This window comes from Sciurus vulgaris (genome assembly GCF_902686455.1).
Source record: "Sciurus vulgaris genome assembly, chromosome: 12".
NCBI classification, from domain to species: Eukaryota; Metazoa; Chordata; class Mammalia; order Rodentia; family Sciuridae; genus Sciurus; species Sciurus vulgaris.
In genome coordinates, this window is record NC_136473.1 from 16,064,032 (window position 1) to 16,640,747 (window position 576,716).

Sequence of the window (576,716 nt, forward strand, 5' to 3'; positions counted from 1 at the left end):
TCGTTTGTTAGCATTAAAATTGCAAATATGCAAGCAACCACAGACGTGGAAACACACAAAACCAAAACTGAGAGAATTTGAACAAGAGAGAGAGAAATCCAGGCTCACAAAGATTTTAGCATCATAATTTCAATAATTAGTAAAATAAGATGCTAAAACAGCAAGGATATGGGATGTTGAAATGTATCATCATACAAGTTGGTCTAATAGAAATTTATCAAACACTAAAACAAAGAACTACAAAATATGTATTTGTCTTTTTCTGATGCAGATGGAATGTTCCCCAATTTAGACCAGCAAGTGGGCCATAAAACAATAGATTTACAAAGATTAGATGCTTATAAATACTGTTAAATGGTTCCACTGAAATTCAATCAAAAAGCAATAATAGGGAGGTATTTATAAAATCCTCAAATAATTAAAGGTGAAAACTTGTATATAATGCATGTCAAAAATGAAATTTAAAGTAAAATTACAAAATGTTTTGAACTGAATGATGTTGAAAATGCTACACTAAAATGTGTAGAATGCAGTGGAGGTGGTATGCAGAAGAAACTTTTGCATTCAAATGTTTACAGTAGAAAATTTTAAAGGGTTTCAACTCAGTGGTCTAAATCTATAAGTTAAGAAGCTATGAAGCATGAACAATGAAAGTAAGAAAAAGGAAAACAATTAAGAATAGAGTAGCAATCAATGAAATTCAAAACAAATAATAAAACAAGATACTAAAGCAAAAATGGGTGGATTGAAGAATTTAGTAAAATTCATAAACTTTTAAAAACACCCATGAGATAAATAATAGAAAATATAAATATGTTGCATCAGGAATGAAAGGAATAATATTACTATGGAAAGTAGACTTTAGAGGTAAAAACTAATCAACACCAATTTATACTAAGAAATTCTAAAGATTGGATGAGAAACACAATTTACCAAAATGAACAAAAATGAAACAGAAAATACAAGTAGACATTTGCCCAATAATTAAATTGAATTCTCATAAAATCAGTAGCCTTAAAACTGTGGTAGTAAATATCCAGGCCTAGATGTTTTCAGTGGTGAATTCTGTTAAATAGCATGAAATGCATAATTCCAATCTTATACCACATTACAGAAAGGAGAAAAAGAGGAAATTATTTCCAACACATTTTAGTAGAATAGCACAAGCGTAATAACAAAACTTGGTAAAGATATAAGAAAATCTTTATTGAAAATCAGTCATTGGGATACTTTCACATTCAAAAAAAGTAATAAGTATATATATGAATATATACATATGTATATTAGTAACATAAATGATATGAGTAACATGTGAGTATATAATTTAATTCTAATTAAATTTAATAATTCTAATTTCTAAAAAATGCCAAATTTACAGCATGATCATGAATATATTATGAACTTTATACAAAAAGATACAACATTCATCAAATTATTTGGGGAAAATTTGTTTCTTGGATAATAATTCTTAAATTAGATTCTTAACTTACACATGAGCTAAATATTAAAGTCAAATTTATAAAGTAAAATTTTTTAGAAAAGGTAAATGACAATAAGTCTGTTTCTGGAACAGTTACTTAATTATAAATACAGCAAAATTCAGAAGGTGAAAAATTAAAAGTAAAGGCAAATATCCCTTGTGAATATAATTTTTAAAATTATGTAAAGAATAGTAATTAAACATTGGGTTTAATAATATACAAGGACTTGTGTGTGTGTGCGTGTGTGTGTGTCTCTACATGAACACATAATCATATTGGGTTTATTCCTGAGATGCAAGCTCCTTCAAATGTTCATGAATCAATGTAAGTTCCTATAAACAAAATAAAGAAAAATATGTTTATTGTAAAAAATGCAAGAAAAGCATTTGACAAAATTTATCACCTATCCAAGGAAGCAGATAGATTGTGGTTTTGTCATTTTTTTCTCTTTAGTTCTGCTTTACCTATTTTTAGTCTATATAATTAGTGTATACACATTAAAAATTGTTATGTGTGTCTGGTCGATTACATTTGCTGAAATAATAATAATGATTATAAAGTATCCCTATATCTAGTAACAGTTTTTAGCTTAAGGCCTATTTATTCAGGTATTAACAAAGCTATACCATATTGCTTTGGTTTATATTTGCCTTACACATTGTTTTATTCTTTAATTTTATCATTTGTGAATTCTAATAATTAAGATTTGTCTCTTAGAATCTGCAGATATTCTTTTAAAGCTTATCCTGAAATTCTCTGTCATTTATTATTATTTTTAGTCCATTATATCAAATCGAATTATGGTATATGTGACTATATATATTTTATTAATATTTTCCATCTTCCTCATGTTTTAATATTCCTTTTCTCCCCATGTTTCTTGCCTTTTCTCAATTATTTGTTTTGTTATTCTACTTTTCCATCTAAACATGCCCTAATTGTTTTCAACATTGTTATTAATATTTCCATATTAATAGTTCTCTATTATACATTCCTATAGTTACATTAAAAGTTAGTAAAATTACCTTAAATCTAGTTTAAAACAAATTATCATACCATTGAATAAAATGATCACAACAAATGATATTTGGAATATATTAGAAATTGTACAAATCAATAGGAGAAAGCACAACGATCTCATTTGAAAGTGAGAAAAAGAATAAGCAATTTAGAGAAGGAATTCAAATCACCACAAATTAATACATATTTAAATTTAATCATTCAATATAAACGTTTAAACCTATTGTCTGAAAATAGAAATTAAAAAATGATTAACAGCCTTCGGAACTAAAGAGATCCTTTAATCTGCAATAACATGGATAAATCTGGATGACATTATAGGAAGTGAAATTAGCCAGGCACAGAAAGATAAATATTGCTGAATCTCACTTACACATGGCATCTGACAGAGTCGGCCTCACAGAAGTAGAAAGGTGACTGTAAATGATGCAAACAAGGTGCTCATCATAGGGCAGAAATCTTCCTTAGACAGGAGAAATAAAGTCTGGAGATCTGTTGCACAACATGGACTGTAATTCTGTAATTTAATTATATACTTACTGCACACTTAAAAATTACTAAGAAAGTAGATTTTAAACGTTCTAACTACACACATATACACATAATCACATGGTCAATTCTCTAATCAGAACTATTTTCAGATCTATACAATAAGAAGTGTGATATCATATTCACAGCATCATCGTTTATAATTGAGAAAAACTTCAGAAAAATACCAAATTACATTTCCGGAGGATAAATTTAAAAATTATGTTATATTCTTACAATATCATAAAGCATTTAAAATTAATGAACCATGCATACATTTCAATTTCTATACATTTCCAAAAGCTCATGTTGAATAAAAAGCAATTTATAAAAACATTCACACAGTATGGTCTCCTTTATTTTAAAACAAACCAAAATACTATATATCTGTATGCATATGAAACAAAAGGGTGAGAACATAGGCAGAAAGGATGAATATGAATTTTAACATCAAGCTTACATCTGGAAAGAAGGAAATACTACCAATAATCAAGTTTTATAGATCACAGTTTTAACAGGAAGGTCAACTCCTGACTTGCCTAGAAAGAAGGAATTCCTTTTGGTCAGCTTTCTTGCAATTGAGCATGGAGAAAGGCCCAAGCTACTTTATTTCAGAATAACATAAAACACAAATAAAAAGGTTGAGGAGTCTTCAAACTTGATAATACAGTGGTAATGAGCATCAGGAAGAGCAGAAGAAGACGGCAGTTAAGGTACAATTTGCATCAAGGAAGAGAACATGAGAATACTTCATTACTGGACCTTTTGATGCCCAAATCTCTTAGAAACAGTAATTAATTATTTCTCTTTTTAAAAAACACAGGCAAATATGTGTTTGTCAATACACATATACACACACTTTAATATATATGTGTGCATATATACTTAGACTATATTAATTTATTTAATCCCACAATAATCCATAAAGTAGGGGCCATTGTCTCCTCATATTATAGACAAGAGGTGTTCAGAATATGCCCAATATTGAAGCTCTGTTATGGAAAAGATTGGAGAACAATGGTCTTACATGATCATCTTTATTAGTGTATGTTTATTACTGATGCTAATAACATATTATTACTATAGTACAGTCTTTATTAGTATAGCGTGCGTTTCTGGCTCCAAATTGATAAGGGTTGAAGAAAACAGCCTCACAGTGATGCATTTAGGCCTCACGTCTACCCACTGAGTAGGGTCTCACCCTCCAGGACAGGTCCCCTGGTGGCATGGAGCCTCTCACCTTATAGAATTGGGGAGAAACTGGAAGGGGTGGGTCAGAGCCCAGTGTGTCCTGCAGGCGCCTCCCACAATCACCTGGGACATCCCTCCTGGGGATTATCACTGAGCAGCTGACTGGGGAGTGGCCTAAGGGGTGAGGTAAAAGGAGAAGGGCACAAGGTATGGCAAAATGGGGTCCTCAAAGCTGAAGAGACAGTGGGGAGCTCCTCTGAACCGACATCAGGGCCTCCCCACAGGCTGGCCTGGGAAGGACGCGCATTTATGTGGCGAGTTGTGAGCCTGCGTTCCTACGATCATCTACATTCTGTATTCTGCAACGGGAAATAAGAGCCCAGTGCTCAAGGGCACTGCATAACAGGCATCAAAATGAGACACTCCACGTGGCAAAAACCCAGGCCACGACTGATATCAAATTCCTCTGCCTTCTGGGGGAGGAGCAAATATATGTAAAAAAATAAAAAAAAAAAAATTGCAGTCTGATTCTAAAATAAAAGCTGGATACTAACTACTAGTCATAAAATGTTAGCGCTTCAGTTCTCACATCTGATATTTCAGAGCTTCTAAAGGTACTAAATACAACTAAGTCAAAGAAAAGTGTTTCTGGGTAAAGTTTTGTAGCTTCTTGGGGTACTCCATTATGTTTGACCAATGCCTCAACATATGCTTGAAAGTGAAGACTAGAAAATTCTACAATGAAGGTCTTACCAGGGCTATTTTAAGGGTACATGAAAGACAAAGGAATCAGACCATTGTGACCACTGAAATCTTCTTCCACCTCCTTCATCTCACTTCAGTTTTATTAGGTGGTCTCATAGTTATGAACACAAAGTCATGGTTTTGAATGACTTACCTATTTGCTTTGGTTGTGGGTGCACTTTATTTAAATTAAAAAAACATCTTTACTTCTTTAGTTTTAATATGATTTCCTCTCTGTACAGACACTGTAAACATACAACTATTGTTGTTACTTCTAAAAGAATTCATTTTTTTTTTTCTTTGTGTTGCTGGGGATCAGACCCCAGGGACTTGTGCTTGCTAGGTACAGACTCTACCATTCAACTACATTTCCAGATGTTATTTTAAAATTTTCTAGCTTCTTCTTCTTACCAATGTCCTATTTCAGTTCCATCCATTTTAATAGCACTTGTTGATTCTTATGCCTCTCTCCGTCTCAAAGTTTCGAATTAGTAGTACCTGAAAGATAAATAGGGAAGATATACAGTGGTTCTTAAGAAGCAGATTATAGCTACATACATACCTCTGTGTATACACATATCTTATTGCTAGAACACAAAGTAAATAGTTAAAGAATTAACTGTCATTAGTCTTTCCAATGTGAAATATAAGTGGAAATTTATAATTTCAGCTATATTTGTGCCTATCTATGCGTGCAAAGATGAAAAGAGAAGAAATGCAATCATCTGAATACTTCAGGCAATAGCATTTGACTAAGATACCCATCAAATATTTTACTAGAAGTATTAAAAGCGATTATAAGGAGCATAATAGATATTGAATTCCTCAACAGTGTAGCTCTATGTCAATGTTCCATGAACTCATTCGATTGTTGACATTAACAAAGTCCTAACTGTGTCATAAGAATGTAAAAATTCGAATGGATTGAACGTTCTCAGAAATTTGGAATCTTCAGCTATATCATCACTTTATCGGTGAGTTTTAAAATACTGTATACATATATATGTACATAATGTATTTTTTTCCAAATCCAGGCTCTCTTATAGGATGCCAAAATATATTGCTATGGGGAACATGGGTAGCTGAAATAACTAGAGAAAGACCTATTTAGTCAACTTCTGAGTTACCCAAGCTAAGAAACTTTCTAAGAGATGTTTTGTATTACTGCTTTAAACTTTTTTTTAAACTACAGCTACAGGTTTTAAAGATTTCTTTGAAACAACTGAAGAGTGAACTTTAATTCATGTTTTTTAAACAAAGGTTATATGAGACTTACAGCAGTCTCACAAAAGAAGAATATCAGCAAGAATTGCACATTACGCTCGGAGTGCAACTGACTTTCAAATTCCTCTACAGGTATTATTTCCCATGAATAGGAACAAAGAGCAAAAACAGTTAAAAAAGCATATTCAAATGTGTGCATAAAAAGGCATGGTAAATGAATACTGTTTAGTTTGCTGACATAATTACTTGAATGTAATTTTTATGAGTCGTAGAAATCTTGGCATTTTCACTGAACCAGATAATTAGACTCTGAATAGAACAGGGTCAGAATAATTAATACATCAAAACTAGATGAACTTTTTCTAATTATTTTTATTTAATCTCTATTATAATTATTGTTATACTCTGCTGAGCATGATTGCCTCATGTTCATAGATTTGAATGCAGTCTTATAGTTGCATCCTGGGACTTTGTGGAATATTAACAAACCGTGGCCTGGAGAAATTAGAATGGTGTAGTTTCATGATGGAATTCTAAATTGGAATTTCATATTTTTCTATATAGTTGCACAAAATTTGTTCCATAATCATAAAAATATGAATTTTAAAACAAAAGTCTACTTTTCTTTCAAGTTACACTTCTTCAAAGTTCCAGAAAAATTCTTTTCTTTAGAGTTTTTTAAAGGCATGTCATCAATTATTCAATTCATGTGAAATTTCTCAAAGGGGATTGCATTAAATTTTTCATTATTTGAGGGTTTTCAGTATCACGATAAATCTTAATCATTTTAAAGCAAAGTTATCAACAGGCAGTAAAGATCATTGCCAACTATAATTAAAGACTTTGAAATTCCTGTTAGAAAGTAATGGTGTAACTTTCTAGGTTTGATGATAGCTGCTTAGCTGTGCCAGACCTTTGAAATAGCCATAAAAAGACAAAACAGAAATTATAAAAGCAGAGAAAACCAAGAAGAATGATAAAATATTTTTAAATCTCAGAGCTGAAAGATTACATAGGCCAGTTTATTAAATGATTAGCTGCAAATCCATATCTGAATCTTTGAAATAGAAATTCTATAAGAAAAAGGGGGAAGTTTAAAAAATTTATCCACCAAAATAAAGGCATCCAATAAAGAGTGTAGTCAAAGTCCCTGATGACAAAGCTTGGGGCTACTCTGAATTCTCAAGTCTCATTTTCTTGTTGGTCAGGACCATCGTCCCTTTACCTTGTCATTATCTGACTCATAGAAGTCCATGACTTCTTCTCAGGCAGGATTGACTATTGATGGGGTGAGGAGACATGGAGGAGGAAACAGAAATGGTGGACTAACACAAAAGCCTGAAAACAATCCTGTTTGTTTAAAATTATCCAGAAACTAATTCAAATTGTAGTACTCAAAACTCAAGATGACATACGCATTGTAATATTTTGTCTCTCTTCAGTGTAACCAAGCTCTTTCAGGTGTTTGCTGTATCCTAGGATTTGGCTAAGGAAGCTACACATCAGCGGGAAGGGGCGTAGACATGGATGGAAGGTTCTAGCAACACTTAGAATAGACAGTGAAGTCCACCAATGAGGATCATGTCCTTTGTAAATATCAACAATGTGAGCTTTTACCTCATTCAAGAATTTTTTAAAAGGAGGGGACCTAGGGGTGTAGCTCAGTGGTGGAAAGTGTCCTGAAAACATGTGAGTGCTTGTGTTCAGTCCCCAGCACACACAAAACATAATTTTTTAAAATTATTGAAATAATGAATGCAACTCCTCACTTAAGGAAAAGTATTCGTCCTGAGTTTGTAAAATAATTTATATAAAATGGAAAAATAAGAGAAAAGGAAGAACTGTAAGTTCCTCTGGCAAAATGAAAAGGAATTTGAGAGAGATGATACCAGAATTGAAAAATTAAAGTTTGCTTTAACTGTAGTAAAGAACATAACTGACATTGTAGAAAACAAAACCACTGATAAAGATCAGTGTTCTCTAAAGACAAAAGAAAATATATGATAATCATAATATGATGAGATGCTGTTGGGGGGATAAGACAAAAAAAGTGCATAAATAATTGACTTCCTTTGGAAGAATCAAAACAAGCATTTCTTAACAATTATCCTTCAAAAAAGAACAATTTCCATACTTAAAACAGCAGCTTGAGTATACAGGCCAAAAACATTCACTAAATCCCACAAAATTTAAAAATAATAAAAAAGAATCTTAGAATGAACCTTTTAAAATTTTCAAGTTTAAATAAAGAAATTCATGATAATTTTGGTCTGAGAATATAAAAAGAAGTTAAATACCAATTTCAGATTCTATTTAGCTCATAGTGCCAGAGTACACTGTAACAAGAGAGCAAGTTTTGAGAGAATAATACACGGTCCAAGAATACTTAAATCAAGAGTAAACCAATTTATGTTCTGAAATAAAATAATTTTTATGCTCAGATATGTAGGACACAGAACATAAATATATATATGCATACATACATATATGTATGTATGTTTGTGTATGTGAGGGAGAGAGAGCAGGTTGAGATTAATAATATTTAAAAATTGAAGATTGGGATATTTGCGTCTGATATTATTGTCATATACTAATACTGGTTAAAAATATATTTGCTTAACATGCAAATAAGGATTAACTTGAAAATCAGTCATTGGGATACTTTCACATTCAAAAAAAGTAATAAGTATATATATGGATATATACATATGTATATTAGTAACCTAAGTGATATCATGAGTAACATGTGAGTATATAATTTAATCTAATTAAATTTAATAATTATAATTTCTAATAAATACCAAATTTACAGCATGATCATAAATATATTATGAACTTTATACAAAATGATACAACATTCATCAAATTATTTGGGAAAAATTTACTTCTTGGATAATAATTCTTAAATTAGATTCTTAACATACACGTGAACTAAATATTAATTTAAAGTCAAATTTATAAGATAAATTTTTTTTTTAGAAAAGATAAGTCTGTTCCTGGAATAGTCACTTAATTATAAATACAACAAAATTCATAAAATGAAAAATTAAGTATCACATGTCTTCCAGAAGAAAACTGAAAAGTTATCTTACTATGATCAAGAAGTAGATGTGCAGCATAGATTTTTTTAAAGAGGCAAATGGCATGCCATAAATATTCTGTTCCATGGCATGTAGAATAATGTCTTTTTAATCATGCAATTTTAACAGTTTGTCAATAGTATTAGAGAAAATACAATTTCATGAATATTAAATAAATGTGGCTTCCATTTACTATAAACTTTTTCTATCCCCAGCACTATATTTTAGAAAGGGTCTGGGAATGTAGTTGATAGTAGTAGACACCAGCCAAAGCATGCATGGAATCCTGGGTTCTATCTCAGAATGGCAGGGAAGAAAAACAAATCTCACTTGAATAATCAGATGTGGCATTTGCAAACAAACATCTGAAGTAAGAGAAATCCATCTTTTTTTACAAATGAATAAATTAAAACTAAGGAGTAAATTGTTTAATAACATAACTTGTAGGGGTTGAAGCAGGATCTGAACTCCAGTCTGCTGGCAGTCTGAGTGCTAGATGCATGGCATGCTGCTTTGTGGGTATTGGATCCCATGCCATGTAAGAAATGGGTTAGGGCCTGTTTTGTTCTTGGCTCTATCCCCTACTTGCATATCCAGGCTTATAGCAAGCACTCAGTAAATGATTGTTGGATGCTCAAATATATGTAGGTAAAACATTATGTTAGAAACTAAGAAATACAAGGCTGAAAACAAAACTATAACTCCAAGATAAACTAGTAGGGAGTTTAGGGTAGGAAAGAGGCATATGAAATGGAAATTGCTATAATATAAAGCATGTTATGTTTTGAACTGCAAAAAAAAAATCTCTAAATAAAGTGCTATCATCTCAAAGGGAGATCTTGCAGTTATAAAGTTAGGAAGCCATCAAATAGGAAGCTTCAATATGAACGTTTAAGGCAGATTATAAAAGAAAATTTGAAAGAAAATGCCAACCAAATGTGCAGTGTCAACCTGCTCTGGATTTCCCATACAGAAAACTGCTCATTAAAGCACATTTCTTGATTTCTGTACTTTGTTTCTTCCTCTTTTTTCCTTATTAGTGTCTCCATTAAAATGAAGAAATCTAGTTTGTTAAAAAAGGGATTAAAATTTTTCATCTAAAAAACGTTAAGTGGGGTCATTTCTACTTTTAGAGTCTACAAATCCGTCTACAAGCTAAAAAATTCATCTACCTGCATGTTCATATAAGTTTTGCAAGGATTTCAGTTATCATTTCATTTGTTTCATGCATGAGAATCCAGATCAGAAAAAAATAGGCTGATGTCATATTTTTCTCTCAGTCACACAATGTTCATATTTGCAAGTGTCCTGTTGCCGTGAGATTGGTTCATTCCACTTGCCTCAGATGCTTCTTGTGCTCCCTGGCATTGTAGTAGTTCATCAGTGAGTATTAACTTACAGTCGAGAGAAGAAATTGGAGTCAAGTCCCTGGGTTTTTCTGTTTGGCAGATCTTTTCCTTTGGTTTTCATGACCGAATTGTTGGTTACACTTAAAATCACAGAAGAATTTCTCTGCACCTTAGTTAAAAACATTTTTATTTATGTAGTTTAGAGACCCACAGAGACAGTGGCCTTTTCGGGAAGACTGATTCAACCCAGAGAACGAAGAAATGACTGAGAAAAAATATTAACTAAGCCAAGTAAGTATGAAGAAGTCCAGAAGTGAGAACAAATTATGGAATCTGTACATTTTAAGGAATGAGAATTTCCCTTTGGCAATGCCTAGGAAACCAGGAAGACTGGAAAAGAAGAGAGCAGACTTAAAAATCTGCAGTCACTACATGGAGTCATTTGTCAAAGAATTTTGCTAGTATTAAAAGTGTAAAGACTTAGCACAGCTTTTATCACTTGCATCAGAATGCAAATTCTTACTTGTATGTATTTCATATTTAAATGCATAAACCCCCTTTAAAATATAATTAGAAGCTCTTGGAATGTGGAACTACCTTTATGTCAGTTCTAAAAGAACTTTTCTTCACATTCTGTACTGTGAATACCTTACCATACTGACAGCCAGAGTCCTAGCAACACAGAACACACAGCACAACCAAGATTTGTAAATACATCATAAAGTCTCCATCCAGTCATAAATTTTTAATATACTGTTCCTTAAATGACTTATATGAATTGCAACTGGCATTCACTGTTTTGCATACATTTGCAAATGTAAAGGTCAAAGGAAAGCAAAGTTCAGATATACATACATGGACATCTCCCATCTTCCAACATCAAGCTATTTCTCAGCCCTACTCTGAGTTTGATGGTCCCTGAAATCACGTGTCCCCTCTCACATGTGTGTACACATGTTTATGCATAGAAATTCAAATGAGCATTCTTTGCTTTTTAGAGTTTTACTAAGTTTTCAAAAATTAGGAAGAAATTCTTGCCTATGATATTTCTAAAACATTTCCACTTGTTTTTATTGAAATCTGGAGATACTCTTTTTTGTTCCATATAAAAGTTACTTCTCAGATATAAGGTCCATAGGTACAAGTATATAATTTGTCAGGACTTCATTTTCCATTTTTCAAGATTCAGGTTAGTCCAGTCCTTAAAACTCTTTTACAAAAGTCCTTGGTTTAATTTCCCCTACAACCTGAAGCTGAAACTTAAAACTCACAAAATGAAAAATACAAAATGTAAAACACTTGGACATTGTTCAAGTTTTTTAATCATAAATCAATATATATAGTCTAAAGCAAAGTTGTCAATCACAAAAGGAGTGATTTCATCTTGAATTATCTGTTTGATTTTATATGTACTTTCATATATGTCATATGTGAGACAATATTTACCTACATATGATAGATGTAGGTGATAGTATTACAAATTTATCTTCCTTTATGTCAACAAAGTTTAATCTTTTCAACTTCAGCTTTCAAGTAAATGGAAAATTTAAAATATATCAAGTAGTTTTTACTCTACTTATTTATGAGAAAGGGGAAGCAAGTTTTAAACATTAGTCACTGCACAATCTAATCATCTGAGAGAGCATAAGAAAACATGTGCAGGTTTTTTTCAAATGCTCCTAAAGTAGGGACTGCTTATAGAAAACCAAAAGCAAGTATCCAGAAACTGGTTTTATCTTTTTTAAAAAAAAAATTTATTTGTTCTAATTAGTTGTACATGGCAGTAGAATGTATTTATACATTTTGGTAAATCATGCATAGATAGAGTATAATTTCTCACTTTTTGATTGTACATATTATAGGATCACATTGGTCATGCACTCATATATGTACCTGAGGTAATAGTGTCTGTTTCATTCGACTATCCTTCCTACCCCCATATTCCTTCCCCTCCCTTACTCCCCTCTACCTAATAGAAAGTAATTCCATTCTTCCCTATTCCCCCCACCCCACCCACTTATTGTGAATTAGCATCTGCATGTCAGAGAAAACATTCAGCCTTTGGTTTTTTGGGTTTGGCTTATTTCGCTTAGCATGATATTCTCTAACTCCATTCATTTACCAGCAAATGCCATAATTTGGTTCTTCTTTAAAGCTGAGTAATATGCCTTGGATGCCCAGAGGTCTTTTCTCCAAGTGTGGCTGCTTGTCTACACTGGTTTTATCTTATCTAGCTTGTTTTTGTGGCATTACAAGTACATCCTCATATATAAATATATATCTCAACATAGGTATGTAAAAATCTAAGTATGTAAATACAGAAGTACTTGAACAAAGATTAAATTTCCCTTTTGCATGCTTATGATGAAGTATGTAATACCATTGAATAATAATTTCTTACTCATTCAGTGTTTTTGTGTTGCTATAAAGAAAGAGAAATTTAAAGTTCCGTACCAGGAAAATTCTAATTATTGTTGCTAAATTTAGGCATACTGTGATATTCTATAGAAGTTCCATTTGATTTCGTTGTTTTTGATTTTTTTGTTTTGTTTTGCCATTTTATAATATTTTTAACCATTTCAGTTTCTATTGAAAGAGTAAAAATTGTTTTAAAAAGCTAATGTAAAAAGTTACATTAAAGTCCTTCTAGTACAAACTATTGCTTCCCATAGATGTCAGCTAATTATAAAGTTGAATTTTTAAAGATTCATTTGCAAAGAAAGGCATTACATGACATAGGCAAAGGTTTGTAAGTTAAAATGGCAATAAATAGGTATATTTATGAACAAAGGAAAATTCAATTTATCTTTATTGATTAATTTTACATCTTTCTGAAGCATTCATTCCTCTATATTTTACCTTATGAATATAATCATTTTTCCTAGTCATCAAAATAATAATCTGAGATCTTTCTTTCTCCCCATATAACACAGTACACCATTCACGATATCATGTGCCCTTGCTCAGAATGGATTGAGATCTATCTTTCCCTGAAAAAAAAAAAAAAAAAAAAAAAACAGCTAATAGCTCATATGTTACTCCATGCTATGGTATCTCATACCTTCATAATTATACATAATATATATAATTATATTTAATCTTTAAATTGATGAAAATTCAAATGTTTTCCTATTCTAACTCCACACATAATTCTTTATAAAAACTTTTATTATGTAAGTATATCTAAAACTTTTTTTCAAAAATTTTTTCCCTCAGTTGTCAATTTAAAATCAGTTCACTCTCAAAAATTATTGTCAGTTAATTGTCTCAACTACAACACTCATCCAAAGTGTATACCCACTGTGTGCATGGCCAGAGGAAGACGTGATTTAGCCTCCAAGTGCCAAGGGAAGTGAAGGGTATTACTGCAGAAACAAGTACATAGCAATTTTATATTTCAGTCGCCTGCAAGCTTAGCACCAGTCAGCGGCAAAAGAAAAGATGGTGATCTGTTTGCACTTCCCTCTCACCTGCACTTCTCTCTTCCTCTCCCTCTAGCTTTTCCTTGCTTGCACACCTGATATTCTCACTGAACATCATCAACTTTCTGAAGAGTGATAGTGAAGAAGGAAGCTCTCTTGTCTTCCTGAGTGTGGGGTGGGCCAGAAAGCAAGCAATCCAAAAAAGAATGCGAGATGTGTGTTGGAGAGTCATCCAGCGTGTTTTGCACTTTGATGTTCTAAGAAACTTAGGACACAAGGGTAGTGGCCCTCAATTGCATTAAGGGCACTCTGAGCATTTTGGAGACAAAAGCTGTCATTGCCATCCAGTGGCAAGCTAAGTTATTGCATGTTCAGGCAGTCCCCATTTGTTTTGCCTGGGAACTAAACGGACATTGACAAGTTGTTCTGAGTCTTAAATAGAAAATAAAATACTGTATTATTTTCTGCCATAAAAATTCAAGGTTCGTGATAAGAAAATGGAAGTAGTTTCCAAGTCTCTTTCTTTTGAGTTTGAGTTTCACAATTTTCCCTCTGCATTTGGATAGAGGGTGTGTAGAATGAAAATATTTTTAGGCAAGTAAATATTCACTTGTATTTCTGAACTGATTTAAAGCACTTATATGGTTCTTAAGCAATCATTGCTATAAAAAATAATCGTAACTAATAAAAACTCAGTGATTGGGCCCATTCATTTTCAATAACATTATATTCCATAGAAGTATTGATATTCACACCAAGGCTGGGGTCATATCCACAATGTAAATTCTCCAGGTTAAGGTGGGGAGGGTGTACAGTGCACGTGTGTGTTTAATAAACATAGACTGATAAAGAAGAATCAGGCATGGGGACAGTTTTATCTTCATTAATTTGGCAACAAAATCTCATTTTTTCATTTTTGTATAACCTTGCTGATTTCAGTATTTATTCCACATATATAAGAAACATTTCTATTATCTTCCGGGAATTTTTTTTTTTCAGTGCTGGGGTTCTAACCCAGGGCCTCACACATGTTAGGTAAATGTCCTAAAACTAAGATACTCTTCCAGCCCCTTCTGGGTAAATTTCAAAGGAAGTCCCATCTACGCCCTTTTGTTTTGAATTTAATAACAATTTAAATTGTCTTACTTTTAGCAATATTCATTATAAAATCTTACTTTACTTTTCCTGCAAAGCTCATATCTTCTAGTACTTCGAAGAACTGGATTGTCTAGATAATATGTGTTGATTAATCTTCATTTCTAATGTACTTCAGGATTTACCCAAACACATAGTAAAAATTCAGGGGTTCTCCCATTCTGCCTACCAATTATGCATGAGTAACTCCTGTGTTGTTTTAAAAACTCCCAAAACTTTTTCTGGTTACTGATTTTTAATGTTGCATTGCTATTTGTTTTTCATTCATAGGAGAAGGCTATAAAGAGAAATGAGATCTTTTAAGAAAGAGTGTACTTTGCATTTTTTGTAAGAGTGGGGTTATTTTACCTAAGAGAGTGAATGGCTTTATTATGTGGAACACATATTTATATTTTTTCTATGTGAATACAGATTTATAATGCATTAAAGGTATTCCTCAAAGCTAAAATGGAAATTAAGTTAATCTGAGATTTGTTTCCTCCATGTTCCTGCTAATCAGGCTATAGGGGTCCTTTGACACATAAATAACTGTTCATTTACTTTGGACTCAGTGGTCTAAGCCATTTTCAACAAACCATGATCTGCCAACAAGCTCCAAAACTAAAGAAAATAATAATAGTATAATATAAAAGAGTTAGGTATAAGGAATGTATATATTAGCATCTGTTTCACAATGATTTCCTTATTTTGAACAAACTTTTATTAAGCAGAATCAAACCAAATGTATAACTGAATGGAACATCTTCATGTATATTCATCAGTGTAAGAACTTTGAACATTTTCCTTTAAAAATAAAATGTTGGTATTTGTTACTTGTCTATTTTTCTGTTACATATTTGCTGGATATATAAGCAAATGCTTTCTTCCAGAAAAGTTGGAATTCATCCAAATTTCAACAGCAACAACAAAAAAATCTGTGTACAGTTAAGTATTCCTGGAAGTTTTATCCAATATTCACTTTTCCCTTGTTTGGAATTGCATGTATTTATCTTCTGTTCTTCAGGCCTTGAGCCTGCACACTGAGCTCTCATTGTGTAGCAATCTATTTAGTCGCTTTAACTAACTAATCTTTTTATTACTAATCTTATTTAAAATGCATACATACCATTCATCATTCTGTTCTGACCTCGATTGCTGTTTGGGGAATATGTGAGTTTATAAACTAAAGCATTGATATCACTATTCCATATCCAGTGTCATATGATTATTTAAGAGTTTTTCGATGGCTTTGTCATTGGAAATACAAGAGAGACAAAGGACAACAGGAAGCGAGAAAAGATAGAAAGAGTTGGGACATAGAACAGGGCCATAGGTATTAAGGCCAGGAATTATTTTCTTATACTCAGTGCTAACTATTGTTCCGAGTTTGTGGTGTTGTGGACTTAAATTTTAAGTTTGAAATAATTCGTTTTCTTGATTTTCCCATTGAAAACTCTCTGAAGGCTCAGAGTCTTTGCCATCTGCATCTGGTAAACAGTTTAGTAGTATGTAAAAACAATATACTTAAATCTAGCCTGTTTTCTTCCATTCAACAAATATGTGTTGAGACGTTACTAGTTGTAAGATGATGTGGAACAATATACAAAAATAAGTCATCTTAACATACTTCAGCAAAGCTGGAATTTGTAACCGGTGGTAGACAACACTTTCATGAGTCTTACTTTGTGTTTCCGCTTGAAACAGCTTCCTAGAATTCCATATCCAGATCATAATCCTTGCATATCCATATTTCATATTGACTTCAATGACTAAGGTGAAATATATTGAACAGACATAACATTAAAATTTATTTCAGTATTAACTAAAGGAGAAAATTTTTAACAAATATAATGCTGCATTTACCAAAAATGAATACCTAGGCAATACATATGAGATTTGAAGAAAAATTCCACGCTGGGGAAACAAACTATAAACATGCTAATCATCCTACTCATTGATTCCATGTGCATTGCCTGGCATTGCCAGAACCCACTGAACATGACCCTTAGCTATAGATAGTTCTGATGAAAGGTAGTGAAAATTCTCCTGTGTTTATATAATGTTCTGTGATTGCAAACTTGATGAAAATAGGTAAAGGAAACCATTAAGAAATTCAAAGTGCACTTAATTCAAAATATGTAAAAATATGAAAATAAATAAAAGTGATCCATTTTGAAAAGGGGCCTCATTGAAAGTGAGATATTTTGTCATCCAATATTTTTAGCTACTACTGCAACACACTTAAGAGTTTTCCAAAATCACACTTAAGATAGTTTTTAAAATGTATAAAATTGAAAGGCAGAGAAAAAATGAAAGTGAAAAAAACACACAAATGATACTGCCAAAACCAAAATAGATCATTTGTAGTTTAAAAAATTACATGCTTGAAATAATTATTTTTTAAAAAAACTTCTTGTATCATATAAATGATAATTTTGCTAAATTGCCCAAATGTGTTAGGCTTCTAAATAAGACTAATGCTAACCATAAAAAAAAAATATATATTTTTTCTCAAGTACACACCTGACTTCTGGAATCTAACATGTCTGCTGATTCCCTTAAATCAAAAGCTAGTTTGATAAAATAAATTAATACCATAATAATTTTGAGCATTAGATTCCAAAGAAAAGCACAGCTAGAAAATTCTGTCTTGTATTTAACTTGATTTCCAGAGTTATGATTTTTGAAGATTCCATCTGGGTAAGTGATGAAGAGAGGCTAATAAAAGCCCATCTAAGCCAATATGCCACTATTAGTCATCCAGGAAAACGGTGTAATTCCCTATCAAAATGAAACATTTTTCTTAAATGTGGGAGAAGAAATGCAATTTTGGAAGGAACTTTAAAGGCTTGCTTTTTATCTGATGTTGATAAAGAATGAAAATATAAAGGCAGAGCAATGTCTGAATGTTTTAAACACCCACAATAACTCTATTCCCATGACTTCTCAATACTTTGAAATATGCAAAGTTTTAATACATTCACAAGTGACTGTTGCATAATGTTTATGTCAGCTAAATCTTATTAATAATGCTGAAGAATATCACAGTGCAGTTGATCAAAATATATTAGTACAAATAAATGTGATCCCTTATTAAAATAAGTAAATATTTTTGTCATCCTATATCTTAGCAACACACATTTGAAAAATATCCAAAGCCATATTTATGATATGTTTAAAAACTTTAGCATTAGTAATAGATCTAAAAAAATGACATAAATTTCTCTGTCTTACTGAAGAAAGGGTGAAACTTTTGATTATCTTAATGTGACTGACTCTTCTCATTGGATCAGAAAAGGGTCAAACAGAAAATAAAATCTGTTTAGTAAACCAAAAAAGACTGTGTAAAAAAGAAACTTATTAACTATAACAGAGGATTGGAATCATGATTTGGGGTAATAAAGTAACTCTACAAACAAATAATAGCAAATTTTTCCCCTAAATCTGAGGTTGTGCACCCAAGAAAATCTACCAGAGGATTCTTCCCCCAGGAGGAGATCCAGACCTCCTTGGGATGGTACTGTAGTGACCCACTGGATGGAGCAGAAGCTCACTGAGGTGCCATGCTAGTAGTGATCCCTGGAAATCTGTCTATTCAGATGCCAGAGGACAGGCATTCATGGAGAGGCACCCATATACGACTTACTTGGAATATGTTAGCAGGAATGATACACTGGAAAATCTCCTTCTTGGTCAGAGGAAGCTGCACGCATTGCAGGAGCCTGCTGAGACAACACAGATTGACTTTGGCAACACAGATTGACTTTTGATCTCCAGGCTCCTGCCATGCCCTTCACTGAAAAGGCAGGAGAGAGATGATTAGGAGTCACAGGAGGGCAATAAAGGTTTCTGTGGAGCTAAAACACAATACACTGATAACTGATGCATTAATCTTCCCAAATTTAAAAGAGGTTATCAGTGGATTTTGTTCTGAACCTGTGTTATGATACTAACACATTAAAATACAAATTGTATTGTGTTTTCATTCCAAAGGTTGGAATTCTTTTCCAGTGAATGGTGCCCAGCAGGGTAGACAGTTACATTACACATTTGCCCTTTCTGTATTTCAGGGCCCAAGGCTACCCAGTTAAAGGCCACATTTCCAAACTCTCTTGCAGCTAGGTGTGGCCATGTGTCTCAGTTCTAACCAAAAGAATTTAAGAGGATGCAGAATGTATGATTTCTAAGTCCTGACCTTTAAGGAAAACATATGGATTTGATGTCCCTTTTCTCCCCTGGTGCTGAATGGGAAGTGGAACTAGTAATGATAGGGACCTTGCAAATGAAAGCAAAACCCTAGAGATATTGAAAGAAAGGAGAAGTGGTCTGGCCTTTCCAGGACTGTAGCAGAGAAGACTTGCATATCAGCTCAAATTGTATGTAAGGAAAAAAGAAATAAATGCTTATTTAATTTAAGCTGCTATTACTTTGAGTCTTTGCTATAATATTATTTCATGTCTTGTATGTCATCACCAAAACATTGTTGACTAGAAAATTTGCAAATTTGTTAAATACAAAGAAAAACAGACCTATTAATCAAAAATCTCTCCCCTGGAAAGACCATAGAAGTGCAAAAAATGGCAAATATTTCAGTTAAATGTGAAAAATAATGGTTCCTGTGGTAATTTAAGACCTGTTATACTCATAATTATAATTTCATTTTCTAAAATCATTTTCCCAATGCTTGAAATCTAATAATTATATCTAGATGAAAATATATTTATCAAAGTATTTCATTATATTGTCATTATGAAGATTAGCTTTCTGGCTTGCTTGCTCTTGCAGAAGAGACACAGTTCTAAAGCATATACTGGTAGGGTGAAGGTTACATAGGCACCAGTGTGTACTCCCAACTTGGGATTCCTTGATTTATCCAGGGGAGTCCAGATGTCATTGATACTGTGTGTTTCTGCTCAGTTTCTCCTTCATGAGTGAAGAACTAAGTATTTCAACTGCTGGCCTTGCTGTTGCCTGGCAACTTTAAGCCAGTCTCACCTTGAAATTGCCCTTAGGTGGAGAGTCACTTTGCTCCAGGACCCAGTCCTTCTTCATAGAGGAACCAATATTCAATGACAGATTGATGAGGACATAAAGATCCGGGTACTTTCAGTCAACATGAGACCACTTGCCAGGTTCAGTGGCACTTGCCTATAACTCTAGCATTGTGGGAGGCTGAGACAGGAGGATCACAACTTTAAACCCAGTCTGGGCAAATTAGCAAAACCCTGTCCCAAAATTAAAAATAAAAAGGACTGGAGATGTACCTCAATGGTATGCCAACCCTGAATTTAATCCCCAGAACAAAAATAAAATAAATACATATATAAATGAATGCCACTATTTCAAAGGGAGATTCAGCCTGGGAAATCCCTGGGGGCTGAGTCCTTCATGTTGACTGTGTCATACCCAATTTCTTTCTCTAAGCAATTTTGCTTCCTTCCTTTCTCCTGCACACCTTGGTTACAAGAGCACCTTGTAATAAACTTCCAGCTTGTTGATTTTCATCTCGTAGTTTATTTCTCTGAGAGCTGGACCTGCATACTGAACTAATCAGATCACAGAACAGAAGCCAACTCTTCTTCCAGCTAAACTTCAAACCACCTCCAAAGGTTGCACTGATCATTTAGCTAGGACTCCTTTAAAAATTAATGTGTACACTTCACATTGGCTTATGCATTAGGCTTTATTACACATCTATCACTTATAGATCTCAACATTGGATTATAAGCTAGCTAATAAATTGATCTACAGGTATACTGAAATCCAAACCCAAAGTACAGCATGTTTTACTCTAATGAGTCCAATTCTCAAGTAGACTATAGTATTTAATCATCAAACAAGTCCCAAGACCTAGGAACAACCAACCTCCCAACCTCAATAAGAAAATAATAAAAGTATTCCCTAATTAAGGAATCAAAATATCTTCTTTATTCTGACAAATATTTTTAAGGTGAGAAAAATTGCACTTGAATATTTTTTTATTTCAATATTAAACCTAGCAAGTGAAATAAATGGAAAATTTAACAGTTCATTTAGTATTTTAAAACATATAGAGGAGTGATCCTTTAACAAGAATCTGTACATGTGTTAGGACAAAATTGTGATAGTGAAATTTTTGAAACATAATCATCAGACTCTTAACTGATGAATGTTCAATTTTTAAATTTCTTTTATGATAAAGAATGTTGACATTATGGATTGGAAAATCATTGTTTTCTTGTTAATGTAATACTTTGATCCAAACATTAATGGCTCAATCAGTTAAAAAAAAAGATTATACATAGAAAAAGACAATAATCTATCAGATTAAAGATATTTATTCTATTATTCAAATATAGAGTTGCTTTCTAAGCTTTCCTGATAGGACAGTGTACTTAAATGAAATTCACTATTTTTAATTTTTTTCCTATCTTTTCTGATTTGATTCAGAAGTACCTAATTTTAGGTTATTGGTTATTGCCACAGGATTTTTTTAGAATAATGGGCCATGAAATTTATTAAATATATATTTTGTTTCTTAAATTATTTTCAGGGGTCATATTTAATGTCCTACTAATAATTCACTAATTAAGCTTAAGCATAACAGAGAGAAAAAAGGTAATTTTCATACATTTTTAGCCTTATTACTTTTAAGTTACTCTGTTACCAAACAATAAGTGTAATTTAAATAATGGAAAATGATAATTCGAGATGGTCTATAGCGATTAATAAAATGCTACAGGCTCCAAAGTCTTTTCCCATAGCGAACCTGATAACTTGCTAGTTCAAAACAAGTTGAAAGCATACTAAAATGATTTTTGTTTAAAAATACACAATTTGTTGTCAGATTTAGGTTTGGTTAAGTGTACTTTTAACTATGTGAGCATGGAAAAGTCACACTACTTCTTTAGGCTGTAGTTTGCAATTTGGATAATATGATTCCCTCTATAAACATTTGAATATTAATAGAAATAACATCCTAACCTTATTCCAATTACTGACTAGTAATAAGTTCATAATAAGTGACTGTTTTGGTTTATCACAATCACATTTTCCTGTTATTCAAAAGGCTCAGATGTGATACATTGGTGTCCTTCCATTTTAGATAGTAACTATTTTCTTCTAACGTATAAATTCACCTTTGTATCATGGCAAAATCCATATTAGCAAGATCATAATTAGTGAGATTAGATAGTATTTGTTGCAGGTTGTATGCTATACAATGATTAGTCTTCCAAATGAAATGTGACTTTGATATTCACTCTGCATCAAATTTTAGAATTTAGTGAGTGAATAAAAGATTGTTCAGTAGCTGAATGAATGACACTCTTATCAAGTTCAGATGGATTATCTTTTGCCTTGCAAGACCTTCATCAGTAAAATGTCTTGAAGAATGATGTAAGAACAGAAAAAATTTAATATACATTGTTGTGAACAATAACTCTACATGGAGAAACTCCTTCAGCATAATTTGCAGCTTCAGTGTAAAGTGTATTCACACACTTTTATTCTGCAAAAGAAAGTAATTTAAATATTTATCAAACATGATTTACATGAAAATGCCATCCTACTTTACATTTATGGTGCTGTTCTTGTGTCCCTCAGAGTTGCCTTCCTTAAATATACATTTGGAAACAAATTATATTATGATCCAAAATATAAAAAGTAAGTACAATGTGGAATGGGGGAACTCAGAGGGGGAAAGGGGACTGTAGACACAGTGAGAAAGAAACTAGCTTGTTGAATTTTCACATACTGAACTACTGAGCAGGCTTATTTAAATCTATTTTCCTTTATGAATTATACATGGCTATCATCACTGAGGTACTCTCCTAGGGTTAAAAAAAAAAATTAAACGACAACTCACTGATAAGCTGTCAAATGGGGAAAAAAATCCACTCATTTCTTCAAATCTCTGGTTGATTTTTTTAAAAATATTTTAAATGATTTTCTGGCAATGCCTTTGGGTTACCTTTGACTTTCCACAAAGAAATATAGAAGACTGCTTGATCTCATTTTTTCACTTTCAATGCAGAACAAATCTGCATATGGATTTGTAAAAACAATAACAAGGAGTCTGAGGGTCCTGTAGGTTTTTCTTTCGTGCCTGGGCCAGCAGGTAAGATTATGCAGGTGTTTGCCTGCAGGAGAATCCTGCTAATTAAGGAACAAACAGAGGCAGTGGAAACCAATCCGCAGGTATTTTTCAGGTAAAACTGTTGAAGTGACAAGTCTATGGAATGATTTGTATCCTTTGGATAACTAGAAAGTTTTCCTTTCTCCATTAAACTCACATACTGTGGAGTTGCCATCATGGATAAGATGTGGATGTCATAAAGCCATGTGGGTCCATGTAAATATCTTTGGATAAAAATGCTGACAAAAGCAACATCAACAATGAACCCTTTCTCCATGGTAATAAAAAAAAATAGTCAACATATAGTTCACGTAACTCAGAAAGGCTCCTGGCTGCTCCCCTTGCTACTAGAGTCAGTAATTTTCCAGCACTGAATAATGGCAGCCAAGCTTCACCTCTGCCCTGCCATGGCCCCGACTTCCAATGGCAGAAATTTCTAACAGCAGTCTCATTCATCATATAAATTATTTGTTTACAAAGTACACTAAATATTTCAGTACTGCCCACCCTAAAGGGCTTAATCACCTGGTCCAGGATGACATCCTTGGAAATGCCAGTTTGTACTTCCTTGCTCTGTCTAATGGAGTTGTGTGTAGACAATAGCCTTGTTTGGCAGCCAGAAAAACCAGCTATAAGCCCTGGCTTTAAAGAAGAGGTATTTAAAAAGTCACAGTATTACCATTTTGTGATAGCAGTGTTATCAGAGAAGCATATTGTATTCATACCTACTCAATTGGTCATGGCCTCTCCTTTTCCAAAAATAGAAAAATGAATGATAGAAATTTTGGAATTTCAAGTTCATGGACAAGGCTATGAAAGAAGATCAGTAGTGATGATTCAATATAATCATGGTTGAGAATTTGGGATGAGTTTGAGAACCAAAAGATTTAGGGATAGATACTATTCAGATTTAAGGCACTCTATGTCATTGCTATAAAAACACATACATACACACATAAACTCTCTCTCTCTCTTTTTCTGTTGTTTCAGAAATATTCATTTTTTTATTTTTACAGAATGCATTTTGATTCATTGTACATAAATGGGGTACAACTTTTTGTTTCTATGGTTGTACACAATTTAGATTCACATCTTTCGAAATATTCCTAAAAGTAAAATGGTAATCAGATAGTTAGAACTTTTCAGAAAATGTTCAGTCATATCTCCCCATGCATAGATAAGGCAATCCATTTCAACATTACTCTTGCTCATTAGAATGAATTTTATTTAGTCGTCTATTTTATTTCATTACACATTTTCCAGAACACCAAGGAAATAGCCCTTAGTTTTAAAAATTATGACTGAAAGTCTGCATTTAGTACACAAGGTAGAAATTCACACTCTATATTAAAAATGGAAAAGAAAGAGAAATGATAGAAAATGGATGCCTGGAATCCACATTCTCTGTTTTGTTGTAAGATTTTAACTTAACATGCTGGATGTTGCATTCACTACTGTGAATGATATCTTAGAAGACAACAATTTTAAAAGAACAACTTCTAAATTATATGACATTGTTCCCTTGGTTGGTTCTCACAAGTTTAATATAACTTTTAATGTCCCATTTTCAATCAGATACAAATAAAGGATTCAGACTTTAGGACTGGGTTTTATGTGGCCGGTTTCCAACAACCCACACAGTTGAAGACTCAGAATTAATAATCTGAGTTATCACTGACCTGTCTAAATTAGCAACAATGAAACAAGATCCTTCTGAATCTCAGTTTCATCATGTTTACTACATTGATCTAAGTAAGACATAATTCAAGAGATATGCTTTACTAGACTAATGCTGAGTTCATACAGTATAGGGGTAGCATTTTGATTAAAAACACTATGCTATATTAAGAATTGTATAGTCTAATGACAAGATTTTTGTAAAATATTGAAAGCAACAAGCCATCACACCATTTAAAACATATTTAACTATATTAATTCAAAGAATTACAATAAATTAGTATCGGTAATAAGCCATTGCTTGCCTTTTCTTAGATACTGGCTCCTTCTCGAGTGTTTGTGAGGAGAAGCAATGATCATTAAGGATTTGAGAAACTACTTAGATTCAGGGGTTCCTTGAAATTGTGGAAAGAACATAAACTTGGACTTCTCAGACCTGCTTTAGATCCTGAGTTGAGGGACTCAATTTCTCTTGGCTCAGATGTTCTTGTTTTGTACTTTGAAAATAATGATAATAATATCTTAGGGACAAGTGCCATGTTTCTTTAGGGTCATAATGGGAGGGGAACTGTGACTGAGAAGCTACCTTTCACAGATTATTCCCAGAAGCTTGAGCTGTTGCTGAAACAGGAGTCTTGGGAGAGGACAGATGTGCACTCTGTGGTCCAAGAAGTAGACTGGTTTCTAAAAGTGGTTCCCCAAATCCCCACCAGCTGGGAATGCATTCCTTGCATTACCACCTTTCTTTGTTCATGAGAGCAACCTGCATGTGAAGGACATCACTCTGTAACTGGGTCATATTGTATGGCAAAGCTGAAGGGATTTTAGTTCCACATTAGTTGATTTGGAGTTAATACAAAAGGAGATTATCCAAGAGGGACCCGATTAACTCTGGAGGAACCCCTTCAAGTGACTGGTGAGTAGAATAGCTCTCTCCTCTGGTCTCAAAGGAGTAAACCCACATTAAGAACCACCCATGGGGCTGAGGACTTCACTCCTACAGTGGTAAGGAATCCAGCCCTGCAAATAATCATGTGTACGTGAAAATTCCAGCCAGACTCACTTCTCTGCCTGGACTGTTACCCCACTGACGTTGTAGGGGTAACACATGCTTGGGAGTGTAAGTTACTAGATTTGCTGTAATTTGTTGTGTTTGAGTTAACAGACAGCTGTCTACTGTGTTCATGAGGATTAGAGATCTTGAATACCTAGGCCAGGGAGCAAGACCTGTAGAAGTTCAATGTGCAGGATAAACAACCACAGGTGGCACCCAAGCAAAGGTGAGTCCTCTGGTGTCAGAAACGAGAAATGCTGAGAGGGTTGCAGGACAGGAGGAGAAACAAAAGCTTAGAAAGGAAGAATTGAATATGAGAAGGAGGAAGTCAAGGGCCAGGGCTGAGATTCCCATGAGACAGAGCACCAAGTTCATGGCGTCGTGGGCGTCCTTTCTTCTGTGCTGGAATTATGTAGCCAGTACATTTTGATTTCATGAATCACCGAGGGCTCTGACACTGACTTCAACTTTCTCAGACTGGTGTCTCTGGCTGACACATGCAGTGTGAATCCACTGCACACATTTGACCTCTGGAGAGGGAGGGTTAGGCACTGAGATGGGAATGTTGAGATGCAGGAGAGGGAGAGCAGAGCAAGGAGCGAACAATCTGACTGGGTCAAGATGACTGGGAAATGAGAGTGGGCACTAGAGAGATTGCTCCAAGTTTCCACTGTTTTACAGGCATTTTCATTTATTTCCTAGAAAATACTGCTAATCTGATGGTACAGTTTGTAGCTGTCCTTATCCTGTTTTCTGATAAGAGTAGTGTTTATGTTTTTCCTTTCATTTCTGATCCAGATTTGGTTATCTTGAGAGTCTAAAAGTTTCTCCATATAAATGAAAGTTATGATGGAAAGCCACAGTCCTCAAAAGAGATTTATAGATTTGTAACTGTGCAGATATTTCTTTTGCAATTTTAACTCTTCCATCTGTAGGACATAGTACAGATAGATGTATCTACTCTCTAATCAAAGTGTCAGTACTTGCCCCTTTGGTTATTTAAAATGCAATTTGTGCACGTCTGGATCCTTCAGGTAAGGAATTCAGAAAGTAGAAAATGTACCCATTACCTGAAATTTTATTGGAATAATTAATCTGAAGAATGATGTGGAAGGAAATAGTTTAACAGACATAAACATGTTTTTAAATTAGATAAAAATCTAAAGAAAGCACTGTGAGAGTTTATTTTTAATAAAATTCATAACCTGAATTTCTTTAAAATAGAAAGTATTGTTTGTGTTATTTTGGTATTTCCAGTAATGGGATTGCTTATAATGTAATGTTTTTATGCCAAGTTCTAAGAAGTTATCATACTAGTTACCCACTAATTTGGCTACACAAGGCCCAGTAGCTTTAAAAGAAGGAATTATATCATGGCAAAACCAAGCAGTGTAGAAGTAGGAGCCAACAATTAGTTCGATGGTTGATGGGTGCCATCCAACGCTCCTTCCCATCACCCTCCTCTGACTTCCTCAAGATGCTGTCATTTTACCTGCATGCCACCATTTCATGGGTGTGATATGGCCAGTGCATCTCCAAGTCAAAGTTCCATGGTTCATGCAGGCAAAGCACAAATTACTGGAGATAATTCTTTTAAGAAGCTTATTTCCATTTCAGGAGGGCTGGACTTCTCATGCACTTCTACCCAATTGGTGACATTGTCCAGTCACCCTTAATGATAATGACTAAATGATTTGGGTATTTAAAAATTATAACTCTATGCCTTCTCAAAGAAATTTACCATTCTCTTATTAGAAGGTGGAGAGACATCTACAGGTAAGGAACTAGTCTGCTTCCCCTGTATGGCACTTGCCAAAGCTGTCTTATGGCAACAGAGAATAATATTTTATGTGATTTGTGCATACAATGTTGCCATTGCTTAATCCATTCATACGGGCTAATTCTTTCATGTAGTGCACAGCTCTGTGAAATGGCAAGTAAAGATAATTATTAAATAATAACATTAAACAGAAAGATGTGATACTAAATTTTTCCAATTCAATTTGACAAATTCTTGAATGTCTAAAAGTTATTCATGTATTTGTTCATTCATACATCACTCATTTAATAAATAGTAATTGAAAATCTATGATGTACCACAAGCTGTGTTAGGCACTCTGGATACAGTGATGAGAGAGAACAGAAGCAATTCTCTGGTATTATGACTCCTGCAATCTAATAGAGAGACTGCACATATAGTAATCACAAACAAGTATAAAATGTATCCATGAAAAATTATGTAAGGAGTTACAAGATACAAGGACTTTTATAGGATATTTTCATTTATTCAGTAATGTAAGGAGTGGTAGTTGATTCCCAATACAAATATAAGTTTGAAATGGACCCTGGTCTCAAGGAGGTCTCAGTGGTCAACTGCACCTTGGAACACAAGCAGGTGAGGAAACTAGACTAAAAAATTAAACTTTCAATATTTAGCATTTCTTCTTGTTTTTTACAAGGAACCATCTTTCCTTATTTCAATGTTGAGTCAAGAATGTGAACCAGAAATGTGAAATTCTCTTGGCTAAAATTCCTCTGTTATTATAGGATTGTGTTCGCAGTCTATAATTGAGATCGATGTAGTTTTAACTCTAACTTTAATTGTCACTCAAATGACAATTCAGTGAAAATGACGATGGGATGTTGTATTCAAATGTTCAAACTGCCCTGTCTCATGTGGTTTCAGAATCACGTGGGTTTTTTTGTTTTATTTTTTTAGAAATAGCTTTCCTCTTGTTTCATTGTTGCTTTTACGCTATTCCCTCTTGGAGTCCCCAGCATGCAGAATACATGCAAAGTTGCCAGTGGTCAAAGAGGAATAAATGACCCTCGAACAAGCAACACACTAGCAACACACTGCAGACAATATCCTGTGGATGATTCTAAGTATTCTTTATTCAAAACTTATGTGAGTTACTTACTTTTTATGTCCATAGTCAAGAGTCATTAATTGGACAGAAGCTGCAAAATGATGAGTCCTGATACATAAATGCTTCTGAAAGTCAGTTCTAAGTTCTTGGTGTTGAGAGCTCCCTTTCTAAAAGTGCTCACAACTGAGACTTCTGTCCTCTCCACAACTGGACAGTTGTCTGGTAGAAGAATCATACCCAGATTCTCAGTTAAAGCAGGACAGCACTAATATTCCGACTCTCCAGACACCTGGGCATAAACCACAGATAGGGCTGTCTTCCTCACCCGGAGTATAACTGCTGCCTGTCCTTCCTGCAGGTGACCCTGTTGTACCTAATTAATAGTCTGCTTATGCCTACCTGGAGGAAGCATGTGGCTATTTGCTCTAATTTCATAAATCAGGAATGGTTCTTTGAGACGTATGACACTTTCCTGCTCACTGATGACTATAATGTAATAAATAAGGTCTTTCAACCATAGCCATTAAGTTTTAAATAAGCAATTACAAAATTATAACACATGGCTCTGCCAACTAAAATATCACTTTCATATATATGATTTTATTTATCCCTCACGATTATCCCAAGTATCAGGCAGAGAAAATACTTTGGATCCTCTTGCACAAGAGTGGGAGTTAAGACCAAGGAGACTTTTACTAGTGACCCAAGTTTTATAACTCTAAATCCTGTGTCCTTTCTAATTTTGTTTGTTATCTGAATATATACATGGAGGGGAGAGTTTTTAACATAGAATGAAACTGATTTCAGATCCTCTGAAGTTAGGTTTTGATAAGATGGAAGGTAAAATTAAAAGCTAAGTAGCTACTGGGGAAAATTTTTAGAAAGAGTGGTGTTATATTTCAGCAAAGTAAAGGGGGAAAATGAAAGTAAAAATTAGGATAAAAATAAATCTCTTTTGTCATTTTTCTGTCATAGTGGAAAGTGTACACACATTTAAGGTCGAAAAATCTGGGTTCAAATGCCAGCTTGATATCCTGCTACTTTTGTGACTTTAGAAACTTCCTTTGTAAGATGCAGAGATTAATACACAAATTATAAGAATATTAAATGACAACTCAAATATAAAATTTAGCATGGTAATTGCTACCATTTAGCTTCTGTGTTAGTAATTATAGAAGAACAAAAGCAATAGTGGGAATGACATTATTTATCATAATACAATTAAAGGATGTGTACAAGTGGCTGTGTGAAGTTCATTTCCGCCTGCTGTTTTCTGACACTGTTCCTTTCTAAATATACCATTGAATGTTGGTACTTAACACATCTGGTACTTTCCTTTTCCCTGCTTCATTATTTTTCCTTCCATCTTCTTTTCCAGAGATGGACATGTTCAACTTGTCCTGACCAGCATGACCAAACTCTTGGGTCTGGTGAGAGATGAAGGGGGATTGGAAAATAAAGATTCACAGACACAGATCTTGAAGAGTAAGCTGGGATCAGGCGGAGCCTGCTCGCTGATGGAGATGCAGGTCTAAAGGGTTACACCAGCAATCTTTATTTATGTAAGTCTCATTATCAGGTTAAAGACTATGCAACCATTATTCTTTGTATTCAGGAAAGTTACAGAACCTAGGACATCTATGTAGCTTTTCCACGTTGCAATTCACAGTTGCAAAGTGGAATGTTAGAAGCTCTGTGTAGCTCTCAAGGAAGTCAATTGTTTAACGTTACTGTAAGGCTGGCAGGAACCAGAGAAGGGGAGCTGGTGAAACAGTGTCTAGCATAAGAATTCTTTCCTTCCCGGGAGCTGTGTGCCTGAGATCAAGACCAGAGTTGATAGGACTCTTGCACAAAACCTCCTCATGCAGGGCATTGCTATAGCAGCTAGGCATCCTGTGCCCTTGCACAGAAATATTCCCAGGAACTGGGCATGCCACAGCCATGAGGGCATCAGAGACCCCTGATCTCAGTAACTGCTCTCCCATCCTCTGTCACCGCCCTCAACACAACTAGTGTTAATAAAAATATTGATAGATCCTTAACTCTTCAAGAGTAAGTTTTTATGGAGAATAATTTATCAAAAAATACTAACTAATCCTTTTGCTTCCATAGGAATAGTACCTGGCTAAAATGTCTCTGAAAAATTGATTTTTGGGAGAGTGGTGCTTTCCTGGCCAGTGAGCAAGGTCACTGGTGGTGAAAGCAAGAGAAAACTTTGTGGCTTAGTATTTTGAATTGGAAAACCTTGGACCCTGGATAAGATATGCATAAGTACATTGAATCAGAGTAGATAATTGAAGGAGGCCCTCCAAAGTACAAGGTTCTAAAAATTCATGAGTCATCAAAAAAAAAAAAAAAAAATGAAAGTAGGTATACCACAATTTGATTCATTCAGTCACCAAAATTTACCAAGCAAGTTGTTATATCTTAGTACACTCTTGGAGGTTTAGAGTACTAAGAGATGATATGTATTTTTCAGGATTTCTTCCTGTAGGTCCAAAAACTTTAGGAAAGTGATCAGTTAAATCAAAAACAGAATTTGTGCAAGAAGCCAAATAAGCCTGTGGATTTAATAAATTGTTGTCTTGCCAACAGGTAAAAGATGTAACTCAAATTGATCAGTGGAGAGATCACAAATCATTACTCACCCTTGGGCATTTGCTAACCAGCCAGGCACTTGAGGACAGATAGGTGCAGCCTAAGTTTGCAAGTATTTTCAAATCCTGAAGATTGGCTTTCAGAGAATGCATCCGCAGCACTGGTCAAAAGGGAGCCACATCTCTAGATCCACAGTTATTTTCAGAAATGATCAAAATACCAACGGATACTAGTAACAAAACTGAGAAAGTAGAGAGTGGGATGGTTTGGGGAGTATGATTGAGGACAGGTGAGTGGAAAGGTAAGAAAATGTGCCTTACTATCTCAAATTAAAACAAAGAGAATTTATTTAGGCAAAAATGCATGTGCAAACTTGATCTGGCCCTTCTGATATGGTCTCTCATGCCACCATCCAGTCTCCAGCAGGAAGTTTGCTTATTTTAATCCTTATAAGAGGTAGAGCTGGATTTGAATCTGCACTTCTCCATGCACCAGCTGTGCATTGTAAAGCTTCAGTGTCTTCATAAGTGACATGGAGAAAATACTCATCTCAGAATAATAGTTAAATTTAACAATGTGTGTGAAATTTGAAGCACCAATGTGGAAAAACTGAGAGACCAAACTTAAGTTGAAGACATCACTCTGTTTACTAAGTAAATGCAGAGAGGTGGCTTTGGGAGATCCAAGGCTATGGTTCAGAGCAAAGTTGATCAAATTTATGGTGAAATGAAACCATAATTCTATTGAAATCATTGCTAGAATTTCTGCTACTGAAAATATCCATGATATCCTTTGATATAGAGAAATGTTCTTCAGAAGATAGGAATATTCAAAAATGTAAATAGACTAATTCAGGCTTTTCTCTTAAAATACACTGTTTAAATACACTGTTTAGATATGAGAGACACCTTTGCTCTGTAACTAGCCATGTTTTGGCCAGCCACTTGAATGTGTCCCCCTATAGTGCCATTTCCTCTCTGACACCCTGGGGCATATGCCACAAAGTCCGGCATCTAGAATTTCCTCTGAACCTGTCTCATTGATAGACACAAAATCCAACCAACCTTAACACTGGTAAGGTACATGATCAGACCTCCCTAGAACAAGCTGTTCCTGGGCATACGGGCTTCACAGAACAAAGGTCCAGCCTGGAGGCCATAGCACCAGGTGTAGGCAGAGACTCCTAACCAGGGAGAGCAATGAGTGAAAAAAGAAATTTTATGGGCAGCACCACGTATACATGGATCCAACCTGAGGGACCATTCTCACTTATTACATTATCCCTTTTCACACAGCTTCCCTTAGACAATAGTCACTTGTTCAAGTAATTGGGTCATTAGGCAGCAGTAATCACCTCAACAAAAATAATAATATCAATGGCAACTAATTTCCTATTGATGGTAGTTAAGAACTTGGACAGAAATTGAGATAGTTGATCAGAATTTGACTGAAATTTATAGTTGAAAAGTAGTCCAACTGCCGTGGTAGCCCATGCTTGTAATCCTAGTGGTTCAGGAGGCTAAAGAAGGAGGATCACAAGTTTGAAGCCAGTCTCAGAAACTTGGTGACACACTAAGCAATTTAGCCAGACCCTATCTCAAATTAAAAAAGAAAAAGGGCTGAAGATATAGCTCAATGGTTAAGTGTCCTTGAGTTCAATTCCCAGTTCAAAAAAAAAAAAAAAGTCTTCAAATAAACTGATAGTAGAAATTTTTATGTGACCAGAAAACTGAAAATAAATCCAGAATCAACTACTAAAAACTGTAATTCATTTTTTCTCAGTTTAGACATAGATCATTCTCAATAGGATCATAAGATCCAGCCCCATTTCTATCACTTGCTTTCCATAAGACTGAAGGAATATTCTAATTTCAATGTCTTAGAACACTGGGTCAGTGTGTGTGTGTGTGTGTGTGTGTGTGTGTGTCTGTGCGTGTGCGCGCACGCGCACTCATATGTGAGCAGATATCATGAAAAATAAGCAGCATTAAGATCAGATATGGGAGGTAAGAATGGAGGAAGGAAGGACTGAACAGAGGGAAAAGAGGGGTGGGAGGGGTGAGGGAAGGAAAAAAGAACAGAATGAATCAAACACTATTATCCTATGTAAAAGTATGACTACACAAATGGTATGCCTTTACTTCATATACAAACAGAGGAACAGTATGTATCCCATTTGTGTACAATAAAAATAAATTTAAAAAAAGATCAGATATCTAACTTACGTGGAAATGTTTGATAAAATTTATTTGAAATTGACAATGTTAAATTCTTCTATCATGGATCCACCCACTCTCCTTCCTGCAGGGTTATCATGACTCACTCTCAATTTATTATCCTTGAGAATATTGTTTTTCTTGATCCCTTTTATTTTCATTCCCTTTGATCTACTTTAATCAATTTGGTATTCTTTATTGTTTTATCTGGAGATATTTATTGCATTTATTTCTCATGATATGACCCTGTCTGCCATTTTAACTCTTTTACCAAATCTGGACCAAAATAAGAGTATTTATTTTTCTTTCTTTCTTTCTTTCTTTCTTTCTTTCTTTCTTTCTTTCTTTCTTTCTTTCTCTTTCTTTCTTTCTTTCTTTGTTTCTTTCTTTTTTATTGAGTGAGTAAAGGGAATTGGTGTTACTCTGAGAAATGAAACTTTGATTCATTAAATTCTAATGTGATGCTTTTATTTTTTCTTTTTTACCAATGGCTCAGAAGGAACTTTCTTATGATTTATTTACATTTTAAGTGAAAATTAAAAGTCTTTTATATATTAAACAAACTCTGGACTAATATGTATCTATTATGAAATAAAATTTGTTTTAGCTGATAAAATTAACTAGTACAATCAACATGATTTTGTCCCCCAAACATGATGATCTTCACTCATCTGAATATAGTATATGTCAGGCTTAACTTTTGAGTGAATTTAGTCTCAACAGAAAATCAAGAATCCCAAGGGCTTATATATATCCGCTGCTGGGCATCATGCTTTTCTACCCGAATCTTCGAATACTGAGATAGCAGGTGCTCTAAAACAGTTAATGGTGGGTGTTCAGAACAGAGGAAAGTAGACAAAAGTGGTGTCTAGATTCCAGCATGCTCTTCTGCACTTGATACAACTACATAATTTGGAGAAGCTACTTCTAGGGAATATAAATGTACGACTCGCCATGAAGTGACCAGTTGTTAACTTACAGATTCCCAGGGCACCTGGTGTGAAACAGCCTTCCCCAGCCATGAGTTTGGAGAAAGTTCTTTTTTCCCTTGTACCAATCTTCTGACTGATCACTAAGGGCCACTGATATCTGCAGGGCTTCTGGAAGGGAGCTCTTTTTCTGGCATCACATGGAATCACTCAGACATCTGGCAGCAGTAGGTGTCAAACCACAAGTAAAACTTCCCTTGACTCGTGGGGAGAATGTAGCAATTTCCACTTGACCTCACCAACTAAAAACACAAATGCTGCTGTTCCCCTGTCAGTCATTGTTCCTCAGCTTGCACTTCTCCATTTGAGTGCTTCCTCATTTGTATTTGTTTGCTGGTTAACTCTGCAAACTGAACATAAGCTTTTTAGTGTCTTAAACTAACAATAAGTAAGGACCATAGCTTCATAATTGACTCTGCAGGACCTAACACAGGAGCACTAACAGACGCCTGCTCAATGATGCTATTGAAGCTGATTGATACCAACTCTTAGCTCTATTTCCTTCTCATGGCAAACACGATACCAACTCTTAGCTCTATTTCCTTCTAATGGCAAACACGAATGACTCTTCCATTTAACACTCTCTGTTCTTTGTAATCTTTATACTTCTCTCTGACAAGAGAAGCATGCATTTGTAGTTAGGTAGGTAGTTGGAGTAGAAATAATTTGTAGCTGTCTTTCCACTTAAAATGAATTCATAAAAAGAAAGAGCTACCGACTCCTTCATTTGACTGAAAAGTGTTGTTTATACTCATATCCCTCTAGATGTAAGTGAAGGGTTGTCCCTTCTACATTTCTTTCCCCACAACACTAATTATTTTTTAATAAAAACAAACAGTTTGAGAGTTCATAGAGCAGAGCTGCACTGTTTTTAGGCATCCAGTAAGGTCCCTTTCAATATTTCATCACAAATTAAGCAGAGTCTCCTTCCTGGTTTGCTGATGTGCATGTTGAATAAGGAAATGGTCTTTGGCAGATGCTAACACACACGAGTCTCCTCATCTTAATGCAATCCAGTCAGTACTGAGATAATTAACAACACTCATGGCTCCAAGATAGTGCTTTGCATTTTTCCCTCCATGCAAATATTCTTATATCTAGTTAGTCCTTATTGGTTCATTCATTTGCATGTTCATTAATCCAGCAAGCATGTGTAAAGTGCCTCCTGGAGATGTAAACTGACCAGAGTCCTCAGGAATGACAGAAAGGAGGAAAGAAGTGAAGGAAGGAAGGAAGGAAAGGAGGGAAGGAGGGAGGGAGGGAACTAGAATCTCTGGGGAAGCACAGAGTAGTATAAGGGAGAAAAGGAGACATTTATTTTATATACATAGAGGCAGAATTAATCAAGTGCAACATAATATAATATAAACGATATGCATCAGTGCTATAGGAATGCGAAGTGAAAATGTTTGCCATGAGCTGTGTTTTAGAAAAGAAAGGTCACTTGGAGATTAGTCTTATTCTGGATTTCAGTGGAGAATGAGTGGCAGAAAAAGTAAAAAGTGGAGATGGTAGAGGAAATCACGAGAAAGAAAATTGGTCAAAACATCTGAAAAGTGAATGGTAGCAAGAAATCAGGCCATGCAGGTATTCAGATAATAACCTGCTCCCTCTTGACCTGGTAAGGTGTATTTTTGAAAAGTCCAAAGACCCTTATTTTTAAAATTTTTATATCAAATATAAGCTGTAATAAGTCATGTTTCCTTTGTTAACTATAAACACACAGACTTTCTTCTCTGGAAAATAATGCACGAAACCTTGTAGTGCATCACTTAATAAAAATATGATAGAGGAAATTGTATTTAACATATATGTCTTTTTTAAGTATAATGTTTTTTTCCTAGGGTTTTATAAGATTTTTTAAAAACTTCAATCTTGTAATTATTATGTTTAATTTGCCCTAAGCAAGGTTTTTATGTGAAATACAGATCTTTGTCCCCTGGAGTCAAAGCATATTCTCTCTCTCTACATACACAAACATTTGAGAAATGGGATAACTGTTGCTATTACAAATCCTACTTAGCAGGTATTTCTAGTTAAACCTCTTAAAGATCACATTAATTTTGCAATAACTATCAAGTAGAGCAACAATGCACACTAATATTTAAATTAAGTGTCTATTGTTTGCAAAATGGTATTAATTATATGGCTTGGGCAAACTTGTCTGCAAAACATATGTATATGACAAGCTAAATAATTAAAGCTGTTGTCAAAAGTATCTTCTTCATGACTGTCAGACAAGTGGTATACAAAGTCAGAACTGAGCTTGGAGGAAGTGCCATGTCTAAGACAAGAACACCTGGTGAAGAACAGAGTGGAGAAATGCCCATTTTTAGAGAAGCAGAAGAGACTTGTTGACAAGGCCATGGGTCAGAGTCAGAAATTCAAGAGGAAAATTATCCAACTTTCTAAGCCTCCATTGCCTACGTGGAATTATGATATCTAATTTCCTTGCTTTACAAGGATTTTATGAAACTGTAATAATGAATTAACTGTGGATATGACCACGCCCTTGATGCTCTACATTGCTCTGCAAGTGTAAAGTGATGTCAGAAAGCAGGAAAAAAGAAAAGAAAGAAAGAAAGAAAGAAAGAAAGAAAGAAAGAAAGAAAGAAAGAAAGAAAGAAAGAAAGAAAGAAAGAAAGAAGGAAATCAAATTAAATCAGAGAGAAGATCTGCCATGGTTTTATGCTCTTCTTAGTCCAATCAGTTGAATTTGATGTATTCATAGAGACAAGCTGAGTACACATTTCCTAGAGCCCTAAAGACCAGACTCTAAACAAAATACTAGAAGAGGAAGTGCCTTGTTTATGACTCTTGTGTTCTCTACTTTCCTACTATCTCTTTTCAACATTCACCAACCTTCAGGTGTCTGAGTGGAAGAGCTTCCATGTTCTAGGTCTAGAGAGACCTTCCTTGAGTGGATGGGCCTCTTCATCTTTCCTTGACCTGTCTGAAGGTCAAATTGACTATTCAGTCAGCATACAGCAGTTGAGTCTTTCTCCGCCTTCCTTCGCTCTCTTATCTTTTCATTATCAGTAAAAGCAAAATGTACTCCAACACTACCTCAGGGTGGTATCACTAATTTTTTTTTTTCTGAGTAAAATAAAAATATATTACTAGATAAGAAATGAAAATGTGGCCACCATAATGTGAAGTAAAGGGAGTGTGCTCCCAAGTGAAGATCTGGTGATAGCTTCTTGTCCCTTTCACTATTCCATCCTGATATCTGTGCCATTTGTACCTCTCTATTGCTATTGCCCTGGGCATTTTATCTGTGTCTCCATCTTTGAAGTTTCATCCACAAGAAGTTACTTTATCAGTGGACTTAAATTTCAACCTCTAAATATGTTACAGAATCAAATTAAACTACAGATAATATTGTTCTGAAAAGTGAGTGTCATCTGTAATTGCACTACTGATAGGGGGAAAAACACCCTAATTTTAAGTCCTTTGTTATGAATCCATATCTTCTCTGAGAAATCAGAATGTCAGTCTTGCATCCCGTAGAACCAAATAAAAATAAATGTATCATGCAGTTAGACAGGATATGACACTGACTCAATAAGGCACTGGGGTGTGTAAAAAATCACTGGTGAAGGAAAAAAGGATGAAAGTAATATTGGCCAACATTTTCTTGTTATTAGTGTTCTTTTTAATATCTAGCATTTTGTGCAGCCTTATATTGGTTCAGCCTTATGATCAATAACATTTAAACAGGCCCTGAATTAGCAACTGACATTCTGTGCTCTGAATGTCTTTTTAAAATTTGCTTGTCTACCTCTCTTTCCTTTAATTATTTGTCCAAGTATAAAATTTAACATGCAAGCCTTTTCCAAATAAAACCCATTAAATAATGTATTACTTCAGTGAATGCCTAGTTATCAAAGCATGGGGTAAGTTAAGTCTTTCCCATTGCATTCTATAGTTTTAAATATGATTGGTTTATAAAAAGGAAAAAATACTAAGAATGTTTAATTTATCAATATATTAAATGTCAGTATTGCAAAATTTTTTTCAGGACTTTGATTTGAAAGAGATTTCTGATTTTCTGCTATATTGTTTTCCCCTAGTAACTTCTTTATTCATAATTATTGAACTTGAATTTTTCATATTTTGTGCTCTTAATTGTTAAAAATTTTTAAGACATAAATATACAGATTGATACAATACTTTCAAAAGAGTATATCAAAATGGTTTTGTTAGAATACTTATTATAAGAACTTATCTCTATTTTTTCAAGGTAAAAGAGTGATCATTTTCTAAATATTTCTTCAGAATAGTACTTACTTTAAAAAAAAATTGTTTAATGTCTATTCCTTCCCCCAAAAGCTTATATAATAAGTTAGCAATATCTAAACCTGTTTAAGTCCAAAGCAAATTATAGGTTTATAAAATATTTTCATGGTTTCTGTTAGGGATAGTTTGAAAATATATTTAGAATACTCTAAAAGCCAGTAATGTTTGCATTATCTTCAATAAATTCTATGTGATGTTTATAGTCTGGCTTCCAAATCTAATTGATGTTTTCACAGCTATTGAGCTAATTAACACTTTGTAAAGAGTCCCAATCTTCACCATCAATTGTTACATTGCTTAATTTTGTGACTCTTTGTTGTGAAAAGATTCATTGCCTTGGACATGCAAACATGCAACACAGGTGAACTCCTGGGTAGGCAGGCAAATGTGAAACCTGAGCCCTAGTCACAGAACACACAGTCACAGAGTGTGATTATATTTTGGTTAAGAATTGACAGGACCTCTTAAGAATACAGGCCAAGTTGTAAGACACAGCCAGCACAAATGTATTTTTTGTTTGAAGAAAAGTGAGACTCCTCTGATCAATGGAGCTAGAACCATTGTAACAACAAAGAGAATAAAACCCTACCAAGGTCATAGTTCAGACATTTCAGGGGTTGCCTTTTTAAAGTCACCCCGAATTAAATAGAAACAAATTTTCATACTGCTTAATGAAAAGCGGCTAAAGCACATCCGCTGTTAATGTGTGTGTGTGTGTGTGTGTGTGTGTGTGTGTGTGTTGATTAAAAACATTTCCCCAAAGTTTTGTCCTTCTAAATGTGGGGAAAAATATGTGAAGATTGGAAACATCTCTTCATGGAAGACTTAACTATTGTGTTAGTTAATGCCTTAATCTAACTTACAAAAAGATTAATTCTAAAAATTATGATGTGGATTTTGGATTTGGAGAAAGTTAAGTAATTTTGAAGATTTTGGGCTATAAAACTATGATGTATTTGCCAATCCTTGTTATAGAAATTGTATAAAATTACTATTTGAAGGAAACTAATCAAATCTGAAAGAAAAATATCTATTTTAATTGTCAAAGAAAATTCTTATTACTATGAGAATGGTAGAGATAAGCTGTAAAGTAGAGTTCAACTGAGTGGGCATATGGAAAAATAAAAAAAAAAAAAAAAGGTCTTTCAATATATTATTTTTTTTCTGACTCACTGACTTCTAAAATTAACATTTTTCAAGAACTCCATATAAATAAAACTATATGTAGGAAATAGATAAAAGTTAAAAAGAATAAAATTATAAAGAATATTTTTATTGACTGTAAAAATATGAATTAGAATACAAGTTCAATCCTAAATTGTGTGCAGAATACTTAATAAAACAACATGCAAGTATATCCTATAATGCCAACATGTAAAGCATGATCAAAATGCATTGATATCAACAATGAGCTACAGGATTTTAACCAAATACACTATGATTGGTATTTTAGCAATTTTGAGGAGTATGTAAAAAATTAGCCTTGAAAGTTAAACTCCTCGTTCAACCCAATTTCCCAAATATGAAACAAAGTCCAAGTAGTATGTATATATTAATTCACTCAAGGGAGGAAAACCAGGTATCACACAGACATACACATTAATTTGCACTGGAAACATTCAAGAGGAATGTGGTTTTCCTTAACTTAGTGGTGAATTACCCCATTGCTACTATTTCCATATGTGGAGCAAAGTGCTTCACACAATTACACTCAGTAAAAATGGCTCTGACAGAAGAAACCTGCAAAATATGATTCTTGGATGCCAATAATCTTTATAGAGAGTCATCATCCTCATTAAATTTGAATGCAAATCTAAAGTACATGAAATTGGCCATCAGAACTCAGGGTATACAGTGATATGGAAGGAAAAACTACCCCAAAAGATACTAAATGCTTGATGCTTGTGTGTGTGTGTGTTTCATTTTCATTTTTTTAAATTCTTTAACATTAAGATTTGATCAAATTATTCTACAGATAAATTCAGAGACTTCCTAAGGTCTTTGTAATACTTAGCTGCTGGCGAATATATTTGCTACAATTGGCAGTTATAGTTTTCCTACTTTAGCAGCATTGATTTCAGGCTAGAAAAGAGAGATTATGATAATCTGAGGCATGCATATGTTGAAAAGTCATTCCAGATAAAGGTCTTTGCAGGAAAATCATTGCAATAGACAGTATTCCTTTCCATTTTCAAACAGACCCTGGAACAGAAAGACAGGTCCAGGTGGACAGTTTTGGCATCCACCTCCTCTATATCTGTATTAGAAAGAGGAGGAGCCAGGAGTCTTCTACCTCTACCACAAACCAGCTATGTGGTCCTGAGCAAATCACCGATTTCTCAGAACCTCAGGGCCTTCAAATTTAAAATGATGAAATCAGACTGACTTTTCTCTAAATTCTAACATTCTAATTAATGTTTTTAAATTGAGTTATTAACATACAAATACAATTCCAAGGTCTTTCTTGTAATAACAACTTTGGTGGCCATTCTAATATCATTTTACTTTAATTGAATTATTTTAAATTTAAAGTTCTATAGTAAATACAGATGTTTGCTAATAAGTTGTATAGTTTGCTCTGTTTTCCTCTCATCCATCTGTTCACACGTGATTGTTTCTGCAATCAGCAATATTAAGCTTTGTGCCTGAAATGCATTTTGTGAACTAGGAAAGTTGAAAATTTGAAAGGTTTAGCTACTTGAGTACTTTCTCCTCTTGGTACCTGTGGACAGAGTCATGAGGGCCTTTCAACAGTTGACATTTCAATAGGGCAGTTGTTTCTAGAAGAAAGAAATCAGAAGCTAAGGAATGTTAAGGGTGGAAGAACATGAATACATTTGGGCCTTTTAAATGTGTCCAGGAAGTGATCATTGTCATCTTTTCACTTATTCATATCAACAAAAATAATTTTGAGAATGATGGGGTAGAAAAACCATGAGCTAGAAAAACACAAAGTAAACAAAACAAAACAAGCAAAAAAACCCCAGGATTTCTATTCTAGCTCAGACTTTCCCACTAGCATATCTTTAAAAGTTTATACTAGAATATATTTATTGACTGCCCTAAATCTAATATATTATGATGATCAATATGTACATTTATAAAGGACGATAATAAAAAGTCCTATTTTTTGTTTTGTTTTGTTTTGTTTTTGAGCTGGAACATACTTTCTGAGCAGGGTCTCCCAACTAAAGACCAGACATCTTTTTATTATGGTTCAGTTTTTTTTCTGGTTCTCAATTAGTTTTTTATATGTAATTGGAATTATCCTTAAATTTAAATATTATTTTTAACTGGAAATGTTGAACTTCGGTGTTTAAGGGCTAGCTATTTTCAAGTAAAAATAAAATAAATTATAGATAATAGTAATTTGGAAGAAAAAGTTAAAAAAAGATCCTTATAAAGAGACTAAATTTTAAATACCAAATGTGCTCTTTAGAGTAAAAGGAATATTATGTGTCATGGGCCTATACGTGATATTTAGCCTATTGTGATCTTGAACTCTACATTTTAGAAACATAATTGTTTAGCCAAATGGATACATTTTTTTTCCCATTAATTTATTGAAAATGGTTACAGGAGAGTGAATTTTGTCAAAATATAAAACGTGTGTGTCTGACATCACTATGAAAGCAAGAGGCAACTGCTGAGAAACTGGTCTTCCTTTGATTTTCTTCTTATTTTGGTCACTGCGCTAAGGCTGGAAGCTGGGCCTTGTGCAGCCAGCCAAGTGCTCTACCACCGAGTTACATCCTCAGCCCCAAGAAACCCGCCTCTGTTCTCACTGGTGTGTAATCAAACTTACTCATTATTGTTTTAGAAATAGTCCTCAACATGTACATTAAACGATTAAGCGATTTCCACGTTACTGAAAGAAAATTGCAGTCGGGCTTCCTTGAAGACACCTACGAGAACATGACCCCAAAGTTTGCATCTTGACTTTAATGTATAGCAGTTTTCTCAGGCCCGTTTTAATCAGAAACTCTGCGTTTCTGTTTGTGCGGGCTAGCTCCCGTTTCTCTTCCTACTACCCAGATGCAAGAAGGAGAGGGGCGAGAGGAGGTCAGGGCAAAGGGTGATTTTTCTTTTAAGCCTTGTCAAAAATGCATAAAATGCACCCAGGAAGCAATAAAATGTAGTGCGCTTGCATTTGCTTTGATAGATTATAAATATAAAAACAAGAATGCTGGAAAAAAAAAAAAAAAAGAGGGACATGGGCCACGTGCGTGCTGAAACCCAAGCAGGCTGGCGCCACACTAATGGGACCTCAGAAGAGAACCTGTGCAGGTAGCCGGGCGGGCCTGTGAATCATACCCATAACCTGTCTCACTCCGCTGCAACCGCCGGGGAGTGTTTGTCCAGGAAGGGAGAGGGGAAAAGGACTTGGGCAGGCTGGTGGTGGTCACGCACATCTTACCCCTCACCCGGCAGTGACCTTCGTATGTTTTCATGTTTATCTAAGAAAGATAAAAGGTATGATTGCTCAGGAATGAAAACACGGGTAACATTCAAACAGAGGAAAGCAGAAACAGCAGTTTGAGACTATGAGGGAAATGTAAACCAGCCCTGAGAAACATTTGACTTTGCCTCTCTCTCGGCAAAGGTCATGGCTGTGGTCTATTGAAACAAATAGGAGAGACCCCGCAGACGGTTTTGATAATGGGGACCACAGCTCTCCGAGGCGCATGTCTTACTGTCAGAATTTGTAAGATCCTAAAACTAACAACGAGGTTCTACCCAGGACAAATGGCTTCGAGTTTTCTGAACGGCCAAGAGTTATTAGGTTCAGGGATTTAGGCAGAAAACTAGTGAAAACACCAAGATTTGATTATGTTAAATGTATGTAATGTTGTGTTATGCCACAAAAGGGATTATGTAAGACTCCAGGAAAATGTAATGAGGGGAAGGCGCAGAGCCATTTTGCACAAAGTTTAAAAGGTAGGAAGCTAAAGAAACAAAGCCTTTGCTAAGAGAAACAGAAGACCCAACTGCCTTTGAACCCAGAGTCTGGGTTTGTCACGTGAGGCCCGAAGTTACACACACTTCTGCTGCTCAATTAGAAGTGATTCTGACCTTAATTTCCTTAAGAAATTCAGCATTACAAAATATCAAGATCAGCATCCTAAGAAAGAGCTTATGGGGATGGATGTCTCAATGTCGTGGGAAGACGTGGCAGTTGATGCAAAGTGCCTTCGATCACACGTTTCCCATTGAAGAAGAAGAACAACGACGAAAAGAGTAGTTAAATAAAAAAGATCAATTTTTCATTTGACACAAAGTAAATCATTACTTTCTTCTGGGATGCAGTACCTTTTCCCACTGTCGGTTCTATTTCCCATCATGCCCTTGACCTTGGAGGTCAGCTGTCATTGGAAGATGAAGCTCTGAATAAACAGAGAAGACCCTGTGGTGTCTCTTATCTCTGCATTTTGCCTCAAATCTCCGGGCGGAGCTTTAAATTATTCATCCACTAGTGCTCTCTCGGAGTTACACATCTCCATCATCCACTCCCCCTTCCACCTCCCCGTTTGTGAGTGAAGGCGGTATCCTTGGGAACCTTATCAGAGATCGCAGATTCAGGCTCCAGAAATGAAATAAAAGAGGAAATTGGCTGTATTAGCATAAGAGGAGTCAGCCTGGAGTTGAATACACACATCACCCGGGAGCACACTGCTTCCCTTATCAGCAGTGTCTGATCACTACTTTCTTTTTTTTATATACATTCTTTAATTCCATCCAGCCCACTTCTTTGTTCCAACTCATATGAGGGAACATATGAAATAAGGGCAGATGGCATAAAGTCCTGAATAGTTTTCAACACTTCCAACCTTTCCTAAGCTCAAGAAAAACAGCACAAATAAAATGCTCATTTTAAGATAGCTTTTATAGCCTAACCCTCTCTCCTACCCCCAGGAAAAGAGTTGTTATTGCTATTTCAAGGGGGGAAAACTGTAAATAGTTAAAGTTTGATTTGAAGGATGCTGCAGCAAAAGCTACAGTATCATTCAGGAGCATAATCCAAGATACAGTTTAAATACAGTAGTGAATTTTTCCTTTTTGATAAAAGCACACGTACCAAATTGTGATTTTTTTTTTTCTGAAAGCATCTTTTCATTTTATCTTTTAAAATAATTCTTTAAGACAGGGCTCTTAAATATATCCCAATTAAGGATATTGCCATAATCAGTTTATTTTATCTATAGAAATAGTTCTGGAAACTCCCATTTTCAAAGATACATTTCATTCAAGTGCTCTGTACTCATGAAAATCTATTATGTGTAGCAATTAAAAACACAGTGTTCTTTTTAAATTAATTCTTCTAAGACTTACTTATCATGGAAGAATCAATAAACCTGTGTCAATATAGTTTTATTTCATGCTTAAAATTTTCTCCACAAACTCATTGAATATCACCTCTTGTTTTCTCCAAGAGAATAACTATGGATATGATATCAATATGTTATGAAAATATGTGATATTGAGTACTTAGTGAAGTATGCTAAAACTTCGAAATATCAGATCTTATATTGCTTTTTGATATAGTTTAAATGACAGATAGTGTATTCCAGGTTTCATAATACATGATGATTATTATTTATGACATTTTTTCAGGTTTTACTACTTTATCTTCTTTTAGAAGAATAATAATTGACATTGTCTCAAGTCTGGACTAAATGCTAACACTGATGAAGCATTTGACAGGTTCCAATTCACTTGCATAAACTTATTTCATTTATGGCTGGTGACAGTACTTTAGCGTAAATGTAAAACTATTTCTCTCTATATGCATCAACAATTTAAAAAGAAGAAACTCAGTTTTTAATTGTTTAGACAACATAGGAGATCACTTAGTAAATGATTTAGGCAAGACTCCAGCTCAGTTCTTCTTCTTCCATTAAGGCCTGTTGTATAATTCCCTCTATTTTTTTATTTTTTATTTTTTAAGGTGTCGATCTTGTTTTTCTGCTACTAGGAACTGAACCCAGGATGCTTTACCACTGTGCTATGTCCCCATGTCCCCAACCCTTTTCATTTTTTATTTTGAGATAGGGTCTCGCTAAATAACTGAGGCTGGACTCAAACTTGTGACTCTCCTGCCTCAGACTCCTGTGTATCTGGGATAACAGGCATTTACCACCACCACCCCAGCTAACTGAATATTCTTTGCTTTTAAGGTAAATCATTGAAAAAGTGATCACCTTTATTCCCAAATCATATGCAGAAACTAGTGAGTGACATGATGCTAAACCCAAAAGCTAGTGGTAGAATTGGGCGTAATTAAGGATAATGACCAAATGTCTAGTCCTGTCATATGCTTCTATTTTGAATTCTCAAGAGATATAGAAAAAATATAGTGGATGATTTCAATTCTGAATCAGAACAAAACATGTTGGTTTCAATGAACCAATAACATTTTAATTTCCCCTATACAGCATTTTGATTATTAAAGTAAAAAAGGAAACAAGTTACTATTACTGTATAAAAGTTTCACTAATCCAAGCTCCCAAAATATAGTAGACCATTCATTTTCAAAATCAGCAGTGGGATAATTAAGATTCTACAGATTGTTCCTTATAATCATATTATCCACAAATGTTTACTTAGTATTTATTATGTATAAACATAATTTGAGATCCAGAATAAATAAATGTATACAATGAAAGCAATGTACTTCTATATGGATATATTTAAAACTTAAATACTATAAGACAACAAGACTTAAAATTACCCTGTTCTCTACTGCTCTCAGCTCTGTTCTTCATATCCAACAGCTTTTAAATAGTTTTATTTGTCTATATGCTTTAACATTCTATTTTTCACCACCACCAAATCCTCCAAATTAGAGGTATATCTGCCCATTATCCGGTGTCCAACCAATATAAACAAACTCTTAATGAGCACTGTACCAGGAATTGCCTCAATCGTTTTTTCTTTCTTTCTTTTTTTTTGTACTGGGAATTGAACCCAGAGGACTCTTACCACATCCTCAGACCTTTTAATTTTTATTTTGAGGCAGGATCTCCTTAAATGGCTTAGAGCTTCACCAAATTGCTGAGCTGGCCTCAAACTTGCTTTTCTCCTGCCTCAGCCTCTTGAGTCGCTGGGATTAGAGGCAAGTCCCACTGCACCTGGCTTAATCACTTTTTTATTGGTTCTCATTTATTGTACAGAAGAGTGGGTTTCATTGTATCATCTGCATATATACTTATAACATGGTTAATCAGATTTGTTTCCCATTACCTCCCTAACCCTCCCTCTGTCCTCTCCTTGTCTATAATAATAGCCTACCTTTACATACTGTTCCTCTTTTTTTCTTTCATTAACCTTACTGTAGCTCCCACATATGAGAGAAAACGTGGTATCTGTTTTTCTGCATCTGGCTTATTTCTGTTAATACGTTGCCCTACAGTTCCACTTATTTTCCTGCAAATGAATGATTTTGTCTTTCTCTTTGAAGAATAAAATTCCATTGTGTTTGTGCACCGTATTTTTTTTATCCATTCTTCTTTCCATGGACACCTGGGCTGAGTCTGTAATTTGACTATTGTGAATTGCGCCAGGATAAACATGGTTATGTGTGTATCTCCAAATTGTGCTGACATTAATTTTCTGGGGTAAACAACAAGGAGTGGTTCAGAGAGATCATTTGGTAGTTCTATTTTTAGCTTTTTGAGGAATCTCCATACTGATTTCCAGAGTAATTTGCATACCACCAACAGTGTCTAAGAGTTCCTTTTTCTCTATATTCTGCCCAGCATTTATTGTTATTTGTATTCTTGATGACTGCCTCTCTGATTGGAGTGAGATGGAATCTCCGTGAACTTTTGATTTGAGTTTTCATAATGGCTAAGAATGTTGAATAATTGTTGGCTATTTGTACTTCTGACAAGTGTCTGTCCAGTTCACTTGCCCATTTATTGAGTGGGTTATTTTACTTTATTTTATTTTATTGGTGTTGAGATGCTTAAATTCTGGACATTAATTTTATGAACAGCAACTGGTGAAGATTTTCTCCCATTCTGTCCACTCTCTCTTCACGCTCTTGTTTCCTTTGCTGTGCAGAAACTTTTTAATTTGATGATTTATTGATTCTGATTATCATTTTCTGAGCTGTAGGGGTCTTATTTAGGAAATTGTTGCCTTTGCCTACCTGATAAAGTGTTTTCCCTATTTTTTTCCAGCAGTTGGAAAAGTTTCTGGTCTAATTCCTAGGTCTTTGATCCATTTTGAGTTGAATTTTGTACAGGGTGAGAGATGGGAATTGATTTTTACTCTTCTGCATACAGGTATTCAGTTTTCCCAGCACCATTGGTTAAAACTGCTGTCTTTTCTCCAGTGTAGGTTTTTGGCACCTTTCCCAAGAGAGAGGTGTGTGGGTTTTTCTCTGTGTCGCCTACTCTGTTCCATTGGTCTATGAGTCGGTTGTCAGGCTAGCACCATGCAGTTTTTGTTACTATGGCTCTAGAGTATAATTTGAGACCAGGCCCTGTGATACCTCCACCATGGCTCTTTTTACTCAGAATTGATTTGGCTCTTCTGGGCCTTTTGTTCTTCCATCTGAATATTAGAATTTTTTCCTCTGGTTCTGTGCAGAGTATCATTAGCATTTTGCTGGGAATTGCAACAAATCTCTAAATCACGTTGACGATAGAACCATTTTAAGTCTGCCTAGCCAGGAACTAGGGAGGTCTTTTCATCCTCTAGTGTCTTCTTCAACTTGTTTTTTCAGCAGGCTGTAATTTTCCTTGTAGTTTTTTTACCCCCTTGGTTAGATTTATTCATATATATATATATATATATATATATATACATTTTTTTTTTTTTAATCTATGATGGAATTTTTTTCCTTGATTTCTTTCCTGGTGGATTCATTTTTGATGTATAGAAAAGACATCACTTTTTTATATTGATTTTCTGTCCTAATCCTTCACTGACTTTTTTTTTTTTTTTTTTTTTTTTTATAGCTCTAGAAGTCTTCTAGAGGGAACTTTAAGGTTTTCTATGAAGGATTGTATCATATGCAAAGACTTTTTCTTTCCCTATTTATATCCTTTTATCATTTTTATCTCTTGCCTAATTGATCTAAAATTTCAAGTAGTATATTGAATAGAAGTGATGATAGTGGACATTCTGATCTTGTTCCTGATTTAAAAGGAAATGCTTCTAGTTTTTGACAATTCAGAAAGATGTTGGCCTTGGGCTCTTCTTAAATAGCCTTTATTATGTTGAAGTAAGTTTCTTCAGTCCCTACTTTCTTCAGGGTTTTTATTATGAAACAAGGTTGAAGTTTGCCAAAGGCTTTTTCTGCATCTGTTGGGAAGCTTATGCAATTTTTGTCTTTAGTTCTATTTTTGTGATGCATAAATGTTCATTGATTTGCATAGGTTGAGACATCCTTGCACCCTGGAATGAAACCGACTTGATCATGGAGTAGGATCTTTGTAATGTATTGTTGAATTTCATTTGTAAGTATTTTATTAAGGATTTTTGCATCTGGGTTTTCTTACTTTGATGTGTCTTTATTTGGTTTTGGTATCAGGGTGATATTGGCTTCATAGAATTGGGAGTGATTCCCTCCCTTTCTATCTTTTGTAATAATTTGAGGAACATTGGTGCTAGTTTCTCTTAAAAGATCTAGTGAAATTCATCTGTAAACCAGTCTGGGTCCAGTTTTTCCTTTGGTATGAGGCTTTTATTGCTGCTTCAGTTCATTGCCAATATTAGTCTATTTAGGTTTTCTATTTCCTCTTGTTCAGTTTTCATAAGTCTTATGTGTCTAGAAACTTATCTGTTTCTTCCAGGTTTTCCAACTTATTGGAATGTAAGTTTTCAAAATAGTCACTAAGGTCCTTTCTAATTTAGTGGAGTCTGTTGTAATATCTCCATTTCCCTCTCTAATATTATTCATTTAGATATTCTTATTTATTTATTTTTGTTATTTTGGCTAGGGGTTCATTAATTTTATTTATCTTTTCAAAGGATCAATTCTTTATTTCATCAAACCTATGTGATTTTTTACTCCTTATTTCTTTAATTTCAGTTTTTTATTATTTCTTTCCTTCTACTAGTTTTTGAGATTGATTCATTCTGTTTTTCTAAGACATTAAGATTCACCCCTAAATTTTTTGGCAGGCCTATCTAGAAACTTCCATCTTGGTATACCTTCACTGTGTCAGAATACACTGTACTCCAATTCTCATATAATTCTAAGAATTTTTAAATCTCTCTCCCACAATTACATCAGTAACCCACTCATGAGTCAAAAGCATACTGTTCAATATCCATGTTTTGTATAGTTTCTACATTTTTTTACTGTTAATTTCCAATATCATTCCACTATAATCTAATAAGATGCAAAAGATTATTCAGAATTTTTTTTTATGTATTTGCCAAGACCTATTCTGTTTTTCAATGTATGATCAATTTTGGAGAGAGTTACATGATCAGCTGAAAAGAAGTTATATTCAGTTGCTATTGGATGGAATATTTTATTGATGTCTATTAAGTCCATTTGATGTATGGTATAGATTTCTTCTGTTGTGTCTTTGTTGGTTTTTCTATTTGACTGATCTGTTGGTGAGAACTACATGTTAGAATACCCAGCTATTATGATGTTGGGTCCTATCTGTCCTTTTATGCTGAGTAACATTTGTTTTACAAAAGTGGGTTCACTGATATTCAGGGAATAAATACTTACAATCACTGTATCTTCTTCTTGTATTGTTCCCTTTCCAACTATGTAATGATCTTCTTTGTCTCTTCTGACTTTTTTCAGTCTGCTTTGTTAGATAGGAGAATAGCTACATTGACTTGCTTTTGAATTCCATTTGAATGGAATATCATTTTCCATCTTTTCACTTTCAGAATGTGCATGTCTTTGCCTATGTGGTCTGTTTCTTGGTGTCATGGTACAACTGGGTCTTGTTTGTTAATTCATTCTGCCATTTTATGTATTTTAACTGGGAGATTAAGACTGTTTACTATCAGTGTTTCTATAGAGAGGTATGTATTTCTTCCTGTTGTTTTGTTTTATATCTCATGTTTGTACATTGCTTATTCTTATTTGTTTACCTAACTCCTGATGGAATTTATTCTTTCTCAAAGTCTCTTGGTGATTTTTACCTATTTCTGCTCTGTGTAGTATTCCCTTAAGAACCTTTTGCATTGCTGGTCATGGAGTTTTTCAGTTTATGCTCATTTTGGAAAGTTTTTATTTCCCTTCAATTTTGAAGAATATCTTTATTGAATATAGTAATCTAGGTTGACAATCATTACCTTTCATGGCTTGAAATACATCATCCCATGCCCTCTTGACTTTTAGAGTTTCCACTAAGATATCTGCTGTTATTCTGATGGATTTGTCATTGTTAGCAACTTGATGTTTCTCTTTATAGATTTTAAAATTCTTTGTGTGTGTGTGTGCTGAACTTCTGGCATTTCATCTACAATATGTCATGGAGAGGTTCTTTTCTTGTCCTATCTATTTGGAGTTCTAAATGCCTTAAGTACCTCCATATGCATCTCTTTATCAAGACCATGGAAATTTTCTGCTGTTATTTAAGTGAATAAGTCTTCTATATTATTGGTCTCTTCCTTCTGTCCTCCTTAAGACCTGAGTCTAAATTTGACCTTTAAATGTTTTCCCTGAGCTCCTGTATATGCTGTTTATAGTTTTTTTTTTCTTTATTACTATCTGAATATTCTAGTTTGTCCACCTTGCCTTTGAACTCTGATATTTTCTTCTACTTGATATAGTCTATTATTAAAACTTTGGGTTACATTTTAAAATTTGATTTATTGAATTTTTCATTTCCCTGATTTCTGTTTGGTTCTTTTTCAGAATCTGCCTATTTAGTGAAATACTCTTTCATATCCTGCATTTTCTGTCTTACATCATTCCTTATCTCCTCTTTTAATTCATCATTATAGCCATCAACTTTTTAAATTCTTTGTCCTGCATTTCCTATACTTTGATATCTTTGGATTAAGTTATTAGAGATTAAGGAAACTTTAAAATTGTCTTTTTATCTTGCGTTCTCCTGTTTTCTGTGTTCTAATATTAATATTTTCATATTCAATGGAATGACTATATTTTACACTGTTAGGTGTAAAGTTTTTTTTTTTTTTTTATTTATGTGCCCCTGGCTTGGGGTATATTTCAACATCAAAGCATACACTCAACATGTTCAAAGTGCCATGATCAATCTCCAGCCCCAATTTTAGAGGACATAATCACCAGTACTGAGACCACTTGAGAGTAAACTATATACTAACAAAGAAGAAGACCTTATTGAAAATGTTCTCTAAAATTCCACTAAATCCAAAGTGTAAAAGTGTAGTAATACCCTAAAATTGATTGGAAAATTTAGTATTAAAGAAAGTAAATTTAATATTAACTAAGGTATAAAAAATAATAGGGAAAGAAAAATGAAATGAAACGGGGAGGAGATGAGATACAGAAGAAAAAGGGAGAAAAGAGAAAAATGAGGAGACAATTTAAAAATCAGAAGAAAAATCAGACAACAAGAATAAATACAATTAAACATTAACATACATGGATGGATTACAGTATGCAATACCAAATCACTGGGGGAACCAAACCAATCAACACAGAAGACAATACCAGTGAATTAAAAAACAAACCCTGAAAAATGTTAGAATTCCTCAGGCTTTGGCACCTAACTACACAGACCTCACCCCAACCAATCACGGCGAACATGGGCTGTTTTCACAGTTCCATGGTGTACCTGGGCAGTGATGTTTTCTCTGTGACTGAGAGAAATGCCCCAAAGTGTGGCTGACCAGTAGCTGAATTCCTTCTGGGTGCCCATCCACTCTGCATTATTCATACTGTCCATTGGTGACAGGAGCAGGTGGGGGCAGCAGGAAGCAATGGCTGCATGGACCTGTCAGCTTCCAGCTGTGTCTATCCGTGTTGTTTTTGGTGTGCAATCGGAAAGCTTTACTGCCACCTTCTCACAATGGCTCCAAGTACTGCATGGTGAACTTCTCATGTTGCTCCCCCAAACTGCATCATGTCCTTAAGATCTCACCCTAATTCTGTACTGCCACCGTCTCAGGATGGCTCTCTGACACTGCACTGCACCACAGACCTTCATAGGATGGCTCCCGAAACTGCATCGGGAGGTAGAGATACGGTCCCCGTGCTGGTACGTCGTGGATTCCACGTCTCCGATCTGTCTAGACTGTGCCCGTGTACAGTGCTCACATCTGAGCTGGTTGTGTCCTCTTAGTCTCTCCTCTTTTTATTTTTATTTTTTCCTTGACTTGTACTCCTACCCCATGCTGCTGGGTGTTGGATCCTGTGGTGCTCTCCCGCACCCTCTGTTCCCTTCCACAATGCCTCTGAATTTCATTTCTTTTCTGTTCTCTTTCTCTCTCTTCTCTCTTTCTGACCCTATCTGTTCAAAACTAATCTTCAGGAACTTCCCATAATCATGTTCCTAAAAGAGTCCCTACTCTCCAGTTATTCTGGTTTCTTCCCCTAGAGGAACTAATGATCACTGGGCACTTACAGTCCTCCATCAGGAATCTTATCCTCTCAATCACTTCTTTTTTTTTTTTGTATTGGGCAGTTACATCTAAAAGTCAACATGTGGCATAGGGATTATATTTTTGTCCATTTTACAGAGGAAGAAAATAAGTTTCAGAGTGTACTTTAAAGCAATTACTTAAACTCAAATTTTCCATCCATAAAGTATTTCATGTATATATATCATAAATGTGTATTATATTCATATTATATATCATATTATATATTATTATACACTATAATTATACTATATAATACATGTGCAATGAACATAATTTGAAGACTTACAAATTTTTAATAAAATGAAAATGATGAAAGCTTCAGTATTTCTAAATGAGGAATGATAAAAATATATGTATTGTGTTTACATCTATAAAATTTTGTTTTATGTAATCTGCTAATCACTATTGTAGGCAAAAGTGGGTTTTTTCCACTGAAGTAAAATGATCAAAGATATTTTCTGACATTAGTATTTTGAGATATATTATATAATTACCCTGTTTTTTCTGTATAATATGTGAATATAGATCTTCATGTTTTACACATTTATGTTTCCTCTTACTATACAATTATGGGGCATCACTGTATTTCACTGACCTCCAAGTTTGACCAGTTGGCTGGCCCCAGCATGTCTTTTCTGTTTGTTTTGGGTTTGCCACATTGATTCCTATTTACTTAAGGACATGAGCAACATATCTGGAGCCTCACACATGCTAGACAAGGACTCTACTATGTGTTACAGCTTAATCCCATCATTTATTTTTTTCAATTGTTTCATTATAACTATATATATATATATATAATAGTAGAATTTGATATGTCATAATCATACATGCAAATAACATAATCTTAACAATCTCATTCCTCAGTACTTTCTTACTTCTTCCCCCACTCTGACCCACTTGTTCTACTCTATTGCTTTTTCTTCTATTATTGCTATTGTTATTTTAATCATTAAGATTACATTAAGATGGTGTGCATACATATATGTGGATATGCATACATACTACATATACACCTATATGTGTATTTATATACACACATGGACATAGCCTGATTTGGTAGATTTTACCCCCAGTACTCCTCCATGCCAGCCTTTCCTCCTCCCCTCTCAATCCCTTTCCTCCACTCTATTGTACAGGATTTGATGAGCTTGGGTATTTATATACACAGACCCAAGAAAATAACCCTACAATCAAGGTAAACAGACATATCTGTCACCTCTTGTGTGCATGTTGAAAGAATATTTATCATAAATAAAACTTTTAATAATTCTCTCAAGTACACAATGTAATAAATTAGCAAATATAGTGCTTTATTATATACTAGCTCTCCAAAATTTAATCATTCTGCATGACTAAAGCTTTGTATTTGTTAAGCTCTTTCCATCTACCTTGTTTTTTGGTCCTTATGAGAGTTTCCTCCTCTCACTAATTTGGAAATAAAGATGGCCTTCCTCCCAATGTTTCTTTACAAAAACCCTATGTCTTATTATCAAATGATTAAGGATAAGACCATTTCACTTAATGGATTTTATTTATTGTGCAGATTCAGAATTAAATATAAAATCACACATCTTTTTCTGACCCTTTCCAAGTTGGATTCATGTTGAATCACTATTAAAAGTGCAATCACCATCCCTCTGGGTGTGGTAGTGCACACCTGCGATCCCAGTAACTTGGGAGGGTGAGACAGGAGGATTGCAAGATTAAGGCCAGCCTCAGCAACTTAGTAAGAACCTAAGCAATGTAGGGAGATATTGTCTCAAAATAAAAAAAGGGTTGGAGATGTAGCTCGGTGGTAAAGTGCCCTGAGTTCCATCCCTGCTACAAAATAAGAAAAATAAGAAAGAGAGAGAGAGAGAGAGAGAGAGAGAGAGAGAGAAGGAAAAGAAAGGAAAGGAAAGGAAAGGAAGGGAAGGGAGAGAAGGGAAGAGAAAAGAAAAGAAAAGAAAAGGAACACCACAGGAGAGCAGCCCAACCTCCCAGCTAACAATGATTCTTTGCTCCCCTTGGTTATAAAACATGTTATTTGGTTTTAAGGCAGATGCAGCAGAAACAAATGGAGAGAGAGGGCAAGATTTGGATTGAGTTTTCCTATCATCTAATTTATAGCCAGATGTCAGCAAGAAGTTCTCAGAAGACTGTTTATTTGTGACCCTTTGTCATTTCCTATTCTCTGGATCCTAGCAACCTCACATGATCATGATGGATGCTATCAGGCAAGAGTCACTATCATATACACAAATAAACTTCAAGAAAAGGGAACAAACCTATCAGACCAGCAATCTGGCTTGATAGAGGGAGCAGAGAGGATGGTGGCATCTTACAGGTATCACAAGTCTTGAACTCATGAAGCACTCAATTTGATTGAAGAAATGACACATCTCATCAGGAAATAGGTTTCAAAAAGGAGAAGTCTGCTGTGTGCTAAACTGTGTGGGAGAGAATGCAAGCGCTGTTGGTATTGAGTACAGGAAAATCGATGAGTGTTGGCATGGTTGGAGAAAGACATGCCCTACGATTGGACTTCTAGGATTTCTGAATGGGACAGAACAGCTGCTCATCCTGGGTGATACATTCCCTTAATTTTTCTGTGGAAATTTTAACTGTCCACTTCCCTCAGACCATTCGGTTCAGTGGTGTGAGAGCAGCTATACTGTCTTTTCACATGACTTAACAACTACAAAATCCTGGCCAAATCTTGCAAGAGTGTGTGTGTGTGTGTACACACACAGAAGTGTTTCTCTGTCTCCCACTGCCTGCATGAATCAAAGGTGGCATCATAAAGCCCCTGAAATTTGCATGATTTGTGAGAGGCTCCCATGCATTGGCAGGGCCAGTGGCAGCTTGAACAAAAAGAGCAGCTGTCCTATTCCCAGCTCGCTGGCTCTGGTCTCCAGCAGCCTCCCTTCTTGTTTCCCCAGTGCCAACCTGGTCAGCTGCAATGCTTCCCTTTAAAGTTACAGCATCAAATACTTCTAATTCAATCACTCCCATTGCACACATTACTCCCATGGATGCCATCCTCCTGAGAGGCATTTTTTTCTAATGTTTGAATTTAAAACCTTAAGCAACAAATCTATACAAATATTAGAAGTTATTACACTTATACTTTTGGAGGGACTGAAAGAATGAAATTTTTCTAAGACACTAGTATGTACATTCACTTCCTTTCCTCAGAGGTTTTCCAAGATGAGGTATGTCAAAGGCATTCTAAGTGAGCTGTATTATTTGATATGAAAGGACAGAAAGATTTTTATAACAACCATGAAGGAATAACACATTGAATTCATCCTCCACCCTAAAACATTGAAAAATTAGAAACAGATAAAATCTATGAAGGTTTTTTTTTTTTTTTTTTTTTTTTTTTTTGACATGGGATATCTAGCAGCAAAGGGTTTCTGAGAGAAGGAAAATAAATAAAGCAAGTCCTCAGATCATTCATTTACTGACTGGTGAGTGTTTCCAGGACACTGTACAAGGAGGAGAAATTCAGGTGAGTCTGATGGTTTCCATGAGTTGGGAAGATGGAACTAGGAATCTAGGCAGGCCAAGGCAACTGGAGTGTGTGGCAGAAATTGGGAAGACAATCCAACTACACATCAAGAGCATTCTAGGGACCTGAGGAACATCTCCCTTAAGCTTTGGGCTGAATAATGATGAGTATGTGCATTCAAAAGAGACCCTCACAAGACTGAGCTAAACAGAAAACTAACACACCAAAATGAATAAATGCCAATTTTCCTTCCATCATTCAGAGAGAAAAACCTTTAGAATTTAAAGGACATTGGTTGAATATTCAGTAGGGTCTAGTCTTAGCAAAGGTGAGAATCTTAGGTCTAGAATATGGCTTCTTTGATATACCTAAAATGATTAAAGGCAAGTCACTAAAGGTTCAAGTCATTTTCAAGTGTGTATCGGTTTCCTAGAACAAGTATCAGTGAATTTATAAAGTATTAGCATATCTAGCATCAAATAAGAAAAAAATTGCTATTGTTGGCACCCAGACAAAAGTCCAATTCAAAGAAACAGGAAAATATTGACCAAAATCAGGAGAAAAATCAATCAGCAGAAGCAGAACCAAGAATGACAAAGATTATGGTAAACAAGAGCATGAAAACAATGTAATTATATTCCATCTATTTAAGAAGGCAGATGAAAGACTGAGCAAGTCTGAATACACATGTAAAAGATACAGAAAAGTCCAAATCAAACTTTTTCTTTTGGATTCATTGTACACAACTGGGGTACAACTGTTGTTTCTCTGGTTGTACAGGAGGTAGAATCACACCATTTGTGTAATCATACATGTCATAGGGTAATGATGTTTGTCTCAATCTGTTAAATAATTTATCATGACTTCATTGTTTATGATCTTACTAAAATTATGGAGCTATGCACAGTGGTGCACACCTGTATACCCAGTGGCGCTGGTGGCTGAGACAGGATTGCAAGTTTGAGACCAGTCTCAGCAACCTTGCAAGACCCTCTGTAACTTAGGGAGACTTTGTCTAAAAGTAAAAATAAAAAATAAAAAAGGGCTGAGATGTGGCTTAGAGGCTAAGCACCCCTCAGTTCAATCCTTGGTACTAAAAAATGAAAATGAAAATTAAAAATTTAGGATATGCCAGTTACCAAAATATCATGATTTGGAAATCTAAACCAAAAATTCCATGTAGTATCAGTAGGTTACATTCCAGGAACATAGACTCTTCATTTAGAACTCTGCTTCAGTTTGCAACTTCCATTTTGACAATGATTGTAGGTTTGTAGTTGTTTACAACCATCACAAAAATCAAGTCATGAATCATAAGAACCAATAAATGCTTTGGTATATTTCAAATGAGAATGTTTTGCTAACTTAAATCAACTATGCACTTTGAAGTTTTGCAGCACCTGGTCATTTTGTAAGTGTAAAAGGAAATAGATTTTATAATTTCTGCTAATTTACATATTCAGCTTCATTGCAATTTAATTATTAAAGAAGAGTATTAGCAAAGTGTATCTCATTTGATATACCTTTAACATAGTTCTAATAAATGTATGACATTTTAAAGTTCAATATGAAAATAAATGATCTTAGAATAAATCCCACCATAATTTTAGGTTTTAAAATATGATGTGAAATACAGTACAGGAAGAGAAAGTATGGGAACCAAATACCAGATCTTCCTGGAAAATAATCGTCACAAAATTTTTCTTTGGAACTATTACACAAGAAAAAAATAAATGAAGTTTTGTCCCTTTTCACCCACATGGTCAACTCCATGACTTTTTGCTTCTTTCTCACACAAAGTCTTTGTGTACTTAGCACAGTAGTCCCCTTTGGCAAATAAATGTTTTTATTATAGTAGCATTTGGAACTTTAACAAAGAAAGATGGCTAGAGATATCCACCCACAACACTGAAGGTTTTTTTTTTTTCTTATTCATCTATGTAAAAAAAATTTTTTACGATGTTGAACAAAATTAGTGCTTGGAAATATTTAAATTTGACACCATTGCCCTATGCAAAAATTCATATTAAATAAAGTTCTATTTGCCCTTAAAGTGTGCAGCCCATAGGAAGTTTGTTAAAATACCATCATTCCAAAATTTTATGAACTTTACCTGTGATTCCCAATGAGACTGCAAGAAGCAAATGCCTCTCCCCCACCCCACGCACACTTCCTTCTCTTAGTACGGAATCTGATGCTGGATTTTTGCCAAAAGAGCTTATGAAAGAGATAAACATTTACTTTGTCATAATACCTAATAACTCTAAGGTAAAAATCTAGAGCAGAGTTCAGACTCAAAAACAGATTTTCCCTCCTAATTTATAAAGCTTCCTTTTCTTCTTTTTTTTTCTAATTTGAAAACCAACTTCTCAGTGCCACATTCTTCACTAGATTGGTCTTTTAAGGAGGACTCAGAAAGCATTGTCCATAATATATGCAGATGATTTGAAAAGAAGCAAATGTATTTTAAAATAAAACTTTTTGAATAAAAAATTAATAATCTCCTTGCATAAGTTTGGTAAAACAAATATTGATATTAACTTTCATTTTTTTCTCATCATTTGTGCATGCATATGAATAGATACCTTAAATATATTTATCAAAATATGATGCTATTTAAGTGGTAGATGTTGCAAAAAAAAATCTACATATACCTAATGGTTGATATACCCTATTTTCTATAGATTGGATGGCTTTGTTTCATTAATGAGTAAGTAAAACAATTAAGCTGAGTCTGAATTTTAACTAACTGAACTAAGGCAGATTAATAGATGCAGTTTAAGAAAAAATAATACATTTCCTATAAAAATTATTCTATGGAATTATTTTTTCCATTGTTACTACCAAGTAATAAAATTCATTTCAGCAAAATGAAGTGTTTCAATTAGTCTGTCTTTTACTGGGGAAATCCCACCTATGATATAGGATACGTAAGATTTATTTGTAGTTTCATGACATGAAAGTTTATTTCAGAAAAGAGAGAGAGAAAGAATAAAGAAAAGAAAGAGAGAGAGAGAGAGAGAAGAGAAAAAGGCAGTCTTTCTTCATGACCACATCACATAGCAGGCATGAGAATGTTGCTGAATATTTTTATATTTAAAAAAGTAAAGTTGAAATCTGTCATTCCCTGAATACTTCTTTTAATTATTTCTTTTTAAATTCTGAATCCTAACACCATAACAAGGTCTTAAAGCTTCTGCTACCATCAGAAGTAAGGGTCAGAGATTTTGTTTCATGCAAGTAGATCTCATGTCATGTGTTAATGCCCCAGATAGTAGGCCACATATGATACCTATAGCCATTAATTGAGGAACTGAACCAGGCTATTTTGTATGTCAGATTTTCAACCCTGATTATTTAGCATTTACCAATCCAGATGTACTCTATTACATTACAGCTATGAAATACTTTTTCTTAATTTCCTAAAAGGGGTTAAGGGAGACTCATCTAGGAAACTTACTCTCTATTTGTGATTATTGTCCTCTTAGTCATGATGATTCAAATGATTAATTCCACATGTTATGTTCAGGAGTAAAAATAATAATATGAATACATAAAAAATTCTATTCCCATATAAAATGCTGACTTTTGACCCCATTTGTTTATCTACCCCCACACTTAGATTCTCTGTACTTAATACTTTTGCCTAAATAGCACAGCTCTGTATTATTTTAATAGACTATTGCCCTCTTTTTTTTTTTTTTTTCCTTTTGGCATTTTCACAAGAGAATAATTTAGACAAGGCTTCCATTTTGTGTCAGGCTGCCATTCCACAAAACCTCACTGAGTGCACAAGAACAGGCAAAGCAAGTATTTAGGATCCAAACATAATGAGGAAGAGGATGTAGTGAAGAGCCTGGAGCTTGTCTTACCACTAAATTAGAAAAGAAGCAGCTATGGAATATTGATCAAGTGGTGCTATTTCTTTGGGTTGTTTTCCATTCAAAAGAACTAAAAGGAAAAGATCAGTGAAAGTATGGGCACACATGATGTGGACAACCTGAGAGGGCAGCGTGGGAGTGATCCAAACATAAAAATTGGCCTGGAGGGTTTTCTTGGGGATGGAAAAAATGAAAGGAATTGGAAGGGACTCTTAGGAAAAGCACGCTAGAGGAAAAGTATGGTGTTCACTTCGATGGGTTGTGTATTTAATCAAGTTCTTAGAAGTTGGGAAGATTAGAGGGAAGTCAAGAGGAAGAGATCTACAGAGAGTGGTTACCTCTAACATTAGATTGAGTGGACCCAACTACTTGGTAAATACAGGGAGGGAAATGAAGTGCCATTCTCATGCCATTTATTCCTTTATTTCTTCATTCTTTATTCAACAGGGTATATAAAAATTAAATTATATTAGACCAACACTTGTACTGAACTTAAGACTCCAACTTCTAAAGAAATGTGGTCTTGGGAGGAGAAAAGATAAGGAAAACCCAGTAGAATACAATGTAATAAGTCATGTAATAAGATCGGGTTAAGGAGTCAAGAGAGCAGTAAAAATAGTGTCTGACTTGGATCTTCTACCTTGTGTAGGTGATGAACTTGAAGGAGACTTTGAGATTGATTTAACTCACTGGGTAGATAAGGAGGGAAGAGGAGGGAAGATCTTTCCATGTAGAGAAACATTATAAACAAAAAAGAAGAAGAAGGAGGAGGAGGAGGAGGAGGAGGGAGGAGGAGGAGGAGGAGGAAGTAGGGAAGAAAACTTGAGCACATAGAATTTATTTGGGAAATAACAAGTATTCAAATAAAACAAGAAGCCTGTTTACTTGAGAAATAGCAAGATGTGGGACAAAATGGCATCTATTCAAAATGCGAAGATTATTTTTTAATCATTTTGAGATGTTTAGATTTTTACACAGGAGCATCTAGGAAGCACTTAATAGATTTTTGAGGAGAAATGTATTTGTGTGTGGAAAGGATCCCTCTGGAAGCAGTGTAAAGAACTAACTGAACAGGGCGAGGAGATTCTTAGTAGTCATGATAAGACATATGTCTGAACTCAGGCTGCAGAGTGGGCTGGAATATTTAGAAATAAGACAGACTTTATAGGATGTGACAATTGATGGGATATAGGAGGGAAAGTGAGAAAAATGGAGAAATGTAAAATTCATATCTCCCAGTCTTCTGGTTGGATGGATGGAGAGATCACTCATCCTCCCCCAACCTCCACCCTTCACAAAGGGGAGGAAGTAACTCATCTAGCACAAATATTTTAATCTTTAGATGTAATCTTATGTTAGGAATTTATTTAACTGGATCTCAAACACACTGCAGTTGTCAGTCATGTTGGCCTTGAACCGGTTCCATCTGTTTAACAGTCTTCATCTGATTAACTTCTTATCTTTCTAGCATTTCTTCTTACAAAATAATTCTTGATTCTGACCTCTGTGTTTCCCAGACATGTGGCTTCACACCACTTTTTTCTCATTTTCTTTACTTTCCTCCTCAATTAAATTTTTGTTATTTTTGCTTCCCTTGATAAATATTTCTCTTGGTGTTTGACATAATGTTGAAAACAGAACTAACCAGAGGAGAACAAGTTTGGTTTTGTGTTAGCTTAGACATTTGAGACAAATTTAAAATCATTATATGGAACTGTGTAGTTCAATTCAATGAGTACTCAAGTAGCTCCCTCTTACGTTAAGTGCCCTGGAGTTAAAAAGGAGGACCCAATAATTAATAAGATAGAGTCTCCTTCTCTAATTGCTCATGGTCTCTTGGATGATGTAGATACATTCTCTGACTACTTCAGCATAATTGGAATAGTATATGCAGTGCTGAAAAGTCAACAGTGGCAGGGGGAGGACAGACACAATGTAGAAGACATTGATCCACAACATTTTCCAGGAGTGACGTCACAAGTTTGAAACTTAAAAGATAATGTGGGAAGTGGTCAGAGATATAGTGAAAAGGGGCATCATAAGTCTGAGTTTGATTTAAAGCTGAGAGATAATGTGCAGAAGATTGGCCTGGGAGAAAGCTAGAGTAATTTATCAGATAAAGTAAGATGGCAGAGGGGACAGATTCAGATGAAGACTGAAGTGAATGGATTAACTTGTAGAAGAGTAAGAACAGTTTTCCAACGGGTGAACAGAGTTAGGAATAAATGGAGATACCAAAGCACATCCTTTATTACCTTATAAAGCTTTAATTTTCTCATGAGATTGTTTATCCTTAGTAGTAGAGGTGAGTTTAGAGTGGTTCTAATATAAGGAAAGATCATTGGCCAAGAAGAAAAGGAGAATGGTTAGGCTTCCTTGAGAAGAGGAGGTTATAATCAAAACATGGCAGAGGATGTGAGCTGGGATATAGAAATGGACCTGTTGATCATCAGCACTGAGCTCCCTACCAACTCCTGAAGATCATGCTCCATTTGAGTCAGCTTTTCCTCTGCTCTGACTATAAGACCTGACTAGAACAATTTTGGAGGCAAAAAAGTTTATTTGGGGGCTCACACTTTCAGAGGTTTCAATCAATAGACAGAAGACTCCATTCCTCAGGGCTCAAGATGAGGCAGAACATCATGGCAGAAGAGTGGTGGAGAGAAGTGGCTCACATGATGATCAGCAAGCAGAGAGAGAGACTCCACTTGGCAGATACAAATATATACCCCAACAGTACACCTAATTCCCCACCTTCCCCAGTCATACTCCACCTGCACACAGTCAATCCCATCAGGCGATTAATTTACTGATTAGGGTAAGACTCTTGTAACCCAGTCATTTCTCCTCTGAACCTTCTTGCATTGTCTCACACATGAGCTTTTGGGGGGCATCTCACATCTAAGCCATAACACTCCAACAGGAAGGAGATTGAGTTCCATGAAATGGGGTCAGTAATAATTTGATTAACCTATGATTAGATCAGTAAGGAAAATCCAAAAAGATATGGAGATAAGGAATGAAGAGGGTAAGAACAAAGTAGGAAACTAGAGGGTTAACTTCATGATTGTTCCTCTAAGATGCCAACTAAGAACAACTAAAAATTCCTCTGGATGTTATAGGATGGCTCTTAGGAAATATATAGATTTGGACTTATGGGTAGGAGAAAATCATTTCCTCAGGGAAGTTTTAAATTCTGAGGAAACTGATTTCAGGAAGGGTCGTTTGAATTGGGGAACAATGAATTAGCTATCTTAGAAAAAAAGGGATAAGATCATAAAAATCGTTTTTATTAAAGTTATTTTTGAGCATCTCTTATCATTGCAATTAATTTTTAGAGGCAGGGTTTGTGTCTAATTTATTTTGGAAATATAAATTGTATAAACCCTGACCAGGAAATAAATGCTTTGTAAAAAATTCAACAAGTCATTTTTGAAAGAATAAATTATCTTATTCATTAAAATAATAAGAATTGTTCAACAAAGGTGTTCAGTGAAATATTATTGGATATGATTGATATTTGTGAACAAATAAAAGAATAAATGAAGAGATATTTAGAACATGTATAATTGCAAACTGTCAGTCTTCTAAAGTTAGAGCTGATTGTCATTTGTTATTTCTTTTAAAATCAGATAATAAATTCATGTATTTTCCAAGTTTGATTATCAGGATACTACCAAATTACCTAAAAAAATAGAAATATCTTTTATGATAGGACACACACACACACACACTAAATGGAACATCAGCACTTCTCAAAGAAACAGCAGAATTCTGCTTCTCTGTACACAGGTGTGCTTATATAACTAGATTACATGCCCTAGTGATCTACAAAGAATAATTAAATTTTGCATGAGAATTGGTAATAATATGAATAAGTACCTATTTCTTATAATTTAAGAGGCAGTGCTTCATGTGAATGGTACAGTAGATCTTTGCAAATAAAATCACCAGCTAGTTAAATCAATGCAGACATTAAAAGGGGGCAGAGGGAAAACAATGCATGGTGGACATGACGCTTCTTGCCGGATATTGCTGATGTGAGGGAAACGGGCAGAAATCCATGGGCAGTTGATAGATCTAGTGTGCTGGCTTCTACCCCCACCATGAGTAAATATTTAGGAAGAAAGGAGTAAAATTAAGGTCAGCAAGGAGTCTTTGCATTTTTCAACCAATACTATTATATTCAGAACTGCAGGAAAAACCTCCTTTGCCAGTGTTGTGTTGTTTAAAAAGTTAAAAATAATGCCTTTTAAGGTACAATTTGATGGTCTTCCATTTTTTTTTTTTTCTAGAATTTTCTGCTCAACATGATACCACTGAAATTTTGGAGTTTCTTGCCCTGCTTAAGTTCTGTGATACTGATATGAGGTGGTGGTGGTGTTTATTTGTACCAAGCACAATTTTGTCACTACTATGTGATCTGTAAGTCACAAGCCTGAGAAGAGAATCTGGGATCAATTGCAGACCTGGCATGCCACTCTCATTTCATGCCATATCTTTTCTACCTGGCCTCAATGAATGAGCTTATCTCATTGGTGAGGGAAAAACATAAAAGCAATGAGACCTGAATTTTACCCCTCAACCCCATCTCTATCTGCATTCTGTTTTCCCAGCGGTTTGCTTCTTCGGTGATTCTCTTTTTCTCCAGGATCACAGACCTCTTCTTTTATATGAAATTATTCTTATTCACAAAATATGCTCCATCTTTGAAACAAATGAACACCAGTAACAAAAATAAAACAAAACTCTGTAACTCCAGATTTCCTTGAGGAAACCTCATTTCTCAATTGCCCTTGAAATACAAATTGGGTGAGTTACCAATGCATGCTGGCTCATGTCATTTACTTGGTATGTCCTTGTCTTCCCATTCCAAAGTTACACTATTGTCACAGCTCCACCAAGACTACCTGTAATCAGGACTCCTAAATTGATATTCACCATTAAGCTGCTTCTTCTGAATTTCAAATTCCTTTATTTAAGTCCTTATTAATAAAGAATGTAGTATAAGGAGAGGTGACATCATGAAACTTTTTTTTTTTCAGAAGATATTCTGGAGTCAGATTAGGCACATTAAATTCTAGCTTCGGGACTTAGTCATGTAGCATGATTTACCATTTTTAGGCTTAAGTTTCTCATCTGCAAAATGTAATATTAGCAAAGCATTAAAAAGAAATATGTCAATTCAAAGTGATCAGAACTCTGACTGGCACTTACTAAATCGCTGCAAATATTAGTGATCCTTCATTATGACTGATAGATTTCTCCAACTTTCATGTCCAAGATAAAACCTTTGAATTTTAGTTTGGGTACTAATGCAACCGCTCAGCATCTTCTGCATCTCAATAAATGCTTTAGCAACCTAACCCTGAGCTCAAGACAGATTCTAGAATTCTCCTTTGCATTCTCTTATTGCCTCGCGTCCTGTATCCAGTTCAGAAATCATCCCTGTGTGCTGAGTCTTGTCTCTTCTTCCTATCACTCTTTCAAGGAGCCATTATCTGTGGACTGGACATTTACCTTCCAATCTGACCCATTCCAATTAAGTCTCCCCATTGCACCAAGAGTAATTTTCTTAAAATTCAAACTAGATCATGCTCTTCTGTGCATTCCCCTCTCAGCTTAAAACTAGAGTCAACTCCCATCCCACTTAGAACAAAACACAGATTACCAGACCTCGCTTGCTGAGTCGGGCATGTTCTGGCTTCCATTCTTCATCAGCACACGCTACTTTTGGTCTCTTTCTCCACTGCCTCCCACCAGCACTGGTAGACTGAACATTCCAACAGTCCAGAGAGTAGCAACAGAGACATTTTCCCAACTTACAGACAGCCAATGATCTGGTGTACAAAAACCCTTCCTAGAGAACCCTTCAATCAGGGAGTTATCTTCTGAGATTTTTGTCCTGAGAGATCTGTCACTGAAATATGTTTCTGATATCTCTTGGGGTTTTTGAATCTTTGAATATCATTTTGAATTCCTACTAGAGCTCAGCTAGTGTTTTATCACAAATACTTTGGCTTTAAGATTTTAAATGTATTTTTTATGACCTTGTAAACTGAGTCATGTGTTTCACATTTATTTTCACTTCATTGTCCAAAGGAAGACAAAACTCTAAATGATACTTTTTTCCCCAATTTTGCATCTTTTTTTTTTATAATCTCATCTCCCTACCCCTCTAAAAATAACTTAAAAACACGAAAAAGTGATATTTTACTTCATTCCATTGGAAATTTTTGAATGACTGGCCTACAATGTTTTGCAAATGTCATGGATATTGTGGATAAATCCCCATCGGTGGCCATAGAGCATCTCTACTTCCAATGTCTTGCATATGCAGGGTTTGGAGTTCTCTTAATAACTTCTGCATTGGCTTGCTCTACATTGTTTTCCAGTGCTTTCCTTTGGGAATAGCATTTTTTTTTTTTTTCTTGAAACCATATCTCCTACCTTCACATTCCCAGTGAAAACTAACAGATGCCCTGCAATGATTATCATTAAAGAGAGGGAGAGAGCACAAGATAAATGCCCCAGGATATTGATTTAGTTTTTCCAGTTGAACTTGTCACAGCCCCTCCCTAGCTGTCCTTGATACAGTGCTATTTTTCCACCAGTTTTTTGAAAGCTTTAAAAATCGCTGTGTGTTTTAAGAGAAAGAATTCTATCCACTACCAGGGCTGGAAGACAGAAATGTTCTTTGTAAGATGAAATCATTTTGTAGGAAAACCATTTGAAAATGTTCCAGTATAACTTAAATGAAAGACTAAACATGTGACAACAAATGTATATCATTACCAGGTATTTTGCTTGCCTTGATATTGCTTGTGGATGCTTCCCTAAGATACTGCATCAGGAAAATCTCAGTGTGACTATTGTTTACATTACATTGTGAATTATTTTGATTCAGACATGCAACATAAAATGGAAAGATTATTTCTCATTAGAACTTTAGTCCATTTAACACCACAAACATAAATATAGGATTCATTTCCATACCCCAAACTCTATTTTAAAATATAAGTTTATGTCTACAGAAAACTTCACTTGAATTAGGTTAGTAACATTATGTCCAGGAATCTGATATGTAAACAAGTTGATTCTGGATTAGGACATGGCTGTATTAATACTATTTGATAATTGATTGTTAGGTTACACTGAAAACCTGGTGCATGTTTGGAAAACAATGAAATTAGAAAAATTTAAGGAAGTCTTAATGCTTTGATGTGCACTATAGATTCTCGTCCTTTAAAGGACTCATTAATTTCATTATTTAATTGAAGAAGTAAGTTATTCATAGAGGAATTTGACCATGTTAATTATATCCTGATGAACTAGAAACCATAGAGGACAGTTTTTCTCCACTGGATATACTTGTTTGTTTTGACTTGGACATATATGGATTCGGGCTCTTATGAATTGGTTAGTCTGGATGACCCTAATGGAATATGAAATTTTAGGGGATCAAAAGTCCTTTTTCTCTATTCACACCCTCTTGAATCTAACTTATCAGGGCGGGAGTGAAATGAAGTTCAAAAGGGATGTCCTTACAGAGTAGAGAACAGACAAGGAGAATTAAGGAGACAGACTCACTGACTTGACAGGGAGTCTGTGGAAAACTTGCACGCCCCCTGGAGAGTAGCACAATATCTCAACAGCGTTTGTCCCCATGGCTTGGCTAGGGTGACACTTGCTAGATCATACAGAAAACATGAGATAAGTTTAAAAATCAAATTGGAAACATTCAAGAAGTCCTCATGCTTTGTACAACCAGAAGAGTATGAAAAGATCATTCTTTTTCTTCCTGAAATGCTACTGACTCTGGTAGAAAAGTTCACTAAAACTTTTTTTTTTTTTTTAATTAAAAGTTGGCTGCTCATGGGAGGATGCGGAGGGAGGCCATTGTGCCCACAGACCAGCCTCTCTGGAGGAAAGATTGTCTATTATTGAAGAGAATGCTCTTCTCTGCTCTTCACTCCATTCCCCTAATTTGTTATTCAAGATCCAGTATCTTGTTGATATGTGGGTTTGAGGTAACGTTCCTGACTCTTGGTCACACAGCGGAATCATATTACCACAGGAGAGATAAGAATCGTTCCAAGACTGTGTCAGCTTCTATAGTTCTGTTATCTTTTTAACTGTGGAAAGGTGTGTTAGGCCCACACAAATACAGTGAGAAAAAAAAAAAAAATCATAACATTAGGAATTTGCCAACTCTTAAGGATCGCTCAAGTGGAATATAGAAAGTATTATAACCCTATTGAAATTCAGCTTACAGTTTAATAAAAATTTTAAAAATATCCTGTACACTGGGAAATACATTTGGGGAGAAGGCATTAGAAATTTTCAGAGTTTCACTTTATTTTCTAACAGAAGAGTTAAGATTTTGAATTTCACTTTCATGAAAATCACCTTTTGATGTGGAAGAAATCACTTAAATTCTCATTGCTTTGGGACTTCCATTTTCAAATTAGACTTCATAAGGATCCAGACATTAAAATAATAAATTATGTTAACTCTATTGCAAAAAAGCACAGCCACAGTTGCATAAACTACTGTATCCAGTAGTATAGGGAGATCAAAACTAATAAGGTAGGCTGCTAATAAACCAAAACTTCTCTTGTCTGCTTCATATGTCCATCATAATTTAGTTCCCCCAAGCGGTAGACCACCCAGTGTGCATAATCTCATTGACAGAGAGGAAGGGTTGGGGCTGAGCATAGCAAATATAGATTTTACTTTAATACCAACAAGACCTGATAATTTAGCAGGAAGAACTTTAAACCAGCATAGTTATAAAGCATGTGGCTGTTGCCTACTAGCCTGGAGATGTAGGGTGTTCCTATGAATGAATGACTGACTTCACCTGACTAATAACATTTAAGAAGTTGTAAGATGGATGTTCAGTAATAACATATTTAGTAGGAATAAGAATGACTTCCTTGTGCTTTCAGCCAGCATCTCGGGTGCAATACTTGCCCCGATGTACTATGATCATTTAATTTTGTGCATTCTCAGTAAGACTGGAGCGTCTTTATTTCAGGCACACATTATTTCAGATGTTCCTGTCATCCTGAACAGTATCTAATATGTCGTGCTCCCTTAACATTGATGGATGGAAGGAGAAATTAACAACTGAAGAGCAGACTACTAATTGTTTGATTCTGAATTTTAATGCCAGATTTTTGGGTAGGGGGAAAATGTCTTTCTACATGTCAATGACATCCTAATTTTAGGAGCAGATATGTCAACCTACTGGGTGAAAGGCCATTCTCAGAGTGAATTCTGCTCTGTGCAAGTCAGAAAGGAAAGTCTTTAGAAAGTCTGTGCCATTAAAGCTTCTAATCTAACCTGTAGGAGAATGTGGGAGATAGGATTAGATGTATTTTGGCAGGCATACTGACTACTGGGGGTTTGACCTCACTATTAGTGCTTAGTACTGTGCACCAGCACTGAGCGTGGGAGGTTAAGAACCTCCCACAAGTTTAAGTACATTCCCAGAGGAGGCCAGAGTCTCTGGGTCCAAAGTGGAAGTACCATGTGCACAGTCTTATGGAAAATATAAAATGGTAATTCTCCCTTCAAAAGACATGTAGCTTTTAAGGGGCAGCAGAGGCACAAACCCAAGAAGCTTTGGCATTCCACCCACTTCTGTGAATGCGTGCTGTCCCACTCAGCCTTTTTCTAAGACCCATGTCTTCAAGCCAGATTACTTGCTGTCCCTCTGCCTAAAATTCCCAAGCCTGTGGTTGATCTTGTTTCTTCTGTTCAGTGCCTAATTCTTTAATAATTCTCACATGGTCCAATTCTTTCTATTCTCCTTCAAAATATAAGTCATGTACTGGGGGCATAGCTCAGGGGTAGAGCTCATGCCTGGCATGCCTAAAGTTTGGGTTTGACCCCCAACACAATAAACAATATATCAGAAGCCACTTATTCGTTGCTTGAGTCAGTAAGGAACCTTGTCTCCTTCTGGCTATCCGGTCCATTTCATGGTTTCCTCTGTTAGCGTGAGCCTTATCCAACATTGCTTTATTATCACCAGCCTAATCCAAAATGTGTCTTCCTGACCAAGCACTAGATCTTTGAGGTTGGATATAGCTCCTTCTAAATCATCTCATTGCTTCCTAATAAGGACTGCTTTATGTAGGACAATGATGTCATGAAAGGCACTCTATATAAGAGTTATTATAATATTTATGGAATAAATCAGTCAATGTACATTTAAAAAACTAATATAGAATGAGAAAGTTATGCAAAGGATAATTAAGAAAACATGCAAAAAAATTAGAATTCCAAGGTGCAAATATTAAGTTGTTGCTGTAGTCCAATAAGAGAAGCACACGTAAATTATGCAAGAAAGAAACATGGAGCAAGATGAGGACAGGAATGTTAATCACACATCTAGGGATGAATAAGGATGCTTAGAAAGACTTTGTAGAAGAGAAAAGTGTTCTGCTGATTTTTAAAGCAGACAAGTACTGTTTGTTATACTTACATAAAATGCTTACCACCATCAGGGTTTATTTAAACTTCTAGAATGATTTAATTAAGTAGATATCAGATTGCCTACTGCTTTACCCCACAAAGGAGTAGCTTGATCGACAGATTAGAATTTGTAGAATAATTCATTTTCCCAAAGACAAAATTCCTTCCTTGTTTCTCATACTGAATTTGGTCCCAGACTTCTGAAAATTCCAACCTTCTCATTGCATATGATTCCATAAATATTGCTCATTCACTTAAAAGTTTTGATAGTCAACTTTATAATATTTGTGACTTTAATATGAACCATATTTGTATTAAAAAGAAATAATTAATTTAAAACAGCTACATAATATTTTTATGGCTACACTTTGTGCCAAATTACTGAGATATATTAAATTGTATAAAGGGAAGTGAGATTATGAGATAGCAAATAAGTAAAGTCAACAACTTAAAAATGATTTGTCAGTGACAGAAAATGCAAGTATGTCTAAACAATGTCATAGGGGTGAGAGAAGAAATTCTAGTTATTCACTAAACTTCACATATTTTCAAATGTAGAAGTAAAAGATGAATGAATGCTATTAATAAATGTACATTATCTTGTGCCATCAGCAAGAAAAATATTTGTTTTCCCATAGAAACCACGTTAAAATCTCAACAGTTTTATGCTAGTTTCACAATGATCAGTTAGGTCACCATTTTAAGAAAAAATAGTGAAATCTTAAGACCAACCATTTAAAGAACTAAAGAGTGATGATGAATAATTTAATTATTAACTTTTCAGAAAACAGTGATAAAATAATAAGAGTATTCACCTGAAATTATGAGGCAACTTGAAATCCATACACTGGATACTGCACAAATACTGCTCTGTCTAGACAGTCAAGATATTCCACAAGTAAAAATCATGAAAATTTACAACCCTTGAGCTACTGAATATTTTGTCACAATACTGAAATGGTTAAACAATTTATTTTGTATAATATTTTTAAATAATGGTATTCTGAGTTCAGGTCTATATGACAACATAAGAATTAGATTCACTTATTATGTTCCTGGTCATTCCTGTCACGGTAACTTCTTTTTTTTTTAATTTTTAAAATTTTAAATTTTATACATGATATTAGAACACATTTTGACACACTGTACACAAATAGAGCACAACTAACTTTTCATTCCTCTGATTATACGTGTGCAGAATCACACAGGTAGTGTAATCATACGTGTATTAGGGTAATAAGGTCTGTCTCATTCCATGGTCCTACCCATCCCCCCAGCACCTTCTCTCTCCCCACTCCCCTCTGTCCAATCCAAAGTTCCTTCATTCTTCCCTAATCCCCTGCCGCCCCATTATAGATCAATATCTGCTTATCAGAAAAAACATGCAGCCTTTGGTTTGGGGGGTTTGGCTTATTTTGCTTAGCATGATATTCTCCAGCTCCATCCATTCACCTGAAAATCCACAATTTCATTCTTCTTTAAGGCTGAGGAATATTGCATTGTGCCTTTGCACCACATTTTCTTCATCTGTTTATCTGTTGAAGGCATCTAAGTTGGTTCCATAGTTTAGCTGTTATGAATTGAGCTGCTGTAAGTATTGATGTGGCTGTGTCACTGTAGTGGGCTGATTTTAAGTGCTTTGGGTATAAACTGAGGAGTGGGATAACTTGATCAAATGGTGGTCCCATTATAAGTTTTCTGAGGCATCTCCAAACTGCTTTCCATAGTGGTTGCACCAATTCTGTCAAGGTAAGTTCTTTGTACAATAAACTTAAATCATTATGAAAGCTGAAAATTGGTATATTAATCATAGGCTTCATTACAGATCGTTAATTTATCCTAGTGTGTCGACTCCCATAAAACTTTAAAATTTACTAATTGCAATTGAGGAATAACACCTGGCTATTTTCCCCCCTGCTTTGGTCTAATAAAATGTGTTGTCTCTGATTAAATGTGTCATTATCTCAAATTATTAAAAAGGAAATGGAATTTTACTCACACAGAAGGTGGGAGAAAAGTGGGCCAGAGAGCCCAGCAGGTCCTCTGATGGAGCTAATTCCAAATCAAGAAGCCTGAGAGCACCATATGAATGTTCATAATATATGCATTAACTTGCCCTATGTAGAATTATATGCTATCCATCCAAATTCAAAATCTATGTGGTTATTTCTTTTAATTTTCCATATTACCAAAAGTGGTGGTTTTTTTTCCTTAAATTTCATATTCAAAGTATAAAATAACCAGGTATATTTGGACAAAATAAGGCAAAGAAGAAAGGCAGCTCTTCCGATAAAAAAGGGATATGAAAATTATTTGCCTTAATTCATCAGACTCCGATGTTCCATGATGAATTCAGAGCATCTGTGAAGTTTAACTGTGAACTGGAGTGGGAACCGCATTTATTCAAACAAGAGGAACACAGAAGTGGATTGGAACATGAGGTCGCTGCCTTTGCTTTTTCTTTTCTGACCTGGGAAACCATAAGAAGATGAATTAAACCATCCCTGTAAGAATGTGTGGGGTAGTGAAGCAGCACAGCATATATCAAACTCTGAGCCACAATCATATTGAGACCTGGGAGCAAGGGAAGGTGTCTATTTTCTCTGTCTTTCCACATTTTGCATATTTAAATATTAAAATATTTAAGATCATTCATCCATCTGTCTACCCATCCACCATTCATTCATCCGCCCATCCATCCATCCATCCCTCCATCCACCCATCTGTCATCCACCCATCACCCATCCATCCATCCAACATCTACCCATGCACCAATACACAACAAGTATCTCTACTATAGTCAAAGGCAACGAGGAAACAGGCCTCTGAAACTCCAGCATAACAGGGGAAGTTTCCTACTTGTGGGGAACTGCTTGGGTCTATAGGAAAAGATAGTTTTAATACCAGGTCAGAACTGTAAAGAATACAAACATTTGGGATATATACAAAGTGAGCAAAGGAAACTACCTTGAGTTGGAAACACATAAGAAACTATTCAATGGCCGGAGAGGAGGAGTGCTCTTTACTGAGTGCAATTCATTCTCTCTGGGCACTTTGTGGGTAGTAAAAATACCTATAACAATTCCTTTACACAATATAAGTGTTAGGATTCAAGAGATTATGCATGTCAAACATCTAAGATTGGCAAACACAAGCCTGGGAAGAATTGGGGAGTCAGATTAGAAAGGGCAGATGCCACAGAGGGTCACCCAGTAGGCAGACTCTGCTCCTCCACCCTATGGAAGCATGCACTTGCTCCTAAATACTTCATAATGAATTTTTGCATAGTACATTTTCTATATTCTTCATTCAGCTAGATAAGATTCAACCAGTATGGAAAACATCTATAGTGTTTCAAGCTGTGGCAACATAAAAATGAATGGAATGGCAAAACTTCACACCAAAAAAAAAAAAAAAAAAAAAAAAAAAACAAAGAACCCAATCAATAAATGGGTCAAGGAACTGGACACTTTACAGAAGAAAATATACAGGCGATTAATAAATATATGAAAAAGTGTTCAACATCTCTAGTGATTAGAGAAATGTGAATTAAAACAACTCTAAGATTTCATCTTACTCTGATTAGAATGGCTATTATCAAGAAAACAGCCAATAATAGATGTTGGTGTGGATGTGGGGAAAAAGGCACAATTATACAATTTTACATTGCTGGTGGATTTACAAATTGGTGCAGTCACTCTGGAAAGCAGAATCCTCAGAAAACTTGAAATGGGCCCACCTTTTGATCCAGTTTTCCCACTCCTCAGTTTATACCCAAAGGACTTAAAATTAGCGTACTACATTAATGCAGCCACATCAACGTTTATAGCAGCTCAATTCACAATAGCTAGATTGTGGAACTGATCTAAATGCCCTTCAACAGATGAATGGCTAAAGAAACTGTGGTATATATACATAATGGAATATTATTCAGTCATGAAGAAGAATAATATTATGGCATTTGCAGATAAATGGATGGAATTGGAAAATATCATGCTAAGTGAATAAAGCCAATCCCCCAAAATCAAAATCTGAATGTTTTCCCAGATAAGTGAATGATGATATATAATGGGGGTGAAGGGGTGGGGGTAAGAGAAGAATGGAGGAACTTTAGATTACATAGAGGGAAATGAGAGGGAGGAGGGGGCGGCGGTATGACAGATGGTGGACTGAGACAGACATCATGACCCTATGTACATGTATGATTACCCAAATGGTGTGAATCTACATCATGCACAACCATAGAAACAATGAATGTACAATGAATCAAAATGCAGTCTGTAAAAATGAAAAAAAAAAAAAAAAACTAATAATAAAGAAAAGAATGGGCACAGCAGAGCCAAATTAAATGAAGTGGAAAAGTCAGGTTTCTTGTTTGGACTTGATTAATTAATATTAAATAAAATTATAATAATAAAACATTCATATGGAAACAAAGTGAGGGAAATTTTTCTAATGAAGATGTATTTTATTATAAATAAAGACATTTGAAATCACACGAAAAATGAATGGATAAACATTGTTTCTAGACTCTGTAAAGATGAACCGTTTATTTTATAGACGTGTAACCTAGGGTGAGAATGGGCATTCAGGCAACAAAGGGGTGCAGAAGGCAGGGAGACAGTGCTTGAGCAGAGTATTATATTTATTTCATGTGTGTGCAGGTGAAATCCATTGTTGCTGGGTTGTGTTGACTGAAGCACAAAGTTTTTACCAAATCACTAAGCAACAGATTATTTTTTCTAAAAGTTCTCATTCATTTTGAAACGCAATTTTGTCTCTGGTATATAGATGGGTGATGTTCTGACAACTTTCAGAAGAGCAAAATCCCAGACCACCCTCAGGCTTAGACTTTGCCTCTCCTTGAAAAACCGAGATGCCAAATAAATGAAATAACTAATGGGCAAAAGACACTTAGCCATTTCAGATGTTCTGTTAGAATTATCTGGCAAAAGACCTCAACTGCCATTTTGAGGTCAAAGTCATGAACTATGCACAGCACACAAATCATTCACACGCGTACAAGGTGCAATTATCTACAAGTGAAGCCTCTCTCCTCGTGTATTTACATATATGCCTGTGCGTGTGTGTGCTCATGAGTGGTGAGATATGTAAGAACAAGAATGGGGAAAAAAAAACTTCTCTAAAATCTCTACGGACATCCACAGGGTTCAATTATACATCTCAGGACAGACAAGATAAAGGTGGGGAGAGAAAGAGAAATGGAAATGATTTCAGTTGATCTTGACCCTCATTGTAATTGCCTCTTAGAATCCATGAACAGTGAGTGTTTATTTTTCAGATCATGCAAGAGAGAAGAGTTATAGACTAAACCCCCAAAATATGTGGTGGGTATATGGAGTGGGAGAAAACATGAGCCTGTCAGTCGACTAGGACAATGCCCACATGGATGGGGCTGTGTGGGAGGAAGCGCGTGGCTTGATCTGAGTCACCCCTCAAAGGGTTCAACCACGGCAGCCTTGATTCTCTCCCCTGTCTAATCTCCGCCCCAGGAGGAAAATTCAAGAACTCATACCACATAGTTCACCACTGTGTCCTTCACTTTCAGACAGGAAGTAATTTAGGGGGAAAATTTCTTAAACTGGGGTCTTTTCAATTCTTACAGAGATTTGCAATTTACTAATTTGGATGTGGCTTGGAGCAACTGAATGGATGTATTGCCAAATTCTACCCCCAACCTCTCTTTAAAAGTGCTTTAAAAGTTTTAAAATACCTTCCATACACGACAAGAAGTCTTTTCCTGAGTCCCATACAGACCTGGTACCCTCCTCTTCCTCTCCTGTTCTAGTGCAGACTGTCTTCTCAGAGTGTGGATTCATATTTACCCTCAGAGTTGGTGATACATAGATGGAAACTTAATTCTTCTTTCCGTTTTTCATGCACATTAAATTTGTCTCTTCAAATGGACTAGGCTCACCTTGAAACTCAGAGTCGTGTCTATTCTTCCTCTTTCAATACCATGTGCCCCATGCCTGCTAGGCAAGTGCTCTATCACTGAACCACAACTCCAGCCCAGTTTATGATTCTTGATTCACTTCTATACTGACAAAGAGTGCCTGATTCTGGGCAAATGAATATTTTTTCCTATATTGTATATTTTTGCACAAAGTAATAAATTGAAGGGTTGGAAGACGATAAAGAAAAAGTCAGCCTGTATGAACTGGAGCTATTTTCTTAGAAAAGAATTAACTTGTGTTTCTACCTAATGAAGGGAGTCCTCTTAAGATTAACCAGACCTCTCTCTTTCTCAGTGCCCCCATTTGATCCTCAGGGACTGTTACAGTCACAGGGCCAAGTGTCATTTTTCATGACACTTTTCCAATCTAACACCTAGTTTATTGATGTTCCTAGTTTATTGATTTTATGAATATGTTTGCATTCCTAAAATGTAATCAGTGCTCAGCATTTAGCAGGTAAAGCCCAAAGGCCTGTAAATATGATTCACTCTCCCCTTACATGATCTATGATGATTGAAAATGTAGACAGATGCTCTCTAGGAGCTTTTCTCCCTATGAAGGGGACATTCTACTTGCTGGCTTCTGTGCACACATGTGCACCTGCAGTTTTTATCTTGTGCTACTCCAGATGTAAACCCATTCCTTTTTACTCATCTCCACACAGGACACACACCTCACGGATTGTGCCCTGTCACTGAAAGCTGTAGAAGGCCATGGGGCAGGTTAGACAGCACAGCCACCAGGAGACATTGGGGACCACGCGGGTGCTCGCCTCTCCTTTTGTTTCTATTCTCTGAATCAGATACATTTCTCTCCTCACTTCAGGACTTATTATCTTGGAAAAGTTAGTACGAGCTAAATGTCTACATTTTGAAAGTTTTAACCTGTTGATCATGGTGTAAAAGGTAAGATCTATAATATTCTGGATAAGAGAATGACAGCAAAACTGTCTGAGTTTAAATGCAGGCTCTGTCTCTTAATTGCTGTGTGATGTTAGTTACATTGCTTAACTTCCCTGTGTCCCACTTCCCCAACCAATAAAGTAATTTCATCAATTTCTGGTGGCATTAAATGTATGTATGTACATCTAATGCTTATGATAGTGTGTAGGTTACCGTAAGAACTATAAGTGTTTATGCTTATTATTGTTGTTAACACAAAGACTTTTTAAAGTGTTTTCCAAACTCCAATAAGTTGATAAAGAGGAGTCTAATGAGAACTGCTTAGAAAATGGGTTTTTCATGACTTCAAATATAGAGAATCAAGACATATTTGTTGAATAACTGGTTGATTATTACTTACTGGGTTATAAAATGGCTTGATTTTAGGTGATGAGGGATTTGTTAGTTACACAGTCAACAGAATTATGTGGTTGCTTTATAGCAACCTTGTTGATTTTCTTTAATATCACACATTATACAACTAGACTAATGATATTGATCTTCTCGAGTCCTAAATGAAAGTGTTTCATTCTTTACTTGTACACATTTTCAAAATTAAATGCATATATGTGAATGTTACAAAGATATCCATTGATTGACATTTAGGAAACCTGTTAATAATATTGTCATGGAAGAAGTATAGATACCAGTCTCCATAGGTACAACTGGGCAGTTAAGAGTTAAACAAGAATCTTCCTGAAAATAACAGGAGCAATAACAGGAGCATTTAATATAAAGCTTCAACTTTAACATTTCTTTTTTTTTTTTTTTTTCAAAAATAGTGTGACTGAAAGTATATTGGTTTAATATTACATCTACAGAAAATAGTTCATTTTCTTAAATCTTATCTCCTGACCAAAGTTTCCCAAGGTAAAATAGGCAGTAAAAAATCAATCAGTGTAGCTCTCCTTTGCACAGCTTGCAAACTTTTAATTTTACCAATATTATTTAATTGCATTAAGCTTTGTCCATATTCTGTCCCTTAAACCTTTGTGTTACAATTGTCTACTTGTGTGCACTGAAGCAGTGTGAAAACTTTTAGATATCACGGATCCAAGAAAACATAATTTCCATTTCTTCAGACCATCCTTAACATATGTGAATTGACTCTGATGAGAGTTTTGTCTCATTTCATCTTATTTATAATGTATTATTTCATTTATATTTGTATTTTGTGTGCATACTATACTTAATTAAATCCATTTTTTCTGAAGTGATCTTAACCGAATGATTTTTCCCAGCAGATTTTTTCCTTTTTCGATTATTGCAATCCTATAAGTGCTTAGGAAGTGTGCTAACCTCCATACAAACAGGGATGTGAGATTAATAATGTGTCCAAGTGCAAACTTGTGATACGACTTGCCTTAAAGTCATTTTGACAGGACTTAAGTGTAATTTTTAAAAATAAGATTTTTTCTTTTTTTGTGGTACTGGGGATCGAACTCAGGGCCTTGTGCTTGCAAGGCAAGCACTCTACCAGCTGAGCTATCTCCCTAGCCCCTAAAAATAAGATCTTGATTCTAACCAGTTCTCATCTTTTGCCTATGATGTTAATAAATCTACATTAAGCACTTCACAAAGAATAGAATTTTATTTAACTCATTGACTAACACATAGAGTAGATAACATAGAATGTGAGTTGGTTTGATTTTTATAGGGCATTTAAAAATTCCTTTGATGCAGCAGTCAAGTTGTATGTAAAATGATATTCATTACAGCTTTGATTATAGGAACAAAACCCATAAAATATAGTTATTCAAAAGAATGAAGTGGATCTGTAGGTAATGACAAATTCACTGATAATTTAAGCAGAAGCTATTTTTGCACAATCATGTACAGTACAATGTTACAACTTTAAAATAAAAAAAAAACTGTAAATTATCTATGGATTTTTATGTGTGTGGAGGTGTGTATGTGTGTGTTTGTGTCAGGGTGTCAGCGTATGGGAAAGATTCATGCCCAACTTTTAACTGTGAGTATCCAGAAGTGGATTACCTTTCTAGAAGAGAGAGGAAGTACAATACTTTCAATTTTTGATTGACATGCTTTAGAGAGTTTGGAAATTCAAAAGTAAACATGCATTAATTTTAGAATCGAGCAAACATAAAAATCCAAGCTTCATAAAATGTTAAATGTATGAGAAAATGCAGTGTCAGAGATCTAATTCTCTCAGAATAAGAACTTTTTCCCACATGGGTACCTCTGACCAATAGAAGGTCATCAAGAGGCTAAAACACTATCATCTATGGAAACAAATATCTCATTCTATGTACAACAAAAAATGTAAGCCATAGCATTTTGGAGATAATGCTGAATCTCATCAGGCGCAGTCAACCAAAACCAGGTTCATTTCATTCTCAGAATTTCATCTACATTTGCCAGAGATTTTAAATTGAATAATGGACTGACTGTGTGAACAAAATGCATGCAATTTCTTTTATACCTTTGAAATAGCAATACGGTCTGGGGAGACCCTGGTGGGGAAAGCAGGGAAGCTGGGTCACAGGAAGGAAATGGGTGTTGTGTGAGATAGGGACTTAATGAGATAAGGGAATATGTATTTTTGTGAGGGGAAAAAACTTCATAACATTTTTCATATGAAACATACACAAGAATAATGGAAGAGATTATATCTTATGAAATGTGGCCTACAGTAAGTTACTGTTGCATGTCTTCCTTCCATAGAAAAGGAATGAATTGGAGACATTCACTTATAATGAAAATTGTCTGTATTTTTCTCAATTGAGAGAGTTCATTGAGACTTCATAGAATGGTTTTATTACATATTACATGGGAAGGAAAAAACACATTTTTTTTTTTTGTTCCAATAACAACCTTTTATCGGGCATGACAATGTACCTCTGTGGTAGTCGTAGCAGAAAAGAAACTGCTGCGAATCCACACAAACTGGAGTTTCTTTTCCAAGAGGCCTTCCCCAGCAGCTTCAGTAAATGAAGCAAAAGCATGTTTTCCAGAAGCACTCCTTTCTACCACCTGTCAAAGTGCTCTCTCTTTTTTTTATATTTGATTTGCTTGTTTTCTTTTTTTCCAGCTGTTCATAAAAAAAAAAAAAGAAAGGAAAGAAAGAAAGAAAGAAAGAAAAAGGAGAAAAAGAGAGAGAGAGAAAAATGTGAACATGATGCTATTTAGTGGTCATGCTCTGGAGATTTTTGAAAATAGCAGTCAGCAGATGCATAGAGATAAAGCAAACATTGCCCATTAACCATTTTTCTGTCATACTAAGAATTCTGGAACCTTACATTTTATAGCAAACTGTCATCTCACCCACATTTTCAAGGTGACCTTAAGCTTTCTAGGTTCTCTGTCTCAAATCAGTCTCACGTTTCTTCTTTTGAGCTGTTCGAAACAGCTCTGTGTGTGATTTGAAAATGATGTTCTTCTCAGGCAAAGTCAAAGGTTACCATTTCCACTAAAACCAGCTTCCGACTTGGTTTAGGTGGATTTGCCTCTGCCAGTGTCGACATAGACTTCAGCTCATTTTCATGCTTTTGTTTATTGACGAGAGTGGTATAGACTGTTCTCTTCTCCATTGCTTTTTGCTCAACAAATATATTTGGTGATTTTGTAATTTCCTCTTTGGCCAGGATTTCTATAGGGGCATGATTCCTAACCCAGACAGTTAAGAAGTTTTAAATTATTGTTTTATTTATTTCAGATATCTGGCATTAGGTTTAGATCATGTATGTGATAAACATCTACTTTTGGGATAATTGAAGTTATCTTGGAGACTAAGCACATGAGCAACCCTTAAAAATCTTTCCTGGCTCTAAGAAAACAATACTCTTTCTTTGCTCGGTACACATTTTAGATATAAACATTTAGTATGTAGAGATTATGACAATATTTAAATTTGTATCCTATTCTTTTATTTATTTATTTTTGCGGTGCTGGGGATTGAACCCAGGGCCTTGTGCTTGCAAGGCAAGCACTCTACCAACTGAGTTATCTCCCCAGCCCAAATTTGTATCCTTTTGTGTTTTTCAATCTGCTTGTTCATGAAGAAAAAATTGCATCTTCTTTCATAATTTCACAGCTAAATTTTCCATCAATCTCAAGATGACTTTGGGTATGTTCTTTTGCTTTCCGTTATTTGGTTTACAGAAGTTCAAGGCTCAGTTAACATTCAGTTTTGAATGGTAGTGATTGCATATATGATGGTCTTGTCAGTCCTGGTTCACGCTTTTGGGCATGAATCCTGCCAACTTTCACTATTCTGCCGTTCCATGCGTCTCTTATGCTTACATTTAATAAGAGAACCCATAGCACACCTTACAAATTTGGGAAGATAAAACTTTAATCACAGAGATTAAAGTTTAATGATTACCTTATTTCATGACACACTGACTCTCCCTTTCTATAGCAAACTAAAATAAAAAAGAAGAAGAGTTAATAAAGCAGTTAGAACTTATAAAACTCCAAGAAAAATAAATGCTACTGTCTTAACAATAACATCTGTTTAGCCACCTAGCTCTCAGCTCATGTGTTAATTCTTCCCATCCAAGGAAATACTATCCTAAATTCACTATTTACTTCCTTTAAAGAGATACTTTTATTGCACCAAAATATATGGTTTGAAATATATATATTTTCAAATTTTTATTTGTTTTTACAGTTATGAAAGGTATGTCACGGCTTATGTAGAAATCTGACCCACACTGCTGAAATTCATATTATTTACTATGTTACTCCAGTTCATTTATTTTGATTATTGTGTAATATTTTACTTTTACAAATATTCCACTGGTTCATCTACCCTCTTCTGAAGGGTATTTACACATTTCCTTGATTTTTACCATATGAAGAATATTAGTACATTTCTGTACATGTGCAAGTGTTGTGCTTGGATATATATCTGAGTGTGGAATTTCCATGCCTTAATATGAATATTTAAGTTTGGAAAGCACACCCAAAGATTTTCCGAAGTAGTGCACACATTTTTGCAACTGTGTACTGTATTTACTTCAACACTGGTTAGAATTTTATGTTTGTTTCTGTGTTTTACCATAAGTGGTGTTAAGTTTCTAATATATTGTGGCTATGATTTGCATGTCTAATCATTTACCACAAATTTAAATGTCCTTCACCTCTTTTTGTCAATATGTTTCCTTCTAGGATTATCTTTTCCCAACATTCTTTTGTATTGTCCATGATCTGCTTTTTGTTGTTTTTTAAAGGAACTCTTTATAAAGTCTTGATATTATTCCCATTAGTTGTAAATATGTCTTCTGAGGTTTTAACGTGTGTTTTAACGTGTATTTTAATGATGAACAGTTAAATTCACCACAGAAAAACTTTCCTTTTCATAGTCAAATATTTTTTAATTTTGTTGATGAAATCTTTCTCCAATTTGAGGAATAAAAAATAGGGTCCCATATTTTCTTCTCAAAGTTTTCACCTTTCAAATCACAGTCACACCCTTCGTGAAGCCGAAGTTGATTTTCTAATGTGAAATGGTGGAGGAAGACCACTTGTGCTTTTTGCCTGGGTTGCAATAGAAGCTGAACCCTTGGAAGCCCTCACTGTGGCAACACAGCCCAGTGGGTGCGTCCATGACTATCCCCATGGAGAAGGAGATCCCAGAGTCACACTGTGAGCCTACAACCCCAGGCAACAGAAGATGTTCAAAGTCCACATGACTGTAACCTGCTGCCCCAGGGCCATCCTCCCCGGGGCCTGGGGAGCAGGACCCAGCTCTCTGGAGACTGTGGCTGTCTAGACAATTCCCTACCCTCATCCTCTCTGCCATCAGGGACCCCACCTGCATTTGTGAATCTCTTTCCCATTTCTCTATTTTTCTAAGAACTCCCTGTTTTCTCAGGATGTTCTAGGAATAAAAAGAACCCGAATCGAAGTTCATCAATGCTTTAATTTATACACTATACATACGTAGTTGCGTTAAAACAAAACACAACCAAAACCCCACACATCTACGAAGTAAGACTTCCACAGCTCTATTTTCTAAGTTAGATGATTCGTTTTTTTCAGGAGATTAACACATCTTGTAAATATTTTTTTGTAGCTTTAACAGCTATCTGGCTTCTGGATTCTTGGAGAGTTTTTACTCTGTAAACTTTGTTTGTTATGTCAATGATCTTCTCTTTGTCAAAAAGTTTACATGGTGTATGTGAAATTTCTTGTTTTAACTTTCAATTCAACATGGAAGGTTTTTTTTTTTTTTTTAATCACTTCTAATTTATTGGCCTATTCTTGGTGAGTCCAATTTCACATTTCAAGTCTTTAGTTCAGGCAAATTCTTTTCGTTCTAAAGTTATCTGAAAATTACTACTTTTGCTCCATCAGTTTTATTTTTCTCATAAATTTCTTCCTCGTACACTTACACTATCTCTTATGCCAGTTCTTCTTCAAGTTGTTCTCCACCTCTTTTGCCTCTTTGTGATTTGGTTTTGTGATGGGAAGACTCATTTTACTTGAAGTCACTGACTTGAGAATATTTTTTTCAGTTTCTCTATTGAACTTTTAAATTTGAAGTTTTTTCTTTGCCTTTCAAGAGGTATTTTTGCCTTACAGATGATTTAAGTATATTTACTTGAGCAGATATTGTTATTACTGTTATTATTTTGGTCAAAGTTGCCATGTGACTCATCATTCTGCTTCATTTGGGTCTCCAGCAGTGTTACCTTACTGAGTCCCTTAAATAAGATCTTTTGCTTTGCCTATTCATTGTTTTCAATTTCCTTTTCACCCGTATGAAGTAGGTTGCTGGTATTTCTCAGGAAGTGGAGCATCACCAAGTGGTAGAAAACATAAAGGTCTTCTGTAGATTGATGAGGAACCAACTGGCAAACCATTTCCTCTACAGTATAAGATGGAAATGGGGGTCTTTAGTTCCTAGTTTCTGCTTGATTGAGCACCTGCTTTTTTTGGGAAAAGAAAAGGAAAGGAAAGAAGGAAGGAAGGAAGGAAGGAAGGAAGGAAGGAAGGAAGGAAGGAAGGAAGGAAGGAAGGAAGGAAGGAAGGAAAAATTAAAAAGTGAGAATAATTCAATAATTCAATCCACCAATGTAGTTCCTTTGCCATTGACAGATGAGATCTTTTCCCTAAAAGGACCAGTGACTGCAGATAACTGCCAAATCCAGGAGAGGGTGCCCAGCCCTATTGTTGCACTGATGATCCCTCAGCAGTGGACCAGATTCTGATGTTCCCAAGAAAGTCATGGAAAACCTAACAAACAGGAAAACCTAGTTGCCAGGGCTAAAGGACACCAGGTCTTTCATGAGACACGTAAACTATTGTTGCCTTCCTCTGATGCCAACTCAGAGAATATTTTCACTTCCATTGCCAAGGCATCCTATGAAGGCAAACCTCTTTATATTTTATCTCTGTCTTGCAATAAGGACTTCTTAAGGTCAAAAGTTTTATTGTTGACTATGCTATATAAACAAGACTGATCACAGAGCTAGAGCCAATTAGTGGTTTTGTATCATCACGATCATTACTATTCTAAGTGTAGGTGTATACTTACCTGACAACTCAAAAATATAGGATGGAAAAACTGAGAACTTTTATTCATATTGTACCAGCAGGCTTCCAGGATTTACTAAATCTCATGTTATTTTTTTTTTAATTATCAGTATAATGTAGCACATTTTAGGAACACGTATGATTTTATAATGTGAAAAAAGGAATCTAAACTAGTATTATTTTAAGTTTCCATTCTTTTATTCTTTTTAAGATTGAAACTTCCTAGATCATATATTCAAACAGATTGATTCTGGGGCAGACTCTGGAGTATTGCCCCACCTTCAAAATTCAATGGATTAAGAACTTCTCCCAGTCACATGCACTCTCTCTCTGACTCCAATTTACAGCCTTTCTTTACTGTTTTAATTGGATAAAAAATAAAACATGCTCTTCCATGCTATTAATAGTATAGGTTCAAATCACAAACTGAGAGAAAATTGAGAAGGATTCAGTTTAGTCAAATAATATATTACTTTTTTTTAGCAAATCCCTCCCTTTTTTTCTATTTGATCTGCATGTAGGGTTTGGGGGACTCTCCCTCTTGGACCAACTATCATAAGAAATACTGGATTCTTTGTGGCTAGTTCCAAGTCTCTCGCTAGAGTTGTGTGTTTTGGTTTGCTTTGGTTATTACCTTCACAGCAGGCACCTGCTATGTTATCAGATCTTAGAAACCTCCCATTGCTGGGAGCACCATAATCTTGTGTTACAAAGAAAGCAAAAACACCATCGATTATAACCATAAGAAACTGCCAATCCTAAGATGTACCCTTATTTCAAGGATATGAAACTATCAAAACATGCTGATATACAAGTGATGAAATATGAAAGGTATTTTTTTTTTTTTTGCTTGAAATACAAAAACAAAGGACTCCCTTTCTCTGTGTAGGTCATCAAGATGTAGATGAGTTTGATGTCTTCCACTTTCATCGTTAACCTTTCCAAGTTACCAGAGATCCTCACCACAAGTAGCAGTACATGGCAATTCCTGTCACTATTAGCTCATGGCATCCTGATAAATCTGTCTTCCTGAAGCACGGTCCATTCTCAAAGTCTATTTCCTTAAACGTCACCTTTCCCCTTCATTTGTCCCAAACACCTCTGTCTCTGTTTTCTCACTTGGCTTGTCAGTTCCTTCCTGGAACTAAGCTTAGGTATTTATGTGACTCTTTATAGTTATTTTTTTCATTGTGGAAATTGGGAAGAATTCTGTATCCTGTACTTCATCTATGGTCCTCTTAAGAGGGCCACCCATTGCCCTGGTACATCTAAGTCCTGTTCCTCTCCTTTTTATTTATTTATTTATTTTTGGTACCAGGGATTGAGCTCAGGGGCACTTAACCACTGAGCCACGTCCCCAGCCCTTTTTTGTATTTTATTTAGAGACAGATTTCTTCACCACTCACTGTTGCTGAGGCTGGCTTTGAACTCATGATTCTCCTGTCTCAGCCTCCTGAGCCACTGGGATTACAGGCATGCACCACTGGACTCTACTTGTTCTGCTCCTCTTCCTTCTGGGACATCAGTACCTGCAGTAACTTGCAAAGGGTTGCCTACGATGCCACCCCAGTTGATCTGCTAGGTCCTCACCTCAGGGACGAACTCCTTTCAAGAACAGCAAATGAATTTGCAATTCTTCCAGCAATATCAGGTGATATATTTCTAGATTGAAAACCCCTCACTTTTGGGGGGAGGTAGAATCTAGTATCGAAGCTATGATTAGCACAGGGTGGTACCATGAGCTACTAGATTAACAGCCACAATTCAAGAGGAATAAAATAAATAGCTCATCTCTCCTGCACACTTTCTCATACCTGGATCAAAGTCTCCACTGATTCATGTTCTAAAGTTTTGTATTTCAGGTGTATTCAAAACTCAGCTTCCTGTATTGAGTTGTCTCACACTAACTGAGATTGATGTGGCACGTACACTTCCTGGTGGCCATTCTTGCCCAGAGAGTCTGCAGCCCTTTCTCTCTCTATTTTCTGCTCTGACCTATGAACTGCGGCCACCTGGGCAGCACTTCTTGCTGAACTTCTCTGAGAAAAGGGAGGAAGAGAGGAAGAGAGGCAGAGTTTCCAGAGCAATTGTTCGCTTGTTCTTCTCATCAGGTTCAATAGAATGAGGAATGGAGAGGCAAGAGCTTTGTTTAAATGCCACGTAACTCTCATTTTAGAGTCCATAAAATATGTATTTATATAAAAAAAGGAATGTGTCATTAGGCAGTGAAAGACCTACACCCTGAGAATCTTGTCCCACTTTGGAACTTGCCTGTGAGTGAATGTGCATGGATCCCAGAGGGATGGGCTCTAAGTTAGAAAGAGATGTAAGAGGTGGTGGAAATATCTGAATGCGGAACACAAACTTGAAGCTTCTGCACGCCAGTTCAAGACTTGAGATTAAATGCTGTGTTGGTGATCATGCACCTCCTCCCGCCACACTTAATTTTGAAATGCATGTCAATCCTGGGCTTTTTCTGTGGCACAAACAATGCAATCATGCAGTTTTTGCACAAGGCACTTTTATATCTAAGAAGCAGGTCCCTTGTGCATTTTTATTTATTTTTCAGGCACATTTTTTCCCAGAAAAATTTATCTGTGTGTAGGAAAGGCCCACTTTTCAGACTGTTTCATTGCATGATCTTTAAGCAATAGTCAATCCTGTTTGTGTTGCATTTACAGAAATCCTTGCATTTCCTAAAGAGGAGAAGCTGTTGTTTAGCTCAGATATCTGTTCAACTTAATGCAGATTTTATACTTTCTTTTAAATCCCAGACTGAGCTCTTTTTCAGTTTTTCAGAAACGAAGAGACCCTTATTTCTAACAAACTTGTGAAAATAGTGCTTTTCTCTGTCACGAAGAGCAAACAGTATCTTTAGGATGTAATGGGAATATGAGTCATCAACTCTAAATCTGATCTGGTCCTAATTCAATTAAATCATTACATTCTTGTCTTTCACTGATTTTCTTGCCTACAGAAAACCATGCAATGAATGTGCCCAATGGTCATTTTTTAAATACCATGTGCACCCAAAGAGAAAGAAAGAAAAAAAAGCACCATTTAATGCTAAAAAGGGGAATAAATTGCTGATCTTTTTTTTTTTTTTTTTTTTTTTAACAAATGGCTGGGAGGGTTATAATGTATTAGATTTTTTTTCCAGAGGTAATCTTAGATGTGGAGTGAATGAAGTGAAGTCTGTTATCAATCCATAACATCTGCCGCAGTGTCAAGTGATGAAATGGGCGACTCCAGAGCCCAAGACAGCTGGGACGGCTTTCTTAATGCAGGAGGGTATTGTGCAAACAAACAGGCCCTGATACGGTCTATGGTTGTCACAATTATTCAGGCTGGTGATACATCTTCCCGTATTAGCTGCTTGAGCAGTCCTATTTCTTTTAAAAGTAAACTACTGTATAACAATCGCCATCCTGGCCTGTAAGTCAGTGAATACAAATAGAATAAATACCCTGGAAATAAAAAATAAATATAAATTAAAATTTAGCACTAGAGCAATATACTGCAAAACAGTTGCAAGATGAAACAAAACAAGACAAAACACCCAGAGCGGTGGCCAGGGGGAGAAAAAGTGAACACAATTCCCAAACCTGACTTAAAAAACAAAACAAAACAAAACAAAACAAAACCAAAACAACATAACTCTCAATGAGTAGCATTTCCCTTACATTCTAGGATGTTAGGGGTTCGGGTGTCTTTCAATCTAAAGATACAAAAAATACTGTTTGGAGCATCTGATTATTTTAAATCATGCTACTAGTAGGGCTTGTGATCTGCATCACCAAGCATGGTTATTAAAAATGATGGGGCCCACTTATTAAGCACCAATAAAGGGTCTATAAAATTAGAAAATGTAATAATTCAGTAATTCATTATTTACATGCCTCTGTATCTACAAAGAGCTACTGGATTTGATTACAAATGGAAGCTTGGTTTCCCCTAGGAAAGCTTTCCTGAGGATACTGAAGTGGTCTGATTCTAACTGGAGATCACAGCCTTCACACACCAGGGACCTCAACTTTTTAAGTATGTTACAGTGCATCCTCAAATATAGAACCTTGCTATGGGGTAAGCATTAGAGAGCCCAGTGCAGGGATAATTACACATTCAACTTCCTGGGCACTGAGCATTTTGATTCATTGAAAAGGAGACAATCGTGAGACCTTGAAGCTCATCCAGTCTCCCTCAGTAATTGTGCAGATGTGAAAAGTAATAAGAGAGAGGGAAAGATTTTCCTTGAAGGCCTTTCGTGTGAGGCTCTCTGCTGATTGTTTCCCAGCACATTGCCCCATTATCTGCTCCCTGTGTGTCTAGGGTAGTGGTAGAAGGAAGCCCTTTGCAGTCTGTGTTAAGATGGATATCTTCAAGCCAAATGCAAGTGGAAAATTAAATCCAAGTAACTAAATTTTGATCTGAGATGTATTTTTAATTCTACACAAGCAGGATAATGCATTCCAAGCTTCCATTCAGATATTTTATTTTGAAATTTACTAGGCATCTACTGACATGAATATTGTAATCTACATTTTTTTCTAGAGTGGATTTGTTGGTAATTCACACCAAGTACCTGTGAGGGGTTGAAAATACCAAAATCAGTGCCTCTGAAAGGAAGATATATATATATTTTTTAAGCCAAAGGTAGCTACCACTCTGTTATTTTTGTTTTAAAACTGGTACATCTTATTATACAGAAAGGTGAGTTTGTATCATTTTCACACATATACCAAAACACCATTTGGTCAATTTTTCACTCCTCAATACCCCTCTCCTCCTTCCTCCCTCTGATCTCCTCTATCCTCATGGTCACCTTTCTACTTCATGGTGTCCCCTTGTTTTGGAAAGGATCATTTCTTATTCATCATTATATCTTTCCCAATACATCACACAATGCTTTATAAATAGATATTCACTAAATGCTGATTCAATGTATGATTGGTTTTAAAGAAGCCAAAGTAAGCTCAATTATCTCAGAAATCATGAATAAATACCCTACTTCCTTTCTGGCAATGGGACAATATTGTGTATTCATTCATTTAACAGACATTTGTTGAGTACCTCCTGTCTGGTCTGCTCAGTTCTCCATACTAATGATAAGATGTTGAACCAGCAAACAAGACAGAATGGCTTCTGCTGGGAAAGCTTATGTGTTACAAAAAAGATTGACATGGAACCCATAACCATAAGTATGACAGAGAGGAAATTCAGGGAGTTAGATCTCTAGGCAAAGAAATTCATCCTGGTTTGGAACAATAAAACCATATATAAATCATTTCTCTACCAGCCTTTAGGTTAAGGTCCCGAGGAGAACTAGCAATTAGCTTTACAAAAAGGTGAGGCACCAGGATACAATTCTAGAGAATTCTCTAGAATTCTCTTTCCAGGAGAAAGGCATGAGCATCAGGGAGAGATGATGGTGAGTTCACAAACCATGCCGGGCTAATCTTCAGTCAGTTGTGTGTCTCCATCCTCTAGCATTGGGATCTGTTCTGATCCACTGTAGGAGCCTGTGCTTAGATGGATCCTGGCAAGTCCCTACTCCCGTTCCTCCTTCCCCTAAACTTACTTATTTTTACTTCTTCTTATAATATTTTTATAACAAATTTTGTAACTTATTTATTGTTCTGCCTGCTTATGCGCTGTGTTTCTCCACCAGAACGAAAGCTACATGGGGGATGGACCTGCCTTTGTACTGCTTATTGATGTATTCTGAACCCAGAGAACAGCCCTTCTATGGTAGGTATTGGACATACGTGATAAGAGGGACTTAGATGATGTGCTCATTTTGTTCCTTCACTCACTGGTGTGTTGCTTCTGTTTGTGTGGTCCACCAGGTTCCCTGCTAGGTGCAGGTTTCAGCTGGGAGAGGAAACAGGTTTTTGGTAAGGTCTGGATGGGAAATGACACAAATCTCTTGCATTTACATCTGTTGTCACCAACTCAATCACATACTCCCACTTAACTGCAAAAAGGTCGGAAAATGCAGTCTAGGATAAAAGTCATGCTGTCCCCAAGTACCCAAATAAAATCAAAGTCATCATCTGTAGAAACTTCCACAGCAAAGACAAAACTATGGAAAAGTTGGATGAAAATATGTCGATAGTGAATCATATGTGACATATTTAACTAAGAAGCAAATACCTCAGTGAAGACTCTTCATTTTTTGCCAGGAGGTCAATCACAGAATAAATAAATATTACAACTTAATTTGAACCATTAGATTTAGTCAAACTTAATTTTAACAATTAAAATTATAAGTGTGGGGGCAAAAGAACTATCTAGAAAGTAACTCTAAAAAATTTTTAAAGTGTAATTTCTATTTCATTGATTCAGTAAATATTTGGGGGTGCATTTCCTTAATCTAATTTGTAGAAATTAACATTCTAAATAAATTTATTATCTTTGTAGTCTACAAAGCTAACTGTCAAGTTGCTACCTTTTAAATGTTCTGAACAACTAAATTGTTGCTCACCCTCTTGGAATGGAAGCATTCACAGGTACTGATTGCCAGCAAGTTGTATACTTGTTAATTTTCCAAATGATATTGTAAGATCGGTATTATTATTAAGTGAGTTTCTGAGTATTTTAGTAGTGTTTTCAGCATTACCTAGTTCATAGGTAGCAGACGCATTATTTTAATTTAAGTTGGTCCAAATCCAAACCAAAGGAGACTGTTCTAAATAGCCTCACAATTCATTCATGCATTCATTCATTAATGTCTAAGTGCTGAGGAACAGAGACTTTGACTGTTTTGTTTACAACAATAATCTCATTGCCTTAAACACTGTTAACAGAGTTAAGTGTCCAATAAAACTTTATTGAATCAATGAATACATTAATGCTTAATGGCTAGAAATCTACCATGTGCAGAATACTGCTACTGGATTGACTAGGGGTATCATTTTGTGAATGTTATATGTGATTTCTGAAGTCAAAAATTCTGAGATTCCAGTAGGGGAAATGAATCTCGTACAAATATTAACACAATAATATACAGGAGAAAGGTATAAATGGCTTTTGCCCAAAAGAAGGAGATGCTTTCCATCTGAGAAACAGCAGACCTCCAGATGTAGCATGTCAAAGGGGGCAGAGCAGCAGAGGGAGAAAGTCTACACTTGAGCTCAGAGCTGAAAGGAAATGTGTGACTGATAAGCCAGCATCCTTCAAGAAGTGAAGGTGGAAATAGAAGCACAACACACTCAGGTCATGAGAAGTAGTTTTCAAAATTGCGAGTGTGTACAAAGGCATTTATATTATTTGCGTGTTCCCATTATGTGTAGCATAACGTGGATGATCATACCTTATTTATTTATATGACTAAATTATAAAATTTAGCTTATTTTAAAGGCTTTTCATACGGAGATGAAAATGGAATTTTGTCTTTCAAGGACTCTCAAATAAAACTTGCTCCTTTTTAAAAGGCAAATGTGGCATTTTGCATTGTTATTTCCCTAAACCCATTACTTTATCTGAAAATGCAGTCACAGGTTCAAGAAGATGTGCCTCAGTTTGCTTTTATTCAAACTGTAATTAAGAGTCACTTTAAAGTGGTTAAACCAATTTTGTAGGTTAAAACTGCCTTTCTTTCTATGAATGACAATGTACTAAAATAAAATAGAATGAACATCAGACAGCCTTGCTCAGAGAAAGTAAAAGTTTTGTTTTATGACATATTTTTTATGTGTGAATATGCAAGTCAAGGTATGATATGATTCTTATTTTGAAAGAATAGTTTGAAAATATGCCTAATACAAACAGTGGTGATTGTTGTTTGAGAGAAAAATTAGTTTTCTTAAAATGTAAAGATACTAGTGTTATGGTCCACGGAGGTGAGTCACTTAGTACAGACCCCCCGGGTAGGTGGTAATAACGGCAGACACCACATTACCTGTGCTTTGAAATGGCAGTTACCTATTCCCACTGGTGATTTCTTCACTGACTTGTTTTTTCATAGATGACCAAACAACACTTTATTTACAAAAAGAGAAATACATTTCATGCTTGAAACTGGGCAAAGTTTGGTTTCTTTTCTCAAGAAAAAAAAAAAAAAAAAAAAGATGAGCTGGGGTTGTGGCTCAGTGGTAGAGCGCTCACCTCGCACATGTGAGGCACTTGGTTCCATCCTCAGCACCACATAAAAATAAATAAATAAAATAAGATATTACAACTAAAATTTCTTTTTAAAAGCAAAACTAAATGGGTCTAGTCTGTTTTGTCCCACTTGGTATTTGAGAGGTCTTATGGTTGCCCTTCTACCCCTTCACCATACACTCCTTTATCAGTGTCAATGACTTCTTATTCAGGGCACTCAGAATTTTCTAGAAGGTGCCAAACTCTTGTTTCAAGGACCGGGATTCTCCCATTCATATTATTTTATTCTCTTTTCAGTTGGTTTTGGTTAACAAGGAAAAATGCTTTTACAATATTCCCATTTGTTCTAAATCTGCTTGGGGCTTGAAATGAATGGTACCTATTTCAAAAGTTGGGAGCAGAAAAGAAATGAGATTTCTTCCTCCTCTTCTCAATCTGCCCAGTTGCCTTTATGTTTCATTGCAAGATGTAATAATTATATCATTTAGGTCTCAATATAATGCCATGCTGCTAAATTGTGAGAGCCAGGCACTGATGAAGTCTTTTGATGAGTCACAGATAGCTCCCGTGGATGGCATCTTGTATTCACTGCTTGCATCTTTAAGCCATTCAGTTTTCCAGTAAAACTTTGTGTACTCCTTCTCAGTTAATTACAGCTCATGAGATCTGCAGATTGAACCGGGTTGATGGATGTCAGTACCCTTTCAGGACACTAAACTGATGAGTCCACAGGTCTGAAGCTACCTGAAGTGATGCTACTGGAGTGTTTATAGCTATTTTCTAATTTGCAATAGGAAGTCAAGATTGCCACGTACCTTCCTCTTTGATTTAAAGGATCCCGAATCCCTTCTACCAAGACCTGTTCCCCTCAACAACCCAACATAATTCTTCATGTAACTATTTGAGATTGCTACTAAAAGGCACTTTTTTCCCTAGTTATCACCCAATGAAATAAAATAATTCCAGAAATATTAACAATTTATAAAGTAGATCATCTCAAGAAGAAGGTGTTACTGTCCTTAATTCGGAGATGGAAGTTGTGACTCGGTGGAATAAGTACATAGTTTTAGAATAAGAAGGTTTGGCTCCAGTCCTAGATCTACCGCTTCCAGGTAAAGTCACCTGGACCCTCTGATGGTCTGTGAATAGTAAGTCTTCCTTTCCCATCTACCATCCTGACCAGCTCATTGGAGGGATTACAGAAGTCAGAACAGTAGAAAAAGAAGAAACAGTGTTGCATGGTGCCTACAACCACAGGCTCTGGTGGGGTTCAACCCCACCAAGCAACTGTTGATGGGGGATGTGGTTGTTAGCTTCTCTGTGTTCAGTCTTCTCATTAGTCAAATGAGTGAAAAATAATAGTTAGGTGTAGGTTATTTGAGGAATGTGGATGAATGTACATGGCACAATGAAACTTCTGGCTGCTATTGAGAAGGCATTCTTTGGAAGCTGAAAATTCAAAAATCATGGAGGTAGAATTTGTGGTTGCTGGACTCTCCCATAGAACAATCCTTGTACATTTTGGTGGAGCAAATCTGAAGGAAATACTTTTAAGGTGTAAAAAAAGTAGATCTAAGTCAATTTGTATAAAAGAGAGTTCCGGATCTTGTAAAGCAATATGAAAAGAATTTGGGAAAGAGGAAGTAGTTTGGAGCACAATGGCAATCAATTGGCAGAGGGTGGGAAGGTTGAGACCTGACAATTTTAGCACCTACTTCCCATATTAAATGCAAAGTATGTCGAGTCGTAATGAAAGTATTTTAGAAATTAAAAGAATTTTTATAAATTAAAGGAATTTTAGGCACTTCAAATACGTATTTGTCCTCTCATTTCACATGTTATCTTAATCTCTCTCACCAGGAGTAATTCTGATAAAAGATATCTAAAAATGATACGCATTTTTCTTAAATAACCTTGAAGAAATGTAAATCTGTATTCAAAGTAAACATCTTTATTCTAATAAGTAAATAAGTTTATAAGCGTAGTAAATATAAAGTCAATAACTTGAGTTATTCCCAAAATGCTGCTACTATTCAAAATGCTTATAGGATTCTTTTTTTGAATTACCTTCAGAGTCAGTTTTGAATGACTCAAGGAAATCAATGATATCATCCAATGAATCTGAAAGGAATTTATTGAAGACATATCTGCACTCCCAATTCATTGCAGCATTATTCATAATTGCAAGATACAGAACCAACCAAAATGTCCATCAGTGAATGAACAGATAAAAAAATGAGGGCTATACTTATATAATAGAATACTATTCAGCTTTACAAAAAAGAAATCCTGTCATTTATGCCAAAGTGGATGAACCTAGAAGACATAATATTAAATGAAATATGCCAGGTACAAACAGACAAATATAACATGATCTTACTTATATACGGAATCTCAACTCACAGAAGTGGACAATAGAATGATGGATACCAAAGATTGGGAAGTGTTGGTGTTGAAGGAATTTTGGTAAAAAGATAAATGTTTCCATTAGGCAGGAGGAATAAATTCAAGGTCTACGGTACATTAAAATTATAGTTAATAAAAATATATCCTTGAGAATTGCCAATAGTAGATTTTAAGTGTTCCTATCACAGTAAAATGTGAGATAATACATGTTAAATAGCTTGAGCCATCCCACAGTATATATATATATGTATAAAACATCAAGTTATACCATAAACATGTACAATTTTACTTGTTGATTAAAAATAAGTAAAAAGGAAATATGTAAATTAGTATAACTGCAGCATTTATTATTTCATTCCATTTATTCTTTCATATGTTGATTTTCCAGTTGGGATTCAGAGTATCAACCTGGTGCACTCTACTCCTGGGGAAAAACCTGAGTTTGGTCTCCAAAGGATACATTTAACCTGGTGGTGGAGCAACTTTTCTGCAAAGTCCAGCTAATAAATACTTTTCGGTTTTGCAGGTCATACGATCTTGTCACAATGATTCAATTCTGCTCTTGTAGAGTAAAAGTTGTCAGAGACAATATATAAATGCATGGTCATGGCTGAGTTCCAATAAAACTTTATTTACAAAAACAGGTTGTGGACCAGATTTGGCCTCTCAGCATTAGTTAACCAACCTCTAATTTGATCTTTCTGATATTGAGGAGAATAATTTACTTATCATTCAGAAAGTTTAAGTGGGGAGACATACCCAACACATAGTAGGCACTCAATAAATAAATGTCCTTTTCCCCTTCCCAGTAGCTGTGATATAGCGAACATCACATGAGGTCGGACCAAGAAGGTGGTTTAAGCTCTGGCACCAATTACCTATTCTATTCTCTGAATTTGAGATCTCTCATCTGTAAAACAGGCCGACCTTTCTCATTTTCAAACTTCCTTTTTGAATTTCAATTTCTAAAGGCTGTCTAAAATCTTTTAAACCTCAAAAGGCAGATAAATTACCACTGTTGTTTTCATCAACAGTAGCAGGTTTGGGAATTCCCAATTTTTCTTTTGCTAGAAATCAGGCTCCCTGAGGGGGGAAACATATGGGTGCCTCTTCTTCACTTCTCGTAGAACATCAGAACTGAGACCACTTGTGAGCAGGAGCCAAGCGTTCTCATTTTCCAGGTAGAGAAACAGACTCCCAGAGATTAAATGACATGTCCCAAGTCACCTGGCCAGGGTTCATTCCAGGACGACCTGTTCATGGCTCTCAGGGCAGCATTTTCTTTCTCTAACATGAAGTCACCTGACTTCCCTGGTTTTCATGCTGAGAAAGGCTTGAGGCAGGTTCTGCCCCACTGGGGACATCTGGTTATCCATGTTAAGGTTAGCAAATGCAGAATCACTTCACTTGTTTGTATTGCAAAAAGAAATTGGCAATGACCAATCACAGAGAAGGATGCTCAGTAAGTGGGTTTCCTATGGCACAGCCAGGGTATCAAGTGAGGCATTCAGAGGATGGACTGGCTGACATTCCTTGCTCAGGATCGAGTTTCAGTGACATTACTGAACGTGTGCACCTGCATTCCATTGGATCACACCCCGTAAGGCCCAGGACACCTATGTACTGTTCTTCTTTGTTGATATAACAGAAAATGTCACTGCACCAACCACAAGGCATATATGGCATTTTGAACACACTGAACAATAACTTGACATTTTGAGCTGCTGAAAGCCGAGCTACCTGGTGACTACATTGCACATGTCCCAAATAATACCCTTCTCTTGTTCTGCTCATCCCTATCCTTTGAGCTCTCAAACATCATTCACTCTCTTACTGACCAAATTCTGAATTTTGTCCCTTAATAAGCTCAACTTCCCTGAAGCTATATTAATTTAAACATGAAATCTTTATGATCTTTATGACATTCCAAATGCATTTTCCTTTGCTTGTTTTTTCTTCACTGTAACTTTTCACATAAACAGACTCCAGGCATTGAAAGGCTCTTCAAATAATCTTCCAAACAATGAAAGACCCATTTGTTTGCTAGAATTAGAGTAGTTACCACTTTGAGTGCATAAGTGTATAGGTATACATAGTAGTCAAATATGACATTTTTGTCATTGCAAGTCTATCGTAAATGTTTATTATATATTCTGCATGTTAAGGGACAGCGCTACAAATAAGAATTTTTACAAGTATAGTTTTTAAAAATGCTGAATCTGCATAGTTTTTTTTATTAACATAAACCTCAACTTAATTAATCTCATACCATTTAGAGTCAATGTTAATTGAAATGGCTGTTAAAGGATGTTTTAAAAATACATTTTTTTCACATGTATATATTGTTTTCATCAACGCATTTTTTTCTACCTTCTTTCACAGTGACTTTTCCTTGCAGAGCGAAATATTCTGGCAATCACATCTTAATGAAAAATTGAATACAGACACAAGTACCTTCCTAAAGAGAGCAGTAAATACACCTTTCCCAAAAGTCCAGTGTATTCTGAACATCAATGCTGACTGATACATTGTTAAAACATCAGTAAAAATGTAGGCCCCATGTTAATATTTTATCTCATGGTGTGCTTTTTCCATATGCAAAAATATTTCTGGAAATTTGGAGTTGGAAGGTAGACAGTGGGTATCAAATGACTTGTGGCATGGCCAAGCTGCCACTCCATCACAGGCTGTGATCCCAACCCGCATTTTCCATTAGGATGTTTCCATCAGGATCAAGTTCCTCTTCAGGGATAAGAGCCGATCTTCTTGTCTTCCTGTTCTCCATAAAGGCGCTTGAGAAAGCCCATAATCAGCAGAGTTATCAGTAGCTGATTTAGTTCCTCCTAAATGTATTGATAAAAGAAAGATCTGCGGGTCATTTCAGCCACTCATCCCTGATACCTCCGGGCCACAACAGCTTCCTTCCCCCACCTCTGTCTGCTCATGTACTTAATATGCATAATATGTGTTACCAGTGGAACTTTAGTAAAGGGTCCATGATTATCTGCTTGCCTTATAATTCTAAATTAAGATGCTAAGTGTGCGTAGCAGAGTCCGGACCAAAAAACTAGAGCCTAAATTGAGATAAACTAAAACACTACAACAGAAAGAGTACCTTCATTCAATAACTAAATAATGAATCAGGAATATTTGGGGGTTCAATTATCTGAGTAATGTTCTCAGTGATTCATTTTATTTTGGGTATGTAAATAAGTTTAAAAGAGAAAAAGGCAAAGTATAAGAACAATTCATCTCTAGGAATTTATTCATTATGACCGAAACTATGATTCATTTTCCCATTGCCCCTAGAGCTATAATCTAATGCCTTTTTGTGACCCAAAACTGTGAAACATCAGCAATTAAAATGTCAATACCCAAATATTAGAGCTCATGTTGGTCTAATAATTTGAGACCCCTTATGATTCTATTTTTTTTTAATTGGTAAAAATTTTAATTTTACATATTCAAACATTCTGAAGATTTTTATTTTGATCTAAATAATATATTTTATGTCAAAATATGAAAACGAAAATGTGTTCATATTGACTCTCATAGATTGACTCTGATCTAATGTTTAAAAAGTTATATTTTTATCCTAAATTTGGTAGTACTTTGAACCAGAAAGGATAGAAGTATAAAAACAAGGAATTTGGGAAAATAAAATCTTCCTAATTTACTAAAGCTGCCATTGGATATCACAAAGGATGAGGACATTAGGCAAAGGTAAATGACTATTACAATTAGAAATATTTTTCAATCAGAATGTTGTTAATAAATCTTAACTTGTCTTTCTGCCTTAGTAATAAAAGTTTCTGACAGAACAGGCTCTGGAAATATTTGTGAAGACAATGAGGAAATAAAAGAAAAAAAGAACAATCTGAAAGCCAATAGGTGCTAAAAAAAGGGGAAAAAAAGGAACATTATAAAACACCTTTTCAAAAGTCTTCTAATGTACAATATTTAAATACAAACAGTAACTAATGTTACACCAGCTGCTCTCAGGTTTGCAAAATATATCAAAGTACAGCATATTGGAATGAGTCCTGAGTTTCCATTTACTTTATCTATCCAGACACATCAATTCTTTTTACTCCAGCCTGATAAAGTGGAACTGCAGCAGACAAATGAGCTAGTGGAGCTGACATAATGTGTTTGTCACAAAGAAGCGCTGGATAAAAAAGCATGACTTTGATCCTCAATGAGGTTACTATTTTACAGTACCATGAATTTAATTCTAACTTGATGCCTTAAGTCACACTGTTTACTGGCCAAAGTTGACTCCCATTTCATCCTGCAATTCTTCAATTCTTATGCAAGTAAACCCCACCCCAACCAAAGAGAGAGAGAGAGAGAGAGAGAGAGAGAGAGAGAGAGAGAGAGAGAGAGGATGAGAGAGACAGAGAGAAAGATGGAAATGTACACACAAAGCACTGATTCATGACCTTTTCATGCCATGATAAAACCTACCCTGAACTAGGAACCAGAGGTAAGTGAGCAGGTTAGTGACCACGTTTTACAACCCTAAGCGTAAGGTCATAATTTTAATGAAAGCTTGATTTGTATCTAATCTTAATACATACCAGATGATTTCTAGAGAATTTCATAAAGATGAATATTTTTGAAAATCAAGGTTTTGGTTTTAGATTGGAATGACATGAAACACATGCCTAGTATATCACCAGTCTCCTTTATTCAAATATATTAATTCAACAGTCTTTCATTACCTCATCAGATGAATGAAAAACACGATAGGTGAAATCTGCCATTGGTAAATAGACATAGGAAAGAATAAAACAATGGGCTCCTAGAGACCAAGCCTCCAAGCAGATGAGTAAATATTGCTTTGAAAATTTATAATGGGGAGAAGATTGCTTCTCTGATACCTAGAACTACAGCCTCACAGATATTTTCTTTCATTTTTTTTTTTTATGATTTGTGAATCACTAGCTCAACAAATGAAGAAGTGAATTGTAATGAGTGAAAATTGGTACCGTGATTCCAAATCAATATATTAAGCCCAGTCTGGCCATAAATCATATGTTAACATAATGGGATACAAAAAGGGAAGAAATATTGCCCTTGCCAGGGATCTCTAACAATTAAAGTTTATCTGTTCAATCAAATGCTTGGCTGATATGTACTAAAACTTATAATACTGCCACATTGTAGTTGTATTGAGACTCTACACAATTAATTATTGGACAGTAAAGCAACATATCAAGTTTGTTGATGCTATTTGGAAATAATCTTTTTATTGTGTATCTTTGGGGTTGACTACTAACAATGGAGAAAAACGTTGATATATACATCTCAGAGCTTGAATTATTTTTACATGTTTAGCTATCCAATAACTTCTATTTATACCCTCCAAATCCATCAGTGATCTCAATGTCCTGCCTACTGGGTGAACCTGAGTTGATAGGAGCAAATTTGGGATGCAGGGCTCAATAAGGTCTCTTACAAGGCAAGATCAGAGAGCCTGGTTTTTCCCATGAATCATTTATCAGATTTGGAAGATGTTGATTTCTTTAAAGTTAAATACGCCCACTTTATCAATGCAGTAGAACAAAATTTATTTTAATTTCTGAAGCAAGTTTAGATAATGAGAAAAAATGAGATCTGGAAGATGTTAAGAATGTGCCCTGAGATTTCTGGGAATCTTAAAGAAATGCGGGTATCAATGTCTGTTGATGTCCAAGTTATTTCCGTATACATGAGCAAGGGATGTCACTATTTCCACAGGTCTTACCTGTGTCCAGAGAGATGCTGAAGTCCACAATGACTGTAAGCATAGATCCGACTGCCCTGGTGCAATTCCTACACTCTGCTGAAGGTGAACACTGGTAAACAGAGAGGGCCAAGCCATGTGTGCCTTCTGTTAACCTGGCAGCATGTGGACCGAAGATGTTCTGATTGCCCACGGGGTAGAACGAGGGAACAATAAAGCCAGTACGTGCTAGAGCATGTCGAAAGGCTGCCTCAGGACTCAGGGCCAATGAGGCAACAATGCATGCCCAACACATGCTCCGGGGCATGGAGCTAAGGCCCAGCTTTCTCTCTGGTTGAGTGAGTTGGGCCCAGCAATGGATCACTTCCAACTTTCATGCAATTGCTGTCCTGTCCTCTATCAAATAGCAAAATCATGCCGTCAGTAAAAACTACATTCGTTGAGTGAAGTTTTCTGGGCTGGATTTGGGAGTCTAGCTGAGGCAAGAATGAAATTGCTGCTCCTAAAAATGTAATATGACTGTCATTCTGGCCATCAACCAGTGATAATAAAACACAGTGCTACTCTCTTCATGAAACGTTGGTGATACAAGTCAATATTATTTTAATTGTGTAACGTTTAGAATTTGAGGCCAAAATGGAATATACAGCTTTCATCAAGTCACTCAGTTAATAAGTGGCAGATCAAGTATTTGAACACAAGTTGTTTTATACTTAGTTCTTCACTTCTGCCAGATTTCCTAGCATTCAGCCAAGACAAATTACTGGACACAGAATCAGTGAGGCCGACGTAGTGTGAACAACAGAGAGAACTTGAAAACAGAAAAATTCAATTACCTTTATAGTGACGCTATATTGAGATTCGTAATAAGCCAGCTAACAAATGTCACATGTACAGAGCATAGAGCGACAATTGGTCACTTTTACTCATTTTCTCTAATGCAGAAATCTTAACAGTAAAAGTCATCTGAAAGAAAGAAGAAAGTATGTGGGCTTATCAAACAAGAAAACAAAATCTATGTTCTTTTTCAATTTATGTATTGATTGAAAATATAATTAGACTCAGATGAAATTAATAGCCCTATGAAAGATAATAGAATATAAAAATGACTTACCTATCATAACTCCAAAACCAGGGAAGTGTGAGATAATAAATGTGACTGAACTCATTTAACTGTTTTAGTGCAAAGTCTGACATCCAGTGGCTTCCCCACATACTACATTTTTACTGGAAAAGATAAGAGTTTTTCATTTGATTGTTAATGCTCAGGTTGCTAATTCTCTTCATAGTGTTAAAAAACGCTTCCTAGGATCTGAACACAGTAGTTAAAAATCACAGAGATTAATGTGTTGAATCTTTGTCCTTGCCATCAGATTATACTGATAATTGTGATTTGAGTTTATCTAGGCAATTAAAAGTAAGATCCTTTTTCTGACAATATCTTCCACGTCTACGCCAAGGGGACGCTTCGGGGATGAAATTGTCACAGGAAAACACTTTATTACATCGGTTCCTAAACTCAGCATTCACAGGTTTCACTCTGCCCAGGAGTGGGAAAGATGCCAATAAGGGTACTCCACCATGGCGCAGGCTCACAAACCCGCAGAGATGGTGCAATTGAGCTCCGGTGTTGCTAATGAGGCATAAATGACAAGAAGGGTAAACAAAGACAAAGGTGGTGCCTACAGGTGCCCTTCTCTGTTCCCAGGCAATGTCAACCTCCACGAAAAGCACCCTCTGCATTTAACCAAACTTTTTTGCCTTGTTATTTTATATCAATCACAAGATGTCCCAAGTACCCCTTTTAATTTTCCCTGAGCATAATATTTTCTATCCAAAAATTTAAAAAAATGATTTTCAGCCTCTTAAATAATCTTCTATGGTATGACTCAGTCTTAAATTTATAGATCTCAAATATTTTTACGTAAAAAATCTAGAGATGAGGTGGCAAACCTTTTTTGAGGGCTATCATGAATTATACAGATGTAACTTCAAAATCAAATTATACACAGGATTTCACTTATAGAAACTATCACAAGGGATTTGGTCTAGATGTACTTGACTGTTCACATAAGAAAAACTATCATAAAGCCAGCCCTAAGGGAAAAGTAAGCAAGTGAATTATATAACAAATTGTGGCAGACAGTGACATCTTGTGGAGGAAGTGATTGTGAATTAAATTAAAATTTTCTAAATATGCATACATCAGAAAATTTTGCCATATAAATATATTAGATTCACAATATTTACTTTGAAGTTGCTTATTTGTGGTTTGGAATATTGTGTGTACCAGGAAATAATGTATGTGGAGGTCAAGTTCCAAAAGCCTACAAAATCCTATCTCATTTGCAGAGTCTGTGAAATATGATTTACATTCAGAAGCATAATTATAGAATCTTAGATTTGAGTGGCATATTGTACAACTATCCAAACCCAATCAGTATGGCTTAGGAAAAATGACCTCCATATCATATCAGGATTCCATAATGATAATTTAAGGCTAGAACGAATACACCTCAGATTCATAAAATCATCAGGGGATACTTTACTACCTCATGAGTAGCACATCCTGGAATATTTCACAATTATATATTCTAAACTCCACACGTTCTTTCCTTGAACAAAACAAAACAAGGCTTCGAAGTCTAAAGCTAATAATATGTTTTTTCCAATCTACTCTGGGCTTACATCTTGTTATAACTTACCAATTTCACCAAGGCTGAGGAAAAACCTCCACTTCTCAGTCACTGGTAGTGACTCCCATGATCAACAGCTCAAGATGAGGAATTGAGCAGAGGAGACTGGACTTTGGTTTAGTGAGAAGATCGCTGACTGCACCTTCAGCCCATTAGACACCTCAGTTTTTTTGCTGCATGCTCATGTGTTCTCCAAAGACACCTATCTCTCCAGTAAACAAACAAGCAAGCAAGCAAACAAAAAACCTCTAAAATAATTAAGCACTTGATCATTGATAGCTCCACTAGGACACTGGTTTTTAAACAAGTTGTTAATGTTTCTTTGACTGGTCCATGGAGAAACAGAAAATACCCACTCATAACAAGCCCTAGGATGCCATTATCCTTTTCTCCAAATCTCCATTATACTTCTATAGTGCATTCTGTTGGACTCCATCAGTCTAGAACAATAGCTGTCCTGGGAGTCTTCAGTATTCTACTACCTGTAAAATTCAGTGGTCAGGATTCCTCTGCAGGCTTCTCTATCTTCCATTTAAAATAATGACACTCTTTCCAAGAGAGCTTTGTGCTTTCTATTTAAAGGTTTTTAGGGTCATGCCCTTATTAAGCAGCCCACCTATGGTGATTCCATGGGGATTGGAGTAAGCCACTTTGGTCATTTTCAGCTATTGCATGACCACCCTGATGGATAGACATTACCTTCCAGAGTTATGGGTTAGCCGTGGCTTTGTCAAACTTGCAAATTTGCTCCGTTTCTCCTGTTAACCAGTCTTGCTTCTTCCCTTCCCTTCCGTGACTCTTATTTAAAAAAAGAATTTTTTAAAAATTATCGATGGACCTTTCTGCTATTTATTTATATGTGGTGCTGAGAATCGAACCCCGTGCCGCACACGTGCTAGGCAAGCACTCTACCACTGAGCCACAAACCCAGCCCTTCCGAGGCCCTCAGTACCTCAGATTATTCAATTTGCAGTTAAGATCAATGAATAGTGATTGAAAGAACACCTAAAACCACGTTTCAATTTGGCATGTAGAGTCTGCCTAGGGACCTAAGCCTGTAACAGCATGGTTCACCTCTGTAGTTTCAGACTTTCCACATGCTCTGAATTCAGTGTTATTACCACTCAGAGGGAATTTAGGGAAATATGTTGTTCAGGTGATTTGGCATCTGTCAATCCTACTGCTAACAAGAGCTGTGGGTCTCCATGCTCAGCTCAAATATTTCTATAAGGACTTACTAGCCTGCCTGGAAGATGGGCAATATTTAATTCCCTATATGACTAATTCCTGCCTTGACATACTCATTCCTTTAATATTTAACATTTTCCATGTTGCCTTTTCTTGGGAATTCTTTCAGATCTACTCTTGCTGGATTCCAGCACGGTATCTGGAGAGCTACAAAACTGGCACGTGGCATTCCTATAACTGACAAAGACCAATTCAATAGTATCGATGTTCAATTTAGATTTCCCACTGCCTTGATGCTTTCTGACCCAAGGCTGCCCCATATGAGGGCCTGACTTCATATCCACTGATGAAATACAGATAGATTTGCTTCTACAAGTGTGTGCATCCATTGTCAGACTCTGCCACCATCCAATCACCTGGCATGAGCTCGTCTTTCACTTTTATTCTTCTCGTATCACCAAAGAATGCATTTTCCTCTTCCAAAATATCCTTGGTGTCCACAATGCCATTTGGCCATTCTTTGAAAGACTTTTTGGTTGATTTTGTTTTGCTTTGCTTTTAAAGGACATTTATATAGAGCAGCAGAGACCTCTACTGGTTATTCAGGTTAATTTCCTAAAATGCCTATGGAATGTTATATGTAAGCTTCTTTCTACACTTTCTTCTCCATTGATTAGTAAGTAGAGTTTGAAGAGATGAAGATCATACTAAACACAAACCAGATTTTGGTAGAATCTTAGGGAAAAAGATATTCTACTCGGAGCTCCAAATTGTAGATGTGAATATTTATTACATGGAAAAGAAAAGGAAATTTTGAAAAGAGTAGATAGTAGACACATCATCAGAATGTGTTTCTTTGCGTAGACACTTTAGGAATGATAGATGAATCCGGCCCAAGGTGCAGTCAAGTAGAAAAAGTGGATTTACCCCTTGAATCACATGAATGCTTACCTGGTTTTCCTCTTTCTGATACAACACAATTTTGAACCATTGGCAAAGATTATTATCGGTGAATTTGCTAACACAAACACAGCAGAAAGCTGTGGAGAGTTTAAAAATTTCATGAACAAAATATACTTCTGCCAGTAGAACTAACACTTTGATTATTCTAGTAAGCTGAATTCTTATTTCAGATATATCCAGTGATATCAAAAGTAAAGTGAGGGGGGGAAACATCACTGAGATTCATTGATATTTCTGACTCTAATGAATACTGTCTCAGTGTCATTGAAAGATCCTTTGCAGGATAGAGCATCTCATGAGGAGTGAGTTGCTTCCAAAACTACAGAGAAAACAGAGTGAAGTTCCTCAGTAACAAATTCAAGTTCATGAGTGAATCTTTTCAATTTTTAGTAGACGAATATGTAGTGTGGCCAAAGATCTCTAAAATAGGTCATTCCATGTAGTGGTCCATCCTTACACTGAGTAATTCCAAGCTTCATTCCACTTTTAATAGTTCATTTCTGATGGATAACCTTTTAAAAGTTTTATAGAACTTTTAAAAGTGTTTTTAAAAATTTAACAAAAATATAAGTAACAGTTTAAAGTGTTATGGAATTTTTTTAATTCTCAAAAATGCCTGGGATTAGAGGACATCAGTTTCTGAATCTTAATCTATTTTTAACATTTTTTTCTATCCAGTTTATGTACTTATAACTTTTTTCTGCCCTATTTCATTACTAACTGGATATTGAAGAAATAACTTATTGAGCAGAAATGCTGTCAGTACACAAAACCAATATTTATTATATAATATAATATAATTCATAATGACATATGATTTAAAAATACTTATCTTTCAGGGCTGTCACTATCCCATAGAGGTTGCCATTAGTCTGATTCTATAAATCATTAGTATGCTTTTTATCAGGTAGCAGCATGGGTCATTAGAACAGTTTGGGTTTAGATCTCAATCCTAGCACTACCTCTTACCTACTGCAAGGCTTAGTGACTTAATTATAGTGTCCTTGTTTATAGAGTAAGAAATATGGATATTAAATAATTCAAGGTACAAGAGGGCATGGAAATAAAACAATTATTCCTATCCAATAAAGTTGTATTAAAAAAGCTATCTTCAGATTTTAATCTTATACCAGTTGTATTTACCATAAGATTGGGAGGCAAAAATATCAGCTTGGCCAAGATATTAAACTATTTATCTATCTTATCAATAGTTACAATTTCGAATGAAAAGACAGGGGAGTGAAGGGAGAGTCAGGTCGTACAAGTGGGAAGGACAGTGGAATGAACTAGACATTATTACCCTATATACATATATGATACATGATGGGTGAGATTCTACATCAGATACAACCAGAAGAATTAGAAGTTATACTCCATTTACGTATGATGTGTCAAAGTCCTTTCTACTGTCATGTATAGTAACTCATTAGAAAAATAAATACAAGGAAAAAAAGTCACTTACTTTTTTTTATTATTTGCCAAGGAAAGAAAGTTAGGCTGCTTCTATGACTTAAACTATTAAATCATATTGACTGTTAAAAAAATTCCAATGATCTGGAGATGCTTACAAAGAAAGTCAAATGGCTACAAAAGCCAAAAGAACTCACTAATCACATGTCAGTGTCTCTTCTCTGAAGCGTCTCCCTTTCAGAGCCTGCAAGAGTCATTCAGATGATGCTCATCTATTTCAAAAAGGAATGGCATCAAACATCTCATTTAAGAGATCTTTTCATTAGTATTGTATATTAATAACATCCATTTCCATATGACTTTATAATCTTGGTAGAACTTCACAAGAAACACTGTGTTCTATCCACGAAACGAGTCTGTGCATTTTGAAATTATTATTCATATAATGCAATAAAATTCCGGGGACCAGGACTGCCATTTATCTACTTCTGTTCTGTTCTCTTTCCGCCCACTGCAATGATTCATTCAAGAATAATCACTGTGTATTGCTACCAGCTAGGGGATCACAGCCACGATAAAACCGTTCTTCCAGTCCATGTTGGGTTGGGGCCGGGGACAGTAAAAGCTGCTCCCCGGGCCAATCAGCAAACTCCCAGTGACTCTTTGGTACCAGAGTGAAAGTGTAGCAAGAATCCCGTGGTGGAGTCAACGGGAAGGCATGGAACTGCCAACAGGAGGGAAATGCAGGAATAACAGTTTCTATTGACTAGACACATACTTGCTTTGACATCTTCCTGATTCTGTCAAGATGAGGATTTGTGCTGAACTTGGGATTGACCAGCTGTGGGATGATTTTCAGTGCCTCCCTTTCTATCAGTAGATTATTTTTTGGTGTGCCAATATTTATTCTATTGCTGGAGGAATTTCTTGTAACTGCTTGTCTCTGTTTGATGCTTATCGGGAAGGATTTGGACCAGCTTCGTACTTGCAAAGCTCAGGAGAGCAACTTTCATCTTTCTGCTCTCAGACAAGCCATCACAGAGTGTTTCCAGGGCCGCTTGCAGCATTGGTTTCTCTTCTTTACGCTGTCTCGTTTATGGCAGTCGAGATATAACCTGCAAGAGAAACTCAAAAGATTATTTGAAGACATCAATGTTCTCTAATATTGAAGTATTTACTGTTTAAACCTCCCAATCTTGTGGGAAGAGAGTGAAATGCCGTGCCTTTGACACGTTTAACCCCTGTAAGGTTGGATGGGAACGTACTGAAAAACTTCCTCATCAGTCTCAAGTCTGGGAGAATTAGATCAGAATATTAGAAAGGCCTCTGATTCAGGGATCCTCGGTTAATACAGAGCCAGGACTCTGAATGATAACATGAGAATATGGTTGTTTTTTTAATGCCACACGAAATAGTTCCTGAATCCTACTTGGTTCTCAGCATCATTTGGTCACTTAGAGAATTGCAAACTATTAGAATTAGCACGATGCAGTGGGAAAGGACCTAGCATTCAAAATGTTTGGGTCAACTTTGGTCTTGGCTATTTATTATATATAAATTCTAAACCTTAGTTTCAGCATCTATAAATTGAAATGAAGTCAATTATAAGCCAAGGTTTTTGCCCTCAATAGTCCTACGTTACATTTAAGAATAAAAGACTGAAGCATTGTGAATATTTTCAGTTGTTGATAAGAGGACACGATGAGAGAGAGATTTAAAAGTCATCCACATATAGAAGCCAAGGACATGAGATTAAGTTATCTTTCAGGAACCATTTTCTTTCATTCAATAAAAATTCATAAAGAAGTTCCTCATGCCCGATCTATGCTGGACTCTCAGATACTGTCAGAAAATAGAGCACATTTATGAATTCTTGGAGCTTTAAATGTATGAATGAGTGAGAAGTCAGCTGCACAGAGAACTCTGTGGGTCACGGTCACACCAAGATTTTTATGATTAGACACGTTCTTTCCCTCTCTTCAGTGACTGTCAACTTTTACTGCCCAGTAGAATCATGAGAAGAACATTTGCATTTTCAAAAGCTTAGGCCAGCACTCCAGAGTATCCTGAAAACAGGGGCAAAGATTCAATGCCCTGTGGTTCTTAAACTACTCTGGCTTATTACTAAGTACAGCTCAGGTTGAGAACCAATGATCTGTAACTTAGGACTATGTCTGGCCATATAGTAGGCATATGGTCATAAAGTCAGTGGTTGAATACACACACACACAAGTGCACACACTCACTATTCAGATAAATAAATTCTTTCTAGAATTAGGAAACAAGGCCTGTAAACCTGACAGATGACCCACCAATTAGAAGCACAGGCTGGGAGAAGTAGCAGAGGGTATGGCAGGCCTAAAGGCTTCAGTGGAAATGGCAGGGTGGTCCTCCTTTCTGCTACTGGAGAAAACCGAAGCTAGGTAGAACATCATTGGGTCATTAAAACAATAGCCTGAGAAGTGCAATCGATGACCTGGGTTTCTATTGCAGCCCAAGGAAGTGCTCAGAATTTTTAATTTCTAGCATATGAATAAGAGAAGTTCAAGTGGCCCTTAATGTAACAAAGAAAATTCGACATAAGCAGAAAGCAAACCCAAAGCATTTAGCAGATTAATCTTTTCAGTTCTTTAGAATACATACATTGCCTTGATTAAAATTTTCTATGAAAATCTTACTTAAAATTTGTATGATTAAAGTAGTCATTCTATAATTTTAAAGATAGCATTGATAGGTTGGTATTTCAAAGAGAATCTGACCAGTTGACCTCTTCTTCCAATGTCTAAGGAAGCATCATGGCCCCAGCAGCGGTTAGGACACTTTGGAAAACTGTCTAGTGATGATGTAAATGTTCCAGCAATGCTTCCTTTTGGAATATAAAATGTACTAATTACAGTGAAAATATATTTACTGTTAATATTCAGATTAGTGTTAAAATACAGATAAGAATTTAGATAACAAAACTAACCTCCTAGCAACTTGATATTCCCTTTCATTTAATGTCAATAACAAAGTAAAAAATCAAATTTGAAACCTAAAAAAAAAAAAAAAAAAAAAAATGACCCTCCTGGTTCAATTTTCCTCCCTACTATTCTTTCTGGAGCTTCTGGCAGCGCCTAGCATATGTAACCAAGAGCATATTCTTGATTGAAAAGTCTCTGGCTTCCCTTTGAGTCAAACTAAAAGCATTTGCATGTGAATCATTCAGAAGTCTTAATGCAATCCTGCAAAGATCTTTTATAACTATATCTTTTCCTGATTTCTATGGAATAAAGAAAGTTAGAAAAATCATATTCCAAGGAAATCAATGATTTATTTTTCAAGCAACCTTTCACCATTGAAAAGAACTTCTTTTTCGTGCAAACTTAATAATCACTCTTCTTTATTCTCTTTTTTACTTTCCCTGTGAGTCTATGCATTTCAATTGTTAGGCACAGCTGAGGTTAGGAGAGATAGAAAAATGTTACTAGCAATAACTATTGGTTCCCTCAAATGCTTCCAGTTTTCTTTGTTAAAATCTAAACTATGCACTATCGGAAAAAGGAGTTTTGGATTTTCTCTTTACATTTATATAAATTGGTTACAATAATTCTTTACCATGAATAAACACTTCTATTCTGAGCCATGGGTGCATCTATATGTTTAACTTGTGTCATTTACTCTAAACCTAGAGCGTTTATTTTATTTTATATAACACAGACTCTCTTAGTACCCTCCCTTAAAAATAAGTGCCTAAATTTAAATAAAACTGCTTTCTTTGAAATGCATACCAATTGTCCCATGAGTTATAGTGCGAAGTCTAGTAGGTTAAATAATAATTGTTTTTTAACTCATTAGTTAAACACGTAAAGCATTTTTGTCCATTTTCTCCTAAGAAATAATGACATTCTTACTAGCGCTTCCTCCCTACTACCAAACCTTTTCGTTGTACTTGAATTCTTCACTTAAGTCCACTGTCTGTATTTTTATCAAAAATATAATATTGACTATGTGAACTCGTTTGTTTCTCCCACAGGAAGAAGGGATAAATAACCCTGGAACTGGTGCAAGGCCTTCTCTGGCTCTTGGTCCCCCTCAGATCTGTCAGCCTTCCAAGTTAATAAATGGAAGGGCCCAGAACCATATGCCACTTCTGGTATATTCTATCTCTAAAATATATGTAGACTAAAAAAGTCTCTGTGCTGTGTATTTTCTCTGTGGAAGAAGGTATGAATAGTTATTACAGGTCCTTGACTGTACAGGTGAGGCACTGATACGTGCAGTACCACTGGATCCCAGAGAATGTCATTCACGGGCAAGCCACCTCCTGGTATGCATCTGCTACTCAGGGCTTTGCAAATATTCACCCAGTCCAATTAGCATGACATCATGGGCAAAGAGAACGGTGTAATGTTTTCTGCAATGCTGAGATCCCCAAGGTCCCCTGTGCCACATTATGACAGGGTATAGGATTAAAATGGCCTGGAGAGAAGGTAATTAACACACATGGTCCTGTGGAGTACGATTTTCTTTTTATCTTTCTGTAGATGGGAATAAAAAACTCCTTCCCCAGATCAGCGTGGAATGCTATAGGCTGTATTGGTCAGTGCTCATAATCAGCTACAGTGGGGGCAACCAGCTGGATTAATTGAATAGCCCACCATCATTTGCCATATTCCAACTGGTATTTTTTTCTTTCCAGAGTGTGGACAGGTATGTTGCATGGGGATACTGTGGGCTGACCACCCCACATGTGTACCCTGTTTTGTGGCAGTGCTGCCCTTTGACACACATAACTGAGACTTTGAGATACAATATTGTTTCTGATTTTCTACTTTGAAGGGATAGTTGGAGGGGTTTCATACAGACATCCACTTGGTCCTATTAAAATAATGACTCTTACCTTGTAAGTTACAGAACTGCAAGAGGGGCTCTTTAAGATGGTAAGGATGTCTTTCCCAATTACATATTTGAATTAGGAGAAAGTAACCACAGGAGGGTCTGTGCATTTGGTAGACTCATTTTAAGAGAGACTTTGGTTAAAACTCTGCTTGTCACCTCCATCAACCACCCCCTCACTCTTACCAGAAACACCTGATGATATTTTGAATCTCTTGCTTTGAATTCAGCTCATATCCTATATTCAATAGTCTTCAAAATTCTGCCCATATCCATTTTCCCATTGCATGCTTGTTTGGCAAATAACTCAGACCCTATGATTGAAAGATCAGAAGACTCTTTAACAAAGATATTGCTGTAACCTTGATCATGGTAACATTCTTCTTAATCAGTAGACTCCAGATCTATAAATGGAAATAATGTGGGTTCTGATTGAAAGAAAGATGGCAATCTTTTACTGTGGCAGCTGATATACATATGTGTATATATGATATATATATATATCATATTTACAATTCAAATGTGTGAATATATACACACATTTTATTATATACATATGTATTAATAATATTATGAGTGATAGAAAGATTTAGTAATATTCTAAATTACTGTACTACACATGAAGCAGTATTGTATTATTTGGGTGGATTTTAATAAGCTAAAAATAACTATCTGTATCTGTAACTGCTTATATCTTTATCTAGAGCTATGTACACTGATGAATATATATGCTATATTGGCTTGCTCTGAGAGGACCTAGAAACTATGTTACTTTCTAGCAATAATCATACCTACCATCCAGATCTTGTTTATGTATTTATTTATTTTTAACAGAAAAAATAGGAGTCATGACTCCTTGGGAAAAAACAAAACCAAACAACCACAATAATGGGAAGATACATTCGTGGGACACTATGTCAACTCAAAAATATTCTAATGACACAAACTGGAACAAAATTGGAGCAGCAAACTTTAGCAAGGCAGTAGTGGCTTCTAATCTAAAATGTAAAATCAGATGCACCCATAAATATACAGCAAAATAAATAAGTAAATAAGACAAAATGTAAAATCAGTATACCAAAAGTCATCAGTTATTGAAGAAGAATAAACAAATATCTCAGGAATAGACAAACTTTCCATGTTGTAAAATCGTAAATAATTTAAGCAGATACTCCATCCTCAAGTCCGTGAGACAGAACACCCATTCTTTAAGTGCAGACTGTACAGAGATTTCCTCCCAAAGAGTACAGTACGGGAAGGCAGGGTCCTGAGGATAAGTAGAGGGAAAAGGCATGTGATCAATGTTAGCCTCAGTGGTTAGGTGAGGTTTTCAGTACGTGCAATATTATGTTATGAAAATAGCACTTCACCTTTATAGTTTTCCTCTGCAAAACCCATAGCTCCAATATAATCATGAGAAAACAAAGTCCAATTGGGGACAAACTATTATCTGACTTTGATTACCCAGGTGTCAAAATTATCAAGACCAGAGAAATCTGAGAAGCTGTCTCAGTCAGCATAATTTGAGATATGAGGACTATCTGCAATGTGGTTTTCTGGCTGGGATTCTGGAATAAAAAAATGTTGAAAGGGAAAAACTAAGTAAATCTGAAGAAAACGATGAACTTCACTCAATATTATAGTGACAATGTTGGTTTATTATTTATAGCAAACATACCATACTAGTGTAAACTGTTAATAGAGATGTTGAATTTGAGGTAGAAAGGAACTTTCTTTTTACACATCTTTGCAACTTTTCCATAAATCTAAAACTGTCTAAGATGAACATTTTAAAATTATACTTTTTTTCTGTGTGCTAGGGATGAAAAATCCAACAGTCAAGATAGTTGTTCTATTTAAAATAGCATCTGAATTAAATATGAAGAGATCTAACAAAATGCATATTGATGTGTGCGTGGAAAACTGCTATGTATTACTGAGAGGTACCGAGGAAGACCTGAGTAAGTGGATAAATGCTTCATGTTTATTGATAGGAAGCTCCAATATTTGACAATATTGATTCTTCCAAAATTGATTCATAACTTCAACACAATCTCTATCACAATCCCAGAGGGGCTTTGTATAGAGATTGTAAAACTGATCCTAAAATGTATATGGCTATACAAAGGATGAAGAAGAATCCAACTCATTTTTGAAAAGAAGAATATAGTTGAAGACTTAATATCATATGACTTCAAAACTTACAGAAATCAAGATAATGTGGTATTGACCAAAAAATAGGGGCATAGATCAATGGAACCAAATGGAGAATCCAACCATAGACCCTTACATTTATGGTCAATTGGCTTTAAAGTGATGCAAAGAAAGTTCAATGGGGGAAAATGCACTCTTTGAAGAAGTCGAGAAGGAATACTTGAACATCCACATACAAATTAGTGAAACAAACAAAATCAAACCCCTGACTTCATTGCATACACAAAAATTAACTTGAAATGGATCTTAGGTCTTCATTTAAGAGCTAAGACGGAATTTGTAGTAGAAGTCCTTGTGATGTTAAATTATGTCTGTGTCTCACTCTTGTTTTCATTATTGCCTCCTTAAAATGATTCTAAAACATTTTCCCCTAACTCTTCCCCATGAATGTCACAGAGCAATTTAGGATTATTTATATAAAATAAGATTATTTTAATCCATTGCAACATGTTTACTCCTTGAGATTGATCTACCTTCATTGAGAATGCAAGGGACTATTAGTACACTATCAAAACATGAGCTATGCATGGAAAATTAATAAATGGGACTTTATCAAATTTTTAAGGCATACTACAGTGACGCAGCCACAGCAAAGTTTATAGCAGCTCAACTCATCTTAGCTAAATTATGGATCCAACCTACATGTCCTTCAACAGATGAATGGATAAAGAAAATGTGAGATATATATATATATATATATATGGTGGAATATGGTGTGGTATATATATATATATATATATACACACACACACACACACACACACACACACATATGATGGAATATTACTCAGCTTTAAAGAAGAATGAAATTATGACATTTGCTGGTAAATGGATGGAATTGGAGAATATCATGCTAAGCTAAATAAGCCAAACTCAAAAAACCAAAGGCTGAATGTTTTCTCTGATAGGCAGATGCTAATTCACAATGAGGGGTGGCTACAAAAGAATAGAGTTACTTTATATTAGGTAAAGGGGAGTGAAGGGAAGGTAGGAAGGACAATAGAGTGAAACGGACATTATTGCCTCACCTGCACATATAACTGCATGACCTCTGTGATCCTACAATATGTACAATCAGAAAAATGAGAAATTACACTCCACTTATATCTGATTTGTCAAAATGTATAAATGTATTCTACTGCCAGCTACAACTAATTAGAACGAATTTAAAAAATTTAAAAAATTGATTTTGCTCTTCATGAGATACTAATAAGAATATTAAATTGACACTTAGAAGATTAGAAGAGATGACTTACAAAACTTATAAATGTAATGAAGCACTTTTATGTGGAATTTATAAAGAACACTTACACCTCAATAAGACAACAAACATCTCAGTTAATAAATGGACACAAAACTCAAGTGGAAGTGGACAATTCACCAAAGAAGACATGCATGAAAATTAACATTATTAATCACTAGGTAAATGCAAATTAAAAATATCATGTGATATCATCACACACCCATTAAGATTGTTACAATTTGAAGACATAAAAAAATAAACCCACAGAAGTCAGTAATGGAAAGATCTATCCATATTGTGAATGTTCATGAAAACATTATTCATAATAGGCCCAAACCAGATACAATCCAAACGTCCATCAACTGGCGCATGATAAATGTGGAGTTGTAGTTCCCCCCTTATCTGCAAAAGACAAGTTCCAAGATCCTCAGTGGATTCCTGGAACTGGGTGATACTAAATCTTATATAACCTATGCATTTCCTCTGCCTCCAAATCTATGACAAAGTTTAACTTTATAAATTAGGCACAGAGAGCAGTGACACTAATAAGACAGAACAATTATAACAATAAGCTGTAATAAGCTATGCAAATATTGTCTTCGTCTCAGAATGTCTTTTTGTGCTGGATGCACCCTTCTTGTGATGTAGGAGATGATACACTGCCTCCTCGAGGAGCTGAAGTGAGGTGAATGGCGTAGGCATTGTGACACAACTCTAGGCTGCCGCTGAAGGGGTACTTGAACACAAGCAATGCAGTACCACTAGAGTGGATCTATTCCAAAATGACTAGGAAGTGACTAATGGAAGGGCACCCCATGTATCAGGGATATACTGGACAAAGGGGTGATTTGCAGCCTGGGCAAGACAGAGGGATTTTATCATGCTACTCAGAACATCATGTGATTTAAACTTATGAATAGTTTATTTCTGGAATATTCTTTTTAAAATTGTTGCACCTCAGTTAACCAGGGTTAACTGAAATGACAGAAATTGACTCCTCATTTAAGGAGAGGCTACGATAGAATCATTCAATGGAATACTACTCAGTAATGAAAAAGAATAAAGTTCTGAATCCTGCTACAATATGAAAGAATCTCTAAACCATGATACTACATCAAAGAGGCAGAAAAAAACAACTACATTGTGTATGATTCCATATGTATTAAAAAAAACTCAGAAAAGGCAAGTGTTTTTTAGAGATAGTGGTTTCTTGGGTCTGGGTCTATTAACTAAAAAGGAACTCATGGGAATTTTTTGACTGGTTAAAATGTTTCAAAATTGAATTATGGTGATATTGTCACAACTCTCATATTTGTAAAAATCCTTGGTGATATACATATAAGGACTGAAGTTTACGGTATCTACATTTTATTCCATAACTTTAAAAAATCTTAATTATTCTGCTTAGTAGTGTTTAAACATTCATGGCCTAAGATGGGATTTTTAATAAAGAAAGGTGATGACAAATCAACAGCAAACTATGTCGAAAATTTTAGTCTAAAGCAGTTAAGATTTTGTAAAAAAATACAGATTTTAATGGAGAATTAAGAACAGCCGAGAAGAAATGCAGAAGCTTGCAGTAATAAACACAGAAAATTATCAGCGTTGATGAAACTCAAGTGAGCGTATCATATGTTTAAATCTCCAGATGACTTGAGAGGGGCGGGGCCAGAGGGAAAGTGCCACACCTTGTCAGATGGCTGGTCCTCAGGGAGCAAGACTGGGCTCAAAACGGCCCCATGGCCACCTGATGCTCCAGCAAAATGTTCCTGACCAGATTCTGGGACACCTGGGGAATGGCCCAGGACCAGCTTGTAAATCAGGGATACAGTTTTGAAACTTGGATATTTGTGGAAGCCAAGGCCAAGAATAAGACAGAAAATATCTTGGGAGATGAAGCATGTATGTTAGGGGACATACATACATGTTTGAGAAATGTATAATAAATCAGAGCGAAGACAGTACGAAGGCGGAGGTGTCTTAGGTTTAAGCTTCAATCCTCTTCTCCTTCTGTTTTTCAATAAAAGGAGAGATTTTTTCCCCCCACCAAGAACAAAACTTTATACTAAAGACATATTATTTTTTCCATCACCATTGACTTCTTTCTGCATGGGTTAAATGTTCAGACAGCTTAACCATCCTTTTTTTTCATTTAGAAAGGATATAATTTCTTAAATATCATCAAGAGAATGAGACCAGCAATGTTTCTCATTCATTTCTTCATTCTAACACAGATATCTGACAAGTCAGAGGGCAGTCCCTGTTCAGAAAGGAAGTGTGTTTGAAACATCATGCGATAGCAGCTTTATGTGTTTATTAAAAAGCAATTCTCAAAAGTAACAACCTGAGAAGGCCTTAATATCATGAAGTTTCCCATTAGAAATAGGTTTTGTATTTCTCTGTATTTATCAGAAAATGTAGAAACCAAAAGAACTTTTTCTCTTCTTTCCTTTTTTTTTTTTTTTTGCAAGTAAGTTTATCAGTCGTGATCCTTCAGCACAGAAACTGATGGTGGAAAAGCAATCAGTTGATCAGAAGGTTTTGCAAATCAAGTTCCTTTATTCCTCCAAGAATGCATGGTTTAGTTGGCTATAGAGCAAGGTAAACTACAAGGGAAAATAACACTGGCCTCTTCGAGAGCAGCTTGAGTGAGCATCCTGTTTTCTTCTGTGAACCAAACAGATTCAGGAGCATAGACATGGAGATAGTGCATCTTCACAAAGAAAGGCTCCAAGAAGTTGAATCTCCTTTATGTTATTATCTGGCCCAGGTTCCAAGTGCATGGTTTCAAAGAATAGATGCAGAGAAGTCTTTCCCCTAGTACAGTGGAGAAAAGTACTTAATATTCAATAAGCAGGTTTCAGAGGGTCTTAGCGGTGGGTGTTTATGTTTATGTTTATGTTTTTGTTCCAATATGATAAAGTACATATAATAACTTGGTCTTAGAGTTGCACTGATAGTGTTGACCCATTAAAGGCCAGTGATACAGATGTCTCACGGAGCAAGCTCTCTTTCTTATCTATAGTGTGCTGCTGACACATGTAAATAAGTCTGTCTTTCGTTTCTTCCCCTCTTTGCTCTCTCTTTTTCTTTCTGTACCCTGAGGCACTCTACCACTGAGCCATATCCTCAGCCCTTTTTATTTTTAATTTTGAGACAGGGTCTCATCAAGGTTGGCCTCAAAGTTATGATCCTTCTGCCTTAGCCTCCCAAGTAGCTGGGTTTTCAGGCATTAATTATTCTTTAAATGTTTTAATTATTAAACAATTAGCATTAATTATTCTTTAGCATTCATTATTCTTTAAACATTTTAATATTTGTTCCTTACCACTGTGTTTTTGTTTAGGAAGTGGTTATTCAGAGCAAGTACCAATTCATTTAGTCTCAGAGTTTCTTTGTTTTTAATACAGAAACTTCATATGACTCCTTATAAATTATACAGAATTTTCCTAAATAATATGATCAAACTAAAGCAATGGGCTCTGGTCTTTGCTATATTACGTAACATATGTAATGACTGCTCTAAGCTTTGCATGGACTATATAAGCACAGTGTACAATGAAAAAGGAAAAACCATGGAGTTTTCTGCTGTTTATAAAGGTGATGTTGCAAAATTAATTTTCAAGCCCAAATAATTTTCCAACTGTGGTTTTATTACTTTTCTTGGTATCTGTCTCTCTAGCAAATAGGAAAACATCAATAAACTTTGATAATAATTGGAAACTATTTTAAAGTCTTTCTTCTTTCTAATAAGCAAGAAATAAAAAAAAAATCAAACCTCAGGTTCTACTTCCTTCTTATTATCATTTTGTTATAAAACCCCAACTGCTCGTATTATTTGCAGAATTACTACACAGAGGTTTTTCTTCTTGTTTGTTTGTTTTTTTTTTTTTTTCCTTAGTGTAAAACCTTAGGACTAAATCAATGACAAATGATTTTACATGCTTGTTTAGTATTTTAGTGAGGTGGGAGGTATGGGACTCTCAAGAACTAATTGAATATGGGCAATTGGATTATTGTTACTTTAAGGGAAAAAAGTTGAGTTCAAAAGCTCAATCTTAAAGTTAATGAGAAATACATAATTTACAAGTTCGTTGACAAGACTCTCATAGATTTTGGTGAAAGCTTGTCTTGAACAATAACCAATCATTCAGTTCAGAGGAACTTTTCATACTTACTACCAGACAAATTGTAAGTGAACTGTGAAAAGAGAAGTCAGAATAAATAAGCACATTTTATCAGGAAGTATGGGTGAAGAATTGACATGTAAAGTCCTGTGTTTACTATTAAATGTTTTGAAGGACAGAGGAAAGTAAAAATTAAGGGAGAAATATGTAGCAGTCGATTCATCAACCAACACTGGAGAGCCCTCTGTGTTTCAAATTCTGGGTTAAACGTGTGCAGAGGAAGAGGCTGAAGCCTCTCAGGGTGGAATCCCAGCTGGGGACTGATCCAGCCCAAGGTGTGGAGGTCTGGGGAGCCCTTGGGTGGAGAGTTCGCACCTAACCCCCGTCCCAGGCCAATGACAGTCGCCATATGCTCTCGAGTTTGGATTAGATCTTCATTGGTATGGCTACAAAGTCTAAACTAAGCAAATTAGTCTAAAATTTATTTGAAAAGAATCAGGGCCCTGTTGTGTCTAAATTCCAATTCAGATGACCTTGGCAGTGGCTGGGGACACTGATAAAACCTTCTCCAATACTCCCTTTCCGACCTGATTTGCTTCCGTCTTGGGCTCAGCACAGTCAGATCCAGAGCTAATCTGAATCCTTTCTTGTTTCCAGAGGATTCTGCCACACTGAAAATGTTCTATTTCTATTTCTTAGTCTTCTGTTATTTTCCATGGTACTGAAGATTTTTTTCTCACTTAATTTTTGGAATAATTTTAACCACATGAAGAACAATGAATGCCTACACCCCCTTCACTTACCTGTAAATCACTAACGACTTGCTGGGTTTGCATTCTCTGTAGCCCCTGTGCACACACACATATATACATGTTATAGGTAAACGTGCATATACATGCACATGAGTGCTTTTTCTGAACTACATTTTACAACATGCTGTGGACATTTGACTGTCTCATGCAGAATGCAAATCTTAGTTCTTAAGAATTCTTCTTCATTGTTAACATGGCATTATCAGGCTGAAGGAAATGAATCATACTTTAATATTGGACTTAATAATACATTTAATACTCAAGATTTCTAGCCACTAGAAATATTTTGACATGCTATTAAATCAAGATTCAATGCAGTGTCTTGCTTTTGATTTTTAAGTCTCTTAGTCTCTTTCAATCTAGAACAATCCCTGGGCCACATTATGGACTTAATTGACGGACCTGAATCAGAGGCAGGCTACACATTCTTGCAAAAGCACTGAATAGATGATGTTATATATTTGTGGCATCATCACATCAGGAGGCAGATGATAGGTTGCCTTACTATTGGTGATGCTGAATTTGATCACTGGGTTCAGGTGGTGTTTGCTGCATCTTTTCAGTATAACGATGTGTTTTTTTTGTTTTTGTTTTTGTTTTTAATTTGAGTGCTTGGTACTTAGTATGTAGACTGAGTACTTATAAAGTAATATTTTGAAATATTCTCCAATTATTTTTCACCCAATATCTTTAGGAATCATTGGTGTTTGGATCTGGAACTAAAAAAGGGTGATTGTCTAACTCTACGTTTCCTTTGTATCATTTATTAGTGTGACAGAAACAGTTTTTCACCTCCTTTTCACTTGTTTTCCCCACATCGGTCTCATTTGTTTTAGTACCATCACAGGCTCTTGGGTTGCTATTATTGTTCATGCAAATGAAGCTTTGGATATCCTGTTCAAATAGTTGGGGAGTGCAGGATGACTTGGGGAACAGTGGGATCTGTCTCATGGCCCACACTATGCTGAGCTACATCTTTCCATCTTCCAACCACAGTGTCTCTCCTTGCTCAACTTTGCAGAGTGTCTTTGTAAAGATCAGTAAGCAATGCACTTCCCAGTGGCCTTCACATAACCAATCATGTTTTGTTTAGATCATTCCTAAATTCAGGCCTACCTTGTGGCTGTTTGCTCATTTTTAAAATAATTCAGAAAATTTGTTTGTAGTGTGAACCAGTCTGGATCATGTGTATGCATCCCCCAACCCACAGGTTGGGATGATGTGTTACATCATTTCTTTTCTTTTAGAGCAGGTAGACTCAAGGAAGGGTGATTCCTAAAAATAACAGATACTATGAATAGGGCATACTTCAGAGGTTGCCATGTGAATTGAATCAAGCATGTTTGGAAGACAAAATCAACATACCCAATCCTCTGCAAGACTGGAATGGGTCTCCCCACTCCTCTGCGGGTCTCTAATGGTGTTACTGAAAGCTAGGCCCTTGTCCCCCATAACAATTCAATAATGAGGACATGCTTTTAAGAAAAAGGGAAAAGTTATTGCTTTGCTACCAAAGAAAAAACACAGGGACACCTGTTCCAGAAGCTGTGATTCTGCTCATCAGGGGGAACAAAGGGTTTTTAAAGAGTTGATTCAAAGACCACATTCCAGGTGTGCCCTAAATGGCCAGGGGAGTCCTACTTTGCTTGTCAATTTGGGAGATTGCTTAGATCTTCTGGTGCCATCTGTAGAGTCTGAATAACTTCCTTTCTGTGATGGCGTGTGCTCAAGGACAGATAACTCTCCCTAGAAAGGGAAAGGAAGGTAATAGACCCTGACTCCCAGATGAGGAAGGTAGAGGGAGAGAGGAAGAGAAAGAAACATGTCTGTTTTAAAAAGAAGTCACAATGGCAGAGCAGCATGGACTATATCCAAAGCATAAAATGGACCGCAGCTACAATGGGGGTCTCCATTCCTCTGAAGCTGCTCCCCAAACAGGTGACATTTCATGCTCTGAAGTTACATTTCATGATCTGAGTTTCTTTGTGGATGTGATGTTGATGGGTCAGAAGGATAGCTGTTTTCCCTGAAAGACTCCAGAAGACAGTGAGTGTTCAGCGTGTCCCTAAAGGGACTGAAGAGAGAGGGACGCATCTGTCACTGGATAGAGTACCCCAGTGGAAGAAAGGAAGAAGTTTAAATGAGTTTGCTGGGTAAAACATGGGACAGTTAAATCTGAATTTCAGATGATTTTCCTGCTTTCTTCACTATCAGTTATTTAAATTTAATGGGGCACTACGGATTTTTATTTGGTGGGTAAGGTAATCCTAGTTACAGACCTTCCACTTAGCGCCAGACAGAAAAGAATTACTGATAGTATTTTTTGTTGGAAATACCAGAGCATCTATGTTTTCTACCAATCAGGCAGGTTTGTTTTTAGCTCGAGGATGTATCAAGAATTTGCTTCTCCCTTCCGAGGAACTAGGTTGTCACTTGTTTATTCATATAAAGTATTATCCAAAGAAAAACTTTCTTCAAGAGTAAAGATGGTTCTATTACCAGATATCCAAAAAATACAAGGCATGCCTCAGCAATACAGGCTGCAGATCCCCACAGTAACTTCCCATCAGCTGAGTACTAAATATGTATTTATCAATCTTTTTTTTTTTTTTTTAATGTCAAGGGACAGAACTCATTTCAATATGACTTTAAAAAAATTCCAACTCACATAAATGAAGAGTGTGATTTAATTCATAAGGGATTAGAGAATCATTCGTTATCAGCAAAATTTACTGTCTTTTTCCCACGAATCTACTTCATCCGGGGTTGCCATGATTTATATGATTTCAAGCTGATTTCATTCTCAACAGGCTTACATCACATCCTACCAGCAAATCACAAAACAAAGTTGCTGTTTCAAGGAAAGAATAATGTCAGTCCTGGCACTGACGTTCTTTGGTTCTGATTGGCCTGACTTGGGGTTTGTAATCATCCAGCTCAAACCAGTGGAAGCAAACAAAGAGAAATCTTGGTATTACAGGTGTTAAAAATTAGAAAAAATTAAATATGCAAATGAGTGTTATTTATTAGGTCAATTATTGAAAAAAATCTAAGGAAAAAATCAGGGTCCAGGTAAGACAGATGTGGGGAGACAGGCCTTAATGATGTCTGCTCTTCCCCTTTGCAAGAGTTTTATTGGCTTCGTCTGTGTTGGCTTCATTTTTGGTTATCCCCATACAGAGATAATATGATCAATAATGATTTTATGCATATGTATTTTCATATGAGGATTGCAACATTTTGGTTCACCAAGATGTTATCAATTTTTATTTTGTGTAAAATATTTTACTTTTAATTCTATCTCCTCAGATTTTCATAATATCAATGGCTCTCTTTTAGTTTTCTAGTTTTCTTCCTGGTTCACTTTCAATGTTCCAGCATCATTACATAAATGTTTCATTGTGTAAATACTATGTGGCTGTTTAGTTGACTCAATGTAAGATTACCTTTTATCTTTTTCCTTCTTTCTTTTTGGTATCAGGGTTTGAACCCAGGGTACTTAACCACTGAGTTAAATTCCAGCCCTTTTTATTTTTCTTTTTTGAGGCAGGGTCTTATTAAGTTGCTTAGAGTTTCACTGAGTTGCTGGGACTGGTTTTGAACTTGAGATCCTCTTGCCTCAGCCTCCCCAGCCTCTGAGATTACAGGTGTGCACTACCACACCTGGCAAGAATATCTTTTTCCTTGAGGTAATAGTTGAACCATTCCCAAATCTTTTGAATACTCCTATGTTTATATTTATTCCTTTTCAAATTATTTTATTTTTTACATTTGTCATGAATTATAGACCTTTCTCTATGAAATGTGACACTAATAGTAAATACTTCCTAGGGATTTATGAATATTAAATGAGCAAGGATTGGAACATAGTAAAGTCTTAACAATTGTCAGGTAAAAATCATAAAAGAGATTTTGCTTCTTTATTTTCCTGCAGTGGTTGAATACACTAAATCATGTTTTCATTGATGTAATCATTACAATTAGTGTTTACCTGAACATATTTTATCATTTTCACACATCATAATAAAGTAATGAGTACACATAACTCTCTACTTAGGACAAACCCAGACATTCGAGTATCAATCTCACCACAGCTTCCCTTAATCCTACTTTGGTTAAACATGGGAGATTCTAGTACAGACACTTCATTTTTGCATCAGAAAGTAATCCTACTTGAATAATCACTGATCTTCACACAAATTGTAAATACATTTTAAGACTGTATAATTAGTTTGAGTATTTATTGACTTATTTCTTTAAATCCTAATTCTTTTTCCTAATTACATTTGAGTTTCATTTTGCTACACCATATTTTTGATCATTTTTTTTTTCAAAAATTGTGTTGATGATAAAATTTTGAGTCCTTATAAGGTCTGTGATATCTTTGCTTTTTATTTAAGTAACAATTTCGAGGTTTAAAAAAAAGTCTACTTCTAATAACTGTTTTCTTTAGAATTAAGAAAGTCCCTTTTGGTCAGCAACTACATTTTTAATTGACAAATTTGAAACTTACAGTTTTGATTTTTTTTTTTTTCTATTCGTGCAAACTATATTTGGTAAGGGTCTTCAATTTTTTTTTTAATTATTCTTGCTTGAACGTCACTTTAATCTCAAGATTAGTTCTGTTTTTCCTTTTATAGAAATTCTTCTTCATCAGGTTATTGCTTTCATCTTGATAGTTGCTTGTCAGCTCACACCATCTAACCACGTTATATTTTTGTTCTTCATTTCTGGGACTTTGGTGGTCACATGGATGTCGGTGTGTTCTGTCTTTTCTCCGGGGCTCCTAACCTCCTCTGGCTTTGTGCTTCTCTTTTCTGTGTCCTGGGAGCTTCCTCCAACTGCACCCAGAGGGCTGCCCTCATTCAAGCCCCTTGAAGGAGCATTGGCTGCTGACTCTGCGGCTCCTGGACAGAGGAGCTCAATGGTGAGGTTTTCCCTGATGCTGCTCCACCTGAGCAGAGGGAGAGGAAGCTGGAGAAGCACCCAATCACCAAGAGAAGGAAAGCTGTGGGAATTGTAGTATGTTTCATTGACAGTCAGGGCTGTCTTCCTTTTTCCCTTCTCTAGATTCAAAGTCACAGGATTTTCTGATCTGTTTTCTCTCTCTTCCCACTCCCAGACCCCTCCCAGGATGCTTCACCTTTTCATGACCTTCTATTTTGCTCAGAGAGATAACTCTCAGTGCCTTATTCAGAGGGCCAGTTCTGTAGCCACCACTTTGTGTGCAGATCAGCTGGGAGAGTGTGGCTGATTGAGTCGATTTGCAGTCTATAAAACACCTCTGAACCTACCTTATGGCCACTTCCTTACACTGCTTACCCATTACTTGAAGTTACTTCAAGTCTTATGAACTCTTTTTGAGGATCTCTACAGCAGCTCTTTCTTTTGTTCTTATTGGGCTATTGTTTTTAAGGCATTCATTTCTGACTCAGCCAATCTCCACTACTCTCTACTGTCCCTGGGACCATCAACCCCATTAAATGTGCTAAGGAACCTTCCTTTCTTCTCCTTCTCTCTCTCCTCCTTCTGCCTTTTCTCTTCTTCCTCTTTTTCCAGTTCTGTTGCAGACTTACCATTGTTTTCATAGGCATGCTTTAAGACTGAATTTCATCCCCCATCCTTTTTATTTTTTATTCTGAGATAGGGTCTCAGTTGTTGAGGTGGGCCTCAAACTTGCCATCCTCCTGCCTTGGCCTCCCAAGGTGCTGAGATTACAGGTTTGTGCTACTGCACTGAGCAGTTTTATCTTATTTTTTAAAAAATGGAAATCTTGGATGAAGAGGAAATAGCCATTATGCTCATATATATATATTAAAGAGTGAATTGGTGGACCCCTCTGGATTGGCTGAATAACTTTCAGCTCCTTCTCTCTTTCAAATATTGAAGTTATAAAATCTAAAAACCTAAAACTTTTGGTCGACTTTGCATTTAGGCATGTCTATATGATTCAGTTCTGAATAATGACACGAGGTAGAAATCTCAGGAGAGGGTTTTCTTTCATAAATATTGAAAATCTTTTTTAATTTTCCCACTTCCCTCCTTAACATTGTTTTCTCTGCTTTCATCTGATTACCTGCAGAGAAGAAGCAAAAGTCTAAGCCAATGTTCTAGTGTGGTGCTGGATAAATAGAGAACAGGTTCTCAGTCTCTGACAGTATAGGTAAAGAACTAAACCAATATAAATAATACCTCCTCCATAGATTCATTCTTTCTTTGAAGAGGACACTATTTTTTAAAGACATTCCTAGACATTTTTTTCCTATTCTCTAAAGATTAATACAACCTAAGTTTTCTTTGTCTCAGCAAGTCATAGTATGTTATAATAGCAAAGGTGGCTTGAGTGAACCACTAAATCATCTACATATATTTACACTTACAGATTTGTGGTAATGAAATCTGTTTTTGAAGTGGATTTCAACTGACTAGTATTAATGTTCAACAATGTATTATTAATTTAACATAATCAACTTTATATTAAGATGGTAACATTCCCCAAGTTGGTCTACAGATTTAACACCATCTTCACTGAAATCCCTTCTCAGCAAGCTGGTTACAATTTATATAAAAATGCAGAAGACCAGAATAGCCAAAATGGTTCCAAAAGGAACAATGATCTTGGAAGACATATACTTGCTCAATTCAAAACGACAGAGGGGATTTGTTGTTTTCATGTTGCTCCAGGACTCAGGATTCAAAAGAGGAGGTATTGAGACACTTGGGACCAACTCAAAGCAGCCGGGTGACTCTCACCCATTGGGAAGGCATCCCGGATGGGACGGTGGTCCCCGAACGCAGGGAACTTTGTGAAGTAGAGCTGCCGGCGAGACACCCCTCCCCCCGCTGGAGCAGTGAACTCGGACAGCTGGGAGCGCCGTAAAGGAGGCCGCTTGGCACAGCGCTGGGACTTGGAGCAACCACTGGGGCTCCGGCGGCTGCCCAGGGGAGGAGTGGCGAGGAGAGCCCAGGGGAGGTGTGGACTCAGAACACCGGGGCCTGCCCTGAGGAGGAGGAGGAGGAACGTGGCCACTTGGATTCGGAGTGACTGCACAGAGCTACAGGCGGTTGCCAGAGGAGAAGCTGCGCGGTGAGCTGTTTGGACTCAGAACGACGCTTCTGAACACCGAGGCCTGCCCTGAGGACGAGGAGGAGGAAGAGGAGCGCGGCCGCTTGGATTCGGGTGACTACACCAGAGCTACAGGCGGTTGCCAGAGAAGGGGCTGCGTGGCGAGCTGTTTGAACTCAGACCACTTCTGAACCCCGGGGCCTGCCCGGAGGAGTAGGAGGAGGAGGAGGAGGAGGAGTGCGGCGGGTCGTTTGGACTCGCAGTGACTGCATTAGCGCTCCAGGCGGCTGCTCAGAGGAGAAGGAAAGTGGTGAGTTGTTTGGACTTAAAGTGACAGCGCCTGAACACAGGGGGGCTGCCTGGAGGATAAGTGTGGTGGGTCGCTTGGTCTTGAGTGGCCGCACCAGAGCTCCGGGCGGTTGCCCAGAGGACCCGTGCAGCGGGTCACGTGGATTCAGAGCCACACAGAGTGACCGCTCCTGAACACCCGGGGGGTTATCTGGAGAAGGAGGAGGAACGGGGAGGGTCACTTCGACTTGGAGTGAGTGATTGCCCAGGGCTACGGGTGGTTGGTGGGAGGAGGAGGCACGAAGTGAGTTTCTTGGACTCCTAGGGACCACACCAGAATACTGGGCGGCTGTCTGGAGGAAGAGGCCTGTGGCGGGTCTCTGGGACTCAGAGCGATTGTATGGGGCCCCAGGTGGCTGCTCAGAGGAGGGACCGCATAGCCAGGCGATTAGGTGCAGAGCAGGGTCCCAGGATCTAGGAGGCTTCTGGGTGGAAGAGCCGCACAGAGACAGGATTAGGGTGGAGTGAAGGTTCCAGGCCTGTGGGCAGATTCTCTGAGGAGGGGCATCCTAAGGAGATTCATCTGCGAAGGGTGAGGCTCCCAGGCCCAGGAGGCAGGGCCGGGCCCCTGAGAACTTTGCAGAGGAAGGCAGCCCAGCCCAGGCGGTAGCTGTAAATTGAGGGGAACCTCTAGGAGAGAACTGACCAGCGAGACCTCCCCACCAGGTGAGTCTTCCCTGCTGGGTGAGGTTTCCCCACAAGGACGGTAAAACCAGAGACTCAGGCCCAAACAGGCCTTGCCTCAGCCCGCAGCCTAGGTCCCCATTGGATGACCATTGGTCAAAAAGTGGAGGCACCTCTACCCACTAGCAGGGATTATACCCCACCTGAAGGACACCACTTCTAGAGAGGCAGCTTCCCTGTGGAGTACCACATTATCAACTTCCTCCAAGACTTCAGCCTACTGAAGGCTAAGGGGGGATATATATATAGAAATCTTTAGGGACATTGTAAATCAATAGAGGAAATCTGCAATATCTCAGCGGTCCACTGATACCTGAACAATATGAGAAAACAAGGAAAGAAAATGCTGCAAACAAATCTAGATGTTACATCAATAAAACCCAATGACAGCATGGCAGAAGAAATGACAGAAAAGGAGTTCAAAATGTACATAATTAAAATGATCAGAGAAGCAAATGATGAGATGAAAGAGCAAATGCAAGCATTGAATGATTGCACCAATCGACAGTTAAAAGAGCAAATACAGGAAGCAAAAGATCATTTCAATAAAGAGTTAGAGATATTGAAAAAAACCAAACAGAAATCCTTGACATGAAGGAAACAATAAACGAAATTAAGAACTCCATAGAAAGCATATCCAATAGGATAGAACACCTGGAAGACAGAACCTCAGACATTGAAGACAAAATATTTAACCTTGAAAACAAAGTTGAACAAACAGAGAAGATGGTAAGAAATCATGAACAGAATCTACAAGAACTATGGGATATCATGAAAAGGCCAAATTTAAGAATTATCGGGATTGAGGAAGGTCTAGAGAAACAAGCCAAAGGAATGAACAATTTATTCAATGAAATAATATCAGAAAATGTCCCACAAGTGAAGAATGAAATGGAAAATCAAGTTCAAGAGGCTTATAGGACTCCAAATACACAAAATTACAACAGACCCACACCAAGGCACATTATAATGAAAATACCTAACATACAAAATAAAGACAGAATTTTAAAGGCTGTGAGAGAAAAGAAGCAAATTACATTCAGGGGGAAACCAATACGGATATCAGCAGATTTTTCAATCCAGACCCTAAAAGCTAGAACGGCCTGGAACAACATTTTTCAAGCCCTGAAAGAAAATGGATGCCAACCAAGAATCTTATACCCAGCAAAACTTACCTTCAAATTTGACGATGAAATAAAATCCTTCCATGATAAACAAAAGCTAAAAGAATTTACAAAAAGAAAGCCAGCATTACAGAACATTCTCAACAAAATATTCCATGAGGAAGAGATGAAAAACAAAGAAGCAAATCAGCAAAGGGAGGAATAATCCTAAAGGAATTGTCAAATAAAGGAGGAAACAAGTTGTGTCAAACAAATAAATAAACAAAATTTAAAAAATGAACTAAATGACCGGGAAACCAAATCATTTCTCTATAATAACCCTGAATGATAATGGCCTGAATTCATCAATCAAAAGACATAGACTGGCAGACTGGATTAAAAAGAAAGGTCCAACAATATGTTGCCTGCAAGAGACTCACCTCATAGAAAAAGATACCCATAGACTAAAGGTGAAAGGATGGGGAACAACATACCATGCACATGGACTCAGCAAAAAAGCTGGAGTATCCATCCTCATTTCCGATAATGTGGACTTCAAGCCAAAGTTAGTCAGAAGGGATAAAGAAGGTCACTTCATACTGCTTAAGGGAAGCATAAATCAGCAAGATATAACAATCATAAACATCTATGCCCCAAACAGTGGCTCATCCATGTATGTCAAACAAATCCTTCTCAATTTCAGAAACCAAATAGACCATAACACAATAATACTAGGTGATTTTAACACACCTCTCTCACCACTGGACAGATCTTCCAGACAAAAATTGAACAAAGAAACCATGGATCTCAATAACAAAATCAATAATTTAGACTTAACAGACATTTATAGAATATACCATCCGACCAAGAGTGAATACACTTTCTTCTCAGCAGCACATGGATCCTTCTCTAAAATAGACCATATATTATGCCACAAAGCTAATGTTAGCAAATACAAGAAGATAGAGACACTACCATGTATTCTATCAGATCATAATGGATTGAAGTTAGAAATAAATGAAAGAGTAAAACACAGAAACTATTCCAACTTCTGGAGATTAAACAATATGCTATTATATGATGAATGATAACAGAAGATATTAGGAAGGAAATTAAAAAATTCTTAGAGGTAAGTGAGAACAAAGAAACATCATCTCAAAATCTCTGGGACACTATGAAAGCAATACTTAGAGGGAAATTTATTTCATGGAGCGCATTTAATAAAAGAAGTAAAACTCAACAAATAAACGACCTAACACTACAGCTCAAAGCCCTAGAAAAAGAAGAACAGACCAGCACCAAAAGTAGTAGAAGACAGGAAATAGTTAAACTCAGAGCTGAAATCAACGAAATTGAAACAAAAGAAACAATACAAAAAATTGACAAAATAAATAGTTGGTTCTTCAAAAAAATAAACAAAATTGATAAACCTTTACCCACACTAACAAAGAGAAGACGAGAGAAAACCCAAATCACTAAAATTCGGAATGAACAAAGAAATATCACAACAGACAGGATTGAAATACAAAACATAATTAGAAGCTATTTTGAAAATCTATACTCCAACAAAACAGAAAACCTCGAAAACATGAACAGGTTTCTAGAGACATATGAATTGCCTAAACTGAACGAGGAGGACATAAACAATTTAAATAGACCAATTTCAAGTACTGAAATAGAAGAAGTCATCAAAAACCTACCAACAAAGAAAAATCTGGGACCAGATGGGTTCTCAGCCGAGTTCTACAAAACCTTTAAAGAAGAGATCATTCCAATACTTCTCAAAGTATTCCATAAAATAGAAGAGGAGGGAACCCTCCCAAACTCATTCTATGAAGCCAATATCACACTGATACCTAAACCAGACAGAGACTCATCAAGGAAAGAAAATTTCAGACCAATATCCTTAATGAACATCGACGCAAAAATTCTCAACAAAATTTTAGCAAATCGCATACAAAAACATATTAAAAAGATAGTGCACCATGATTAAGTGGGTTTCATCCCAGAAATGCAAGGTTGGTTCAACATCAGGAAATCAATAAACGTAATTCACCATATTAATAGACTTAAAGTCAAGAATCACATGATTATTTCAATAGATGTAGAAAAAGCATTTGATAAAATACAGCACCCCTTCATGCTCAAAACACTAGAAAAAATAAGGATAGTGGGAACATTCCTTAACATTGTAAAGGCCATTTATGCTAAGCCCATGGCTAATATCATTCTAAATGGTGAAAAACTGAAAGCATTCCCCCTAAAAACTGGAACAAGGCAGGGATGCCCTCTTTCACCACTTCTATTCAACATCGTTCCTGAGACTCTGGCCAGAGCAATTAGACAAACCAAAGAAATTAAAGGGATACGAATTGGAAAAGAAGAACTCAAACTATCCCTGTTTGCTGATGACATGATTATATATTTAGAGGAACCTGGAAATTCCACCAGAAAACTCTTAGAACTCATAAGTGAATTCAGTAAAGTAGCAGGTTACAAGATCAATGCCCATAAATCCAATGAATTTTTATACATAAGTGATGAATCTTCAGAAAGAGAAATTAGGAAAACTACCCCATTCACAATAGCCTCGGAAAAAATAAAATACTTGGGAATCAATCTCACAAAAGAGGTGAAAGACCTCTACAATGAGAACTATACAACACTAAAGAAACAAATTAAAGAACACCTTAGAAGATGGAAAGATCTTCCATGTTCTTGGATAGGAAGAATTAATATTGTCAAAATGGCCATACTACCTAAAGTGCTATACAAATTCAATGCAATTCCAATTAAAATCCCAATGACGTACCTTACAGAAATAGAGCAAGCAATTATGAAATTCATCTGGAAGAATAAGAAACCCAGAATAGCTAAAGCAATCCTTAGCAGGAAGAGTGAAACAGGGGGTATTGGAATACCAGATATTCAACTCTACTACAAAGCAATAGTAACAAAAACGGCATGGTATTGGTATCAAAATAGAAAGGTAGATCAATGGTACAGAATAGAGGACACGGACACAAACCCAAATAAATACAATTTTCTCATACTAGACAAAGGGGCCAAAAATATGCAATGGAGAAAAGATAGCCTCTTCAACAAATGGTGCTGGGAGAATTGGAAATCCATATGCAACAGAATGAAACTAAACCCATATCTCTCACCATGCACGAAACTAAACTCAAAATGGATTAAGAACCTTGGAATCAGACCAGAGACCCTGCAGATTATAGAAGAAAAAGTAGGTCCAAATCTTCACCTTGTTGGTCTAGGATCAGACTTCCTTAACAGGACTCCCATAGCACAAGAAATAAAAGCTAGAATCAACCACTGGGATAGATTCAAACTAAAAAGCTTTCTCTCAGCAAAGGAAACTATCAGCAATGAGAAGAAAGAGCCTACAGAGTGGGAGAATATCTTTGCCAATCATACTTCAGATAGAGCACTAATCTCCAGAATCTATAAAGAACTCAAAAAACTCTACTCCAAGAATTCAAATAATCCAGTCGACAAATGGGCTAAGGAAATGAATAGACACTTCACAGAAGAAGATCTACAAGCAATCAACAAACATATGGAAAAATGCTCAACATCTCTAGTAATAAGAGAAATGCAAATCAAAACCACCCTAAGATTCCATCTCACCCCAATTAGAATGGCGATTATCAAGAATACGAGCAACAACAGGTGTTGGCGAGGATGTGGGGAGAAAGGTACACTCATACATTGCTGGTGGGGCTGCAAATTAGTGCAGCCACTCTGGAAAGCAGTGTGGAGATTCCTTAGAAAACTTGGAATGGACCCGCCATTTGATCCAGCTATCCCACTCCTTGGCCTATACCCAAAGGACTTAAAATCAGCATACTACAGATATACAGCCACATCAATGTTCATAGCTCCTCAATTCACAATAGCCAGACTGTGGAACCAACCTAAATGTCCTTCAATTGATGAGTGGATAAAGAAACTGTGGTATATATACACAATGGAATATTACTCAGCCATAAAGAATGATAAAATTATGGCATTTGCAGGCAAATGGATGAAATTGGAGAATATCATGCTAAGTGAGATAAGCCAATCTCAAAAAGCCAAAGGACGAATGATATCGTTAATAAGTGGAGGATGACACATAAAGGGGGGTAGGGAAGGGTTAGTGTTAGGGTTAGAGTTAGGGTTAGGGAGGGGGGCAAGTATGGAGGAAGGAAGTACTGTATAGAGGGTAAAGAGGGGTGGGAGGGGTGGGGGGAAGAGAAAAAATAACAGAATGAATCAAACAGCATTACTCTATGTAAATTTATGATTACACAAATGGTATGCCTTTACGCCATGTACAAACAGAGAAACAACATGTATCCCATGTATCCCATTTGTTTACAATAAAAAAAAAAAAAAAAAAAACGACAGAGGTGCCATAATCCAGGCAATGTGTCAATGACATAAAGACAGACATACAGATTGACTATTAATATCACTGTGTCATATTTAAGACAAATGGAATTCATCAATACATTTAAATACAATGTTCAAATTCAAGGTATTCAGGATTTATTTAGTGTAATTGGAGTATGAGCTTAGAGAAGACTCTATCTTATTCTTTTCATAAGCTGGGCCCTTGACTCTTCCCATTGTCAAGGTGATATCCCTGGTTGCAGAAAAAAATTTATAATTTGAAGGTGATCGCTTCCAATTTTCCTCATGGGAGTTTTTCATGAAAATTAACATGTCAACATAGTATCATGACATGTTCTAAATAACAATGTAAATAATACTGCTGAACTTGAACTTTAACTTCAAAATCCACTTTGGGTGCTAGCTGGATTGCTGCCTGATGGCTTTAATATGTAGCAATGTCACAGGAGAAGAAACATCTCTGAAGAAGGGTCTGAGGAGTTCCAGGAGAGAGAAGGGAGTGGAACTCAGGACCATTGGCATACATGATGGAAAAGATTTAAGCATGTGCCAGTTAGAGACATAGACAGAAGTTTATTTAGGAAAATAGATACAGGGTCATGGGACCATGAAGTTGGTCCCAAGAAAGAGACTTTTTTGGAGGTAAAGCAAGAAACATACATTCAAGAGAAAATGTGGGCCATCTCAACAGTGAGAGGCTCCTCCTCAGATTGGGTCTCCCCTATTTATAGAGGGTAATAGTTACTGGCTGGACTGGAGATGGAGTCAGAGTGGAGTAGAGCTATTTTATTTTATTTTATTAATTAACTTTTAGCACTTGCAATTTCCCTTATTACTTTTTACAGGCAAGGTTGCGGACCAAGGGCATAGTCTGGATTGCTCAGGACTCGTAATGGTTCATAGGTATTTTCTTCATTCCAACAGTTCATGCTTTCTTTGAGACACAGTATCATTCCATCTCCAAATCCCAATTTCAGTAACAGAATGCTGCGGTGAGTGTCACAGGCTGACCGAAGGCTACATGGAAAGTTGAATTTGGGAAATGTTAAAATAAGGCACAGGTTACATTTAATGTGCCTATTATTTGGAGAATCTAATAGTCAAAAGGTAGACAAATAAATATGCAGAATACGGGAAGGTAAATGTCATGTTTATCCAGATGATTATTCAAGTTAACTGAGCTTCTTGGAATGAGGGTTTAGAGCTTTGTTGGCTACACAGTTTGCATCAAGGGTACTCGTGGGATATTTGAAAGACCTCCCTTCTGTGAACTGGCAGCACAGGCCTGCAAGCATGACCCTGCCTTGGGTAAATAAGAAGTGGCTTTATATACATCGAACTCGCATAGAAAGCTTCAAATTGGTTTTTGAGAATTAGAACAAGCCACCCAATCTTATGAAGAGTATCTGCTGACGTCAAGATAAAAATCAAATTAATGCCAAGATAAAAAGAAGTTTTGCAAGCAGCATATAACACTACTGGAATTTGTATTAGCTAAATAATAACTTCTTTAAAAGGTCTCACGATACTCCTAAGAGACTGGGGTTTAGCAGAAACAGCACAAAATTTGTCATCAAAAAAGCTGGGTGTAGGTGCCCACTGAAACCTTGCCTGTTAATGTGTCAGCTCAGACAAGACATTGATTTGTTTCTTCGCTGTATTTGTCTGATACTAGGCATGGAAAGCCAGTTGTTGTATCATAGGAAAATAAATGAATGTATTGGCCTAGATACCACAGTATGAAAAAGATAAGTTCAGAACTCATCTCAGGGGTGACTGTAGGATTTAAACTGCATTCTGTGTGTGTCTGTACTCTGCCTTTTTCTGTGATTTTCTCCATACAGTGGCTAACATCGAACACTAATTTTACCATATAACATGACACATGATCACCAGCACCTCTGGACTAATGTGCTTCCAGCTGAAGAGCAAAGAGGGGTGGGGAAGATCCTTGTTTTAATTACCTGTTTCATATTCTCTGGTGGCCTCTAACCAGAACAGCTTGGGTCACATGCCCATTCCACAGACTATTGCTCCTGTTCTTCACATGAGGCACAAGGACCAAGCCAGTCAGGGTGAAATGACTCATGTGACCAGAGGGGCAGCATTCTGTGATTATCATACCCCTTGGGGAAAACAAAGAGTCAGGTGGACACTTGAGGACACAAAACAATCAATAGATACTATACACTTTGTATTACTTTCCATTATCTGTTTAATCACAATATGAGGCTCATAGCACTATTGCAAAACCTGAGTGAGGTAGATTATGTGAAGTTTTTTTGTTTGATTGTTTTTGTTTTCTTCTTTTTTATTTTATTAGAGTGGCGGGGGGGTACCAGGGATGGAAGCCAGGTGCGCTTAACCACTGAGCTACATCCACACTCCTTTTTATTTATTTATTTATTTATTTATTTATTTATTTATTTATTTATTTATTTTATTTTATTTTGAGGCCGGGTCATGTTAAGTTGCTGAGGCTGGATTTGAACTTGTGATACTCCTGCTTTGGCCTGCTCCGTTGCTAAAGAGTTTTGAAATCTGTAATGTAGACTGGAGATGCCTATTCTCACTTGGTTACAGGTATTTAAAGTAGAGCAGTTACATTTTCTGCCACTAGATGGCAATCAAGTATAATTTGCATATCAAAATGTGGTCTACAGCATAAAATGCTAAGTATTTTTAAAGTAGCCTTCCAAGAGCCAGAAGGCAAAATGTAAAACAACTTTAAGAGCAGTCTGTTTATATCTGGAAAAATAGCATGATGTGTTCCGACTTCAATTGTCTTCTCAAATTGATTAAATCACTCATTCAAAAAAGCATTTCCACTAGATGTCCACTTTTTTCTTCCCCTAAAAAGTAGCATTATCGGTATGTATCATTTACATATCACGAAGTTCACTATTTAATGTGTGTAACTCAGTGGTTTTTAATATATTCAGAGTTGTGCCACCATGGCTGTAACCTAATTTTAGAACATTTTTTCCTCACTCTTAAAAGAATTTTGTCCCATTAGCAGTCACTCTCTGCTATCCTGGCTGCCTGCCCCTTGCTTCTGCCCGAGGCAACCACTAATTCACTTTCTTTCCCTAGAGATATTCTGATTCTAGACAGGTGTCTAGTTTTTAACCAAATCATCTGGAGTTTGAGTTTTCTGTCAGAGAAATCAGCATACAGCCAGCGTGTGTTCCCAAAGCCACCTGATGGATGTTTTCGCTTGCTCACTCATTTCTTCACCCACTTACTTATTTTTTGCACCTACAGAACCTACTATTCTGCTCATTCTGTGCCAGAGTAGTAGAGTTGGTTCCTTCCCAGTGTGTAGAGAAGAGAAAAAGTGCTGAATCGTGGATTTTCCTGCATTATGTGTTCCAAAGGGGCAGTTTCCAATGAAAATCCTTCATCAAATAATATTCCTAATAATGATCAATGTTTATTGAAAACATAGGATGACATGTTTGGCAGTATTCCTAGAAATTTCTCTGCATCATTGTATTTTAGGTAACCACGTTTTAAAAGCATATTAATGTCAACCTCATAAAGCTGCTTTGAATGAAACAAAAAATGTGAGTGTTTTGAAATCTCTAATAAACCATGACATATTATTCTATTGCCCTAAATTAATTATTCATGTTGTTCCTCTAAAACTTTGCAGACAATAAAACTGAGGTACAGTTTTAATCAACTAGGTAGTGAAATCATCCTAATTTACACTCAGGTAATTTGTCTCTCAGACTTTAAAATAATTTGAACCCACATAAACTCATCAAGTTTGGTGTGCAAGAATTATTAGCTTGCAGTTTTTTAAAAAAAATTTTGTAGTTGTGTATGGTCAGTATGTCTTTATTTTATTTACCTTTTATTTTTATGTTGTGCTAAGGATCTAACCAGTGCCTCATACATGCTAGGCAAGTGTTCTGCCACTGAGCTACAACCCCAACCTATTAGCTTCCAATTTTAGTCCTGTTACACTAGCTGAAATATAAATATTTAATACCCATTTCCAGAATGATTGCATATTTTTGTTTTATAAACATTTGATTTTTAAAAGTATTGATATTTGTCCAAACTTTTGTGTGTCTCTTATTTCTCAAAGAACCCTTTTAAGGAATATTTGGTAGCAGCTGGGGAGGTTGAGGCGGGAGAACTGTAAGTTCAAAGTCAGTCTCAGCAACTTAGGGATCTCCTAAGCAACTCAGAGAGACCTTGTCTTTAAAATAAAATATAGACAACTGGGAGCATCGGAGCAGAGGCCGCTCAGCACAGCGCTGGGACTCGGAGCCACCACTGGGGCTCCGGAGGCTGCCTAGGGGAGGAGTGGCGACGAGAGCTGTGTGGACTCAGGACACCGGGGCCTGCCCTGAGGAGGAGGAGGAGGTGGAGTGGGGCCGCTTGGATCCGGAGTGACTGCACCAGAGCTACAGGCGGTTGCCAGAGGAGGGGCTGCGTGGCGAGCTGTTTGGACTCAGACCACTTCTGACCACCGGGGCCTGCCCTGAGGAGTAGGAGGAGGAGGAGGAGGAGCGCGGCAGGGCGTTTGGACTCGCAGTGACTGCATTGGAGCTCCAGGCGGCTGCTCAGAGGAGAAGGCGAGTGGTGAGTTGTTTGGACTTAAAGCGACCGCTCCTGAACACAGGGGGGCTGCCTGGAGGAGAAGCGCGGTGGGTCACTTGGTCTCCAGTGGCCGCACCAGAGCTCCGGGCGGCTGCCCAGAGGACGCATGCAGTGGGTCACATGGATTCAGAGCCACTCAGAGTGACCGCTCCTGAACACCTGGGGGGTTACCTGGAGGAGGAGGAGGAACAGGGAGGGTCATTTTGACTTGGAGTGATTGATTGCCCCATGCTACGAGTGGTCGGTGGGAGGAGGAGGCACACAGTGAGTTGCTTGGACTCCCAGTGACCGCACCAGAATACTGGGAGGCTGTGTGGAGGAAGAGGCGTGCGGAGGGTCTCTGGGAATCAGAGCGATTGTATGGGGCCCCAGGTGGCTGCTCAGAGGAGGGGCTGCATAGCCAGGCGATTAGGTGCAGAGCAGGGTCCCAGGATCTAGGAGGATTCTTGGTGGAAGAGCCGCACAGAGACAGGCTTAGGGGTGGAGCAAAGGTTCCAGGCCTGCGGGCAGATTCTATGAAGAGGGGCATCCTAAGGAGATTCATCTGCGAAGGGTGAGGCTCCCAGGCCCAGAAAGTAGGGCCGGGCCCCTGGGAACTTTGCAGAGGAAGGCAGCCCAGCCCAGGTGGTAGCCATAAATTGAGGGGAACCTCTAGGAGGGAACTGACCAGCGAGACCTCCCCACCAGGTGAGTCTTCCCTGCCAGGTGAGGTCTCCCCACAAGGACGGTAAAACCAGAGACTCAGACCCAAACAGGCCTTGCCTCAGCCCGCAGCCTAGTTCCCCTTTGGATGACCATTGGTCAACAAGTGGAGGCACCTCTGCCCACTAGCAGGGAATATACCCCACCTGAAGGCCACCACTTCTAGAGAGGCAGCTTCCTGTGGAGCACCGCATTATCAACTTCCTCCAAGACTTCAGCCTACTGAAGGCTAAGAGGGCATATATATAGAAATCTTCAGGGTCATTGTAAATCAACAGAGGAAATCTGCAATATCTCAGCGGTCCACTGATATCTGAACAACATGAGAAAACAAGGAAAGAAAATGCTGCAAACAAATCTAGATGTTACATCAATAAAACCCAATGACAGCATGGCAGAAGAAATGACAGAAAAGGAGTTCAGATTGTACATAATTAAAATGATCAGAGAAGCAAACGATGAGATGAAAGAGCAAATGCAGGCATTGAATGATCACACCAATCGACAGTTAAAAGAGCAAATACAGGAAGCAAAAGATCATTTCAATAAAGAGTTAGAGATATTGAAAAAAAACCAAACAGAAATCCTTGACATGAAGGAAACAATAAACGAAATTAAGAACTCCATAGAAAGCATATCCAATAGGATAGAACACCTGGAAGACAGAACCTCAGACATTGAAGACAAAATATTTAACCTTGAAAACAAAGTTGAACAAACAGAGAAGATGGTAAGAAATCATGAACAGAATCTACAAGAACTATGGGATATCATGAAAAGGCCAAATTTAAGAATTATTGGGATTGAGGAAGTCTTAGAGAAAGAAACCAAAGGAATGAACAATCTATTCAATGAAATACTGTCAGAAAAGTTCCCAAATCTGAGGAATGAAATGGAAAATCAAGTTCAAGAGGCTTATAGGACTCCAAATACACAAAATTACAACAGACCCACACCAAGGCACATTATAATGAAAATACCTAACATACAAAATAAAGATAGAATTTTAAAGGCTGTGAGAGAAAAGAACCAAATTACATTCAGGGGGAAACCAGTATGGATATCAGCAGATTTTTCAATCCAGACCCTAAAAGCTAGAACGGCCTGGAACAACATTTTTCAAGCCCCGAAAGAAAATGGATGCCAACCAAGAATCTTATACCCAGCAAAACTTACCTTCAAATTTGACGATGAAATAAAATCCTTCCATGATAAACAAAAGCTAAAAGAATTTACAAAAAGAAAGCCAGCATTACAGAACATTCTCAACAAAATATTCCATGAGGAAGAGATGAAAAACAAAGAAGCAAAACAGCAAAGGGAGGAATAATCCTAAAGGAATTGTCAAATAAAGGAGGAGCCAAGTTGTGTCAAACAAATAAATAAACAAAATTTAAAAAATGAACTAAATGACCGGGAAACCAGATCATATTTCAATAATAACCCTGAATGTTAATGGCCTGAATTCATCAATCAAAAGACATAGACTGGCAGATTGGATTAAAAAGAAAGGTCCAACAATATGTTGCCTGCAAGAGACTCACCTCATAGAAAAAGATACCCATAGACTAAAGATGAAAGGATGGGGAAAAATATACCATGCACATGGACTCAGCAAAAAAGCTGGAGTGTCCATCCTCATTTCCGATAATGTGTACTTCAAGCCAAAGTTAGTCAGAAGGGATAAAGAAGGTCACTTCATACTGCTTAAGGGAAGCATAAATCAGCAAGATATAACAATCATAAACATCTATGCCCCAAACAGTGGCTCATCCATGTATGTCAAACAAATCCTTCTCAATTTCAGAAACCAAATAGACCATAACACAATAATACTAGGTGATTTTAACACACCTCTCTCACCACTGGACAGATCTTCCAGACAAAAATTGAACAAAGAAACCATATCTCAATAACACAATCAATAATTTAGACTTAACGGACATTTATAGAATATACCATCCAACCAAGAGTGAATACACTTTCTTCTCAGCAGCACATGGATCCTTCTCTAAAATAGACCATATATTATGCCACAAAGCTAATGTTAGCAAATACAAGAAGATAGAGACACTACCATGTATTCTATCAGATCATAATGGATTGAAGTTAGAAATAAATGAAAGAGTAAAACACAGAAACTATTCCAACATCTGGAGATTAAACAATATGCTATAATATGATGAATGGATAACAGAAGATATTAGGAAGGAAATTAAAAAATTCTTAGAGGTAAGTGAGAACAAAGAAACATCAATCAAAATCTCTGGGACACTATGAAAGCAGTACTTAGAGGGAAATTTATTTCATGGAGTGCATTTAATAAAAGAAGTAAAACTCAAAAAATAAACGACCTAACACTACAGCTCAAAGCCCTAGAAAAAGACGAACAGAACAGCACCAAAAGTAGTAGAAGACAGGAAATAGTTAAACTCAGAGCTGAAATCAATGAAATGGAAACAAAAGAAACAATACAAAAAAATTAACAAAATAAATAGCTGGTTCTTCGAAAAAGTAAACAAAATTGATAAACCTTTAGCCACACTAACAAAGAGAAGACGAGAGAAAACCCAAATCACTAAAATTCGGAATGAACAAGGAAATATCACAACAGACAGGATTGAAATACAAAACATAATTAGAAGCTATTTTGAAAATCTATACTCCAACAAAACAGAAAACCTCGAAAACATGAACAGGTTTCTAGAGACATATGAATTGCCTAAACTGAACGAGGAGGACATACACAATTTAAATAGACCAATTTCAAGTACTGAAATAGAAGAAGTCATCAAAAGCCTACCAACAAAGAAAAGTCCGGGACCAGATGGGTTCTCAGCCGAGTTCTACAAAACCTTTAAAGAAGAGCTCATTCCAATACTTCTCAAAGTATTCCATAAAATAGTAGAGGAGGGAACCCTCCCAAACTCATTCTATGAAGCCAATATCACACTGATACCTAAACCAGACAGAGACTCATCAAGGAAAGAAAATTCAGACCAATATCCTTAATGAACATTGACGCAAAAATTCTCAACAAAATTTTAGCAAATCGCATACAAAAACATATTAAAAAGATAGTGCACCATGATCAAGTGGGTTTCATTCCAGGGATGCAAGGTTGGTTCAACATCAGGAAATCAATAAACATAATTCACCATATCAATAGACTTAAAGTCAAGAATCACATGATTATTTCAATAGATGCAGATAAAGCTTTTGATAAAATACAGCACCCCTTCATGCTCAAAACACTAGAAAAAATAGGGATAGTGGGAACATTCCTTAACATTGTAAAGGCCATTTATGCTAAGCCCATGGCTAATATCATTCTAAATGGTGAAAAACTGAAAGCATTCCCCCTAAAAACTGGAACAAGGCAGGGATGCCCTCTTTCACCACTTCTATTCAACATCGTTCTTGAGACTCTAGCCAGAGCAATTAACAAACCAAAGAAATTAAAGGGATATGAATTGGAAAAGAAGCACTCAAACTATCCCTGTTCGCTGATGACATGATTATATATTTAGAGGAACCTGGAAATTCCACCAGAAAACTCTTAGAACTCATAAGTGAATTCAGTAAAGTAGCAGGTTACAAGATCAATGCTCATAAATCCAATGAATTTTTATACATAAGTGATGAATCTTCAGAAAGAGAAATTAGGAAAACTACCCCATTCACAATAGCCTCGGAAAAAATAAAATACTTGGAAATCAATCTCACAAAAGAGGTGAAAGACCTCTACAATGAGAACTATACAACACTAAAGAAACAAATTAAAGAACACCTTAGAAGATGGAAAGATCTTCCATGTTCGTGGATAGGAAGAATTAATATTGTCAAAATGGCCATACTACCTAAAGTGCTATACAAATTCAATGCAATTCCAATTAAAATCCCAATGACGTACCTTACAGAAATAGAGCAAGCAATTATGAAATTCATCTGGAAGAATAAGAAACCCAGAATAGCTAAAGCAATCCTTAGCAGGAAGAGTGAAACAGGGGGTATTGGAATACCAGATATTCAACTCTACTACAAAGCAATAATAACAAAAACGGCATGGTATTGGTACCAAAATAGAAAGGTAGATCAATGGTACAGAATAGAGGACATGGACACAAACCCAAATAAATACAATTTTCTCATACTAGACAAAGGGGCCAAAAATATGCAATGGATAAAATATTCAACAAATGGTGCTGGAAGAATTGGAAATCCATATGCAACAGAATGAAACTAAACCCATATCTCTCACCTTGCATGAAACTAAACTCAAAATGGATTAAGGACCTCGGAATCAGACCAGAGACACTGCAGATTATAGAAGAAAAAGTAGGTTCAGATCTTCAACATGTCGGCTTAGGACCAGACTTCCTTAACTAGACTCCCATAGCACAAGAAATAAAAGCAAGAATCAATAACTGGGATAGATTCAAACTAAAAAGCTTTCTCTCAGCAAAGGAAACTATCAGCAATGCGAAGAAAGAGCCTACAGAGTGGGAGAATATCTTTGCCAATCATACTTCAGATAGAGCACTAATCTCCAGAATCTATAAAGAACTCAAAAAGTCTACTCCAAGAATTCAAATAATCCAGTCGATAAATGGGCTAAGGAAATGAATAGACACTTCACAGAAGATCTACAAGCAATCAACAAATATATGAAAAAATGTTCAACATCTCTAGTAATAAGAGAAATGCAAATCAAAACCACCCTAAGATTCCATCTCACCCCAAGTAGAATGGCGATTATGAAGAATATGAGCAACAACAGGTGTTGACGAGGATGTGGGGAGAAAGGTACACTCATACATTGCTGGTGGGGCTGCAAATTAGTGCAGCCACTCTGGAAAGCAGTGTGGAGATTCCTTAGAAAACTTGGAATGGTCCCTCCATTTCACAAAGCTATCCCACTCCTTGGCCTATACCCAAAGGACTTAAAATCAGCATACTACAGAGATACAGCCACATCAATGTTCATAGCTGCTCAATTCACAATAGCCAGACTGTGGAACCAACCTAGATGCCCTTCAATTGATGAGTGGATAAAGAAGCTGTGGTATATATATATATACAATGGAATATTACTCAGCCATAAAGAATGATAAAATTATGGCATTTGCAGGCAAATGGATGAAATTGGAGAATATCATGTTAAGTGAGATAAGCCAATCTCAAAAAGCCAAAGGAAGAATGATATCACTAATAAGTGGATGATGACACATAATGGGGGGAGGGAAGGGTTAGTGTTAGGGTTAGAGTTAGGGTTAGGGAGGGGGGCAAATATGGAGGAACGAAGTACTGTATAGAGGGTAAAGAAGGGTGGGAGGGGTGGGGGAAGGGAAAAAATAACAGAATGAATCAAACAGCATTACTCTATGTAAATTTATGATTACACAAATGGTATGCCTTTACACCATGTACAAACAGAGAAACAACATGTATCCCATTTGTTTACAATAAAATAAAAAAAATAAAAAAATAAAATAAAATATAAAAAAGGGTTGGTGATGGCTTAGTTGTAAAGCACCTTGGGTTCGATTCCTGGTAACAACAACAACAACAAAATTCTGCTGCCATAAATGAAAATTTCAAAAAAATTATTTTATGTTTAAATTATCTGAGTTTACAGGTAGTTTGTTAATGTAATAATTAGATTTTATGAATTGTAAAGAATTATAGTCAACAAGTTTATGTAGACAATACATGTGCCTCTACAATCTTCCATATGTTCATTAGAGCTGTGAGTCTGGAACACATGGAGAGTTATAATCACACAGTGGAAGGATATGTGACAACCACCGTAGTTTGGGAAGTATGGTGAGAGGGCTAAGTAGGGATAGAGTGTGGATTGTGGACATGGTTTGGAGAAGTCTCCCTGGGAAAAATGGCACCTGAATAGTTTTGATGAGAAAATAGAAAGTAGTTGAAATATGGCGAAAGATTTGGAGGCAGGTCAACATCCAGAGACCATCTGTGAAGACTCAGGAGTGCAGAAGGCATGGTGCTTGGTGCAGAGTGTTGTAGGGAACGTTCCTCAAGCTTATCTGACAGCAGTCAGTGACACCGTTGTCTAAGTAAGCCAAACAGTCTGGACAGAGAAACTGAGGTAATGGTAAAGACTCGATTTGGAATGAAGGTCTTTGCAGTTGCTGAGGCTGAGCTAGAGCTGAGGGGAGGCCTCGTTCTGTCAAGCATCCCAGCAAGCTGTGATGTGAGCTTGCCCGCGCTGCCTTGCCTCATGCTGTGCGCAGGAACTTACATTCCCCCAGTCCTTTGTCTCAGACCTGTTGCTGGGCAGAAATGCTTAGGCATCCTTGGTTTGTTTGTAATACCTCAACCCTCGATGTGTAGTTCACCTAGAGGCTGACTCTGTCATACTTTAACAAGCGTGTTAACCTGATTGGATGCTGTGTCTATAAATGTCCTGTGCAACCCTAAATAAAATTAGATCCGTGCCTTCAGAGCTCGATCTCCAACACCTGGGTAAGCGCGCACTGGGTAAGGCGAGGTAAGGTAGGCGTCGTTTACCCTCACCCTCAGTGAACCCCATCTCTGAACATCTATAGGGTGTGTAGGTGTGCGGTATAGAAATGGAAAAGAGGTTGGGAAGGTGGGAGAATCGGTGTCACGTTGGTTATTTTTATGCTGTACTTCCAGCAACAAAGAAAATCTATCAAATGTCTTCAAACAGGGAATGGATATTATCAAGTGTATTTTTTCAGAAAGGAAATATGGACTCAATATATGCCCCCTCTAAGATTCTTACCCTAGAATTGAATTCTCAGAGTGATGGTATCCAGAAGTGGGATTTTAGGGAAGTAAGTAGATCACGAGGGTGGAGATCTCATGATTGGCCCTAGCAGCCCGAGAAGAAGAGATGAATTGCTCTCATATGGCTCCCTCTTGGTTTGCCATGTGAAGATGGAGAGGTTGGCATTCTGCAGCCTGGAAGATGGCTCTTACAGAATCCAAACATCCTGCTACCCGGACCTCAGACTTACAGCCTCCACAATAGTAAGGAATAAATTTCTGTTGATATGTCATGCCCGTATGGGATTTTGTTACTATAGTCGAAACTGACTAAGATGGTTAACTTTGGTAGAATTTTGGAGAATAATATTGAAGGAACCCAATGGTGCCTGAATAGCCAATGCAGATATTGTTATAAAATTTTGAGGGAAGGTATGTGAAGAATTGAGCCAAAGCATGGATGCATGGAATGAAACCAAATGACTTGAGAGAAATAACAAAACCAGAATTAGCCAAACTGAGTGACTCATTAAATATGGACTATGAAAGATAATGGAGATCCTGATCTAACACCCAAGAGCTGCTTGTCCAATGAAGCAGAAGATGACATAATTAACAGAGATGGGGAACACATGAGAAAGAACAGGTTGTAGAGGGGTTGGATAGAAGTGAGAGGAGATACGAAAACTTTCAGATTCTAATGGGACAACCAAATGGGGACACCTTGTTATCAATTTGATATAAGAATGTTGATTTAGGAGATAAATTTAGGCTTAAGATAAACTTTTCAGAGATAGCTGAAATAATTAAAGTAGATAAAACCTACTTGAACACCTTTCTTTGTTCACGTTCCTGGCAAATTCATGGCCGCTCTTTAAGTCTTGGTTCTACTTCTTTCTCTTCTGTGAATTCCTCCCTGCCTCTTTAAGGTTAGCACAGATCAGAGATTGCACATTTCCCATGTGGTCTAGCAACAGCCACCCCTTGACTGGAAAGAGTTTGCTAACAGGTTTCCATATCCGTTGGGCTGTGAATAGGAACCATATCTTTTTTAAGAACAGCAAAGTTCCTGCCACAGAATGAGTGTTCAGAAATATATCCAGAACTCATCTTTCCCACTAACTCTTTCGCTGATCTCACGCTTATTATGATGGTTATTATCAAAAAGACAAAGGATAAGTGTGGCTGAGGATGTGGAGAAATAGGAACCCTGGGAAACCATTGGTGACAATGTAAATCAGTAGCCATTAAGGAAAACAGTATGGAGGTTCGTCAGAAAATTAAAAATACAACGACTGCTTGATCCAGACATTCTTTCTGTGTGTGTATCTACCTCTGAAATAAATGAATGAAGTATGTGGAAGATATGTCTGTGCTCCATGCTCATTGCAATATGAGTCACAGTAGCCAAGGTATGGACCAGTCTAAGTGTCCATCAACAGATGAATGAGTTGAGAACACACCACACACACACACACACACACACACACACACACTCATTCTTAAAAAAGGAAGAAACTCGTCCATTTGTGGGAACAAGAAAGAACCTAGAGGAAATTGCGCTCAGTGAAATAAGTCAGGCAGAATAAGACAAATAACACATGATCTAACCTACATGTGGCCCCTAGAAAAGCAGAGTTCATGGGAAAAGAGTCCAGTTGGGGTTGTCAGGGCCTGGAATGTTGGGGAGGCTTGAGGGAATGTTTGTCCAAGTATATGAAGTTTCAGTTCTGCAGGAGGAATATGTTCTCGAGTGTACATGGTTAATAATAATGATGATATATTTGAAAATTGCTATGTAGGTGGATCTTAAGTGGCTTTCCCAAAACAACAATGATGTGAGGTGATTGATGCATTAATTATCTTGATTGTGGTCATTATTTTACAGTTTAGGCCTGTGTCAACTCACCTCAAATATCACATTATATTCTTTAAATATATACAATTTTATTTGTCAGCTTTACTTCAGTAAAGCTGATAAAAGAGACATATGTCTAGAACTTATCTTTTGCCAAAACTCCAAATGACTTTGAAAACTTTATTAGCATTATGAAATGTAACACAATAGGAGGTAATGTCTATATCCCAGGTTCTGGAATATGAACTTGTACAATGTCATATACTTTGGTATTATAAAGTCTTGTTTTAAGGTCAGTAATGCTTAAAATCCTCAGACTTGTAAATTGTTAAAGGAAACCAGATGCTTTTAAATCTTTAATGAAGCTGTTTATGTACTAATATGAAGGCCCTGCCTGACCTATGGTTTATTGTGCATCATTAAAAGGGTTTCAAGCCACACTTTTAAAAACTCTAAACAGTTAGCATAACAACTTAGATGGTTATTTATTATTTTATCTTTCCATTGAGAGATTTTTGTATTAAACTGAGTTCTTAAAATATTGCTAGCTTATTTAGAAATATAGCACTTAGGATACCTCATGATATATTAACTGCTTCTCCATATTTTGGTTGCTGGCAAGAGTACATAATAAACTAGATGCTAGTTTACTAAGGAATTGAGAAACTTGGTAATTTTTATTTCTGGTATTTAAAAAGACAAATGATCATGAATGAAACTGACGACTACCATATTTAACATAACAGACGTTAGAACAATGATTTAAAAATTCACTTAAAGTATGACAGTCTCTGTAGACACACAAAGAGGAGGTTTACGACCTTGAGGCTCAGATCCTTCTAATGTTCTTGTCATTTACATTGAAAACTGCTTTGAAATTTTCAGGTGAAAAATTCAATTTACAGTTAGGGTATTTCACAACCAAGGAGTTATGTGGTGTGTTTATTTTAGCAATGATCCTTCTAACTCTTAAGGGATTATTCCTCTTTTAGTTACTTGTTGTTTTTTCCACTTGTTTTCTTAGAGTTCACAGAAGCATCAAGTAAACAAGGTATTTCTTGGTGCCTTCTTCTCTATTGCCAACAGCGGCTCCTCATGGCGATGCAGGCTCTGCACGCTCTTTCAGATTGCTGTCTGGCTCCTGCTTGCCAACATTCTCTTCTCATCTGTTCTTAATACATCCCCCATGAAACAACAGAAGCAGAGCCCTGGGGACTGGGATAATGTATAAAACTTCTCTGCATCTCTGACGTGTCGGTCTGAGGCCAGGCGGGAAATGATGGACTACTCAGATATGACAATTGAAGAGACCCTCTTGAAAATCTATTAGAGAAGGGTGAGCAGGGTTTAAGGACATCAGCCTGGGCTATTGCATCACTTCTGTACTGGGGATATCAGGGAGACACTTTGACCCATAGACACAGGTGCACGTGGAACAAGAGAAGGTGGCCTTGTTATGGGAGTTGTGATCTTGGCTGGAGAAATGCCAAGCTATGGCTCATCAGTAAAGGAGCCGGGGAAGTAATCACCCCAACTTCACTCTCTTCCTACCCTCTGTTCTGATGCCATAACCTGTGGTTGATGGAATCCCCCCTCAATACATACCATAATGCAGTGTCATTAATGCAGTCATCCATGCTCAGTCAGAGCAAATCTGGTAGAGAATGGAGGAGATTTGAATCTAGTGAGTACATGAGAATAGGCAGTACACATGTTTATTGTCATATGTAAATTCTAAGGTCCATTTCCTGTAAGATGCAGTGGTCATTATAACTCAAGTTTCTACCAGAGGAAAAAACCAACAGGAAGAGTAGCTATCTACCCATATGTCTCCCTCTCTCACTAGCTAGATAGACAGACAGAGATAGATGGGTAGATACATAGGTAGATAGAGAGATAGGTCAATGGAGGAGTGATCTGGATATGAATGACTCCCCCCTTCCCAAATTTGTACATTGAAACTTAATCACCCATGCAATGGTCTTAGGAGGTGGGGTCATTGGGAAGTGATAAGATCAAGAGGCCTGAGTCATAAATGAGATTGGTGTCTTTATAAAAGAGACTACATAGAACTCCCTGGCCTTCGCCACGTGAGGACACAATGAGAAGACCTTCATTTATGAACCAGGAAGCAGGTCCCCCCGACACCAAGTCTGTTGGTACATTGATTTTAGACATCCCAGCCTCCGGAACAGTGAAACATAAATTTCTGTTGTTTATAGGGTACAGAAGGATGGAAGGTCACAAGAGAGACTGCAAGGAACTGGTTTCCATGGTTCTGAAGGCAGGCTAGGAAAAGTACAAAATCCACAGGGCAGACTGTAAGTCAGGACAGGATAGAAACTCATCAAAAGACCAGGCTGCCAGAAATGCCCCTGGTGGAATTTCTTCTTCCTCAGAGAAGCTTCAGTTCTGCAAATAGGGCACTACATCCAATGGATCAAGGTCACTCAGATTAGCAAGGATTGTTGCCTTTATTTAAAGTAAGCAGGTTGTTTTTAGTTATTGTTAATCACTTCTACAAAATACCTTCAGAGCAACACCTAGGTTACTGGTTTGGATAATGAACTGGGGACTAGAACCCAGGTAAAATGACATAAATGGACCATCACAATGTGGAGTATGAACACTGAAAGGACAAAGGTTGGTCCTTAAATCATCTTACTCAAGGAACCAATGTCAAGGTTCAGGAATAAGCAGTAGAGAAGAAGCTGGAGAAAAAATGGAAGCTCTAACATACATAACTGTTATCAAAAGACAATATACTATTATATCCAGATATACCCATAGTAATTTGGGCCCTTCAAACAGTCCTTCTGATTTCACAACTAAGTAATAGAAAGGCCATTACTGAAACATTGTGGTTTGAAGAAAAGATCCCAGGCATGGGATGTGCGAGTTGATGAGGAAGTCAGTGACAATCAGAAAGGACTCTCTTCAGAACCGTAAATAGCAATAAGGATCTAGCAGTGGACTTGGAAAAGATGAGAGCCAGGTAAGAGGCAGGGCAGAGAGAAACCTCAATGCAGTGAAAACCCCAAGCTAACCTCAACTGGAGCCTGGGCTTCTTGGAGAAATTGAGGTAGGGTCATTTAATGAGAGAAAGAATGGGAAAGTTAGACCAAGAATGTCATGGTTTGTGGAGAGGACACCTCTGAGGAACCGGGCAGGGTAATGTTGCTGGAGCAAAGTCACAGTTTGAGAGCTGGACTCGGCTGCCAGGAAGGGGCAGAAGCCACACCACGAGCATTTTCCGAGCTAATCTTGCGCTCAGAAAGTCTCTTCCTACACAATTTACACCTGGTTTCTATTTTATTCTTTATCTGGAAATGATTTCATATCCCCTTGTTTTTCCCATTAAAATTCTGGACTTTTATCTATTTCTTTGACAATAAACAACAAAGTTTGTCTGAAAATTGCCATTGAGAAATGAAACTGTCCTCAAATTAAGGAGCATATGTAGGAAAAACAAACCAGGAGAAAAACTGATGCTTTGATATACCATCCTGAGATTTTTAAATTCATGTCCATTTGATTAAAAAACTAAGATGTCTACAGGCAAGAAGAGAAATATTCTCTATATCACAGAGGGCTCAAATGGAGCTTGAGTTGCATTATATTCTTGGAGCAGGGCACATTTACTGGATAAGTGGTTGGGACTTGTGACATGAATAAAGAAGGACAGCACTGGGAAAGAACTCTCAGAGGAAAGAGTGTAGAATTTAGTCTTTCCAGGAAATTAGGTCACAATTATAGTGAGAATGCAAATGAGGACATGAGAATGCACTCTATTATTTGTCCCTTAGATTTTCTCTACATGTCCAATATTCATTTGTGTTGTATCTTAGGTCAAGAGAGATGCAAAAAATATCCAAGTGGAGCAGAGCGTGGTGGCATATGCCTGTTATCCCTGTGACTTTGAAGGCTGATGCAGGAGTATTGCAAATTCAAGGCCACTCTCAGTCCTGTCCCCAAACAAAGCAAAACAAAAAAAATTAAAAAGTCTAGGGATAGAGTATAGTGGTAAAGTTCCCCTGGGTTCTGTCACTAGTCCAAAATGAATAAAACAATAAATATAATAAAACAAAATTGCCCAACACCTGAATTGAAGCTGAAAGAGCCAAACCCAGTAAGGGATATAATCAAAATATCATTAATATGTCATTATTTAAATATTTCAAAGAATAAAATAAAGTCACTATCCTAGAACACTTTTAACTAGTTTGCTTTGCCCATACACTCTCTGTTGTGGATCCTGCAAACTTCTTCAGTGGATTGTTCTTGGGGTGACTGAAATCAGTGTTCCATTCAGAGGTGGCTCTGAATTACACCTGAGTCCCTAGTGACTGAGTATGGAAAGTTCCAGAAAGCTCCTGCCTTGCTTTAAGGTGCACCACAAGGGTTGAGCCTGAGGCCAGAGCACCTGGGACCACATCCCTACTCAGTTTCTTTCTCTTTTCCATTTCTTTCACTCCCACAGACTTCTCCTGAAAGCACTTTCTCAATAAATCACTTGACCAAAGTAAATCTGTGGCCTGGGGTTATAGCTCAGTGCGAGAACACTTGCCTAGCATGTGTGAGGCCCAGGGTTCAATTTTCAGCACCACATATAAATAAATAAAAGGTCCATTGACAACTAAAAAAAAAATATTTTAGAAACAGTAAATCTGCTCCAGGCTCTACTTCTGGAGAATACATCCAACCTGAGACATGTTCCAAAACTTTTTTTAGTTAAATTAGAAAGAAACACAATTTAGAAAAAAAAAAAAAAATCAAAGTAGATAGAAATGTCTATCACTTCAAGAAGAAAAGCTAAAGATAGAAACAAGCATGCATTTATAGAGTTGACCATTTAAATATGTTAAATACATGATTTAAAAGTTAATGTGGGGGTGTTATTATCTTTTAAATGAGTTAGAAAAGTGTCAATTATCCAGAAGAAATAGTTCAAAAAATATAATTGATAAAAGTAAAAGGTCAGCAACATAACATAAAATCTATATTAGAGCAAGGTGGTACCATCTTTTTGATATATGAAATTTATTGTGTTTCTTTTGAAAATGACAATGCTCAGTGTTTGTAACAATATGGAATAAAAGACAGTTTTATACAATGATAGTGAGAATGTAAATGAGCATTTACTGTTTTACTTTTTAAATTTTTTTAAATTTTTACAGACTGCATCTCAATTCATTGTACACAAATTGGGTACAACTTTTCCTTTCTATGGTTGTCCATGCTGTAGATTCACACCATTTATATAATCATACATGTATAGGGTAATGATGTCTGCTTCATTCCACCATCTTGACAAGCACTACATTATTTAAAAATTTGCATATCCTTTTTTGAAGAAATTCTATTTTCAGTTGTTTATTTTCAGGAATTAGAGATATACTTCCAAACTTTTAAAATAGAGCATGGGTTGTACTTTTGTGTATTGCATGAAGAGTTGGAAAATTCTTAATGTTAAAGGTAGTGTATTGAAAATAATAGGTCTTACGTTTTTGTGCATTATGAAATTTCAATCCACAATCATGCTATTTGGAAGAGACTATTCTTCATAAACAGAGGGCCTCAGTCTTAAGAAGGTGAAGTGACAGCTGGAATCACAAAGTTTTTTCATCTCTGGAAGCAACCCAAGCTCTCAAACAATGTTCAATCCTGTTTTCCGAGTAGAACACACCCATCAAAATCATACCATGTGAGAATATTTATTGACATTGAGCATGTCCAAGATGTCATGTTAGATGAAAACAAAAGTGTCAATATTAGTACATAGAGTATGGAGCATCAGTTTTGAATATACAGAAATGAAAAGCACCTTCAGTCCTATTTGAAATTGTTTTACAGAATCACAAACGTTTGTTGTATACAAAGCCTTCCTAAAGTCACAGTGTGGTGGGAGAAGGTGGGGTGTCTCCTCATGATCTTTTCCACTAGTGTTCATATCAACACATAATCCTAACTTCTGATTCTGGTTGGGACCTGAGATTTGCTTCTGATCAACAGAGTGTGATCATGTGCCCCTTCTATGGTCATGTTACGTGGGATTCTCTGAGCTTCTCTGAGTCTGAGAGTTGATGGGTCTCTAGTCCTACAACTACAGGAGTTCAGATTCCAATGACAACTTCAGTTACACTGAAGTAGATTCTCTGCCAATCTGTTTCCCCGTGGGAACACAGCCCAGTCGTCACCTTCTTTATCACAGCTTTGTGAGAACTTTAGCAGGAGATCCAGTTATGCTGTACCCGTAACCTTCACCCAAAGAAATGGTGAGATAATACAAGTGTGTTGTTTCAGGCTGTCATGTTATGGTTATTTGCTATACGACAATAGATAATAGATATGCATATGCATCTTTGGCACTGTATTCAGCTCCTAGTTGATACGTATAATTTTATCTATTTGCAGTTAGGTAACCTACTCAGAGATGTCAAAAACTGTCTTAAGTACTTTACATATATTACTTGTTAAGTCCTCGTAGTAATTACAATCTGTGATGTAGTTATTAGTATTATCCCTATTTGCAATTAAAGCAACTGAAACATTGACATTTCTTGGGCAACTAATAAAGGATTCAGGGCTGCAGGTGAAGGTCAGTGGTGGAGTGTTTGTCTAGCACGTGCAAGGCCTTAGGTTGGATCCCTAGAAACACATACACATATACCCCACAAAGGGATTCAGAATATCTTCAGGATTTAATGCTAGTGTGGAGTGGAGCTCTTTTGTCTATCATTGTTTGCAGTATTGGAAGCATTCAAGACCCAAAGACTGAAGCCCTATTTGTTTAACAGAGATTGAATTGGAAATACAAAACTTCTACTTTCACTAGCAATCCCAGGCAGTTAAAAGAATTGCATTTCTTCAGTCTTGGAAGTACATGCTTGGCTCTTTGAGTGCAGATTTCAGAGAAGACTTGTTGTCTTGACAGGGAAGCGGTTCTGGAGGCCCAAACTTCTTTCCTTCCATGTGTCTTAGAGAAGACATGTTCTCTCTACGTACACACAGAAAAATCTACATACACACAGAAAAGACAGGATCTAGAGACATTTTGCATACCCTGCTCTCTGACCAAGAAAGCTGGGTGTTCCTTACTTTTTACATCTCACGTCTGAGAGAACCATCCTTGCTTAAGAAATTTTACTTTGCAAATGATTAGATAGAAATAATCAATAATTAACAATAATAATAATGTTGACCAGTGAATAATGTAAAAAAAAACTCAATAGCTTACACTGGTCCTTAAAATAATGACCAATGGCCTCTAGTGAAGACACATGAATGATTAAATACAAGGAAACCTAGATTTTCAAACTCAAAAGGAAAATCTCATAATGGGATTCTTTCAATAGATTCCAGCATCATTTGATAATATGCAATTATTTCTGATCAGCATTGTTATATATAAGTTATACATGAAACATAGTAGAAAATCATGGCAAAAATGCCACAGAATAATGAATACTGGACAGATTTCCAACACAGTCAGAAAAAAAGATGGCTGTTATTTTTCCAAACTTTTCACATTATATGAAACATTTTACCAAAAAATAAAGCATGAAAAAACTGTATAGGTATTTAGAGTTTGAAAACCATGAAAATCAATAGACAAGTAACCTAAAAACAGTAAAGTTTAAGAATGTGGCTAATTGCCAAGGCAGCATACAAATACCAATATTTTTCAATCTATTATTTATTATAATTTTTAAAAATGAAGGAGTATTTTTCACAAAATGTATAAAATATCTAAGACTAAAACCTACAAAGAAAAAAATAAAATTGAAATAAAAAAGCTATAACATTTTCCTGATAATTAAAAAGATGACTTAATAAGTTGAGATTTAACTTATAGCCAACTGATTTTTGACAGAGGCACCAAAAACACGCATTGGAGGAAGGACAATTCCTTTAGTAAATGATGCTGGGAAAACCATATTCATAGAATGAAACTAGAGTCCTATTTCTCAGCAGACACAAAAATCAACTCAAAATGAATAAAATACTTACATGGCAGACCCACAGGTATGAAACTACTAGAAAACTTAGGGGAACAGTTTCAGAACATTGATCTAGACATTTTGATTTGACACCAAAAACAGAGCAACAAAAGCAAAAATTTTAAAATAGGATTGGATAAAAATTTCTGCACAGCAAAGGAAATGGTACAATCAAGAGATTTAAAAGGAAACTTACACAGCAGTAAAAATATTTACAAACTATTTCACAAGGGATTAAAATTTAGAATATATAAGGGACTCAATTCAAGAGCAAAATAACAACCACCCCATTAAAAAAAGGGCAAATAATCTGACTAGACATTTCTCCAAAGAGGAGAAACAAATGCCAACAAGTATACCAAAATGTTCAACATCACTAATCATCAGAGAAATGCAAATCAAAACCACTATGGAATGTTATCCCACCCCAGTTGAAATGGTTCTTTTCTTTTCTTTTTTTTTTTTTTTTTTTCCCCAGTGCTGGGGATTGAACCCAGGGCTTTGTGCTTGCGAGGTGAGCACTCTACCAACTGAGCTATCTCCCCAGCCAGGAATGATTATTTTCAAAAAGAAAAAAAAAAATTACTGTTGAGAGAATGTGGAGAAAGGGGAACTCTCAGTCACTTTCGGTAAGAATGTAAATTAGTACAGTCATTATAAAAAATGATATGGAAATTTCTCAAAGTACTAGACATAGAACTACCATATGATCCAGCAATTCTTCAACAGGGTACAAAGCATAGCAGTATATTGAAGAGACCTCTGTAATCCCATGTTTATTGCAGCATTATTTCACAAATAGCCAATCTTTAGAATCAGCTGAGACATCCATGGACAGATGAATAAAGTGCCATATATATGTGCACAATGTAACATCATGCATCCAATAAAAGAATGTAACTTGTCATTTGTAGCAACATGGATGGAACTGGAGGGCATAACATTAAGTGAAATAAATCAGGTACAGAAAAACAGATGTCTCATGTTCCCAATTACATGTGGAAGCTACAAAAGTTGATCTCAGAGAAGTAGGGAACAGAAATATAGTTATCAGAGGCTGGGAAAGGTGGGAGGGTGGAGGTGGAAATGAAAGAGGATGATTGATGGCTACAAGAGTTCAATCACATAGGAAAAAATAACTTCCAATTTCTATAGCACAGCCGGGTAACTGTGGTTGACAATATTTAATTGTATATTTCAAAATAGCTAATATCAAGGATTTCGAATGTTCCCAACACAAAGAAATGATCAGTGTTTGAGGAGATAGATATGCCAAATACCCTGAATTGATCATTACACACTGTATAAATGTATCTACATGTCACCCTGTACCTCATAAATATGCAGTTGTGTCAAATAAGAATAAAAAATAATAAAAATATAAATTGAGAGACATATGTTTCTGAATGAAAAGATTAAAAGAAATAAATTGAGTTAAGCAATGCAATATTGCAACGATTATAGTTCCTCTCAAATTAATCCACATATTCACTTTTAACCACAATCAAAATCTCGATGGGGTATTTTAACTAAAAATTTGCAGTTTGATTCCATAGTCCAATCTGGAATGACAATATGTAAAACGAATCAATTAAAAGAAAACTATAAAAATTAGAGTAAATGCAGAATAGTATCTCGACCATAATTGTATTAGGAAAAATCTTGCTATGAAAGACTCCCACTCCTCAAACCACAAAGATTAAAGATAGATATGACTATGTAAAAATATGAAACATCTCTGAATCCATGTGAAGAAAGATTTGATTGTGTCAAAAGTCATGCAAGGAGAAGTGTGAGCTACATAATATCTAAAGAGCTGGCATTCTACTAAGAATCCATGGCTTCTATGGCGCAGGTAGCAAGGATCACTATCAGCTAGCTCTTGTTATCCCAGTTCTTTCTTCCTTCCTGGATGCTAACTCTGGCTTCAGGGATCCTTGGACTTCAATTCTGCTAATGGTTTTTCAAGTCTCTAGTTCCCTCCATCGAATTCTTTCCCTCTTGAAATGCTATCGTAGGGACTATTGGTCCAGTGGATCCTGATTGATATGAGGTTTTGCTCAAGATACACGGGGCTAGCCGTTATCTTATTTCTTATTATAGCAATGTCGCAGGACTTGAATACCATGTTGATAAATGGCAAGTGGGAGGTCCCACCCTCTGTTCTGCTTTCCTTCCTTTCTTTGTTAAGCGGGATGACTAATTCCACCCACATTCTCACTTCCATCTTTCTACCCAATCCCATTCTTATTTCTTATTATTTTTTTTGTGTTTCTGGGGGTTGAACCCAGGGCACTTCTACCACTGAAATACACTCTCGGTTCTTTTCTTTCTTTTTCTTTTTTTCTTTAATTTCTCTTTTGAGACTCCGTCTCACTAAGTCACTGGGGCTGGTCTTGAGCTTGAGCTCCTACCCCAGCCTCCTGAGTTGTTGGGATTACAGGTATGCACCCCGAATCCAGCAGCTTATTCTTATTTATAATGACAGCCTCACTCTCCCAAACGTACAATAATATTCAAAGTTCTTTAGTTCTTCTCTAATGCTTTTCTATGGGATAGTGGCTCCTAGAAAAACATAAGTTTTGAAAATATTACTTGGCAGAAGTCTCATAGTTTACTTTCTGTGCCATGCACGCTTGAATTTGATGCATGTTAAAGAATTAGCACAGAATTCAAATTGTAGTTTCCCCCCATTGTTTATTTAGTTTTCTTACCCTAGGTTTATGGTTTAACTTTTATTGACCTCCATTATTAGAAAATAGAAGAAAAAAGAGAAGAAAGGGATGGAAAGAAAGAGCAAGAAAAAAGAAAACACGTTTTCTTCTATTTTTGGATGTATAGGTTTGATTGCTTGCCACTATTTTTTATTTTTTTGAAAAAGCCTTTTACTAGTTAGAATTGTGAATAATTATGAACTTGATTTGATTATTTTTCATAGATAAAGCTTATGTTTCTTTTTCACCTTGCCAAGCAGTTCTAGCAAATTGTAAGCTCATTCTTCATCGTTTATCTTTTTTCTTTTCCTGTTAAGGATGTCTCCTAAGTCATCTGAAGATAACAATTATTAACATCTAGTTTAATGAAGAACAGTCAAATGGAATTCGGGAAAGCCTCTGTCTAGAAATAAGTGAAAATTGGCTTGTTTTCAAATGTAGGAAGGACAAAAGACAATATGCAAATTATAAGGAGGGGTACATAATATCTTTATAACCTTACAAAACCACGCTTAAAAAGGAGTGCCTCTCAAGGTAACATCTTTGGCAACTGAGAATAAAATGCTTCATAGTCCTCATTTTAAAACTTTTCTGTGTTGAAATTAATCTATTTTATATTTTCCCATCTCTAAAGCACACATATATGAAATATGACTTAGAAAACAAGCATTTCTCCCAGCATAATCTTTTTTTCCCTATAGGGAAAAGCCTGCTCGCAGGGATATCCCTTAGCATCCAGCAGAGGGAAGTAGAGAACTTTCCCAGCCCCGTGCTACTCAGCTGTCTTTGTTTCTGCTATTTTAACTTTTGTGTATAGAACAATCATTGAGCTGTCAAGCCAAATTAGCACAGAAATGCATGGAATCTGTTCACTCGAAGCCACCTCCTTCTTCAAAAAATTATTCTGCAGTTTTCTGCAGCACATCCAGTTACGAAAAAGATATTTACATGTTCTATATTAATTTGATATAAAATATGAAAAGACAAAAGCAATGTGGCCTTCGAAATTGCTTGCATTATTTATGTAGGAAATTCTTTACTGTAGGAAACTTCTAAGATATGATCAAATGGGACTGGCCCCAGGTTTCTTCTTTAGTGACTTTGCATTTAATATTATATATATTTTTTGGTCTAAGCCTTTTCCAGTAGAAAACCAAGGATGAAAATCATTGCAGTTGACTCTCCTTTACCATAGTTTTGTACTGACTATAGTATGATTCTGAGAGTTGTTCTGGTTAGGAAGAAAATAAATCATGAAAAATTCATAAAAATTCTCAAGTCGTTCAAAGCCTATGCAACATTATTTTTATTGAATCTCCCATAAATATCTGCTTAGAAATTACTGAAGAATTTTATAACACATTTTACACGTTAAATAAAAACAATACCACAATTTGCTTCTTAATTCCATTTAAAACCCTCACCAAATATATAAAATTAAATTCATGATGCTTATATTCTGCTTAGGTTAAAAACTTTTCAGTGTTTTGGGGTTATTATGTGCCTTATTGAGGAACAGAGAGCGCATTAAAGAAAACATTTGAAAATCCATGTAGGGCTCTGAACTCGATGTTCTGTGTTGTATGTTGCTGAAAATATTATGGAATCCTGAAATACCTAAATGTAAATAACAGTAAACAACTTTAGTTAATTTAGACCATGTAGTGTTTCATTAAAAGAATACAGAATAGCTTTAAAAAAAATCTCTCAAAGTGCTGGTGACAGGTTTGAAATTCAAGAAGGAAGTAAGGCATCCGGGTACACTGTGAACCGGTTCCATAAACACACCTTGGGAATGTCATTACCAGCAGCAGTGAAACCGGGGACCAAATGCTGCACAAAGCTACTGTCATGTAGATGTTCCGAGATGGGTTTGCTAGTCTTACCCAGCGCGCTTACCCAGGCATGGAAGATCGAGCTCTGAAGGCATGGATCTAATTTTATTTAGGGTTGCACAGGACATATATAGACACAGCATCCAATCAGGTTAACATGATTGTTAAAGTATGACAGAGTCAGCCTATAGGTGAACTATACATCGAGGGTTGAGGTATTACAAACAAACCAAGGATGCCTAAGCAATTCTGCCCAGCAACAGGTCTGAGACAAAGGACTGGGGGGATGGCAAGCTCCTGCACACAGCATGAGGCAAGGCAGTGCAGGCAAGCTCACATCACTGCTTGCTGGGATGCTTGACAGAGCAGGGCCTCTCCTCAGCTCCTAGCTCAGCCTCAACAGCTACAAAGACCTTCATTCCATGGTGAGTCTTTATCATTACCTCATTTTCTCTGTCCAGACTGTTTGGCTTACTTAGACCATGGTGTCACTGACTGCTGTCAGATACGTTTGAGGAATGTTCCCTCCACTGTCACTGCTCTAGGACCTAAAACTAGTTTCTTCTATTGCTTACCATGTATTTCTGTGCATTCATACTTACCACATTATTAGTTCGTATTTCAAAATCTGATGTTGACCTATCAATTACTACAGTCTAGAAACTATGTCCATACTTGACCAGCAATGGACAGAAAACACTTTCCGAGCTGATGTTGCCATAGGGGTAAGGAGGTTTTCCTAACTCAGGTGTAGATTCCCCAAAAAGGAAAAGGATGTTCGTATTAGGTGTCAGAACTCAGTGGCTTATATCCACAGCATAAGCTCCTTAGCTGCTGAAATTTATTTATGAAGTATTTATAAATTACACACAAGGTGCCAGTCACTAAAGATAGTTGATAATTGTGATACAAACCTTTGCCATCGTGGAGTTTACATTCAGGCAAGGGAGGAAAGACTAGTACGATCTATCATATGAATTATTAAGTTATATAGTTTTTGCTATAGTGTAGAAAGAGAAATTATAATGATTAAATTATAATGATTAAAAAGTACTTTTGAGAGAAAATGAGACACAGGCAGAGAGAGAAAAAGAAAGAGAGAGAATGAAGTTCTCACCTAAGAAATCCATTTCTTACACAATGAATTTCTTCACTTTTTCTCCAATCAGCATCCCACAGAAGTGCACATACAGCTCAAATCAAGGTCAGGGACTTCCAACTGCTTTGTGAGTTCAGTTATCCAGATTTACAAAACCATCCTGTTTTGGCAAGTCATACAGTTTATCCTATCCTTTCAGTTTCTGTGAGATAATCCACCTCTCCTTGTTGATGGCAGTAGTTTGCATCTTCCATTCTCTTGGCTAGTCTAACCAGAAGTTTATCCATTTGATTCATCATTTCCAAGAACAGCACTTGCTTCTATTAATTTTCTCTATTATTTTCCACATTTTAGTTTCACTGATTAATGCTTTAATATTTCTTTCTTTTAACCTGTTTGCTTTAGGTTTCAGATGTTCTTCCTTCTCTAGTTTCCTAGAGTGGAAACGTAAACTATTGATTTGAGACCATTTTTATTTTTCTAATGTAGGCAGTCGATGCTATAAATTTCTCTCCAAGCACTACTTTTACTGTATACTACAAATTTGGATTTACTTTTATTTTCATTTAGTTCAAAAATAATATAAGATTTCTCTTGAGATTTCACCCAGGTGTTAGACAAGTGTTTTTAATGTCTAAATGTTTTGGGATTTTCCAGTTTTCTCTCTGTTATTGATTTTTAATTTAATTCCACAGTCATCTGAGAGCAGATGTTGCATAATTTTTATTTTATAAATTCGTTGAGAGGTATTTTGGGCCCAGGATGAAATCAATGTTAGTAAATGTTCCGTGTGAGCTTAAGAAGAATTGTGTGCTGTTCTGATGTTGGATTGAATGTTCTATAAATATTAGTTAGATCTACTTGATTAATGGAGCTGTTCATATTGTCTATATTCTAACTTCTTCATGTTTGATATGTAATTTATAGACAGAGAGGCATTGAATCTCCAACTCTAACAGTGGATTGCCTACTCCTCATTGAGTTCTGCCAGATTTTTCCATATGCATTTTAATATTTGCTCTGTTTTTAGGTGTTTAGCGGTTTAAGATTACTACAAAATGACAGTCCTATCACTGTGTCATCTTAGACTTATCCCTAATCACCTTCCTTGTGCTGGAGTCTAAAGTAATGTAACTACTATGTCATCCCTTTGATTAATGTTAGCATGATATATCCCTTTTCATTCCTTTACTTTAACTTATCTATATCTATGTATTTAATTTGGGTTTCTGGTGGAAAATAAAAAGGTGTGTGTGTGAGTGTGTGTTTTCAACTGTTTTTTAAATTGGTGCTCATAAGTCATTCATATTTATTGATTACTGATATACTTGTGTGAGTATTGTACATTTCTAATTTTTTCTATTGTATTTTTGCTCCTTGTTTCTTTTTTATCTTCCCCTATTTTATATATTCCTTGATTTTAATTGAACATTTTATATGATTCTATTTCCCTCCTTTCTTAATATATCAATTATTCTTCCTTTTAACAAAAATTTTTTATACATAATTTTTTTATATTTACAGACTGCATTTTGATTCATTGTAACACAAATGGGGTACAACTTTTTGTTTCTATGGTTGTGCATGATGTAGATTCACACCATTTGTGTGATCATACATGTACATAGGGTCATGATGTCTGTCTCAGTCCACCATCTTTCATACCCCCGCCACGTCCCCCTCTCATTTCCCTCTATGTAATCTAAATTTTAATGGTTGCTCTAGAGTTTGCAGTATACATTTTCAACTAATCTAATTCAAATAACACCACACACCAATTTACAAGTAGTGCAGGCCCCATGTAACAAATTAAAACAGATTATTTTCAGTTCTTTATAACATTCCTGTCATCCATTTTACTTACTAGTGAGTTAAATCATACAATGTATTATTTGCTGAGAGTTGCTTTGTGGCATAACATACAGTCTATTTTAGAGAAGGATCCATGTGACCCAATATATTATCCATATTACTCCTTTGAAAAAACATTTAGAACAAATAAGAAAAAGAAATCGAAAATACTTCATTTTACGGTGATTAATTTCTTCTTTGATGATTTTTTCCTTTTTAAAAAATGTAGACCTGTAAATCCCACCAAATTGGGAGGCAAAGGCAGGAGGATCGTAGTTTAAAGTCAGCCTCAGCAAAAGCAAGGCACTTAGCAACTAATTGAGAATCTGTCTCTCTATAAAATACAAAATAGGACTGAGTTAAGTGCCCCTGAGTTCAATTCCCAGTATCTTCCCCTCTCTAAAAAAAGTAGATGTATATTACTATCCTATATTTTTCTTGAATAATTTTAGTTATTAAATATCTCTTGCAGGGTAGTTCAATGGGTAGAAAATTCCCTCAGTTTATGTTTGTCTGAGAAAGTATTTATTTCTCTTTCACTCTTAAGGACATTTTCTTTTGATTGAGAATTCTTGAATTTTTTTCTTTCAACATTTAAAAAATCTATTTTTTACAGGAAAATGGGCGGAAGCAGAGACCATAACTTTGTAGCAAAAGAAGTCATACTTAAAGAGAAAATTAGTATATGTTTTATTTCATATGTGGAAACTAGAGGGGAAAAGGCATTAAAAAAATAAAAAGGATGCCATGAAAGTAGAAGAGAGACAATTGGGGCAAAGGAGGTTTGATGGGGACGGAAGGCAGAGGAGGTATAGGAGAGCAAAATTGTTCAAATTCTGTTTATGGACATATGTATGTATATAAGCCCACAAATCTAAATGAGTAAAATATTATATAAATGAGTAAAATATTACTCATTTTATATAAATAGTAATATTATAATAGTAATATTATAATAGTAATATTATAATAGTAATAGTAATATTATAATAGTAATATAATAGTAATATTATAATAGTAATTATAATAGTAATAGTATAAATGAGTAAAATATTAAAATTAGAAAATAAAACCTCACCAGAAAAATAAAATGAGATTAATAAATTAAAAAAGAGAATTGATGCAGCTACTCTGGAAAGCAGTATGGAGAAAACTAAGAAAACTTGGAAGGGACCCACCTTTTGACCCAGTTATCCCACTCCTCGGTTTATACCCAAAGAATCTAAAATCAGCAAAATTACAGTAACACAGCCACATCAATGTTTATAGCAGCTCAGTTCACAATAGCTAGATTGTGGAACCAACCTAGATACCCTTCAACAAATGAATGGATAAAGAAACTCTAGTATATATATACAATGGAATACTATTCAGCCATAAAGAAGAATAATATTATGGCATTTGCAGGTAAATGGATGGAATTGGAGAATATCATGCTAAGTGAAATAAGCCAAGCCCAAAACACCAAAGGCTGAATGTTTTCCCTGATAAGTGGAGGATGATATATAATGGGGGGTGGGGGTGGGGAATGAGAGAATAATGAGGGAACTGTAGAAATTGTAGAAGAAAATGAGAGGGAGAGGGGTATGAAAAATGATGGAATGAGACAGACATCATTACCCAATGTACATGTATGATTACACGAATGGTATGAATCTACATGAATCTACATTAACCATAGAAACGAAATTATGTACCCCATTTGTGTACAATGAATCAAAATGCAGTCTGTAAAAAATTAAAAGCTAAATAAAAATTGAAAAAAATACATACTAATATTTATAAAAAAATAAATTATGTTGCAACTTTTGAAAATAAAAAAAAGAAAACTCACAACATTCTCTTCTGACATGCAGAGTTTCTGATGAGAATTTAATTGTTATGCTTCTTCCTCTCTGTCTCCCTTCAAGATTGTAACTCTCTCTTTATTTTTGTGCAGTTTACGTAAGGTATGTCTAGCTGACAGTTTGGGGCATTAAAGTTTTCTGAGCTTCCTGGTTCTGTGGTTTGATGTCTGTCATTGATTTTGTTAAATTCATGGTCATCATTGTTTCAAATATTTCTCAGCTCCTTTCTTTCTTCTCTTTTTGTTATTATGATTCTGCATACTTCATACTTTTTGTAATTGTCCCATAGTTTTTGGATTTTGTTTTCATTCTTTTTTTAATCTTTGTATTTTTGTTTGGAAATTTTTCATTGGTATATATATCTTCAAGCTCAGTGAATCTTTCTTTGGCCTTCTCTGGTCCAGTGATGAGTCCATTCAAAGCATTAGTTATTTTTTTATTCTTTATTTTTATTTTTGCAATTTTCCTTGGATTTTTTCCTTAGGGTTTCCATTTCCCTGCTCACATTACTCACTTGTTCTTATATGTTTTCTACTTTTGCCTTTGGAGTCTTTAATATATCAATGTTAATTCTTCAAATGGCCTATTGGATAATTCTAAATCTACATCATACCTGAATCTAATTCTGATGATTGCTGTGTCTTTCAGACTTTGATTTTGCTTTAGCATATTGTCATTTTATATGAAGAATGGGCGTGGCATGTTGGACAGTAGAAGTTGCGTAAGTTTTAAGTTGAGATAATGTTAATCCAGCCAGAAGCTTAACTGTTTTGTGTTTCTTAATGGTCTTCCCTTTTCTCCCTAGTTGTCCATGTCCTGCTAAGAAATTTTTAGATATAGTCTGTCCTTCAGTTTTAATCCATTTTCACTTTATTGATACCCTGTTGATGTGATAGAAAGATATGGGGGGAGTAGTCTATAATCTTAGGATTAAAACTCAGTTCTTAAGAGTCTTCAGTCCCTTCTCTGTGACCTTCAGAAGTGTTTGTTGACCTTTATTTTTTCCTCTTACATGGCACAGGAAGGCTATTGGGGCATATTGGCTGGGTAACTGCCCTTCACCAGGTAGATAAGATTCTAGTAAAACTGTTTTAGAATGCAGACTTTTAGGACAAATACTCTGAACATATTTCAAAACAGTTACTTTCTGCATCCCTTCTGCAAGAGGAAGGAATTCTCAGATATTCACCATGAGAAACTAGTGGGGTTCCCAGAGGTCAAACTCACATAATTGTGGACCCTTTCAAAGACTGGAGTTAAACTTTTCTCAGGCTAATCCACAAGAGGGTCCCAGAAATTAGTCAAAATGACCACTGATGTCTTCCTCTCAGTTACAGCTTCAGGTGTATCTGTTGTAGGTAGACCCATCTTTGCTGATAATCTCTTACTTGCATGTTTCTTCAGACTTGAAGGTTAAATTTTTCTCTGTAACCTGAACTCTTTGATAGGTTTGAAAAACTGGTGATTTTCGTTTCTTTCTTTTCTTTCTTTCTTTTTTTTTTTTTTAAATAGTAGTATGGGAGACAACTTCTAAGCTTTCCACGTTGTTGGAGCTGAAACCAGAATTTCCCTCACTTTTGTACCTTCACTCATTGTCCTCCATTCTAGAAAACTTGTTTCAATCTATCTCTCATCATCACTCCAAGCTACAGGAATCAATCACTCAACGGTTTTCAAAAATTCTGGTGGTGCTATTTTTCCATTGCATTTATCAGTGTTTTTAAGAAGGGAGCATCTTATAGGCCTTAAAAGGAGATAAATAAAGGCTTAGGTGATTGAACATACAAATGAATAGAGTTTAAAATTTCTTTACCAGGACTTCATTTACCTCTAAATTCCTTCTATTTCCTTTTACCAAGGGGTTTCTCAAATTGAATTATTTTTCTTGGTCATAACTGACTCTCTATTTCAGTAAGTAGCCCATTGACAAGGGCAGATTAAAATCTCTTAAATCATCTCAGGATACTATATTGAATCAAGAATCTCTACCAAATTAATTCCTATCAATAAATTCAGTTTTATGTAAAATTTTCCTTCTTTATTCTGAAGCCCTCAAACCTCATTTCCAAGTATAATATTTACAGATTTTTGCTCACAAAATCTCATAAATTATTTGCATTTGATCATTCTTCTTCAATATTTGAATCTGTAATTGCCTCCCCTGCAGGTCTTCTGGGACCTGACTCACCTTATGAATCTGTGATAGGAGATGGAAAGTGGATATGAGAAAACAGAGTCCTCTTGAAGCCTGATTCATGCAGGTGAGCCCCCTACAGTGCCTCCAAGAAATGCACAGGGAGGGGATCTGATTCCTGGTGATAGAGGTTTAGGGCAACTTGGAGACACAGGTGGGATGAGGTTTCCTCTAGGTGTTTAGTCCCAGAACTGGGAAGGATGTTCTTTAAAAGTTAATGTTATTCTTATTACCTGAGAGAACCAATGAGGCTCTGAATGCATCTCATATAACTAAGTAACTTTCTGAATTAAAACTTGGTTTTGATATTCTGCTGAATAAGTATGTGTCACTCTATTTTCTGTTTCTATAACAGAATACCTGAGTATGTATAAGCAACCTCTAAAGAAAAGAGAACTATTTTGGCTCATGTTGCTGAAGACTGGGGAGCTGAAGGTCAAGCAGCCAGGCCTGGCAAGGACCTTGCACTGCCTCAGAGCTGCTGCCCCTTTGGAAGAAAGCAGAAGGATATGCTGCTGCAAGCGGAGGAGAGAAAAGGGCCCATTCCCACGGATGCCCACCCGTTCTTGTGAGGAAAGGAAGAACCCACTCATGAAGACTCCTTCCCTACATCTCACACACCAACCACGAGGTCAGACTTCCAACACAGCTGCATTGAACAAGGAATGATCCAGAAAGTGAACTTCAGGGTTCACATCCAAACCACAGCTGTTCGATGCAAGAGACGGGAACCTGGGAACACATACCAACAAATAGTTCTCTTTTTGTTACATTCCTTGGGCAGTCATTTATCACCTTTTCTTTCTGTCCGGTGTTCAGAGTCCTTGATTTTCATAGGCCCTTTAATACCCTTAAAGGCAGAGACTCTGTGGTCCCTCAAACCCTTATCTTCACAGACTGCCTCCATTCAGGAGCTTATTGATTATGATATTTATTACTAACTTCATGATTGTCATATGCCATGGGCTGCCAGAGGCCCACCCCTCAGAGGCCCACCCCTCACTACCTTCTAAGTATCTCCTAAACCCAGTTCGTACGGATAACACATTTGTATTTGTGGCCTCTGTTCTTACCAGTCTCACTCATGTGTTCCCCCCATGGTGAATTTAAATAGAGAAAGAGCTTAGTAGAAGGAGACTTTGTATTCCATGGACTCCCTCAGTAGGTGGAGACCAGAATTTTAGATAATTCTCCCCATTGCCTGCAGCACTGGTGCCTAAAAACAGCCTCTGATGATTTTACTGTTGTTGATACTGGATCCTGCAAAGATGTGTCTGGAGACCGCTTCCACCTTCACACAAGTGACTTCTTGTGGCTTCTGCTTTTACATGTCACTAGGTTCTAATTCACAGTGGTGGGTAATTGTGTTTTATTAGTTCAGACAGAATGCAAAGTCCATACTTCAGTTGCAAGTGTGGATGAGGAAGCAGCTTTTCCCTTTTCAGGTTAAAATTGGGAAGCAGGCTCCATTTTATATAATAGGGGTCTCTCCAAACAAGAAGGAGTTCAGAGGCTCAGAATCCGAAGATAGACAAAAATCTACTTTTACTGGTCTATTCAAACATTTCACTCTGACTATAAAATGTTTGTGAAATAACAGTGACTTTTTTCAGTTCCAATTATCCTGGTAACCATTAACTGGTACCATCTTACATCTTCAGGGTTAACATAAGAAACCCAGATCCATTTAGTATCACTAGTGGAAGATTTGCTTTTGACCAATTATGAAAGTATGTTTAAGTTTTGTTTATGTGTCTTCTTTTTTTTTCATATTAGGTTCCATAAAGCTTGGACTAAATCTATAATAATATTCTATCAATTCTGTTCATTTAGTACATTAAGTACTGGGATTATGTAGTATCTTATTCAGAGAGACCTAATTACGTTAATTTAATCATGACTCATTGATAAATAAGTCATCCATCAAACATCACCTGTCCTTGCATTATATTTTCTTTGTCTTCCAGTGGTATTACAGTACTCAGCTACCCAAAATCTTTACCTAATCACACAATGTTTTTTATTATCTATAGTCAGTCTCAGCTTTAATACTCATATTTTTGTTCCCTTCCATATTCAATATTCTGGCCTACTCTTTCTGTCACCTTCTTCCTTCTTTCTTTTCCCTTTTCTCCTCCTCCTCTTCCTCTTCCACCTTCACCTTCTGCTATTCCTCCTGCTGCCTCTTTGCTCCTACACACTTTATTATACATGCACATTGGAGACTTTTTTTTTTTTTTTTTTTTTTTTTTTTTGCGGTGCTGGGGATTGAATCCAGGGCCTTGTGCATGCAAAGCAAGCACTCTACCCACTGAGCTATCTCCCCAACCCCTTGGACACTTTCCTATCTAGAATAAGACACTGTGGGCCAAATTGTGTTCCCCTTCCACAGTCACAGATTGCAGCCGCACTATGGTTTGGATATGGCTCAAGTGTGCCCTAGAGGCTCCTGTGCTAGGCACTTAGTTCTCAGTGTGGTAACTTGGAAGCTGGTGGCACCTTTTGAAGGTGGAGACTAGAGGGAGGTGCATAGGTCATTGGAAGTGCTACCCTGGAAAAGGAGTGCTAGTCTCATGGAGCAAGTGCTCCTGAGAGCTAGTTGTTGTAGAAGTCTCAGCCTGACCCCTTATCTCTCTCTGCCTTCTGATATCATAATGTGATAATTTGGTCCCAAGTACTCCTGCTAGTGCCATCTGCCAACACGGAATGCAGCTAATGGAGCCCTCACAAGACTGAACCACTTCCAGTGCCATGCTGTTCAATCTCTAAAACCACCAGCTTAATGAACCTCTTTTCTTCATAAGCAGGCTGCCTCCAGTAGTTATTTACAGTGACAGAAAGCTGACTAACATAAACCCCAATCTCAAATATGAATGTGTTTGGACATAGAAGCTTTGAGGAAGTAATGAAGTCTAAATGAAGTTACAAGGGTATGACCCTAATTCAATAGGACTGGTGTCCTTAGGAGAAGAGGACATCAGGTCTTTTGCTCTCCCATGAATGCTCAGAGGAATAGTCACTTGACACAGTGAAAATGCCAGGAACAGAGCCCTCATTAGGAATAAAATCTGTTGGCACTTGATCTAGGACTTCTAGCCTCCAAAACAACGTGAAAATAAATTTTTGTGGCTGAGCCACCCAGTCTGTGGAATTTTGTTATGACAGTCCTAATTGACTAATTTATGAAGTAAAATTAAGAGAATCATGAATGCAAATGAAGAATGGCCAAATAAGTAGGATAATGATACATACTAAAGAGACAGCAAAATTTCAAGAAAGAAACATAAAGTAAGGCAAGCAGTCAGGACAGATACAAATACTAGTTTTCATGGAGATGGCCTGTAAGAGTTTTCCAGCAACCCTGGTGAAGGCAGTTTTGATGGTGTGATAAGTGTTACAGACAAGTTATAGGAGGTTAGAGAATGAAGGGTAAGGGAGGAGATACAGGATGGAGGATGATACATTTAAAATACTTTGAGATAAATTAATGGAGACTGGTTGGCAAGAGGTGAAGGAGACCTATGTAACTATAAAAATAAGGAATCTTTTTTAAAAGTACAGTTTTGCTTTGGAAAAGAATTAACAATCTTAAATATCATTTTCATTGATTATTTTTTGGCTTACTCTCTTAGTCATCGCAGCGTTGTTCTCCATCTGACTGATGGTGTCTCTTATAAATTGCAAATTATTTCACTATGCTGGATTCATGTGTTTGCCCCCACCCTCCACCCCCAATTAAGTAATCATCTGAAGGAGGAAAAAAATAACTCCTACTTATATATACATTCCCTTAAATCCCTCATTGTTGGCATACTTTATAATGTATGATCGATGCAGGTTTGTTCAATGAAATAATGCTTCAGGGTCAGTGCACTACAGCATGTTGTAGAAAAAATACAGACTTTAACATTTCCATTAACAATACACAGCACCCTGCTCCTAATACACATGCAATTTTGAAACTGTCACTTCTTTTTTTTTAATTTACTTATTGATGTTTACGTGGTGCTGAGGATCAAACCCAGTGCCTCATACATGCTAGGCAAGTGCTTTACCACTGAGCCACAACCCCAGCCCACCATCTATGTCTTCTGTAGCTTTAGCTACATTCAAATGTTCCTGTTTGACTTAGAGAAAATGTCAAGAAGTCGTAGAAATCGTTAGCTATATTTCTTAAAGAAAGTATGAAATGCCAACTTCTCAAATATCCCTCACGTAATCCCTAGCTGATAACACAGAGTTAAAGTTTATTATTTGTGTCGGCAAAGGAGAACATTTTCTCTATAGAACTTTGGCAGAGCATTGGTACAAGAAAGACAGGGTAAGAATTTTGGGGTAATGGAAACTGATTTAAGGTCAGTCTTTCAAGATAAGGACTTGAGAATGAGATAGGATCCTGAGGCAATAATCTAGGATTGGTGGAAGCTTACTTGACAAGAAAGATCTGTGATATCCAACTGAGGAATGGAAGGAATTTTCTGGGAAATTCTTATAATGAATGATGGATCAAGCCATCTGCTGGGGCAGAGAATTCTGGGTAATCAAAGTCATGCTGGCAAAGACGGCCAAATCATGCTAATGTAGTCTTCCATCCTCTCACTTGACTTCATCCTTCTGGTATTAGTGACCGAGAGCTGGCGTAACAATTTATTGTAAAACCATGTTCTTACAACAGAAATTTATTGCATCACAGTTCTGGAGACTAAAACTCCAAAGGTGTCAGCAGTCCCTCTGACACTTGAAGGCTGTGGGGACATGTTTCCTTGCTCTTAGCGTCTGGTGTTTTGCAGGTAATCTTGGTGTTTCCTGGCTTGCCGCTGTGTTTTTCCATCCTGGACCTCCACCGTTATGTGGCACTTTCCTGTGTCTGTCTTCATAGGCCATATTATGGAATATGAGCCATGCTGAATTAGGGGTCCATCCAACTGCCTGAAATATGACCTCATCTAAAGCAACTGCATGGCAGCAAGTCTACTTCCAAACAAGGTTACACTGGTGCTGGGTGGTCACACCAGGTTCTAGGACTTTATTCTGTCCTTTGTACCTCCTTCCTCTTTGCCCTTCCACTCCTCCCTAATCCTTTGGCTAAAGAGAAACTCTCCACCCCCATGTTAACTGCTAAACCTTCCTTTAGAGCCACAAAACCCAAGTGGGATTTGCAATACCCCTTCTAGCTGCAGGAGGTGGGAATCCATAGCAATGTTCCAGAGAAGACAGGGAAAATAAAAAAGATGCCTGGGCTGAGGAAGACCTGCTCAGCCTGTAGTCTTGCTGCCTCCTCCCTCTCCATGAAACCCTTCATGCCCCTGAGCCTGGGAAGACTGAGTTTTGAGGAGCCACTCAGAGCAAGCCAGCTTTGAATAAACCCAGTTCCTTCCTCCCAACACTCATCTCTCCAACAGTGGTACTGGAGCGACCAGCATTTGGACATTGGATTCTGGTAACACCATTTGTGAGAAGATATAATCGAACACATAACAGAGGCAGTAGCCATGTAGTTTTTAAATTCATGTGACCATTACAGTGCAAAGATATTTGGGCTGACAAAGACTCAAAAAACTGTAAAGACAACCCCTTTATATTCAACACTAAAGTGCTGTCCTGACACTCTTTGAAAAGGAAACATGCAAACTGCTATCTCTGTGTGAAAAATAAAAGTGATACCCCATGCTAGCTTATATGCTACAATAGGAATTTGTTTTCAGGACTCATAGCTTTACCTTTTACCTTTCCTTGTTTTTCAATCCTATAACCAATAATGGCTGTTATTCTGTGGGGGTGAGAGGTGGGGATGAGAGAAAAATGGAGGAACTTTAGATTGCGTAGAGGAAAATGAAGGGGGGTATGAAAAATAGTGGAATGAGACAGATATCATGACCCTATGTACATGTAAGATTACACGAATGGTATGGGATCTACATCATGTACAACCATAGAAACGAAAAGATGTACCTCATTTGTGTACAATGAATCAAAATGCAGTCTGCAAAATTAAAAAAAATAATTAAAAAAAAGAAAGTATCAAACACATTCCAAACAGGTTAACATGACTTAATATGTTTATTACTGTTCCCAAGACAGTTAGGACTTTCATTATACAAATTTGGAAGTTAAATAATCCTATACAGAAAGTTTGCTTAGTAAATTCCTTCAAAAGAAGGGAAAAATCCTCCTGAAAAGCACATAATAATTTATTATCCCAGTAGAAATATATTACCTAGAATCACTTAGAATAAATGTCTCCCAAAATTCAATTTTCCACCAAAGGGACAAATATATTGGACAAGAATGTTCAAATTTAACTTTTTCAAATCTTTGAATTGTCTAAAGTTTTGTCATAAGATCAGGAGCATTTATTCAAGAAAAATGGCCAAATGTCTTATTAGTACAAAATCTGTGGCACTTTGTCTTATCTAACTTTTGCCTTTCACCCACAAGTTTCTCCACAGCCGTAAAAGCTGGTAGCCTTAAAGCCATAGTACCAGAGGAAATCAGCATCTGCACAGCCACTAAGGGCACAGATGGGCTCGATGTTCCCCAAAGTCCAGTCAACAGAGCACGGCCACCATTAGACCTGACTGGCAGACTCCTGGAAAGCCCTATTCCCTGGACTCGTCTTTATCTGACCTGACTCAACCCTCTGTGTGAGAACAGTCCTAAACCCAGGGCATTTGTCAAAAATAATCATTGGCGATTGTGTAACATCACAGCTGCTTGAGGCAGTAATGCCAGTGGGAGCTAAAGGAGTTGGAGCAAAAATAACTTAAAAAGAAATACCGGGAACTGAGATGTTGAGAGGAAACTTGGAAAATCTCTGATATGTTCCTGTCAATGCAGAAGATTATGTGCATGTAAAGAGGTGTGGCTGGGACCAGATAATACTTGAGGCTTGCCTTGAGGTCACATGCAAAAGGCAGGAGATGATGTGCACAGGGATAAACTACAAACGCTGACAGTGCTCCCAACACATACACAGAGGCCGTCAGCAGAGGATCAGAGACTTACTGGATGAACCATTTAACATAATCTCTTTCCAATCTTTATTCACCAGCAAGCTATCAGAGCAGAGACTCTCACAGTTGCATGTGACAAAGATTAGAGAGTTTGTAGAATTAGTTCCCAGACAACACTAAAGGAACAAACAATGAAAATTAAAAAAAAAAAAAAAAAAAAAAAACTTGGTAAACAGAATACTTCATTTTCAGAGTTACTACACTATTGAATTTCCAGTTTTCATAAAAATCCCAAACTACAAGAGACACAAAGAAATAAGAAAGCATCCATCCATGGTATGTATGTGTCAGGAGGAGTAACTGTCAGAAATTATACCAAAGACTTGAAACCAGGTATTAGATACAGAGAGTATATTTCAACCTGTGTATAGAACTAAAAAAAAAAGTAGAAGAAAAATGTGTCTTGAGAAAATGTCAAATGGTAATATTTTTAAGATTAAAAATTCACTGGGATGTCTCAAGAGCAGATTTTTGTAGGCAGGAGAAACAATCAGTGAACTTAAACAGAGGTTAATTAGGAAATTCTAGTCTGAGAAATAGTAGTGAAAGAGATTTTAAGAAATTATTAATTCACAGATACCTAATCTTATTAGGACAAAAATCAAAAAAGCTGATATACTCATATGGGGTATACCAAAAGAGGAGAAAAGAGAAAAAGACAGAATATTTGAAAAAATAATGCTCAAACAATATTTCAATTTGATGAAACACAACACATATCCAAAACTTTCAACAAACTAAGTAGCATGAACTCAAAGAGCTTCAGGCCTACATACATCATAGTCAAAATGCCAAAAGTCAAAGACAAGGAGAATGTCTTGAAAGATTGAGAGAAAAGTGACTCACCATGTAACCTAATCTTTAATATTAGCAGTTAATGCATCATCAAAAGTCATGCCAGAAGGCAAGGGGCTGACATATTCAAAGTGCTGAAGGCAATGGCTGTCAATCAAGAATTTCACACATAACTCTCTTTCAAAATCAACTAATAATTTAAGGCATTCTCAGCTACACAGAAAAGGAAGAAGAGATTTTTTTTAAACTGAATTTCTCTACATGAAATATGAAAGGGGATTATTTAGAATAAAATGAAAGTGAAAGGACACTGTACGGTATATAAAAACCACTTGTGATAACTGGCTTTCTATTACTAGTTGAATTGTATTTTAAAATTCATTCTGTCTATATCTGACTTTCGATTGAATTGTTTAGTCCCTTTATATTTAGTGTAATTACTGGTAAAGTAGGGTTCACATGTGCAACCTTGCTATTGGCTTTTTATGTCTCATGCCTTTTTTGTTCTCCCATAACTTCTTTCTTTTAAATTTAAAGTAACTATTTTTAATATTTATTGATTTAATTCCTTCATTAATTCTTCCATGTTTTAAAATTATTTTCCAAATTATGCTCTAGGGATCACAAAGAACATAAACATCTAGTTTAGCTTATTACCAAATTACTTTTTAAAAATATTTTTTAGTTGTTGATGGATCTTTAATGTTTATTTATTCATATGCAGTGCAGAGATTCAAACCCAGTGCCCCACACACACTAGGCAAGCACTCTACCCCTGAGCTACAACTCCAAATTACTTTTAACAGTAAACAAAAATGTTCTCCCAACATAGCACCATCCAACCCTCTCCTTTGTCCTCTTATGGTCAGAAAACAGCATATTTATCTATTATAAGTCTTTCAACACAACTTTGTAATTACTGCTTTATATAGTTGTCCTACAAATCAGAAAAGTGTCATAATGAAAAACACATTGTATTTTCTTACATGTTTACTCATGTGTTTTTTACTTCTTCCAAGTGGTGCTATAGTTTGAATCTTGATCTTGAAATGTTCCTCGAAGGACCATGTGTTGAAGGTTAGATCTGCAGCCTATGGCACTAGGGGAAGCTGGTGGAACACTTCAGGGGTCAAGCTTAGTGAAAAGAAATAAGGTATCCTTGAAGGAGATATAGGGATACCAGCTCCTTCCACTCTCTCTCTCTCTCCTTGCTTCCTAATCACCAAAAAGTGAGTTCCTTTGCTCTGTCACATGCTCCTTGCCATGATGTTCTGCCTAGTCACAAGCCCAAATAACAACAGAGCAAATTGATCATGGCCTGAAATCTCTGCAGCCATCAACCAAAATAAACCTTTCCTCCTTTAAGTTGACTATGTCAGGCATTTTGTAACAGTAAAGTAATGGAAATCTGACAAACACAAGTAATACTAGGATGGGCAAGCATCAGTACAAAATAGACATTAAAGATAAATCACTTGAAAATTAAAAAAAAATAGCTGGATGTGGAGGAAGAAAATGATTATTCTTACTGACACAAATTTCTTCATCTATATAGTTTTCAAAAATCATGAAAGACCTTTGGCTCATCAAATCCCTATATATGAACCTACCTTTCAAACCACTTGATACAAACATTTATCAGTATGCTCATACCCATTTGCTTCAAGAGGCATTAAGAACTTTTATAACATATGTTAAACTTTGATGAAACAAAGCATGAACAAGAAAAGAAACTCTCACCTTGGAGAAGTACCAGTCCTATCTAAAAACAGGTTACAACACAGGCTTAATTATTGCACAGACTTCGTCAGCAAAGGTTACTTCTCAGTTTTCTGAATGCATTCTTTATCGCTAAATTTTGCATCCATTTTCAAAGTTAAATTAGCAAATAACAACTGAAAACAACATTTTAGCAATCTGTCAATTCATTCAAAACAGGTATCTGTCAGCACACCAGCTGGTGAACTAAAATTATATCTGCTCTATCATTATTCTGCCACGACAAGAGAAACATCCAAAATAATATAAGTACCTGGCTCGTGAATTTCCACAATTTCAAAAATGTTGTATGGCGGCCACTGGAAAAAGAAGTGTAGGCTACATTTCATCTGAATATCTTCTGGGACTAAGAATATAAACACTTGCTTTTTGCGGGGTGGGGAGATCAAGTACATCATTACGGTAGTTTGCCACAGCTTTTCTAAGTTCTTCAGGAATGATGCACTACCCTCTGGAAGACCAGGAGCGTCCCATATCAACCTGGTCATACCAGGATACCAGGTGGACGTGCATCATCCTTGCTTCTCAGCAAGGTGATGCAGGAGCTGTCTCTCATCCAGCTGTCAGCTGTCTCTCCATTCTTCAGCAACAGCACCATAGCAGATCTCAGCTGCTTTTCCTCCTTGGAAGTTTGGAATTTTTTTTTTTTTTCCCCAGAAGAAGTCCTATCTCACTGTATATAAGTAATTTGGAAGTGAAGGCCCTGCGGCTGATTCTTGTCTTGGTTGACACATCTTGTTGTCTTTTGAGTTTGAGGATGAAGGCACAGCAGGTATTAGTATTGACTGTGCAAACATATCTTGGAGAATTTTATCTTAAGCATTTTTTTTAATTAATTGGAAGACAGGGACTTTGAAATATACAAAAGGAAATCTCAGGCTGGTGGTACTCTGCATATCCTTTATATACCAGAAATTTATGTTTAAACTCTTTCTTAGATTTTCTCCAAAGGGAGCCTTTCTACAGTTTTATCATTCACTAACATCGTAGTTGGTCATCAACTTTTAAAGAAAAATAAGACAAATCAGATTCTAAGTGTTTTTTTTTTTTTTTTTTTTTTTAAACTTAAACCCTTTTGAGTGTTTCTGGTGTCTGTACATGACTTAATTCTTGTTTTTCTTGTCACAAATCTATGGCTTCAAACATATATGGTTTCAAAGATAAATCTAATCTTTCCCCTATATTTGTCACCACATAAACCTTCATTATGCATGAGGATAAGAGTAACAGGAGAATTTCAAATTTAAACGTATTACTCTATTGAACATCAGCAGAAGTTAATGGTTTATATTTGGTTTTAAAAATTGTGCATGATGTTTTAAGATTATGGTCATAATAATGCGATTCTAGCTCTCATTTTAAAACTCTTCTGTGCTTTCTGTGCCTCTGCCTTTCTACTTTCCCACCCCTCCCACATATTTTTGCAATCACTTATATCTTTGAAGCAAGGAATGTTGGAAATAGGGGAAGCTTCATGATGTACTGTGGCCTCTGTTTATCCAGGTTTAAGTCCTCATTTGAATGATTTTGTACATAAATATATATATACACATATATATATTATTTATGCAGATGCATTTAACATTTGTATATATAGTGCATATGTATCTTAGATATGACATTTCAGTGATACATATTAAAATGTACACATACATTTATATTTGTAAGTGAAGTAATATAACACAGAGATATTTATATGGACATATATTGCTATATATTAATGCATTCTCATATATATATATATTTATCCTATTTATACTAGCTAGTATTCATACTAAAATGTTTGGACAAATAGATGGTAAACATCTATCACTATATATACATATATACACGTATTTATCCAAATGAAATTGCCCTCTATACATGTGCTTGTTTGTAAACTATCACATAGAACAATAAATAGCCTAGGGTATGTTATTAAGTGATTTTGACTATTAACATCAAATATTTCTCACATAAAAGCAAGAGCTGCCTAATAGGGGTGGAAAGTATAGAATTAAATACAAGGAATTTATGTAAAACCAGAAGACATTTTAAAATACAAAGTGAAAAACTTCTTGATCTATGTTATTTTATTATATTGGATAGCACATAGCAATTTATAGATAGGAGTGAATATCTAAAATATAGAAACTTGTTTCCAAGTAAGCACTTTGTAGAATATTTTGTACTCTCTGAATTATTTTATTCACCAACTAAAATAATATAGTAAAATCAATGACAATTTTTTTCATGGGATGTCAAATTTAATTCACTCTCCTATTTTTGGTTATGTGATATGATAGATCTAGAAAAGTAGGAAAAACAGAAAAATTACATTTATTTTTAAGAATTCACCTGGAGCCAGGCATGATGGCAAATGCCTGTAATTCCAATGACTGGGGAGGTTGAAGCAGGGGGATCCCAAACTTGAGAATAGCCCCAGCAACTAAGTGAGACCCTAAGCAATTTAGGGAGACCCTGTCTCAAGATAAAAAATAAAAGTGACTGGGATGTAGCTCAGTGGTTAAGCAAGCACCCTTTGGTTTCTATACCCACTGCCAAAAAAAAAAAAACAAACAAACAACAAAAAAAAAAAACCTAGAAAAAATGTCTATTTAAAATTTACCTGGAAAAAATGAAGTTCATTCAATATTCTCCTACCTTGCCCCTGACCCTGATACACGTTGGCTCTCACTACCCAGTTGTGATTCTGCACTCTTAGTTAATAGCTTGTTTGTCTCAAACTGCTTTGAACAAATACACTGCCAGTATCATTTCATTTAATGGTGGAATTTAAGTTGCACAGAGAATCACAGGAGATGTTTCAAAATAAACACCCAGAAGTTGAGGTCAATTTGTTCAGTAACTCCTTACTTCTGGTGTTAGCATTACACATATTCTTTAAGGGGTAGGAAAGTAATCAGATAACAATATCTATAATCTCTAAGTGTGATTTTTCACATTATGTGATCCCCCCTTGGATTCTAAACTTGACAAAACAATATGTACCTTTATAATTGTATCATTGAACGACATATAATTCAAAGGTATAAGAGACCTCAAGAGATTAAAAATAACTGATCCAGATTTTCAGTACAGAATTGCCAATATCCTGGAACAGTATCTCCTTTCCTTTTGTTTTGAGTTATCTTCTCTTTATTGGAAATAGATAAATAAATTACCAAGATTCAAAGTGAAGAGGAAGAATACACATGAGAAAGAGTTCTCATATGCACTTAAGATATGTTAAAATAGACCTTCATTTGGAGTCTTTGGAAAATAATTAGGTACTTGGTCACGTCTGGGGCAGAGGATTGTGGTTCGGTATAAAACACTGAGGACTCAGGATAGACCAATGGTCCTCTTTGCTCCCTGCTATTCAGAATGACAGACTCTATCATCCTTCCAACAGGCAATTCAATCAATCAATACTCCGTCTGCTCATCTGCATGATTTTTTAGTTCCTCAAAGCATTTGGATGCTAAAGATATTTAATTTCAAAAAGTCTAAATTAGAAAATCATTTAGGCATTTTTAAATTTTCAAAAAAAAAATTCTGAGTTGAGATAAAAGATCTGAATGGGTCTGTTTGTTTATTTGTCACTAGTGAAGCTGATCACTGTATCCTTCTCATCAAACTCAGTCTTGATGTTTGGATCTTTGTCCCTTTTTGCCACATTCCAGACATTTTAATGACAATGGTTTTAGAAGCTGTCCATGTCTATGCCAGTATTGTTCCCTTATATCTATATTAGCCTAACAGTGAATGCATTTATGAAAGGGAAGAAATCCTGACATTTTAAAGATATTTTGGTATTTCAGAATTCTGAAACATACTGTATTCTAATTAATTAATATCACCAATCATTATTTTACATAATATATAAAAATAAAATTTGCTTTTAGGTAATGGCCTCTAAAATTTTTAAATTATTGTTATGACAATATTATCTCATTTTAAAATATAGTCTATAAGTCAAAGGTGGGATAAATATTTTAAAATTAATAAAAAATATGACATCAACTAATTAATAATACTAATTGAAAAGATAACACAGCATTTGGACTAAATTTCCAAAAAAATAATATTTGAAATTTACTATTATTCAAAATACAAAATAAGGTGACTGGTTACTATCCACCTCCTACTAGCTTTAGTTTAGTCTCTAGCATTTGTTGGATGAGTTGATAGAGTATAAATTTTTTTTGCTAGAAATATTAATTATTAATGTATTTTAATTTCCACTTAACACTATTTCGCATTTATACAGATAATATGTCATAAGGATAATATCCTTATGAAGGATAAGAAGAAGAAAGTCATTTTTGACTTCTAAGGGTTTACAGTCTAATTGGGAAGACAGAAAAAAATCAAAATGTATATCATAAATGCAAAATGCAGTTAAATCCACACTTAATTTACAAAAAAACCCTCTGGGTCTTAGAAAGTAGCATAGATTAGTTGCAATTCAGGGATCGAGAAGACATTGTGAACCTAACAGCAAACATTTTAGGACTCAAATTTCAATGAGGGTGTGAGATTACCGGTGACATGTCCAGAACTGCTGAAAAATTTTAGTGAGAAGATGTAGCAATCCAGTTATGGAAAGATGAGGTCCTGGGCTGATGCACAGGGGAAGAGAAGCCCAAGTCAGGAGCTATTTAGAGATGGAATTAGTTCACTCAATGGGTGATTTGCTGGAAGTATGGAAGATCAAGTGATTTTGTGGGGAAAAAAAAAAAAAGTTATCAGATAATCCAGCCCACAGCTCAAAAAAAACAGGTCAGAATCAGAGATATAGTTGTAAACATCGAGGTAAAAATAGGTGTGCATTTGTTAACTTTTCCTCACTGTGACTGAAATAGCCAATAAGAACAATTTAGAAGACGGAAAGGTTATTTTGATTCATGGTTTCAGAGGGTCAGTCCACTATTGGTGGACTCCATTGCTCTGGGCCCAAAGTGAGGCATTACACCATGATGGAGGGGCATGGTGAAGGAGTACTGCTCACCTAATGGTTGCCAGGGAAGCAGAGAGAGGAAAAAAGGAGCCAGAAGGACACGATATGGCCCGCAGGGCATACCCAGTGACTCACTCCCCTCGGTTACTCCCCACCTGCCTACTTTACCACCTGGTTAGGCCTTTCAAATTGTTACTTTTTTTTGTGGAGCCAGTACTGGGATTGAACTCAGAAGTACTAGGCCACAGAACCACATCCCCAGTCCTATTTCATTTATTTATTTATTAATTTATTATTTATTTATTTTTTATTTAGAGACAGGGTCTCACTGAGTCACTTAGCACCTTGTTTTGACTGTGGCTGGTTTGAACTCAATGTCTTCCTACCTCAACCTCTTGAGTCACTGAGATTACAGGTGTGTGCCACAGTGCCTGGCCAGTCCTTTCAAATTATTAATTCATCAAGTGGATTAATCCACTGTTTATGTTACAATTCTAATAACATAATTGTTTCATCTCCTGTGTTATCGCAGGTGCTTTGGGGGATGCCTCATATCCAAACCTGCAGGGGCGCCTGGCTCTCCTTACAGTGCTTGACAGAGTTCCATTGAAGGATGATTGCAAAGACTCATCCTAAAAGGATTGCATGCCCGATGTATGCCTCCCTAGCTGGATGTTATTCTGTGGAGTTTTCCTAATAATATATTACTCACTTCAGTCTGGGGATCTTGCTAGAGGTGATGGGAATAATTCTACAAATTTCCAGAAAAACATCATGGAGACAAAACACATGTTGAAACCCTGTGATGTTAACCTCCCTACAGAAGAATGTTTTTATTATGTTAAAAACCAAACACTGCATTTACTGGCACAGCCAGAACCTGTTGGAGCACAGAAACTTATAGATAACAATGTTTCCCCAAGTTCTAAGCACAAAGCACCTCCCACAGTAGCTACTAGATATGGACCAGCTTATTTTATCAATGGCAAGCCCTGGTGATTAAGTAAGGATAATCTGTAAGGTTACTGTTTTCTCATAATCTTTCGGTAAAAACAATTTCTGCCTATGCTTTGCAAACTTCTTTGATTTTATTAGTCACAAGCCTGAAGAAAAATGTATATAAACCCAGCCTTCCCCAGAATAAAGTGGGAATGATTGCACCAGAACTAGAGTCTTTGTCTTTCATTCTCCATCCATCGCCGACACCGTCTCCCTGTGCCCCCTTACCAGTGTGGAACCCATGGACTCTGCTGGGGCTGGACCTCGGCACAAACCATAACTAACTCTGAGCCCAAGTCAAAGTGACAATATGATTATCTGAATCTGAGTGTTACATAGATATCCCTGGATTTTCTGGATATGAGAATCATTTCTTTTTCTTCTTTTTCATTGTTATGTTGACTTGATATTTTATCAACTGCAATGCAAACAGTCTTGAATAATGCATACACTTACTGTTACAAATGTTGCTGCTCTCTGAATTTGTTGTTTTGCTTGATACTTTTTTACCTACTATCACTTCTTTATTCATCAGATATTTATTGGGCACCTTCCATAAATCATACTGTATTGAGTAAGAGAGACATAAGTACTGCCTTCATCAAGCTTATAGTCTAGTCAAGGAGAGAAAGGGTATGAATTACCATAAATGCTGTAAAACAAACTGAGCAGCAGAAAACCAGAGTACAATATTCACTGAGGATATAATTTTAAAGAAAGTCCTTCCTAAGCAATGGCTCTTTAAGTTACTATGAAATTATAAGAGGGTGACAGGTAAAAAGTAGGTGAAAGAACACAGTAGGCTAAAAAACAGAAACAAAAACACAGATGAAGACCTGAAATGCAGATATTTTGGCATGTTCAAAGACTGAAAGAAGGTTGGTGTAGTCAAGTCCTCCGCATGTGCTGGGAAGTTATGCCCTAGAAGAACCAGCGAGGTGAGTAGAGAGAAGTGCCAAACAAGGCCTGAGACTTCACCCAGAGGAGAGAAGGTCAGTGAAGACTGGAAGGAGACTAGAGAGGTGACTTTGAGAGAGCACACACACAGTTATGTTGGGAAGACCTGGAGAAGAAAATCTTCCACTGGAACCACAAAAGAACACAAAAATCAAGAAATGTAGAGATGGGAGAATAATAAGCAGTAAGCTGAATGCTTTTAAATTTCCTAATGAAGTAGTAGATACTCATCCTCAAAGAAGAGTTGAAAGTTTTGGATTGAGAACTTAACACTATGCTTATATTGGGAGTATCTTTGATAATCCATGAGAAAGTACACAGTGTTGAAAAGTGTGTACCTTTGTAGCTATCTTGCAAACATTAGCACTGATAGCATAAATAAGTGATACCCCAACACTGCAGAACATTTATGCCATTTTCTTAATGAGAGTATTCCCTGTTGCTTTGGAAACGGTGCAGTTTTTGTGACTCATATTGCTACAGTAAGCACAGCACTTAAATAGCATCCAATGGATTCATAATATGATACATTTCCAGGATAAGCACAACAGTTTTAACAATGTCTTTGACTTAAGAAATGCTTGGAAAATTGCTAATTGGTGTGGTTCCCCCCAGAATATCATCTGTATTTCTACCAAGAAACTGCATCCAATTACCTCACTGATTATTAAGTGTATGTGACCTGATACATACAAGCATCTGGATATCTTGCTTGCATGTAAATGTACAAAAGAGGATGTTTTAAAATTGATTTTCATGTTGGTTTGTTTACCTTTGAAGCCAAAAAAAAAAAAAAAGTTTTCTACTAAAAGTATCAGTCATGTGTTCCTTTTTCCATTACAACCTGGAGGAGTCTCATAGCTGGCCAGAGGAGCAGTAAATAATCTCCATTTGCCTGCATGTAGATACATTCCTAACTCTGCTTTAGTTGTAGGATGGGAACTGACAGTCCAAGCTAAATCACACTTATAAAAGTTCCTGACTCCTACTCACCTCCTAAAAGTCCATTAATCCCTCACTTTTCTTGCTTTGTTATCCAGAAAATATTTGACACATTGAAAATGTTTTATAAAGATTAAATTGCTTCCATTTAAGGAAGGCAACATACATTTAATGATGTAAGAAGACTCAACAAAATAAAATGATGTCCGTGATAACAGATCTGGGCACCAGAATTTGAAAACAAAATCTCAGGCAGCAGGGATTCCTTTTTATATGCTCACCACTTAAATACCACATACTGACCTGGCTAGATTGAAGTAACAGAAGCAATCGACTTCTGAGGATTCTGTATATTTTCCTTCTCTGCTCTTTTTCCTTCCTTCTTTTTCTTTTTTCCATTTAAACCCTCCTTTCCCTCTTTCTTCTCTTTCCATTTTCATTTTTCCCCTTCTATGAGCCAGAAATGAGTCAGGAACCCAACACCTGGTAGACTTGGCCAGTTTAGTCTATAAAAGAGATGATGTTGACCACAGAATGTATGTTATTATAATGCTGTTGTCTAAAAGAATTTATCAATCCCAATTCAAATTTTTATTTCCCAGAACACTTAACACTTAGAATGAAGATTCTTTTAATTTTGAAATGTCAATGAAGAAATGATCACCTTAGTTCATGAGACTGATTCTTTTCCACATATGAATTTTGTATATTTGTTTCATTTTTTTTTTTTTTTGATTCTGCAATCTTGTTGAGCATGTACTTTGCATCAGCTGCTGTATTTAGTGTTGAGGGTAGAAAATATTTTTATCCTGAGTTACTGTCTAGTGCAGGAGGTGAATGAGTACATACTGAGGGAGTGTAAATGTGGCTGAGTTATAAGAAGAGCAATGGACATACTGGATCACAAAGGAAGGAAACTTTTCAAAAAAGAATATCTGTGCAAGTTATTTAGAGTACAGCAGCAACTGAGATATCATAGTTGTTTGGGCTGTGATTTCGAAGTCCCACAGTCTGGATGACCAAAACAACAGAAATTTATTTCTTATCGCTCTTGAGCTGAGAAGTCCAGAATTAAAGTTCTGGAAAACTTGATTCCTTTGCAGGAACTGTCTTCCTGATTTACAGATGATTTCCTTCTTGGTGGAAAAAGACAAAACTGTAGTATTTTTATGCCTTTATTAAATTAGTCCTATCTTGGGGGCTCCATCTTCCTTACCTTATCAAACTCAATTACTACCAGTGGCTACCGTGTTCAAACACTAACCGACAAAGATTAGAGCTTCAACATATGAATTTTGAAGGATCCAAACATTTAGTCCATAGCAATTTGTAAAATTTCAGATATATGAAACCATACAGGTTAGTTGGGGAAAATCTCAAATAGTTCTATTTATCTTTACCATAAGGTTCCTGTGGACAGGAAAAAAAATGATGCTGGCACCATCAATGGTCACCTAGGTGAATAGATCATGGCATATTTATACAATAGTATAAAAATGTGTGTCTATCTGTAACAGGGTTACTTTCCAACAAGCCCATTATAAACTGAAAATAAAGCAAGTTGAATGCATTTAACACACTTAACCTTCCTAAACTGTAGTTTATCACCATGGTATAGAGTACTGGTAGTTTCCTCTTGTACCTGCCCAGCATCACCAGAAACTATCCTATCACATATTGATAGCTTGGGAAAAAGGCCAGAAATCTAAAATTTCAAGTACAGTTTCCACTGAATATTGCTATTACACCACTGCAAAGTAAAAAACTCATAAGTTGAACTGTTGTCTGTTGGGGACCAGCCGTACGATAGAGCCACAGTTCTCAAATTCTACCAGGCGTGATAATTACTACACAGATTTCTGGGCCCCAACTTAGGAGAATTTGCTTTATCAGGTCTTAGATGGGACCCCAAAACTTACATTTCTAACCAGATCTTATTTACTGGTGTTACTGGTTCAGGGACCACACTTTGAGTAGCAGAGCTACACGGTAATATAAAGGAATGAATTACAATATGAATGAATCTTAGAAATGTGATGTTAAGTGGAAAAAAATAGACATTAAAGAGCATGGTATTATTCCATTTGTGGAAAGTTCAAAGGTAGTCAAAATTAATCCATGCTCTTTTGAAGTCAAGATAAAGGTTACCGTTGGGGTGGGCAGGTGGTGAGATTACCTGCGGTACTTGAGAAGCTGCTAACCAGCAGCTAAAACTTTGCATCTTTATCTAGGCGTGGCTATGTGATTGTATTCAGTTTTAAAGTATTCATAAAGCTATATTCACATTATTTTTTGCACTTTCTTCATTGCATGTTATACTTACAGAAAACAATGATGGAGGTATAAGTCAATTCCCAAATACCAGCTATTGAGCATTTACCTTGTTCTAGATGCCATTGCAGACATTGTCAGTGAAACAAAAATAATGACATAGTTACCACCTTCAAATAAATCACAGTTTAATCATGGAATAAGACACTTCAATAAAAAAGATTATGATTTATGACAAAAATGGTATAAAGTGCTGTGGAGTTTCAAAGGAGAGAAATATAACTTCTGGTTTAGAAGACCAGCATAGCTCTAGGAGGCAATAGTAGCTGAAATGGGTCTTGAAATAATGTGCAGTTTTCACAATTGATTTGGCTTCCTATTTAAAACCATTCTCTATCCAGGGTGCTTTAATCAAGCTCTCATATTTCTCAGATGTGACAGCTATGCAGACCTTTTATGATACTCCCGGTCTAGCTGACTCTGTTAGTTGTTCTCAACATGAATTTCATGTCTTATGTTGCCAATAGTTTAAAACAGATTGTTTCAAATATACTCTTTAAATTTGGTGAAACTCTACCTACTTTATTTGATGCAATGACAGAAAAATAATTAAAAAAATGGGCAAGGAAAATCAAATTCTATTTTTACTCATATAGGTCATAGATTGAGGCATATTCTTGTAATCTCAGTACAAAAGCACAAAAACATATTCCCTATCCTATTTCACACAGTGTAATCACTTATATTGTTAAATATATCTTATCTGATACTCTCTATTGATAGCAAATGACAGAAGAAAAGGGCTTCGATAATAAATTGTCAGCATCAGCAATACCACAAACATAAATATAAACACAGGTAAATTAGGAAATTCACACAAATAACTAAATCTAAAAGTTATATCTGATGATCTTTTTAAATGAAAATGCAAGAAATTTTCAACCATATACATTTTGTCTTATATTCTTCTCAAATATAGGTCTCACTCAAATATCTGAATGTGTTAGTTGATGCATCCCCATAAGGAGAGCATGAAAGTCCCACTTTTGCTGTATTCTTGCTAATACTTGATATTGTTAGTTTTCTTTTTATTTTAGTCATTCTAATAGCTATACAGTAGTGTGTTATTTTGTTCAATTATTTGCACTTTTATAATGAAAAAGTGATGTTGGGCATGTTTTCATGGACGTGTTTGTCATTGAAATATCTTTGATGAAATAGCTTTTAACTCTTTTGTCAATTTTAGTTGGGTTTATTGTTTGTTGTTCATTGTTGAAATTCTTGCCTGTTTTAAAATTAGTTCATAAGAATTCTGTAATTAGCGTGGATGCTGAGAAGATCCTGAATAACCAAAATGATCTTAAGAAAAAAAGAAGCACAGCTGAAGGTATCTTACTACCTGATGTCAAAATACATCATGAAGATATTATAATCATAACAGTGTAATACTGGCATAAAAATGGACATTGACCAATGGAACACAAGAGGGAGCCCAGAAATGGATCTAGGTATTCAATTGATTTTTCAATCAAAGCACTAGGAATGTACATACTCCTCAAAAGATGGTGTTGGAAGAACGGTACATTCACAAGCAGAGGAATAAAATTGAATCCTTGTCTATTTCTCTTAAAAACCTTATTGTGCTGTTGAATAGCAAGTTGTTGAGAATCCATATCAGTTTGTAGAATATTAATATTTGAATATTATTGAATACTTCAATAGAAGAAAATGTCTCTGTATATATCTCATGCCATGTATATGAATGATAAACATGTCTTATGTAATTTGCTCATCAGTGTTATAGTTCTATGTAAATTGATTAATCAATCTTGTATGCATTTGGTTAGATTAATTGCTAAAGATTTTGTGTTTTATGCTATTATAAATGGTATTATTGTCAATTGTTTCTTTTTGATTGTTTTGGCTATTATATAAAAATAAAAATGATTTTGTTTTGTAGTCCTTGTATTTTATGTAATTTCTGAATTCACTTGTTAATGATAGTGGCTCTTTTGTTAATTATTTTGTACATCCTATGTAGCAGTGGCCATATCTCAGAAGAGAAGCAATTTTACTTCTTGTTTTACAGATTATAGATTTTTTATTTCTTTGTCTTGTCATGTTTCACTGGCTGGGACCATCAACATAACGTTGAGTAGTAGCAGTGAGAATAAATACCTTGCTTATTCCTAATATTGGAGTAAGCATGATGCTTGTATGCTATTTGTTGATGTTTTTTCAATTTCTAGTTTGTGGACTTTTTAGTTATATTAAATTAACTCTTAATTTTTAACATGTCAAATATTTTTTCTGTATTCTGTATCACTTATTTCAGAAATGACATATTGCTTGATGCAATTTGCTAATATTTTCTCGAAATTTTTTCATCAAAGATCATAAAGGATGTTGATCTATAGTTCTTATAATGCCTGTCTAGGTTTTGTGTCTCTGCAATGATGGAATAGTTCCTGGATAAGTTTTCTGGACTGCATATACTTTATGGAAAGCTGCTGTTTTCTGGAAGAATTTCTTTTCAACTGATATTTCTTCCTTGAACACTTTCTACTGTTCATCAATGAAGTCATTTAGGCCTCGAACTTTCCTTATTGGAAGAGTTACTGCTGTTGCAAGTTACTGCTGTTGCTTGTGTTTTTAGAAGCTTCATTGTGACACATCCAGACATGAATTCCTTTATGTTTGCTCAATTTGAATTTATTTTAGCTTCTTGAAAGCTTCTGTAGGTTTACGTCTCACGACAAACTGGAGAAAATTTTAGCCATTACTGCTTTAAATATATTTCGAGTTCCATACTTGTCTCTCCTTTTTTAAGATTTTTTTTCAAGATTAAGAATATTTATCATTCTTTATAAAACAACGACACCATAGTCATCTGCATAGTTCATAATTCTCATGCTTTTAGTTTACATATTTGTATATCAGTTCTTACCAGAGTTCATGCTTTTATGCTTATTTCTAGACAGCTTTGTTGAGATATAATTTATACATCATAAAATTTGCCCATTTGAAGAGAATGATTCAGTGGGTTTTAACATACCTACAATGTGAAGTAATCACGGAAGGAAGTCAAATTAACATTTCCTACCACTTCATTTTGTTGACCTGAGCCCTAAACAACTACTAATCTACTTTCTTCAGAGTCCTTGCTCTGAACCTCTCATTTGAATGGCATCATTTAATATGTGTCCTTTGGGACTGGCTTCTTTCACTTAGCATATTATTTGGAAAAAAAGTAATGTTGGCTACCACAGGTGTTCTTTATGCAAAGTAGCAGGAATGAAAAAGGAGAAAGAAAAAAAATTGCTAACACTGAAGTTTGCGCATTTCCTGCCTCTTCAGCTTTTATAAGACTGCTTACTGTGGGCGAGACCATCACCATTCAGATACTTTAGATTGAAGGTTCAGATCATAACAGGATGGAAAGATTCCCAAGCAGTCCAGGTGGTAACAGAGGGTAAAAGTGTTAGAGAGTATCTCATTGTGACAGAAGAAAGGAGGTCAGAGGAAAAGCTAACCTGTGATATGGTTGCTACTGAGACATCAATTGTTCCTTTCAGGAGCTGTAGAAAGCAAGTTATGGTGTGGTCAGTTAACTAAGCAAGGGAAGCAGTTTTTCCTGTGGTGAGTTAATTAAATCAAGCTTACTTATATTATAGCAGCTGAAGAATTGTGTCCATATTTTAAATCAAACAAACAAAACTTGTTTAAGACTACTAGCCTTAGTAGATTTTAAACATTCATATCACACATATACACACACACACAAGATAAATGTGTATCCCATTCACAGCCCTGTTGTGCTAGGACAGCAGTATAGTTTACTATGTCACCAAAAATGTATATGGAGATGGTATGGAAGGCATAGGATTTTTAAAAAATATACATGAGGAAGATCCAGTGGTAATAGGCTGGACAAATAGTAGCACCTCCATCTCTCACGTTCTTCACCAAGTAGTGCCTCCATCCCTCACAACTTCATTCCATTAAATAGCAACTCCATCCACACACACAAGAAAGCAGTTTGCTACTGATAACATGAACTTGACCTAATTCCCAGCATGCATAGAGAAAGTCAGTAGTATCCTTAGAGATAACATGTGTCTGGACATCCTGGCCTAGACCAGCTCTCCTTATTCCCTTAATGTGGTTCTTGGAAATAGAGTGGAGCACTTCAGGGACATGGTGTTTTTCTGTCTTTTCTCCAAGGAAGACACAGTATGTGAGTTAATAATATATTATTTAACTCTGCATTCCACAATGTATGCATATATAAGTACATCATGCTGTATGCCATAAATATATACACATTTTGTTTGCCATTTAGAAGAACGACTACTATCTTTCTGCAAAAACAGTTTTTCAAAACATTACAATGGCGGGGGCATCATCAATCATCAGGCAAAAAACAAGACAAGCTGGAAGCAGTGGTGCACACCTGTAATCCCAGCAGCTCCAGAGGCTGAGGCAGAAGGATAATGAGTTCAGAGCTAACCTCAGCAACATAGCAAGGTAAGCAACTTAGCAAGACTCTGTCTCCAAATAAAATACCCAAAAGGCTGGGAATGTTGCTCAGTGGTTAAGTGCCCCCGGGTTCAATCCCTGGAAAACAAAATAAACAACAACAACAATAAAAATTCCAACAATAATGACAAAAAAAAAAAAAAAAAAAGAGTGGCTTTCCTTGGATCTTGATGAAATGATAGGTCTGATTAATTTTCATAGGTATCAATATTTTTAAGGGAATCAATGCTGAGTTGAACTGATTAAAGAATTAGCCTCTTAATAGTGCATGTGGAACAACTATAGGCAAGAATATTTTTAAAGAAGTTGAAAAGCACTCATTTTAGTACAACCTAAAGTGAAATCTGCTAAGACGTGTCACAATCTTTACTGGTAAAAGTATGTGTGGAAGAGCCTTCACTGAACAAATGTACAAAGTTCATGAAAATAACAGGTGTTTAAAGATTGCAGATATTCAGGAGATCCAAGATGGGATATTAGAGGGAGGCTGCATTCCTTATCACTCCCTAACTCAGGATTCAAGCAGAGGAAAATCTGTTTCTCTGTGTGGCAGTCTTTGTTGATCATCAATCCTCTGCTGTTTATCCAATTTGTCTACCACAATCACCTCCATCTGCCAGCATATTGCCAGCTCTTCGAGTGCAGATCACTTAATGGCTGCCTCTTATCATCTGCCATTTGCCCCTTTGCCTGCCTCTTGTCCACCAATCACCTGCCTTTCACCTACCCATCACCCACTGACTGAGGTCCACCTGCAAATCATCCACTGTTAGCCTGCAGACCACCCACAGACCACCAGTCCATTGTCACAGTGTCCACAGTTTTGGTTACATGTGGCTGCTGCCATTTTGGGACAACAGCCAGGACCTGCAGGATCCCTGGCCCAAGAGACAATGCCCCACCTTCAGGACAGACAGCCCAATTGAGCATGCCCTGAGTTCAGGGCCTCCGCCCGCCAATGCACTGTGCACTCAGTGCCTGTGCCCAGTTGGCACCCACACTGCAGCTCCCCATTTGCAAACACTTTGAAGCCAGTGCAGCCATTATGGATTATCCCAGAAGTAGAAGCTGCCATCTTTAGGTGGGGCAATTCCCATCTTAAGATGCCTATCGGAGACTGGAAGCTCATAGTCAGTTACCTCTCGTATGTTAGGTTACTGAAGACTGAGGTTTGAATAGTAAATGACTGTTAGAGTGTAAATTTTTTCTTATTTTGAAATTTTTATGTTTTTATTCCTTTCTTTCTCTATTTTCCTTTTGTTTACCTGTTTCCTCAGAGTCTCTTTCTCCCTTTCCTCATTCTAACAACCAACTTCTTTTGATTCTGCTTTCACACTTCCTTTGATCTAGTAACTCTATATACTCTTTTCTTATCCCATTACATCTCTTCCCATCTTCTTCAGCCACCATTAGAAACTGTAGACCTCATTGCAAATCTATTGGATATACAGTAGAAAATAATTGAACTCATCTTCTCTGTTTATTATGACAATAGTCTTAACATCTTCATAGGAGCTATTTGGTTTAGGACTGTATATTGTCTGAATCAGGTGATGCTATTATTGATCTCCCCCTTAAAGGAGAGATTCTGAAAACTTGCAGGGTCATTATAAGCCTAGAGGGGGGAAAATACAATACCCCAGATCTGCACTGCTAGAAGGGAAGATACATGAAAAACATGAAAAAACAAGGAGGAAAGTGTTCCAAACAAACCAAGATTCTATATTAATAGAATCCAATAGCAGCATGTAAAAGAAATGTCAGAAGAGTAGTTCAGAATATACATAATTTAAATGATCCACAAAGCAAAGGATGAGATAAGAAAGAAAATGCAGACAATGAATTATCACTATAATAAAGAGTTAAAAGAGCAACTGCAGGAAGCAAAAGATTATTTCAACAAAGAGATAGAGATTCTGGAAAAAAAAAGCAGAAATCCTTAAAATGAAGGAAACAATAAACTAAATTAAAAAATCAATAGAAAGCATCACCAACAGACTAGGTCACTTGGAAGACAGAATCTCAGACAATGAAGACAAAATATTTAATCTTGAAAATAAAGTTGACCAAACAGAGAAGATGTTACAAAATAATGAATGGGAACTTCTAAGTACTATGGGCTTATCATGAAAAAGAACAAATTTAAGAATTATCAGGATTGAGGAAGGCACAGAAATACAAACCAAAGGAATGAACAACCTATTCTATGAAATAATACTAGAAAATTTCCCAAACTTGAAGAATGAAATGGAAAATCAACTACAAGAGGCATACACAACACCAAATGTAAAAAATTATAACAGATCCACACCAAGGCACATTAAAATGAAAATGCCTAACATCCAAAATAAAGATAGAATTTAAAAGATTGTGAGAGAAAAGCATCAGATTACATATAGGGAGAAACCAATATGGATATCAGCAGAGTTCTCAAACCAGACACTAACAGCCAGAAGGACCTGGAACAAGATATTTCAAGCTATGAAAGAACACGGTTGCAACCAGAATCTTATACCCTGCAAAACTAACCTTCAGATTGAGGAGAGAATAAAGTCCTTCCATGATAAGCAAAGTTAAAAGAATTTACAAATAGAAATCCTGCACTACAGATCATTCTCAGCAAAACATTCTATAAGGAGGAAATGAAAAATAACAATGTAAGTCAGCAAAGGGAGGGACTACCCTAAAGGAAAAATCAATCAAAGGAGAAAACAAGTAAAGTTAAAAAACAAAAATAAGTAAAAATGGCCAGGAATACAAGTCATATATCAGAAATAATCCTGCATATTAATGGCCTTAACTGGTCAATCAAAATACTCAGACAGGCAGATTGGATTAAAAGGAAAGACCCAACTATGCTGCCTTCAAGAGATTCATCTCAGAGAAAAAGACATCCAGAGACTACAGGTGAAAGGATGGGAAAAACCATACCACGCACAAGGATTCAGTAAAAAAGTGGAGGTTTCCATCCTTATATCAGATAAAGTGGACTTCAAGCCAAAGTTAATCAGAAGGGATAAAGAAGGACATTTCATACTGCTTATGGGAACCATAAATCAGGAAGACATAAGGATCATAAATATTGTGCCCCAAACAATGGCACATTCATGTATGTGAAACAAATCCTTCTCAATTCCGGGAACAAAATAGACCACACCACAATAATTCTGGATGACTTTAACATACCGCTCTCACCACTGGATAGATCTAAAGAAACCATATAGCTCAATAACACAATCATTAACTTAGACTTAACAAGCATATATAGAATATTCCATCCATCAATGAGTGAATACATTTTCTTCTCAGTAGCACATGGATCCTTCTCTAAAATAGATCATATGTTATGCAAAAAAGCAGCCCTTGGTAAATACAAAACAGTAGAGATACTACCTTACATTCTATCAGATCATAATGGAATGAAATTAGAAATCAATGATAAAATAAAAACAGAAACTATTCTAACACCTGGAGAATAAATAATATGCTATTTAATGAAGCATGAATAACAGGAGACATCAGGGAGGAGATAAAAAATTCTTAGGGGTAAATGTGAATGACAATACAACATAACAAAATCTCTGGGACACTATGAGAGTAGTACTTAGAGGAAAATTTATTGCATGGAACACATTCAAAAAAGGAATAAGAAGTCAACTAAATGACCTAACATTACATCTCAAAACCCTAGAAAAAGAAGAACAGAAAAACACCAAAAGTAGTAGAAGACAGGAAATAATTAAAATCAGAGCAGAAATCAATGAAATTGAAACAATAGAAACAATTCAAAACATTGACAAAACAAAAAGTTAGTTCTTTGAAAAAGTGAACAAAATAGATAAACCCTCAGCCCCACTAACAAAGAAAAGGAGAGAGAAAACTCGAATTACTAAAATTTGTGATGAAAAAGGAAATATCATGACAGACACCATTGAAATACACAACATAATTAGAAGCTACATTGAAAATCTATACCGCAACAAAATAGAAAATCTGGAAGACATCGACAAATTTCTAGACATATGCTCCTCCCATACTGAACCAGGAAGACATACACAATTTAAACAGATCAATTTCAAGCAATGTAACAGAAGAAGCTATCAAAAGTCTACCAACCAAGAAAAACCTAGGACCAGATGGATTCTCAGCTGAGTTCTACAAGACCTTCAAAGAAGAACTTATACCAACACTCCTGAAAGTATTCCAGGAAATAGAGAAGGAGGGAACTCTTCCAAACTCATTCTATTGAAGCTATTATCACTCTGATACCAAAACCAGACAAATACTCATCAAAGAATGAAAACTTTAGACCAATATCTCTGATGAACATAGATGCAAAAATCCTTAACAAAATTCTTACAAATCACATACAAAAACATATTTAAAAGATAGTGCACCACAATCAAGTGGGGTTCATCCCAGGAATGTAAGATTGGTTCAATATTTGGAAATCAATGAATATATTTCATCACATCAATAGACTTAAGGTTAAGAATCATACGATTATTTCAATAGATGCAGAGAAAGCTGTTGATAAAATAAAATACCCTTCATGCTCAAAACACTAGAAAAAATAGGGATAGTAGAAATAACTCAAAATTTTGAAGGCTATCTATGGTAAGCCCATGGCCAACATCATTCATAATGAAGAAAAACTGAAAGCATTCCCTCTAAAACCTGGAACAAGCAGGGATGCCCTCTTTCACCACTTCTATTCACCATCATCCTTGAAATACTAGCCAGAGCAATTAGACAGACCAAAGAAATTAAAGGGATACAAATAGGAAAAGAAGAACTCAAGCTATCGCTATTTGCCAATGACATGATTCTATATTTAGAGGTTCCAAAAAACTCCACCAGAAACCTTCTAGAACTAATAAATGAATTCGGCAAAGTAGCAGGATATAAAATTAACATGAATAATCTAATGCATTTCTGTTCATAAGTGATGAATCCTCTGAAAGAGAAATTAGGAAAATCACTCCATTCACAATAGCCTCAAAAAAATAAAATACTTGAAAATCAATCTAACAAAAGAGGTGAAAGACCTCTATAATGAAAACTACAGAACAAAAAAGAAAGAAATTAAAGAAAACCTTAGAAGATGGAAAGAGCTCCCATGTTCTTGGATAGGCAGAATTAGTATTGTCAAAATAGCCATACTTCCAAAGGTGCTATATAGATTTAACGTAATTCCAATTAAAATCCCAATGACATTCCTCACAGAAGTAGAGAAAGCAATCATGAATTTTATCTGAAAGAATAAAAGACCCAGGATAGCCAAAGAAATCCTGTGCAGGAATAGTGATGCAGGAGTTATCACAATACCAGACCTTAAACTCTACTAGAGAGCAATAGTAACAAAAATGACAGGGTATTGGCATCAAAATAGACAGGTAGACAAATGGTACAGAATTGAAGACACAGAGAAAAACCCATATGAGTACCGTTATCTCATGCTAGACAAAGGTGCCAAAAACATACAATGGAGAAAAGATAGCCTCTTCAACAAATGGTGCTGGGAAAACTGGAAATCCATACACATCAAAATGAAATTAAACTCCTATCTCTCACCCTGTACAAAACTCAACTCAAAATGGGTCAAGGATCTAGGAATTAGACCTGAGACCCTTCAACACGTAGAAGAAAAAGTAGGCCCGAATCTTCATCATGTTGGTTGAGGACCAGACTTCCTTAATAAGACTCACAGAATGCATGAATTGAAAGCAAGAATCAATAAATGGGATGGATTCAAACTGAAAAGTTTTTTTTTTTTTTCTCAGAAAACAATCAATAATGTGGAAAGAGCCTACAGAGTGGGAGAGAATCTCTTCCACACGCACTTCAGACAGAATACTAATTTCCAAAATTTATAAAGAACTTAAAAAACTTTACACCAAAAATACAAAGAACCCAATCAATAAACGGGCTAAGGAAATGGGAAGATACTTCACAGAAGAAGATATACAGGTGACCAACAAATATATGAAAAAATGCCCATCATTTCTAGTAATTAGAGAAAGGCAAATCAAAACCATTCTAACATTTCATCTAACTCCAATTAGAATGGCTATTATCAAGAACGCAAGCAATAATAAGTGTTGACGTGGATGTGGGAGAAAAGGCACACACATATATTGCTGGTGGAATTGCAAATTGGTGCAGCCACTCTGGAAAGCAGTATGGAGATTCCTCAGAAAATGTGGAATGGATCCACCATTTGACCCAGCTATCCCACTCCTTTGTTTCCACCAAAGGACTTAAAATCAGCATACTACAGTAAAGTAGCCACATCAATGTTTATAGCTGCTCAATTCATAATAGCTAGATTGTAGAACCAACCTAGATGCCCTTCAATTGATGAATGGATAAAGAAATCCATGGACTACTTCTCAGCCATAAAGAAGAATAAAATTATGATATTTGCTGGTAAATGGATAGAGTTGGAGAATATCATGCTAAGTGAAATAGACCAATTCCAAAAAGCCAAAGGCCAAATGTTTTCTCTGATAAGTGGATGATGATACATAACAAGGGAGGGTGGCCAGGGGGTAAGAGAAGAATGGAGGAACTTTGGATTGTGTAGCTGGAAATGGCAAGGGAGGGGTGAGGGAAGGAAAGATAGTGGACTGAGACAGACCCTATGTGCATGTATGATTACACGAATGGTGTGAATCTACATCATGTACAACAATAGAAATGAAAAGTTATACGCCATTTGTGTACAATGAATCGAAATGCAGTCTGCAAAAAGAAAAAGAAAACAGAGATTGCAGATATTCTTTGCAGTATTCATTGATAGACACTTTGCAAAATATATTCAAAGCTGTCATGTCTTATTGAACAGTTATATCAAAAGCAAAATTCATTCACTCTCATGGACTTAACCTAGTTTTGTGAATTTTTTGTCAGAAAAAGATGAATGCACCATCTATACCAGTAATTTGAAGGCATAATAGTGGTAAAGTTTTGTTTTGAGTCTTTGAGATCAAGGCCAAGATTAAACTTTATCTGAAAGAAGAACTGTCTTAAGTTATTGTCACTGAACACTGAAAGTTTTTGGAAAAGATCTAATTCAATCTAAAGTTATAAGGCAAAATAGTGCTGAAACGTGAATCTTATGGTACAATAGAATTATTTCAACAACAAATATTGCTTGAGTCACAATGATATCAAGCTGCTTCATACATTTTTTGTGTTGTCAAAAGTTAAAACAGGAAGTGAGATCTCCATTTCAGCACAAACCTGCATGGAATTTGTTTTCTGAGCTCAACCTACAGTTCTAACAGCAGATTTTGACCTTAATGAAAGTGCAAAAAATTTCCATACTTTACAATCCACTTAAATGTGCAATTGAGAACCTTTAACATAACTTTCAATTGGGAGCAAATTAATATGCAGTGAAACAACATGCTAAAGCACCAATATCAAGCAGGAATCTAATAGAATCCTATAAATGATTTCAAATGGATGAATATGCTCAATTAGGATCATACACTCGTCAAATGTTGTCAGCATTGTCAGTAAATATCTGCATGAAAAGACATTTTCAAAGAAGAAAGTATGTAAAATTTCATAACTCATCAGCATTAACAAATGAACATTTGCAATAGATTTTGATTGTAGAGACCACTATCTCTGAACTCCAATTAAAATGTTATCTCCTTCAAAAAGAATTCCATTCTTCACATTAGCAGACCCTGTAGCACCAAAAATTATAATCAGTTATTATTATATTTAAAAGCATTCCAATATTTTTGTGGAACCTTATTTCTGTTTTCTTATCAATTTAAATATCCTTCACTTTTTTGTCTTTTTGTGTCAGATACTGGACCAGAGGTGCTTTACCACCGGGCCACATCCTGAGCCGTTTTATTTTTTATTTTGAGACCAGGCCTCACTAAGTCACTGAGGCTGGATTTGAACTTACGAGCCTCCTGCCCCAGCCTCTGGAGCCCCTGGGATTACAGACAAGCACCACCACACAGAGCACATCCTTGTTTTTATCTCTTGACTTGTGAGATTTCATGCCTATTCTGATAGCCAGTTCATATGTGGGCAACTTAAGCAGCACTCAGCCAGGGCAAGAGGCTGGTCCATGTTGTCTTTCTTATTGACAACCTTCTCGAAACAGATGCGCTCTGCTCCTGCTTCTAGAGATTCATTCACACACCGTTCCTATAATCATCTCTTTAGCATATTTCAATTTTGTTTTTGCTATTTTCCTGGTGAGACTTCCATGGACTAGCCACTGCTCATGCCTTATTAGAGATACATGCATCAAGTCATTTCTCATTTTACATAAAATAGAACATCATATACTGACAAACATAGGCCTACTGGGAGGGTTTTCCTTTACCGGTGTTTTCAGGCCTGCTCCTAAGTGATACTATCTTTCAGGAGGTGTATGAGAACTTTACAGATCCAAGTACATAAATCTGCAGATCCTTAACACATCATAGAAAACTCATCATGAGTCAGGATATGGGTTGAATGAAACCCACAAAGGTGTAAGGAGCAAGTACCATGACTCTGTGCCATCTGTTCCTGAGGTTTTTCATGCCTTCTGGATATAGTTGGATTGCAAGTGCATTTCCATTCTACAATGAAATCCTCCCATAGAGTTTCATGTTCTCGTGTCCTATTTCTAGAGATTCTATTTACTTGACCTAGACTTCCATTTGATCAGCCACTGCTCGTGCCTCACTATGGATACCTTCATCAAGTCAAGGTGGACTTGATATCATCCAAATAACAATGTAGAGTCTGAGTTGCATGATGGATGGTGTCTCATGGCCAGCAGTCATGACCTCCAGGAGGTCCAATTCACATATTGTTAGCTTGTTATCATGATCAGCTAAGTGGCTTTTTTTTTTTTTTTTTTTTTTTTTTGTGCCCGTGAACACTCACATTGGACAGCAAGCTCTGCTGGATCCTGTCCTTTTACCTCTCCAGACCCAGTTTTCACTCTTCCATCTTGATGTGTTGATACTGACATATGCAGATTGCATCTCTGTGTCTCCATGCCTTCTGGCTCCCGTTGGACTTAATGGGTACTTGCGGGAAGGATGAGCATAGGAGGCAAGTGAGAGTGGCATATTTTCCCTGCCTTCTTCCAAACTTGGTTGCCTGAAAAGTTTATGCTTCCTCTAACTAGAGCTATGACTCTCGTCAGGAAACCCAGAAGCTTTGCCAACCCTCAGAGAGCTCTATCTCTTGTTGGTTTCTCTATATCCTGCCTATTGATTTAAAAAATAGCTTCATTATTAAATTTGTCCAGTTAAAAGCAAGTGCCCCTATCTTTCTTTCTATAACTATGACTTGCATGATAATTGTTACTAGAACTAACTTTGGGAAATCTGCCCACAGATCTATCTAGGGTCGAGTTGCTCTCATATTTGAGAAGGGCTCAGACTATCTCCTTTCTGGATCAAACTCACTTCTGGGCTTCTGGTGACAATACACTCACATCACCACTGTGAAGAAGCCCAAGGACAGGACGAGACCTCAAGAGATCGAGTGGATCAGGTGGATCATGACAACAGTGATTAGTTCATAAACGAAATCATAGAAACTCTAAAAAGTCTTACTTTTTTCAGAGTGGACTTGGTGGGGACAGGGAGACAGGTTTCATTTTAGAGTTTCCTGTACAATTGGAAAATACTTTAGGGTTTCTATGATTTAGTTTTTCTAACTCTAACTTTTGATAATCCTCTTGAACCTGTTGGATCAAGACTAATGGATGAATTTAAGTAAACATGAAGGCGGCGGTGTTAAATGTCCAAAATAAAGAGAAAATACAAGTCCTGATTAAGTGTAGAAACTGTGGTGGGTTGATCAAACTGAGCTAGACATCCTATTGTGGAAGGAAATGAAGTTTGAGTGTTAAATAGGGACTGAAACTGTGGCCTTCAACTACGGAGACCTGGTAAGGTAGGAGTGAGACCATGGCTGGAAGTTGGGCCTCGGAATAGCTGCCCATTCTATATACGAGGTTTCTTGACTGGAGTCATGGGTCTGGTTAAGGAAGCACAATCTTCTCAGACAACCAGATGTGCTCTGTCCAATGACCCAAATGTGCTCTGCCAAAGGGACATTTAAAGGGACAGTAACCTCCTATGTAAGAATCAAAGTGCATGCTAAGCACAAGCACAGCATTCATCGTGCTTCAAAAACTACCTCACAACACCATTCTAATGAAAGAGGCCACCGTAGCTTTAAGAAGACTTTTACTTTGTAACTGAGACAAAGAGTCTGCTGTGAACTTCAGACTAACTCTGTGTAGTAACTGTCATCACATGCCAATCAGATCTTGCCAGTGTCCACAAGGGCTGCAAGTGCGGGTGAACTTTCTTTCAACCTAACTTGAATAAATTTCTCTGTCCTGACAAAGACATCAAGTTTTTCCTTGTTCTTTGGACATAGCACAGGGCTTCCTGATCCATGCTCATGTTCTGAATTACACTTCTTTTATTTTTCTTGCTTTATTCCCCAATAAAATTTCCTGTATGAGAGATTTTTCTCCATTATTTCTTGGATGATTGACACCACAATGAGTTTTGCTAGTTTTTTTTTTTCCCAGACCACGCTATCAAGGGCCACAGCACAATTAACCCTGTTCCTGAAGGTGTTCAAATTTGATGACACTTTCTTGAGACTTGCCACCTGTGTCCACTGAATATGGTTCCTGCCCAGAACTTCTGCAGCTTCTCCTTTCACCTCTTCCCCCAAATGCCTGTGCAAATTTGGTGACAGTTTTTGAGCTCCACCATTTCCACAGCTCCCTGCCCATTCGATGGCTGCTTCTCATCACTTTTTCTCGACAGGTATTGCTCTGATTTTAGTAGCACTTTCCCATAATTATATCTTTGAATTATGTCTCTTCCTGAGTTTCACTGATAATGCATTTTTGTTCTTTCTTACTCTCTGGGATAACCTTGGACTGCGCAAGGATGGTATTTATGGCTAAATACCTATATTTGTCACTGTTCCTTAATGAAATAAGTCTTAGATATCAGTTTTGCATACATGTTTTCATTTGACTACACATGATAATTATGTTGCTCACTTAGAGGAAAATAGAAAAGAATGAAAAGAGAAGGAAACAACTAACACAGTTATATAAATTATGCTCCTGGAAGAATATTTTAGTGTGAAGTTGGTTATTTGGTCAAAGGAAAGTCAGTTTTCTCTCTTTTCCTCCTATGTCATCTCTTGAAAAATTATTAAAATCGATGCTCTTTCTTCTTTTTCTGATGCTGAAAAAAAGGGTCAGGGAGAGCATCATATAAGACATTATGATCAGACTACTGAGAAGCTCAAAGGACATTTGATTCAGAAAAGTGAATTTTGGAAGGAACCTACCACTTCGGACCACCACTGGACTACTTCCTGTTTCTTGGGCTGAGGATAATTTTTGCTGACTGTGACAGAAAATGGAAAAGACAATTGAATGTACAAATACATAAAAATCTTATGTTGACAAGAAACAAGTCAAACTCAATGAAACATCTATACCCATGGTCACCCAGGTGAGGCAATTATCAGCTTAAGAGACAAAGTCCTATATTTCACTGTGTATTGTTAAAAATTTTTTGAAGGTTAAGAGATCCCTGGGTAGTCTCAACACAGTTTGATAAATCAAGAATCAAAAGGAGTAATTGTGTTACTAACTAACTCTTATTTATGGTGTAGTTTGTAGAGTTACTTACGTTTTTGGAAGTGCAGAATGTGATTTTCATGACAACTTGAATAATAAGACAGTCCTAAGAATTTGAGCTTTGCAGAGAAGGGATTTGGTTTTTTAAAATGAAGGGGATCAAAGAATCTGACAGTTTAGAATGCAATACATTTTTCATGAAGAAGCAACATAACTTAGAATAAGAAATTTAGAGGAATATTAGAAGGAAGCAAACTACTTAGAATTCAGGATTTTTTTTAAAAAGAAGTTATCTAAATAAATTGGACATTTAGGGTTTAACAGGAAGTGATCTTGTGGAAGTTGAATAAAATAAAAAATGCAGAGTGACAAGGGAAGATAAGAAAATATACTTGATGAGAACATGCTTTGCTATATTAAAAGACTCTGTTCTGTCTCTTCTTAGATCCTTAACATATACCCCAGGAGAATGTCAAACTGATTTATTTGCTGTGTAGAAAGAATTTTTTTGTTTACTAATATATCATGTTTATGAAGAACTTCCTGCTGCCTGGATACGTTTTATAGGAAGTCACAGGGTGTCTCAGGACTTGTTTCAGTAACAAAGCTCTTCTTGTGACGCCACAGGAAACCTTCAGAATAAAATATGCTAATCTAGGATAAGATTTTCCTTAAAAATCAGTAATGTGACTAGTTGATTTTATCACATATTTTTACTACACTTCAAGAATTAACTGTATAATGTGATTTCTCGTCATTAATATCAAAGAAAGATGGAAAGAATCTACTTTGTGTTAGTTAGCTTTTTAGTTGCTGTGACCAAAGAACCAACAAAAACATTTTTAGAGGAGGAAAAGTTTAGAGGCCTCAGTCCATAGACAGCTGATTCCATTGCTCTGGGCCCAAGGTGAGGCAGAACATCATGTTCAAAAATTGTGGAGGAAGAAAGCAGCTCAGGACATGGCAAACAAATCAGAGAGAGAGAGAGAGAGAGAGAGAGAGAGAGAGAGAGAGCGCTCCACTCACCGGGGACAAATGGTGTACCCTGAAGTCACACCCCCAGAGACCCGCCTCCTCCAGCCACACCCTACCTGCCTACAGTTACCACCCAGTTAATATCAGTGAATTAATAAACCGATTAGGTCAAATCTCTCATAACCCAATCATTTCACCTCTAAACTTTATAATACTCTCTTACACACAATATTTTGAGGACATCTCATATCTAAACCATACCATTTTCTAATTACTCATCTCAGATGTTTGTTCCAATGCTAGATCTCAGGAGCAAATCCCACTAAGCAAGCAGTTCTGTCTCAAAACAAATACACACATTAGCCAAAAAGGACCACGTTCTATGGAAGGAAAAAAAATCTTGGTTTTATATTTTAAAAGTGAGCTAGATGAAGGAAATACAGCACACTAAGATCAAAATATCAGTTTCTTTAAAGGAAACACAGGTATCTGTCAACTCAGCAAAGAAATTATTGCAGTATAAAAGGAGACCATATATTTTATGAAAGTCAAATTTAAGAACTATATTGCCAATATATTTGCTTGTCACAATGAATCCAAAGGCATGTTTTAACCAAAGTAATAAGGAAAAAACAGTAAGAAGGACAGGAAAATACCGAATTTTAAGATTTCACTTATCTAGAAATGACATATCTGTAGATTAAGAACTAACATATGATCTGTTGACCTGTAAGTACATTTGTGTTGCATTCAGTTCCACAATCTATACTGCCTGTACTTTTCTGCGTTATCTTTAATTCATTTTTCCTCATTCCCTTTCTTCTTTGCCCAACCTACACCACTCATCTACAGACACGTTCTGCATCCTACCGCCTCCGTGAATTTGATCCTGTGCTTCCCTCTCAGGTCTCCTCTTCTCTCCTTTCTTGCAGGGCCATAAGCACCCAACACCAACTTCATGACTGATCGAGTTAAAGGTTCGTGTCCTGATTTCCCTCCTGAACTCTTTCTGGTTAATCCCTAAAAGAAAATTCCTTTTATTTCAGGTTCTCAGCAAATGTCATTTTATTTATCAGAATATACAATAAAATTTACCTTGTTTTGTAGGATTTTTTCAGCCATCTCCTCTTTCCTGTCTAGACAGAAAAGCACATTGTAGCAAGAGTTTAGTCTTCTTTATCTACCTCACAGTCACATAGAGAAGACATCACCTAGAGTGGACGCTCTGTAGATGATGGTTGACTAGGTGAAGATCATACATTTTTCCAAAGTTAGAATCAAAGCAACTCTCTGAATTCACAATCTCTTGTGGTGGAATTTCCTCTCCATAACACAAGTCTTTGGTTTCTGGTTGATTCAAAGTCAAATGTTAAAAACTACATGAATATTTATGTGGTCCAATGCACTTTAACACGAGGAGAAATATCAAAGATTCACATATGCTTCTTTATCTAGAATGATGAAGATTGTGGTCTTTCTCTTTAAAAATACCAAAGATATCATCTCTGGACTAACATTTGTATAACCTGACACTTGAGAGATTGTATCAATTTAAGGAAATAAAAATTATCAAGACTATATTTTAATGGCATTGATGACTCTATAAGCCTAACATTTTCTTAACATTAACAATCAGAGAAGAATGTAGAACATTCTAGAAATTAATTAAAACAGCAGGAAAAAAGGAGTGGAGAATGAAAATATTAACAATGAAATGTATGAAATATAAAATATTTTGAATGAATACTGGGATATCAGGAATAAAACAATCTGGCCTAATATCTATATTAGGAATGTAGATATTCCTTTCATACTTTTGGAATGTCTTCTCACACTTAGTTCACTCCTTAAATTGCCAGAAGGTAATTATAATTGTAAATATTCAAGAATTATATTATTCACAATGAATGTTCACATGAATTATAAGGAAGAGCAATGAAAAATTCCCATGGGCTTTGCTTTCTGATCTCTTAATAATTATATCATTTTACACAGGATGCATCAACAGTATCCTGGAATAAAAAGACATCTTCTTCACTTGTTTAAATGAAGAGAAAAAGTAAAGAGAAAAATAAATTCAAGGGCATGAGACAATCAGAAAGAAAAGCATTTCTTTTTCTTTACTTTGAAAAGTTGGCACACTTAGCAAATAAGAGAATAAGTGCTTTGTAGAAAAATGATAATGTGTAATTAAAACCACCCTAATACTTCATCTAACTGCAATTAGAATGGTTATTATCAAGAACACAAGTAATAATAAGTGTTGGTGTGGATGTGGGGAAAAAGGCACACTCATACATGGCTGGAGTTGAAAACTGGTGCATTCACTCTGAAAAGCAGTATGGAGATTTCTCAAAAAACTTGAATGGAACCAACAGTTGACCCAGTTATCCCACTCCTCAGTTTATACCCAAAGGACCTAAAATCAGCATACTATAGTAAAGTAGCTACAAAGGTTCATAGCAGCTCAACTCACAATAGCTAGATTGTGGAACCAACCTAGATGCCCTTCAATTGAAGAATGGATAAAGAAATTGTGGTATATATACACAGCGGAATATTACTCGGCCATAAAGAAGAATAAAATTATGACATTTGCTGGTAAATGGATGGAGTTGGAGAATATCATGTTAAGTGAAATAGACAATCCCAAAAATCCAAAGGCTGTATGTTTTCTCTGATAAGTGGATTATGATACATACAGGGGAGGGTGGCCAAGGGGTAAGAGAAGAATGGAGGAACTTTGGATTATGTAGCTGGAAATGGGGAGGTAGAGTGGGGAAAGGAAAGACAGTGGACTGAGACAGACATTATTACCCTATGTACATGTATGATTACACGAATGGTGTGAATCTACATCATGTACAACAATAGAAATGAAAAGATGTATCCCATTTGTGTACAATGAATCAAAATGCAGTCTGTAAAAAGAAAAAGAAAGAAAAGAGATTGCAGATATTCTTTGCAGTATTCATTGATAGACACTCCACAAAATATATTCAGATCTTTCACGTCTTATTGAACAGTAGTATCAAAAGCAAAATTCATTCACTCTCATGGACTTAACTTAGTTCTGTGAATTTTTTGTCAGCAAAAGGTGAATGCTCCATCTATTCTGGTAATCTGATGGCATAATAGTGGTAAAGTTTTGTTTTGAGTCTTTGAGATCAAGGCCAAGATTAAACTTTATCTGAAAGAACTGTCTTAAGTTTTTGTCACTGAACACTGAAAGGTTTGGGAAAAGATTTAATTCATACATAAGGGGGGGCGTTGAGCGGGCAGAGAAGAATGAAGGGAATTTGGATGGTGTAGAGAAAAATGGGACAGGAAGGGGTGGGGAGGAAAGATAGTAGACTGAGACAGACATCATGACCCTGCGTCCACGTATGATTACATGAATGGCGTGAATCTACATTGTGCACAGCCATTGAAATGAAAAGTTGTACCCCATTTGTGTATGATGAACCAAAATGCAGTCTATAATAAAAATTTAAATAAAAACAAAAAAGAAAAGTGATAATGTGGAAACTATATTATTGGTAAGAAGCCATAGAACTCCCTTAGCAGATTTGTTCCAAGTTGTTGTAAAATCAAACACCTAGGTCAAGGTAACTGGCAGTGTGCACTAAGCCAGAGATCCAGGGTAGTAGTACCTGGATTCCCTTGGAGCTCCCCTTTCTCGCCTTCACCAAGTTTTCGAAATAGAAAGGTGAGTTTTAGCGATGATGAGCGATGGTCATGAGAAAATACATTGACTCAGTTTATCAGGAGTTTGGCCACCATTCAAACCCAAGGGTCCTGATGTAGGGTTTTTTCCTTCTTTATTATGGCTGTATTCTTAGGCGTTATTTGGTTAACGTGACTAACAAAAATACGAAGTCCAGGGAATTTGTGGGAATTCTGAATTTGCCCTACTTTTTTTTTCTACCCTTAGTACAATAAACTCCATTCTCTAAGCAATGGCAGGAAAAATATATCCTTTGAACAGGCACATCCCATCAATTGCACTGCTGCTTCCTCTTCCTTGCCTATCATACTTAAGGAATTTAAAATTCATAGCAAGTTTAGTCTCTGCTGGAAGGAAAAAAATATAATATTGTCTATTTTTATTATAGGTAGAAAGTTTCACTGCACTAGATGTTTAATTTTACTCCATTTCATGAGAAATTGAGACTCCTAATTCATTTCATTGAAGAGAAAGTGGAATTGAAAGAAGTTAATTAATTTGCAAAGATTACATTATTAGTAATTAAACTGGGAAGTTGGCTCCCAAGTTTGTTTCAGAAATTCTTGCTTAGGTGTTCTCTCTCCTTCTTTTTTCCCGGTAACTCCTGGGCAAAATTTCCCTTGTTTATGATCCTCTAGAAAATGCCTTGAGTTCATCAGAGCTTCATCATAGAAGGTAATTACTATATAATACTGTGAAAAGTTATGTTTGCTAGAGAAGTCTCCTTTCTCTTTTCTACACTTACTACCCCTGTATTTCCTTCAAAATACAGTATCTGGCATAGTAACTAAGACAAAGCTTCTCAAGCTGAATCACCCTATGTGTGGATAATGGTTATTATTCCTGTCACAGAAACTTATCGTTTTAGGTACAACTATGCTTAAAGAATTTTGGGCAAATCCTTTAGGAAGAAAGGCCCTCAGTTATTATGTTCCTGTTTCCTTCTCTGTGTGAGAATTGGTTTTCCTTCCAAATTTTACATAACGGGCATTTGAATCACTTGCTGTAATTGGCCTAATTAGGGAGGCAGGGAAGGGAGTTGTGCTGGAGGCTGTATCCAAGAAGGTCTAATGAGGCAGAAGTTAAGAGGTAGGTCTCCATAGGCACCAGTATCACAGATGAAGCTGGGAAATCTAAACCAGGATATTTGTTCAAACAGCTGAAACAGTCTTGAAAATAAGGGAAAGTAGGTGGGTAGAAAGAGAACAGAATAAGAACGTGGTTTCAAATGCTAGGATCTTCCTGAGACTCAGAGATGGGAGAAATAGTATTTGTTTTGTTAGTTAATTGTGTCTGTTGAGAAGAGGTGATAAAGGAGAAAGAACAACACACTGTTTGCTTATGGCTTACTGAATGCTGCAAGAAAAACTACGTGTACTAACTGGGATTTCAAAATTTGATTAAAACTAGAGATTTTAGAGAACTTATGGAAAATCTTTCTTCAAGATCAATATGTTGATCATACATTCTTAGGCAAAAAATGGAGTTAGCCTTGGCCCAATTAGGCATAGCACAATGAGCAGCAATTAAGTAAGCAGAGAAAAACAAAAAGACATGTGCTCTAATATTTAGATTTACCTCTTTCAAGAATTATTTCTCTATGAGTTTTTGTGTGTCTGTTGATGGCAAATGTTTCATTAGAAGTACTGGAATTTCTTTGATGATAGGAATAAATCTTGAAAGAAAAATATATCCAAGAGCTATGGAGACCATCTTTAACTCTTCATTAAAGTGTGAAAGTAATATTTGCTTGATATTATGGCTTTTTTGGTGAGAAGTAACATTTGCTAATTTCACTATAAGGAGAGAGATGCAAAGCACATCATTTGCTTACAGAGAACAGTTACTGTCAACCAAGTTCATTAACCAAGCATTCTTGGGAGTTAAAAAATGGTTTCTACACAAGAGACAGAGACCAATACCAACTTTCAGTGTCTGTGAATCTACAACATTATACCAATTTGTTTGAGTGGGCATATTGTCACTAATCATTCATGGTTTAGAATGCCCCAAAAGCTATATATTCATCGTAGTTTTATCCCAGAGCAACTGTAAATGTAAGTGTTGAACACGTATCAATCGTTTAGAATCAAAATCAATGTGTGTTTTTCATAGAAAAATATCAAACCGATTACCCCAGTCTTTGTGAGAAATATATTATGTAGGTTCTTCATGATGTATTAACTCTCCTGACTCTGCCAAAAGTGAAAGGGAATAGGAATTTAGACAACTGTGACTACAGATTTCCTTAGGGGTAACTCATGAGACTCAGAGGCAATTGAACTTCAACAGAAATAAAATCGTTTTATTGTCAAGATGAAATCCAGTTTTCCTTAGACAACTGAAGTGCAAAGGAGACAAAGGGAAGAAAGGGAAGCATGGCTACATACAGCAGGAAAGAACAGAGTATAAACAAAGAAAATGGAGAAAGCAAGAAAAGCTCAAAGGAAAAGTGAAAGACTCAGAAAGAGGTTCGATTAAAAATTGAGCCTGGTTTACCATTTCCTTACATCTGACCTTTTTCCTCATGATGTTTTTATTTATTTTATTTTTAATTTGTTCTTTATAGTTATACATGACAGTAGAATGCATTTTGTATATACATGGAGCATAACTTCCCATTCTTGTACATGATGTGGCATTACACTGGTCATGTGTTCATATATGAACATAGAAAAATTAGTCACAGTTCCATCCATTTACCAGCAAATGCCACCATTTCATTCTTCTTTATGGTTGAGTAATATTCCATTGTGTATGTGTACTACATTTTCTTTATCCATTCATCCATTGAAGGGCACGGTAGGTTGGTTCCACAATCCAGCTAGTGAATTGAGCAGCTATGAACATTGATGTGGCCACATCATTGTAGTATGTTGATTTTAAGTCCTTTGGGCATATGCCAAGGAGTGGGTAACTGGGTCAAACTGTGGTTCCATTCCAAGTTTTCTGAGGAATCCCCATACTGCTTTCCACAGTGCTTGCTCTAATTTTCTCCACCATCAAAAATCTATGAATGTACCTTTTTCCCCCACATCCTTGCCAACATTTATTGTTCCTTGTATTCTTGATAATTGCCATTCTGACTGGAGTGAGATGGAATCTCAATGTAGTTTTAAGTTGCATTTCTCCAATTGCTAGAAATGTTGAACATTTTTTTTTTCATATATTTGTTGATTGGTTGTATTTCTTCTTCTGTGAAGTGTCCATTCAGTTCCTTTGCCCATTTATTGATTGGGTTATTTGGGATTTTTTTTTTTTTTTTTGGTGTTAATTTTTTTGAGTTGTTTATATATCCTGGAGATTAGTGCTGTATCTGAGGTACACACGGTAAAGGTTTTCTCTCTTTCTGTAAGCCCTCTCTTCATGTTCTTGATTGTTTCCTTTGCTGGGCAGAAGCTTTTTAGTTTGATTCCATTCCATTTATGGATTCTTGATTTTTACTTCTTGAGTTTCAGTTGTCCTTTGAGGAATTTGGTTCCTAAACTGACATGATGGAGATTTGGGCCTACTTTTTCATCTAGTAGGGACAGAGTCTCTGGTATAATGCCCAGGTCTTTGATCCACTTAGAGTTGAGTTTTGTTCAAGGTGAGAGATAGGGGTCTAATTTAATTTTATTACATATGGATTTCCAGTTTTTCTAGAACCACTTGTTGAAAAGGCTAACTTTTTTCCCAGTGGATGCTTATGGTGACTTTGTCTAGTATGAGAGAACTTTATGTGTGTTTGTCTCTGTGTCTTCTTCTCTCTACCATTGGTCTTCATGTCTGTTTTGATGCCTTTTTAACAATTTGATCAGGTTGTAATTACCTTCTTACTCACTGGAACCTCAGGGGTAATTTAAGCCATTCCCTAGAACCCAGGTCCCTCTGCCCAACCCCCTTCATACAAAGTCAGAATACAGTGGCCATTTCCCATACTTGGAGAAGGTGACACATATCCCAAGCCCAGACTCAGCGGGGAGGGAGTACCACGAAGATAAAATCAACACACTCCCGTGATCCTGTGAGACAATACAAAAAATAACCACTGTAGATAGCTAATAATGGAAAACCTTTACCAAAGTAATGTTAATGGATTTGGTAGTTTTAGACATCGAATTAGTGGGTTGAAGGTTTATTAAAATTTTATAGCACCAATCGACAGTTAAAAGAGCAAATACAGGAAGCAAAAGATCATTTCAATAAAGAGTTAGAGATATTGAAAAAAAACCAAACAGAAATCCTTGACATGAAGGAAACAATAAACCAAATTAAGAACTCCATAGAAAGCATATCCAGTAGGATACAACACCTGGAAGACAGAACCTCAGACATTGAAGAGAAAATATTTACCCTTGAAAACAAAGTTGAACAAACAGAGAAGATGGTAAGAAATCATGAACAGAATCTACAAGAACTATGGGATATCATGAAAAGGCCAAATTTAAGAATTATTGGGATTGAGGAAGGCCTAGAGAAACAAGCCAAAGGAATGAACAATTTATTCAATGAAATAATATCAGAAAATTTCCCAAATCTGAAGAATGAAATGGAAAATCAAGTTCAAGAGGCTTATAGGACTCCAAATACACAAAATTACAACAGACCCACACCAAGGCACATTATAATGAAAATACCTAACATACAAAATAAAGACAGAATTTTAAAGGCTGTGAGAGAAAAGAACCAAATTACATTCAGGGGGAAACCAATACGCATATCAGCAGATTTTTCAATCCAGACCCTAAAAGCTAGAAGGGCCTGGAACAACATTTTTCAAGCCCTGAAAGAAAATGGATGCCAACCAAGAATCTTATACCCAGCAAAACTTACCTTCAAATTTGACGATGAAATAAAATCCTTCCATGATAAACAAAAGCTAAAAGAATTTACAAAAAGAAAGCCAGCATTACAGAACATTCTCAACAAAATATTCCATGAGGAAGAGATGAAAAACAAAGAAGCAAATCAGCAAAGGGAGGAATTATCCTAAAGGAGTTGTCAAATAAAGGAGGAAACAAGTTGTGTCAAACAAATAAATAAACAAAATTTTAAAAATGAACCAAATGACCTGGAAACCAAATCATTTCTCTATAATAACCCTGAATGTTAATGGCCTGAATTCATCAATCAAAAGACATAGACTGGCAGACTGGATTAAAAAGAAAGATCCAACAATATGTTGCCTGCAAGAGACTCACCTCATAGAAAAAGATACCCATAGACTAAGGGTGAAAGGATGGGGAAAAACATACCATGCACATGGACTCAGCAAAAAAGCTGGAGTATCCATCCTCATTTCCGATAATGTGGACTTCAAGCCAAAGTTAGTCAGAAGGGATAAAGAAGGTCATTTCATACTGCTTAAGGGAAGCATAAATCAGCAAGATATAACAATCATAAACATCTATGCCCCAAACAGTGGCTCATCTATGTATGTCAAACAAATCCTTCTCAATTTCAGAAACCAAATAGACCACAACACAATAATACTAGGTGATTTTAACACACCTCTCTCACCACTGGACAGATCTTCCAGACAAAAATTGAACAAAGAAAACATAGATCTCAATAACACAATCAATAATTTAGACTTAATGGACATTAATAGAATATACCATCCAACCAAGAGTGAATACACTTTCTTCTCAGCAGCACATGGATCCTTCTCTAAAATAGACCACATATTATGCCACAAAGCTAATGTTAGCAAACACAAGAAGATAGAGACACTAGCATGTATTCTATCAGATCATAATGGATTGAAGTTAGAAATAAATGAAAGAGTAAAACACAGAAACTATTCCAACATCTGGAGATTAAACAATATGCTATTATATGATGAATGGATAACAGAAGATATTAGGAAGGAAATTAAAAAATTCTTAGAGGTAAATGAGAACAAAGAAACATCATATCAAAATCTCTGGGACACTATGAAAGCAGTACTTAGAGGGAAATTTATTTCATGGAGCGCATTTAATAAAAGAAGTAAAACTCAACAAATAAACGACCTAACACTACAGCTCAAAGCCCTAGAAAAAGAAGAACAGACCAGCACCAAAAGTAGTAGAAGACAGGAAATAGTTAAACTCAGAGCTGAAATCAATGAAATTGAAACAAAAGAAACAATACAAAAAATTGACAAAATAAATAGTTGGTTCTTTGAAAAAATAAACAAAATTGATAAACCTTTAGCCACACTAACAAAGAGAAGACGAGAGAAAACCCAAATCACTAAAATTCGGAATGAACAAGGAAATATCACAACAGACAGGATTGAAATACAAAACATAATTAGAAGCTATTTTGAAAATCTATACTCCAACAAAATAGAAAATTTCGAAGACATCAATAGGTTTCTAGAGACATATGAATTGCCTAAACTGAACGAGGAGGACATAAACAATTTAAATAGACCAATTTCAAGTACTGAAATAGAAGAAGTCATCAAAAGCCTACCAACAAAGAAAAGTCCGGGACCAGATGGGTTCTCAGCCGAGTTCTACAAAACCTTCAAAGAAGAGCTCATTCCAATACTTCTCAAAGTATTCCATAAAATAGAAGAGGAGGGAACCCTCCCAAACTCATTCTATGAAGCCAATATCACACTGATACCTAAACCAGACAGAGACTCATCAAGGAAAGAAAATTTCAGACCAATATCCTTAATGAACATCGACGCAAAAATTCTCAACAAAATTTTAGCAAATCGCATACAAAAACATATTAAAAAGATAGTGCACCATGATCAAGTGGGTTTCATCCCAGGGATGCAAGGTTGGTTCAACATCAGGAAATCAATAAACGTAATTCACCATATTAATAGACTTAAAGTCAAGAATCACATGATTATTTCAATAGATGCAGAAAAAAGCATTTGATAAAATACAGCACCCCTTCATGCTCAAAACACTAGAAAAAATAGGGATAGTGGGAACATTCCTTAACATTGTAAAGGCCATTTATGCTAAGCCCATGGCTAATATCATTCTAAATGGTGAAAAACTGAAAGCATTCCCCCTAAAAAGTGGAACAAGGCAGGGATGCCCTCTTTCACCACTTCTATTCAACATCGTTCTTGAGACTCTGGCCAGAGCAATTAGACAAACCAAAGAAATTAAAGGGATACGAATTGGAAAAGAAGAACTCAAACTATCCCTGTTTGCTGATGACATGATTATATATTTAGAGGAACCTGGAAATTCCACCAGAAAACTCTTAGAACTCATAAGTGATTTCAGTAAAGTAGCAGGTTACAAGATCAATGCCCATAAATCCAACGCATTTTTATACATAAGTGATGAATCTTCAGAAAGAGAAATTAGGAAAACTACCCCATTCACAATAGCCTCGAAAAAAATAAAATACTTGGGAATCAATCTCACAAAAGAGGTGAAAGACCTCTACAATGAGAACTATACAACACTAAAGAAACAAATTAAAGAACACCTTAGAAGATGGAAAGATCTTCCATGTTCTTGGATAGGAAGAATTAATATTGTCAAAATGGCCATACTACCTAAAGTGCTATACAAATTCAATGCAATTCCAATTAAAATCCCAATTGTGTACCTTACAGAAATAGAGCAAGCAATTATGAAATTCATCTGGAAGAATAAGAAACCCAGAATAGCTAAAGCAATCCTTAGCAGGAAGAGTGAAACAGGGGGTATTGCAATACCAGATCTTCAACTCTACTACAAAGCAATAGTAACAAAAACGGCATGGTATTGTTACCAAAATAGAAAAGTAGATCAATGGTACAGAATAGAGGACACGGACACAAACCCAAATAAATACAATTTTCTCATACTAGACAAAGGGGCCAAAAATATGCAATGGAGAAAAGATAGCCTCTTCAATAAATGGTGCTGGGAGAATTGGAAATCCATATGCAACAGAATGAAACTAAACCCATATCTCTCACCATGCACAAAACTAAACTCAAAATGGATTAAGGACCTCGGAATCAGACCAGAGACCCTGCAGATTATAGAAGAAAAAGTAGGTCCAAATCTTCACCTTGTTGGTCTAGGATCAGACTTCCTTAACAGGACTCCCATAGCACAAGAAATAAAAGCTAGAATCAACCACTGGGATAGATTCAAACTAAAAAGCTTTCTCTCAGCAAAGGAAACTATCAGCAATGCGAAGAAAGAGCCTACAGAGTGGGAGAATATCTTTGCCAATCATACTTCAGATAGAGCACTAATCTCCAGAATCTATAAAGAACTCAAAAAACTCTACTCCAAGAATTCAAATAATCCAGTCGACAAATGGGCTAAGGAAATGAATAGACACTTCACAGAAGAAGATCTACAAGCAATCAACAAACATATGGAAAAATGCTCAACATCTCTAGTAATAAGAGAAATGCAAATCAAAACCACCCTAAGATTCCATCTCACCCCAATTAGAATGGCGATTATCAAGAATACGAGCAACAACAGGTGTTGGCGAGGATGTGGGGAGAAAGGTACACTCATACACTGCTGGTTGGGCTGCAAATTAGTGCAGCCACTCTGGAAAGCAGTGTGGAGATTCCTTAGAAAACTTGGAATGGACCCTCCATTTGACCCAGCTATCCCACTCCTTGGCCTATACCCAAAGGACTTAAAATCTGCATACTACAGAGATACAGCCACATCAATGTTCATAGCTGCTCAATTCACAATAGCCAGACTGTGGAACCAACCTAGATGCCCTTCAATTGATGAGTGGATAAAGAAACTGTGGTATATATATACAATGGAATATTACTCAGCCATAAAGAATGATAAAATTATGGCATTTGCAGGCAAATGGATGAAATTGGAGAATATCATGCTAAGTGAGATAAGCCAATCTCAAAAAGCCAAAGGACGAATGATATCGCTAATAAGTGGAGGATGACACATAATGGGGGGGAGGGGAGGGTTAGTGTTAGGGTTAGAGTTAGGGTTAGGGAGGGGGGCAAGTAGGGAGGAAGGAAATACTGTATAGAGGGTAAAGAGGGGTGGGAGGGGTGGGGGGAACGGAAAAAATAACAGAATGAATCAAACACATTACTCTATGTAAATTTATGATTACACAAATGGTATGCCTTTACGCCATGTACAAACAGAGAAACAACATGTATCCCATTTGTTTACAATAAAAAAAAATAAAATAAAATAAAGTCAAAGAGTTTATGATAAAAAAAAAATTTTTTATATACTCCAAAAATAAACAAATAGCATTAGAAAGGAAACAAACAAAAACACAAAAATAATTTAGTACAAAATCTGTAAGTAAAATAATTAATTGGAAATACTTTCCACACTGCTTCCATCATTGAATAAGATAGGAAAAAATAATATTTCTTCTTAAGGAGAATTAAGAAAGTTAAAAAATAATTTAAAGGTTTATTTCAGTAGGATAGAGAGATAGGACTATGGAAATCAAAATGTATTTATGTCTGCAGATTATTAGATTACCTTTAATAAGACTGTAATAAAACCATAACTGAAATACTACAGAGAAAAGGTAAATATTCAAGGTATACAGATGATAGATAGATTTAGAATAAGGCTTTTGATTTACTCAAATGTACCAAGTTCGGGGAGCTCTATTGGTTTTAGTTACCATTACTATAAATAATCATTATGATAACACTTTACAATTCTATTTTCAGAGATGAAGGTAGAATTTTAATCTACTTGGGTGTTGCTGTGTTTTATCGTTCATTTAGTTCTTATGAACTATCAAGCTCACAATCGAGGCAGATTTTCTTTTCAGCACATACAGATGGGCTCAACTCTCTAATTTTCTGAAAAATTTCTAGAAATTTCACTTTGGATACTCCATATGCCTTACACTTTGATCAGATTTTTTGTCCTGAGGCTGAATAAACACATGAGAGTCAAACTATATATGAAAATGAAAACCAACCCAGCGTGGTCGAATCCATACCACAATTCTGCATCAGTCATTCCTAAATGGTCAGAATTTGTCAATGACTCTCACCCTCTGCCCTTTTTGCCCTTATTCCAGCTCAGGACAAGCCAGAGAAAGGTAAATATTACATTCCCAAACTAATCACATAAGACCACCTGCTTCCAGTCAACCTACCCTCAGCCTTTCCATATCAATAGCCTCCACGCAAAGCAGACCCAAAGCCTTCCTGTTACGGTGAGATTGCAGTAACTCACTGAGTCCATCTTAAACCCAGAAGAGACAGAGCCATCTTTATTTACCAGCCAGCAGGCCCCCAGCAGGCAGGACAAGGGCAGGCAGAGGACTATACCCCTCAATCCCCTCCAGGGATTATCTTAAGTGGCTGTGGCTATGATTCAAAACTACAAACTAATGAGATCTAAAATCATAAGCAGCAGGGGAAGAGAACAATTTTACATTGTATATGAAGAAGAGAAGCATTTGCGATTCTAAGCAAGGTGTGCTAAGCAGGATCAGGAAAGAAGAGGAGGAGTTTTCTCATGGGAGAAGAATTTCTTGCATGACATGGAGTCTCAGGGTGAAAGGGAGTCTCTTAGGTCATTGCCCAGATAGCCTGGCCCATAACATTCCTTGTTCATTTCCCTCAATAAAATGTCCCCACTCTACTGCCTGTCTTTATGTGTAGGTCAAGCCTAAGTGACATGACCTACTCCCTTGCAAGCTGGAAATAGCAGCTGTTGTTCTCAATTCAATTGTCTTTCAACTGAAGACATTCATTTCCACAAGCCCATCCTTAGGACTAGTTAAAAAAATTAAACAAACCTCATGTTGGATAAAGACTTCCTTCTTTTTCTTCTGCTGGTTTCTGTAATAAGGGTTCTTTATTCCCCTTTACCCTTTTTACCTCTGACCTGAGGAGGAGACATGGTATCTGCTTGGTAAGTCAAAAGGATTGGTACCTGTTTCCTATTTAAATAGACTTAAACTGTCAAAAGACCTGGGTGTGGGGGTTTGAAAATTTTTTTTCTTCTTCTTTCTTCTTTCTATATCAAATTAGAGAGGTAATGGCCTGGGTTTGTCTTGTGTCTTAATCAGCTAAGGTTGCTATAACAAAGTGCCGTAGGTTGGACAACTTATTAAACAACATGAACTTATTTCTCACAGTTCTGGATGCTGGAAATTCAAGATCAGAGAGCTACCATGATGGAGTTCTTGCCAGAGCTCTTCCCAGGTTGCAGCTGACCATCTTCTTGTATCCTCACATGCAGGAAAGAGGACTAAAGAATTCTTCAGGTTTCTTTCACAGGGACACTAATTCCATTAATGAGGGAATCCACCCTCATGGCTTAATCACCTCCTAATGGCCCTGTCTCCTAACTGCCCAGAGGAGTTAGGATTTTAACAAGTGAATTTGGAGGGATATAAATATGCAGTCTATTATCTGCACCCTATAAACTAAAAAATGCCTTTTGTGCAAACACTTAGGAAGTGTTAAATAAAGCTATGTCCTTGGACCTCGACTTTACCTGCAGTAAAGGTGGCGTTTTTCTCCCTGCTTAATCATTCAGTTGGAGATAGGAAAGATTTTGAGACAATCCTAAGCACTAGTAACAAATTCTCCTTGTTTTATTTTCTGACATAAAAAACCAGGACTTCATGTTTTCCTTACTTCACATAACTAAACCCTGATAATTAGAAACCTTGCTAAGGATCATCAAGTTTCAGTTCTGTAGAATGGATTCTGTTATTTATTTTGTTTCTTTTCCAAGTGCTTTGATTTTTAAAATGTAGTCTCACCCAACTTTCTTTTCTTTTTTTTTTGGCGATTTTACAAATTTATAATTTTTGCACTTTCAGTGTGTGGGTGTGTGCAAATGAACCTCATGTGCTTCTGTTAATTTTCACACTGTTTTCTGCTGTGTTCCTGCTGGGATGCTAAAATCGACTTAGAAAAAAAAATGTCATTGCTGCTACCTGGGTATTAGGGAAATTATTATTATTTTTTTTCATTTTCTTATAGGAAAAAGAAAAACACTTAACGAAACAAAATGACTTGCATTATCTTCTTTTACTTTAGTTTTCTGGGTTAATAAGAAGGTGCTCCAGTACTAACACTGCTATTCAAATGGCACTCCCGGGAGAAGGTGCTGGATGCAAATGGAAAGAAGGCCCAGTCAATGACAGACAACTTTATAAGAGAACAGACTGATTTACTCTGTCTGAGTCTTGATAGCATTTGTGTTCTTTCTCATACTGAACCCCTTTAATATTTATTAAAGATTTATTTAGCCAGGTCCTGGGCCTTGCCTCTGGACAGGAGAAGATGGGGCAGACATGTTTAGATGCTCCATTGCCATGGCTCACTGGGGAGAAGTTCAGTCTTCTGTGAAGGAAATACCTACAGGTGATTCAGGAGCTCTAAGTTGCCAGCTTCTTTTCTGTAGGAGTGTCGTGGGGCACAATTTAAAAACAGACCAATCACCACCGAGAATTCAAATTTGAGAGCTTTTATCAGCCGGTCAACTGACTGTCTCACACACCTCACACAATGCCCTAAATGACAATTGGGAGAACAGCCCCGAGCATAGGGTTATGGGGTTTTAAACCATAAGTCAGAAGTGGCTGTTGCTATGATTTCAAACTATAAACTAACATCATGAGCTCTAAAATCATAAGCAGAAGAGGAAGTGGGTCAAAACGACCTTAGTTGGGTACAAGTTAAAGAATGGTTACTAACATCTAAACAGTCGTTTTCTGACAGGGTACATTGTCCAAGAAAAATAGGAACCAAAAAGAGAACAATTTTACATTATATAAGAATTGCCATTTTCTGTTGCCAAATATGCTATGCTAAGCAACTATTGATGGGTACAAGGGCGGGGTGTTCCCACGGGAGAAGCATTTCCTACATGACATGGAGTCTCAGGGTAAAATGAAGTCTGTTTGTTCATTGCCCAGGTAGCCTGGCCCACAACAGAAAGATGACCGCAGGTTCTGAGTACTCCCACATCTTCCTCCAGGAAACCAAACAAAAGGTAAAACAGACAAGGGGTGGGGGGCAAGAAACAAGATTCAGAGAAAATCTACAAATTCCAAACAACATGTGACAATTGTCAGGAAATTTTGAGACAGGAAACCCCAAATGGTAAGATATCAATAACCTGCCAGGAAGGACTGGGAATGATGAGGGGCCTCACAGGGCAGATATATTAATGCATTTATTGTATTAGAGCATTATAGTTGTCCTTAGTAGCTGGGTTCCTCCTGATGAAGTCATACATGCATGGACTCTGACCCAGTCCATTTCAGTCCCCGTTTCTCTCTCCCTTTCCTCCCTCCATCAATCCCCTCCTCTCCACTGAGCTACCCCTTGCTCATCCATTGTGCATCCTTGATGGGTGATTTTCATACACACACAGAGGTGAAATTCCCCATGACATACTAATACATGCACATAAAATGATTTCGTTAAATTCATTCTGCATTTCTTCCTCTTCCTCATCCCTCCCTTCTTTCCCTCTCAATCTCCTTCTAATCCGCAGATCTTCCCTATATCGTTATAGAATACAAATACTCATAAATGCTGGTAAGGATGTGCGGGAAAAGGTACGCTCATATACGGTTGGTGGGTGTTTTAGTCAGCTTTTTTGTTGCTGAGAACCAAAGACCCAAAAAGTTCCATTAAAGGAGAAAAAGTTTATTTTGGGGCTCATGGTTCCAGAGGTCCAGTGTGTAGACAGCTTCATTCCTGGGGGCCTGAGGTGAGGCTGAACCTCATGGCAGAAGAATGTGGTAGAAGGAAGCAGCTCAGGACAGGATGAGAGAGAAACTCCACAGTCCAGATACAAAATATGCACCCTAGAGGCTTACCCCCATTGCCTACCTCCTCCTGCCACACCCTACCTGCCTTCAGTTTCCACTCAGTTAATCCCCATTAGGTAATTAATTCATTGATTGGGTAAAGGCTCTCATAATCCAATTGTTTCACCTCTGAATGTTCTTGTGCCGTCTCACGCATGAGCTTTTGGGAGACACCTAATCAGATGTAATTTTGGAATTAGTTCAGACACCTGTCAATGGATGCAGGATGCAGCCTGTATAAATAAAAAACAAAAATATAAATTAAAAAAAGAGATTATGGTATATATACACAAGTTTTACTTGGTCATAAAGAAAAATGAAATCATGCCATTTGCTGGTAAATGGATAGAAATGAAGACCATCATGCTGAGTAAATTAAGCCAGACTCAAAAAATCAAGAGCAACGTAAAGGAAAGAAGTAGAGGGGGTGGGGATCTGGTGTATTTGTTTTGATGGAACAAATATTTAAATAATGCTTCTTATAGTCCAGTATTTTTCTCTTTCTTTTTTCTCATATATTCAAATAATCTTTTGCAAATTTAAAGGAAGAAAAGATTTTGTATATAGCAATAAGAAAAAATATATTAATATGTGTGTCAATAAAAATGTGAGATCTATTAAAAATAAAAATTGAAATACCAGTGAAGCAAAAAAATAACCTTTCTACAAACAGAAGGATCATATTATTGTGTAAATTAATTTGTAAATTTAACAAAATCTCAATGAAAACTTAACAGTATTAAGCTATATCACCTGATGCTAAATTTAGTGAAAAAAATAAATAAACATAGAAGGGGGACCAGCACTAAACACATTAAGGCATTTTTAAAAGCCTAAATAATTTAAGTGTATTATACTGGTCTATTAGCAAAACAGAATGCCCAGATGTAAGCATGCTCAGATATATATAGAAATTGAATATATAAAGAGGACATCATCTAGAATCACTGGGAAAAAGAAGTAGTCAGTAAAAGTTATAGGGATAAGTAAAGTAATATTCCTGCCTTACCTCACAGACCATGATAAATTCCATATGTACCAAAGATATTTTGAAATAACACAAACATTAAATAAGAAGAAAACTTGAATTTTTTTTTTTTTTTTTTTTACAAATCTGGTGTTAGCAAGAACTGTCTAACATTTTATGACTCAAAATCACTAAGTCACAAATTATTTCACTGGTACTTTTTGTTACATAAAAATCAACTTTTTATGGAGAGAAGCATCATAAACAAACTTTTAAAAACAGACAACTAAGGGAGATATTTACAGCTCATATCACAAAGAGCTATCCTTCTTAATATGTAAATTGACAAACAACCTTTTTGAAACATAGAAAAAGGAAATAAAATTTGCTATTAATAAACGACAAGATAGTTAACTTCACTAATTAAAAAAGAGAAATGTAAGTTAAAACTGTGAATGAAAGTCTGTTTTCTCTCTCTCATGTAAATTAAAACTGTGAATGAAAGTCTGTTTTCTCTCTCTCCATTGGCAAAAATTCAAAGTTAGCTAACATACTCTATTGATAGGACTCTGGAAGGGAAAGAATTTTCTCATGCATTCTGACAGCGGTGTGTTAAAGTCACCCAGAATTATTGTGTTGTGGTCTGTTTGGTTCCTGGAATTGAGAAGGATCTGTTTGATGTACATGGATGCACCATTGTTTAGGGCATAAATATTTATGATCATTATGTCTTCCTGATTTAGTTTCCCTTAAGCAGTATGAAATGTCCTTCTTTATTCCTTCTGACTGATTTTGGCTCGAAGTCCACTTTATCTGATATAAGGATTCAAAACCCACTCTTTCACTGAATCCTTGTGCGTGGTATGTTTTTTCCCATCCTTTCACCTTTAGTCTGTGGATGTCTTTTTCTATGAGATGAATATCCTGAAGGCAGCATATTGTTGGGTCTTGCTTTTTAATCCAATCTGCCAGTCTACGTCTTTTGATTGATGAGTTTAGACCACAAACTTTCAGGATTATTATTGAGAAATGATGTGTATTCCCAGTCATTTTAACTTATTTTTAGTTTTTAACTTGACTTGATTTCTCCTTTGCTTGACTTTTCCTTTATGATCATCCCTCCCTTTGCTAACTTACATTGCTGTTTTCCATTTCCTGCTCATGGAATATTTTGCTGAGAATGATCTGTAGTGCTGGCTTTCTATCTGTATATTCTTTTAACTTTTGCTTATCATGGAAGAATATTATTTAATCTTCAAATCTGAATGTTAGTTTTGCTGGGGGTAAGATTCTTGGTTGGCAACCATGTTCTTTCAGAGCTTGAAATATGTTGTTCCAGGTCCTTCTAGCTTTTAATTCTGGGCTGAGAAATCATCTGACATCCACACTGATTTCCCCCTATATGTAATCTGATGCTTTCCTCTCACAGTCTTTTTTTTTTTTTTTTTTTCCAGAGGTGGGGATTGAAACCCAGGGCCTTGCACTTACAAGGCAAGCACTCTACCAACTGAGCTACATCCCCAGCCCTCTCTCTCACAGTCTTTTAAATTCTGTCTTTATTTTGGATATTAGGCATTTTCATTATAATGTTCCTTGGTGTGGATCTGTTGTGATTTTGTGCATTTGGTGTTCTGTAAGCCTCTTGTAGTTGATTTTCCATTTCATTCTTCAGGTTGGGGAAATTTTCTGATATTATTTCATTGAATTTCTTTTGTTTGTATTTCTGTGCCTTCCTCAATCCCGATAATTCTTAAATTTGATCTTTTCAAGCTATCCCATAGCTCTTGGAAGTTCTTTTCATGATTTTTTACCATCCTTTCTGTTTGGTCAACTTTATTTTTAAGATTAAATATTTTTTTCTTCATTGTCTGAGGTTCTGTCTTCCAAGTGGTCTAGTCTGTTGGTGATGCTTTCCATTGAGTTTTTAATTTGGTTTATTGTTTCATTCATTCAAGCATTTCTGTTTTTTTTGTTGTTGTTGTTTTGTTTTCAGAATCTCTATCTCTTTGTTGAATGATCTTTTGCTTCCTGCACTTGCTCTTTTAACTATTTATTGGAGTGATCATTCATTGCCCGCATTTGTTCTCTTATCTCATCCTTTGCTTTGAGGATCATTTTAGTTACGTATGGTCTGAACTCCTTTTCTGATATTTCTTCTATCATGTTGTCATTGGATTCTATTAATATAGAATCTTGGTTTGTTTGGATCATTTTCTTCCATTGTTTTTTCATGTTTTTCATGTATCTTCCCCTCTAGCAGTGCAGATCTGGGGTATTGCAGTTTCCCTGCATAGGCTTATAGTGACCCTGCAGGTTTCCAAAACCTCTTCTTTAAGGAGGAGATCAATATTAGCAGTAATTGATGCAGACAATGCAGCCCTAAGACATATAGCCCCTTTGACAATGTTAACAATATTATCATAATAACAGAGAGGATGAGTTCAGTTATTATCTACAGTATTACAAATAGATTTTCAATGAGGTCTACAGTTTCTAATGATGGACAAAGAGGATGGGGAGGGGTATAGGATGTAACTGTTAATGGGATAAGAAAAGGGTATACAGAAGTACTCGATTGTAGGAAGAGTGAAAGTGGAATCAAAAGAAGTTGGTTGTTAGCATGAGAAAAGGGAGAAAGAGACTCTGAGGAAATAGGTAAACAAAAGGAAAATAGAGAGTGAGAAAAATAAAGAAATAAAAACAAGAATTTTCAAAAAGGAGAAAAAAAAGTCTACACCATAACAGTCATCTACTGTTCAAGCCTCCCAGTCTTCAGTAGCCTCCAGTCTCCAACAAGCATCTCAGGATGGTATTGGCCCCACCTAAAGATGGCAGTTTCTGCTTCCAAAATAATCTAAGATGGCTGCACTGGCTTTTGCCAACATGTTTTTTGCCAAACATGTGGGCAAATGGGGAGCTGCAGTGTGGGGTTTGGGCACAGAGTCTGTGTGGGGTGCAGTCAGTCGGGCTGGGGGTCCTGGAGGCTGGACATGGTCAGTCCGGCCTGGGGTCCTGCAGTTCCTGGTAGTTGTCCCAAAATGGTGGCAGTCATGTGTAACCAAACCTGCAGGGACTCTGACAGTGGACTTCCAGGCAACAGCAGGCAGCTGGTGATCTGCTGGCACAATCAGAGGTGAACCTTAGTTGGTGGGTGATGGGAAGGTGAAAGGCAGGCGATGGGCAGCAAGAGGCCTGCAAAAGGACAAATGGAGGATGATAGGCTGCAGTCAGTGAGTGATTAATCAAAAAGTAATCAATATGCTAGCAGACTGTGGGTGATCAAGGTGGACAAATGGGGTAAACAGCAGGGAATCAATGATCAGCAAAGACTGCTTCACAGAGAAACAGATTTTCCTCTGCTTGAAACCCAAGTTATGGAGAGACAAGGAATGCAGCCTCCCTCTAGTCTGCCACCTTGGATCTGGTCCAGTATTTTTCTAAGTTTGTTTTTTTTTTTTTAAACGAATCAGAACTTCAACCTCATAGAAACCCTCTCTGATAGTATTATATGCACATATTGCAAATAAATAAAATATTATTATAAAGAGTCAAAGATAATCATAGAAATCAATTGTAATTATCTCCTCTAAATGTGAGGGCACATGGACAAGCCAATAGCAGGGTAGAGGGAAAAGGCAGAGAAAGTACACTGATAAACCCAGAGTTGGTGTTCCTCAGAAAGTTCCAGCAGAAAATATATGTCTTAATGACTCAGTCGCTATAGACAGTGTCTGCACCAGTCAAAGAAGTTCTCCTGAGTCAGGTACCTTATGGGAGTCAGAAAACAAGGAGAAGCTACCCCAAGTGGGACAGAGTGTGAGGGACGAGCCCTTACTGCAGCAAGAACGTCCTGATTCAGACCCCTAGTAGCTTTCTGGAAACCCAGCTCATGCAGAATAATGCAGCAAAGCAAAGACAAGCACAGAAGAATAAAACTGAATGATCAAAGTGAAATGAAACTCAAAAGTCTCCTGCTTATAAATTACTGGTGAAGTAAGTACAAGCCAGATGAAAACTATAACCCAAATTTTAACATGAAGTAAAAATTCTAATGAAGTTCATATATCTATACACATACATGTAGTAAATTCATTTAAAATGTGTAAACGTACTCAATACATATACATATTCATTCATATACAGAGGATAGACCAAATAACCAGAGAAACTTTAAAAAAAAAAAAGAAAGAAAAAGAAAATTTGTAACTCAGGAAAGATATTTTGGGGAAACCCCAATTAATACATGAGGATTAAATAACAAGGAGTACCTGGGGTAGAATGGATACATGGATTTGGATAGTGTGTTAGCCAGTGTTTCATCACTGTGACAAAAATACCTGCCTGGGACAATTTAGAGGAGGAAAGGTTCATTTTGGGCTCACAGTTTCAGAACGGTTCACCTTGGCAAACTCCACTGTTCTGGTCCTAAGGTGAGGTAGAATATCCTGGCAGAAGGGTGTGGTGAAAGAAAGGTGTGAGTTCCTTGCAGCCAGGAGAGAGAGAGAGAGAGAGAGAGGGAGAGAGAACACTAGTGCACATGGGAAGACAAAAATAAGGTATTAGCCTCAAAGGCACACTCTCAGTGACCCATTTCCTCCAACCACACACAACTTGCCTACAGTGCCACCCATTCAAATAGTAGCCCATTCAAATCATTAATTAATCAAATGGATTAATCCACAATGAGGCTACAGTTATCACTATTGCCTAGAAGCCCCCCTCTGAACCTTTGGAATTGGGGGTTGTTGGGTGGGCCTCAGAGGACTACAGTTAGACTCCCTTGCTGAGGTTTTGGGTGGGCTATGGTTTTTGTGTATAGTCAAGGTCCTAAACACTGATTGGTGCGTGTACTCAAGGACATAAACATTTGCTTGGGAGCAGGCACCCACTGAGGCTACCTGATGGCAGTGTGGCTTCTTTGTCTGGCTTGCATGTAAAAGGGCCGATGGAAATAGGGGGCTAAATGGAACTGTCTGGGGGCAAAATAGAATGAAACTGGCAGGGGATCTGAAGCTGGCTAAAGGTTGCTGCCTCCTCTGAACAAAGCAAGTCTACTATGCTAGCTGTATCCTGCATCTTCTTCTACCTGCTGGGATCCAGAATCTGTTTCCTAGGTCTGAACCTCCACCCTAGCAGGGATCATTCTTTCAAAACATGAGCTTTGCAGGGTACATTAAAAATCTAACCCATAACCAGAGAGTAAGTAGAAAAAGAGAATAAAATGAAGGAAACACACGAAAATCCAACACAAATTACGAAAAAAAATAGTAATCCCTCAAAAAAGGAATTTTATGTCCTATCCCTCACACATTTAAAAAAAAAAAAAAAAAAAGGAATAGAACAAATATTTAAACTGTAACTGAAGAAAACTTTCCTAAAGCAAAAGAAGCCTAAACCCATATATTAAAAAGAAGTTGTGACAAGGGAAATTTGACTCAGAATCATTAATAAAAAACTATATTCTAATAAACATTGGAACTTTCAAATCAAATGTATTTTAAGAAGACAAGCAAATATATCAAAACTCTTATAAAAAATAAAAACAGCTTATTATAAAACTGCAAAGCGCAATGTCAGACATCATTGAAACAACACCTACAAGAAACTCCAAGGAAAAGATGACAAGCTAGTATTTTATATCTAGGCACAAATTTCAGTCAATTTAAATGACACTCCACACATCTGAAGTTTAACAACTCTGTGAATATTTTCCCAAGATCTCATTGTGTGAAAAATACTACAGGATAAACACCAACTAGTCAAGGACTTGAGAAAACTACAGTATAGACCCAGTGGTAGAGTCTAGGTCTAGAATAAAAGTAAAAGCCAGAGCAGAATTTTCAGAAAGAAATATAAATGTTGCAAAGTATAAAGTTGTAGAAATAAGACCATTCAAAAAAGCACAACAGTCTGAAAGATGATTAAAAAGTAGAAGAAGCCCAGTTTTGCCTCATCCCTACAAACTACAATTAAAAATCTTCAATTTCTTCAATAACAAACACTTTATCTTCTATTAGTTATGGAAGAGGGACTATTTAAATCTCTACTCAGAGATACTGATTTGTCTATTTCTTCTTTTTGCTGTGTCTGGTTTTCTTTTTCATATATTCTAAAGATATGCTATTAACTGCAAGCAAATTTATTATTTTATCACTTTTTGGTAGAAAGGTCCTTTGTCATTGCTAAATATTGCTCTTTATCTACAGCGATACTTTTGATAGCTTGGTCTATTTTCTGAGAAAATAATACAGTCTTCTTATGGTTACATGAGGGTTTTTCTGTTTTGTTTCTGTTTTTTAAACTTGTAACCTGACTGCAACGCTCTTGTAAGAAATAGAATCTTGCTAGTTTAGTCAATATGTCAAACCATCCCTTTTACTTGAAGGGCTTAGTTTGTTTATATTTAATGTAATTACTGATGTAGTCATTGATATAGTCTTGCTATTCTTTTCCGATTTTATTTTTTGTATATATATATATATATATAATCTTCTTTTTGGAGTTCTTCGGATTAATTTGGTATTTATTAGTATTCCATTTTTATCTCCTCCTTAGCCTTTTTTTTTTTTTACTCGTACATTTAGTTATCAGTGACTTAACAAGGTCTTATATGAATCCTTCTCTTGTCACAGTCCACCTTCAAATAACATTGGAACTTAAGAATATTTGAAAAAGGCTAAACAATGTAGTTCCTTTTGTGCCTTCTATTCTGGTGCTGTTTTGCCATGCATTTTAGCTTCTTATATGTTATAAACCCCATAGTTTATTTATTAATTAATTATTTTGCTTTGAAACATTACCGGTTAAAGATAATAAAGGAGGAAAAAGCTTGTATAATTAAAATTCCTAGTGTTCTCCAGACTTTCAGGTAGATCTGTTATCTCAGGCTGGTATTGTTTGAGAAAATGCCTGCAGTATTTCTTTTGGGGAAGAGATCTACTGGGCATCGATTCCCTAGGATTTGTTCAATTAAAATGTCTCTATTTTTGAAATTGAATTCTAGGTTGAGAGATGAATGCTTTCTTGTGGCATTTTAAAGATGCCAACCTATTGTCTTTTGATTTGGATGTGTGATTAAGAGGTGGAATTTTTATCACTGTTTTGTTGTATCTAATATACCTTTTATTCACATTAGTTAATTTTAATATATTGATTTGAAACACATCTTCAACAATTGAATTATAAAGTTCCTACAAGTTGATTTATTTATATTTATCTAGGAGTTGATGGAGATAATGTTATATCTGGTTGGCATTATGTAAAAATCAAATTTAGAAATTTTTTCCCTACATGCATCCTGTATGTAGAAATCTCTACATCTCTTCCTTAGGGTAACTCCTTTGCATGCATTTTGGCTACTTGACATTGTTCAGTGATATGCTATTCTTTTTATGTATATGTATTTTTGGGCTCTAATTTTATTTTTTCTATTACCCTGATTTCAAGTCACAGATATTTTCAGTGTTTGATGGGATGTTAAGCCACAGAACTAACTTTTCTTTCAGTTTAGCTGTTGTTGTTGTTAATTTTATGAAGTCATTTGAGTTCTTTTTGAATTTCTTGAGATCCTAAGATCCCATCAATCCATTCCTTATTTCATTTTCATTTTAGTCATTATCTTATTTTTTTCTTTCTATTACTTTCAAAGTGTATCGAAGCATCTCATTATCATTTTAACTTGCACTCCCTAAATGGTGAAGTTGTTAATGGTTTGTGTGTGTGCGTGCGTGTGGTTTTATGCCCTCTGTATATTTTATTTTGCATTATTTGTTCAACTATTCCATATCAGAACAAATGAAACTAAATTTTTCCTTCTCAGGTTTCATTTGTAAATTAAACTTATTCACTTGAAGGGCTACTCAGCAGTGTATTTCCCCTTTAGAAGGCTTTCGTAGATGTGACTTTATAGAAATATATCCATTTCATCTAAAGGGTCAAATTTGGGGGGCCAGAGTGGGCCAGAGTTTAACCTTATCTATTTAATATCTGTAAGGTTGTGGTAAGGCTGCTTTTTTTCAATTTTTAATTTTTGTGTTCTTTTTAACTACATAATACAGTAGATTATATTTTGATATATTTATATAAACATGGAGTATATCATATTCTAACCAGGATCCTAGTCTTATGGCTGTACACAATGTTGAGATTTATGTCATGTATTTATACATGTACATAAGAGGGTTATGTCAGATTCATTCTACTGTCTTTCCTATTCTGATCACCCCTTCCCTTCAGGCCCCTTGGCCTAATCCAATGAGCTTCTATTCTTCCCCATCCCTTTACTGTGGCGTAGATTCTACATGTCAGAGAAAACATTCACCCTTTCTTTTTGGGATTTGGCTTATTTTACTTAGCATGATACTCTCCAGATCCATCCATTTACTGGCAAATGCCATAATTTCATATTCTTTATGAGTGAGTATACTACATTTTCTTTATCTATTCATCTGCTGATGGGAACCTAGGTTGGTTGTGTAGTATAACTGTGAATTATGCTCTATCAACACTGATGTGGCTGTGTCACTGTAGTTTGCTGACTTTAGATCCTTTGGATATATACTGAGGAGTGGGATAACTGGATCAAATGATGTTTTCATTTCTAATTTTGAGAATCTCCATACTGCTTTCAAGAGTGGTTGTGCAAATTTGCAGTCTCACAAGCAACGTATGAGTGTACCTTTTACCCCACATTCTTGCCAACAGTTATTGTTACCTGCCATTCTGAGTGGATTGATGGAATCTCGGCATAGTACTAATTTGCATTTCTCTAATAGCTAGATATGTTGAGCATTTTTTTCATGTATTCATTTACCCTTCCTATTTCTTCTTTGAGAAGTGTCTGTTTAGTTCCTTTTCCCATTAATTGATAGTGTCATTTTGGGGGGCAGTTTAAGCTTTCTGATCTCTGCATATATCCTGGAAATTAACACCTTATCTGAGGAGCAGGCAGCAAAGATTTTCTTCCATTGCATCACAGTCTTGATTGTTTCCTTTGATGTGAAGACGTTTTGAAATTTGATGCCATCCCATTTATTGTTTATTTTAGTTTATTTTATTTTACTTTTTGCACTTTGGGAGTCTTGTTGAGGAAGTTAGTTCCTAACCCAACATATTGGAGGGTGGGCCCTATATTTTTTTCTAGTCAGTTCTGGGTTCTGGTCTAATATCTAGGCCTTTGATCCACTTTGAGTTGAGTTTTGTAAAGGGTGAGAGATAGGAATTAAGTTTCATTCTAGTACATATGGATTTCCAGTTTTCCTGGCACCATTGTTGAAGAGTCTGTCTTTTCTCTAATGCATGTTTTTGATACATTTGTCCAGTATGAGATAACTGTATTTATGTGGATTTGTGTCTGTGTCCTCTATTCTGTTCCATTGTTCTTCATGCCTGTTTTGGTGCCAATACGGGGCTGTTTTTGTTACTATAGCTCTGTGTAATAATTTAAGATCTGGTATTGTCTTTTCTCACTTAAGATTTCTTTGACTCTTCTGGGTCTCGTATTTTTTTCTTTTTTTGGGTACTGGGGATTGAACCCAGGGCCATGTGCTTTGCAAGGCGAGAACTCTACCAACTGAGCTATATCCCCAGCCCCTCTTATTTTTCTAAATGAATTTCATGACTTTTTTCTATTTCTAAGAAGAACACCTTTAGAATTTTAATAGGAATTGCATGAAATCTGTATAGCACTTTTGATGTATGGCCATTTTAACAATATTAATTCTGCTATCAAAGAACCTAGAAAATCTTCCATCTTCTAAGTTCTTCTTCAACTTCTTTCATTAGTGTTCTACAGTTTTTATTGTAGAGGTCTTTCATCTCTTTTGTTGTTTTGTTTTGTTTTGGGAGGATATTGTGAATGGAATAGTTTTTCTGATTTCTCTTTCAGTTGATTTGTTATTGTTATATAGGAACACAATTGATTTATGGGTGCTAATTTTGTACCCTGCTTCTTTACTGAATTCATTTATGCCATCTAGAAGTTTTCTGGTGGAGTTTTTTGGGTCTGCTAAGTATAGAATCATGTCATTTGCAGAGATAGTTTGAGCTCTTCCTTTTATATTCATATCCCTTTAATTTCTTTCTTTTGCCTAATTGCTCTGACTAGACAATTCAAGGACTATGTTGAATAGCAGTGGTGAAAGAGGGCATCTTTGCCTTGCTCCAGTTTCCAGATTCTAGAAGTTGCTTTCAGTTTTTCTCCATTTAAAATGATGTTGGCTTTGGGTTTGACGTATATAGCTTTTACAATGTTGTTGTATGTTACTCTATTCCTAGTTTTTCTAATGTTTTGAACATGAATGTATACTGTATTTTATCAAATGCTTTTTCTGTATTTATTGAGATAATCACATGATTCTTCTCTTTAAGTATATTGATGTGGTGAATTACATTTATTGATTTTTGTACATTGGGATGAAATACACTTGATCATGGTGCAATATCTTTTTAATGTGCTTTTTTAATGCAGTTTTCCAGTATCTTATTAATATTTTTAAAATTTATTTTCATCAGGGATATTGGTATGAAATTTTCTTTCCTTGATGTGTCTTATCTTTGATATCAGGATGATACTAGCTTCATAGAATGAATTTGGAAGAGTTCCCTCCTTTCCTATATCATGGAATAATTTGAGGAGGATTTGTGTCAGTTCTTCTTTGAAGGTCTGGTAGAACCCAGCTGAGAATCCATCCAACCCTGGGCTCTTCTTTATTGGTAGGCTTTTGATGACATCTTGAAATTGATCTGCTTCAACTATCTGTGTCTTCCTGATTCAATTTGGGTAGGTCATATGTCTCTAGAAATGTGTTGCTGTCTTCAAGATTTTGTGATTTATTAGAGTATTAATTTTCAAAATAGTTTCTGATTATCCTCTGTATTTCAATAGTGTCTGTGGTGATATTTCCTTTTCCATCACAAACTTTAATATTTGAGTTTTTTCACTCTTTCCTTTGGTTAGCTTGGCTAAGAGTTTATCACTTTTTCAAAGAACCAACTTTTTGTTTTTTTGAATTTTTTAAAATTTCAATTTCATTGATTTCAGGTCTGATTTTAATTATTTTCTGTCTTCTGATTTTGGTTCATTTGTTGTTTTTCCAGGGCCTTGAGATGTATTGTTAGGTTATTTATTTGGTGTCTTTCTATTCTTTTACTGAATGAGCTCAATGCTATGGAATTTCCTCTTAGAACAGTCTTCAAAGTGTCCCAGGGATTTTGATATGTTGTATCACTATTATCGTTTGCCTCTAAGTATTTTTTATTCAACCCCTGATAGCTTCTGCTCTCCATTCATCATTTAAGAGTATATTATTTAATCTCTAGGTGTTAGAATAACTTTTATTTTTAACTTACTGTAATTTCTAATTTCATTTCATTGTGATCTGATAGAATGCAAGGTATTATCTCTATGGTTTTGTATTCATTAAGAGTTTCTTTGTGGTTTATGATATGGTCTATTTTAGAAAATGATCCACATTCTGCTGAGAAGAAAGTATATTCAAGCATTGATGGATGAAATATTTAATGTATGTCTGTGAAGTCTAAATTATTAATTGCATTTTTTAGTTCTATAGTTTCTTTATTTAGTTTTTTTTTTTTTTTTTTTTTTAAATATCTATCTAGCTACTCCTGCTTGTTTTCCAGGACCATGTGCCTGGAATATTTTTAACATTATTTTACCTTCAGCCTGTGGGTGTCCTTGCCGATAAGATGGGTATCTTGTAAACAGCATAGTTAGATTTTGTTTTTTGATCCATTCTGCTAAACTGTGTCTTTTAATTGGGGAATTGAGGTTATTTACATTCTTCATTAGTATAGATATATGTAGTTTCCTGTCATTTTCTTTTGCTATATTCTATTCTATCTAGATTCTAATTTAGTGGATTATTCTTCTAATGAACTTCCTCTGTTTGTGGGTTTGGGAATTATTTTTCAGTTCTGCTGTGTGAAGTTTATCTTCGAGTATTCTTTGTAGTGCTAGTTTGGTGCTCATGAATTCTTTCAGTTTAATCTTGTCATGAAATGTTTTTATTTCCCCCCTTGAATTCGAAACTGAGTTTTGCTCTGTATAGTAACCTTAGATTCGAATTGTTTTTGTATAGGGTTTGGAATATCTTATCCCAGGCCCTCCTTGATTTTAGAGTCTGGGTAGAAAAATGAGAAGGAAGACTTTATTGGATTGCCTCAAAATGTCACCTAATGTTTCTCTCTTGCAGTTTTTAATATTCCTTTCTTGTTTTCTATGTCAGGAATTTTGGTTTTGATATGTCTTGAAGAGTTTCTCATCAACTGGTTCTATTTGGGGCTCTATAGCCTTCTGTGTGTGGATGTCTATCTTGTTGATGATATGGGAGAAGTTTTCTGTTACTATATCATTGAAAATGTTTTTTATGCCTTTACTTTGTATCTCCATATTCCCTTCTCTCCTAATGACTCTCCAGTTTGGTCTTTTACAGTTGTTCCAGAATTTTCATATATTCTGGTCATGTTCTGTAATTTTTCCCTTTACTGTATATTCTGCATATTCAAGATCATATTGCCTGTCTTCATTGCCTAAAGTTCTGTCTTCAAGGGTTGAGGGTCTATTTTCTACACCACCTAGTCTGTTACTGATGCCTTCAAATGAGTTCATAATTTGATTGATCTTGTATTTCATTTCTAGGAGTTCTGTTTGGTTTCTTTTCACTATTTCTATTTCTTTATTAAAGTGGACTTTCATCTCCTGTAATTGCTCTCTTAATTTCTTCCTTTAGATCTTCTTTTAGTTCATTGAACATTTTGATAATCAGTTATATATAATCTTTCTCTGAGTTTTTGTCTACCTCACTTTCAGTGTGTTTCTTTGTTGAGGGATTGTGGATTTGGGGGGATTTGTTTGCCTGTTTTTTCATGTTTTTAGAGGTCTTGGTCTTGCGCATCAGTTAAGGTGGATTCTTCTACCTCTTTTTTTGTGTGTGTGTCCTATTGTGTGTAGTTCTTTGTTCTGGGACTTCTCTTTGTTTCTGATGAATGAATAGATGCCAAGGGGTGGACCTAATTTCCCTCTCTCATTGTTCTTCCTTGGGTCCCTGTTGAGGACCTGGGGCTTTTTGTCTCCTCTTTTCTTGAGTATGAATAATGTGAGGGAATATTTAGTTCAGCAGACTCTCTTATCTAACATCCCTCAGGGGATGTAGTTCTCAGTACTTCCCAGAATAGGGGCAAAATAAATGATAGTAACAACTTTTGCAAACAACAAGGAGTAAACAGTAAATACCCAGGTCCTACTATGAAGTATTCAGCATTTATTACCACCAATAAACAGGAAGGTGGGGTCAATAATTGTCAGCAGTGAAAACAGTAACCATTAACTAGATCTGACTTTAAAGCAAATAGCAAGTGTCAATTATATCATCCAAAGCAGTAATGATTATATAGCCTTAAGGGGGGGCCGGGCAGGTGTTAGGTAAACCATTTATTTCTGAATGATGGTTAAAAAAATAGTTAATTGGAATAAAAGGAAATGTGTTAGGAAGTTAGAAAAGATTTACAGTGTCAGAAAGTGAACAAAGAGCAGTAGCAGGCCATGTTTATACAGAGGGAGGGGGGAAATAGGAGAATAGGAGAAGTGCAGTATTGGGAGAAAGGCAGAAAGAACAATAGAATTAGGCCAATAGCAGAAGTTAAGGTGGAAAGAGAAATAAGAGCAATAAATATGGAAATCATACAAATTCAAACTAAGATATACAATCCAATGGACCTGAAGCTTCCTCTCCGCACATCCTGCGTGGGCAAGGGAGAGGGTTCCTGTCCAAGGGATGGGCTGGCTATAAATTAATCCCTAAGAAATTTATTTAACAGAAAAAAACCCACAGGAGACATTTATCTCTTGAATCAGGGGGTTAGGGGTTGAGCCACGCAAAAGGGTCTGACTCTAACAAAACGGAGGAGCCTGCGCTCTCTTTATTTACAGCGGTACAGATCAAGGGGGACCCGGAGGAATTTCTTCACCCAGAAACAGGATGGGGTGGAGTTAAACAAGCCATTTTGCTCTAGCGGGTCATCCCAGCAGGCCTGCAAATTCCCACGGTGAACCACTGCGTGGAAACCACATCCTCCAGCAGTCTGGAACAATCTCTCGTGACTGACAGTTCCTGAGAGCCAGATTTCCACGTCTGATAGCTCCACCCAGCCTGGTTTTATTTGCTGGCCATGGAAGGCAGCCCACAACCCCTCACAAGACAAATGCTGTGAAAAGATGATAACACTTCAGCAAGGCTCAATATAAGAGAAACAGGACAAAGAAATGTTTATATGTTCCTGAAAGAATCAGGACAGCCAGAATTCAAATGGCTGCCCCCGCCCCCACAACACACACACACACACACAAAGTGCACACATGCACATGCATGCACACACACACAGAGAAGAAATAAGTAAAAGAATATTCAAAAAAAATATTGTGTGTGTGTAGAAAAATAAAAAGAAAAAAAAAACATCCAATATCTTCTTGTAGACTGAAGGAATCTTCTCCACTGAAATGGTCAAAATATTTGACTGTAATGAGTGGTCAATGTCCTTGTCCAGTAGTCTTTCATAACAATTATTCTTAGTAAATTACTGATAGAACAAGGGGTTTGGGAAGTTAACCCATTGCTGTTATTTTGTTGCTCTCTGAGTTACCAGTTGGCCTGACGTAAGATTGAAGCTATTTGATATAAAGCTCAGCCTTCCCTCTTGCCAGCGTGAGGTGGGATGAGTTAAGATGTGCAGTTGCTTTGCATTCTAACCAGCTCTGTGCACTCCCAGGACCCTGCTTTGCAGCATGTTCTGTGAGGAGAGACCAGCAGGTGGCGCTGAGACCTATTTGGGATTCAGGTCTTACTGGGCTAGGTTGAAAGGTGTCTTCTTTGAAGAGACTAGGTTGATCTGCCCCATATCAGTTCCGTGGGTTTGGTTCTCAGGTGCCTCCCAAGAATCCAGTAGTGCTGCAGTGGGGGGCAGCCCCGTATTCTCTTTTGCCCAGGAGCTTGGCCTTCCCAGGAGTAGTTCCTGAGGGTATTCACTCTCACTTCCTGCCTGCTTCAATCTCCAGACTGCTTTGGCTGGTCGCTTGAGTTGCCAGACACCAAGGCTAACCTTTGCAATTCCAACTCCAGTCCCCCAAGGTACAGTCCACTCTAGGCCTCTCAATATGCCAGAATGTCTCTCTCAATATGCCAGAAACCACCTATGTCCCACACTTGTCATCTGCTGAGATATGTGACTGTATGAGAGTTTCTTTTCTTTTTTTTTTTTTTTTCTTCCCTGATCTACAGAGTCCTGCTGATGTTATGGCAGGGACACTGACCCCAAGGTGACTTTTGCCTCTTAAGCCAGTCATGATACGGCCTGCACTTATTTAATACCTGAGTGTTTGTCAAGGAGCTGCACTGTTTGCCACCTGTAGGTTCAGATAAGCTCAGGAACTATTTTTGATCTTAGATTCCTCTGCACCAAGACCCTCCATGGCACCACCTGAATGTGGCTCTGTCTAGTGCTCCTCCCTTGGCCTGTAGTGGCTCAGCTCCAGTAGGCACTGCCAGCAGCTTTCTCCTTTATTTCATTTTACTCAATCTTCTGAGTCTAAGCTGCTCTTGGTATCCAGTATTAAATTCCAGTGAAATCCCTCTTTCACTGCGAAGCTGAGTATTTGCTACCTTGGTCTCAGGCCACAGACCGAATTGGGAAGCCACCTCCTCTACTCTGCCATCTTCCAGAATCCTCTGAATTTTATAAATTTTCAGCAAGTTGCTAGTCTTTCAGAAATTTGCATTTTAATATTTAAGCACTTGAAATTATTTAGAATCTTAAATTCAGAACAGGTGCTCTTCTGAAATGTATACGTGAAATGTATATGTGAAAACTGGACTTTCTTTTGTTTGGTTTTTTAGTGTGCTAAGGATCGAACCCAGTGTCTCACACGTGCTAGACAAGGGCTCTGCCACTGAGCTACAGCCCCAGAGAACACTGTACGTTCTTAAGCATGTTCATGACTTGAAATGTCATGTGTAAGTTAAGCAGCAAATCCCATTCTCTTTATGGAACATCTTCCCTAAGCTGTGGTATGTGGGCTGGGCGCTCCACATCAGTCTGTTGGCATGGCAGTGTCAGGTGCCCCTTACCTGTCCCAAGGTCCTGATGGTATTTTCCCTCTAAAATATCTCCACTGATCTTTCCATCCTTTAGTTTCTTTTCAAAAGCCTTGATATCCTCTTTGCCTCCTTTCCTCCTTTCACCTACCTCATCTCATTCTTCAGGTAAACCTCTGGCTATACGGCAAGCATGCTTCAGAAATCCAGAGGTGGCTTCAGAAATCCGGAGATGGCCTCTTATTCCGACTTCTACTGCTCACTTTAAATCAGGCTACTATAAACTCTTTCTGGAATCATTAGAAGAGTCTCCTAATCTACTCTCCTTGCTGTGAGTCTTGTACCAATAGGCTTTTCTCAAAATACTAGAAGTAATTTTTTTTCACTGTAAAGTCATATCATGTCACATCTCTATTTGAAATATACCAGTGACATGCCAAAGAAAAGGACAAAGTCATTATTATGACCTCTGAGGCTTCAGAAGGTCCAACCCTTCCAGGATCTTTCCCTTTACTTCCTCTTCTCACCAAGCTTGCCTGGGATTTACAAGATTGTCTCTTTCCCTTCCAGTCTTTGCTCAGATGTGACCAACTCAGTGAAGCTGATTGTAACCAAATTTTAAAATTTACCCTCTCCCAATAATCCCAAGATCCACTACTTCGTCTTAATTTTTTTTTTTTTAGTATTCTTCAACTATTATTTTTAAACACATACTTTTTAACTTACATGAGAGAAGAAATACATCTATCTTTTATCCACAGATCTATCTGAGATTTGAGAATAATATCTGGTGAATAGTAGGCACTTGGCATGTTGATGAGAACTTATGGAATGAATGAATAAAGAAAACATCTAGTATTAAAGACAAGAAGAATGGAAGCCCAAGTAAGCATTTGGGAAGTTCCTTGGGGAAATGTACTGTGTTAATTAAGGATCAAGACAGCATCTTTTCAAATATGCTTAATTAGTGAAGTTAAGTCTGGATAAAATTAACAGTAAATTATATTTGTAGTTATTGAATACAAATCATTTAAATCTATTTAGGTGTAACATGAATGGCAAAGAAAAGGGAACTGACAAATATTTAGAGACTTTTTGCAGAAGTCTCCTTTCTAAGGGAAAAGCCTAAATATGTGGCTCCAAAGAGAAGCAAGATTTGAACTAGGAAGACATAGGAAACCATTTGGAGAGCGATGGGTACTTTATGGATTAAAATCACCTACATAATCAATATTGAAGGAGTACCAGCTTAAAGAATGAAAATCAGATCATGGGATGGAAGAGTTCTGATCATGAGTGATTCAGAGAGACCACAGCACAGAAAGATTTCAGTCTTCTAAGGTAGGTAATACCTGCTCAATAGAAGGGCAGAAACTCTGGAAGTTGTCACCAGTCACCTGCTGGCTCCTGCCTTCACACCACCAATGTACCACACAAGTACAAGCACCGCTTAAAAATTACTTTTGAAGATAGATACAACAACAGTTGTTTTTTAACCTCTTATACTTTTCCATGTGCAAAGCTCTTGGTTTTGCAGCTCAATTAAGAATTGGCACAGACTTTATATGTTAATTGTAGATGTGTGTGTATGTGCTCAGAAATAAATAAAGGTCTGGCTTACCATAGGGAGTATGCATGACTTGAACTCATGGATCAGGTTAATAACGGGCATATTATATGATATTCTCTTGCAGCCTCTGTCTTGGTTTGGTGATTGTGAAGCAATGTGGACAACTGAATTCACTTGCTAAATAGAGTGTTATATTTGAAGTTCTTGATGTGACTTTTGAATTTGCTCATAACATCAAAGATATCCATAAAATTGAAAGTTTTGAGGCACTCTGAACATGTCCAAAGATAATTAAGAAAAAAGTCATCTATCCCATGTATCATTGTAACACTAATCTTAGCAAACAGGACTTTAAACTTTACCAAAGCTAAGAAGAATGTGCATGAAGTTTTTAAAAATATCCATGAAATATCGTATTTTTCATATAAAATTGCCATAGCATTTGATAACTTGTGATTTGTTATTTCAATTAAAGTTGTAATACCAAGGATAGTACATTTTTGAAATTTTAAATGAAAAAAATTACTAAAATTATAGAGTATTTTTCATATAGCATGAACATTTTTAGCTATCTGTGGTAGAAATTTGATTCCGTGCATGATTTTATATTTGTAAGTGTATAAGTTCATACAAATATGTATATGGTGTTGACAGGATTAATTCATATACATAGAGAGAATGGTCTATAAAGTGCAGCCATATATTTGGAAGCAAACAATTCTCACTTTTAATTACTAATTTCATAAAATTAATTTCATAATAATATTGGATAGTTAAAACAAACAAAAACACCTAACATTGAGGTACCAATTAAGTATTGTTGTCTTTCAATTGAAAGAAGAGAACAATTTTATTTCAAAGACCGAGTTAAACGTAAATATATGCTCTGGGTATCCAAGTCACTTTTGAATAGTTAAGGAAAACTCATTTACTTCACAGATGCATTTTCACATGTTAACAGGTCTTATGATGGATAATCTTCCTTGAAGATATTTTGCTTTAATAATGCACAATAATCATCTTTGACAGCCACATACTTGTTTTCAGCATGCACAAGGAACCATGCAAACATCCTATATAAACACAGTTATTCACAGATGATTTTTAGATTACATGAAGTGTTCAGTTAATTTTAAAATATTATTACCCTCATTGGAACCTGGGACAATTTTCATGACTTAACATGCCTTTATAGTGTATCTCACAAAATATTCTTATGTACTTACAGAAAATTATAAATGCATGATATACATATCAGGTATACACAGTAGTTTGGTGTTGTTTTGAACTTTAAATAAAAATATTCATGTTTAATTATATAGAAAAATGATTTGATTCATGGGTGATGAAGGAATTGTGAAAATTATATAAAGCAACTGCTTCTTCTTGGTAATTCAGCAGTGGGTTGATGCCAAGGCATTACCATCTAACAATTGCTAGCTATGTGACCTTGGAAAATTTTATGTGAACTTTTCTTCCAATCTTAGTTTCCTTTTGAAATGTGTGGATGCCTACTCAACAGATCATGCAGAGAAGACTGAGAAAATGTTTATAGTATGCTACACCACAGGGTCTCAAACAAATTAGGTTCTCTACAAATGGTGATTTTTATTTTTCCCAATTTTCTCAGTGATTTCATAACTTGGGAAATTAAAGTTTGAAGTCTTAAAAGTTGAAAAACATTATTATTCAAGCGACCTTTATTGGATTGTATTTTGGGCCCAGTGTTGGATGAATTTAGGAAAGAAAAGGTAAAGAGGAGACAAATGTGCTTTGCTTTTATTTTTGAAAATATATTTTAGTGAGTGAAAATACTATTATGTTCATCCATATTTATGAAAAATAAATTGAACATTTAATACTGCATTTAAAGCAGTTGTGAAGTCTGTGGAATAATTATGAAGGCCTTTGCTTTCTATAGAGAAATATTCTCAGAGGATAAAAAGAATCAATCCAATCTAACACGGAACAAGTTTTCTAAGAAGCTTTCAAATTAGGCTCTCCGATGTCCTTCTATGTAGTAAGGTCACAATGAAAATAGTTCTAGGTTTACATATTCTATAGTTAGCACATTAACTTAAGCATGTTACAGATAGACTGAGACCTTATGCATAGTGTATGGTGTAAACATTTCAGTTTTACTATGTCATTGGTAAGATGAAGGAATTCATTTATACAACTCATTGAAAATGTTTTAATATATGAAGTATTTAAAAGATGTTGAGAATATTTTTATATTTCCATTTATTAGATGTTTCATCGAAGTTTTGATTCTTTATATTTAGAATTGGAGAAAATATGAGTGATGGATAAAATTTTAAAATTTAAATCTTAGAAGAAATTGCAGTTACATGTACTTCTTGAACACCTTTTAATCCTGAAGTCCAATTTAATATATTAAGATATGTCATGTAATAATTTTCCAACCCTGGACAACAGGCAGTATGGATCTGTGATCTCTGAGAGAAGAGATACAGAGTGAGTCCCAGGATTGTAAGAGCTTATATTTAGGAGGTGCCTACAAGGATTATGAAAAGTCCAGGGTCTCAGTCCTTTGAGGAGCTAGAGGTTTGAGCATGGGAAAAGAAGGTGGTTAAAATTGGAGGACAGAGCAACAGGCAGAGAAGAGCTGCCTCAGACTGTGACTGAGTATTGATTCCCATACATGAAGAACTACCTAAGAAAGGGCAGTGATAGCCAGAAACTAAAGTAGACATCGATGGGTGTACATTTTCTTCCATCTGAGGTCTGTGTGAAGAATTTCCTTTAACATCTCGTGAAGGCAAGATCTGCTGCCAATGAATTCTCTCAGTTTGCAAATATTTTCTCTCAGTGGATGGTTCATCTTTTTATTTTCTTAACAGTATTTTCTGAAGAGCATACATGTTTAATTTTTGAATCAATTTGATTTATCAATTTTCACATGTATATTTTCTGTTTTCTGTGTTCTGTTTAAGAAATCTTTGTGAAACACAAAACTGCAAACATATCTGCTATTTTCTTCTAGAACTTTTGGAGTTTTATCTCTGACACTTATGTCCAATTTGATTCAAGTAGATTTTTTAGTGCAAGGTGAAGTTCGGGCCCATTTTTTCCCCCTTTTACCACATGGCTATCTAATAATTCCAGCACTATTGTTGAAAAACTCATTCTTTCTCCCATAAATCACCACTCTCCTCTGTTATAAATAAACATCATAGACGTATAAGTCTATTTCTGTTTTCTACACTTTCTTCTATTAAACATTTTGTCAGTTCTTCTGCATTATATGCAGGATGCCTCCTCATCTTTTATTCCTGATACTGAAAATCCCTGTCTTCTTTCTTTTTGTCCTGATCAGACTAGTCAGGTTTTTGTTGTTGTTTTAAAAAACAGCAATTTTTTTCTCTTTTTTTTTTCTTTTTTATTCCCTTCTTTCATGATCTTTATTATTACATTTTTAATGGTTATTTGAGGCTTAACTTGCTGAAACTTAACTTTTCTGACTTTTAAGTGAAAAAACACTGATTGAGGAATTTTCACGTTTTCCAATAACAGACTTTAATGCAGAATGATTCCTTGAATTCACTAAGAGTCAGGCTTGGTTTTTCTCACCTGCCACGGTAGGAGCAATTTACAAACATGAAGCATCAGGTTGAGTTCTCACTCTAGTATTGAGGCCCAATTAGCCACAGACAAAAGGCTGCACAGCCTTCTCTCTAGGTCCCAAAACCAGCTCAGAAGGGTCTAATTGATCCTGAGGAACTTAACTGAACAACAGCACAAAACTGACACCGTAAAAAACACAATACTACACAGCAGTCAACTCATTAAATTCCCAACTGGACAAGTTGGCAATTGCTTGTAATCCCAGCTACTTGGCAGGCTGAGGCAGGAGATTGCAAGCAAGTTCAAGGTCAGTCTCAGCAATTTAGTGAGACCCTGTCTGAAACCAAAAAAGAAAAGGACTGGGGATCTGGGGATGTGGCTCAGTCATAGAGCACCTCTGGGCTTAATCCCTAGTACTGCCAAAAAATAAAATAAAATAAAATTCCTAGTATTCAGCATTTATTTAAAAAAATTGTCAAGGTCACAAAGAAGTAGAAAATGTGACTGACTCATGACCAAAAGATAAATTACTTAAAACAAACATCAATAAATGAAGAGGATTATGGAACTCAAGAAAAGTGCACTAAAACAGCAATTAAAATATATATTTTGTATGCTCCAGAAGGTAGAGAAAATTATCAGCATAATGAAAAGACAAATTAGGCTTTTTGCAAGACCTTACAGAACTTGCAGAGATGGAAAATACACTATTCTAAATGGAAATGTAATGGGTTGGAGGAGGGGAGAAACAAACCTGACCTCTGAATCAATAGACATTTGCTATGTGATAATGACATTAATTTACAGGAAGGAAACGAACTTCAGTGGTCTGTGTTTCTTATCTAGGAACACCTAATCTAAAAGTGAAACTAGAGCCTAAACCAGAAACCTAAGAAGAATTGAGAGGTAAGTGCTTTGAAACAAGGTGTTTCAATAAAAAAAAATTAAAATATAGCAGGGCCAACAGACCAGGAGATGATTGCTATAGCTGTTAAATAGTTTGTCACTTATAGTTCCCAAGATGAGAGGAGGGAGCAGAGTACATAAAGGAAAACCTGTGGTCAATGAAAGTTCAGGAGCTGGGGGCAGAGGGAGTGGAGAACCATAGACAAAAGCTTTTATTGTGGTGTCTGTGGGAAGCAGCTGGCGAGGCAGGTAAGTGTATATGATTTGGACCATCTGAGGAATTCCAGCAGCCTCTGGGGCATAGGGACTGGCCCAGGAGGTCTAGTACTTGGCCTGGAGCAATTAGGGCAGGGAGTGGTAGTCTGGGGTGAGCCTGGGGTTTGATGTGCATTTAAAAAGTGCACCTAGGAGGAACAGGACTCCCGACTGTGAAAACATGTGAGGGGAGGGAGGAAGGACACAGGAGGCCAAGGGAAGGTGCCTCTGGCATCTTATGTCATCCTCCAGAGCAAACCCTGTCCAGTACATGCATGTAGCAGCCGATGTGGAATCTTCAGATTAACAGAAGCTGAGGGGCAAGGCTAATACAGCACAGAGCAGTGTCTTGAGCTAGTGATGAGATCTGAGATGTGAAGGATATTGAGGAAACGTTTTCATTGATCTGTTTATGATGACACGGAGATCCTTCCCCACTGAGTTTGCAACTAATTCAAAATCTGTCGATAAGAGCGAAATGTTTTTAAGTTTTTCTTTCCAAGATATGTTGCAGCTCATTCACAGGGTGAATTTCTTTTTCTTAGATCTTCTTTTTTCCTTTTCGGACCTGTTTTAGTTTTTGCTGCTCATCCCTGCTGTAACCAAATGAAAGAATTGGTGCTGCTTTCAAAATGTCTTTCCCTGTTTAGTGACTTCTGTTGTTTACCCTTGATAGGTTTATTTAATAGACTTAAATTTCTAATGAATTCATGATTTTATTTTATTTTTACCTCTTTGGGTTAAGAATGAATACATTTTTACCTCTACATTTCTTTGTGTCATTATCCAGTTCAAATATTTAGCTCCTATTAGTATTTCATTTTCAAGACAGTCTTAGAAAAGATTATGAGAAAATATTGAGATCTCTAAATATTTAGACAATCAAGCATCATCAGTTTTGTGATTATTTTAGGTTTGGACAAAAGGAATTGTCTATTCACTATTACTATATTGGAAAATTTTATAAAGTCCCCAGTATTTGAGGAAACTATTATGAAAAAAATTTCAAGTCTACTATTTTCATTATTAGAAATAAAGCAAGGTAATTTGTAGGGTTTTGTGAGCTTGAAAAACTTACAAGCTCTAAAATGAATGAAATTGCGTATAATTATTTTTCTCTAGTTAAGGAAAATAATTTTGTCTGAGAAAAGGTTTTAAAAGCAACAAAGAAGTTAATAGCTATACTCTTAAAATACACTTATTCAAGCAATGTTTATGAATTCTTAAAGGCAGAAAATTCATCAGTTATTTTGATAGTGGACATATTTTAATATCTGAACTAATATTTTAATCACTATGATGCTTTCAATTCATTTCACTATTAAGCATCTCTATTAAGTGCACTAGACGTTGATGAATTTCTAGTCACAAAAATAACAAAGCTGACAATATAATTAGGAAAATTTCAAAAAATATTGCCTAATAACATGTTTATTTAAAAATTGAATTATTTTTATACCATTTCATTCTTTGTGAAGGGGTTTCTAAGTGGACAGGAATTAGCATCCTGAACAAAACAGGCGTGGTACAATTTTTGAAAAAATGGCATTAGAGGGCACTATTGTATACCTTATAGAAATCACAAACTTGAATGTACATCCAAGTTAAAAAATTGTATTGTCAAAAACTGTTTTTCTTGCCATTCTTTTTTAAATTTTTTTTTTTCTGATTGTACATATTGTAGGATCACACAGGTTTTGTAGTCATATATGTACGTGAGGTAATAATGTCTGTTTCATTCTACTATCCTTCCTACCCCCAGGCCCTTTCCCATCCCTTTACTCCCCTCTACCTAATATAAAGGAACTCTCTTCTTCCCTATTCTTAATAGCATCATGTAAATATATTTAAAAATCATTAATATGTGTCATAGAAAGAAACAGGGAAGAATGAATGAATGAAGGGAGTCAGTCAATCTATGGCAGAGATAACTTTAAAACTGACAGATGAGAAAAGAAAAAATGGGGACTATGTTTTGAAAGTGAGTAAACTTCATAAATACCAGAATGAAAAAGAAATTAAAGATACAGAGAAAAAACAGTCATAAATTCACAAATTCTTTTTTAGATTATTTACATTGCATAGGTTGAAATGAGAATGTTGAAGATAAGAGACCACCTTGTCCAGTGACCACCTTGAACCTCTAGAGGCAGGTCAGCCTTAGAAAGAAGCACCATAATGTCTTTAAGGCACTTATTAATTTACTTTTACACTTATAGAATCATTTATATATGTACCCTGAACTATCTTGGGTACAGAAGGATTTTAGATTAAGTAGCTCTTGGTCCTACCCTGTAAGGCATATGTAGTCTTCTTCAGTTTGTTCATAGATTATCACCCAAAACAAGGATGGGAAACTATCACATTAGTATTTACAATTTTCTCTAGTAACTAAATACTGTGATAGTGAACACAATCTTTTACATCCAGTAAGGTGGTATTGTTACTAAGTAAAACTAGAAACCAGAACACTTCTGTGGGTATTCAGGCAAATCACTAATTTTTCTTTCCTTCATATCCAATTCACAAAGATATCATTTTATTCACAAAAATATTGAAGCAAAATATCTATAACACAACCAAGATTATGAAGTGTGCTTTTAAAAAAAAATGTATTTCAATATTTCCATTACAGAGACATTCTGTGCACGATAGAATAATCGTGCTCACAAGTCTTTCATGTCCTAGTCTACCATGCCCCTTTTTTACATGGGTATGGGTATAATTTCCAATATGCAAGTATTTTATACGTGTAGACCTTCTGATGTGTGCTTATTAGGGTTTGTGGTTCTTCTATTTTTTTTTTCCTTTTTAGGGAGTGTTTTCTGTTTTCATATTTGCTAGCTTTTTACTTCACATTTTTATTTGGTTAATAAGTAAATTGTTAAATCTTTGTTTAGTTAGGAGAATTTGTAGAGCATATTTAGTTATATCTTTGTTAATGGCATGATTTCCCTGTTGCAACTTAATAAATAATCTGGATAATGAACAATATTTCTTTATACAAAATGGCTGCGACTCCACAGATGGTCTTTCTGAGGTTCTTGATCATGTCCCAACCGTAGCCATGTTGCTGTTCTGTACTTTGGGAAGGCTTTGGAAGAAAGCATGACAGAAGGCCTTTATTCTTATGTTAGGAAATTTTATTTCCCATTTAACTTTTTAGAAATAACATTAAGTCCAATGGATCCTTTGTAGAAATAAGGAGGGCCTATACATACACTTAAAATAATATTTCTAAAAAACCAAAAACATTGGACTCTGTTGGGATTCAAGTATGGCTTGACTCCTCCTAAACTCATGTTGAAACTTAGTTCTCACTGCAGCAGTACTGAGAGCTGATGGGGCTCTTGAGAGGTGATCAAGCCATTAACTGGACGAATTACAAATTATAGCAAGAGTCAGCTGTTATAAAGCGAGGCTGCTCTGCCCATGCTTTGTCTCTTGAAATACGTGCCTGCTTGTCCTTCTGCTTTCTAATTTGAGATGAAGTAGCATGAGGCCCTCACCAGAAGCTGGACAGATGCCTGAATTTCCAGAGCTATGAATCGAAGTGAACCTCTGTTCTTTATGAATCACCCATCTTAGGTATTTTGTAATAGGAACAGGAAATAGACTAAGACAGCCCCAGAGTAGAGCTGCAATGTAGTTTGGGATCTGTTCTGAAGTCAGTGTCTGGTCTAGGGATGCTTGTTTATGTTTGCTGCAACTAGTAAATGAAGAAATAATATTGTATGACTATGACAGTGTGATTAGGAGGTGTCCCCTGACAACTCTTGTGTAAATGCAGGAATATGCAGAGGTAAAATGATGAGATTATGAGAGCTGTAGTCTAATTAGTATGCCCTAGATTGAATGGTCTAATTCAGTGGTAACTGTAGGCAGGGAGGGTGTGGCTGGAGGAGGTGAGGCATGGGGGCTCAGCCCTGTGGCCCCTTTCTCTCTCTGCTTCCTGGTTACCATAGTGAAGGCATGCTCCTCAACTGTACCCTTCTGCCATGATGTTCTGCCTCACTTTGGCCTAGAGCAACAGAGTCGACTGATAATGGACTGAACCTCTGAAACCATGTGCTAAAATAACTTTTCCTCCTCTAAGTTGTTCTTGTCAAGTGTTTCAGTCCTAACAGTGAAAAGCTGACTAACAAGATGACCTCTGCAAATAATCTCCATGCCTCCAAGCTGATTTTGCACAGTTTATCATGTAGTAGCCAGTATATAAGTGCCCAAAAGATTCATGTCAAATCAGTTTGCTACATCAGTTTAACAAACATTTATGAAGTGTTAATCCTAGGTCAGAGGTTTCCCACATTTATCTACACTGTGAGAATAGGCAAGAAAACTCTGTTTTTGTGTATGTCTGTGTGTTTGTATACTTGGAAGTATAAGAATAAAATTTTAATTAAGTTTTTTCTGGATGGTGGAATGAAGGGTTTTCTTTACTTTCTTCTTTCTACCTTTTCTATATTTTACTTTTCTATAATAAGCATAACTTTACTTTTTTAGGCAAAAACCAAAAAAATCACTAATATTAAAAATAAATAAATGATTAATGTTTTTCCTTTCATTAATAGAGGGGTCATTAAAGGAAGCAAGCGAAAGGAAACATTACACAAGATCTTAATTTTGCTTTTGATTTAAAATTCTGGTTTCTATTAATTACTGACATTTTAGGTTCAACTAATATGCATGATTAGTGTAGCTTTAGTTATTATAATGTTGAGTTTTTAAGTTAAACATGGTTTGAATGCTACTCAGTTCTCCTTGTGTGTTGTCAATGAGTATTTATCCTCTTTCTGAAGAAAATCCTTAAGATCAAAGGTCAGCCCTTACTTCTCTAGTGAGTGTATATATATATATATATATATATATATATATATATATGCGCACACAGTATCTGTGAAAAACAAAGTCAGTAAAAGACTCATTTCATATAGTTGTTTTCATGAAAATAAATTACCTTCCATTCGTGGCCAAGGCTACCTTGTTAGCATTTGATTAAATGCTTCAATAATTTTTCCACAGCAATGTGTTTCAAAGGAGGTAACTACTAATACCAGCTGCACATTTATTGTTAATGTGTTGTTAAATTGATATAGAAAAGCGATATTGATGCAATAACTTCCATTCATGCATTCTCTCTCAAGAGTAAGTTTATAATAAATTAAGAATTAGCTGACATTCAAAAACTGAATCATCTAATATTAATTGTGAATTCCTTAACCTGCCAAAAGTGATTTTTGTTTAATTCTGAATAACATTTTTCAGTGTTTATTTCAAAATTAGTTAAAGGTCACCTTCCCGCAGAAGGGTATTTATTCTCTTCATAGAAAATGTTAAATTTTCTAACTTAGCTTTTTAAATGCATGCAATTAGAGCCTTCATCAGAAGAAATGAAATTTGCATAAACACATATGCCTTAATAGCCTTTGGTTCTGAAACAGAAATTTCTTCTTCATGTACTGACTTTGTTGCACAATCATTACATTGCCCTAATGTATACATAATTGGATATTTGTTATTCATCATTTGTTAAAATTCATTTTGATTGTGAACAACGTATTCTAGCACTATCCAATATTTTATTTCAAGTTGTGTTAATTATAAGAATAATTGATTCTTATATATTTATTAACTCAATAAATTTGAACAGTAAATTCATTCAAATAAATATTACATAAATGTATTAAGTCAACTTGAAACTGCTAGAAAATTATGTAGGATTTTTTCAGTTTACCCTATATTAACATTTCTTTTGCATCATCTTAAGTAGTAGTTATGCCCCTGAAATTGTGGTAAAGAAGAAATAAATGCACTACTAACTACTTTTGTCATTTAAACTGAGAATCTCTCTCTCCCCATCTCTCTATTGCCAAATGATGAAGTATGACTCGTTTTTGTTCATGAAAAAATAATGCAGTCTGTAAAAATAAAAAAAAATTTAAAAAGAGAGAAAAAAATAATAATGAAACTAACCATTCTTTGACCAAATTGTTTCTTAGAATTAACACCCTTATTCTTTACATCTTAGGAAGGAAATCCATCAGACTATCAATTATGTTTTTAAAAATCAGTTTCCATGATATCATTTGCTTAGTGTTGCATGAATAACTGCCTCAGTCACACACCTTACATGGACTCCCAGTAAACAACCATCGTTAAGACCAGAGTGGAGAAATATCAACAAAAGCAGGGTGGTTTCTGTACCTCACACCCACAATGACTCTCATTTCTCTTTAAGTCCTGGGCTAATACTTTGGAAAAATAATTAAAACCTATTTAAAGTCTCAAGAGATGTGTGTGCCTGTTTTTCTGAGAGAATGGAAGCATCTTTGAAATTGCATTTTTATCTGCAATAAGGCAAAGAAGTAATGACGCCACAAAGACATTTCAACAAGACCGTAAAGATACATCTATGGAAAATTCCCGTGATTAACATAAATTTGAAGTAAAATGTTGGATAATGCTAGAAGACATTGTTTACAAACAAAATGAATTTTAACAGAAGATGAATAGTAAACGTCCAATTTATAAAGATATTAAGGCAAAGTAATAACTGTGCAATAAAGTCATTGCATTGGGAAGAATAGAAATTTTTGTTTCAGAACCAAAGGTCATTAAGCCTTGTATGTTGAGACAAATGTCATGCACTTTGGAGCATCCTAAATTCTCATTGAAAAGAGGCTTAATCTTTTCAATGAAATAGTGCATGCATTTATATGGGAAATTGTGCAAGATATTGAGGATGAAAAGAAGGATAATTTATAAAACAAAATAGAACAAGTCCATTCATATTTTTAAACAAACTCATTACTTCTACTATTCCCACTAAATGGTAGTGCAAATGCACAAAAAATAAAAACTAGAAAATTAACAATAAACTGTTAAATTAGTCATCTGAGGGGAAATGACTCCCCAGGGAGAATTTGTAAGTTCTTGAGAATATTAAAATCTCATTACACAGGTTACAGTTTTTGATTTGTAACCTCTGCAGGAAAATCTATAAATGATATTATTAAACTACTTCTATAAGATAGATTCTTTATTCCATTTTATGTTATTATATATAATACTGCGATAAACATTTTTCTATGTCTCCTTCCAGACCTCTTCCGAAATGTCCGAAATGTAATCTCTAGGTCATGATGTATATTAATTTGAAGCTTTATATGATTCTGTCAAATTGCCATTTGACAAATGGCATTGTAATTTTCTTTAACTGATTATGACAAAAGGCACCTATCATGGTCTAAGTTTTATAAACTCATCAAAAACCTCTTGATGTTTAAACAGAACCTGACCCTGAGGTCAAGGAATGAGAGTTAGGATTTGTGAAAATACCTCTTGGTGGATAATTTAGGATTAAAGATTTTGTACAGCCCCACTTACAAATTCTTCTCAGTTAGGGACTTCATTATTTAAAATAATTTTGAACTCACTGAATATATTCATTTTCCCCTCGACCCCCTAAATAAATATCCTCCTCTAAGATGTCGATGTGATTTTATTGTAACAAATTTTCAGTAAACTTATGAATAATGTGTCTTGGTATAGAATTCTTTCATGGGAGAGAAGAAGTAGACTGTGCTAAAATTCAAAATCATATATTTCTTAGATGCATTTTAAAATGAGAAGCATATAGCAACTAATTCTCTAAAACAGGTACTATCAATTAATTTCAATATATTTTGGAGAACATTCTGGGGTATTGCATTGTTTTTCAATTAGATGATTCATTAGCATTTTTTTTTTTTTTAATTTAGCCAGGGGAGCATTTTTTTTCATTTTTTTATTTGTTCTTTTTAGTTATACATGACAGAATATATTTGGGCACATCATACATACATGGAATATAACTTCCCATTCTTGTGGTTGTACATGTTGTAGAGTTACACTGGTTGTGTATTCATATATGAAAATAGGAAAGTTACGTTCAATTCATTCTACTATCTTTCCCATTCCCAACCCCCCTTCCATCCCCCCATTTCCCCCTGTCCAATCTGGTGAACCTCCACTCCTTCCCCTTCACCTATTGTGAGTCAACATCCCATATCAGAGAGCACATTCGGAATTTGGTTTTTGGGGATTGGCTTATTTCCTGTAACATGATAGTCCTCAGTTCCATTCATTTCCTGGCAAATGCCATACTTTCATTCTTCTTTATAACTGAGTAATATTCCATTATGTATATGTATCACATTTTCTTTATCCATTTACCTATTGAAGGGTACCTAGGTTGATTCCATAGCATAGTTATTGTGAATTGAGCTACTATGAACATTGACCAGAGAGCATATTTTATAAGGCCTAAATCATCATGTCTATAATCTCTTTAGGCTTCAATAGTTTCTGTGGTTGTTTTCTTTTTTCTTTTATAGGAAAGAGCTGCTGGGTAAAATCTTGACAACCTATTGTCATCATTTAAGCAAGTTGTTCTATGTAGATGGGAGTTTGGGTGAAGTGTCTTAGTTTTAATGAGGACATCAATTCTACTTTCCACTTAGATGATTTCTAACGTTCTTAGACCCTGCCAATAACTGTCCCTTGGAGGGCCTACCATCTAGGTTATTTGAAAGCAATGTAACTGATTTTATTGCTGCTCGAATCTTCCTAATTTGGTATGAGAAAAAAATTAGAATATTTCCTGAAAATTAAACCAGTCATCCAGTGTTCTTTTTATTCTAGTGTCAGGCAGTCCATGTTGTATTTCTTCTCTCCTAGATCGCAATTGCAACACAAATCCCTTGTGAAATCTTCTTCATGGAGTTGGGGTGGAAGTGTTGGAACAGAAATGAAAAATCAGGCCAGGTGGACTATCTAGTCAGCATCCTTGTAGCATGTGGAATACACAGCATTCCTGAAGGATGCCTAGCAGGGGAGAGAATAGCATAGCAGATATTCTTACTCCTGTGGCCATCTCTGCTGATTCTCTGGAAAGGCACCAGTGTCTCCCTCCAAATACTAGAGTCTCCAACTCAGTATCGCTGCCCCCTCCCCACACTGTCACAGTACTGCTGAGTCGCTCTAGGTCCTCTCTTCTCTTGTCCCCGCTCAAGTAATAGACTTGCTCAGGTGCTAAAGTTGTGCAATGATTTTTTATAGACCATAACACCCTCTTCTTCTTTTGTGTTATATTTGCCTAAGTTCTAAAATACAACTTTGTTCCAGTGCATTGCAGAAATTTTCTCTTTATTACTTTTCCAACTCAGTTTGCTGCCAAGACATAAAGCTTAAAAGAGAAGTTTATTTCCATACCTTAGAAATGAGTATAGTAGAGGGTGGGGTGCAGAAGAGCAATATGTTCTATTCAGAATTACCTATTTTCAGAGAAAACTAAATTTCATCGGAAGACCAAAAGTTTATGTTTCTCATGATATCCCTTCATAATAAGATATATTTTTAAAAATCTTTGGTTTTTTTCACAGGAAAGTTTCCAGTGACACTGCCTTTTCACATGCCAGATTTGTTTGATATTCTCTAATGGACATAGTTGAGATGCAAGCCAGATCCTAAACTATGCTTGATTTTGTTCTTTGATCAAGAGAGATCACCAGAGAACTTAGTAATTGGAACATAGAAAATTAATGTTTTTCAACCATCACTTTCCTGGTGCACCTACCACTTCATGCTTCATTTCAGAAAATGGAAGTTCAAAATCAGAAATAAACTCACAATTGTATAGCTACAATTGAGCTTGTGTCTATCATGTCACTATCTGCCCTCTTCACCTTATGAATGAGGTTCAAGCCCTTATAAAAAGAGAAACCAGAAAATGTCTTTGTTCCTTTCACCATGTGAGGACACTGCAAGAAGATGATGATCTATGAATCAGGAAATGGATTCTTATCAGACAGCGTATCTGCCAGGGGCTTCATTTTGGACTTCCTGACCTCCAGAACTATGATAAATAAATGTCCATTGCTTATAAACAAACTGGTGTATGGTGATTTATTTCAGTAGCCCAAATGGACTTAAGCAATCTTGTAATTTCACTTTTGTTACAGATATTCCCTTCACAATAATCTTAAAAATTACAGGCGATTTCCATGGGAATGAATTTTGTCAATGGGTGTCTACTTAGCACCTTTCAGCTACCAGCACATTCAATGATTTCTGTTCCTCACTGTAGATCAATTCATCCTAGAAATCTTTGAAAGGAAGTGGTTTGTCCATGTGACACTCTTTTAAGTATTTAAGTCTTCCATGGGAAAGAGTGTGTTCTCTCTTGTCCTCTCTCTCCTTCCAAATAAACAAGGTCAATGGACTTTGAGATGATGTGGATATATTACAAAATCCAAGAGGCAATCATGGGTCTTTGTTAAATTTGGTCTTAGATTTATTTTACAGTGCAGAATGATGACATTCATTAGTAACAATAATTATTTTGTTTGTTTAATTGTTTTATTTCATTTGTTTTGTTTCATTTCTAAAACAGAAGAGGATTTAGGAAAAGGTCCTTGTGGCATTAAAGTAAATGGAGAAACCATAAAAGGAGAAGAGAATATCTAAAATATAATATGTTAATATGCATTTAAATAACCCTCAAAACTGGTCTCATTTAGAAAAGAATATGGAAATATAAAATAGAATAACAATTTTTTTAAACCTAGAACAGTTTTACATAACAGTAATTTGATGTGAATGACGTATATCAGGAGATATTAAAATGACCATATAATTCACTGTCAGAGACCCATTTTTAAAAATAAGTAAGATTTTTTTAAAATAAATAATTTTAGCTTTTGAGTACCTATGAATTTGAAGCTTGCCTTGATGGCAAGCCAGAGGAAATCTATTTTTTAAAGCACATTTTTCTTCAATCAGAATAAAATTACCTCTTGTTGGGAACCAAATTGAAGGTACATGTATATAAAAGCATGACATACTTGATGGCTATTTATGAGAGCTTTCCTGTTACATCCTTTGCAGAAATTCTATAATAATTTGAGTTAAATCTTCTTCCAAGGAGAAAATGGTACCTAATTTACTGTATCACAGCTCAAAACAGAATTAATGATCTTAATGAATCATTCTCCTCTACAAAGAGAGATAAATGGCCTCTGAACCCCAAATTATAAAAGCTCCTCAGTGATTAAAATACAAAAATGAGCCAGAGAGCATGATCCTCTTAAGTTTATTTATATAGTCATAGCATCTTTCATACAGTTGTAGGCACAAACTTCCCATTGCTACCAAATTTTAGTCATGGTATGGCCTACTTTAAATTTCATCTTTGCAAATACTTGTGATTTGCTCCACTAGTGCAGTCAATGTGTATTTATGTGGAGCATCTTCAAAGTAAAAACAAAAATAAGCCTCTTGCAGAAGAGTTTACTTAAAAATGACATCAGCATAGAAATACTAGCACAGGGCAAACCTGCATTTTCCTCTTGCTCTTTCTTTCTTCCCCTCATGCCACTAGGAAAATAGGAAAAAATTAACACACACACACACACACACACACACACACACACACACACACACAGAGAATTCTAGAAAAATGACATTGTGTTTAAATCAGTAGTGATGCCACATGGAAATAGTTATAGGAAAGATCATAGTAATTCTTTTTTATTATATTGCTACATTATTTTTCCCCTAATACTTATTAATCAATTTCATGTAAACATCTGAAAAAAGACTAGATCTTGTCAGGTTGTAGAAAACACATATCACTTATTTATTTGTCACTCGCTAAATAAATTTAACCGCTAGAAGAATATTTGCTGATAATAATATGATGAGTTAGAAAAGAGAGTCAACAGGCAGGGGCGATATTTCCAGGTGATGATTTAGTCTTAAGACAAATGGTATCACATTTTCAAATCATTAGCAAATTTAGCCGGGTGTCATGGACAAATTTGAAGACATATTAAAATGAGCATCGGAAATCATAAAGGCAAAATAAAATCACACAAATAATAGTGTGTATATATATATATATATATATGCAATACATATACATATATTATATATATATATTTATATATATAGACACACACAATTTGTTTTTCTCTGTGTGATGAATATAAAGAGGGCAAGTTGAGGAAAGAATTGTGTTTTATTTACATTGTTGATTTGATTTCAAACATAGTATATTTCTGTTGTTATTTAAAATATTTTAAACTGACTTGTATATCATCACATTTGCTATTTATTATGTCTATGCTTTAGCCCAGTCACGTACACTTAATGTCCTTTATAGATATAGTCCACAATCAGTTATGTATAGATCTTACTACGTGTTAGGAATGCCTGAAAGAGATCTGAAGATGATAGCTCAATCCTTCAAACAACATATAAGGTATATTTTATTGTTAGTTTACTCATGACAACTAAGAGTTAAAGTAATTTTCCCAAATCACATAAATAGCAATTAGTGGGAGCCATGATTCCTACTTACAAATTTAGGGAGAGAGAAGAAAAACAAGAGGGGGGGATAGAGAGAGAGAGAGAGATAGAGAGAGAGAGAGAGAGAAGTTGAAATAGAAATGGTGTATAGAAAATTCACTTCTCAATAGCTGAAAGGAATTCAAGTGGTACCATCATGATGGCGGCTAACTGGTTATGTAGGTCTTTGGATCTTCTAAGGATATTTCAAGGCTTAGAAGGTTTGTCTGACTGAGAGATTTTCTCCGTCACCTGTCCTTTTCAGCCATCCTGAGGCAGCTAAGTTTCAGTATCCTATATTTGCATGAAGGGACTCTCTACCCATTTCCTGCATCTTCTGGCGTCTTTTCATCACTCAGACCACAGGTGTGGGGACACACACACACATGCACACAGGAGGTTTTCAGGAGAGAAACTCAACTCAGTGACAAACTAATGTACAATCTCATTATGTTTTCACTTTTCAACACTCAAAAAAGGGAAGGAGAAAAAGGACATAGCATGGATAATAGGAAATGATAGGAATAATAATTGAAAATAATAATGATAGGACATTTTCTCATAGACATTATCAAGCCATCCCAATTAAAAATATAGCTGGTCTACCCATCTTTCATTAGATCTCTAAATTGTTCTGTTGCCCTCTCTTTGATTCCTGTTCACTTGGCCAATTTGTAATCACAGAAGAAGATAGCAAGAAGCAATTCTAATCTACTGATGGGGATACCAATGGTAAAGACAGTAGAATAAACCTAACATAGTTTTCCTCTGTACACATACGAAAACACCTAAGTGAATCCCACCATTGTGCCCATCCACAAGAATGGAGTCCCAATAAGAATACGAAATATTCCATGCCAGATATTTTATCCAAGGATTCTCCTGTCATGTATAACTAAGAAGAACCAATAAAAAATATTTCTAATTCAATATCGGTTACAAACATTACCAACATGATAGTGACAGAAAACCTGATAGGGTGCTTCATATATTCATTATCTTGTTTTTTGTTATTATTTTTTCTCTATTTTCATACTTAATTTAAATCTTTCCCCTTCTTAAGACCTATTTTACTATGTTTTAGAGAAACATTTGTATTTGAAAATGTGTTTTAAAGTGCATGCATCTTAATTTGCATAATTGTGCAGCATATATCATTTCTTGATTATCTTAAAATTCATTCTTAAATTCTTTAAATTTTCCTTCCACTACCACTGTCTGTAGTGTTCTGTTTGACCATGAGTTCCATTGCTTTAAATGCTCTAGATCATTAATACTTTTATTCATTTCTTCTATAATTTATTGAAAGAATTATTTTAAAGTCCCCATTACAATTGTGAATCACTCCTTTCTACATTTCCTTCCTGCGATAGGTATTCTGTCTCTATTTGTGTATATTATTCTATGCATATGGAGTTAGGACTTGACATTTTCCTGTTGAATGGATTTCTGCATCCATGTTAAGTGTCTATATAAGCTTTCTTTTCTCAATGTATTTTTCTATCATTTTTCTTTGAATCTTTATTAATATTTATATGCATGGTCTTCTAAATTGCTGACAGTACGTTACTTTTTAAAAATAAGCCTGAAGATCTTAAACTTACACCTGGAGGATTAACATGTGTATTGTTTCTCCAATTTTTAAATTCTGGAAAATACATAAACTTTACCATTTTAACCACTGTGAAGATACAGTTCAGTGGAATTTACTACATTCATATTGTTACACAATTATCACCACTGGCCATCTCCAGAATTCTTGTCATCTGGCAAAACTGAAACTTCCTATCCATTAAACAACTCCCCATTTCCTCCACTTAACAGCCCTGGTAACCTCCTTTCCGCTTATTGTATCTGTGAATTTGACTAGTCTTGGCATCTCATATTAATGGGATTGTATGGGGTTGGTCTTTCTGTGACTAGAGAATTTTACTTGTAATTTCTTCAAGGTTTGTCCATGCTGTGCCATGAGTCAGAACTTCCTTTCAAAGGTTCAATGATATTCCATTATCTGGCTGGGCCACACTTTGCTCATCCATCCATCTATCAGTGGACACTTGAGTTGCATCCACCACTTTATAACTATAATGAACAATGCTGTTAAGCATATGGGTGCAGGCAGGCATAGTGGTCCATGCCTGTAATCCCAGCAGCTCTGGAGGCTGAGGAAAGAGGATTGCAAATTCAAAGCCAGCCTCAGCAACTTTGTGACCTTGTCTCAAAAGAACTTGGGTGTCCAATATCTTCTTGAGACTTTACTTTCAAATCTTTTGCGGTATACACCTATACGTAGAATTGCTTGATCATATAGTAGTTCTATTTTTAAATTTTTGAGAAATGTTACACTATTTTTCACAGTGGCTGCACCATTAATTATATAATCCCCACAACATACATAGAGGTTTCAATTTTAGTACATTTGTCTCTAGTTAAATTTCTAATATATGTAGGCTGATATCTACCATTTTATCACGTGCTTTTCAACCTGTTTGTCTGCTTTATATTTTCCTTGGCTTTTGAGATTAATAGATTTCTCTCCTGTTAACATGTTTGTTATACATTCTTTGATTATTACATATACAATTCATCTGATGGTGTTAGACATTTACATAGGTTACTTCATTTATTCCTTGTATATACTTGTCCTATTATTTTTTACGAAATTTTGGTTATACATATAAATTGAATTTTATATTGCCATTATTATTTGATGTGACCCATATTCATTTTTACTTACCTGTTTTCCACCTTTTCCAGTGTTCTTTAGTTCTCCCTACATTTCGTATTCCTGTCTGGAATCTCTATCCATCTTCAGATTTTCTTTTGGAGTACTACTGGTCCAAGAAAATTACCTTGGTTCTTGTTTGACATTGATCTAAAAAATATTATTCCCTTACATTTTGGGAAGTCTAGTATTGCTGGATAAATAATTATTGACTGCCACTTATTTTCTCTAAGTACTTTAAAGATGTTCTTCCACTTTTTTTGTATTTTCCATCACTTCTGTTAAGAAATTGACTGTCAGTCTTGTAATTTTTGAGGGTTGTCTTTTCTCTCCACTTTTAAGAGTCACCTCTATTATCTTGAACATATTAAGAATAGTTAGTCTAATAACCTTTTCAGAAAGACAATAGACAAGTTTACTCTGAATTCAGAGACTAGGTTTGTTCCCCAGCCTATAGTCAAGACTAAGATCTCAATTGTCCTTGTCTTCCCAGTGACAGCAAGTCCTTTACTAATTTCTGCCTTCTGGCCATGATCTCAAGTGGAGCTCTTTAGATGAAGGACAGATGATTAAATCTCTCCAGATGAAATAGCACTGGTGGTTCTGTTTGTCATTTTCTCTCTGGAACACTTACAATGACTAGACTTTTAGTTTACTTGGCCCTCATTCTGCCTACTGTCCTCTGTTAATATTTTTTCCTGATATTTTCATACCCACTGCAATGGATCAACTTGGTAACCAAAGTTTTATTCTCCATTTTCAAACAGAATTTTCTTCATATTCTCTTTGCCACCGATGGCATATTAAATGGGTTGGAAAAACTGGAAAAGACCCTAGTAAGTATGACAAACAGCATCACATGATTTGGGAGTTTCAAGGAGAACACACAGCATAGATTTGTCTAGATGTCAAGAATGTGAGAAACAATTTATAAATTAATTAATGTGATGCAATACATAAATAATTCAATATATATGTATGCATGTACGTGTCTGTACAAATGTATGTAAGCCTGTATACACATATTGCCATAGATCAAAGAAATAGTACATGGAATTATGCTGATACATTCATAGAAGTCTCAAAAATGAATATCTGTCACTAGAGTTAGCTCTCCCCTCCCCCCATATATGTATATATGCATATATATATGCATTATGAAGGTAAAAAGGAAGAATGATTTTAGTTTGTGTTTTAACTATGTAGTGACTTGATGAATTCAGATATAGTTGGAAAGAAAGATTAATAATATTATTAAGATAAAAAGAAATGTACTGTTAAGAATAATCTGAAGGTGAGAGTCTCTGACACCAGATGCTTTATAATTTCTAGTGTATTAGTGGCTCTTAGAGTCCTGTTTGGGGAACTTTGAGGGTATCCACGACCTTTAGAAGTGTTTGATAACTCAAAACCTTCTTTCTTCCGTGGTAACAGTTGATGCCACGGTCTCTTCCTCACTCTTCTCTCGGAGGGCATGGTACAGTAAATGGCTACATGAAGGAGGATGTCACCTGGGCTCTAACTGCCAAGGGAACATGTGCTTATTGACGCCATAGCTGTCAAAAATTTTCTAGGGTTGAAGATTCAGTGTGCAAATATGTGCATGTTCAGAAATTAGCCCAGTCCATTTTTATCATTTTTATCCATATCTGCCATAATTAGCATAAGCTTGTTATCCTCTGATACATTGTTATATTAAAATCCAAAAGTTTTCCTTATGTTTCACAGAAACACAAGATGTAAGTGCACATTACTGTCTTCTTCTGCAATAAAAATTTAATTGAAAAAGAAGTCTTTTAGAAATTTTAAATTTTATTTTATGGCTTATTATTTTAGAAATAAAGTATTATTATAAAATAAAAGAATCAGTTAAAAAGCCATTTTTGAATATTTATTTGTTGCTAAGAAGGGGTTTAAGACTCGATTATTCAAACTAAAACTCCACTATCTTCGCCTACCTGTACTAAAAAAGATGAAACTAAAATTCAGAGAATTTTCTGTCTAAAAGAAAGAGTAGAAAGAGTAGAATATATATGGAATACAGTAGGAAAACCTTGAAATAAGAAATGAAAGACATAACAAAATATGTCTTTCAATCATCTTTATAGACACTTGATATTTTACTTATGGTGTCTTAGGTAGCAAAACATTGCCAAATATTATCATAATGCCAGTATATTGCAGCATCCTTTTTAAATCAATCCTTTGGAATTTAAATACAAATAGATTTATTATTTTAGCATAAGTACTAGGTGCTATTTAAAATCTAAAAGTCATTTTTATTGATTTAAAAACTAGAATTGAGAGAGCCTCTAAAGCATCTGATGAAGTGTAAGTTGTATTGCTTCAGCCTCAAGTTTGCATGACAGTTGAGTTGACTAACAGTAGTGAATATCCGTCACTGATAAAAGTTGTGGGGTAAAACATCAGGGAGCATTCTGCCAGCGACTCTTTGCAACAACACAGTAACAAACAAAAGAATCAACTTGCCACTAATATGAAACCTGTGATCACATAACATTTGAAAATTTATGCTTCCATTTTAAAGATGAATGAACCTATAGTAGTGACTATAGTATCCAGTTTCTGTGTTCATTTCATCCTATTTGTGCATCAAGGATGGAGGGTTTCCCGTGGGGACAGAGAGATGAGAAGGTGAGAACATGCGGTTAAGAGAATAATTTCATAAAATTGGCCCACTGTACTGAACCCCCTCATGCTTTCTTTGCCAAAAAGCAATCTGCCTCCAGCCCCTCTTGGTCCTGGACTAAGGATTGTTAAACTCTGGATTGTGCTCCTGGGCACTCTGGGGTGCTAAAAATTAGCCTCCTTGTCCCTGCCCTTGATCACTTTTATGGGAAGGAAGAGAAGTTCCTACAATAAATAAGAAGGATTCTGGGGTCTGTAAAGGGCACTTTCTTAAATAAAACTAGGTTTCTATGCTTGCCTCAGCATCTCTACGTGTTTAATCGTCAACACCCAGGAACAAGAAGCAGTTCCCGATCTAAGACCAGTATCCCCACCATGGTGTTGTGAGGATGGCCAAGCTCATGACACCCACTGCTGGACAGAGCGACTTCACAGCAGTATATGAACCACACACCTACCTGCACACCTCAGGGGACACTGCACAGCATGCAAGGCCACTTGGGAGCAGAGTGAGGAAGCCAGGCTATAGGACTATAGGAGGCCGGCTTTGTAATGTCACAAGGTGGAGTGACCCTGGTCCTCACCAGAGGATGTGTTTGATTCTTGTGAGGAATTCAGCATGTGGGCAGGAAATTCGGGACTGAGGGACGACAGGAACTGCACCTAAAGCACTTGACAGTGTTTGGGGAGTGGTCTTATTCACTGTGGGGAGGAAAGCTTGCAAGGAGGCCATATTCCTGCTTCACTGGAGGCCTTAATTTTTTATCTTAGGCTACACTATAAGCACCAAGTGTCAATGCGAAAGATCTTTTATGTTAACGATTGACAAGAAACAAAAATGGTAGTGAAATATTTGGTTTGGAATAGCTTTCTTGACTCCTGTGATATATCTATCCCACAACCACGGTGTTGACACCTGCTGATAGCTTACAGCAGTGGGGGTTTGCCACATATCAAGGCAGTAAATTCAAACTGCAAGCCGCTGAGTGTACTTGTCCACCACACAGAGGAAAGGATGCTATTGAAATTATTTTTATTACACATGAACCTGACATATGCATCTTTTTCCATTTTTTTTTTTTTTTGTTGTTGTTTTTGTTGTTGCAGATGGGTAGTCTGCCTCCAACACTTGCTTCATGCCAAAATATGATGGATGCTTTGAGGAAGACATGTGCAAGGACTAGATTGTAAAAATGAGCTGTCTTTTAAATTTTATTTTTATATTTTCGGTGATGGAAATCCACTCAGAGCCTTGTGCGTGCTGGGCACACATGTTGCCTCTTGAGCTACTCCCCAGCTCCTTCTTGTGCTTTTATCAGAACACTGGATGGGCAAACGATAGCTGTTTAGAATTGAGTATTTAAATATTCTTCATCAGAAGTCAATGAAAGAAGCTGGTCACTTCCAGAAAAGCAATTCACAGTATTTGTTATCCATGATGGAATTAGTGACTGCAAGAATGGAATTAGTGATTGCAAGCAAAACTTTGAATTTTGGAAAACTTCTTTCTGCTACTGTGAGCTTGACAGCTTTCCAATGTATAAAGATGGTTCTGGAGAGAAAATGATATTTACAAATCTAATTTTTATCATTGTTGTGGAAAACGTCATCATTTAGAAAATCTGCATAACTCAGTGAACCAATACATTTCACAAGCATTATTTGTAAAAGATCATTCAAAGTGCAGAGGACGCCAGTGGCTAGGCATAAGAAGGAGCCCAAGAAGTTTCTTGAAGTTGTTTTCATATTGCCCATTTCAACTGATATTTAAGAACTTACCACTTGAGTTTGGTTATTACCAAGGAATAATATACACAATTATCTAAAAAAGACTTCTTAAATACTCTTTTTCAAGTACACATCTATACAAGGCCAGATTTTTGTTTATTTCAAATCAAACAATATATTGCAGTGGATTAAATACAGGGACAAATGCAAGAATCCAGCTACCTTCTGTTATGATACATATTAAAGAGATTTGAGCTGGGTGCAGTGATGCACCCCTGTGATCCCAGCAACCCAGGAGGCTGAGACATGAGAATCACAAGTTCAAAGCCAACCTCAGCAACTTAGCAAAGCTCTGAGCAACTTAGCAAGAAGCTCTCTCAAAATAAAACATAAAACAAAAGATCTAGGGATGTGGCTCAGTGGTTGAGCACCTCTGGGTTTAACCCCTGGTACAAAAAAAAAGAAAAATGAAAAGTAAAACAATTCATAATATTTATTGATGTTATTTTCTTGGGAAAACGGTTATGTTTCATAAAACAAGTTATTTATGTTAACCTTCAATGGACTTATTACACAAAGATGAATAGATAAATATATATTTTTAATTTTTTATGCTTTTGTTTCTAATGGAGTAATAGCAATAGACATAACACACATAAAGTCCCTCTGGGCTCTTCAATAAATCTTTAGGAGAATATAGAACCTTAAAGCAAAATGTGAGAAACACTGGCCATATTTTTGTTTTATTTATGTCAGTTTTATTTGTGTCCATTTGACCCTTAAAAATGTCAAATGTCTCCCTAAAGGAAGTGTTTGACTCTTCTTAGTGTCATGCAAAATGCACAGGTGTGTGTTTTTGTGTGCATGAGTGCACTTACATAAGTGCAATTAGCAAAGGTGTGCCAAATTAAAATTATGTCCAATTCATGCATCCATCAAATATTCATTCAGTGCCTGAAAGGTGCCCATCAATGTTCTAGATATCTAAATTTGAAGGAAAATAGATGCAAATCCTGAAACCTATTCTAGTTTCCATTTTAAATGCACTATGAACCCTGAAGAAAATTGAGTACGGATCTGCAGCAAGCACTTAGCAAGTGAACAAGTTAGGGCACTATAGATGGAGTGGGGTCCAATGAGCAATTAAAGGGTGATGATCAGTGCATCCACTTTATCCAGGGTGGGCTATCTTAGAGACTGATACCAGGGCTCTTCCTTAAGCTTGTCTTTTTAACAATAGTGATGATGCATAAATCAGCAAAGAGCAGTGACTGCCAGCAGGGGCCCTGAGAAAGGCTTCCTGTGTTCAAAGGAAACTTTGCGACTTAGCTCTATGACCTTAAGCAAGTTATTTTCATCCTCTATATCTCCATTTCATCATTTGCAAAATGGGGATAAGGACAGTAAAAACCTACCACATATGGCTGTTTTAAAGATAAAATGAATTATTATTTCTAAACACTCGATAAGTGCATGCTATGTTTATTTATGCAATATAAATAATTAGAAGCATATAAGTATTTAATTTATGATGTTTTTCATTATCAGGGAAATGATTATTTCTCAAAAGGCCTACAATGGAAGGATATACTCCACCTGTACACTTGACAAAGTCCAGGTTCCATAAAGAAAATAATGTTAGGGCAAAAATGATGTTCGTTGTAATTATGCTGTGACTTTACACCAGTTAACACAGACACTTAAGCAAAATTGCAGATGACATAAAGGTAGAAGAGACAGCATGTTGGGTAATGGAATTAGAATCTAAAACTGTCTCTGTATTCTTGCATACTGGGTCAAATCAGGCAGGATTAAGTTCAACAGAAAAAATGTAGGTCTAATACCTGAGATAGTGAAAGAAGCAATGCATACTTCAGAATGGGCTCAGTATAACAAATGAATAAGTTAAAAAAACTCTAATATAAGTTTGGGTTTTATTTTTAGTAGTGTGGTGTCTTGGCCCATTAAAATGACTACAGTGCTTTGTGGTGGTCAGTCATTCCGTCATGCTAATTTCAGGGCAAGTTTGAAAAAGTAGGGCAGATTTCAATAGAGCAACTTTGAAATTGAATTGACTTGAAACCATTGACATGGGAACTGAGCAATCACACAGATAGTAATCCATCTTGATTATATACCAACTCAACAGATCCACACACTTCTGACATGTGGAAAAGCATACAGTAGCAATAGTCAACTGTGTTGGAAGGTCACCCAAGGAATCCCTGGATGGTTCCTGATATCTTCCTAGTTCTCATCCTGTCTTACTCTGAATTTAGCCAAAGGCAGTCCTGCCTTCCCTTCCCATGCTTTCAAACAGGATTTAGTTCCTGGGCTCTACTTTATTTTAATTGGATGTGCTTTTCTGTTTCCAACATCAGAAGTGAAATTCCATTCCTAGGAGGCTCTGAAATGACTCAGTTTCCCCTAGAGGTGTAAATTTTGATGACCTGCCAGAAGTAGCCCCCTCAAAGCAAATCTAGAAAAGAGAGATTAATCGTGGTATTCTTGAAACAATAATTTTAAAATTAGTGAAATATATGCTCTTTTTTTAGGAACTTTTTAATTTATGGGAAATTTTTAGAATCATTTGTTGCAACTTTCATATTGGTCTCCAATTTGAGGATGAGAAAATAGAATCAACAGTTTACATATAATAGGATATAAATTGAGCTATATTTTAGTCATATAAGTAAAGTCCTGAAAATTATCTATTAATTTCAAGAAAGATATTGACATTTCTCAGGCAAAGGAAGGAGACTGCATAGCTTGTATGAAGTACATGAATCATCTAGATAAATGCTTCGTTTTACATTTGTTTCTATTTTAAAATATAACTTCATCTTAACATGGAATATTTTTGCATTTCTTAATTTTATTTAGGCAGAAACTGATGACAGCTTCCTTCAGAAATGAATAGTTAAAAACAGTGAAATTAGCTGTCAGTAAAACAATACAACAATTCTATCAAACATGACAATCTACTAAGATGGAGACATCATCCTGTATAGATATGTACTTTCTGTATCATGGCTGTGAAACTGATTTTTCTCTCTTACCAACATTGCTGAGAATTCTCTAAATGAGTGAGTGTATTAAACAATGTTAAATTAAGATTGAAATTAAGCAGAAAGTATTTTATGAGGTAAAAGTTGAAAGCACAAATCATGCAGAACTACAAATTACAAAAGTACTCGGAAAATAGGTTTTTTGAAATTGCACGTTTTTCCTTCTATAAATATTGGGTAGCTAAAACCTTTTTTCTGAAGAGTGTGAGTTTCAGGTTGCGATTTCTTGCATGCTCTTTCAGAAGTTTAAAAAAAACAACAGATGCCAAAAAAGTATTGGGCGCACATAACAATTTGCACTGTGATGCATCAAAACTTGAACTGTAATAGCCGTAAAGGGAAGCGGGAGTGGAGCTTACCTGTGACAGAGCTGAGAATACAGCCAATGTGTAGTTATGCTCTGCAGAGTGACATTTCAGTCAAGAAACGGTGGTCCATGAGATTAGAGTAGAGCCTAGGATGTCCTGTGTAGCTAGTATAAGCACACCATGTGATGCTTGTCCAGAGACCAAATTGCCTAGCAACACAATCCTCAGGATGCACTGTCATGAAGCCATGCAGGGTCGGACATGCACATCACACGTGCTGCCTCGTAGAAAGCACAGCCCTTCCACGGGGGCCGAAGGTTCCTCCTCTTCTTCTTGAAGGTTTACACCCTGTACAATGGCAACGTGCTATTGTGCACCAGTCTTTTGTTAGTAATAAAACATAACTCATCATCTTACATCTATCCTATTTTGCTCTTCTACTTGCAATACAGATCCACTATTTTCTAGATATTAAAAGATTTTTTCTTCAGTGGAGCTCAACAGCTTAGATTGACTTCATTTAACATGTGCTAAGTACCTAGTACTTAGACAAGCACTTAGGAGGTGAGAAAACCAGGGTAACAGTGATAAGTGAATTTTATGTCTCAACTTGGGTGGGCCACGGTGCCCACATTAGATTCATATATCATTATAATACAATGGTATAATATTATATCTTAATAATAAATATATATTATTTCATTATGATTATATTGTATATCATTGTTGTGGATGTTTTTCTAAGAGTATTTTTAGGAGCAATATACATTTAAATCAATCAATTTTGATAAAGCAGATTATTCTCCATAATGTGGGTGGCCTTCATCCAAACAAAGACTAGAATAGAACAAAAGCCTGACTTCCCCTATGAATGAAAGAATTCTCTAGAAGATAGTGTCCAGACTGCATCAGCAACATTGGCTTTTCCTGGCATTACAGAGATGTCCAGCCTACTAGCCTCTGCCATCAGATTTGGTCTCAAAAACCTTTGCAGTTACATGAACCAACTCCATAAATAAATTTATTCATAGATGGAGAGATGTATAGATTAATAGACAGACACACAAATTCTGTTGGTTTTGTGTTCCTGGAGAACTCTGCTTATTATAGAGAACAGAATATGTTCCAGAGCTTAACAAGCTCACTGATCAGGAAGAGTGACACGCATTGATGAATAGCTAATACAGAGTGAAAAGGCGTGACGGTGGAGATATATGCAGGGACAATAATTTGTGAAGGTGTAGAAATCTACACAGACTGGCAGTGCTGTTGTTGCAAAGAGGTTACTACAGCTTTGCCTTAAGCTTTCCTAAGACTTTAGCAAGTGAGGAAGGAGTTAACTATTATAAGAGAGGCAGCATATACTGGGGTGAAAGAGTAATGTCAATGCAGGCTGGAAAAGCAATTAATAATTGTTTGGCTGCAAAATTCAAGGTGGATAAAAGTCAAGTAATGAGTTAAAGGTAATGGCCCTTAGGGCAATAGCCTAGCTAAATACTTTCACTCTCAAAATAAAAAAAAAAGGGGGGGGGGAGAAGAAAAAATACATATCAGACAGAACAAGTGTATGAATGCACATGAAGCAATTGCTCTAATGTAGATTATTCCCTTCTTATTCTCTTCTCAAGAACCAAGCCCTAACCTCTGACTCCTTTGTTGATACTTGCTTCTGTTTTCCCTGGTATGTAAACCCATTTCCTGCCACTCTGCATGTTCTGACTGTTCTTAGCTTGTCAAAGGGTGATAACACAGAGCTGTAGGCAACTGAGCATTGATTTTTGTTTTCATTGCTAGCATTTCATTTAGGCAACCTCATTTTCTGAATACTGTTTATGTGCCACGCCTTTAGAAATGATCAAGAAGTTGAAAAATAAGTGATACGATGGTTCCTATTTTCTGTGCCCTGAAAAGCATAGTGAATATTTTTCAGTTGCTCTGAAAAAAAGCAACTAGAAAGGTATGTAATCCTGATTATCAGGGTTCAATTTCTTTCTATCTTGATAATATTATCATAGATGATCTGTAGACAAGTTTGTTTTTGTGATAATGCTATGACTAAGTATATTTCACAAAGTAGTCTAAAATATCAGAGTGAAAGAATTATAATCACCACAATATCAAAAATCCATAGCCTTCCAAACAGGGGAAAATGCTATTTAATAGAATTCCTATATTTAAAATAAATATCAGAGGAAGAGCCATAAGGTAACATGATTTATTATAAAATAACAGCAAGAATATGTAGATTTCAGAATAATCCTATAAGTAATGTCAAAGAATCACCTTCATGAGCTAACTAATTAGCTCATTAAAACATCCCATCTCACTGAAAAGCTATTCTCCTTGAAGATTGTCAGCTGTGTGATTGAATGACATGCAAAATCTCTTGGTATTTTATGGATATGTGATCCTTGGCATTCAGTAATGAAACTGCTCTTCTGTGTTTGTAGAAGAAGAGCATTCAATTTTCATGGAAATGTCAGAAAGATTATATTGTTTTCTTCTATTTAGTTTTATTGTTTTGGTTGGGGATATATTTGAAAGCCTGTCAATGGTGTCCTTTGCAGTTGCTTCAAAAGCCATAAAACAATTGGAACAATTTGAAAATGCTGATTTATTGTTAATGCCAAAAGATAAGGCAATTTTTTAATAAGAAATATTGTGAGATCCATATATTTTCTATTGAAGATAAATCATTTCAAGGTTTGAGTATCTTTCTGCTTATTTTACATTAATTCCTCAAACTTCTATTAAAATTTTCTAAGTCAGACCTGTCCTATATAAAAAAAAAAAGTGAATAACTCCTTTGTTAATGTCATACATGGATGGGATAGCCCTTCAAAAAATTCTTAATAATGAAATGAATTATATTAATTCATTAATGAATTATGAAATGATTATATTAATATTCTGAGAGCCATTTTTGCCTAAAGTACACTATTTTTCCCTATGATTCTAAGTGGCTTATTCCATGAAATGATTTCATATACCTGAAGCTTTCCTTGTTTTATTTTATTTTAACCAATATTGCAATGCTGGACCATGTTGAATGCTAACAAATATTAACCTATGCATCCTTAGCATTGGTTTGAGTTGTAATGTATGTTATTGAGTCCAGAGCCAGTGTGGTGGTGCAGGCCTGTAATCCCAGCAGCTCCAGAGGTAGAGGCAGGAGGATCAAGAGTTCAAAGCCAACCTCAACAAAAGCGAGGTGTTAAGCAACTCAGTGAGACCCTGACTCTAAATAAAATACAAAATAGAGTTGGGGATGTGGCTCAGTGGTTGAGTACCCCTGAGTTCAATCCCAGGTACCACCAAAAAAGGAAGGGAGAAATTAAAACTCTCAAAAGAAAAACAACAGCAAAAAGTAGGAATGATATCTGTCTCATTCCACCATTTTTCATACCCCTGCCCCCCTCCTCCCTCTCATTTCCCACTATGTAATCTAAAGTTCCTCCATTCTTCTCTCATCCCTCATCCCTCCACCCCTATTATATATCATCATCCACTTATCAGGGAAAACATTCAGTCTTTGGTTTATTGGGATTGGCTTGTTTCACTTAGCATGATATTCTCCAATTCCATCCATTTACCTGCAAATGCCATAATATTATTATTCTTTATGACTGAGTAATATTCCATTATGTATATATACCACATTTTCTTTTTCCACTCATCTGTTGAAGGGCAACTAGGTTGGTTCCACAATCTAGCTATTGTGAATTGAGCTGCTATAAACATTGTTGTGGCTACATCACTGTAGTATGCGGATTTTAAGTCCTTTGGGTATAAACTGAGGAGTGGGATAACTGGGTCAAAAGGTGGGTTCGTTCTAAGTTTTCTGAGGAATCTCCACATTGTTTTCCAGAGTGGAAATTTGCAACTTCACCAGCAATGTAAAAGTGTGCCTTTGACCCCACATCCACACCAGACACCATTACACTACATACATGTATGATTGCACAAATGGTATGAATCTACATTATGCACAATCATAGAAATGAAAACATGTGCCCATTTGTGTACAATGAATCAAAATGCAGCCTGTAAAAATAAAAAAAATTAAAAAGTAGGAATGAATGAACATTTGTTAAGTTTCCCCTAAAACAAAAGAAAGCTCATCAATTACTTAGTCATTCCCACATACATTAAACTGCAAGTGCTTGTAAACCTGCCAGATGTTAGAGTAGAAAAGAAGAAACTGATGAATACATACTACAGCAGTGTTAGCAAAATTTGGAAGTATAGGATACTATGGGAATACAGAGGAGTGTTGGGTGACCCTGTCTTGTTGATTTCAAGGTGACTTCCTCAAGAGCATGGTGCCTTGAAACGGGTGATCCAGAAGGTGATCCAGAAGAATATTCATAAAGGGTTTGCAGAGATTGCTCTTTGGGTCCAACCTCTATCTCCCCTTTCACATTTAGGAATGAACCGGACCAGGTCTCAGCTTTAGAGGGCACATAGCCCAGGAGTTAACATCTATGGTTCTCAGCTAGTGGGTTGGCCACACAGCGAAGTATTCATTGCTGCCACAGGAAAAAAGTAGGGTATTCACTTTCTTTGTTATTTCCTTAAACAGGTGAAAGTTAAATGTATTTGTAAAACAGTTTCGACTACACTGTCAAGTACAATGATCTAGGAAAAAGCAAAACAACGGGATCGAAGGAACTCAGAATAAGATAAAGGAGCAAATCTAAGTGGAGTGTATTGTGGGAGTGGATAGAACTAACAGGAAACCCAAGCTCAGAAAGAACAGTTTCTGCTTTCCCTGAAGTCAGTTGGCTGTTGGATTCCTGTGCATAGGACAGAAACAACAACAACAACAACAACTCCATTTTTTTGAAAGGGACTCTACATTTTGGGGTGTTTTTTCTTTGCTTCTTATCTTTTATTCAAAATAATAAGGAATCTGACAGTAACTTTCTTATTTCTACATTGCCAAATCTACACAACTATATGCATCTGAATCTGACGTTTATCTTTCTTCTTACTCTAAGGGGAGGAGAATCATCCTATCAATGCTGATAATCACTCCACTTCCAGTTCACAAGGGCGTAGCATTTGCGCATACTTATCACCCTCCTGTATCATCTCTCTCTCTCTCTCTCTCTCTCTCTCTCTGTCTCGAATAATTCCCCCAAATGTAAAGAAATAAAATTTAAAAAGTATCTATTATCTTCTCCACCTTCACAAAATGAGACACTATTCATTGAATCACAACCATTCGTAGCTCTCGTCTTCCTCTCTCTTGTCTAAGTGAATACTGTCAGCACCACACCATTTAGGAAGAGTCCATCAGTTCCCATGTATCTACCATACTTCTTCAGTCAAGTTCCCGTATGTGTACGCACATAATGCACATACTTCCTTTCAGTTCTGTATTTCATGCCATTCCTATTACAGATAAGCCAGCATTTTTGTTACTGTAGTTTTATAATAAGTATTGACATTGATAATGGGAATCCAGCCTAGTACTGTGGTTATCATCTCAAATCCCAGTCACTCTGCTCATTGTATAATCTTGAGTCAGTTAAATCTTCTGCTCAGTTTGTTCATGTGAGAACCAATGAATTGATAATCAGACTACATAAGGTCTTAGGAAAGACAAGAAGTACTAATTAAGTATTTGCAATTATTCTTTTTTATTTTTTAATATCATCATCATTATTATTTTGATAATTTTTAGTTTCTTACTTTTCCATACGAATTTTGGAAGACTTTGTTTTCCTTGAAACAACTTCTAGGATATTTCAAAATCAATACTCAGTGGACTTTAGTATGACTAGAGAAATATTTACCAATATTGAATCATATACCAAACAATAAAAATGCTTCATTGTGTGCTCAATTACTTGGTTTTCCTTGAGTTAATGTCTCTCTCCTTAAGATTGTTTCAGTAGTCAAAATTTTTCCCTAAAAATAATGTATCCCTAAAAAATGATATTTCCTGATGATACTGAAATCTTATGGTTATTCAAGTATGAATTAATCTTATTATTCTTTTATTTGCCAAATTCTTCCTAGAATCATCCATTCCTCCTATTCCAATTATTATTATTTGTTCTCTGGACTTCTGAGTAGGTCTCATCCTGGGAATTCCTTTCACCACCATGCCACAAATTCCATTCACATTTCCTGCACTTGAATATCCTCTTTCCTTATTTCAGGGTTTTTCTTTTTCTTGGTTATCACCTTTAATTTTATCAAGCATATGTTACAGTTGCTTTCTAAAGAGTGTATGAGAGGCAAATTGTTAACATCTTAATTAAGAGTGTTAGATATAGAAAGTGCTATGTTGAAAAAAAAAAGATTTCCTCACCGTGTTGAAACCGCTGATCCATTATACTTGACTTTCAGGACTGCCATAAATTTGATGCTGACTGATCTTTAATTTTTGGTGGTTTTGACAGGGGCAGATAGATGTGAATAGTGGCAACAGAACACAAAATTAAGGAAACTGTTCTATGAAATAGGCCCACTGTGCTGACTCCCACATGCTTTCTTTTCCAAGAAGCAATTTACCTGCAGCCCTGCCTGGCTTAAGTGGACAGGGTATGTGATATTGCTCAGCAAACTGAAGAAATGAGGCCTGAAATAGTGTCAATAAGAAGAACCCAAGTTACCCTGAAGTGGGAGATTTTCGTGACACTTTTCATAGAACAGATCCCAAAACTCAGTAAGATAATTCCTCCTATTCATAAAATCTGTAAGAATTTATGGTTAAGAATCCAATTAGAACAGGTCAGCATGGACCAAAGTGACCTAGAGTTGTCATGGCAGTGGGGGTTAGGAAGTCAGATATCATCCTGCTGTCAGTCAAAAGTCAAGAGGTGAACCTGGGTGGAAGTCTCTGGAAACTTCTCTAGGATTCCCCCAAACATTAGAGTGCAGGAGAGGCATGCTGCCCCCCTTCTCTCTGAAAGGACCCACTTTCTCCCTTGAGAAAGTGAGAGTGCCCCTTCCTGTTTTCCTATCCCTGAGTAATAGTTTCCTATTACTCTGAGTGACGTGTCTGAAATCTTTCAGACTTGATCACGACCATCAGGGTTTGAAGGGAATCTCTTTGTGCTGCCTCAGTTTCCCAGAAGGCCCAGCCCTGTTTTTTTTTTTTTTTTTTTTTTTCTCTCTCTCTCTCTCTGAAAACTGATTTGGTTTTCATTATCTTAAATGTCTGGAAATTTTACCTTGATGTGTTCAGGGAAATTTTTAATTTTTATTATTTATTTATTTCCTTTTACTCTGGAAATTCCTGGCCTCAGCTCTGATAACCTTTCAGGTTCTTTTTTTTTTTTTTTTTAATGAAATCAGATTTAATTAGTTGTAATGCATATATAATATCATGCATGTTTTTATGTGAAAAATTTGATCAATTTGACAAGTTTATACTATTTTATAATCACTACCAAAGTTACAATAGGCCATAACACTGCAAGCCCCACATTTCCTTATCCTACTTTAAAAAAAAAGAAAAAAAAAATGAAAGAAAGATTTTTTAAAATCCCAAATACCTAGTCCCTGGCACACAAAGACCTGACTTCTGTTGTTTCTCTAGATTTGCTCTTACCAGAGGCTATGTGGATAGATCCTAAGGGAAGTCATTTTTGGATCTGATTTTTTTCACTTCACTACTCTTGAGCTTTGTCTATTATTGTTGGTCTATCAGTTATCTGACAAAATCTACAGGCTGTCGTTTTTGTAACGGAATAGTGTTTCATTGCATGGGAATAACATAGATTAGCTATGCTCCTCTTAAGGGCATTTAGTTTGTTTCTAGTTTGGGGCAATTATAAAACAGGCTGATAAATATATTCACATACAGATGTCATATGGGTGTATGTTTTCATTTATTTCTTAAGAAATACTGAGGAATCAGGTAGCTAGTTCAGAAAAATCCTGCTGGATTGAGTGCAGTTATAGAATGAATCTGCACTCACCCCATAGGCTAATATAGGAGAGAATGACGTCTTATTAAAGATGCATCTTCTAATCCATGATGATGGTATATCTCCTTATCAATTTATTTATTCTTTATCATCAGGATACTGTAGTTTTTGACATAAATTTTGCATATTTTGGGCCAGATTAGTTCCTGAGTTTTCATGATTTTTGATGTCATTGCAAAATATACTGATTGATAATTCCACTCTCTAGTTTTTCATTCCTAGCACATAAAAATGCACTTAACTTTTTATACTGACCTAGACCTTGCTAAATTAATTTATCTGTTCTAATTGTGGAATTCTTAAAGGATCTTTGACATATTCTAAATAGATAATTTTACAGAGTACAAAGGCAATTTTATTTCCTTCCTCTCAACATATATTTTAAATTTCATTTTCTTACCATATTGACCATCACGACCTGAAGTACAAAACTGAATAGGAATGGTGACATCAGATAGCCATGCCTTATTTTCAAACTGGAATCAGATTTTAGTTCTCTAAATTTTATGTTTGTGCAAAGTACTTTTTAATGTTAATATTTCTCTGAACCTGATAGTATTGATTGTATTTGTTTGAAGTTTTCCTTTACTCCATGCATTCTCTTTAGTGAGTCTACGTTCTTTTTTCTGTTTGTTTATTGTAGTCACTGTATAAAATCTAAATTTCCTTCTTTACAAGTGAGGCACAGACATGCTGGTAGTAAGCTCTGAGTGGGGGGGGGAGGCAGGGGGCTAAGGGTGATTTCACAGAACTTTTACAGGGTAGTGGAAGGTCTCACTTTCACCTTCAACCTCTGTTGTTTCTCTAGTCCTTAACTTCTGCTATTACACTGCCTCATAGATTTGGTTATGTCATCCTCTTTGGGAAGAATGGAAATGGACAACTTTTTTTTTTTTTAACCAGGGATTGAATTCAGGAGTGCTTTACCACTGAACTGCCTCCCTAGGTCTTTTTTATTTTTGTCTTGATACAGGGTCTTCTCAAATTGTTCACAGCTCTGCTAAATTGCTGAGGTTGGTCTCCAACTTTCGATCTTCTTGCCTCAGCCTCCAAAGTCACTGGGATTATAGAATCATGCCCCTGGGCCCAGTTCAGAACTGTTTTCTTGTTCACAGAGTGAAAGAGGAGATTTTACACGCTAATAGTTCCTTGAGCTTTCAGGTCTGGTCTGCATTTTCCAGCAGTAAGAAGTCCATTTGCAACTTGTGAGAGCTTCTGGGCTTCTGAGATGCAAACCAGCTTGCTTGGTGTTCCTTCCTCTCTTGTGGGAACAGATTTCCCTCTCCTCATTCTTCTTAATGCAGATACTGCTTGTTCTAACTCTTTTCTAAGGAAGAGAGTAAAGGAAGTTTGGCTATGCCAGTCAGTTTTCATTGGTTGTCAGCAAAGGAGACATCTGATTGTAAAGTCCAGTCCTGCTCTCCTCTTGGAACTAAATAAACTACATAAAATCAGGACAAACACCCAAGATCTATGTCTTTTTGTCTTTGAGTTCTAGCTAAAGAATTTTAGGAGCTTTCGAGTTTCCACCATTTTGCACTCAATTTCTTTCCCTATACCTTGAGATGCAGGCAACTATTGAACCGTCTTTTCCAATATAAAGTAGCTTTGTTTATTCTAGAATTTCAAATGAATGGAATCATTCAATAAATCCTCTATTTTGTTTGCCTTATGTCACTCAACATAACACTTTCGAGATTCATGTAGGTTGCCCTGTGTGTGTAAGATTTATTTCTCTATTGTTGAGAAAGCATTCCATTCGCTGGATAAATTACAATGTGTTTGCTATTTAAGTTTATGAAGGTGAACTGAGTTGCTTGTAGTCTGGGGATATTATGAATAAAGTTGTTATTACCAAAGTTGTATAAGTTTTTGGCTGGACATTATTTACCTCTTCTCTTGGGAAAATAATTTTGTGGTCCCTTAATTATTTATTTATTTTGTTTTTACTATTTCTTAAGCAACATTTAAGTGTATACTACAATCAGCATCTTACTTCAGGGGTAAATAGGAAGGAAAACTTTTACTGTCAATGTCTGTGGGACAGTAATATTTTATTGTTTTTGGTCCAGAGGTTCTCATTAAGGAAAATTGAACTCTGCTGCTGTAGCACAAAAACAAGACATAGAAAATACATAACAAGTGTGTGGGTGTGTCCCATGAAATCTTGTTTATATAAGCAGGAAGTGGGCAGAATTTAACCCTGGAGCTCTAGTTTGCTGTGTTTCTATTTGACCCAGATACACTTTTCATGCAATTCCAAAAATATTGGGAATTAGTTAAAATTGAAAAAAACTCTCCCTGTCTTCCAAATGCAACTACAGTTAATCATGCCTTGATCTGTGAGCATTTCCAGAAATACTATTTGGACAATAAACACACACCTGGGAATGAACACTTGATGCTGCTCTACTGAGATGTTTTGGCGTGCAAACTCTTCATATCCATTCTATCTGAAGAAAGGGTTTGTCAAGGGAACACATTTTTCTTTGTTCGTACTGAACTATGCCCACTACTTAAGTCCTTCCTGCACACTAGTATCTGTGCCTGACTTTGATAAGAGTACAACTCATGTACTTTTATGGCATTAAAGCACAGTTCCCTTTTGTTTTAAAGACACAGGCAAGATATGTGGAGAAGCATTTCCCTGGGCTCTGAATAATGTTTATCTCAAGAACAGGTAATTGAAGTTAGCAGCTGTCCTCTGCCAGCTCTGCTCCTTGTGTCCCAAGTGACAGCAATAGGCCTGGCTTCTTGAATAAATTCATGTTCATGTGTTTGTGAAATGCAGTTTTTGAAAGTGGTGGAAATCAGGGCAGAAAATTCCTTTGCTGAGGTTTAAATGTAGAACTCGTTAAATCAAAACAATCTCATAAAAACATATATCAGGCCATGGTTCTCTGTTGCTTAATCTCTTCTGGTTAGGTTTCCATAGTATTTGAAATGCAGTCCACCCCCTTACCAGCTTGCCCATATGCCCGTGCTTGTCTTTAAAATTCATCTGTTCTTCTCTCCCAGTTCACCATGTGCTAACCTGCTGGTTTCCCTTCTTCCTCCTGAAGAAATACATGGGGAAAAAGAAAAAACAAAAAAAACCACAAAAACAAAAACAACAAAAAAACTAAGCTTTCTAAGAAAGAAATAGTTCAATCCTCATTTCTATATTTCATCATATAGAACAGTGTCTTATACACATAGTTGGTCAATGAGAATGCTTAAATAAGCAAAGGAAGGAGGGAACTTTTTGCATGCCCACAAAAAGATTTAAACACACCCTAGATGGCATGAAATTTATGACTGATTTTAAGGAAGGATTAGCAGGAGTAGAGTAATAAGGTATGTAAGAAGGAGAAAATGCTGTATATTAAGGTAATCAGTAATGATTGCACGGAACAGTGCAAGAACTCATGATATTTGTGCTCGTGTGTGTGTGTCTTCGAACTGTACAATGCTTTGAGTTTCCAAGTACGTTTACATATGTAATCTCATTTATAGAAGGACCCTGTTTTTCTAGCTCAGTGGAAGCCAGGGATGCATGAAAGCTTAATTAGAGACAGAAGGAAAACAGTTTCTTCTTCCAATGATCCATATGTGTATGGTGAGAGAACAGAAAGGAGTTTTGTTTTGCTTTGTATTTTTTAAGATTCATCCTAGATCTTGCAATTTTATTCATTTCTGACAATGGAAAATGACTCTAGCTGCCAACTCAACACCCTTCCCAAGCAAGCAGTTGAGGAAGGAGCCAAATGTCTTGTCTGTGAAAAGAATAATACGTCCACATTTGGGCATCCGAATGCCATCTCCGGATAAGAAGGAAATGAACATGTGTGCATCCGATCTAACATTTAAAATGCAATCTCTCACAAAGCTCTTCCAAGACTCAGCATCTTATATTTTAGATCATCTCTGAGTACCAGGGCTCAAGTACATTTCACAAATAAATGCACATAACCATACTAAAGGTGAATTAAAAACAATTCCTCAGTCCATATAGATAACGAGTGTTTTCTTTAATTTTAGTAGTGTATGTTCGGTTTTTCTAAACTGGATAGGGTATTGCTTCAAAAAAGACCAGGCACAGCTTGCAAAATACATGTATAACCCTAAGGAGAAACTAATAAACAAAGAAATGAGAATTTCATGAGTTAAGTGGAGAAGCTTTATATGCTATGCCCAGAAATATATTTATCTAGCATAGGCACAGAGTGAGTTTTATATGTTCATTTTCTAGAACAAAACATTTTCCTATATTGACATCACCAGATCTCTTCTCTCACCCTTCCCAGATTTCATCTAATTTTATTTATTTAAAAAGAAAAAATGGATTATATTCAAAATTTTAAATAAACATTCTATTTCCTGTGATATGATGTAACATCCTCCTTCTTTGGAAATTTAAATTCTTACTGGTTATCCAATGAATTTGTCATTTTGTTTTAGAGACTACAGTTTGACTATTTTTCAATATTAATTTCTTTCAAAATTTTTCTGCTGTCACCTCATAATAGTCACTTATAATTCTGTGATTTTAATGCTAAAACGACCTGGAATGGCCACGTTTAGAAATTAAGTTAAAACACGCTTCATCTTGACATTCTCCATAATACTTTTCTTTTTCTTATAAATGAAGCATAGATTTCCCTTCCTATAAAGTGTAGCATTTTCTTTCTGTAACACAGATGATGCTTTATTATGTATGATCCATACTTGGGTTTTCTCCCACCTGCCCCTTGCATGTGTATAAAAAGCTATTTAGACACTGGTAGTTAATATGTTTTTACTTTTCCTCTTCTGCTTTTATGAATCTTATATCCAAATATCTATATTAAATCAATAACTCTCAAACTGTGTAATGGAATTCTCAGTCTTGAGAAGCATAAGGGTACATTAGTCTGACTACACCATTGCTTTTCTCCTCTTAACCACACTGCTGGGCGCGTGTCAAACTATTTGGCTAAAACAAAATCTTAAGAACGTGGACTTTCTAGGCACTCACCTAAGCATTTTGTCTCTCTTTACACATTTAATTTTTAGAAAATAATTTGAGATAAGTGATTTTCCTCCCTATTTTACACAGGAAGGAAAGCTAATTTGCTTTAGATTTCACACCTGTTAAGCGGCAGTTTCGTGATGTCCCCTTCTGTGCGTTTTCAGTTACTACAGTCAACTGAAGTCTAAAAAGATCATACAGTACGGTAAGGAACATATTTAGGGAGAATCAGACCACGTTACATAACTTTCATTGGACTGCATTGTTATTATTGTTTTATTTTATAATTAATTATTATTTCTAATCTCTTACTGTACTTTATAAACTTTATTCTGTGTATGTATATTTAAGAAAAAATAGTGTTTATACAGAGTATACACATATATATATATATACACACACGCACACACACAGGGTTCAGTACTATCCATGTTTTCAGGCATTCACATATGCAATGCATTATTCATAAGTATTTAATGTACAGATAAGTTCTTAGAAATTGAATGAGATGGCAAAGATTCTTAATTAATTTTAATATAATGTATTTTAATACTGTATCTCTAAATGGGTGTATGTATATATATTATATATATATGTATATGTATAATACATATATATATTCCCTGAACAGTGCAGTCTTTCCAAAATTAATGGATTACACAGGGTGACAATTGGCTTTCCATAAATTATCGCTATTTTCTGCTCAGTTTCAAGGGAAGGACTCTACTTTCAACTCACCATTAAAATAGGTTAATGTGAACAATTTACCCATGAATAAAAAATGAATTATTTTTCTCTCCATAAAAAAATCGGACTATTAAAGAGTTAGTTAGTATTAACTTGTGACCCATGACTGCAATTTGACCTCATAAACTCTTCCTGGAGAGAGAAGGGAACTAGTTGTCACATCTAAAATCCTCATTTGTGCCCCTACTATTGTGAAGATTTGGCACCCCAATTTTTATTTGGCTCTTTAAACACATCAAGATCTAGTTCAATTCCAAGACATGTAGAACAAAATGAAAAAATTATGAGTTGGTACTGGATCCATAAAATAGCATGCAAAAGCCCTTGTTCCCACACAGTGTAATATTCAACCACATCTTTCCTAGGGCAGAGGCAAATAATTGTTTTTTTCTGCAGGACTTTTGGCATCCTCACTCCTATGCTGACATTAGAAATATGAAAACCGAAGTTCCATGAAATTGAGTATCTTGCCCAGTGCCAATAGCTCTTTAAGTCAAATTTGGATGATTACCTTTCCCAACTGCATTCTGCAATTTTGTTGTCATTTTTGAGTAACTATTAATTTAAATGATTCATTGTAACATAATTATATTTGAGAATTTTTAAATGGCGCATCATTTTACCTAGAGAGCACTTCAATTTCTTGCAGCTCAGATGCTGCCAAAAAATAGGGAAAATACCATGAAATAATATTTACTTAAATGGTCTCATTTGTATTGTGCTGTGCTAAACACTGCGAAAGTATTGCTGAGAGCTGCCACTGTGTACCTAGGCGACCACATCAGATCTTGTAGAGAATTGTCTGGAAGTGTTTTCTGTAGGAAGCTGGGGAAGTGGGGTGTGGAGGGAAATTCTGTTGGTTGTTTTTCTTTGCTCCCAAACAGCTTCAGGTCTTTAGCGGTTCCTCTGCTAATCAGCACGAATGAGTTCACAAACCAGTACTGTCAACAGAAAAAAATCATCAACCTTAAAAACAGGCATGAGCTTCCCAAATGCTTTTTGCTGCCTCTTACCTTCTGCTGTCATGGGAGAGAACCAGCTCCACTCAGAGCTGCTATAATCAGCAACTTTTCTTTGTGGAGCAGATGGTGTTGATAGAGTTTGCTCACACTGGTTGGGTATCTTTGCAAATTAAAACCATGGTCCTTTCTATCTGTTATATAATTTTTAACCATGACTTTTTCTATTATGTTGCAGGCATGAAGTTGATCAGCAATTACATCTGTTTATGCTTCCAAATGTTAAAGTGTCCGTCATGTGAACGCCTGTGCCTTATGTAAAATGGATTTAATGATGGAATAGTGACATTTCCCCATTATATTCAAGGGCTCAGTAGTTCCTCCAATGGGACTTTTTTTTTTTTTTTTTTTTTTTTTTTTTTTTAGTTAACAGAGGGTGTTTTAAACACACTATAAAATCAACTCTCGTTTTAAATACAATCTAAAGTCTCACCACATTCCAGTAGTTCATCAATGAAATATAAAATCTATAGCTGAATCGAGATTGTCATTAACAGTAAATACTTTACTAGTTAAAATATAATGATGTCCTTAGGGATTTTATGAATATACAGTCTGTATTTGTCAATTCTTACTGTCCCAGACTGATACGCATGTTTATTCAATTTGTCCTTTTAGTTTTTACAGTTTATCAAAGTGTATTTAACATAAAACAAACTACATATATTCACAGGGAACAATGTGATAAGTTTTGAAGAACATAGTTCTACAAAATCATCAGCACCATTACAAAAATAAACCTATTCATCACCCTGAATAATCTCCTCTGATTCTCCCTACTGCTCTTTCTAAATTATCACCCATCCCCAGGCAACTGTTGATCAACTTTTTGGCCCTAAAGGTAAGTTTCCATTTCTTAAAAAATAAGTTGTATAAATGTGGCCACACACTAGGTGTAGTTTTAGTCTGACTTCTTCAGCATAATTATTTATTATTATTTCAAGATTCATGTCTTTTACTCCTTTTTATCTTTTCAGAAGTACTCCACTTTATGCATGTGCCCAAATGCCAGTTTATCCAGTCAGCAGAAAAGAGACATTTAGGTTGTTTTCCATTTAGGGCTTTTACAAATAAAGGTGCAGTGATCATTTAAGCATGTTTGAAGTGAGCATTTGTTTCATTATCTTATGAGTAAATACATACATGGGGAACTGTCACATGGAAGGTATATTGTAATATTTTAAGAATATACCAAACAATGTTTCAAAGTGGTTGTTCCATTGTACGTTCTCAGAATTCCACTTCTTCCATCTGTTTGCTGAAATTCTGTATGGTCAGTATTTTAAATTGTTACCATTTTGATAGTAGAAAGTTATTACATCTTTTGGTTTTATTTTCACTTGACTAAAGACTAATGATAAATGCTTTTAAAATTCTTCTCTGTCATCTCTGTTTTCTTTTATGTGGTGTTTGTTTTTACCTTTTATTCATTTATTATGAGGTTGATGATTTACTTATGATTAAGTTTTGACATTTATATGTATTCTGGATACCAATCTTTATACTAGATCTGTTCTGGAAAAGTTTCTCCCAGTACTGCCCAATGTTTTCATCCTTTTTATTATGTGTTTTGAAGAGTAGTATTTTAATTTGAGAAATCCAACTTACAATTTGTTGTTTTTTTTTTTTTTTCTTTGATGGAAAAATTTGGTCTTACCCAGGCTGTCTTGAGAGTAACACCATTAATAGTTATTTGATGTCAGTGATTAATTTGTGATTTTCAGGGTGTTTAGTAGAACCCCTGCCTCTTCCCACTTCATGACAGTGATTCTACTTCCCATTCCTGGCAATCCAAAATATCTTCAGATATTTCCAGAGGGTCCCTGATTTGGAATCACTAGTTTAATCCAAGATCACAATTTTTTCTTCACCTTTTTTTTTTCAGGAATTTTTATAGTTTTTAAGTTTTGAATTTTAGGCTATGATTCACTTTGAAGCAATTTTGCATATGGCGTGAGGAATGAATCCAAGCTCTTTTTCTTTTCTTTCCCCATTCGTCTTTCTCTTTTCTTTCTTCAACATGAATATTCAATTGTTCCAGGGGTATTTGATTAAAAATAATATTTTTTCCTTGAATTGTCTTTTTTCCTTTATAAAACTTAGCTATTCTTGTGCCTTTGGATGTATATCTATTTTCTGTTCTGTTGCACAGGCCCATCTAACTATCTTTACATCAGTGCACACTATCTTTATTACTGTAGCTTTGCAATACCATGTTTTCTTTTCCAAAAGGTTTTGGCCATTCTGGTTCTGTTGAGCAATCAGATATCGGGATGTTAAGTAGGACAAAAAGATAAGAAATCAACACTAAGAAATGGACAATCAAAACTTTATTCACTCTCTGTGATAATTAAAGTAAGAGGCAAATAAAAGGTGGTGGCTTCCCAGAGTCCACTTCCCCAATGGACTCACACCGGACACAGGTCAAACAGGACCAGCAGACGTGGGGGAGTCACCTTACCGCTGAGAATCTCCTTGAGGAACATGAGGAACTAGGGTACAAAAGTGCAGTTTCTAAAGCGATTTACCTCAAAACATTTCTATTTATTTCCTTTTTTTTTTTCTTTTTCATGTCAGGAGGGCCTTTCTAGAAACTTGATCCTGCTTCTGGTAGCTTTAAAAATGGTAGAAGTGATACAGAGAAGAGTTTTAAAGCATGGCATGCCATGGAGTACCCTTCAAAATGGCCCTGAACTGACTGACTTGAAGACATGGCCATGCTCCTGAGAAGGTGGTTCTCCCCAAACAACCCTGTAACCAGGGGGACCATTGCAGTGGTGTTTCTGTGGGGTGCTGCCAAAACTACTGTCACCTCTGAATTTCCAAAGTGTCGAAGAACATGGCGTGGGTAAAAGGAAAAATTGAACTGAAACAATTGAAGAAAAGAAGAGTAGTTTTCAAGTTGAGATGACTGACACATTTTCTAGAAGTATCAAATTTATCTGACATTTTCTAATGAATTTTCTCAATTCTACTTAAATCTGGAGGCTACTTACAAAATTATTTTTATTTTACCTTCATTGTATTTTGGCTTTAATGTCTAAGTATTTTGGAATTTTTTTAAAATTTATTTTTATTGTAAACAAATGGGAAGCATGTTGTTTCTGTTTGTACATGGAGTAACAGCATACAACTTGTGTAATCATAATTTACATACAGCAATGATGTTCAATTCATTCTGTTATTTTCTCCTTCCCTTCCCACCCCTCCCACCCCTCTTTTCCCTCTATACAGTCCCTCCTTCCTCCATTCTTGTCCCCCTCTCACCCCCCATTATGTGTCGTCATCTGCTTATCAGCAAGATCATTCATCCTTTGGTTTTTTGAGATTGGCTTATCTCACTTAGCATGATATCCTCCAATTCTATCCATTTGCCTGCAAATGCCATAATTTTATCATTCTTCATGGCAGAGTAATATTCCATTGTATATATATATGCCACAGTTTCTTTATCCATTCATCAATTGAAGGACATCTAGGTTGGTTCCACAATCTGGCTATAGTGAATTGAGCAGCTATGAACATTGAAGTGGCTGTATCTCTGTAGTATGCTGATTTTAAGTCCTTTGGGTATAGGCCAAGGAGTGGGATAGCTGGGTCAAATGGTGGTTCCATTCCAAGTTTTCTAAGGAATCTCCACACTGCTTTCCAGAGTGGCTGCACCAATTTGTAGTCCCACCAGTAATGTATGAGTGTACCTTTTTCCCCACATCCTCTCCAACACCTATTGTTGCTTATATTCTTGATAATCACCATTCTAATTGGGGTGAGATAGAATCTTAGTGTAGTTTTGATTTGCATTTCTCTTATTACTAGAGATGTTGAACATTTTTTCATATGTTTGTTGATTTCTTGTAGACCTTCTTCTGTGAAGTGTCTGTTCATATCCTTAGCCCATTTGTTGATTGGGTTATTTGTATTCTTCGTGTAGAGTTTTCTGAGTTCTTTATAAATTCTGGAAATTAGTGCTCTATCTGAAGTATGAGTGGCAAAGGTATTCTCCCACTCTGTAGGCTCTTTCTTCACATTGCTGATAGTTTCCTTTGCTGAGAGAATGCTATTTAGTTTGAATCTATCCCAGTTATTGATTCTTGCTTTTATTTCTTGGGCTATGGGAGTCCTGTTAAGGAAGTCTGATCCTAAGCTGACAAGTTGAAGATTTGGGCCTACTTTTTCTTCTATAAGGTGCAGGGTCTCTGGTCTGATTCCGAGGTCCTTGATCCATTTTGAGTTGATTTTTGTGCAGGGTGAGAGATAGGGGTTTAGTTTCATTCTGTTGCATGTGATTTTCCAGTTTTCCCAGCACCATTTGTTGAACAAGCTATCTTTTCTCCATTGCATATTTTGGCACCTTTGTCTAGTATGAGAAAATTGTATTTATTTGGATTTGTGTCCATGTCCTCTATTCTGTACCATTGATCTATCTGTCTATTTTGGTACCAATACCATGCCGTTTTTGTTACTATTGCTTTGTAGTGGAGTTGAAGATCTGGTATTGCGATACCCCCTGTTTCATTCTTCTTCCTAAGGATTGCTTTAGCTATTCTGGGTTTCTTATTCTTCAAGATGAATTTCATGATGAACTGAAATGATTCAAAAATTTTTACAAGTATCTTCTGACACTTTCAGGGAAAATATGTGAAAAACTATCTCACGGTTTAGAATCCCGGTTCTTATTTACTTTGATTTAGAACCTACAAAATCTCCAACAAACATTTTGATAATGTTAAAAAATTTCAGGATTTATTTTAGAATAATCAACTCTAAGTCTACCTAGGTTGAATCTATAAGCATTCACATTTCATTTGAGATTAACAACCTAATGTTGTGTTCTGAAGTGAGAAAATTACAGATATCACCTCCACACTAGTTCCCTGATTATCTATTTGAATTAAATAATTTAAAAAATCTATAAGGGAAACAAAAGAACTGCTACTGAAGTCTCCTTTACCAGTCCATAAACTTCCTGGGGTATTGTTTTTAAATATATTAAAAGTGATTATCAGTTTATTCAAAACTATTTCTTGGCAGGTTCATTGAAGATTGCTTAATATTCTTTCCTTTTATGTAAAGCATTTGAAAAAAAGTACAAGGATTCTTATCAAGATCCTTAGCAAATATTTTAAGCTAAAAGAGATCTCAGAGTTGATGGAGTTCTTTCCCTTAATCATCTGCAAAAGGAAAAGACTTGAGTCCAAAAATGAATTGTCAATGGACAGCAGTTTGCAATAATACATGGAACATTGCATTTAGCATTAGAAACTGGGGTTCTAGTCACATAATCTTTTTGAATTTTTTTTCTCATATACAAAGTAAGGAGGTGGCAATTATTTATATTCATTTCTTATTTTGAAAGCTGGTGTGACTCAAGTGAGCAAAACACTATACTGTTTTCCAGTCTTTAATGAAATTTTATACATGAAAGCTTATCGACCTTTTGTATGATTGTGGGTTAACTTACTCCTTACTTTATGAACTCAACATACGTATCATAAGTGCTTAAAACATAAAAGGTATTATGTTAGATATTTAGAACCATTGCAATACCTTTTGATCAAATTAAATGAAATCATGTTTATCACATCATTGGTGTTACTATGAATATTTTTTAATTTAGCAGTGGGACACACTTTTTCCTAATTTGAATTTATACAATTTATATAAAGCCTGATACATCACCTTGAAACCACAGGGATACCCTTCGGAATTAACTCGGTGATTGTCTTCCACTCAACTTCCCTGTTACTGGCATGGTTTCCTTGAGTTATTTTCAGGAATTATGAATATTACTGGAATACATGATGAAAACCACCAATTAATGTCCTCTTCATTGGTTTTATGAATAAGCACTCTGTGGCCAAATCTGGATAAAGACATTCACCACAGAAAAGATCAAGGATGAGAGATTTATCCTCTGCATTGGTTTCTAATCCTATGCATATTCTATGAAGTCACAGCACCCTCTGGAATATCTTCATGTCTCAGAGTTTTTGACAATGAGACAGATTGTTTTTCAACTTGTAGATATGTTCTGTGGGTAGTTGAAGATATTTTGTATATTTTTCCACAATCATGGAAGAGTGTAGAACTAAAGTCTATTTTTAAAATATTTGCATAATATGCATTATTGTGCAGTGTTAAACTGAAAAGTAAGTAATGCCTTTCAAAACAGTCTCTTCTAGTCCTTTGAGGACGATCTTGTTTATGAGTTGAAAAGGTAATAGTGAAGTGAACTTCAATACAAACTTTTTCCAACTGACTGGTTTTTTGCAACAGTTCAACTATTCATTCCCAGGACTTGTTCATGACTGAGGAAATCCATATCTAACATTGAAGCAAAAGCCCCAATATGTGACTTCTACACCTTCTTTCCACGAGTTAGACTTATTCTCTTATGCAATATTCTAATGGGTCACATGCAATATGCAGTAGAGCCTCTATAATAGTTATTGATCAATGATTATTCAAATTTATTCCTGACACCTTAAATCTGAGAGTTGTTAGCTATTTATATTTTAATAAGTTTTATCTGTAATTGAGGAACTAAATAGTTGAGAAAAATATATATTCTAAATAATATCCTCCAGTGAACTTTTATTTTACCCCTGTGAGATGATATAGAATGGTTCAGAAGAACAACCTTTTCCTTAAAAAGTTAGATTGTACATTACATATATTATATATATACATATATACATAGTATATATAAATGTATATACTAGCCATTATGTGATTTCTTCCTTCTTTAATAACAAAACAAGGAACACTCATTTAAAAATATACAGTATAATAAACATACAAAAACTGCAATGAAACATAATTTACAAATTAGTGAAGGTTAGCAAAGGAAACAATCTTGTAATCACCATGATCCAGACTCTTGGTCCTACCCCACAAGTCTCCCTCTGTCCCATCCCACTACTGTATCCTCCTGTGAATTAAAATATCCACGACCCTGACTCTTGTGAGAGCTATGTCATTGTTTGCTCTCCCCACCAAAGTTTTCAATTTTACTAAGTAAACATGTAATTCCTGACCCTACAATTTAGTACTATTTTATTTCATCCTGTGTAAAGAAAATTGTTCAGTATATTGTTTACTCTCTAACTTCTTCCACTCAATACTGTTTGTGGAAACAATCACATTGTATATAATGTAGTTCGTTCATTTTATAAAATGGTGTTACATTGATGATTTAAACATTCTATATTTGTTTGGGCACTAGGCTTGTTTTGCATTTTTATTCATTATGAATAATTCCTCATGAACATTCTTGCATGTGTCTCTTGGGGAACATGGACCTATATTTCTGCTAGACATGAACCTGCAATGGAGTTGGTCAGAATAAGGAAATGCATATTTTAACATATTTAAATGATGCCAAGTAGTTTTCCAAATTTGGCAACAATAGGAATGATAGTTCCTAAACCAAGTCTTATATTTAGTCGTCCTGTGGAATAGGAACATATATATGAAAATCATACTGAGATACTTTCATACCAAGTAGGATGGCTGTAGTGAAAAACAGACAATAACAAGTGTTGCAAGTGTGTAGAAATGGAAACTCTCGTATGAAATTACTTGATATAACATCAAATGTTGAAAGCACTTTGGAAAACAGCTTGATAATTCCTCAGTTGTTTCACCTGGAGTTAATATATGCCCTAGTGGTATCACTTCTATGTATGTACATACCTGAAAGAAGTGAAAACATGGCCACACAAACATTCATGGCCACATTGTCCACCATAGCCAAAGGGTAGAAACAACCTGGGTGCTCATCAACTAATGAATGAATGAACACAATGTGGTATACGTATGCTACAAAATGGGTGAATTTTGGAAACATGTACATTAAAGATTCCAAGTATGGAAGCCCATGTATTGTATGGTTCAATTAATAAGAAATGTTTAAATGGGTAAATCTTTAGCAACAGAAAGTGAATGAGTGGTTTCCTGTTGGACAGGGAAGAGGTTAGAGTGACTGCTCATACAAGTGAGGTTTCTTTCTATGATGATGAAACATTCTGTAATAAGACTTTGATCATGTTTCTAAAGTATTGCAAAGATACCAACAACCACGAAATTTTGCACCTAGGGGAATTTCATGTTTTATTAATTATATTTCAATTTTTAAATAAATAAAAGTCTTCACAGTGCTACAGAAGGAATGCTTTTTGTTGTCATTTACTGATTACCACAAAGAACACCGTTCATGCAGATAAAGGTAAGTAAAGTGGACAAAATAAAATTAAGAAATTTGTTCATGAAACACACAGTAAACCTTTAGGTTCCTATATTTACTTGAATTGTGAATATTCCATTGTGAATTTACTTGAATTGTGAATATTCCATTGACTATATGCAGTAGTGCTTAGTATTAGCAATTAGAAGTGGATTGGTGGGCTGGTAGTGTAGATCAGTGGTAAAGTACCCGCCTATACAAGGCCCCAGACTCAAAAATAGCACTAGAAAAATAATGATGATGAAATCTTAGGGTGGTTTTAATTTGCATCTCTAATTACTAGGGATGATGAGAACTTTTTCATATATTTGTTGATCACCTGAATATCTTCTGTGAGGTGTCTACCCAGTTCCTTAGCCCATTTATTGATTAGGTTCTTTGTACTTTTGGTGTGAAATTTTTTAAGTTCTTTATAAATTTTGGAGATTAGTGCTCTGTCTGAAGTGTGTATGGAAAAGATTTTCTCCCACTCGGTAGGCCCTCTTTTCTACATTATTGATTGTTTCCTTTGCTGAGAAAAAGCAAGAACACAAACAATAAAATGTGATGGTGTGGATGTGGGGCAAAAGACACACTTTTACATTGCTGGTGGAGTTGCAAATTGGTGCAGCCACTCTGGAAAGCAGTGTGGAGATTCCTCAGAAAGCTTGGAATGGACCCACCATTTGACCCAGCTATCCCACTCCTCCGTTTATACCCAAAGGACTTAAAATCAGCATACTACAGTGATGTAGCCACATCAATGTTCGTAGCAGCTCAATTCAAAATAGCTAGATTGTGGAACCAACCTAGATGTCCTTCAATTGAGGAATGGATAAAGAAACTGTGGTATATATACACAATGGAATATTACTCGGCTATAAAGAAGAATAAAATTATGGCATTTATTGGTAAATAGATGAAGTTGGAAAATATCATGCTAAGTGAAATAAGCCAAGCCCAAAAAACCAAAGGCTGAATGTTTTCTCTGATAAGTGGATGATGATATATAATGAGGCGGGGTGGCAGTAGGGGTAAGAGAAGAATGAAGTAACTTCAGATGGTGTAGAGGAAAAAGGGGTGGGAGGGGTGGGGACAGAAAGATAGTAGAATGAAATAGAGAGTATTACCCTATATAAAGGTATGATTACATGAATGGTGTGAATCTTCATGGTGTACAAACCTAGAAATGAAAAGTTGTACCCCATTTATTAACAATGAATCAAACTGCAGTTTGTAAAATTAAAAAAAAAAGAAAAAATTAAAAACATAAAGTTGTAAAACAATAATGATGATGATGTTGATAATAATAATAATAATTTGACTGGGATGTAGCTCAGGGTTAGGGTGCATACTTAGCATGAGGGAAACCTTGTGTTGATTTATAGCATCACAAAAGAGAGAAAGAGAGAGAAGAAAGAAAAAATAGTTTTTCTTAATATGAGTGAATCAATGCAGTAACTATGTTTACATGCTAAGTACTTGTTTCTAATTTACATGCAATATTTTCTGACCACATTACTTTTTTCCTAATACAGTTTTACAGATGTAAGGAAATTCCTCCACATGCTGGTTCCTGATGATTAGTAGTTCAACTCATGCGCTTCTGACCTTACAGTGGTGTGGGAGCAATTCACACTTAAAGCTGTACTTAACTCTTTGAATTTTGATCTTTTCCTGGAACATGTCCTGCTAGACTGTCTTGTGATGCTGGGCAATGGCCGGGAACTGTAGCTCCCCACTGGCCATGTGGTCAGCACGGCAAACCATCAGTATTTACGTTGCACAGTGGCTTCCCTAGGATGTGCAGAAGGACAGATGCATTCAATACATTTTCAACTTCCAAGATGTTCAAAGGGCAATGGATTTATTGGGATGTAAACCTATGGGGCCAAAGAAAGAAGATGTGATGCCTTGGATGGCAGACACGAGGGTCAGAGTTTCTAAGAGATATATTTTATGTCTGAATGTGGGACTAAATTATAAGTTTCAGTGTGAAGATAAGAAAAATGTAACCATTTGAGCTGAAAGTCATCTTCTTTCTTTAGTGTGTTTTGATTAGTACATTATAGTTACACATAATAGCATAATGACATATTCACAGAGTCCTATAGCATTACTTGCTTCATTTTAATCCGCAGGACTTCCTTTTCCGCTTCTCTCTTTCTTCCCTGGTTTCCCTTCCTCAATCTGCTGGAGTTTCTTTCATTTATTTATTATTTTCTTAAATTAATATTGTAGTTCTACATAAAAGTGGGATCATTGTGATACAGCTACATGTGCCGGTCACATATTTTGGTTAATTTCATTCCACCGTGCCTCCCCTTTCCCATCCCTCATTTCTCCCACTCTACCCTCTTCCTCTGCTCTACTGTTTTCTATTTTCACAAGATCCCCATTTTTTGGAATTTCTTATTTCTCTGTATTTTCAGTATACAGGAGAAAATATTTGACCCTTGTAAAATCAGCCATTTTCTTTAAAAACTTGTGTTGTTGTTTGAAGAGATGGTTTTTTTTTTTTTTTTGCAGTGTTAGATGAAAACTGCTATGCAAATCAAAATCACATCAGCAATGAAATTCTTGCTTTTTTCATTATTTAGCTTTAACTCTGATATTCAATAATACTGTGCGTGTTACTTCGGATATAGGTAACCTTGTGGAAAAATCAGTATCAAGTTTTATTTTAAGGGCTCAGTATTGTCAGTATCACTTTGAGTAGAGATACCATCACATGCAGGAAAACCAGAGAAATATCTACTCTCAGTCATTCTTTGCTTTCTCAAACTTCCACCCTTAAGGCAAAGTGTCAGTCACATCTTCAGTTCAGAGAGCTCTTATTAATTCATAGGACTTCAGTTAATCTTTTAATCAAGGATTGGTAGTAATGTCACCAGTGAAACACCTGACCAATTGGGGCTAAACTACACAGTGTTGCCTCTGCATATCCAGCCAGCTTCCCAAGTAAGTCCAGGAACTTGTCATAATTTCCACAGTTACCCTTAGGACTCTATGCTATATTTCTAAGTCAGGATGGCCAATGCCCCAGTACAGAGACATGGTGACTTACGAATGGAAAATTAGTTTTAAATGTGAGTTGGCATTTTCCCTCCTGTCTGAATCAAGTTTTTAATGCTTCACACATACGGCAGTAGTGTGTTAGATACTTAATTATTCCAAATTTCAAACATATTATATATGACGTATACAGATCTGATTTACTGTCTATTTCCTATATTTTTATGAGGCTTGTTAGCTGAACTCTATTATATCTGACTGACTCCCTGATGTCTGTAAGCCACTCTTGATAAAATATTTAGCATGAAAATGAACCAACAAATCATCGAAATGGCTTTGTTAAACAGGAAAAACAGAGTGAGATATGAAATATGGTTTACAACACAATTAAAAATATTATGGCAATTTTAAAACCACTCTTTAAGCACCATATAAAAGAGTCACTTAAAAGGAAAGCAATATTCTCCAACTCCTCACTGTCTCATTTTGGGCTAATTTTTCCTCTCTTTTCCCCACCAGTGCTTGGCTGCCTGGTTCATTGCACTAAGGACTGCGCATGGCCAGTTTTAGACTACATGACAATTCCAAGAACAGACCTTGCGTGACTCCTGCCTAATGTGCCCTGAAGAAAAAGAATCAAAGACAGGAAGTGAGTTCCACCAACCACTGATTTTTCTACGAGTTTTAGTCACGACCAGGAGCTGAGCATTCCCAGCAAACAAAAGCTTCAGAGTAGATGTCTTCATTTTTCTTTTTCTTTCACATTTTCTGAGATTAAACCACCACTGTATTGTACAGGGTAGTGATAGTAGTAATAATGATGTAATAATAATAATAATAATAATAATAATGTTAATGCATTCTTTGAGGATGCAAAAAATGGGGGACCAATATTCTTGAATTTTTCTGAAAATGTAAACATAAAAAATAGCTCCTATGTCTTGTAACTTTTTAATACACACATCTTTGTGTTTTCATTAGTGTGATCCACAAGAGAGTGTTGGTTCAGAACTTAAACACTTTGTTCGTAGTGGCTTCTATTTTGGCAGATGTGTAAAACTAGAGAAAGGTGAAAATTTCCAAGTGGATAATACAGGAAAACAGCTACTCTAATTTGGTCACAACAGAATAGAGACTATTTAAGGAAACATTATTTTATTCTTAAAAAATTATAGAAAAATAAATTTATTTGGATGTTTAAATTTTAAAACTTCAACTAAAAAAAAAAAAAAAGAAGAATAAGAATTCTAACTTAGTTTTAGTGCATGAGTGAAGCAAAATTCCTTTATGGTGGTAACCAGGTACTACATTTTCAGAGTATCTACCTCTTACATTTTCTAAAGCAATAAAAGAGCTCTCTTTTTAGCTGATAATGTCAATATAATATTTGAAATGCAATAAATGAGGAAACTAAATGAAAAACGGTGCTTATATATTTCAAGGTACAAGTCACATCTTAAATTTTCAAATAGAACTATGTGAATTTTTTAAAAAATTATTCTCGTTTAAGAATGCACAGCTCAGAGAATAGACTATCACTCACCAACCACTGAAGTACAGACACCAGGGCCATAGGAAATCTCTTTTAAACTATTTTAAACTAAAAGGGAAAGGGGAGACTCTTTAGAGTTATATCTGTGTTGACCTAGTTTTACATAGATAGTTATTCCTGTTTGAAAATGGAAATTTTGATGTAGAAGTGATAGTGTTATTCCTCCTCTGACCTTTTATGAGAGAGAAGACCCTGAAGCAGAGGTTGTATAAAAGTTGATCCAGTCATACTCAAGAATCCATGTTAAAATGGAATCCATGTTGACTGTTAAAGTAAAATGTTAGGTAAAATGCCATTTGTGGAAAAAAATTTTTAAAGTTGTCTTCAACTGGTATGAGGATCCCTTTCTTTTTAAACAGAAAGAGAATGGAATGAGACTGAATGTCATGTTCCTCAAATGATAGCAGAATTGTCAAGGCAGGGATTTCTGACTTCTTGTCTTTAAGAAAAAATATTTTAAACAGATGTGTTCAATAAATCTTTCCCTTCCTTTATGAAATAGACCTACTATCCATTTTACTTATGCTTAATTTAATCTTAGGGAAGAGCATATATTTCAAAAAGTTCCCCAGATTTCAACACATTTTAATGTTTGTAATAACGAACAATGAAGGAATAAGAGCTAACTGAAAAATTAAAGATAGGTTATGACTGATATAATTTCAGATTGTTAAATACCAGTTTTTAAAATGTGTAGAGCCAAATGCTTGATTCAAGAGTGCAAATAGTTTTTTTTTTTTTTTTTTTTTTAAAGCTTCCTAATTATTTGGGAGAAAAAAGAGTAAGTGCTAAGAAATGCAAGTCTAGGCTGGGTCTTTAATCTCTGTTCCATTAGAGTGCTTTCAAAATGTTTTAAATATTCAATTATTCTCTGTATAAATTTTCCATCATAGTGAGTTTTATTAATCAAATCTTTGAGGAGTAACTACTTACATAAAGTGAGCAGCTCTGGGTTTTTATAGCATTAGAAATTTGGTTGCAGGGCTGGGGAGATAGCTCAGTCGGTAAAGTGCTTGCATTGCAAGCACAAGGCCCTGGGTTTGATCCCCAGCACTGCAAAATAAATAAATAAATAAATAAAATAAAGAAGTTTGGTTGCTAGACTTTTAGAAGGTATTTATATATGTGATGTTGTAGTGACACGGTGTACCACAAGGCTTTCCTCTTCAACATTCATTCCCAACTCTCTACTACTTTGCAACAGAACTCCTAAGGCCTTGCTTAATTATGGCCCAGCCTGGTGTTAACATTCCCTCAGGAAGTAACTAGCAACAAAATGTGGCCTCACCTCCTGGGAAGTTATGGGTGCAAATGTATAGCTAGCTTTGGAAAAGATACCTTCACCAATTAAAAGATACCCATAAGAAAAGAAAAGGATCCCCTTCTCTTTGTTCATATTAATGCATCTGCACATGCCATCTAGAACTTTGGTAGACATCTTTGAATCAAGAGGATTAGCAAAACACAAGGTCAACAATGCTGTGGAATATTATAAAATGAAAAAAAAAAAAAAAAAAAAGATGCCCTCTTGTTGAGCCATTGACCATTTAATTTATGGAGACCTGGGGACACCCTGTTTTAAGTATTCTTAAGTATAAAAATAAGTCTTCCCATTGTTGAAGCAATTTAAATCTAGAAATTCTGTTCACCTAGTCATGAATCACTATTTTAATTATTACTTTTGAGTATACAGGTGGCAAATAATCACATGAAAAGATACTCCACATCATGTATCATCAGGAAAATGTAAATTAAAACAAGTAAATACTACTAAACACCTGAAAGAGTGGCCAAATTTGATAATATCATTTGTTGGAAAGGATGTGGAGCAATAAGAACTGATTTGTTAACAATGGGAATGCAAATTAATAAGGCCATTTTGGAAGATATACAATACAACATTGTAAAAAGTATTTACCCAAGAAGCAGTGGGAAGTACCATATTTTATATAAAGTGCTATGACAATATGGGTAGTTTCTAAAGTGCAACATCATGCAATATCAGTCTTCCATTTCTGTAGTGGGCATTTAGGTGTATAATAAAATAAAATGACAGAGGAACAACTCCATATACTGTTGGGTAAAACCTGGAGAATTCTAGGAAACATTAACACACCAAGATGTGAGAGTGTTACGCTGCAGATGTCTACACAGAGGGAAAAAAAAACAATGTTGCTATGTAAGGGAACAGAATGAAAACTTTTTTATCATAAAAAAATTAATGCCCTTGTAACTATTATTTATTGAAATGTAAATTGTATTCAAATGGTTACTTTATAAACTCAGCTCTACTTTAATATTTATGCTAATTACTTTTCTGGGAGTTCAAGAGACAGTTAAATGCCTTTAATCATAATATTGGAATCAATTAAACGATGGCATATTCTAGATATCGCAACATGTGCTTGCAATCAGAATACTTAATTTAGGAAGAAACAACAAACAAAAAAAAAGGCCGTCTTACTCGTGGGAATTTTAACATCTAATCTATATTTATAATTCTTCTGTATATAATTCTTGTGCCAATTCAAGCTTGTAGTTTTATTGATGCTTTGTAAAAAGAAAATGAAAGGGAGAAAGGAAAACATATTCAGACATGCCACTGTTTCTAATTATTTCAGAAGAACAACTGTAATTATAATGAATTCTTGCACCTATTTCAACCTGTGCATTGACTCCAGTTCACTATTTTTCTTTCTGTCTCTCCGTTTCTCTCTCCTTCTTTCTCCCTTTCTTAACTACCACCAGGAGAAGTAGCTCTATAACAACTTTCTTTTTCTCATGATGACATATGGAAATTAGTTTTCCATACTTAATTTGATAACAAGTAAAGTTTTTCATTCACAGATGTCAAAATATATAAAACACGCATTATACCATCTGGACAAGGCTGTTGTCCATCTGGAATATACTATCCTGGGAAACAGTACATAGTCTTCTAAATTCTAACATTTCCTCCATTTAAAACACATCCTTGCATTTGAATTAAGCTGTAACTGAAACTAAAATACCTAGAAATTCCCAGGCCTGGGTCAGGGTAATTAAGTTACCATGCCTAAGTCAAATCCCTTCTACACATTCTGTGGAAAGGAACCACCTCCCTTGGGTACTTGTCTTCAAAGATTTTACTCCTTAAACCAGGCTTTATTGAGTCAATGTCCTAATTTTATTTAAGGAAGATTGTAGAGATTGCAGCTATGTCAGTCAAGGATGATTGGGATTTTTCTTCTCTGAAAATAACTGAACAAGATTTAAGAGAATCTTTATATAATGTATATCCTCAATAAAGCTTTCTGTGATACTTTGTTGCCCCCAAACAACTTAGAAATTATTAGTTCCTTCATATGACTGAGAGCAATCACAATGTATCATTGCAAAATTCTATGGATGAGCAAGAAACTAATATAAGATATAATCTCTGATCTCAGGCAGAGGGATAAAACAGACAGAGAAGCAACTTATATGATACAAGATGGCCTGCCTGTCATGTGGTTAAAAGCAATGCTTTAATGCTGTTAGTCTTGGATATGAGTCAGTGTTCAGATATTTATTAAGTAACTTGAACTCAGTTTACTAAAAGTACTTGTTGTACTTAATATAGGGTTACGAGTATCAAATGCTTAAGAGCCTCAGCAACAGTGGTGAACTCTTCTCAGCTAGTAATGATATAATCAGTGTTGTCACTGAGTCATGCACAGAAAGCCACGAGAACACAGAATAGGATACTAAAGTCCACTAGTCCGAAAGAGAATTTTGACGGGGAGTTGGGGACGGCTCTTCAGAGGAGGTAACAGTGAGATGTTGAAACAGCTCTGTAGCTTTACAACTTGAACAGTTCCGGGAACAGCTAATTGTTCTGCTTACTTCTATAACAGTTTTGCTTATATACAGAAGATTCATCAGTTTTCTTTGCTGAGTTACAATGAGAATGCATGTTTAACCATTAATAGGTCCTGGGACCAGTTTGCTTGTAGACGTTGTTTTCATGCCACTTTACAAAATATTTCTGAGTAATGATGCATGATTCCACATACAGTCTAGAAAACTGTATAATGGAATGGATAAACTAAAAATAGTTTAGTTTTAGTATCTTTTTCAAACAGGAAAGATTTTCAAACACATTTCGAAAGACACAAAGTTTATATCCTATGTGATTTGGCTGTTTTAAGATCAGATATAATCTTCTTCATGAATTTCTATGTCACTCACTTCTTTCATGCAATTATTAATGTCCACCATCCTCTATGACTACATTTTAAAAGTCCTTTGTTACTTTAGCCTTCAAACAAGTACTACAAATTACATTCAGGTACAAATCTTTTTTTTTTTAAACCAGAATAAAGACATGTAATGAAAGGATTAATCATTTTGTAAAGGGATGTTTTGGAAAAGGTGCTCTGGTTTCCTATTGTTGCTCTAACAAATTACTGCAAATTTACTGGCTTAAAACAACAAAAATTCATTCTTTTAATGTTTTTAGAGGTCAGACGTCTGAAGCGAAGGTGGCGGTAGGACTGCATTTCTTCCGGGGACTCCTGGGAGAATCTGTTTCCTTTCTCTTTCCACCTTCTGGGGGCTGCCTCCCTTCCTGGACTGGTGGTCTCTTCCATCTTCAAAGCAAGGAATGTGACATCTTCTCTTCTTGCTGACCTCTGCCTAAATCCTTACAGTTTCTCTCTCTCTCTGACTTTGACTTTCCCATCATCTCGCTTTAAGACTCTATATAAGACTTGTGGTCTACCCAGAAAATCTCAGATCATCTCACAATTTCAGGAACCTAGGCTTAACACTTGCAAAGTTAATTTTGCCACATAAGTTATGGTATTCACAGGGTCTAGGGATTAGAATTTGAGAATCTTTAGAGTATTGTTACTCAGCCAATGCCAGTAGGTTTGGCTGTGGGTGGGTAATGTCAATCGATGTGCTGCCTCGCTGAGAATCTGGGAAGAAAACAAATGGTCACTGACAAAGGGTAATTTATGAGAATAGATAAAATCCCAAGGCAAGATATCTGAAACTGGTAAGAGGAGTCAGTAATTCTAGAAAAGGGATCCCCAAGAAGCTGTAGTCTGTGCTTAAGAAACAGTTGGATAGTTCAAAGGAATTTATTAAGCAATTTATTGAGCCTTAAAGGCAAATCAAATATATGTATAAATGCTTGCAACAAAATAACTTAAAATATGTAATTTTAACTTCTACATATGAGTGCTATATAGTATATATTATATATACATACAAATTCATTTATGTTTGCTTCATATATATTTGCATATTATTTATTTACTCTGTAAGTGATAACAACTTGAGATCATTAACTGGAGCATCCTAAGGACTTGCCCTATTATGTTACTGTATTGGTGACTTAGAACAATGACACTCACCACTTGACTTCATCTAACAAATAAGAGGGTAAAGATGCTTGTGCTCTCCATGGGGAACTTTATGAAAGAGCTAATGAATATGTAGCAGCCTTCAAATTAATTCCATAATATTTTCCAGTGAAAATATGTCTTGAACCAAGCTAATTTTTCCAGGGTAAGCTAGAATAAATATTTTTATTCCTCTGAGAAAGTATTTCCAATAGGAAAAATGAGCTATAATGTCTATAGTTGACATAAAATCTCCAGAAATGAGAGGTACAGAATTTCTTAAAAATAGGATCTCCTTTAAGTATATCCAATTGATTAAGTTTATGAAATTTAGCTAATATTACTTTGGTTTTTAGAATATATCTGAAGTCTAAACTGAAAGATCATTTAAAAATAGGTAGATATATTTTAAATAACCAGTTTTATAGTAGAAATCAGGAATATAATCAATAAAATTCTTGTGTAATGGAACTCATTTCTTTGTGATTCTTTTAAAGTATTCTCAGGTCAAAATTTTTTGCCAACAATAAAACCACTGTAAAAAAAGGAGAGATATCTAGGGGCTACTTATTAACCATTTGATGTTTTTTTATATATTTTTATCTTATTACTATATTGATGATTTTTAAGAAGAAAAACAGTACACAGAACACAAACAGTACACAAACAAAAAAATCTACATTTAATTTACACATTGTGACATGAGTGTATTATAGTTTTTGGTCACATAGTACTACCCATAAAATAAAATTATGCCTCATCTCTTACTAAAGTTTCTAAACAAATTAAAACACTTGGAATAAAGCATTATAATTTAATCTTATATATATATATAGGTCACAAAAATAATAATGCAAAAGATATATTTGTAAGCAAAATCAGGACTTGGAAATATTAACATAATTTTCCTATACCACATGATAGTCATATTTATATACTTTAGAACAATTGAATAATACTAAACTAGTAGCAATACTGCGATCTTTACACTTATATCTAAGTTTTATCCACACATGATTCCGATTGTTTCAGTGACCTTGAATGCAGCTAACAACTGTTCATTCCTTATGAAATGCAGGAGGAATAGTACAATAGTCAATGCTGCTTTTTGTAGTTCATTTTTCGTTTGATAATCATATTTGGCATTTGATATATCTCTAATACTTCTGAGCACAAAATTACTAACATTGAAAGTTGGAAGAAAAATATCTCTCGAACTTGTGAGACTCGAAGAAATAAAATAGATGAAAATGTTTGCTGTTGTAAAATATTATAAAAATATTATTTTAAGACTATTTTTGAGATTATTTATTCAATTTTCCATGACTAACTTAAATATTACCTAACAGTAAGAAAAAGCAGGTTTACTTGAACAGGATTGTAAGTTATTTTATGTACTGAATTAATTCAAGAAAAGGTTTAAAACCCTCTTGTTTTAAAATGTATCATTTCTGTTAGTATTATTTGGATTACAGTGACAAATTAATGCTATGTACTTGCAGTTTTTACAATCAAAACTTTTGTCATAGATGTCTACTTTCCTATCATATAAAAGTTCACATATAGATAAAAAATCATTTTTAGACAAATTGTTCTGTTCTACCAGATAATTCCAACATGTCTGCTATAGCTGTTTGTATGGTCCACTATTAGAAAAGAATATGACCTGCAAGATTCTCACACTACATTCCTCATATCTCATTGGCCCAAACATAGTCCTACGAAAACAACTAGCTAAGAGAAGAATAGTCTGTATTTGAGGTGCTCATGCGCCCAGTTAAAACTCAGAGGTTTAAATTATTATGATTATTTACTTTATGATTATTAAAGAAAAAAAGGTTAGGATGAAAAATGATTAGAGGGATGTCTCTATAATACTCATAGTCTCTTATTGTGGTGTTATTTCAACTTACATAGCTATAAAATTTTTACTAGTTGTACGTCATGGTAGTACTTTAGGTAAAGACTTTAGGTAAAGAGTTTCTGAACATCAATATTAGCATTAGAAAATGCCTTGTCTACAGTATACTGTGTTAGATCCTGTGAATACAGTAACTTACATGACAAAATGAACTTTGCAAGTGTTAAATTAAGGTTCCTGAAACTGCAAGATAATCTGGGATGATTTCTAATCATTAGGATTTATTTCTGGCTAATCATTTTGGATCAGATTTACATTCTATGCATTCCTGGTACATAAGAATTCAAAATCTGAAAATGTAATAGGAATGAAATAACTTAGTTTCAATTAACTTAAATGATTTATTCCTCCTTAAGTCCAATTAACAATTTTTAATTCAATAAATTAGAAATTTATTAAACCTGTATTTGAGAATTTAACAAGTACTTATTGATTTTAACTTTTAAAATGGGTGAGTGATTTTCCCCTTCTCAAATAATTTTAGACATATCAACCTGAGATTGCAAAGCAGCACTTCTAAATATATTTTAAAAGATAAATTATTCCAAAAGGAAAAGACGAGAGAAGAGTCTCTAAAACTACAAAAGAAAACTAGCCCAGAGGCGTTTCAAGATGGCGGCCTAGAGGGTGGCTGCATTTCACGTTGCTCCAGGACTCAGGATTCAAAAGAGGAGATATTGAAAGACTTGGGACCAACTCAAAGCAGCCGGGTGAGTCTCTCCCGTTGGGGAGGCGTCCCGGATGGGATGGTAGTCCCGGAACGCACGGAACTTTGTGAAGTAGAGCTGCTGGCGAGACACCCCTCCCCCTGCTGGAGCAGTGAACTCAGACAACTGGGAGTTTCCTAAAGGAGGCCACTCAGCACAGCGCTGGGACTCGGAGCAACCACTGGGGCTCCGGAGGCTGCCCAGGGGAGGAGCGGCGAGGAGAGCTGTGTGGTCTCAGAACACCGGGGCCTGCCCTGAGGACGAGGAGGAGGAGCATGGCCGCTTGGATTCAGAGTGACTATAACAGAGCTACAGGCAGTTGCCAGAGGAGAAGCTGCGCAGCGAGCTGTTTGGACTTAGAGCAACTGCTTCTGAACACCGGGGCCTGCCCTGAGGACGAAGAGGAGGAGGAGTGTGGCCACTTGGATTCAGAGTGACTATACCAGAGCTACAGGCGGTTGCCAGAGGAGGGGCTGCGTGGCGAGCTGTTTGGACTCAGACCACTTCTGAACACCGGGCCTGCCCGGAGGAGTAGGAGGAAAAGGAGGAGGAGCGCGGCAGGGCGTTTGAAATCGCGGTGACTGCATTAGAGCTCCAGACGGCTGCTCAGAGGAGGAGGCGATTGGTGAGTTGTTTGGGCTTAAAGCGACCGCTCCTGAACACAGGGGGGCTGCCTGGAGGAGGAGTGTGGTGGGTTGCTTGGTCTCAAGTGACCGCACCAGAGCTCCGGGCGGTTGCCCAGAGGACACGTGCAGCGGGTCACGTGGATTCAGAGCCACTCAGAGCGACCGCTCCTGAACACCCGGGGATTACCAGGAGGAGGAGGAGGAACAGGGAGGGTCATTTTGACTCGGAGTGATTGATTGCCCCGGGTTACGGGTGGTCGGTGGGAGGAGGAGGCACGCAGTGAGTTTCTTGGACTTCTAGTGACTGCACCGGAATACTAGGCGGCTATTTGGAGGAAGAGGCGTGTGGCGGGTCTCTGGGACTCAGAGCGATTGTACGGGGCCCCAGGTGGCTGCTCAGAGGAGGGGCCGCATAGCCAGGAGATTAGGTGCGGAGCAGGGTCCCAGGATCTAGGAGGCTTCTTGGTGGAAGAGGCGCACAGAGACAGGCTTAGGGGCAGAGCGAAGGTTCCAGGCCTGCGGGCAGATTCTCTGAGGAGGGGCAGCCTAAAGAAATTCACCTGTGAAGGGTGAGGCTCCCAGGCCCTGGAGGTAGGACCGGGCCCCTGGGAACTTTGCAGAGGAAGGCAGCCCAGCCCAGGCGATAGCTGTAAATTGAGGGGAACCTCTAGGAGGGAACTGACCAGCGAGACCTCCCTACCGGGTGAGTCTTCCCTGCTGGGTGAGGTTTCCCCACAAGGACAAAACCAGAGACACAGGCCCAAACAGGCATTGCCTCAGCCCGCAGCCTAGTTCCCCTTTGGATGACCATTGGTCAACAAGTGGAGGCACCTCTGCCCACTAGCAGGGAATATACCCCACCTGAAGGCCACCACCCCTAGAGAGGCAGTTTCCTTGTGGAGCACCGTATTATCAACTTCCTCCAAGACTTCAGCCTACTAAAGGCTAAGAGGGGATATATACAGAAATCTTCAGGGACATTGTAAGTCAATAGAGGAAATCTGCAATATCTCAGCGGTCCACTGATACCTGAACAATATGAGAAAACAAGGAAAGAAAATGCTGCAAACAAATCTAGATGTTACATCAATAAAACCCAATGACAGCATGGCAGAAGAAACGACAGAAAAGGAGTTCAGAATGTACATAATTAAAACGATCAGGGAAGCGAACGATGAGATGAAAGAGCAAATGCACACACTGAATGATGAGATGAAAGAGCAAATGCAGGCATTGAATGATCACACCAATCGACAGTTAAAAGAGCAAATACAGGAAGCAAAAGATCATTTCATAAAGAGTTAGAGATATTGAAAAAAAAACAAACAGAAATCCTTGACATGAAGGAAACAATAAACCAAATTAAGAACTCCATAGAAAGCATATCCAATAGGATAGAACACCTGGAAGACAGAACCTCAGACATTGAAGACAAAATATTTAACCTTGAAAACAAAGTTGAACAAACAGAGAAGATGGTAAGAAATCATGAACAGAATCTACAAGAACTATGGGATATCATGAAAAGGCCAAATTTAAGAATTATTGGGATTGAGGAAGGCCTAGAGAAACAAACCAAAGGAATGAACAATCTATTCAATGAAATAATATCAGAAAATTTCCCAAATCTGAAGAATGAAATGGAAAATCAAGTTCAAGAGGCTTATCGGACTCCAAATACACAAAATTACAACAGACCCACACCAAGGCACATTATAATGAAAATACCTAACATACAAAATAAAGACAGAATTTTAAAGGCTGTGAGAGAAAAGAACCAATTTACATTCAGGGGGAAACCAATACGGATATCAGCAGATTTTTCAATCCAGACCCTAAAAGCTAGAACGGCCTGGAACAATATTTTTTCAAGCCCTGAGAGAAAATGGATGCCAACCAACAATCTTATACCCAGCAAAACTTACCTTCAAATTTGACGATGAAATAAAATCCTTCCATGATAAACAAAAGCTAAAAGAATTTACAAAAAGAAAGCCAGCATTACAGAACATTCTCAGCAAAATATTCCATGAGGAAGAGATGAAAAACAAAGAAGCAAATCAGCAAAGGGAGGAATTATCCTAAAGGAATTGTCAAATAAAGGAGGAACCAAGTTGTGTCAAACAAATAAATAAATAAAATTTTAAAAATGAACCAAATGACCGGAAAACCAAATCATATCTCAATAATAACCCTGAAAGTTAATGGCCTGAATTCATCAATCAAAAGACATAGACTGGCAGATTGGATTAAAAAGAAAGATCCAACAATATGTTGCCTACAAGAGACTCAACTCATAGAAAAAGATAACCATAGACTAAAGGTGAAAGGATGGGGAAAAACATACCATGCACATGGACTCAGCAAAAAAGCTGGGGTATCCATCCTCATTTCAAGACTTCAAGCCAAAGTTAGTCAGAAGGGATAAAGAAGGTCATTTCATACTGCTTAAGGGAAGCATAAATCAGCAAGATATAACAATCATAAACATCTATGCCCAAACAGTGGCTCATCCATGTATGTCAAACAAATCCTTCTCAATTTCAGAAACCAAATAGACCATAATACAATAATACTAGGTGATTTTAACACACCTATCTCACCACTGGACAGATCTTCCAGACAAAAATTGAACAAAGAAACCATAGATCTCAATAACACAATCAATAATTTAGACTTAACGGACATTTATAGAATATACCATCCAACCAAGAGCGAATACACTTTCTTCTCAGCAGCACATGGATCCTTCTCTAAAATAGACCATATATTATGCCACAAAGCTAATGTTAGCAAATACAAGAAGATAGAGACACTACCATGTATTCTATCAGATCATAATGGATTGAAGTTAGAAATAAACGAAAGAGTAAAGCACAGAAACTATTCCAACTTCTGGAGATTAAACAATATGCTATTATATGATGAATGGATAACAGAAGATATTAGGAAGGAAATTAAAAAATTCTTAGAGGTAAATGAGAACAAAGAAACATCATATCAAAATCTCTGGAACACTATGAAAGCAATACTTAGAGGGAAATTTATTTCATGGAGCGCATTTAATAAAAGAAGTAAAACTCAACAAATAAATGACCTAACACTACAGCTCAAAGCCCTAGAAAAAGAAGAACAGACCAGCTCCAAAAGTAGTAGAAGACAGGAAATAGTTAAACTCAGAGCTGTAATCAATGAAATTGAAACAAAAGAAACAATACAAAAAATTGACAAAATAAATAGCTGGTTCTTGGAAAAAATAAACAAAATTGATAAACCTTTAGCCACACTAACAAAGAGAAGACGAGAGAAAACCCAAATCACTAAAATTCGAATGAACAAGGAAATATCACAACAGACAGGATGGAAATACAAAACATAATTAGAAGCTATTTTGAAAATCTATACTCCAACAAAATAGAAAATTTCGAGATATCAACAGGTTTCTAGAGACATATGAATTGCCTAAACTGAACGAGGAGGACATACACAATTTAAATAGACCAATTTCAAGTACTGAAATAGAAGAAGTCATCAAAAGCCTACCAACAAAGAAAAGTCCGGGACCAGATGGGTTCTCAGCCAAGTTCTACAAAACCTTTAAAGAAGAGCTCATTCCAATACTTCTCAAAGTATTCCATAAAATAGAAGAGGAGGGAACCCTCCCAAACTCATTCTATGAAGCCAATATCACACTGATACCTAAACCAGACAGAGACTCATCAAGGAAAGAAAATTTCAGACCAATATCCTTAGGGAACATCAACGCAAAAATTCTCAACAATATTTTAGCAAATCGCATACAAAAACATATTAAAAGATAGTGCACCATGATCAAGTGGGTTTCATCCCAGGGATGCAAGGTTGGTTCAACATCTGGAAATCAATAAATGTCATTCACCATATCAATAGACTTAAAGTCAAGAATCACATGATTATTTCAATAGATGCAGAAAAAGCATTTGATAAAATACAGCACCCCTTCATGCTCAAAACACTAGAAAAAATAGGGATAGTGAGAACATTCCTTAACATTGTAAAGGCCATTTATGCTAAGCCCATGGCTAATATCATTCTAAATGGTGAAAAACTGAAAGCATTCCCCCTAAAAACTGGAACAAGGCAGGGATGCCCTCTTTCACCACTTCTATTCAACATCGTCCTTGAGACTCTAGGCAGAGCAATTAGACAGACCAAGAAAATTAAAGGGATACGAATTGGAAAAGAAGAACTCAAACTATCCCTGTTCGCTGATGACATGATTATATATTTAGAGGAACCTGGAAATTCCACCAGAAAACTCTTAGAACTCATAAGTGAATTCAGTAAAGTAGCAGGTTACAAGATCAATGCTCATAAATCCAATGCATTTTTATACATAAGTGATGAATCTTCAGAAAGAGAAATTAGGAAAACCACCCCATTCCCAATAGCCTCGAAAAAAATAAAATACTTGGGAATCAATCTCACAAAAGAGGTGAAAGACCTCTACAATGAGAACTATACAACACTAAAGAAAGAAATTAAAGAACACCTTGGAAGATGGAAAGATCTTCCATGTTCTTGGATAGGAAGAATTAATATTGTCATAATGGCCATACTACCTAAAGTGCTATACAAATTCAATGCAATTCCAATTAAAATCCCAATGACGTACCTTACAGAAATAGAGCAAGCAATTATGAAATTCATCTGGAAGAATAAGAAACCCAGAATAGCTAAAGCAATCCTTAGCAGGAAGAGTGAAACAGGGGATATTGCAATACCAGATCTTCAACTCTACTACAAAGCAATAGTAACAAAAACGGCATGGTATTGGTACCAAAATAGAAAGGTAGATCAGTGGTACAGAATAGAGGACATGGACACAAACCCAAATAAAAACAATTTTCTCATACTAGACAAAGGGGCCAAAAATATGCAATGGAGAAAAGATAGCCTCTTCAACAAATTGTGCTGGGAGAATTGGAAATCCATATGCAACAGAATGAAACTAAACCCATATCTCAAAATGGATTAAGGACCTCGGAATCAGACCAGAGACCCTGCAGATTATAGAAGAAAAAGTAGGTCCAGATCTTCAACATGTTGGCTTAGGATCAGACTTCCTTAACAGGACTCCCATAGCCCAAGAAATAAAAGCAAGAATCAATAACTGGGATAGATTCAAACTAAAAAGCTTTCTCTCAGCAAAGGAAACTATCAGCAATGGGAAGAAAGAGGCTACAGAGTAGGAGAATATCTTTGCCAATCATACTTCAGATAGAGCACTAATCTCCAGAATCTATAAAGAACTCAAAAAACTCTACTCCAAGAATTCAAATAATCCAGTTGACAAATGGGCTAAGGAAATGAATAGACACTTCACAGAAGAAGATCTACAAGCAGGACAAAGTTGGGAGAAAAAAATGAAGTTATTTGTGTCGAATTTTCTATATTTCATTGGAATTAAATTAGCACTAATCTATATCAGACGGATTAATGCAGATGCATATTATAATTCCTAGGATAATTACTAAGAAAATAATTTAAAAGAGCTTGGTAAAGAAGGAACCAAGGAATAAACATGGTGTTTTAGGAAAAGGTGTGAAGAAGAAACAGAAAAGCACAAAAGTCTTTTAAATATCATGAATTTTAGAGAGCAGATGGAACCCAACTAACATCAATAATTACATTGATGTTAATTACAATTACTAAAATTGATATTATCAGACTGGACTTTAAAACAAGCAATACTTCATTTAACTATCTGCTGTGTTTAAGAAATACTCTTTAGATTCAACAACACAAATTGATAGAAAAGGTTATACTACACTCTAGAGAGATGGACTCACTTTATTAATAAATAAACAAAGTAGCCTTAAAGACAAAAATGTTGCTTGAAACAAAAGGTAAAGTACTTAATGATAATTAAAAGTTGATTCTTCAGAAAGTTGTAACAATTACAAATACATTCACACTGAGGTAGAGAGAATAATACTCCTACAAAGTTCTTCATATTCTAATCCCCAAATCCTATAAATATGGTACCTGACATGGAAAAGGTAATTAAGTTTGCAGATGGGATAAAAATAAATTGCTAAATTGGTGAGCCTTAATATAGGAAGGTTATACAAAATATTCTGGAAGGGCCTGATGTAATCACAGGGTTCTTTAAATGTGAAAAGGAAAGCAGAAGTTAAAAGTGGCCCTGGCAACACCTTGGTTACCTCTGAGAGAAAATAATAAATAGTCAAATAATAAATTTGTGCTATTTTAAGTCACTTAAGACTGTATAGGACTATAAATTTAACATGAAGAATATATATAATAAAAAGTGTTAAACATTGACAAATTGATCAAAGAAAATGTAAATAGATATATATAGCTCATAGATCAAAAGATTCAAGGTAGCTGACATGTTACTTCCCCCTAGTTCATCTATACATTCAACTCAATATCACTCAACATCCCAAGAATTTTCAGTGCACACTGACATGCTGATTCTCCAGTGCATATTTTATAATGCTATGTTAGCTCCACTGATGTATTTTAAAATATTTTAAAATATAAGGTATCAGATAAGATAAAACTTGAAGGTATCTCACTTATCAATTTTAAGACTTGCTATAAAACAATAATAAGATTAAGTGATAGACTTACATGTTTGAAAAAGTGGAGCAGAAAAGAAAGCCCAGAAATAGTCCCATTAAACTATATTCAACTGAATTTTTTTTTACAAAAGTGAAAATAAAACAATGAACAGATGATAGTTTTTTTCAACAATATTGGAATTTCTCAAAATATTTGATGGTCATACGGAAAGAAGAAGATGAAGAGAAAGATGAAGGAAGAGACAGAAGAACCCTGCTGTCCACCTAAAATCTATTTTAAAAAAAGAGCCAAATATTAACTTAGACTTAAGTGTAAAATGTAAGAAATAAAATATTAGAATAAAACAGAAGAGAAAATGTGCTTATCTTTGGGTTAAAGAATTCTTCGATACAACCTCCTAAATACAATCCATAAAAATTATAAATTAGAATTTATAACATGAAACCTTTTGCTATCTAAAAATGTAAATACAAATCACTTTTCTGACAAAGGACTTGAATCCAGAATATACGAAGAATGCCTATAATTTCATAATAAGAAAACATATAGTTCTTAAAATAGGCAAATTATGAGAATAAGCATATCATAAAATGATATAAATATTTGGCAAATACACATGAAATATGCTCAAAACCATTTCTCATTAAAGAAAGGTAAATTAAAACCAGAACAACACACTGCTACATAGAAATTTAAATGTTTGAAATTTGAAAACACCTGCATTCATTTATTCAGTGGCAAAAAAAAAAAAAAAAAAAAAAAAAAAAAAAATGAAATTTGTCACTTTTGGCAACTCCCCTGAACCTGGAGGACGTTGTGTTAAGTGAAGTAACCTGGCTTGGTTCCCTTGTCCCGGGGACTACAGAAATATCCTGCCTATTTTCAATGTCTAAAAAAGTTATCTAATGTACTTTTTTCACGTTTCTAGTTTTATAATGTAAGGTGTTAAATCCAGTCTCTATTATTTTATTACAACCAGGAGAGAAATTTTGGAGTTGCTTTTAATAAGCAAATATTGGATTCAGATTAAATATCTGTAAGTGTGGATATGTGGAGCTACTATCATCCAGTCTACTTGCAGAATTATAGACAGCCCTTAAAATAATAAAATACAGTTTACATATACTTGTATTTCCTTGCTTCCAAGAGATTTTCGTAAGTGAAAAAGTAATTATAAAATAATATACATACAACCATACATATTGACCATATATTCAGCTACGTAAATACTCTGATATATATGAACACATCTACATAAAAAGGTATAAAATTATTGACAGCATTAGAATTGGTTAAAAACGAAATGGAATATGTATTATACAAAGGAATTTCCAAGTTTTGCATGACATACATATTGATACTTCATAAATTTAAGCATTTCTGTAGTCCTCGTGAGATTTAGAAAGTGAAACAGATTGCCTATTCATTAGCTAAACCTTGCTGTTGAAAAATAAAGAATCATTTTGATATTATTACAGTTGGAGGACATGCCTGCAGCATAGTACTATAATCATTTCTACAGTTTGTAATAGAACTGTATCATCATAATAGTACTGAAATCTCTAAGTCTGAGCCATATACATATATGATTATTTTTTAAGGTAACTTTCAATTAGATTTTGTTTCTCATTTTGGATTCTCAAATGTTTGCCTCCCAGCAGGGTATTACTTAGCAGATATTGATGTTTGCAACTATTCTTATCTAAGTGCTATGAGCATTTCTGTGGGTTATGAAAGGTTGAAGAACCACCTGTGATTAAAGTTTATATTGTCATCTTATCATTCAATATCTTTTAGTCATTTAATCTGAAAAACTGATGCTGAATATTAATGTGTCTACCTCGAGTTATTTTTGTTTTATGTATTAGGAATGTAAATATGTCAGTGCTGAATGAGTTTCATATTTTTTAAGTAAATATTGCATTTAAAGAGACTTTTATGTTTTGTAGTGGAAAATCATCACAGTGATGCTTTTATTGCACATTCTGACAATGTTATATGATGGTCTTCCCATAAAATACCACCTTCATTCCACACAAAAATGATATTAGAGGGAGAATGGCCTCTTCTAGATACTCCGCAATAAAAGGAAATGTTCAAGTTGCCTCTTTCTCAATTCTTCAATAACCATGAACAATTCATGAGGTTTTATACCATCTTCCAAACCTTCTTGTTTTCTATCTTACAAAGTTATGTTGCTAAATATGCTTTTTAAACAATAGAACCAGAAATTGTCATTTGTATGAAATGCATACATAAGAGTCATGGTCACATTCCTTATAAAGAGAGAGACAATATAAGATCATAAACCACCATTACAAAACATTATGCTATAGTAAATAAAATTTGGAAATAATGAAAGGAGGTTAAAAACCCCTCTGTATTCATTCATTTTTTTCAGTTAAGAAAATGAAAAGCCTCTCTGAAAATTTGCAATTTTTAGGTTGCAAATTAAGTCCTGAGTGTACAGAAATCTATAATATTTACTTATTTAACTTCAGGAGCTTGTGGTCCAGGAGGAGTATAGATACATAAAAATGTAATTGTGGACACTATTAAGCCGTGAAAACCTATAAATTATGGTATAGAAATGTAGTGAATGGAAAATCATGTCTACCCAAATGAATTATGGGAACAAAATACTTAATGTTGAAACAAAAACCATCAATAGGAATTTGCCAGGACAAAATACATGTGGAAGACACACGAGGCCTAGACACAAGAGAGGAGAAGAACTGACCTTGCTCGAGGAGTGTGTAAATGATGGCGGCCTGAATCCACAAAGGCCCGTGACATGTTTTAAGAAACCAGGGAGGCTGGGGAGATAGCTCAGTCGGTAGAATGCTTGCCTTGCAAGCATAAGGCCCTGGGTTCCATCCCCAGCACCAAAAAAAAAAAAAAAAAAAAAAAAAAAGAAAGAAAGAAAAGAAAAGAAAAGAAACCAGGGAACACTCACTAGACCCCTGCCAATCTTTGTCCTCTCAAGCTCCTTTCTTTCTCTGGGATGCACCAAAGAAAAGGGGAGCCCTAGAAGTTGTCATTGGCCACCACAGGTGCTTTCTGAAATCCCACTCCTTCTTACATCCAGCTCAGCTTTGCCATCTCCGCGAACATGTCCATGCCGTTGTAAGAGGAAAGTGCACTGTCTTCACTGGGTGTTCACTTCACTTGGATCTATTATATTTGGGGTAGCATATTCTGCTTCACACTACATTTTTGTTTGTATTTTATGTCTTTTGTTGTCTTTTGTTTGTATTTTTGTTTTGACATTTTATGTCTCATCAAAACATTTCATTTTCTTCCTTCCATTCGGTATAAAGGCCTAACTTGTCTTGCGTATAAATACTAGTTTAAATATTTGTTGAATTTTATTCACTCTTAGAATATGAGGTTGTTGGGAGAAGTCCTAGTTCTTGGCTCACACCGGTTAATGTCTCAAGTGTATAAACTTGCAGAGAGGAGCATTCTGCTCTGACCACCTAGGAATGTAAACAACTGCCCCAAGTTAACCTAGTGTTACCAAGGGAAACTGTATAGGAGCCTGGTGGTCTGATCCCCTGCGGCACATTGTGATTGGGCAAGAAACTTATAAAATGTATACCTGTTCCTGCAATAAACGAGTTTTTAGGCTGCTCGCCATAAGCCTGCTTTCACCCAACTCCTGGAGTCTGGGGGTCTTGACTCCATGGCCTTTACCTGCACTTGAGCTAGTCTGGCACTACTACATGAGGTGATTGTCTCCTTTGTAGACGAAGGAAAGGAAAATTATGTTCAATGTCTAACAAAATAGTGTGTATTATATAGCAGAGTCGAACTCCAGATATGTCAGAAATATATTTACCACCTTTTGTTTTCTTAAAAGTGAGCTCCTTGTATATAATTGATGTATTGTCCTAGGTATCAGAAAATGGTCCATCTTCTACTGTTCTTTTCTTTAGTAATTGAACAACATGGGCACCTTTTGGAAGTCTCATGTTTTTCTTTGATATCAATAGTCTGGCATGATTTTCTTATTAGCTTCATGCCAGTGAGGTTAGAGAAACACTTCCTGTCCTGCTAGGAGGAAAGGGTTGTGATGAAGGAAGACTGAGTTCCACTCGGAGCAAGGCTTCTGTCCACCAGAAACAATGGTGTTTCCTGAAATCTGACAAGATTCATCCTTCATGTTATGGGAGAATAATCAAAAGATCAATAGGAACATAACCAGGCCCCATTTTTCTGAATTGAAAGGACATTTTAGCATCAATCGTTCATCAGTTCTGGGCATGTACTTTTGCTAAAATAGATCCTCAGGTAGCAAATGACACTAGACAGATGAAGGTGTGGACCATCATTTTCTGGGGATTATACTGATTTTCTAATGTTTTAAATATCAGATTAGTTAGGGATTTATTATTCCCTCTGGAACTGGTTTTCCATCTTTCTACTTGGGAAGATGAACAGTGATAATAACATTTGTTTCAACAACAAAATTGAATCTAATTGTGTGAAAAACCACATAGCCCAACAAATATGGTAAAAAAAAAATCCCCTCATAAAATCAACTTGCATTATCATGTGGTCAATGAAATAGTCAGGAGCTAATGGCTAATCACACTCTATTAGAAGTTGCGTTATTCGTGAGTAAGGTACTTTATCACAGAACTTCTGTTTACAGCCTTAGCTAAGGTAGAAAGAAATGTATAGACTCACTGATAAAGAATTAACTTTCTTATAGTCGATATCATCATTCATACTTCTCTATATTCTTTATCAATTTTTCCTATTCTAGTACTAGCGATATATTGAACCTTACTGAAATATCTGAGCTTATGGTTCTTTTATAAAATATACAATGAAGTAATTATTATAATTTTGGAAAGAATTAAAATCTTTTCATTTACACACTTCTTCACTTTGCATTCACAATTAGAAAATTAGTTTCCACCACCAATTCTTTCAATATCTCCCTCTTAGGGGCAATTTAGGTCTCACGTTAACCTACTTGTATGTCTTCATAGCCCCGGACACAGTTTTAGACCATTAGAAATTAGATAATAAAAGCTTATGGTTGAATCCAAGATATTTTGTAGTTCCTTGATATTGTTGTATGGGGTATAGAAGTAAACCAGAGCTGTCTCATGGAAATTAAGTTTCTGTTCTGTGTCTAAACATGGCTGTTTATGAAAGTTTGAGCAAATTATTTTGCCTCATTAGTGAAAGAAATGAATGAGGGTCTGGAGTGAGGAAAGATTAGTGAATCTCACGAATTTGAATTTTCTCACTCTCCTGAATTTTCTTAAACATCTCTTACTTATTGCAAAATCTAGATATCTAAATCCAACTCCACACCTCATAAAACAGAAGTGGTTCTTTTCAGAGCAGTTATAGAATCATCTAGGGTAGAATTTATACCTACAACATCATCACTATTTAGGGGGTTTATGTTTGGGTCTCTGTGTGTTTGACATGTGTGGAGTAGGATCCTTATCATAGAAGTTGTGCTTTCTAATATTCCACGAGCATTTGAAGGCGGAGCAGAGTCTTCTACAGGAAATTCTCTTGTCAGCATTTCAGAAATCATTCTAAGTTGTAGCCTGTTTAGCAGTTGTAGCTTCTCCAGCTGAGGATGCCATAGACTGAATTCAAAAGTTTTTTTTTTTTTTTTTTAATTTTCCCTTTTTTCTTTTTATAGTCTAGTTTGTATTGTATTGTAAGGACATTTTTGGATTTGCTTCTTGGTAAAACATTATTGCTTTTTCTTCTTCGTTTGGTTGTTTATTTTTTCTTAAAACTGAAGACAAATATTATCTTTTCATCTTTCTTTTGCTCCTCTAGTAGAATATCAAATCTGAGGTAGAGTCATGCAAAAATTGGGGATAATTAACTTTATTTAGATCACATCTCTCTTTTGGATCAAGTTATAATTTCTCAGTTTTTGATTTTGAAAAAAGATATTATGTTCCCACAATCAAGTCTCTGAGAGGAAAATCAGGAGCTTATTCTCCACAAAACTATGAGGAAGACAAATCCTATTCAGTTTTGAGAGCATGTAACTATCTATATTTAACTGATGGATGTTACAGTGTGTATGCACAGACTCTTCTGTATTAATTCACCTTCCTGCAGCTCCAGAACCTTTCTGGGAATATCTCTGAAGACTTCTTATTGCTTCTTAAAGTGCTTTATTTTTGTATGCATTTTCAATCTTCCAAAAGAAATTTTAGCAGCAATAATGATGATACCTCTCTATAAGTTTATGTAGAACGTTCAGAGATTACCTAAAAGAAGAATCAGGGCTAACTCAACTGTTTTATTCTCCACTTAGCTCTATAATCAATTTGTGTTCAAGAAATGGTTGATTAGTAAATAAAGTAACACATTTCAGTAGAGGTACCAGGACACATTGCAGTGTCCCCAATGTGAATTAGTGCCAATAAAGCAAAAACATGAACAGGGCTGAGGAAAGTGCTTTCGAGTTCACTCGCCTATTAGAGAGATTAATAACTTTTTGCTTGTGAGATGCATTTTTTGTGAAGGTGTAGTACATATAATTTGTGAAGTTTAGACCAACAGGTGCTTTTCCATGTTCACAATTAAGGACACTGTCAGAGAGTTAGAGCGACTTATGGCACACAGGTGTTTAAGAGTGGAGGTAAAACTGAGCCCAGACTCTGCAAGTCACACCAGCCCACTTCTGACGCTGCAGCTTTAAAAATAAATATGTACAAGAAACTGCACACCAAGATTATGTGTTGCCAATCAGAGTTTATGAGCCTGGCAACTTAAAGTACCTGTGTCCCCTGTCCTCTTTTAAGACAAGCCAAACAAGATAGTGTCAGGAGTACACACACACACATAATGTCTTGTTTCCAACAAGTCAACACCCATTGAATTGTTCTTTTTTGTATGATTTAAAACATACCAGAAGGAAGTTTTTAGAAAAAAATTGACATCTACTCCTCTGCTGTGTGGAAGCACAGTGCTGTGTGGAAAGCACTAGAATCAAGCAAACAATAACAACACACTCTTATGAACACCACACACACACACTCACACACACACACACACACACACACACATACACACACCCATGTATCCCTCAAGGAAATACAAAATTTGTCTTTTGGGCCTTATTTATTCATCTTAGCTAAAGGGATATTTTTATTTGATTTCTAGGCTAAAGTAAAATATATAGGCCTTTTGGTTCTATGATTTAGATTCAGCTATTGTTTTAGATGCACTGAAATATGTTACCCCAAATCTTCATTTCCACATTTTTCCATGTTGTCATTTTGGAGTCTGTTAAATTCTCTGATGATCTGATGATAGGATATAGTGCACATGTAAGTATCAGGTTGCCAGAGCAGAAACTCTGCTGTTAAAAAATGATATATAAATAGAACAATATAACATTTCCACAGAAGAAACACCCACATGTTATTTCTAAGTAATTCTTGCAACATTTGCCAAAGGTTGCTTGATAAAGAAGCAACACATTTTAATGTAACATATATTTATATGTTCAAATAAACATTATACCAATGGCTTATTTGGGAACAAAAGCAGACTATCAACAATTTATTTTCAAAATCAGACTCCTTATTATGCTGCATCATTTTAATTGCAAATCATTTAATATGAAGGCAATAATATTTAATGGTATTAGATTCATTTAAAAATTATCTTGCAAAAAGGAAGAAAAAATAAGTTTACAAACATTAGTGCATGCATATTTGTGTTGACCAATCAAGTGCTATGGCAAGTGCAAATATTTACGTAAGTTATTTCCTCCTACAGAGAGAGTGATCACAATAGAGAGATAGGTAGAAAGAGATAATTAGAAACAAAATACTTCCCACATCACATAATATGTCTAATTGAGAAACTGGAAACAGAATACCAATGTAGTCTACTTAATTTTCATTTAATAATGCCACTAATGATATTCTTTACCTTAGTTAATATTTTTCCTTTTCTTTTCCCTTCCTCTGCCCCACCATGATATCTTTAGTTAGAAAATACATTGGTTCATGCTTTTAAACTTTGCATTAGAGTTATAATTGAAGACGTGTATGCTGTTACAATTCCAGTAGTCAAATAGACTTGACTATAAATATGGCATTATTTTATAATTAAAAAATAAAAAAAATAAAAACTCCTTTCCTCATCTTTGTACTCATAGTTCTGATATGAAATCAGGGTCCTAGTAAGAACCTATTTACTGGTGTTGCATGACCTGCTGATATTCCTGCAGACAAGCAAGCAAAATGTGCTGACAAAGCTGTACTATGCACATGGTTAACAATCTTGTCCTACAGATATTGTAATGATGGGAGGGTGCTCTATGTGTTTTTGGTTCTGGCAGGAATTAAGTCACACTCTATGGGATAAAGGTGAAAGGTGAAGTCATTCATTGACGGAATCATCAAAATCCCATGCAGAAGCCTGTCTCTCATCTGAGAGGTAAATGACAGTGTGGAAATTGTCCTGAAAGCATAAAGCATAGACCTAAAAATGAGTGTTATTTTTCATTATTTCTTCATTCATGGATGAATATATATATATATATATATATATATAGAGAGAGAGGGAGAGAGAGAGAGAGAAAGAGAGAGAAAGAGCCCGAGCCATCTTACCCATATTTGAGCCTAAACCTTAAAGAGAACTGTTCTTAGGGCTAATGTGGTATTGGTGATTTAAATCAGAGCAGAGAAACTCACAGAAAGGCAACTAAAGAGAAGAGGACCTGAGCCAGGTGGCTCTGAACCTCCTGGTTCAGAACCTCCTCTTCATGTGAAACTCTTAAGGCCTTCTCTATAATTCTATTAATCTCCTACTCTTAAAAGGGGGCAAAATGGCATGCTGGAGTAGTATTGCTCTCTGTTCCAAAAGAACATAATACAATTCCAATTATTCTTGGAATAAGTGTGGTTTCCCTATGCCCATGCTGAAGAAAATAAACAGCCATTAAAACAACTCTTTGTAGTGCTGTGGAAAGTCCTGGGGAAAATAAAAAATTAACCCTGGCAGGTATTTATAAGGAATGTCTTCTCTCTATAAGGAATGTCTTCTCTCTGACTTGGGTTAACTTCCTATTGGACATATTTCTTTTTATAGCTATAGTAAGTTGAACTATATTCTGTATTATAGAAGGAATTTCTTTGATTAAGCCATGCGTATCTGCAAGGAGTTTCTTTAGGGAAAGGGGCATCTTTAAGACAATTTCCCTATTCCATGTGGTAGTATCAAATCCTTTTTAAATAGCCTCCCAAGTGGTTTAATCTTTGTTCAGAAGCACCACTCAGCTTTCTAGAGGTAGCACACAGTGATTTGGAACGTCATTTGGAATGTTTCTATCCTGATATTTGTCCTCAAACTGGTGGATTTCCCTCCCTTGGCTAATAGAAAATGGATCTAATATTCATGAGCTAATTTGAATTTTTCCTTTCACATCCATGTTTTAACTCTGTGAAGTAACTGAAGGCTTATGGTCAAATGTCAGCACTATTTCACTGAATAAGAGAGTTTAGTATAACTATTCCAAACAGTCTATTTCTTCACCAACCCAGTAAAGCCTCAAAAAAAAAAAAAAAAAAAAAAAAAAAAAAAAAAAAACTTCAGTAGCCATAGCAACATAACCACATAACCACAAGCTGCTCAATTTTAGACGCTCTTTCTCGCGTCCTATCCCCCCTCCATTTACAGAAAATCAGAAGCTAATGGGACACAGCTGCCTTCACTTTGGTTTGCTTATTAAGCTAAATTTAAATTGTCTCTTGTTTTATTCATTTAATTAATAGGGCATCAGTTTTCAGCATTCCAGTACATTTTTATTTGAAGCAAGAAGATTTATGAAAAAGATGCAAAAATGAAATTTTACTACAAGAAATGCAAAAAAAAAAAAAATCCAGGCAGCACTTTTAATTATGTCATCAAAATCATTCACAAATAAAGTATCTTAATCTGTAATAGATGATATGGCTTTAGATGAATACTAAGTCATTAAGATCTAACCAGAGAGTGGTATGAAGAGGAAATTCCATTGATGAAACATTGTGCATGTAGCTATTGTGTTCATCTGGTACCTGATAATATTATGGTAACCTTAACTATCACTCCTTATGCCAGAGTAACATGCTAATAGGTTTATATATTATAGCATTCCTTTTTCAACTCTTTATCTCAGTATGAAAGTTCCATTTACACTAGAAACTTGATCAGTACCTAAAACCTCTAGGTAGAGTTCATGAATTCTGGATTTTGGAGTTATGAATATCTTTTGCTTTTTATTTAAAAGGAATTTATCTAGTCTTAGTTTTACTTATCATATTACCCATAGACTAACTCTGGCTAGGGTTTTGCCTCCAGTAAAAGCTCATTTTGTTTAATCATTCAATCCTTTCTTTATCCAGGTTTTTGTTCTTTCACCTACTCAAGTATTAATTAAGCAGTTATTAGCATGCAGCCAGATATGGCAGATATGGGTGTATAAATAAAACACAAGTTCTATATGTCAGTACCTAAAAATAATTGAAGAAGAATTTCATGGATGTAACAAAAATATTATACAAAATAGCCAGGTGTGTATTATTATACAAAATAATCCCAGTTACTTGGGAAGTCAAGGCAGGAGGTTCACAACTTCAACGTGAGCCTGGGCAATTTAGTGAAACCCTGTCTTGAAATAAAATTAAAAGTTTGGAGATATGGCTTAGTGATCGAGTGCACCTAGGTTCAAGCCTCAGTACTACAAAAAAAAAAAAAAAAAAAAAAGAAATGTAGATGAATCACATTTTGATAAATGCATACTTAGTAAAGATATACAGGGAAGGAAGAGGGAAGGGCAGATTAAACAATTCCAAGGTTTAAATTGAACCCAGAAGAAAGAATAACAATCTTCAGTTGTACATCAAATGCAAATCCACACTGGCATAAACATGATAAATGTGAGAAATTTCAGAGTGGGCTTTTTAGATCTTCCTGAACCTCTATAAATGTCAGAGGATGCTCTATTGTCTGGAAATCTGGGAGGGACTTTGATCTGGAAAACGTTTCCAATAATCAGCTGCACATCTGCTCAACAACCCTAATTTGAAAAAGAAACTAGTAATTATTATGTATCCTGTACATATCAGTACGATTAGATGCTTTATCTTATCTGCATTATTATTAGCTTCATTTGACATGTAAAGAGGCTGAGGTTTAAAGGGTTAGGGAAATCATTCAAACTGCTGAAGGGGCAGGGACATGCCTGCCTGACTTCAAAATGAACGTTCTCCAAAGTATCATCCCAATACCACTGTCCCAAAGATCAGAGGTTTTGACACAAAGGGAAGCCAGTGGATGAGAAGAGATCAAATAGGATGGGGATAAAGAATTGCTGTCACACCCTGATGACACTCTGAGGCAAGAGGTCCTTTCTTCATGGTGCCACCAGGTAAGAAGTTCATAGAAGGACTGTGAGGCAGACTGTTCTCTTTGTTAACAGAGCTTTTTACAAGCCTCAGCCTTTATTTTTCTTTTCTACCTTGATCAGGTTAACCGGTTTATTCCATTAGGATCCTGCAATGAACTATCCTTTTGAACACACTTTCATTCATTTGGAATGTTCTAGCAACCTCTTCACAAAAGCTGTGGTGCCCCAACTCCTATAGCATCCTATAATCACTGCTATTATGACACTTACCTGTCTTTTAGTGTCTATTTACCTCTCTGTTCTTCCTATGAGGGGAAAGAATTTTAAACACAATCTCATTTGCATGTAGACCCACAATGCCAACACAGTATCTAGTACACAGAGTTACAATATGGTTTCCAGAATGTGGATACTTAGGGAGAAAGAAATCATACAAGTCCACCATGAACTTGAAGTGGCAAATGCAGGTACAGGAAAATAGCAAGGTTTAGACACCCAGAAAGACTGTATAGGGCAGTCTAGTGAAAGAAAGATGGTGGATTCAGATGATATTTCTCTATAAGAACCTGGGAAGGGGTCTGCCATTTGCAGGTCTTAAAGGAGGGCAGCTAGTTTATACCAATCAGCAAGCTCAGAGGCCACAGCGCAAGTTTGGGTTTTATGGTTGATACCTGTTCCCAGAGGCAAGGAAGAGAGAAAGAAATAATGACAAAGCTGAGTTTCTAGACCATCTCTCCAGCTATTGGAATAATAAACCAGTTATTAAGGAAATAACTCATGGTCTAGGGATTTGGCTTAAGGGTAGAGAGTTTGCCTAGCACATACAGGTCGCGGAGTTAAATCCCTACTAACACACCTACACACACACACACACACACACACACACACACACAGGCTTAAGACTAGCAATATAGTTAAATGACTTAAGATAACTTTTGGAGATTTGGTCTCATAAGCAACATAGAAGCCGAATCTCAAGAGTGGAAGGTTCTGTACTAGCAACCAGTGATGCCTCATGATAGCATGCAGTAGTAGGAGACTTCAGAACAGCATGTGTGTATTTTCATGACTACTGGTAGAATCTCTTACAGCTTGCACCTTAGTTTCTCTTCAGTGGTATAAATGGCAGCAAGCCAATGGTTCCCCCCTACTTGATAAATTCAGATAATCTGAAATTCAAGACTGTCTTCAATAAAGGGCAAAGGGGAAGGTGTGGCCACTGACTTGGACTTTTCATCTGGTCCATATCATTTAAGCACTTGGTTGCTGAGCAAAAGAAAATGAAGTGAGAAGCCTTCTCCATGCCCGGGGTCATGTTCTCATTGATACTGGATCTCCAACTGTGTTTTCCGATTTGTCTTGGCTCACCAAGTTGAGGATATTGGCATTTCTGTATTTCCTGCCTAGAGACAAAACTCGTCCTGGCTTCTGAAAATTCAGAGGGTGACTTCAGTGGTCTAATTTAAGGCTAGGGAAACACAGGGGCATGACTCCATGCAGATTATGATGCTTCTATTTGGATAAAATAAATACATTTGATGTTTGACACGTTTCTTTCGCTGAGATGATGGCCTCACATGCTGCTGGGATTTTGTTGTGTTTTGTTCTTCATTTTTAGTTTTCCTTTTGTTTTTTACATTGATTGAAAATAAGACTTTAAACATTTTTAACTTTACCAACATTCCTTCTTATGCGTGCCTATGGGAATAAGATGATTTCTCTGAAGTTATTTAAATCTTTAGTCATACACTTGCAAACTACACCAAGTAGTTTATACACTGCTTTGTGAAAGATATAAGGTCCCATGACTCATGTAGTTAGATATCTTTCAAAATTTGAAATTGATTTTATCATGACAAAGGGAATCCAGTTCTGAGAGTCTGAAAAATATTAGTGCAGATGAGTGTACAGTTGATATTCCATAAGTGATCTTTGATGTCTTTCTATCCTTTCTTGATAGGAGTCCAGGGACATTCGGTCCAAAGATCATCCAAATAGACAGACCCTGGAAAGGAAGGCAGGAGAGCAGGCTTCTTCAAGTAGAGGGCTCCTCAGACCAAGCAGGCGGAGACGACACAGAAGCTGCTTGGAACTGAAGAGGTCAAGTGTGTTTTTAGGTCAGCAGGAACAACTCCGAGGAACAGAAGCTGAAGCCAAAGGATCAGTGCTGGCTTAACAATGACCAGAGCAAAAAGCAAGAAACAGAAGCAAGAATCAAGTGAGAGTGCTTAAGGATTCAGTCTCATGGGTGATGCTTGCCTTGGGCTTGGATGTCTAATTTTAAAGCTAGGGAATCTAATCATCTCACGTTTACACTATAGGTGAGAAAATATGGTTTTCTTTGTGAGGATTAAATTAAAGTAGGTTTCATGTAAGACATGGAAAGGGACCATGAATTTGTTTCTTTCCTCTCACCTAAGAAAGTGACTTTCTCACTATTTTTTTTACTAAATAGCCTTTACCAAACTTAGGAGACTCACAGTTAATATAAGATTTCATTATATCTCATTTGATACAACTACCAAAGCCATTTCCTAAAAGCATCATGTGATATAATATTATAATAGCAAAATGTCTAGATATTAGGCACAGGGAGAAAAAAACCTGATTGAATAAATGAATTTGTGACTATGTCAGGTTTTAAGTGACTTACATGGTAGACAGAGTTTTGTGTTCTTTATTCAGATACAACATGTATGTGCTTTATAGCTCTGTCCTTCATTCATAATTCTGTTAAATCAACAAGTGATTTTAAGAAGAGATTAAACTGTGTGCTGTGGCACACAGCTGTAATCCCATCTGCTCCAGAGGCTGATGCAGGAAGATCACAGGTTTGAGGCCAGCTCGATAAGTTTATCAAGAACCTGTCTCAAAACAAAATAAAAAGAGCTGACGATTAAGCTCAGTGGTAGTTCAATTTCCAGTTCCTCAAAAACAAAAAGAAAAAGAAGAGAGAGAACAAATATGTGGGCAGATATAAAAGAATGGAGTCAAATAATCCTATCATTTGAAAGTGCAAAACTAAAAATAAATAGAATATTTATCAATTACTCAATATGTGTTAGTTTTTACCTGATTGTACATTTCAACATCTAAATCTCATAACTCCAAGATCATTATCATCACCCTTATTGTTATTATATTATTATGTTATGAATGATAAAGGAAAACTGGGGCATAGGTTAAGACGTGTGCTTTATTAATGAACACCTGACGGGGACTAGGTTAGAGGTTCAGTTTCTATGTCTTCTCCCCTATTTTGTAGCATCAGGTGTGGGGCTAACTTTGACTGTAGACTGTTCTGTCCATTGTAAGCAACAGAAGCTGATTCCAGTACCAGTATGCAAAGTTCCAAGATGACCCCCTGGCTCTAAAAATACTATTGAACAATTCAGAGTTTACTGTAGATTTAGAAGACAAAGTAGAGAAGATACAAGATAAAGTAGAAGTGTTTCTTCCTTTTTTCCATCATTTTTTCTTCTTTTTTTTTTTTTTTCCCTCTTTGCTTTTCTAATCTCTTATTTAGCAGAAAATTGTTTAGGACTTCCACTAAATATGTTTCTTCTTCCAAGACTTTGGCCACATAACTGAATTGATGCGTGACGGGAAACCTTCCATTTTCCCTTTTAAGTTCCTGCCTCACTACATAAAACCTTATTCCTAAGAGACACCCATGATTATGTCAATTCCTTAGGAGTTGATTTCAGTACCAGTATGCAAGGCTCCAAGATGAATCCTTGGGTCCAAAAATGCTATTGAACAAAACAGAATTTACTTAAGATTTAGAAAGTATAGTAGAGGAGATACTGGTTTGTCGTTGTTTGTTTATCCTTTCTTTCTTTTCTTTTTTAATCTCTTACTTGAACAGCTGAATGTAGATGTTTAACTGACATACCAGCAGGTCATAAAGGGGTCAATTGACTTGGCCAAGAAGCAATTTGGTAACACAAACCAGGGTCATAGTTACCCATGAAGTTATGATTTTTGGAATGGTAAATAAAGCAAACAGGACATAGATTACAAGTTTCTTAACAGTATCCCATATAGAGATCCATTGCATGGTGGGTGACCATAATATTAACTTGATTTTGGCTCAACCATAAAAAGAGTGAAGGATTCCAAATTGGGGAGCCAAGTAGATCATGACAATGGCTTCATTAGGAAGTACTTAGGTTGCTTCCCATATGTGATTAAATCCATCTCAAGAAAGGCAGACAGATACGGATTTTAAATAGAAAATCAAGGCTACCAATTTAGGTTCAAACTGAACCTAAATTACCTAAGAGTAGCAAGGTGGGCTATCAAAAATTGGAGCAAAGCAAATATTTTATTTTATCCTCTTCATCACACAGAGAAGAGGATTTGGGCTCTACTATGATATCTCAAGTCCTCCCATATTAGACAGGTCATGTCAGGAGATAGAAAACACACAGTAATTTGAATTGGTGAGGTTTAAAATAAATAATTGTTAATTACTTAAAGGAAATAAATTACCAGATGGGGATCAAAGGGAATGTTTAAAACACTGTATAGGGAAGAAAAAGAAAAATGGATTGAATCAGGTCCCCTAAAACGTATCTGTTAAAACCCCAATCTCCAAACGGACTATATTTGAAAATCAGACTTTTACGAAGGTCATGATTAAATGAGGTCATAAGGGTGGAATCTTCATCCAATATGACTGGTGTGCTTATGTAAATGGGTGACTAGGATGTAGATCATACACACAAAGGAAACACCTTGTGAAGACACAGCAAGAAGGTGGCCATGTGCAAAACAGGAAGGGAGTCCTCACCAGAAACCAGATTTACCAGACATCAATCATGGGCTTTTGGCCTTCATAACTGAGAGAAAATCAATGTCTATATTTAAGCCCTCCCCCATCTTGTATGGTATTTTGTTATGGCAGTCAGAGTTGCTACTATAGCAACCAAGGAAAGACAAACATGGAAAGGGATGCCCTTTCATGACTGGAGTCCAGAGGGCCTTAATAAGGTTTATGTACAGTCCTCTGGATGGTGAAACAATTTGTGAGTGGCTTCTGGCCAGAGCTGGTCCACATTTGGTGGCCAAAGGCAGCGGTCAGGTAGGAGTAGATTGATGGACTTCTAAAGAAGTTTACCAGGACTCTATCTATGGGAGCTGCTAGTAGGGGGATGAGTTTTGAACTTCGTGGGAAACCAACTGGGAAATCTGCATAACTTCCTGGCAAGTCTTCAACTGTTCTGTCTGTGGAATTCCTGAAACCACTAATAGTGCCACTAAAAGTAGAAACAAAACAAACAAACAAAAAAAAAACCCAAGAGTTTCACTGGGTGCCCTGTGCCCCTGCTCAATTCTGTTAAAACAAGGAGGAAGAGAAGCATACAGAAACCAGAAAGAGTGTCTTCCTTCTTCAGCGTCCTTCCAACACCCTCTCCTGATACCCTTCCAGGTGTGAAGGGAGAAATGCTCCAGAAACAATGGCAGACACTGAGGGGTAGATGAGTTGCTGAATGGGAATACATTGAAAAATGGCTAACCTCCCTGTAGCCCATAATCTTGTCTTTTCCTTACTTACATTCAGGTGATGCACTACAGATTCTGGACAGGCTATTTTCCTCACACACGTAGATGTATCTGTCCCTTAAATGACAGTCCAGTTTGGTGAGAACTCCAGGATGTAAACCCTGCCACTTCCACCATCAATGCACTGTCTCCAAGTTTGCCCACAGATGCATTAACCTCTGCCATGCGAGAAGCTCAGCTCCAACATCATCCCCGGAGATATCTATCTTGTTTGGTCTTGCACACTTCTTTTTGAAGATTTTCTCAGTTTTAATTGCCTTTCTGTTAGAGATTTGATCTGGAAGTTTCTAACAAAAGATTTCATAGTTTTCCAAAGCTAATGGGGACCTCAGAACCACTCATCTCTTCTTTGAAAGATCTGCAAGGCAGACCACGTTTTTCTTTCCATTTATATGACTGTCAGAAATAAAATATTTATTGTAATTATCTTATTCATTAAAGGGAAGAAACTTTGGTTTCTTCACCACCAATATGACCCCCACCATTCAAAAGGTGCAAACAAAATTACTGATAGACACATGTTACACATGTCTTTTATATTTTTGTGGTTAATGTTGTCTTTGATGATCCAAAATACGGCCAAAATAGATGCATGGAATCACAGCTCATAGTAAATACTTAGTCCCTATTTTAAGTGCGTCAGCAATTTTGTGTTTTAATTGTATACTTAGCCTACAAGTTTCTCCCAGGTGAATGATCACATCTAGACAGAGGCAGATACCTGGACAGTAAAGGCAGTTCCAAGGACATACAGTAGCTGTACAATGTCATCTCTCTAAAATACGTCACATAAAGTAAGAAACATGAATTCTGGCTATATTTAAATTAATCATCTTCCTCTCAATTTTTTTCAATCTTCCAAAGTATAAATTTCTTAATTAACTAATGGCATACAGAAGGAGAAAGAGGAGACAGACACTTATTTGGGAAAGGCACTTTTCGAGGGTGGAAACTATCGTGAACATTTTGTGGATTGGTTTTATGGAAAGTTTTCATACATTTTACCTCTCAAATATATAATTGTTTCTGTATACACAGGTTCCTAAAATGCCTGTATTTTGTTTACACTAAAGACTCAGCATGAAACAATGCCTGTTGTTCAAATTTCCTTAAAATATCTAGAAAATGCTTTTTGGCACTGACTCTTATCTACTCATAAAGCAGATGTGCATACACACATTACTTTATCTCTTTGAATTTGGTTCTTCAGGGATCTTGTTAAAGCTGCATGAGGCCAACTGAAGCTCAAAGGGGGAAAAATACCCTTATTTGAAGCTTGCTGCCATGTATAAATGGATAGAAAACAGAAGAGCTTGAAACTGCTAAACCACAGGTTTATAGGTCAGGAAGCTACTGAGTTACTGCTGAGAAAGGAACATTTTTCAGGGTGCCTCTGATGAGACTAGCATATGTGTAAAGTTATTTTTATTGCAAAAGCACCTGACCCAATAAAGAATCACAGCTCATAGTAAATACTTAGTACCCATTTTAAGTGTGTCAGCAATTTTGTGTTTTAATTGTATACTTAGCCTACAAGTTTCTCCCAGATGAATGATCACATCTAGATAGAGGCAGATACCTGGACAGTGAAGGCAGTTCCAAGGACATACAGTAGCAGTACAATGTCATCTCTCTAAAATATGTCACATAAGGTAAGAAACATGAATTCTGGCTATATTTAAATTAATCATCTTCCTCTCAATTTTTTTTATTAGTGCTAAGTCTCTGGTTAATGCTTTCGTACATATTTTTAACCTCTTTTCCTATTAAAATCAATAAATATAATTATCTAGAAACATCAAATATTAGTGATGGCTTGACCTGTCATACAGCAGTATGAAATGTAACTATGGCTACTAAATCTTTTTAAAACACTTAGATGAAAGGTTGCTTGATACTCATTTTGCACATAGGCATAGTCAAAACAAATTAATTGTGGTTCATTTAAATTAATGTGGGGCAACATCTGTCCTACCTGTTCAAGTGCTTTTGAAAGAACCTGGATTCAGAGTGTACAAGTAGTAAGGCCAAGTTAGCATTAGAACCGTCAAGTAAATTGTATGACTGATATCTCTCAAGAATCTAAGTTCTGGTGGGTGATTTACTTTTTCTAAAGACATATCACATGTAAAATGAATTTAGTGTTTCTGTTGCAGTTTAAGATATTAGATACTCTCAAAGATGTTGAAAAGGTAGGCTGGGGATGTAGCTTAGTGGTAGAGCACTGAATCTATATACTTGTATCATCAAACTATATAAACTTGAAACTTGAGAAAAATCCCTTTGTAATCAGCATTGATTTCCTGGTTCAAATGCAAGAGATGGGAACCACTCTGAATGATTCTGGTTCAATAATAGGGATGTTTATTTTTGTATTGAGGCAAAATTTATGGAGCTTATTTTACTTATTAAATGGAACATATAATTGATACTCTGTCTCCACATGAGGATTAAGTGCTATGAACTGATCATTGCTTATAAAGTGCATACCACCTCTTCTGTATGAGATGGATCATTGTAAACCTAGCAAATCCATGCAGAAACAAAAAGGAATTACACACCGGTAAACTGTTCCAAATGATAGGTATACAGCAAAAACAGTGATTATCTACAGATTTGTGACTAACTGAAGTAAGCAATTTATTGATACAACTCTATAGATGTGCAGAACCGTATGTGGCTTCTCATGTTCATGATTCACGTTGTAATCCCACAAATTTTTCAAAATCGTTAGAAGGAAAATATAAAAATTCTTATGTTAGTCCTCCAACATAAGGAATTAAGGATACACTTCTTTTTTTTTTTTTTTTAAAGAAAGTACTATGGTATATTTCTTTTTGTTGTTGTTTAGTTTTGTTTTGTTTGTTTTGTATTTTTAGTATTTGGAGATACATAGGATATGGTTCACATCCCCAGTGAACCAAGACTAGATGCATGTTTGTGACAATACGGGTTTTCTTAAAACTTTTTCAGTAATTACTTTGGTGGTGAGTCTAAGTACTTGTTAAAAACAGTCAACTGTAATTGAAAAGTAAGATTAGCAAATAATGCAAAATAATTGCATCCTCACCAATTCTTTCAATAGAGCACTTGATGGACCAATTGTTCTGACTTTACAATTGGCGAATTATTAAAACAAGGCAGATGAGTTCATCTGAATATAGATTGTGGAGTAATCCTTAAAAGGCTCAATGGAAAAAGCTTCCTCATTCTAAAAGTGTCCTTAGTCTGTTTATCATTAACACTTCTCTGAACAATTTATACTCATGAATTGTTTTGGTTTTGGTGTGGATAATTCTAGAACCATCATTTAAATTTGTGATGAAGAGGGGAATTGCACAGAATCAATTGAACTTAATTCAGCGCATCTATCTAGAGGAATAGTTGTCTATCACACCATTTCTGACATGAATATTTATTCTTCAAGTAAAATCAAACTTCAAAAACAATATTAATAATGGAACACCAACAGCCACTATCAAAATAACTTACAGATGGGAGAGCTTTAGTAGCATTGTTTTTTAAATGACTCTGTTACCAGAAAAAGTGTGAATTATCTAGGAGTGATTCCACTCTACCACTCAGTTGAACTGTTAAAACATCAGTGATAGAAATCACGTTATGTCCTAAGGTGCAAATAAAAATAGTGAGGAAAACTGTGAATCTTTGTAAAGTTGGAGTCAATTCAAGAAAGAAGAAATGATATGTCAAAGCATAAAAGCATTTAGAATTTAGTGATTTAATGATTTATGCATCTGGATGAGGCATAACTCAAATTCCATGTCTGTCATGAAGACTTTATTATAGCAGGTGATTTCTTTCTATTTCAGAGTTCCTGACATCGTAAGTACATCCCACGTTATAGCTGTTTATGAATGTCTTAGTTCTATGAGACTGTATTTTTTGAGTATTGTTTCATTTATTCAGCCTTCCAGTATATACCAGAGATTGAACCCAGGGGCACTTAACCACTAAGCCATATCCCCAACCTTTTTAATTTATTTTGAGACAGGGTCTTGCTAACTTGTCAAGGACCTCGATAAGTTGCTCAGGCTTTGAATGCATTTAAACCCAGTTCCAGATGATTGATTATGGTTCCTCCCTTTGATGACTGTGCAAATCATCTGGGGAACATGGTTTTAAAATTATTATTTTCAAAACACATATAGATTGCATATAGATGCATATAGATTGTCAATAAATATTTTCTGAGTGATAATGTATTGTCATGCAAATATTCCTATCAGTCTGTTTGTACTACTATAATAAAATACTTTAGACTGGATAATTTATAAAGAATATAAGCTTATTTCCCCATAGTTACTTTTGTTATTAAAACACTGGGTAAGAGAACTTTCTCTACCAGGTCTTCTAGGTACCCAAACAGACAAGGCAAACCCTAAGCTCTTGTGCTTGAATGGAGAAAGTGTATAAACCCTTAAGCATTTGTTTCTTTTCTTTCTTTCTTTTTCCTTCAGTCCTGGGGAATGGCTCCCAGGGACCTCTCACATGCTGGGCAAGCACTTCCCCACTGAGCTACATCCCCAATCCACTTTTCAACATCTAGAATGGCCTTTCTTTCTCTATTGGGAAGGAAAGTCAATTGCTCATTTTTGCTGTACCTGGATCTCCCTCTCCTGCCAAACAAACCTTAAAGTCTTGACTTTTTTTCTTGAGTGCTTTTTTCTTTTTTTACTTTTTAAAAAAAATCATTCTTACTTTTGATTCATTGTACACAAATGGGGTGCAATTTTCATTTCTCTGGTTGTAAGTCACGACTTTTATTCTAAATCATAGTACATAGTACTAGAATATTATAAAATTATAATATTATTATTATAATATTATATGATAATATTATAATAATAATATTATAATAATAATATTATAATTTACTGTGTATTTCTTAAAATCCTCTTCTAATAGTTTTTAAGTGAGAAAATGACAGTATAAACATGTTTGATTTACACACAACCCCAGTGCCTCAGCTTAACCATCAGCAATAGGAAGAAGCTGGATTAATTAATTTTAATTATAAGAAATTGAATTTAACCAGTGTTTCTGCTTTTTAGCTATACCAGAATCTTATAAATAAATACTTTTCCCTCTTTGCTTCTGTATTTTAGCTAGTGAAACATCGTTGCAGGGTTTGTAATAAGCAGCCTTGTGTCACTTGCCTCAGGTTCCTGGCTTGGTACTAATTCTACCTTTAAATGAAGGCGTTTGATTTTTGATTCTCTAAGCTACGCTTGGCACAACCAGTCATTTAAAAGTGCCAGTCCTTGACCTTAATCATTTAAAATGAAATGTATTATCAGATGAAAAACTCACTCAAAAAGTTGCAAAATATTGTTGCTTCATTTTTATCCCAGTGATCTAAACTTCCATTTAGTCTTCTGGAATTTTTTTTTTTTTTTACATTGTGTTAATTTTATTTTTCCATATTTTTCATTGGTACATTATAACTATACGATATAGTGGAATTTGTTATATGTTCATATGTGCACATGACATAACAATGTAATTTGGTCAACATTCCCCAGTACTTCCCTTTTGATATAATTTTATTATGCATTTCAGGCACCCTGGTCTCTGAAATTATGCACTATTTATGATAACAGAAATCTTTGTTAGACTTCGTATATATCAAAATCAAAATGCATTAGATATTTTCAGACTTATTTCACTGAAATCTAGACTTTATTTTTGTGCTTTCTAAAAATTGGAAAATGGGAAACACATTTTCCACATATTTACTTCACAGAGTGTGAAGGGCGAGTCCAAATCTAAAGTGAGCAAGCAGAGACTGAGTAGCCACACTGTTGGTTCTGCTGCACAGGATGTAAGTAATGTTATTTTCCTAGTATTGTTCTACTTAAAGGCCTACCCCTGATGAGCTACCAAGCAGTGATTGAACCCAGGATTACACTACCATTAAGCTATATCCATATCCCCATCCCATTTTAATTTTTCATTATATTTTATTTTATTATTAATTTATTTTTATTGTAAACAAATGGGATACATCTTGTTTCTGTTTGTGCATGGAGTAAAGGCATACCATTTGAGTAATCATACATTTCCATAGGGTAATGGTGTTTGATTCATTCTGTTATTTGCTCCTTCCCCCCCACCCCTCACACCCCTCTTTTCCCTCTATACAGTCCCTCCTTCCTCCATTCTTGCCTGCCTCCCAACCCCAATTATGTGTCATCATCCGCTTATCAGCGAGATCATTCATTCTTTGGTTTTTTGAGATTGGCTTATCTCACTTAGCATAATATTCTCCAATTCTATCCATTTGCCTGCAAATGCCATAATTTTATTATTCTTTATAGCTGAGTAATATTCCATTATATATATATATATATATATATATATATATATATATATATATATATATACCACAGTTACTTTATCCATTCATCAATTGAAGGACATTTAGGTTGTTGGTTCCACAATCTGGCTATTGTGAATTGAGCAGCTATGAACATTGATGTGGCTGTATCTCTGTGGTATGCTGATTTTAAGTCCTTTGGGATTAAGTCTAAGGAGTGGAATTGCTGGATCAAATGGTGGTTCCATTCCAAGTTTTCTAAGGAATCTCCACACTGCTTCCAGGGTGGCTGCGCTAATTTGCAGCCCCACCAGCAATGTATGAGTGTACCTTTCTCCCCACATCCTCTCCAACACCTATTGTTGCTTGTATTCTTGATAATCACCATTCTAATTGGGGTGAGATGGAATCTTAGTGTAGTTTTGATTTGCATTTCTCTTATTACTAGAGATGTTGAACATTTTTTCATATATCCATTGATTGCTTGTGCATCTTCTTCTGTGAAGTGTCTGTTCATTTCCTTAGCCCACTTGTTGATTGGGTTATTTGTATTCTTCATGTAGAGTTTTTTGAGTTCTTTATAGATTCTGGAAATTAGTACTCTATCTGAAGTATGAGTGGCAAAGATTTTCTCCCACTCTGTAGGTTCTGTTTTCACATTGCTGATAGTTTCCTTTGCTGAGAGAAAGCTTTTTAGTTTGAATCTATCCCAGTTATTGATTCTTGCTCTTATTTCTTGGGCTATGGTTGTCCTGTTAAGAAGTCTGATCCTAAGACAACATGTTGAAGATTTGGACCTACTTTTTCTTCTATAAGATGCAGGGTCTCTGGTCTGATTCCGAGGTTCTTGATCCATTTTGAGTTGAGTTTTGTGCAGGGTGAGAGATAGGGGTTTAATTTCATTCTGTTGCATATGGTTTTCCAGTTTTCCCAGCACCATTTGTTGAAGAGGCTATCTTTTCTCCATTGCATATTTTTGGCACCTTTGTCTAGAATGAGAAAATTGTATTTATTTGGGTTTGTGTCTGTGTCCTCTATTCTGTACCACTGACCTACCTGCCTATTTTGGTACCAATACCATGCCATTTTTGTTACTATTGCTTTGTAGTATAGTTGAAGTTCTGGTATTTCGATACCCCCTGTTTCACTCTTCCTGCTAAGGATTGCTTTAGCTATTCTGGGTTTCCTATTCTTCCAGATGAATTTCATGATTGCTTGCTCTATTTCTGTAAAGTACATCATTGGGATTTTAATTGGAATTGCATTGAATCTGTATAGCACTTATGGTAGTATGGCCATTTTGACAATATTAATTGTGCCTATCCAAGAACATGGTAGATCTTTCCATGTTCTAAGGTCTTCCTCAATTTCTTTCTTCAATGTTTTGTAGTTTTCATTGTAGAAATCTTTTACCTCTTCGGTTAGATTGATTCCCAAGGATTTTATTTTTTTTTGAGGCTATTGCAAATGGAGTTGTTTTCCTCATTTCCCTTTCAGCTGTTTCGTCGCTTGCGTATAAAAATGCTTTAGATTTATGTGTGTTGATTTTATAGCCTGCTATTTTGCTGAGTTCATTGATGAGGTCTAGAAGTTTTCTGGAGGATGTTTTTGGATCCTCTAAATATAGAATCATGTCATCCGCAAATAGTGACAGTTTAAGTTCCTCTTTTCCTATTTGTATCCCTCTAATTTCGTTAGTGTGTTTAATTGCTCTGGCTAGAGTTTCAAGGACAATGTTGAATAGAAGTGGTGAAAGAGGACATCCCTGTTTTGGTCCCGTTTTTAAAGGGAATGGTTTCAGTTTTTCTCCATTAAGAATGATGTTGGCCATGGGCTTAGCATAAATAGCCTTTATAATGTTCAGGTATGTTCCTACTATGTTCTAGTGTTTTGAGCATGAGGGGGTGTTGTATCTTGTGGAACGATTTTTCTGTGTCAATTGACATAACCATATGATTCTTATCCTTAAGTCTATTGACATGATGGATTATGTTTATTGACTTATGGATGTTACATCATCCTTGCATTCCAGGGATGAATCCCACTTGATTGTGGTGCACGATTTTCTTAATATGTTTTTGGATACAGTTTGCCAATATTTAATATTTTGTTAAGGATCTTTGCATCTATATTCATCAAGGATATTGGTCTAAAATTTACTTTCCTTGATGTGTCTTTGGCTGGTTTGGGTATGAGGGTGATATTAGCTTCATAGAATGAGTTTGGTAGGGTACCCTCCTTTTCTATTTCCTGGAATACTTTGAGAAGTATTGGAATGAGTTCTTCTTTGAAGGTCTTGTAGAACTTGGCTGAGAATCCGTCTGGTCCTGGGCTTTTCTTGGATGGTAGGTTTTTAATGGCTTCTTCTATTTCATTGCTTGATATTGATCTGTTTAAATTATGTATGTTCTCCTGGTTCAGTTTGGGAGGAACATATGTCTCTAGAAATTTGTCAAGGTCTTTGGTAGTTTCTATTTTGTTGGAATACAGATTTTCAAAGTAGCTTCTCATTATGTTCTGTATCTCAGTGGTGTCTGTCGTGATATTTCCTTTTTCATCACGTATTTTAGTAATTTGAGTTTTCTCCCTCCTTCTCTTTGTTAGTGTAGCTAAGGGTTTGTCTATTTTGTTTACTTTTTCAAAGAACCAACTTTTTGTTTTGTCAATTTTTTGAATTGTTTCTTTTGTATCAATTTCATTGGTTTTGCCTCTGATTTTAATTATTTCCTCCCTTCTACTACTTTTAGTTTTGTTCTGTTCTTCTTTTTCTAGGGTTTTGAGCTGTAATGTTAGGTCATTTAGTTGTTGAATTTTCATTTTTTTCTTGAATGTGCTCCATGCAATGAATTTTCCTCTAAGTACTGCTTTCATAGTGTCCCAGAGATTTTGATATGTTGTATCGTCATTCTCATTGACCTCTAAGAATTTTTTTTTATCTCCTCCCTGATGTTTTCTCTTATCCATGTTTCATTGAATAGCATACTATTTAGTCTCCAGGTGTTGGAGTAATTTCTGTTTTTTATTTTGTCATCAATTTCTACTTTCAGTCCATTATGATCTGATAGAACACAAGGCAGTAGCTCTATTTTTTTTGCATTTCCTAAGGGCTGCTTTGTGGCATAACATATGGTCTATTTTTGAGAAGATTCCATGTGCTACTGAGAAGAAAGTGAATCCACTCGTTGATGGATGGAATATTCTATATACGCCTATTAAGTCTAGGTCATTGATTGTGTTATTGAGTTCTATGGTTTCTTTGGTTGATTTTTGTCTGGAAGATCCATCTAGTGGTGACAGCGGTGCGTTAAAGTCACCCAGAATTATTGAGTTGTGGTCTATATGATTCCTGAAATTGAGAAGGATTTGTTTGATGTACAGGGATGCACCATTGTTTGGGGCATAAATATTTGCTCTCCTTATGTCTTCCTTATTTGTGGTTCCCTTAAGCAGTATGAAATGTCCTTCTTTATCCCTTCTGACTAACTTTGGCTTGAAGTCCACTTTATCTGATATAAGGATGGAAACCCCCGCTTTCTGAGTCCATGTGTGTGGTAAGTTTTTTCCCATCCTTTCACCTTTAATCTGTGGATGTGTTTTTCTATGAGATGAGTCTCTTGCAGGCAGCCTATTGTTGGGTCTTTCTTTTTAATCCATTCTGCCAGGTTACGTCTTTTGTTTTATGAGTTTAGGCCATTAACATTCACGGTTATTATTGAGATATGATTTGTATTCCCAGTCATTTGACTTATTTTTGGTTTTTAAGTCGGCTTGGTTTGTCCTTTGAGTGGTTTTTCTCTAAGTTCCTCCCTTTGCTGACCTACACTGTTGTTTTTCATTTCCTCCTCATGGAATATTTTGTTGAGAACATTCTGTAGTGCAGGCTTTCTATTTGTAAATTCTTTTAACTTTTGTTTATCATGGAAAGATTTTATTTCATATTCAAATTTGAAGGTTAGTTTTGCTGGGTATAGGATTCTTGGTTGGCAATCATGTTCTTTCAGAGCTTGAAATATGTTGGTCCAGGCCCTTCTAGCTTTTAGAGTCTGGGTTGAGAAGTCTGCTGCTATCCGTATTGGTCTCCCCCTATATGTAATCTGATGCTTTTCTCTCGCGGCCTTCAAAATCCTATCTTTATTTTGGATGTTAGGCATTTTCATTATAATGTGCCTTGGTGTGGACCTGTTGTGATTTTGTGCATTTGGTGTACTGTAAGCCTCTTGTATTTCATTTTCCATTTCATTCTTCAGATTTAGGACATTTTCTGATATTATTTCATTGAATAGGTTGTTCATTCCTTTGGTTTGCATCTCTGTGCCTTCCTCAATCCCAATAATTCTTAAGTTTTGTCTTTTCATGATGTCCCATAGTTCTTGGAGATTCTGTTCATGATTTCTTACCATATTCTCTGAGCAACTTTATTTTCAAGATTAAATATTTTGTCTTCCTTGTCTGAGGTTCTGTCTTTCAAGTGGTCTAGTCTTTTGGTGATGCTTTCCATTGAGTTTTTTATTTGGTTTATTGTTTCCTTCATTTCAAGGATTTCCATTTTTTTTTTTAGAATCTCTATCTCTTTGTTGAAATGATTTTTTGTTTCCTGCAGTTGCTCTTTCAACATTCATTGCCTGCATTTGCTCTCTTAACTCATCAATTGCTTCACAAATCATCTTAATAATGTATAATCTGAAGTCCTTTCCTGACATTTCTTCTAACATACTGTCATTGGAATCTATTAATATAGAATCTGGATTTGTTTGGATCATTTTCTTCCCTTTTATTTTCTTGTTGTTCATGTATCTTCCCCTCTAGCAGTGCAGATCTGGGGTATTGCAGATTTCCCCCTATAGGTTTACAGTGGCCCTATAGGTTCCCAAACCTTTCTTTAAGGGGAGATCAATATTAGCAGTGCCCATTTCAGACACTATGCAATCCTAGACCAAATAGCCCCTATGAGGACAATAACAAAATTGTCATAATAAATAGAATGCATTCAAATATTATCTTCAGTATAACAAACAGATTTGCAATAAGGTCTGCAATTTCTAATGGAGGACAAAGAGGATGCAGAGGAATGTAGGATGTAGCTGTTAATGGGATAAGAAAAGAATATACAGAAGTTCTGGATAATAGAAAGGGTGAGAGTGTAATCAAAAGAAATTGGATGTTAGCATGCAAAAAGGGAGAAAGAGACTCTGAGGAAACAGGTAAACAAAAGGAAAAAGGAACCAAAACAAGTAAAGAAATAAAAACTTAAAATTGTTCAATAGGAGAAGCAAGAAAATCTACACTATAACAGTCATATAGTATCCAAAACTCCCAGTCTTCAGTAGCCTGATGCATGAGAGGTACCTGACAATGAGCTTCAAGCCTCTAGCAGGCATCTCAGGATGGGATTTGCCCCACCTAAAAATCGGAGCTACGGCTTCTTGGATTATCCAAGATGGCCACTCTGGCTTCCAAATGTGTTGGCGAATGGGGAGCTGCAGCTTGGGTTGTGGACATGGTCAGCTTGAGGTCCTGGAGGTGGGGTTTGGTTGGTCAGGCAGGGGTCCTGGAGGTTGTGTGTGTTTGGTGTGGTTGTGGGATCCTGGAGGCCGGGTGCAATCAGTTGGTCTGGTGTCCCAGTGATAGGATACAGTCAGTTGGTCTGGGGGTCCTGGCAGCAGGGAACAGTCAGCCGATGTGAGGGCCCCAGAGGCAGGGAGTGATCGGTCAAGCTGAGGAATCCTGGAGACAGGCTCAGTCAGTCCCGCCAGGGGTCCTACGGGGCCTGGCTGTTGTCTCAAAATGGCAGCAGCCATGTATAATCAAACCTGCAGGTACTGTGACAGAGAACTTCCAGGCAACAGCAGGCAGCTGGCACTTCACTGGTGGTCTGTAGTCAGTCTGCGGGCAGCTGTCAGACCATTGGAAGGTGAACCTTGGGTGGTGGGTGATAGGTAGGTGAAAGGTAGGCGATGGACAGGCATGAGGCAGGCAAATGGTGGATAATAGGCACCTGACAGTGAGTAATCTGCACTCAAAAAAGGTGTTGATATGCTGTCAGACTGCAGGTGATCACAGTAGACAAATGGGGTAAACAGCAGCAAAACCGGCCTCACCAAGAAACAGATATCCTCTGCTTGAAACTGGAGTTACAGAGCGACAAGGAATGCAGCCTCCCTCTAGTCCGCCATCTTGGATCTCCTCTCTTCTGGACTAATTTTTAAGAAGCACTGTGAGAATTTACATATCTGAAAAATGTATCTAAAAGATTGGACAACACATGTAACAAATTCCTTACTCTTCAAATATATGCAAATGTAATTCATGTGAAAGATGATAAAATAAGGGAAGAGACAGGGAAAGCACGGTCACCAATTTTAACAGGCTGGTAGAGGACCACACAGCAGCCTGAAGGAGAAGAGGTCATTTTTAGAACATTCCTTGCACCTAGATGTGCTGCTGGCTGAGGACATATGAGTACTTTGTAGGAAGATCAGAAGAAGAGAGTGTTGTAGCAGCTTGCTAGCTTGTTTTCCTTTCTCCATTCTGGAACCCTACAACCTACCATATTTGCTGTTGGTACAGATGAGAACTTGTCAATCCCCTGGTGAAAGTATTTTAATAACTCCAAATAGTACTCAAAACCATGTCTAAACTACTTACCAAGTCTTTGGAGACCTGCCTAATGTATTGCCCATGACTCTTCAGTTTTAACTCTTCAGGCCTTTTAACTCTTCAGTTTTATGTATGTGTCCTTTATTTTGCCCCCCACAGTTCATAACCGTGTCCACTAAACCCAGAATGACCTATTTCATTTCTGTTAAAACACGTTCATGTCTTCCTCCTTTGGGTCTCTGCATAAGCTGCCTTCTCTGCTGAGTACCTTCCCTTCATGCACCTGACCTCTACTCATGTCCTTTCACCTTGTTAATCGCCTCCCCTCAACCCCCCCTATCTATCAGGAAACAGGATAATTTTTTTCTAAGCAGTTATTTTAACATCCAGGCCAAGGTTAAGCTCCTCCCCTCCGCCAATACTGCACTTGAACTTCTCTAGGACTGTACTGTAATTGTCACTTCAATTGTCACAGCCCCACTAATTAGACTGTTCAGATTCATGAGGACTAAGATGTTGACGTTGCTCATTCACTGCTGCATAGGACTGGAATGAAGATATTCCCAGTGTATATTCACAGAATGAATGGATGGATACATTTTTTTAAAAATCAATGGAAAGATAAAATCTTGGGGGAAAAGAATGTAACATTGGTAAGAATTATCATTAGAAAAACAATGAAAGTTAAAAATTTTCAAATATATATTCAAAGCGTATTTTCTAAGGTGATAGCTCTTTTCAATAACTGACACATCATTTATAAATACAGTAAAGTACCTTTTATGTTAAATTTTATACAAATAGTGTCTACCTTGTTGGAAGTTCTTGAGTGCTGAACCTGTGACTTGGTCATTTGCAATTTCCTTTTATCACCTGACATACTCAAAGTCTGGCACAGGAAGTTCAATTCTTGTTTTAACATTTAAAAGTAACTTACATTCCTATATGTGAATCTACATTTTTGCTGTTAATTTTTATGAACAGTGCATGGACTTTTATAGTTCTGTTTGTGTTTGTGTTTGATCACCTCTTAGATTCATAAGGTGGATGGAATACTCTTCGAGGAGTCACAGAAAGAGATACAGGCCAGCAGGCCATCACTGTGGAATGAGTTGCCCCACGACTTCCAGTCGGCACCAGGATGTAACCATGTATCATCACAGTTGAAATGGCAGCTGCTGCAGTTGATCTCTGCATCTCAGAGTCTGACTCTGAACATATTCTCAAGGACACGCATGCTAAATGTTCAACAAATACAAGAATCACCTGAGGGATAAAGGCATCCGAATACAGTGGATTATTTTTACAAATACAGAACAATAACAAAATAAAAATAGTTTTGTATTGCACTGAAAATTCAATTAAAACACTTCTTCAGTGGAACACCTGCTTCTATATTCTCATCATCTAATGCATACCCCGCCTCTCACCATCTGCTCAGAGTGACCTGGAGGATCTTGGAAGACGTAGTAGATCCCAGTCCCCTGCTGTGCAGAATTCTCCAAGGACTTTCTATCCTATTTCACAGCAGCTATAAGATCCCACCAAACCTGTCTCCTTCCAGTCCCTCAGAAATCAACTGATAAAGCTCCTTAGCCATTCTTTTCTTTCTTCCTAGAGCACATTACTGACTAAAATATGATTACATTTTAATTTGTATTTACAACTTGTATCTACTCTACATACGCCATAAAAACTTCTCTCCTTTACTGCTGTCATCCTAATGTCTAGAAGTGGGACTGGCACATAGTTGATACTGAAGACATGCATTTCATGAAGGAACAGATAACTTAAAACCTACAGCTAAAATGCAGGTATTTGAAGTGAAAACCTAAATGATCATACCTGATAGAGATTTAAAGATTACTAAAACATTGTTTATATTAATTGTTTGCCTGTTAATATTAACAGGCAAAAAGGAAATCATTAAATACAATGTTTATGATTTCTCAGAATTATGATAAAATATGCATATTAGACCTTTACCACATTTACTAAAACAAAATAACTATGTACTTGTTTACATGAACTTAAATATTATTTGTTGAGGATGTTCAGTAAAATTATCTTTTATTAAGTCAACTAGGTAAGTGAAATATAGAATATGCATTTATCTTTTTCAGGTCCATTATAATAAAATATCTTAGGCTGAGTAATTTGCAAATAGCAGACTTTATTAAGTTCTGAAGATTGGAAGGACTGAGATAATCATGCCAGCAGATTCTCTGTCTGCTGAGGGCCCATTCTGCAGAGATGGCACCTTTTAGCCATGCCCTCATATGGTAAAAGGAATAAACACACTCTCTTCACCGCTTCCATAAGCCCTTGTGATTTAATCACTTCCCCAAAGTCTCTACTTCACATTGGGGATTAAGACTCAATATCAGTTTTGGGTGGGCACAAACATTCAGACCACAGTGCCATTCAGTGCCAAAAAAATTTGGATTGGAGTTTTGTTTTCTGTTTCATAACTCCTGTCACATAAATGTTTAAACTGTCTGAGGGTACTTGGGGCTGATGTTTTCTGTTTACTGATGCTTATCTTGCTGCTGTTGTTTTGTTAAGTCAATAATAAGCAAATCGTTTTTTACTAACACTCAAGCCACATATTTGATTTCCTAGAAAGCAGACACTTATTGGCTAGAAGACACACATAAAGACAGTTACTCCAAATTATGTGGACTCTGTTTCTAGTTAGATACTTAAGCATATTAAGTTGGTCTTAAATTAGAAAGGGAAAAAAATGAGGAAGAGAAATGTTAGAAATTTTTATCTTAATTCTGCTTCTCGTTGGTAATCCGTTGGTATATATTATGATATTGGACTTTGCTTCTTTTTGCTAGAATGCCGAATGTAGTTTCAGGAATATATGAGAGACAGAATAGTATGGTTGGGCAGTAGCTCAGAATTTAGATAACAGAGATTCAACTTTCAGTTCTTACCGATTTGTGTCATCCAAGATAAGTAACCAAACCCTTTGAGTCTTAATTTCCTTATGTGCAGCATTAGGAATATCGAGGTGTCTGCCTCCATATGATAGTGGAGTGAGTCAAAGGAAATAATGCATGTTAAAATGAGCAAATCCTATACTAAGTGAAGAATAAACGTTAGTGCCCGTCAACCGTGTCTTCATCACTGGTGTGCTTGAGGTTTAGGTGGCCCCACGACGCATGGTGGAAACCTTGGTTCATATGGTATCATCATCAGGAAGGACTGAAACTTTTGGGAAGAGGGACCTAAGAAGGTCCTTAGTTAATTGGGAGGTGCCCTGGGAATATAGTCCTTCTGGGACTTCCTTGGAAGTTCTTGCAATAAGTTCGGCTCCACCTAGTGCTCTCTGCTCCCACTGAGATGAAACTGCTTGAGCTGCATTTTGCTGTAGTGACACAAATCAGGCTATTAACATCAACCTCATTAATATGATTTCATGAGTTAAGTGGCAAACAAGAAATTCTGTTTGATAGTGAAATGTTACATGATGGAGCAAACTGTTTTTTTATGAAATTTCATTATAATAAACATAGTTGGAATATAAAATTGTTTTCAATATTCATGGATGTTTTTATTCAGCCATTGCTAAAGGTGATAGAAAATTGATGGACTCTGAAAATGTTTTTGTTAAACAGTATTTTCCATGAAATAAAATTTGTTGCAATTGAATTAGCAGTTTATTAAATTAGGAACAATTAGTAGTCATACATAAGAGCTTATAGCTAAGGCAAACCATTTCTAAGAAAATTTTTTAGAGCTAAATTGTATTAAGTTTTCTAATTGACCCCAAGGATATTACATACATAGTTAATATTTTAAGTGAAAATTACATTAGCTGATAAATTGTATATCTAAGGTTCTTGGACATATTCAGTATTCATGGAATACATTTTCATAGGCCAAAAGTAAAAAATAACATTTTAGAGCACTGTGAAAGAATGAAGATGTGAACTTTAAACATGTCTAAATATACAGATTATTAATAAGGACCCTCTCTCTCTGCTGAAAAATAACCACTTGGCAAATAGTTCAAAAAACTTTTGATTTGCTGATAATTAACCATTCAAATGATAAATTCAGTTTTCAGCAAGGAGAGACTATTTTAACTCTAGAATATTGCTTTGCTTTTTTCAAAGAGTGCTATATTTCAATTTTATTTTCTACTGAAACTGATAAAGTTTAATTGACAATAATACAAATAATAATTATTAGCCTAATTATGCATAGTTATTATAATTATTATGCATATTATGTAATCATTTTTCATATTATGTCAGTTTGAATTATCAAACAAGTAGTAATATTTTTCAAGAAGAGAAACTTGAGAAGAAGGAATCAATATGGGATATGAGAATGTTAAGTGGCAAACTTAATATTTGGGGATGGCTGAGTCTTGGTTCAGACCGAGACATCTCTATCATCAAAGGATCAAAAAAAAAAAAAAAAAAATTGCATACACTTTTAATTTAGAAAGCCAAGGCAAGTTTTAAAAATATGACAAAGAAACCTACAATAAGGTACAAAATACTCTACTAGACTTATTATTCAGGAAAATCTAAGGGACAAAATAATAAAAGACAATTTCCTTAGTAGTTATTAAAATATATACCAATTCTAAAACTGGGAGATAGGACCTAGAATGGACATATAAATCAATTGTAAGGAGTAGAAAGTCATGTGTATCTAAAAACAACATTGAAAAATAGAATGTTGATAGAATAGAATAGAATAAAATTGAAAAATAGAAAGAAAGAAAGAGGAGGAAGGAAGGAAGGAAGGAAGGAGGGAAACTAGGCACAAAATGTAATAAAAAATAAACTCTCCACTATTTTTGCTGTTTAAAAAAAGAAGTAGAAATATGATAAAGGTGATTTTTCAAATCAAATGGGAAAAAGATGATTTAGTACATGGGGTTAAGTAAGTGGTAATCCATTTAAAAAATAATTAAAATAAAATTTGGTACCCCTTCCAATCCTACATTAACATTAATTTTATAAATTCAACAATTTGTAAAAGAAAATTCAGTAAGAACTTATAGAAAAAAATGCATGTAGTTTGAATGCATTTTCTTTTTGGAGTGAGAGACTATTCATTCTCAGTGACCTATGTGGGACTCTACGTTTCACGCACCGTCTTGTAGTTAGGTAGCCCATCTGAGTGTGGGAAAGGATATGTACCATGTCCAGAGCACACTGTAGTCCTTGGGCATGCCCTTCCTTCTAGTAAGCAGTGAGTGTACATTTGGTAAAGGTTTTGCATAATACAATCTGAATTATATTGTGGTCCTTCTGAGCTAGGAGCTGTAGGAGGAGGGAGGAGACATCAAGAGGTGTGTTTGATGGTGTCCAAATTTAATAACATATTAAGAAAGAAATATGGATCCAGGAAAGAACTGGCCTTAATGCCAACAGAAATGCAAAGAAATAGTTCCAAAATTCAGGCCTTGGAAGATTAAAAATATCTAAGTGATTGGATTTTAAAAAGTTTTGAATGCCAAAGGTGGACAAAATTCAAAGTTTAATTATGTGATTGAAGTCAATGATCAGATTGGAGGCTGGACCCATTTATGACTGATAGCCTTAAAATAGTTATCTTTAATTTAAAGGAGATTAAGAAAAAAAATAAAGAGAGGAGTAGTTATAAGATGGTAAAGTAATAGAGAAGATGAAAGGGCTTGCCACAGTTAGATCTTTGTGTGTGATTCTAGAATATTAAACTGATTAGAAGAAAATGCTTGGCTTTTAAGGGAATAATGCTGCTAATGAACTCAAGTGCCCAGAATAAAAATAGCTTTGTCAAGTAACTTCATGCCACTACCTCATACCACATACAAAGATTAACTCAAGATTGACCAAAGGCCAGTACCTAAGACATCAAACTGTAAAATTCTCCGGAAAACAAAAATGAGTATACATGATCTTGAACTAGGCATTAATTTCTTAGAAATGAGACCAAAAGTACAAGCAATGAAATAATAAAAATCAGGTAAGATAGACTTCATCAAAATTTTATAGTTTTGTGCTTTAAAAAACACATCACTTGAAGTGAAAAGACCAAAAGTATGGGAGAAAGTCCCAAATCCTATCAGATAAAGAACTAATATCCAGAACACACTGAGGATGCCTACAATTTTACAATAAAATAACAACCCAATTTAAAACATAGCCAAAGTATTTGAAGAGATACTTCTCCAAAGATGATATGCAGGTAGGAAATAAGCACATGCAAGATGCTCTGTACCATTAGTTACCAGGGAAACGTACATCACAGCCACAATGACATAAGCACTTCACACACACTAGAGTGGCTAGAATAAAAAGGAGGAATAGTAACAAATATTGGCAAAGATGTGGAAAACTTGGAACTCTGATACACGACTGGTGACAGTATAAAATGGTACCAACTCTGTGGAAAATAGTTTGGCAGATCCCTAAAAGTTAAATACAGAGGTATCAAATGACCCAACAATTCCACTCACAGGTATATACCAAAGAAAGCAGATATACTTTTACACAAAAAAATCTTTACACAAATGTTCATAGCAGCATTATCCTTAACAGTCAGAAAGTCTAGCAGGGCATGGTAGTGTACTCCTGTATCCCAGCCATTTGGGAGGTTGAGGTAAGAGGATTGCAAGTTCAAGGCCAGCCTCAGTAACTTAGTAAGAACCTGTCTCAAAATAAAAAAAAATAATAAAATGGGTGGGGTTATAGCTCAGTGGTAGAATGAGCCTGGATTTAGTCTCTAGTACTGCCAAAATTTAAAAAAAAAAGTCAAAATAATCCAAATGTGTATCAATCAATATGTTTTACATTGTTACAAGGGATTACAATTTATCTATAAAATAATTCTACAGTACTGGCACATTCTACAACATAGCTCAATCTTAAAATGATTAAACTGAGTAAAAGAAGCCATGCATGGAAGGACATAATATAAGACTATTTATAAGAAGTGCTCAGAAGAAACAAATCCATAGAGACAGAAGTATGTTAGTGGTTGCCAGAACCGAGGAGAAGAGAGAATTGGGGTAACCTTTGGTGAATATGGGGTTTTGATTTGGGGTGATGTAATGTTTTGCAAAGTGATTGCGATGATGGTTACACAATTGTAAATCATCTAAAACCCAACGAATTGCATGAGATGCAATAATGGATTTTTAAACTTCTTTATTAAGACACAATTTATAGGGCTTGGGATGTAGCTCAGTTGGTAGAGTGCTTGCCTCACAAGCACAAGGCCCTGGGTTCAATACTCAGCACTACAAAAAAAAAAAAAAAAAAAAAAAAGACAATTTATATGTTTAAAAATGAACATTTAATGTATACAATTGGGTGAGTTGTGTCATAGGCAAATATCCATGATATCATCACCACAATCAAAGTAATAAACATGTCCATCACTTCCAAAGTTTTCTTGTGTCCTTGTGTGTTTTTATATAAGAACCCAAAACACAAGATATATCTTTTTAACAAATTTTACATGCATATTACCAAAAGCTCGGTCCTTGTCCTCAGTATCAATTCAATCATGAAGGCAAAGTTTAGAGGAAAAGGAATAAAACAAAAAACAGTTTTAAGGCTTTGCTAGCAAAGGAGAAACACGAGGAATTCCTGTCCCAGAGTCTGTGATTGGATTCTGCCTGTCAGGAGGAGCACAGACGTTTTAAAGAGGTGAGGTGTTATAATTCATTTGTTAATTTGGGAGATAGTCATTTATTAGATCTTCTGGTGCCATCTTGAGGTCTGAATTTCCTCTTCCTGCTCCTGTGGTGTGTGTGTGCTAAAGGACTGCAACCTAGGATGGGAAAGAAGAATGATCCTTATAGGGAATGGGAGAGGGAGAAGAGATAAGAAGGAAAAAAAAAAATTTAAAAGAAGCCTGAGTGGCAGAGCAGCAAAGCCCAGGGTGGACACTGTTACACACACACGAGCATTTTGTGCACTGTGGGTGCAAGGTCATGCAGCACATCTCCAGGCCGTAGTCAGCTTGCATGACTGAAACCTCGTACCCCTCAGCAATCTGACCTTCTCTTCCCAGCCCCTGGAAGCCACCATTCAATTCTCTGCTTCTGTGAGCTTGACTAGTTTAGATTCTTCATTTAGCGGAATCATGTAGTTTTTGTCTTTCTGTGACTCATTTTACTTAGCATGTCCTCCATGATATCACAAAAGTGGATAATATCTCATTGCCTGTGTACACCACATTTCCATTATTCATTCATCTGTGAATGATGCTTGGGTTGCTTCTGCACCTTGATTACTATGAATAAGACTGCAAAGAACATGAGAATACAGGTAAATATGGCCAAGATCTTGATTTCAAATCTTTGGAATATCCACCCAGAAGTGGAATGCCTGAGTTATAGGGTAGTTCTGTTTGTATGTTGAAGTTCTGTTTGTATGTTCCTTAGTGGCTCAATCCTTATATATTCCTAATATAAAATAAGTAATTTTATGTTCCTAATGTTATGCAAGATTTTAGTTTCTGCACACCCTCACACATAATGATTATCTTTTTTTTCTTAATAACAGCTGTTGAATAGGTATAATATGGCATCTCTTCATGGTGTTAATTTGCATTTCCCTGATGGTCAGTGACATCCAATATTTTTTCACATACCTGCTGGCCATTCATATGTCTTCTTTGGGGAAACATCTATGCAGGTTTGTTTTAAAATCAATTTAGCTATTTTTGTTGTTGTTGTTGTTATTGAGTTTTTAGAAGCTTCTTAGAAGGGTCGATTTGATGTTATGTGCATTACATTTCCACTGTTAAAAACTGAAAGTGATTTCTTGATTTTTTTTTCATGAACAGGAGGTAGCTACTGGGATTTAAAAGCCATTTAGCCTCAAGAAGAATAAACAAGAAGATTGAAGTTCAGTGATCATGCTTTCCAATTCCTCTTCCAACTTCATGTGAGCTGACTTAGACAGCACGTACTTAAAGCGAGTGAAGCCACAGGGGAAAGGTAAGTAGTGCCTTCGGTAAAGGCGCACAGGACACAGGGGCAAATGAGAGTTCAAATACAAGCCTCTACCCACTCCCAAACCATTTGCCCCATGCATGTGGTTGCATCTGCCAGGAATAGGAGGTGCCACTTTTAAATATGCACAGAGATGCACTATGGTCTTGCATTAACACTAATATGAACAATGCAGGAAAAGGAGATAGCTGTTCTTTCAATAGCAGTTTAATATTTATTTTCATATCAAAAGAATTTTTATAATTATACAATTGCCGTCTAGCAATTGAGAAGAATACATATATATGCTTCTAAAATGACTTACTTAGCAATAATTCATTAAAATTAATTACCTAAATAAATAGGTCAGCAAAAGAAAAAAAGGTAGACAAAATACACATAAAGATACATTTTATGTATAATATATATGTATGGATTTAAAAAGTCTGCTTTTAGGTCTTTTGATATTTGCTACATATAAATATATCTAGGTCTGTTTACAGTTTTTTTTACAAATAAATGAAAAAATTGAAAATGTAACAGTTTGTAGGGTTTAAATTGGGCATGTGCAAGAAACTAATAGAGCACTCCAGATGTTAAAATACATTGCAAAATATCAATTTATATGGTAGATTTTGGGTCTAATATGTGATGCATTTCTAACATAAGCTTTAGTTCAAGACTAAAAATTTACCACTTTATACATAAGCTTCACCTTTATACAATTTTTTTAATCAATTATAATATTAATATTTTTATTTTTCATCTTCTACATTTTACTTTTTAAACAAAATCAGGACAAAATGTGAATAGAAATTATTCAACAGTTTAGCTAGACAGTCAACATTTCACTTAGAAAGATGTCCTTGGGGTAGGCAAATAGCTGACCACGAGTTCTACGGAGACCATCTCAGGTTACCAAAAACAATCTGGGGTGTCAATATGGAAACTATGAAATTGTGAGTTCTTCAAGTGTCAAAGCAAAAGCTACATCTAAATATTTTATGATTGAGATGGAATGGAGAAAGCCTGCAACTTTGTGTGGATATCTGTGATACTGGATAGGAACAAAATTAGTTTTGTAAGTTTGTGTCAAGGATTATTAAAAAGACCCATGGCCTTCAAAAATAATTTGATGATAAAGTTCTATGAAAGATTTAGGGTAGAAAAAGAAAAATGAGTAAGGTTATGTATTTTAATTAAACAGGCCAAAGTTTAAAAAGGTTAAGGTGTAACTGTAGTGCAGCTAGCAAAATCATTGCTATTTACAGTGCTTTGCCACACATTGTTATGGAATATTAATACAGAAAACATGCTTAAAATCAATAGGAAAACTGTTGATTTTTTAAACCGCTTTGTTAAAAACAATTTTTATAACTTCTTTTACTTTTTATGTGGTATTGAGGATACAACCCAGGGCCCCATGCATGCTAGGCAAGCACACTACCACTGTTATGGAATATTAGTATAGAAAACATGTTTAAAATTAATAGGAAAACTGTTTTTGTAAAATGTAATTTTAATGATGTTGTCTGTAAATTCAAAGTTTGCTACATTGCAGTCTTCAACATTTGATTTTTGTATCAACAGGATGTAACTGGTAATAACCGAAGTAAAAAATACTTCCATGGTGTTATCACATAGCTCAGACACAAGAGCTTTTGACGTGAAAAGGGAGAACACTGAAGCTTTGAGTCGAGTGCTCTGATTATAATAGGAGTCAAACACACTATCTTGGCAGGGCTGGGAAGGCGTCCATAAAGAAAAATGCACTTTTCCGGGGAAACACTTTCTAAGCTTTCCTTCAGTTTGTATCACCAAGCAAGGAATGCTACCAATGATTTTTTTTTTTTTTGGCATTTAATTACAATGACTAACTAAAACAATGAGTGCTTTCTGAAACTAAGATGTTATTAGAAAAGGAATATTTTTAGTAAAACAATATTAATAACCTGTGAATATTTACACATTGTTTCCAGCATTTGAACATCTAACATTGCTCACAATGGGGACACACATTAGAATGTTCAGTGAGACCTTGTTTTTGTTAAACTGAACAACCAAAAATATGAATTCAGTTTTAGTATACCTCCATTAAATGAAAGACAACATTTTAAACCAATTTATGAAAAAAAACTTATGCATTCTAATTAACATATATCAGAGCAAACAGAAGAATCATTGAAGGAAAGCAAATTCCAAAAGAGATAAAAGCATGATGAAAAGGTAGTGTTATGATGTGTTAAATTAAGACATGGAACCTGGATGAACAATTTTTCCACAATGCATATGAAGAATAATTTCCAATTTTTCCCAAAGCAAACCAAACTTGATTCTGCAGAAGGTGTTTAGCTATTACCTAAAAAAATATAATTTGCATGTTCAAAAAAAGATAGGCATGGACTGCATTAAAAATATTAAACACATTTCAGTTTACTACAGCAATCCACAATGTGCCTTCAATGGGTCAATATATATTGCAAATCTTGTAGAAGAAGATATAGTAAGTAGCATCTCCCACATACATTCTATGATTACCTTAGCAAAATAGTGTTTTACAAGAATAACTTTAAAAAATGATGTGGCCTTGAAATGCCCATTTCTGAAACTGGTGATGGTTTTACTCATTTTAAAGAATAAACTAAAGCACAGTGGACAACTATTCTACATACAAATGAGAAAATTATGGAAATGAATTGTAACTTCAAAATGTAAAGCTATATCATCTTTAAAGAAAGCAAAATACTCATTTGGATTTAGATATACATTTTGTAAATATTGCAGAATTTAAATTTTCCCTTTCTGTAATAAAAGTGAGAAAGAACTGCATGACTACATGTAATGTGTACATGGGGACACACAAAATAGAGACACGAAGTCATAAAAGATGCAAATTTAAATAACAAAAATCAATATAAACTGTAAACTCTATATTAGCTATCAAAAAAACATTATTAGGAAAAGCCTAACTACTTCATATGTCATTAGAGATCAATTTGTTCTTTAGGATTCAAATTTGTGTTCCTTAGTATTCCCATAAAATTCTCCTTGTTATTTCTTACCCTCATCTTTTCATATCAGTTGCACCTGTCTCCTGCCTTAGCATTATACTTTGTTCCACCATCTGCACCAACACTGACAAGGAACATGGAACATCATCTTTGATACTAAAGATTTGTAGCTCATATAGGGCAACTGTATATCTTGCAGTCCTGAAGATACAAAAACTATGGTGTTATATCACTAAGCCAATAACTGGTTTATTAGACACATTCATTTTTAAAGCTCCCTGGACTGCACCCACTAGGACAAATATTTTCTTGCCATTTCTCTGTGGTGTGATACTCCAGCCTCTGGTTCATGTGACCATCCTCTTCCATTTTGCTACTCAATGCCTGTTAATTTCCAATCCTGAGTTGCTCCTTGAAAACCAATAGCAGAAGGCCTCATTTTGTATTAGAGAAGTTCTAGATTCACAGCAAAATTGAATGGAAGGCACAGAGAATTCCCTTAAAATTCCTGCTCCCACACATGAATCACCTCTCCCATGATCAACATAGTCCAATGCAATATGTTTATTACACTGGTCAAAACACACCAACACATTGTAATGGCCCAAATGCTCATAATTTACACTGGGGCTCACCCTTGGTGTTGTACATTCTATGGGTTAAGACAAATTTATCATGACACTTATCTACATATATAGTATTATGCAGAATAGTTCACCTCACTAATATCCTCTATACTCTACCTATTCATTCCTTATATATGTTTGCCTACACACATGGTATCTATAATATATGTTCCTAAATAATGGTAGTTTTCTCCCCATATAAATGTACAGAAAATATTATGGTGAATTCTTAAGTAGACAGCACTTTTAATAACTTTTTTCTGGGGAGTGTGTACCGGGGATTGAGTCCAGGGCTTTAAGCACACTAGGTAAGCATGCTACTACTGAGCTACATCCTCAGTCCTTGTTAAATTTGATTTTGACACAGGCTTTTGCTCAGTTGCCCAGGCTAGTTTTGAATTTTCTATCCATCAGCCTTAGCCTTCTGAGTGGTTAGGCTTACAGATTTGTGCCACTGCACCCAATATTCTAAATACTGTTTATTTTATATAAAACATACCCCACTCTGACTATGCAAACTTATAATGATAAAATAAAAATTTAAAGACTTACAGATTTCTATTCCCAGACAAGATAGAGTAATAAGGACCAAATAGAATTCTCACACAAAACACAACTTCAAACAAAAAAATCGATGTGAAATAGTAACATCTTTCAGATATTGGATAACAGACAGAACAGAAATGTAGTTTCTCTGGAAGAAGTTAAACAAGGTGAGTCTCACCATCAAGATGGTTTCCTCACTGAAGCACTTTCTGGGCTGTAGGGCAAAGGTGGAAAATCCCACAGAGCTCAGCAAACAACATCTGAGAGAGAAGAAATTGGAATTTGTGGAGGATAAGTCAGGTAGAACTTTTGGGTAGATGTATCAGAGAGAAGGAACTTTTACACAGATCTCAAGATATCTGTAAAACATCCCGAGTCATAAGTTTGAGTACTAGACCATGATGTTTAATTGAATTACATAGAGCAAAGTAAAATTCAAAAACAGAGTTAGAAGATAAACAATTCCCAGATCTCAAACAAGTTAAAAATTTATTCTGATCAGTAAGTGTGGAATGTACCCAAATATGTTGGAGACCCCAGGAATATCAAGCTTGAGTAATAAGATGTTATGGAGGGATAGATTTCTTGGCTCCCCTAGAAACGATATTTTTAAAACTATGTAATTTTAAGTGTTTTTTTTTTTTTTAAAGATCAAATTTATTTCAAGTCAATTAACTGAAAAACTCAACACTTTTTAAAGGTATATAACAAAATTCAGACATTCTACCATTCAAATAACTACCTGGCACACAACAAAGTTATTAGGGTTATGAACACAGAAAAATGAACCATACCAAGTACAGATCCAGTCACTATTACCAGACACAGAAATAGTCAAGATGAAAAAATTATCAAACCCAGGATTAATAATTACTATCACTATAAGATAGATAGATAGATAGATAGATAGATAGATAGATGGATGATAGGTCGGTAAGAAGGATAGAGAGATATACATAATGAGGAGAGAAATGAAAAATACAAACAGTCCAAACTCCCAGAACTAAAAACAAAAAAATACTTTAAACAAATAATTCCCTAGAGGAGAAAAAAGGGTGAATTTTTAGGGAAGGAAAAACATCAGTGAACTTGAAAAATTTTATCCTTAAAAATTATGCAAACAAAATGACAAATAAAGAAAGAAAGAAAAGAAAAGAGTAAATTTGTTGTACTATCAAGCATTTCAACATGTGGAAATAGAGTCCCAGAAAGTCAATAATCATGTGAAAAACTTGAAAGTAGAAAAGCAAGTATTCACATTAGGTTCAGAGGGGAAACAAAGGGGAAATCATAAGCATAACTACAGACTTCTCATCAAAATTATGCCCTCCAAAAGACAATGAGTTGATAACTTTAAAGAACTATAGGGGAAAAAGATTGTCAAGCTAGAATTCTTAATTCAGCAATAAGTCACTTCAAAACTGAGGATAAAGTTCTTTGAAATATAGACAACACAAAAGTAGAGGGGAATTCATGTAAGAAATCAGAATAATAGATCATAATAATAGAATTTATTTAGGAGTAAAGAAAATTATACCAGATAAAGACTTGAATCTAAGCAAGACATAAAGGACATTGGGGAAAATATATGGATAAATACATATCAATCATTTAAAAACCACTAGAAAGATAATAGTCTAAAGCAAATTACACACACATACACACACACACACACACACACACACACACCAATCATACAGGAAAAAAAAATGAAAACAGTAGAAAGGACAGAAATGGAAAAACAGAAGCATCCTGTTATATTTCCCATTATACATTAAGTAAAATAAAATTTGAGGGTAAACTGATTTGGTTTTCTAGAAATAAACCAATGTTAAACATATAACAGAATCATGAATTTATCCAGTTAATATAGAAGAAGGAAGTAAAAGGGCAAAAATGTAACAAAGAGTGGATGGAATTGTTTTAAACAAATGGAAAAAGTAATTTTTCATAAAATGATATAAAATTAATTTGTTAGGATACTCTCATTAATATGCAAAAATGGTTCAAACAGATTAGAAAAATATCAAGACCAACTAAATGCTTCCAATGAAAATTTCATTTAACCTAAGAATTAAATACAATCATGGTAGAGTATATATATTACAATAATCCTAAGAAAGTTAGAATTGCTAGGCTAGTATCGGAAAAGCATACTTAAAAAATGAATACTAACTGTGGTATGTATACACAATGGAATATTTCTCAGCCTTAATGAAGAATAACATTATTGAATTTGTAGGAAAATGGATGGAGTTGGAGAATATCTGGCTAAGCGAGATAAACCAATCCCTAAAAACCGAAGGTCTGTTTTCTCTGATAAGTGGATACTGATACATAATGCGGGGGTGGTTAAGGAAGAATGGAGAAACTTTGGATTGCACACAGGGGAATGAGGGGGGTTCAGGGGTTAGTGGGTGAGAAAGATGGTGGAATGAGACCTCATATACATGTATGATTGCAGGAATGGTGTGACTCTACATTGTGTACAACCAGAGAAATGAAAAGTTGTTCTCTATTTGTGTACAATGAATTGAAATGCATTCTACTGTCATGTGTAACTAAACAAACAAACAAACAAACAAACAAACAAGGAACTGCCAAGTGTGTTTGCACAAGCCTATAATTGCTTGGTAGGCTGAGAAGGGTGGATTTCAAGTTCAAAGCCAGTTTCAGCAACTTAGCAAGGTGCAACTCAGTGAGACTCTGTCTCTAAATAAGATGCAAAAAAGAGTAGGGATGTGGTTCAGTGGTTGAGTGCCCTATCACCAATTGATGCTACCAAAATCAGGTAGATAAAAATCATTTAGGGAAATTTGGATAGGATTTTTCTCAAATCTTTAGTGAGCTGAATTTTAACTGGAGACAATGGCAAACATGTATAAAGTATTAAGCAAAATTCAAGCAAAAACCATCAAGTCAACTACAATCAGAGAATTACCATTTAGTAATTCACCTCTTAGGAAATATTGCCTTGTCCATCTGACTAGCTTTCCCCTAGGCAAGGAGTATGTAGAAAAAAGTGAAATTAGGTCAACCTCCAAAGGCAGCTGAAGCAATGTGCGTTTGTCTTTTTAACTATTTTAAGATGGTAGAACCGAATTCAGAGGGTCTTCAGAGTTTCATCATAGATTATTTCATTTCCTTCTCTACAAAAACTTTGGTCACCATCCTTTTCTATGACAGGCACATAGGGTTCCTAAAATGACAATCGTGCCTAGCCATTCTAATGAAGTTGCCGGAAATAAAACTGCTAATGAGAGAGAAAATAGAAAGAAAACTGAAGGTGACATCGTTATGGCTGGATGACACACCATCACATCTCAATAGAAGAGGTCTCACTCCCCTCTGGGGTTATGGGGATACAATCTCAAATTATGGAGAATTTTCTGATGAGCTATATGAATGTCTTATTCTTTAACAACTGCCTATTTCGAAGCGGTGAGGAGGAAAACATGATGAAACAATGAAAGGAAAAAGAATAGTTTTATACTCTCTGGAAGACTGGATCTATTTTACTATCTCTGTCTCTCTTAATGATGTTTTTCTTTATGAATCCAACTAAAGAAACAGCCTGTAATACAAATACCAGGTTTAGCAGGAACATTTAATTGCCTTTCATTCTTGCAAATGTATTTTCAACAGTCTTGTGATTCAAAGATACAATTAAAATGTTTATCTTCATTCTTTGGAAAAGAAGGTCATGTTTCTGGCAGAGAGGAACTATAATGATTTTGCTGTCTTTACCCCCCGTATCCGTAGTGTGTTTCACCTTCTACTAACATCTAATTGCAAATAAAACTCTCTTTTGAATACATTATGGGTCAGAAAATTGATTGGAAGATGGATTCATATTGGTAATTGCTACATTAAAGAATGGTCCAAACTTTGCATCTATATAAAAACTTATTTTATATGAAAAAATTCAGTGCCGAACACCACTTAGAAAATTAATGCATGTCGTAGAAGGAATATTTACAAGATGGTTAAGATGCTGCTATTCCAGCATCTCATTATCTTGTTAATTCCATATCTACGGGTTCCTATGAGTTTTTCTTCAAAGTTAAAAATAAACCACAAAAATGTGAGTTGCTGCCTATGTAATTAAGATGAAATAGCTTTAAAAATGGTACCATTCATACCATCTGAAATAAATTTGTGCTTATAAACTGCATATGGATTGAGAAGAAAAACAGATAAATTTTGGTATCTTCTACATTTCAGATTTGCAGAAATTAAAACATATTCTAATTGACTTTAAAGAGTATTTTAACATTTCTTAATGAAGACAGGTATTATAGTCATCTCAATTTTTTTTGCAAAAGGATCAAATCCAGAGAGAATGTGGGCATCTATCATACCAAGTTCTCAAGCTGGCAGGTAAGAGAACAAAGATCTGTTTTAAAACGTAAGAAAATAGTTACTTTTAAGCAGAACTTTCAATAAAATTGAAAATTGATTCAAATAAATGAAAAACAGGTAAATCAGAGCTTGGCTCATCAGATCCAGAAAGGTGATAAAATATCAGAGACAAGAAATTCAGATGAGGAAATGAAGTACAAGGACTCTAGGTGTTAGATGTTCAGAAAACATTTTACAAAAATCATTAACTGAATATCTTGTATATGCAGCATCTGGGGCAAAATTAACTTTATGACTAAGTGGTAGATTGTTCCATTTCAACAGAATGGTCATATTCCTGGACTCTTCATTTGCTAAATTCTAGAACAAGAAAAAGGAATACACTGACCATTTTCATAGGACTGCAAAGTAAACCTAAAGTGAATAACATGTGCAAGTTTAAAGGAAGAAACAATATTATCATTCATTCATGTGATATGCATTGTTTTTCATATATGTTGTTTATGTTTATGTGAAGATGTAAAAGAATCATTTGGTAAATTTTTGCAATTAAAGAAGGCTGCTAGAAATATGAATTATAAAAATATTAATTGTATTTTCACATAGTACAGTAAAGTATGAGAAAAAATATTTTAGAAGTTGCATTTTCTAAAGCACATGTTTATCTACACATAATGTACAGTAGAAAACTTTTGTTAAAACATATTCTGTAAAAATGCAGATTACATATAGTTATCCACATTCTATATAGAGGGTATTATGTATTAAATATGTGGCATATTATATACCATACCATATACAAGAGTCATGAACACATCTAACAAAAGATGGGTAATTTGTTTTGGTAAAATTTGAATAAAATAGTTAAATAGTAAATAAAGTAGTTATATAATGTAAAAAATATCCCATGCACATAGATATATCTTAAATATACCAGGTCTCTCTAAGTTGATGTTCAGAGTCCATGCAACATCACCCAGATCCCAAATTTGAGTAGAATATCCCTGAACTTAAGAAACCTACTTTTAAATTCAATATAGAACAATGATGACTAAGCAAGTCATCTTCGGGGAAACATCAAGAGTTATTTTAGCACAGGGACCAGGAAAACACAACTAATGAAACAAAATGAAGAGCTGACAAATATATCTATCCAAATATGAAAACACAGGAAAAGAACTGATGATTTAATAAATGGGACTGCAAGCAATCAGTTTCCATTAAGGGAAGAGTACACAATTCGACTTTTACATTATAATTTTTTTTTGAACTGGAAAAAAAAAAAACAGGCATCAAAAGCAAGATTTTAAAATGTTAGTAGAAAACTATGTACATCTATTATATCTGGATAGCAAAGGATTTCATAGACAGGAACAATAGAAATGATGGATTAATTTGACTCCATTAAAATTGAAAATATTAAGCAAAACAAACAATAAAGAATTTAAAAATACCTACCTTAGAGTATTTGCTTAACATGTAATTGACAAATGATTAGCATCTATAGTTTGCAGTAGTGAATAATGTATTATATAATACAAAATAGATGTAATCTATAAGTAAATTTTATAATATGTAAAAATAATATATATTTGTTCTATTCCTTATAAATACTCTTTGAGAATATTTGTAATCATTGTTTAAGAAGCTGTTTACATGTACAGAAACATCAAATTCAACAGTCAGTGATTATGTATTGTAGGATGCTTCATGCACAACATACCTTTTTTTACAGATCTCCAGATTTTCACAACTTAAAAGAAGTCTCACTCCCAAATCATTTTCTGTCATTATGTATGTCTTCTATAGGTCTAAGCAAATTGGCTGACAATCTGATCACATGGACATAACCTCAAGTAAATGTGCCAATCTTTGGTGAATTGGTCCTTGTGACATAAGCATTCTGGAGATTAAAAGCATTGTAGGTGATATTAATTTGGGGGAGCAGGTATAGGGAAGGGAAAAGAGGATGTATAATGGATTTAGGTCTCCTGAGGAAGAAGGTATGGGGCTGGTAAGATGCTAGTTTGGTAGAAATGATTTCCTAAATAAAAGGTTAATCTGAATATGTCTTTAAGAAAAGAAAACCAAATCACAATTGATAGATTACTCTGAACCCTGGCTAATTTTTTTTTTAATCAAGAATTTATTCTGATCAACAGAAAACTAAGAATATAACCAGAGTACTAGCCCACCAGGTTCTGAATGAAAACAGGAATAAATATCAAGAAATTTACATTAGGGATTAAGTTCTCTGCATTCTATTTTCTCCCTGGCTACCTGTGATATTGGAAAGTCGTATGGTCAGTATTTTATTGGCATATAAAAAGTGTTCTGAATTTTTACTTTTTACTGACTATGAAAGTATTTTTAAAATGTACTGCAGTAAGGAAAGAGACAGACAGAAATATTTTTTAAATGGAGCCTACTGTGAAAACTTAAGTTGAAGCGTATACAACTTTAATCATAACGAAGGCTGTGAAGGCAGTAAGAAGTGGCCTGATTCTGGAGGACAATGTCTTTTCTTTTTGATTGAATGTGTGACACGAGAGAAATGGGAAACTAGAAAGACCTTCAAACATTTTTGGCATGAGCTACTGGAAAAATGGTGTTTCCTCTGACTGACTGACAGAGTAGAGTAAGACTGATCTTATCTCTAGGTTAGGAACTTAGCTTCACCATTCCTCATGAGATTTTGGACAAGTTCTCAATTTTTTGTGCCTTGTTTCTCTATGTCAAAAGGAATTGTTATTATTGTTACCTTATAAATTTGTTGAATAAATTAATGAGAAATTTCACGTAATTCAGAATAGTAAAGTGTCCATAAATAGCACTCAATAAATGCTATTCTCTATTATTCTCCTAAATCCAACCTGAGAACAAAGACCCTTATAGAGAAGAAAGTGATGCTATTGTCAAGTAAGAAGTTCTGATGTCACAGTCCAAAGGATCACTAAATTTGAGTAAAATCACACCATTGAAGGCACTTCCTGCTTAATCAAATTGTGTTTGCTCAACCAACTCAATAATTGGCTGCCATGAAATTTGCTTCCAAATGGACTGTGACTAATTGACACTGAAGTGGATGGTTCAGCGGTGGAGTCTAGTCACAATCAATGTATCTAACAAGGGTAAACTCTGAGTTCCCATCCCAGTGGTTGAAAACAAAATATGGCAGACTCTCATCAGACAGAGCCGGTGACCATGAATGCCTTCTACACTTAGTATGGGGCCTTCAGTTTCCTCATTTGTAAATGGAGATAACAGTGTTAATAATCTCACTCAATTATTCAGTGGATTAAATGAACCAAGGAATGTGAATCACCTGGCATAAAGCTAGGGGTAGGGTAAATTGTCAGTAAATGTTAACCATTACGATCATGGTAAGAATTCCAGTGATGATGAATGGAATCATGGTAGTCCTTCAAGGCCTAATAATTAAGAAAAATGTATTTTCCATGACATCCACTGCTTACCTTCTGGTAGTTTTAAAAGTCCAATAAGTGAATCAAATTATCTGTGAGTTTTTAATGGTGGAATTAGGTGCCATAACCTTCACACAGACAAAATATATTAGTTTTTTATTTGTCCCTCAAACAACATACCTCCACTTTTTCTCCCCATTCTCTTTCTTAGAAAAATAACATATTCAGGTTTATGTATATGTTAGCATCCTTTAGGACTCTTTAATCTCCTTTTGAAGCACGGTAGAAAGTAATGAGATCCCCAAAGAAAGTCTGAAGGGCCTCTAAATAACCAGAAAGGAATAGCTAATCTCCTACAGCCAAGTCTTGTAAAAAAGCAATTTGTTCATTAATGATGGAAATAAAGCATCTTCACTTGAGGATTAATCCTCATTTTCCATAAAACAAAATCACGTCTGTATATCCATGAAAAGAAACAGAACAAGCTGGAGTTAGTGGAGTAAATCTTGCTTAATAAACTAGCCTTAATAGTGCTGTTAAAATTATAAAAAATAAAAAGGAAAGAAAGAAAGAAAATCTCATTAGCACCTTATCTCATGGAGCACTTAAAGGTAATCAGCAGAGGAGGGGGGTCTTGCAATGTAATTAGTGGCTGTTAAATTTAGAGAAAATTAGAGGGGCTATTCTCTTCCCTTTTCCTAGTCAACTTTGAATCACCGGGCTGAATTTTTTAAGGGCTGGTTCATTAAGGAACAATCACAGCAGGTGTAGTTTTCCATGTTAACATAAGAACCAGCATATTTCATGCCTCCAGTCAAGACAGTGGGACACCAGTGGGACTATGCTGCCTAGCATAGCACATGCATTTGAATTTTTTGTTTATTCTGAATACCTCCAGGACTAGGTTCCTGACATGTTAGATATTTTCATCAACTTTGTACTTAGATTATGCTGTATATTTGTCTCACATTAGACATATTTGGGCCCTGTAATGAGTTTATAGTGACCTAAAGTCATTTTCTTGAATTATTCCTTATCTCATTCTCGTTGGCATAAGACAGTACGACCTGTTTTAAAGATGGGAACACCCATCATCCATTTATCTATCAATCCATCTTCCATCTATCTACCTTTCAATATGTATATCCTCTCTTCCCTCTCTTTGAGTTGGAATTTACATAGAAGAATAATTTGATTTTTCGATTCATTTGCTAAACCTACTTACAGAGTATAGGAGACAAAGTTGTTCTCTTTGTAAAAGTTTCCATCTTTTTTTTCATTACCTCCCACCACATTTGAAAAAATACTATATAAAGAAATTATTTACCCCTTCCTATTCTTGACCTCAAATGTGAAGCCAGGTAAAATAATTACTTTAAACTCAAGATTCAGCTTCAACAACCTAAAATCTCCTTTATCTCTGAAATCATACAAGATGGAATTCATATGTGCAATGGGCCCAAAAGCTGTAAATGAATTAAACATTAATTTTACATTTAATCTCTGCTAATGATTATTTATATCTGTCTGTTTAGCCTTCTAGACACAAAAATGTAGTAACTTTCCAGGTGTTTATTGGGAAGAAATAAGGTGGTACAAGGGAAGCAATGAGAACTATTTCTGGTAACTAGGGGAATGGATTAAGACAAAATTTATTCAATCCTCAGCAGCAAGAGAAAATATTTATTGTTTCCCAAGAATTAGATAAAAGCAGGGGTAGAGAAAATGGATTGACAGTAACATCAGTGAAGTTAAAAGGACGAGATTCCAGAGATTGAGCAGAACTAGAGTATACTGGTTTTTCTAACATTTGGTAATATATTGACCACTCAGAAGAAAGAAATTTACATTAAAACAAAATTTTAAAAATACGATACATTTAAACATATCTGCATGGCAATTGTAACTTTACATCCTAATATAAAATCAATCAGTCAGTTTTTAAAGATTCAGGAAAGACAGATTGAACAGATTCCAAAAGAAAAGAGAGAAAATTAAAAGTTCATGTTAATAAGGAGGAATAGACCCTGAAGACATCTGGAGAAGCATGACATGAAAGGATATAAGAGGCTAGTGTTTGCATTTCCAATGAATTATTCACTATGTAGTACTGGAGCAACTTACTTCCTATTTGGGTAATAATAGAGTTTGGGTTATCCCTCCTACTATAATAATACTGAATCAGCATGAAAACAGAAACATAGAAATATACAAAGATTATAGCAAAATGCCTTTAGCTTGAAGTCTGTGCTCACAGAGCAACTAAAACTGAAAAGAAAGCCCAATCAGGTTCTTTTCTTTTTTAAAGATATTTAATACAGCTTGTTTTTAATAGCAAAAAGTTGAGAATAACCTAAAACATGGGATTAATTAAATAAATAAGACTATATGCACTTGATAGAATAACATGGGAGTCAACAAAAGTCTTCAAATGTTATTTTTTTAAATGCTGATGTTTTCTATTATGTGAAAAAATGAAGGCTACACAGCACTACATATAGTACAATTATAATTTACATAAAATAATTAAAATAATTTGTCTTCAATAGTGTGTTAATAGTGTGTCACAAGCATGTGTGTGTGCACACACATACACAGCTTCTGAAAGGATGTAGACTGAATGTCAGCAGTGATGGTTTCTGAGCTTATGGATAGAATTTCCTTTATTTCTGTACTTTCTAATTTTTTTCATACTGAAATGTAAAACAGGGAAAGAAGGTAACTGCTTTTTTGTTAAAAAAATTATTTGTTCTAATTTGTTGTGCATAACAGTAGAATGCATTTATACATTTTGATAGATCATGCATAAATTGAGGTTCTAATGCAGAGAAAAGAATCCAAGGCTGCTGGAGAGTAGGAGTGGGGGAATAAAGGTAAGGAAGAGCCAGAGATGAGGAACTCCACATTCTGCAATTGGTCTGCCCACATCAATGGCTGACCAGGATCTTGGAATGTGTAGGGACAGTCCAAAGAAGCAGAGGACTTAACTATCAAAGAACTTAACAAAAATTTGAGCTAACACCAAAAGAAAATTTTGTAAAGTATATGTGTGTGGTGTTAACAAGCATCTTATTTGATCTCTCTCCCTTTTATTAGGGGGGTAAGAGTTACCCAGTTGTCTTCATACCATTTATTTAAAAGATTATATTAGTGTCTTTGATGCTAATTGTATTAGGTAGTATATGTCCATATATATGTGGACCTGTTTCTAGGGTCTCTCTTTTTTTATGCTGGTCATCTGTCCATTCATGCTCCAGTACCACTGATTTGATTAGACATTAGAGTGTGTATTAAAATCTGATCAAGTTAGATCTCTTTGGAATATTTTTCTTTTTCATTGATTTGCTTCCTCTTCTTGCATATTCACTTTTCAATACAAACTTTAGTATCAACTTATTTGGCTTCATTAAAAGAGTTTGTTAGAATTTTTATTATTGGAATTTTACAAATTAATTAATTAACTCAGGGAGAAATAACATATCGATGGTGTTGAGTCATCCCACTTCAGGAACAAGAGATTTTTATCCATCTGTTCAAATTTGATGCTGTGTTATTCAGGAATATTTAAAATTTTTCCTTATAAATTCCTTGCACGCTTGTTCCTAATTATTTGATCATCTTTGTTATTGTAAATATGTTTTCTTTAGTGCTATATCTGATAACTAATCATTGTTTATTACAAGAAAACTTGATTTTCAAACATTAATATTATGTCATATACTACATTCCTCAATTATGCTAGCAATTGAATTTATTTTAATATTTTGTTATTGTAGGCTATTATCATATCATTGGCAAGTACTTTTTTCTTCTTCATTAGCAATTATATAACTCAAAGCATGATCTCTCAAATTGCACTAGATCATGCCTCTAATACAATGTGAAATACTTATGGAAATATTATCCATCCTTGCTTCATTCCAATTGTGTAGAAGAACCTCTAGATTTTTTTCTTGATTAAGATCCTGGTTTTAGACATAAAATCATATAAATTGTATTATATTAAGAAAATACCAATTCCTCTATTATTTAATGCTTTCTTCAGGATTGAGAAGTATATTGTACTAAGAGCATTTTCAGTGTCTATGTAGACAGTTATTATTTGTTCTTTCTAAAAAAATATTAAAACATGTTATAGTAATGAATTCCCTAATTGCATATTAACTTTGACACCTTTAGAATAAATTACATTTTTTCATGGTGTATTATAATATAGTTTTCAAACTAATGTTGATTTATGTTTGTTAATACCTCGTACTTTTATTTTACATTGCTACTTATAAATATTATAGATTGGTTTTTTTTTGTATTGATTTTATCAAATTTAGATAATAACATCTCACAATATTTACTTCACAAAAAGGAAAAAATTTTCCTTTACTTTCAAGGCTGTGAAAGCAATTTGCAGCATATTAGGGAAAAACTTGACTGAAACAGAAATTGGTACTGGGAAGTAGAGCTGATTTGAATAACCTGAAATGTGGTTTAGAAGATTTTTGGAATTCATGGGAGGAATTTTGAGATGATTAGATATGCAAGATGGAAAAGTTTTAGATTATTCTAAGTGGAGATCAATGGATGACCCTAGTAGGAGCTCAGAAGGCCAGAATGATAATAGGACTACGGAGAGTAAAGATTGGGATTGTGAGGTTTTAGAGGAAAAAGAGGTCTCCATTGGAAATTAGAGTAAAGGTCATTGTTTTAATCTGCTTTTTGGTTGTTCTAACTCAAAAACATGACAGGAACAATTTTAGAAGAGGAAAAGTTTATTTGGGGCTCAGAGTGTTAGAAGTCTCATTCCATGGATGGCTGTTCCATTCCTTGGGGCTTGAAGTGAAGCAAAACATCATGGCAGAGAGGTATGGCAGAGAAAAGCAGGTGGGGACATGGCCACCAAGAAGTAAAGAAAGAGAGAGAGAACTCTTCTCATCATGACAAATTATAAAACCCAAAGACATACCCCCCAATGACCCATATTTGGCCATATATTACCTGTCTAAAATTACTACCCAGTTAATCCCCATTAGGGGATTAAAGCACTGATTAGGTTAAAATTCTCATAACCCAATATTTCACCTCTCAAAGTTCTTGCATTGTCTCACACATGAGTTTGGGGCGACACCACATATCTAAAACATAACATTCATTCATGTTACATTCTGATTAAGAGGTTGTCTATGTTTTGCCTGTGTCCTGAGGCAGTCCATGAGGTTGAATTTAAAGGTATGGACTAATTACTCTGACAGAGGAAATTTCAAGACAGTACAGGTTTAAGGGGGTGGCATGGATCTTGCTGGTGGTTTTTAGCCAAATTTCTTGTGGATAATCAGAAGCAAAAAGAAAAGCAGAAGAATACTAAAAATTTGCAGTTTGGCCAGAAAATTGTGAGTAAAACTGGGGCTGAGGAATGTGTGATTGTTAAAGACATTGTAGACACTGAAGAAACACCAAAGATTTTGGACTTAGACTTTGAGAAATCTTCGAACTGTTGAGATTAAGGGGACTCTTGAAAATGGATGAAATGTATTTTGCATTGTGAGATAAGCATGAGATCTTAGGGGCCAGGAATGAAATGTTATAATTTAGATATGAGGTGACCCCAAAGACCTTATATGTGAGACAATGCAAGAAGGTTTACAGGTAAAAAGATTAGGTTATAAGAGTCTTAATACAGTCAGTACATTAATCTACTGATAGCAATTAACTGGGTGGTAACTATAAGCAGGTTTCGTGGGGCTGGAAGAGGTGGGACATTGGGTCATGACTTCCCGGTATATATATTTTGTTGAGAATTCTCTCTCTGCTTCCTGGTGCTATGACCCTAGCTGCTTTTCTCTGCCACACCCTTCTGCCGTGATATTCTGCCTCACCTCAGTCCCTGAGGAATGGAGTTGACTGTCTATGAACTGAGACCTCTGAAAGTGTGTGCCCCCAAATTAAACTTTCCTTTTTAATATTGTTCTTATCATGTCTTTTAGCCACAGCAGTGGAGAAGCTAACTAAAACTTTTTATACATGTATATGCTTATATAAAGTTTATATATATGCATGTACATATGTGGGAGAAGAGAGGGAGACAGAAAGAAATTTATCATTTTAAGGAATTGACTTATGCTATTGTGATTTTGGCAAGTCTAAAATCTTCAGGGTACACCGCAGGCTGAATACCCAGGGCAAAGTTGATGTCACTGTTAAAATCTAAAAGCCACCGGCTGGTAGAATTCCCTCTTCCTCATGGGAGGGCAATCATCTTTCTTTTATGGTGCTCAAATGATTAGATAAGATCCACCCATATTAGGTAGGAAAATCTGCTTTATGAAAAGCCTACCATTTGAAATGATAATTTCATCTATAATTTAATTTTACAGAAATATGTAACATGCTTGAGCAACTATCAACTATTTTTTGGTACAGTTCCTTGCATTGTTTTAAAAAAAAATTCTTTCCAGAAGTTATTTTCAACCTATCTCTAGTGAGTCAATCTAGGTTTTCAAATCTACTTGTATGTCTAGAAGTATGGTAAATACTTTCTGAAGATATTTTTTAAATGTCTTCAGTCAAAGGTTATTCCTTCTCATCCTTTGTCATTTTATATATTTGTCCTTCTCCCTTTTTGAAATTGTTGAAAACTGCAGTTGTTTTTCTGTTTCTGTTTTGTTAATTTTTCCTCTAAAACAAGATTTTGACTCAGGACATAAATCTAGTTCTATGCTCTATGCCATTATTTCTCTGTTTATCTTTATTATTCAATTCTTCATGATGTTTTCTTGGTTTACTTTGTTGATCTAGCTTTTTTTCTGCCCTTAAAATTTATTCATTTATTTTCACTCTCTTATATTTATTTATAAAAGCATTTTACCATAGATCTTTTTCTAATCACTGCCCAAATATACTCCATAGATTCTGACAGAAAAGTTTCTTTTCATTATCATCTTAAGAAATTCTTTTAGTTTTAGTTTTCATTTTCTCTTTTTCACATGGATTGTTTAATATGAAGAGAATGGGATTGTTCTGATATATTAAATATTCTGTCTTAGATTAGAGAGTATTCTATGGAATATTTTACTTGAATTAGTTTACTGGGACTTTGTAAGGTAATGAGTGTAAAGTTCTATGTATTTCTGTAAGACCCACATTATTGACTTTATTGATTAAATCTTCTCTACCCTTTCTGTTGAATTAATCTGTCTTCATATAAGAGTGGTAAGCAAGTCATGCAGTGTTACTCTTTTTCAATAACTGTTTTCGTTTTTCTCCCTCTGTAGTCTTGCTTCATTTCACTGTGACCCGTAGCTTTTAAACTTGAATGTTGTCCTCCTTATTATTTTATTTTATTTTACTTTTTTGGTACTGGGCATTGAACATAGGGCATTTAACCACAGAGCCATATCCCCAGCCCTTTTTTATTTTTTATTTAGAGATAGGGTCTCGCAGAGTGGCGGAGGGCCTTGCTGAGTTGTTCAGACTAGTTTTGAATTGTGATCCTCCTGCCTCAACCACCTGAGGGTCCTTCATATTCTTAATGACTGAATTGTACTTTGTCTGATTAAAGATAACAACAGCTGTATGTTTATAGTTTCCATTGGTCTAGAATACCTCTTTTCCCTTTATTCATTTTAGCCTTATTGAATTACTTGCATAAGTGTGTATCTCTTGTCTTCAACTTACAATTGATTTTTGTCATTTGAACCAAATTGAAATTTGTTTTAATAAATGAATTAAGCAATGCACATCACCTAATGTGACTGATATGTTCTACTTCTAATTTATCATATTTTGTAATTATATGTATTGTTATATTCTCAATATATAACTATTACTGTCATGTATATCTATATATTTATATGCATTACATGCATATGGATATACAGATATAGATCTAGACATATGGAAAGAGAGAGATTTTTGGTATTTAGTAAGACTTACATTTTCATTTTAGTGGTACTATGGTTTGGATGTTGTTTTCTCCCAAAGTTCGATGTTTGGGGATCTTACTCCTCATTGTGATATGGAAATTACTGGAAATTTTAAAAAGTTGGGGCATGACCTTGGGAAAAACTGTGGGACTCCAGAGCCTCTCTGGGTTTCTGTTTTAAGATTTGACCTATTTTTCCCTCACACACATGCTCCCACTATCTGCTTTGAGATCCTCATCAGAACCAGTATGAACGCAGTGTCATGTCCTTGAATATAAAGAAATTTAAGCTCAATAAATCTCTTTTTTATAACCTTAACCTGCCTCAGGCATTTTGTTATGGCAAACAATGGACAAATACAAGTGGTTAAGTTTATGCATATATCTTTTTATATCTCTTATTTTACTCTCTATCATATAACTTGTGTATTATTTATAATATATTTTAATTTTGATGTATTAGCTACAGAACAATCACTGGGCATCTTCCTACTTTCTTTTTTATTTTTCTTTTTCTCCCATATTTTAAAGTTGCATATTGACCCATCAGATAAGTTTTATATTAGTTTTCCTCCATCATTCACCCTTCAATTTAACCTTAGGGCTATACCAATTGTTTACCATAAATTATTTTGTTCAAGAATTTCCAGTCATCTCTTGTTTATGTAAAAGCCACACTCCAACACATTGCTATAGGAAAACATACGGATAAAAAATCCCTATGTTCTTGTGTACCTACACTATTTCCTATAACCCTGATATTTATCTGGCAACATGACTGGAATACAAAATTCTTAGTTAACACTTCCTTTTGTTAAGCTTTTTTTAAAAAAACTGCTCCATAATCACATTCTATGTATATTATATATTGAAAAATAAGATTCCAGTTGAATTCCTTTTCCAGTATAAATCCAGTGTATTTTCTTCTGCTTTCTCAAAATTTTAATTTGTCCTTTTTTCTTTTGGAATTTAATAGCTTTATCAGGATATATCATAGATGTTATTATCATGAATTAGTTTTCCCAGGCACCCACTGGGTTCTCTGAGTATGTAGATTCAAGCCTTATTTTATATTTGAGATACATTTGTTGATTATACAATTAAGTATGCTGTTCTGTTTCATTATCCTGTATTTTTGTCTTTAAGGACTTTGTTATATTCATGTCTTTTTTTATTGCTTAATTTTCATTTTAACCACTTTCTACCTAATATTTTTTAACTTCTGCATGTAATTTCAAGCTATTATTTCCTTGTCTTTTTCAATTTTTTTCAAATTTTTCTTTAAATTTTCATTTAAGCTTTTTCTCCTTTACACATCTTATAATATAGTTTTAATTTCTGGGATTATTTCATCATATTTTTTCATTTCTTATCTGTATTTAACCTGCAAACGATGTTCCTTTCCTTACTTTGAAAAATGTCTGACTCAGGGTAGTTTTCCATATGTCTAAATACTTTATTGGATATATTTAATTTAGTGTATTATCTTACTTTTTTTTCCCCCCTTATTTTGGGACTGGATTTAGAAAGGGAAGGGAGCAACTGGGATGCGAGAATTCTTGTGGGCTCACTTTTTTTTTTTTTTTGTAATAACTTTTTTCTTTAGTTCTTTTCCTGGGAGGAAGTTCATTACCTGGATCAGTGATTTACTCTTTCTTAGGAGTAAAGTCCAGTTTCAAATGAGTTTTTATTTTGTGAAAGGAGGACATGTCAGTGTGTTCGCCAGTATTTTGGGTTTTTCGTCTGATAGGATTTCAAAGTCTTTTCCTTGGGGGTGTTATTCTGATTTATCACACAATCAAGAAAGGGGGCCTTCCTTTTTTGGGGGATTTTCCCCTAAAGATTGATACTGCTATCAAAATCTGGCACCTCAGGTCATATAATTTAAAGCCTCATCCCTGTAGTCAGTGGCCCAATTGATGAGGATATAATTCCTAGGAGTTAGGTGGACCTTCATCTTCTGGTGGTGGTTTTGGAGCTGTTTTAGTCAGATGTCAGCTCCGTGCTTCTCCCTTCCACATGCTTCTCCTTGAAAAGCTCTAGCTTGCCACAGGTATTTTATAGGAAGTGTGTAGAAAGTGCTTACTGGAATTTGATATATTTTTTCATGTCTTACTAACATTTACTGTGAAACTTTGCTATTCTATCTTTTATTTATGCTATGCGTATTGTTTTGGGGTCGAGATTCTGTCCTTTAGTTGAATTTGTTTGGGGTGTACTTGGAGGCATAGACAGTACCAGTTGTCTTCAGCTGTCCAGAGTTAAGAGTATATTTCTAATTTTCTACTTTGTCTGCATTTTAAAACTTCTTACTTACACTCTTTGGGATGAGTTCTTTAGTATTTCTTCAAGGATAACAATACAAATCTTTAACCTGTCTAGGACTATTTGGAGTCAGTAGTTTTCCACTTCACACTCCGCACACACCCACCACTTCCTACCTCAGGTTGTACACTTATCAAAATGCATTTGACCTTCCCCTTGCAAGTTACACTCCATCACAAATACATAAACTATAACATGTGGACTTACCTCACCCTCATCATTTAAAAAACTTTTTTGTATATTGTCTCTAAGCGTGTTTAAAAATCTAGTTTTCAATGTTATTACTGTAGCTTTACATAGCCCGTTGTCTTGTAGAAAGATTTATAAGTAGGAAGAGTAGCAACATATTTTCTTTTATATTTACTTATGCTCTTCATTCTGTCCTATTATACAACTTACCATCTGTTATCATTTGTTTCAGCCTCAAAAATATCTTTTATCACTTCTTATAGTCCATTTCAATTAAAAATTAATTCTGTCATTATTTGCTCAAAACATACTTTTCATCTGCGGTAAACCCTGATATCTCCCTTCTCAGTGCATTGAGAACACTATGCAGTTCAGACGCCAGGTTGATGCCCCACAGTTAGAAAATTGTGTCAGGCAAAGAGCCAGGGTATTCATGGTGCTTACCTTTCTTTCAGAAATTACATTTTTGTCCTGTCAATTATCTAATTACTAAAGACAGTTGTTTAGTATATGTCATTCAATTTGACATTTGTTTACCATGGATAGGGTAGTCTGCTACCAGTTGGCTTGCAATCATTGATGGTAGAAGTCCCACATTTTAAACAATATGTATGATATGGATATACTAGTCAGGGTTCTCTAGAGAGCAAGAACCAGTAGGATGTAAATGAATGTGTGTGTGTGTGTGTGTGTGTGTGTGTGTGTGTGTGTGATTGTGGAGGCCAAGAAGTCCCATAACTGTGATCTTCAAGCTAGGGACCTAGGAAAGATGATGTTGTAGTTCTAGTTCCAGTACATTTGTCCCTGAACCTGAATCATGTATGTTCAAGGTCTGAAGATGGCTATTCCAGTTCAAAAAGAGAAGTGAAATTTGTTGTTCTTGTACCTTTTTGTTCTATTTGGGTCTTCAAAGGATTGGAAGATGCCTATTCAATCGGTGAGGATAGATCTTCATTACTCTCTACAGATTCAAATGCTAATTTCTTCTAGAAATGTCTACAGAGACACACCCCAAAAGAATGTTTTTTCCAAGTCAAAATGACATATAAAATGAACCATTATAATTGACCGAGATAAATTACAACAGTTTTGGAAACAATGATATTTATGTCAATGGACCTTCTAGAGGACTTGGTTGATTATAGTTTCTAAGTTAATTATTGCTTCTGAATTATTGTTTCTAGGTGCTGAAGTAAAAATTGGGGATAAGGAAACAAAAGAAGTCCCAAACAGGCATTGTTTCTAATCTTGTGTAATTTGTAGACATCTAAGAATAACAGAAAATGAACACATAATTTAATATTTGCGAATGCAGAAACTTGTAGGAAGAAGGAATATACCATGTAAGAGGAGTGTATGAGAAGAAGACCTGAAATATGTATAAAGGACCTGGCAATACTTTTGGAGGACTCATACTTGAGAAGCATAAACCTGAAGTATGAGTGGGAATTAACTAAGCAATGGTAGTTGCAGGGCTGTCTCACATTTAGGAATAACTTAAAAGCCTAGTGCCTGGAAGCAAAAAAGAGTAAGCCATTTTGAAAAAGGACTTTGGAAAAGTCTGTTGTATCTGAATGGAAAAGAGAAGGGTGTAAGCAACATCCACATGACTCAGGGCCACTCACATCATCGAAATCTCAAGTTTTATGTTTCCCATTACCATCCTCTTTAGCGTTCTTACTTCAAAGCATTATTTTGAGGATTAAATGTGCTTACTTAATGATGAATGATGAGGGCTTAATAAATCTGTTTTCCTCTTAATGCTTATTTTTTATGTCATGGGTCTGGCAAAGGATCAGAAATCTTTCTGATTTTTCAAAGCCGTCTTATGAATGAACACTGTAGAAAGGATGGCAGCCTGTCAGGAATGGATTTACTAGTCTGAAGCAGGGAAATTTCCTTTCTGCTTCTTTAGGTCTGATATTCTAGAACAGCATTCCTTTAAAGTGAAACTATGAACTTTAATTTCTAATACATTGGCATGAATAGAAAGTGTTTCTCATGAATCTAGTCTATTATGTAGGATGCTATATCTTCATACCTTTTTCACATTCCATGAGCTTCCTACCTAAGCTTTTCTAGAATCACATGTTGCCTGTTGCCCTACTTTACCTCCAGATTTTTCCAGAATCTAAATTTCTTAATCCTCAAATATGTGTTAAATCTACTTCCTATTATCTGGGTACAATCTGTACCCTAGTTAGAACTTACCTATGTCCTTGTCTCAGGGTCCTGTTCTCATAAATGAGTCCTGGTTTGGGATACTCCATCACTCATACTGGATGTATGGATAATTTGCTGGAAAAGGATGCTAGTTTCAGCAACTTATCTGTAACTATTCTGTTTCCTACGAAATTCTACAATTTTCTACAAAATTCTGAAGCCTGACTGTCAGATTGTGTACATTCTTCTCAAATCCATCCTTCCCTAATGCTAGTTCTAATACAAGACAGTTACAGTAAACTTCCCACAGTGGGGAGTAATAGCTTTGATTCTATGTCTTAGGATTCGAACCCTTGAATTTCCTTTCAGCTAGAGTAGAAGCGGTGTTATGGGAGTACATACCTCTCAGACAACCATTTCCCTCACCACTGTCTCAATTAGCAAAGGTATACTAGAAACAAGATGGTTATTTCATTTTGGTTTGGAATTTTATGAAGTAGTTCAATGCCATTTTATCTCATCTAGAGTAAACATTCATCAGGCATCTAATTTTCATACTGCTCAAAACATAAAACCACATAATGAAAATATAACAGAGGGTTCAGAATCCAAGATTGTGGTTTCAGTCTCAGAGTTGTAAATAGTTTGGAATTGTTTTAGGTTAAAAAAAAAAAAAAAAAAAAAAAAAACACACACAAAAAACCCCTTCATCTTTTTGGATTTACTTTTCCATTATAAACTTTGCAGAACAGATAGAGACGCTTGCCACATCTAACACTGTCCATAACACATTTACAAAACTGCAATTTAAACAAGTTTGAGAAATAAAAACTTTCACTCAATTTCAAATAACGAAGTTACAAACAACATTAGAAATGACCTAACCCTTCCATCATCATCTCTTTCCCTCTCCCCCAACCTGTGTCTTTAATACTCTTTTCCAGTCTCTGAGCTCTGCTTTTCTATGTTCTGGTTTCTAAAAAGAGGCAGCATTTCTCCATTTGATGGCAAAGATGGTTTCATTGATACAGGTCTTATTTGGTCTTTATTGCTAATGATCCAGGAAAAACAAGAGAATCCACTGGACCACAACTTCCTGATATTTAGTCAAGTATTATTCTGAGTACTTCTGTGAAGGTGTGTTTTTGAGTGAGATTAACATTCAGATCAGCATTCTGAGAAAGCACATTGCCCTCCATAACTTTGAAGGTCTTCTCCCATCAATTGAAGGCAAATGATATGAGATTAACCTTGCCTGAGCAAGAGGGAAATCTCCAAGAGGCAGTCTTAAACTGCAAGTTCTGCTTTTCCCTGAGTCTCTGTCTGGTATCCTACCTCATCAGACTTTGGATTTTCGAACCCTCCCAAATTGCATGAGCCAATTTCTTGTAAAAAATTCCTCTGTGTGTACACATTCTGTTGATTCCATTTCTCTGGAAAACTATGACTAATAAAACTTAAATCTTCCAAGGTTTAGCAATGGTTTCCAGATTAATGATAACTTTCATAGAGTACATGTCCATCCTAACTACAGCTAGATCCAAATAAACATGGGACTCAGAGATACCAGGATTATGTCAGTTGCCACCTTTATAACTCATAGGGATTCAAATGAACTGCATGGAACGATAGGTGAGTTCATCTAATTGTCATAAATATGAGTCAAAAAGAGGGCATAGAAAAATCACAATTATACACAATACTACCTTCAGTCTATTTTATGATTTTACTACCTAGATATTGTTTCTTATAAAACAATCCTTTCTCTATTAAGCCAAATGTGATGTCTAAAATATCACATATTTGAAACATAGTGTAGACAAAATTCAGTCCCATGTTAGACACATGTGAATGTGACTACTTATTGCATTTTATATTATTGATAACAAGGACTAACCAATTTTATTTGTGTTAGTGGTACTGGGGATTAGACTCAAGGCCTTGCACTTGCTAGTAAGTTCTCTACCACTGAACTGCAGCCTAACATTGTAGAGATTGGAGAATGCATGTTAAATCTCTTTGAAACCATGCACTCCTATGCAAATGTAAGGTTGTATATAATATGGAATAAAAATCCTAACTCCTACATTTCGGTTAATTTAAGAACATACTACAAAGGAAGGAAGCAAAGTTTTAGCAGCTGCAGATGATGAGCTAAGGTGTTAAGTCCAAGTACAATTTGAAGGTCAAAAGCAGTTTTTGGTAACACAGCTTTTAGAAGCATAATACTTCAGAATATCAATTAGCTACCAAGGAAATTTACTCAAAGGGAGTGAAATTTACCTACAAAAGAGCTGATCAATGTGTGACTGCATTTTCTCGCCATGTACAATTTTTTGTGCATGGTAAAATGATAAAATGGTCCACGTAGATTTCCATTTTGTTCCAAATATCCATACTTGGCTACCCTGCATTCATCACTAAGCAAGCACATTATTTATTCATTAGATAAGTAACCATTAGAATTTGAGAATATATTGAATTTAGGAGGTAATATGAAAAATATCTGCAATAATAAATTTTTCCTTCATATAAATATTCCCTCATTTCCCATTTTATGACTCATTCTGCCCTGAATTACTCTAAAGTTTTCATAAACAATACTCACTGTGACACCCTGTTCTCCTATATATAGAATATAAAAAATGGATTATGCCTTGTTTAATTTAAGTCTAACATACAAATGTTCTTCCTAATAATAATTTTATTTAACTAAACCACATGGGGGTCACATTTATATTTGAAAATTAAAATGCCAAAACTTCGTTTTAGAAAGAAAAAAGAAAATTAGTCTACAAAGAAATATGACTGAGGGGAAAGAAATAGTTCTACAAAAATGAGATTAAAAGTAAAAAAGATATAAAAACATTTAAAAATAAATTTTCTTGTAGAGAGAGACACCAGAATTTTAAATCTGTAGGTTTCTGTGGGGTTTTTTGGTTTGTTTGTTTGTTTGGTGGTATGTTTTGAACCATTAATCTATTACCTTACTTCAACTTGAAGAAGCTTGGACTTAATCCATCTTCGTCTTCTGGGATGAATGAATTTCAATGAATGGAAGAAACCAACACTATTTCAAATTTTAGTGTGAATATGCTGCAGCTGCATTTCCTCGTCATAATTAATTCCTGTTGGAAAACTTCATTACCAGGAGTTGGAAGGCTAATGCAGCAGGCTTGGCTTCCTGAAGCCAGCTTTAGTCTAGAGCATGCACAGCTGCAGAATTCCAGGAAGTATGGAAGCTGTTCAGGAAGTGATGAGGCAAGCTTATATAATACCAGAGAGAACAGTTTGGCAACTCCACATAGGGGTTTGTAGAATCCAACTTGAATTATAAGCAGAACAGGAGGAAAAAAGAAGCATGTCTTTCTGCTTCGGCTTTGACACTTCTTTGGCTGTTTATCAATTGTCCTGTGTACATGTTTGCCAGGTGTTGAAAGCAGTAGTACTTTGTTATCTATGTTCTTTTTAGGGGTGTCTCATATAGTTTTCTCCATGGAGACTTCTAGCTATATTTTTCTTTAAGCAAAATAGTATTATTTTATAAGCTCTAAGTTCAGGGTACAGATGTGTCTTGCCTTAAGAAGCAATGTGTGTTCTCAGAGGCAAGAGGTTAAGACACCTGTTCATAAATCTTTATTTCATCTAATCAGAAACTAATAAAACTCTTCAAAGATTAAAGAAACAAGAAATAAAATGGAACTATACCATACCCATGGAAAACTGGGACAATTGTAATATTTGTTTCAGATCTTCTTTACTCCACTCAACACAGAATTGGGATTTGGATAAACAACGGGGGCATCAACAACTCTTTATGGAAAGGACAAATAGCTTTCATGCTTCTTTCTGCATTTTGTTTTCTTTTAGTTGGCATGCCAGGTTACTTGGACTAATCCTTCAGTTTAAAATAATGAAAAATTCTGTTTAAATTCTAGAAATTAACTTACTGTCTTAGTCCATATAGGTTACTATAACAAAATATCATAAACTGGGTATCTTATATACAACAGAAAACCTTTTCTCAATGTTATGAAGGTCTGAAAGTCTAAGATAAGGCATGGGAAGTTTCGGTATCTGGTGAAGACATACCTTGCTGCGTCCTCACCTGGTTGCAGGCACAAGTCTGGCATCTCCTTTATAAGGTCACTGCTATGGTATAACTGTATGCCCCCAAAATTCATGTTTAAACCTAACCCCCAAGGTGACAGTATTAGGAGGTGGGGCTTGGGGAGGTGATTGACTTATAAGGGCTCTATTCTCATGAAAAGCATTTGTGCTCTTATAAAAGACTGAGGGAACTCTATCCACACTTCTGTCACGTGAGGTCACAATTGAGGGACATCATCTTTGAAGCAAAGAGCAATCTCTTCTGGTGCTTTGATCTCAGACTTTGCATCTTGTAGCACGACACACTTCTGTGGTTTCTAAATTGCCCAGTCTAAACTCTTTTTCACAGTAGCACATATGGACTAGGACAGGAACCAATCCTGAACATGGGTGACTGTGCCCTTATGACCTCATGGCCTTTCAAGTCCCTGCCTCATGATGTCATCACACTAGGAGTTAGATGGCAGCAAACACATTTAGAGGGACACTAACCATAGCAGTATCTAAATATTTATAAAGGTAAATACCCTAGCTGTGTTTTTGTTTTGTTTTGTTTTTTGTTTTTTTTTCTCTTTACATGAAAGCTTATAACCAGAAACATACAAGAAAAATCAGATCACTGAATGTGCTTATATCCTCAGGGCTTCTCCAGTCCTTGACATTGACATTTACACTTCAGTTTAATATTCACTGGGAAGACGAAGGATTAACAAGTCCGTGACTCATCCCTCTGTACTCCAGTATCCTCTAAGGGTTGATTAACCTCAAGCAATCCTCCTGTATACACATTTTCATGTTTACCAGTGGAAAGATTTAAGGGCAGCTTTATTTTAAAAAAATACTTTTTTAGAAAGACATAGCCAACCCCTCTAAAACTCTTACTATAAATATGCTTTAAATGAGGGGACATTGCTGGCTGAAGAATGAGTGCTAGACATATAAATGTTTGTATCTTTATAATGTGATATTTATTAAGAAACCCCAGAACTATTGGTAAAAGAGCTTCCTTTTGTGAACAATCTTTCACATATATTGTTTACACACATTTATTATTCCAAAACTCACACATTTATTATTCCAAAACGGAAATAAGTCCTAAGTGCAGGGAAAGGATAACTAGAAATATCATTAAAATATGAAATAGACCAATAAGGATAAATAATAAAAAATATGAAAAGTGTCCTATCTTATTAATGAGAAACAAAAGTAAAAATAAAAAAGTCACCTATCGTATAGATGAGTAAAACATTTTTAAAATATGACTGTTTTTGATGTAGGTACATATGTGGAAGAAAGTTAATGTTCATACAATTTAAGTGGGAATTTAACTTGATGACTCCACTTTGAAAAATGTTTAGTATTATCAACTACAGGGGAAGATACACCTGATATAGGACAGGTGATTTCCATTCAGAAGTACATAGCATAGAACAGTGCATTAATATGTCACAAAAGTATATAAGGTTAACATAACTTCTCCATATTTGAGCTCCTGAAATCCAACCAAATGTCCATTTCAATGTCTAACTAAACATATGTCAAATGCTTGGACATTATTCAAATATAAAAATGAAAAGTATGTATGTTAAAATACATGTCCTACAAAATTCAAATGAAAAAATGCACAAGTATTTATATGATTCCAACTATGTAAAATTCAAAAATATGCAAAACTATGCTGTATTTTGAGGGAAGTCAGGATGACTGATAAAATAGGAATACAAGGAAAGAAATACTTAGTAAAATATCAAAAGAGTTATTTTTTTCAAGGGAGAAGTAAGAAGTTGTAATGGATAAAATTGCATTGAATTTCTCTTATTTCTTTATGCTCTTTTCTATGTGGTGTTTATAGAGATTTTTTCTTTCCATCTGTTGATTAATACGTGCTCAGAGATGTTCCAAACCTGTATGCATTTATATATTTCAATATAATAAACACAGTAATTATCAAAAATCTCATAGAATCCAATCCCAATTTCAATTCCCTGACAATACTGGTTAATATTAATTTCTCAATTCTTCAGTTGATAGAACACAATCTAGAAACAACCCTCAAATTGTGGCCAAACCGATTTGTCAGAGAATACTTCCACTCCCCTGTAATTACACCAACTTGGGAAATAAAGAAGAAGAGGGTCCAGGGATGGAATTAGAGAGTGAAAAGTAGACATAACTGACTTTTGACTTGATATGTATGTAAAATTGACAGAGGGATTCATAGTATGCTCTGAGAAAACTCTTGTTTTACAGACTTTGAAGAATACAAAACTCATGTACAATGTATATGGTATATTGATGATAGTAAATGATGAATAAATTCATTTGAAAATATTAATCCCTTTATTTTTTTTTACTTCTATTTCCCCCATCCTCAAATACAATGAAAACACAATAATGCATAACTATAAAAATACAGTGATCACCTAAATGTAAACAAAAAAATTTAAATTATTCAAATGTCTTCTTTTAAATTTTACAAGTTTCGCCAGTTACAAATTCTAATATACACAAGGCTATCTTATTTATTCTGTAGTTCTTGTTCACCACCAAATTATTTTATATTTATTTTCATCTAAGCATTACCATCTTTGCCTCTTGTAATGAATGCCAAATATTTAACCTATATTCATTTATAATTCAATCAACTTCACTGTTTTGACAAAGTGGAGATTGCTTTGAATTTGTTTTTTAATTCTTGGTATTTGGTATAGGAAGTCATAAATGTGCTATGCAAAATTAAAAGGGATAAGTATGTCTTTTATAGAGTTAAAAATCTCTATAAATGTTGGACAAAAATATGCCTCAGTGTCTCATCCAAGAACATGTAGCGTAGCAACAAGAATAAACCTTCACATGCACATGAGCCATGTTCCTTAGCAGGAGATAAAATTTCACAACATTCAAACTATTGAAATTGAAAACTTTTTATTTGTTTTAGTTTTTTATACAACACTTAAGAATGGGTATTGGTTTGTAATCAATTTCCTTTTTCTTTCTTTCTTTTTTTTTTTTTTTTCCTCTCTTGGTACCAAGGATATTGAAACCAAAGATGATTAATCCCTGAGCAACATCCCCAGCCCTTTTTATGTTTTATTTTGAGATGGAGTCTTACAAAGTTGCTTAGGGATTTACTAAGTTACTGAGGCCGGTTTTCAATCTGAGACTTTCCTGCCTCAGCCTCCTGAGACGCTGTCATGAACAGGTATGTGCCTCCACACCCAGCCCAATTTAAAATATATTTTAATGGACTATTAGATCCAGTCACACTTATTGATACATACAATTTTTGTTTAACTTTATTATTCCATAATTTCTATGTATATTAGGTTGTTTTTAATGTTTTACTCCACTGGGTCATCTCTTTATATAATTTTTTTTTTTTCGGTGCTGGGGATGGAACCCAGGGCCTTGTGCTTGCAAGGCAAGCACTCTGTCAACTGAGCTATCTCCCCAGCCCTCTTTATATAATTTAGTTTTATGTTAGAAAATTGTTTTACTTGTGTTCTAGTGGGTACTTTTATATCCATGCTCTTTTCCAAAAAGTAAGTTTTTAAATATCTTTAATTTCTTTCTATACCACTTATTTCCCTTCTTAACCAAATGTCATAAATGTCCTAGTTTGAAATAATATCCTTTGATAATATTTCTTTATTTATATCTGTAAAATAAAACTTTACACAAATAAGGAAAAAAAACAAACAAACTTAGACACTTAATATGACTGTCAGTAGTCTGAGTACAGCAATGACAACTTGTAAAGGATTGCTGTACTCAGTGCTTGTAAACTACTACTTGTATCTTAGTAGTTTCTTGGCATAACTATAGTGATTACAGAAGTATTTTATGTGTATCGTGAAACTGAGGACATTAGTAAATACATCACATTTGCTGTATCTCAGGTAGTTTCCACAGGGGAGAAGAGAGACACTGCATATCAGTGAGACATGGCAGAAGAACACGTGGAGTTAGCAGGGTAAATGGGAACTAGAGTTATCACTATGAATTCATAATAAGTATTACACATATGTGTGTGTTTGCACACATATAACTGTAAATTCAACAGTGAATACACAATGCAGAACATAAATATGTGGTATAAATGTCCAAGCTCTCTGATGCAAGAGCAGGTAAATTATGAAGTCTTCAAAAAATCATAAGATCTTGGCTTCTAAATCCATTTTCCACCGGAAGGATCCAGGGCTCCCTAGAGAGGTGTCAGATTCTAGTGCAGGTGTGGATGCATTACATGATGAGTGTGGACTGTCAGGAAGTAAGGAAATGCTTAAAAAGATAATAGGGACGTGTCAAAATGGTATAGGGAGAACCTGAAAGGGATACTGCAACCCAGATTTGAGAAAATTGAACATAAAGATGTTATTGGTTTGTGAGATATTTTTATATTTATTTTTAATATTCATACAGTAAAATTCATGCTATAGGTATAGAGATTGATAAATCCTCAAGGGTGCAAATGGGTGGCTATTATTTATAAAAGTGTCATGAATCAATTGTTGATTGGTACTCCTCCAGGGGTTTATTAGGATAAAACCTGTCTTTGACATGCTGGCATTTAAGATTGTCTATCACTATTTGGTGGAATTGCAAAGGCATGTTTATTGAGTCAAGTGATTTTTTTTTTTTATTGAACTAGTTTTAATCCAGTTGTTGCAGTTATTTGATATCATGACACTGGTTTTGTTAAAATCGAGAATATTCACATTGGTTACTTAAGTGGCATAGGTGCATGATAACTTAAGTGGGATAGGTCTAAATACACTAATATGAGAGTCTCTGCATTCTATGCTGGTGAAAAATAATAAAAATTGATACATAAAGTTCTATTATATTTGCTTATAAAGCAAAAAACTATACATGTGTAATACAAACATGATTTATTAAGAACAATTCTTCATGTGTTACTTTTACAATTAAAATTGAAAAATAATGTTTAGTGTACACATTTGCAATAAAGTTTTGCGCAATGAAAAATGGAAATTAATGGACAATAACTATTTCTTTAAAATCTTGTTACATGAAAACAGCTTGACTGACATATTTTTCCTTTCTAATTGTCTAGTTTGGCACATGTTAGTTATCAATTATTTATATCATTTATCTTTCTATAAATCTGTGTTGATGTATGTATTTATCTTCTTACCTTCCTATTTATGTCTATTGTTTTTTTTCTTTTTGGCACTGACAATGGAACCCAGGGACATTTATCATCCCCAGTCCTTTTCATTGTTGAGATAGGTTCACTAAATTTCCCTTGCTGTTCTCGAACTTATGATCCTACAGCCTATACCTGCTGAGTCCCTGGGATTCCAAGTTTGTACAACTGCACGCAGTTATGTCTGTCTATTTTAAACACAAGTGAAATGCTATAAAATTCAAAATTGGTTAGGTATTTATTTGTGTGGAAAATGAAAGATTTTAAATTCAATTGTCAGTGTACTTGAATATTCCTTGGTAGTGCTTTATTTTTAACTGTATGCTAAATAGGAAAGAAAAATATAAAGAAATGCTGATATGAATTATATTTTATTATCTTGCTTTAATGTGTCCATCTCCCCTTCCCACCTTCTAGACACAGGACACAGAGGAATGTGAGAAGGTAGAGGTAAGGCTTTCTTTGGTATTTCCTACTTGGGGCTAGCTCCTTGACTTTAGCAAAGGAAAGACCCCAACTGTGCAGGAGATAATCACATTCCCTGTATGTCAAGTTGAATTATTGTTAGGATTTCTTCAACTTGCCAAGTCTTGTCAAAGCTGTTGAGGAGCCAGCTGTGTATAGTACAAATTATAGGGGTAAATGATTGACAAAATTTTGAATTTTTATCTCAGCTATTGAGTCTTCAGCAGGGGTTGGTGTTCCTATACTTCCCATTTGCCTTATTGAATTCATTTTTCTAACCTTTACATATTTTGGGCATGTTGATGAATGACTATTATCTAGAACTACAGAAAATTTTCTCCTGGATACTTCTTTAGATTTTAACTTAATTTCAACTTCAAAATACTTTTAGCATTCTCCCTCTCTTCTAAGAGATTTTTAAGATTGATTTATATCATTTTTATGTATTTTTAGTTAACACAAAATTGTAGCTTTTTAAGAACTCACAAAAACTGAGATACTCTCATAACAATATTTCCTGAATTCTACTTAACTAAAAACATTTTGCCTAAACCATCATCACCGGTTAGGGACTATGTCTAGAATACAAAGAAGAAGCTACTCTATACAATATTACTGAACACAGATTAGTATCATTAGCATTCAAAGAACTTTGTGAGAGTCAATATACAGATTCATTCAATCCACATTGTAGAATCTCCCTTCTTAAATAATGTCAATACAAATGGTAAACGTGTATAACGTACACTTCTTTATCTCTGACTACTGCATGTTCCTAAAACTATATGGGACAGAGTAATATCTAGCAAAATCCCTTCTAGCATCAGTAAGTTAATAATCGGTGGGCATTTAAATAAGGGACATCTAGATTTTATATCTCTACATTCATAATATTTTTCACTGGAAATATCTCACTTCTTCAGATAATTTTGATTACATCATTGCACTTGAGTGTAAATGAGAATCAGAAATCACTTTTTTGTTTTAGAAGTTGATGAGGATGAAAGTTTGAAAAAATGTATTTTTTGGTGACACTATTTTATTAGGGGTTTTGAATGATAAAATGACTTGCAAATATTTTACATTGACTAGCTCCAGCACTTGAACTCCAGCTAAGTACAGAAAACAATAACTTTTTGTCTTTTACTTTTTCTCAATAAAAATGTTCATATTTTAATTCATATTTTGTATTTCAAGTACTTTTTATATTACAGTCATGCATCTGATAGCCACAGTGATACATTCTGAGAAATGTATCAGTAGGGGAGTTCATCACTGTGTGAACACGAGAATGTACTTATGCAGGTCTAAGTGATAAAGGTTATTCACTCCACAGAGTCCGCCACACAATACACAGAAGCAGGGGACACAGTACCCAGATATATGAACCTGCTGCAGGTGCAAATGGTACATGGTTTTATAGGTGACTTTCTAAAAAATAAATAGGAATACCGGGGCTAGGGTTGTGGCCCAGTGGTAAAGCACTTGCCTGTCATGTGTGAGACCCTGTGTTTAATCCTCATCATGGCATATAAATGGATAAATAAAATAAAGGTCCATTGACAACTAAAAAACATTAAAAAAAGGAACACACTCTAAAATATTGATAATTAGAATAAATACACCAATTATGAATACGTACCATAGTTCTATATTGCACACAATTATATGTGCTTTATTTTCACGGGACTGCCAGCCTAGGAGGTTTGCTCGCACCAGTATCACCATGAACACTTGGCACTGCGAGGATATGAGGATGATGATACCATGCTGTCTATGGCATCGCTGGATATAGGAATTCTTCAGTTCCGGTGGCATCTTATATATGGAGCCACTGTCGTCTCTGCAGTCTATTATTGACCAAACCATGATTTGGGGCATGACACAATATATGATATAAACACATAAGCTTAATAATATTTAGATCTCACCCCTTCAACTCGTTATGTCAAAGTATTAATCAACTTTAAATTATTCACTGAATTTCATTTTGGAAATAGTTGTTTTCATTTCCTTCAATTATTCATGGTCTTGTCAAATCTGTGATAAAGACAGGGACATTCCATTTGTTTTAGATAGTACTATATTTAACATTAAATAAAACTAATTCTTGGGAGTTGAACAACTCAAGGCACATTGTATAATTTTATGTTTACTCCTTGGTGATCATGCACTGTTTTCTCATGTTTTTTAAAGATCTATTTGTAAAACAGCACCAGAGTGTTATGTGGTTCTGCCTATCAAGCTAACAATGGGGCAAATGATGAACCTTTTCTCATTGTTCCTAGAAACCCTTAAAATATTGAAATGTCTACAAAAGCAATAAAATGATCACAGGATTATATAGTGATATTTAATTATTGTACAAGTTAAATATCACTGACAATTAACTGTTAGAAGTTTATTTTGAAGTGACATTTTCCTGGAATATCAGACCTTTACAACATAATTAAAGGCTTTTTCATTGTAACATTGCCCTATTGCTTATGTGAAAGCTCTATAAAGTTGTAGTTCTACCTTAAAATTATTTTACATATAGAGTAATATGTAAGCTATTCATTGTGATGGTGTTCTAATGAAATAGTTCACCCAAGAGTTTAGGAAGTGATCTTTTCTTTGCTTGGATAGTATAATAGACTGGGAGGGGGTAGGAGATGACTTGCATGATATGTAGAGCAGCCAATCCCTGTGTTTGACAGAGAACATCTCACTGATCCTTCAGCTTGAAGAGTGATCATTAACCCCAGTTGTGTCATCCAGCTCTACCTGAGTAGACTGGCCTATAAGAATATAGCATTATTTTCTCCTTGGTAAAGATGGCCTTTTATTGTTAACAGGTTCCTTCATTTCCTCATTAGCTGTTCCCACAGATTTCTGTGCTAGAAATTTCTTCTCGATGAAGGCATGAATTTGGGATGTTAGTTGCAAGATTTAAGATATAAACAATAGTATAGACTCTATATCACATTGCAGCTTAGTGAAGGAAATGCATGAAGATTCTGATGTAGGAGATACAAGAAGGGAGGAAAGGGGTGCTTGAAATAGAAAGTAGCCAGAAAGCTAATCACAGAAGAGGACGAGGAGCAGAAGACCAACGTGGATTACTGCACTATTTTGGACAAATTCAACACATGTCTTATTCAACATTTTCCTCAGAAAATATTATCAGAAATCAAATAGCTATGAACACAAGGGGATTCACTTCCCTCAGAGCTACCACTGCTCATGGACTCTAATACACTATTCTTTTTCCATTTTCAGTATATGAAATAAAAATGTGTTTGTAACTAATTTTGAATAGCATCTTACATTTGATAAGTGTCATAAAATGATTAATGCAATTAATTTTACAAAGTCAGGTTACCACAGTCTTGTTATTAAAATTGAAAAAAATTTTGAACCCAAGAGAATCTGCTCAGTACCATGTACTTGAGCTTCATGCTCAGTGAAGTAGAAAGCAGAAGACTTTGTACATGACCACCATGATTTGGATGTGACGTGAGTGAAGTGGGTACTCATATTAAAACACGAATACAAATATCTGTGCAAGTAATAATAGAAAATCTTTATGACTAATAATTAAAGAAATATGAATCAAAGTGAAAATGTGCCTCACAAAAAATTTCAGGAAGTGAATTTTATAATGGACCCTAATGAATAATAGAAGAGTATAATAAATATCTCTATGCTGTTTAGGTTTTTCAGAAAAAAACAAAAACAAACAAACAAACAAAAAAAAAAAAAAAAACCAGAAAAGAGTCTAATCCAGATTATAAAACACTAGAAGGAAAAGAAAAAATTAAAACTATGTAGGTCAGTTTAAAATATAATGAAATATATAACTGAAAAATATGAGACTATTTAGCCTTGTTTTAAAGTTGACTTAGCTATTAAAAATGTATACAGCTGGGACTGGGGTTGTGGCTCAGTGGTAGAGCGCTTGCCTAGCATGTGTGAAGCACTGGGTTTGATTCTCAGCACCACATATAAGTAAATAAAATAAAGGTCCATCGACAGACAACTAAAACAATTTTATTTTAGAAACGTATTATCAATGGCTGGGTGTAAATCAGTGAAAGAGTGTTAACTAGCATGCATGAGCCCCTGGGTTCTGTCCCCAGCATTACCAAAAATAAAAATAAAGTAAACAATAATTAAAATCAAACACACACACATATATGTATATAAATAGAAGGGGGATGCTTTAGGGCATATATTAGTACAGTCTTAAAAAGAAGAATAATTGCTGGATATGGTGGTCTATGCCTGTAATCCTAGCAGCTCAGGAGGCTGAAGTAGGAAGTTCAGCCTCGTGTGTGTGTGTGTGTGTGTGTGTGTGTGTGTGTGTGTGTTGGGGGCGGCTGGGGATATGACTCAGAGGTTAAGCACCACTGGGTTCAGTCCCCAGTACCCAAAAATAAACAAATGAATAAATAAAAAAAGAAGAATCGATATGCTAAGAGAAAAGATAAAAGAGAACATTGTAAAATGCTTAGTTAAAACCAGGGAAAACACAAAAGAAAAGAAAAATGAGACCAAAAGCAAATTTAATAAAAAGAAAACAGTTGAAAGCATGATACATATTAAACCAATGCATTAATAATCATCTTTAATGTGAATGTTTAAACAAACCAATTAAAACAGATTATCAGAGAGGGATGGAGAAAAGACAGCTGTAAGTTTTCTGTAAGAAAATATACTCTAACAACTAATATGCAAATCAGTATGAAGGAGTCTCAAAAAACTAAAACTGGAATTCCTGGTGATCCAGCTCTACCACTCCTTGGTATTTACCCAAAGAATCAAAGTCAGCATAACTTTAGTGATGCACACATTCCAGTGTTTATCAAAGCACAATTCACAATTGACAAGTTATGAAATTTTCCTCCCTGCCTGTGAACAGATGAATGGATGAAGTATAGCTGTATATACACAAGGGAGTTTCATTGGGCAATAAAGAAAAAACAAAATGTTGTTGTTTGCAGGAAAATGCATGGGATTGGAGAGCATCATGTGACAGGAAGTAAGCCAGTCTCACAAAGACCAGTGTTGCCCTCGTTTTCTTTCACATGTGGAAGCTGGAGGGAAGAAGGGACATCATGACTATAAAAGGAAGACTATTAGTCTAGAAGAAGGGGTTAGGGAGAGGCAGAGGGGAGGTAACAGGATGAATTTGATATGTCATAGCCTGTAGGAATATGCCACAAAGCAACCCACCATTCTGTGTAATTGACTTGCACCCATAAAAATTTTAAAACTATTTTCAAAAAATAGTCAAATGAAAAATTATGGATTCAAATATCACTTTCTTGGGTAGTTTTGATTTGCATTTCTCTTATTACTAGAGATGTTGAACATTTTTCCATATATCTGTTGATTGCTTGTAGATCTTCTTCTGTGAAGTGTCTGTTCATTTCCTTAGCCCATTTGTTGATTGGGTTATTTGAATTCTTGGTGTAGAGTTTTTTTTAATTCTTTATAGATTCGGGATATTAGCGCTCTATCTGAAGTATGAGTGGCAAAGGTATTCTCCCACTCTGTAGGCTCTCCCTTCACATTGATGATAGTTTCCTTTGCTGAGAGAAAGCTTTTTAGTTTGAATTTATCCCAGTTGTTGATTCTTGCTTTTATTTCTTGGGCTATGGGAGTCCTGTTAAGGACGTCTGATCCTAAGCCAACAAGTTGAAGGTTTGGACCTACTTTTTCTTCTATAAGATGCAGGGTCTCTGGTCTGATTCGAGGTCCTTGATCCACCCCAATTAGAATGACGGTTATCAAGAACACACGCAACAATAGGTGTTGGCGAGGATGTGGGGAAAAAGGTACACTCGTACTTTGCTGGTGGGGTTGCAAATTAGTGCAGCCACTCTGGAAAGCAGTATGGAGATTCCTCAGAAAGCTTGGAATGGAACCACCATTTGACCCAGCTATCCCACTCCTTGGCCTATACCCAAAGGACTTAAAATCAGCATACTACAGAGATACAGCCACATCAATGTTCATAGCTGCTCAATTCACCATAGCCAGATTGTGGAACCAATCTAGATGCCCTTCAGTTGATGAATGGTAAAGAAACTGTGGCATATATATATACAATGGAATATTACTCTGCCATGAAGAATGATAAAATTATGGCATATGCAGGCAAATGGATGAAATTGGAGAATATCATGCTAAGTGAGATAAGCCAATCTCAAAAACTAAAGGACGAATGATCTCTCTGATAAGCAGATGAGGACATATAATGGGGGTACAAGGGGTTAGCGTTAGGGTTAGGGTTAGATTTAGGGTTAGGGATAAGGAGGGTGGTAAGAATGGAGGAAGGAAGGACTGTATAGAGGGAAAAGAGGGGTGGGAGGGGTGGAGGGGAAAGGGAAAAAAATAACAGAATGAATCAAACAACATCGCCCTATATAAATTTATGATTTTTAATAAAAAAAAGATGAAGGACTAAACAAAAGTGATGATGATAATAAAATCATAATTGCAAATACCAAAAAAAAATCTCTTTCTTCACTATTCTGAAGTCATAATTCCACCAGAATCGCACACACGTATGCAAATGCTCTAACACTGAGCTATGTACCCTCAGCCACAGTTCCATTGCCTTCTGATTTATTCCAGTAGATAAAGTTTAAAGATTCTTCTCAGATGGGATGATCCTGAGAAACTGATGCCATTATAATACGTATTCCTTTGTTTCTTTCTGTCTAGAATATTTTACTTTATTTCTTCAACTTGTCTGCATATATTTTTCTAGGATGTATATTTTATTGGCAATTATATTTTAAAATTTCAGCCCTTTCAATTGAATGACATTTTCTTCAGTTTTATATTTTTTGGAGTATTTCTGATCTTCTATTTACCCTTTTTACCACCTGGACCCTTCTGGATGAAACATTATATCTACTTTATCAAGTCTTCCATTTTTCCCATCTTTTGATCTTTTCCTGATCTCTTTTGTGAGAGTTATTTGTACATATGATTCACTATATAATTCTTTGAGTACATTCACTGTATATTCAGTCCAGTTATTATATTATTCATTTTATATATTATGATGTTCATGCCCTTTATATCTATTTTGCTCTATTTCAGTTTGATTCTGCTCAGTGTTTTCAGTAAGTTCTTTATCTTTCCAAAAACATTTATTATGCCATGTTAGACTCTTATTTGTTCCAATGGTGTAGGCAATCCCACTGGCAATGTTTATTTCATCCTACAGAAGCCATACATTTACATTGTACTTTTTCTTATGTACAAAAGTTATGAACAAAAGTTCATAAACTTTTGTCCCCTTTAGACCATGAGCTTCCCTGATTTTCTGTCTTCTCCCTCAATTGTAGAGGTTGGATGTGGTGAAAGTGGGGTCTGCCTCAAGGCAGGTAGGCTTCAGTGCTGCCATAAACCAACCAATTTCTATTCACTCATTTGCCTGGTTACACCACCCTCTTTGACCAAGAAATGACTATTGTCCCTCTTTCCAAGACAAAACTCCTTAATCAGGCACTTCACACCAATTTTAATCAACCTGCAAGTGTCCCTGCAGGAGGGAATGGATGCTGGGGTTCAGTCCAACTGCTCTTGACTGTAAACACCCCACTCCATCCAGGTGGATGCAGCTCTCCAGGAACACTGTAGCTTGTAGGCTCTTCTGCTGATTTCCTTCTTCCTGGACAATGCAACACACAATTAACAGCTGAAGATAGCATGGGAGACAAACAGGGTGCACACAGAATACTCTTCTTCAACCAGTTTGGACTCAATATCCTGATTGACAGTGTGCCACATTTGTGTGTGTGTCAATCCTACACATGATCGTGGGTTCTGTTATTATCTTTCTATCACTGTTAGCATTTGTCTGAAGCAAATATTCTTTCTCTGCTTCTCTGGACTTCTTCCTGATTCTGTCTCACAGAATGGTTTCCCTGCTTCCACCTGTCTTAACCTTCCCTTGAATATGTATTTTTAATCATTGTTGGGTGATATGGTGGTTATTGCAGCTGACTGAGTCAAAAATCTTTTATTCTGCTCTTTCTTCTGTGGTTGGAAGCCAAATCACTGAAAAGAATGATCAAAATAAAACTTATAGCTTGTTACAATGTGCTTTGAAGAGCAAAGTTATGATAATTAGCTATGTGTATGTCCTGAGAATTCTGGATTAGTTGCCAGATTTTAAAACTTTTATTTTTATATTCCAACTGTCACTTTTATCACTTCCAGCTATTTCTGTGGATACAGACTTCTCATTCAGATGGTGTGCTCATCAGCTTTCTATTGGTTTACATTAAATACTTTGCTCTCAAATGGCACCCCTCTTTCAAGCATTATATAAATGCTAGTTAATTGCCATGTCCTAGGAGTCCTTCAACATTATCATTTCCATCACATGTATCACTGAACCAACATGCAACAGTTAGGATGCGTCAACGAAGACCTCACAGCAGTTGGTAGCAGAAGGCAAAACAAAAATCCCTCAAGTTTTCATTTCTTAGTGCAAAATTTAAAATCTAGTATCTGTTGTCATGATTGCAGAATGCATGATGTGTCTTTTATCACAGACTCCTTGGAAATTGGCTACGTGCCATCTTATTGATTGATAGCTTGGCATCCTGGATGCCACTGGGAGATAACTAGACTAGCTAATCACACACTTCATTTAGAGGAAAATTCTCCTATTCAACAGCTCAGTTGTTCTATGGCTGGTCATCGTGTTATTATCCTCCAGTTCCATCACCTCTGTCACTAGCCGTGCATTTTATTGATTTTTGAGACCATTGTCATTCACATACACGACTTAAAGTCTTGTACCTGGATATAAGTATGACCTTTTTGGGAACCTGTGTATCTGAGCATGGTCTTAGGTCATGGAACAAACTGCTTCTGTCTTATTGCCATTTATCCTAGTATCTCTAGGGGAAAGAAAAAGAACCATAGTTATTCTAAGCTGGGGCTGTGTAACATTCTTTTAAAGAAAAGCAAACACAATAAAAGTGAGTTTAAGGGCTCTTAGAACAATTTTCACCCAGAAATGATGGAGTGAATATCACATTTCTTTTTTCCTGCTAACTCTGTCACTGTAACTGAAAAGTTGCCTTAGTACTTTTATTTAACAGCCTTCATATGTTTATTTTAGCAAAGAATTTTAAAGAAGCTAGCTATGTTTGCTTTTGCTTTTGGCAATAGTTTCAAAGGCTTTGTTTTGTGAAGCCCATTATCAATTCACACATTTCTGTAACTCAACATCATAAAATTAATCCTAATAAAATCAGAATAAATACTTATTAATGCTCAAAGCAGTAATTGCCATGAATTTCACATGCATAATGGTTCTAATCCACAAATGTAAGAAGGTCAAATAATATAATAAGGAGGAAAGGGAGTAGAAAATTATAATGTGAAAATACTGAGAACAATAGATTAAAGGACACAGCCCAAATTAGGGATGTTACAAACAGACTCACAATGAAAGAATAAAGGATATTGTGATGTAAAAATTCTGTAGAGAATGCTGCGTGGATACACTAGAAGCCTAGAAAGTCGTTAGGATAACAAGACCTTACTAGGGTTTGGATGAGTACCCCTAGACACCCATGTATTGAGGGTTTGGTCCCCAGGGTGGCACTATTGGAAGGTGCAGTAGACCTTCTGCCCAGTGGGAGGTCCTCAGTGGCCCAGTATGAGGTTCTTTGTCATTGAGGATGGACTGTTTGCTCTTGTAAGTATTGTGTGTCTCTATCCCTTCCTCTTCCTCTTTTTGCTCGCTGGCTCATGAGGTGATAAGTTTTCTCTGCTCTGAGCACCTTTTTTGATATGCTACCTTGCCTCAGGTATTTTCTCACAGTGATGGAAGGCTGACTCATACTGAACACTTGTAAAATATGTTAGAGTTTGCAAATGAACAGGCCCTTCAGTGATGTCTTATGTATTTTCTATAACTAAGTTCAGTAACCTTCTAAAAAACAGATTGAGTTTTATAGGAAAAGAATGTTTGTGTTAAACATGCTTATACACGTTTTTTATTTAATTGTTCTGATGATATAACGTTATTTCTTCTCTCATTCCACGTAACTAAATGACTGTTGAAAATAGTTATAGGACTAAACTAGTGTTTCTTTCTTTAACATTATCCATTAATTTCTTCCTTTCTTCTTTCTTTACATTTTTCTTTCTTTCTTTTTTTTTTTTTTTTTTAGGTACAGGCAATTGAACACAGGGGTGCTTTTACCACTGAGCTACATTCCCATCAACTCCCTCTTTTTTTTTTTTTCTGCCCCCAAGATAAAGTCTTTCTTTTCTGAAATAAAGTCTTGCTACGTTGCTTAGGGCCTTACTAAATTGCTGAGGCTGTTGTTGAACATGGGGTTCTCCTGCCTGAGCCTCCAGAAGTGCTAAGATTACGGCCATGTACTACTATGCCCTGCTTAACCATTCATTTCTTTATTCAACATAAACCATTTTATTGATTTCAGACTCCATGATCAGTAAAGCACTAAATCGCATGAAGTGAAACAAAAGGTAATCATCCCTCCACTCAGAAACTAAATGGCGATGACAAAATTTACCTTACAACAACAAGTGACAAACAAACGTTAAACCATAAGATACTGATGACCCTTGCAAACAGAGGTTGGAGAAGGAAAAACAGTAAGAAAAATTCTAACTGCCTGTCCCCATGCCTCAAAAGCCAGTCTTATTTGGAAATAGGGTCACTGCTAATGTAATGAGTTCAATGAAATCATAGTGTTCAATGGTACTTTACAATAGCCCCAAGCTGGAAAATTTACAAATGTCCACCAACTAATGAATATTTAAAAAGTAAAAAATAAATAAGAAATAGAATAGTGCCACATGCATACAATGAAATACTAATAGCAATAAAAGGAAAAGAGTAACTGATCTATGCTAAAACATGGACTCATCTCAAGAATATCAAGTAAATAAAGAGACAGAAACAAAAGACCACCTAAGTATGGTTCCATTTATATCAAATTCATGAAACGACAAAACTGTAGGGCTCAGCTGCTAATTAGTGTTGGACAAGTCTAGGAGCTAGGGGAGATGATTGACTTTCAAGGGGGATATGGACAGCTTTGGGGTCATAAATATGGGCCATTTAGCCACTCCAATGGTTGTCATGAGGCTCTGCATAACTGCACTTAAAATAAGTGAATTTTACAGGTTTTAAACTATACCTCAATAAAGGCCACCTAAATTATTTTAAAAACTCCTATTTTTTATATTTCCATTTAAATGAATGTTCACCTGTATAAAACATTTATTAATATTTTGTTTCTTCCTTGAAGGAACTGCCACAATGTATAAACTTCTAGATACTAAGCTTTCAAACCAAATGGAAAAGAAGGTCCTATCCTTCTTGAGGCATTACAGAATACTAAAAATCTATTACATTATGTTACAAATATATATTCTGTACCATCAGGTAGTGATAGTTACTATGAAGAAAAAGTAAAGTAGTGTAAGATGATAGACTGTGACTTGTCTGATTGGAGAAAGCCTCTCTGAAAATCTAGTATTCGCCTCAATTCCTGAATGCATGGAAGAGTGGGGGTGCAGGACTTTGGAAGGCACTTAGATCCCAAAGGCAGAGCCCTCCTGAAAGGGAACAGAGCACTCGGAATAAGCCTCAGGAGCTCCTTCATCAGTTCCACTGGGTGAGGACACAGTCCTCACCATCTACAATCCATCTACAATCCAGGATGCAGGCACCCCAAACCACTGAGACAGCCAGTACCTGCATCTAGGACTTCCCCACCTTCAAAACTGGGAGGAATAAGTGTCTGTTTGTTCTTGGCCACCCAGTTTATGGTATTTTACTATAGCAGCCCAAATAGACTAAGACAGACATAAGCTGACATGCTGGAGGGATGTAAAGAATGCCAGTATGGCTTGAACAAAGTGGGGTAGGTGCAGTTAAGAGAAAGGCAAGTGGAGAGATGAGCATAGTGAACTTTTTTTTTTTTTTTTTTTTTAGTTGTTGATAGACCTTAATTTTATTCATTTATTTATATGTGGTGCTGAGAATCGAACCCAGTGCCTCACACATGCTAGGCAAGTGCTCTGCCACTGAGCCACAACCCCAGCCCCCTTAGGGAACTTTATTCTTTTGCCTAAATATGATGAGAAACCATTGTGCCTTTTGGAAAGAGAAGTGACAGATCCCGCTTTAAGCTAAGAACAGTAGCAAGAGTCAAAGGTCTTTGAAAGTTCAGTATGTAAGTGGGGCCCAATTAGGAGGATACAGTACCCCTTCAATGAGACTGAAATGTGAGCTGCAGAGGTGGTTAGGAGCTGTGAAATTCAGGATTATTTTGCAGGTAACACTGACAGTATTTGCTGATGCTCCAAATGTGATAGATGGTGACAGGTAAAACTGACCCAACTGTGGATTCATGATCTTTGACCTGAACAGCAGAAGAGGAAGCAAGGACTTGTTTCAATCAGCATAATTCCCCTTTTCCTGTTTCCTCTATGCGTCCTTCCTCTCAGGGTATCCACGGAGTCTTTTCTATTCTAAAACAGCTCTAGTTAACACTGTGCCAATTATAAAACTGGGCACTTTCCTCTGTCTCGTACTTATGCAAAACTCTTGCTTTCTCCTTTATGTAAACCACTCAGGAGGGTATTCTGCTTGTTCCACCTTTATTTTTGTCTTTCTTTTTCCATTTTCAAATAAAATTGTGCTTCTCAATCCACTTATGACTTGACACCACCTCTACCAGCTCTGAATCGCCACTGATAAATTGTTGAGAGGAATTCTCAGTAAAAAATTGAGGACTTTTCAGTTCAAGCATTGCCTATATCCATAGTTTAAATACTTTTTATAAAAATGTCTCAAGAGAAAGAAACCATATGCCCAACAATATTGTTGTCACTAAACTTCTGTCTCTAGTTAAAACTTTAAAAAAAAAAATATTTATAAGGATCCTATTTTTCGGACGCCAAATATGGTGCCTTCACCATTTATGTTTAACACTTTGATGTCACTTGAATGTTCAATTGCATGTAACGAAACGCCTAAAGCTCTGGATACAACCTTGACTTTGTTTGCTCCTTTGTTGAGCCATGACTTGTGTGGGGAAGTTTCAGAAAAAGGCCATAGGTCATCCTGTTCCACAGATGCTCTGGAGTGATCTCAGAAACAAGGTCACCAAAGGCATAATTAAGGGTAACTTCTGTTCTCTTTCTCTATAATTCAGTCGAACCCTGGTTTTCCTTCAAGTAAACTAAAACTGAAGATACAGCTACATAAACTGAGTCTCAGCATCTTTATTGACTAACTTCTGCATTCCTGATTCTACCCAGAGAAACAAACCTCTCACATCCATTACTGTCCAAGCTACATGAGTGTAGCGAATTGGGTTAGGCAACAATTCTATTCAATTTCTAAGATAATTTCCTAGTCAGTTTTTACAAATCAATAAATGTCAAATTAAACTTTAATTCCTTTAGGGCAATTAATATAACTTTTAACTCCATCATTTTTCTTTCACATTCATACCAGCAGCCTTCCTAATATTTACTAAAATTGATTTTAATTCTTAACATAGTAGAAGCCACCGAAGGAAAAAATGAGAAAATTTTAGATACTGCCTTTGCTTTGTGAATATCTCTGAAATCTTCCATTTCCTGACACAGTTTTCTTAAAAAGTTACTTTCAAAGCTTTACTGTATTTTTCATTGTTTTCTGGTATCAGTATTCCTTTTTATTTGTATTTTCTCTGCTTATTTAAAACATCAGCTCAAGATGTTGAATTTGTCCAAATCTCCAATTTGAGCCCTTTTACAAATGTGTAATCATGACTAAGCTTTTAGGCCAAGAAGGCAGACAGAGACAAATATATGATGATGAAATGTAACTCATAAAGTAACTTGAAGTACTAATTATAGAATACCATTAAGAAATTTCTGCATTCACTATTCAGGTTTGAAGTTTCAGTTTTTGATGAGTGTGTATGAGTTTATCAATGAGATATGCAAGTTGTCTCACTTGAAAGATAGGTGAATAGTGACAATTTTATCAAAAAATACGTATTGGACAATAATTATACTTGAGCATTTGCATGCATATAAAACATGATTCTGGGTTCATGAGAGAATGTTTGTAGAAAAGACTCTCCTTCTAAGACCTCATTCAGTGAACATGAATCAAGAGTTAATTTAATACTTGGTGCTAGTTGATAATACCAATAGTTAATAATACCAATACTAGTTAATATTAACAATAATTTAGTTAATAATAATAGTAATTTAAATAGAAGGTCATGCTTTAAGATATCTGGATATTTATTTTTTAAATTTTTTAATTTATTTGTTCTAATTGTACATGACAGTAGAATGCATTTATGCATTTTGATAGAGCATACATAGAGTGTAATTATGTTTCTGATTATACATATTGCAGGATCACATCAGTCATGCAGTCATGTACACGAGGTAATAATGTCTGTTTCTAGATAGTTATTATTCAAAGTTTTCATCATGATAATGCTGGAATGCTCTTGATGATTATTGATTCTGTTTATATATCCATGTGTATGTGCTGGTAAGGTTAAGGCTTCCTCCTTGACCACTGGAGTCATATGTTCATTAAGAGGACAAGAAGTTTAGGAGAACAAAAATGTGATAAATTTACTATATTTTTTAAAGTGCTCTGTTATAATTCAATAACTGGGACAGATTACATGTTAATAATTATACTTATCTTCCCTTCCTTTCATTCATCTTCACTCAGTGACTTTCCTAGGTCATGGGATAGACTTTTACCCAATAGACTAAGTGATTGACATTTGCTACATCAAAGCAAAAGTTTTAAACAGGGGGATCTCAAGTTCAAGGCCAGCCTATGAAATTTAGGGAGACCCTGTCTCTAAATAAAAAAGTAAAAAGAGCTGGGGATGTACCTCAGTGGTAAAGGACCCTGGGATTCAGTCACCAGTATCATAAAAAAAAAAAAAAAAAATGCTGTCACCTTGTCATCTGCCTTAGAGGGAGCTGTTTTGTTTCAGCCCTCAAACATAAGAAGAACATGTCCCAGACAGTGGCAAGCCCTCCTGCTTAGGTTAGGTTCTGAAATGTTAACTCAAGTGGATTCTAGCCCTCAAAGTTCTTTGGATCCAGGACAAGGGCAGCAGGCCCTATCATGAAGCATGAGCCAAAAATAATCATTTGAGAATCTGAGTCTGTTATGTAGCCCAATCTAACAAATACTTTTAATAGAATCATCATGGGGTCTCTTCTGGACAGAACAATAACCTGAAGAAATCTGGGGAGTTTAAGGAAGTGAAGATTTACTTTGGGAAAATGTTAAGTATGAACATTAAAAAGAGTTGGGAGTATTAACAAAAAGGTGGCCAAGAAATTTAGCACTTAGGTATGCCTTGATATAGCTCTATTTTTTTTAGCTAAGTTATTTTTTTTTTTTTTTGGTGATGGCTCAAGTATCACTTAATTTTCTGGATTTCTTCATAACACTTGCATTATGTATTCTCCTGTGGTAGAAAAGACACTGCATTTCCACTTTCAAGAATGAAATTAATTTGTTCTATATTAAATTACCTTCCTTAATTATGTAATGCCATGTCTTTTATCATGAGGAAGCAATGCTTTCAAATTCACGCTACCATGATTTTTTTCCTAAACATAACTTTCTTCTGTTGTAATCTTACATATAAGCAGATATAACATTGGACTAGTAAAAAACACATTGAACTCTCTACTTTCCTTTGAACTTTTAAAATTTTACATGTTTTGCTGCTATAAGCTCATTGGAAGAAACCAATTTCTCCAATGGGAAAATACTGTGAATAGCTATTGATTTTTAAGAGATAAAATTTACATATTTTAAAATATTCAAAATACAGAAGTAAAATAGGGTTCAATGTATATAAATTTCTTGTCATTGCCTTTTTTTTGGTCTCTATTGTCTAGCAATAACCATTATAGTTAATATTTGAAAATGAGATTATCTTCTGCTTACTAATTCTACATTTCTAAATTTATGAAGGCATGACTTTTGTTCTCCCTTCAACAATAAATTATGAGCCTTCTATAGTGGTTGTAGATTTCACCATATACAGCATGTACGACCAGTACCTTCTTTAAATGTTTTTCAAATTTCAACAATTATTACTGGTCCTTACAAAACAACAAGTTGCAAATTTATCTTGACATTTTCTTGCAGATTCACAGACATATTACTAAAAGTACAACTAAATATGTATACAGTGCTCCTATGTGTATGTAAAATGTATAAACAGTGTTCCCAAAATGTTTACATAATGTACAACTCCACATTAGTATATGAGGTTCCCCTATATTTCACATCTTCACATACACAAGTGTTTATAAATCCAAAGAAATGTTTTGCCAATAGGTAAGCAATATATCACACCCTATTTTTTTGATTATGTTTTGTTCTTTGACCACTGGTGATAGCATCTCTGTATATTTCTGTGTGTTCTCTATTCATATTTCCTGGTTCTATTGCTGGGATATTGAATGTGGCTTAAATAAAATTTAATTTTGCTTAAATAAAATAATGTATAAGTAATGTAATTTTGAGATTAATTGCATGTTTTCATGCCAGATATCTGACATATAATATGTATGTATGCGTATACATATGTATCACATATACATGTATATATATATATATACATATACACATATCTATATGTTTGTGTAACATTTAATGTTTGTGTAACATTTAGGTGCCAACTTAAATAGAAAAGGAGACAATGTCATGGAAAGGTTAAGAACAACATCTTGGGAAACAGACAAATCTGGGTTGTATTTCAATTTTACTATAAATTAACTGTGTGATTTAAGTAAATTAGTTACATTTTAAGCCTCAAATTATCAATTGGAAAAGTGAAAAAATAATATCTCTTCATTTCCATATTTTTGAGAAATTATTTAAATAGGAATTGAGTGTGTTAATTGCTTTTCCCTGTGGGTACAAATATTTGTTTTAGAGTTATCAACTTAATTTTATTCTACTTTGGGACAATACCTTTATTCATATTTCTGCAAAACCAAGTGACTTAGGGCCCATGTCCTGGCTCAGTGATAGAACTCTTGCCTAGCAAGTATGAGGCACTGGGTTTGATCCTCAGCACCACGTAAAAATAAAGAACGGGAATATCAACTTTACCAAAAAAAGTCACTTTAGATCAAGTGTTTTGTTAGAGATTGCTTTAGAAGCTTGTTATAGGGAGAAGGAATATAAATAAATTCCAGAAAAATACCTACAGTGGAAAATTCTCTATGCATAAGTATCATACTTGCACTTAAATTTCCAAACTATTATGTCAAAAATTCAGCACAGTTACCCCAAGATATTTTAAGATTTATTATCCAATGGGAATACAAGCATAGCTTAAATCTAATCTGTAAGGATACAGTGTTGAGAAGGATTCTGAGGACACATTTTCACTCAATAGAAGCAGTGTAAGAGGAGTCGTTTGAATCCTACTGCTGTGAATTTGCTTCCCCCAAACATGAACAGCTGAGAAGTTTTAAATCCTATGCCACCATTTTAATTGTATTTTCCCCATACAAAATTGTAAGCCTTTTTTAATTGCTTCAAGATTAGAAGTGGCTGCCAGTAATGAACCGTCAGCTCTTCCCACTTGCTGATACATACATTTCGTTTTTATTAATACAAGGTTCCCCTCCTCTTCACATTCAATTTCAAAAGTCTAAGCCCCAGCTTAGTTTCATCCTCGTACTGAACAGGGAGTACACCTGATGGTAAGTAAGAGGAAACTTGTCAAATCTGCCTCTGTCACCCTGCCTCTCGCCAAATAGGAAAGTTGCATGTGTAAAATGTAATTAAAATTGGAGTTGAATCAATCAACCCTAAGAAAATAAACAAAAACAATAAACCCCAGTTTAAACAATACATTGCCAAAATTTCTGAAAAGACAGGCAACAAAAACTTATATTCCTATTGTTCAATTGCATAATACTGAACTACTTAATTTCTTTTCTAAGCCTATATTGATCACAAAATGAGATATCCATGGTGTTTCAGAGTATGCACAATAAATATCTGGGTGATGAAACATAGAGGGAGCTGTTGGCAAAGGTATAGTAATCCAAGCATAGAATTTACAGTGAAATTTTCCACTGAAAATATATAATTTTATATTTTTAAATATTTTTAAAACCTTACTACTTAGGCATGAGTTGATAGCTAAAATGTAGAATAAATTGGAACTGAAGTTGATATTTTTGGAAGAAAATTATAATAGAAATTATCTTTTGTTTATTTTAATAAAGGTTTTCATAAAAATAAAAAAGAAAGAAAAAGCCCTTTACTTTCTAAAATAAAACCCTTTGGAGGATGGAAGGAATTGTAACATAATTTGTGGCTTTCACTTTTTATTGTGCCCACTAACATGACTCTGGGATTTATTTAAGATAGTATAATTTTACTCAGTTCCTCAACCTTGAGTTATATATTCATGTAGAAAAATATAAATTGTTTTTCAAGGCATTTACTTTTATAATCATTTGATTATAGCCCAAAGTTACAAGTTAATGGTTAAGTGATATAATGCAGGGAGAACAAGTTTGAGAAGGTCAATATCATGGTGATTTATGGAAGCATAATTGCGACAAAAATTCATCACCTATATAAGACAAAGAAACATTTGGCTGATGACAAGTACTGAAGACAAACAACATACTAAAGTAATTGAACATATAATCTGAATTTGCACCACCTGGTTAGTTGTGAATTAACCAACGTGAATAGTAATATTTTCTATGAATATACAACATCATTTAGTACTTGAATGTGGATTGTAAGATGGAATAATGCAGTAACCAGAAAAATGAATGGAATACATTTTAAAATAGCTGTTGAACCAGTGTTCTCATAGAAGACCTATCCAGTGCACTCTGATATATATTTATTCAGTGTTTGTCTGTGACCACTGCAGCAAGCTCATATTGTCATGAGTATTGGTTTAATCATGGCAGGTTGTCAACAGCTAGGATATCATTATTAATGATCTTGTCTTTTCTGTTATAATTCAATGGAACATCTAAGATGTGTAGATGAAACTGCTCAAGGAGATGCATGTCGAAAATGTGTTTAGCTCTAGTTTCTAAAACATTCAGGAAGTTTGAAAGCATCATTTTTTAATAGGCCTTTGGTTTACTTTGGCAGTCAGAGTTGTAGCAGGCATTCTCTCAGCTTCCGGATGCACCCATTCTCCGAAGTGCGCCTCACCTCTTCACACTTTATCACTCTATGTAATGCCAATGAATTTCTTAAGCAGGAGCATTTTGTCACTTGTCTCTTCGTTCATTTCTGTTAAAAGCTGCAGGAAGTCTTTGAGATATATATACATATATATGTATATATGTATATATACCTCCTTTTTAGGTTTATCTACAAATTCTGATTCTAAAAATAGCTTATGTTTAGCACTATCTTCTTATATGTATGGTCAAAGGTACAGTGGTTTACACATTATAATACCAAGATTTGTATTGAATTACTATGTGGTGAGGAAAAATTCTCATTGGCAGAAGAGGGAAATGGGGGGTGGGTATAAAAAATGGTGGAATGAGACAGACATCCTTACCCTATGTACATGTATGATTACATGAATGGTGTGAATATACATCAAGCACAACCATAGAAACAAAAAGATGTACCTGATTTGTGTACAACGAATCAAAATGCAGATCATGGATCCAAGATGGCAGACTAGAGGATGACTGCATCTCCAGTCACTCCAGAACCCAGGATTCAAGAAGGGGAGGCATTGAGAGACTCGGACTAAAATAGAACCATGGGGTAAGTCTCCCCCACCCAGTGAAGCTCAGCTGGGCAGCAGGCCCAGATTCTGGTGGCTTATTACAGTAGGACGGGGCAGATAGAGTCTCCCCCAGGCAGCCCTGAGCACTCTGGCGGTGGGTTCCTCCCACAGGGCCAGATTCTCCAACTTCACGGAGCAGGCCCCCCAGTGAGAGCCTTTCTGCACAGAACCAGCACACGGCCAGCTCCGGCCCATCCCGCGGCCAGCTCCACCACCCACAGGTTGCTTCAGAGACCAGCACAGGGCAGCCAGTGACTTCCCCAAGCAGCCTGGCTCCCTCCGGCGGGAAGCGCCTTTCTAGGCTAGCTTCTCAGAGAAGACTGCCCAGTGAGACCCTTTCTACACAGAGCCAGCAACAAGTCCCCACGCCAGCAGAGACCTCCAACCCACAAGCAGCCTCTGGGACCAGAGTAGGGCCACCACAGACCTCTCCGGGTCTCTCTCCCTGGAACCAGTAGCGGGCTAGGGGCAGCGTTCTTTGGAAGCACTGCATTATCAAGTTACTCCAAGACTTCAGGCTACTGAAGGCTGGTAGGTGATACACTGGAAATCTACAGGGACACTATAAGCCAATAGAGGAAATCTGCAATATCACAGAGTCCCACTGACATCTGACCAATATGACAAAACAAGGGAAGAAAATGTCCCAAACAAACCTAGATACTATATCAAGAAAACCCAATGACAGCACAGCAGAAGAAATGTCAGAAAGGGAGTTCAGAATGTACATAATTAAAACAATCAGGGAAGCAAACGAGGAAATGAAACAGCAAATGCAGGCATTGAATGATCACACCAATCAACAGTTAAAAGAGCAAATACGGGAAGCAAAAGAGCATTTCAATAAAGAATTAGAGATACTGAAAAAAAAACCAAACAGAAATCCTTGAAATGAAGGAAACAATAAACCAAGTTAAAAACTCCATAGAAAGCATAACCAATAGGATAGAACACCTGGAAGACAGAACCTCAGATACTGAAGACAAAATATTTAATCTTGAAAACAAGGTTGACCAAACAGAAAATATGGTAAGAAATCATGAACAGGATCTACAAGAATTATGAGATATCATGAAAAGACCAAATTTAAGAATTATTGGGATTGAGGAAGGCTTAGAGAAACAAACCAAAGGAATGAACAATCTATTCAATGAAATAATAGCAGAAAATTTCCCAAATCTGAAGAAAGAAATGGAAAACCAAGGACAAGAGGCTTATAGGACTCCAAATATACAAAATTACAACAGACCCACACCAAGGCACATTATTATGAAAATACTTAACATACAAAATAAAGACAGAATTTTAAAGGCCGCAAGAGAAAAGAATCAGCTTACATTCAGGAGGAAACCAATAAGAATATCAGCAGATTATTCAATCCAGACCCTAAAAGCTAGAAGGGCCTGGAACAACATTTTTCAAGCCCTGAAAGAAAACAGATGCCAACCAAGAATCTTATACCCAGCAAAACTTACTTTCAGATTTGACGATGAAATAAGATCCTTCCATGATAAACAAAAGCTAAAGGAATTTACAAAAAGAAAGCTGGCATTAGAGAACATTCTCAGCAAAATATTCCATGAGGAAGGAATGAAAAACAACAATGCAAATCAGCAACGGGAGGAACTAGGCTAAAGGAATAGCCAAATAAAGGAGAAACCAAGTAGTGTCAAAAAACAAAAATGAGTCAATGACTGGGAATACAAATCATATCACAATAATAAAGATGAATGTTAATGGCCTGAACTCACCAATGAAAAGACATAGACTGGCAGATTGGATTAAAGAGAAAAATCCAACAATATGCTGCCTGCAAGGGATTCATCTCATAGAAAGAGATACCCATAGACTAAAGGTGAAAGATGGGAAAAAAAAACTACCATGCACAGGGACACAGCAAAAAAGCTGGAGTATCCATCCTCATTTCATATAATGTGGACTTCAAGCCAATAGTAGTTAGAAGGGATAAAGAAGGACATTACATACTGCTTAAGGGAAGCATAAATCAGCAAGACATAACAATCATAAATATCTATGCCCCGAACATTGGTTCATCCATGTACGTCAAACAAATCCTTGTCAATTCCAGAAATCAAATAGACCACAACACAATAATACTAGGCAATTTTAACACAGCTCTCTCACCGCTGGATAGATTGTCCAAACAAAAATTGAATAAAGAAACCATAGATCACAATAACACAATCAACAATTTAGACTTAACCGACTTATATAGAATATACCATCCAACAAAGAAGGAATACACTTTCTTCTCAGCAGCACATGGATCCTTCTCAAAAAAGAACCATGTTTTATGCCACAAAGCTACTGTTAGCAAATACAAGAAGATAGAGATACTACCTTGTACTCTATCAGATCATAATGGATTGAAATTAGAAATAAATGACAGAATAAAAAACAGAAACTTCTCCAATACTTGGAGATTAAATAATACACTATTATACTATGAATGGATAACAGAAGACATCAGGTGGGAAATTAAAAAATTCTTAAAAGTAAATGAGAACAAAGACACATCATATCAAAATCTCTGGGACACTATGAAAACAGTACTTAGAGGAAGATTTATTTCATGGGGCACATTTAACAAAAGAAATAGAAATCAACAAATAAACGACTTAATACTACAGCGCAAAGCCCTACAAAAGAAGAGCAGACCAACACCAAAAGTAGTAGAAGACAGGAAATAGTTAAACTCAGAGCCGAAATCAACAAAATTGAAACAAAAGAAACAATCGGAAGAATTGACAAAATAAATAGTTGGTTCTTTGAAAAAATAAACAAAATTGATAAACCCTTAGCCACACTAACAAAGAGAAAGAGGGAGAAAACTCAAATTACTAAAATTTGGAATGAACAAGGAAATATCATAACAGACATCAGTGAAATACAAAACATAATTAGAAGATATTTTGAAAATCTATATTCCAAAAAAACAGAAAACCTCAAAGACATCAACAAGTTTCTAGAGACATATCAATTACCTAAACTGAACAAGGAGGACATACACAACTTAAAAATTCGATTTCAAGCAATGAAATAGAAGAGGTCATCAAAAGCCTACCAACAAAGAAAAGTCCGGGACCAGATGGGTTCTCAGCCGAGTTCTACAAAACTTTTAAGGAAGAGCTCATTCCAATACTTCTCAAAGTATTCCATAAAATAGAAGAGGAGGGAACCCTCCCAAACTCATTCAATGAAGCCAATATCACCCTGATACCTAAACCAGACAGAGACACATCGAGGAAAGAAAATTTCAGGCAATATCCTTAATGAACATCGACGCAAAAATTCTCAACAAAATTTTAGCAAATCGCATCCAAAAATATATTAAAAAGATAGTGCACCACGATCGAGTGGGTTTTATCCCAGGGATGCAAGGTTGGTTCAACATCCGGAAATCAATAAATGTCATTAACCACATCAACAGACTAAAAGTTAAGAATCACATGATTATTTCAATAGATGCAGAAAAAGCATTCGATAAAATACAGCATCCCTTCATACTCAAAACACTAGAAAAAATTGGGGTAGTGGGAACATTCCTTAACATTGTGAAGGCCATCTACGCTAAGCCCATGGCCAGTATCATTTTAAATGGTGAAAAACTGAAAGCATTCCCCCTAAAAACTGGAACAAGGCAGGGATGTCCTCTTTCACCACTTCTATTCAACATCGTTCTTGAGACTCTAGCCAGAGCAATTAGACAAACCAAAGAAATTAAACGGATACGAATTGGAAAAGAAGAACTCAAACTATCCCTGTTCGCAGATGACATGATTATATATTTAGAGAAACCTGGAAATCCCACCAGAAAACTCTTGGAACTCATAAGTGAATTTAGTAAAGTAGCAGGTTACAAGATCAAAGCTCAGAAATCCAACGCATTTTTATACATAAGTGATGAATCTTCAGAAAGAGAAATTATGAAAACTACCCCATTCACAGTAGCATAGAAAAAAATGAAATACTTGGGAATCAATCTCACAAAAGAGGTGGTAGTTCTCTACATTGAGAACTACAGAACGCTAAAGAAATAAATTAAAGAAAACCTTAGAAGATGGAAAGATCTTCCATGTTCATGGATAGGAAGAATTAATATTGTCAAAATGGCCATACTACCAAAAGTGCTATACAGATTCAATGCAATTCCAATTCCAATTAAAATCCCAATGATGTACCTTACAGAAATAGAGCAAGCAGTCATGAAATTCATCAGGAAGAATAAGAAACCCAGAATAGCTAAAGCAATCCTCAGTAGAAAGAGCGAAGCAGGGGGTATCGCAATACCAGTTCTTCAACTCTACTACAAAGCAATAGTAACAAAAATGGCATGGTATTGGTACCAAAATAGACAGGTTGATCAATGGTACAGAATAGAGGACATGGACACAAACACAAATAAATACAATTTTCTCATAGTAGACAAAGGGGTCAAAAATATGCAATGGAGAAAAGATAGCCTCTTCAACAAATGGTGCCGGGAAAACTGGAAAACCATATGCAACAGAATGAAATTAAACCCCTATCTCTCACCATGCACAAAACTCAACTCAAAATGGATCAAGGCCCTCAGAATCAGACCAGAGACCCTGCATCTTATAGAAGAAAAAGTAGGTCCAAACCTTCAACTTGTTGGCTTAGGAGCAGACTTCCTTAACAGGACTCCCATAGCACAAGAAATAAAAGCAAGAATCAATAACTGGGATAGATTCAAACTGAAAAGCTTTCTCTCAGCAAAGGAAACTATCAGTAATGTGAAGAGAGAGCCTAGAGAGTGGGAGAAAATCTTTGCCACTCATACTTCAGATAGAGCGCTAATTTCCAGAATCTTTGAAGAACTCAAAAAACTCTACACCAAGAGTACAAATAATCCAAGCAACAAATGGACTAAGGAAATGAACAGACACTTCACAGAAGAAGATGTACAAGCAATCAACAGATATATGAAAAAATGTTCAACATCTCTAGTAATAAGAGAAATGCAAATCAAAACTACCCTAAGATTTCATCTCACCCCAATTAGAATGGTGATTATCAAGAACACACGCAACAATAGGTGTTGGCAAGGATGTGGGGAAAAAGGTACACTCATACATTGCTGGTGGGGTTGCAAATTAGTGCAGCCACTCTGGAAAGCAGTATGGAGATTCCTCAGAAAACTTGGAATGGAACCACCATTTGACCCAGCTATCCCACTCCTTGGCCTATACGCAAACGACTTAAAATCAGCATACTACAGAGATACAGCCACATCAATGTTCATAGCTGCTCAGTTCACCATAGCTAGATTGTGGAACCAACCTAGATGCCCTTCAGTTGATGAATGGATAAAGAAACTGTGGCATATATATACAATGGAATATTACTCTGCCATAAAGAATGATAAAATTATGGCATTTGCAGGCAAATGGATGAAATTGGAGGATATCATGCTAATTGAGATAAGCCAATCTCACAGAACTAAAGGACAAATGATCTCGCTGATAAGTGGATGAGGACATATAATGGGGGGTAGGAGGGGTTAGCGTTAGGGTTAGGGTTAGGTTTAGGTTTAGGGATAAGGAGGGTGGTAAGATTGAAGGAAGGAAGGTCTGTATAGAGGGAAAAGAGGGGTGGGAGTGTTGGGGGAAGGGAAAAAATAGTAATGAATCAAACAACATTGCCCTATGTAAATTTATGATTTTTAATTAAAAAAATGGAAAAAATAAAAAACCAAAATGCAGTCTGCAAAAATAAAAAAGAAAAGAAAAATATTGCCAGATAAATGAAGGAATGTTCTCAAATGTGTTTCCAAGTTCTTTTACTCTAATTTAGGTCTTATAGGGGAAAAAAAAAAACTTTACTAAAATATGATATATAAAATTTTCTTTTTATATTGTTGGGAAGGAGTAAGGATATTTAAAGACAGTCACCTTTTATATTGCTACTTAATTCAAGATCCTCTATTTGCTATCACATGAAACGGTTAAAAGAATCACTGAGAACTCATAAAACAATCTATGTTCATGATTTCCCACCATGAATGCAAATAATTTTTAGAGGATGTATTAAGAAGAGGAAGGAATATCTGTGAAGTGATTAAAAGGAAATATTATTGCAATAATTACAAAATGGAAGAAATTTAAATCAAATAAAAGCTAACTTTAAAGACAAAATTTTAAAATTGAAAATGAAATGTGTTAACAAAGGATCACTCTCAATTTTTTTCCATGCTAAGGATCTAACCCAGGGCCTCATGCAGATTAGGCAAGTGCCCTAACAACTGGGCTACATCCCTGGCCCACATATGCTTTGATAAAATACAAAATATTATAAAATTAAAGAGGGAATTTGGCAATATGTAGCAGAACTACATACCTGTTCACCCTTTGTGTTAGCAATACAATTTCTAGTCATATGCTTTGAAGATAAATATTCACTAATACAAAATGATAAATATACAAGGCTGTTTATTGTTGCAATATATGTCATAGCAATGTATGGTAAATAACCTCAGTGAAGCACTATGTGAGATGGCTAGAATAAAATGTGAATGCACAAATAGATTAATAAAGAGTTTAAAAATCAAGGGATTTCTTTATGAATTGAAATGTTAATAATATATATTAAGAAAACAGAGCAAGATGCAAAGAGGTTATGTCCAATAAAGAGATGACATATGACTCTATTTAGGAACTTGACTATTTCTTTTCTCAAAATTAAACTCAGTAAATAAACCAAGAATGAGTAGACATAGTTACCTGAAGGACAGGGAGCTGGCAAAGGTGGAGAGGGAGGCATGAGAGCCAGAGTCCTCTGAACGAACCATTTTATCTGCCTACATTGCATAATATTGACTTGTGAACTGGGTAATAGCTTATACATAAAAATAAAAGAATAAAAATGAAAACCCTAAATATGAATATAAGTAAAAATGAAGGAATAGATTATTACATTAAATTAATAATACAACCTCAAGAAGAAATGCATAACTTTTTAAGACAGTGCTCTAACTGTATAAATGTAGTAGGATACATTCAAAGTAAAGAAAGGACTGAACTGAAATGAAAATTTGAAGTTCTCTGAAAAGGTTTATTGCTAATCATTGCAGTAATTCTGTACTCTTGTATAAATTTTAGTATTGAGCAAATGAGGAAATATATTGGCCATTTGGAGCCAGAAATTCCTTCATGAATAATGATAGGAATGTGGAAGAAATTGGGGGAGATAAGATAGGTCTTTAGTATTGGTTTGAATTGGAAGTATCAGTATAATCTTATGATTTTACATATTTGCTAGATTTCTTCAGTGAAATTTCCTAGAAGCATAAGATTGAAGTAAGAATAGACAAAATAAGTTCTCAGGTTTTGCCTTCTAAACACCACTCCCTGTATTTTGTAAAAAAAAATACAGAGTTCTGTGGAAAAATGGCTATACCAGGGCTGTACAGAGAAAATGTGAACTGAGCCTGCAACACCCAGCTGAGCTAAAATGGAAGCGTAAACAAAACCAAACCACACAAATAAATAAATCAAAGGAAAAAAAGAAAGAATAAGTTCATTTGGCATGTCAAAGGAGAAACACAGGCCACATTTAGATAATAAAAACATTGAAAAATATCGCAGTAGATCACACAAAATATAAAAGAATCCTTGCATGTACAGAAACACTCAAAACCATAAAAGAAAAGGAAAAGAAGAGGCAAAAAGAGTGAAGAGTAAGACTTTTATATACAGGATAAGTTTAGTTAAAACATGTGGAATTAATTAAACAATGCAGTAATTGTTTAAAGCGAGAGACAGCAAAGGATAATGAGCTTTTTGGATGAAGACAGTTGAGGAATAGAATATGCTCACTATTTCAAAGCATCGCTCCACTCATTTGTCACTAATAATGAAGGTACATGTGAACTCTTCCCGTGAGAGTTCTGGTGTCACCACAGTCGTGATTACTGGGACACACTGATGTGGCACATCTTCCAACATGGAGAAGTGGAACGAATACACGGTGTCAAGGATGTAGTAGTTCCCCCTAAAACACTTCATCTAAAATCCAGTCATAAGAAAACAATCAGCAAATGCAAACTGTGAATCAATTCATCCACCCTACCATTATTAATTAAGCACCTCCCATGTGCCACACACTGATCTACGGGGGAGATCTCACAGACCCAGCATGTGCATACTTACCTCTTTAGCTTTTATACTTCAAAATGTGTTTTGGTTGAAGTGTTGGTGGGAATACATGATTTCAGATTGTGTAGCGCTCTAGTGGAATGCCATTTGAGTAGAATCCAAAGCAGAGTATGCAGTCGTAAGACCCAAGTCAGGAACTTGCATGGCAGATTGAAGTAACAGGAAATCAGCAGGCTTAGTAGTAGCAGGCTGAGGAACAAGGAAAGTGATAGAGAGTGAGGTAGTCAGGAACCGTTTCCTTTGAGATCATCCACATAAGGTGAGTACCCCTGAGTTCAATCCCCAACACCAACAAAAGAAAAAAAAAAAAGGACATATGTATTAGTCAGATTTCTGTTACAATAACAAAACACCTGGGACAATTAACTTACAAGAAATACAGGTTTATTTTGTCTCACAGTTTTGGAGTTTCCTGTCTATAATCAGTTGTTTTCATTGCTTTGGACTTGTGGAGAGGCAGCATATCATGCAAGAAATGTGTGGTAGAGCAAAACTGCTCACCTCATGACCAGGAAGCAGAAGAGAGGCAGAGGAAGAGAGCAGGGTCCCACAATCTCCTTCAGGGACACATGCACAGTGATCTCTAATAAGGCTTCACTTCCTAAAAAGTTCCACCACCTCCCAACAACACCCTGGAATGAAGGCTTTACCATGTGGGGCTTGGTGTGGGGAGCTTTCAAGATTCAAACTAGCAATGTCCTGAGGAATCTGGATGTTTTTCTACGTATAAAGGAAAACCTTGGAAAGAAATGTGCCTGCCCACAAGAAATTCATATCCCATAGATAAAAATGATTTGCTTGTGTTTTTTGAGAAAATAAGATACAGTTTGCACATCTTAAAACATGTATTTTATGTAGATTTGTGCAAAATATCTCAAGAGTCAACCATTCAGCTCATGCAATTGGAAATTATAAGAGAACTATGAAAGAGTCTGGAAGAATTCTTAAGTAGGATTGTTTTAGTCAGATTTTTATTGTTGTTGTTGTTGTTTTGGTCACTGTGACTAAAAGACCTGACAAGGACAATTAGAGGAGGAGAAATTTTGACTCAAAATTCAGACATTTCATCCATGGTCTTCCTAGACTCCATAGCTCTGGACCCAGGGGCAGGTAGAACAACATCATGGCAGAAGGGCATTGTGAAGAAAAGCAACTCAGGACATGGCAAACAGGAAGAGATAGAATTCTGTGTACCCAGGGAAAAATATATATCTTAAAGGCACACCCCCAGTGACTTACCTCCTCCAACCATACCCTACCTGTCCACAATTACTATTCAGTTAATCCACATTAGTGGATTAAACCACTGATTAGGTTATAGCTCTCAAAATCTAATCATTTCACCTCTGAACATTCTTGCTTCATCTCACATCTAAACATTTGGGGAACAACACAACTCTAAACCGTAACAGAGACCATTGCCTCAGAACACAATTAGATGAACTCTGAGACACATCAGTACATAAATTCTTAAAATCATATGTTGTTTTTAACTGATCCAAAAACTCTCAGAAAGTCCCTTGTTGACAAGGTCTTATCAGGCTTGTTCTATTTGAAGTTGTTACAAATTTCAGCCAAGTTATTGTTTTCGCCATCAGTCTAGTTTTAAGTTTTTTTTTTTTTTTCTTTTTAAACTCCAAATTGTATCACAGTAGAGAAAGTGCATATGACAGCCTTGAGTGAAATTTAATAAATAGCCACCATTGCTGGAGGGGAACAAGGGTAGCAGGTCTTTCAAGGCTGTATTTTATCAAGCACCTCATTTGCTAGTGCAAGCGACTTGGGAGATGCTGGCAGGGGAGGAATTGAAAAATCTCTGAAAATGCTTAATTTCATTTTCAATTTAAGTAGCCAGAGCCTACTCAAAGAAATTGTCCCTGGAGTGAAATTTTGCAGCTGAGAAATTCTTTCAAATCTTTCTCATTCTGCTGCTAACGTTCCTTAAAGCAAGAAAGAGGCAGTTTGGTTCAGTTCTTGTCTTAGTCACATCTGAGCAAAGGAAATCCCTTGGATGCTGCCTCCTGTCTGTCTTTACTAATGTCTTTATCTGTTTCCAGTGGTGCTCTCCAAACCAGATGGACATGCAAGTACATGTATGAGCTTTCCTTAGGCTGACATTGCATTTGATCTACCTGTGGAGATTTCACTTGAGGTCAATGGGAATTACATGATTGGATAAAGGTGGGATATATGGCCTCATGAGTTTACTACAAATTTAAAGTCTTTTGAAAGAAAATAAGAAGCCAGAGGAGTAAAGAAAAAATGTGATAAAATGGTCTCATCTGAAAGCTGGCAGTCAATTGAGGGTACCACACTTCTTGGGGTATCATTCTATTTTTGAAGATACAGCTAAAGTAATAAATGTAATCACATATGAAAATAAGAGTGGTTAAGAATCACAAGCACCATTATGGACTAAATAAAAGAAGGTTTTTCGGGATGTAAAATTTGAATAGATTTAACATCTAGATAGATGCTATGAATTGAAGGAGTCAGTGTCAGACTAGTGTATAGCAGGTATCATATTGTAAGGTCTCATCATTGCATTATCATAGATATGGAGAACAATAGGTCACATCTGGATTCTTTTCTGATCTGTTTCATGAATCAAATTCTCGATTGAATTCAGAGAGAGTTCTGAGTTTAACTTGTATCATTCATTACCTTCTAAAAATTAGTGAATCTTTTTTTGGCAACTGATTTGTCATCCTGAAAAAGGGAATAATAATTTTTATATTGGAGAAATAGAAAAGGCCAGACAGTACAGAGTAGGAAAGGGACAGTAAAGGCCAACAGGAGGCCAAGCAGGAGAACAGTCATTTTAACACGCCCTGACATGTTGCAAAACAGTTCCCGATTCTCAGAAAGGGAGTACATTTCCATCTGCCAGAGAGAGAATGCATAATCCATAATCCAGCCTGTGTCCACAGAGGGACAATGGAAATATCAAACACCAATCAAGAGGAGCTTATCAACTTCTGTTGAGGTGACTTTTGGAGAAGGAACATTGTAAGACTCAAACAGCACTCTAAGTCCCCCTCCCCAAGCGCACTGCACTGGGAGTTCTGAGTTTTTCTCTCACTTTCCTTTTTAAATAAAATTCTGGCTCTCTTGTTTACCTGCCCGTCTGCAGTGTTCATTCTTGGAGTTCATGGAACACGAACCCAGTCCCGACTCCTGACACTAACATTGGCAGGTATGAGTAAGGGTGTTTTCCTTGTTATTGTGCTTTGGTACTTTTCTTGGAACTCTTTGGTAAAAGGTGTAATGTACTTTTAATTCTCTGGCCGGTAACTTTTCTAAGTGAAGTCTCCTTCTTTTTCGTAGAGTGCGTTCTCACCATGTCTTGGTGAGCCTAGAGGAAGAGAAGGTAGTCAACGTAGGTAAGGAATGATCGGGTCAGAAAGACGGGGGTGGATTCAGGAGGAAATAAAATGTTGATACCTTCAGGACACTTCCCTCTTCTCCACCTGTTGCCAAGGTAACCTCTCCAGGGAATTGTTCCTCCCTACAGGAAGTTGTAGAAGTTGTTAGTTAATGCCTCCTGGGCTGCTCCCATCCTCCCTGGGATCCCTCCACCGTTGGCCTACCTTCTGGTCACTGTTCACATACTCAGCATGTAGGGAGGAGAGGCCATGTGAACAAAGGAATTCTAAAAGGGATAAAAGGGGCAGGACACCCCCACTTCCACTGACACCAAGTTCTGGGGCTCCTTCTCTATAAAGAAGTCTATCTCTGTTCTAAACTTCAAATAAAACTTGCATTGTACACTTGCCTGGGCATTTCTCAGCTGTTCAATCCTCAACATCTGGGAAATGGAACTCAACCGTGAGTCCCATCACTTGCAGTTTCATTGGTTCAATAAAATTGCAATCATTTAGACAGAACAAAATCTGCAGGAAGAAAATAAAATAAGAAAAATTACAAGGATCATTATATTTAGATTGCATGTGAAGACTACCCTTAATTTTACTCTTCGGTACAGAGACTTGATGTCCAACAGGCAAACAGACAAACATATCAAGAACTAAATCTTGTGCATTCATCCCATATTCTCATACATTTGAAGGATAGCAGAGATGATATTCATATAGAATTAGATACTGGGATGTGGTATTTTTTCCATCACAGTCCCATTCATTATAGAATAATATAGTTCATAGCCTTTGAGATTTTTTTTCCCTAAGTCATTACTATTTTATTGTATTTTCCGACTGAGGGGACTACAGGGTCTCCAGCATCCCTGAGCTCTGGTGGGCATCAGACTGAATCAGAGGTTTAACCTCATCACCAGTACTGGCCTGGACATTGCCCAAAGTAGCTCGACTCTTCAGGCATAAACAAGGTTGTTGATGCAAAAGAAATTTCCACACCCTTTGGTATTGTGCCTGAAATGGCACATTAGAATTCATTCCTTGTAGGCTGAATTATTTTCACTCTCCAAAGAATTCTCTATTAAAATGCAGATATGGCTGGGAGATTTAACACCTAAGGTTAATTTCTGAAAGTCAACAAATATTTTGGGAGATTGAGAGCAAGATCTGATAAGGACAGAACAAAGACTAGGGTTTGAACTAATAAGTGGACTAATAAGGCATGGGAGAAAGGAGAGGGAGATTGGAGGGCAATGAGAGGTCAACAAAGACCTACTTACCCTACCTCATAAGACAAGCTATGGTAGTGGAAAGAGGTGCAGAAGTAAAGGAGGAAGTCCATTCACAGTTCCACAGAATCATCTCAGGGTGGTGTTTGTGAAAAGACCTTTCTAAGATGCCTTGTTCATGAGAACCCTGAGGTGAAGACTAAGTTTGAGGCCCCACATGTATTTTCTTCCTCTGGCTTCATCATGGATATTACCATATTAAGGGCCCTGATGATTTCATTTGCATTGAGCTAAACTTTCTTAAATTTGGGGGCCACAAACTCTTCTTTTAGTAAATACATATTAGAAAGTTAACATCATGCCTTATGAGGATCATCATGAAAAGTGCTCATAGTACATTGCAAAGAATTTTACTTTGGAGCCAAAAGCATTAGATTTAAGCTCTGGTTTTATCATTACATGTCATAGTGGCCTCTCCAACCTTTCGTTTCTTCATCAATTAAAAAAAATGGATTTTTCCTTGGAATTCCCTCACATGATCGCTGTGAGAGTTCAGGAAAAGCACTTAACTGGAAAATATATGGGTGCCAACAGTTTGCTACCTAACTTTGACTTGATCTCCTACTTTGGGTACCACCAATTCTCTGAATAATCAAAGCACTATAAAGTCCAGTCAAAAGGCCAAGTACAGCTGAACCTCCAAATGAAATACTTTCTATCAGAATAAATTCCTGAATCAAAATAAATTAATTGAAGAGCGCACAATCCCTGATGTTATGAACTGATTGGGTCCCTCCCGAACCCATCCCATGCCCAAATTTGTATGTTAAAATCCCAACTCCAATCTAAAGTATTGGGAGTTGGGGACTTTGATAATTAATTAAATTTACAGGAGGTTCTTAAAGGTGAGGTCCCCAGGATGAGATCAGTATCCTAAAAGAAGAGGAAAACAGATGAGAGCTTACTCCCTCTCTGCCATGTAAGGTTTAACAAGAAGGCTGTCGCCTATAAGTCAGAATAAGAGCCCTCAGCAGGAACTATATTGACGGGCACCTCAGTCTTAGACTTTGATCCTCTAAAACTGTGAGAAATAAATTTTTGTTGTTTCAACGACCCAATTTTTGGGACTTTTGCTACAGTAGCTCAAACCCAAGCATTGAACAACATGCTTGAATTAAAAAAAGCTCTTTAGTGGCCATCTAAGGCAATCTTCCTTCTCAGAAGAAGGTCGGATCATTATTCCTAAGGGACAGACCTACTAAATACTTATTTAAGATACACCAGTAAACTGGGCATGGTGATACATTCCTGTAATCCCAGTGACACAGAAGGCTGAGGCAGGATTATCACCAATTCAAAGCTAGCATGGGCAACTTAGCAAGATCCTGTATCAAACATAAAATTTTAAAAAAGGACTAGGATACAGTTCAGTGGTAGATTGCCCCTGGATTCAATCCCCAGTACTACAAAAAAAAAAAAAAAAAAAAAAAAAAAAGAGATATTAGTAGCATGTTGTCCCACAGTGGAAGAAAAAAAAATTATTTTCTCTAAAACAGTGTACTTCTTTAAGTCACCTATTAAGACAGCCAAAAAAGTCTAACTCTTTCATTAAAATTCTATAGACTGGACCCCACTCTCCATTGATCATCTAAGAGAATACAAACACTAATTCCTGTTTGTCCCAATCAAGGGTATTGTTTGAGATTGGGAAATTAGGAAAAAACAAAGGAGTGAACTTATTGTATTTTTTTGTTATGGGAAGTTGATGATTTCCTGAAGGCAGGGTAACAAGATAACAGAGTGACAGTTTCTCAAAATGTTAAGCATAGAATAACACCATGAACCAGGAACGCTGCTCCTAAGTATAGGCCCAAAAGTAAGAAATGAGAACATATGTCCATAAAACAATTTGTATGTGAATGTTTATAGTAGTCCAGAAGTGGAAATAATCCAAATGTTCATCAATTGATGAATGACAAACAATATGTGGTTATATTATATGTGGTATAGTCACAAAATGGCACATGATTTTTACAATCAAAATCAATGAAGGGAATACCAATATATACATTAATATAGATTGACCTTGAAAATGAATGCTAAGTGAAAGAAGCCACTCACAAGAGACCACATATTACAGGATTCCATTTAAAAGAAATGTGAAGAATTGGCAAATTTGTGGAGATATGAAATAGGTCAATATTTGCTAGAGTCTAAGGGGAGAGGAAATGAATGATTATGAATGCATATGAAGTTTCTCTGGGGAAAAGAGGAAAACATCAAAATTGAATAGTGGAGTTAATTCAACAGTTCTGAGTATACTAAAAACAAAACACCTAATTTTATACTTTTAAGGGGCAAATCTTATGGTATATAAATTATTCTTCAACACAGCTACAATAAAAATTATGAAGAGAAATTACTTCTGAAAGGAGAATGTCAAAGTATTAACATTTTTTTCATATTTTGGGTACCTGGTGGGTGATTTCTTTCCTAAATGTTGCTTAATTTAATAACTGCAGCATCTTATAGGCACATAAGACTTATAACATGTAACCCTCTAAATTCATAAGTTGATATTCTAATACCTAGTGTTGAAGAATGGGACTATATTTGGATAAAAGGTCTTCTTAGAAGTAATTAAGTTATAATAAAGCCATTAAAGTGTGCCTGATCCACCTTGACTAACGTCCTTATGAGAAGGTGAAATTTGGACACAGACATGTACACAGAGAAGGTTATATGCAGACACTAGGAGAAGATGACCACCTATAAGCTAAGTAGAGAGGCCAGGCCTGGAACTGATTCTTCCTCACAGCATGAAGGAATCAACCCTGATGACTCTTTGATCTTGGATTGTTAGTCTCCAAAACTCTGAGGCAATACCTTTTTATTATTTAAGCTACCTAGTCTGGGGTACTTTATTATGACAGTCTTAGCAAACTAATATACCCATTTTAAAAAAGTAAACTTAACTAAGAAGTGACTTATGAAAGGTCACCAATATTACACTCAGGCCTTTGAACATGAAACAGATTAGAGCATTATGTAATTTTTGATTTGAGAAATTACATAAAACTTCCATAGAAAATTAGTAATGACAACAGATACTGTTGATTTATTATCTAAAAATATGGACAGCGTCAGTTAAAAACTTCTTTCTCCCGAATCTGTCTTCCTAAAAGACATAATTCTATAGTGAGGTCACAATAACTCTAGAAGTTTGAATATAGCATTATGATTCACAGCAATATAAAGCTAGCAGCAAATATGAGTTTGAGTAAATAAGCTCAGATTTAAAGACTGGCAATGACAATAAATAACTTTCATGGCTATAAATGATCAAGGAAGATAACTATTTTCTGTGTAATTTTTTATCCACCCACATAAAATATTTTACAATGGAATTTATGTCAAGAGGGAGAGAAGCTAAGAGTCAGTTAGAAGGCACTGAGCTTCTTCTGACTGAAAGACCAAATATCTTATTTGCCTGATAAGTCACTGAATGGAAGATATTCAAGTAAATGCTGAATTTAGTTAGAATTTGGAAAGGATTTTTTTTTTTTAAATGAGTATGGGTGATTCTTGAGACCTGTGTGTACAGAAATTCTGTACTAGGTAATTCTCAAGAGTTATCACATAATTTCTAAACTTATAAATTGCTTGAAATATTTTCTCTGATTCTGCACAATGAAAAACAACTTTTTCTTTTATAGCCTCAAAGTGAATGATTTTGAAATTAAGGATATTTATTTATAAGGAAAATATATGTATTAGAAACATGCAGAAGATGTATATTTAAAAACATACGCATATATATAATTTGTTGATTGGAAACCTCTGCTCTGGAAGAAATTAGTTGCCCCATTCCTACCACTAATATATTTGCATTTCAATTAAAGAGATAAAGAAACTAGCATGTATTCATCGTATTGCTAATTATTCTAATGCCCAATATAATATCTTATTTAGTTTTCATATGAATTCTCTGAAACATATAGTATCACTAATGGCTTTTATAAATGAGATAATTGGCACATAAATATTAAATGAATTGTCAAATAGCAAAGGCATATAAGATAAAATATAGTCCAAATTCAAACTCAGTTTTCTGACTCCAGAAAAACTCACTATATCACTGTCCAGTTAAATTCCATAGTCTAATAAGATTCTAATAATATTAGATCTTTTTACAGTGTGTCACTGGCTAGAGTCCTTCCACCCTATGTCTTAGATCACTTATTCTCCTCTGCATGTCAGATTTTTTTCTGTTCCATGTGGATGTTAACACAGAGCTCGTATTGTGTGGTTCTTTAAAGAGCATTGTAATTATACATGGTATTTTGGCTTATTTTGACAGTAGACACAAGAAATTTGATTTCATTCTCCTTCCCCTCTTTCCCTTCCCTCCTTCTTTCACTCCCTGTTCCCTCTTCTGTCTTCTATTGCTCTTCCTTTCACTCCTTTATTTATGTTTGATTGGTATAATATATATATATATATATATATGGGTAAAATTCATTCTGGTACATTCATATGTGTATGTAACAAGCGATTGTTTATTTCATTCTGTATTTCTACCCTGACCCTTCCTTCCTCCCTCCTTCTTGCTCTTCTTGCTTTAGTCCAGTGACATATTTTATATCTTTATGATATCCAGTGTCTTTCCTGCCACTTGTCTTTCCCTTATTTTACTTTGGCTTTCCACCTATGACAGAAAAAAATCAGCTCCTCATTTTTTGAGTCTGGCTTATTTCACTTAGCATGATTTTCTTCATTTCCATCCATTTCAGCAAATGCCATGATCTCATTCTTCTTTATGACTGAGTGAAAGTCCATTGTGTATACATACCACCATTTCTTGATTCATTCATCTATTCATGGGCATCTGGTTTGAGTCCATATTTTGGCTATTGTGAGTTGCGTTTCTATAAACTTTGAAGGGGCTGTGTCACTGTACTATGCTGATTTTAGTTCCTTTGTTCAAATACCAAGGAGTAGGATAGCTGGGCCATATTGTTGTTCCATTTTTAGTTTTCTGAGGAATCTCCACAGTGTTTTTCATAGTGGTTGTACTAATTTTGAGTCCCATCAACAATTTATGAGTGTACCTTTTTCCCACATCCTGTCCAATATTTATTATGTGTTCTTCACAATTGCCATTCGGATTGGGCTGAGATGAAATAAATCTTAGTGTACTTTTCATTTACGTTTCCCTAATTGTTACAGATGTTGAACATTTCTTCATATATTTGTTGGCCCTTTGTATTTCCTCTTTGAATAGTTTGTATTTCATTCTTTGACCCATTTATTAATTGAACTATTAGTGTTTTTGGCATCAAGTTTTTTGAGTTCTTTATATATTCTGGATATTAATACCTTATTAGAAGAGTAGCTAGCAAAGATTTTTTTTCCCATTCTGTAGGCTCTTTCTTCAGTCTCTTAATCATTTCCTCTGATGTGCAGAAGCTCTTTAGTTTGATGGCATCCCAAACTTATTGATTCTTGTTTTAATTTTTTTGAGTTTTGGAGGTTTTGCTGATGAACTGATTGGCTGTACCTACATGATCAAGTTTTGATCCTGTTTTCTTCTAACAGTTGTATGGTTTCTGGTCTAACTCCCAAGTCTTTGATTTGACTTTTGTGCAAGGTAATAGATAAAGATCTCATTTCACTCTTCTACATCTAGGTATCCAGTTTTTCCAGCATCATTTGTTAAAAGGTTGTCTTTTCTCCAACATACATTTTTGGCACCTTTATCAAGAATCAGATGACTGTTAAGTATTTTGGTTTGTCTTGGTGTCTTCCATTGGTCTTCATGTCTACTTTGATGTCAGTAGCATGCTCTTTTTTGTTACTAGAGCTCTGTAGTATAATTTGAGATTGGGTATTGTGATACCTCCTGCATCGCTTTTCTTGTTCAGAACTGCTTTGGTTTTACTAGGTCTTTTATCCTTACAAATGAATTTAAGGACTGATGTTTCAGTTTTCTGAAGAATGCCATTGGTATTTTGATGGGAATTACATTGAATGTGTATATTACTTTTAGTAGTGTGGCCATTTTGATATTAATTCTGCCTATCTAAGAGCATAGAAGTCTTTTCATCTTGTGAGGTCTTCTTCAATTTCTAGAGCATGCTATAGTTTTCATTGTAGAATTATTTCACTTCATTGGTTAGATTATTTCCCAGATTTTTGTTTGTTTGTTTGTTTTTAGGTTATTGTGGAGGGGATGATCCACCTTGGTTTTTGAAGGCAAGTAGACAGGTGTTTGATGTGGGTCATGAACTGATTACAGTCAAGTTTCCATCTCTCTGTATTTATAATTTTTATATTCATCAAAGGAAATAGGAGTACTTTGGAAATAGGAGGACTTTCTTTAGAATGATTATAGGGAAACTTCATGGAATAAAATATTTTCATTGTATTTAAAGAAAAGTATCTGGTTAGAAATGGCTAAGATCCTTTGTAGTTTAAATAACTATGCTAAGCACATAGTAGACATTCATTAAATGTGAATTATTTTTAAATGCAAAAATTGCAACTGTTAGTATATGATTGAGGCTAATAATTGAATATTATAGATTGAGATCAGTTAATCAGCTTGTTTTTGCTTTAATGTCCTTATAAATTTAAGAAGATATTTAGAAATGCAAAATATTAATCTGAAAATCTGAACAAATCATGCGATTCAAACATTTTGTTTTCTATAGAAATTGTCAATATCAATGATCACTTATGTGAAACCCAAAGAAAAAAGAATCAGGAGGTTAAAAAGAGAGGTCTTCATGCACACATACCTACAATGAGAACTATTATAAAGACTCTTCAAAAGAGTTGTATATGTGCCTGTAACAAGAACTTTTGTCAAGTATTTTGCAAACTGTAGCTTGCTGCAAGGACAGCTAGCACAAGAGCCCTTGCCTGGACTGCTATCTCACTTATGAAAGGATGTCAACTGTGATGAGCCCTGTAATGAATGTTCTCTTTGTTCAAAACAAATTATCAGCTTTTCTCTTTTTCACTCTTAAAAGCTTCCTTTTACCTTCACCTCCTTGAGTACGTCTATCACCCCATAGCATGGATATCCTAGATTATAACCCTCCACAACTCCCGATTAAACTCAGTATTCCTTAGAGTCTCTCTCTGTTATTTAGGTTGACATTTTATAGAAAAAAAATAAAAAATAAATTAAAAGACATTCTATTCTACCATAGATAAAGAAAACCTTCAGCTACAGTAAGAAACTATTCAAGCAATCTATACTTTCCTTCATACTTCTGCTGTTGAAAACCAACCTCTTTGTAAGCAAATACATTTCTTAGTGTCAACTATAGTTATTGTCATTGGATCAGTCCCCATGAAAATGTACTGGTATCTTGTTCTCCTTAGAAAGAGGAGAAAATGATAAACTACGTGCTGTGTTCCCTAGAGAACACAGATCATCTCTGCACAATCGTGCTCTTCTGGCTTGCTTATAAAAGCATTCCCAGGCATGGAACCCATAGGTTATCCCAATACTAAAGTCAGCTTTTTTGTTTGTAAGAACCCAGTATCAGGTTTTCATGTTTATTCTGAACTTCTTCCACTCTCCCGCCCCATCCACTATTTCTGTGTGCCACTTTATCTAAAACCTCACGTAAGTATTGTGTCTATCATAAACAAGAAGCTGCATCAGCCAGCTTTTGTTCAAATGAAGAAATAAGAATGAGTATACAGTTTTTTTTTTTTTTCCTTACAGTCACTAAAATAAATCCCTTTGGTAGTTTTTAAAAAATATATATTATTATTATTATTTTTGTTTGGCACTGGATGAGTCATTTCATATAATCCAGTTTCATTTTAAAAATAACCTCCAGAAAAAAATGTAAAAGGTACCTAATGGTTTTATTTTCTGTGAACTATGCCATAGTGGGGTTAATAAAGTCATATTTGATGGAACAGAGAGAAATAAGCTCTGATGAAAAATACTGTAACAACCACCCCGTCTCCCATAATACTAATGGCATCTGTAATAAGCACAAGGTGGTTGCTTTCTTTGCTTTTAGTTTTAAGGATAATGGGACTTTTGCTGTGAAAGGCAAGACAGCTCCATCACATCTCTCAAGATGAAGTTAACAAGTGAGTGGGAGATTTAGAGGAACCAGTGATTCACTGGAGCCTAATTTGGAGAGAAACTTAGTTGATCAGATCTTTGAATTCACTGCAGTTTTTTGTTTGTGTGTTTGTTTTGTTTTTCTTCCTGGTGCCTAGGGAAAAAAAAAAATTTCAATTCTCCACATTTTTTTAATCAGTTAGATTAGTTAATAATTGCCAGCATATGCAGTCATACTACAAAAGTAACATTCTTTAGGCAGTATGTGTTTCTGTAGTTTGTAAGTCATAGAAAGTAGCACAGAGAGGCAAGAAAATTAGTTATTCTTATTAAGTGATATAATGGTCTTTTTGTGAAGTGATGTGATCAAGGCCTAGAATAGTCAGAAGAGTAAAATTTCAATGTTTATTTTGGTTCCTGGTTTCAACTACTTTACCTGTTTTAATATGCATTGTCTCTTAAGTTGCTGTGAAATAAGTGATTTTGTTTCTTTTCTTTTTTTTTTTTTCCTTTCTCTTCTTCTTCTTCCCAAGTCACCCTCTGGTGGAGGTCCTAACGAACCATGAAATGATTCATGAGGGAAAACCAGAAGAAAGTAGAGTTCTGGATAATTCGTTCACTGGTTAATTTATATTGCCTCCTTTCTCCATCAGTGATGGGCAAATTTTGCTAGATTTAAAGGACCTCAGCACATGCACCCAGAGGATCCTGAATTGTAAATGTACTTCCAAGACTTAAACTTCCTTCATTTCAAAGAAACAAGAAGAAAACAAAAAAAGTTGAAGAAAATAACAACATCAAGGAATTTGGGTAAGTACTGTTGACAAAAGGAATCAAAAATAGGTGATTCCATATTATTACTATGCCTTTTGTCACCGTAAGATGATAAGAATCTTCAGAGAACCGCTGAAATTGTTCTGAACAATTAAGAAAGATCTATGAATACACAAATGTAAAATACACAAATATAAAATATACAAATATACAAATAATGTACAAGCAGATGTAGTAAAATAAACTGAAAGCTTGACTTGGTTGATACAAACTGTGGGTTTCCTTCTCTCATTGCCTACCTCTTGAACTGTAAATGTATTATTCAAATTCCAAGTTCTGCAGGGCAAGTGGGTAAAGTTCTTGGTTACATTTGTTTTCTTTCAACAGATAATAAACCAACCTTTCTGTTGGTCTCCAGTTTATTATCTAACAATCCAAAGGAGTCAAAACCCAATCAGGCCAACAGAATCATGTCAGAATAACACCTACAATAATATTCAATAAACAATAACTGTGTCCAACTAAAGAACTCCATAAAGAACAAAAGGTTAATCATCTGAAATATCATTCAACATGATTCTCCATGCAGGTTATATTTATGTATAATCCATAAAGGGATTAGTAAGAAAAATTAAAGTTTGTACTCCCAGAATGCAAAAAGCCAAGAAATTTTAGTGCTTCATCTTGTAGTCACTTATCTTATTAAATCACATCTTAATAGCAAAGAGGGCAGCCTTATTGCTAGAGACAAGACATTGAATATGTACTTGCTTGCATTTTTAATAGTTACCTTTAATTATAAGGTAATTGAAATTAGCCCAAAGAACTCAGTCAAATAAATGAACTTGATCCAGAGGTAATGAAAACGTCTTAACAAATATTGAAATATGTTTTTCTGAGTTATATGATGTTTGCCTTCATTTGTGATTATTTGACATGCATATATACTGGGACCAGATTGCCATAACATCTTGTCAATGTTAAGAAAAAGTAAGATTAACCATGTTAAACTGTCTGCTTTTATCAGTTCTTACTGACCTATAATATCTGGGAAATTGTTAATATAGTGAGCCTGTCAAAAAATCATTTTAATCTAAATTTAGTGTTTGAAAGTGTTACCTGCTTGAAAAATGATTTTAAAGCTATTGCAATACTCTAAGCTTGAATAAGTATGCGATGTTAATCATTTAAAAATCTTCAAATCCAAAAGCATGAATGTAGCTTTATATTGGCACTTGATTCAGAGTAAAATCTTTTAATTTGTTTCTCCATTAGGAAGACTCAGAAACAATATTATAAAAGGGAATTTATTAGATTGACTTGCAGGATCAGAAAGCTGAAAAGTCCCACAGTGCCTGTCTGTAGGCTGAAGGGTCAGAGGAACCAGTAACTAGCTGCTCAGTCCATTGTATATATACCATTGGTAGATGTTGTCCCATCTACCAATCATGTCTGAAAACACCCTTACAAACACATCCAGAAGTCTCCTCATCCTAGGCATTGGCTAGGCATCTCTCGATTCAATTAAGTTGACAGTCCAGGTTACCAATCACAACCATAAAGCAAATGAATGCAAAGCAGATAATATTTTTACCGAAGAACAAGTTTTTCAAGGTTTGAAGGAATGGCGTTTTCCTTCTCAAGTACCCAGATTTATAAATCATTGAATTATCAAAAAAAAAAAATCTATAACCTTAGATTCAATTTTATTCTTGATCACAATATTATTTTCCAAAGCTTTAAAAAAGTGTGTACTCTTTCATCCCCTTAAAATAAAGGTGCACATGAACACCTGAACTTAACCTGTGAAAAAAAATCAATATATTGAAGTTAATGAACTTTAAAAAATTGAGTTTGTCTTCTAAGAGTTTAGAAAGACTCAAATTACTCTCCTAAAAATTTAAAGTGTCCAGGGTTCTAGGGTGGATTAATTTGGTACTTTTTTTTTTTCTTATGAGTAATTTCCTTGTGGATTTCAAATCCTCCTGTTAATACGAAACAGCACTTTGAAAAAATAGCCCGAAGTTCTTCACTTTTGCTTTTAGATGACTGAAATGTGCATCAATTAGCTAGTGAATGATTGGATAAAATCTCCAAGAGCTATGATGGAGGACTAGTCCATCACAGGAATTCACATCTCCTGTAAGGGTGAAATCCAACACTGCAAAAGGTAGAAACCACCTTTGCCTACAAGTGCTTGAGGGGAGGCACATTTAGGGTTATTGCTCATTCTCTGAGTTCTTTCAGATCTATATTTTTATGCTCTGATGACTATGTTGCATGTGTGCTTATGGGACAAATGTGGAAAAGTTATATAGCATCTCAGATTAGGAAGTAATCTAGAAGCTATTTTGGTTTAAAATTATGGGACTGGAGTTATAGCTCTGTGGTAGAGCACTTGCCTAGCTCATGTGAGGCACTGAGTCCAATCCTCAGCACCACATAAAAATAAAGTCATTGTGTCCTTATACAACTAAAAAAGAATATTTAAAAAATCATACTAAGTGCATGCATGAATATACCATGATGCATTGCAATTTTATATATGACTAAAATGCATCAAAAAAAAATGAATAAAAAGAATGAAGACCACTAGAGTGGATCAGGGGGAGGGAGGGAAGGAGGAAAGGGCATAATACAAGGAACTGAAATGGCTATGCTATATACACTTATGAATATGTAAAAGTGAACCTCCACTGTTACATCTAACCATAGTGCACTTAGAAAACCTCATAGTAAAATGACAATATGATCCCTTTGAATGCCTTTATATCATTTATAATAGGGGTACTCAACTGTTTAACAGGACCCCTCCTTGAAAGATAATTCTACTGATAAAATCAGCATGCTAAATGCAAATTTGGGTTGCTCTGGTCAGAAGCAGAGGAGCCACCAGAATATCCCTCTTTCCCACCATCTCCTCCACAGAGGTACAGAACCTCCAGTCCCTGCTGTGCTCAGTCCAAATTGCACTGTTATCTGACATCCCAGAGAGGTGCTTCAGCAACTGCAACAACAGTAAACTCATCACTTAATGAGGCCAGTCACTTGGATTAGGGTCTAAAGCTGTACTACTTATTGTGAGTCAAAATGTGCCTCGTTCTGTCCACTGTGACTTGTACTCATTTTATTGGCTCTTCCTAGAGAAAGCTCTTCAAACGTATGATAGCTGATATCATAGCTAATGAAAGTTTTTTCTTCAACAACTTTCAGGAAGTACTGAAGCCCCTAAATACGTAACGAATAGCATTTATTTTCTTGATATACAGCATGTGCTCTTTGTGGTAACCTACAATAATCCAATGAGTATATACTATTATTATTATCTACCTCTTTCAGGGTTGGACCAGGTAAGTTTCTCAAGGTTGTATACTAAGTGGTAAAGACAGAAAAGTAAATCTCATGTTTGCTTTCTAAATCAATCTTATTGAATTTTATATGTTGTAAAATGCACCCATTTAAAATATTCATTAGATGACTTGGGAAATATATATATACTTGTAGAAACACTGCCAAAATGTAATTATAAAATATTTCCTTTTGAGGTCTTGTAACTTTCCCCCACCTCCAAGATCCTCAATACCAAGCAAATATTGATTTGCTTTATATCATTATGTTAGGGTTTCTGCCCTAGATTTCATAGAAATGAAATCATGCATTATGCATTTGTCTTAGTCTGCTTTTGTTACTATAACACAATGTTACAGACTAGGTAATTCAACAAAAAAAAAAAAGAAGAAAGAAAAAAAGATTTGTTGAAATATCATACTGAACACCATTAACATATGCAATTAATGCATGTTAATGAAAATGTTCTGTTTTGGGCATTTTTATATAATACAAACAACTTTTTAAAATGGTTATCTTAATACAGAAATTAATTTGTTTCAATTTAATATTTTTCACAATGAGATTTAAAATGAAACTTGAACATTAATGTTCCTTTGAATGGAGTTGGAAAAGATGGTTTTTTTTCCTTTTTAGCACATATTTAAGTACATCAAGTAATATTGTTTATATCTGAAATGCCTTTGAAAAAGCCTTTGAAAGTGAAAAAACAAATTTTTTTTTAATTTTTAAATTTTATTTAAATTTTTACAGACTGCATTTTGATTCATTGTACACAAATGTGGTACAACTTTTCATTTCTATAGTTGTACACAATGTAGATTCACACCATTTCGTGAAATCATACATGTACATAGGGTAATGATGTCTGTCTCATTCCACCATCTTTCATACCCCTGCCTCCTTCCCCTCTCATTTCCCTGTACATAATCTAAAGTTCCTCCATTCATCTCTTACCCCCAACCTCCCATGCCCAGTAGGTGTCATCATCTACTTATCAGGGAAAACCTTCAGCCTTTGGTTTTTTGGGATTGGCTTATTTCACTCAGCATGATATTCTTCAATTCCATCCATTCACCTGCAAATGCCATAATTTTGTTCTTCTTTATGGCTTAATAATATTCCATTGTGAATATATACCAGCTCTGGAGACTGGCAAGTCCAAGGTCAATGGGCTGGTAGTTGGTTAGTGTTCTATTGCTGCATCATGATAAGGAGGAGGACATCAGAGGGCAAGAGAGAGAGAGGGCAAGATAAGCCTCAGACTCATCCCTTCCATCAGAAATCCACTCTTACCATAACTAGCCCACTCCTGAGACAATGGTAAATCCATTCATGAGGACAGAGGCCTTGTGACAGGATCACCTCTCCAAGGTCTTATCTCTTGTGCTGTCGCATGTGAGATTGTTTCCAACCCGTGAAAACTGGGGATGGATTCACACCACAGCACTGCTTGTTTGTGTCTGGCTTTTATGCACCACAATGCTTTTGAGATGTAATCCTGTTGTTTCAGGTCCCAGCAGCTTGTTTCTTTTTATTACTCAGGTGTATTTTATTCAGTAGATATACTAGAACTTGTGAGTCATTCATCTGTTAATACACAACTGAGTTATTTCCAGTTTGGGGTTACTTTCAATAAAGCTGTTCTAAATGCTCTTGAACAAGTCCTTATAAGAACATTGTTTTTATTTTTCTTTTAATTTTCATTTCTCTAATGACTGATAAGGTTGAGCCTCTTTTCCTGGGGTTAGTTTTACCTTATTTGTGGATTCGTTGTTCAAATGCTAGCCCATTTGTTATCGAGGTCTTTGTCTTGTAGTTATCGAATGAATGAGTTCTTTGCATACGTTTAGAAATAGTTCTTTATCGAATCCCAGTCCTGAAAATATTTACTCCCCTTTGTAGCTTGTATTTCTATTTTTTAGAGAGCAGATGATTTTTCCTTTCTCTAAAACCTAACTCATATTTTCTTTTCTTTTCTGCTTTATACTTTTTTTTTTTTTCTAGTCTAGAGATCGAACCCAGGGACAATTTACCACTAAGCTACACCCCCAGGCCTTTTTATATTTTTACATCGAGACAGTATCTCACTAACTTACCCAGGCTGGCCTCGAACTTGTGATCCTCTTGCACTGATCTCCTGAGTCTCTGGGATTATAGGCAAGGACCACTGTACCCGATTTATACTTTGTACATTTTATCTTATTTTTTTAACAAAAATCTTTACAAGTTAGACTCATCCATTTAGAATTCCAAGCCCCTTAAAATTAATTTGTGAAATGAGATAAGGGTGGAGCAGAGTTTTATTTGTTTACCTTACAAGTCAATATGGGTAAGTTCTAACACAATTTCTTGATAAAATTTCTTTATCCAACTTGTTTGACTCATATTTTTGAAGTTAATTGGTCTTTTTGTGGTCATATATTTCTGTTCTACTGAATACCTACTAATACACCAATATCATATTATTTGATTATTTTACATTTAAAATTAGTATTGAATTTAGGTCTTATGAGTCACATTTTAAAGCTTTTTAAAAAAAATCTAGGACAATTGAATTCTTCCAAAAAATTAAAATAAAGTTATCTAATTCCTAAAACAATGAGCTAGGTTATTGATTGGAATTAGAATTAATCTAGATATTGACTTTATTTTTCTAATCCATGAAAATGGACAATCTCTCCATTTATTTTATCTGCTTAAGTTACTCTTAGCAATGTTTTATAGGTTTCCATGTACTGATCCACCACACATTTTGTTCAATCTCTCCCTATGCATTTTACATTTTTGTAGCTATTTTAAACTGCACTTCAAAATTTCAATATCCAATTTTTTCTTCATATTATACAGTCATACAGTTGAAGTGTATATATTACCTTTGAATTCTGAAAGTCACAAATTCTCACTTATTAGTTTGACTTTTTTGTAGTTTCTTTAAAATTTTCAAGAGGGACTTCTCTAGAGTAAATAAAACAGTTTCAGTTTTCCTTTCCAGCCATATATTTCTTTGTTATGCTTTTCATTATTGACGCGTCTAAGATCTTCAATAGACTGTTCAAGAGAAGTGGGAAGAGTTAAGGTCTTTACTATTTTTTTATAGTCTTAGAAATATATCTTTCATTGTTAAGTGTGATAGTAGGAGTATGATTTTTTTCTAAGTGCCTATTCTCAGGTGTAAGCTCCCCAGTTTGCTGAAGCTTTTTAAATTTTTTTTGCTTTGTTTTTACTTTTGGGCTCAATTTGCTTTAGTAGTTTCTAGGATTTGGTTCATGCAGGCTTGACCCTCAATGGTAGGTCAGACATAGGATAACCACTGCAGATACCCCTATGCAAAACAGGAAAATCGGTAGCATAAAGAAATTGTGACCCACAGAATATCTGAAGTTCATGTGTGCAAATTCTGGAAGTTGTGTGCTCAGATCTCAAAACATGGAAATAATCTTCCATGGCTGCAATGTCTCTCTCTGGCTGGTGTTCCTCGTCTCTGAGGCATCCATCCCTCGACCCATCCTTTTACATGAATGGCTGTACTTCCATGCAGCTCTTTCCCGCCTGCTTCCTTCCAGTAGAATTTCAGGTCCAAAAGCTTCTTTTTTTTTTTGCACTATTTAAGTCTAAGTCATCAGGATTCTGCTGATATGATTATAAGAAAAACTTTGTGGTTTTTGCTCTTGATCTCCTTAGTTTACTTCATTGGACTAGTGTCACACCCACAGATAGCTTCTAGATGAATCCTTCAATACCTTGGGCTTTGGTCAAGATGACGGAGGTAGGGTGGTGGTGGCTTTCATCTTTCTAGAGGCACTATGTTTTGGTAGAAAACCTTAGTGAGGTAGACATGATCTTTTTAAAGACCTTTATCTGTGACTGGATAGTATTCTGAGGTACATTTTTAACTTTCCAAGAAGCAAAAACTTTATAATCACACTCTGCTTTATTATATGACCACATTTTTTGGCAGTGCCTCAGCTTTGATCTTTAGTCAGAAACCCTTCCTTTCTTTTCCTTCCTTCCTTTCTTTCTATTCTCTTTTAGAACCATCTAGTCCCATCCTGAATTTTTCTTTGTTTAAAATTCCACCTCAATTTACCTTTCTGCTATTACCGGTTGTTGTTGTTGTTGTTGCTGTTTTTTGTGGTACTGGGTATTGAACCCAGGGCCTTGTGCTTGCAAGGCAAGCACTCTACCAACTGAGCTATATTTACTATAAGCAACAAGAAGAACTTAGCTTGGACACTTTGAACAGTTTGGATTGACAATTTCTTACCTAGATCACTCAGTTCACTAGGCAGGTCTTTTACTTTCTGCATAACTGCCAAAATCAGTGTTGATAAACTTTCTGCCACTATATAACATATAGTCCCCTACTATTTTTTAATAGCATTTGACTCACCTTTCTGTAAGTGTTAATCAGTAACCTCATCAAAATCCAAATTCTACATTCCTTGGTTTTGTTTTGTTTTTTGTTATGCCAGGGATTAACCCAAGGTCTCAGGCATACCAAGCATGACTCTGCTAGTGAGCTGCACTCCCAGCCCTACAGTATTTTTAAAGCACCTAAACTTTCACTATGCTCCTCAAACCAACTGTTTTTCACCCCAAATCATCCTACTAATTGAGAGTTTTTATCATAATAACATATACCTCTAAACACGAAAACACAATCATGTATTTTTATCATTTTTATGGGTCAGGAATCCTGCTGTAGCTTAGTTGAGTATCTCCAGCTTGAGTCCTCTCATAAGATTACGCTCTGTTTTTCAGCTGGGCTCTAAAGGCTAATTTGGGCAGAAACCACTTATAAGCTCTCACTCACATTGTATTTAATGGGATTTCACTCCTCCAGGGCTGTTGGACAAAGGCAATTGCCTCCTTCTTAGATACAAGCTACCTGATCTCAAAATCTACAACAAATCTATAGTAACCAAAATAGCATGGTACTGGCACAAAAACAGACCTATAGACCAGGAGCCCTCTAATAAATCCACACATTAATATCAAGTGATCTTTAACAGAGTTACAAAGAAAAAGAATGGAAAAACACCTATCTCTTCAATAAATGGTGTTCGGAAAACTAGATCCCCACAAGTAGAAAGTGAAATTAAACCCTTAACTAATCCCATGTTCACAATCAATTCAGAATGCATTAAAGACATGAGGGTAACACCTGAAACTGGAAACATACCAAAAAAAATTATTAATGTTGCTCCAGGCAATGATCTTTTAGATATGATCTTAACAGCACAGATAATAAAAGCAAAAATTAAAAAATGGAATTTCATGAAACGAGAAAGCTTCTGTAGAGCAAAGAAAACAATAAAAAGAGTGAAGAGAAAACCTATCAAAAAAAAAAAAAAAAGGGAGAATATCTGTAAAATAGATATCTGATTGGGGGTCCACATGTAAAATACATAGAGAACTACCAAGTCATTAGTAAGAAAACAACCTAATTTTAAAGATGGGGAAAGAACCTGAATGGACATTTCTTGAAAAAGTAAATACTAATGTCAACCAGGCAGGTGAACAAGTGCTCAGTATCACTATTCCTCTGAGGAATGCAAATTAAAATCACAATGAGATGTTACCTCAGCCCTGTTCAAACTATGAAAAAGAAATAATAAGGGTCGGTTAGGATCTGGACAAAAGGAATACTTTAACACTGTTGGTAGGAATATACATTGGAATAACCATCATGGAAAATGGTATGAAGTTTTCTTCCCAAATTAGAAATATATGAATCACATAATTCAGGAATTCTATTTCTGAGTATAAGTCCAAAGGAAATGAAATAAGTATGTCCTATAGAACCCTGGACTCCCATCTTTACTGCAGTATTATTAAAAACAACCAAGCAATGGCATCAACTCATAAGACAATGGAAGAGGTAATGAGGGCCAGACCACAGGCAGGGTGAGGACATCACTCTCCCTCTGAGTGACATGGAAGTCACTCAGCAGCTTTGAGCCAAAGCATTACATTGATCCGACTCACATTTAAGTCATATTTTATATGTCATGCTAATAGAATTCAGTTTCCAGATAATATTTCAAGTCACAGTACTGAATTTATTCAATGAAGGGAATAGTACTAATGGAAGACAGCCCGGAACAGAACCTGGACTCAAATACACTCAGAAAATTTTATTTTTTCAGGGAAATAGTTGGCCCCTAAATCTTATGAAGAGATATCAGTGAGAAATGAAAGAAAGAAAAATAAATATAATTCTGTGGAAGTTCAATGTAACATAAATAGAAGAAAATATGTCAATTAGAAGATATGATCGACTTGGTCAAATACCGCTGAAAAGTAGAATGAGTTCAAAATGAAATCTACTTTTTTGTGATGATTCAGAGTATTGATTTTGATAAGAGCCATTTCAATGATGTGGCATGAGGATCAAAGCACTATTGAAGGCAACTGAAGAGAAAACAGAAGTCAACAGAGACAGAGACACGGAGAACTCCTCTGAAGTGTTTTATTGAGAAGGAGGGCAGGGAAGGAAAACAGATGAGAGGGGAGGGAAAGAGGAGATTGTAGGGAGAAGGTCCTTGAACATATGAGATAACAAGAAATTTAAAAAGCATAGAGCGGGACTTAATTTAAGATAAACATTTCTTTCACTGGGACAGAAGGGAAAGTGTGTAGGGCGAAGTGCACTTAAGGTGGCTCTCGTTGATATTTTTAGATAATAGTTCTCATCTGCTGATTCTGTTTTCTTCAGCAACCATGCAGAGAAATCAGTAGCTGAGAATGAAGTGGAATGTATTGTTTGACAAGAAGGAAGTGGGAAAAAGTCATGTTGAAGAAGGGGACGTGAACTTAGTAGCCAGGCTCTCTTTTAGTGTTGCATATCAGATTGATATTTGGGCCCAGATATTTGTCTGATTTGATTTTTTGGCTTCACAATTGAATTATTCACAATGGTCTGACTTTTCTCCCCTAAAGTTTTGCTTATGTACAGACACAGGTGAGTGCAAAGTTGATTTTAATCTGGGATGGAGTTTTAGCAGTAAATAAGAGAGACAGAAGAATGCATGCATGCGAATATTGTTAAGGGTGTATTTTTAATAATAGATAATGGGTTACAGACTGTATCAAATGATCCAAGAAGACAAATGGATTTTTAAATAAATTTGCCTCTTGATGAAGTTTAAAAAATGCTGATGAGAGTCAAGTAACATCAGTGAGCTAAAGGGAAGGAGCTTGTAATTTGAGTGTTATTTGAAACCATTGAATGGCTGAGCTGAGAAAGGATGAAAAAATAATATTGAACTTAAGAAGAGCCAGCCAATAAAAGACTAGCGTCTAGAGATTTGATGTTTCCATCTGCTATGGAGATAGAGAGATAATAGTAACAACAGTGGAGAAAAAGGTGGTCTGATACTATGGAAGTCAAATGATTTTAAAGAGTATTTTAAAGAAAAAAACAAAAGCTGGTTGGAAGCAGATTTGGAAAACAGGAGGGAAACTGTGTCATATAAAGTCTTAAGGCAAGTGTCAGGCCTGAGAGAACATGAACAGAGATAGGGAGGAGCAGAAATTGGAGGGAAACTTTAGAGAAAAGCGGAGGTCATGAAGCACTTTGATGATGGTGGATTAGGGACTTTACAAGTCACAGTGGAAGTTTTGGAAAGAAGGTAATGATGAAAAATAGAATTCATTATAGAATATGCAGACAAGTGTAGATTTAATTCTCATTTTCATGTGTCATCTGAGTGACCTTTACTTCTGTCTGTGGTCCAGTAAATGCAGATGAGTGTACCGGTGGGACAGGTCCTGGAAGTCAGAGCATTTAATACTGGAAAACTTCACAATGCCCATCTCAATACCAATTTGGAGCTCACTACAACTGAAGACATCTGAGAGGTTGCTTATGTCCCTAGGAGTATTTTTTGGCCCATTCTTGAATATCTTGGTCTCACCTACAAATGGTTGGTTGCAATTAGCTCTTTACTATAGATTATTTTCTGTGTATTCCCTTGTTTTGCTTATGTTTCTCTTTCTGCATAATATTTTCTCCCTAATTTCCTCCCTGGTAAATTCCAATTTAAGGTCAAACTTAAATCTCCTTTCTGTGGGATTTCTAATGGAAGCTTTCATGATCCTCTCTCTGTCCACAGAGGCAACCATTCCATTACCTGTATGCTGGGCAGGTGATAGAACTGTCCACATTGATCTTTCAGTGCGTATGGTGATTAGCTCCATGTATCTCAATCTCTCTTCTGTTACGGCTTGTTTTACAAATGCTTTGTAACCCCCAGAATCTTACACAGTGGCTGTTCCATTAATTTTGTAAATGAATGAAGAATACAAGAAGTTTAATTTGATTGTATGATTTGCAAAGTGCACACCATGATCATCTTGATTCATTTTCCCCTTACTCTGATCACATCTTTTCCTCACACCTATGCCTATGATGTAACTTATGCTGCTGCAAAAGAAAAAGTGCCTGCTACTCCTCCTAGCTTTCTTCAAATAATGTGGAAGACGTTCTGTGAGTGTGGGATCTAATAGCAACTTGATTCTGAGTCTGTGATAACCCTTGAAATTTTTTGCAATTTTATTTTGTGTATCTATTGATTGCTATAGAAACAATAATTATAACAGAATAAAGGCCTGGAAGAAAATAGATGAAAATATGGGTAAGAAATATGTTGAGGATACATGATTCAAAGGAAAGATACTTCAAATTTTTTAACTTTTATTTAAAAAGTTTATCTACAGGCAAATCATCACTGTGACACCATTACCCTTTAAAAGGACTAGTAATTATAAACATGTAAAAACACTAATTAAAATAAAATTGAACAGTCTAATCTCAGGTGTGCCTTTGTGACTACAATTCTCAATATTTTCCCCGCTTATTTTTTTCTATATTCTTTTGAGATCAGGGGAAACAGCTGGGCCTGGACACTTACCTGCAATCCCAGGGACCCTAGAAGCTTAGGCAAGATCAGGAGTTCAAGGCCAACATCAGTAACTTGGTGAGACCCTATCTCAAAAATAAAATGAAAAGGACTAGGGATTTAGCTCAGTAGTGAAGTGCCCTGGGTTCAATCATCAGTACCCACCCCCTAAAAAAGTCAGAGGACATAGCAGTTTATTTCATGATGTTGCTGAAAGCTCAGTCCTTGTCCCCAATGCCAAGCCAATATCAAGGACATGGTCTTGAGAGAAAGGAGAAAGAAGGTTTATGGCTTTGCTAGCAAAGGAGAAACATAGGGGACTCCTGTCCCAAAGACTGTGATTCCGCCCATCAGCAAGAACAGGGGACTTTCAAAGAGGTGATTCAGAGAAAATGAATTTAGGGAAGAGAGAGAAGAATGGAGAAGGTCAGAGAAAAGAAGTTTGGGAAAAACAAACAAACATGTAAGTTTCAAAGAAACCAGGGATATTGTCAAAGCATCAAGTGAACCCCTGTTACAATGGGATGTCATAGAGCTCAAAGGTCACGTGATTCATCACCATTTAGAGTTAATACTATGTTAACTAGCAATGGTTCCCAATAATTTTTTTAAAAATGAAATGAATATGAGTCCACCTTATCTCTGTTGTGATTTGGATCTGAAATGCCCCTCAAAAGCTCCTGTGTTGGAGGTTTGGTCCCCAGTGCAGCGGTGATCAGAGGTGGGGACTTTAAGAAGTGATCAGATCATAAGGGCTCTTATCTTCTCAATGAGATGGCTTCATAGTGAGAGGGTTTTGGGGAGGTGGGGAAAACTTCACTGGGGGCATGTATGTGAATGGTGTATTTTGTGCACAGAGTCCCCCACTCTCTGATTCCAGACATGAGGTGAGCAGCTTCGCTCCACCCTCTGCTCCCCACCATGATGCACAACCTCCACCAGAGGCCCAGAGAGAATGGAACCAAAGTGACCTTGGACAGACCTCTGAAACCATGAGCCAAAATAAAACCTTCCTCCTTTTAAGTTGTTTATGTCTGGTTTTCATCATAGAGGCAGACAACTGACAAATGTAATCTGCTTAAGTAATCAAGAAATAGCAACACTTGCCCTATTGAGCAAAAATATTTAGAACTAGCTGTGTATATGTCATGAGAGGTGGTATTTGGCAGTAGCAAAGGCCTATTCCCCACTTCCTCTCTCCTCCATGTTTTCTACATAAACTCTTCAATTCAGTGACTTTATAGAGTTCAGACAAGTATCCATCTCTTGGTGAATTTTCCTTGTGAAAAGGTACTTAATGTAGGGAAGGAGAACAAGAGAAAACAAATGAGTATGTTAACTAACTGTTATTTTATTTAAAAGTCTGAGTATTTTAAGTAAATTCTAATAGAGTTTTTAAGAATATTTGCAAAATATGAATTTTCAAAGTTGATTACTTTTACTATTGTAATAGGGTGACTCTGTTTCCAATAATAACCCATTTCTGATCTTTTGTCCTCCTGACCTTGGCTTCTTAACATTCACTATTGATCTTGACCATCATACCAATTCAAAATCATCACTTCCTTGATTTCCTTTTCATGTAGTTTTATATACCTGTAGGCATCCTTAAAGGATATTTTAAATTATGTATTTTTAACTTTACACTGATTACATTTGTTTGTGCAGGACCCTCGAAGTCTCATTTTTTTTCTTTAATATGATATTGCTAGGATCCAACTACTTCTGTTCTTATTGTAGTACATGTAGTTTATTTCATTTCAAATGTACAGACCTTGAGTGCCCACCCTTGGGTTTACCTCATATAAAATGTGTGTCAATATTGGGGGATATATAAAAAGGGTAAAATTAATGATTCATAAAATATATGAACACTCAAGCAAACAAAAATAAACCAATAAATGGACCAAAGACGAGAATGTCATGATCCCAAATCCTATGATTGATTCTGTTGTATGCATTCAAGTTCCACATAAATTTTGATTAAATAAATACTTTTTACATCTTTTCCTGTGCTCCTTTTTATCCACCAAAGGTTCATGTGCTGCAAGCCTAGTCCCCAGTATTGAGAGATGGTGGAAATGTTAAGAGGTGAGGCCTCATAGGAGGTGATTAGGTCATGGTCAGAACCCTCATAAATGGATTAATGTCTCTCTTGAAATGGGTTAGTTCTCTGGAAACTTAAATAGATCTTGTAGGAGTGGGTTAGTAGGGAGTGAATTAATTACCAAGAGGATGTTTTGCTGTAAAGCAGGCCAGTCTCCCCTTTGTCTGTTTTAAGCATGCTCCTCTTGAATGCACCTGTTTCCCCTACCACTTCACCATGTTGTAGCACAGTGTGAGGCCCTTGCTAGAAGCTAAGCAGAAGTAGGTTGCATAATCTTGGACTTTCTGAACCAAAAGTGAAAACAAACCTCATTATTTATAAATTATGCAGTCTTAGGTATTTTGTTATGATATCTGAAAATGGACTGAGATAATATTTAACTATGAAGTATTTACTTGTCTGGGGAAAAAGTTCTAAATCTTTTAATAAGATGAAGTGGGAGATTCCATTTTATTTTATAACTAGAGTGGTATTAACTTTATTGCATAACAACATGGATTAACTCTGGAGTCAGTAGACTTAAATCTCACTTTTAACACTTCCTCACTGGTGACCATTACCAAATTCCTTAACTGTTTAGGTAAGTTTCCTTATCTGTAAAATAGAGATACAAATTGGATTCAATTAGGGAAAAAGAACGACTGCAATTTTTATGGTGATAAAATAGCTTAATAGTGGGATTAGAGAATATAAAAAATGGGAGGTGAGGGAGTAAGATTTAAATAAAAAGGTAGAAGTTGGAAAACTAGAGAAATAGCCCTAATGAATGTAGGTCTATGTACTGAGAAGATAGAAAAGTAGAACCTTACAAAAATTCTGAGATTCTGAAAGTTGTCTTCTGTGGAATGTCAGCGCAGGTGGCTCACAGTGCCTCAGTAAAAATATTTTGGGCAACATGAAGAATAACATGCATATATAGGCCTGAGTCTTAGAACAAAACTTTGTTTTACAAAGGAAAAAATTGTTCAAGACGCAGTATAACAGAGTAGTTCAAATTTACAACCTGAAGGAAGATCACTGAATTAAAATCTTAGTTTTTCCACCTGCAAATCATGTAGCCATGGGTAATTTATTTAAACTATCTTTACCTCTATGCCTTGGAGATATTAATCATAACCACCTCATAGCATTGCAATGTAAATTAAATTAACTAAGATACCTAAATCAATAAAAATGTCCCTGGCACATAAAATAAAATTTTCTTATTCTCATTATTATTATTAATTTAGAGGTTCAACTGGTATAAAAATAAGCACACTTAATATAGAATACATAGACATTTCCTTGAAAGAATATTATATTCAACAAGATGATTCATTCTGAATGGTGTTAACAGTAATTAATTTATTCTGTCCAAGAATCCTGAATGTGAAGCAAAGAGAAAGATTTGACAGCAAATGGTTCAATATAATAAGTAACAAAAGAGAAAGGATAATGGAGACAAAAGACAAATGGCTGAGTGGATAGAGCAAATCCTTAGCTCTTTGTGGTTGGAAGGAAGACAGGATGAACTGATTTGCTGAGCCTTTCTTGCATCAATCAATGAGCCAGCAAATGAATGATAATGACTTCAATCACCAGTGAGGCCTGGCTATGTGATTGAGGAAACAATTTCCAATTTTTTTTGTTGTTTCCTTTCATCTTTATGAGACTTCCCAATTTTTGTGATCAAGTCAGGGTCTCTCTTCCCAAAGACATAAAGGCATATGACATTTATTAAGAAAAAACCCATATTCCCATATTATTTGAGGCACAATAAAATAAGAGAATAAGGTAATAATGTAATATATATATATATATCCACATAAATTATAGGTATACATATGTTTTAATTCTCTTCTCCTCCCAGTCCCTCCATATATCATCACTGTACCCTCATCAACAGGTTCAGCCAACATCATCTACAGCTATTGTAATTGCAAAATTTGCTTTTATGGAATGACTATTTATGTTGTTTGAATATGCTTGGGAAATGAATCTGATGCTAAGTGGACGAAGATGCTGACAGAACAAGAAAGGGCAAGCAGGAAGCAGGGCTACAGAGAGAGAAGAAAGATATTTCATGTTTATGGGACTTTTGTGACTTTTATACTTTGGTAGATTCATTATTGTTGTTGTCATTGTTGTTGTCATTATTATTATTTGCCTAGGCTTTCCATTTTACAAATCTCAGAAATTATTATAAAATATTTTATTTATAATTTGTAATCATATAGTTATATGCTATGACCATATAATTATGAAATAAACCATTCCTTCAGTACTGGAAAAAGGATGATGAAAATAGGGAACTTTGATATAAGACCTAGAATGGATTTGGAAAAGGAAAGAAAAGGCCTTTCTTTCATTCTTTCTTTTTCTTTTCCTTTCATTTCTATTTTGATACTGGGGATTGAACACCAGCATTGCTATACCACTGAGCCACATCCCCAGTCCAATATACTTAATTTTTTTAAATTTGGAAAGAGGACCTTGCTAAGTTACTGAGGTTGGCCTAAAATTTGCAATCCTTCTGCCTCAGCCTCTGGAGTCTCTGGTATTACAGTCATGCACCATGGTGCCTGGCTTCACCTTTCTTTTTAAACTAAGTTTTGTTTTGTTTTGTTTTTATTTTTGTTTTTATATTAGAAGTTTCATAAAGGAGAAAACAATAATACTCCAAAGTATTACATAAAATTAATTAAGGTAATGTTGTTTACAGCTTAAAGTATTTAGCAGCCTTTAGACAATACTCCCACAATCCATACATTAGTTTTAATATGAAGCCTAGCCAATTAAGGCATATGAGAATTTGTATAATTACAGAGTTATGTTCAAATTCTATTTAAAAATTTTCTTAAGTTCTCAGAACTGTAAGCTCTTTGCTGGCTATTTAATGCATTTTTCCTCTCTTGTGATTTTAAATGTCAAATTCAAGGAAGTATTCATTATTTGCTCTTATGGTAGCATGCCATTTTTTCTTATATATCTAATCAAAATCTCTTTAAAGCAAATAAAAATAAAATAAAACCTCACTAGTCCTTTCTGTGATGATATTGGTACTCTGTGGAGAACTATTGGTACTTATGCAAAAGAAAATTATAGCTAGCATTAGTACACTTGAATATGGTAGGCCAGGTTTTTGATTAAATGACTAGAGGTTTTTTGTTTGATATCCCAGAGATGATTTGTCAATAATAAAAAAGAAAATTTTGTTCACAATTACACACAAAGTGAAGTATTATTTTAATTTTCAAAAAAAAATATATAACACAAACTTTATCATTTTTATCATTTTGAAACGTGTACTTCAGTACATTCACATTTTAGTGCACATTTCACCACCAGCCACTATTTTTTCATCTTTCCCAAGCTCAAACTTTTTACCCATTAACTAATGCCCCCCCACTCCTGGAAATCAGCACTCCAGTTAATATGAATTTGACTACTCTAGGCATATTATGTAAGTGGAACTACATGGTATTTTTCATTTTTAAGTCTGGCTTATTTCATTTAGCATAGTGTCTTCATCCTTTTGTAGAATGTGTCAGAATTTCATTCCTATGTAAAAGGCTGAATAATATCCCGCTGCATATATAAAGTATGCTGTGTGTGACCATTCATCTGTCAACAGACATTTGGTTTATTTCTACCATTTGGTTATTGTGAGTGACCTGACTTGAACATTGGCATGCCAACATATTTAAGACATTGTTTTCACTTCATTGGGGTACATACTCAGAAGTAGAACTGCTGGTTTATATGATACTTCTATATTTAATTATTTGAAGACCTGTCATATTGTTTTCAGTAGAGGTTGTACCACTTTGCCTCCTGACTAGCAGTACACAAAGGTTCTAATTTCTCTGCATTGTTATCAACATTTGTTCTTTTCTATTTTGTTGTGTTGTTGTTATTATAAGCCTTTCTAGCTGGAGTCAAGTGGTATCTCATTTAGGTTTGGATTTACATTTCCTCAGTGATTAGATTTGCTGAGTATCTTTTTAGGCACTTCATGACCATTTCTGTGTCTTCTTTAGACAACTGTCTATTCAAATTTGAGTGTAATTTTTGTGGCGGGGGGTAGGGGAAGGGTACTGAGGATTGAACTCAGGGGCAACTCGACCACTGAGCCACATCTCCTGCCCTATTTTGTATTTTATTTAGAGACAGGGTCTCACTGAGTAGCTTTACATCTTGATTTTTCTGATGCTGTCTTTGAACATGTGATCTTCCTGCCTCAAACTTCCAAGCCACTGGGATTACAGATATGGGCCACTGAGCCCTGCCTGAGTGCTATTTGTAAGTAAAGCACATTTATAATTTGTTATTCAGAAACACATAAGTGTATATATAGTTAAGTGACAATCAATGTAAAGAAACATGAAGTTAATGGAACTATTTACCTAAAAGCTTAAATATTTTAATATTTTTAAATATGTTAGGTAAAATTACATTTTAAATTAAAATTATCTTGAGAAATATTTATTAGCATGGGGAAATCATCAACTTAGACTGATAAGTGAAAGAATTTACTTTTAAAATAGTATGGTATGATCCAAATTTTGTAAAAGGCATTTAGCAAAAATATGCTAAGTACACATAAATTAAAATTAATCAAAAAATACATTATTTTGACTTAAACAAAAATGAAATATCAAGTGTTAAGTTTAGGTAGAGGAAAATGTGTAGCTCTAAATGCATTTTGTTTAACTAAAATGAGTGTTATTTTATTTATCTCTTTCATTTATCAATTACTACTTAACAGAGTATTGGACATTTAGAGTATTGGTACCTTCCTCTTTAGTTAGATGGAAGCAGTGTTCTTCTAGACTTTCAAGAGAAAAAGGGAACTACTCTTTCTTGTCAATACTTTTTCAGTCATAGGGCTGAGGTCTTAAGGCTACAAAGTAACCACCAATATAAGGGAAGATTACATCCTCAATGAGACACTGTGTATAAGCACTTGTTTAATTAAGGACAGACATAGGACCCTACACATGCTTGTGAGAAGAAATATAATAAAATGCAAAAATTTGTAATGAATTGATGAAGGCCAATGGCAGGTCATTTGAATATGGAACTCATTGGAGTCACACAGGGAATCTAAAGTCACAAATTCTTCCTCACATATCTCACCAGGAATTCACAGCAGCTGACTAGATTGATTCACACAGCCCATTGAAGGCTTATCAAATTCAAGGCATACTCAATCTGCAGTATGTGTTACTGAACTCAGTTTTTACTGTCATATACAACATGTCCATCTTCAATACAATAAAGCAAAAAAATCTGTGCTCAAGAGATAAAGGAATCAACAGAACCTAGCTCAGAGGGGACTCTGAAACTATCGAACAGGATTTTTTTTTTTTTTTTTAAATAGCAATGATTCAAATGTAAGAGGCTCTTGTTTAAGATGACACTGTGCATGCACAGGTGGGGAGATAGAGTTATAGAAAATATGAAATAATCAAAATACTAAACTAAAACACATGGTAACAAAGGTAAAGCACATGTTTGACAAGTTTAAAGTATAGGCAGAATAGTCTAAAAGAATAATTCATAAAGTAAAATTAGGTCAGTAGAAGTAATCTGAGTAAAAAATCACAGAAAATATAAATTATTATTTTTTTTTAAATAGAGTAAAGTCAGGAGATGTAGACAATAGCACACATTCTAGCATGTACCTGTTTAAAATTCTGGAAGAATAAAAATGTTCAAAAGAACATTTTAAAAAGTACTATCCTGTGTTTTACTGTACTTAATAGAAAATTAAATCATATGTCCACAAAGCTCAGAACACTAAACAGGAGAAATAGGAAGTAGAAAAAAATGTCTTGACACTTTACATTGAAAATGATGAGTGTTAAATATAAAAAGTAAACCTTGAAAGTAACCAAATTTAAAAAAAACACATTAAATTTATAGGAACAAAGAGAAGAAATCTACAGACCTACCATCTGAAACTATTCAACTCAGAAGACAATGGAATAGCATCTTTAAAAGACTACCAAAAAAAAAAAAAATCCAGATTTCCATATGTAGATATCCATATTCAGTCAAGAATCAAGAAAACCCCATAAAGATTTCTGGAACACTGAGTGTGCATAACTTCCTCCTTTCCCCTATTCTTCCCATTTTATTGTAGGTGCTTCAGTATCCTTGACATCTGACCTCTATACTTAACTCAGCAAGATTATGAGGTGGTGTTTGGGTTCTCCCCATTCTGAACTTCCAGAATTGATTGTAGACAATTCTGAAGCTGGGGCTTCCCTCATTTGTTTCCGTTTTGTAAGACATTGGATGGTAGACTTCACTACCATCCAATGACTGAAAATATTTCTATTTTTTCTTAGGTTTCTACTTATTTGTAGCAGTAAGTTTCTACTTATTTATAGTTTCCTTTTTTGTCCAGATCAGCAGATGAATTACAGGTGTGTTTGTATCATCTCAAGGCAGAGGCCATGCCCTTCTGAGAACTCTTGGTGATATCCCACCTATTCATGACAGCTCAGTTGCCTGGTGACTCCCTGCTCAAAGAAGATTCTGTGTCTCATGGAATTTATTGGTTCAAATAGCCCTAAGTTCAAATGGCAGCTGCCCTAGGGTGGAACAGATATCAGTGCCCAAATAGCCCTGAGGAGCCAGCTGCCTGGAGAAGGAAGAAATACCATGCAAGTGGATAAGCCCCCAACTAGGCTATTTTCCCCACAGTCTCATTTTTGTTTATCTTAAAGAAGCCTTTCTCACAATAAATCCTTTTGATGTCTTTGCCTATAACACAAAGCACACGGGGTCTCACTCTTTGTTATCAGATCCTGACCAGGACTGATCTGCCCACCAGGTCCTGCTTTTTACTTAAATTTGGGACTTTGTCTTTATTTCTTATTATTTCTTATAATTTTGAATTTTCCTAATCTGACCCATCACCTGCATTCAGAAAATTGTTCATTCACCGTGCAGATCACAGGGAGACAATTGTATACACTTATATTTTAAATTCTTATGGTTGACATGCATGGGAGAAGGAACTGACCCCTGATGCTTTTCCAACTTACCTAGATTACCATTAATTTAAATTCACTTTAAATGTTTAAAATCTCCATGACATCCTACTTATGTTTTTCCCCCAATATTATGAATGAGTAGGAGAGACAAAAATGTAAGGTTTGGTTTGGAACCAAAAGAACTCATATAATTCCTCTCACAGGCAACTGTGGCTCCTCCACATAGGTTGGAGATGATGTTTTGTTAGCCTAAAGTGTTTGGTGGAACAGAGCATGACATATCCTTGATTTTCCTTGATCCATGTCTCACTCCAATCAATCCTTACTTTTCTATCCTCATCACGTTGTCCCAGAGAAGGACATTAGCCTCAGTCCCTCATCCTATATTCAGACTTGTCCTCAAAATTCAATGGTTAATATGATTTGAGAGTTTACGAAACAGTTCACTGCTCAGCTTGGGATATTTGGTAATCATCCTCAAGGTGGTTACTTATCAATTTATGCTCCACAATATTTGGAGCTACTAATGATGCATATAAATTGATATCTGATGAAATAAAAGGCTGCAGTGGAAAAAGTATCACATAGGTGTTGAAGAGACATTGGTCCAATACCAGTTAGCATTCCCTCCTTCCTTCATAGTTTTATTCCTTCTTTGGTTATTAGGCTATGCCTGTTACATTAAAGTCACTGAAATAAGTATCCTTTGTGGAATATTGGGATAATAATTCTATCAAAACAATATTTATCTACTGTGGGAAGCCATCCTTATATAATAGAATCAGACTAGCTTGAGCCATGGGACCCAGAGACCTGGCTTCTAGTAACTGCCAGGAAGTATGTGGCGCTGCGTGGGAGTGGTTTCCTGTCTCCTTCTGGAATTGTCCCCCTATCCTGTCCATCAGAGAAGAAGCTCCTCCCAGTCCTGGCCTCCTTTATCTGTATGTTATAAATAAAGGAGAGTTGAGTGAGTTGTTGTAAGAGACCAGAGCTCGTATGGCCAGACCTGTCATGCCCCCTCTCATTTTAAAAGAGTATTGGCTCTTGTGTTTATTGAGTAGATAAGTTTTTTGAGTAATTGAGTGATATACAGCCAACATCCTCCTCCAGCGGTTAACCCTTTTCTCCTCCATGCAGGACATGCAGAGAGGATTCCCACAATCTACTTGTTAGGAAAACAAATAGCAAAACTCCTGTCTGGCCAACAATACCCTGAGCACAATTCATACTAGGGAATTACAAGTAATCCATCTCAGAAAATTATGGTAATTAAAACTCATTTATTTAAAAAAATAAGAACTGGTAGGTCTTCTAGCAGATCTAGTTGTAGTACAAGATACTACCTGTGGCATGTTGAGTGCTCTGCCCAGCTTGGATTTAAATAACTCATCTGAATTGTCTCCCATGGACATTGATCACATCCTAACCCATCTCACTATTCCGTAATTGTTCCTAACATTCTGCCCAGATCTCTCTTTGCTGGATTTTGTCTCATCACTTATTAGAACAAGAGACAAACTGTAATTAGAACGAGTAGCCTGCCTGATAGTTAGTCATTTTAATTTTAGATATTTCCACATTGTCAGAGCTTTCCCTTTTATTTAGAAAAAATAATTTAAAGCACCTTCAAATATTTCACTGATGAAAAATTAAAGACATATAGTGATTTGTTGACCCCAATTTAATTTTCCCCTCCATCTTTAATAAAACAGAGAGATTGTATGATGCATAACTTTGGTGCCTGCAAATATTTTAAATGCTTAACTCAGATGCAATCGCATTGATTTTTATTAGATGCAATAATCTACTAACAAGTGTTTCTTCATTTATGACTTGGTAGAAAATATACTTTAATTTCATAGCATCCTATGTGATCCACGTAAGTCATACTACTCAGAGACTTACTTCATTGTGCCAAGTATTTAAAAGGTGAAGGTCATTGCTGTCTTTGGGACACAAAGCCCTTGATTCATGGCTCAGATACATCAAGGTTTTATTTGCTACAATCTATTGTTTGCTGTCTTTCACCTACTGACAAGTGTGTCTTTAGTTTACATTGAAGTTGGCATCTTGAATAATGGCTCTTATCAATAGACCAGCCTGAGAGAATATCACAAGGATTTATTGTCAATTACCTAATTGATTTAAAAATAGTTGTATATATACTACATGATTTTGGTCTCTTCCTACAGAGGGAATGTGCATTTCAGAAAGAAAAAAAAAAAAAAAAAAGAAAGAAAGAAAAGAGAAAGGTTTGTAACTCCTGTTTGCCTTTCATTAAAGATTCGATCTTTTCTTCATATAATGACTCCCACTGGAGCAATAAAACAATTTACACCTTCAAGGCTTTCCGAAGAACATCTCCTCCACAGCACAAGTTCTAAGCTTAATTGTCATGTACTTAGGAACAACAAGCTTTCCCTGTTACATAGGAAGCTGTATAATGCAAATTACTTAATTAATTCATGGTAATAAGCTCTATAATGACATTACAGCTACTTCAATGTGCCAGTTTCCAGTTAAAAGGATGGGCGGGGACTCAGTTGCTATGATTGTTTTCAGGGGACCTGTTCCTTTAGTCTGGAATGCCCTTACCCTCATTTTCTTCTAGGAAAAGACAAGCTGACCTTTCCTTAAAGTTCAATTCTGAGATTATTTCCTCAAGAAAGTCTTTCCCCTGGGTTCCACAGTGAAGTTACAATAATATTTACTCAGTTCCTCTTCTACTCAGGGTATATTTTGTTCCTGTTATTGCAAGCTTTTTGAGAGCAGGAACTCTAATTTGGTGTTTCATTCATCTTCATATTCACAGCCTAAACACAGCGTCTACAGCATGGCAGATGCTCAATAAAATGAATGAATTTAAACTCTATCTTGATAGCACTACTAAAATCCATAGATCAAGAAAATGCCCAGGGAATTCAAATAATTTGATTCCAATGAGACATTATTGAAATAAACACATTCCCTAATAAAGCAAGAATTCGTACCGCTCTAGCCTTCTTGGCTTTGCTGAAGACCAGCGTGAATTGAGCATACCCTGCCTCTGCCCCTGCCCTTCTTGGCAGCCCAGGTTGCTCATTCTTGGGTCTGTTTGATGATGTGGTGCTTATTGAGTGGTTTGCTTATTTGTGTGGGTTTTAGCTTATCAACTTTTTGGATAAATATTAATTCAGCACACATTTTAAGTGTAATTTTATGACATTAAAATTCTAATGTCAGTGAGAGAGCATAATTGTCCATGCTGTTGGGTAGTTTGACAAAAAGTAGAGCAACAGAGAGCATACTTAACTGAAATTGGATCCGTGGATGGGTTTCAGAGAATCCATAAATCCCTGAAATTGTGTTTAAAATTGGGTGATATAGTTTTCAACAGATTATCCCCAAATTTCAAGAACTGCTGCCACAAAACCAAATACTCCCTGATGTATTCCACAGAACACACCCCCACAGGCACCTGAGGACAATGATTACTTTCAATTTCCATATAATCTCATGATTAGATCTGTTTAACAGCCGAGACCAGGGAAAACATTTCTATAGAAATAGTTCATGTGTTGAATTTAGTACAATCAAGTTAACAGAGGCTTCTCTTAGAAGTGTGCTGGAAAAGCTTTCATTGAGAAGGTTTTAATACCTTTGTATGTAGTATAGAAAAATTGCAAGGGCAGATATAAAAGTAAATGTGGATTGTGTAGAGATATCTGATTGTTTCCTGTACCACTTATTAAACACAACAACAAAAAGCCGGATTCCATTGAACAACATGACACATGGCTCACAATCAATTGACACTTCATTCCATCGACCTATATGTTTATTTTAATGCCAATATCATTCACTGTCTTGAATAGAAAGGCTTTATAGGAAGCCTTGAAATTCAACTTTTTTTTTTTTTTAGAACTGTTTTGTCAATTGTATTCCCCTTTGTTCCAATTTACATTTTAAATAAAGCATCACGATTTCTCCAAAAAATGCTGCTGAGATTTTTATTGTGAATACAGTGGATGTCTACATCTGTTGGAGGGAAGGCATAAAAAATAAGACTGAAATTCACCATGTTGATATATCTCCTATGTATTGATAACCTTTTGTCATTTCTGAAAACAATTCATTGAAATTTTCTTTGTTACATACCTTGCATTATATTTTTTTATGTATACCAAAATAGTTCATGAGATCAGACAGTATTAAATGTTACGTTTTAAAACTCATTTTCAGTTATTTGCTGCTAATGTACAAACATATAATGAATTTTCATATATTGATCTTGTTACATTATTCATTGTTAGATCTAGAGTATTTTTGTAGAAATCTTACAATTTTCTATGTATATCTTTTTTCTATGAATAAAATCATGTTAGTTTCTTTATTTCCAATATGAAATGTATTTTGGTGGTTTTTTTTTTTTTTTCTTATTTGGTCTATGACTTCCAGTACTTTATTGAACAAAAACCATAGAAGTAGGAATCCTAGCCTTAGCCTTAAATTTGACATTAAAATACCTTACTTTTTACTTTACTTTATATATACTTCAATCAGATTTTTGAAATTCCCAATTATTTCTCATTTTCTGGATTTTAATCATAAACATTAATATTTTTTAGTTCTAGATGGACACAATACCTTTATTTATTCATTTGTATGTGGTGCTGTGGATTAAACTCAGTGCCTCACACAGACTAGGCAAGTGCTCTACCACTGAGCTATGACCCTAGTCCCATAAATATTGAACTTTATCAAATGAGTTTTTGCATCATTGAAAGTATCATAGTTTTGCATTTTGTTGTTTTGTTGATATGAAATATTCCATTGGTGGATTTTCAAACATTTACCAAACTTTGTATTCCTGACATGCTCTCCAGTTAGACACTGATGGGAGTCAGAATGTTTAATTCCTACACAAGTTTTCACGTTCAAGGAATTTGCTAATTTGGTTGTTTTAAGTTAATTGACATAAAGTTGTTAAAAATATTTCCTTAATATTATACAAAAGCCTATAGATGGTGTAAAAATATCTATTTTCCTTCCTTATACTGTATTATTAATTTGTTTTGTTGTTATTAATAAGCCAAACTCTAGATACATTGATTTCATTAACTTTTACTTAAAAATAAGCTTCTGATTTCATAATTCTTTTATGCTTTTTAAAATTATTTATTTTTTTATTTTTTACAGACTGCATTTTGATTCATTGTACACAAATGGGATACATCATTTCATTTTTATGGTCGTTCATGATGTAGATTCATACCATTCATGTAATTATACATGTACATAGGGTAATGATACCTGAGTTCATCATTTATAATGTTTACTCATGTCTCTCTCTTTTACTTTGCTTTTTTATTTTATTTTATTTTTCTATTTCTATTGACTTAAGTGCATTTTTCTGTCTTCTACAGATGATAATTGATTTTTAGATATATCTTGTTTTTCTAATGTGAAGTTTTAAATACTTCTTTCCATTCTGTGCTTTAGCTAAATCCCAGAAATTCAATGTTTCGTTTCCATTTTCATTCAGTTCAGAATAGTTACTGATTTCTTTTTAAATTCCTTCTCTGACCAATAGGCTATTTAGAAGTATATTAGAAATACCTTTCTTACTTATTTCTAGTGTGTTTTCTATTATGATCATAGACAATAATGCACTTCCTGTCATTAGAGGAGAATATTAAAATTATCTGCTTTGAGAAATTGTCTATTTCTCTTTTAATTAGTTCTAGTTTAATGTAGCTTGAAATACTGCTAATAGAGTACATGACAATATTATATACGTATTGTGTATCTATGACTATAGCATATATACAGAGGGTATCATTTGTTCCTTCATCAACAAAATGCATGAAAAATTAGTACTTATGTCATATGGTTATTATGAGAGTTATAAATAGGATAACATATAAAGCAGTCCAAATATTGTCTGATAAGCCAGCAATAAAAGTAATAGTGACAAATATCATTATGTGTATGATATATACCAAATATTTCTCATACTGCCCTTTCCCTCTAATGCATTAGAAATTGAATTTTTTAATAAGACATATATATGGAAGAAAACACACAGATACCAATTTTACTGCACACTTTTTGAAAAGCTGAGACCAGGACATTAAATAATGTAAAATCCAATATTTTTGAACATAAAGAAAATATAAACTAGCAGGAGATGAATTTGTGGCTGGGGACAAATGATAAAGACAAGTCAAGATAGCTTACATAAATGCAATAAATGCAATAACATGAATATGAACCATAGTATGGTTCCTTTGCTCTAGCTAAGTCGAAATAAATATGTAAGTAAATGCTTAACAATTTTACAACAGTACAGAGACCAGACAGCTGGAAATTTTGAAAGTAAAATCCAAGAGAGGAGCAACATGTGTGAAGTTTTCTCTGTGTAAGTATCTTTCTAAATTTTGTACAGAGGGAGTACTCTGTTTTTTTTTTTTTTTTTTTTAATTCTTAATGCTCCATGTTGTGGATGTTTCTAGCACAGGCCCTAAACTCATTGGGTACAGCTTTAGAGCGCGCTGTTATCATAAAACAGCCTTTAAAGTATGAGGGTAATGCTTTGTGTAGTTTAATCTCTTGAGTGCCCCATACAGCTCTAACTGCCTGAATATTCTAGGCAAGAATACTCAAACTACTATAGCAACATCTCTACTATATATTGCATTTTTAATGTCCTAGGATATATTCTTACTAAATTTATTAATTTTTTCTTTTTGACTAAATACAGACTAATTAAGAAGAACCATAAACTGTAATTTTATGGTCTATTACTCAAGCATATATAAATGATTCAGGATTATCCTGTTCTCTATTCATGATTACTTATTGAGTACTAACCAGAAAAAAACTAATCATAGTATTGTTTAAAACCTACATCGCCAAGAAACAATGTCTGCTTACTTAACTACACCCAGTGTCTGCTTGAACTGTCAATCATGTGTACTATTGGTAAAGTGTATGCACTTTTGAAGATAGCTCTAAATTTTCAGCCACCAAGGGTGTCTGGTTTCTGTTGGTACTATTGGGACATACCAACAAAAGATAGGAAATCACTCCTGAGTATCTCTAGGAGAAAAACAAAAAATAATTTGACCAAGGGACACACAAAAAATTCAGAAAATATAGTTTGTATTTTAGAAAGTGACTTACATATGTGTATGATAGAAATATGTGCTTTTATCTAGATGATTTTTAAAAAGTAACCTTTCAAAGAAACAAATTTAAAAACTCTTTTTTCAAAATTGATTATTCATCATTCATGTAATAAAAATAGATACATTCGCTTTTTTTCTCTTTTTTTTATTGTAAACAAATGGGATACATGTTGTTTGTCTGTTTGTACATGGGTTAAAGGTATACCATTTGTATAATCATAAATTTACATATGGTAATGTTGTTTGATTCATTCTATTATTTTTTCCATTCCCCCCCACCTCTCCCACCCTTCTTTTCCCTCTAAACAGTCCTTTCTTCCTCCATTCTTGTCCCCCTTCCTAACTCTAACCTTAACCCTACCCTAACCCTAACCCTAACCCTAACACTAACTCCCCCCACCCTCCCCCTTATGTGTCATCATCCACTTATCAGTGAGATCATTCGTCCTTTAATTTTTTGAGATTGGCTTATCTCATTTAGCATGATGGTCTCCAATTTCATCCATTTGCCTGCAAATGCCATAATTTTATTATTCTTTATGGCTGTGTAATATTCCATTGTATATATGTATACCACTGTTTGTTTATCCATTCATCAATTGAAGGACATTTAGGTTGGTTCCACAGTCTGGCTATTGTGAATTGAGCAGCTATGAACATTGATGTGGCTGTATCTCTGTAGTATGCTGATTTTAAGTCCTTTGGGTATAGACCAAGGAGTGGGATAGCTGGGTCAAATGGTGGTTCCATTCCAAGTTTTCTAAGGAATCTCCACACTGCTTTCCAGAGTGGCTGCACTAATTTGCAGCCCCACCAGCAATGTATGAGTGTACCTTTCTCCCCACATCCTCGCCAACACCTGTTGCTTGTATTTTTGATAATCGCCATTCTAATTGGGGTGAGATGGAATCTTAGGGTGGTTTTGATTTGCATTTCTCTTATTACTAGAGATGTTGAACATTTTTTCATATGTTTGTTGATTGCTTGTAGATCTTCTTCTGTGAAGTGTCTGTTCATTTCCTTAGCCCATTTGTCGATTGGATTATTTGTATTCTTGGTGTAGAGTTTTTTGAGTTTTTTATAGTTTCTGAAGATTAGTGCTCTATCTGAAGTATGATTGGCAAAGATATTCTCCCACTCTGTAGGCTCTTTCTTCACATTGCTGATAGTTTCCTTTGCTGAGAGAAAGCTTTTCAGTTTGAATCTATCCCAGTTATTGATTCTTGCTTTTATTTCTTGTGTTATGGGAGTCCTGTTGAGGAAGTCTGGTCCTAGGCTGAGATGTTGAAGATTGGGACCTACTTCTTCTTCTATAATCTGCAGGGTCTCTGGTCTGATTCCGAGGGCCTTAATCCATTTTGAGTTTAGTTTCGTGCATGGTGAGAGATATGGGTTTAGTTTCATTCTGTTGCATATGGATTTCCAATTCTCCCAGCACCATTTGTTGAAGAGGCTATCTTTTCTCCATTGCATATTTTTGGCACCTTTGTCTAGTATGAGAAAATTGTATTTATTTGGGGTTTTGTCTGTGTCCTCTATTCTGTACCATTGATATACCTTTCTATTTTGGTACCAATACCATGCCGTTTTTGTTACTATTGCTTGTAGTAGAGTTGAAGATCTGGTATTGCAATACCCCCTGTTTCACTCTTCCTGCTAAGGATTGCTTTAGCTATTCTGGGTTTCTTATTCTTCCAGATGAATTTCATAATTGCTTGCTCTATTTCTGTAAGGTACGTCATTGGGATTTTAATTGGAATTGCATTGAATTTGTATAGCACTTTAGGTAGTATGGCCATTTTGACAATATTAATTCTTCCTATCCAAGAACATGGAAGATCTTTCCATCTTCTAAGGTGTTTTTTAATTTCTTTCTTTAGTGTTGTATAGTTCTCATTGTAGAGGTCTTTCACCTCTTTTGTGAGATTGATTCCCAAGTATTTTATTTTTTTCTAGACTATTGTGAATGGGGTAGTTTTCCTAATTTACGGGGCTCCCAGTTGTCCGAGTTCACTGCTCCAGCGCGGGGAGGGGTGTCTCTCTGGCAGCTCTACTTCACAAAGTTCCCTGCGTTCTGGTACCGCCATCCCTTCCGGGACGCCTTCCCAACGGGTGAGAGTCACCCGGTTGCTTTGAGTTGGTCCCAAGTGTCTCAATATCTCCTCTTTTGAATCCTGAGTCCTGGAGCAACATGAAATGCAGCCACCCTCTGGGCCGCTATCTTGAAACCCCCAATATGGCCATTTTGACAATATTAATTCTGCCTATCCAAGAACATGGGAGATCTTTCCATCTTCTAAGGTTTTCTTTAATTTCTTTCTTTAGTGTTCTGTAGTTCTCATTGTAGAGGTCTTTCACCTCTTTTGTGAGATTGATTCCCAAGTATTTTATTTTTTTCGATGCTATCGTGAATGGGGTAGTTTTCCTAACTTCTCTTTCTGAGGATTCATCATTTATGTATAAAAATGCGTTGGATTTATGAGCATTGATCTTGTAACCTGCTACTTTACTGAATTCACTTATGAGTTCTAAAAGTTTTCTGGTGGAATTTCCTGGTTCCTCTAAGTATATAATCATATCATCCGCAAATAGGGATAGTTTGAGTTCTTCTTTTCCTATTCATATTCCTTTAATTTCCTTGGTCTGTCTAATTGCTCTGGCTAGAGTCTCAAGAACGATATTGAATAGAAGTGGTGAAAGAGGGCATCCCTGTCTTGTTCCAGTTTTTAGGGGGAATGCTTTCAGTTTTTCACCATTTAGAATGATATTAGCCATGGGCTTAGCATAGATGGCCTTTACAATGTTAAGGAATGTTCCCACTATCCCTATTTTTTCTAGTGTTTTGAGCATGAAGGGGTGCTGCATTTTATCAAATGCTTTTTCTGCATCTATTGAAATAATCATGTGATTCTTGACTTTAAGTCTATTGATATGGTGAATTACGTTTATTGATTTCCAGATGTTGAACCAACCTTGCATCCCTGGGATGAAACCCACTTGATCGTGGTGCACTATCTTTTTAATATATTTTTGTATGCGATTTGCTAAAATTTTATTGAGAATTTTTGCGTCAATGTTGATTAATGATATCAGTCTGAAATTTTCTTTCCTCGATTTGTCTCTGTCTGGTTTGGGTATCAGGGTAATATTGGCTTCATAGAATGAGTTTGGGAGGGTTCCCTCCTCTTCTATTTCATCGAATACTTTGAGAAGTATTGGAATGAGCTCTTCTTTAAAGGTTTTGTAGAACTCGACTGAGAACCCATCTGGTCCTGGACTTTTCTTTGTTGGTAGGCTTTTGATGACCTCTTCTACTTCATTGCTTGAAATTGTTCTATTTACATTGTGTATGTCCTCCTCGTTCAATTTAGGCAATTCATATGTCTCTAGAAACCTGTTGATGTCTTCAAAATTTTCTATTTTTTTGGAATATAGATTTTCAAAATAGCTTCTAATTATGTTTTGTATTTCAATCGTGTCTGTTGTGATATTTCCTTCCGAATTTTAGTAATTTGGGTTTTCTCTCGTCTTCTCTTTGTTAGAGTGGCTAAGGGTTTATCAATTTTGTTTATTTTTTCGAAGAACCAACTATTTATTTTGTCAATTTTTTGTATTGTTTCTTTTGTTTCAATTTCGTTGATTTTAGCTCTGAGTTTAACTATTTCCTGTCTTCTACTACTTTTGGTGTTGGTCTGTTCTTCTTTTTCTAGGGCTTTGAGCTGTAGTGTTAGGTCATGTCTTTGTTGATTTTTACTTCTTTTATTGAATGTGCTCCATGAAATAAATTTCCCTCTAAGTACTGCTTTCATAGTGTCCCAAAGATTTTGATATGATGTTTCTTTGTTCTCGTTTACCTCTAAGAATGTTTTAATTTACTTCCTAATATCTTCTGTTATCCATTCATCATGTAATAGCATATTGTTTAATCTCCAGGTGTTGGAGTAGCTTCTGTTTTTTACTCTTTCATTTATTTCTAATTTCAATCCATTATGATCTGATAGAATACAAGGTAGTGTCTCTATCTTCTTGTATTTGCTAACATTACCTTTGTGACATAATATATGGTCTATTTTAGAGAAGGATCCATGTGCTGCTGAGAAGAAAGTGTACTCGCTCTTGGTTGGATGGTATATTCTATAAATGTCCGTTAAGTCTAAATTATTGATTGTGTTATTGAGAGCTATGGTTTCTTTGTTCAATTTTTATTTGGAAGATCTGTCCAGTGGTGAGAGAGGTGTGTTAAAATCACCTGGTATTATTGTGTTATGGTCCATTTGGTTTCTGAAATTGAGAAGGATTTGTTTGATATACATGGATGAACCACTGTTTGGGGCATAGATGTTTATGATTGTTATGTCTTGCTGATTTATGGTTCCCTTAAGGAGTATGTAATGTCCTTCTTTATCCTTTCTGACTAGTTTTGACTTGAAGTCCACATTATCTGAAATGAGGATGGATACCCCAGCTTTTTTACTGAGTCCATGTGCATGGTATGCTTTTCCCCATCCTTTCACCTTTAGTCTATGGGTATCTCTTTCTATGAGGTGAGTCTCTTGCAGGCAACATATTGTTGGATCTTTCTTATTGATCCAATCTGCCAGTCTATGTCTTTTGATTGATGAGTTCAGGCCATTAATATTCAGGGTTATTATTGAGATATGATTTGTATTCCCGGTCATTTGGTTCATTTTATTTATTAATTTATTTATTTTGACACGACTTGGTTCTTCCTTTATTTGACAATTCCTTTAGGATAGTTCCTCCCATTGCTGATTTGCTTCTTTGTTTTTCATCTCTTCCTCGTGGAATATTTTGCTGAGAATGTTCTGTAATGCTGGCTTTCTTTTTGTAAATTCTTTTAGCCTTTGTTTATCATGGAAGGATTTTATTTCATCATCAAATTTGAAGGTGTGTTTTGCTGAGTATAAGATTCTTGGTTGGCATCCGTTTTCTTTCAGGGCTTGAAAAATGTTGTTCCAGGCCCTTCTAGCTTTTAGGGTCTGGATTGAAAAATCTGCTGATATCCGTATTGGTTTCCCCCTGAATGTAATTTGATTCCTCTCTCTTGCGGCCCTTAAAATTCTGTCATTATTTTGTATGCTAGGTATTTTCATTATAATGTGCCTTGGTGTGGGTCTGTTGTAATTTTGTATATTTGGAGTCCTATAAGCCTCTTGTACTTGATCTTCCATTTCATTCTTCAGATTTGGGAAATTTTCTGATAGTATTTCATTGAATAGTTTGTTCATTCCTTTGGTCTGTTTCTCTAAGCCTTCCTCAATCCCAATAATTCTTAAATTTGGCCTTTTCATGATATCCCATAGTTCTTGGAGGTTCTGTTCATGATTTCTTACCATCTTCTCTGTTTGGTCCACTTTGTTTTCAAGGTTAAATATTTTGTCTTCCATATCTGAGGTTCTGTCTTCCAGGTGTTCTATCCTATTGGTTATGCTTTCTATGGAGTTCTTAATTTGGTTTATTGTTTCCTTCATTTCAAGGATTTCTGTTTGTTTTTTTTCAATATCTCTAACTCTTTATTGAAATGATCTTTTGCTTCCTGTATTTGCTCTTTTAACTGTCGATTGGTGTGATCATTCAGTGCCTACATTTGCTCTTGCATCTCGTCATTTGCTTCCCTGTTCATTTTAATTATGTACATTCTGAACTCCCTTTCTGTCATTTCTTCTGCCATGCTGTCGTTGGGTTTCATTGATGTAACATCTAGATTTGTTTGCAGCATTTTCTTTCCTTGTTTTCTCATATTGTTCAGGTATCAGTGGACCGCTGTGATATTGCAGATTTCCTCTATTGACTTATAATATCCCTGAAGATTTCTAGTATATCCCCTCTTAGCCTTCAGTAGCCTGAAGTCTTGGAGGAAGTTGATAATGCGGTGCTCCACTAGGAAGCTGACTCTCTAGGGGTGGTGGCCTTCTGGTGGGGTATATTCCCTGCTAGTGGGCAGAGGTACCTTCACTTGCTGACGAATGGTCATCCAAAGGGGAAGTAGGATGTGCGCTGATGCAAGGCTTGTTTGGGCCTGTGTCTCTGGTTTTAAAGTCCTTTTGGGAGAACCTCACCAGACAGGGAGGAATCACCCGGTGGGGAGGTCTTGCTGGTCGGTTCCCCTCCCAGAGGTTCCGTTCAATTCACAACTACCGCCTGGGCTGGGCAGCCTTCTTCTGCAATGTTCCCAGGGACTCGGACCTACCTCCTGGTCCTGGAAGCCTCGCCCTTTGCAGACGAATCTCCTTAGGCTGCCTCTCCTCAGAGAAGCTGCCTGCAGTCCTGGAGCCTTCGCTCCGCCCCTCAGTTTGTCTGTGCGGCTGTTCCACCAAGAAGCCGCCTAGGCCCTGGGACCCTGCTCTGCACCTAATCGCCTGGCTATGCGACCCCTCCTCTGAGCAGCCACCTGGAGCCCCTTACAGTCGCTCCGAGTCCCAGTGACCCGCCACATGCCTTTTCCTCCGGCAGCCACCTGGTGTTCCGTGTGGTTGCTCTAAGTCCAAGTGACCCACCATGCACCTCCTTCTCCACCAGGCAGTCACCCAGAGATCTGGTGCGTTTGTCACGAGTCCCAGGAACTCACTGTGTACCTCCTTGTCCCGACTGCCACCCATAGCCCTGGTGCAGTCACTTCGAGCCCAAGCACCCCGCTGTGCTCCTCCTCCTTCTCCAGACACCCCCCTGTGTTTAGGAGCGGATGCTCTGGGTCCAAACCACTCACCACGGTGCTCCACTGGATAGCCGCCTGGAGCCCTGGCGCAGCTGCTCCAAGTCTAAGTGACGTGCCAAGCCCATATTTCTCCTTCTGCTCTGGGCAGCCCCCTGTGTACAGGGGTGGTCGCTTTCAGTCCAAACAGCTCACCGTGCACCCTCTCCTTTGGGCAGCCTCCCAGAGCCCGGGTGGGTTGCACCGAGTCCCAGCGCTGTGCTGAGCGGCCTCCTCTCCAATGCTCCCAGTTGTCCGCGTTCACTGCTCCAGTGGGGGGAGGGGCGTCTCGCCGGCAGCTCTACTTCACAAAGTTCCCTGCGTTCGGGGACTACTGCCCCATCCGGGACGCCTTCCCAATTGGAGACACTCACCTGGCTGCTTTGAGTTCGTCCCAAGTCTCTCAATTTCTCCTCTTCTTGAGTCCTGAGTCCACACTGCTCCTCCGGATAGCCGCCCGGAGCCCTGGCGCAGCTGCTCCAAGTCCAAGTGATGTGCTGAGCCCGTATTTCTCCTTCTCTTCTGGGCAGCCCCCCGGCTGCTTTGAGTTGGTCCCACGTCTCTCTATATCTCCTCTTCTTGAGTCCTGAGTCAAGTTGTTATAAAAAGAGAAGATTCCTAGTCTTCATCTTCAGTGAGCAGGATCAAAAGCTGGTAGCCTTACAGTAGCATCTGCAGGCTGGAGGGCTGGAGGAACCAGTCGTTGCTCAATCCAAGATGCTGGAATTTAGAAGGACTGATGAGGCAGCCCCGATCCGGGACTAAAGATCTGGAAACGCTGACAGTCTCTGGTCAGAGTCCATTTTTGAAGAGTGAAGGAGCTGGAGTCTGATGTCCCTGGTGCTCACAGCAGGGATGGAAGAACCCACTCAAGAAGGATTGGGTTTTTGATACATTTGCTTTTAAATTACAGAAATCATAGATTGCCCTCACAGTTAATGCTATAAAGGCAAAAAGATAAATGTATATTAAAATGAAAAATCACAGAAGATGGGGATACAATATATCTCCCTTTTTCATTCATGGTTTTAGTTATCAGCAGTCAATGACATCTGAAAATATTACATGGAAATTTTCAGAAATAAACAATTCACAAGTTTTTAATTGGGTGCTCTTAAGACACTTATTAAATAAGCTCTTCTATTGCAAAATTGTAGTGCTTGTGTTTAAATAACCTTTATTCTACTTAATTATGGCCCCAAAGTGCAAGAGTAGTGATGTTGTCAATATAGATATGCCAAGGAGGAATCATAAAGTGCTTTTTTTTGGGGTGAAAAGGTAAAAATGCAAAAAAAAATTATAAACAAATTCTATTCACATTTTTATTAGCGTATATTGTTACAATTGTTCTATTTCATTAGTAGTTATTGTTAAACTCTTACTGTGCCTAGTTTATAATTCAAATTTTATCATAGATATCTGAGATTCATTTGGACCTTTGCTGGGGGGTCCTAAAATATATCTGCCAAGGATAAGAGGAAACGTCTGTAATTCTACAATCTAAAATAAACAAAAAACACCTAATTCCCTTCAGCAGAGGAAAAGTAAAATAAAAAATGTGATGATTTGCTAAGTAACATCAATGTAGCCAGCTCTAGACAGGTGAGGATGCAATAATAAGAAGAAAATCATAAATAACTAACAAATCAGTTAATCTTTTATGTTTGTGGTTTTAGAAGGAGAAATAATATCAACAAATCACGTAAACGGTTTGAGGTGTTTGAAGGTCATCTAATCCAAAAGTGTCCAAAAGTAGACATTGAATTATATGCATGTTGTTTTTGTATTTGTGTGCGCATGTACATACTGTAATATTTCATTTTCACAATGTGCATGTCAGGAAGACGAGTGAGAAACAACAAAGGAGACCTTGCCATCCTTGAGGATTTAGGATATGCTGCTTCCTTGTCAATGGCAAAATCTTCCAAGCAGAGTTCAATGAATAATACAGCTAATATGCTCAGATTCAAGGCACCATATACGTAATTGCTCAAAAACCATAGTTGGGGCTGAAGTTGTGGTTCAGTGGTCGAGCGCTTGCCTAGCATGTGTGAGGTACTGGGTTCAAGCTTCAGCACTGCATATAAATAAATGAATAAAATAAAAGTCCATCACTATCTAAAAAATATTTTTAAAAAAACCCATAGCCAAGCTTTTGTGAAAGAAAAATAAGAAATTCCATCAGAGTCCTGTGTTAAATTTTTGGGTCAGATTTTACAAATTTATATCTAGAATGTTATACATTGGTTATTAACTGAGTAAGGGCTATAACTTATGGTAAACAAGGACACAAAGAGACTCTGTGCCCTGAAATTATGAACCTTATTCTTTGTCAATGGAGCAGAAATCAAGGGGGTCTGTTTCTCTGTAATTATAGATGGGAGGGACCTTACAGGACTTCCACCTTTGATGGAACTGAGATACTATGCAGGTTGTGAGAATATGAAGTCGGGTGTAAGGACCCAGGATGATTCCACGTGGTAAGAACTGGCTCAGTGAGAAGATACCTGGTCACCAAATGGAAGTCCCATCTTTCATTTGAGGAACTGTTTTTAGGTCAGAAAAAATTATGAGATAATTATGCTAAAAATGCCATTTGGTAAACTACCTATTCCATCTGGTTAGAGTTAGGTTAAGGAAGGAGATATAGGGGATGGAAAAGGAAGAAGGATAGACAAAGGCAGCTGAGTGGTTTTCTGTGCTGTGTGTGGCAGATGAAGTGCCGGCAAGAAGTGAGAATGTGGATGATATATTAGGAGTGTCTCTGGACCTACTACGTTCCTCTTCATTCAGCCTGTACATTATAAATGGAAGTGTAATGAGAAGACTCCTTCCCCAAAGCATCTCATAGTTAGGAATTTTTTAAATCGAGCCGGTTAAGAATTCTTTTTTGACATGCATAAGATATTATTTACATTTCCTTTGTATGTTGCATGTACATTTTCATAGTAATAGAAAAAAAAAATTTTGTAGTACTGGGGATTGACTCCATAGTGTGTACATGCTAGGCAAGTGTTCTACCACTGAGCAACATCCCCAGCCTTTGCAAAAATGATTCTTTTATGAGCAAATGTAATATCCTTAGTGTTTTAGTCAGCTTTTTCGCTGCTGGGACTAGAAGATCAACAAGAACAATATTAGAGGAGGAAAAACTTACTTGAGGACTCACAGTTTTAAAGATTTTAGTCCATAGAAGGCCAGCCCCATTCCCCAGGGGCTCCAGGTAAGACTGAACATCATGGCTGAAGTGTGTGGCAGAGGAAAGTGGCTCACATGATGATCACAAAGGAGAGAGAGAGAGAGAGAGAGAGAGAGAGAGAGAGACAGAGACAGAGATAGAGACAGAGACTTAACTTGCCAGATACAAAATATATACCCCATAGCCAGGCTCCCAATAAACCACTTCCTCCAGCCACATCCCACCTACCTCCAGTTATCACTCCGTTAATCACAACAGGAATGATAGCATTAGATTAATGCCATAGCCCAATCATTCCTCCTGCAAATCTTGTATCATCCCACATGTGAGCTTTTGGGGGACACCTCACAACCAAACCATAACTCTCGGTACGCAGGGTATTTTTTCCTAACCCTGCTACTCAAACCTTGGTCCATATTGACAATAATGGCATAAGCTGGAAAATTATTAGTAATGCAGAATCTCAAAGCCCACTGTGTGATTTGTACGCACCTTAAAGTTTGAGAATACCTGCTTAGGATCCAGAATATGCTTATTGGTATGCTTTTTTTGGTCATTAGTGAAGAGGAATATTCCTTAATGAGATTTATTTATTTATTAGTCTTCAAAGAACCAATGACCCTACATTTCATTCTGGTTCAATCATTCACCTAATGTGTGATCGTACGTAGTGCACTTGGCTTCTCATGCCTTAATTCTGCCTTAGTAAGAGAAAAATTGAACTTTACCTCACAATGTTGCCTTTCTATGGATCTTCAACGAAAAATCAGTTTTAAGGACAAATATCAGTAAGTTAGACTCTGGGGAAACAGTTGAGATGGCTCTGGCTGACATGCTTGTGATATTGAAAGTATGGGGTTTTGTCACCAAATCAGCCTGTTTAGGAACACCATTAGCTTTATGCCAATAAAAGAGACACATAACAGAGTCACACACTCATCAGCTTGCACAACTCACACATAAACACTCACCCAAACACTTTTTCCCAAGGACAAAAGCAGATGAAGGTCAAGTAACAATGCACTTGTTCCTCCTGAACTATCAGAGAGCTAGCATTTTAAAAAAGCATTATAGATTCAACATATGTACATGCATTTATTCATGTGCATTAAAGGGTTGGCAGCTCATCAAGTGTTCTCTTCAATATCTAATGGATTGATTTTTAAAAAATGAGTTTAAGAAGAAGGATTGTAAAAACAACACAGTGGTGTTCAGGTTCTGATTGCTTTCTCCATTGGGGATCATTGAGACACAGTCTAATTAACTCTTTTCACAAAAAAAGATTTCCGGGAGTCACATTGAATTTCCTTCACCTTGTAGCCCTCGTATGTTCTCCTGGAAAGAAATCAAGGAAAGCATGGTGTGAGCTTGCTCCTGGTGTGTGTGCAATACCAAATTCAATCTCTTAAGATCCCGGCAATCTTCAAAGAGTTGAGTAGTGTAACGGACACCATAACGTTCCCATTAGCATGACCAGTGCTGATCACAGTCATAGCACTTGAGCAAAATCAAACATTACTCATTAAGGAAACTGAGAGGCAAGACAATTGTTCTAATTCTGGTTTGAATAGAGTGTACAAAGATGTGAATTCCAAGTTCACTTCTGAAAGCAAAGACTCAAATATGTTCCACATGTTTACATTAGAATAGTTCAAACAAAGCAGGATATCCACATGATGAAATAATACACACTAATTAAAATAGTATATTGAAGACCACTTAATAATATTGACATGCTTACATTTTATTAAATATAATAAACAAGGGCACCAATTAAAACATCTAACTTCTTAATTATTTTGTGTCCACCACACAAAAACAAAACAAAACAAAAATATGGTATGTTTTAAAAACCCATTTTAGCTTAGTCACACAGACTAAAAGCAATCCACGTAGGAAATGTAATTTTAATCAGATTTCACTATGGCTAAACATCTCTAGAGCCTAGTATAATTTTCAGGTAACCCAAATTGCAAAGCCTCTATATAAATATCAGTTTATATTTTACAATGGGCAATAGACTTAAAAGCCAACAGGCCATTTTAAAGTCTTAAATCTGGAAGACTTGGAAAATTAAATCAAATGAAGATTCTTAGGAAATTACAGAGTATTTTCAGTAACGAGTTGAGTGGAGTGGCAGACGGTGAATAATAGTAAGAATTTATATGCTTTCCACTGGACATTCTCTCATGGAAGAATTAGTAGCAAACTGTTATGTGACAAATATGACTTTATATCCTTCCAAGGGTCTCTTTGTCTTTTTTAAAAACCACCCTTTCCTAGGACTGCTGGGTCATATTGAAAAGTATCCAGCTATGAGACTCTGTGCCATGAAGTTTCCCTCACAGAAGGTTCTTAGCTTGGCATGTTGGCATTCTTGTTTGATGTTTTTAGCTCTGGTTCTGAAGGAATTACCTTTCTTCTTTTTCAGATAGATTTGTACTTAGTACCTATTTTAGAACAAAATATCATATTTACATTTAATTCATTATGAAGAGTTTTGAGATTTTAATGAATTCAGGCGGTTTTATTTTTCATTTGAGAGACGTGGTAGCAGGATATTGGTCTTGGATTCTGTGGGGTACCCATAGAGGATGCTGTTGAACACTGCAGTCTTCATTGTATCATTCACAGGAGGAATGACAGAATTGAAACACAAAGGGAGAGTTAAAACAAAAGGTACATTAAATCTAATCAAGCGATGACAAAGTCTCCCGTCATACCCAAAGTTTAGGCAGTGATTTGATTGTTCGGTCCTTCTGAGACTGTGTGTGGAATGGGTAAAGATCAGACCACTTGAAGCTTACACTTCATTGAGTCAGCATTCCTTATTTTCTGTGCAATTTTGAAATCAGGATTTAGAGCAAGGAGAAGTATAGCCTTAGGCCCCACAGAGACTTCACAGAGTCACAGTCTTAACATGACAGAGTGACAGGGCTGTGCAAAGCTCTCTAGTTTCACAAGGGTTGCTGTCACATGAGATTTTTTGCAAGACCTTTTTTTCCTCCTTTTACCACTCCCTCCTCATAAACGTGTGAATTTTTTAGAGCAAAAACTTACCATTTCCTTCACACATGATCACACACATGATCACACACACACACACACACACACACACACACACACACAAACACACACACACACACACACACATACACACACCATTTTAAAACCGCTCTCTCTCTAGACGAGAGTGATGCTCCTTAGGGCACCCTTCTTGATTGCTTTCTTGGCCTTCCAGGTGTAAACATTCTTTCACCTTATTTGAAGTGTTGTTTTTAAATAAGTGGTGAAAAACTGCTTCCTGATTTTCATCTGTCTGTTTGCAATTATCAGTCACTTCCTACTTCACCCCAACTCACCTTCAGAGAGCTCTGCATGTGCATGTGCGTGTGTGTGTGCACGTGCTTATGTGTGTCTGCATTGTGACCTCATAAAATGTCATGAGTGAGTATGTGTGAGCTTAAAACTATTGTTTTTATACTATGCATGCTATTTCCTGCTTAGGCCCCTGGTGGATCAAGCATGTGTTACTATTTTGTATTTTATGATTACTCCTATTTATTAATCCTTGTCATTGGAACATTCTACACTATAATTCATATGCTAATTTTCAATTCCACTCTTTTTTTTTTTTCTGTATTCTTTTTGGTCCCCCTGCAATCATTGTGGTTAATATACTCTCACACTTAGACCCTGCCATGCATTTATCCACCGTTACTTTTTTTACTGCCTACATTTCTCTTGTTTTTAAAATTAAGTTTATATATTAATAATACATCTGCAAGTACTGTCTTGTGTAAACTGTTTCATACAAGAAATACTTTCTGCTAACATTTGGGAAATTCTAGTATCATATTTGTCTGAATACTCTGTGTTCTGACTTATCACCTCTGCTCCAAGACTAAAGGTGACCATTAAATTTCAGCCCCAGTGTTTGTTAAAGAAAGTACTTATGTTAGTGTGATAGAGACAGAATCCAGCATTACTGTATGGGTCTAATAAATGAGTAAACTGGGCAAGTAGTAGGGGATAGAAATAGAAAAGAGACATGGAGTAGGAGTTTGCGTGTTTGTCCTTTGTGTTGTGTGTCCGTGTGTGTGTGTCTGTCTGCCTGCTAAGATAGAAATCTTTAAATCTTGTTGGATAAGAAAGATTCAATTTAGAGGAAAAGATTGAAAATATAAAAGAAAACTGGAATTTTCCACTTCTATCTCAGAAAGAGAAAAATGGAAAGGGTATTGTTCCCATCCTAACAAAGGAAAAAGTAGGGTAAAACATGAAATCATACATTTCAAAGAGCTGAAGTTACAGGGCAACCTAAGCAGCTTACAATTCAGGAAAAATCAGCTACTTCATCCTCCATGGAGAAATGACACCAACAGAATGTCTTACCTGTAGCCAAATATGAGAAGAAGACAGAGTAGACCTAAGACCCAGTGCATAAAATTTTACTGGATAGCAAAAGGACGAATATCAGATAGCATGAAGAATTTACACCCGCCGCAGGTCTATGTCCATGAACCACCAATGATGGACTATATGAGCTGAGTTTGGAGAGATGTTCTTTTGTTGGTACAAGTATGTAGAAGGAAGAAGTTTGAATCTCCAATTCTACTGGGATTATTCTATTCAAAGACTTAAGCCTTCAAGAGAAATGCTAGTCTTGAGGTTGCAGGTATGCTTACATCCATTTCTTATGGTGTTAGGATAGAGTGACAAAATCCTCTGAACTTGAGAAGGTCTCGAAGGGGCGCTGAAAAGGACTGAAGCCAGGATCTTCTGTGAACGTTTGTAGAGCTCTCCTCCTACAGGATGAAGGGCAGGAAGGGATTTTCCATGGAGAGAAGGAGCAGATGATGAGAATGATTCACCCGGAGTTGGGCTTAAACAACTGACCTAAGAATAAGGTGGGACTGGAACACAGAGAGGACCTATGGCACGCAGGGCCAATCCTGGGAACCGTGGTGGTCTACTGCCGGGGGAGGAGCAGAGCACAAAGAAGACCTTCTGTGGTACAGAAGAGAGTGACTGAGTCCTTAGGGTAGAACATAAACACTGCTAAAAACCTCAGTCACTGACACCTTGCCCAGCCAAAATCTTTAGATTTGAAACTGGTGGTGCAAAGCAAGTAGCCACATTTCAATTCCTGTTTTAAGTTGATTTCTGAATCATTCTTAAATTCTTGCTAAGAGCAAATACTATTTGAATGTGTAACTATCAACACCTTTCCAGAGATTTATGTGTTCACCTTATGGAAATGGCTATGTCTACAATCATGTGACTGGTTCAGATGGGAACCGAGTGCATGTCCTTTATCTCTCATGTTCCTCTAGAACTTTTTTTTTCTGTAGTTATTATCACCATATTGGAACTTTCTATTTGCAAGTCTCTCTGTGTCTCTATATTTTACAAATGTGTTGATTCTTTAGAGTTCCACCGATAATGAGATTCTATGCAAGATAAAAGGGGGAAGTAAATAGTGGTTTAAACACCATAAGGGTTTATTTGAGTCTAAATACATTTTTTCATTTCACCAAACATTTTCTTTTTTGTTATTGCTTTTTTTTTCCTAAAGGTGTCCTTGATCCTATTTATGATAACTTTCTTGCTTCTTCATACAGACATTATAATAAACTTAAAGGTCAATAAAATAATGGTGAATCTGTATTTATGACATAATGATAATAGTTTCAATAGGTTTTATGCTACAGATTCTCATATTTATTTGATTCTATGGGGCATTAAATAAATACCACATTGCTAAAATGGTTGTACCTGTATAAGGACACAGCATTTTAGAGCTAATAAGGATCTTAAAATTGAGCTTACTTAGTCAGGTAATGAATTGAGGGGCATAGAGATTAAATGATTTGCAAGGTGTAGTTGTTGGTTAGTAGCAAATCAGAAGAGTACCCAGGTATAATGATTCATTTTATGAATCAGCTTGACTGAGCCATGGGTGCCCAGATATTTGATAGAAGATTAGTCTAAATATTTCTCTGAGGCTGTTTTTGAATGGGATTAACATTTTAATTGGTGGGCTGAGTAAAGCAAATTTCCCTCTTGAATGTGGATGGACCTTATCTAATCAGTTGAAGGACTGAGTAAAAACAAAACAAAACCAAAAAATCTGTCCTCCCCCCGAAAAGGGAATTATTCTTGCTTGGTGGCTTTTAGATGCTCTTCCTAGATATTGAGACCTCTGGCCTTCACACTGCACCTACATCACTTGCTTCTCTGGATCTTCTGCTCCCCAACTCAATCTGGAAATCACAAGAGTCAATTCCTTATAATAAAGTTCTTAATAAATTTGTATTTCTTCTGTGAAGTTCCATTGCCCATTTATTTATTTTTTTTTTTTTTTTTTTTTTTTTTTGGTGTGAAGTGTTTTTAGTTCTTTATGTATGCTGGAGATGCTGGTGGCAAAGATTTTCTCCTATTCTGTGGGCTCTCTCTTCATTCTTGATTGTTTCTGCTGTGAAGAAGCTTTTTAGTTTGATGTCATCCCACTTATTGATTCTTGATTTCACTTCTTGCATGTTGGAGTCTTGTTGAGGAAGCTGGTTCCTAAGCTGACTTGATGGAGAGGTGGGCTTGCAGTTTCTTCTAAGATGCTCAGGGTCTCTGGTCTAATGCCTACATCCTTGACTCACTGAGTTAAGTTTTGTGCAAGGTGAGAGGTAGGGGTTAAATTTTATTCTGCTACGTATAGATTTCCAGTTTCCTCAGCATTATTTGTTGAAGAGGATATCTTCTCTAATACATGTTGATAGCACTTTTGTTGTATGAGATAACTGTATTTCTGTGGGTTTGTCTCTGTGTCTTCTATTCTGTTCTATACAGCATGTTCAACAAGTATATGAAGAAAAATGTTTGACATCTCTAGAAATCAGAGAAATTCAAATTAAAACTACAGTGAGATTTAATCTCACTCCAGTCAGAATGGCAATTATCAGGTATCCAAGTAACAATATGTATTGGTGAGGATGTGGGGGAAAATGTACACTCATCCATTTCTCATGGGACTACAAATTGGTGCAACCACTCTGGAAAACAGTATGGAGATTCCTCAAAAAACTAGGAATAGAACTACCATTTGACCTTGTTATAACACCTCTCAGTATATATCCAAAGGACTTAAAATCAGCATACTGCAATGATGCAGCCATATCAATGTTTATAGCAGCAACTCAATTCACAGTAGCAAAGATATGGAACCAACCTAGGTGCTCTTCAACAGATGAATGGATACAGAAAATGTGGCATATATGCACAATAGAATATTACTCAGTCATGAAAAGATGACTTTATGACTTTTACTGGTACATGGATGGATCTGGAGACTATCATGCTAAGTGAAATAAGCCAATCCCCCAAATCGAAGGTTGTATGTTCTCTCTGATTTGTGAATGCTGACGTACAATAGGGTGTGTGTGGGGGGCAGATATAAGTTCCTTGGATTAGACAAAGGAGAATGAAGGGAAGGGAGGGGAGATAGGAATAAGAAAGACAGTGAAATGAATCTGACACAACTTTGCAAAGTACATATATGAATTCACCACAATGAATCTTTACAACATGTACGACCACAAATTTGGGATCCCAATTAGAATAAGATATGTTCCATGTTGATATAAATATGTGAAAATATGCTCTATTGTCATGTATATCTAAAAAGAACTAATTTTAAAAAGTTTAAGAAACTAAATTTCTTAATACGTACTCATTTGCTGCCCAATGAGACTGCAATCCCCAGTGAACCAGGCATCCTCGTGGCCCTCTAAGATCACAGTGGAACTGAGACATTCCCATCACCTAGTTGTGATGTAGTCATTGTATCACTGCAATGCAATAGAAGGACGTTATAAAAGAAACCGCAAATGGAGAACACAGGGCTTGATAATGATGATAAATGACTGTGCTACTGGTTTATGGTTTACTGACCTATACTTTTCATTACTATTTAGAACATACTCCTTCCACTTATTAAAAAGTTTATGTAAAAGAGTGAGCCATGCTGCACCAGCAGTAGTCGCAGGCCTCTCGCGTTCACTGCGTCTCTTCGTTATAGTACTTCCCCTTGTGCCGGATTTAATTTTGTGTTGTTTTGTTCTTCATGACTCTAGGAATAATACCATCTCCTTCTCTCTCCACCCACACATGCTATATGGCTTAGTGTGTAATAGACTATACCAAGGTTTTGTTAAGTTCACGACTATGTTCACATAATAACAAATAATAAAATTGCTGAATGAAGCTCCTCTTTTCCTCTTTCTTTCTTTCTTTTTATTTTATTTTTTTTGCAGTCCTGGGGATTGACCCAGGTGCCCTCTACCACTGAGCTACATCCCCAACCTTCTTAATTTTTAATTTTTATTTTAAAACAAGGTCTCACTAAGCCTAATGAAGCATATCTCAAAAGCTATCCCTGTCATTAAGCAATGCATGCCCTGGTGGTGTGGGTATGTGTTCTCCGTATCCTGCTTCACCCGACAACCTTGACTACTACAGTAGGTATTACATCACAAAACCCAAAGGGCTTTCCTACTCTTCTGCTCTGTGCTACTCTTTGGAATTTGGAACTGGCTGTGAGAGAAGTGCTCTACTCTATTCTTTACAGTCAGTGACCTCATCACAGCTCCAAAAGGCAAGAATTCCAGGGGTCTGTACCAGGAGTGGGGAGGAGGTGCAGCTCCATGATTGACTTGAACCAGCACGCAGTCTTCTTTAGCCAAAGAGGCTCTCAGCCACTTCCTTACTCTCCAGGCTTCCATGAGCACCCTAGCCATCCTGCCTTGGCTCATATTCCCTGATAATTTGTAGGGGCAAAAGTATGTATAATTTCTCAACGAAAGTATATTTGTTTACCCTTATAAATTTAATTATAATTACCATTAGTTTCCAAGTTTGAATCCCATATTTCAGATACATTTTGTAATGTGCATTATATGCATGCATGCATGTACACATACACACACACACAGAGACATTCAGTAAGCATGTATGTTTTAAATGGCAAGTCATGCATTACATGTTACTGGTTTTCCATCTATATATATGAACCCTTGGGATCATCTTATTTTCAAGGTCTATGTGAGAAATTCAATGATATTTATTATAATTTATTTATAACTACAATATATATGTATGAGAATATAATATCAGCATAATATATATTGTGAACTTTTAGAACTAGTGCATAAAATGTGTTACTGATTAAAAGTTTAATCTCAGATACATTAAGTAGTCTACATTTTGAAGGACATATAGACACAAATCCAAATCTATAGATTAATAATCTATGGTACGTTTAGATTCCAATATGTCTTTCCTTGATACTAATTCTCAAATAAAACTATTATAATATTGACAAGTCTATTCCTCTTAAGGAAATAATTCAAAATTCATTTATTAAATTCCATGATCTTAAGATAACGTATTATCAAGTATTTTGTCACCTCTTTCAAAAGAAGCAATGAAAGGACCAGTGGAGGATGACAGGGTTCTCCCCTGCAATTGGGTGAAATTGGTCAAAGGAAAATATTAGCCGTCTCCCCATTAGAGATTTGGTCGTCCAAACTTCATTTCAAAACACAGGAATTAAAATGAACCCAAGTCGATGCTCCCTTCGATTTGTGTTCCAGTGATCACTATGGAGATTGAGGTTGAGAAAAGTGGTCAAACATGTAGAAAGTGTAGTTGGGGCTGATAGGTGAAATCCAGAAGGTTGATAGGCTTGTGTGAGAGAGAAATCTACCCACTTTTTCTATCAACAGATGTAATTTGGAAAACTTACACTTTTCTCCCTATTTAACTGTAGTTCCTCATTAATGTACTTACTGTATCGCACAGCTAACTAAGAGGACTGAAGAAGAGCATTTGGGAATAAGTGTCAAATCAGCAAATGGAGGTGGGGTGAAAGGAAAGTGGAGAGAGGTTTAGGAGCTGAGCTCTGGCCAGGCAGCAATTTACTCTTCAGCAGACCTGGTTTTTGCCAGGTTTAAAAGCCAGTTCAAATTGTTATTGAAAAAAAAAGAATGAGGTATAGTTACCATAGCAACTGACATACCACATGGCATTAATATTTTCCCTCCTGAGAAGAAGAAAGCCCATTTTTAAAACAACTGTCACACACACACACACACACAAAAAGCTTTCTGACAAACTTACTCAAGTTTTAAGTTTTAAACTGCTTTCCCAGGCCAAAAAAAGGGTAGACTTTTAAATCTGTTTTTAAATTATGAGTGGGTCAAACAAAAGTTTTGGAAGTTTTGCATTATGAGATAGAAAATGATCTGAACTCTTCCAAATGCTGTGCCCCTCATTACATGGCATGTCCTGAAATGCAATAATTCATCAGATGTTATCTGTGTTTATGTCAGGGAAGAACGATGGAAACTCTCGTTTAGTATGACAATCACACTCTGGCCCATATCCGTCCCCAAATGACTGACCTGACTGATGATTTACTTGAAAGTCTTTAACTGCTGGGACATTTAATTCTGGCTTAAAACTTACCTATTTTTTTTTTTTTTTTCTGAATGCATTCATGTTACTGCTATTTTTTTTATTATTAAAATGTTCTTTTTTTTAAAAAAAGCTTGTTACTTTTCAAAACTTTATGAAAGAATATCAATAATTAGAATGTGGATAGTTCCCCACATGATTTGTGTGTTTTATGTTGACTCCCGTTGTTCTTAGAATATTTTTCAAAACATATGGCAACTGAGGGAAATATTGGAATTCTTTTAATGACAAGACCCAATACCTTCAATACCGAGGTGGCCACAGATCAGCACAGCAGACAGCAGAGGAGAGTGGGGAGGAGGAGGCAGTGATGGAGGAAAACACAGCAGCTGTTTTAGTCTGTTTTTCGCTGCTGCGACCAAAAATTCCGACCGGAACAAATGTAGAGGAGGAAGAGTTTATTTTGGGGGATCATGGTTTCAGAGGCCTTAGTCCATAGGCAGCTGGCTCCATTCCCGGGGGTTCAAGGCGAGGTAGAACATCATGGTGGAAGAGTGGTGGAGGAAAGCAGCTCAGATGATGATCAGCAGCAGAGAGACTCCACTTGTCAGATACAAATATATACCCCAAAGCTGCACCCCCCAATACCCTTCTCCTCCAGACACACCCTACCGGCCTTCAGTTATCATTCAGTTAATCCCCATCAGAGGATGAATTTACTGATTAGCTTAAGGCTCTCATAACCCAATCATTTCTCCTCTAACCTTGCATTGCCTCACACATGAGCTCCTCATGTGCAAACCATCACAACAGCCATGGTATCTGAACCACAAGAGCAGATGCGTGGAAAAGGAAAGGAATGGTCAGCAGTATCCAATGCTACTGAGAAGGACAGAGCCTTGTCCACTGACATCAGTCACAGAGAAATCAAGAGCTAGGGGAGCAGGATGGAAAACCCTGATGGTAGTTCTTTAAGAGAAAAGGACAGGAAGAATTAGAAAATCCGTAAAGCTTTTTCTACACAGGGGATAAAAATGATGTGTCAGAGCTGGTGGATTCAAGAGAGGACTTTTTTTTTTCTTTTTTTTTCAGATGCGAGACATTCATGCTTGTGTCTATACTACAGGGAATGATTAAAGGGATGGAATCTAACTACGAATGCAGTGACTGGTTTCAGAGAGATGATGAAAAATTCATCTGTGATGAAATGCTAAAAGGCAGAGAAAATGAGAACTGGAAGTTGTGGTGGAAGTCTGCTAAGTTTTACTTCATTTATTGTAATTTTCTCCTTGTAATGGGATATTGTATTACCATCTAAAGGTGAGGCTGCTGGAAGGAAGTGTTTGAGGTTTGGAACATAGTTGGAGGTGAAGGGCTTAAGAAAATATAAAGTGATTTCCAGTCTTATGAACTCATCTGAGGTGTGTTATAAATTTCAAACATACACAGCTAGGTGTTTATGTGTGTGTGTTTCTCAAACCATAATGGGCCAACTGACGGCAGATGTGGACCAGGCACAGTTAGATTTAACAAAGGCTCTGGTTTTTCTAGGTAACTACAGTGAAATGAGAGAAGGATAAGGAAGTCAATGAGAAAGCAGAAAGTCATTCCAATGATGAACTAGGGAATCTAAACTGATTTAAAAGGCAAGAAAAAGCATTTAGTGAGTGAGGGACAGTGAGAAGTTGGTAGGTTCTACAGAATAAAAATTCAAGTGATAATTCCCAAAATGTTTCAGGAATCAGAGAGAATGAGCCAGAAATAGAACATGATAAAGAGGACACACGTGCCTGAGATTATGGCGAGATTGTGGTAAATGATTTCGCATGAAGTCCCTGTAATCCTTACACCCGTAGTTGAAGATAATTAATGCACATAATATTCTCACAGAGGATAAAAGTAAATATTACAAATGTAGCTACATGACAGCAGGAATTTTATTTGACGTCTTTTCTGATATTTACTGATCAACAATATGTATGTCATTTGGGAGGATTTTGATGTTTTAATTGAATAAGTGGATAGATGGATAGGTGGATGGATGGATGGGTGAATGGATAAAAATATTGCTATTCTGCTAATTATATAGTAAGTAAAAATATAGATTGCTAAATGACATAAAGGATCCTTCTGTAATTCATCAGACACTAAAATATCACTAACAGGTACTGTTGGATGAGGACTCCTGCCTGGGATTTTTCCATCTCCACTTCACCACTGGAACACATTCCTAGAGTATATGAGTGTTAGTGATCCTTTTCTCAGGAGAGCAGTTAATGGGCTCTTATTTTTCTTACTTGTTTTACTACAGATATGCTCTATCATCAGTAAAGATGTAAAGTCAGGTACATTTAAGAGTAAATCTTGCCAAGTGCACCATGGCACTGCCTGTAATATCAGGGACCCAGGAGACTAAGGCAGAAGGATTTCAAGCTCAGAGTCAGCCTCTGTAACTTAGGGAGGCTCTCAGCAACTTAGCGAGAGCCTGTCTCATAAAAAATAAAAAGGGTTGGGGGGATACTTCTCAGAGGTTAAGCAATTCTGGGTTCAATCAGTAGTGCCAAAAAAAAAAAAAAAAAAAAAAGAGAGAGAGAGAGAGAGAGAGAGAGAGAGAGAGAGAGAGAGAGTAAATCTGTAGTAATGAATGGGCATTATAAATTAATAAATTTTTTAAATTTCTTACTTTTAGTTACACATGACAGCAGAATATATTTTGGCAGATTATGCAGGCATAGAGTATAAATTGTTCTATTTAGGATCCCACTCTTATGGTTAATAAATAATTAAATACAGGTAACTCTCATTTTCTATTCTACAATGCTAGAATCTTGTCTCTCATGACTGGAATCTAAGACTAATATCTCTTTTAATAGTTGGCACCAAAAGAAAACAATAAAAAGAAAGTGAAAAAGAAAATTAATTCATAATACGTAGCAGATGTACTAGCATTATGACCCAAAAGTGAAAGGATATTGCTTTTAAACACACAATGTAGTCCACTCATAGGTGGCTTAAGCCCTGGTTAATGTCAATGTAGGCATGATGGGGTTGTGTGGAATAAGAAGACTTAGTCAACTGTGAGATAAAATATATCTTTATCTTATAAGGTTATATGTCAGGTACTGACTTGGTTTCTCCAGCTGAACCACAAGCCCAGCCCAGTGGCAACAAGGCCTTGAGATCAGAAATTTAGTTCCTTTAGATCCTTGCTTTGTGGATTCATCACCAGATTCGTTCCGTTCTTGAAGGCCCAGGGAGGCACTCAAAAGCTGTGTCCACCCCTGGTATTCTTCTTTGTCTGATCCTTCTGTCCCTTTTTGCTTGTTGGACAATTGAATGAAAGCAACCTTGTCATTTTCAAATGTCTTGTACCTAACTCACTCTTTGTATGCTCAAGTATTTCAAGCATAGTATAGTGTTGAAGGCCTGATAAAGGAAAATAAACAGTGTTATAAAATTTAAAAACTACTTATGCAAATCTCAGAATTGGCTATTTTATTAGTAAATCCCATTGTGCATTGATATACTTTGTGTACATTTAAAAATATACTTTAACTTCTCTACCAAAACCACTCTATTGTCTTTTACCTATAAAAGTGGTCTCAGGTCTGATGAACATCCGTCCTCTTGTTGGTGGCCTAAGTGCCTAAAAATGCTTTTTTCCTCTAATACATCATGATTGTGTGAGCAGAAACTTCAGATCTTTATTTCAGGAAAATTATTTTCTTATATTCTACTTCAGACAGTGTTTATCTTCATTTTCTGGGTTCTCTAGCTCAAAGATATCACTAATTTTTAATTCATTTCTTTTCTATACTTAATAGCTTTTGTTAGATTGCTATAATGTTTATATTTCTTGTACATTTTCTCAAGATTTTCCTGTCATTTACACAGACCAAAAAATCCCCCAAGAAACTCTAGTCTCTGATGATTCCAATTTAATCTTTTTCTGCAGAGAATTCATTTTGTCTTGTTAGCTATTTGATTAGATTTGTATTTTTTTTCAAATTTTATTTTTAATTTATCTCCTTTTTGAAATATTTCCATTGAATTAATTTTAATAAAATATAATCAGGAATAAAGCAAGTACAGATAATTTCTTTCTCTTCACTGAGTACTGCATTATGTTTCCATCCAGGTACAGTTCTTTGTCCCTTTTTCTTCTTTCCTCCCTCCTGCCATTCTCTTCTCTGCTGCCTTCCTTCCTTCCTCCATTTTTGTCTTTCTGCTTTCTTTCTTGCTTGCTTTCCTGTAGGTTCCTGTTTATGGAGAAGCAAAGCCCCTTCTTTTCATCTTGCTCATGCATGTTGGAAAGTTCTTTCCAAACCTTCTCTTTACTTTGATCTAATACTGTGATATTTTTAATGTATCTGAGAATCACTTGTTTTCCTCCTTGAGCTTAAAGCTTAGCGGTGCTCATTTTGGTTCCATCAAGTAGCTCGTCTGCATAAGGAGAAGGCCCCGACAAGATCACAGTGGTCAAATTTCTGTTTTAGGAAATCTGCTTCTGCTCTCACTTGTGAGACCAGCATAGACTCACTTTTCGTAAATGAGGGTTACGGAAACACAGGGTTCCATGGAGGGATGGCCTCCAAGGTTGGTTTCATCCCACAAGATCATTACTTACATGAGGGATGACCTGCTGTATTTTTCTTTCCTACATTTATCCCCACCTGAAATTCAGCGCCTATCTTCTTGCTCCTTAGTTGAATGAGGGAAAAGTAAGTGTGTCCAGTCAGTATGTCTTTCCATACATGGGAACTTTTAAAATTCATTAGCCTTACTCTCAGGAAGTATGGAAATGGTTGATAATCAGTCCTTACCAGCATATTCTATCTCTTTCCCTTTTTTATTTGTTTCCTAAGCTGGCTTGTTGGTGTGGTTGGTTTCTGATCTGTGTTGTTGATGTGATGAGATTTGCCCTGTTCTTTACTGGCTATGGTTTAGGAGAGTCTGTATGATCTTGCTCCAATTAGCCATCTTAACTTGAATGTCTACATTTATTTGTGTTTGAAATCAGCTTGGAAAGAAAGCTGAATATTAAATAAACCCAGTAAAGTATTTCACTTACTCTTCAAGGCAATGTGATCTGGTCTGCAAAATTCAACTTGGGTTATAGTTGAAGCTTATACTGATATATGATAAAAAGCAACAGTAATAACTTTCTCCATTCTGCTTCTCTTGTGGTACTTTCAGTATCTTATTTCATTGCATTATAGTTGTCCTACTTTCAGAGTTTAAATTTTTGTTTTAAGAAAAAATTATTATATAATTCAGTTATCTCTTCAAGAGGGCATTTTAGGATGTTTTGCATCCAAATATTTGTTTGATATTAGTTTCACTCAAATAAAAGTAATGGAATTTAGAATTTACGCCATGATATGAAAACTGCTTATTTTTTTTTTCTGTACAAGCCAATCAGGAAGGTACCACATAACTTCCCTTGCTTTTAAGTTTTTAAAAACAGCAGAGGATTTTAAAAAACAGCACTTTATTCTCCCTTTGCTGTGCTGTTTGACTTTATTAAAACTATTTTGTAAAGAGCCTCTGAGATGTTATTGTATATTAATTCTAATATCAACATTAATCTTAAGGAAAGGACAAGATGTCTACAACCTGCTTCCACCTCAACCCTGTTTCAGCTCAGTAGGATACTTTGCTGCTTTTTTTTTTATAAAGTGCAAATGCTAAAGAGATTGGTGGCAATTTTAGAAAAGCTAACTGCATCTGGAAGTGTCAGTGTTCTTGGTAGCAATTTGGATTGAAAGGAAATATATACTGAGGCTTGAACCTACTCAAACTTCATGGGATCCAAGGTTAGAATTAGACACAGTTTTCTTCAGTGGGAAAATCTGAGTAATGACAGAACAGCATCTTATTTTTCCATTCAATAGAGTAAGTCTTTGAGAAATTTTAAATCTGAATTAAATAAATTTTTTAACCTCAAAGGATTAATTCAAGGTTATTCCTTAACTCGAAAGCATAGTTACACTTTAAGAAAAAAAAAAAAAAACTGGGATAGGGCTTTAATGCAGAAATAATAGACCATAAAAAATCAAGATAAATATAATTTCCAATGAGTATACAAAGTAAGGAAAATGTTTACTGGTCATGTGAAAGGGCCACCTTTATAACACATAACTGAGCAGAATTAAAGTTTGTAAAAATTTTTGAAAAAGTAAACAAAATTGATAAACCCTTAGCCACAATAATGAAGAGGAGAGAGAAAACTCAAATTGCTAGAATTCAGGATGAAAAAGGAAAGATCACAACAGACACCATTGAAATACAAGATATAATTAGAAGCTACTTTGAAAATCTATACTCCAACAAAATAGAAAATATCAAAGACATTGACAAACCTTTACAGACATAGGATCCTCCCAAACTGAATCAGGAAGACAGACACAATTTGAACAGATCAATTTCAAGCACCAAAATAGCGCAATATATCAAAAGCCTACCAACCAGGATGAGATGGTTTCTCAGCTGAATTCTACAATACCTTTAAAGAAGAACTAACACCAATACTCCTCAAAGTATTCCAGGAAATAGAAAAGGAGGGAACCCCTCCAAACTCATTCTATGAAGCTATTTTCACTCTGATACCAAAACCAGACACAGATGCATCAAGAAAAAAAACTTCAGATCAATATCCCTGATGAACTTAGATGCAAAAATCCTTAACAAAATTCTGGCTAATTGCATACAAAAACATATTTAAAAGATAGTGCACCACGATCAAGTGGGGTTCATCCCAGGGATGCAGGGTTGGTTCAATGTCTGGAAATCAATAAATGCAACTCGTCACATCAATAGACTTAAAGTTAAGAATCATATGATTATTTCCATAGATGCTGAGAAAGTGTTTGATAACATATAGCATCCCTTCAAGCTTAAAACACTAGAAAAACGAGGGTTAGTGGAAATATACCTCAACATTGTAAAGGCTATCTATGCTAAGCCCATGGCTAACATCGTTCTAAACAGAGAAAAACTGAAAGCATTTCCTCTAAAAGCTGGAACAAGATAGGGATGCCCTCTTTCACCATTTCTATTCAACATTGTCCTAGAAACACTAGCCAGAGCAACTAGATAGACCAAAGAAATTAAAGGGATAGGAACAGGAAAAGAAGAACTTCGAGCTGTCGCTATTTGCCAATGACCTGATTCTATATTTAGAGGATTTGAAAAACTCCACTAGAAAACTTCTAGAACTAATAAGTTAATTCAGCAAAGTAGTAGGATATAAAATCAATATGCATAAATCTAATGCATTTCTATTCATAAGTGATGAATCCTCTGAAAGAGAAATTAGAAAACCACTCCATTCACAATAGCCTCACCAAAAAAAAAAAAAAAAAAAAAAAAAAAATACTTGGGAATTAATCTAACAAAAGAGGTGAAAGACCTCTACAATGAAAACTTCAGAACACTAAAGAAATAAAGAAAACCTTAGAAGATGGAAAGATCTCCCATGTTCTTGGATGGGCAGAATTAATTATTGTCAAAATGGCCATTCTACCAATTCAATGCAATTCCAATTAAAATCCCAATGACATTCCTCACAGTAATAGAGAAAGTAATCATGAACTTCATCTGGAAGAACAAGAGATCTCAAATAGCCAAAACAATCCTGAGCAGAAAACGTGAAGGAGGAGGTATCACAATACCAGAACTTAAACTATGCTTCAGAGCAATAGTAACAAAAATGGCATGGTATTGGTACCAAAATAGACAGGCAGAGCAATGGTACAGAATAGAAGACAAACCCACATAAATACAGTTGCCTCATACTAGACAAAGGAGCCAACAACATGCAATGGAGAAAAGATAGCCTGTTCAACAAGTGAAGGAAATCCATATGCAGCAAAATGAAATTAAACTCCTATCTCTCACCCTGTACAAAACTCAACTCAAAATGGATCAAGGATTTAAGAAATGGAACAGAGATCCTGCACCAGATAGAACAAAAAGTAGGCCCAAATCTCTGTTACAATGGCTTAGGACAAGACTTCCTTAACAAGGCCCCCATAGCACAAGAAATAAATACAAGAATCAATAAATGGGATAGATTCAAACTAAAAAGATTTTTTCTCAGCACAGGAAACAACCAATAATGTGAAAAGAGAGCCTACAGAGTGGGAGAAAATCTTTTCCACACACACTTCAGATAGAGCACTAATCTCCAAAATTTATAAAGAATTTAGAAAACTTTACACCCAAAATACAAAGAGCCCAATCAATAAATGGGCCAAGGAATTAAACACTTTACAGAAGAAGATATACAGGCAATTAATAAATATAAGAAAAAGTGTTCAACATCTCTAGTAATTAGAGAAATGCAAATTAAACAATTTTAAGATTTCATCTTACTCCAATTAGAATGACTATCATCAAGAACAGAAACAATAACAGATGTTCGCGTGGATATGGGGAAAAAGGCACACTTTTAAATTGCTGGTGGAGTTGCAAATTGGTGTAGCCACTCTGGAAAGCAGTGTGGAGATTCCTCAGAAAACTTGGAATGGACCTTACCTTTTTACCCAGCTATCCCACTCCTTGGTTTATACCCAAAGGACTTAAAATTAGCATACTACAGTAACACAGCCACATCAATGTTCATAGCAGCTCAATTCACAATAGCTAGATTGTGGAACCAACCTAGATGCCCTTCAGTTGATGAATGGATAAAGAAACTGTGGTATATATACACAATGGACATATTACTCAGTCATAAAGAAGAATAAAATTGTGGCATTTTCAGGTAAACAGATGGAGTTAGAAAATATCGTGCTAAGTGACATAAACCAATCCCACAAAAGCAAAGGCTGAATGTTTTCCCTGATAAGTGGATGATGATATATAATGGGAGTGGGGGTGTGGGGGGTGAGAGAAGAATGGAGGAACTTTAGATTACACAGAGTGAAATGAGGGGTGGGGTATGAAAATGGAATGAGACAGACATCATTACCCTATGTACATGTATGATTACATGAATGGTATGAATCTACATCATGCACAACCATAGAAATGATGTACCCCACTTGTGTACAATGAATCAAAATGCAGTCTGTAAAAATAAAAAAAAAATTAAAAAAAGAAAAATCCAAAAAAATAATTTGAAAAATTTTAAATAGCACATAGCCAATTATTTTTCTGATTTCATTGAAATTTTCTGAGAAAAAGAAAAATTGAAAACCCCCAAATTGAAAATGTCTTGCTACAAGGAGCAGCCTAAATTATCCACATTGTCAATGACATGATCCCTTGGTTTGTCGGCCCTGCAGCCACATGACCCCAAACTCATGGATAGATTATTGCACGGTCATGAAGTTTCTCTGACCTAGCAGAAATGCTCTCTGAGGTTAAGTGTCAAGCAACTGTGCATTTCTTGATGGAAGAATTCATTCCCATTGTATAATAAGCAATGCATAAAAACAAGGTAGTTGTTTTCATTATTGGCAAATAATGCTGATGAGGATAAGTTTGGATGAAACAGCAGAAAAGATAATGTAGAACCCTTCCGAATAGTGCAGATGACATGAAACTGTGCAAAGGATGTCACATGGAGCCAATGAGGAGAGAATGGATGAAAGAATAAGAACAGGGAGCGCTGATCCAAAAGCTGCTTTTGAAGTCTATACAATGTAAATAGCAAGGCTGTTGTCTTACATGGCCTGCAATGGAGAGATGTTATATCTAATTCTCTGTTCAATGTGTCTTCAGTTCACCCAGCAACATTATCAGTAATTACAGGGAGAAAGAATCATTCACATTATGAAAATTCAGGCTCTGGCAAAAACCCCTCTGTTACTATCCAACCTGGTTTGTCCTGATGAAGGATCTTTGCCAGAGCAGGAAGGGCTTTGTATTTTGAATCAGTGCTTTCTTTTCTTGCCTGCCATATGATGGAGAGTGCTTTGCCTAACTGCCAATTCACCAGTGTTGTCCACGAATTAGCAAGAATATCATGATGATTTTTGTTGGGTAAATTCTCTCCATGTCTGTGGACTAAATATTTTTTAAAAGTACTGCTCATATGGATTCTTACTGCAACTAATTCAATCATTTATTTTTCTTCATATGAGTCCAAAGCTTCCTAATTCTAGCTGTCTTTGTCACTTTTTTTAACGTGAAGGTGATGGAGATCAAACTCAATGGTTAATTTAGGGTACCAACATGACTAAGTTGAGGGATGCCTACAAAACTGGCAAAGCATCACTTCTGGGATTGTCTGTGGGGTGTTTGCAGAGAAGATTGGCATGTGAGTCATCAGATTAAGTGGAAAAGAATCTCCTCCATTTATGGGTAGGTATCCTTCAATCAGTTGGTGGCACAATGGATCGGGAACGTTCCAGAAGATTGTGAACTCATTTTCTTGTTCTTCCTGCTTCCACAAAGAGCAAAACGTTTCTTCTGATGCCTCCCTTGGAGGTTGGATTCTCAGTTCTTTAACTTTTGGACTCTGGGACTTGCATCAGGAGACATCCAGGAATTCTTGGGCATTTGGACACAGACAAGCGGCTGTACTGTCTACCTCTCTGATTCTGAGGCTTTTTAATTCTTGGACTGAGCTGTGCTATCAGTGTCACTACAGGCTTCTCTTGCTCTCCTGCATACAGACAGCCTATGTGAGGCAAGTCTTCTAATGAATCCTCCTTCTTTCTCTTAACCGCCCCCCCCCCCCCCCCACACACAGACAGACTCCACCACTTCTGTTCTCTGGAGAACGCTAATATATCACATAAACCCAGATTCTCTATCATTGTTCTATGTTTACTGCTTTCTTGTTTAAACTTCTTCCTGTATTTCCTGGAGAGAGACTTTTTTCTTGAACGAAGGCTAAAAGTTTCTTCCTCGAAGGTTTGGCTTGATCCATCTGATGGGAGTTAGCTGTTTGATCAGTTCTAAATGTTAGATGCATATTTTGTGTCAACATGGAAGTCTAGAGTATGTAGAAGTCTCTGGTTGTGCTCTTGCTAGGAATCAGCTGGCATCTGAACAGTCACCATATGTGATACCCATGTCTACTTTGAGGCTACTGAATGCCAGTCCTCCATTTTGAAGTTCCAGGAGGGTGGGTGTTCTGCTACAATGATTCACTCATGCAGAAAGACTATCCTACAGAAAAAGAAGGAGAGAGGTGGAGGGAAGGAGAGAGGTGGAGGGAAGAAGAGACTGGTGCACTGGCATGATAGGGGAAACTTAAGTCCTGACTTCACAGAATGGGCTAGTTTTAGAATATTCTCTGGTAGTCTTTATAATAGAAATCCTTTCTGACTGGGAAAATGAAAATTGAATTTTTTTTAAAATCAAACTCAGCCATAAAGAATGATAAAATTATGGCATTTGCAGGCAAATGGATGAAATTGGAGAATATCAGGCTAAGTGAGATAAGCCAACCTCAAAAAACCAAAGGACAAATGATCTCGCTGATAAGTGGATGATGACGCATAATGGGGGGTGGGAGGGGTTAGTGTTAGGGTTAGGGTTAGTGTTAGGGAGGGGGGCAAGAATGGAGGAAGGACTGTATAGAGGGAAAAGAGGGGTGGGAGGGGTGGGGGGAAAGGAAAAAATAACAGAATGAATCAAACAACATTACCCTATGTAAATTTATGATTACACAAATGGTATGCCTTTACTCCATGTACAATTGGAGAAACAACATGTATCCCATTTGCTTACAATAAAAAAAAGAGTTTAAAAAAAAAAAAAGTAACCCCAACTTTTGTGTTTACTTCAGTATATCCAGTATGTATGAAGTGACAACTTTGTTTAGGTGCTGGGTATAACAAAGATGTCTAAAAATACCCATGTTATTTTCCTTCATATAATTTACACCCTACAGAAATAGATATGAATGAATTTTATGCACATAGTATTTTAATGTGTAAGTTGGCTGGATAAATGACAAGAAAGGCGAAGAGCAATAGGTGGGAGAAGAGAAAGGGATCAGCTTAGGAAGGAAGGAAAGACTTCTGAGAAAATGATCTTCAATGGAGATCTGAAGGAACACGAACATTAACTAGACAAAGGAAAGAGAAGAACATTCGAAGGAGAGAAGGCAACAGCAGGTAGAAAGACTGGCAGCACTGAAAATAGGATTCATGGTGGTGATTCCTGGATAACAAAGAGTTAAATTAAATGCAGTACAAAATAAAGCTACAGTATACATAGAAATATGCATGCAGGGCCTGGTTGGCCCTGTTTAGGAGCTTTGTCTTAATCCTAGGATCACTGGAATGATATTAAAAGGATTTTAAGCATGTGGTTCTCCTTTAGAAAAGATTACTTTGGCTGCTGTCTGTAGAATGAATTAAGACTTCCATATATGGCAACATGGTGGACAAAGTATTATAAATATCCTCCATGGGATGTATGAAATTAAAACACAGGTGAACCTACAAAAAGAAATGCAAAGCCAGGTTTAAGAAAAATTCCAAGGTGAATTGAAAATCGGTATGACAGACTTACACTGATGATATACCTTCCCAGAGTTTTGTTGTTCTGTGTATCTATAGGTGGAATTTTAATGACTTCATGGGAGAAGGAGACAGGAGATGCAATCTCTTGTCTTTGCAAGGGGTGGATTTGAAAATAGTACTCATATAAAGGAAAGCCATTGGAAATACAATATGTACAAAAGATGATATTGTTGAAAAGTAAGTTTCTGATTAGCAAAGTAGAAGATTAGATCACTTAACTTCTGTCTGGTATAGGTCCTGGGAGGATGGTTGTGAACACTATGACTAACAGAATTTTTATCTGTGGATCACACTTACTGTGAGTTTGGGTTCAATATTGTAGTATAATGAGTCAGGTCACTTTAAATTGGAAAGTAAGCTTAATTTTATCATTTATATGTAACACCCTATACAAATGGAAGAAAAATTCCAAGTTCTTTCTATAGATACCTACCTCAATATTCTTTATAATATTGAAACAGAAAAATATTATTCTGATAAGCTTAAGCACATCCAAATTTAAAAAGACACAGATTACTAACAATAGTAATTATAAGCATGTAGAAAGAATTTAAAAGTAGAATTGGACTTCCAAAGTGTCTTTATAAACACACACACACAAGTAGTGGCAAAGTAATTGAGTTGGTAAATTAAAACAGTGTAACTAGATATTTCTACCTATTTTTCACTTAAAAGGCTATTGTGTGTGTGTGTGTGTGTGTAAATACATACATATATATATATATATATATATATATATATATATATATATACAGAACATATATGTATATCTGTATTCTGTGTTTGGGAGTCTGTAATATATAAATATGTAACATATTTTCTAGTAATAGTGCAAATCAGCCGGACAGGAGCAAAGATGCATTTGAATAAGGCAATGACATGAAATTGTGAGTCCACAGGAATAATAAGGACATCAATAAATGGTAAATAAGAAGGATACTATAACAAACTATAAATACACACTCATTCTCCTGACCTCTTTTGAAAAACCTATAGCTACATAAAGTAAAATAATGACAATATTTTGTTGTGTTTGTGATGTATATTTGTAGAATGCATATAAGAAGATCGTACTGAAGGGGGAAAGAAAGCATCTGCATAGGAATACTGCTTGTATTCCTTCTTGAAATTGTTAGTATAAACAATAGATTTTGATGAGAATCTACAGTAAGACCTAAGCAAAAACCAGTAGTGAAAGAAATTATCAAAGAAAGGAAGTATTACACTAGAAAATATGCACTCAACACAAGAGAGAGCAGTAATAGAAGAGTGAAGGAGCAGGGATAAGAAAAAGACCTAAGATATATTTAAAAAAATAACAAAACGACAGATGTAAATTCAAATTTATCAATGGTAACTTTGAATTAAGTTAATATTAAGAAAGTTAACCAAAACGTAGAGATGTTTAAAGGCTGCATCAAAAAAACAAATCCCAACAATGTTGTTTATAGGAGACACCTCTTATATTAAGAATACAAAAAGTAGAATATAAAGGGATATAAAAGGCATATCATGACTCCAATAACCAAAGCAAAAAGTAGCATGGCCATACTAATATGAGACATGTTTTAAAACAAAACATGTTTTAAAGAGTAAAACAAAAGATGTTTTAAAGAGTAAAACATTATTGTCTTATTAATGTCTATTACTATTTAAATGTTGCTAAAGAGGAATATTTCACATTGGTAAAATTGTCAATATGTCAGGAGAATATAACCCTTGATAACAGTATGAAACTAATAATAAATTCTTAATATGCATAAAACAAAACCCTCCAGAATTGAAGGGAAAGACCAACAACTCAGTAACAATAGCTGTAACTTCAGTACTACTTTCAATAACCCATAGAAAAAATAGGTAGAACTCCACAAAAATAGTTTAGTACTATGAATAAATTATAACTATCTAATATCTACAGAACATTCCTCCAAACAAAGGAGGATTCACATTATTCTCAAGTGTATGTGGAAATGACCTAGGAGAGGTCATATGTGAGATTATAAAACAAGTCACAAGAGATGTGAAATTATGGAAATCATATAACAGAAGCTCTCTGACCTTCATAAGTAAAATTATAAATAACTAATGAAAAATAGATTTGGGAAATTCATGAAACCATAGAAATTAGAAAACATATTCATAAATAACCAATGAATCAAAAGAAGAAAGCAAAAGGAAAATTAGAGATTTCTTTAAATGAATGAAAATGAAGCAGCATGCCAAAATGTGCAGGATGTAGTAGATGCAGTACTTAGTGGGAAATATAGTTGTCTCACTGGTGGGAAACTTAGTAGTTGCACATGACTATCTTAAAAGAGGAGAAAGCTCTCAAATCAGTGTGTCTTCCACTTTACCACCTCTAAAACAGAAGAAAATCAAAACTAAAGAAAGCAGAATGAAGAAAATTGTGGTTCTTGAGCAATTAATGAAATAGAGAATAGAAAAACTAACTTACCCAGAAGTAAAAACTGTGAAAATATGGACAAAAATTTACAAGTTTAGCTAGATTGACCAACTAAATGGTAGCCCAAATTACTAAAATCACATTGAAAGAGTGAATATAATTACTGACCACACAGAAATACAAGTCATCATAAGAGAAAACAATGGACATGGAAATAAAACTGAAATTTAGAGAAATGAGAAAATGACTAAAATTGATCTGCGAAAAAAGGGAAAATCTGAATAGACACATATCATGTAAAAAATTTGAACAGCAATTTTAAAAGAAGTTTTACAGTGAAAAGCTGAGGCCCAGATAAGTTCACTGTTGATTCTACAAAACATTGAAAGAAGAATTAAAATCATTTCTTCGAAATTTGTCCAAAAGTTAGAATATTGATTCTTAAATTATTCTTATGAGATCAATATTCTCTGATATCAAAACCAAAAACATCTAAGAAAAGGAAACTACAGAACAGTATCCCAGTGGAATATATAAGGAAAAATTCTCAATAAAATACTAGGAAACTGAATCCAAAGATGAATAAAATGGATTATATATCATGATCTTATATCTTATTCCATGACTTATTCCAGAATTTATTCCATCTTCACAAGGTTCATTTAATAATTAAAAGTCCATTAGTATAATAAATCATAAAATAAAATACATGAAAAAAAATATCCACATGATTATTTTTGCAGGTGCAGAAAAGTCAACTTGAACAATTTAATATTTTAATGATACAAAAACTGAATAAATTAAATGCAGAAGGGAATTTCTTTCAGCTATTCATTTCATCTACAAAATTGTCACAGGTACCATGATCCTGGGTTGTGCAAAACTGAAGGCTTTTTCCCTAAGACGAGAAACAAGACAAGGATGCCTGCCTTTGCCATTTCTTTTCAATATTTACTGGAGGCATTAGCAAGGCACTTCAGGGAAAAATAAAAAGAAATTAAAGGCATTAAGGTTGGAAATTAAGAAACAATTGTCTCTGTCACAGAGTACATGATCTGATATATAGAAAATCCTAATGAATCCACTGCTGTATTACACTATAAACTATACTATAACTATGTGCTAATAACACTGGTACAGGACCTGGAAGGTCAGCCAGAGGTTCACAGATTAAAAAGGCTTGGTCCCCAATTCAGCAATGTTCAGAGGTGGGGCTTTGGGGAAGGGAGTGGGCATAAGAACTCTGATTTCATTAATGGATTAATCCATCCACTGTGTCATAGTTGAATGGACTATTGGAAGGTGGTGGAAACTGTAGGAGGGGGGCCCAGTTGAAGGAAGTAGATCACTAAGGGCATGACCTGGAAGGGTGTATACTGTCCTTTGCCCTTTCCTGCCTTCCTCATTGGCTCCTGTCTCCTAAGAGTTGAGAAGCTTCCTCTGCCATTTGTTCCAGCCACCATGCTGTTCTGTCTCCTCTCAGCAGTTGAACCTGCTGACTTTGGACTGAAATAGCTAGAACCATGAACCAAAGTAAATATGTTCTCTAAGTTAATTTTCTTAGGTATTTTGCCACAACAACTGAAAACCAACTAACACAATAGCTAATAAATGAATTCAGCCATGTTATAGGGCAAAAAATCAACAGACAAAATAATCAATTGTATTTATTTTCAGGAACAATGAAGTTATCTGAAAACAAGGAAAATATTTTACAATAATATCAAAAGTCTGGAAAGCAGTATGGAGATTCCTCAGAAAGCTTGGAATGGAACCACCATTTGACCCAGCTATCCCACTCCTTGGCCTATACCGAAAGGACTTAAAATCAGCATACTACAGAGATACAGCCACATCAATGTACATATCTGCTTAATTCACAATAGCCATGTTGTGGAACCAACCTAGATGCCCTTAAGTTGATGAATGGATAAAGAAACTGTGGTATATATATATATATATATACAATGGAATATTACTCTGCCATAAAGAATGATAAAATTATGGCATTTGCAGGCAAATGGATGAAATTGGAGAATATCATGCTAAGTGAGATAAGCCAATCTCAAAAAACCAAAGGACGAATGATCTCGCTGATAAGCAGATGATGACACATAATGGGGGGAGGGAGGGGTTAGTGTTAGGGTTAGGTTTAGTTTTAGGGTTAGGGTTAGGGAGGAGGGCAAGAATGGAGAAAGGAAGGACTGTATAGAGGGAAAAGAGGGGTGGGAGGGATAGGGGGTAAGGGAAAAAATAACAGAATGAATCAAACAACATTATCCTACGTAAATTTGTGATTACACAAATGGTATGCTTTTACTCCATGTACAGAGAAACAACATGTATCCCATTTGTTTACAATAAAAAAAATTTTACAAAAAAATATCAAAAGTAAAATAGAAAAAGATATAATGAAAATGCAAACATTTTCTGAAAATTCTGAAACATCATTGAAAGAAATTACTTATACTCAGATAAATGTGAACAGAAACTAAATGAAGAGTTACTCTGAAAATACACTATGCTGAATAAACTTATAAAAGCAAATATATAATTGTTACAGTATTTGAATATACAATTAGACAGTTAAATAAAAAATGGTCTAGAATTTTTCAAAAGTCAGCTCAGTTAAATATTCAAACATTACATGAAAAGATAAGGCCAATTTCATAAAAAATAGGGGATTATTCCATAATTCATGTTATGATGCTAATATGAACTTGATACCAGACTTGATGATGATAGTAAAAGATGGGAAATTTTTAGTTCAATTTAAATTATGAGGTTTAAAAATTAATATCAATAGTAGCAAAGGCTAAATTAGCTAATGGAAAGAAGTCAACCTGTAGGAGAAAAGGTGATTACATATAGTCTATCCAAATAATTCTTTGGTTTGCATTAAAATGTGCAGAACTTTTATTCACCATAATATTTCTAAAAATTCTCAACCTTAAGACTAATTAGAGAATTTTAAGTCAAAGATGATATTATTTCATAAGCAAAGATTAAATAGGTTATAATATTGACAATAAAAATTAGGTTATAGAATAATGAGAACCCATATATTATTGGTAGAAGTATATATACTAAATTATACTTCCAAAACTAATACCTCATTTTGCATTTGGAAATATATGATAATGCTAATGATTTGCATATTTCATTGTCCAAGCAATTCTGTCCCTAAGTTCTTGGTACCAGAGAAATTATTGCATAAGTACACTAGAGTACACTGTTGTATTAGTGGCATTATATGTAATATCAAAAAAAACATGAAGCAAACACAGAGTTCACAAAAAAAATAAAATGTCAATAAATTGTAATAACTGAAATAATTTAATATATTGTAATAATTATAATGTAAGTAGGCATGAACTACAAAGATACATGTTGTTCCAGTTGCTATGGTTTCATAACACATTTTGTCAACACTTAGTGAAATAAAGCAACCACATCTTATGCTATTGGACTTCATGGGCCAAAACTTAGACAAAAATAAATGACATGGTTTACCTCTTCTTTGCATTGTCTGATAGTTCATTTGGAAGACTAGAAGACTGGGACAATTTTTGTGTAAAGGCATGCTCACTCACATGTCTACCAAAGCTAGCTGTCAGCTGATCACCTTAGTTGCTCTCCCCCAGACTCTTCATTCAGTCTTCCCACATGTGCTATCTTACATTTCCTCATATCATAATGATTGGTTCACTAAATCAACCACTGTGTCCTAAAATTGATGGCAGAATTGAAATTGTGTCCTTATTAAAATCTACTTCATATGTCATATAGCATCATTTCTGTTGTATTTTGTGGATCAGAAGTTCCCACCCAGATTCATAAGATAGGACTCCCAGACATCCCTCAGTGTCAAAGTCACATGGTTAAGACAATCATATGGAACGACTGTCACAGCCATTTAGGAAAATAAAGTCTGCCAAACATCTCATCTGGCACAAATACATTTCTAGTGGAAAAGGAATTTGCAACACAGTATAATTATATTTATGGATAGTGTTTAATTATAATATGTGATAATACACAGAGTCTTATTTAAAGGAAAAAGTGCAATGGAAATGATAAACAAGAACTGAGAGATGTTAACTCTGGGGATATGGGAGGGAAAGGTGCAATTTTGAAGAAATATTGAAGAAGTATCAATCGCATATGGTAATATGCAAATACTGCATTTCTTAAGATGACTCATGTGAGTACTCATTATATCACATTATTATATGTGGAGAACAAATTCCAAAAGCCTTCGAATTTAATTAGATGTAGGATATATGGAAAGAGAAGTGCTAGTGATACATTTCAGTTGTGGAGTTCATGGGGTGAATGGATTGATAAGGCTTCCCAGTCAAAGGTATACACCCATCAAAATGGAGGAAAAAAAATTGCCAATATTAAATAAAGAGGTGAACACAGATAGAAGAACATTGAGAAGTATACAGATATAGACATAAATGAGTTTCCTCCACCAAAGTTCTTGGGTCTGTCTTCTTTACACTCAATATGATCCTACAAAAATCCTAGGAATCACTATGAGATTTAAAAAAAAAAAAAAAAAAAAAACAAAAACTTGTAGTTCAATAGTATCATGTAATTATCAAGCTGTCCCAGAAAAATTTCTGCTCTACAGAGCAAAGACATTTAAAGGGTTGCATATTCACTCTTTCAAAAATGTTGATTTGCCTTATGTCCAGTATTTATACGCATATGTCTGATTTGTGAGATCTCTAGATAATTTTTTTTTTCTCACAAAAATATCTTTTCCAACACTAAGCATGATGTTGAAAATACCACCTCTTGACCTCTTAATATTATTTCCTTGGGGTAAAGCTCTGGAAAGTTTTATTTTTCTCTTAAGTTTTCCTTTTATGATATAGAATTAGAACAATATTAAATTTGGTGATTAACAAAGAATCACAAGAGTAAGGTCACAGAGAACAACTCCTTAGTGCAGAAAAACTGAGAGAGCCATGATCAAAAGAAAACAAGTGAAAAAATTAAAAGCAGAGGAATAGATAAAGAACAAGTCTCTTTCACAACTTTTCTCAAAGGGGAATATGCTTGGCCATTTTATCACAGTTTCCACATATGTGACTAAAGATAGTTAACATTTCCAGCTAAAATATATCAATCGACTCCAGCAGTATGGGAGATGTTATTTCTTTTAAAGGTACTTAATAGTGTAAAAACATTCAATAAGGAGCACTTTGGAAATCTGCTTCCAGGGATACACACAGATTTAGAAAGTTACACCTGAGACTGATATAAAGCTGTATGAACAATTGTGTTGCTTAAAAAAACAGAAAAAAAGAATAAAAGATAGATTTCAGACTCTATTATGTAGGTCAGACATCAGCATTAATTGGTTTCAAAGGGGTTTGTGCTTAAACATAGAAACCATCCTTTATAGAAAATAAAGACACGTGCTCTGTTTACATGTAAACTAGGTCAGCCTGCTTCCCTTACTGTGGACATTAGTACTGGGCAAGTAAGGTTACTCTGGGAAGGAGTTCCTGAGTCTTCTCTCTTTATTTTTAATATTTTTAATCTGATGAAATGAAAAACAGAAGAAAAATTCCACTTTCACAGGTGAGCAATTAAACAGCAATAAAGGGAAATGTATTGATAGAGGAATTTCTGCAATAACATTTTTTTTTTTTTTGTCTTGAAATCTATCTCAGTGTGAAAATTTTTAGTCACTGATTTGGCTTTTGAGGAAAGAAAAAAAAAAACTTGAGGAAGCTCAAGCACTTTCACTCCTACAAAAAGACAGCTATAAGCCAGTTGGTCAAAGGAGCATTAATTAGGCATCTAAGTGAACTGCTTTCATTACAACATAGCACTATTTCCGGCACAAGTGGTGGGGTGCTGCTGACATTGATTTAATTAGATTTTAGACTTTAGTTTCCAGTATTTCTACATTTCTACTTTCAAAAATTTATTTGTTATCTATATATATGCATGTGCTGTACATATATGCATGTGTGTGTGTGTGTGAATAACTTGACATTTACTCAGGCATGTGTCAGGAAAAATAAAATACTGTCTGGACAACTTTTCTGCAATGATGGTTTGGCAGATTAATCTCTGCTTTGAAGTCCGAGTAATAGCTTTAATGTCTGATCTCTGGGAACAAGTCATTAGTGTGGGGAATAGAGACAACGTGGGCATGCTTTCATAGGAGGAAACCAAATCTAGATTAAAAAGTTGCAAGTCAAAGCCATGCTGAAAACTCACAAATCAGGCAACCACTTATGCATTCAGACCTGAGTACAGGTGTGCATGTGGGTGCAGACAGGTGGACCCTGACTTTCCTCTAGCCTCTGGGTAGTCTATGGTCAGTCAATGCCAAACTACCACCTGCCTTTATAAGGTCTCTTCATGGCAGACAAAAAACTAGGAACTGCAGTTTTTAGAATTCTTCGCCCAGGATTGAGTATGCCAATAGAAGAAATTGTGACATTTGGAAGATGAGAAACCACAATTCTCAGGAAGCATTTGTAGCCAGACGTGGGTAGAGTGAGATTCCTGACAGCTTGACCATGTGCTTTTGGAAAACCACCTGTCCAACTGCTGCAACTAAGGCAGCATTTTTGGGTAGAAGATGAAGAAATAAAAAGTTATAGAAATGTAATAGAAGATACAGTATGGGAGGGGTACACATTGAGAAAGACTGAGGAATTGCACACAATGACCAAGTTTCCTGGTTAAGCATTTGGTGTCGAAGACAAGTCCAGATTTCTGGATCAAATAGTTGAGGGTATAGAAAGCAATCCATCCTGGGGGTGGAAGAGGTGCCAAGACATCCAAACACAAATATCTAGGAAAAAAGGTAGAAAATCTTCTCTGTTCTGAAGGGAAGAATCTGGAATGCAGATATAAATGGGAATGTATTTAAGTAATAACCACAGAGTGCCCCAACAAACATACAGATTATACTGTACGAGAAATGTGACTAAAAACTTTACTATTTATTAATACCCCAGAGCAAAGATGAGTCTAAAGTAATCTTTGATTATCAAGCTTTATCAATTTATTCCATCAATCATTATTATCATATTACATACTAGAAAATATTATCAAACAGGAAAATAATTAGCTAAGTAATGGGAATTCAAAAAATGAGTAATCTAGCAGTAAATGCTGCTAATATCTAAACATTACACAAGGACAAACACATAGACATAAGACTCATAAACATCAAGTGTTATACTTTTCATATCAACTCTATTCATGTTATACAGATGACAACTTTGCCCATTTTAATGAGATAAATATCTTTCATTTTGGTTCATTTACAATCATCTTTACATTTTCTCTTGATCTTTCTAGTACTGTATGCCTATAACAAGAGTAATTAATCATACAAAGAAGAACATAGTTTTTCATATTTCCTAATATAAACTTACAAAGTATCACCTTAATACCACTCACTAATAGAGCCATTATGTTTAATATGAACCAATTATAAGACATAGGTCTTGTCTTGGTGGGGTCTCAGCAAGAGAATGTTGATGCTAAAGTACTCATACCAGACCTTCGACTCAGGTGAATTCATATTTTGGGTAGCTACCTGGAGGCCATCCAGCAATTTCTGTTAGTGATCATATGACCTCACCATAAATAATTCCTTCAAAAGTTAATACAGAGAAATTGAAATAGCAGATTAAAGTTTCTCCTTAATATGGATGCATGGTAAAAATGCCACATTTTAAGTGAAAACATTTTAGCTGATGAGAAAACACATGGAGTAATAAATACAGCCATTTACTGTTGAGCTGCTACTGGTCCATGCTGGCATCTTTCCACACAGTGCTAATTATACTTGCTATGCCAATTAGTCCTCTGCCCTGCCATTGCTATTATTCCTCCTGTTATTTTTAACAGTTGGTGCCAAGGTAAAGCATTATGGAAATTTATTTTAACACAAAGTATAAAAGGATACTTCTAATAGCATTATGCTTTATCTCCAGGGCATAGCTTATTACATCAAGAGGACATGTCAAATCTGCATTCACCTAAGCCACAGAGTTTGAAACTGACCCTCACTTCAACTTTCAAGCATTTCCCCACGTGCATGGCTGAAAACATGGCAGTGGTTTAGAAAGCATCCTTGGCTCCATCCTCTTACCTACACCAGAGGAAAACGATTTTGTACATGGAGGTCAGAGTGACCTGGTAAATGTTATCTGCCAATTACTGGACGTTTAGGAAAGAAGAACAAAAGAGTCACAGAAAATGACCGAGGCACAAGCCCTTTGCCTGTCAAATAAGGAGAGACAAGGATTAAAAATAAAACATACATCATGTAAGGTTAAGAACTCCCATTGTGCTGAGAGCTTTTGAAGCCTAAAAAATACCAGAGGCTTGAGTCTATATGGGATGAAAATGAAAGTTCTGACCCAACATCATTAATGCCACTCTCAACTTATGACCGAGCTCCCAAAGGATCTTGCAAGCTGCTTAACCAGGCTAGAAGGAGAAGGCAAGGGCACAGAAAATGACACTCATTCCATTTAAACATAATTTAATTATCTAAAGACTTTTCTATTAGGTCCTTGGAATCAACATCCTTAGCACTCTGACTGAATGCTGCTATTTTGGGAAATAAAACTGCTGCTATTGCTATTTTTCTGTGTGAATTCAAAGGGCCAGAAAATGAAGGGAGGTGCCTTTTGACCCTTCTACTGTGTAGTCTGAAATCAAAGGGTGGATGAAGGTGGAAACAGATCTAATACATTTCACATTAGAGCACTTGAAGATCTGCAAACATCTTTATTATAATAACCCAATATTGCGTATCTAATTTGACTCTAATAGATGGAACCAATTTGAGACTGATGTCTAAAAACCACCTCCATTGTCCCTGCTTAATCTTATTTACAGTATGTTGAAAAGTTACAAGAAGACCAGAAGCTGAGAAGTTCACAGTGCATCCTGAATGAGCAATGAACTCTGGTAAATCTGAATCCACCCCATTTTATAAACCTGCTCATGAAATGTCACCATCACCATCTGTCTTACAAATCATAAGGGGCATGATCTTAGGTTAGCGATTCTTAGGCACAATACATTATGTGTTTAGTCATTGTCACTTAAAACAGACAAAGGCTTCAATTTGCATTTCTCTAATTGCTAGAGACGTTGAACATTTTTTTCACATAGTTGTTGACTGTTCTTATTTCTTCTTCTGTGAAGTGTCTGTTCAGTTCCTTTGCCCATTCATTGATTGAGGTGTTTGAAATTGTTTTGGTGTTAAGTTTGAGTTCTTTATATATCCTATAAATTAAAACTATGTGAGATGCAGGTGACAAAGATTTTCTCTCATTCTGTACACTTTCTCTTCACACTCTTGATTGTTACCTTTGCTGTGAAGAAGCTTTTTAGTTTGACGCCATCCCATTATTGATTATTGATTTTATTTCTTGTACGTTAGGAGTCTTGTTAAAGAAGTCAGTTCCTGAACCAATATGTCGAAATATTGGGCCTACCTTTTTTTTCCAGTATGTTCAGCATTTCTGGTCTAGTTTCTAGGTCTTTGTCCACTTTGAGTTGAGTTTCGTGCAGTGTGTGAGATATGGGTTAAATTTCATTCTACTACATATTCATCTCTCTCCAGTCAGAACGGCAATTATCAAGAATCCACACAACAATAAATGTTGTCAATGATGCTGGGAGAAAGGTACACTCATACATTGCTGGTGGGACTGCAAATTGGTGCAACCAGTCTGGAAAGCAGTATGGAAATTCCTCAAGAATCTAAGAATGGAACCATCATTTGACCGAGTAATCCCACTCCTTTGTTTATCTAAAGAAGTTAAAATCAGCATACTACAGTTACACAGCCACATCAAGATTTATAGCAGATTACTTTATAATTGCTAAAGGTATGGAACCAGCCTAGGTGTCCTTCAACATATGGATGGATATACAATGGAGTACTACTCATCCATAAAGAATGACTTTATGACATTTACAAGTAAATGGATTGATCTGGAGACTAGCGCTCTAAGTGAGATAAGCTAGTCCCCAAAAGCCAAAAGTAGAATGGTTTTGCTGTTATGTGGAAGCTAACCCACAATCATAAGGGAGAGAGGAAGAATAGATATTCAATAGAATAGACAAACAGAATGAAAAGAAGGGAGAGGGGATAGGGAAAGGAAAAACAGTGGAAGGAATCCAAAGTAATTTTCCTATGTACATATATGAATATTTCATAGCGAATCCTACCATCATGTACATCAATGAGAATAGGGTCCTAATTAGAACAAGATATATTTCATGCTTGTATAATTTCATCAAAAGTAATTTTACTGTCATGTGTAGCTATAAAGAACAAATACAAAAATAGAGAAAGGCTCTGAGGATCTCAAATTTTGAAGTGTATATTTTTACATGGAATGGGGACTATAGGATCTAATAAAGAGAACTTTGATAAATACCAATTTAATAAATGAAGAAAAGCTCTATAACCTTGCAGGTCAAAAGACAAATAAAAATAATAATCATACATAAAAGTCCTTAAACTGTCAATTTAACAAATATACCATTTGTGTCAGCATAAAATGAAGTACATAGCATAAATCTAATAAAAATGTGTATATATTTTTAAAAAATAAAATTACAAAAATTGAGAGAAAATAAACATGAACAAATAAAGGAAAACATGACATATAAAAGAACTGAAAAGTTTGAAATTATAAAGGAGGTAATTCTCCCTGAATTGTCCTATAGATGCAATCCTATTTTAGTGGGAAAAAATAGAGAAAGATTTATTTTGCGCTTTTTGGTAAGTTGATCTGACATACGTGTGGAAGTACAAAAGACTAAGAGTTGCCGTTTTGTGCCAAGAACATGTAAGAGCACTTGCTCTACTAGAAATCATCACCAGCCATCAGCAAAGATCTAACATTGTAACACACCTAAAAATCTCTTCAATCTTTTAAGTGCCTGTGTACTTGGTGGTTGCATTCATAAACCCACATATCAATCACTGTGTGTTGAAATCTTGAGATACTCTTGAATTGCTAATCTCAAGGAAAGACCAGAGGAAAGCCAATATGCAGAAGTCCAGGCATTTTGCTTGTTCAGTCTTTAAAAGAATTGCCAAATCCCTGAATCGAAGGTGGATAATTCTCATCATTCCTGCAGGATTCATGACATTGCGATGTGTGCTTTATGCACAAAAGAAAATAAAGAAGCCATATCTCATGCTAGAGTGCTTCGAATACTTAGATGAGACTTCATAGTTCTTTTTCTGTTGCTGATCATCCCTGTTTCTAACCATAGTACATGGTAACTGACTCCAACTCCTGACTCTTGATAGTTTCCAACACTGCACTGACATCTGTGGCTTCAGCTGGATCTTCCCTGACTTCATTGCTGACTGCCTCTTTCACTTGCATCTTTACATTTTTATGATTACGTCCCCTTAGCTTTCAAATAACTCCTTAGTGTCTATCTCTAAGAGTCTACTTTAAGATTACTTTCTATCTGGGCACCACTTAGTTTGGTAGAAGGGTGCTTTATTTTCAATTCAGTGATATTCCAATTTATATCAGCTGGAGCTGAAAGGAAGAGAGGGGAATGGAATTAGGAAAGACAGTAGAATGAATTGGAATATATTATCCTCTACATAAATATGTACAGTCTACACAATGTATAAAATATATCAGCATACAATAATGGGTTGTTTAACGTGAATTCTAGAAATTAAGGGTACGCATAGGGTTCAGAAAAATTGTCTCTGTGAACAAGAATGAAATAGGAAGTGATAGACAATGAAATATATCTTTAATCACTTAAGAACCGCTAGATTGCTGTCCTGAATTTGAACTTCAGTGTTCCAGGTAATTCCCTAAATTCTTACCAAGAATCTTTGTTCCAACCCTGTCCTACATGACTTCACCAAAACTTTCTAAGTTGTTGACCTGTGCTTCCTTCTGAAAACCTTGCTTTGCTTTCCGGGCATTGTCTGGCTCTAGTCCCCACCTTGAGGTCATGTTTTTATTGCTAGTCTCTTGTGAACACTCACTCCTTCATGGTGGTTTCCTCGGGGCTCAAGACTCGCCCAACTAGTTTCCTGATTCTTTCTACTCTCATTTTGATGACATCGCCAATGCAATCTTTTATTCAAATGATTCCAAAATCTGTATCTTCAATTTATAAAACTTCTAAAATCAAATAAAATGCACATTGGCTATTTCTTAATGAATATCAAATATTTTATACTTCCATAATGTATAGTATAAATATTAAATAATACTCTAAATGACTTAATAAGTTTTAAGTTTGCTATTCTTCTATATTCTGCAGATAGTAATGCTACCATCATCTACTAATTTGATCAAGCAAAAAAATTGCAGAATCAGCTCCAATCATTCCTTCTCCTTCAGTTCTCCATCCAAGGAAATAGCAATTGTCAATGTGTCTATTTCCATGACAATTTTCAAATCTTGTCTCTTTCTCTTTTATCTACTCCAACTTATATTAGTTTACATTTAATTTGTGGCTTATGGTAATAAATCCCTGAAGTTTTTTCTCTTTTTTTCTTTTTTTTTTATTCATAGTTACTGTGCAAAGCTATTTTTCCAAAAGTAACAGAAATTCAGAAAACTGCTTAAAAAATAATGATGATTCTCCACTACCCACAGGATCATGTGACTGATATTTCAATAATTTTGCTCTGAAAGCTCCATTTTAATTCCAATCTTCTCTTCATGTAATTCCTAGGACATGTCAGGGTTACCATTCCCCCAGCACGCCAAGCAGATTCAAGTTGAAATGGTGGAAGATTAGCCCTTTTGTTTTAGAATTCTAATGGTCCTTGGCTCATGATTTGGAAAGCATTCTTCAATTGATTTGAAACTGTATTCTCTCAGACAACTTTCAATGATTTACACTTAGACATGGCTCAAATAGTTATTCTTAAAAATAATGAATAGTATTAGAGAAACTTTACCTTCTATCACTAAGAGAAAAAAAGAGGGGGATTGAGAAAGGTAATAAAAAGTATATTTTTTAAACCAAATGCAACATTTACTATGCAATCAACCTAATTAAAAAGTGAAACTTTTATCAAATAAAAGCATTTTTTATGCAATACACTATTACATTTGTTTCTAGAACCTCGAGAGTCTACCTACCAGCATTTCTTTAAGATTCACATTTCTTTTTGTAACCATCACTATAAGATCATATTTTCCAACACTTATTCCTGAAGGGTTCAAATATTCTCACTCAAGTTTACCAGATCTTCTAAGGAAAGCACTAGATGTGTGTTGTTGAGTGTTCAATTTAAACTTCAATGATGACAACAGCATTTTTATCAAGCTCTGAGGTATAGAGCTGTGCTTCTGATATTGCTGCTTTAAATGTCCTGAGCCTGTTACTTCTAGCTTCTGTGATGAGAAGTGGATGTTTTTAAAAGCTACATTAACACCTGGAGCTGTGTACGTGATAGCACCAAAATGAACTGTACTCATTTAGCAAGCACATTGACTACTCAGTCTGCAAGTGTCCTCAGCACAGAAAGTGTCCTTTCCCGAGAAAACCTGCTTGACCGGATTTGTGATCAACAATGGCTCTGATTCCTTTCAGTTGAGGAAAGTAAACTGAAATAGACTTCAATCCACATAAAATGTTTCTCCTTGAAAATAAGCATCAAAATAATACACTTACCATTCTCATTCTTTTAGATCCATGTTACATACTATTTTTATTTCATTCCAGCTTATTTTGATTTTTTTCTAGAACTTTTCTCCTTGAGATGAATTAGAAACCACTTCTATAATGGTGAGAGAAGTGATCATGAATCAGTGTAGGTTTATTCTTTATTTTGTCAAAATGACATTACTTAATGATTAAGTATGGCTATAAGAATCAGAATAATAGAATCATTATGGAAAGCAGTGTGGAGATTCCTCAGAAAATTTGGAATGGAACCACCATTTGACCCAGTTATCCCATTCCTCAGTTTATACCCCAGAGACTTAAAATCAGCATACTATAGTGATGCACCCACATCAATGTTTATATCAGTTCAACTTACAGTAGCTAAAATATGGAACCAACCTAGATGTCCTTCAACAGATGAATAGATAAATAAAATGTGGTATGTGAGGGTTTTCAAGATGGCAGACTAGAGGATGACTGCATTTCATGTCACTCCAGACTCAGGATTCAAGAAGAGGAGTTATTGAGAGACTCGGGACCAACTCAGAGCCGCTGGGTGACTCTCTCCCACTGGGCAAGGCTCCCCGGATGGGACAATACTCTTGGAACACAGGGAACTTTGTGGAGTAGAGTTGTACAGCACGACTCCCCCACTGGAGCGGTGAATCCAGACAACCAGGAGCATTGTAGAGGAGGGCCACTCAGCGAGAGGCTATGGAGCAGAGCGAGGGTCCCAGGCCCAAGTAGTAGGTCCAGATCCCAGAGAACATCACAGCGGTGGGCTGACCAGCAAGAGACTCATTCGCAGGGTGCGGCTCCCTGGCCCAGGAGGTGGGTGTGGACCCTTGGGGACATCGCAGAGGAGGGCTGCCCAGCCCAGGTGGTAGTTTGGGACAGAAGAGAACTTCTCGGAGGAGAGCTGCCCAGCGAGACTTTCCCACCTGGTGAGACTTCCCTGCCAGATGAGGCTTTGCCACCAGGGTGGTAGAACCAGAGACATAGGCCCAGACCTATCTCATAGAAAGAGATACCCACAGACTAAAGGTGAAAGGATGGGAAAAAATATACCATGCACAGGACTCAGGAAAAAGCCAGAGTATCCATCTTCATATCAGATAATGTGGACATTTCATACTGCTTAAGGGAAGCATAAATCAGCAAGACATAACAATCATAAATATCTATGCCCCAAACAGTTGCTCATCCTTGTACATCAAACAAATCCTTCTCAATTCCAGGAATCAAAGAGACCACAACACAATAATACTAGGTGACTTTAATGCTCCTCTCTCACCACTGGACAGATCTTCCAAACAAAAATTGAATGAAGAAACCATAGATCTCAATAACACAATCAATAATTTAGACTTAATGGACATATATAGAATATACCATCCAACAAAGAGTGAATACACTTTCTTCTCAACAGCACATGGATCCTTCTCTGAAATAGACCTAATTATGTGCCACAAAGCTACTGTAAGCAAATACAAGAAGATAGAGATAATACCTTGTATTCTATCAGATCATAATGGATTGAAATTAGAAATAAATGACAGAATAAAAAACAGAAAAACTCCAACACTTGGAGAATAAATAATATGCTATTGTATGATGAATGGATAACAGAAGATATCAGGGGGGACAAAAAATTCTTAGAGGTAAATGAGAACAAAGATACATCATAACAAAATCTCTGGGACACCATGAAAGAAGTACTTAGAGGAAAATTTATTTCATGGAGCGCATGAAATAAAAGAAGAAAAAGTCAAATAAATGACCTAACACTACAGTTCAAAGCCCTAAAAAAAGAACAGAGTAACACAGGAAATGTTAAAATCAGAGCTGAATTCAATGAAATTGAAACAAAAGAAACAATAGAAAAAATTAACAAAAAAAAAAAAAAAAACTCGGTTCTTTGAAAAAAATAAACAAAATTTGTTGACAAACCCTTAGCCACACTAAAAAATAGAAGGAAAGAGAAAACTCAAATTACTAAAATTTGGAATGAACAAGGAAATATCACAACAGACACAAGTGAAATACAAAACATAATTAGAAGCTATTTTGAAAATCTATACTCCAACAAAATAGAAAAATCTCAAAGACATCAACAGGTTTCTAGGGCCATATGAATTAACTAAACTGAACCAGGAGGACATACACAATTTAAATACTTTAAATTTAAATAGTTTGATTTCAAGTAATGAAATAGAAGAAGTAATCAAAAGCCTACCAACAAAGAAAAGTCCGGGACCAGATGGGTTCTCAGGCAAGTTCTACAAAACCTTTAAAGAAGAGCTCATTCCAATACTTCTTGAAGTATTTCATGAAATAGAAGAGGAGGGAATCCTCCCAAACTCATTCTATGAAGCCAATATCACCCTGATACTTAAACCAGACAGAGACACATCGAGGAAAGAAAATTTCAGACCAATATCCTTAATGAACATCGAAGAAAAATTCTCAACAAAATGTTAGCAAATCGAATAGAAAGATATATTAAAAAGACAGTGCACCACTATCAAGTGGGTTTTATCCCAGGGATGCAAGGTTGGTTAAACATCAGGAAATCAATAAATGCCATTCACCATATCAGCAGATTTAAAGTCAAGAATCACATGATTATTTCAATAGATGCAGAAAAAGCACTTGATAAAATACAGCATCCTTCATGCTGAAAACACTAGAACAAATAGGGATAGTGGGAGCATTCCTTAACATTGTAAAGGCCATCTACACTAAGCCCATGGCCAATATTCTAAATGGTGAAAAAGTGAAAGCATTCCCCCTAAAAACTGGAACAAGGCAGGGATGCCCTCTTTCACCACTTCTATTGAACATTGTCCTTGAAACTCTAGCCAGAGCAATTAGACAGACCAAAGAAATTAAAGGGATACAAATAGGAAAAGAAGAACTCAAACTATCCCTATTTGCTGATGACATGGTTATAAATTTAGAGGAACTGGGAAATTCAACCAGAAAACTTTTAGAACTCATAAGTGAATTCAGTAAAGTAGCAGGATATAAGATCAATGCTCATAAATCTAATGTATTTTTATACATAAGTGATGAATCTTCAGAAAGAGAAGTTAGGAAAACTACCCCATTCACAATAGCCTTGAAAAAAATAAAACACATGGGAATCGATCCAACAAAAGAGGTGAAAAAACTCTACAATGAGAACTACAGAACACTAAAGAAAGAAATTAATGAAAACCTTAGAAGATGGAAAGATCTTCCATGTTCTTGGATAGGCAGAACTAATATTGTCAAAAAGGCCATACTAACAAAAGTGCTATACAGATTCAATGCAATTCTAAATAAAATTCCAATGATGTACCTCACAGAAATAGAGCAAGCAATCATGAAATTCATCTTGAAGAATAAGAAACCCAGAATAGCTAAAGCAATCCTTAGCAGAAAGAGTGAAGTAGGGGGTGTCACAATACAGAATTTCAACTATACTACAAAGCAATAGTAACAAAAATGGCATGGTATTGGTACCAAAATAGACAGGTTGATCAATGGTACAGATTAGAGGACATGGACACAAACCCAAATAAATGCAATTTTCTCATACTAGACAAGTTGCCAAAACTTGCAATGGAGAAAAAATGGCCTCTTCAACAAATGGTGCCGGGAAAACTGGAAATCCATATGCAGCAGAATGAAACTCAACTCCTATCTCTCACCATGCACAAAACTCTACTCAAAATGGATCAAGAATCTTGGAATCAGACCAGAGACTCTGCATCTTATTGAAGAAAAAGTAGGACCAAATCTTTGACATGTCAGCTTAGGATCAGACTTCCTTAACAGGACTCCCATAGCACAAGAAATAAAAGCAAAAACAATAACTGGGATAGATTCTAACTAAAAAACTTTTTCTCAGCAAAGGAAAATATCAATAATGTGAAGAGAGAGACTACAGAGTGGGAGAAAATCTTTTCCACTCATACTTCAGATAGAGCACTAATTTCCAGAATATATAAAGACCTCAAAAACTCTACATCAAGAATAAAAATAATCCAGTCAACAAATGGGCTAAGGAAATGAACAGACACTTCACAGAAGAAGATGTACAAGCAATCAACAGATATATGAAAAAATGTTCACCATCTCTAGTAATAAGAGAAATGCAAATCAAAACTACCCTAAGATTCCATCTCACCCCAATTAGAATGGCGATTATCAAGAACACAAGCAACAATAGGAATTGGGGAGGATGTGGGGAAAAAGGTACACTCATACATTGCTGGTAGGGTTGCAAATTAGTGCAGCCACTCTGGAAAGCAGTGTGGAGATTCCTTAGAAAACTTGGAATGGAACCACCATTTGACCCAGCTATCCCACTCCTGGACCTAAACCCAAAGGACTTAAAATAAGCATACTGCAGTTATGCAGCCACATCAATATTCATAGCTGCTCAATTCACAATAGCCAGATCATGGAACCAACCTAGATGCCCTTCAATGGATGATGGATAAAGAAACCGTGGTATATATATGCAATGGAATATTACTCAGCCATAAAGAAGAATAAAATTATGGCATTTGCAGGCAAATGGATGAAATTGGAGAATATCACGCTAAGTGAGATAAGCCAATCTCAAAAAACCAAAGGACAAATGATCTCGCTGATAAGCGGATGATGATACACAATGGGCGCTGGGAGGGAGGGAAGAATGGAGGAAAGAGGGACTGTATAGAGGTAAAAGAGGGGTGGGAATGGTGAGGGGGAGAGGAAAAAATAACAGAATGATTCAAACACCATTACCCTACGTAAATGTATGATTACAGAAATGGTATGCCTGTACTACATATACAAACAGAGAAACAAGATGTACCCCATTCATTTACAATTTAAAAAAAATCAAAAAAAAAGAAAATGTGGTATGTGTATGTGTATATATTACTGAGATTTAAAGAAGAATGAAATTATGGTTTTTGCTTAAATGGATGGAGTTAGAGAATATCATGCTAAGCAATGTAAGCCAAACCCACGAAACCAAAGGCCAAATGTTTTCTCTGATATACAGATGTTAATTCACAATAAGGAGGGGTACAGGGAAGAACAGAGTTACTCTATATTAGGTAGAGGGGAGTGAAGGGAGGGGAAAGCATAGGGGGGAAGGAATGATAGTAGAGTGAAATGGACATTATTACCTCAGGTACATGTATGACTGTATGACCAATGGGAGCCTGCAATATGTATAATCAGAAAAATGAGAAATTATACTCCATTTATGTATGATCTATTAAAATGTACAAATGCATTCTACTGTCATGTACAACAAATTAGAACAAATAAAAAATAAAATTTAAAAGAATTTTAAAAAAAGAATCAGAATAATAGGATTTTTTTGGTTTTGTTTTTGCCTGAGAAATCCACTGAGCATCATATGGCCATTTCCTTTGTGATAAGTCATTTTTCCCTTGATTCTTTCAAAATTTTCTCTTTGTCTTTGATGATTTGATTATAACATGTTCCAGGCTAATCATCTGCTTTTCCTTCTCCTCCCACTTTTTTCTTTTTCTTTTCTTTTTTTTTTTTTTTTTGTGGTCTGGGAATTGAATCCAGGTCTTTACATACATATATAGGAAGCAAGTGTTCTACCACTGAGTTACACCCCCCAACCCAACTCCTGGATTGAAAGACTTCACTAGAGAATTCTATTAAACATATAATTACACAAAAATTCTTTTAGAAAATTGAAGAAATGTTATTACTTTCAATCTTTTTTTTTTTGTTTTTTTTTTTTTGCAGTATTGGGGATTGAACCCAGGGCCTTGGGCTTGCAAGACAAGCACTCTACTAACTACCAACTGAGCTATATCCCCAGTCCTTTACTTTCAATTTTATGTTATGCAAACAGCATAACTCTGATACCTAAACCAGATAAAAGCATTTCAAGAAAATCACTGAAAAATATCCCTCAAGAAAACAGATGAAATCATCCAACTGAAATTTTAGCACATTTAGTATGAATATATTTTAGAAGAATATTTCATCATGACCAAGTTTTGTTTCTACCCAAAATGCAGGGTTGTTTTAATAATTGAAAATCAATGCATTCATAATTTAAATAACCAAATAATGATTATCTCAACAAGTATTAAAAAAATCCACTAAAAAGCATTTGCCAAAATCCAGTTGGTGACTAAAAAAGTGAAAAAGCACTCAACAATTTAGAAATAAGAGAACTTCCTCAGTCTAACAGTGAACATCTGCAAAAATATTGAGAACTAACTTAGATTAGACAGTGGATTTTCCATCACAGTTAGAAAAGCCTTTCTCATTCTTATACAAAATTACACATGCTTAATTCCAGAACTTCTCTAGATTTGTTTTCCATTATTAAACTCATTTCTGTCCCTGATCTCTTTAGAATTTATGACAGAATATAAAATAAAGCATAATTCTATCTTTTTTTCCAAATAGTTATCAAGACACACTTTATTAAATAGTTCATTTTTTTCCTCCACTAATTTCAAATGCTCCCAGTGCTACACACTCAATTTCCATGCGCTCTGTAGTTTATTGCTGCATTTTTCATTCTCTGGCTACATGTGCATCAGCAGCACACTGTTTTAACAGTATGTTTATACTATTCTTTTGTAAGAAGTGATGTCATGTACACATGGCTCTTTGTTTTCGGTATTTTTTTTTAATATTCCTGCTTTTCTTTAAAAACTTTAAAAAAAGTTTTTAAACTTTAAAAAAACTTTAAAAAAAAGTTTTTAAAGTTTTCTTTAAAAACTTTAAAATTAACAAGCTGAGATTCTGTATAAATTTTGATTTTATTAAAATTCTGGAGCTTACTATTTCTTTGTATTTATGTCTATGCGTGTTGACTGAACTTATTGTTGCTTAAGCTAAGACCTTTTGAATATCATATTATCCTAGAGACATCTGTCATAAATGAGAGCAAAAAGTTTCTTATGATTTAAGACATAATGTATATGTCAATTTGAATCAAACTGCTTAAATGGAAATTCAGGTAAATATCTTTCAAACCTGGCAGCATGGATTCTTTCAGATCTATGTGTCTTATCTGTTTTAAGTAACAAACTGTTGGCCATTGAGATGAGCCAGTATTGTTTAAATAACTGAACCTGCAGAGGATATAAATTCTGATTAAGAATTCTTTATAGATGGGCTAAGTGACGCCTGCCTGTAATCCTAGAGGCTCAGGAGGCTGAGTCAGGAGGGTCACTAATTCAAAGAAGCAACTTAGTGAGAACTTATCTCTAAATAAAATATAAAAGAAGGCTTTGGTTAAGGTTAAGTGCTCCTGGGTCAAGCCCTAGTACTAAAATATATATATTTTGAAAAATGATTGCCTCCCCATTCTGTTCTTTCATAACATATTTCTGAAATAATTCTAATTTGACATTATTTTCAATAAAATGCATGAATAAACTATTATTTTCACAGCTGCATTTTAATCTCATATTATTCTGGAGACTATCAAGAGAGTGATTTTATTCTCTGACAGACTTGATTGGACAGGAGTTTTGGGTCATTAACCCCATAATAAGTTGCATTATTCTCATGAGTATTCTCACTGTGGATTTCAATTTCAGAATCACTCATTCACATTAAGAGAACAAATTATTTTTCTAAATGATAACATTTGAAAAATTAATTGAATTGATGCATTTAAAACACTGAAAATGATAAAGTAATGGACCTTCACATTTATGGTCCTTATTACAGTGCACACCAGGTGTTATCATGGCTTAGGTGGACAATTTAAGGAGCACACATTGATAAAAAAACAGGGCAAAGGCAAAATATTCTGACTATAATAGCCAGATTTTAATAGGAAATTATCTATTAGGGATTCCCCTCTATGGTTTAAATACAGAAAAAAACTAGATAATGTGATGCAGACTGAATAATCATTTTAAAAAATACAATGGATTTATTCCTGAGAACTCTTATTTTCTGATAATTCCTTTTTCATTATAACTTGTTCTACAGTATTTCATTAAAATCTCCAAGAAGACAAATCCAAGTTTGTAATCATCTTTCAGTTTTCTTCAAGATTATTTTCTTTTATTTACCATGATCTCTCCTCATTTTGGAAAATTTTCTTGAATGCTTGTTGACCCTTTTTTGTTTGTTTTTGTTTACAGTTAAGTATAAAAGTCAGGGTTTTTTTCAAGATGGCAGAATAAAGGAGGTTAGTTTCCTAGCTGCTCCATGGCACAAAACCAGGAAAGCACATGGGCAGCTTCTCAGCAAGTGAGGTACTAGAAACCTTCAGGGACACTCTAAGTCCATAGTGTGGAAAGTCTACCATCTCAGATCCATAATATTAGATGGGTAGATTCACCAATAACATGAAAAAGCAAGGGAACAAATGACCCTGAACAAACCAAGATATTCCAATAACAGAAACCATCAATACCAGAGTGGGAGGAAATGTCAGAGAAGGAGTTTACAATGTACATAATTCAACTGATCTGTGAAGTAAAGGATGGTATAAGGAGTGAAATAAGAGAAAATACAGGAAGTGAAAGATCAGTAAAGAGAGAGATTTATGGGGGGAAAAAAGCAGAAATTCTTGAAATGAAGAAATGAATAAACCAAATTAAAAATTCAATTGAAACAATAGCCAACAGACTAGACCACTTGGGAGACAGTTTTAGGCAATGAAGACAAAATATATAATCCTGAAAACAGAGTTGACCATGGAGAAAAGAAGTTAAGAGATTATGAACAGAACTTCCTAGAAATATGGGATAACCTGAAAAGATCAGGTTTAAGATTTATTGGGATAGATGAAGACTCAGAGGCAAATGAAAGAAATGCACAATCTTTTCAATTAAATAATATCAGATAATTTGAATGAAATGGGAAATCAAATAAGGGATGTTTACAGGAATCCAAATATACAAAATTACACTAGACCCACAAAAAGGCACATTATTATGAAAATGCCTAACATACTGAATAAGGACAGAATTTTAAAGACTGCCAGAGAAAATGACAGGTAAAGTTTAGAAGGAAACCAAGCCATATCTCAGTTGATCTCTCAACCCAGACACTCAAAGCTAGGAGGTCTTGGAATAATATATACCAAACTCTGAAAGAAAAAGAATGCCAACAAAGAATACTATACTCAGTAAAATTAAGCTTCAGAATTGATCATGAAATAAAAACCTTCCATGATAAACAAAAGCTAAAGAATTAAAGGCTGCACTACATAGTATACTCCTAAGATATTTCATAAAGAACAAATGAAAAATAAAACTGAAAACCAGCAAAGGGAGTTATTACACTAAAAGAACAGTGAATCAATGGAGAAACAAATTCAAATTAAAAACCAGAAATAAATAAAATGACAGAAAATAAAAATTACATCTCAATAATAACATTGAATGTAAATGGCCCTAAGCTCCTCAATCAAAAGACATAGACTGGCAGATTGGGTTAAAAGCCAAGACCCAATAGTATGCTGTCTCCAAGAGACTCACCTCATAGGCAAAGACATCCATAGACTGAAGGGAAAAGATGGGAAAATATGTCACTCACATGGATTTTATAAACAGGGGGTTCTATCCTCATATCAGATAACATGAACTTCAAGTCAAAGTTAGAAGGTATAAAGAAGGACATTTCATACTGCTTAATGGAACCATGAATCAATAAGACATAACAATCATAAATATATATGCCCCAAACAATGGAGCATCTATGTATATCAAACAAACCCTTCTCAATTTCAGGAATCAAAGAGACTACAACACAATAATACTTGGTGGCTTTAAACACACCTCTCTCACCACTGGATAGACTTTCCAAACAAAAACTGAACAAAGAAACCATAGAACTCCATAATGCAATCAATAATTTAAACTTAAGAGACATATGTAGAATATTCCATCCATCAATGAGCAAATACACTTTTTTTTCAGAAGCACATAAATATCCTCTAAAATAGACTATATGTTATGCCACAAAGCAACTGTTAACAAATACAAAAAGAAAATAGAGAAAATACCTTGCATCTATGAGATCATAATGGAATAAAATTAGAAATCAATGATAAAATAAGAAGTAGAAGATACTCTAACACCTGAAGACTAAATCATATGCTATTGAATGATGAATGGATAGCAGAAGCAATCAGGAATGAAATAAAAAATACTTAAGGTAAATGAGAATAGCAATACAACATTTCAAAATCTCTGGGAAACTATGAAGGCAGTGCTGAAATGAAATTCATTTCTTTGAGCTCATTCATTAAAAGAACAGAATTTCAACAAATAAAAAACCTAATATTGCCTCTCAAAGCCCTACAAAAGGCAGTAGAAGACAGGAAATAATTAAAATCGGAGGTGAAATAAATGAAATTGAAACGAAAGAAACAATCCAAAAAAATTAACAAAACAAAGAGTTGGTTCTTTGAAAAAATTAATAAAATCAATAAACCCTTAGCCAAGCTAACAATGAGAGAGAAAATTCAATTTACTAAAATTCATTATGACAAGGGAAATATCACTATGGACACTACTGAAATACAGACGATAATCAGAACATTTTTTTGAAAATTCATACTCTAATAAAATAGAAAATCCTAATGACAAGTCCAAATTTCTAGAGATATATGACCTACTACAATTGAATGAGGAGAATATAGAAATTTTAAACAGATCAATGTCAAGTAATGAAATGGAAGACACAATCTAAAGAAAACCCAGGACCAGACGAATTCTCAGGTGAGATCTATCAGACCTTCAAAGAAAAAATAACACCAATCCTCCTCAAAATTTTCCATGAAATAGAACAGAAAGGAACTCTTTCAAACTCATTCTATGAAGCTAGTATCACCCTGATACCAGAACCAGACAAGGACACATCAAAGAAAGAAAATTTCAGACCAATATCCGTGATGAACATAGATGCAAAAATTCTTAATAAATACTGGCAAATCACACACAAGAAAATGAAAAAGTGCACCATGATCAAATGGGGTTCATCCCAGGGATACAAGGTTGGTTCAACACACAGAAATCAATAAATATAATTCATCACATTGATATACTTAAAGACAAGAATCACATGGTTATCTCAATAGATGTAGAGAAAGCATTTGACAAAATAGAGCATCGATTTATGTTCAGAACACTAGGAAAACTAGGGATAGTAGGAACATAACTCAATGTTGTAAAAGCTATATATGCTAAACCCAAGGCCAACATTATTATAAATGGAGAAAAAATTGAAAGCATTCTCTCTAAAAATTGGAACAAGACAGGGGAGCCCTCTTTCACCACTTCTATCCAACGTGGTCCTTGAAACTCTAGCCAGAGCAATTAAACAGAAGAAAAAAATTAAAGGGATATGAATAGGAAGACTATCCCTATTTGCTTATGACAAAATTCTGTATTTAGAAGACCAAAACAACTCCACCAAAAAATGTCTAGAACTCATAAGTTAATTCAGCAAATCACCACTGCATGGATCTAACTGGGGTCATTAATGTGGGAACAAAAAAGGATTTGGCATATAAATTTTGAAATATGAAAGAAAGAATATCTGTTAAGTTGGCAAACTAATACCTTGCTGACCATCTTTCCATTCTATTATCTCAAGTTTGTAGTAACTGCTATAGTTTTAGCAAGTACTAAGAGATTTTATTGTTGGATCATTTGTGTCATGGAACAAATTGAACGAGTCCTTCCTGTTTTGAGGAAGCTATGAATATTAAGACAGAGAGTTTTAATATAGAATAAAACGTGTGTATAATTGAGAAAAAATCTAGTAAGTAGAACAATAGTAGGTATCATTGACTGAAATATTAGAATCAAATCCATTCTATACAAAAAAGGTAACAAAGTATTTGCAACTTTAGTCAATGCTTCTAGGACTTCAGGCTCCCATACATCACTTAAAATATGCTCCCAGTTGGAAAGTGCTAAATGAGTCAGACAAAGCAGTGCACATTGCAAAGTAACTCAGACTTCCCTAAGCATATAGAAAGTAAAAGGGAGTTGGTATTCTTTATTCCATTCTGAAGGAGGACTTGATCCACAGACTAAAAAGTAAGTAAGTCTTTCTTATTTACTAGCTCTAAGTGTCCTCTGCCCGCTGACCTGATTCCTGCTCACACCCTAAAAAAAAAGTTATGTTCAACACATTTAAAGAACTGTTGCTGAAATAGCTCTACACAGCTGCTGATTTGACTAATATTTATTCATGTACATTATAAATAATAAATCTGTAAAGGAAGGTCAGAAAATTGAGGGAAACCTATACCATGCAAGAAAAAGACAGATATAAACAACAACAAAACATAAACAACAAAAAATCTAGCTGAACATGAGAAAATACATATAATGTAAAAAAGCTTAAATAGTTACAGTTTAATTTTCATCTGTAGAAAAATTCAAAGGACTATTCTAAAAAATATAAATATGTGTGTATAGCAAACTTAACAAATATTTTTTAAATGTTGTATTAGTCCAGAAGGAGAATACAGAAAATGTTGAAGAGTTAACATAATTAGGTGTAAATATGAAATAATGTCCTTAGTGAAGAAATATTTGCCTTAAAAAGGAAAGGATACATTAAATGTTGAGTAGGATAAATGTAAGAGAAAGAAATTCAAGACACGTTACTTTTGAATCTTAATAAAAAGAAATGGAATGATAGAGAATTTTAATGTTTAAATATCAAAATAAAATCTTTAATGAAAGAAATGAGACTCATGTAGCCATCAGATTTCTTCTCTCATAATATGGGATGATTTTTCTTGCAAGTTCTTCTGTATCAATAATTATATACTCAACAATTTTTAATTTAAATGTGAAGGAAATGAAAGTCTTAATAAAATTATGCTTAGCATTCATACATGTTTTCTGAAGAAATTCAGTTAATATTGTAATAAAGAAAGACAAAAAATCCAAATCAACAGTGAAGAGAAAAAAAAATCATTCGAGTCATAAGCAAATTAAATTAAGTCTCACAATAAAGGTAATTTCTCAACTTTCCATGTAAATGTTTTATTTTTGCAGTGTCAGTGATTAAACCCAGGGACTTGTGTAGGCCAGGCAATCGCTCTGTCATTGAACTAAAATTCCAGCCCAATAACTTATAAAAAATAAGGTATTTAAGAAAAAATGCCTGTTGTGAAAAACGCTTACCTAGAAACAATGTTTAGGCCACTTTAATAAAATGTAAGACATAGGGCAAAAAGATGTTAAGACATATTAGGGTCCTCATTTATTTCAAAGACTGATATTTACTATTTTATCTTATATAAATACAACATATTATTGCCTCTTCCCATGTTATTAGTTACTATGTAGTACAATATTAGTTACTATACAATGATGTTATTAGTTACTATACAATCAAAAATCCAAATACACCAAACTTTATGATTCTCTATTTAGGACAAATTCTAAGAAAGAATATCCTGAATCCATAGTGATGTTAAAAATTTTCAGACATATGATCAAAATGGCTTTTCAAAATGTTTGATCTAATGTATACATTAATAGTGTATTTCTGAGGTAACATTTCCCATGATATTCTCTAATATATCACAGGAAACAAATGTTATTATGTAATCTTCTTTTCTTGTTACTAGAAAGCTTATTTTATTTTATTCATTCATTTTTTACAGTGCTGCAGATCGAAGCCAGGGATTCTCTACCACTGAACTAGACCTTTTAGTAGTTTTCTTTCTTTCTTTCTTTCTTTCTTTCTTTCTTTCTTTCTTTCTTTCTTTCTTTCTTTCTTTCTTTCTTTCTTTCTTTCTTTCTTTCTTTCTTTCTTTCTTTCTTTCTTTTCTATTGAGACAGATCTTGCTAATTTTCCTAGACTGGCTTTGAACTTGTGATCCTCCTGCCTCAGCCTCCCAAGTACCTACAAGTACAGGTTTCTGCTATCATTCCTGGCAAGTAAGTTTATTTTAAATGCATTTATTGGACTTCCCATTCTGATCAAGCAGAGATAGAAATATTTCTCCCTATTTATCCTAATAGGGAGAGATAGAAAGTCTGGATAAACACATAAGCAAGTATCGGAAGATTCTGAAAGTTGGAGGAAAAAGAATAGGTCAACAAAGGACTTTAGGAATTGAGGAACAACATGGAATGAGTTCCCTTAGCATCTTTTTTGTTTTGTTTTGTTTTTTGTTTTTCTTTTCTTTTCTTCTTTTTTTCCTGATACTCTCCCTGTTCACAGGAAAGATCCTCACTGTGGAATCACCAATGGACATGAGATCAGGGGACAATGTCAAGAAATGCTTGTTTTCCTAGCCAGAAAAACCAGGAAAGTGGTGGCTAAGCCTTTCTGTTAAGCTTTGCTGCTACTCTGGGTCTCCCTGGAGTAGAGCTGACTTTGTGGAGGCTCAGCGGGGAGCCTCTAATTTCCACTGCTGCTCAACATTAATGAAGCAATCTTGCCCCCCCACAAACTAGAGAAGAGAGGAACAGGTATGCAGAGAAAAGGGTTTGCTAAACCCCAATGTGCCCACATACACTCTTAAAAACTTCCCACTGAGAGTTACATTACTAAGAATCAAACAAGTGAATGGAATCCTGTCCAACATTATTTTTGTTCCAGGTATTTTGTTGCTTAGTATCCATACCTGGTGTTGTGAATGACTAGGATTTCACGTCATGACTAATACTTGGAGAGCGAGAGGAAATAGGAGCATTGGTAGTGTGAATAAAAGATGAAATCAGTGTTTCCACATTTTATGTCTCTGCCTGTAGGGTCCTTGTTCCACTGTCAGATCCTAAGAACCCAGAAGAGTCACACAAGAAGAGCAAAAGAGCATTGCTACTATTCCTTGCTATTTCTCTGTTAGAGAATTTGATTTTGTGACAAGAGAACTTTCCTTATCTAGTTCAGTTTCTGTCCCCTCTTGACCATGCAGACATGGGTCAGAGGATAGCAATCAGGGTCACAAACACATTCAGCATCCTGTGCACATCAGTTTTGGCTACAGTATTTTAAGTGAATTTGATAAATTCAAAAGTGGGGCCAACAGGTTCCAGGAAGACACATGTGCAAAGTCACTAACCTGACAATCTTCCTCTGCTAAAAGCAGAATTCAGAAACCTTGCCAAAGTGACAGTGGCAAATCTAACTTTCCTAGTTTCAGAAATTACCATCTGATTGTGCAGTGACTGGACCAAGATTGATGTGCTAATGTGAAACAGTCTGCTGTCTTCCTTTTCCGTTAGCCAGCAGAAAATGGAGCTGATATTTATACACAGCAGAGTATGGGTGGAATAAAGTATAACTGACTCCTTCATCAAATTGCCACATTTCTTTCATTAACAAGAATGAGTCATTAAAGAGAATTCTTGCAGGATGGGTTTGGAAAGGTTAGGAGATGCTGGCTCACTTCGAATTCTATAACTGTTTTTGAGATGTCAACTATTTTTGAGATACCAGCTGAGTAGAGTCAGGTAACCAGTATGAAAGAGGAAGGAGGATTCGGGGAGAAGGTGGAGGTAGTACATGGATGTGACGGACAACATAGAACACTTAATGTTCTTTTTCCCCTTTGGACAGAAAAACTATTTGCATCTCTTTAAGCAAAACATTTTTTTTTAAAATGTAAAGGGAATTGTTTATAAAAGAAGTCACTCAAAGATTGCAGTTATCATCAGAGAGTAGGAGGGCTAGATGGTTAGAAAGACACAGAGCAAGGTGTTTATAATATTCATGAATGTACATGGCTTGGTGCTTCTCCATCTTTAGTTCAGTCAGACAGAGTTGACTTCAAATTCCAGTTCTAATACGTAATTCCATGTAACCTTAGAAATTACCTAACTATTCCAAGTTCATTTTCTCCATCAGTTAAGTGGTTGTGGTAGTAACGTGTGCCTCACTGCATTGTTATAGGATTAAATGCAGTGATGTGCACAAAACAGTCCAGTTGCTGATACATAGTCAAACTGTGAAATGATTGTAAAATTAACACTCTAGCATTCAGTAAACATTGTGAGTAGATCCTGGTATCTTAAGGAATAGATGCTTAATGGGGTAATCCTGAGGAGTAGGAGAAGATTAAGTATGTGTTGCTTCCTGAAATCCACAATGGGAGAAATAAAGCATTCTAGAAATACTGTCAGTCCTGGATACTTGTCCTTGACTTATCAGTTACTAGCTGCATGACCTCAGGTAAATCTCTTGAATTCCTTGAGACAAGAGTTTTTCACCTGCACTTTAAGTATCTTGCTACAAGGTAGCTTGGCTTATGTTGTAACAGTAAAAAAAAAAAAAAAAAAAAAAAAAAAAAAAAATCTAGAAAATCAAATTGTTGTTTCTGTTATGCAAGCCAACAGTAAACAAATAGTCCCAATTGTGTCTTTTGGTTATGTTAACCTCTGTTCTACTGCTCAGCTTTTAGCATAGATTGTTAAGTGAGACACTTTGTGGCTGTTTCTCCCTGAGCTATGTGTCCTCTCCTGAACTTCTCAGATTATCTGAAATTTAAATATTATTATAGTTCAAGACTGCTACAAAGAGGGTGATATAACTGTTGATGACCCTAATTGTTTCAACAAAAATCAAACTACACATTTCTAAGAAGGTACATATTCTTAACAAAATTCTGGGCTGATTACCATTAGCTTGTTTGTTCCTTAGTAATGCAGCTCTCTGTAGGAGGTCTTCTCCTTCTCCTCTCACTTGTCCTAGGATAGAACTAGGGACACACTTTTTTAAAGCCATTCTAACATCCTGACCTACTCAAGATCCTAATTGTGGTTGGTCATTGGTAAGGATCCATTCACACAGAAGATAATTAATTAATTCTTGAGCCATCCTTCTTGCCTGAGACATCTTTTATCTTTGTTGATGCAACTGGATTTCATAAAAAAATATTGCTTTGTGATCCTTTGCCACATCTTGACTAAACACTCATTCCTTTTATTTATTATAAGCACTTCATGGCAAAGCATATATTAACTCTCTCATTTTAAGAAAGGACACAGACACATAGGAGAAAAATAGAATGAATGAGATTTGAAAGAAACTAATGAAGGAAACAGATAAGATCAAGATTGGTTGATGTTCATCAAAGCCACATAAAGAAGATTTAATAAAATGAGCGCATTAATAAGCCTAAAGACTCTTGAAAGTCTCACATACAGTTAAATAAGGTAAATAAGTAGGGAATAAGAAGGTGTGTAGGAGGACTGGGGGGTATAGCTCAGCAGCTGAGCCCTTGCCTAGCGTGCATTAGGCTCTGAGTTTGATTCCCAGTACTGAAGTATAAAAAGATATATAGGAGGTACTAGATGTTTACATGTTTAATTAGATAATAATAAAAGGGTTGATCCCCAAATAAGGATTTTTTCACAACCTAAGAAAGAATTCTTTTTACTCTTCTTACCATAAATTATGACTGTACAAAATTTCCCACTACTTCATGTTGTTAATAGGTTAAAAGAAAAAAAAAATGTTATTTCAGTGTTATCACCTCTATTGATTTAGAAAAGCTAATGATTTTTATTAACCTGGCCTACAAGATACTGGTGTCTTCACTAATGTTAGCTGAGAACAGTGTCCAGTCATTGTATCAGCGATTTCCTGCCAAAGGAATCATTTTGATTTTTATTTGCTTCTTCCTTTGATATCTCCTGTGCTTTTCTTAAATATGATTAATTTCCACAATTAAGTCCATATTTCTCTTTTTGAGAGGAAAACATGGCAAGCTTCACAAACCACAAATTCATCAAATCTTCCTAGGTTATAATTTTGATCATAAAATCCAGCATGGATCACTTGCCAGCTGAGTGATCTGCTCCACAGATCCGAGCATATTATGCTAACATTTGCATATCTTCAAAATTACAAGCTATTGTATAACAATCTTTCCATGAATTACTGATAGTATTTGAAATCTGTTATGTTAAACTTAATATCAGAGGCTTATCATGATGGGTTACCATTTCTGAAGAGAAACTTAGTTAATATTATAGCAGTAAGGAATGTTAGAGTTGTAACAAGGTATGTACAGACAAATCGTGATGGTAAATTTATTTACTTATTAATTTTAAAGTTTTGTGATGTGAATATAATAAGGTAATAGCATGTCATATGTTAGTTTATTAGTTTGAGATTAAATGTTTATCATATTAATATAAGTATCACTGCAACTAAAATAGTTGCTTTATGTCCATAATGTCCCTTGTTTTATACACCAACCTATTATTTACATTCCAATCATGCATCAAGTTTAATGATTAGTGCCACCTTGTGGAATGTGACACCTTTCTGCTTTCAAGTAGCATGCCATACTGACTACCGTGGTTGAGACTCCTGTTCTCTCTTAAAAATCACATTTCTTCCCTTGGTTACCACAGGTACACATACAACCAGATCTACATTCCTTTAAAATCAGTGGATTCTAAGTGCATATTTTCCCTATGGATTACATCAAGGCATCTGATGGATAAGTCTATGTCAGGAATTTCTGGCTTTAAGTTAGATGATTATGCAAAATAAGATTATAATGACAAAATTTAAAAATTAGAATAATCTCTTCCTTTGCAATCTAACACTCAGGAAAAATAAAATCAAAGTGATAAGACTGTGCTAGACAACATTCCTAAATATATACCTGATTCTTAATATTAGATATTATTTAATAATATTAATAATAATTTATCACACTCTATCCAAAATGCTTGCTTACTTACTATTTCCTCTTAAAAATAGAGACAACCAATATACTCTATGTATTGCTAGCATCCAGAGGAGTGCTTGCAATGTCCCACATCTTAATATATTTTTTGTAGACAAAAATAAAATAAATCCACATTTTGTTTGATCTCTTCTCAAATTTGAAAAATTATCATTTATTTCTCAAAATTTAATCTCCCTGGCTTCCTGACAACTCACTTTCTTCATTTTTTTCCTTCTCAATTGAATTTGGTGACACTTCTTGCTTGACTAACTTTTAAAAATAATTTATTAGTGCATTATAATTATACATAATATTAGGGTTCATTTTGACATAATTATACAAGCATGGAATATAATTTTCCCCGTTAGTCCCCGGTGAGTACTTCTCCTTATATCCCCCTCCTCCCTTCCCCTGTTCCCTTTCCTCTATCCTCTATTCTACTTGTCTTTCCTCTATTTATTTACAGTTTTTAAATTAGTGCATTATAGATATGCATAAAGGTGAAATTCACTGTAGTATGTTCATACATGTACCTAGGATAGTTGGGTCAGTTTTATTCCACAATTCCTTCCTTTTCCTATCCCCTTCCCTCTCCCTTAATCTCCTTCCTTTACTCCACTGATCTTTCTTCTATTTTCATTTTATTTCCCCTCATCCCCTTTTTTTGTCTTTCCTTATTTTGGGGGAGCTTTCTCATTCCACCCATGACTCTGTGAACTGGCTTCTTTTACTTAGCATGATGTTCTCCAATTCCATTCCTTTACCAGCAAATGCTATAATTTCTTTATTCTTTGTGAATGAGTAAAACTCCACTGTTTATATATATATTTTCTTTATTCTACTGTTGGTGGGCAGCTGGGCTGGCTTCACAGCTTGATTACCTTTTAAATATGATTTCTTTTAATCTTTTCCGGACCCTGTTGTGGTCTTATTTCATATTCTGAGGAACTGCAGGATGGTGAGATTTAAAGCAGAGAATCACACATAGAACCAAAAAATTGGAAAATAACAATTTAAATGAAAGAAGTAGGAAATTTTTAAAAAGTTATATTCAATTACAGAAAATTGGGGAATACTTAAGTGCTTTCTACTTTTATTTGGATAGAGGGAAGATCATCTGAATGTGCATAAGTCTGTGGCTAAAATTTATGGTATTATGTTTATAAAAAAATCCCCATGACTAAAATTTCATTTGACTGGATTGAGAGTAACCCATGAACTTGACAAATACATGAATCATGGATTTGGAAAGTACAAAAAGTTCTTGGGAAACATCATCTGAATCTAGAGTACAAACATAATTCCAAAGAATGTAAATTCAGAATTAAAAAAGAAATACAATAAGGAAATAAGTCACTATACAGAAGAATGAGTTAAAATAAACATGTAGTATCCAATGAGCTACCACTAAAGTTCTTAGAAAAAATATATATAACAAGCTTGAGCATATTTTACCATATTTGCCTACAGAAATACTAACAAGCGGTTGGAGAAGAGAAAAGGATCAGTAAACTAAGATAAGTCAATAGAAATTTTCCAATCTGAACAACAGAGTAATAAAACAGAAACTTAATAACCTATAATACAATAATACAATATAAAATGATCTAACATAAATTTAATTTGAATATCAGGAGAAGAATAGAGAGACAATGAAGTATAAAACATTATTTGAGAAATACTGGCTGAGTGTATACTTGAATAGCAACCTGGAAGGCTCACAAGCACAGCAGAGCAACAATAGATGCTATCATTAAAATCACATCTAATGATATTGTACTTAAATGTCTGGAAAGAAAGATAATGAAACACCTTAAAGACAACCAGATGGTTAGGGTGGGGAAAGACATATTACAGATGGGGAAATAATGATATGAATTAAGATGGGTTTCTCCTCAGAAACACAGGATGCAAGAAGACAATAAGAGGATATATCACAAAGTACTAGGAGAGAAAAAAAAAATAAACCTATCATCTTAGAAGTCTATCCAGGAAAAGATATATTTTAAAGACCATTACAAAAATAGACTTTCTATTTCAGAATAGTTTTAGATTTACAGAGAAAACATGTTTACAATCAGTTTTCCCATTATTAACATTTTATATATTAGCAACATTGTGTGGTGTACTTAATATCATTAATGGAGAAATATTAATACATTGTTATTCAATTTCATCTATTACTCAGGTTTCCTTAGTTTCACCTACTGCTCTCCAAGATGCATCTATATGAGGTTGACATGTCTCCTTAGGCATCACATTCTTGACGGTAATAGTTTCTGAGACTTTCTGTCTGTGATGAACTTGAAAATTTGGAGCAGTATCAATAGCATTTTGTAGGATATATCTCTATAGAAATTTGTTTGGTGTGTTTTTCTCATGATTAGAATGTGTTTCTGAATTTGCGAAGGAGGAACATAGTGCTAAAAGAACGTGTTTATTGTATGGTCAAAGATAGAGTCTCCAAACATGATTTATTACTGTTGGAAATGACCTTAAGAATCTCACCGGAGAAGTGGTTCGTAGGTTTATTCTTCCTCTTGGAAGTCACTTTGCAGAGCTCAAACTAAAGCAGTGAGTGGGAATCATGCTCTTCCTCCTTGAGTGCAGAGTGTCTCCATAAGTTATTTAGAATTCTGTGCATGGGTCTTGTGTCTTCTTTTCCATGTATTTGTTTATTTATATCAGCAAGGACTTGTCTACCCATTTCATATTTGGGTTATAATGCAATAATACATCTATTGCCCCAATTGTTTCAGCTTTGACCACTGGTGTTGCTTTGTTGGTTCCAGTCTTCGAGACAGCCTCATCAATGTGGGGTCTATTTGTTGGTTATGAACATTCAATTTTTTTGCATGCAAGATATTTCAGCTTCATCTTGTATGCTTCCTGCTGTAGTCATAGAATCAATTATGTCTCTAAAGAGCCCCATTTTTTTTCTTTTGAAAGTAGTATTGGGAACAGATGTGTAAAAAAGGTGTGCTTGTGCTACTGGGCTACCTTCCTTTTAGGCTTTCTTGTCTGATAGAAGAAGGAACTATAGGTTTGCTTATTAGCCTGTGAGCATGCACATGTCTATCAATATTTTATGCATAAACATCTATGTTAAGCTACACACGAGTTCATGCTGACGTCTCTCATTTTCATGGATCGTTCTCAACTTCTTCCCTGGCATATCCAGAGCTTCCCCTTACAATGGTGAAAATCATGGACTCCATCACCTGCCAAACACTAAGTTGTTCAATTCTAGTACAATGTAGCACAGTATTCCACCAACTAGAATACAGTTTATGTAGTTCCATTGGGAGTTAGTTTTATAGACTAATTTACAGATTAATTTCTTAATTTCTTAGGGTCACAACTTTTTCTTATTAACTTCAGTGAAGTGATTGTATTTATTAGTAATAACTTTAGATTATCTTATTGCAAGCTGTGTTTCTTTCTGGCTTGCCTAATACGGCAAATACTACGTGTGTGTGTGTGTGTATTTTTTGTATCAGGGATTAAATCAGGGGTGCTTGACCACTGAGCCACATTCTCAGCACTTTTTTATTTTTTATTTTGAGACAAACTTACACTAGGCTGCATACAGTCTTACTAAGTTGCTGAGATTGGCTTCAAACCTGTGAACCTCCTGCCTCAGCCTCCCAAGCTGCTGGGATTACAGGCCTGCACTATCTTGACAGCTTGTAAATGCTCTCTTTTAAAAAATGCTCATACATTAAGGTTAATGTTTTGTGTTCAATTAGTCTGTGATGTCCTTTATTCACATTTACCATATTACAGAAAATAGCTTCACTTCCCCTGAAAACTACTGTGATTTGCCCGTTAATTTCTCCTCTGTCCTAATGAACCTCTGGGAGCAACTGCACTTTCTATAGTCCTGATATTTCTGGCTGTTTCATAATGTGAGATGGAAGAAGTCTGACAGTGTATATTCTTTTCCAAAGCCTGTTCACTTTAAGCAATTCGTAGCTATAATGCATTATGTATTTTCATGTTGTGATAGCTTGCCACTTTTTATTGATGAGTAATATTCCATTGTATGGATATACTACAGTTTATTCACTTTTTGAAGTTGCTACCAGGTACAGTTAGTATAAATTAAGCTGCTGTAAATAACCATGCACATATTCTTGCCGTTAGTTACCAATTCCACTGAATAAATACCTAGGAGTACAATCCCAAGATCATACAGTAAGACCATGTTTAGCTTTTGTTATGGTTTGGATATGAGATGTCCCCCAAAAGTTCAGGTGTGAGACAATGTAAGAAGGTTCAGAGGAGAAATGATTGGATTGTGAAAGTCTTAACCCAATCAATGAATTAATCCCCTGATAGAAATTAACTGAAGTAGCAGGGTATGGTTGGAGGAGGTGGGAATTGGGGCGTGGCTATGGGGTATATATTTTTTCTGGAGAGTAGAGTCTCTTTCTCTGTTTCCTGACCACAATGTGAGCTTACCTTTGCCACACTTTTCTGCCATGATGTTCTGCCTCACCTGGAGTCAGAGGAATGGACTCGGCTTTCTGTGGACTAAGACCTATGAAACCATGAGTCCTCAAATAAACTTATCCTCCTAAAATTGTTTAGGTCATATACTTTAGTCATAGCAGCAAAAAGGCTGATTAAAACAGCTTTGTAAGTCACTACCAGACTTTCAAATGGCTATGATATTTTTCATTCCTATGGCAATGAATAAGAATTTCTATTTCTCTTCACTCCCCAGCATGTGATGTGGTTTGGGTTTTAACCATTTTTCAAGGAGTGTAGTAATATTTTGTATTAAGATAAAATCTGCTAATGACTTATAATATTGAACAGCCTTTCATATGCTTATTAGCCTCCTTCCATATATCTTCTTTGTTGGGACAGCTGATTAGATCTTTTGCTTATGTTAATTAGATTGTTTATTTTCATACTGTTTAGCTTTCAGAGTTTTTGCGAATTTCCACACCAAATATGTTTTGCAAATATTTTCTCTTCAACTATGACTTATCTCTTTCTTAAAAGTGTCTAATAGAGTAGAAGGTTTTAATTTTACTAAAGTCCAGCTTATCAACTTTTTCTTTCTTAATGACACATAATTATATAATATCTTTAAGTTTATGACACCTATTAAAGGCTTGTCAAGTTTAAACTGGAACTTTTTCATGGTAACTTCTTCTGATAAAACTTCCTTTTTTGTCTTCTATAAATTATTGTTTGACTTTAAACTGTTTATCCCAAAATAGCATCTCCTCTAAAATCTCACATATTAAAATATTTCAAAATTAATACAAATAATAGATTCATTCTCTAGTTGAAAATACCTTTGATTTTCTCTTATATATGTTAGAATTTTATAAACAACTGGTTCAATATTAGACATTTAAATAAGGATATTATTAGGGAAAATGAAATTTTGAAACAAACAACTACCTCTAGGGTAAAATTCCCAAGTTCAAAAAATAAAAGTCCAAAGGTGCTGAGTTAGATAACACTGTGTGTTTAAAGCATACAAATAGTAGAAAATGTCATGATAAAAATGCATTTGTAAAAAAAAAAAAAACTTTAAATAACTGAGTAATTAAAATTCCCAAGAAATGTTAGAAGGTATCTAATAATTTTTTTTTTTTTTACATATACAGACATTTGAGACATCTGTAGTGCTTCTTTAAGGGGAAATTTGAGTAACTGTCTAAATCAGGGGAAAAATTTAAGATGTGAATATTTATTAACTGAATGAAACTCTTCTAATTATCATGTAGTGTTAATGGTAGCTGAATATATAAGCAAATTTTAACTTATAGTGTGTGGAAAGTATAATTTGAATCAAGATTAACAAAAATGGTGTGGACAAAAGCCAAGTAAATCACAGGTCCTGTGTAAGGATGTGTTATTAGTAGAAAGGACTTTCACATACAAATTGAGAATGCAATGAATGATCGTCACAGAATTAAATTCAAATTATCACATATTAAACATATACTTTTACATCTTATTGTTCAAAGCTGAACTATACATGAAATGTCACTGCTGTCTTATATATTTGTATCTGAACCCCTAAGTTATTCTTATGATCTAGAGTGTATAAACTACCATTATACTATGTGAACTACAATGTTTTAATGACTTCAGCACTCAACATAGCAGGTCATTGAACTGAGTGGCTAACTGAGTAAAGAGCTGTTCTTCTATTGAATACAGGCACCATTGAATGGAAGACGTCTGTGTGAATGTTGGAAGACACCAGTACTCCTAACTCCCCAGAGCATGGCAGTGTTTTCTCCCAGTTATTTATTTTTTGCTATCAATTTCCATTGGAGTTGTATGAAGGATAAAATGAAACTGTATTTAAGATACTTCCCCCATGTTCTCCTTCAAATATTTACCCTAATTACATATGATTGATGTTAAGGTGTCACTAAAATAATGGAAGAATTTGCAGTTGTTATTAGTTATTTAAAAAAGGCATTGAATTGATGTAGCATGTCATTTATCTGCTGTTGAAATAGTCCCAAATACCAAGAGAAAAGTGATATTTATGATAGTTTTACTTAATTTTTATTTCTATAGGCATAACCAAAGGGTAGAGTTTTTCTCCCCCTCCTTTCAATTGAGTATCTTATTTTATGCTCATTAAAAGAGCGAAAGACCATATTTTAGACCAATGAAAACAATATCACAGCTGAAGTGAGGTTGGTAAAATATTATCATTCACTTATATAGCAAGATAGAGTGATGTCAAATTTTTCAAAACTTCTTTCTATATTTCAAATAAACCACTTCCAAGGATCATGCTACATAGAAGACCAGATGTTTTTTACTTCCCATAAATAGAACTCCACGGTAGGAGAACTAAATCGCTGGTTAAATCAATCACATTATCTTTCTGAAGGCAAAAAAAAAAAAAAAAAGAACAGAATAATTGCTATAGGATAGACATATATATCTTTTATATATATCATATATAGATCATATATATATGTCATATATATATCTTATATCTTTTTCTTCCATTAATAGGTGAAGAAATTTTACTAACACAAAAATCCAGATGGTAAATGTGTAATGAGGATATCTACAAGGTGGAACCTCGTCATTACTCTTTTTGCTTCCATCCTGAATTAATGTCTACAATAATTCTAAGTTGTGAAACCTCAAAGGGGAATTAGTTATGAGTCCTGCTGAAGCTACAGAGATAACACAGTCCATAAGAGATGATTGCAAACACAGAGTCACATCATGAAGAATATCCAGGAAAAAAATTCCATAGTTTCTCTAAAGGAACTGCAGAACTAAGGAACATTAAGTTAGATTTTTAATCTCAGATTAATAAGAAACTAAAATATTTGGAGAAAATTTGGCATAATGTATGATATTATTTATTATATGTGTGCAGAAGCACTCCTCACATTGTATATAATCAAACAGATGCAAGTTTTACTTAGTTTAGGTCAGTGATGATATAAATACACTGACTAAAAAAGGTAATCAATAAAAACAAAAGAAGAGATATATTAGACAAGTAGGTTCAAATACATAAAGGTCTCTAAAGGGTCAAAAGTTTAACAGAAACAATTTATTTTAGACTGATTAGTTGAAAGTTTTTTTGCACCAAAGTGTTAAGTTTCCTGAGTTGGACTTATTTATATCAATGAAATTCAGAGCTCTGTTCTTCAGAATGTAATACTCTACCACAAAAATTACATTTGTGAGAAATGCCATAGGGATTTTAATTGGAATTGTGTTAAATCTGTATACTGCCTCTGGAAGTATGGTCATTTTGATAATATTAATTCTGCCTATCCAAGAACATGGCAGATCTTTTCATCTTCTAAGGTCTTCCTCAATTTCTTTCTTCAATGCTTTGTAGTTTCATTGTACAGATCTTTTACCTCTTTGGTTAGATTGATGCCCAAGATGGTTTTCTTTTTTTTTGTTTTGTTTTGTTTTGTTTTTCTGTTTTTTGAGGCTGTTGCCCAGAATAGCCAAAGCAATCCTGGGCAGGAAGAGTGATGCAGGAGGTATCACTATACCCAGACCTTAAACTCTACTATAGGGTAATAGTAACAAAAGCAGCATGGTACTGGCACCAAAATAGACAGGCAGACCAATGTACAGGATAGAAGACACAGAGACAAACCCACATAAATACAGTAACCTCATACTAGACAAGGGTGCCAAAAATTTACAATGGAGAAAAGATAGCCTCTTCAACAAATGGTACTAGAAATTCATAAGCAGTAAAATGAAATTAAACCCCTATCTCTCACCCTGTACAAAACTCAACTAAAATGGATCAAGGATCGAGGAATTAGACCTGAGATTCTTCACCAAATAGAAGAAACAGTAGGCCCAAATCTCCATCATGTTGGCTTAGGAGCAGACTTCCTTAACAAGACCCCCACAGTGCAAGAAATAAAAGCAAGAATCAATAAATGGGATAGAGTCAAACTAAAAAGTTTTCTCTCACACAGGAAACAATCAATAATGTGAAAAGACAGCCTACAGAGTGGGAGAAAATCTTTTCCACACACAATTCAGACAGAGCACTCATCTCCAAAGTTTATAAAGAACTTAAAAAATTTTACACCCAAAATACAAAGAATTCAATCAATAAATGGGCTAAGGAAATGGGCAGACACTTCATAGAAGAAGATCAACAAATATATGAAAAAGTGCTCATCACCCCTAGTAATTAGAGAAATGCAAATTAAAACCAACCTAAGATTTCATCTAACTTCAATTAGAATGACTATTATCAAGAACACAAGCAATAGTAAGTGTTGGCATGGATGTGGGGGAAAAGGCACACTCATACATTGCTGGTGGAGTTGCAAATTGGTACAGCCACTCTGTAAAGCAGTATGGAGATTCCTCAGAAAGCTTGGAATGGACCCACCATTTGACCCAGCTATCCCACTCCTCGGTTTATACCCAAAGGACTTAAAATCAGCATACTACAGTGATGCAACCACATCCATGTTCATAGCAGCTCAATTCACAATAGCTAGATTGTGTAACCAACCTAGATGCCCTTCAGTTGGCGAATGGATAAAGAAACTGTGGTATATATACACAATAGAATATTACTCAGCCATGAAGAATAAAATTATGGCATTTGCTGGTAAATGGATGAAGTTGGAAGATATCATGCTAAGTGAAATAGGCCAAGCCCCAAAAACCAAAGGCCGAATGTTTTCTCTGATAAGTGCATGATAATATATAACGATGGGGGGTGCTGGGGAGAAGAGAAAAATGAAGGAACTTTGGATGGTTTAGAGGAAAAAGGGGTGGGAGAGGATGGGGATGGAAAAACAGTAGAATGAAACAGACATTATCACCCTATATATATATGTATGATTACATGAATAGTATGAAGCTACATTGTGTACAACCACAGAAATGAAAAGTTATACCCCATTTGTGTACAATGAATCAAAATGTGTCTGTAAAAATAAAAAAATATTTTAATTAAAAAAAAAAGAAAATTACATTTAGGTACCTTATTTTTCATCTTTGACCATTACAGTCTCAATTTTTGTTTGCTCTCCTGACTTAATTATTAAAATTGCTAGATTGAATCTTAAATATGTGTTGGGACTAATGACAGGTTAATTAACTCAGGCTGACTCCTTACTCCCTGGCTAGTGAGCAAGATCAAGGCCTCAAAGGCGGTTTCAATAGTTAATGAGGATAAATCGGACCACCGTCAGGGACTGGTTAACAACAGTTCTGTGAAGAGGATCAGCTGTGCTTGCCATATAGTCCTATGGGACTCTCACCTGCACGAACACCCCTGGCGCCTTGCTGACCTTTAAGCTGATTGGTTCCCGCCTAGCCTCCACCCTACATAAAAGCTGTGTGACTTCCTCAATAAATGAGTTCCTGCTGTGACTGGTCTCCCTGATGCGTCTGATTGTCCTCCAACCGGAGGGTTGGGTGCAGCGGTCAGTCTGCCCTACCTTTCCTGGTCTGGCCTTGTTGGGGAGTGCTCCCTTCCCTTGTCGTTGGTCAAGAAGAGCAAGGGGGCTAAAGACCCCAATAAATATGTACTAAGACTCTGTAGTAAAAACTTGGTCTCCAGCCCACAGCACTTTTGGGAGGAGGAAGTTGGTAACTGTGGGCATGTCCTGGAAGAGGATTGTGGGACTCCACTCTCCTCTTCTTCCTTTCACTCTTTTCTTCCCAGTCATTAGGTGGAAAGCTTGCTCCACCATGCATTTCCTGGCTGTATGTGCAACCTCACAACAGACCTAAGGAGAATGCATCTCCCTAAGCATGGCTCACCTCCAAAACTGTAAACCATAACAAACCTTCTCTCTTTATGAGCTGATTGCCCTGGGTAATTTACTGAAATATGACTAACAGTGCTCTATTTTTCTCAAAGGCATTTCAATATAAGACATAAGAAAAAACAATCTATGGCTTACTTAGAATGATGTTGTGCTCCTGATTCAAGATGGGCATTAGATCAGTAAGAAATATAATGGAGAGATTTCTGAAGAGCTGAATTAATTATATACATGCTAGAGCGGTACAAGAGATACCAGTAGAGAAGACTTGAGAACTGGCTTCAACTTTTAATTTATTACTGAATCCACACATAATTCAGTGAGCAGAGGTTTAAAGACTTTCAGAAGTGAAATATTTGAGAATAATTTATACACACATTGTTGGTGGACTACTAAAATTCAGACACAGGGAGTTAGGCATGTACAAGGACCGAAATATAATAATCCAAGCAAAGTCAACAGAGACATTCCCAACTACTTCTACATAATGAAGAAGAGACAGAATTTATACTTCATATTCATGTGCCTAAAACAAAAACAATAAAAATAACAAAAAGACTCCAACATTCTAAAAGGAAAAAATAACCCACAAAATTCTGACTTGTTATAAAACCAGTTCTGACATGTTCAGATTTCAATCAGAAAATACTGGAAAAGAAAACAAATGAGAGTATCACAACAATCTGCTAAACATCAGTCAATAAAAACTGTCTTTTGATGAGCCAGATATTGGATTTAGCTCATTTTTAATACCATTTAAAAGCATCTACTATAGCAATATTAAAGAAGTAAAAGATAAAGTGTTCAAATATATATAAAAGTAATCCAATAATTTAGCAAATCAAATAATCTTAATATATCAATGGTAACTACTACAAAACATTTGATTTTTTTTTATACCAGGGAACGAACCCAGGAACACTTAATCACTGAGCCACATCCCCAGCCCATTTTAGTTTTTAATATTGTGACACAACCTCGCTAAACTGCTCAGGGCCTTGCTAAATTGCTGAGGTTGGCTTTGACCTTGGGATCCCCCTACCTCAGCCTCCCGAGCCCCTGGGATTACAGGCATGTGCCACTGCACCTGGGAAAATATTTGAAATATTATAGGTGAATAATTCAGTAACTGAAATTAAACATTTCTCTAAATTAACCCAATAAGAGGTTTGAAATTTTATAAGACAGAATTGGTAAACTTTAAGATAAATCAATAGCAATTATCTAATCCAAAGAAACAGAAAAAATATTGAAGAAAAACAGAATTTTACAGGTTAATGTGACAGGGTCAAATTTTCTGAAGTATGCATAGTTGCAATTCCATATGGTAAAAGAAAACTAAGAGGAAAGAAAAATATTTGAAGTAATAATTATCAAATAAATGTAAATATCAAATCTTATGAAAAATATTAATTGGAGTATCCAGGCTGCTTACATAACTCCAAATTGGATAAGTACCAGGAACTGCGTCTACACACATTGTATTCACTCTCGTCAAGGCCAAGGAAAAAGTGTAACCTGAAAGAAGTTTTATCTCATCAGAAGAGTGGAGGATAAAGGAAGGTGAGTAACATATTCAATGAGTAGAAATTCTCAGTCAACCAAGAACCTTACATTCAGTGAAACTGTCTTTCACAAATTAAGGGGAATTGAAGATATCCAAGGTACACAAAATAAGACAATACACACACACACACACACACACACACACACACACACAGAACGAGATGGGGAAATAATTGCTGGCAGACCTGCATTACGAGTAATGCCACAGGAAATCCTCCAAGTCCAAGTTAAGTACTATCAGTTGGTGACAAAGATTCACAAAAACAAATGAAGTATACAAGAATGGGAAAATATATGCAAAAATATTTAAAATACTGTGTGTGGGTTAGTGTGTATTGGTGTATATGTGTGAACCTTTTAATGTTGCAAACTTTTTGAAATCATACGATAGTTTAAATCAAAATTATGATTGGTGGGTTTATAGTGTAGGTAGATGTGACATATATGACAATCATAGTTCAAAGGAGTGGAGGAAACCGAGTTTTCCTGGCACACAGATAATGCGACTTAAGAGGATTGAGTCTATAATATCTCAAAACAAATTGTGATGCCTGAAAGGTACATTTTGCAAACCCAAGGATCACCCCAAAAAAGAAAGAAAAATAAGAAAATTCTTACAAAAATAAGAAAGTCAAAACTAATCGAAGAGCGATTTAAAAATCCAATAGTGTTTATTTAGCACGATAGAAGGCATTAAAAAAGAAAGAGGAAAAAATATAGGATATATAGAAAATAAATAAAGGTGGCAAATTGAAACATATCAATAATTATGTTAAATACGAGTGATTATATAATCAATATGAAAAGGAAGGGTTTGTAGAACTAGATTAAAAATAAGATAAAATTATTTGATGACTATTGAAATATGCACATTTATTCAAAGATATAGCTAGGTTGAAGAAAATGAATGACAAAGATATTATGAAAATAGTCATCATAAGGAGCTGGAGTGACTGTGTTAATATCAAACTTCAAGGAAATGAATTGTATTACAGACAGATATTTCTTTGGGACAGAGAGCCAATGTATCAGTAATACAAAAAAATCTAGATGTGTATATATCGAATAGTAGACCCTCAAAACACAGAAGGCAAAAATTAGTAGAATTGATGGAGGAAATAATACATTCAGTTCTTTTTACTGGAAATTACAATACCATTCAAGGAGTAGTTAATAGAAGAAGCAGAGAGAATCTTAACTAGAATAAAGAAACAGTATCCCTATCTTCTCACTGTCCATCCATGAGAATTTAAAAAATGCAAATGCACAGAAAAGGAAAGTGGTACTACCTGTTGATTTTACCTTCATGATTATTTTCTATATGGGACCTTTGCCTCAGCTACAGGTGGCCTCCTTAGCCTATAACTCAAATCTCTGTCTCCATTACTGTGTAAGACTGGCAGGGGTATGAAAACTGGTGGAATGAGACAGACATCATTACCCTATGTACATGTACAATCACACGAGTGGTGTGACTCTACATCGTGCACAACCATAGGAAGAAAAAGATGTACCCATTTGTGTGCAATGACTCAAAATGCAGTCTGTAAAAATAAAAAAAAAAATTAAATAAAATAAAAAAGACTGGTAACAATGTGCTTAGCTTCCCAGCTTCTTAGTCATACGTTCAGCTCTGCTTTTAGACTCTTACCTTTACACAGCCACCCTGATGAGAAGAATAGTGCAGCATCCGTTTTTATATTATTTTTTTTCCTTTTTCTTGAGTATCTTAGCTTCTGTATTATTACTTGTATTGGTAGCTCTCTAACGTTTCCCCTCAGATGTTTTAAATGTGTCTGTCTTTTACAGGCAGTAGACACAGTAATGTAGACAGTATTCTTTAGTAATGAGAATTCAACACCGGAAAGTAAATATGTGTGGGATGTGGAGTGGTAAGCAATGTTACAGTCAAAACAGAAAATGCCATTAAGAAAATTGGGTCACATTGCTTCAGGAACTCTGATACAAATAATTTGATCAATTTCACAAGAACATAAATGTTTAATGAAGCTGGCTTTTCCAAATGGATGATATTTCCCTTATGGATGTTTATGTTCACAAGCATATCTAGTTCTGATGACTCGCAGTTTACTGAGGTCAGCATGATTTTCCTAAAATTTAGTGCCTGAGTACCATCTTTATAAAGCTACTTGTGCTGCAGTCATGCCTCATAGGAAAAGACAATAGCATGTAAATAAAGCAACCTTAACCTTCAGCCAGGTGTCAAGATTATTAAGGATGGAAGATGGAAGAAAGAATGGGAGATAGACTCACACCAGACTGCAAAACTTCAAAATGACTCAATTTTTACAAAAATACCTATTTGAGTTTATTTAAGTTATATTCATACTAAAATAAAGTAAGGCTATTCAGAGTAATATAACAGAATCCAGAGTCTTCTTAACATGATATATACAATGTCTTTAATGCTTTTTAAAGTACCTAGACAATGAAGAGCAGGAGAATGTGACTTACTTGCAAGGGAAAAAAGCAATTGATAAAGAATGATGTTGAAATTTAAGGAAAAATAAGTATATTTTCCAGTGAAAGGAAACGAAGGGAATTGATTGCCCAAAGACTTTCACTAAACAAACTGCTGCTATTTCTTCAATCTGAAGAAAAATCATCCAGATAAAATTTCATATTGTTATGAAGAAATGAAGAAACTTAGAAGTAGTAAAATCTTAGTGTGCACATATATAAATGCATGTATGTCTCTTAATTTTTATATTATAAAAATTATTGCTTAAAGCAAATATTTGAACAATGAAATTCAACATTCATAATATATATGAGAAAATATACATAGTGATAGTACCACAGAGGATAGAAGTTGATAAGTAGACACTAGAGTTAGATTTTATATCCTATCTTTTTTGTTATTTTTTTTTTCAGTGTTGGGAATTGAATGGAGACACTTTCAGATGCCTGTAGCATTCTGCTACTGATCTATCCATCCCCCCAGTTCTAAATTTTGTTTTAAATGAGGTAGTATGACAGCTCAGGTAAGACCATACACAATTAAGGATATACAGTTAACACAAAAGCAGCCATTAAAAAATATAGCAGGAAACCATTGAAAATGGAATACAAAAATGTTCAAATAATCTGAAAAAAGATTTGAAATGGAGAAGAGTACAAAACAAGCACAAAGAGAAAAAAGAGGATCAGCAGATATGATAGATCTCAAATACAATAGCAATTAAATTAAATGTTAATGTATTAAAAAATTCAATTAAAGGTCAGAAATTGTTTAACAAATTAGCAAAATCCTACAACAGTGTTTAAGAAATTGAACTCTGTACATCAAAAAGACTAATATAAAATGAACATGGTAATTTCATTCAGATAATAAGTGTACCTCAGTGGTTGTGTTAATATTGTTGAGATAGTCTTGAAGTAAAAGTGCATTGCTGGGGATAAACAGGAATGTTTCATAATGATAAAAGAGTCAACCAGTTGGGCAGACATAAAAATCATCAACAAGTGCAGGTTTAGTAACAAAACTTCAAATACATGAATAAAAATTGAAAAAAATTAAAGGAAGAACCAGAAAATAATAATTGAAATTTTATCACCACTCTCTCAACAATTAATAAAATGATGGCCAAATATCATCAGTAAATATGTGTTAGAACTGTACTATCAACCACATTTACCTAATTGTTATTTTTAAAATATTATACTCAATAACTTCAGAATGCAATATACTCAAGGAAGATAAGTCATAAAACTAGGCTATAACCAAGTCAATAAATGTTAAAATATTGAAACTACATAAGCTTCATATTGAGAAATCAAGCGACAAATAATACACATCATATAAAATTGGTTGCTTGATTTTTCAATATGCAGCTTATATTAAACTGAATCAAAACAAAACATTTAACATCTTTTTAAGAAATTAAATGACATATATTTATCTACAGATTAAAGAAGTAACCCTAGACCCAAAATTGAAAGATAAAATCATAAATGTCTAATAAAAAATAAAATATTTTGTATATCATAGAAAGCAACAATCATAAGAGAAATTGTGAATTGTGAACTAGCAAAATAAAAATGCTTCTCTTCAAAGGAAACTATTAGGATTAATGGTAAAGCACAGACCAGAAGAAAATATTTGCAAAAATTAACAAGGACAAGCATCCATGATATATATACATTTCTTCTACAACTGGATAACAAAAGATGTTAAAACAAGCAAAGAGCACTAGATACTTCACCAGAAAGGTATATCAATATGCAGGCATGTGACAACATATTCAACCTTATTGTTTTTCATTAAATTCAGATTAAAACAAAAGACGATACCAGTGTGCATTGACCAGAATAACTATAAAGACTCATACTGCCAAAAAATTAGCAAGGTTGTGGGCAAAAGGAGTTTTCACATATTATTGATAAGAATGTATCATGATACAACTAGTTTGAAATAAGTCCTGACGATTTCTTGTGAATTGAAATATAGCCTACATTGTGATCCAGTCCTTCCAATCCTAAGTTTAACTCAGGAATGACGAAAGCATGTGTGCACAAAAGGATGTTTTAAGGAATTCTTATAATATCTTTATTCATAATTGACAAAATTTTGTAATAGTAACACAAAAAGCATATTGTGCTAAATTCATACAATGTATTCCTACTCAGTCACAAAAATTAGCCAACTCTTGAGTCCCATAACAATATGAATGAACCTCAAACATTTTAAGGTCACTGCTCTATAATTCTATTTAGATGAACTCTTACAGCTGGTAAAACATATAATGAAAAAGTAAGAATTCTGACTGGTGTTAAAGATTGATATCTGACATAAACTGGGATAAGACATGAGGAAAATTTATGCAATTATGATAATGGTATTTTTTGATCAGAGTTTATGTTTTTAGGATATACATTTTTGGAAACTGAATATACAACTAATATATGTTCATTTAATTACGTGTAGATTATGCATTAAAATAAAACTACAAAGTATAATCTTCTAGTTAATGATATTTGTGTTTCAATACATAGAGGAATGTTTACAGAACATCTGTCTGAAATTTACACTGTAATGACTCCAAAGTACAAGAAGGTGTGATGGGTGGATTACAGTATGGATCAGCATCTCTCTACATAATAAAACAAGTACAGTAAAATTTTAAAGGTAAAATATAGCTGGAAACATGTAGGTGTTCATACTAATAGTCTATCAAACTTTTTGTTGATTTCTTAAGAAAAAGATTGTACATATTATACTGAAAAGAAATTAAACATCAGTCAAATGCTAAGATCAAAATTCCCTGACCAGTTAATGAAGACTAGGGCCCAATGCCACACATCACATTTCATCTTCTAGTTTCATTACCTGGCTACTTGTGAGAATAAGTTGGATACTGACTTTCCCACCAAAATAATATCTTCCTTTTCATCTAGGACTATAAAAGGGTGGTAACCAGGGTTGAACTCAGGGGCACTTGACCACACAGTCATATCCCCTGCCCTGTTTTGTATTTTATTTAGAGACAGGGGTCTCACTGAGTTGCCTAGAGCCTTGTTTTTGCTGAGGCTGGCTTTGAACTTGAGATCCTCCTGCCTCAGCCTCCCAAGCTGCTGGGATTACAGGTGTGTGCCACTGTGTGCAGCTATAAAAGGCACTTTTGTGTTTCACTTTTTACCTTGGGTCTTATTGAAAGATATTTTAGTTAATATGATGCAGTAAAGAGAATACATCAACTATAGTCAGAAAATAATTAATTGAGATTTAAGTGAAAGCTTAACCATTATCAAGCCAGGAGATTGGGACAAGCCAATGTTTTAAGAGCTGAGTGTATGTGGGGGTGTGTGTTTAAGACAGAGACTAGAGGTTGAAATGCTGTCCTTACAGAATAGTTGTGAAAATTCCATATCTTAGCACATGAAATTACCTAGTGTGATACCGAGCACACAGAAAATGTTCCATGCATTATTTTTTACTCTTCCTTACATAAATTTTTAGATTCTGGCAATAATTTTCTTACGTTGTATACTACATATCTTTATTAGTAGCAGTAATAGGGACAAAAAATAAGCATTTAGAATGGGTCCTTTGAACATTCAACTACAGAATGCCAATGAAGTACTCTTTTATTAGATATTTTCATTAACATGGCAATACCAGTACCAAGCCCCCACGGAGAGTGCTATCATCAAATTCCAGAATAGCTTGGAGGAAATAGAATGTGAAAATGAAATGTGATAGAAACTCTATTAATAGCCTCATCATTGCTTTATTGCTGTCATGTATTTATCAGACTAAGAATGATCTCTAGAGATTATAGCGCTTTGTATAAAAACAATAAGAACCTATGGTGTACTTAAATGAAACTTTTATTCTTTCAATAGAACCCCAGATTGAAATTAAGTCGCATAGTGCTTTTTTCTTGGTAATTTTTGTACTATAATTAAGTACAAAGCCCTCAGTGTAAAAGTCAGCATTAGGGAGGCATATAAATCTTCTTAACCCAGGAGTCTCATTGGCTTTAGGAGTTTGATGAGACATACCCTTATTTATAATGTGTCCATTTCCATCTCACAGGACTTGTACTTAAGACCTGCACATGAAAATTCCCTTTCAGGTTTTGTCACCCATCTACATGGGGCCACATTTCTTTCTTTGATTCATTTGATTTTGACAAAACTATGAGGGAGAGTTCCATTCATGTTGCCAATTTCCCTCTGTTTCTCTTTTCCCTCAACTGAGGAATATTGCTTAGAGATATTTAAGCATAAAGTACATAAGGATTTAAAAAGCAGTGACTCAAGTAGTATGTAAAATTAAGTCATAAAAAACCCATAGTCATGAGCTGTTTCATCATCCTTTATCATAACGCTGGTCTCCTGATGTGATGCTGTGTTGCGTGGGATTCCATGACTATGAATCAGTCATTCCTCATACCCTTGGATGGTGAAATTGACTGAGCTGTCCTGGAAGAAAAGACAAACCTGCCTCTGAATAGACGGAAGAGATACCTACTGCTGTGAGAAAGAACCACTGGTCTTTCCAAGAGAGTCTGGTCTGCTTGCTTCCAAGTAGTTGACTGATGTCCTCAATGATGAATGCTGTCACAGCCAATGATGTCTGCCCCAAGAAGCAGCAGGATGTTCAGGACAGCAGTAGTTATATAGGTCTTGCTCACTGAGAATCCACATTTATGCACCCCCAAATAGCCTCCATATCTGCTGCTGTAGCTGCCCGCTTCATGTGTCCAGAGTTCCATTTCCATAGTGGTTAATGATTAAGACTGACTATTGTTAACTGGCCAAGTCTTTTTCTACTTGGTTGTTCAGTGACCCTTTCATCAAGTGGACATTCATATGACATTCCAAGGTATCTCCACATGTCTGTCTATGTGTCTTTACCCATACTCTAATTATCTTCTATCTCAAATAAACTTTTTCTGATGAGTTGCCTAACTTCACTGGCCAAGGGTCATGAATTCGTTTTCTAACCTTAAGCCACTTCTTTCACATAAAGTTAATGACTTTAATGCTGCTAAAAACTTTGTTTAGTGGTTTCTCCCCCATTTACTACTTTTCAAGGTCATCTTAAGTGTGTTAACAGTATAGCTACTGTTCATTTTTAAACTCTTAATTTTCAAGTTGTACCCTTACGCTGAGTCAAACTCCACAAACTAAGGTCAAACTTTTCTCCCTTTTTTCCAGTATGGAAATGCTGGACAAATAAAAGATGTAAAATTGGGAAAGGGCACTGCACAATTGTGGTTGCAATAGCTTCCAAAAATATTCCAAAAATATTTAGGAATCAAACTAACAAAAGAAGTGAAAGACCTCTACAATGAAAAACTGCAGAACACTAAAAAAATAAATAAATTTAGGAGTAGCTTAGAAGATGGAAAGACCTCCCATGTTCTTGGATAGGCAGAATTAATACTGTCAAAATGGCCATACTACCAAAAGTGCTCTACAGGTTTAATGCAATTCCCATCAAACCTCCAATGACCTTCTTCACAGAAATAGAAAAACAGTCATGAAATTTATCTAGAAAAACACGAGGCCCAGAATAATCAAAGCAATACTTTGTGAGAAAGGTGAAGCAGGAGGCATCACAATAGCACTTAAATTAAATGGTATTGGAACCAAAACAGGTAAGAAGACAAATGGAACAGGATAGAAGACAGAGAGATATCTCCACAAAAATACAGTTACCTCGCACTAGACAAAGATGCCAAAAACATGCATTTGAGAAAAGCTAGTCTCTTCAACAAATGGTGCTGAGAAAATTGGAAATCTTATATAGTAGGATGAAATTTAAACCATATCTTTCACTCTGCACAAAACTCAACTCGAAATGGATCAAAAACCTAGAAATTATACCAGAAACACTGCACAACCTAGAAAAAGTGGAGGGCCAACACACCATGTCAGTTTAGGAACCAACTTCCTCAACAAGACTCCAAAAATGCAAAAAGTAAAATCAAGAATCAATAAATTGAATGGCATCAAACTGAAAAGTTTCTTCACAGTAAAACAAACAGTCAAACATGAGAAGAGATTCTACCGAATGAGAGAAAATCTGTGCCACTTGTACAACAGGTAGGGCATTAATTTCCAGGATATATAAAGAACTCAAAAGACTTAATATCAAAAATCAAATAATCCAATCAGTACCTGGGCAAAGGAGCTGAACAGATACTTCTTAGAAGAAGAAATACAAAAGGTCATCAAAAATATATAGAAAAATCATTCTTCATCTCTAGCAATCAGAGAAATGCAAATTAAAACTACAATGAGATTTCATTTCACTCTAATCAGAATGCAATTATCAAGAATACAAGTAACATTAAATGCTGGTGAGGATTTAGGGGAAAAGGTACACTCATACTTTGCTGGTGGGACTGTAAATTGGTGCGACCACTATGGAAAGTGGTATGGAGATTCTTCAAAAAACTAGTGATGGAACCACCATTTGACCCAGTTATCCCATTCCTTGGCAAATACCCTAAAAACTTAAAATCAGCATACTACAGTGACATAGCCTCATCAATGTTTACAGTAGCTCAATTCACAATAGCTAAGCTACAGAACCAACTTGGTGCCCATGAATACATGAATGGATAAAGAAAATACGGTATATATACACAATGGAGTATTACTCAGCTATAAAGAAGAATGACTTTCAACATGTGCCAATAAATGGATGGTTCTGGAGACTACCATGCTAAGTGAAATAAGTCAGTCCCAAAAAGCCAAAGGTAGAATGTTTTCACGTGTTATGTTTCAATGTTATGTGGAAGTTAATCCCCAATAAGGGGGGATAGGGGAAGAACAGATATTCAGTATATTAGACAAAAGGGAATGAAGGTAGGAGAGTGCGGATAGGAACAGAAAAGAGAGTAGAATGAATCTAACACAATTTTCCTCTGCACATATATTAATGCACTATATTGAATCCCACAATCATGTACCTGCACAAGAACTGGGTACTAAATAGAATAAGATATATTCTATGCTTGTATAATTATATCAAAATGAATTCTATTGTCATGTATACCTAAAAAGAACCAATAAAAATTATGAAAATCTTGAACCATCACCCTGTTTTGCTATATCCCAACCAAAGAAAAATACTTAATATCAAAAAAGCAAAGTTGTGACTGCTAAGTTGGTCTAGGTTACTTGCCAACACAGCTCTTAACTTTCTCATCTACTCAAGACCTGATCAGATTTGATATCAAATTATGGTTCACCTCATTTACTGGAGTCAATACTTTTGTGTCTTCTGTATCCAAAGAATAACCATGGGTAAACTTTCTCTCTCAAGCCCAGGAACATTTAAGAGTTGTCTCTCAAAAGGTATAAAATTTCCCCAATGTAACTCGTTTAGGTCTTCGTAGTAACATAACCTTACTCTAGAACCTTGGATCCACCATATGGTTCTCCCATCAGGGTCTTCTGTGAGCCCCACCTGTGATCTTTTTACACCAAGCACACTTCCAGTGCAGAGAGTCTTCAGGATTATATCGTCCTAGTGGTAGGGCTGGATCCACTACAGGCTGGATCTGCAGCAGGGCAAGCCGCACAAAACTGTATTTCACTTCACTCATCACAGGGGTGAGAGCAACATTCCTGGGGCAGAACGTGATGCCTTTAGAACACAGAGTGCTGTCTCATCAGGTAGCCACTTTGCTTCCCTTTTTTTGTGACAGAGAATACAAAATGTATTGCTTTAGAGTGGATATTTTGATAAGCTTCTTTATTCTTGGGCTGCTGAAACCTTACTAAAATGACAGTCCCTTGAATCTTCATAGCATTTATTTCCTGCCTGCTAGAGAACATGTCTCTTTCCAAGGCCTCAGGAATATTATCCATCTCTTTCATATCCTTCCTAATAAGCATGATGTTATAGATGTAAGGGATCAATATACTTTGTGAGATGGTTAGGTGGTCATGATTTTTTTTTTTGTACAATATTACAACAGAGGAAAAAGGCATTAACCTAGCCTTAGGTGAAAATGTAAATAAATATTGTTGACTTATTCCACATGAGTGCAAATAATTTTTGATATTTTTGAAAGAATAAAAAATAATTCATTCACTATATCCATAAACTCATGCCATGCATTCGAGATATTATTAATCTGCTCTGACCACTCATAGCAACTATAACCAAAGCTAGTACTTGATTAAGATTCCAGTAGTCTTCTGGCATTCTCTAAGATCTATATAGTTTCAGCAGGGGAGAAACTGGCAAATTTAAATGGAGACAGGTTAAGAACTATCACCACTGCATCATTTAGTTCTTTGATGGTAGAAGTAATCTCCATCATTCCTTTAAAACAAGTTTGTTTTTTTTAATGAATTTACTATCTTAGGTTGGGTAGGGGGCTCAGTTTCAGAGATTTAGACTGTCTATGGTGGGATATAATGCAGGGGTTACTCCAACTGCCAAGGGTACTGTATTCACTTTCCACTGGGGAAATGGTCAGTGGATGAGACTGTGGGCCCAGTGGAGGTGGGGGTGAAATATCATAGCCATGGCTCTCGAGGAACCCAGCCTGTGACCGCCTCTCCTATCTCCAGCCTTCGTCTACAGAAAACAACATTGCTGAGATTTTAGCAATTCCGCTTCCCTTATCGCCAGCATATTTTTGATGGCCCTGGTGAATGGTGTGTGGTTTTGGTTCTCTCATGACATAATCCTCTGAGATATCTTCTGCTCTCTCATAACGTATGCATTCCAGCATGCCCACTTTCTTCAGCATCTTTCTACCTTTCTATATTCTTCTTCATGGCAACTTAAGCATCTTCAATGATCTCAGTAAAGCCCTTTATTTTCTCCAAGTTTCTAAGGTTCACCTGTTATGGTTTAAATATGAAGTGTCCTCCAAAAATCTTCCTGAGTAAATGCAGGAATATTCAGAGGTGAAATGATTGGGTTGCCAGGGTTATAACCTAATCAGTCCATCCTAGTTTAAACAGACTAACTGGATGGTAACTACAGGTAGGTGAGGTATGGCAGGAGGTGGTGGGTCACTGAGGGCATGCCCTGGAAAATTCATCTTCCCGGGGTTCCTCCTGCTCACTCGCTTCCTTGGCCATTATCAATGGATCAGAACTCCTCTGTCTAGCCTTTCTGTCATTGGGCCCAAGGCAATGGAGTTGGCTGACCATAGACAAAAATCTCTGAAACAATGAACTCGAAGTAAGTTCTTCCTCCCCTAAGTTGATCTTGTCAGGTACTTTCCATCACAGTGATGGAAAGCTGGTTAACACATCACCCTAACAGGGAGTTTGACTGAAATCCTGGGATCCTTGCCAAAATATTAAATTATGCTCCAAGAAAGCATACCCAAAGCAATGACTTTCAGCTATTCTTGATAATATTATTAGGATACAGCCCTAGTGGTGGACCTGGAAGCCAGGAGAACAGGGGAGTGTTTGCTATGGCAGCCATAACATAATATCGTGGAATAGTTTACAAAAAAAAAAAAAAATTAAGAAGGTCAAGGGTCACATGGTTTCTCCAACAACAGAGGTAAAGGGAAAAGAAAGGTGGGAGGAAATGTCATGAAAACTAAAGGAAGATTAGGGAGAGAGACCAGGGAAGGGAGGAGAGGAGGGAAAGGGGAAATACTGGCAAATGAAATTGACCAAATCATATTATTATATTGTGTGATAGACAAATATGTAACAACAGATTCTACCATTATGTACAATTACAATGATCAATAAAAATGTGGAAAAAATTAAAAGTTAACTTAAAAGAACCAAAGATATAAAAAGTTATTTTTTCTTAATTCAGGAATTTTGAATTCCAAGACCAAGGTGTTCATGGTTTCATTTATCCGGAGGCTTCTCTCCTTGACTGACAGATGGTAATTTTCTTGTTCAGAGTCTCTGTATGGCCTCACCTCTCTGCATACACATATCTGGTGTTCTCTTCCTCTTCTGATAAGGCCACTAGTCTTGTTGAATCAGAACCCCACCCTTATGATCTCACTCAATTTTAATATCTCTTTAAAGACACCCTATCTCAGAATACAGAAGCATGGGCATTAGGACTTCAACCTACAGATGTTGAGGAAATCCCGTTGAATATATTACAGGGGGATAGCCACCCATTTCCTTATAGGAAAGTCCTTCATGTAGTGTATAAAGCTGCTCCCCCGCCCATCAGATGAAGCCATTTTCCCCGCCTCCCAACCACTTGTCAATCTGTGAACATCCTGGCTAGCTATTGGTCCATCAGTCAGCTTGCAAGTATCCTTCCGATATTGGTCCCCTGTTAGCCTGGGGAAATTCAACTGTTTACTATAGCTTCCCTGCCATCTTTTCCCATTCTTCTGTCTGTCCTCACTTTTCTCTATCCTCCTGGCTTTCTCACTCTCTCTAGCATGTGCCCTTTCCCTTTCCTTTCTCTTTTCCTCTCATTCTCTCTCTTACCCTTCAGGGAGACACTCTGTTTGCTTAATAAACTCCCTTATGTGATTTCCAGTGTCCAGTGTGGTTCTGTGGAAATTCCCTTACACTCCATTTATCAATCCATAGCAGAAAGTGATATCTCCTCCTGTGAAGAGATGAGTCACTTCTGCAGAACAAAAAATACCTAAGAATATCCATTCACATTACTCTACTTTATTTTCAGGGTTTTGTATTTTCACTACCAGGACTCTGATGTTAGTATTACAGACCTACATCTCTGGAAGGTTACTACTAATACCTGTCTGCTTCATACTTATCCCTGCCCTTCTACTGAAGGGCCTCAGGGTCTCTACCTAAATTATTGAAAGTTCCCTCTGACTTACCTATTAGCCTCCATTTGTAAATAGTCTACAATTTCTCATTGTTCCTCCATGGGGTTAATATTATTTAATAATAGTCTGCCAGTTTTGCTGTTCTTATGAGCATTGTTGTCCCCTTATATTTCAAATGCCAGAATCAGCCAGCACTTGCACCTGCAAGGGCTCTTCCCTTAGTTTCCCAAAATTATCACTCATGAAATCTTTAACAAGGAGCTATCTATATAATATAATACTCAAACAATCATTGCTTTGCTACCTCAACAGCAAGTCAACTAATTCTCCAGCACCATTGTAATGCCTATTTTGCTCAGAGTGCTCTTGATATGATCTGTGAATTCAGGTCCTCCAAGAAGTAGAGAGTAAGAAGAATGGTAGATGTGCAGAGAATGCACTGGGAAAAACTCACGTGAAGGCAAAGGGAGCAATCAGAACCAGTCCATTATGTTGTGAAAGGGAGGGAAGACTAAACAGAAAGTATCTCACACAGGTTGAGTCAGGATGAGTGGGAATCCTTGAGCCAAAGTTGCTCTCTAAAGTTACCCTAAGTCTGGCAGTAATGGGTCAGAAGTAGTACTGATACCATGATTTAGTCTTTGTTTCTGAGAAACTTGCCCAGAGAAAGCATGATCTCTTCACGCACAGTAATGGATTCTAGGGCTATATATCAAGGATGCAACCCATCCTGTCTTTGAAAGAGAACAGAGCCTATATTTTCATGGCAACCATGATTTATATCGTTTACATAAGCTGCATATGATACAAGGAAGTAACAAGAATGTAATTATCAGGGTTCCTTAGTTTAACAGAAACAACTATACATCTGTATATAGACATAGATAGATAGATATAGATATAAAGTTAACACACACACACACATATGATAGTATATATGTACATACACACACATACATAAATATATCCATATACATACAGACACAAATGATTATAAAAGGGGATTTATTAGATTGACCTGCACAGGCAGAGGCTGTATAGTTCAACAATGGCCGTCTGTAGGCTAGAGAGCTTGAGGAACCAGCAGTTGCTTAGTCAGTCCACGAAGCTGGAACTTCAGAATAAGAGAGATCAGTGATGCAGTCTGGGTCTAATAATGAAAGCCCAGAAACTCCACAGAGAATTACTGCCCAGATTCCACTTTGGAAGAGTGAAGGAGCTGAACTGGGCTGGCATCCACCGCTGCTTCCTCCTTCCTCTGCTTTTCGGCCCACATTCTGAGTGGGTCTCCTCCCTCAGTTTCCTTTCCTATATGCCAATTATCTCTGGAAATACCCTTACTGACACACCCAGAACTCTCTTTATCCTTGACATCTCTTAATCCTATCAAGCTGACAGTACTGACTAGCCGTCACAAAAAAAAAAAAAAAAAAAAAAAAATTTAAAGAAATTTAAACACAGGGAAATGAATGAGAAAAACTAAAATGAAAATAGATATACAATCATTGTATATGCCACAAAATGGAATTATCATCCAAGATGTTAGGAAATAATTCCGACAGACCCTGATTCTCAGGGTATTATTATGTTAGTATCTATTTGGTATCCAAAGCTACCAAGTTTTTGTGAACTCACAGTAGATTTTTTTCGATCAAAATTATAAAACAAACTTTCTGAGTTCTAATATCAAAAAGAAGAATATATCATGAGTAACATGATGCAATTTCAGCAACAGAGAAATATATATAAGTTGTTCTGATGAATTAATTTATTCCTAAAATGTTATCTTAAATAAAACCATGCTCTATAACTAACCTCCAAAAGGGCTGTAGAGTAACCCCTGTAACTTGCTTGATATCATGAATCTGAACTTGTTAAATATGCATATACATGTTGTATATTTTGATATTCTGATTTCACTAAGTGATAAGATTTAAAGTGCCTAAAGAAATGAATCACTCTACAAATGTTTCTATGAACATTCTTTTATTGTTTTTAGTTCACATTTTTATCAGTGCATTATAGTTATATATATGCAACTAGAGTTAATTTTGACATAATAATAAAAGTATGAGATGTAATTTGCTCCAGTTCAGTCCCCAGACTTACCCTTTCCTTCCCTTCCTCCCTCTCCCTATTCCCTTTCCTCTACTTTACTGGTCTTTCTTCTATTGATTTATGATTTTTTAATTAGTGCTTTTTAGATATACATAAAGGTAAAATTCACTGTGGCATATTCATCTACGTACATAGGATGATTTGGTCAGATTCATGACGCCCCCTCCTCCCTTTTTCCATCCCTCCCCCCTCCCCTTCAATCCCTTTCCTGTATGCCATGGATCCTCCCTATTTTCATGGTTTTTCATGAACATTATTCAAAAATATGCAGAGAACAGATTTTATCACTAGAATATGGTCATGTATTCCACCAATTAACAGAATCTGTGCCTGACTTTACTAACAGCCATCTAAGGATTGAAAGTCTGCTAAGCAACTCACCCAAGTACAGAAGGGTTGTTGAAGCAGTGTTGTTGAACAGGGCTAAGACCTCCTTAGATAGAAGTTCTGAGTTCACATCCACCAAATGACAAACCAGAAATGGAGGCTTCATGATTTTGTTTCCCTTAAGGCAAGGTTGCAATAATGTTAACTTGAAAAGTGTGAAAGTGTAACTAATCTCCCACTTTGAGTGAAGTACCTAGAGAACATGTAACTTCCAATAATGGACTGTCCAGATTCAATCCTTTAAAATAAACAGGTTACCCAAAGTACTCCCAGGTAATTGAATAGATTGATTTGTTCTGTGAAGTTGTTAGCTCCGAGCTGAAGGACACTTACCCAAAATAATTTTGACCTTGGAATACTTCATTTTAAACAATTATTTCTAACAGTAATTATGTAGAAGTGCCAGTTCCCTCTTAAAGCTACCCCTAATTTCTGATAATAAAACCATATCATTTAACTGCAAGTGAATTTTCAACTGTTTCTGTTTTCTAAGGGGACAGAGAAGAACACTTAGCTCATCCAAAAGTGGAATGAAATCATCAAGGTTCATAAAACTAAGTTAGGTCAGGAACAAGTCTCTCTTTATTACAAATGGAGATTATTATCCAGTACATTAGGGAATCATCCCTAGTGACCCTGATTCTCAGGATATCATTAAGGTAATGTCTGTTTAGTATTGAAAGCCAGAAAGTTAATGTGAACCCACACTGAAATTTTTCAAATAAAATCACGATAAAGAATGAAAATCTAGCATTTATTTTGTGCAGTTTAGCACACACTGTGATGACCACACAAGGCATCTCTCTTTCTCAATAATTCCATGAGATGAGCAGTCCTGCATTCCCTTTATGAATGACCATCCAGAATATAAGCAGCATGTTCCCCAAACCACAACCCCCAGGTAATGCAGCTGAACAGAGGAAGACCCAGGAGCCAAATTCTATCTGGGTCAAAAGTCCTGTGCATTTTCTCTATTCCTACTTCTCCCCTTCCAAGCCTTCATTAATATGAGGACATTTATGGGTAAATAAATTGTCTGCTTACCGACATATCTACATGCTCCTAACTATATATTCTAGTTTGTCTTGACTTCAAAATATGTTACTTAAATTTCTCATAAGAGTGCCACATTTTGCAATAATTTTGTGGTTATGTTGACATTAATTTTTACCATCCTTCATAAAATTACTAGTCTTGTGATTTCAGACCAGAGGAATGCCAAATACATCAAACAAAATATTATTGTCCTAAGACATGATATAGATCATATTAATATAGACGGCCATCTCAATCAATACCAGTTGTGACCTGCTGCTTTCCAAAATACGCCAACCTCTGTGAAATCTATCTTCCTTGGCTCTTTCTGTCAAACTGCCAGTAGCAGATGTTTTTATCACTCTAAGTGCAACAGTATCTTTTTCTTCCTGCAAATTAGTTTAATGAGTCTGATACCCAAACAATGCCAAATCATTGCTCATCACTCACATCCATGGTATTTAACTCTCGTCTCCAGACCCTGTACCCTGACACACTGTTCCTCTTTCAACAATGATTAAAGAGGTTAAAATGTGCACAGTGGGAGATACAATACCCCTTAACACTCAGTATTGTTTGTGTAATATCTGTAAGTTTTCCTCATTCTCTTTGGTGCTCAGAGAAATCTGTAAAGATCACTGTTTGCTTTTTCTACTTTTGCCTAAAAGTACCCATTTGTTATTTTAGGAAACCTATGAAATGAGTGTTTATATTGATATTTTTTCATGGTGATGTTTTTTCATGATTAATAACATTTGTGCCTATTTGCACAGCATTTGACTCTATGATGTTCATGTATCTTGCTAATTTGTGTTTTGTGTTTGATAATTTCTAAGACTATGGGATTTCTTCTTCCCACAATGAGTAAAGTCCAAGTCTAGAAGTTCTACTCTATGTTTTGGCTTGTGCCCTACCAGCTAATAGTCAAGTGCAAGTACTTGAGAGTCCCAACTTTCCTATTACTTTGACCATCAATGAATATACATGGAGAAGAAAAATTCAAGTGGTGCCCCAAAGGTCCCTAGAAATTGTATGACTAACTCACTTACAGGCATTTTACATGGTATATCACGTATATACTTTCATCTATAAATTATATAAATCCACAAATGTATGAAAACTATTTGATATGAGTATTATTATACCTCTACAAATGGGAAAAATTAAGTTCAAAGAAACTAAGCAACTTACCTAAAGACAGAACTCTACATTTCTGATCCAGGGGTACCACCTATCACTGAGTAGTCTATCTTAAAATTTTAAAATAAATAAGGGCATAATGACATAGTCTTCAAAATAATATCTACACATAGAGTTGTAGCAAGGATTAAAATATCAAAAGCACAAAAAACTTTATTCAAAATAAAATAATAATAGTGTTAATTTTATGTAAATATTTGTAAATGTCACTATAAACTACATAACAATGGCACAGAGAGATAACATATCTAGAAAAATAAATACTTTATAACCAAATATATTAGCTTCACAAAACAACAAGTGTCACCTGAGTTTAAAGGAGGAAGGGACCATATTTGAATGGGAGAAATTTATGTGGATGCAGAAAATAATCTTATAGATGGACCATGAAATGTAGATAAGATTTCAAAAGAGGTCAATACAGAGCATACACCAACTTTCAGACCTCCAAGGAACTTAATAAATTTTGTTTTCCATAGGCTAATTTCTGTAATTTATAAGGTATTTCATATCTCCTAGCCCTCCAGCATGTTTCAGCTAAATTAAGTGCTCTTTAACACCGCTGCTTATTAAAAATTATAATAAAGAATATTATTCCAATTCATTATGTCTATGGAAAAGACAGAAATGACAAGGAAACCCCCAAGGCAACATTTTCAATTGTGGAGGAAAATATAAAGAACACATGCTTTCTCTTTAGGAAGGGTCTGATCTAACAAAACACTTTTAACAAGTTTATGGATTACAGCTAGCTACACATGTCCCCTGTTGTTCTGCCTGGGCACTTGCACAAGGGGGCCTGGAGAACTAGGTAAAGTCTCTAATACTCATCATAAAGAGAAGGTCGTGGCAGCAACTGCAAAGACCCAAGAGGCCAGAGCTCTGGCATCTTCTGTTCTCTACAAACATCTCCTATCTCTCAGCACAGGATCAGTCTCTCATTGTCCCTTCCCTCTAGTTAACCAGAAAGGAAGGGTCAACATTACTGAATTATTTCCCCTGAAGACTCACAGTCAACTATCTTGCCTTATTTAAAGTGACACATTTAGTAGACACGATCATATTTTTAGCTGGCAGAGTCTACTGCAAAACATAATCTATGTGAGTATTCTAGGCAACAGTTAAGAGAAATGGAGCATATCAAAAAGGCACTTGGAAGATCAGATTTTTGGGCAGGAGGGGCTTCTTAATTAGAATGTTGTAGGAGTAGAAAAATTAACCTGGAACCTCCATTTAATTTCTGTTGTAACACAGAAGTTCAGGAAGTGGCAGGGTGCATGTCAATGTGACTCTCCATAGAAGCTCTTCCAACAGGGTTTAGGTTAGTAACATGGAGGGAAAACAAGGAAAAGATGAAACACACTGACCCACCTCCCCCGTTTTTCTGAAGAAAGCCCAGCATTTCAACCAGTCTCTGAGTAGCAATTTTATCTATCTGACACTTTGGGGTCTGTAACTCACTCCTCTGCAAACTCTTTAACATTAGCTCAGCCTGGACATGTGCTTGTTCAATTTCTGTACCAGACCATAGCTGGGAAGATAACTATCATGCAAATGTACAGTCCCTACCTTCACCTGGACCCCCTAGTATCATTCAGAAGAACGAAAGTGTGACCTGATCAGCTCACTTTCTTGTACGCCAGAAGGACTGTTTCCAATGCCCTTCACTCTCTTCTCCTCCATTTGCCTACCATCTTTCATATCACTTTTAGCCAATGACCTCAAATTTGTTTAGAGGAAGTTCCAGTCATCTTCCAAAACCTCATTCATCTACCTCTATATTGACTATAAGTGAATTCTCACCATAATGGCCTCTTTTTTCTTATAACCAAAACCTAAACAATTCTCTTCTTTTCAACAAATATTTAGAACAAGACTAACCTTTGGCTAAGGATTTGAGAAAGTCCCTTCATGGAGCGCTGGCACTAGGCAGTGCTTCTATACAGGGAAACACAGCTCAATGAAGGGAATAAATCTTCTCCTGAGCATGCAAGTGACCCAACTATAAAAGTTTCAGAGGCAGAGACGAAAGAACTAAAACATTGGTGCATAATGTAACACCCCATCAGAGAGTGGTTGTCATGGAAAACAATAAAATGTTGCACAGTTAGCGAAAGATATGTTCTCTAATGGTTTGGGCCATTATCATCTCTGAGAAAGTTTGTCCTCAGTAAACAAAATGTGTGTGTGCGTGTGTGTGTGTGTGTGTGTGTGTGTGTGTGTGTGTGTTATTCACAGGTCCTGCTAAACAATCAGAACGAAAGAAGGAAGAAATTTCTATAACGCACACCATGAGAGAGGCCATGGCTAGCTTACACCCACATGTGACTGCAATTGAGTCTGGCAGTATATACAACTCACTTTCAAAGTAACCCCTCCTATACTTACAGGGTGTCTGACACACATCACATCCCTTTAGATTGAATATCACAGACACGGAGAAGAACTTTTCTTGTGAGAGATATTAATCTCTGTTATGAGGCAGAATTTGTTGAAAGGTAAATGTGTGGATGAAGAACCACATGATAATGATGGGGAAGAGAAGTATTCCCAAGAGGAGGGACTCGGATGGGGAAGTGTTAGGGACTAGGTTGTAGCTACTGGAGAACTCTCTGCAAAGACAGGGAACATCCCAAATATTGCTTTTGAATAATGGGAAAAGACACATTTATTACAGTCTCAATGATTTTTCTCTTCTGTTCTATATTACAACTCCTTTAATAGATGTCATGCTTCCATACAGTCTTGAGTGGTGGTGAAACAGAGCCAGAGAGCAGGAGTCCTGTGTCCACATCTGCCTCTGCTTCTGGGCAGAGGCTCTGGTATGGGAAGGATATGATTTGAGTTTGACCCCTGCAAAACTTCATGCATTGGAATACTATTCCCACTGTGAGTACTAATTTAATCCAGCCCTGGCATTTGGAGAAGGGGACTTTAGAAGTGGATTAGCATTAGTTAACATCAGTAGGGTAAAGCCTCCATGACTGAACCCTAGCGGCTTTATGAGGAGAAGGAGTGAGACCAGAAAACAGACATATGTGTGCATCCTCCCTGTCTCTTGCCACGTTGTGTCCTGATCCAGTAAGAACACCATCACCAGATGAGGTGCTGAGAGCTTTCATAGCCAGAACCTTGAGCCAAAGTAAACCTCTTCTCTTCAGCCCTTCTGCTGTCTGAGGTATTGTTATGGGCAACAGAAAATGGACCAAGGCAGTCTTTGTACTGTCAAGCAGGCTGGTTTCTGAAAAGTGAGGGAGGACCAGCAGGAAGGTGATCTTAATAGACATGGCGACTTGGTGGGGAAGGAGAAGAGGATGGTATGGAGAAAGTTTAGGAGAAATTGCTAAGTTCAAAACTCTCCACTAGAAGGCCAGGGGGCATGGGTAGCCTCCACCTTCATACAGGAGATTTTATTTCTATGTTAAAGTTAACACTGTTGTAGGTTCAGTCCCATCAGAGTCCTCAAGACAGTAATTACCCATAAAATCCGCCACTTATTTCCCCCTCTCCTTTCTGTTTAATATTTAAATTATTAGGCATCTATTCAATGAAAGGAATAAAAACTGTCTCTTAAATGTAGTTCCTTTTCTGCTCCTTACAATTAAAGGTTATAAGAACCCCTTCCACGGGTCATTCTCAAATGGCCCAAGGGAGAGGGAGACTGTCAGGACCAGCTGAGCAGTTTTTCACACCCTGCCACCAGGGAGAATGTTCATGTGTTTTCAGGTGTGTTTGCACACGTATGTGTAGATTTACTTAGTTTGAATCAGGCCAGGGTTTTCGCCCAGGTTGAGAGACTCACTCATTTCTACCACTGTGTCACATTAGTTTATTTCACATCACTTTAGCCCAATTTCTACTTTAATACTTAAATAACTTCTCCTCAGATCAACCCTAACCTAATGGCCACAAGAAGTGGACCCTTCTAAAGTTTATCTTGGTTGAAGCCCCGTGTTAATCATTGTCTCCCCTGGGCTTCTCCTAGGTGTTTTCATGAATCAGTGTCACTACTAAGATGATAGGTTTTATTTCAGCCAGTACTGGAATTAAAGCCTGGTTCATTTTTTGACTCTGTCATCTTTTTTAGGTAACATGACCTTAGAGACCCTGTTAACAAATTGAGCTCATAAAATCTCCTCTTTACAGATTATTGTAAAAGTTCAAAGAGAAGATATTAAATGAAATTTAAATCTTACCCACGACACATGTCCAGTAGAAGTCAGAAGGGAAAGTTCACTCTACAGAGTCATTCCCAAATCCGCAGTGAGGCTTTAGGGAAGACGGAGGAAGAATGCACAGGAGCTGAGGAAGCCTGGCCCACAGTCCCTGGGCTTGGCTCAAGACTTACCCAGCGGGAACACTGCTCCTCAGCGAGGTGAGTCACAGAGGAACCTCACTGAAACTTAATAATGCACTGTAAAAGAAAATCACAGAGCTGCAGAAAGTGGGTGACTTGAACAAGAACCAACACCCCAGAGCCCGCCTGCTCCTGCAGCCAACAAGAGCGGCAGTAGAGCTGAGCAGGGAGCACAGAGCAGGGGCGCCAGGCTGCAGGGTAAAGACACTGAAAAGTAAAGAAAAATTGACCTTGAGAAATCTGTGGTCTACTGAAGAAGGTCGATTTTTAAAAACAAAACAAAACACAACAAAATAAAACACAGTTGCTGGGGAAAGCATCTCAGTCAAAGTAAATCCAAGGCAGGCAGGTCCCCAGCAGGCAGGCGCAGAACCGGCTGGCAGGTGAGGGAACTTTCAGGGTCCCTGGAAGCTGTCTCCACGCAGCTTGCAGAGCTGCAGAGACAAAGGACGGGGAAATCCTGAAAGAAGTTACCAGAAGCTGCAGAGAAAGTTCCCAGATGCTGCCTGAACCAGACAGACTGAAATAGGCACCAAGAACATTTTACCTGGTCCATTCAGCTCTGGACCCCAGTGGAGAAAACTCCGTAATTGCTGGCAACCCGTAAGAACTACTGGGAACAAGCTCACTGCGGCCACATATATAGATGAAGGTGAAACCTTAGTACCCACCCCCTAAAAGTGGGTTTTACCAGAAACCCCAGAGATCCAAAAAATCCAGCAGAGATTGGCCACGACACACGGATTAGGGGCATGGTCCAAATCGCAAATACCCACCAACAGAGTTATGAAAACCCACTAAAGTCCAAACCTCTCAAAGAGGAAACTCCAATCTAGAACTCCGCCTCACCCCCACTGCAGGATTACCCAATTCGTCAGCACTCTCCAGTCTATCCCACCAAGACTGGGAGACTGGAAGCCAGCTAGATAAGGAACGTAAAAACAGCGGTCAAAACTAGAGAGTCAAAAATAATCATAAAGAATGAAAATTCAGCCCTGCCAGCAGGTTTGACCACTGCAGCAGAAATAAACCTTCTATCTGTCATTATATTTTTCTTTGATTCATTTTCTTTTCTTTTTTTCTTTTGTAATTCCAGTTTTCTTCCATATTCCCATTTTTCTTTTTAAATTTTAATATTTTCAATTTTCAAACATCATTTCATCATATTGTATTATTCACTTTTTTTCATTATGCATGATTTTGTGTGTACATGATTGTGCTTCTGTGGTTGTGTATGGTCTCTCTGCATATAAAGGTTACACATATACATATATATATTTTGTATAACTACTTACACATTAATAGCTCTTTCTTCTATGTGTTAATTATTTAGCCTAAATTAAACTCAGGCAGGGTATAATTACACACAGATTCACGTTGTTTTGCTCTTACGTTTGCTGGTTTATTAATACCTATGTTCCGGTATCTCCTCCTATCTTCCCTTCTTCCCTTTCTTACTCTAGCAGTAGCCCAGATTTCCTGTTTTTGCTTCTTTCTTTTTTATTACTTTCAGTTAATTTTTTATTTCTTCTTTTTTTACAGTACTCCTGCCTCTACTATGATCACTTTTTCAAACAATTTGATTTTTTTCTTACCTTCCTACCCTATTTACTCTTACTTAAGAAATTGTAATCTCACTAAATAATAAAAATCATATAGTTTATGTAATTCCTACTCCATTTAAGTTGTTGTGATTATTAATACAGTGGACAACATAGTAGACAACTACTGTCAAATGCCTGACCTAGTTCATGCTTTTTGGATTATTATTGGTACTATTGTTAAATGCTCACCCTACCATTCCTGCATAGGTGGCAATAAATGCTGATGTAGACACCAGACATTTGTCTTAGGACTAAATATCTGTTATTGACATTAGTACCATTTCTGGCTCCCCCTTTCTCTGAGAGAGGCTGGAAAGAGATTGGGACTCTTCATGATCTCAGAATAGAGATCCTCTGCTGAGAAATATTCACATTTCAAACAAGCAACCGGGAATCTCACCCCCCACACAATCTAAAGCCACCTTAGCCTCAACATTACTGCAACTCAAAGAATTGAGACAAAAACTGCAAACCAACAACCAAGACTCAAGGAGCAACAGAGGCCTCAGGTCCCACCCCTTGTCATTTACTCATATGTTCCCAACAGAGAGAAGTACCAGGACAAATAAGATAATTACACATACAAGAACATGTGTGAAAAAGAGCAAGGGAAATCCATCTCAACTGATGCACAAGTCCAAGACCTCTGAAACCACAAGGAAATAGGCAAACAAATATCCCCCCACATTTACAATCCCCACTGATAGTGAAGAGGACAAAATCCTGGAGAAAGACTACAAAAAAACTGATGATTACAATGATCAATGAACACAAGGAAGATCTAAGGAATGAATTAAGACAGACCATACAGGAGATGAAAGACCATTTCAATGAAGAGATAGAAAAACTGAGAAGAAACCACTCAGAACACCTAGAAATGAAAGACAATCAATCAAAATTGGAAATTCATTTGAAAGCATCACTAACAGATTAGATTGTGGAGATAAGAACTCCTCAAACTATCTCTATTTTCTGATGATCTGATTCTATATTCAGAAGACCCAAAATACTCCACCAAAAAACTTCTAGAACTCATAAATGAATTCAGCAAAAAGCAGGATATTAAATTAACACCCATAAATCAATTTGCATTTTTACACATCAGTGATTAACCAACTGAAAGAGAAATTAGGAAAGCAATCCCTTTACCAATAGTCTCAAAAAAAAAAAAAATACTTGGGAGTCAATCTAACAAAAGAGGTGAAAGAGCTCTTCCAAATGTGGAACATTAAAGAAAGAAATTGAAGAAAATGTTAGAAGATGAAAAAGATCTCCCATGTTCTTGGATAGATAGAATTAATATTGTCAAAATAGCCATACTACCAAAAGCACTATAAATATTTAATGCAATTCCTACTAAAATTCCAATGATGTTCTTCATAGAAATAGAAACAGCAGTTGGGTGTTGTGGTACATGTCTCTAATCCCAATGGCTGAGGAGACTTGAAGCAGGAAAATCATGACTTCAAAGCCAGCCTCGGAAACTTAGCAAGTCCCTAAGCAACTCAGCAAGACTCTGTCTCTAAATAAAACGTAAAAAAGGACTGGGGATGTGCTTAGTGGTTAAGTGCCTCTGGGTTCAATACCTGGTACCAAAAAAAAAAAAAGTGAGTAATGAAATTCCTTTGGAAAAGTAAGAGGCCCAGAATACCCAAAACAATCCTCAGCAAGAAAAGTGAAGTCGGAAGCATCATAATACCAGACCATAAATTATACTACAGACCTATAATAACCAAAACAACATGGTATTGGTACCAAAAAGAGATGAAGACCAGTGGCACAGAGTAGAAGACACAGAGACAATCCCACGTGAATACAGTTATCTCATATTAGATAATGGTGCCAAAAAGCTGCATTGGAGAAAAGATAGCTTCTTCAACAATGGTGCTGGGAAAACTGGAAATCCATATATAGCAAAATGAAATTAGACCCCTATTTCTCATGTTGCACAAAACTCAATTCAAAGTGGATCAAGGACCAGAGACATTGTAGCCACTAAAAAAAAAAAAAAGTAGGCTCAAATCTGCATCATGTCAGCTTAGGAAACTAATTCCATAATAGGACTCTGAAAGTGCAAGGCAAAATCAAGAATCAATAAACGGGATGGTATCAAACTAAAAAACTTCTTCATAGCAAAGGAAACCATCAGGAATGTGAATAGAGAGCTTATAGCATGGGACAAAATCTTTGCCAACTTCACCTCAGATAGATCATTAATTTCCAGGATATATAAAAAACTAAAAAAAAAAAAACAAAAAAAAAACTGAATACCACAAAATAAATAACCCAATCAATAGATGGGCAAAGGAACTGAATAGACACTCCTAGTGCTCTATCCGAAGTGTGTGTGGAAAAGATTTTCTCCCACTCTGTAGGCTCTCTTTTCACATTATTGATTGTTTCCTATGCTGAGAAAAAAAACTTTTTAGTTTGAATCTATCCCATATATATTTCATCACATATATAAAAATGCTTTAGATTTATGCATGTTGATTTTATATCTTGCTATTTTGCTGAATTCATTTACGAGGTCTGGAAGTTTTCTGGTGGAGTTTTTTGGATCCTCTAAATAGAGAGTCATGTCATGAGCAAATAGTGACAGCTTGAGTTCCTCTTTTCCTATTCATATCTCTTTATTTTCTCTAGTCTGTCTAATTGCTCTGGCTAGTATTTCAAGGACAATGTTGAATAGAAGTGGTGAAAGAGGGCATCTCTGTCTTCTTTCAGTTTTTAAAGGGAATGCTTTCAGTTTATCCCCATTAATAATGATGTTGGCCATGGGCTTAGCATAAGTAGCCTTTACAATGTTGAGATATGTTCATACTATTCCTATTTTTTCTACTGTTTTGAGCATGACGGAGTGTTGTATTTTGTCGAACGCTTTTCTGCGTCAATTGAAATAACCATATGATTCTTATCCTTAAGTCTGTTGATATGATGGATTACATTCATTAATTTCTGGATGTTGAACCAGCCTTGCATTCCCAGGATGAACCCCATTAGATTGTGGTGCACTATCTTCTTAATATGTTTTTGGAGGTGATTTGCAAGGATTTTGTTAAGGATTTTTGCATCTATATTCATCAAGGATATTGGTCTAAAATGTTCTTTCCTTGATGTGTCTTTCTCTGGTTTGGGTATGAGGGTGATATTAGCTTCATAGAATGAGTTTGTAGGGTACCCTCCTTTTCTATTTCCTGGAATACTTTGAGAAGTCTTTGAATGAGTTCTTTGAAGGTCTTGTAGAACTCGGCTGAGAATCCATCTGGTCCTGGGCTTTTCTTGGATGGTAGGTTTTTAATGGCTTCTTCTATTTCATTGCCTGATATTGATCTGTTTAAATTTTGTATGTCCTCCTGGTTCAGCTTGGGAGGAGCATATGTCTCTAGAAATTTGTCAATGTCTTTGGTAGTTTCTATTTTGTTGGAATACAGATTTTCAAAGTAACTTCTCATTATGTTCTGTATCTCAGTGGTGTCTGTTGTGATATTTCCTTTTTCATCATGAATTTTAGTAATTTGAGTTTTCTCTCTCCTTCCCTTTGTTAGTGTGGCTAAGGGTTTGTCTATTTTGTTTACTTTTTCAAAGAACCAACTTTTTGTTTTGTCAATTTTTTGAATTGTTTCTTTTGTATCAATTTCATTGATTTTGCCTCTGATTTTAATTATTTCCTGTCTTCTACTACTTTTAGTTTTGTTCTGTTCTTCTTTTTCTAGGGTTTTGAGCTGTAATGTTAGGTCATTTAGATGTTGAATTTTCATTCTTTTCTTGAATGCGCTCCATGCAATGAATTTTCCTCTAAGTACTGCTTTCATAGTGTCCCAGAGATTTTGATATGTTGTATTGTTCATTCTCATTTACCTCTAAGAAATTTTTTTATCTCCTCCCTGATATTTTCTGTTATCCATGCTTCATTCAATAGCATATTATTTAGTCTCCAGGTGTTGGAGAAATTTCTGTCTTTTATTTTATCATTGATATATAATTTAATTCCATTATGAACTGATAGAGCACAAGGCAGTTTCTCTATTTTTTTTTTTTTTTTGCATTTACTAAGGGCTGCTTTGTGGCATAACATATGGTCTATTTTTGAGAAGGTTCCATGTGCTGCTGAGAAGAAAGTGAATTCACTGATTGATGGATGGAATATTCTATATATGTCTATTAACTCTAGGTTATTGATTGTGTTTTTGAGTTCTATGGTTTCTTTGGTTGGTTTTTGTTTGGAAGATCTATTCAGTGATGACAGCGGTTTGTTAAAGTCACTCAGAATTATTGTGTTGTGGTCTATTTGATTCCTGGAATTGAGAAGGATTTGTTTGATGTACATGAATGTACCAGTGTTTGGGGCATAAATATTTATGATTGTTACGTCTTCCTCATTTATGGTTCCCTTAAGCAGTATGAAATGTCCTTCTTTATCTCTTCTGACTTTGTCTTGAAGTCCACTTTATCTGAAATAAGGATGGAAACCCCTGCTTTTTTACTGAGTCTGTGTCTGTGGTAGGTTTTTTTCCCATCCTTTCACCTTTAGTGTGAGGATGTCCTTATCTATGAGATGAGTCCCTTGAAGGCAACATATTGTTGGGTCTTTCTTTTTAATCCAATCTGCCAGTCTATGTTTTTTGATTGATGAGTTTAGGCCATTAATGTTTAGGGTTATTATTGAGAAATGATTTGTATTCCCAGTCATTTGGGCTTATTTTTGGTTTTTAACTTGACTTGGTTTCTCCTTTGAGTGGTTTTTCCTTTAAGTAGTTCCTCCCTTTGCTCACCAACATTGCTGTTTTTCATTTCCTCCTCATGGAATATTTTGTTGAGAATATTCTGTAGTTCCAGCTTTCTATTTGTAAGTTCTTTTAACTTTTGTTTATCATGGAAGGATTTTATTTCATCTTCAAATCTGACGGTTAGTTTTGCTGGGTGTAGGATTCTTGGCTGGCAAACATGTTCTTTAAGAGCTTGAAATATGTTGTTCCAGGTGCTTCTAGGTTTTAGGGTCTGGGCTGAGAAATCTGCTGATATCCATATTGGTTTCCCCCTGTATGTTATCTGATGCTGTTCTCTTGAGTCTTCAAAATCCTATCTTTATTTTGTATGTTAGGCTTTTTCATTATAACATGCCTTGGTGTGGATCTGATGTAATTTTTGTACATTTGGTGTTCTGTAAGCCTCTTGTATTTGATTTTCCATTTTATTCTTCAGGTTTGGGAAATTTTCTGACATTATTTCATTGAATAGGTTGTTCATTCCTTTGGTTTGTATCTCTGTGCCTTCCTCCATCCTGATAATTCTTAAATTTGGTCTTTTCAATGTGTCCCATAGTTCTTGGAGTTTCTGTTCACAATTTCTTACCATCTTCTGTTTGGGCAAGATTAAATATTTTGTCTTCATTGTCTGAGGTTCTGTCTTGCTAGTGGTCTAGTCTTTTGTTGATGTTTTCAATTGAGTTTTTTATTTGGTTTATTGTTTACTTCATTTCAAGGATTTCCATTAGGGTTTTTTTTTTTTTTTTTTCTTTGAAAATATGTCTTTGTTGAAATAATCTTTCTACAGTTGCTCTTTCAACTCCTTTTTGGAGTGACCGTTCATTGCCTGAATTTGTTCTCTTATCTCATCCTTTGCTTCACAAATCATTTTAATTATGTATATTCTGAACTCCTTTTCTGACATTTCTTCTACCATGCTGTCACTGGATTCTATTATTATAGAATCTAGATTTGTTTGGATCATTTTCTTCCCTTGTTTTTTCATGTTGTTCATGTATCTTCCCCTCTAGCAGTGCAGATCTGGGGTATTCCAGTTTCCCCCATAGGTTTATAGTGACCCTATAGGTTTCCAAAACCTTATCTTTAAGGGGGAGATCAATATTAGTGACTCCATAGGTTTCCAAAACCTTTTCTTTAAGGGGGAGATCAATATTAGCAGTGCCACATACAGACAATATGCAACCCTAAGCCAAATAGCCCCTATGAGGGCATTAACAATATTCTCATAATAAAATGAGGTCATTTATTATCTAAAGTATAACAAATAGATTTGCAATAAGGTCTGCAGTTTCTAATGGAGGACAAAGAGGATGGGGAGGGGTTTAGGATGTAACTGTTAATGGGATAAGAAAAGAGTATATAGACATTGTAGATCATAGAAAGAATGAGCATGTTATCGAAAGAAGTTGGTTGTTAGCATGTGAAAAGGACAAAGAGACCTGAGGGAACAGGTAAACAAAAGGAAAATTGAGTGAGAAAAGTAAAGAAATAAAAACTTAAAATATTTCAATAAGGAGAAAAAAAAATCTAAACTATAACTATAATATAATATTCAAACCTCCCAGTCTTCAGTAGCCTGATGTATGAGATGTACCTGACTATGAGCTTCCAGTCTCCAGCAGTCATCTCAGGATGGGATTTGCCCCACCTAAAGATGGGAGATATGGCTTCCAGGATTATCCAAGATGGCTGCTCTGGCTTCCAAATCTGTTGGTAAATGGGGAGCGGCAGTACAGGGTATGGACATGGTCGGCTGGCAGCCCTGGAGGCAGGGTGCAGTTGGTCTGGCAGGGGTCCTGGAGGTGGGGTGGGGTTGGTCTGGTTGCAGGATCCTGGAGGTGGGGCACAGTCTGTTGGTCTGGGAATCCTGTTGGTAGGCCACAATCAGTCAATCTGGGTGTCCTGGTGAAGGGGAGTAGTCAGTCAGTCTGAGTACCCTAGAGGCAGGGAGTGGTCAGTCCGGCTGAGTGGTCCTGGAGACGGTGCTCAGTCAGTTCAGCCAGGGATCGCACAGGTCCTGGCTGTTGTCTCAAAATGGAGGCAGCCACATGTAATCAAACCTGCAGGTGCTGTGACAGTGAACTTCCAGGCAACAGCAGGCAGCCTGCATTCCACTGGTGGTCTGCAGTCAGTCTGCTGGCTGCTGTCGGATAATTGGCAGTTGAACCTCAGGCGGTGGATGATGGGTAGGTGAAAGGCAGGTGATGGACAGGCAAGAGGCAGGCAAATGACAGATGGTAGGTGCCAGACAGTGAGCAATCTGCACTCAAAAAGTAGTCGATATTCTGGCAGACTGTAGGTGATCGCAGTAAACAAATGGGGAAAACAGCAGGGGATCGACAAAAAGCAAAAACTGCCTCACCAAGATGCAGATATCCTCTGCTTGAAACCCGAGTCATGGAGTGACAAGGAAGTCCACCATCTTGGATCTCCCAGAATAGCAATTTTCAAGAATTCAAGTAACAATAACCGTTGATGATGATGTGGGAGAAAAGGTATACTCATACATTGCTAGTAGGACTGCAAGCCAGTGCAACCACTCTGGAAAGCAGTATGGAGGTTCATCAGAAACCTTGGAATGGAACCACCATTTGACCCACTCATACCACTCCTAGGCATATATCTAAAGGATTTAAAAATAGCATACTAGAGTGACATGACCACATCAATGTTTATATTAGTTCATTTCACAATAGTCAAGTTATAGAACCATCCTAGATGCCCTTCAACAGATAAAACTATAAAGAAAATGTGGTACATATACACAATGGAATATCAATCATAAAGAAGAATCAAATTATGGCATTTGCCAGTAAATGGATGGAACTAGAGACTATCATGCTATGTTAAATAAGCCAAACCCAAAAAACCAAAGGTCAAATGTTCTCTGATATGTAGATCATAATTTGCAATAAGCAAGGGGCAGGGGAGAATACACGTTCCCTGGATTAGACAAAGGAGAGCAGGGTGATGGACAAAGGAGGGGAAATGGAAATGGGAAAGACAGTAGAATGCATCAGACATAGCTTTCCTATATCCACCAGGAAACTCCACATCATGTATAACCACAAGAAAGGGAAGTTATAACCCACATATGTATAACAAGTCAAAATACACTCTAATGTCATGTGTATCTAAAAAGAACAAATTATATATGGACACCATATATATATATATGAACAAAAGAAGAAAAATAAATTAGGATTTAGCCCTGGAAGACAGAACTCCAGGCCTTGAAGAAAGACTATAAGCTTGAATACACAGACTGCAATAAAGTTTAAAAAAATTGAAATTTTTCAGAATATACAAGAACTCTAGAACAACATCAAGAGGACAAACTCAGAATAAACTGAGAATCATTGGTATAAAAGAGAACATGGAGAAAAAAACTCAACGCATTAAGAACATTTTCAACGAAATAGTTACAGAAAACTTCCCATATCAGAAATAAGATATATATTTACATAGAAGAGATATACAAGACCCCAAATAGACATAATCAAAAGAAAGATCTGCAAGACTTCCTAACTAAACTTCCAAACCTAGAAAAAGAGGAAAGAATTTTAAAAGCTTCAAGAGAGAAATATCAGGTCACTTTTAGAGATAAACCAATAAGGCTCATGTCTGATTTCTCAATTCACATGCTAAAATCAAGGTATGTATAGAATAAGATATTCCAAGCTTTAAAAGAAAAAAAAAAAAATCCTGCCATTCAAGGCTACTATCCCCTTCAAATCTGAGTTTCAAATTTGAGGAGAAATAAAAACTTTCAATGACAAAGCTAAACTAAAACAATTCATGACTACCAAATCAACACTAAAAAGAATACATAAAGATAAACTGTACAAAGACTAACCCAAAAGTCAGTCACAAAGCTCCCAAATAGAGAAAGATCAAGAGAAGAGTAATCTACTAAATGAGAATCAAGACAGTATCAAGTATAACAAAAAATCAAAATGGAAAGAAACCACAAACATATCAATATTAACACAGAATGTTAATGGTTTCAGCTCCCTGATTAAAAATCACACATTAGCAAAATAGAATAAAAAACAAGATTCAACTATATTCTGTTTACAAGAGACTCATCTCATAGGCAAAGACACTCACAAGCTAAGGTAAAAGGATTAGAAAAAACTCCAAACAGATAGAATCCCAAAACAAGTCAGAATAGCTATTCTCATCATTGGCAAAACAGATTTCAAACAAAAGTTAATCAGAAGAGATAAAGAAGGCCACTCCATCCTGGTAAAGCAAACAATAAAATAAGATACATCAATAGAAAATATTCATGCCCCAAATGTCAGCATACCAAATTACATTAATAAAAACACTCCCTGACATTGAATCCTAACACAATAATACTCAATCACCAATAAACAAGTTATCAAAACATAAGATCAATAAACATATTTGCAACCTAAATAAAACTATAAATCAAAAGGACCTAACAGACATCTACAGAATATTTCATCCCCAACCAGCTGAATATACCTTCTCAGCAGTTCATGAAATTTTTTCCAAAATAGACCATATTCTAATTAGGTCACAAACTAAATCATACCAAATACAAAAATCTATATAATCCCATTCATCCTATCAGATTAAAATGGAATAAGACTCGAAATCAACAGCAAGAAAAATAACAGAAAGCAATAAATACATTTCCATGTATTTAGCAATACTGCTTTGACTGATGAAAGTATCAAAGAAGAAATGAGAGTATAAAACAAGAAAGCCTAAGAAACAAATACGAATAGAGATATAACATATCAAAATCTCTGGGATAATATGAAAATGTTTCTAAGAGGAAAATATATAGAACTGAGTGCCTACACTAAAAGTCTTAGAGAGCTCCCAAATAAATAAGCTTATGTTCCACCTCAATTCCTTAGAGGAAGAGGAAAAAAACTAATTCCAAAGTCAGTAGACGACATGAAATAATTACAGAGTGAAAATTAATGAAATTGAGAATAACAAAACAATACACAAGATAAATGCAACAAAGAGTTTGTTCTTTGAAAAGATAAAAAACATTGATAAGGCTTTAGCCATATAAAGCAAAAGAAAGCGAGAAGGCCCAAATAAAATCAGAGATAAAAAGAAGATATCACCAAAGAGCCTCTAAAATTCAAAGGATCACCAGAAATTACTCTGAAAATATATACTCCAAATAAACTGGAAAATCTCAAAGACAGTGACAAATTTCTACATACATATGACATGCTCAAATTGAAATAAGAAGATTTAGGAAATTTAAACAGACCAATATCAAGTAATGAAATTAAAATAATTTAAAGCCTTCCAGAAAAGAAAATCCTACAACAAGATGGATTCTTAGCTGAGTTCAATCAGTCCCTTATAGAAGAACTAACACTAGTCCTTCTCAAATTATTCCATGAAATTGAAATTCAGGGAACACTCTCCAAAACATTCTATGAATCCAGAATAACCATGATACCAAAACCAGACAAAGACACGTCAAGGAATGAAAACTACAGACCAATACCTTCTCAGCAGTTCATGAATTTTTTTCCAAAATAGACCATATTCTAATTAGGTCACAAACTAAATCATACCAAATACAAAAATCTATATAATCCCATTCATCCTATCAGATTAAAATGGAATAAGACTCGAAATCAACAGCAAGAAAAATAACAGAAAGCAATAAATACATTTTCATGTATTTAGCAATACTGCTTTGAATGATAAAAGTATCAAAGATGAACATAGATGCAAAAATCCTCAATAAAATATTAGCAAACCACATGCATAAATGCATCAAGAAGATAATACATTAAAAAAAAAGATAATACACCATGATCAAGTGCATTTTATTATAGGGATGCAAGGTTGTTTCAATCTATGCAAATCACTATGTGTAATTTACTACCTAAGGAGAATTAATGGCAGGAATCACATGATTATCTCAATAGATGCAGAAATTGCCTTCAATAAATTCCAGTATCCATTTTTAAAATACTGGAGAAGATAGGATGGAAGGAACTTACCTCAGCATCCTAAAGTTCATTCATGACAAAAGCATACTGAATGGGAAAAACTAAAATCATGTCTTCTAAACTGAGGAACAAGGCAAGACTGTCCACTCTCACTATTCTACTCAATATTGTCCTTGAAACATTATCCAGAACAATCAAGCAAAAGAAGGAATACAAAGAGATACAAACAGGAAACAAGAGGGTGAAACTACTTCTGTTTGTTGATGATAAGATCATATGTCTAGAAGTCTTATAAAGATATAAATGAGTTCAGCAAAGTAGCAGGCTACAAGATCAACACCCATACATAAATCAATAATTTTTTCTATAGTCCAACAGTGATTCAACCAAGAAAGAAATCAGGAAAACTAACCCATTCACAATAATCCAAAAAAAAATTACTTGGGAATTAATTTAATTAATTTAAAACTTAACTAAGGAGGTATAATGGAAATTATAGAACGATGAAGAAACAAATCAAAAAGAGTTTGAAAAATGGAAAGATCGCCAATGTTCTTAGATAGGCAGAATTAATATTGTCAAAATGGCCATACAACCAAGTGCAATACACAGATTTGATGTGATGCCCATCAAAATACCAAAGATATTCTTCACATAATTAGAAAAAAAATCATTAAATTTACTTGTAACAATAAGAAACCCAGAATAGGCAAAGCAATAACTAAGCAAGAAAAGTGATGCAGGAGGCTTCACAATACCTGATCTGAAATTATATTACAGAGCTACGGTAACAGAAACAGCATGGCATTGGCATCAAATTAGACAAGAAAACCAGTTGAACAGAACAGAAGACACAGAGACAAACCCATATGCATACAACCATCTGATAATTGACAAAGATACCAAATGTATATTTTAGAGAGAAAAAAATTCTTTTTAAGAAGTAGTGCTAGAAACAGTGCGTAGAAATATGTAGAAAAATAAAACAAGATCCCTATCTCTCATCCTGAACAAAAGTTAGATCAAAATGGATCAAAAATTTTGGAATTAGAGCAGCATCCTTCCAAATGATAGATGAACACATAGGATCCACATTCCATCATACTGGTGTAGGCACCAACTGCCTTAATAAGACCCCCGAAGTGGGAGAAATAAAACCAAGAATCAGTAAGTGGATGCCATCAAATTAAAAAGCTTCTATGTAACAAAGGAAATGAAAATCATGAAGAAAGAGCCTACAGAATGGGACAAAATCTTGGGCATCTACTTCCCAACAGAGGATTAATATCCAAAATACATGAAGAACTCAAAGATCTTGCACCATAAAAACAAATAACACAATCAACAAATGGGCAAAATGACTACATAGAAACTTCTCAAAATAAGAAACACAAATGGTCAACAAATATATGAAGAAATTTTCAACATCTCTAGCAATCAAAGAAACACAAATCAAAACTACACTACAATTTCATCTCACTCTAATAGGAATGATGATCAAGAATACAAACAATAAATGCTGACAAGAATGTTGGGGGAAAGGTACACTTTTCCCATTGTTGGTGGGACTGTAGATTAGTACAGCTACTCTGGAAAACAGTATGGAACTTTCTCAAAAAACTAGGAATGGGGGGCTGGGGAGATAGCTCAGATGGTAGAGTGCTTGCCTTGCAAGCACAAGGCCCTGGGTTCAATCCCCAGCACTGCACAAAAAAAAAAAAAAAAAAAAAAAAAAAAAAGAAAGAAAGAAAAACTAGGAATGGAGTCACTATAGGACCCAGATATCACACTCCTTAGTATTTTCCCAAAAGAACTAAAATTAGCATACTATAGTGATAGAGTCACTTCTATGTGCATAGCATGCAACAGTGATAGAACCACCTCTATGTGTATAGCATCACAATTCATAATAGATAAATTATGGAATCAGCCTAGAAGGCCATAGATGAATAGATTAAGAGATTCTGGTATATATACACAATGGAGTTTGACTCGATCATAAAGAAGAGTGAAATTATGACATTGTCTGGTAAATGGATGGAAATGTGGAACATCCTGCTCAGTGAAATAAGCCAGACTCAGAAACTCAAACGTCAAATGTTTTCTCTTATGTGTGGAAACTAGAGTAAAATATAAGGAAAGGAGGAGGGGTCGACAGGATACCATAAAGATACAGGGAAGATCTGTAGTACAGAAGAAGACAGAGAGGCAGAGTGGAGGGATGAGAAAGGGGAGTCAACGTAGAATCAATTCTTTAAAAATTTGCATTGAGTATATATGAATATGCCACGGTAAATATAATCTTTATGCAAAAACAAAAAGAACCAATCAAAAATAAGTAAATAGATCAGTGAAAAGAAGTCTGGCAGAGTAGAGGAAGGAGAACAGGGGAGAAGAGGGAGGATGAAAGGGGAAAAGGGGAGATCATGAACTGAAATTGAGCTCCACGCATGTATGATTGTGTCACGATGAACCCCACTGCTGTGTATATTGTAATTCTCTAATAAAAATAAGAATTTTAAAAAAAATTCACACTGATAAGAATACTTCCATCTTGTGGCTACACCATTTGAAAGACATGGCTTTATCCATAGGGACAGAAAATGGTCATGGGACAGTCCAGTTCTTCAGTCAGAAGAATGCATATAAGCATATACAAGATCCTCACCTCCTCCCAGGGATGACAACCCAAAGTTATCCATTCATAATAAGAGGGATGTTTGGGATCTCTCAGGGATTTATGGTAGGATCTACAGCAGGCATGCATTTGACTCATATTTGAGAGAACCAGTAAATTTTTAATAAAAGAAAAAAAATGTACTTCATTAAATTTTGCAATGAAAGAATAGGAGTAAGATAAGTTCAATAAATACTCCAACTAAAAAAAAAATGTATAGTAGTTACTGCATTGAAGCAGATTCTAACATGTTACTGGGCAGACATTTTATATATTCCTAATTCTGGTTCCTGAAGAAATCTGCCTTGTTCATTATTCTCCATGGCCGTTGCTGCATTCTTGGGGTGAGTTTTCATTTTCTTTTAGCCTCCTTAATAATGTGAAAAATAGATTAAATATTTAGCATACCTCTTATACCTTACCTTCCTTATGTCCCAGGACACCCTCCTACTTGCTGCTGTATCCCCAGCACTTGGCCAAATGTCAGGCACTAGTCAGTGTGTAGAGTTTCTCTCATCAGAAAACAAATGTAAAATTTATAAGAAGGTTTACTTATTGAGTTTAATTCAAAACATTTCTAAAGTACTCTGAAGTTCCATGCCTAGTAATGGTGGTGAAGGATTCATTTGAAGGGGAAAATTTGACAACTTTAAATTTGAATTGAGGCATCAGAAGCTTACCTAGGTAGAAATACTGTATTACATATTGAAGGAGAGATTTGGAATTGAGGTTAAATCACCAAATGAAGTGATAATTGTAATGATGGTGGGTGTATAGAACTGCTAAAGTTATAAAACTTACAAAAGCTGATGGTTCAAACATATTGTCAAGTGAAACAGATGCTTGTGCTTGCTATTAGCACTAAAACGTGTTAACTATTCAAAAATGAAATGTGATTTGTCTTTATTAAAAATGATGAAGTACCCTTGAGGATAGCTTCATCAGATACATAATATTTATGAAAAAAATGATTTATCTTTAGCATCCCCTGATTAGTACCACTTGACTGGAATCACTCCCTCGCTTGGCATTTTGAGTACTTATGCCAAAGCTAATCTGTGCTTGTTCATATATTGCTTGGTAAAGTGTTTTAAAACTAGGCCTGTATGTGTACTAGCTACCCAAAACTAATTTTGCATTTCTAAGACTATTTTCTCTCCTTCTCACTTTCATTCCATTTTTAAATTTCACGAGAACTGTGCTGATAGGGTTTACTAGACGTCAGGCACTGTTCTATGTTCTTTGCTAATTTTATTGCACTTAACCTTTGTGATAACCTTAAGGGATAGGAAAACAACTTTCTCCTTCTGGCTAACAGACAAAGAAATGAAGGCATGGGTGATTACAGAATTTGTCCAAAGTCATGCAGCAACTAAGTGATTTATCCAGAATCCAAACACAAGCAGTTTTTATTTATGCCCATACTCTTCAATGCCATTCTCTGTATACTTTCTACGTGGCAGAATGACCAACACTGAAAGACCTTAAGGATCCTAAAAAGACAAAGAAGAGCTAGTTATACTCTACCCTTAAAACACTACCTTTTACCATTCCATAATTCAGTCTAGTGTTCTCTAGTCAAAGACAAATTCACCAAAAATTGTATTTCAACTTTACATATAATCCATTAAAACGCACAGAAAGAATATCGTACTGGTATACACATAGTGAGTGATATTAGCTAATGCCCTCGCTTCTTGTCAAATTATGTAATGACCGTGTTTATATTTTTAAATTTTATCTCTGAAACTATCTCAGATTTAAAAATCTTCAAAAAAATACAATGGAATTCTCACATATGCTTTTTTCCAGTGTCCTGTAATCATAAAATATTATGTAATGTAACATAATTACAAAAATAAAATGCAATGTCAACTCTCTCAATACCTTTAATTAAACTATAGACTTTATTCATATTTCTCAAGTTTTTTCCACCAATAGACTTATTATTGTTGTTGCAGTTTTCCATCTAGAAATTTCTCTCTTTGTAATGAGTAAATGATTTGGAATTATTCAAGTGAACGATTTCTTCTGAAACTTGGGCTTGCAAATTTTGCATTTATCGGTGGCTCCTACCCCAAACAATCAGTACTCTGGTATTATAATGGTGACTTACTATTCCCTTCCTATGCCCTGTTCCACCTAATAAAGAAGGTGGAATTCTTTATAAGAAAGAATTCTGTGTCATTCCCCATTTATTTTTTCATTTAATTATTGATTTTTGTAGGGAATTTCTATTTATTTTGGGGGGAGTTATAATCTATTGCTGTTGTTTTATTTCATGTTCCAAAATAGCCTGGGGCTTTGGCAGCCCTTGGGGTTTGGTCCCAGACTTATTCAACACTCCCACCTGTCCTTAGGAATGAGCACACTAGGTGCTTCAGGTTCATCTGTTCCTCTTTGCTACCTCAGCCCTTGAACATGCCACTTCTTCAAAATTGTTGTCACCAGCAAATGAGGCTGAGAATCCCAGATCTGGGAGGACAGGTGTGCATTGCTCCTGAGGTCCCAATGCTTCTGAGCTTTCTGACAAAGCTTATGAAATATACCTGTGTGTAGCCATCTGTACTCAGGCACATTTCCACATTTCTTTTCCATTTAACCAGGTAGCTACCAATTATTTTAGAAAAGATGCATTGAAAAATTCTAATCAGATATCAGGATTTCTCTCTAACCTTTCTTATGTATAATACCTTTCTCCAACAGCAAGAATTCTGGCTCTAATTTGTAGAGTACATTTATTTAGTTGTTCCTCCCTAGCACCCCCTTAGTTTTAGTATTGCTAACTCATGATACTCTGAGAAACTATTTGAGGACTTGCTGTGTAGTACATTGTCTTTAGCCTCATATTACACAAAGAAGATAATGGTTTACAAATTTGTATAGTTAAATTTTACTATGAACCCCTTCAGTGCTTCACTCAGTTTTAGGTAGTTAGTACATTTGTCTGTTTTGGGTTTTCCCTATATCCTACTTGATCTTTAGAAATTTTGCATGCAGTTAAATGACTCTGTGATACACTGTTCTGTTGGCTCCCACAATTGCACAAAGTTGTATATCCACCAGGAAGGTTATGACACAGTCACATCAATCTAGTAAAGATCCCTCTGCCACTTCTGTGCAGTCTGTCACCTTGCCAACTTCAATTCTGGGATATAATTGGTGCATTTTATAATTTTCTGGCTTATAATTTCTCCTTTCTGAAATGTCAGATTAATCAGATTATACAATACATAGTCCTCTGTGTTTGGCATCTTTTGCTTAAAAGTATGCATTTAATATTTGTCATGCTTTTACATGAATCAACAATGTTCTTTTTCATTACTCAGTAGAATTCTATTGTATACATCCTTTCCATTTATTCACTAACAACCAAGATTATCTTGGTTGTTTCCCAATTTGGGTGACAGTGAATAAAGTTTTTATAAACATTCAGAAATAGGTTACTTGCATGATGACTGTTTTCAGTATTTCTGGGAAAATATCTCAGAATGGGAGGGCTTACACTGATGGTAAGTGTGTGGTCAACATTTCAAGAAGCTGGTGGGTTGTTTTGTTTTGTTATGTTTTGTTTTTTACACTGGCTGTAACATTTTGTTTCCTCCAGAAACGTATGAGGGTTCTAGTTTGCTCTCCACCCATTTAGTTTGTAGAGTTTAGTGTTATTTAGAATGTTTAATGGTATTTATTATGATTAATTTAATTTCTGATTCTTTGATTAGAGTCTGAAAAATGCTGAGGGATGCTTCACACTTGACCTACCAAATGTCCTACATGGAAAAACCATATGGTGAGTTTGCTTCAAGAAATAATAGGATATGTCATTAATGGATCGCTAGAAGAGAGAGACTAATGATGGAAAACTATGTGACCACATAGGATAGACTACATCTCCAGTTCTCCATTTTTACATGGTAACAACAGGTCTGGTTACCATGAGGGAAATATTATCAAGTAATGTATGTATAGACAAAAAGTAATGTTTTCATCATTAACAAAGAAAGCTTTCATCGATTTTTGGAGGGTCAGTTCTGTTGAATTTTCTAATGCTTATTTCAGTTTTCTTTTTCTTTCTTGAAGCATTCACCACACCCAGAAAATCAGAAAAGTGATACTTCTGTTACCTCCACATCTTGCTTTTATTTATAAATTGCCTGAAAAAGTATCTGAAATACACTTGCTAGCCATCTTTTTGTATTAAATTTATTTCTAGGTACTGTGTTCTTTCTGGGTTTTTATGACGCCTGAGCATGTTGGCTGTTGGGCAATGGTATCAGACCTAATTCTTCAGATTAATTTCTTAACCTCCTCTCCAGCAGTTACCCACCCCTAACAGTTTTGTTCTATTCAAAGCACTCTTTTCACTGATGGCAAATTGCTCATTAACTACTCAATGACTTGTTTGTTTCCCTGTATTTTTGATCGTGGTTGGAAGGGAAATAGTTTAGTTTGGACCTTAAAATGAGCAATCCAGTGTAGGAAATGAGACTGGAGCCCTTGGCGTGTATATAAAGCTTGCAGGTACAAGTGGGTTTCACAGGTCCTAACCTCAATGCTCGGTAGGCCACAGGCTACAGGAAGAAAAATAATGCAGCAGGCATGCTGACTTATAAGGTCTTACTCATAGGTCTGTTTTAAGGATATTTTGTTTCTCAAGTACAATCTTCACTAA